Below are 455,000 nucleotides of genomic sequence, written 5' to 3'. Positions count from 1 at the left end.
CCAAGGGTGGCACTGCCCACAGTGCCCTGGCCTCTCTCACATCAAGAACATGCCCCCACAGACTTGCCTACAGGCTAATCTGATGGAGGGATTTTCTCAGTTGAAGTGCCCTCCCCCTTCCCAGGTGACTGTTCTCCGTGTTGAGTGGACAAAAACTGAGCAGCTCAGACACGCCCATTTCAAAAAATAAATACATGAAAAGAGGAAAAGGAAGAAAAGAATGATGACTAAGCATAAGTGGCTGAGGTATAGGAGCAAAGACAGTCACTTATTATACCAAAGAAGTCAAGAAAATGTTCCACAGAAGGAGTGAAGTTGGAAAGTATGATCAGTAGCATTCAGTGCTTCTGAGGGGTTAGATAAAATAGAGCCTTAACACTTATGGCTTCCCAATGCCTAGAGGGTAGGGTCAGACTGTCATAACCTGGCATTCTTTGCCATTTTGACAATTTCCCCCATGATACCTTTAAAACAAACTTTTGAGGTAAAGCATCTGTTGTGGTTTCAATGAAGATGTCCCCTCCAGGCTTATGTATTTAAACAGCTGGTTCCCTGTTGATGGTGCTGTTCGTGGAGGTTATGGAGTCTTTAGGAGGTGCCGCCTTGCTTTAACAGAGGACAAGAAGGAATCCACATGGAGCCTGAGATCCATTTGCTTGTTTCCTGATGCTTTCTTGCTCTGTTTTGATGGGACTGGGCGTGAGAAGTAACTCTGACCTGAGAAAGGTATGCAAACCTTTCTGCTTTACATCCTTCTAGAAAGTAAGTTTGGGTCTTATCACCATAGGTCACTAAGGTCCTGCTTTACATCCTTCTAGAAAGAAAGTTTGGGTCTTATCACCACAGGTCACTAAGGTCTTTGCCAAAGTTAGGCAGGATGGGGTTAAAGTGTTGGTTGTAGAAGCCTGACAATCTAAGGTCAGTTCCCGGAACTGGTGACGGAAAAATCAGAATCCTGAAAGCTGTCTTACACACATGCTATGAAACGTGCCCACACTCAGCCACCTCCACACACATCACATATACGTACATATAAACATCAATAAAATCAAAAGAACTTTGCTAAGGCCGAAGGATTTGGGCAGTGAAAGATGGAGTGGATGTATTACCTGAAACCCCTGCAGGGACGGGGCCTGCAGTTCCTTCCACTGATGCCCCTCTTTTCTGAGTTCCCATTGGAAGGCCCACTGACAACACAGAGGAATTGGTCCCTAAACTTGCGGAAGGAGGCGGATCTGTGTGGTACGGGGTGTGTGTGTGTGTGTGTGTGTGTGTGTGTGTGTGTGTGTGTGTGTGTGTAGACTGTGGTGGCCGTAAGAGAGCATCCACGAAACTAGGGATGATGGCGCATGTTTGTATTCCCAGCACCTGAGAGGTAGAGGCAGGAGGATCATGAGTTTGAGATCATCCTCTGCTATGTGGCAAGTTTCAGGTCAACCGGGCTAGGTAGGACCATGTCTCAAAGGACAAAACAAAACAAGACAAAGGGGCTGGAGAGATGTCACAATCACTTGCTGTTCTTGCAGAGGATCCAGGTTCATTCCTGCAGCTCACAGCCATATTTAATTCTAGTTCCAGGGTATCCCGCACGCTATTCTAGTCTCCACGGGTATCATACAGGCACGTGGCACACATGCATACATGCAGGAAAAGCACACATACATATAAAAAAAATTTTCTAAACTGGAAAGTCTTGACAGGGATGGGAGTCTGGGAAGACGGCTCAGTGGGTAACAGCATTCCCCGTACAAATGTAAGGATTTGAGTTCAACTCCTCAGCACCAGCGTAAAAAGCCAGGCATAGTGACACACACTTGTAGACCCAATGCTAGGGTACATGGGGATGGACAGGATAGGAGAATTGCTGCTCTTTGGGGGCTATCAGCCTAGCTCTAGGTTTATTGAGAGGCTCTATCTCACAGGAACAAGGCAGAACTTGATAGAATCCTTTGGTCTCTGTGAATACACACAGGTATGCATAACAGTATGCCTGCACATAGACGACACACATACTTTTTTTTTTCTTTCTTTCTTTCTTCCTTCCTTCCTTCCTTTCTTTTTTTTTTTTTTTTTTTTTTTTTTGTTGTTGTTGTTGTTGCTGGATGTGCTGACATCTGTATGTAGTTCCAGCACTTGGAAGGTAAAAGTAGAAGGATTAGGAGCCCCAGGCTATCCTCAGCTACATATCAAGCTAGCCTGGACCACATGAGACCCTGTTACAAAGAACAAAGCATGCACATTTCAGATTTCCACCTGTAAAGGAAATAATTGATCAAGGGCCCAACTGCTGCCTCCTGTGACTGGATTCACTCTTCTCCTTTCAGCAGGGACTTAGTGTGGCTGGGAACCTGAAGAAGATCCGTTCCTGGGAGACCAGCCATCTGGCATGACTTTGCTGCAAGGCTCTCTCATGGTCTTGTTCAACGTTCTTAGCTTGCCCTGTGGTCTGAGACACTTCCCCTCTGCCTGCCTTCCATGCTTTTGTCTCTCCTTCCCTCAGGGTCATGTTTAATTTGTTTTTACAGTCAGAAGGTTCTTGTCAACTCTCTGACTCTCTTCTCATTTACTGTCACGGGCATTTCTCTAACATATCTCCTCCTCACTTAACCTTGACATCAGCTTCTTGTCAGACCATGATCAAACACCTGCTCTAGGCGCTGCCCCCCATTCCTCCATGTGGACTCTTGCAGCACTTGGCCCTCCCCTCCACACTTCCTGAATGTTGCCTGGAAAACCAAGTTTATCTTTTTAGCGACGTATCTTCTCGATTAGTCTTACTGTCTCCTGGAAAGAGTCACGATTTTGTCACTTCCGCCAACTCCAAACTTCACCTAGTGTCCTGTAGAAGCTCGGTTTACCCATCACAGGAGAGAAGCTTTGCAACAGCGAGCTGTTCTGACGATTGATGGGCTCCACTCACCTGAACTTGCTAGTGTACTGTGTTTTCATTCTTCAAACGCACAACTTCCTCTCACGGTCCTCTGGTCCTCAGTGCCCCGCCCCACTTCCCGTATTTTGCCATAGACTTTAGTCCAGGTGATGGTGTGACATAGATTGCCACTGGCAGACAGAAGCTCATGATCACCTTTCTGATTCATATGGTTGTTGGAAAGTAGTTGGTCAGCCAGGTAGGGCTGGAATAGTTGTGTGTGTGTGTGTGTGTGTGTGTGTGTGTGTGTGTGTGTGTGTGCATATGTGTGCATGTGGAAGCCAGAGGTCAACCTTAAGATGTTAGTCTTCAGAAGCATCTGCCTTGTTTGTTTTATGGTTTTGTTTTGCTTTGAGAAAGAATCCCTCACCAGGTAGGCTGGCTAGTCAGTGAGCCTCAGGGACCCTGTAATCCAGCTCTCCAGTGCTGTCATGCCTGTCTTTTCCCTCGTTGTGGGGACAGAATGCAAATATTTATGCTTATGCAGCAAGCGCCTTACTGACTGACCTGTTTCCCAGCTCTGTCATTGAAATCTTAACATTCTTGTTTGTTTAAAATGTACTTATTAGCATGGTGGTGGTGGCACACGCCTTTAATTCCAGCACTCCACTTGGGAGGCAGAGTCTGGTGGATCTCTGAGTTCGAGGCCAGCATGGTCTATAGAGTGAGTTCCAGGACAGCCAGGGCTACACAGAAAAACCCTATCTTGAAAACCCCTAAATAAATAAATAAATAAATAAATAAATAAATAAATAAATAAATAAGGTATTGTGTGTGTAGATGGTGTGGGCACCAGCCACGGTGTATGGGAGTGGGTTCTCTATTTCACACATGGGTCCTGGGGATCAAATACAGCTCACCAGAATTGGCAGCAAAAAGAAATCACCTTTACCCACTGACCCACCTTGCTGGCCCTGGAGCTGGAGTCTTTTGTGAGAATGATATTTGTCCTTCTGTCACCTTCCCATCTCCAATTACATACAAAAGACATCGGGGTGGTGGGACCACGAGATGGAAGAGCCTGTGATCCTTGACTCACCTTGTAAGGCAAGCTGCCCTCCTGTGTCCAGTGGTATCTATCTGCACCTGAATGTTCTATGAACAAGCAGTAAGTCCGTTACGACGTCAGGCCACTGGAGCTGCAGGGTTTGCTCTAGCTGCTGGTATCATTCTAAACAATACAGAGGTCATCATCCCTCTCTTGGCTTCTCTCTATTCCAACCCCTTCACACACACACACACACACACACACACACACACACACACACACACACACACACAAATCCAGGACTCCTCATGCCAGACAGGCAAGATCTTTTTCATGTCAATCTGATGTTTCCACCAAGATCACAAATGGGAGGTAATACAAAGATACATGACAATTCAAAAGCCTTTCACAGTGGTGGTGTGACTTGGAGAACCCAGGGGTGGCAGCAGCAAGGTCTGTCGTCAGCAGTCACTGTGGTGACCTACTGTTCTTTTTGTTTGTTTGTTTTGTTTTTCAGTTTTTCAAGACAGAGTTTCTCTGTGTAGCCCTGGCTGTCCTGAACTTGCTATGTAGACCATGCTGGCCTTGAACTCAGAGATCTGCCTGCCTCTGCCTCCCGAGTGCTGGGATCAAAGGCATGCACCACCACCACAACCCTGAGACTGTCTGGTTCTTGAGGCACATTTACCTGCTTCTACATTATGGAATCAGATTCCCTGGAACTGGGGTTACAGGCAGTTGTGAGCAGCCATGTAGGTGCTGGGAATTGAACCTGGGTCCTCTCGAAGAGCAGCCAGTGAGTGCTCTTAGCCGCTGAGCCATCTCTGCAGGTCCCTCTGCCTCTGTATTGAGAGTTCTGATAATCTCTTTGTTTAGGTACCTAGAGCTCTCCTCTATACTGTCTTTCCTAGGTGTCAAACACTTCTCCAAAGCTACAGACAACGAGACTATCATTTATTAATCACGTCGTGGATACCCAGCTACATATAGGGCTATCCTAGCTAAACTACAGCCATCTTCAGGAGTTCTGCTGGGCCTACTGACCCTTGAGGTTTCCTTGAAGGAGGCGTGTCTTGCAGGCCACAAGAATATATCATAGAGATTCAGCTGTGTAGTAAAGCTGAACTTTGACCAGCCAAGGGTCTGTCAAAAGGCAAAGCCATTTATTATGAATAGTTGGTGTTACCCAGCCTTTAATATTCCAGCTGTCTTCTGCTATGAAATCCGTGCGTGCCCAGACCAACTGGTAAACAGTTCAGCTCCCCAGACTTGCTGAACCTACTAAGTTACTAACTGCCCTGCTGAGTTTAGGAGACAAGCTGGTGGGATTCCTGTGCTAATGAAGCTCAGACCATCCCCTCGCCTAGAGGAGGCCTAGTGGTTCTCCAGAGCATTTTGACTGAGAACAAAAGAGGTTTTTACATATCAAGGTGAGGGATAAAACAACAGTCCTGAGGAGGCAGGGAACCCTGTGCCCAGGGAAAGAAAAGGCAGGTATTTTCTGTAGACAAGGTCAGAACAGCATGGTGAGAGAGAAGAGAGGACTATGGCTATGAGATACACACACACACACACACACACACACACACACACCATTTCAGATTTCATTCTCAGACTATTCTGCTGTTTTGTTAAGGCTCCAAGGATTCATAATTTTGCTCTGACTAAATTTACCACTGTTATGTTGCTAATATAACTAAAGATTTTGTCTTTTAAAAAGGTTCTTATAAGCTTCAGGAGATCAAAATTCACCAACACTCACAAGCCAAGAAGGACCACTCACAAGCCAAGACGGACCAGGAGAAACTTAACCTCACTTACAAATTTTCTTTTTCTTCCATAGGGAGGGGGGAGCCTCACCTCCCCTGGCCTAGAATCACCTTTTCTCATCTGCTAACCATGCATTTAATATTCTATAGGTACACCTACAGTAAAAAGTTTCCTCTTTAAAACTCAACAGTATGTCTTACCATTAACACTTATGTTTACTCCCAGCAGAAATTCTAACCATCTAAAGAGTTACAGGTTGTCATCTTCTGGACCACGGACATTCTGTCTAGCTGCAGGTCTGCATCTCATCCTCCAGCCCACACGGATGTGCTGTCCAGCTCAACCCTGCACCCCGCCTTCCAGCCCACGAGACAGAAAATGCTGCTACACATGTCCCACAGAGCCTAAAACAGCCTGTGATTCCTGGGTTTCCACTGCATTCCAGCCCTCAAGACTCCCAGCTTCACCCCCATATCTGCAGAAAATAGCCGCAAGAGACTTCTACAGCCCCTTTGCTACCCCTTTTTCTGAACTGAACCCTCCAGCCTGGGGACTGAACTGCCCTTAAACAATGTTCTATTACTAATTGTATAAATCCTGCCCACGATCCTGAAATGTATGTACTACCAGATATCAATTCCCCGGGGTCCAAGGGGGCTTTGCTAGATCCAGCGTGGGATATTAGGGGGAAAAAATCTACGTACACTATGTTCTTAATGTCTGTTAACTTTATTCCTCTAAGACAAAATTACATCAGTTCAGCTATAGTTCCACCAGGCATTCAAGGCAGGAATAACTCTAGACATAACAAGCTCTATATATCCGTCGACTTTATTTCTCTGGGAAGAAATCCTGTCTCCATAACTGCAGTTCCGTCCAGTTCCCTAGCTCATAGTCCAGCTAACGACTAAACTCCTATGCTTTCAGTTCATCTTCGTCCTCTTCATCCTCTTTCTCCATCTCTGCTGTTCTCTACTCCTGGCCCTCAGAAAACTCTACTCGAGATCTGCTTACCCTCTATGGAACCTCTGTCATCCTCTCTTCTCTCTCACCATGCTGTTCTGACCTTGTCTACAGAAAATACCTGCCTTTTCTTTCCCTGGGCACAGGGTTCCCTGCCTCCTCAGGACTGTTGTTTTATCCCTCACCTTGATATGTAAAAACCTCTTTTGTTCTCAGTCAAAATGCTCTGGAGAACCACTAGGCCTCCTCTAGGCGAGGGGATGGTCTGAGCTTCATTAGCACAGGAAACAAAGCTATGGGTCTCCCACCAGCTTGTCTCCTAAGCTCAGCAGGGCAGTTAGTAACTTAGTAGGTTCAGCAAGTCTGGGGAGCTGAACTGTTTACCAGTTGGTCTGGGCACGCACGGATTTCATAGCAGAAGACAGCTGGAATATTAAAGGCTGGGCAACACCAACTATTCATAATAAATGGCTTTGCCTTTTGACAGACCCTTGGCTGGTCAAAGTTCAGCTTTACTACACAGCTGAATCTCTATGATATATTCTTGCAGCCCACCAGAGGGGTGGAGAAGGGCCATGGGAGTATCTACCCACCCTTCTCAACCAGCTGTATGCTATTCTGTCTGAATTTCATGTGGCTTCTTGGAGGGGAGGGCTAGAGATGTAGATGGAGAAGGAGCAGGGGAGGGAGTGCCATCTAAGGTGGGAAGGCCATCATTCCTGCCGCATGAAGGCTTTCCAGGGCGCCCTTTCTCAGAGGGGAATATCCACAGTCCTGTAAGTAACCACTCACGCAAGTTCGGGAAGTCAGTCAGTAAACTTACTGTTTCCCCAGAGTGAACTTTGGAATCGTACTTCAGTTTGTCATTGGGACTTTAGGAGAAGAGGTAGACATTGTGTCTCCCCCAGAAAGGAATCTTAGCAATACAAGCAACTTACATAGGGTTTCCTCTGTGTGTGTGTGTGTGTGTGTGTGTGTGTGTGTACCAGGGAACCTAGGTTCCCTGTTGGTGGAAGTTTCTGTCCTTCAAGCCACTCCCAAGTAATCACACAGAGGCTTAATATTAATTATGAATGTTAGCCGGGCGGTGGTGGCTCATGCCTTTAATCCCAGCACTCGGGAGGCAGAGCCAGGTGGATCTCTGAGAGTTCAAGGCCAGCCTGGGCTACAGAGTGAGTTCCAGGAAAGGTACAAAGCTACACAGAGAAACCCTGTCTCAAAAACAAAAAAACAAACAAAAAAAATTATGAATGTTCAGCCGATACCTCAGACTTGTTACTAGCTAACTTTTACATTTTAAATTAACCTATATTTTTAATCCATGCTTTGCCACGTTGCTTGGCACCTTTTCTTGGTACAGCTGGTGACTCCCGACTCCATCCTTCTGCTCAGCATTCTCAGAATGGCTCTCCTGCCCAGCTATAGGCCAGTCGGCTCTTTACTAACCAACGAGAGGAGTACATTTTCACAGTGTACAGAAGGATTATTCCACAGCAGTTCCCCTTAAACTTGATGTACATATAGCTGAGGTTATGTACACAGAACCTTGAACTTCTGCTCCTCCTTCCTCTACCCCCAGAGTGCGGGGATTACAGGCATCTACCACCATGTCTGTTTATACAGTGCTCAGGATTAAACTCAGTACTTTGTGCATTTTACTTAATCTTTCCGGAGGGTCAGAGTTATTATTATTGTCATTTTACAAACAAGAGAACTCAGCGAGGAGAAGATTTGCCTGTCACACTGCTGGTGTCATGGAATTGAGTTTTTATGGGACCCAACCACTGTACTGCAAACCCTCAACTAACTCGAAGTTGTGGTGGTTTTCTTTCTAGTCCCCCAGGCTGAGACTGGCTCTGGGAGTGAGGAATGCGTTTATATTTACTTAATCCTTTCCAAGTATAAAAGGGTTGTAAAGGAGGAGCTCTGGCAGCTGCCTCCTCGGTGCCTTTTCTTCCCTCCCCCATCCCTGTCTCTAAAACAGCGCACCATGTGTCATGGCGGAAGGCAGGTGGTGGCATCCTTTCATTTGGCTCTTCTGCTCACTTTCCTTGGATTGTACTGCAAACTGTGATGTTTCTTCCCAACCTTCCTTTTGCTCATTGGCTCAGAGCCACACTTGCCTTGTCATCTCAAGGCTGAGATTCTAGAGTTGGGGGGATGATGAACCTTATCCTCGTGACAAGCAATTCTCTTGATTACATCCGATACTCCCGGATGAGTACATCTCAAATGTCAGAGGCTGCCTCTAGTGATGTGGCGGAGGGTCAGTTGATGATACCTTCTCACAGAAGCTGGATTAGCAGAAGGGGCTGCCCAGTCAGAGCTTCCGGGTATCAGGAACCACTGGATACTGGAGACAGAAATAAAGGCAAGAGAACCCTTACTCTAAATAAGCAATGGGCAGTCGAATATGAATAGCCGATTTTTTGAGCTTCTAGATGCTAACCTTAATTGCTTTAGGACAATAGAACTCATGCCAAAGTCTCAAAATCACCCATTATATATAACAGGAGTGGTTGTGAAATTAGCATAATTCACAGAGCCTTAGGGGATGGGGTAGAGATAATCAAAGGAAAAGGTGAGGATAGTTCACAATGAAAAAAATTTTTTAGCCAGTGATGGTAGTGTACACCTTTAGTCATGGCACTTTGGAGGCAGAGGCAGATGGATCTCTGTGGAAAGAAAGATGTCTCAATCTACTACCATGGCTCCTGTCTTAGGATGTTTTACATGGCTGGAAAGGGCTGGGGAAGAGAAAGAGTATTTCTTGTAGTCAGGCCTGATGGCACACGTCTCAAATGCTAGCATTCAAGAGGCTGAGGTAGGAAGACAGGCACAACTTCAGGGCAGCCCGGGATTTAGAGTGAGACTCTTCTTTTTTTTTTAAACAGTCTTATATCATGCTACATTTTAGCTTAAATGTAAAACAAAATCTGTATCCAAAAATGGAGAGAATTACTAAGCTAAAACATTTTGGTTGAGATGAGGAAGACCATCCTCAGGAGTGTTAGGATTGGTATACTAACAGGCAAGGCAAGCTGGAATTGTTTGTGAGTCAAGGGCTCCTGGAATCCATACCCCTGTTTATGTATCTGCCATTCCAGCTAGGTATACCTAGTATATCACAATTGTGAAAATACAAACACCGAACACCATTCCCAGGTAGAAATTCAAGCAGCATTGGACCAAAGAGGAAAAGGTCAGGTCATTACTGAAACCAAAGCAGTCATTTTACTGGAAGCCATTGAGTGGGTAGAGACACAGAGACAGGCGAAAAACTACAGGAAGCCAAAAGAAAGGTGCAGTCATTTTGTGGGATGAAGGTATGTCTGGTGTTGGAAGGAAGGGAACTAAAGCCACGAGGAAAAGCAAGTTGAAAGGCGTGTTCTCTGTGAAGGCTAAGGGTACCTAGCGGGTTTGAATGACATCTGTGGGAGATGCCTCAAGCCAAGGACTGAACCGGCAAACAGAACAGGCAGGCACCCGGTAACCCGAGGGGCTAGTGTGCACAGGGCAGAATTGTGCTACGTGGCCACGGAGCTGGGTGCGAAGTGGAAGGAGGTAGGGCTGAGCAGGAGACTGGGGAAAGGAGAAGCTAAGTGGTAGGAAGACAGGAAGTGGTTGGGGAAGGAAAGAGCAGGCTAGATGCTTAGTGGGAGGGGTCAGGGCTGCAAGCTCAGTAGCACCAGGAGGACAAGAACCTCCTACCCAGACAAGTTGGAGGCACTTCCTGCAAGCCAGGCAACCAGACAATGCCTAAAATTCTCTTACATGGATGCGCTCTGAAAATGAACTTCTCAAATCTACCAAAGAGGAACAAAAAGCAGAAGGAAGTTCCGAGGGAGAGGAGAAGCGTCAACCAGGAAGTCATGGGCATGCTTTGTGACTGTGTTTGGAACCGGGTGCATGGAAGTGGACCTACGAGAACCCCAGGAAGAGCAGGAACCTGCTAGAGTGGGTTGAGTCTCAGGTTCTCCAGTGCCTGTGAATGTGGCCTCATTAGCAAAGAAGATGTAAGTAATTAGGGTAAAGACCCTCATTTTTTTGTTGTTTTTGAGATGGGTTCTCATACTGAAGTCTAGGCAAGTATGGAACTCTATATAGCCCAAGCTGGTCTTGAATTCCTTGCAATCACCCTATCTCAGCCTCGAGAGTGCTGGGACACAGGTGTGTCCCACCATATTCTGCAGATAAAAGATCTTTAAGGGAGGGTGACATGGCTCATTGGGTAAAGGAGCTTGCTGTCAAGCCAGATGACCTGAGTTCCCACATGGTAGGAGGAGAGAACACATACACACACACATAGAGGTTTTTGTTTTTTGTTTTTGTTTTTGTTTTTTATAAGGATATTTAGATGAGGTCATCCTGGGTTCAGGATGGGGCCTAAATTCAATAATAAAAAGGGGAGAGAAATCATGGATACTGAAACACAGGAAGAAGTCTGTTAAGATGGAGGTGGAGACTGGTGTTGTGTTACCAAAAACAAGGGACATCCGAGTTGTCAGAAGCTAGAAGCAGCAAGCAGGAGTCCTCCTAGGACCTTTGGCAGGAGCTCCCCTCGAAGACACCTTGATTTCCAACTTCCACCCTCTAGCACTGCCTTGGGGCGCATTTCTGTTACCTCACACTGGTTTTCTGCTGGTCTGTTTTGGCAGCCCTAAGAAACTCAAACACCTGGTGTGATTTAAGTGACTACCACCAACTGTGAGCAAAGGTGAGGCAGTGGGAGGGGGCAATCCCAAAGGGGGTGACCCAGGGTGGGGCCTGACCATGCTGGTCTAGATGGAAAGCCAAGGGATTTAGAGGAGCCGGAATGCTAGAGTTAGAAGAGTTTAACCCACCCCACCCCCCTTTCTTAGTGTGTGTGGGTGCCAGTGGAGGCCAGAAGAGGCTGTTGGGTGCCCTGGATCAGAGTCTCAGGTCGTTTATGAGTTAACTGCCTGAGATGGGTCCTCTGGAAGATCAGCAAGTGCTCTTAACTGCTGAGCCATCTCTCCAGTCTGGAGTTTAAACACTTATATTGAGAGGGTTAAAGAGTGACTGTGAGTGGATTGACCAGAGTCAGCCCGAGGGGTGAAGAAAGGGAGCAGGAGAGGGTGGTGGAGGGAACCCCCAGGGGCCAGGGCATGGGCATGGTGTCCTGAGTGGTTAGGGTCGGGGTGCAGACTTGGAGCAGAGTTGAAAGCCCTTCACATTAAGCCTGGGAAATTCGGAGGCCAGGGAGGCAGAGGCTCAGAGTGTCTGACAACTGGTGGGAGATCCAGAAGGAAAAGCCAGCCTGATGAGGGGGATCTCAGAGAGGATGGTGTGCCGTGGAGGTCAGAGGAATGCTGAAAGGGTGTTATCAACACGTGATAAAAACTCTGGATAGCAGATTGACAAGAACGGAAGAATGTTCTAGAATTGACTTTGGGAAAGGGGGAAGACCAGTTCTCATTTTCCCTGGGATCCCAAAAAGCCAGAAAAGATGAGGTTTTTCTCAGGATAGCTCGGAAAATGTATGTGGTCTGTATAAAGCCAGGCTCTGGTTTTTAGTAATAATTTAGGGGAATTTAAGCCAGAGCTTTTTTGTTTGTTTGTTTGGTTTTTGTTTGTTTGTTTTTCAAGGCAAGGTTTTTCTGTGTAGCCCTGACTGTCCTGGAACTTACTTTGTAGACCAGGGCTGGCCTTGAACTCAGAGCTCTACCTGCCTCTGCCTCCCCAGTGTTGGGATTAAAGGCGTGCACCACCACGAGTAAACCAGAGCTTTTGAGGCCCAATCTCGGCAGTCAAGAAAACACAGCTCAGCAAGAATGCGAAATACTTCTCTTTCTTTTCACTTAAAAAACAAACAACAAAACCCCAACACCAAGGAGAGAAGTGCATTATTAATACACGACAAAAATCTTAAAAATGGTCTCTCTGCACGAGGACAGCTGCTCTCTATAATTAACCCTCTCACACACACCCTTGCTCCTAAGCGCCCGAGGCTCTTCTGGTGAGAAACACCTGGACCGCTTTGAGCACCACTGACAGGAGTCCAGCTGCTGCCCTGGAATTTACTGGGAATTTCTGTGAAGCCACACCTTCCTCCCGCTGCTCCCAGCTGAACCCCCCGGCAGGAACGCTCCGGCTCCCAAACTCCCCCACAACCTTGCTAGACTCCCCTTAAAACTGCAAAGGACTGGAGCGGGTGGGTGTCATTCATTTTCCGCTCTTAGCGTGCAGTTCTCCTATCTTACCGCCTCTGTGTTTTCTCGGCCTTGGTTGTCCTACTTGATTGCCTCGTGTGTGTGCCTAATTCTCCTCTTGACTCCGGTCTCTCCGAAGGAAAAAAAAACTGGATATGCATCTTCCACTTAACCACTTCTTGCCATTGTACTCGGCCTTGCTCAAAGGAGCCGCCAACCCAAGCAGGAAAGGCCAGAAAATGTTGATTGATCATCCTTTATTATTCCAGAAGTTAGGGCAGAAACAAAATATGAAGGTTCTGATGCAGGGTAGACTGGGGTTCCCTTTTGGGGTTCTCAGCCTCTTTCATAAACTAATTTAGGAATGGGCTCAAATGGCAGCTCCAGGACAGTTTTACTAGTATAAAAGACCCTACCCACAGACAGACCAGCTGTAAGTCTCAGCAGCTGTCTAAAGACGGAGAAGGAAGAAAGGAAAAAGCCAGCGGCAGGGAGGTCAGGAACTCGGTGGAGAAGCAGCCATATGGCGGAGAGGTGCTTCAGAGAAAGCAGGGAGCTCCCAATTGCCGGGGAAGCCCAAAGAGCAAGGGGAAACACAGTTAGAGAAAAGACAGAAGGAAGAAAGGAGGAAGCTATGCTTTCCTGAACAAGACTTGCAAAGCTACATGGCTTCAGTCTGGTAAGCTACTGTGGTAGCGGTGGGACTAATTGTCCTGCCTATCTTTTTTTTTTTTTTTTTTTTTTTTTTTTTTTTTTTTTTTTTTTTTAACGGCACCCACCTCCCTTAGGGTGGTTGACTCCACCAACTGGAATGTCAGGACTCCACCCTGGCCAGAGACTACTCTCTGGCCCTGAAGGAGTTCTCTCTTAATGGGCCTTCACCCCTTGTGGTAGGGAGTCAGCAAATACCACTGGGTTACTCTCCTACCCTGAGGAGTTCTCAGGAAAATTCTGAATAGATAAGACGGAGCCACATAATTCTATGACACAAAACGACTCCTACTATGTCTTTACCAGGAAATTAGAGCAGGAGCAAGGTCTACAGCTGGACATCCTCTGGGTTTTTATCTGTCTCAAAAAAAAACAAAACAAAACAAAAAAAAAAAAAAAACTAACCACAGAGCTGGGTGACCCCTGTCTTTTGATGGAGAAATCACTCAATCCCATGAAGGAGACTAAGGACAGAAAAGCCTAGAGCATGCTGGTGTTCAGAAGAAAAACCTTTGCTAGTTCAACCCTCTTCCCTGCCCCACTCCCTGCAAGATGGGACTTGCAGCAAGATGGGTATCAGAATAGTACAGATTTGTAGGACAGAGAGGAAGAGGAGGAGCTTATGGGGCTGAGACTAGACAATCTGTCTCCCCCAAACTCGTGTTTAGTCCCCAAAGTCACATGTTAGAAGTATCAAGAGGGTAGAAACACGATCTGACCATAGTGGTAGGGACAGAGTCTTTTGAAAGTCATTAAGTTATGATTGGATCCTGGTGGCTTTCTAGAGAGGAGACCATACTCATACCGATCCAGGGCATAGTGAGTAGACAGGAGTTAGACAGGACTGAGGGACACTGGACCTTGGTAGCTGTGTTTCCTCTCAGTCAGAATGTCCCTTTGTGGTTTAACCACTGAAGCTGCACTTGTGTTCTGGCTGTATCAGAAATCAAGGCTCCAGGGCAATTCTGCACAGATGTTGCATTGGTGGAGACATGGAGCCACTAGTTCATCACTTGATTTGGGGTTTGATTTCCAGCACTGCCACAGGGTAAGGGTGTGTGGGGGGACATATGACACCAATCTCCCCTGTCCTCGCTCCCCCCACCCCCACACCAAACCAGACTACCAAAACCACATGGAGAAGGGCAGGGAGAAGAGTAAGACCCCTTGTGTTTGACTTTCAACTAAGCACTGATTATTTGAAGTTAAGAAAAACATTCCTGGGCAGTGGTGGTACACACCTTTGATCCCAGCCCTTGGGAGGCATGTGGATCTCTGTGAGTTCGAGGCAGGCCTGGTCTACAGAGCGAGTTCTAGGACAGCCAGGGCTGTTACACAGAGAAACCCTGTCTCAAAAATAAACAAAGAAAGCCGGGCGGTGGTGGTGGTGGCGGCGGCGGTGGCGGCGGCGACGCACGCCTTTAATTCCCAGCACTCGGGAGGCAGAGCCAGGTGGATCTCTGTGAGTTCGAGGCCAGCCTGGACTACCAAGTGAGTTCCAGGAAAGGCGCAAAACTACACAGAGAAACCCTGTCTCGAAAAAACAAAAAACAAAACAAAAACAACAACAACAAAACCCAAAACAAAAAAATTCAAAAAAAGGAAAGAAAGAAAGAAAGAAAGAAAGAAAGAAAGAAAGAAAGAAAGAAAGAAAAGAAAAGAAAACATTCCTTGCTTCCCTGCTTCCCTGCCTACCCAGGCCAGTCAGAAGGAGGAACTAAGCAGACTGCCTGGAGGAGCCCAGGCTGGAGCAGAGCTGGGAGCAGGTACAGGAATTGAAAACCCTGACTCCTGCTGTTGTTGCCTGTTTGTTAGATCAACTCAACTTCACAAATTCACTCTGAAAGCTTCCTAGCTGTTAGGGATTGTTCCAGGTTTAGGGCAGAGTGTGAGCCGGCCAGCTGTAGTCCTGGTTCCTAAGAGCAGAGAGAGTTAAAGAATCATAATGTAGTGTGGCATGTGCTTCAGGAGTCAAACCTCCAAGAAACTCTAAACCGCCACTGCCCTCACCTCCGGATGGGAAAGTGAAATAAGGGGAGGGGGACACGGCTACTCCTAAAATACGGAGATTTGTATTGTAGATACGAGGGAGAAAGCAGGCAGAGGGAAGAGTCCGGGCTGAACATGGCCAGCAGACAAAACCAGACCACGAGAGGAGAGAGGGGGAGGTAGAGCAAGAGAGGAGCCAAAGACCAAGAGGGAGCCTGGGCCAAGAGGCCAAAAGACTGGTGTAGCCAAAATGGTTGAGTTCTATAGGATCCAGCTGGGGGAAGGGAAGCGGAAGCCCAGACCCTAGGAGAGGAAGGGTTAGGGTAAGGGGTGGGATGGAAGTGCTGGGAGGAGCCACAGGTACTGAGTGATGCTGGGAGAGCTGGCCATCGTCCACTTTGATATGTTAACAGGCACCTTAGTTAGCCATCTGTCCTGGCTTTCTGAGACCTAACAACCTCCAAAGTCCCAACTGTGGGCATGCTCAATCTTCATAATCGCATTCAATTATTGGTTTCCAGTCTCATTTGCCACCATTTCTCCAAAAGTTGGAGACTTAGCCAAGTTTAAGTGCATATGTGTAAATATGAATATAAACAAGCCAGGAGATCTCTATCTCTATATCTAGGCAGGGTGTCTTAGTGTTTCTATTGCTGTGAAGAGACACCATGACCACAGCAACTCATAATTGGGGTGGCTCACTTACAGTTTCAGAGGTTCAGTCTATTATCATCATCTTGGGGAGCATGGTGGCTTGCAGGCAGACAATAGCGTAGAGTCCTACATCTTGAAGGCAACAGGAAGTTGACTGAGACACTAGTCAGTATCCTGAGCATGGGAAACCTTAAAGCCCACCCTCACAGTGACACACTTCCTCCAACAAAGCCACACCCACTCTAACAAAGCCACACCTCCTAACCTAATAGTGCCACTCCCTATGAGATTATGGGGGCCAATTGCATTCAAACTACCACACAGGGTCTCACTATGTACCCTGTGGGGCGTTTACCCACCAACCCCACAGCTCCCCAGAGTTTTCTTGAGTGTGAGCAGCAGGAAATATTAGATAGGATTTATATTGCGGAGATAAACAGATAGAAAATAAAGGATAGCCTCGAGAGGGCCTGGAACCTATTCCAATGGGCCCCAACTGTCTCTGCCCCAGGGTATTTATAGAGACACCAAGGGGTGGAGCAAAAGACCTCCCCCCAGCACAGCCAAGTGCAGACCATCTCAGACACCTGCACTCAGGCCCATGGTCCAATCATCCTTTCTATGTGGACCTGCTGGGTAAAGCCACGAGGAACCTGAAAATGGGCTCCCACAGTACCCCTGGCTGGTCTAGAACTTGCTATGTAGACAGGTTGGCTTCAAACACACATATATCCTCCTGCCTCTGCCTCCTGGGTGCTGGGATTAAAGGTGTGCGCTACCATGCCAGGCCTCTCTTCTTATGTTATTGCTTGTTACCTCCTCATGTATACTTAAACACGAAGCAAATCCTCCCAAAGCTTTAGCCCCTTGTCTACCTCTCTAGGTTGTTAAGGCCCTTAAAACAGAGTTCTCAGTGCAGGGCTAAGAGCTCTCTCCCCTGGTGTCAGACAGATGTAGGTGATCTTTGCTCAGTCAGGAGACTTCAGGCCTTGGACATTTCAGCTTCTGTGTATGTTAAGGAAAACAATCCTTGATCTGAGAAACACAACTTGTGCTCATAGTTCAATTCTTGGCACACAGAGGGCTCAAAAATGATTATTCAGCCATGTGGGGTGGTGCATACCTTTAATCCCAGTACTTGAAAGGCTGAGTAAGGTGGCTCTCTGTGAGTTTCAGGCCAACCTGGACAACATCATGGGTTCCACGTCAGCTAAGGAGGGCTACATTAAGTCAGACCATGCCTCAAAAAGTAAATGAAAAAAAAAAAAATGACATTAACATTTAAGTCTCAGGCCAGAATTTCAACTTTATGAAAGTCCTGGCTCTGAGGTGGATCTAGGAAGGGTTAATAATCAACTTTGGCAGTTTTTTTTGTGTGTGTGTGGCTAAGAATGAGAAATATGCACCTTGTACTTTGCCTTAAAGACCTGCCAGTTACCTGGGTAAACAAATGGAAAAGCATTAATAGTTCAGGTTCAAAAGCGCTGGAGCAGTGAGTCTTGGATTTTAGCATCTGAACTGAAGGTCATTTTCTAAGGAAGGGCAGCAGCCCTGCCCCCATTTTCTGATTCAGTAGGTCTGGGGCAGAGTCTGAGCATTTGCAGTTTACTTTTCCTACTAGCTCCCAAGCCACAGTTGCTGTGTTGACAAGGTTCTCTCCTTGACCAAGCTTTGGTCAGGCTCTACTGAGCTCCCCTTGAATAGAACTGACCTCTGTCCCAGGTCCTCTCTTACAGAGTGTAGCTTTACCAAGAATCCTAAGTCAGCCAAGTCAGAATCCTCCACCCTTGATAGTGATCACCCTCAATATTTGAAGGTTCCTCCTCCACTATCACCCAAGTGACATCTGAGCACCCTGGCTTGCCTTTAGCAAAGCACACCTTAAGTTTGTCCGATTGTCCCTTACCCTTGCTGTTTCCTCTTAATTTTCCATCCATTGAACCCCCAACTCAATAAATCTTTTTTTTTTTTTTTTTTTTTTTTTTTTTTTTTTTTTTTGTCGTATTGAGAGTCGAGGCCAACCTCCCTCCCCTATTGACCAGTGGTCCTCACACCTAAAGCAATGGTTCCGGAAAAGGTTTACATCTCCATCCTGTGTCAAGTGTCACGAACTTAAAAGATACCAAAAAACTTGTGTGTGTGTGTGTGTGTGTGTAAGAGAGAGAGAGAGAGAGAGAGAGAGAGAGAGAGAGAGAGAGAGAGAGACAGAGACAGAGAGAGAGACAGAGTTTGGGTGTGCACATGTGGAGGTCACAGGACAACCTGGGGTGTAGAGGGTCACTTTCTTTGTGTGAGAATTGGGTTTCGTTTGCTGCTGCATACGCCAGGCTGGCTGGTCTGTGAGCTTTCTGTGATTCTCTTATCTCTATCTCTGTCTCTTATCTCACTTAAGCAACCTCTTTACAGACACTCATTTCTCTGGCTGTACTGAGTTTGAGGACCCCATCTCTGGTCCTCATACTCGTGTTGGCAAGGACTTTAACCACTGAGCTGAGCAGCTCCCCAGCTCCCCTCCCTTTTAAGAGATTCTCAGAAGACTCTGGAGCCCAATATCTAGTTCACAAAACATTTCAGTCTTGGCTCCATATCAAACCTACTTCTGTGCTTGTGAAATCGGGATATAAATTATTGCATGAGTAAGTTGTAAAAGTAAAATCTGGAACAGCATTTGGTAAAAGTTGGTTAAAGCTTATTACCTATTCATTCTGGGGGCGGGAGTGGGTCGACAAAGCCTGGGGTCTAGATGGCTAATGCAGAGCAAGGGATTAAGCCCTTGTTCTGTGCAGCCACACGGGCACAGATCTGAGAGGCAGGTATTTCCCGGTACAGCCCTGCCAGACCTCCTTGGGCCCGGAAGACAACGCCAGAGGCTGCCAGGAGCTTTAGGCTCAGCGACAACGCGCAGGCGCAGACCCGCTTTGGCCACGCTTTCCGCGCATGCGCCCTCAGGTGCGCTGGACCGTGTGGCACGCTGGCAGAGTAAAAATGGCGGCGGCGACGATTCGGGCGGTGGCGGTTGGAGCGAGGCTCAGGGGTCTCCATTGCGGCCTCTGCACCCCGATCCGCAGCCTCTGCAGCCAGCCGCTTTCAGTAAACGAGCGCATCGACAACAAGCGCCGTACCGCGTTGCTGGGCGGAGGCCAGCGCCGCATAGACGCGCAGCACAAGAAAGTGAGTCCAGGGCGCCCGCGCGTCCCGCCCCTCCGCCCGCGACCTATCACGGTGCGCCGGGCTGGCGGCGCCCGTGGCCTCCCAGCCAATAGGTGCGGCGCCTGGGAGGGGCGCGGCGAGAACTTTCACCTAGGGCTCCCTCGGGAGTCAGTGGAGGAGGATGAGCATCTGTGTGCTTAGCAACGTCCCCAAGTGGTGGTGGGCATGGATTGGCTGCCTGGCTGGATCTGGCTGGTCTCCAGCAGCGCTCCACCTGAGCAGCTATGAACTTTTGGGAAAGTTAGTCTCTAGAAATCATCTTAAACAGAATAATGCCTTGTTAGAATAAAATTGCTTCATTAATCGGCTATAGGCTCTCAATTTTAGACCCGATTATTCTCGTGCTGTCTGAAAGAGTTGTGGCTGTTTTTTGTTTTTTTCTTCAACGATGGAAGGCAATAAAACCGAGGCGCGTAGTATTAGAAATAGCTTGGTTACATTCACATTAACCTAGAGTGGTGGTGGTGGTCATGATCTCCGTGCGTGCAAGGACCTGGTGACACCTGTGCCCGAGGAAGTCAGGTCGGCCTCTTAAGAGTTTCGACTTGTGTTGATCGACTGGGTAGGAAGCAGATGGACTTTTATAAACTCACAAACTGCTCTGCAGTTTGGCTGGTGTGGGCAGCCTGACTGACACACTGCCTGGATTTTCAGGCGGGAATCACAGCTTCAGAGATAAGCTGGGGAGGCCGTTTAGGAGCAGAAAAATCAAGCTGAGAGAGGTGACCCTAGACTTGAAGCCAGACTTGCTCAGTGTGTCCTTGACTCATGCGTGAGAGCTGGGTGAGTTAGGCACAGGAAGGTGCCCAAGGAAATTGCTCCATGTGAAGAGCACACAAGTCCTACTCAAGTGTGGCAAAAGATGGTTTTTGGGGGCGGGGGGCGAGGGAGTTGGTTTTGGTTTTTCGAGACTGGGTTTCTCTGTGTAACAAGAGCTCTGGCTGTCCTGGAACTTGCTTTGTAAACCAGGCTGGCCTCCATAGATCCACCTGCCTCTGCCTCCTGAGTCAGCTGGGTCGTAAATCTTGGTCAAATGTTGATTCAGATGTCCTGAGTTACCATTTGAAAAAGGCCTAAGGCTTTGACACTTAGGAATGTAAATGTAGTTGAAAGGTTCATGGTGAGCAATACTTTCCCTCACTCCCTTGGGGACCTGGTGAAGGACCAGTAAGTTTCCTGGGAAAGCCTGTCACCTCTCTCAGGGCCTGTTGCTCAATCCCTCGCAAGAGCATTGGCCCAATCCTCCCTGGGCAGATCCTGATTCTCTTAGAGAGAGGTCTGGAGAGCTGTTTTTGGCTGTCGAGCTAATTTAGTTGGGAGGCCAATTTGTGCTCTTAATTAAGCAAGTTTTTCATTAGTTCCATAAGACAGATTTCCTAGAAGTGGACCAGAAAGTATGACTATTTTAAAATCGATCACTATACGTATCCACAGTTTTAAGTTGCTTTCCCCCAAAGTAAATTTGTTTTCCACAACCTCATTGGCTTTCACTACTTTCCTAAAATAACTAATTTTAAGGGTTTTGTTTGTTTGTTTACTGTGTATATGTGTTGTTTTCTTGGCACAATGGGCTAAGGACTTTATCGAGAGTTGAGGTTTTGGGCGCCTAAGGAGACTCTTGGTAGATTGAGGGCCTCAACCTCATCTGTAAGAAGTATTAAATTCTGAGATAGGATCTCATACAGCCCCCGTTGGCCTTGAATTTTCTATGCAGCCAACAATGACCTTGAACTTCTGATCCTCCTGCTACCTCCCCAGCTCTGGGGTTATAGGCATTCACTATTGTATGTGTGATACTGGGAATCGAACCTAGGACTTTTGCACATGCTAGGCAAGCTCTCTACTAACTGAACTGTCTCTCCATCCATTTTCTTTTCTTTCTGTCTTTAAAACAAATGCCCTTCAACCCCAGAAACTCTCCCTTCAAACAAACTCCCCAGCACTCTTTGCCCCCTCCCCCTTTACTCAGCCGCTCCCTGCTATGGGGTCTTGGCTCTGCTGCTATGGTGGCTTTAAGCTGGGATTCCCATTTAGGCTACAAGAAGAGAAAGCCCTTGTGAAGGCAGAGGAGAACCCAGTGGTGCCTTGGGGTGGAGGCTGAGCTGGAGGGAGGGGTTGTGTCTGGTTGAAGTGTGCCTGTAACTCTCTGGCTCTCATAAGTCTGCTTTAGTTTCCTCCTCCTCCTCCTCCTCCTCCTCCTCCTCCTCCTCCTCCTCCTCCTCCTCCTCCTCTTCCTCCTCCTTCAGATTCCACTGCAATCCAGGGGCAGGCTTTCTTTACCCCCACTTGTCCCCACCTGTCCCCCTCCTTTTGATTTACCTTCCACAGGCAGGCAGCTCCCGAGCACCCTGTCTGCCTTGCTTTCCTGGCTGAAACAAAGTCTATTACTCTCACCCGTCCACTTCGGGCAGGACAGACAGAACGGAGCCTTTTACATTGGGGTAAAGAGGCGTTAGGACCCCGGCCTTCCTGCTAACACGCCTGCCTTAACTTGGTCTGTGATGACATCACTGACTGCTCTTTTGTTGTAGGGAAAGCTAACTGCCAGGGAGCGGATCAGTCTCCTGCTGGACCCTGGCAGCTTCTTGGAGAGTGACATGTTTGTGGAACACAGATGTGCCGACTTTGGAATGGCTGCTGATAAGAATAAGGTATCTTTATTTGTTCCAGTGGTGGTGTGAACACTTCCTGTGGCTTGCTGGCCCTTCCACCAGAGCAAAGAGTCCATATAGCTTTTTTTCTCCAGGAATGTGCCACTCTGTCCAGCTCTGCTATGTTTCCTTATGTGTTCCTCTCAGAGGAAGTGGCAGTGGTGGCCCTGGGAACCTCATAGTTATATTACATTTCTTTTAAAAACGTTTATTTATTCATTTTGGTGTGCTGGGGATTAAACCCCGCTTTGGTTTTTAGTTTGAACTTTCTTCAATTCAAACCTTAGAAAGTTTGGTGTTTTGTTTGTTTTCCATTAAGGCATGATGCCAACTTCACTATAAAGAAGCATTCAGGCCGGGTGGCGATGGCGTTCACCTTTTAATCCCAGCACTTAAGAGGCAGAGGCAGGTAGATCTCTGTGAGGCCAGCCTGATCTACAGAGCATGTTCCTGGACAGCCAGGGCTACACAGAGAAACCCTGTCTCAAAAAATAAACAAAACAACAACAATAACAAAGAAGTACTTGGGTTTTTTTACCTTTATTTTTTCATTTCCCTGGTAGTTTCCTGGAGATAGTGTGGTCACTGGACGGGGCCGAATCAATGGAAGATTGGTTTATGTCTTCAGTCAGGTATGTCCTAACTCCAGTACATGAGGCTTTCCTGCAAGGTAGAACCAGGAACAAAATATGTGATAGAAAACCATTTGGGGGAATAAAATCTTGCTTATAGTTTGGGGCTGTGTGGAGGATCCAGGTGCAACCTGAATGGAAAAAAAATCTTAAAAGCACAAGTTGGGGCTGGAGAGATGGTTCAGTGGTTAAGAGCACTGGCTGCTCTTCCAGAAGATCTGAGTTCAATTCCCAGCACCCACATGGTGGCTCACAACCATCTGTAATGAGATCTGGTGCCCTCTTCTGGCCTGCAGGCATACATGGAGGCAGAACACTGTATACATAATAAATCTTAAAAAAAAAAAAAAAAAAAAAAAAAAAAAAAAAGCAGGAGTCCCTGAGCTCTGGGATTTTTTTGAAAGTATCCAAATTTGTGAAGTTCCATCAAGAGAGATGTAGTTGGTGTACACTGAGACCCAAGGTGGACCTTGTGGGCAGAATAAACCTATGTCATATCCAAATTGCTTTTTAAAAGATTGCTATTTTGCCGGGCGGTGGTGGCGCACGCCTTTAATCCCAGCACTCGGGAGGCAGAGCCAGGCGGATCTCTGTGAGTTCGAGGCCAGCCTGGGCTACCAAGTGAGTTCCAGGAAAGGCGCAAAGCTACACAGAGAAACCCTGTCTCGAAAAACCAAAAAAAAAAAAAAAAGATTGCTATTTTATGTATGTGGTTGTTTTGCCTGCAAATATGTCTCTGCACCATGTGTATCCCTGGTGTCTAAGGAGGCCAGAAGAGGGCATCAGAATTCCCTGGAACTGGAGTTACAGATGGTTATAAGCACCAGGTTGGTGCTGGGAATCAAACCTGGGTCCTCTGGAAGAGCAGCCAGTTTTCTTAACTGCTGTGCTATCTCTCCAGCCCTGAATGTCCAAATCTTAATCTCTAGAAGCTATGTATTACCTTATATGGTAGAGAAGAATCAAGGTTCTGATCAAGTGACCTTAGGATAGTATGGCCTGGGTTACTCAGGTGGCCTAATGTGATCACAAGGGTCCTTAGAAAGTGGAAGAGAAAAGCTGGGTGGTGGTGGCACACAGCTTTAATCCCAGCACTCGGGAGGCAGAGGCTGAAGGATTTCTGTGAGTTCAAGACCAGCCTGGTCTACAAAATGAGTTCTAGGACAGCCAGAGCTGTTATACAGAGAAACCCTGTCTCAAAAACGGACAAACAAAAACAAAACAAAACCAAAACCAGAAGAAAGGTCAGAATAATGCCGCGTGAGGAGGACCCCACCTGCTGTGTCAGGCTTTGAAAACAGAGATGATTCTATGAGAAGAGGAATGGGAGCCATCGCTAGAAGCTTAGGGAAGGCAAACAGGCTGCCCTTGAAGCCTGAGAGGTCCCAGACCTGTTGACCTTGGTTGTAGTCCAGTGAGGCCCCTGAGAGGGAACTTCTACACCACAGAATGTGAGATAATAAAAGTGTGTTGTCTTAAGCCCATGAATTTGAGTTAATGTGTTACAGCAGCAATAGAAACAGGATATTTTGTGTGCTATTTCATAATAGATTTTTCTACTATTGGGTCTGCCAAATGTTGAAGATCACTTTTTTTTTTCAATTTTTATGAGCTGGCAGGACAAAAATTAATAAAAAAGGTAGCACAGAAATGATAGAACAAAGAATGCTACTGTGTTTTCTGGCCATGATGTCTGACTACTTAAAGCCAGTGCAGAAATTCAAATTCATCGTATTTTTGAGGGCCTTCTCTGCTCATGGAGTAAGTGGGGGTGAGGAAGAGATGGAGATGATGAAGATGGGGCTCTCATTCTGAAGATGCCAATTTATAGGTAGCGTGGGGCAGAACAGGTGGCCGCAGACCAGGTAAGAAAGGCTCCAGGCAAGTGCTCTGGCCTCACAGAGAGGAGCCTTTCCAGTTTGTGGAAGTGAGCAGAGAAGAGGCTGATGCTGGACTTTGGGTGCAATGAGCCAGGGTTTTCATTCTGCTCTCCAGGATCCTAACACAGGTAGTTTTTCTGGGCTGTTTCTGTTTTTCCAGAAAAGTATCCTTCCCTTGGTCGTTGGCTGACAGCAAGCTCCATGGAGAGGGGAGGAGCTGGCAGGGGCTCGTTCAGTACTCAGGCCTCTAGTCTCTGGGTTCATCCTCACCTTTGCCTGCTTTCAGCCCAGTGACCTGAGTCTGGATATTCCAGTTTCTTTAGGGGAATAGCCTTTCTCTTCTCAAGGTGCAAGCGGCGCTGTTTGAGTTCTTGTATGCAAGCTTACTCCTGTTTTATGCCCCTACCTTTTCCTTGGTTCCTCCTTGGTTGTTCCCTCTGCAGGTGTGTGTTTCCAGTTCCTCCCTCCCCTCATGTGGTACCTTGGGCTTCCAGTTCCCCTCAGCTAGCCTGCTGCTGTTGTCTTCATTCTTACAGGGTGCCCCTAGTGTGAGGCTATCAGACACAGGGATGGGGTGGCCGGGGACTCGGACTGCAGTGTTTGTTCTGGTGGAATCTGAGAACAGGGTTAATCCTGCTTAAGTTATTGCCTCAGAGCTTGGAGTCAGTTTTGCCCCTGATCTTATATAAACTCTAAGATATGAACTATTATCCTAGGGAATAATCTATGAATTAGAGCTTTTTCTGTTTTTCTCAATGTCTGAAATGCCTTTAACAATGGTGAGTTTCCCATTTCTTCCTACTGGGTCTTCAGCTCTGCCTAGTCATTATATTTTACTTGCTGGTTTAATTGTTTTTCTTTTCAGGATTTTACGGTTTTTGGAGGCAGTTTGTCAGGAGCACATGCTCAAAAGATCTGCAAAGTAAGTGTTTAATATTGAAAATAAAACCAGTGCTTCCGTCAGTTTATGTGGCACACACTGAGTGTTCTAGGGGTGCAATGAATTGGGCTGGGTGTGAGGAATTGCACATTTGTACAAGGTGCGGTACTGACTAGACAGGAGTCTTAGTTCATTTCTTAAATACTTCTGTACTATCTCCTTGACCCTGGTAAAGTCTCTACCCACACTTGTTCTGTTCTCTTCTTCTCCTTCCCCTGCCCATCTTTCCTTAGCTCCTGGTCCCCCACCTTCCTCAACCAAGTGCTGGGATTGTATGTGTGAACCCATCCTATTGGTAACCCTCACATTTCTCCATGCAGAAAATAGCATCTACGATTACAAGGCTTGAGGGCTGGAGAGATGGCTCAGTGGGTATGAGTACCTGGTGTGAAAACAAAAGGACCTGAGTTCAAATCCCCAGCACTCGCATAAAAGCCGAGCATGACCACATATGCCTGTAATCCCAGCTTTGGGGGAATGGGCAGATTCTTGGCAGCTTGCTGACTGGTGGGCCTAATCAGAACAGCAAGCTTTGGGTTCATGGAGAGATCCTGTCTCAAAAAATAAGATGGAGGGTGATAGGGAAGGACACTTGACATTCTCCTCTGGTCTCTGCCTGTGAGGATTGAAAGCATTCAAAAGAATATTGTAATATATGTACTTACTATTATTATTATTTTTTGAGACAGGGTTTCTCTATGTAGCCCTGGCTGTCCTGGAACTCGTTCTGTAGACCAGGCTGGCCTCGAACTCAGAGATCCACCTGCCACTCAGAGATCCACCTGCCTCTGCATCCCAAATTCTAGGATTAAAGGTGTGTGCCACTATGCCTGGCTCATTAATATATGTTCTTATTAATGCATTAAATAATAAGATGTATTAGTGAATCTTATAACTGGTGTAATTCAAAGGAGGCTCGAGTAAACATATTCCTGGATCTCAGCAACTTTAATGTGACAGGAGCTTCTGGTTTCTGTTAATGGCAGAGGCACATCTGTGTGTTCATAAGTGAAGGAAAGTTGGACATTGGCTAGAGCTAATACAGGTGAAAATGTAAACATTTTCCAACTCAAGTTCAGAGACCACTGTCTGAGGGTTTTTATTGCTGTGAAGAGACACCATGACCACAACAACTTTTATAAAGGAGTGGCAGCTTACCGTTTCAGAGGTTCAGTCCATTATCATCATGGTGGGGAGCATGGTGGAATGCAAGCAGACATGGTGGTGGAGAAATAGCTGAGAGTCCTACATCTTACAGGCAACAGGAAGTTGACTGACTTAGTGGGCAGTATTCCAAGCATAGGAAACCTCAAAGCCCACCCCCACAGTGACACACTTCCTCCAACAAGGCCATACCCACTCCAACAAAGACACACCTCCTAATAGTGTCACTTCCATGAGATTATGGGGGCCAGTTACATTTAAACTACCACAACCACATATCTGTTCACAGCCACCTTGAGATTCTGTGAATCCCAAGAATAGAATTTCATATCTAGGCAGAGAGTCCAGGTGTTAAAATGTAAAGAGTAGGACAAAGATTGTATGATAATATCTTTTAAAAAAATATTTATTTTATTTTATTTATTTATTTATTTTTGGTTTTTCGAGACAGGGTTTCTCTGTGTAGTTTTGTGCCTTTCCTGGAACTCACTTTGTAGACCAGGCTGGCCTCGAACTCACAGAGATCCGCCTGCCTCTGCCTTCCGAGTGCTGGGATTAAAGACGTGCGCAACCACCACCCGGCTTATTTTATTTTATGTGCATAAGTGTTTGCCTATATGTTTGACTGTGTACTGTATGTGCCTGGTTCCTGCAGAGGCCAGAAGGTGTTTCATCCTTTAGAACTGGAGTTACAGATGGTTGTGAGCCACCATGTGGATGCTAGGAACTGAATCAGGGTCTTTTGCAAGAGTGAATGCTCTTAACTACTGAGCTATCTTTTAAGCCCCTGCATGAAGGTATTTTTAAAACACTCTAAAGGACTGACTTTAGAGGTCTGTGATAGATTGCTTGCCTAATGTGAGCAGGCTTTGGAGTCAATTCCTAATTCTCCTGATGAAGAAACATGGACACAAACAGAACCCCAAATGCCAATCAAATGAGAAAAGCTCACCTGACACAACCCTGCTAGATTGAGATGATCTGAGGAGTAATGCCAGTGTAGTTGGTGTTTGGAGAATTCTAGATGATGGAAGTAAACGTGCTTTGTCAACTATCTAGGGCTGTAGGGATGTTGCGTATGAAGCTGTCAGACCCAGGAGGAAAATCTGCCACAGCGTACTGGCCTCAGGTTAATGATGGGCCAATGTGCACTTGCATAAACAAACTTCCTTCCATTCTGTCTGCCACTGTTGTTTCGGAGGAATCACTGGGAATAAAAGTGAAGAGAGTCATAGCCCAGGTATGGCATTCTGAGCCTCTAACAATGCAAAACCTGTGGCTTTTGTTAGGTGCCTGGTCCTTCATCTTCCACAAGGTATCCACAGGGCAAACGTTTTCCAGAAGACACACACAGACACACACATACACACAGAATGAGTGTGAGGTGTGTTGGCCTGTGTGTGTATAGGTACAACACAACTTTTAGGAGCTGGTTCTTGGGGATCTAACTTGGGTCTCACCAGGTTTGTGTGCTAAGTGATTTTGTGACTGGCCTGCCTGACTGAGGTAAATGTTCTAAAGCAGCAGTTCTCAACCTGTGGGTCACAACTCCTGTGGGGGTCGCATATCAGATATCCTGCATATCAGATATTTACATTATGATTCATAACGGTAGCAAAATGAAGTAGCAACGAAATGATTTTATGTTGGGAGTCAGCACAACCTGAAGAACCGTATTAAAGGGTCACAGCATTAAGAAGGTTGAGAACCACTACTCTAAAGAGACACTTATGCTCCCCTCTTCAGCTATGGGACTCCAAGAAATGAAAACTTTTCCAGAGATCTCCTGCCCTGGAGGCATCCAGAAGAGCAACTTGTCCCCTGGAGAAAGAGTCACAACCTGTCAGATGACCTTGTAGGAGGGACCAGGAGCTAAATTGGGTCAGGGACCACATCTTATGGGGCTGTTGAGTTATGTATACCTTTGAGTATTTAAACCCTCCTCATGCCAGGACCCCTGAAGGTGGCTTTGGTGGGGCATGGCTTCTGGACCCCTTTGTCCCTTTTCCTGTGTGGCCACATTCATAAATCCCCTTTTCTGCTTTTCACTATTCATTTGGTTCCTTTAACGGGCTCACTGAGGATGGGTGCTGGGCCTGGCTTGTTGGGGCACAGGCTGTGGCCTCTTAGTGTGGTGACACCATCACCGACCAAGCCATCTCCTTGGCAAAGCAAAGTGTTCTGTCATTGCTGTTTTGGTAGCCAGAGCAGATGTCTCAGGAGATTGTCTGTGCCGTTTTAGATCATGGACCAGGCCATGACAGTGGGCGCTCCAGTGATCGGGCTGAATGACTCCGGAGGTGCCCGGATCCAGGAGGGGGTGGAGTCCTTGGCCGGCTATGCGGACATCTTCCTGGTGAGAAACCTGTGAATAGGGTGACTTCTGTAAGTGTGTTCTGGTTCCTGTCCCCCCATCGTCCTCTGGCCCATCCGGCCTCTGCAGTGCCCCGTGTCACTGGCACCGCGGGTGGGATGAGGGGTGGAGGGCAGGCCAGATGGACTGCAGAGTCTGCTCTTCTTGTTTGATAGAGGGCCAATTTTCGATAAATAATTAGTTCAAGGTCGTTCATGAGGAGAAAGCACTTGGAAATGTTTTCTTTTTTTCTTCCTTTCTTTCTCTCTGTCTCTCTTTCTTTTTTTTTTTTTTTTGAAGCAAGAAAGACACAGTAAGGAATGTTAAAGTAAACCTATTTGCTAGAATCACAATTTTTTAAAAAGTGTTCTTTTTATTTTTTAACATTATGGATTATTATCCAAAGTTTAAACAATAATACAAAGAAGAAGAAATCTCTTCAAATCAGAGACCCTTGGGAGAACATCGTTCAGATACCTGCATTATTTGACTATGAACTGTATTATGAGAGAGATGGGAAGGGCAGTCTGATAGAGACAAGAGATGGGCACAGTTTCCAGTCAGCCCAGGGCTCTCCTCCCCGCTTTAGAATGACAGATGTCCTGTCCTTGGTCACTGTCCTTCATGATCCAGCAGAACATCTGGGAAATACTCTGAAGCTGTAAGTGTGCATATGTTTCTTGAGAGTCTACCCGACTTTTGTATGTCTTAAGCATGCTTTTTAATCTTTCCTCTCGAGTCCTGAGGTTAACCCACTGTGGGGAACAATAATTCTGTGGTCGTTTGGCCAGTACAGGTGAGGCCTGGAAGGTCTTCCGAGGCCACGTTTTAGAGTTTGCCTGGGTTTTAGGATAGCAGCTGGGACATGTTTATGCTTTGGGGCTTGGTTGCCACTGTTTCAAGAGCCCGACCTTAGTAAATTTGAGATCTGTGGTGCTGAGTGAGTTGCTCATGACCCCTGCTTGTCACAGGACCTTGCCATTTACTCCTGCTGTGTTGTTAATGTCTGGTAACTTTTAACTGTGATGTAATTTCAGACTTCATGAGGAACTTGAAACAGTTTTCTGTCCTGTGTCCTGTAACCAGATGTGCTGTCCCCATTCACTGTCTCATTCTCTCCAGAATTGCATATTTACATATTACATTATTTTGAAACATTTGAGGGCAAATTAGTGATATTTTCTTCCTTTAGCTCCGAGTCCTTCATTGTGTATTTCTGGGGAACATTAACCAGAATATAATCGGAAAAGGAGATCTCACCTTGACCTATTGTTATCTGTAGTCTTACTAGGCCTCAGTAAAGCCCCTAGTAGCTTCCTTTTCTTCTCTTTCCCCTTTCTCCTCCTTGCCTTCTCTCCTTTCCTCTCCCCCTCCCCTCCCCTCCCCTGCCCTCTCCTATCTTTTCCTCCCCTCCCTTCTCTTCTCTCCCCTCTCCTACCCTTTCCCTCTCCCCTTTCTTCTCCTCTTTCCTTAACTTTTGCTCCTGACTAGGAACGAATCCAATTGTTATACCTCTTTAATCTTCTTTCTTTAAAGGTGCTGGGATGGAAGTTGGGTCATCAGGCTGGGCAACGAATGCCTTTATCCCCTGAGACATCTTTTTAGACATCACCCCCTTCCCCACCCCAGTGCCCTCCTTTTTAAAAGGCAAATCTTTCTATATGGTTCACACTTGACTGGCTGTAGACCCTCCTGTGTCTGCTGAAGTTCCAGGCATATGCTGCCATGCCCAGCTGTAGCCGCCCCCCACTTTGCATTTAGTTGAGTTGGGCCATTTCAGTTCACCTTAATTTTCACCATATTTTATTTTTCTAAAAAATTTGACCTTCGTTATTTGTTTGTTTATGTATTTATTTGAGAAAGGCCTCTTTCTGTGCGGTCCTCACTGTCCTGGAACTCGCTCTGTAGACCATGCTGGCCTCGAACTCAGAGATCCACCTGCCTCTGCCTCCCAAATGCTGGGATTAAAGGCATGTGCTACCACCAACACCCGGCCTTAACTTTTAATTTTTATTTTAGACATATGGGTGTGTTTGCCTGCATGTATGTGTGTGTACCATGTGTGTGCCTGGTGCCTGTGGAGGCCAGAAGAGGACATTGGATCTCCTGGGTCTAGAGTTACAGATGGTTGTAAATTGTCATGTGGGTGCTGGGAATCGAACTTGGGTCCTATGGAGGAGCAACCAATTCTCTTAAGCACTGAACCATCTCTTCAGCCTCTTTTACCGTATTTTAAAGTGTCTTTTTCTTAGTGGTTATCTTGGGGCAGGGGGATTACAATCAACATCTTGACTGGTTGGGATGAAAGGAAGTTAGCTTCACCACTATAAGGACATGTTGCTTCTGTATGTCTCTATGATGGCAGATCACGTCTTTATACATGTTGTCTATGTTGGGAGATTGAAAAGACAAATGCACAGAACAATTACAGATTGCAGGAATGCTAGGTCACAAGCTGAAGCATGGCATTGCCGTCTCGTCTCTACCTAGGGAGTTATATTTACCAGTGTTTGTTTTCTCACAGTCTCATGTAGCTGTCTAGTGTCATTTTAGTTCAGACTGAAGAACTACGTCGTGTGTTTCTTGTATGATGTCTCAGCTGCCAGTGAGCTCCCTCAGCCTTTGTTATCTGGAAATGTCTTACTCTTCCTTGAAGTTTGGCTTTGCTGGGTATATAATTCTTGGCTGACAGGTTTTTCTTCAGATACTTGACTGTGTCCCGCTGCCTTCTGGGCTTGACCGTTTACTTTACTGGGGTACCTTGTCAAGGGGAGCTGTGCTGCCCTGCCGCTTTCTGCTTCCTTCCTGCTCTGGATCTTTATAGTTTGACTATAATGGGTTTCCGTGGGATGTCTTTGAGTTCATCCTTCTTTGGAGTTTGTTGAGCTTGGATGTGAACATTTGTGTCCTCCATCCAATCTGGGAAGTTTTGGTTCATATTTTTTCAGATATTTGACTGAATCTTTTCTGTTTCTCCTGGGTTCCCGTGATATGTATGCTGATTCTTGAAGACTTCCCACAGTTCCCTCAGGCTTTGTTCATGTTTTCCTTTTCTCAACTTGGGTGACTTTTTAGTGGTTTTATATTCAGGTTCCCTGATCCATTGCTTTCTGTGATTAAATCTGCCACAGAACCAACTAATGAGTGTTTCATTTAATTTATTCTTTAGAATTTCTACTTATTTGTTTTAAAATTTCTGTTCATGCTATCCTTATTTTGTCCAGTGTTTTTCTGATTTCCTTGCATTCTTTAGTCCATCGAACATATTTAGGACAGCTGCTGTAGCACGTATGACTAATTCCATGTGTGGGTTTCCTCATCTTTGTTTTCTGTCAGATTCTTTAGTTTTTCCTAAGAATGGCTGCACCTGTTTACTTGTAATTTGTTGTTGAATAGTAGAAATTCAGGGTATTCTGTCTGGTAACTTTCTTTTGTTTTTCTCCTTTGAGGCAGGGTCTCATGTAGTTCAAGCTGGTATTGAACTTACTATGTAGCTGAGGATGGCTTTGAACCTTCTACCTCTCAAGTGCTGGATGATAGGCATGCACGGTCTTAGTTAGGATTTCTATTGCTGTGAAGAGACACCATGACCACGGCAACTCTTATAAAGGTAAACTATTTAATTAGGGTGGCTCACTTACAGTTCAGAGGTTTATTAGTCCATTATCATCATGATGAGACATGGTACTAGAGCTGAGAGTCCTTACATTCTTGACTCAGAGGCAACAGAAAGTGGTCTATCTTACTGGTCATGGCTTAAGCATACATGAGACCTCAAAGCCCGCCTCCACAGTGACTCACTTCCTCCAACAAGACCACACCCACTCCAACAAGGCTATACATCCTAATAGTGCCACTCCCTTTGGGGGCCATTTTCTTTCTAACCATCACAATCACCATGCCTAGTTTTCTGGTATCTTACAAATTGGGTTCTTTCAGTCTTCAGGGAGTACTGATCTTTACTAGTTGAGTGTGGGATGTGTCTGTGACTTTCCTAAGCTATTTTTGTAAAATGCACGTTGCTCTGTGGTTATGGTGGTACTTTTCTCAGTGCTGTGACAGATTACCTGACAAAGGCACCTTGGAAGGGAGGGTTTGTTGGCTCACAGTTTAGGGTGTGGTCTGTTGTGAGGAGGACATGCTGGCTGGTCACTTGCTGTCTGCAGTCAAGAAGCAGAGAGAAGTGAAAGCTGATGCTCACTGCCTTCTGCTGTGTTGTTTAATTCAGCCCAGGATGCCAGCCCATATGAGGGTGCCTGTTTTTAAAGTGGGTTCCCACTTCAACCTGGCCAGGAACTCCCTCTCATGCATGTCCAGAGTTTGCCTCCTACAAGATTCTGGTGGCGCACGCCTTTAATCCCAACACTGGGGAGGCAGAGGCAGGCGGATCTCTGTGAGTTCAGGGCCAACCTGGTCTACAAAGCGAGTTCCAGGATTACCAGGGCTGTTAAAGAGAAAAACCATGTCTTGAAAAAACAAAATAGAAAAGATGTTCTTCAGTCTCATAATGGGCAAGGGTGGGGAAGAAACTGCCATTTTTCATTTGTCCTAGGGAAACTGAGTCCATCAGAAGTTAGAGAGGCTGCCTCTGTGCTGGCCCTGCAGCCTTCAGAAGCAGCAGTCCATAGTGCAATACAAGTCCTGGCTGGAGATGTAGCACAGTGGTAGAGTGCTTGCTCAGGATGGGTCCCCACACCTCAGAACAGAAACACAGCCCTGACTTGAGGATGAGGTCTTTGTCACCTGTCCTCTAGTGCCAGCTAGCCACAGTAGGTATATGGGTTGTCGTATCATGGTTATTTGTTATGGCTGGGGGAAGGTAGCAACTCATCACATGAAATTTACCTGCTTCTTCCTTCTTGATCCTTCAAGCGTTCAACTAGACTCCAGAGTTCCAAAATAGGCGCTTCCAACAGTGCTGTGGCTGAAGTTGTTTTATTCAGTTTCCTAGAGCTTTCTCTTGTGTTGTCTATGATATCACTTGCTGTGTCCTGTTGGTCTGTGTCCTGTTGGTTTGTGACCTATTGGTCTGTGTCATGTTGGTCTGTGACCTGTTGGTCTGTGTCCTGTTGGTCTGTGACCTGTTGGTCTGTGACCTGTTGGTCTGTGTCCTGTTGGTCTGTGACCTCTTGGTCTGTGACCTCTTGGTCTGTGTCCTGTTGGTCTGTGTCCTGTTTGGTCTGTGACCTATTAGTCTGTGTCCTCTTGGTTAGTCTGTGTCATTTCTGGGTAGTTGGATTGCTTGAGCCATGAGTTTGAGACTAATCTGGGGCACATAGTGAGATCTGTTTAAAAAACAAACCATTTTATGCCAAGAGAACCATATCCAAGCCTGTAGCTCCTATTTTGAATATATTTTAGTGTACTTTTAAAATTTCTTCATGTTCATTTCTTTTCTTCTTGGGTTGGAGGGTGGGGAGCAAGGCCTTGTTAAATTGCCTAGGTTGGCTTCAAACTCCTAATCTTCCTATCTCAGCTTCCAGAATTCTGGGATTATAGGCATGCTCTATCATACCTGCCAAAAAAAAAACTTCATTAAAAGATAAGTAAGAGCTGGGCAGTGGTGGCGCACGCTGTAGACGAATTGTTAAACAGTCTTATTAAATAAAAAACACAGAGCCAGAAATTGGGGTTAAAGCCTGAGAGAGATCAGAGGAATAGGAAAAGCCACAAGCTAACCTCACTTCACCGACACCTCAGTCTCAAAAGAAACCTACTTCCTGTATACATTGCCTATATGCCTTTCTATTCTGCTATTTCATTTGCTGTCTGTCCAGCTACACTTCCTCTTCCTGCCCAGCTCTGTCATTTCCTGTCTGTCTGTACAGACCTACAGACCTCTATGGTTAGTGCTGGAATTAAAGGCCTGTGCCACCATGCCTGGTTCTGTTCCCAGTGTGACCTTGAACTCACAGAGATCCAGATAGATCCCTGCCTCCCAAGTGATAGGATTAAAGGCATGTGCTACCATTGCCTGACTTCTATGTTTACTTATAGTGGCTGGCTTTTTCCTTTGATCCTCAGATAAATTTTATTGGGGGGACATAGTATATTGGGGGACACAATACATCACCAGAGCACACTTTTAATCCCAACACTCATTAGCAGGTGGATCTTTATGCAGCCTGCTCTATATAGCAAGTTCCAGGACAGCCAGGACTACACTGAGAAACCCTGTCTCAAAAAACAAAAACAAAAAAAAATATAAGTAAGTGTAGCTGAAGTTTTCTTGTATCCACCCAGCTCCTGCAGCCACTCAGATCCAAGTAAACACACAGAGACTTATATTACTTATAAACTGTATGGCCGTGGCAGGCTTCTTGCTATCTAGTTCTTATATCTTAAATTAACCCATTTCTGTAAATCTACATCTTGCCACATAGCTTGTGGCTTACCCGTATCTTTACATCTTACTTCTCATGGCGGTGGCAGCTGGCAGCATCTCCTGACTCAGCCTTTTTCTTCCCAGAATTCTCCTTGTCCGCTTATCCTGCCTGTACTTCCTGCCTGGCTACTGACCAATCAGCATTTTATTTATTAACCAATCAGAGCAATACATTCACAGCATACAGAGCGATATCTACAGCAAGTAAGCATACAAAATAATAATTGTTTCTCCTCCTTCCTCCTACCCCAGGCTTGACATGGCCTTATGTAGCCTAGGCTAGCTTAGAACTCCTGAACCTTTTGCCTTCATCTCCCAAGTGCTGGGTACCACACCTAGCTTAAAATATTTTCCTACATGTATATCATTGTATTTTGCTTACATTAATCTCCACATTGTAACTGGATTTTTTTTTTGAGTGTTCAATGATTGCTTCTAGGTTGTAACAAGTATCTCAACACAATCTCTTAAAAAATCATTGCATTTATTTATGTGCACACGTGTGTGCATGCACATGCATACATGTGAAGGTGAGAGGACAGCCTATGGGAGTGACTTCTGTATGTCTATCATGGGGTCCTAGGATGGAGTTCAAATAGACAACTTCATGGCTAGTACCTTTACTCACTGAGCCATCTCACCAGCCCTCATCAGAATCTGTTTCAAATTAATAGTGGGAAGACAGTGACTTTGCTTCAATATACCTCTCTTTGCTCCTGTGTGTGTGTGTGTGTGTGAGTGTGTGAAGTTATGAGCTTTATGACAGTTATAATTATTACTTTATTTGTTCTTTATTTTTTTTAAACAATTATTTTTAATGCTGTGTGTGTCTAAGTCTGCCATATGTATACAGGTGCCTGTGGAGGCCAGAAGATGGTGTAGTGTAGCAAGCTTTCTTGTCAGACTATCTTTGGATCACCAGCCTACAAATAACAACACAGACTTCTTATTAATTATGAAAGCTTGGCCATTAGCTTAGGCTTGTCCCTGTATCTCTTATAACTTAACCTACTTTTATTAATCTATTATGGTCTGCCAAGAGGCTTGGTTACCTCTACTCTGTAGTGTATGTCCGACCTCTTCAGTGTCTCCATGGTATCTTCTGCATGCCTAGATTCCTTCTCTTCCTTTTTCTCCCCAGAAATCCTGCCTATCCTCTCCTGCCCAGCTATTGGCTTTTCAGCTTTTTATTACACCAATCACAGCAACATATCTCCACATAGTGTACAAATATCCCACAACAATGGAGGATCCCCAGGAGCTGGAGTTATAGGCTGTTGAAAGTCTCCTTATGTAGGTACCATGATCTGAATTCAGCAAATGCTCCTAACTGCTGAGCCATTGCTCCAGTCCCAAATGAAGAAAAGAATTTTATTCAATATTTTATTTATTTGTGTGTGTCTGTACAGTTGTGCGTCTCCATGGCAACGACCTGTGGAGGTCAGAATACAGCCCCAGCTGTTAGTCCTTTCTTTCCACCTTGTTTTAAGACAGGGTGTCTTATTGTTCCTTCCTGTGTATTTCAAGGTAGCTGGCCCATGAGCTTGTGGGAACCCCCCTGCCTCTGCCTCCCATCTTGCTGTAGAAGTGCTGGGACCATGGACGTTGAAGCAGTTCCATCTTGCTTTGGGTCCTGGAAATCTGAGCTCTGGTTCTCATGTTTACAGTTACCCACTGGGCAATCTCCCCAGCCTCCAGCATGTGGTTTTTAATCACAGGCTAACTGTTTTTGGTTTTTTATGATCTCAATTGCTTCTTGAGAATTTGGGTGCTGTCTCCTGTTACTTCCTTTTCCCTCAAGTGTCATCCTGCGCCGGTATGGTGCTGGGGGAAGCCTTAATTAAAAACACTAGACTCTTAGGTGTCTTAATTTTGTTTAGTGTTTAGTTTTTTCTCCTCCCTTCTTTCTCTTGGATAGATAGGAAACAGGGTCTTTCAATGTAACTCAGATGAGCCTTGGACTCACTATGTAGCTCAGGCTGTTCATGACCTAGAACTTGTAGCATAATCCTCCTGCCTCAGCTTCCCAAGTGCTGGGGTTAAAAGCATGAGCCACCATTCCTGGTTTGCTCAGCAGTTTTTTTATGCATAAACATTTTGTTCACAGATAGTTTCATTTTTTGGATACTTGTTTTTGATAACTTCTAGTTTTGTAGTCATTTTTTAAGGGATTTTCCAAACTCGGTTCTGCTGTAGCTAGAAGTCCATCTACTTACCTGTTATTTTTGCTGAGTAGAGATGACTTCTGTGTTGTAGCCCATGGTTTAGGACTTGAGGCTTTTATCTCTTCAAAACACCTTTGTCCTCGTCACCACCAAGCCTTGTCTGAAGATCACTTAAGTGACACCTGCCTTTGTAGCCTTGTTTCTACGGACCCGACATGACCTATGGGTGCTCAGCATAGAGGCCAGGGCTACTTGCAGGGCGAGTGCTGGCCGCTTCTCCCTGGCGGCTCTGTGCACATTGGGTGCTGGACCTGAGGGAAAGTGGGGCCTATAGCACACATCCTGGTGGACACTTTGAATCACTCTTTGTTTCAGAAAGTGACACATTAACCATCCATTATGGGGACAAATTGCACACATAATTTTGGAAGCACTTTCCTGATTAGATCTTTTGCCTCCTGCATGGAGATATCTGTGGAAGCAAAGCAAAACTCAGTTTTATTGTTGGCTTTCTCTTCCTGCAGATAACTTGATGAGTACTTCTGTAACCAAGTGCTTTGCATTTCTGTGTTGGCAGAGGAATGTCACCGCATCCGGAGTCATCCCTCAGATTTCTCTGATCATGGGCCCATGTGCTGGTGGGGCCGTCTACTCCCCTGCCCTAACAGACTTCACATTCATGGTTAAGGTAAGAAAGCCGTGCCTGTTTCTGGTGCCCCGAGAGTCCTGCAGCTCCCATGCAATAAACCTAATGCCTGACCCAGATCTAGGTCCTTATCTGAGTTCTCATTGGTGTTTGGTGGAGTGGAGATAAGCTCTGAGTGGAGGGAAGGTTTGGCACAGGATCTGTAGTGTTTGAGGAAGGTGCTTGTGGACTCTGTGGTCTTACTTGTGATCTGAATTGCAAATGGGTTCACATAATCAGAAAATCCCTGTCCTTTGCCCAGACTGATGGCTGTTTACTGACTAGGGATCCCTTGGGAGGGTCTGCTGTGGTCTGCTTTATTGGCAAGTGGCTCCCTATGGCCCCATGTTTCTTTCTTCACTTCTTTGCCTTTTTGTAATGGTAATGGAAAAATTTGATCTCCAACTTCAGTTTGAGAGGTGTATGTCAACGTGTCTCCTGGTTTTAATATAAGGGGATTTTAAATGATTTTTATTATTTATTTATTTGGGTTTTTTGAGATAAGGTTTCACTGTGTAGCCCTGACTGTCCTGGAACATTGCTGGGATCAAAGGTGTGTGTCATTACACCCGGCATGATTTTTACTTTATTTTACTTTTTGAGGTTAATTTTTGAGACAGGGTCTTACTGTGCCGCCTTGGCTGGTCTGGAACTCACCATGTAGAACAAGCTGGCCTGGAACTCACAGAGATCAGCCTGCCTCTGCCTCCTGAGTGCTGGGACAGAAGGTATGTATCACCATGCCCAGATTAAAAAAAAATTTTTTTTTCTTTTTTGAGACAGGGTTTCTCTGTGTAGCCCTGGCTATCCTGGAACTCAATTTGTAGACCAGACTGGCCTCGAACTCAGAGATCCACCTGCCTCTGCTGGGATTAAAGGTGTGTGCCACTACCATCTGGCTGTGATAAATTGTTTTTAGATGAAATCCTATTGAAATTATATGTGGGTAACTATCCTAAATCTGATTGTTAAGATAGAACTGTTAAGATTGGTAAGATTATTAAGATAGGTTGATTTTTTTTTTAATGTTCAAAAGATGAGCAATAAATACCATGGCAGAGAAAGGCTGAGGGGAAAAGTAATGGTAGTTACTTAGTGTGAGGGGACAATTCCAGGGGGAATGTGACCGGGCACATTGTTCTCAAGGGCAGTGTGGCAGTTGGAATCCAAAGTTCCCAACGCGCTCCTCTTGCCCTGCGCTTCCATTCCTAGTGACAATTGAAAGCATCCTTTTTTTTTTTTCTTTTATTGAAAATAGATTTTTAAAAATACAGTCTATTCTGCTTTTGATTTCCCGTCCCTCTCCTCCTCCCAGCTCCTCCCTTCATCCCTCCACATCTGGAACCATTCCCTTTCAGTCTCTCGTTAGAAAACAGGCATCTAAGAGATAATAATAAAATAAAACTAAACAAATTGAAATAGGGCAAAACAAACAAGAAAAGGCACAAGAAACAGATACAGACACAGAGACACACTGGTTCACATACCCAGGAATCCCATAAAAACACAGTACTGGAAGCCATAATAGACATGTAAAGGACCTGCAGGGTGTAGATAGATAGACAAATAAACAAACAAACAAACAAATAAATAAATAATTAAAAAAGAGAGAATCCGAGGGACAAAGCCCTCACAAGACATTATGAGACAAGGAACCTGTCTTCCTCCCCCGCCCCCCATTCAGTCTCCCTTGGAGACTTCAGATGATTTTTTTTTCTAGTTCCATCATTTGTCTGTGAATTTCATTTTTCCATTTTTTATAATGGCTGAGTAATATTCCATTATAAAAAATGTACCACATTTTTTAGTCCATTCGCCTTTTGACAGACATCCAGGTTGTTTCCAATTTCTGGCTTTTATGAATAGAACAGCAGTGAACATGGCTGAGCAAGTATCTCTGTGGTAAGATGATTGTCTTTTGGGATTATGTCTAAGATTGATACCTGGGTCTTTTTTGTTTTGTGTGTTTGTTTTGTTTTGTTTTGAGACAGGGTATTTCTGTGTAATAGCTCTGGCTGCCCTGGAACTCACTCTGTAGATCAGGCTGGCCTTGAATTCAGAGATCCGCCTACTTCTGCCTCCCAAGTGCTGGTATTAAAGGTGTGCACCACCACCACCCAGCTGACTAGATCTGGAGGTAGGTTGATTCCCATCTTCCTCAGGAACTGCCACACTGATTTCCATAGTGGCTGTACAGTTTTGCAATCCCACCAGCAATGAAGGGATTGTTCCCCTTATTCCACACCTTTGACAGCATGAGCTGGCATTTGTTATTGATCTTAGCCATTCTGACAGGTGTAAGATGAAATCTCAAAGTAGTTTTGTTTTGCATTTCCTTGATGATTAGCTATTTTGAACATTTCAAGTGTTTCTCCACCATTAGAGTTTCCTCTTTTGAGAATTCTGTTTAAATCTGTACTCCATTTTTTAATTGGGTTGTTTTCTTGATACCAGTTTCTTGAGTTCTTTATATATTTTGGGTGTTAGTCCTCTACTAGATGTGCAGTTGGTAAGTATCTTTTCCCATTCTGTAGGCTGCTACTTTGTACAAACTATGGTGTCCTTTGCTGTGTAGAAGCATTTCAGTATCATGATCTTAGTACCTGTGCTAACAGTTCTGTTCAGAAAGTCTTTTCCTGTGCCAGTGAATGATTGAAAGCATCCTAATGGGGCTTGGATGTAGGTCGTTGGTCATACATAAAGCCCTAGGTTGAACACCTAACCCTGCATAAATGGGGCTCAGCAGCACATGTATGCAATCCCACAGGAGGTAGAGGCAGGAGGATTGAAGTCCAAGGGCATCCTTGGCTACCTAGTGAGTTTGAGGTTAGCCTGGGATCCATGAGACTCTGCTTGAACAACAGCAACAATAAAAAAATACACAACGAAAGGCATAGAAATGCCCAAGAGTAGAGTGAGTTTAGAGGTTTAAGCGTTGACTATGGCAGTGATGGAGCGATTAGCATGGCTCCTGGGCAAGGGTGGTACACAATTTGTGAAGAATTCTACATTTAAAAACCAGTAACAAAGGACTGAGATGGTTTAGTGGGTAAGAGTATGTGCTGCACAAGAATAAGGGCCTGAGTTTGGATCTCTAACACCCCTATAAATGCTAGGTGGGCCTGTAACTTCAGTGCTGGGTCAAGGGAGGCAGGATTGATAGCTAGGGGATGGATGGAGGCAGCCTCACTGGGAAAACAGTGAGCTGCAGGTTTATGGAAGAAACCCTGTCCCAGTGATTAAGATAGAGAATGATAGAGCTGGGTACCTGATGTCCTTACTGGCTTCCTCATGTACACATGCATGTATACATGCATACACCACACACACATGCAATGCATGCATGCACAAATGCACACACACTACTAAGATCACCAAATCTCATGGTTCCTGGAGCAAGTAGAATTCCCTGCACTTCTCCCACTGATCTATGGATACCCATCTGGTGCCTCCTGAGTTTTCCCCTCTGCTTTGCCTTTGTGATGGGAGTTCTGAACGAATCCCTCTGGCTGAGACTGTGCTCATCCTCTCCTTACGTGTTGCACACACTCGTCACAGCCAGTGGCTGTCCCTTCTCCTCCCTTTACTCCCCAGCCTCTTCCTTGGTACCAGGTCTTCCCACCCGAACTTCTCTCCAGAGTCCTTGTTGTTCCCCTCTGGCTGGTGCTCGGATTCTGTCCTCTTCCCAACCTCCTCTTTCCATAGCAGTTTACCTGTCCCCCGTCCACCAAGCCTGATTTTCTCGTGTTTTCACTAACTTGTGTCACTGTAAATGCTGCCCCACCCCTTGAGACAGGGTTTCTCTGTGTAGCCCTGGCTGTCCTGGAACTTGCTCTGTAGACTAGGCTGGCTTTGAACTCACAGAGATCTACCTGCCTCTGCCTGCTGAGTGCTGGAATTAAAGGCATCTACCACCTCGAGGCTTAGGGGATAAGAAGTCTTAAGAAAAAATAAACATTCTATGAATGAAGTATAATGAGGAGAGTCCACAAGTGCTGATCTATATTACAAGAACCATTTAATTCATAAGTAAGCAGAGCAAAGACCATCAGACAGGAAAAGAATTGAGTTACATATCTAGATATACTGGACACTTATTTTATGATAAAGAGACAGTTCTAGGGACTGGCTCAGTTGGTAAAGTGCCTGCTGTGCAAACACAAGGACCTGAGTTTGGATAGTCATCATTCATAAAAAGCTGGGCACAGTGCTGATCACTTGTAACCTAGCACTGGGGTGGTAGAGCAAGATTCCATGGAGTTTGCTGGCCAACCAGACTAGCCAGATCTGCAAACTCCAGTCCAGTTTCAGTGAGAGACCCTGTCTAAAAATACAAGGTGGAGAAGCAATCGAGGAAGAAATCCAATGTCAACTTCTGGCTTACAAACCTGTGGACTCACGTACGTACGTGTGTGTGTGTGTGTGTGTGTGTGTGTGTGTGTGTGTGTGTGTGTAGGGTGGGTGCACACACATACACACACCACACATGTGTGCACACACGTATACTACAAGCACATATATAAACATGTATACACAGATGATGTTCTATTCAGGGTCACTTCTAGTATCAACACAGTACCTGCATGTTAGCTCCAGTCAGAATCCCTCCGCAGTTGGTCTCGGTACTCTCTCTGACCCATGGGACGCCATGCTCCTGATTTTCCTCTGCTGTCCCTTGCCTTATTCCTTTAGTGACTATCGGGTCTTCTGACTTCAGATGCTGTCCTCAAATGTGTTCCCCAGGATTCACTCACTTTCATAACAGCTTTCCCTTTTGGACCTTAGTGGATGTCTCACACTTAGCAGGCTTTGATATCTCCTCCCCCATCTGTCCACCCTCCAGGGCTCAGGTCAAACACTGGAACAATAGGGAGGCCTGATGTTTTTCCTTCACATCCTAGCATCCTAGTGACTTCACCTGGAGATATGACCCAGAGTATAATCAGATTATATTAGTACTACTTTGCTTTGACCAAGGGTATCATTTCCCACCTGGATTATTGTAGAATCCTGGCTGCCTTGAACAAAAGGAATGTCTGCTGGTCAGCCAGTCAGACCACCCTCTTCCCCACAACAGCTGTTGGAACATCCCATAGATGCCTTGAGAAAAGTACACAGTGATGAGTGCTGACCGCTGGTTCCTCGAGGTGCAACGTCAGCTAGGACTGTCTGAAATAGTTTGTATGAGACTTCTTGCTGCCATCAACCTTGTTGAACTCTAGATGACCCTGGCCTAACAGGGACTGATGTGATGTGTGCAGATGTCCCTTCTCTGGTTCAGTGGAAACAGGTTGTTACCTGGGCGACAGACACCATCCCAAGCTGTCTCCTCTGATGCTGCAGCCTGAGGCCCAGTAAACAGCTTCTCTTAAGTTGTTTCTCCTCACCCTTTAGTGCTATGGGGAGAGCTGAAAACCCAGTGGTTAAGAGCACTTACTTCTCTTCCACAGGACCTCAGTTTGGTTTCTGGCGTTCATGTCAGGTGGCTCACAACTGCTATTGACTCCAGCACCAGGGAATCCAACACCCCCTTCAGGCTTCTGTGGGTACCTGCACACATGTGGCCTACACACACACACACACACACACACACACATACACACACACACATACACCACACACCCCTTATGGCAGTTGAATAATTTTTGTAGTTGGTGGTGAAGTAAGGAAGACAGAGCTGTAGGTGCTGAGTGTCAAAGGCTATCGAGTCAGTAGCCAGGCTCTGCTTACTGGAAGAGTTCCAGAGCCTTTAAGGTCAAGAGTCTTAGACCGGAGGCCCTGAGCTATGACACTGACCAGTGTCAGAGGCTGAGGAATCCCAATTCCTATGTCTGCTCAAAGGCTGCAATGATGCTAAGGAACCCCAACTCCCTCAGCCCACAGGGCTGTTGAGCTAAGAGGCCTGTTACCAGAGGCCTGCATCAGAGCTGTAAAGGTAGGGTACCACCTGTTGCTGATTCCCCCACTTCCTTGTTCTGCAGCTTGCTTCTGTCACATGCTGAGGGACACTGCAGCTGCAAACGAACAGCCCTTGGGGAGCTTCTCCTTGCCTGCCATGAATTCTGTCTGGGCAGAGCAAAAGAACCCAGCCAGCTGATTGGTGACGTAATCACCCTTGTCAGAGATCATTTGACTGTAGAGGTGGGGGTTTAGTTCTGGGCTGTCTGTTTTTCCTCGTTGGCATATACTGTTTTGATTACCGTTAAGACAGAATAAGTTTTGAAATCAAGAAGTGTGGGTTGGATATTGTGACACACATTTTAATTCCAGCACTTGGGAGGCAGGTGGATCTCTGAGTTCAAGGCCAGCCTGTCTACAGAGCGAGTTCTAAGACAACCAGAGATACACATGAAAAACCCTGTTTTGGAAACTTAAAAAAGTGTGGGACCTTAAACTTTGTTCTTGGTCAGGATTGTTTTGGCTATCTGAAGATCTGTGAAGGTTCCATGTTAGTTTTAGGATGGGTTTTCTGTTTCCACTTAGCCTCACTGGGGCTTAGTTTGGGGACACATTGACTCTGCATGTTGCTTTTGACAGCATTTACAACTGACTAGAGTGTAGCTTCTAGTGTTGGCTCACACCTGTAATCTCAGAACTCAGGATGCTGAGACAGGAGGATTACTGTAACTTCAAGACCAGCCTGGTCTATATGGTAAGTATTGGACTAGCCAAGGCAATGTAATGTAACATGAGCCTATCTCAAAAACAACAAAACAAAAAAAGTGTTAATTTTATTGATCATTTTAAAGACCAGTTCTTGGTTTGGGTGTGTGTGTGTGTGTGTGTGTGTGTGTGTGTGTGTGTGTGTGTGTATGTGTGCGCGCGCGCGCGTTGTGTTCCTTTTGTTCTTCTATTTTCTTTCTTCAGATAGGTTTCGGTATCCCCCCCAACCCCCCCTCCGTCCCCCCACAGTTTTTCGGATGTAAAATTGTCTTGAGGCCTTTCTCAGTGTGGTTCTTCTTGACTACACCTGCACTGTGCTCTATGAATCTTGGTATAGTTTTGTTTTCCAATGTTTCAACATCATTTCTAACTTCTCCTGTGATTCCTTCTTTAGCACATTGATTTTTTTTTGCTTAATTTTTAAATGTTGTAAATTTTCTGTTTTTGCTGCTGTTCTTTGCAGTTTCATTCCGTTATGATTGATTTCAATCTTATGAAATTGATGTAGCTATATACTGTGGCAAACAGTTTACTTAGTACAATGTTGGTCTATTTAACAGTATCTCAGGCTCTTAGCCCAATAATGTCCCACATAGTTTTTTCTTTAGTACAGGATCCATTTTTGGGGTCACAAACTATCTTTGGATGACACATCCCCTTGATCTCCCTTAGCCAACAGTTAGACTTTCTTGGTCATGATGTTGATCATTGTTATTTTTTCTTATGTGCTGGGGATTGAACTCAGGACCTTGAACACACTAGGCAGAGGGAGGCAGTGCCTCTGAGCTATAGCCCAAATCCTGAGTACTGGCATTTTTGAAGGTTATAAGTTACTTTGTTTTCCAGTGTGAATTTATCTAATGTTTCCTTGGGATTAAATTCATGGTCTGGAGTCCTGGTCTGTCTGAGGCCTACATGGTGATGGGTCCTCCATCTGGACACTGGTCATGTGTAGCTTAAATTCTAATTGGTCTTACAAATAAAAACCTGGAGCCAGATATCAAGGTAAATGCTGAAATATCGGAGAGACAAAGGAGCTAGCCACTAGAGAGATTTCTTACTTCTACCAAATCCTCAGGCCGAAGGGGTTGAGCTCCTGTCTCCTCCTGCCTCATAATCCTCTCTCCTCCCAGCTATATCACTTCCTGTCTCCACCTCCCTAGTGCTGGGATTAAAGGTGTGTGCCTCCCAAGTGTAGCTTGAGAATTTTCTCTCCGGGTCCCACCAAGCCCCGGCAGTCCAACAGCTCACTTATAAAATAAACACGCAGACACCTACATTATTTACAAACTGTATGGTCGTGGCAGGCTTCTTGCTAACTGTTGTTATATCTTAAATTAACCCATTTCTATAAATCTATACCGTGCCACATGGCTCGTGGCTTACCGGCATCTTCACATGCTGCTTGTCATGGCGGCGGCTGGCAGTGTCTCCCTCACTCAGCCTTCCACTTCCCAGAATTCTCCTCTCTCCTTGTCCCGCCTATACTTCCTGTCTGGCCACTGGCCAATCAGTGTTTTATTTATACAGAATGATGTCCAAAGCACCCAAGTACTGGGATCAAAGGCATGAGCCTCCGCTGCCTAGCTCTGTTTCTTTTTTAGACTGGATCAATCTCGTGTAACCCAAGGTGGCCTTGAACTCCTGATCTTCCTGCTTCCTCCTCCCAAGCCCTGGGATTAAAGATGTATGCCACCACTACCTGGCCTCTATGGTTAACTAGTGGCTAGCTCTGCCCTCTGATCTTCAGGTAAATTTTATTTGTTAGAGCACAAACAAAATATCACCACAGACATGTCCATTGTTCTGTATCCTCTTTAGGAATTTGGCTCCTGGTGTGTTCCACAGTGACTGCTTATTTGCCCATTGGGACACTAGCTTGATAACTGATTGAGGTTTGTTGTAGTTGGAAGTTTTCTGTGTCCCGCCTGGCCTGCGGTCGGGACAAATCTCTCTCACCTGAGGTCCTGCACCCGCTTATAAAATAATCATTCAGAGCCTTAATATTATTTATAACTGCTTGGCCATTAGCTCAGGCTTATTACTGACTAGCTCTTACACTTAATTTAACCCATAATTCTTATTTATGTTTAGCCATGTGGCTTGGTACCTTTTCTCAGTTCTGCCTTGACATCTTGCTTCCTCTGTGTTTGACTGGTGACTCCTGACTCAGCCTTCCTCTTCCCAGAATTCTCCTCGTCTGCTTGCCCCACCTATACTTCCTGCCTGGCTACTGGCCAATCAGTGTTTTATTAAAACAGTGTACAGGGCATTATCCCACAGCAGTTTGTCTGGTACTTCATTGTGTCACTTATTTACACCCTTTAGAGAGATGCTTGGGGACTGTGCAGATCTACTCTGCATGACACATTTTCTCCTTGATTTAGCACCCACTCATGTTTCTTATGGAAACCAATTCATCCCCTGTGGCTGGATATGAAGGCCTGGGTTCTACCCCCATCTCTGCATAAACTGGGCTTGGTGTGCATGTCTGTAATCCATTACTTGGGAGGTGGAGGCAGTAGGACCAGAAGTTCAATATTGGACTGCAAGGCAAGATGGTAAAAGCACTTGCAAGCCTGAGTTCGATCCTTGAAACCCCTGGTGGAAGGAGAGAACCAACTCCTCATAGTTGTCCTCTGAGCCCCATACACAAGTGTCATGGCACCTTGTGACTGCTCCCTCTCTCTCTGCTTTTCTCTCACTCAAATAGTAAATAATAATCCCCAGCCCCTTCCCTGGCCTCTGGAAACCACTGGTCTCTTTACTGCCTATATTTTTTTTATTAGAATTATTTTATGTGTGTGGGTGTTTTGCCTGCATGTATGTGTATGTACCACCTTTGTGCCTGGTGCCCATGGAAGCCAGAAGAAGGAGTCAGATCCCTGGGACTGGAATTATAGATGGTTGTGGGCTGCCATGTGGATACTGGGAATCTAATCTAGGTCCTCTGGAAGAGCAGCCAGTGTTTGTAACCACTGAGCCATCTCCATCCCTTGCCCATATGTTTTTTTTTTTCTTTTCTGGAATATGATGTAGTTGGGATTATCTCATCGCTAGTCTGTATGAAGTTTTTTCAGACTGGCTTCCTTAACTTCTTCTTACACACTTAAGGTTTCTTACTTTCCTGGTCTGGTAGTTGTGTCTTAGCACCAAAATACTATTTCATCATCTATGTGTTTCAGGGATTATTTTATCTATTCACCTGCTGAAGAGCATTCTGGTTTCTTCAAGTTTCAACATTACTATTTCCAACATCTGGTTTTTGTGTGGTTAGAAGTCATCAGATGGCTTGGGTAAATGCCAAAGATTGCATTGTAGAACCAGGTGTTAAATGTGGATTTAGTTTTATAAGAAGCTGCCAGCTTGTTTTTCCGAGTGGTCACAGCACCGTCATTCCCACCTACCACCAGTGAAAGAATCCAGTTGTCCCACATTATTGCCAGTGTCCTTTAATTCGGCCATTGTTTTATTATTCTATTGCTGTGAAGAGGTGCCATGGCCACGGCAAATCTTAAAAAGGAAAACATTTAATCAGGGGCTTGCTTACAGTTTCAGAGACTTAGTCCATTATCATCATGACAGCATGGGCATGGTGGCATGCAGGCAGACAGGCAGAGTACTACCGGAGAAATAGTTGAGAGCTACATTCTGATCAATAGGCAACAGGCAGAAAGCTCCTAGGCCTGGCATTAGTTTCTGAAACCTCAAAGCCCACATCCTTCAACAAGGCCACACCTTCTAATCCTTCTCAAACAGTTCACCAACTGGGGACTAAACATGCAGATATATGAGCCTGTGGGGGTCAATCTCACTCTAACCACCACGGCTGTTCTAATGAGTGTGTACAATTCCCTGAGGGCATGTGTAGCATCTTTTCATATGTTATTTTCTTCCTTCCTTCCTTCCTTCCTTCCTTCCTTCCTTCCTTCCTTCCTTCCTTTCTTTCTTTCTTGAGACAGGGTTTCTCTGTGTAGTTTTGGTGACTGTCCTGGATCTCACTCTGTAGACCAGGCTGGCCTCGAACTCACAGAGATCCACCTGGCTCTGCCTCCCAAGTGCTGGGATTAAAGATGTGCGCCGCCACCGCACGGCCGTATAGTTATTTTCTATTTGTATATTTTCTTTGGTGAGTTATCTGTTCAGGTCTTTGGTTTTTGTTTTCTTTTTTTTTCTTTCAATGAATTTTGTTCCTATTTTTGAATTTTCAAAGTACTTGGTATAGTTTGGTTTTTGGTGTGTGTGTTGAGATAAGGTATCATTTTGTAGCCCGGACTGGTCTGGAACTTACCATGTAGCCCAGGGTGGTCTCTAGCATGAGTCTTCTCCTGCCTCAGCTGCTAAGTGCTGGGATTACAGGTATAGATAGCTATATTTGTGGAGTTTTTTGTTTGTTTTGGTTTGGGTTTTTGTTTGTTTTGTTTTGTTTTGTTTTTTGAGACTGTGTAACAGCCCTGGCTGTCCTAGAACTCGCTCTATAGACCAGGCTGGCCTTGAACTCAGAGATCCTACTGTCTGTCCTCTGCTCCCCAAGTGCTGGGATGTGCCATCACTTCCAGGCTTATACTTGATTTTTTGTTTGTTGGTTGGTTGGTCATGTTTGGGATTGACCTGAGGGTCTAGTCCAGGCAAGTACTCACATAGTCCCTAGCCTTAGGCTGGACAAACACTCCCACTCAGCCTTTGTTCCCTTCGTGAGCTTGTTTCTGGACACAGTGCTCTGTGCCATTGGTGCTTATCTTTTGGGCAAATACATTACTGTCTTGATTACTATATATTTAGATTTTTGAAGATTTATTTTTATTTTATTATGTAAGAGTGTTTTGCCTCTTACATAGTGTAAGAGTGTGTATGCTACATGAGTGCAGTACCCCTTGATGCTAAAAGAAGGTGTCATACCCTCTGGTACTGGACATAAAATACATACATCTAATTTTAAAAAATATTATTAAAAGAAAACACATATTTCACAAGATAGTTACATATGAATCTAAAAATTTTAGAAAATTATTCTGAAGTTTATTTCATTGCTAACAGATCTGGGGAACAAAGCTTAATGTGGATTCCCATAGGGGAGCACGTAGATGAGGATCTACTCCCTGAGCAGGGGTCATAGTCTCCTGATGGTGGTCCAGCCTCAGGCTTCCACGATGCAAATATACAACTTCCTTAAATGAAAGTCTCCAGTAACTTAAAACACGGGTCTTAAGTCTGATAAATGAACATAAAAGACATGGAGCACATTAACCATGGAAGGCACGTTTGTAAAATTTGCGTGTTAAGGAAGAATATATAACTGTAATACATAACTGCTTGATCTGATTGTTATCAAAGTCAGGGTCACAACCGGTTACCCAAGCCAGGTCCTGCCATCCACCCTCAGTAAGCTAATTAAAAGAGCCGAATTAGTGGAAAGCAGAAGAAGATTGCTTCACTGTGGCTGCATTGGGAAGAAGGACAAAGAGAGCGAGGAAACTCCCCAAGTCGGTCTTCAAGGTCCTGAAGTGAGATTATCCAGAGCGCAAGGGGATGTGCCGTCTAAGCAGTCCTGGTCACCGTGTGGTCCCGCCCACCACAGACAGGTCCTTGTGTGGCCTGGCAGCTTGTTAGAGCTCTGTGAAGTCTCTTTCAGAGAGACACCCCCCTCTAGCCACCTCTCCCAGCCCCAGCTGGTGCCCTCCTTTCTGCAGGTGTGATTCCTAGGGAGATTCCCGTTTCTTTGGGGTCCATGTCTATAGACTGGTGATTGAGAACTCAAGTACCTACTTAGATTATCTTCATTTCTGCCAGGCCTGTAGGTGGTTTTGTTATCTTAGAATTTCAGTTGCAGCCAGAGAAATGGAGGCACAAGGCTTTTGACAGGGTTTTCCAAATGTTTTGAAATTTATAAAATAAACTTCTTAGGGCACGTGTGCTTTTGGCGTTTGCCATAGAGGCCAGGCTGGCCAGCCATTGAAGTGTAAATTTCAGCCCAGAAGGAGGTCCTGTGGCCCAGATGTTCCTCTGTGGGAATTATTTTAGGAGTAGTGGTGGTTTAAAACTTGAGAGGAATTGTCCACGATGGCTGGTTTCTGACAGGAACTTGTGGTCTAACAGCCTTCCCCACAGGCAGACGTAGCTGCCAGGCCTCTGTTCTCATTACGTCATGTATTGTAGTGATGACTTCAGATCTAGTTTTGATTTGTTGCCCAAGGACCAATGCAGTGTGGTCTTTGAAGCAGCTGGTCCTCTCGGGCAGCAGTGATGCTGGGCCACTGTTTGCTCTGCTCTCCCAGCCGGTTCTGATTGGTCATTTGGTGGTTTGGCGGGACTGCAAAGCTGCAGGAGCTAAAGTGTGCTCCAGGAGCCTGGCAGCTGTCTCAGCTTGGATTTTCCTTCCCCTTCTCTGCTTTAAGATGAAGTGGGCCTCCTGGCCTGCTGCTGCTTCTAACCGGACTGCAAAGCATGCTCAAGGGCTGCTGTTCTTGCCGTACCTGGAAGCAAAGTCTCATCCCTTTTCTCACCCCACATTCTTGGAAGTATTCATGCAGCTCCCCAGGTGTCTTTCTTCCCCTCAGATCTTTGTTTGCAGCCTGTATAGTAACTCTCCCTCCTACAGCTGCCTTCTGTTGTCTTTCCCGGTGGAGGCTGGCTTCTCCATGCTTTCTTAGAGCGATGTCTTCCTGTTACTGCGTTCTGCCACTTTCTTAGCCCATGTACCTCCAAACACTTATCTTAGAACACTGCTGTATAGCTACCATGATGGAGGTGGGGTGGGATGGGAACACTGAGTCCAAGCATTCACTAGGGCAACTTGGGGATCATGAGTGACTGCTGAGGAGGCAGCGCTAGTGTGGGAGTCCCACCACGTGTACATGTGGCATCCAAATTGGGGAAGTTTTCACAGCTGCTGCATTGGGTGGTTAAGGGCTCCCCACCCTGTGCAGCTATCATGGAGGTTGCACATTGCGTTAGTCACCACCGCGGCAGCCCAGTTTAAGACTTAGCAACTAGCTGCCCAGTAGCTTGTCCCTGACCTTTGGGGTGCAGGGGGAGCCCTCCAGGGAATCAGGGTTTGTTGTCTCCATGTGCTTACCCTAGCAACAGTCAGCACCCTCGTCCTGGATGACTAGTTTCTGCCTGGCCCGTTGTTAGGTCTCAAGGTCTCAGGCTGCCCATACATCTAGAAATGATCCCAGCCTGGCCTATAGGAGGATTTCCAGTGGTTGGGGGGGAGTCATTTCCCCTACCTCTGACAGAAGGGACCTAGGGCTCCATTGACATATACCGGTGGGTGCATGTCAACACCCATGCTGCCTTCCCGCCTCCTGCAGTCCCCACTCACAAGTACTTGTTACACATTTCAAAGCCCTACCCTGGCCCTTCAACCTCAGATCTCTACTCTCTTTATGCTCCGCCTCCTGCTGTTCTTACTATTCTCTCTCTGTCTCTGTCTCCCTGAATCTCAGTGTGCACTATTCTGCCTTCTCTTGCCGACGGCCTTGGCCATGTCCAGGCTGCTGCTTTCTTTCCTCTCTGCTCTGGACTCTGGTAGATGCCGCTGTATAGTTTCTCTTTCCCTGAAATGCCCTTCACCATAGCTGTACCATGGAGCTCTCATGGCAGCAGTTTCTTTTCTTTCTTTTTCACAAAGATATATTTTTGTTAAAAGCAGTAAAGTCTGAGCAGGAAGACAGTACAAAGAGTGCAGACGATGTAAACATCACTGCATTCAGCTCAGCCCGACTGAATGCTGGAAACCAAGTCTAAATGTCGGCAGTTTCTTCACTCATCTCTTACATGTATCTGACGCCGAACCCTCTCAGGCACCCGTCACCTGCATTTCTCAGCCACCATCCCTGGCTGCAGCAGCTCTGGCTGGACTCTGTGACCTGGCTTGGTTCAAGGCTGAAGGAATCTGCACAGTGGAGCCTCACACCAGGGAAAGCTCTCCAGCCTCAGGATGGCCCTATGGTGTGGTGGTGTAACTCGCTTGGCAGAAACGACGATGGTCTAAAGAGACCCTGTGTCTCTCAGTCTATCAGACTGTTGAAACAGTGGACCCCAAAGAAATGGGAATCTTCTCAGGACTTCCATTCTGGGAGAAGGAAAAGGCTCCAGCCAGACTAGACCCTGCCTCCCTGAAACTTCAGCCACGTGGAGAGGTTGAGAGACTGATTGCACTTTGTCTTGGGTGATGTGTAACTTATTAAAGAGCCACTCCTTGCCCCTGGTCTGTGTAGGACTGAGCTAACATCCTGACAAACAGACATAAACCCTTTGGAATGTGTCGAGTGCTGTCAGCTAGCATCCAAGGCCTACAGCAGAGTTCTCCTGTCTCACTTTGACCCTCCTACCTAATGCACCCACCAAGGGATTTGAAACTGTCTTGATTTATGACTTTTTAAATTTTGTTACAATAAAAGTTTCATGAAATTACTATCTCATTGGAACATGGTGTTTGGGGAGACCTTGATCTCTGTTCCCAGTTTGCAACCCCCAAATTCTGTATCAGTGGGTGACACTGGGCTGCACTGGCCATTCTACTTTCCTGAGCTACAAGCTCGAGCCATTTGATTCCTTGGTTGTTTGCTGGTGTGCCTCAGGTCAGTGAGAAAGAGGGAGGTCTCTGGGGACTTGTGCAGGGTCCCAGAGCATGACTTTCAGGGGTCTTGCTATCAAGTCTACTTCCTTCCCCCAGGAAGTCTGGGACACATGCTTAGGTCAGTTAAGACGGTCTCAGTGTGTGCTTGGTACAACTGACAACCTGTTCTGAACTTGTCCTGCTGCTTAAGGGTAACCCTGAAGGCCAGGACAGGTGCACTGGGCTTTGCCGAGGGGTTGCCAAAGTATTCTCTTTTTTTTTTTTTTTTTTTTTTTGAATGTCCCAGCACTGCAGATACAGTGAAAAACGAACTGTCAGAGTTCCCACTTACATGGAGTTAATATTTAAGTGAAAGAGACAGAGGAAAACTCATCCATGGGCACACAAAGTGAGTTAAAGAAGCAAGTTCCCCCAACAGCATAGCTAACAGGAGCAGTCCCGGGGAGGAAGGATGTGTTTTGGCTCAGGGCTCCAGTGAATCCTGGTGAGAGGGGACAGGACCAGAGCAGAGAGAAGGCAGGGAAGGAGGCAGTAGGTGGAGAAAGGAGAGTATGAAGAATTCCCTGGATGCTCTTTGCTGGTTCTCTGCAGCTGGAGCTGGTGAGGTTCTGTGTTCACCTCCCATCATGCTTTGCCTTGATGTTGGGTACACAAGGTCTATTCTGTCCTCCCGGGGAACCACCCTTCATCACTACAGTTTCTTCCTGATCCCTGACGGTTTCCTGTAATTTGAAGTATATTTTGACTAAAATCAGCATATACATTCTTTAATTCTCTTGGTAATTGTTAGTAAGATAAATCTTTCTTCATACCTCAAAGTGGGAATTTTGCAAACAACATACATATGTAGTTGAATCTTGTTTTTTTCTTTTAGGGCTCACACAGATTAGCAAAAGTAGTAAAGTACCATTATTCAAAGTAAAGCGATGCTACAGGTCAGAAATATACCGTTAAGATTGATAGCGGAGCCGGGCGGCAATGGCGCACACCTTTGATCCCAGTACTCGGGAGGCAGAGCCAGGCTGATCTCTGTGAGTTCGAGGCCAGCCTGGTCTACAGAGTGAGATCCAGGACAGGCACCAAAACTACACAGAGAAACCCTGTCTCGAAAACCAAAAAAAAAAAAAAAAAAAAAAAAAAAAGAAAAAAGATTGATAGTGGATTGTGTGAGTGAAGGTGCTGGAGGCCCCAATAATTATTTGGGCTTTCATGGGGTTCAAGAGAAGGAGTAATTTGTTTGCTAAGGGGTGTAGTTTGGGTGGTTCTTTATATTAAAAACTTTTAAAAAGATTTATTTTTATTTGTGTGGATATTTTGCTTTCATGTATGTGTATCTGTGCACCACATGCATGTAGTACTTGGGGAGGCCAGAAGAGGGCATCAGATACCCTAGAACTGTGCTCTTAACCACTCAGCCATATCTCCATCCACTGGTTTTCTGTTTTAATTAACAGATAAAGTTACATTTTCTCCTAGGCATGTATATTCCCATAATGCATTTGATTTTAATCATATGCATGCCCAATTATGCATAGGCATAAGATGGTAAATGGGAGATTCTCCCCCAAAGTTTGCTTTGCAGACACATTTGCCTTATTGTGCATGTGTCCACCGTTCTACACCTTTAGCCATGAAACGCGACTGCAGGGTTAGTCACCATCTACTGCAAAAGAAGGGTTGAGATGCACTGAGCTAACGGGAATAATGATAAGTCATTAGGAATTGGTTTCGTAGTGTGTCCATCAGCAGAATAATAGTGGTAGGTTTTCCCTCAGTGCCTATGTCCTGTCTGGTCATTGGTTCTTGGCCTTGATAATGGTGCCAGGTATGAGTTCCACTTTACAGAGCAAGAGAAGGTGGTCATGAAGTCCTACCCTCAGCGGAGAAACTGTTGGCAATTGACGGCTGCTGGGGAAGGAGAGTCAGTTCTCTTTAAGGATGTAGCTTCTGGTGGATTGACCATGCTCTGGAGCAGTGGTTCTCAACCTTCCTAATCCTGGGACCCTTTAATACAGCTCCTCATGCTGTCCTGACCTCTGACCACAAAATTATTTTCATTGCTACATGTAACTGTAATTTTGCTACTCTATGAGTCATAATGTAAATATCTGATATGCAGATGGTCTTAGGTGACTCCTGTGAAAGGGTCATTTGACCCACAAAGGGTCGAGACCCCCAGGTTGGGAACCTGTGCTCTAGTGGATGGGCACACATCCAAGAGTATATGGACAGCACAAACTGTGCTCCCCCAACCCCCTTATAAAACAGACAAAGTTGGCCGGGCGGTGGTGGTGCACACCTTTAATCTCAGCACTTGGGAGGCAGGGCAGGTGGATCTCTGTGAGTTCAAGGCCAGCCTCGTATACAAAGTGAGTTCCAGGAAAGACGCAAAGCTACACAGAGAAACCCTGTCTCAAAAAAACCAAAAAAAAAAAAAAAAAAAAAGACAGTGTTGGGTGGATGATAGGGAAGGGGTGTGGATCTAGGAATATTTGGGAAAGGTAGTGAATGTAATCAAAGTACAATGTATGAAATTCTCAAAGAACTAATAAAAAAGGAAATAGGAAAAAAGATGACTGTAGGGTATGGAATTCTCACTTTTTTTTTTTTTTAAATCTTGTCACCACTTCAGATATTTTACTTTGTCTTTTGTGTGTTTGGTTTCTGAGGAGAAAGTGCTCAGGGTTCTTACCATTAGTCTTCTCTAGTGGAATGCTTTCTCCCTCGGCTTCTTCTGGGGCTTCTCATTCCTCTCTGTAGCTGGGGAACCATGTGCTGTGTGCTCGTATTGCGGATGGCTCAGCTCTTTGAGCTGTAGTATCTGTGGCTCAGGAGGATTCTTTTTGTTGTTGTTGTTGTTTTTTTGTGACAGGGTTTCTTTCTCTGTGTAGCTTTTGGGACCTGTGCCACCCCCGCCCGGCCTCAGGCAGATTCTGAATTCTTGTTTCTGCCTTCTTCTGGAATTCACAGAAGCGCTTGCTGCTCTTTGGCTCTTCCTAGGTTCCCCGATTTTCTTCTGGACCCTCCTTCCCCATTGCTGTCTTGTAGCTTTTTGGTGTGGGTGGTTTTTATTGAAGTGACAATCTGCCAGTAAGTGCACCAAAAGTATTTGTTTGAATTGTCTTTTTGATTTTTGGTGTTTAGGGGTTTGTGGAATTTTCATTCCTCTACTTGTTTGGTTTGTTCCTGGGTTCTGGACACTTAACAAGTTGGAAGCTTAGCTGGGTAGGGTCTTTCCTTGAGAGCACCCCTCCCTAAATTTCCTAGTGCTCTTTTTAACTTCAAAGTATACATTTTGGATTTCTTTTCATTGTAGACCTGTATAAGAGTGATTACTAATAACCATGGGGCAGAGTCAGAATTAGGCTGTCAGAAGTGTCCCCTGCCAAGGATTAGTCCAGTACTTTTAAATTTAGCCTCAAGCAGATTCTTTTTTTTTTTTTTTTTTGGTTTTTCGAGACAGGGTTTCTCTGTGTAGCTTTGAGCCTTTCCTGGAACTCGCTTTGGAGACCAGGCTGGCCTCGAACTCAGAGATCCATCTGGCTCTGCCTCCCGAGTGCTGGGATTAAAGGCGTGCGCCACCACCGCCCGGCTCAAGCAGATTCTTATGACGGGCAGAAAGTAGTCATATTTTTTGCCAAAATAGCACAAGAATTGTCTTTTAGCCCAGTTGCTAGTATTGAAACCTTTTGATCAAGGCTTCCATAGTACACATTGCTCTCAAAACGTCTTTCAAGTTCCTGCTACACTGCCTATAGAATTCAACCACTTTCCTTGTCCAAAGCCCTAGAGTCTTCCACATTCTCCCCCCCAAAAAATGGTCAGGTCTGTCACAGCAATCCCCGACTCCTGGTAGCAGCTTCTGTTTTAGTTAGTTTTCAGTTGCTGTCATAAAACACCATGGCCAAAGAAAGTATAAAAGGAAGCATCTAATTTGGGGCTTCCAGTTTGAGAGGATTAGAGTCCATGCTGGCAGAGTACAGGCATGGCAGCGAACAGCTGAGAGTTTACATTTTATCTGCAAGTAGGAGGCAGATGAGAGACACTGGGAACAACCCCACCCCCACCCCCAGTGACACACCTCTGTTGTGGGATATTTGTACCCTGTGTGAAGGTGTTTTGCTGTGATTGGTGTAATGAGAAGCTGTACAGCCAATAGCTAGACTGGGGGGTATAGGCGGGACTTCTGGGCAGAGAGAAAACATAGGAGGAGGAATGTAGGCACGTGAAAGTGATACGAGGAGACATAGAGGAAGCAGGATGGTCAATACGTGACAGAATGTAGATTAATAGAAGTGGGTTAATTTAAATTATAAGAGCTAGTTAAAAACAAGCCTAAGCTAACGCCGAGCTTTCATAATTAATAATAAGTCTCTGTGTCATTATGTGGGAGCTGACTGGTGGGACAGAGAAAGATTTGGTCCAACAAGTCCACCCCTCCTAATCCTTCCCACACATTTCCACAAACTGGGGACCAAGTATTCAAACCTATAAGCCTCTGGGGCCATTCTCATTCACACCACCGTACATGTGGTGTATATAACATTAGGTATTGCTGTATAAGTCGCAACATGTGGGTCCATGGAATGAAGACACAGAGGCATCTTAAGAATGAATCTAGCCTTTCATGGCTGCAGGGGGGTCCAGCCTCGAAGGACTGAAGCCCCTTTTCCCTTCACGTAGGGCATATTTATTTACTCTTTTTTATAGTTTAGATAGTTAATTTCCATACCTTCAAAGCAACCCAAAAGGAGCTCCCAGAGACCAAATGCCAGGTGCAAATTACTTGAATTATCAGGTACCCCGGTTTTCCAGGTTTCCTGGACCAAGTTTTGCATAGGCCTTTGATCCTTTGGGGACTCTCTGATCCTTGACTCACCAACAAGATTCACATAGGGCGATAAGAGAAACAAAAGGTGTGGTTAAACAAAGGAAGGATTAGGGCTAGGTGCTGCTCTCTGGAGCCAGCCAGGAGCTCAGCAGGAATGCAGCCACAATTAGGTACGCATACATCAGTGATTCTTTGAGGCTTTGTCAAACATCCTGGGTATTGTCTCTCCTCCCTCACCCCTCCCTAGAAAGAGCCCCTTCCCTATTTTTCCCATTTTCCCTGTGTGTCCCCTGTGTCCTCTTCCCTGTTTACCCATTCCCCATGGTCCCTTTTTGCTTCCCTGGTTTCTGTAATTTCTGCAGGTTGTAGACTCAAATATGAAGATTTGGAACTGGGAACTGAAGATGAGAGAGAATATGCAGCATTTGTGTTTCTGGGTCTGGATTGCCTCACTTAATAGAATTTTTTCTGTTTTCATCTATTTACCTGCAAATTTCAACTTTTTTTAGACAAGGTCTCTCTATGTAGTCCAGGCTGGCCTTGAACCCATAGACGTCTGCTTGCTTCTGCCCAAATGTTGAGAAGGTCTTGGTCTTTTAGTGACTCTGTGGCTCTGGACTGTGACACATATCTTGGTTTCCTCTCCTCATCTAGATGACTAGAATGCTAGAATTGGGGTGTCCCTCATCCCACATGGAAGGATCGAACTGGCTGGAGTTTGGTGTTTCCCTCTGCCTTTTAAAAGAAATGCCCTGGTCTCTCTCCCCCTCCCCATGCCTGAAGCAAAAGGAAATTTTTCTCTAAAAGTCATTGATTTCCTGGGGAAAAGTTTTATTTATTTGAAAGATTTATTTTTTAAATCGTCAGTGTATGTGTGTCTGGGGGGCAGGAACACATGAGTGTTGGTATCTGCAGAGGCCAGAAGAAGGCATCTGATCCCCTGGAGCTGGAGTTGCAGGAAGTTCTGAACTGCTCGACCTAGGTGCTGGGAGCTGAACTTGAGTCCTGTGTAAGAGCGGTGCTCACTCTTAACCACAGAGCCAGCTCTCTGTCCTCCTGGGTGGTGGTGTCATGTTCAAGGAAGTTCTTCTCTCCTGTCTGGACACTCCTCACACGCACTCATCTCTCAGGTGCCTTGCATATTCATAATCATGAATTTATTTACATTTTGGGCTGGTTGTTTCAGTTCTTTTTAACATTTTTATCAATAATATTCTATGAATATTTACTTAAAAATCTCTGTGTGGCCAGGCGGTGGTGGCGCACGCCTTTAATCCCAGCACTCGGGAGGCAGAGCCAGGCGGATCTCTGTGAGTTCGAGGCGAGCCTGGGCTACCAAGTGAGTTCCAGGAGAGGCACAAAGCTACACAGAGAAACCCTGTCTCGAAAAACCAAAAAAAAAAAAAAAAAAAAAATCTCTGTGTGTGTGCAGTGGGAAAGATGTTACTGGTGTTGTTCTAAACAAGGGCACAAAATAAAAGTCACACAGGCAGATACAGGCACACAGACTCACAGATACACATTCACAGGCACAGATACACACACACACACACACACACACACACACACACACACACACACGTGGGCGCGCGCGCGCGCGCGCGCTAAGGTACAGATATATAGACACACACACTCACAGATACACACATACAGACACAGATACACACAGGCACACACACACAGGCACACACACACACTCTCTCTCTCTCTCTCTCTCTCTCTCTCTCTCTCTCTCTCTCTCACACACACACACACACACAGATACATACACACAGGCACACACACACTAGAAATTAGAAAATTTGCTTTAGAAAAACAGTTGAAAGAATACAGACAGAAGATTTCAAAAGGAGATTTATTACACAGTTATTTAGTAGGAGACTAGAAAATTTGAGTAGTCACTTAAATTATACTAAACTATGGCAATTAATTATGGAAAAAATCTACAGTTCTCACAGAATGCTTTCCAAGCAATAATATTTTGGTTTTTTTTTTTTTTTTTTTTTTTTTTGGTTTTCGAGACAGGGTTTCTCTGTGTAGCTTTGTGCCTTTCCTGGATCTCGCTCTGTAGACCAGGCTGGCCTCGAACTCACGGAGATCCGCCTGGCTCTGCCTCCCTCTCGAGTGCTGGGATTAAAGGCGTGTGCCACCACCGCCCGGCTGGTTTGTTTTTTTTTTTAAAGTAAATTTGGCCGGGCAGTGGTGGCGCACACCTTTAATCCCAGCACTCGGCAGGAGGCAGAGCCAAGCGGATCTCTGTGAGTTTGAGGCCAGCCTGGACTACCAAGTGAGTTCCAGGAAAGGCGCAAAGCTACACAGAGAAACCTTGTCTCGAAAAACAAACAAACAAAAAAAAAAAAAAAAAAAAAAAAAGCAAATTTGGAAATAATATGCACAGGGCACTATTATAAAGAATTGTGTCGGGGCTGGAGAGATGGCTCAGAGGTTAAGAGCACTGACTGCTCTTCCAGAGGTCCTGAGTTCAATTCCCAGCAACCACATGGTGGCTCACAACCATCTGTAATGAGATCTGGCGCCCTCTTCTGGCCTGCAGACATATATGCAGGCAGAACATTGTATACATAATAAATAAATAAATCTTTAAAAAAAAAAAAAAAAAAAGAATTGTGTCAAAAGAGAAATGTTTTTATTAGGAAATAAGAGAAAATATATGTCTGCACATGTTGACCATCTCTGGAAAGACAGATGAGAGACTGGAGGGAGAATGGAGGTTTGGAAATCAGGGCTGGACATAGATCTATTTTCCATTACACCTCCCCCACCTTCTGTCTCATGTTTTACATAAAGTAGAAGCTGCAAATTAAAGCCAGGTGTGGCGGACACCTGTAACCCCAGGTCAGCATCTCAGGCTCAGTTAGTTGTCTGTCTGTCTGTCTCCCCCACCCCTCCCTTTCCCTGCCTTCTCATTAACACCAAGTACTGACTAATGGGTTCCTAAAAAACAGCCTTACTTAAAATAGTCACTGTTTACCAACTTGGTGCCTCAGTTTCTCCATGGAAGTGGGAGATGACAGATTTTTAAAGTTTTAAAGACAGAATCCTGGGAAGGGCTACGTTAAGCACATGATACATGAGCTCTGAGTCAGGGCCACTTGTGACCCTAGGTTTAAGTTAACCACACTGCAGGTTAGCTGCACTGCAGGTTAGCCACACTGCCGGTTAGCCGCACTGCGGGTTAGCCACACTGCGGGTTAACTTACTGAGACTGAAGCAGACAGCAGCGAGTTCTTCTGAGGACAGTGTTCTATTGCAGTGCAGAGACACCATGATCACCGCAGCTCTTATAAAGGAAAGCATTAATTAGGGCTGGCTCACAGTTTCAGAGGTTGGTCCATTGTCATCATGGTGGGAAGCATGGTGGCACACAGGCAGACATGGTACTGGAGAAGCAGCTGAGGGTTCTACATCTGGATCTGTAGGCAGCGGGAAGAGAGAAATTCTGGGCTTGGCATGAGCTTTTTAAGACCTCAAAGCCCACTCTTGGTGACACACTTCCTCCACCAAGGCCACGCCTCCTAATCCTTTCAAATGGTGCCTCTCCCTGCTTTTCAAATCTGTCAGCCTCTGGGGGCCATTCTCATTTAAACCACTGCAGTGTGGCTCTGGACGGCAAGTCTTCAGCCTGTGGACATCTTGAATCCCAGCCTCCTGCCACCTGGCCTCTGTCACTTCCCCTGTGTTTGTGGTCTCAGTTGAGTGAACTCCTCAGTAGCTCTGGTGACTTGAGTCTGACGCTGTGGAAATCTGATTTCAGGACACTTCCTACCTGTTTATCACTGGTCCTGATGTTGTGAAGTCTGTTACCAATGAAGACGTCACTCAGGAGCAGCTGGGTGGTGCCAAGACCCACACCACTATGTCAGGTGAGGGGTGTGACGTGACCTTGCTGCCATGCAGGGTAGTAAAAAGTTGTTTGATATCACTTCATCAACAGCACTTACCACAGAAGTGACAGGCAGACCGGAGTCTCTACTCAGGTAGTAGCTTATTACTAACGCCCCCACCCACACCCCTGTGCTGCACACGTGCCAGGCTGGGACTATATAGTCTTGTGCCATTGCACCCAGTTTACCATGTAGTTTTAAAGGCTTGTCTGTGTGGTGTCCCATCTCAGTACTTCATTCCTTTTAATGGAGTAATTGTCCAATGTATAAATGTATAACTACTAATTATATTATTTATTTTAGAGATAGGATCTCACTAAGTTGCCCAGGCGGGCCTTGAGTTCTTAATCCTCCTTCCTCACCCTTTTGAGAGCTGGGATTACAGGTGTGGGCTACCATTTACCGCCACCCCCACCCTTCTACCCCCAGGATGGAGATTACACCTAGGACATCCAGCGTGCTGGACTGCTGCTGTAACACTGAGCCACAGGTCCAGCCCTACCATGTCTTGTTTATCTAGTGATGGACATTTGGGTTTTCTAACATATATATGTGTTTATAACGTAATGTCCTGTTATAAACATTTGTATGACATTTTTATTTCTTGCTGGCACATGCCCACGTATGAGTGGAATAGCTGTTGATCTTTTGAGAATCTGCAGACTGCCTTCCAGAATGTTGTGCCAGTTTATAAATACTTTTTGACTAATAGAATTCAGTCTTGTTGAGAATACTTTCTCATTCAGCAGATATTCATCGAGTGCCTGTGTGTGAAGCGTTGTGCTCAGTGCTAGGAACATGTCTGTGGGGACGACACAACCCCTGTCCACGTGGCAGTTACTAGAAAGGCAGATGAGCAATACAAAACACAAATAAGAACATCATGGAAGCTGGGCAGTGGTGGCACACGCCTTTAATCCCAGCACTCAGGAGGCAGAGCCAGGCGGATCTCTGTGAGTTCGAGGCCAGTCTGATTTACAGAGCGAGATCCAGGACAGGCACCAAAACTACACAGAGAAACCCTGTCTCGAAAAACCAAAAAAAAGAACATCATGGAGTGCATTCAAGGTGCTAGGTTCTGTGGATGAAGAACAGGCCACCAGACACTGGATTGTTGAGGTTCCACTCATGGGCAAGGGTAGGGTTCACAGTGATGGTGCTAGATGAATACACTGGAAGAGATTCCCCATGGGTGTTGAGGAGGCACCCCAGGCATGGGCAATGGCTTAAGCAAAGGCTAAGGGGTAGAGGAGTGACGGACTGCATGATGAGCAGCCAGGAGCATGACTTGATACCCTGATTTGACATAAAAGCCCCCCCCGACTTCTTTGAGTCATAGATATTATGGAGCAGTGGTAGACGCAGATGGTCGGGTGAGGCGGGCCTGGAGGGTGCTTGGCTCTGCCAGGGCCTTGTTTGGCTAGTTTTTATTTCCAAACACTTCTAGAATGATGACTTGACCCCTCACCAGAGCCAGGGTGTTCCACCTTTCCTTCTACTGTTTCCAAGCCCATTGTGTGCTTGCTAGGAGGCAGTGAACAGCTGTGGGGGAGCTGGTGAAGTGTCCCGCTGCTTACAAAGCAGGGAAGTGTAGAGGACCCACAGTGCGGGGAACGTGGGGGTGTGGGCCGGCAGAGGAGCAGCACATGGCATGTCCACCCTGGACAAGACCAAGGACAGAGCTGCCAACTGGGTTGGCGTCTGCCATGCTGGAGAAGCCTGCAAGCACTTCATATGTCATCTGTAGGTCATATGTCATCTGTAGGTGACCATCGGCTCCTGGGCCTCCCATCCCCTCTGTGTTCTCAGGTGTGGCCCATAGAGCTTTCGACAATGATGTGGATGCCCTGTGTAACCTGCGAGAGTTCTTCAACTACCTACCTCTCAGCAACCAGGACCCCGCTCCAGTCCGCGAGTGCCATGACCCCAGGTGGGTGGCAGCGGGCTTGTCCTTCTCTGGCCTTCTGGCCTCTATCCCGATGGGACCTCAGGTCAGCTTGGAGCAGTTTGGGGAATATGCCCACAAGGTCCCAGCTGTGGTGATGTTGGGGGCATCTGGGGGACAGGAGCAATGGTTGGTGATTTCCTCACTTCTCTGGTTTTGGCTTTGGGGGTGGAAGAGACTACAGAAATTTGTTAAGCCTTTTGAGTTGTCCAAAAATGGAGATGGAAGATTTTGTTTAGGTCTTGATAAGGAACAACCCAAGTGATGTCAGCAGCATGACCTTAGGAGATGTGCTGTGTGAACTGCTTCTGGCCATAGGGTGGAGCTTTGCTGAGCACTAGTAAAGACCTCAGATCCAAGATCCAAGCCAGGTTGTCCTTGCATATGCCTTTAGTCCCAGCACTCAGGAGGCAGAGGCAGGCAGATCTGAGTTTGAGGCTAGCTGGTTTACAGAGAGTTTCAGGACAGCCATGACTACCAGAGAAATCCTTTCTCAGGAAATAAAAAGACCCCAGATCTCCTTGACATGCCAGAGAAAGAGCCATAGGCCAGGGTGTGACTGTTTGGGCCCGCAGCTTTGCTGCTTAAAGGGGCTGTAGCTGGTTAACCTGGGTGTGTGTGTGTGTGTGTGTGTGTGTGTGTGTGTGTGTGTGTGTGAGAGAGAGAGAGAGAGAGAGAGAGAGAGAGAGAGAGAGAGAGAACCCACTGTGGCTCCTTGCTTTTCTGTCTTAGAAGCTGCAGGAAGGTAGAGTGGGGTTCCTGGCCTTTGTCCTGTGACCTACAGTGCCCTTTCAAGTCCATGCTGTGTCTCCAGCGTAGGAAACATTCCGGAAGGGCAAATGAAAGAACTCCAATCTGTAGGAGTAATCTTTCTTTTCTTTTTTCAGTCACATGAGTTGGTATTGCACTCAGGTTCTGTTCGGTGACGATGACAAAGGTGGCTTCTGTGAAGGTCCAGTGAGGACACGTCACCCAGTCCATGTGTGTCCATGTGTTGTGTTGCTTCATTTCCTTCTCGGCTCCCTCACGACAGTGGTTTCTACACTGACTCCATTTGTGTCTTTTCTAGTGACCGTCCGGTTCCTGAGCTGGACACAGTCGTCCCTTTGGAATCAAGCAAAGCCTACGACATGCTGAACATCATACACTCAGTAAGTGCCCTGTCCTGTCTTGTCTGTCCTCGCTCAGCCTGAGCCATGGTCACTGTGCTTTGGCTTAGCAGGGTGTTTTTGATTTGGTCTTAATGTCCGCACAGGTGGAGAATGCAGTGGCCTGTGGCTAGGGACCACCAGGCAGGATGTTCTGGTACGAGCTAGTGGCTATAACATCTTGAAGGCTCAGGTAGATTTGAGGGTTGGGCCAGCAGAGCTCAGGGGATTTAGAAGGCACTGAGGTGCACAGAATTCATGCCTTATCCTGGCTTGGAGCGAGGCAGGGTTGATCCTTGTTGGGTATTACTGTCAGGTGCTTCTGGTCAGTCTACCTTGTCTTCCTGGAGAGCAGGGAGTAAGTGTGAGGCTCAGGATGCATGGTGCCTCTTCCTTTGTGAAACCATGTCCTGGTTTGATCAGCGAAGGCAGCTGTTGGGCTCTGGGTGCATGTGCAGGTTGCAGATTCCTGGTGCATGTGCAGGTTGCAGATTTCTGGTGCATTTGCAGGTTGCTGATTTCTGGTGCATTTGCAGGTTGCAGATTTCTGGTGCATTTATTTGCAGGTTGCAGATTTCTGGGCCCAGTTCCCAGCAACTCTTGCTTGGTGGGATATTGATGATTCTGTGGGCTCAGCCTGTCCTGGAGCCTGTGACCTGTTTCTTTTCTCTTATTCTGGGAGCCTGCAGGAATCAGTAGGCATGGCCAGGCTGCCCCTCCTCATGACTGTGTTCTGTATCGTTGGACAATAAATCTTACTATAAACTATAGGGGAGCATTCACAAAAGATTTTGAATGAGGGCAGAAAGAAAACATTAAGTTTGATAAAAGAAAAATTACAAATAATTGGCTGGCACAGCAGGTGTAAAAGTGCCTGCCATCAAGCTGAGTTGAGGATGATCCCTGGGACCTCCTGGTAAAAAGAGAGCTGACTTCCACAAGTTGTTATCTGATCTTCATATGCACGCTGTGGCACATATGTGTGCGCACACACACACACATTTTATAAAATAGTTTGGAGATGGCTGATCTTGGTTGTCAGCTGGACTGCATCTGGATCAATTAAAACCCAAGCTCCTGGGAACTCCTGTGAGCAATTTTCTTAATCATGTTGTTGAAGCAGAAAGACTGACCCTAAATCTCACCCACACCTCCGGTGCAGCCCAGATGAAGGACATGGAAGAAGGGGATTTACCTTTGCCTGCCGCCCTCACTCTTACTGGCAAGTTCTTCTGTCCTGTTTCTGTGGACAGTATTAAATCCAACTTCTTCAGGATCTCAACACAGGCTGAAGACCAGCAGCTCTCCAGGAATCCAGTTGGGACAGCTGAGACATCTAGACTTGTGAACTGAACAGCTGCCAGATTATTAATTAGCCTTTCTGTCACGCGACAGCCATTGTTGGAATACCCAGACCACATCCTGTGAGCCAACTGAATACCTTCCCTTTTACTCTCTAGCTGTCTATTTATGTGCGCTGTCAGTTCTGTTCCTTTACAGAACTTTGATGAATACTGTTGGCCCAGTGGTTAAGATACTCACTGCTCTTACAGAAGACCCAGGTTTTGGTCACAGCATCCACATGACAGCTCACAACCATCTGTAACTCCAACTCCAAGGGATCTGATGATGCCCTCTTCTGGCCTCTGCAGGCACTGCACACACATGGTATATATACAGATGCACACCAAACACTCATACACATAAAAATAAATAGAAAATATTTTAAAATTATAAGCAATACTTCTCTAGACTATAGATGCTTAACTACTAAAATAAAAGTACCCCAATACCTGGAGAGAAATCTGTTAAACAGTTCCTGGATAAAAGAGAAAAATATGAACCAAATGGCAGAATTCTTTTTGTTGTTTTGAGACAGGGTAACCTGTCTGTGTAATTGCTCTGGCTGTCTTGGATCTTGCTCTGTAGGTCAGACTAGTTTCAAACTCACAGAGATCTGCCTGTCTCTGCCTCCCAAGTGCTGGGTTTAAAGGCATGTGTCACCACCACACCGCTGAATGATAGAATTCTAGCATTGAATGAAAACACTGTGTATCAAAACTTCTGGACTCTGCTTCAAACAGCGACAGAAGAGTGTATGTCTTGAAACAATGAAAAAGACAAATGACCAGGCAAATTTAGTTCCCATCTTAAAAATATAGGGACCCTTCCCCAGAAAACATCCCAGATATCACAACTACAGACAAATGAAGAAACTGGTGATGTAGGAGATGAGTCAGGGGCAGACTTAAACAAATGGAGATATGCCCTTGTTCCTTGACATGGGTTAGTATAAAATGCTAGTTCTTCCTAAGTTTATATTTGAAGATGGTCTGAATAAACACTTTACAGAACTAGACAAGTTTATACGTAAGTACACAAATCCTGGGAATGTGCTGCAAAAGCCGCAAACAGGACTAGCCATGTCTGTATTCAAGCTTTCACAGATAAAACCGTGAGAGCCTGGCCTGTAAATAGACCACCGACGTGGAACTGAAGAGCTAGAAATAAACCCAGGAGAGTTTTAGTGGATGATAAAAATAGATCCAAGCCCAGGAGCAAGGTTGCTTTTCTTAGTCAAAGATGCTGTGACAGCTGGAGAGCCACTTGGGAGGATACGGACTGTCTGTTATGTGACTAGAGAGGGTCAGCTGGATGTGGTGCTGGAGGCTGTGATCTCAGCACTTCGGAGGATGAGGCAGGAGAAGCCTAAGTTCCAGGCCAGCCTGGGCCATGGAGTGAGATCTTGTCTATACAAAAACAACATAAAAAACAAATGGGTCAGAATTCCATCTGAACAGTAAATCCATGGGAACATTACCCAAAAGACAGGTGAATCTTTCTATGATCTTAGAAGGTAGAGAAATGCTTTTCAATTGTTGCTTAAATCTACTTCAGTTAAAAAAAAATTCCACTGTTCATGGAAACAAATGTAAAAGCCAAAGGATGGTAAGATGGTAGAAAACATTTTCCATATCTGAAAGTATTGATATTCATGGCACAAATTCCTACAAATCAAGGGAAGAAAGACCAAAAATGATAGAGAAGTCACCTAAAAACAAACAGAAACATCGAAAAGACGAACATGGCCCTTAAACATGTGAGAAAATGTTCAAGTCCAGTCCTCATGATGGCTAAGTGGGTAAATGGCTCTCTGGCCATTCGAGTGTGAGGGCCTGAACTCAAACCCCAGAACCATCATAGTCTGGACACGTAGCAGGGTTGGTGCTGGGATGGGACAGGACATAGGGGGGTTCGAGACAAGACATATCTCCAGTGACCATAAGCTCCACCTCCCACCTTTACACGCCCACCCCACTCCATTACTAAGGCTGTCATACTATGAAGGGATAAATCTGCTCTTGGACTCAGAGTACAAAGATCTATATATATATCTCTACAGACATCTTCACAAACACCCACAGTGGTGAGTTTTGCTAATCTCATAGGTGTTTATTAGTTCAATTGTAGGGTCCAAGAAAATGCTAAAGGAAGACCCCACACTCAAATAGTATGTAAGAGCAAGGAGTGTTTATTAATATTCTAGAATGTATGCGGGGTTGTTCACCTGTACAAAATGTTAACGACCCTGAGAGGAGCATGCAAGCTCTTTTTAAGCATAGCTAAAGAAATATCAGGGATGGTTAGGTCATCTCAAACATAACTGGTTAAGCAGGCAGCAGTTACATTAGTATACTTTTAATTGGTTGAGGTTCTATCTTTGGACATACGTGGGTAAGTTTCAGGGGGGTTGCAGGAACTGCCCTTGAGACATTGTGGGGCTGACTCAGGCCTTGTTTGTGCTCTCTCCCTCATCCCTGAATGTAATTTGTTGATAAATGGCCCTTTGTTGGGAGAGACACCTGTTTGCCCCATCAGAGAACTGAAACCTAAATTCAGTTGTAGAAGTGGGAAAGTTTAACCCCTTCATTTACCCCTTGAGATTGGCTCTATCTCGAATCCTTAAGATGGGTCTAGGGGCTGATATTGGGATCTAATAACCATCAGCTTAATGGTACCCAGACAGGAATTATCATTTAGTTAAGGCATCAATTATGTAAGAGCCAGCAGCAATCAGCAGAAGCAGAAGGGCCAAAGGCCCTGTGATAGCTGACAGAGTTCCTATCTAGAAGGAACGTGGAAATGAGAATGGGGACCAGTCATTTATTTTATCTCAGGTTCCCATGACAGGGAGTTTTCTTCTGATCTAACATTTCATCCTGGTGGGGAACAAGAAGCAACGTACTCTCTTCTGTAATTACTTCCTGCTGACGTTGTTGTCAGGGCTCAGGAAGTCTGGAATGTTAGTCAAAGGCATGGAGGGAATTCAGGCAATGGGGCATCCATCAGAAATGTCTAATTCATTGACCCAGCTGAAGAGACAGGGAACATTCGCATTGGCTGTACTGGTCCACACCAGCTTTTAAAAGTCCAGCACTTGTAGTCATTTGGAGCAGGTTGTAGTCAGCAGCTGATGCTTGGATGTGTTTGTCAGCCAAGTGGAAATCTGCTGAGATAGATATAGACTAGGGACAGAAGTTAAAATTTAGGAACTTAAAGGAAAATATGTTACATTTGGAACTTTCAGGCCCATAGTCCTAGGAATTGGGAAAGAGAGGAGTCCCAAGCCCAGGATAGAGAGAAATACCATCCTCAGGAATAAACAGGTGGGGAAACTTAGGCTGTACTTATCTGGAGTCCTTTTGATCTGTGAGAGGTGGATTCAAGTTTTATGTCTCTCTCAATTTTTTTGAAGCTTATATGAATTTTAGTTTACAAAAAGACATAAAAATTTTAGATACATTAGCATTACCAATCTGTACTGAAATCCACATTGTAGAAAAAACAGGTAATAGTTGTCTGTAAAACAGCTGGAGTAGATTGACACCCTCAGGTCAGGTTTTTCCTATCTCCACTCAGCCAGATATTTTTACTTTAGACAAACTTCTCTTTTCCTCCCCTTTTCTTTACTGTTTCAGTCGCCTGCCTCTTTTTCCTCAGACAATATAAAAACTTTTATTAAAGTCCTTCTTGTAGTTTCTTTCAGTCTAATATATTTTATGTTTTTTGTTTTAAATTCAGTATTTGCAGGTATGAGAAACCAAAGCAAATACAGTTCACGTCCCCTCTGACCTTTTATTTATTTATTTTTTATTATTTTTTCATTTTAAATTTTTTAATTTTTATTTTGCAATACAATTCAGTTCTACATATCAGCCACGGATTCCCTTGTTCTCCCCCCTCCCGCCCCCCTCACCTTCCCCCCAGCCCACCCCCCATTCCCACCTCCTCCAGGACAAAGCCTCCCCTGTGGACTGAGATCAACCTGGTAGACTCAGTCCAGGTAGGTCCAGTCCCCTCCTCCCAGGCCGAGCCAAGCGATCCTGCATAGGCCCCAGGTTTCAAACAGCCGACTCATGCAATGAGCACAGGACCCAGTGCCACTGCCTGGATGCCTCCCAAACAGATCAGGCCAATCAACTGTCTCACCCATTCAGAGGGCCTGATCCAGTTGGTGACCCCTCAGCCATTGGTTCATAGTTCATGTGTTTCCATTTGTTTGGCTATTTGTCCCTGTGCTTTATCCAACCTTGGTCTCAACAATTCTCGCTCATATAAACCCTCCTCATTCTCGCTAATTGGACTCCAAGAGATCCACCCGGGGCCTAGCCATGGATCTCTGCATCCAGATCCCTCAGTAGTTGGATGAGGTTTCTAGCCAGACAATTAGGGTGTTTGGCCATCCCATCACCAGAGTAGGTCAGTTCGGGCTGTATCTCGACCATTGCCAGCAGTCTGTTGTGGGGGTATCTTTGTGGATTTCTGTGGGCCTCTCTAGCACTTTGCTTCTTCCTATTCTCATGTGGTCTTCATTTACCATGGTCTCCTATTCCTTGTTCTCCCTCTCTTTTGTTGATCCAGCTGGGATCTCCCGCTCCCCCAAGCTCTCTTTCCCTCGACCCTCACCCTTCACTACCCCCACTCATGTCCAGGCTGTTCATGTAGATCTCATTCCATTTCTCTGTCATTGGGCGATCCCTGTGTCTTTCTTGGGGTCCTGTTTTCCAGGTAGCCTCCCTGGTGATGTGAGTAGCAGTCCAGTCATCCTTGTTCCACATCTAGTATCCTCCTATGAGTGAGTACATATCATGTTTGTCTTTCTGAGTCTGGGTTACCTCACTCAGGATGATTTTTTTCTAGATCCATCCATTTGTCTGCAAACCTCATGATGTCATTGTTTTTCTCTGCTGAGTAGTATTCCATTGTGTATATGTACCACATTTTGTTTATCCACTCTTCAGTTGAAGGGCATCTAGGTTGTTTCCATGTTCTGGCTATTACAAACAATGCTGATATGAACATAGCTGAACAAGTGCTCTTGGGGTGTGGTTGAGCATTCCTTGGGTATATGCCCAAGAGTGGTATAGCTGGATCTTGGGGGAGATGGATTCCCAATTTTCTAAGAAAGCTCCATATTGATTTCCAAAGTGGTTGTACAAGCTTGCATTCCCACCAGCAGTAGAGGAGAGTTCTCCTAGCTCCACATCCTCTCCAGCATAAGGTGTCCTCAGTGTTTTTGATCTTAGCCATTCTGACAGGCATAAGGTGGTATCTCAGAGTTGTTTTGATTTGCATTTCCCTGATGATTAGGGATGTTGAGCAATTCCTTAAATGTCTTTCAGCCATTTGAGTTTCCTCTGTTGAGAATTCTCTGTTTAGTTCTATAGCCCATTTCTTAATTGGATTGTTGGGCATTTTGATGTCTAATTTCTTGAGTTCCTTATATATTCTGGATATCAGTCCTCTGTCAGATGTGGGGTTGGTGAAGATCTTTTCCCATTCTGTAGGCTGTCGCTTTGCCTTGTTGACCGTGTCCTTTGCTCTACAAAAGCTTCTCAGTTTCAAGAGGTCCCATTGATTGATTGTTTCTCTCAGTGTCTGTGCTACTGGTGTTCTATTTAGGAAGTGATCTCCTATGCCAATGCGTTCAAGACTACTTCCTACTTTCTCTTCTAGCAGGTTCAGAGTAGCTGGATTTATGTTGAGGTCCTTGATCCACTTGGACTTAAGTTTTGTGCACGGTGATTTTTATGTTTTTTCTTTTAAATTCAGTATTTGCAGGTATGAGAAACCAAAGCAAATACAGTTCACATCCCCTCTGACCTTTTATAACTTCCCTCAAAACTTGTATTTTAAGATATTCTTTGACATTTAGATTTTAACCCTTTTTTCCCCATCTAATCATTTACCAGAGACATAAGCAGTTATTATCGCAAACAATCAATTTTAATTTTTTTTTTTTTTGGTTTTTTTCAAGACAGGGTTTCTCTGTGTAGCTTTGCACCTTTCCTGGAACTCGCTTGGTAGCCCAGGCTGGCCTGGAACTCACAGAGATCCGCCTGCCTCTGCCTCCCAACTGCTGGGATTAAAGGCATGCGCCACCACTGCCCGGCTCAATTTTAAATTTTAAATCATGTTCCTTTGGTGGAAAATTACATCTGAAGCCTGTTTATCTTTTTTTTTTTTTTTTTTTTGAAACCTAGTAGCTTTAGAAAAAGCAGGGCACTGGTGGCACACACCTTTAATCTCAGCACTTGGGAGGCAGAGGCAGGCGGATCTCTGTGAGTTCGAGGCCAGCCTGGGCTACAGAGTGAGTTCCAGGACAGGCTCCAAAGCTACATAGAGAAACACTGTCTTGAAAAAACAAAAACAAACAAAAAAGTCTTGATTTTTACATATAAAATGAGCTAACCAACTGGCTATAGCCTTGTGGAAGAATCTGGTTGCCTGTTGTTGCTAGGCTGACAAAGTTATAGTTAGCCTAGCCATCAATACCATCAGAGATCTGAGAAGGATAAACTATAACATGAAGTACAATCTAAATGGCCTGTATATCAGTTAAAAGCACAGAGACTAGTCTGTTATCTAGACAGCCATCCCAGACTCCTGTGGTCTCCATAGAATTGGGGCAGAGTTACCAGAACAGCATCAGTCTTTGGCTGCTGAGCCTATAAGGTGAGTTTCCTGTAGAGGAGGAACATGGGGAAGACTGACTTTATTTTGTCTAGGCCAACTGGGGCAGTCAACTCTCCAGTGTCCTCCTTGTCCACAGTCCACAGGTCCTGGTGGCAGGTGTTGCATTGGGGCATTTTATCCAGTGGCCAATGTTACCAGCAATCCAAGTGGAGTCATCATGATGTTCCATATCTTCTTTGGAGACCTCAGAGTTACTGCCTGGAGCTGGGAGTCTCTGTCTGTATTAGTAAGCTTTTTAATGAAGTAATTTAAATGCCATATTTGTCAGATCTTTGATAGTTTTGAGGATCTTTATCTCTTAAATATATCTGAGTTAAACAAACTTAGGCTTAATCTTGAAAATATATCTAAGTCTGCTAACAACAACCAGGCCATTATGTTACCCTATAGATACATTAGTCAAATAGACCTCTCAGGTCCTGCTTTTATCTTGTAAGCATTTTTCCCTATCCATAAACATAAGTATATTCTTAGACATTATAGGAGCAGTTAGTCTGCACTTTTCATTTACGGACCAGATATGTGATGTTGACAATTTTTAAGAAACAGGTTTGGACTTTTCTATGAAACTCTAAATAGCTAAGTGCTTTAGTCCTGCCATTTCATAGAAGGCCAATCATATAGAACCCTGCAGAGCTGTGATATGACGACTAATTATTATTATTATTTTTTATAATTTTATTTAACTTTATTTTATGTGCATTGGTGTGAAGGTGTCAGATCTTCTGGAACTTAAGTAACAAACAGTTCTGAGCTTCCATGTGGGTGCTGGGACTAGCCAGTGCTCTTAACCGCTGAGATATCTCTCCAGCCCTGATGACTAATTATTAACCTACATATTTTAATTATACATTGTATTTTTAAATAAGTTGTATAGGTACAATAACTTAAACAAGGGTAGAAATATATATATATATAAAATAACAAAATTAACCTTAAATTTGTATCAATATATAAAAATTAATACCAATGTGAAATATTTTAGACCAGTAGTAGTTTTTTCTTATAATGATGAATAATAATTCATAACCACCCCCACTAAATGATGATGAATATTTATAACCCACCAAATCCGAATGTCCAAAAACCATTTCTATCATCTTTTGGGGATGTGGGTGTCATGTTCTCTAGACTTTTTTCCTGTTGTCTGTGGGTGAAGGCACCTTTTAGGGGTCCCTGAGAAAATTTGAGATAATGACCAAGTCCTGAGAAAACTAGTTGTAACATTTGTCATCCAGTCTTAGGAGAACTCAAGCAGGTCACACCATTACAGGACAGAGTGACATCATTACCACTTGATGTGAGCTACTTAGAAGTTACCATGGTATTCCAAATATGAAGAAATTACAAACAAACGAACAAGAAGTCACTCTCCACGTGATGACTTGTTTTTTGTCTTCAGAGATATTATGATGGACATTGAATACTGATGTATGAAAAAGTTAAAGGGGACCAGAGACTGGATCCCTGAAAGTGCAAGCTGCTCAAGTCTGTGTGAGGTGATGTAGTAAAAATTAGTGCTGCACTCACTGACATTATCTGCTTTACAGGTCACTGCACTTGTGTTAGGAAGTTTCCTTGTTCTTAGACAGTAAGCAACTCAGATAAAAAAGCATGTCTGTAACTTAGTCTTAAATGATTCAGAGAACTTGATGTACATATATCAAGAAAAAGAGACTGTCATGGGAGAGATAATGGTAGGAAAATGTTGATGAGGCATCTGGGTAAGGATTCATGAATATGTTTTGTACTGTTCTTTTTAAAAAAGATTTTGGTGTGTGTGTGTGTGTGTGTGTGTGTGTGTGTGTGTGTGTGTGTGTGTGTAGTATTTGTAGAGGCCAAAAGAGGGTGTTAGAGCCTCTGGAGCTGGAGTTACAGGTGTGAGCTGCCCAACATGGGTGCTGGGACCCAAACTCAGGTCTTCTGCAAGAGCAGCAAATGCTCCTAACCTCTGAGCCGTCTCCCCAACTCGTTTGTACTATTCTTTGTTTGTTTGTTTGTTTTTTGAGACAGGGTTTCTCTGTATAGCTTTGTGCCTTTCCTGGAACTCACTTGGTAGCCCAGGCTGGCCTTGAACTCACAGAGATCCGCCTGGCTCTGCTTCCTGAGTGCTGGGATTAAAGGCGCGTGCCACCCCCGCCCGGCTGTACTATTCTTGATGGCTTTTGTTTGTTTGTTTGTTTGTTTGTTTGGTTTTTGAGACAAGGTTTCTGTGTGTAGCCTTGGCTGTCCTGGAACACGCTCTGTAGACCAGGCTGGCCTCAAACTCAGAGATCTGCCTGACTTCTGAGTGCTGGGAGTAAAGGTGCATACCACCACTTCTTGGCTCTTCTTGATGTTTTTATGTAAGCTTGAAATTGTTTCATACAAATTGCCACAATTAATGCCAGATTCATAGTTTAGAATTTTTACAATAAGCTGTGCTGTGTGTGAGGGTCCCACTCCACCCCATGCAACAAGGGAGAGATAGCTGTGCTGAGCTGGGCTGTCTGTTGTCCTTTGTAAAGCTGTCTGCGGTTATGTATCATAGCGTTTTTGTCTCAATCATTTTGATCTCAGGAGGAAATTTATCCCTACAGGTGATTGATGAGAGAGAGTTTTTTGAGATCATGCCCAATTACGCAAAGAACATTATTGTTGGCTTTGCAAGAATGAATGGGAGGACCGTTGGAATCGTCGGCAACCAGCCCAAGGTGGCCTCAGGTAGGACATGGGCCCCAAAAACCTCTGACTGGGTGTAGATAACAGTACTGCTTGCAGTCTTGGTGTCCATCTGCCTTCTGCCCTTCCATGACCAGGGGAGAGATTCAAAGGCATGTGGTGAAGGCATCTCTCTCTCTTAGCATTAAATATTTCAAAAGTTTCTTTCACAGCTCTGCTCTCAGGTTCTCATCTTAGAAGGTCTGGGATTTTAAGCGTTGACTTTCTGTTCTCCCTTGCTGAGGGGACTGGTGTTTTCCTTGTGTCTTCAGTGGCTCTGTCAGTGGCTGCAGACACAGTACTCATCACCTGAGACATGAACAGCATCTCTCACATTGGGTGACATGGCCACATCTGAGTCCTGGATGGCTGAGGCGACCTCCTCATAGCTGTGCCATGTAGGTGGGGACTGTGGGCACTGCCTCTCTTCACTGTTGTCCCTTAATTTGGAAAACAGAAGTTAGTGTTACTGTCAGCTGGGTAGTATATGCCTGTATATGCCTGTAGTCATGACACTAGGTAGGGTGAAGCAGGAGAACCCCAAGTTCTAGGTCAGCCTGGCTTGCATAGCAAGACCCTGCCTTAACGAAACAGCAGCAGCAACAGAAATCACACCACATGGCCGTTTTCCTCATTAGCATCTATTACATTCACTGTGGGCTGCATCACTGATGCTTCTGAAACCTTTTAAGACCTTAGGCCCATACTTGTGCCTCATTAGCAGCAATTCCCAGCTACTCCTAACTACTGAATCTCTCTCTCTCTCTCTCTCTCTCTCTCTCTCTCTCTCTCTCTCTCTCTCTCTCTCCATCCATCTATCTCCCCCCACTTTTCTCTCCCTGTCAGATAGAATATTCTGACTGTATATTCCTGGCTGGCCTCAAACTCATAGAACTCCAGCTGCCTTTGCTTGCCCAGTGCTCAGTCCTGGGGTTAAAGGTGTGTGCCACTGTGTTTGGCTTGTCCCCGTGTCTTCTCTAAGCGGTGTATGATTTTCGCCCTTGTGTTTAGGTTTGGTTGAATGTGAGTTAGCTTTGTGAGTTCGCTTTGTTCTTCTGCATGTGGAAATCCAAGTTATCTCTGTTTCTAGATTTGGGGTCTTTTCATCATGAAAGGATATGCTGACTGTGGTGTATTTTGATTTGGGTTCTGTTTTTTAAATAGACTTTATGTAAGTAAACTGAAAAAAATCGTGTGTGTGTGTGTGTGTGTGTGTGTGTGTGTGTGTGTGTGTGTGTGTATTTGGTGGGGGGGGGTCCAAGTTTATTGGTACTTTGTATGTACACTATTCTGAACTCCAGCCATCATTATTCAAGATGATGTACTTTCTGTGTGCCTTTATATAATTGTTGTTGTTTGAGACACGATCTTTCTATGTAGCCCTGGCTGTCCTGGAACTCACTACATAGACCAGGCTGTCCTCCAACTCACAGAGATCTGCCTACCTCTGCCTCCCAAGTACTGGGATTAAAGATGTGTGTCACCACACCCAGAATTATATAATTTTCTTACTGGATTAGCTAGTAGAATACTGAAAACCAGTTGTGTGGGTCTCTCTAAGCAGCCTTGGCTGACCCTTGAACTCAGAATGTAGACTAGGCTGGCTTCCCACCTGCTGTGTCTGCTGCCCCTGTCTGTGTGGGGACTGATTTCCTGGGGGCGTCACTTCTGTCGCCGTAGATGTGATCATGGCTGTAAGATTTTGGTAGATGTTTTATAAAATCTGTAAAATTTCTAATGGGCTGGGGGCTCTTCCCCCTTTTATTCATCTTAAATGGCCATTGGATTCTGTCAGATGCTTTCCCTGCATTTCTTTATATGGTCAGTGACTTTTTCTTTAGCCTGTTAAATTGACAGATTAATACATTAACTGCTTTTCAGTGGTGGAACCAAATTTGCTTACCTGATTTAAATCTCATTTGGTTGTGATATACAGTTCTTTTCATTCACTGTTGTTTTTCACAGTGTTTTGTTGACTTTCCTGTGTGTTGGTGAGAGATGCTGAGCTGTAGTCCTTTTCTGTTCTTTGGTCTGGTGTTAGGATAATGCTGCTATTATGGAACCAAGCTTCCGGCACCTTCCGTATGATCTGTCTGGATGGCCCCCAGCTACTGCCTTTGGGCTGTTTGAAAACGCTTTCTCTTGCTGTGGTTTTGAGCAGTGCTCCCCACGCTTCAGACTGGCTGAGCTCTGGACCAGGCAAAGCAGGAGAGTGTCTTATGGTCGTCCAGCAGCCGTGCCAGCGGAGAGTGGATTTACACAGTAACTTGTGCACGAAGTCAGCTCTGTATCCTCCAGAACCAGGGAGGGCAGGTTTGTGCTTCAAGCTGGAGACTCACACATTGAAAACATGTGTAACTGTAGTGTAAACGGTGACATGCACAGCTCTCAGGGCAGAGATTGCCGCTTAGTGGTGGAGGCCTGCCCAGCCTACACAGGCTCTGGGTTTGAGTTCCGGTGCCTACCTTCACCCCCACCCAGGGAAGCCCAGCTCTCAGGTTCTCCTTGAGACGGTCCTGACAGTGTGACGACAGTGCCACACTCTCCTGTCATCACCCAGAGCAGGCATTGCCCATTGTTGCATAGTGCTTTCTGAGGGAGCCTTGCTTCTGGGTGTTAGGTCACTGATGGCTCCCAGGGTTCTCTGTGTACTCTGGAGATGAATCCTTTGTAGTACTGGGAACCTTGTGTTTTTCTTGATTTGTGACTGTTAATTTTTCTTCTTCTTCTTCTTCTTCTTCTTCTTCTTCTTCTTCTTCTTCTTCTTCTTCTTCTTCTTCTTCTTCTTCTTTTTCCCTCAGCAGGGAGTTGAGAGGTGGGAAGGGGCGACAGGGTTTTGCTCTGTAGCCCTAGCTGACCAGGAACCTGACAGTTATTCCAGATGGGCTTTAAACATGTCATGATCCTTCTGCCTCAGCCTTCCAGTTGCGAGACTGAGGCGTGCAGGATCACACCTGGCCTTACTCCTTTAAGAACATTTAACACATGTGTGTGTTTTGCCTGCATGTATGTGCACCACATATGTGCCTGGTGCCAGTGAAGCCAGGAGAGGGCATCAGATCCCCTGGATGCTGGCTGTGAGCTGCCATGTAAATGCTGGGAACCCAATCTGGGTCCTCTGGAAGAGCAGCCAGTGCTTTTAACTGCTGAACCATCCTTCCTTCCTTCCTTCCTTCCTTCCTTCCTTCCTTCCTTCCTTCCTTCCTTCCTTCCTTCTTTCTTTCTTTCTTTCTTTTTTTTTTTGTTTTTTGTTTTTTTTTTTTTTGGTTTTTTGAGACAGGGTTTCTCTGTGTAGCTTTGGAGCCTGTCCTGGAACTCGCTCTGTAGAGATCTGCCTACCTCTGCTCCTGAGTGCTGGGATTAAAGGTGTGCACCAGCACTGCCCAGCTTCCTCCTTACTTTCTTTTTTTTTTTTTTTTTTTTTTTTTTAAAGAATTATTTATTTATTATGTATACAGCGTTCTGCCTGCAGGCCAGAAGAGGGTGCCAGATCTCATTATAGATGGTTGTGAGCCACCATGTGGTTGCTGGGAATTGAACTCAGGACCTCTGGAAGAGCAGTCAGTGCCCTTAACCTCTGAGCCATCTCTCCAGCCCCCTCCTCCTTACTTTCTTAATGGTTTCCTTTTATGCACAGAAATTTTGAGAATCTGATTAAGTCTCAACTGGTGATGTTTTCATTTGTGGTTGGAGCGTCTTGGGCCCTGTCCTCTGGAAGTTGTAAGGTTAGCCCTGAACTCTGCAGCTCTGGGCTTCATGGTTGGGCCCATGACCTATTTTGAATGGATTTGTGTGTATATAAAGAAAGTCATTAACTCTCATTCTTTTCTATATTAGATACTTTTTAAAAAAGTATCTTTGTGTGTGTGTGTGTGTGTGTGTGTGTGCGCGCGCGTGTGCGCACATATGTGTGTATGTGTATATAGGTGCATGTGTGGAGGTCAGAAAACAACCTTCATGTGGGTCCTTGAATTCTACCCTGTTTGAGACAAGATCTCATCACCTCTGCATACACCAGGCTGGTCCTGATCTCCAGGAGGACTGTCCTACCTCTGTTGGGTTCCCATTTGGCCCTAGGAACACTGATGTTACAGGTGCATGCTGCGGGGCCCTGCTTTTCATGTGGGTTCAGGGACCCACCAGTCACCACACTAGACAGCAAGTGCTTCAGCCACGGGGTGCTCTCTAGCCTTGCGCATCAGCATTTCTCACGGGACCCCTTTCTCCACTCACTGGCTGCAGCCTTGGTGCTTGTTCATTTCTTCACACACAGCTGTCTTGATGCCTGTCGTGCTAGCCCTGATTACTGTAGCTTCATAGTTTTTGTTGTTGTTGTTGTTGTTTTGTTTTTGGTTTTACGGTTTTTTGAGACAGGATTTCTCTGTGTAATATCCCTGACTGTCCTGGAACTGGTTTTGTAGATCAGGCTGGCCTCGAACTAACAGAGATCCGCCTGCCACTGCCTCCTGAGTGCTGGGATTAAAGGTGTGCGCCACCACCGCCAGCTACTTTATAGTTTTTAATCTGGGGTCTTTTTGATGTCTTGGGGACATTTGGCTATGTTGAATATGGTTTTAGTTGTCACAAATGGGGTAGTAGGCTTCTCTCATGGATAGAAGCCAGAGATAACTGCTCAACATCTCTATGCACAGGACAGCCCCACAGCAAAGCTTCTCCAGATTGCTGCCCCCTGCTTCCAAACTGGGAAGCCCCGAGTCCTCAGCAGGTTTGTACACACATGCATGTGTGCTGCTAGCAATGGGACCTAGGGTCCCACTGCTCAGGCCAAGTGCTCTGCCTCAGAAAGACATTTGTAGCCCAGTCTGAGTTTTTAAGTTAGCTTCTACAAGTCTTTGACTCCATATCTTTTTCTTTTAAAAAAAATCATTTTATTTTCATTGTACTTATTATTAATGTGGGTGCACATATGTGTAGATCTGTTACAGTTTTGGCTGAGTGGTGGCCGCACTTACTCTTAATTCCAGCACTCAGGAGGCAGAGGCAGGTGGATCTCTGAGTTTGAGGCCAGCCTGGTCTACAGAGCAAGTTCCAGGACAGCCAGGACTGTTTCACAGAGAAATCTTGTCTCAAAAACTCAAAAAAAAAAAAAAAAAAAAAAAAAGTATGTTACAGTTTTGATTAATAAACTCAACATTATTTACATGGTATAAAATAATTTAAGTAAAATGGAATTAAAAATTGAGCTCCTCAGTCACACCAGGCATATCAGTCACACATGGTAGGTAGCCACCCATGTCCAGAGGCCCTGCCTAGAAGACTGCAGTCAGATCATTGTGTCCCCACAGCAAGTCTTCAGGCGCTGAGCAGTGGGGAGAGTGTGTCTCACCAGCTTCATTCTGTTGTCCCATGAGTGTAAAAGGCTGTTGATAAATTGCTTGATCAAATTGTAGGCGTTTAATCAATCCTCATTTAGGGTTTTTTTAATGTTTATTCTGTGTGTACGAGTGTTTTGCCTGCACGTGTGTCTGTGCACCGTGTGTGTGCACTGTCCATGGAGGCTCCGAATCTCTCTTCTATGTGCATTTCTTCTGTCTACTCTGCTCCATTCCTTCACATACATTATTACATCATTTGTTCACTCTTTACTCACTCATTCTCTCATTCATTCACTCTCTCACTTTACTTTTAAATCTCACACTTCTCCATTGTCTTGTTCTTTTACACTTTTCTCTCTGCCCATTTAGCTACACTCCTCACTCAACACACATGCGCACACACTCACTCCTGCCTTCTCCACAGCTCTTTTCACAGCAGTATCTCCATAACTTTGCACTTTTCTCTCTGCCCATTCTGCTGCATCTCTCAGCACATACCACACACTCTCACTCATACGTTTACTCTACTCTCATGGCCAAACTCTGCAGTTATATGTTACATTTTCAGGGTCCGACCCATTCTTATAATATGATAAATCACAGTTTCTCTCAGGCTAGGAAGGTCATGCTGACCAGACGGTGTAACGCTTGGCTAAGCACACAGCTCTGAGTTGGTGAGGGTTCCCAGACAGAAAGTAAACAGTTGGGCAAACCTTGAACCTAGGAGTACATACAATTAATTACTGTAGAGGGTTATGTCTACCGAAGTTGCTTCAGTTCTGACCTTGATTCAGCAATACTGGTATCTTGTCTTTGTGTATTTTCTGCAGGGGCAGCTTAGTCTGTTTTGAATTTGTTCTGAAGTCTAAAATTAGCTGTCTTTGTGACTGAGAATACTGTTACTTTCCTGTGTCAGTAAAGAAAAATATTCTGGTATTATTTTTATTCATCAGAATTATACAGCTTAAACAGAAATCATCTTCCTGACCATCCACACCTATAAGTATGCCCAAAGATGGAATATTTTCTTGAGATAAACACTCAAGCAGTGGGAAACACCCATAGCAGTTCTTAGGGAAGAAATGTAGTGGCACATGAGAGAAATTACAGACAGGAAACAACCGGTTTCCACAGCCAGTGACCCCACGGCCTTGCCAGGTGGGGCTCCCCATCAGGTGGGTCTGGTGGGCCACTGTTGTCACTGCTGTACATTCCCAAGGTCCTCAGCAAGTCCCCCTTTTTTGTTTAATAAAAAAAGAAGCATGTAAGTCTCTCTTAGGGCAGCAAGTAACGTGGATAAATTTAAAGTCTGAAGATGATTGCAAGCCCCTTGAGTATGTGGGGGACTTACTAGTACCCGCTAGTGGCCCGCTCAAGCTGACATTACAGAGCCATGTCCTTTAGGCCTCCTACAATGCTGTAGGAGGTGCTGACTTCCCTCCTTTGCAGGTGAAGAACCTCAAGCTGGAAAGGGAACTTCCCAAGGGCGATAGCTTGATGGAGCATAGAGCCAGAGTCCAGCTCTGCTTTCTTTAGAACCCCTCTGAGTGACAGTTACCTAACTGAGGGTCTCCTTGGGACAAACCAGGCTGGACTTGAGCTGACTGCCCTTCAGTCTCTGGGAAAGAGCTTGGCTAGCTGTCCCAGACTGTTCTGCCACTACTGCCAGCCCAGCCCTGTTTGCCTGGCATGAGTGCCCCTGAGGGCAGTCAGATGAACCTGCACAGCCTTGGAAGCCAGGACTGAGTGCTTGATGGGGGAGTAGTCCCACTGTGGACGGAGCTGGCGTTGTCTAGAAGCTTCCCATGGATAATCTGTTTCCTTGTAGGGTGCTTGGACATTAATTCATCTGTGAAGGGGGCTCGCTTTGTCAGATTCTGTGACGCATTCAACATTCCACTCATCACTTTTGTTGATGTCCCTGGCTTCCTGCCTGGTGAGTCTTGGCGCAGGTGGGTGGGAGAGGCAGTTGTGTTCAATATATGTGGAGGTCTCTCATGGTCCCCAGAGCTCTGACTTCCCTGTTTTCTGTTGTCCAGAAGATAGGGCCTTCTGAGGATTGACTCTCTCTGAGGTTGTCACAGCCATGAGACCTTGCAAGGGCTTTAATGTTACCTGATAACTCTTTCTCATGACCTAGGTACGGCACAGGAATATGGTGGCATCATCCGACATGGCGCCAAGCTGCTCTATGCATTTGCTGAGGCAACTGTGCCCAAAATCACAGTCATCACCAGGAAGGTAAGGACCTCCTCTCAGAGCCTGTCCCCTGGGAGCATGTCCCCTCATGCTTCCAGCAACTGGCTGAGGTGGTCTGCCATGAAGTGTCCTGGTCTGGAAGGAGGCATGCCTCTTGCTCACTACTGTGAAATGTCTAGGGGGCTTTTTCTGGTCCGTATTGTGTTACAGGGGTGTCCACGGTCTCCCAGCATCAGGGAAATCCATCAGTAGCAGGTGGTGTAGACTATGAAAGTCTCTGGACCTTGGCCTTGTGGGGCCAATAGGGCATGGCCCATCTCCCTTGGCTTTCTAGAGTGTTTGGGGATATGATTTGCTTGTCCCTGGTGTTGACACTCAGCATTTGGTTTGTTTTAGGCCTATGGAGGTGCCTATGATGTCATGAGCTCCAAACACCTTCTTGGCGACACCAACTATGCCTGGCCCACAGCTGAGATTGCAGTCATGGGCGCAAAGGTAAAGACATCTAGCAGCACTTTCCTGAGCCCAGGAACTCTCCTAAGAGGCCAGATCAGGGCTGAAGGGAGCAGGGCCTAACCCAGGAAAGCCCCCTTCCTAGCCAGCCTGCCCCGTGTCTTCCCAACAGCAGGGACATGGATCGGTGTCTTCATGGCAGAGGAAAAGATAGCTTTGGAAGGGACCCAGAGAGAGAGAGGAGAGTCAGCTGAATTTACCTTTGGGACAGAGTTTCTCACCACCTCATCTCATCTCTTGGGGAGCCTAAAGCCACCCCTTCCCATCCACTAGAAGCTAAAGTTCTATCTTTGGTGGTTTTCCCCGGCTTAGAAAACGCTATCAGGGTCAAGCCAGTTGACTCTCCAGGGTTCTAGAGTGTTCCCACTTGAAGGCCAAGCCCTCCACATGTGCTCCCTGGGTCAGTATCTTAGTTTGAGTTTTATTGCTGTGAAGAGAGGCCATGACCATGGCAACTCGTTATAAAAGAGAACATTTAATTGGACTGGTTTACAGAGGTCTAGTCCATTATCGTCATGGTGGTGTGCAGGCAGACATGGTGCTGGAGAAGGAGCTGAGAGTTCTGCCTATTGATCCTCAGGCAGCAGAAGGAGATTGTGAGCCACACTTGGTATAGCTCAGTGTGTGTAGCTTAAGCATGAGACCTCAAATCCCACCCCATCCCCCAGTGTCACACTTCCTTCAACAAGGCCACACCTCCTAATAGTGCCACTCCCTATGACCAGTCCTTCATACACATGAGTCTGTGGATGCCATACCTGTTCAAACTACCACAGGAAACACAGTGCTTAGTGGAAAACAGGCTAAACATCCTGGCTTCAGAGAACCATAAGGAGTGCAGAGGGAGAGTGGAGTAGAATCGGAACCACAGCCCAGCATTCTGTACTCAGCCCCAGAGCATGAGAGGTAGCCCTGTGCATGGCCTATCTCTTTGCTCTGATTGGCTGTGAGGTTCACAGCCGCAGAGTGACAAGGAACTGATGGCTGTCTGTGTTGAGACCCCACTCTGGGGAAACTTTAATTCATCTCACAGGGTGCTGTGGAGATCATCTTCAAAGGACGCCAAGATGTGGAAGCCGCCCAGGCAGAGTATGTGGAGAAGTTCGCCAATCCTTTCCCTGCAGCCGTGAGAGGTGGGGCCCAGTGGGGGCAGGTGTTGTCCATCTGCCCAGTCGCTTGCTTGTTCCTTCTAGAAAGTCCTACAGAGTCATCTTTATCTTTGCCGTTGTATCTGCTGCCTGGGGAGTGATGGAGCTGCCCCCGGGCAGGATCTGGCGCTGCACAGTGGGCCTGAGCAGGCTGCTGGTGGCAGGGTTCTGTTCCTAGGTGATGGGCCAGTCATCCAGTCCACTCCAGACCTGTGGCTGAAAGCCTCTCCTCCCCTCGCTGTGTTCTGGCCTTAGCTGGGTGGTTCTTTGGGTTTCGCTGGGACTGTTTTCACTGAAGTCGGCTGCTAGCTTGACAGTCCAAGATGGCCTCTCCTTCAAGGTAACGCTAGCTGCTTGCTGGTCCTTCCTCACTTCTCCAGACCAGCCCGGGCTTTTCTTCTTGGTGTCCCAAGAGTAGCTAAAAAGGAAGGGAGCTTAGGCCCTGTGGCCTAGGTTTGAGAAGCTCCATTGTCATTTTGTCACATTGTATTGATAAAAGCAAGTCACAGGGGCGGGAAGAAAACTGACTGTCTCTCCATGGAGGAAACCAAGTTTTACTGTCCGAGGACCATGGACAGGGATGGAGAAGTTGTTGTATGTGTTTTTTCTTTTTAAAAAATTTGTTTTATTATTTATTTGTCTATGTGTATGTATGATGTGTGTGTGCATGTGATGGGCGTGTGCATGCGCACCTACAGAGGCCAGAAGAGGGCATCAGATCCCTTTGAGCTGGAGGTACAGGCAGTTCCGAACTACCTGAAGTAGGTTTAGTGATCCCAACTCAGGTCCTCTGGAAGGAAGAGCAGTAGTGCTCTTAACTGCTGAGCCATCTCTCCAGCCCCATATATACTTTCTTAATTTTGTTTCCTGTTGAGTCCGTCCTGGCAGGGTGGAGGCCCTGGATCGAGGAAGGAAGGGAAAGGCCACATTTTCCTTATCTTGCCTAGTGCTCCTATGCCAAAGGTTGGGAGCTTGGCAGAGCAGGGAGGCCTCAAGGGTCTGAAGAACGTTTGTAGGCCTGGCATCTCTCTGCCAAGTCAAGCGCTGCCCACACTGTTGGCCTGTGGGGCTGAGAGCGTGGCTGGGGTAGATGACTTCAGCCACCCACACAATGATCCCGCTTTCTTTGATCCACCAGGGTTCGTGGATGACATCATTCAGCCGTCCACTACTCGAGCTCGGATATGCTATGACCTGGAAGTCTTGGCCAGCAAGAAGGTCCATCGTCCTTGGAGGAAACATGCAAACATCCCATTGTGAACTGCTCAGAGGAAATAGACCAACAGTTGAACAACCGACATTTAGTAGCCCATCCCTGCCTTTTATAATCATGAAAAATGGGATCTACCGGCCTTGGAAATTGATTAAATTTTAGAAAGAGTTATTGTGCCTAGTGTAAAATTATTTGCTGTATTGAAATCTTAGTTGGTATTTTTTTGAGTAAATACTCCATTTTTATGGTAAAAATCTCAATCAATACAAGAAAACCAGAAGGAAAAAAAAAGGTTTATAGTATTGGAGCTGGCCCTGTTGACACTAAATGTGGCTCATGTGGCCCTCAGGTGGTCGTCATGTTGGAGCTTGATCTCCCGTGTGGTGATGGTGAGAAGTGAGACATAGTCGGGGTGTTGAGGTCAGCTTGGCCATGCTTTGTGCTCTTGAAGGTTCTGAGTTCTTAGTCTTTCCCTAGCTGCGTGTTGGCTGTGTGACCTCTACACGCACACAGGCACACACTCACATGTGTATGCCGCATCATGTGATGCAGCCAGGGTGATTCTCACCAGAACTTCACCAACAGTTCACCACCTTACCATTGGATCTCCGAACTGTGAGCTAACTAAACCACTTGATAAAGTTAGCCTGCCTTCAGTATTGCGTTATAGTAATAAAAACACACTAATACAACATACCTTTGTATCTCCCCTCAAGGAATTAATTTTTATCCCTAGGTAAGATAATATGGTTTTAGGACAGTTTATTTAATATGCCTCAGTTTCTTTACTGTTGAGTAGGAATGTTAGAGTAAGCTCTGATCCTCTATGAATTGTTGATGGTTACATGAGGTTTCTACCATTCCAGGCTGTCTAGCAGAATAGATTCTCAGTAAGATATAGTATCCAATATTGCCTTGTGTGATTTCCAGATCATGAAGGTGTTCCTATGTTTCCAGACACTTTCGTTATGAAAATGGTTGCGCCTATAAAGTGTTACTAGGACTATATCATGTGCTTGGCACCGAGTCTCCAGTTGTTAATATTGTGCACGCGCACAAGTGTGCGGTATGTGTGTGTCTTAAGTGACTGTTCTGGCTCTTGTGTGTGGTCAGAGGACAAACTTGGCAGGAATTGGTTTTCTCCTTCCACGATGCAGTCTGAGGATCAAACTCAGATCATAAGCTTGGTGGCAGGTCCCTTTACCCAAGATGTCCCTCGATTTGGATTTGTCTGGCTGTCTCCTAATGTTTAGTTGGAGGTAAGAGTCATAATTGTCCCTTTGCTGTTACATCAGAACATGACATAGGTTTCCCATTGTGAATGTTACTGGCGTGTGGGGCGTTCAGCCCTGCCTGTCTGCAAGCTTTCTGTTCGTTGCTGGAGCGTGCTTGTCGGATGTGGAGACTTCAGTGCTATCTTCACTCTGTGGTGTTAGTTGGAGGCAGCACTTTGCCTGCTCTTCCCTGGTGTCAGTTTAGACCTGTCTTCACTGTGATTTCACTGGTACATTTTGAAGCTCACAAGGGAAGCTCCTTCAAGCTGGCCTCTTGGGCTTTGATCTTTTAGTAATTATTGGAGAACTTCCTTATGTTCTGACACCAGGGAATAGGCTAGGTTCTTCCTGCATCTCATTGTCCAGCCCCAGAGCCTGTGCTTTCTCTAAGGAGCAAAAGTTAGGATGTTCCAATGTGAACATCCAGCAAAACATGGGGTTGGATGTCCACATCGCCACTAGGATGTCATAGCCAGCACCAGAAAGTATTCACACAAATAAATGTGTGTCTGAGGCCTCTCCATTGCTTGTGGTGACAACACCTAAGCCAAACAATTTAAAAGGAAATACTGACTTTAGCTCATGGCTTTGGAGGTATCAGGTGCTTGTTCTGAGGTAAAGCAGAACTTTGTGATAACAGGATCAGGTTGTAGAGCTCGCTGCCAGCTCTCAGCCCCCACTTCCTCCTCTATCCCTTCTCTGTGATAGTATACTGTGAATCCACAAAGGGATTAGCCCATTGATGAGGACAGAACTCTTGGGATTACTCTCCACCGCCCATCAACTGGTAACCAAGCCCCCAGTAATGTGCAAGTGGGGTACCATTTCAATGTTATATGTAGGGGTGGGTACATGGAAATAACTATGTTTTAAAATGATAAATTATAGAATTTCTAATTCCTAATCCTATGAATCATTGCCATTCTCACTCCATCTTTGTGTCTTGGCACAAGAGATGATAAACCTGGCTCCCGTTATCTGAAGCATGGCCCACTCGCTTGCTCAGTGATGTAAGTGCACACCGTCTTGTGACTTCGCAACGGTAAGTCTGAAGTGAAGTGTCCAACTTTTGTGTTGTTCTTTGTCTTTTACTGAAGACGTGGTCCAGTCACCTGGGTCTGTAGTGGGATGGGCAGGGTTTCAGTGGTTCAGACACCTTTGTTTACGTGCTCTTTAAGGCTTTCTCCCATTCCTTGGTGACCTTAATGTGCTGATTGTGCAGTGTACCTGTGGTTACCCTGGTTACCCCTGAGCTGGAGACTTTAGCTGTGGGCTGCCACTCCAAGCTGAGCCATGAGCTAGTGTTCTTCACAGTGGAGGACTTGCGTGTGTTACAGGCCCAAGGCTCCTCAGGTGTGTGAGCATCTTTTAGCTGATGCATCATTATTTCAATGTCAGCTTAACATATGATTGTGTGTTCCCCACTTTCCTCATACCTACTAGCAGAGTGACCTAGATGACTGTCCCCTAAAGGCCTGTGTCTTAGAGTCTTGGTGCTGTTGGAGGTGGTGGTGCCTCACAGGCGAAGTGACGTCATAAGTGATGTCGGGGTCCCAGGCCTTTCCACTCGCTTGTGGACAGGTCCCCACTTCTGCCATGTCATACTGTGCCACAGGACCACGGGCTGAAACCAGAAGCTCAGATAATTTCTTAAAATCATTTTAGCCTGTTTTTGGTGTTTGCGTGTTGTTTGGGAACCCTGGCACATGTGTGTCAGTCAGAGGGCAGCTGGTGGAATCCTGGGGATTGAATTTGGGTCCTCAGGTCCTCAGGCTTGGAAGCAAGTGCCTTTCCCTGCAGAGACACCTTACCACCCCCAGGATAAACTTTGAAAAAGTTGATTACTGGGAGGCTGGGGAAGTGACTCAGTGGTTAAGAGGAAGTACCACTCTTGTGCAGGACCCACGCCTGGCAGCCCACAGTCAGATAAGACGACTTTGTGTATGGTAGGGTTGAAATCCTGTCAGAAATTACTAAGAGTGAGGTGGGAAGCCAGAGACCCAGCATGTCAGATGCCAGGGACACGGACTGCTGACGTCAGCTAGGGCTCTGCCAGGCAGAAAGCACAGACAGCCCCAGGAGTGGCTGTGTGGCTGGACTGCAGCCAGGAGGCTCCTAGGTGAGGGATACGCGTACCCCTTTGCAGCGTACATCACCGTGTGCCTTGGCTGTTAGACAGGGACGTGCAGGATCTCCTCTGTCAGCTGGTTGGTTGTTGTTTGGGGGGTTCTTTGGTTTGTTTGGTTTGGTGTGGTGTGGTTGGATTTTTTGAGACAGGGTTTCTCTGTGTAGCTCTGGCTGTCCTGGAACTCGATCTGTAGACCAGGCTGGCCTCAAACTCACAGATCTTCACCTGCCTCTGCCTCCCAAGTGCTGGGATTAAAGGTGTGTGCCACCACTGCCTGGCACTACTATAGCTTTAAAATGTGTAATTTGCTTTTGATTTGAACCAGAGCTCACAAATGAATTTGCCTTGTGTGTCAGAGAAAATGTTGCATTTTTGAGCCACATTGGACCGTTAAAACTTTGGATGAGGCCGGGTGGTGGTGGCGCACGCCTTTAATCCCAGCACTTGGGAGGCAGAGCCAGGCGGATCTCTGTGAGTTCGAGGCCAGCCTGGGCTACCAAGTGAGTTCCAGGAGAGGCGCAAAACTACACAGAGAAACCCTGTCTCGAAAAACAAAAAAAAAAAAAAAAAAAAACAAAAAAAAAACTTTGGATGATCCAAAAATGCATTTTGCATTATGAAATGAACATGAGCCTTTGGGGGTCAGAGTGGAATGTTACGGTTTGGATATGTGACCTCCAAAGCTTCGCAGACCTGGTCCCCAGTCTGAGGTGCTATTGGTTAGAACTTGTGAGAGGTGGAACCTAGCAGGAAGAACTTAGGCCACGAGGAGTGTGCCCCTGAAGGACTATTGGGATCCAGTACCTCACTGTGCTTCTGCCTACACTGAGTCATCTGCCTCCCTCCGTCACACACTTCTGCCATGGTGTGATTTGCTGCCACAGGCTCAGAGCAGGAAGGCCGTGTTCCCACGGAACAGAGCCTCTGAAACTACCAGCCCTTCTTCCTCCCCAGTTGGCCTTCGAAGTTGGTTCTCTGAGGTATTTTATCACAGTAATGGAAAGCTAGCACAGTGGTTCTGTCCCCAACATGAACCACAGAGCTTTGGGACCTAGAATCCTGGCTAGGGGCAATGAAGGAAGGAATAAAGGACAGACAACACAGACTCATGACCAGTGAAGCTCGGGTCAAGTGGGGTTCTCCCACACGGCCAGTGCAACCTGAGCTCTCAGTGTGCTTGTTAGATCCCGCTCCGGGGAGGAGTCAGCTGGTCTCTAATCTTTGTAGGTGAGCAGCCCCGGGTTTAAACAGCTGGCAGAAGGGAACCACAGTTGCTGGTCTTTACACACTGACCAAGCATTCACAAACACGTACTTGGGACTCTTGAAAAAAAAAAAAAAGCTTCACTGTTTCTCTGGAGCCCTGCCTGTTTCCTATGGGCCAGTCAGAACTGGAGTCCTGGACAGACCATGCCTGTGTCAAAATGCACATTCACTCAGGACTTTACTCACTCAGAGCTTCCTCTACTTTTTACAAGGATTTGTTTTCTTTTGATGTAAGATTATTGGCAGGAGACCCTGAGAGTATACAGCAGGTGACAACTAGTACTTAACAGGTCAACCCACCAAATGAATAACTCTCGGTGTGGGGGCCCCACTAGGCAAAGCCCATGGGGGCACTGGCTGTGGACACTGGTTGTTTTCGTCTGTAGCCTTCTCATGTGCCACCACAATACCTTCCTATAAAGAACAGCTGTGGGGTTCCTGCCACAGCCCATTGGTAGTGTGTTTTACATGTTTGGGCACACTTACAGCTGTGGGTGGTCAGGAAGATGATTTCTGTTTAATCCGTATAATTCTGATTAATAGAAAATATACTAGAACATTTTTTTCTTAATTGACACAGGACAATAACAGTATTCTCAGTTTCAATGACAGCTAATTTTAGACTTTAGAACTAATTCAAAATAGACTAAGCTGCCCTTGCAGAAAATACACAAAGACAAGATCCTAGGTGTTTATTGCTAAATCAAGGTCAGGCTGTTTACATTGAGACATAACCTCTTACAGTAATTGATTGATTGTATGTACTCCTAGGCTCAAGGTTCAACCAACTGTTTACTTTCTGTCTGGGAACCCTCACCAACTTAGAGCTATGTGCATGGCCAAGCATTTCTAACTGGCCGGTCAGTGCAACCTTCCTAGCCTGAGAAAAACTGTGTGACTTATCACGTGTTGTGAGAGTGGGTTGGACCCTGAAAATGTAACATATAATTGTCCAGAATTTGACTGTGAGAGAGTAGTGAGTGAGTGAGTGAGTGTGTGAGTGTGTGTAGGTGTGTGTGCTGAGTGAAGGATGTAGCTGAATGGACAGAAAGAAAATGTAACATATAATTGTCTAAAGTTGGGCGGAGAAGTATGAGATTAGGGTGAGAGAGTGAATGAGTAAAGAGTGAATGAATGATGCAGTAGTGTGTGAAGGAATGCAACAGAGTAGAAAAATATAACACTAGGTAAAGAGATGTGAGGGGGGCTGTGTAGAGCTATGCAGAAGAGTTGTGAAAAGGAGCTACTGCTCTGTAGAACTGTGTAAAGAGCTAGCTGTCAGTGAGAGTTTCAGTGTGGGTGTGCAGAGGGAGCTGAGCAAAGAACATGAGTAGCTAGGCACGAGAGAGAGCAAGAGAGATTTTCAGAGAGGAGTTTTTCAAGATGAAGTAAAAGAGAAAGTTACCATAAGAAAGCATGTATGTTTATTTACCTGTCAGATAGACACAAACTTATTTCTAAATACCCTCAGATAAATAAGTTCCCTTAAGCCCTCACTGCTCCGAGGCCTTCTATTCACAACCTTGGAGCAGTTTTGTGGAGTGTCCTCCCCCAGACTGCGATAATTATTTTTTATACTCTTTAGGTCATTTTTCTCTTTGGTTATCATCCTAGTTGGGCTGTTCTTCTGTAACAGCTTATTGGTATTCATGACATTAAAAACATACTTTGTGTATATGTATGTATGTGTGTATATATATATATATATATATATATATATATATATATATATGTATGTGTGTTCATGTGAACACAGATGTACATGTGTGACAGTTTGCATTCGGTGGTCAGAAGACAATCTTGGGTGTCAGTCCTCATCTTCTTCACATCTGTTTATGTGGTGCATGTGCCTATGCATATATATATATATATAGATCAGAGGATGACCTGAAGGAGTTTTTTTCTCTTCAACTATGTGGTCCTAGGGATTGCACTCGGATTGTCTGAATTTGCACCAAGTACTTTTATCCATTGGGCCATCTTTCCAATCCCAATATCATTATTTTTTATAGAGGAATGCAGAAATTCTGCTGTGTATATGTATGTATTTTGTTTCTCTATTTGTGTGGATGATGGGTGTCTAACCTTTTATCCCTTAGCTATTGTGAATTGTGTAGTAGTGAGTATGCAGATTGTCTGTGTGGTGTGTGGAGAGTCTGTCATGCATAAACCCAGGAGTGATATGGCTGGCTTATTGTATAGTTGTGTGTTTAGTTTTGTGAGGAGCCTCCATACTGTAAAAAGCAATCAAATATGAATCTTTTCTAGCAAATACTATGAATCTTGTGTTTAGGAATTCAAATCATTTTATTTCTCCCACCTGGTAAGACTTCTATGCAAATGTTTTAACCTCCCCCACCCAGTAAAACCTTTGTTTACACAAAGGTCCACTACTGTATTCTAGGAATTTGATGGCTGGAGCAGTGACCTCTTCCTCTTTTATTTCCTGTGTACGAATTCTTTCCAGACTAGCCAGTTGAATTAAGACTATGAATTTGGACTCCAGCCAATGGGGAAAAGACAGTCACTATCTGAGTTAGAATAGAAACCAAATGTACTTCCTATCTCAGAGTGTCTGCTCTTCTAAGCACACACTCTTGGTCAAGAGTAAAATTTGCCTTGCCCAGATACTTTAGTCGGAATGGTGGTGTCTTCCCTTGTAACCTGAACTTATTCTAACAATTTGGGGGCTTGTTCGGGATCCTAGCTCATCAGAGGGAAGGCTTCAGATTCCCACCCTGGGGAGACATGCCTCATCAGCACTTATTTTGGTTGCTCTTGAGTTCTGGGCCTCTGTCACTTACCAGGTCAGCAAAAGAACCCAGGGATTAGAAGTCTCTGGACAAAGCAGGAAGAACTGGCCCAAGGAAATTACCATGGCAATAGGATTTCTCTGTGTGTAGACTAAAGGTAAGAAATGCTATGGGCGGGGCTGGAGAGATGGCTCAGAGGTTAAGAGCACTGAATGCTCTTCCAGAGGTCCCGAGTTCAATTCCCAGCATCCACATGGTGGCTCTCAACCATCTGCAATGAGATCTGGCACCCTCTTCTGTATACATAATAAATAAATAAATCTTAAAAAAAAAAAAAAAGAAAAAGAAATGCTATGGGCAACAGCAAAGTATTTCTTTGTGGTCAGGTCATCGTGGGTGTGGAGACTTGTCTTTGACATGAAATTCAGTGCAAGAAATTTCCATAAAGGGGCATTGAGCACAAAATAAACCAAGATGGGAAAATAATGTGGGTACAAAGAACTCTAAAGAAAAAAATGGAAAAAAATGGAAAGAAACCAAAGAAAGGAAGCACTTCCCTCATACAGAGGAAAACCAATTCCCCTGACTGGCTCACAGGTCCCTTACTCTGTTCAATCTAACTATCCTTGTTGTACCAAAGGAGACATTGAACAAAGAAAGGCCTACAAGCTTAGGTTAAGCCTCTATCTTCTCCGTGTGGTCACAAGATTCTCTCTTCTTTCCCTGTCCACCCAGGCCCCTTAGATCCTAGAAAACATTGGATCAGGTCTAGTAGAAGAGATGAAGACGGTCTCTTGGTGTGGTTAAGTCTGACTGGCTTAGAATTTGCCATTTGGCAGCTGCTTTTCTATCTGGGTAATAGTGCCACACAGGCCTGGTGGTAGTGGCATGCACCTTTAATTCCAGCACTTGAGATACAGAGGAAAGGCAGATCTCTGAGTTTGAGACTAGCCTGGTCTAAAGAGCAAGTTCTAGGACAGCTAGACTATACAGAGAAACCCTGCCTGAAACCCTCTGCCCCAAATGCCACACAGGGCTACTAAGGTTTTAGGTTAGGATTAACTATTTTAACAAATAGGTTTCCAAAGGTCTTAAGTTCCAGCCAATAATGAAAGTCACACATTGTCTGATGTTAGTCCATACAATGATCAAGATAAAATGGCGCCAAGCAATATTTTGTTCCTGGGGGTTAATGGTGTTAGTAAATTGCACATTTTGCAACTCTGTGGATTTGGTGTCCTGGGTTTTGGCGCCAAAATGTTAGTAAATTGATGGCTGAACTGCAAGGAGACAGTTCAACCCTGGAGGGTGAGGTATCCTGGACACCTTGAGCTGCTCAGAACAACAGCTCTGCCCTGAAGGTGTCCCAGACACCTGGAGCTATTTAGCACAGCTCTGATAGCTGGAACTGCAAAGAAGCAGCCCAACCCTGGAAGGGAAATTTTTCTGACTTCTCAGGAGAGTCAGGCCTGGAACTGCTTCATCAGGGAAGGGTATCCTGACTCTTCAGGAAAGTTAGGATATACCTGGTATGATGGGGGATGGTCTCCCCACAGGACACAGCAATCCTACTCCTCTTCTGGAGAGCCACAATTCCGGCTCAGTGTTACCAGCTCTCTCTTGCTCAGTCCACTATGGGACGTCTTAGCAAGGTTCTTCTGTTCAGCTTCCCCTTTGCTCAATGCACTATGGGATGTCCCAGCAAGGTTCTTCTGTGTACCAGTGAATGAAGGTCTTCACCCAAAACTCTTTTGAGAAAGAGATTTATTTGGGAAGGGGGAGTCCAGGAGAGTGGCTGCCTTTACCAGGGTGGAGAGAACAACCCACAACTGACTGGGCATGGCGATTTATATAGGATGTCTGGGGGCAGAGTCAACTGTGATTGGTTAGTTTTTTCTGCCCAGAGATTGGCCAGTTTTGTGGGCAAGGGGCAGAGATGGCCCCGATTTCAGGGCCAAACTGTGTTTCTTTCACTGGCCTTTCTTGGCTTTTTGACACTATCCCTAAGGCCAGGGCACATTTCTTTCACTGACTCTGATTTTAGGGGCCAACAGTATTTCTTTGGTACTGGTTTCAGAGTCAGGGCATATTTCTTGGGTTCTGGGTTTGGGAATAAAGTGTTCATTTCTCTGGCTCAGGTCCCAAACACAGGCTGTGTTTCTTTCCCTGGTCCTGGGCCTTAGGGCCAGGATTCTGCTGTCCTGCTCTGTGATTGGTTGGTTTCACAAGTCAGTTGGACAGGGGCAGAGCTGGCTCTGATCTGAGCCAAACTGTGTTTCTCTCACTGGCCTTATCTGAGCCATCCTTCCCTAATCCTGGGCTCCAGGGTCAGAGTGGGTTTCTTTAGCCAGCCCCTTTTCCCTACAAATGGGAGGTTAAAACAAGATCCAGATGACAGCGTTCGGCATTTAAACTTCCAGTTTGTGTGGTAAGATATGTGGACTCAGTTCTCTTGTGATGAGACCATGCAATTCTTTCCTGTTCCTTTGCTAATTTGGGTTACATGCAAATTATAAGTACCATTTCTTCCTTTATCCATGCTAACCTAACTTTGGTTATATATGTCCACATTTAGCCTGTTGTATGTGGATCTCTCAGGGACTTGTGCCCTGATGGAGAATTACCATGGAAGCTGAGCAAATGAGAAAGTAACCACGTGGTCTGTCCCCATCTTAGCTAGTGACATGGTAATGACAGTGAATGTTCTATCACTTTGCTGCCATCCTAGTTTTATTCCACATGAGATAAAACAAAGAGGTGGGACTCATGAACTTCTGGTGCCACTGAGCCTCCAGCGAGTTGCCCATGTTATACTAAGGAGGTAACACCAGACCTCTATGGTATGTTTTTTTTGTTTGTTTGCTTGTTTTGTTAGGGTTTGTTTTGCTTTGCTTTAGTTTTAGCACATTGCTTTACATGATGTATTTATTGGCTTCTAGAGGTAACTTAAAGAGATTTCTTAGCAGTGTGCCTCCAACACTAGCTAGTTATCAAAAGCAGCTGACACTCTGAAATGGTTAGACTTGGAAGGCTCCTGTGAATTTGTGTCAGTCCAGTGTCAAGTCTCGGGAAAGCATAGATCCCAAAGAGAACACAGGGAATAGATTTTAAAGTGTTAGACATGCTGCTGTCAGTGGGCAGTGTAAGCAAGCGAGGGCAGGGCACGATGAAACCACTGAACTAGACCGCTCCCTGGGTAGAAAGAAAGGCTTATTGGAGATGAACTGCCAGGGCTACCTGTTGGGGGGACAGAGAGAAGTGCAGCATGGCGGGAAAGCAAGCAGCTCTTATGTGGCGTCCGTAGGTTGGGAAGATTTGAGCTAGAGGCCCTGCCTGAGGTAGCTGACATTTGGTGGGGATTAAGAGAGGTTCCTGGTAAACAGAAACCTGTCTTTAGGCCTCCGTTTACCCAGTAATAATCCTATTTTCCTGGCCAATTTTCTCTTGTTTAGGACAATGTCACTAGCACTGTCATTTTGGGGTGCCGCCTTGGACCTAACAGGCAGCTATGGCGGCTGGAGGCAAAGAGGAGTCAGTCTGCTTAGGCGAAGAGGCTAGAGATGCAGCCCATGCTGGGTCTTAGTGTCTGCTTTTTATACTATGGTTTTTCTAACCCAGGCAGACCGACTGATAGTCGTTATCCCCCCCATATACATACCATAAAACCTTTGTTCATACAAAGGTCCACTGCTGTATTATTGGAATTTGATAACCCTTCTCTGAGGAGCAGTGACCCCTTTTCCCCCTTTTTCCTCCCTCCTTCCCTTCTTGTGTGCCAGTTCCTTTCAGACTGGTCAATTTTGTTATTTTGTAAGGTTCACAATCTTTCTTTCTCTTCTCTTCTCTTCTCTTCTCTTCTCTTCTCTTCTCTTCTCTTCTCTTCTCTTCTTCTCTTTCTCTCTCTCTCTCTTTTTATTTTTTGAGACAGGCTTTCTCTGCATAGCCCTGGCTATACTGGAACTTGCTCTGTAGTCCAGGCTGGCCTTGAACTCACAGAGATCCGCCTGCCTCCGCCTCCCAAGTGCTAGGATTAAAGGTGTGTACCACCACCACCCGCCTAAACTTCACAATCTTGATGAAGAATTTTTAGTTTTTTTTGAATTTTTAAAACAAAGGTAATTAAGACGAGTTAATAAATGTGTTTAATATACCTAGAACTATGTTTGTAATTATGCCAAATATAAATGCTAATTTATCTGTAGAGACAAGGTTGGAGAAGAGTCCAGTTTCTCTCCCTTTTTTTTTATTTTTATTTTTTTATTTTTCAATTTCAATTTTTCAGGGTTTCTCTGTGTAGTTTTGGATGTCCTGGAACTCGCTCTATAGACTAGAATGTGCCACCACTGCCTGGTATTAATGTACGTTTCCAAAAACTTTCTTAATGATCATCTGGATTTCATTAGTATTTGTTGTAATGTTTTCTTTTTCATCTAGTTTTGTTAATTTGGGTCTTCTTTATTTTGATTAGTATGCCCAAGGGCTAGTGAATTTGATATCTATAAAACAAACTCATTTGAAAACCTTGCACCACTTCAGTCTCCACTGCTAATTTCTGCCACAATCTTTAATCCTCACTCACTTGGATTTTAATTCCTCCCCTGAGACCATGAGGTACTGCCCTGGTGTTGACATTCAGATTGGCCCCTTGGGGACCTATCCAGCATCCTGACATCATCTTATGTAAAGTTCCTTTAAGAAAAAACCCCTCCCTCTTCTTCCTTCCTCTCTCTCTTGCTATGAGGTAGTGCTCACTTCCTCTCTTCCTTTCTTCCCTTTTCTCTTTCCTTTCTTTCCTATCCTTCCTTCCCCCTTCCCCCCAATAAATCTTTCCACATGGATGCCGTGTCTGCATGGTGTGAATAACTTTCCATCACACCACACTGCCTCCTGCCTGCCACATCTGCATGGCATGTCTCCCTCACCTGCCATCCTCCCCCCCCCCCCCCCCCCCCCGTTTGATGAATCATTGAGCAGTTTGTGTGCCATTTAAATCCATCCTCGCTTAATCTCTGGGACACCAGAGATCAAAAGCGATTGGATCTCACATTTCTTTTCTACCTCACTCATGGAAAATGTACCTACCACCACGTTCAGACTTGGTCCCACAGTTGGTCTTCTGCTTCTTAGAAATGCTTTCCCCACCTCATTCTTCTGAACGAATCCCAGATATTAACTTTAGATGGCCTGCACTATTGTAGCTAAATTGTGGTGATGCCATGTTTTCTCCCTCTTAAAATAAAAGAAGGTACTTTACTTTCGATATTACAGGAAGACATTTTAAACATTTCCTGAGGAACAATTTTTAAAATATTTAAATTTAGAAGGCTATGGCCAACTTGTCAGCTCATTTTATAGAAAAAAATCAAGCCTTACTTTTTCTAAAGCTACTAGGTCTCTTGATAAAAAAGTGTTCTAAGATATAAAAGTCTATACAAATTTTGAGGGTCTAAAAATGTTTTAAGATATATAAAGGTTTGAGGACATAAAAATATATGCAAGTGAGCCAGGCAGTGGTAGCGCACACCTTTAATCCAGCACTGGGGAGGCAGAGCCAGGCAGATCTCTGTGAGTTCGAGGCCAGCCTGGGCTACAGAGTGAGTTCCAAGAAAGGCACAAAGCTACACAGAGAAAACCTATCTTGAAAAAACATATATATGTGTGTGTGTGTGTGTGTGTGTGCAAGCTTTGAGGGTCTCATAAAATAATTCAAGATATAATATCAGCTACAAAGTTATAAATAGATGATTTAAATGCTTCAGATTACTATAATATTATATTAAGATTTCAAAAGTTCAATTTTTTTTTTTTTGTTTTTTTTGTTTTTTGTTTTTTTGTTTTTCGAGACAGGGTTTCTCTGTGTAGCTTTGTGCCTTTCCTGGGACTCACTTGGTAGCCCAGGCTGGCCTCGAACTCACAGAGATCCGCCTGGCTCTGCCTCCCGAGTGCTGGGATTAAAGGCGTGCGCCACCAACGCCCGGCTCAAAAGTTCAATTTTTAACATTAATTCTGGTGCTGTTTGGGTCACAAGCTCAGGATTTTAGATTTTCTTTGGTTGTCTTCTAAATATAAACAAACTTCTCATCAGGCCAAAGACATTTCTGTCAAATATGTACCTGGCTCTCTAAACAAAAAAATGTACATACTTTTAACCCAAATCTGTAACTTTGCTAGGACTCAAAAGTATGAGTCTAAGATACCCATTACCTGCTTTTCTATGATTTTAATTTCAGTACTGATTGGTACTACTAATATATCTAAAACTTTTTTGTCCTTTTATAAAATAAGAATTCATATAAGCTTCAGAGGATCAAAAGAAGTCATGAAAACTTGGATCCACTTCATAGATGTCAAAAGAACTCTGGATAAGTACAGCAATACAGCTTGAGTTCCCACCTGTCTATTCCTGAGGATGGTATTTTTCTCTCTGGAACTCCTCCCCTTCCCAATTATTAAATCCATGGGCTTAAAAGTTCCAAATAAGTTCATAAATTTTAACTTCTATTCCTAGTTTGAACTTGTCTCAACAGGTTTCCACTTGGCTGGCAGACAGATCCAGGCAACCTGCTCCAAATGACCACAAGCTCTGGACTCGCTAAAGGTTGATGTGGACCAGCCCAGTCAATGTAATTATTCCCTGTCTCTACAACTGGGTCAGATAACCACATGCTTCTAATAAATGCCCCATTGCCTAAATTCCCTCCTAACCTTTGATTAGCCTTTCATCCTTTTGGGCACTGACCATCTACACCTCATTTCAGCTTGAAGCAGCTATAGAAGAGAGTACATCTTCCCTGCCCCCGAAACAGGCTAAAAAGGCTAAGTCAAAGAGAAACTCCCTGGCCTAGGGGACAAAATGTCTACCTATAATGTCCATTGATATACTCTGAAACTGGGCCCAGAGCTGTCAATTGATAGATTTAATAACTGAAATGGTTCTGCAATAAGATAAGACACTTGACCTTCTTTATGCAGAACCAAAGAGATAGTATATGTCCTTAAAATTATTATTTCTAGATAAATAATTCAGGATTATAATCTGTCTATACTCAAAGGTCAGAACTACAGGACCTTAAAAATGACAGTAGATGCAGATGTCACTGCCCTAGAAAAATCTGTTACACATTTAGAGAAATCACTCTCCTCTCTAGCTAAAATAGTTCTCCAGGATAGAACAGATAAAATTTGTTCAATTGGTTCCCCTGGTTATCATTCCTTCAACAAGGGGGCCTATGCAAGGCCTTAGAGGAGAGCAATGTTGTTTTTGTGTTAACCACTCAGGGATCGTTAGAAACTCCATGTCCCTGCTGAAAAAGCGGATCCATGACAGAGAAAGGCAGTGGCAACAAGGAAACCACCTTGGTATCTGCCTTAGCTATCCCCTTAATGATTTTGCTTCTTTTGAACCTTTTTACAGGGATAGCCTAGGACCACCTGCCTATCAGATGTTTGCACTGATATTCACAATAATGACAAAACTACAGTTATGAAATAGCAACAAGCTTCAAATATTTTGGATTAGTATGGACTTTTTATATGGTGGTAGAAATGTAAAGCTATATTTGATTCAACTCTGGTTTATAATATATTCTATATGGTAATAGAAATTAAAAGTAATAAAGATCTATTCAGATTAACAGAAGCTAACTTAGAGATTTACACCTATGTCTTTGCCAAATGTTCAACACCAAGCTTCTAGAGAATTTAAATGAATGATGGCATAGGTTTGATATATAAGATATTTGATAAACAAGATATATATTCCATAATGGAGTTTCTAGTCCCCCGAGAGGGTCATTTTCACAGAGTTGGGCCACACCCCAACTCACAAGCCCTTTTTTTCTTGTTCACACTTGGCCCTAGGATTTTTCTCCCGTTACTCTTCTTTGCCTTCTCAGGAGACAGTAAGTCCTAGTCTGATGAAAGCTGCTAGCATATTGGAGAATGCTAGGGAACATAAGCTGATAGTCAGCCATTCAGACCTAAAGGACAGACAGTCCTCAAATGCTCAGAGATCTGCAGAATATGGCATTTAAAATGTTTAATTAAAAAGCTTTTTGTGATAGACATGCTGACTCCCGGCAGCACTTCCATTTCCTCCAAAGAAGATGGATGTGCACAGAAGAACCTCCACCTGGAACTTGCACCAGAGTGGCAGCACCAGCCACTGAGCATCAACTGCCTTTCACCTCAACTACTGCCTTTTGCCTCGGCTGCTGCCAGGGCCTTCTTCAGACCATGGACAACAGGACTCTAGGAATCCATTGCCTCAATTTTGCCCAGACAAGGTAGACTGGTCCTTCCCACAAGTCCCTACCCCACAACTGTCAGATCTTCAGAGGCCTGGCAGCTGAAGACTGATGTTGCCCTGAGACTTTGGCCCTCAATAACCCTGGAGGACCCTGGGGTGGCTGTCTTGGTAGCCAGCAAATAATTCTCTGTCCCTTTCAATTGCTAACTCGGGTAAAATTTATCCTTCTTAGATCTCTGATGTTGTTTGACAACCAGGCTGTCAGTTCAAGGGCAGCAACTAAGGCTTCAACTGCCTTCTCAGTTCTCATTATGTGTAAAATCCTAGAGCTACTACTAGGTCTAGACACAATTTACCTTGTTACCAGATCAGATAAATTCACAGAACAGATTTCAATGTAACCAATTTCAGATATAACTTCGGAGGTTCAAAGTTTTAACACTGATAAATGTAGCTTTGATAAACTGATAGAGCACTGACTATAGTTTTTAGAAGTCCTTAAATTTCTGTGGATTTTTACCAGTCCCAGCTTTTAGAGAAAGGTTAGCATTGGAGGGGGTAGGGAAGCCTCCCTCTTTCTTCTTCACTCATTCAACCACTTCCATTCAGTAAATTTCCTCTGGTTATAGATTTAAAGATATGCTTCACTGGGCTGAAACCAGGCCCTAGAAAATGTTCATACCTTTAACCCAAAGCCATAGCTTTTGCTATGACACCAAGATTAAATCTGTTCCAGTTGTTTTACAAACACTTGCAGATCCACCCCTCCTGCCAGACTTGTGCCAAGGCCAGACCCTCAAAGACCCTCCAGATACACCACCAGCCACTGCACCAACCAAAGACACTAAGTGGACGAATACTGGCACATTAACTTCACCCACATGCCCACTCATAAAAACTCTGTTATCTCCCAATTTGTTGACACTTTTACAAGTTGGATAGAGGCATTTCCCGTCTCCAGAGACTAGCAGATGTGATGGCTCCTGTACTCCTGATTTGGCATGCCATTCCTCCAGGTTCCTGGAAAATCACTTCATTACAGAACATTACTTTATTGCCACCATTCCATACTCAAGGGCATACCTGCTCTTTTGTCTGGCTCATCCACCCTTGCCTCTTCTGTACAACCAGGGCACTTCTCTGTCCCATTCTTTCTGGCAGTTATCACTCTTCCCATGGCTAGTCCTACTCATGGTAACATTCCATTTTTCCTCCTAACCACCTGCCTTCTCAGCTCCCTCAAGTGGTCTCCAGGATGACAGCTAACTGAATGCTTCTTCACTCATACCTCCCATTGTGTGTGTTTCCCAACTTCCCCCTCTCCACTTTGCCCCCAAATCAGCAGGAAGCAGTCTCGAGAATTTGGTGCCCTCTACCCCTCCCCACTTGCTATTCATAATTTACCTTTTTATAAAAATCAAAAATGGAGGAATGTTGGCATTCAGACCTGCCTCTTGGGGACCTGCCCAGCGTCCTGACATCATCTTACGTAAAGTCCACTTTAAGAAAAAACCCTCTCTCTTCTTCCTTCCTCTCTCTTGCTATGAGGTAGTGTGCACTTCCTCTCTTCCTTTGTTCCCTGTTCTCATTCTCTTCTTCCCCATCCTCCCTTTTCCCTTCTCCCTTCGCCCCAATAAAACTTTCCATGTGGATGCTGTGTCTGTATGGTATAACTTTCCACCATGCCACGCTGCTGCCTGCTACATCTGCATAGCATGTCTCCCCAACCTGCAGTGCCCCTTGGCTCCACCTGCCAAGGCCTCTCACATGCCATTTTTGCAACACCTGGGCTATCCTCAGCTCTGAAGTTTTATTTTCAGGCAGTCTCATTAAGTTGGCCAGGATTACCTTGCATTTATGATCCTCCTACACCAGGCTCCTAACTTGTTGGAATGAATTACCAGGCCTGGTTTGAATTCTGATTTTTTAAAAATGTAAATAGTCAGAGGTCTAAACTTTGTTCTTAGAAATGCTATTGTTGGGGCCAGCAAGATGGGTTAGTGGGTAAGGTGCTTTATGCTAAGTCTGACAACTTGATTTAGATCACTTGGTGAAAGGAGACTCCCACATTATTATCTGGCTTCCACAGGCATGCTACATAGTACACACACCTGAAACAAAAACAACACAATGGATTTTTTTCCTCCCAAAGAAATACCTTTATCCAAATGTTTCTGTTAGACTGTATTTCCATTTTCTTATAGTTTTAAAATTCCCTCAATGATTTTTTTCAAAGATACACTGATCATGCAAGTACACAGTTTAATCTCTATGTATTTGTGTAGTCACTGTTGCTGATTTCTATTTTTATTCCACCATGATCTAATAAATTATTTTACTTTTTTGTACTTGGTAATTTCTGGATGGGATATTATGTAGATATGTTAAGTACATTAAGATCCAATTTAACTCTGGTTTCTTTCTTTCCTACATCTATTCATTAATCTAATATCACTCACTTTTATAGCCATCTGTTTGTTCAGCAGTATCTGTGAAAATGGGTGCATAACATTCAGTGAGTGTATATTGCAATTGTTAGATCTTGATAGATATTAGAATATTTTTATTACCTTTATTTTTTCTAGTTTGGCTTAAAGTCTTCTTTATCAGATAAAAGTATAACTACTCCAGCTCGTTTTCAATTTCCATTTGTTTGACATTGACTTTCATCCTTTCGCTTTCAGTCTGTCTGTTTTTTTTTTTTTTTTTTTTTTGGTAGACAACCTACTTGTACATCTTACATTTAAATCATCTCTTTTTCAATGTCTTAGGGTTTTTATTGGTGTGATAAAACACCATGACCAAAAGCAGCTTGTGAAGGAAAAGGTTTGTTTTACCTTATAGTTTGTAAGTCTATCACTGAAGGAAGCCATGACAGGAGCTGTGCTTACTGGCTTATCCCCATGGCTTGTTCAGCCTGCATTCATTCTTATAGTACTCAGGACTGTAAGATACCAGGGACAGTACTTTTCACAATAAACTGGGTCCTCCCACATCAATCACTAATGACAAAAATACCCTACAGATTTGCCTACAGACAAATCTCATTGAAGCATTTTCTCAATTGAGTTTCTTCCCAAGTGACTTTAAACTAACCAAGACAAGGGGCTAAGAAAATTTCCACTTAAAGCTATTAAGAGATTTGTTGTTTTCCTCAATGGTTGGAATCTTTGTTGCTTTCTCTCTTCATACTAGGGTTTTGCTGGTGTTTGAATGTTCATGAGGGTTATTTTAAGGGGTGTTTGTGTGCACACACATGAAGCCAGAAGTGTGTTAGATTTCCTAGACTTAGAGTTGTAGTTGGTAGTGGGCCACCAAACATGGGCACTAGGAAATTATAGAGAGTTGCTGGTAACAAGAGGCCGTGGGAGTATACAGCAGGTGACAATTAGTGTTCAGCAGGTCAATCCACCAGACTCTCTGATGGGGAGCCCCATCTGGAAAGACCATGGAGTTACTGTTAATGACCAACATGCTCCTGTCTGTAATTTCTCTCATGTGCCATTTCATTTCTTCCTTAAGAACAGCTATGGGTGTTTTCCCACTGCTTGTATGTTTATCTCATGTATATATTCCATCTATTGGACACACATATCTGTGGATGGTCAGAAAGATGACTTCTCTGTGGTTATATATTGTGTACCTCAATAAAATTTATCTGGGGAACAGAGGACAAAGCCAGCTATTAAATTAGACATAGAGGTCAGGCAGTGGTGGCACATGCCTTTAATCCTATCACTTGGAAGGCAGAGATCCATCAGGATCTCTGTGAGTTCAAGGCCACACTGGGAACAGAGCCAGACATGGTGGCACATGCCTTTAATCCCAGCACTAAAAAGTGAGATGGCAGGGCACAGAAAGGTATATAAGGTGTGAGTAAACATTAAGTCTCTCGAGGCTGAGGATTTCGTAGACATTAAGAACGTGGCTAGCTTGTTTTGTTTCTCTGATCTTTCAGCTTTCACCCCCATATCTGGCTCTGGGTTTTCTATTAATAAGACTGTTTAGCAATTCATGTTACACTTCTCATTTAGCTGTATAAAATTGATATATAGAAAATATACTAGGATATGCTTCATAACCATGAGGACTGTAGACTCTTAAAAAGCCTGCCTTGCTCCTTTTGCTTAGACTAACTGCACACAATTAGCTCATTTTCACTTCAGAGCAAGTTCAAACTAGACTAAAGGCCTTCATATATAGATCATAAGTTTAAAACTTTACAATTATGCCCAAGGCCAGAGTTGCAGGTATCCAAACAAGGTTATCCACATAAGACACCCTAAGAAAAACATGCCAGTTCTTCACTTGCCAAGTCCACTGGTAAAGAGCCACGTCTAGAGTTGTGGCACTGGGCACTGGGCCCCTCCCTCTGGTCCTGTGACCTTGGAACCTTGTATTGCCATGGTAAATGGCTCTGTCCTTATCGATTACCCTAGGAATGTGCTTTTGACTAAAGAGGTAACTCATGTAATTTTTATTATTGCTTCAAGTCTCCTAAAAAAGTTTAGGCTAGAGAAGAAGCAGGAATATTAGAAAAGAGAATTAGTGTGTGAGTTGATTTGTTAGCCCTCAGATTCTTACGTTTCCCTCACTTGCTGTAGCATCTTTTCTGGTCCCTGAAGGGGCCTGAGGGGCTGGAACCTGAAGGATCCTGTAAGGAAACCAAGGCTGGAGCTCTGCAAAGAGCAGTAACCATTCTTCACTGCTGAAGCATGTCAACTCCCTAGACATTATTTTTCAGTTCTCCTTTTTTCATCAGTCTTATGAAATTCATTCCTTGCCGTGTTTTTTCCCTCCTGTGTAGGATTTATATATCTTATGCATTGTTGGCTTAGTGGTCATGAATTGCTTTAGTTTGTGCTTGTCTTGAAATGTCTATTTCTTCACCAATCTTAAGAGATTATGACTGGATATAGAAATCTTGATTGACAGCTACTTTCAAGTTTTGGAATATATCAGTCCATGCTTTCTTGGTTTTTAGGATTTCTGTTGAGATCTAATGTTATGTTGATGGGTTTGCCTTTGCAAGTAAATTTGCATTTTTTCTTGCTGGTTTGGATATTGTTTCTTTTGTAGACATGATTTTAATTCTATGTTGTGGAAATATTCTTCTGCAATCATGTTTACTTGGGGTTCTAAATGCTGCTTGTGCTTCAAGACACTTTAGATCCAGGAATTTTTTTGCTATAGTTTCATTGAATATTATTTATGCTTTTCACCTCTGTCTTGTGTTCCATGGATCTTCAGTTTTAGACCCAGCTTTAGTAATGAGTCTGACACAGTCCATACAATGATACATATACTGTTCCCTTAATGATGGACTCTTACCTGGGTGGCAAATTACTCAGGTCACAGCTCAGATTTATAATAAGCCTGTGTGTCCCAGATGAAAATTACAGTAGGGGAAACTGTCTAAACACAGATTCTCTTCTTGCTTGTCCTGTTGATTCGTCTATCTTCCATGTCCTTACCTTTTCTACATTGTCAATTTTGGCTATTTAATGACCTCCGAACAAAGGACATGGCCAAGCCATAAATAGTGTAGGTTGTCACCTTGCTTCAGAGTGAGTGAGGTCTGGCACCAATGGTAAAAGAAACTTTCACTTCTGTGGGAAAGCAGAATCTGCAAATTGCCAAAGAGCTACTGCTAGGAGCAACCAGACAGGATCTTAGGAGGAAAGAGGACTTAGCCTCATCATTCTTTATAGGGAAATCTGAGCAATTAAAAACTTGTGAACAGTTCTTAATTTTTTTTTTTCTTAAAAACAAAACATCTTAGCCAGGCATGGTGGTAAATGTTTACTCCCAGCACTTGGGAGGCAGAGGCATGCAGGTCTGTGTGTTTGAGACCAGCCTGGTCTGAGGTAAGACGCTGTCTCAAAACAAAACCTACCAAAAACACTGAAACACCAGTCTTGCTATCAAGTGACAAATTATCTGAAAGAACAAACTCTCAAGGGCAGCAGGGAAGGAAAACAGTCTTCTTAAACCTCGCCCAAGAGCAACAACAGGATGACTACCACAAGCCTGATTTTGAATAGTTTATTAAAGGAAAGGTGAAGCATCAGTTTCAAATTGTACAAAAGGAAAAAAAACCTTCATATTGCAAATGTACAATTTACAGAATTACTAGCAAAATCAAGGAGACACTGAAAATACAAAAATTTGATTGACTTCAAACTGAACTTGGAAACCCATTGGAGTAGAGATTAAGCCTTCTTTGTTGTTGCATGGTAGTCTGTAACTCTAAGTCAGCATGTGTTGTTCACAGGAGACTGTCAAGCAAAGAATTAGTCTGTGCTTATTCCAGGGCCCCTCAAAGATAGGTCCCTGGCAAGAACCCTAGTCAGACAGGGCTGAGGTGGACAGTCCATTCATTCCTGCCCCTTGAGTTCCAGTGAGCCCACATTTCTAGGAGAGAGCAAGGTCCCAGATCTCTCAACTGGAGCCTAGGACTTGCTGAGTTAGTAGGGAAAACAATTTTGGTAACCAAGTTTTTTTTTTTTTTTCCTCTGAACTGTACAAATGTTGAGAAAAATCTTGTCTACTAAAAGGATGAATAAAATCATGTTTTGCTTTCCCCCACAAAAGATAATCATAGAGTTCGTATACTTTTAAAAAATGCTCTTTATTTTTGGTAAAAAGGGAAAGCCTCTAGATTGTTGTAGCTATTTTAAAAACCATCCCAGAAACAGCTGTAGATGGACTGGTTTGGAAATTTGGAGGCCTACATTAAAATCAGGAAAAAGTTAAGTGGGCTTTTAAAAACAATAGCAAGTCATAAAAGTAAGCAGATTGTAATTCTAAACCACTGAAGAATGTCCTGAAGAGTCAGAATTACTTTCTCCCAAAGACTTTTTCTTAATATGCACACTTAACACTGAAATGTAGCTGTATTTCAAGGTAAGCTTAGGAACGTCACCCTCTAAGCACAGACTTCTATGCAGCACATACTTCTATGATTGGTAAACAAATTCACAAAGTTAGCAGGTTTGGGGTATATTAAGTGCATGGGAAGGAGACAGTTACATGTCTTAAAATTACTTTTGAATGGCAAAAAAACTTCATGAAAATGGAAGTCTGTGTAACTTGACTTTGGCAGGGCATGAAACAAGTGGTTAGAAACAGCAAGACTGATGACTTGAGAACCATTTTTGTTTTACTGAGAATACTTTATTTGCTGGTAGAAGTTGCTAAAAATGCACAGAACAAAGACCAATAGAAAATGCACTGTATTTGAATCTCCCTATTCTATATAAAATGAACGGTGTACAGCATCTGTTGGAAAAATGGCTGCATGGACATTTATTTTATGCCCACTTATAAATAAAAATAAACTTTTTTATTCAAGAGTATATAAAATCTGGGAATTCACATCCATCCACAGAGGGTGTGTGGTTTTTTGGCAGAGACGCACGATGTTAGAACTCTATTTTAGCTTGTCCATGCTCTGTTCCTTCAATGTTTCTGTTTTGTAAGGTCAACCAAATCCAGTGAGCTCCAAAAACACTCTTCGGCGATTAGAACGAGCTGCTTACTCATATTTAATAAAAATGGTTAGCTTTTAAAACATAAAAAGGCAAAATGTTAAAACGGTTTTTAAATTGTACAACAGGAAAATAAAGTTAAAAATATTTTTTTACTCAATGCTGAATTTTCATAAAACAGGTGTATAACAGTGTTTATTTTGACAGCTGTTTTAAAAATTTAAAATATCTTCCTCCTTTCAGAAAAACACACACACATCTGTACTGAGATAAGTCCAACATTAGAGTACAAATGATTTTTTTGGTCAGTCTTTCTGAGGTGACATTACCAACATTTTCGTGGGTAACTGACATGCTGCTCTGTCACTGCAAAGGGGACCAACCTTTAATCATTTGATTACAAAACAAATCAGATCACATCAAAAGTGTTTCTTCCCCCATACAAGCTATCACAGTATATAGGCCTCTAGCTCTAAATAATAGAGTTCCAGATTTGTAAATTTTCTTCAGACTTCAGAACATAGGCATTCCAAATCCCTAGAAAAAAATGAGAAATACAATTATATTATGTATCCCCAGGGCCAAGTATGTATAAATAAAACACACTAATGATTTGATATTTACTGAATCATCTTCTATGATAGCTGCAGAATCAAAGAAGTCTGGCCTCAGCTCAGCTCTTTCTCGCCGATTTCTTGATGGGGGCTGAAAAGAGAATCATTTATTTTTCCGGTGAAATAAACTGTAATAAAAGCTTTTTTTTTTTTTTTTTTTTAACAGTACATAAACATAGGAACAATTAAGAGTCAAAGTTAAACGGAGAATGAGAATCTGGCTTGTATAGAAAGTATAGATTTTAAAAATGCAGCAGTATTTCAATTATTAAAAGAGAAAAACTTTCAACTAATATTTTTTTGTTTGTAGCCCTGGGTAGCCTGAAATTTGCTGTGTAGACTAAGCTGGCTTCATATTAACAGAGATCTTCCTGCCTCTTCCTATCAAGTGCTGAGATTAAAGGTATGTGCCACTACTCCTGGCTTATTACTTTTTAAACTTTGTATCTGTGTGTGCATTTGTGCCCAGGAAGCTATAAGAGGTTGTCAGATCTCTTAGTACTATAATCACTGGCAGGTGTTAGTCCTCCAATTTGGGTTATGGGAACTGAACACAGGTCCTCTGGAAGGTGAGAAAGAGTGCCTCTCACTTAGCCATATCACCAGCCCCAAGACTTAAAATTTTAATGAATAAACTGTGTATGTAAAAAAATGTAATTTGGACTTATAATATAGAAAATACCTTCCTTTTGAAGACACAGAGTAATTAAAAAAAATGATGAATATCAGTGAATTCTCCAAAGTAGGTAGATGGAATAAATGCTTTTGGGGAGGGAGTAGGGCAGGAAAGTTCTATCAAAGGTTATACCAAAACTTTTTATGATGGAAAATTCAAAACATGCAAGGCAGACTAGTATGTGCTGCATTATGCCATTTTGATTTACATGTTGAAGTGCTCACTTCTAGAACTTGAGAATGGGAGTCTATTTAGATACAAGGTCTTTTTAAAGGGTTTAATGTAGTAAAAAAACTGCAGCAAGACAAGTGAGGGCTTCTAGTCAAATGACTTGGTGTCCTTTCAGGAAAGACCATGAAAGCCTTCTACCTTGGGGTAGAAGTCTTGGGGATCAAGCTTAGCAGGAAGCAGCTTTATGTGCTGAGCCATCTTGCCAGCCCATAGAGACACTGGAAGAAGCCAGCCACCTAAAGCCAAAGAGTACTCAAAATCAACTCTGCTTCACTTGACTTCTGGCAATTTAAGTCACTCAAGACTGGTATTTGTTATGGCAGATGTAGCCAACACTGGGAAAACAGGATAATGAACATTAACATTAATCTACCAGTCACCTAGTGTTAACAATTGTCAAGTATCTAGCTAGTCTTATTTTACTGAATCTATTAGCTCTTTTTCCTTCATGTCATTTCAGCTATAACTACACTTTAATATTACCTATAGCCAATGACAATTTTGTTTTTTTACTTGTTTTTACTTTTTTCATGTAGTTCAAGATTAAACCTGGGGCCCTTGGGCATGCTATACACATACAACACTGACCACTGTCCCAGTGCTTATTTTGATAAAGGCTCTCAGTATGTAGTTCAGGATGGTCTTGGACTTATAATCCTCTTGTCTCAAACTCTCATCCCTTACTGGGTATCACAGGTGTGTACCAACATGCTGGGCCATGTAATGAAACTGTTAAAAACCATACATGAAAAACTTTCTTTGTATTGCTTTTAGCTAGTCTATATTAATCTTACCTCAAAGATGTTCTCTGTAAACTGTATATAGAAGTTCCATATTCTATATTTGATTGTCACATGTTGGAACACAGAATATATTGTAAGGTTCCAATTTAAAGTACAAAATGCCAAATATACATGCTGTGCCAAAACATCTTTTTGGAAGAAGAAGAAAAACCTAGCTTTTTTCTTTTTTGGCTAGGACCCAAAATGATTGCTTAAAAGCAGCCCTGAGAACCACAAAAGCTCATCTTGATGCCCAGTAATGGTGCTCACTCCTCACCTAGGCCCGCTCCCACAGCAAGAATATCATTTTAAACTCCAGTACTCTTATATACTGTAAAAGAAAAAAACAAAAACAAACAAACAAACAAAATCCCAGTAAATTCCTTACCAAATCAATAACCATGGTGTCTTCAAATTCTTCATTCATGTCTTCTAACTGGCTCCGTGATGACATCATCACATCTTCAAAGATGGGCTCAGCGTCTTCCTCCATTAGACCCCGACTGGTGAAAAAAGAGGTGGTCAGCAAGCTGTTGAGACTGCCCAGCATGCAGTCCTGGCTCTTTCTTAGATCGCACACTTTCTGATTATGAACTATAGACTATACTATGATACTAACTCAAAGAAAATTCGGGTTATTCCCAACAAAAGAATCATTTCTTTGGTTCAAATTTTCACTTCAATAAAACAGAAAGTAGAATTAACTTTAATAAGAAAATATTTAAATATAAATAATGAAGTATCTAAGCTGTGTATCAATTCCCTCCAAGTTCTGTTCAATCACATCTCAATTTTACCAGTAAGGACCCCAAGAGACAGGTGTTTTAGAGCTTAGCTGTGTGTGTAAATCTGGAGAGTGGCAGCACTAGGATTTGAGTGCAGAAAGCTTCAAGTGCCCATGCCCTCTACTGTCACCCTGTGCTGTAGGACACGTATCCAGAACTACTAACAAGCAGAGACACCCAAATGACCAGCACCGTGCAGCGGCTATGTCCTCGTGATGCTCAAGGTGACACTTACACAGCGTGCCTTACTCCAGCTCTCACTTTCATGTAGTTCATTCCTGTTCTGTCCTTCCGATTCAAGTCTTCTAACTTCGGCTGGCCTAACCAAGAGATCTGCATCTGGGGACTGAGAGAATACTATTATTTATTTTGTGTAACAGATAGTGTATACAGGGAATTAGCTTCATACTAATTAAGTATGGTTGGCTGGCTAAATCTTCATGTAAGGGACTTAGATTTATTCCATTGTTTTGCAAATATCTAAGTATCCACAAGAAACAGGCTGGGGTGCTATTAATCCTTATACTATGTATTAGCTTCATGCCCCCAATCTCTACTAAATAAGGGCATTCCCAGACTTGTGTTTCAAGCTACTGTATCATTTACCTGTCTACATAGCTAGGCAGCAAGCCCCTAAGGAACACCCATAGCATTAAAAAAAGGATATAACACATCTTTTCCTAGTACTTAGAAGTCCTCATGACACATAGTTTCTTAATGCTATGGAGTGAAATCTTCACCTGTAAGTCTATACTTAAAAGAACATGAGAAATGGTATTTACCCACCTCCCCCCATTTTATAGGTGGTAAATTTTAGTGGCTCTATAGATAAAAACTTGTCACATGAAATTCTAAGTAGCTGTTTTTTTATCCTTTGGGGGTCACCACTGTGATAAGGCCTAGGAACATAGGGCAGGGAACAGAAGACAACCCATGGCCAATGCGACTGAGAGCAAAGCAGGTTGATTAAGAAAGGAGAGCTCACCCTGAAGGAAGGGCCCTTGATGCCTAACAGTGCAAATAGTCCCATCTACTCAATACCTGAGAGAGATTATCCTTTGAGGTTGGAAAGAAAGATTCTTTAGTATAAAGTTGACCTTTGAAAACCCAGGGTCTAAAATACTTCTAAAATTGTCTATTTTTAACATATTAATTTGTTCAGATAGGAATTTTCTCATATCCATCAGTGCAATTCAAATCTGTATTCATATATACAGAAATACAAGTAAAGAACAAAGAAAATTTTTAAGTTGGGAGCAGAAACAACACTAGAGAAGTTTTGTTTTTCTTTTGAGACAAAGTCTCATATAGCCCAAACTGGTTTCAAACTCACTGTGTACGAAAGTTAGCTCTGAGCTCCTGCCCCTACCTACCACATACCAGAATTACAGGTGTGTGCCACCATGACTAGCTTTAAATTTAAATCATCAAATAGATGATGAAGGTGGTACAATCTATTTGAGGCTTCATTACAGACAGCCTAAGAAAGCTCTCACAGGTTCCTGTCAAGGAGATAACAGGCATTAAAGAAACAGATGTACCCAATAGATACAAAATGAGTGCACTTAGTGAGCCACTGTTCATTCAAAGGTCTATGAGCTTTTTGTTTGAGGAAAAATATAATTATTAAAGAACTAAGGGCAAAAAGATACTTTTAGTAGCAACATATGGGACGGGGTAAGGAGAGGTATTGTTTCTAGCATATACATGCAAAATGTTATTTAGTATTAACATTAACTGACATTTATTTAAGTTTTTTCCAAAGCTCTCCCAGGTTTAAAAATTCATTTACTTGCCGGGCGGTGGTGGCGCACGCCTTTAATCCCAGCACTTGGGAGGCAGAGCCAGGCGGATCTCTGTGAGTTCGAGGCCAGCCTGGTCTCCAAAGCGAGTTCCAGGAGAGGCGCAAAGCTACACAGAGAAACCCTGTCTCGAAAAACAAAACAAAACAAAACAAAACAAAACAAAATTCATTTACTCTAACACATTCCTGCAGTTTTGGTAGGTGGGGAGATTATCATTGAATCTTGAAAGATAAAAAAAATCGAGGCTATTTAAACAACATGAAGCTTGTCCCACTAGATCAAGAAAAGTCTGAACTTTGTTGTAGATTATTTCAAGGTGTGTTACTTTTGGTTATACTCTGGAATGTTTGTTTAATGATGCAAAGATGTGTTTGATTAAATAAAATTCACCTACGGTCAGGAGGCTGAGTCAGCAACAGGCTGACAGGAAGTGGTAGGGAGGAGCCAGGTGAGAAAGGGTTTATAAGGAGGGCGAGGAGAAGCATTTTTGCTTCTTGGAGGACTCAAGCAAGGAGAGGAGGTGAGCTACTTGCTGTTCAGCCTCTCTGAGGAGCAGAATCCCACCTTAACCTTTGAATCTGGAGTTCTTTAGAGGGAGAGAGGTTTAGTTAAGTTCCCTTTGTAGCTTTGCGCTTTGTGGGAGGTGGAACCGGAGGACAGATTTCCTTCCGGCTACAGCCCTCGTGGCCTGACCGCTGCTAGGAGCGGTGGAGCTGCAGTTGCTGATTCAGACAGCTGTGGCGGAAAAGGCAGCAACCACTTAAAAAAAAGGACAACAGAACTTTGAGGAAAAGATGTCCAAAATAGTGTTGGCAGACTTTGATACACTATTCACTCTCCATTTGTGGCTTCATTTTTGCAAGATCTCACCAGCAATGTGCTCAATTTTTCTTAGCTTTACTTTAACAGTTAGAGGTTTTATGCCAAGATAATGAACTTTTGGTACTTACTTGTGTAAAAAGTCTGGTTCAGAACCATGTTCAGACTCAGGTTCCTGGATCTGTTCTCCCATGGGGCGGCTGTTCTCTCTAAGCACAGTGGAGGTGAGCTGTGGGGTTGGCAGGGGTCCAGGAGTCTGAATCATAGTGTCAGTCCTGTTTAGCCATGTGTTATCCAGACTTTCATCTGCAAAATTTCATTTAAAGTCTCAAAATATCAGAAATGGGGCAAACTCTGGTGGCAGTTATAACATTTGAAAAGCATGACTCTAGTTAGACCACCTAGGTTATTTATTTCATTTTACTGTTTTGTTTTTTAGTCTCATGTAGCCCAGGCTGGTTTCAAATTCACCATGAAACAAAGCCCTGGAACTCTTCATTGTCCTGTACCTACTTCCAAGTACTGGGAATACAGGCATGTACTAACATGCCCTGCTTATGTTTAGTTTTTGTGGTGTCTTCTTTTTGAAACAGGTCTCATGTAGCTTAGGCTGGCCTTGAACTCCTGATCTTCTTCCTGCCTTAAGCCTCTCAAATGCTGGAATTACAGACATGAGCTACCATGCCCAATGCCTGGCTAGAGCAAAGAGTTTAAATCCCAGTTTCACAACTCTCTTGTTTGACTTCGTATTATGTTAATGACTTCTTACAAAGTTCGGTATTCTCCCATCTAAAATGAGGATATTAGTACTTAGAAACTACAGGGATTAAATGAGATTATTAGCTCATTATAGGCACCAAATATCATACTGTCTTGTCATCTTATCTCTGAGGATTTATTTGCCCTGGAGGGGAAAAAGAATGTTAATCAGAGGCCTCAGCAACCTTCCTTTGCTTTTCTACCGACTGCCTGAGCCCACAAGGTGTCCCAGGTGGCAGCACTTAGGACTGGCTGGCTTTTACAGAGACATCAGCAAATGCTGTTAATACAAGCAGACAATGAGCACGAGAGAAACTGCTTTACCTGCCAGGTTGTATGTGTGGAGACAGAGAAGCTCATAGTTTTCATGCCTTTAAGTCCCTCTGGGGAACCTGACTGTCCTATCCAGCATTTAATTACAATTTCATTTAACTCCGAGGAAATATAATCAATTCTGCTTACTTAGAGCTAAATGATATACTATTCTACACTAGCGAGTGATGTGTCATGTTGTTTTCCCTCCTGAGGCTGCTTTGTAAAGACTGGAGCAGACAAACATTATTTGCATATCTAAGCCATCCTGATAAAATAATGCATAATGAATTAGTCCAGTTTTTGTGAAGGTGCCCAGTGGAGACCTAATTACCTCAAGAGCTTACTCTCTTTGGATACATGTTGTAACCTTTTAAAGATTCTTCAGTGAAAACAGCTCTTACAGTGAATAGCCTTTCATCTTCAACTCAAACAGATGAAACTGCCATTGAAGGGCTCCAGCTCACAACCTATCTTGAATCTTCAAATCCACATAGCTAAGTTCTCTTTTACCATTTAACAATTACCAAAGTGGCTACCCAGTCCACACATATGTCCTATAATCTTAAAAACAATAGTTTTGACTATTTATAAATGAGTTATATGTAGTAATTTAAATTCTTAAAATTCTCTAAGGCTTAGTTCCTCCTTTATAAAATATGGGTACTAAGTTGATTAATACAACATTTACAAATGATAAAATGCATGAAAAAACATGAAAGAATTTAGTACATGTTGCCTAATAAGATTATAATTGAGCCATGTAGTGGTGGTGCCCGCCTTTAATCTCAGCACTTAGGAGGCAGAGGCAGGTGGATCTCTGTGAGTTCAAGGGCAGCCTGGTCTACAAAGGGAATTCCAAAACCCTGTCTCAAAAAACCAAGATTATAGTTGAGAAGTATGAATGGGGAAAAACATGTTGTAGACATGGAGCACCTTGATAGAGGTTGTCATAAAAGATATATATATATATATATATATATATATATATATTTTTTTTTTTTTTTTTTTTTCCGAGACAGGGTTTCTCTGTGTAGCTTTGCGCCTTTCCTGGAACTCGCTTTGTAGACCAGGCTGGCCTCAAACTCACAGAGATCTGCCTGCCTCTGCCTCCCGAGTGCTGGGATTAAAGGCGTGTGTCACCACCGCCCGGCAAAAGATATTTTCAAAGGAAAACAACTAGAATCATTCTTTGGGGGAAAGTCCAGGATCTTCAAATATAAAGACAAGATTTAATATGTATATATGTTTAAAAGTATAAAAGCTGAAATGTGAAAGGACATTTCAAAGCATGTAGAGACTTGGTTAAACTTTAACATTAAAATGTTAGTCTTCTGGCTGGTACTAAAGAAGTATTATTGTGAGCTCTTGGGAACATCCTGAAAATAGCTAACATTTACTGGATGCTATTTATAGGCTAAGTACTGTGCTCAGTAACGTGTGTACTATGTTTTTTGAGAGTACCTCATTTACTATTCATAGTAACTGAGAGACTAAGTACTCTAGATAATCTGGTATCTTTCATTCAATTCATTATTAAAACTCAGGGTTAAGTAACATGTTCAAAATGAGAAAGCTGGGTTTGAAATATAAAACTTATTTTAAAGTTTGTTCTTTATTAATAGTCAACACTTCTCCAGTAAGGAAAGGCACATTAGGTTTACATTAAAATTAAGTGTGCCAAGGAGTTTGGCAAACCTCTAGTGAGTCACTCTTCTTTTAGGCAGCAGGGTGTGGTGCTGGTAACTGAACAGAAGTTATAAGAACTCATAAGAAGCATAGGAAAGGCAGAGGCTATCTGGAAATGAGCATGTTTACTCTGAAGTACCCCTCAGTAAGCCTCAGAGAAATATTTTAACAGTACAGTTTTTAGTCTTTTTTTTAAATATGGGAATACCTATTGATCAGATTTTCATGATAATTCAAGTCCCTATTCCCTAAGCAGGTATATTATAAATCAGGTTTGGCCACCATTGTCTTGTGACATAAAAGTAAATTACTCAAGCAATGACAGAACTGTAAAGGGAATCTAGTATGTTTAATTTGTTGCAGAGGTCTACTTAAATTACCAACAGTCCTCTACGAGTAAGGTGAATTTGTGTGTGTGTTTGGAGGGGGAGAAACTAATTCATGTAGCTCAGGCTGGCCTCAAGCTTATTACAGAGCTGAAAAATGGTCCTCAACTCTATCTCCTCTGAAATGCTGGGGCTGCAATCATACATTACCACATCCAGCTTAAGATGAATTTTATTTTTTGTTTCTTAAACTTTAGTTTGCATATTTTAAGATGTATTTTAATATAATACTTGCTCTTTTTTAAAAATGTAATGTGTTAGAGCCTCAGAGATCAACTTTATAGGTCTGTATAACTGCTTTGTCCTTTTCTGTGTCTTCTATGTTCTCTGTTTCATCACGTTTCTTTTCTGCCTTGCTCTGTATATCCAACCTTTGTCCTTGGATTTTTCAGCTGGTAGCAAATATTTAATGACATCATGTGTCTTACAGCATCTTGTTTCAAGAAATCACCTGCTGCTTATTCTCTGTAAGACAGGCAACGTAACTTGCCTCAGAGTGTAAAAGAGGACTTACCTTCGACTCGTTTTCTGTGCAGTGGGGGTCTTCCTTTCTTACTCCTCACTGAGGAAGTTTTACTGCTGCTACTTCCACTGTTCACAGACATTCTATCATCTTCACCCCCAGTGACTAATGAATTTCTATAGGAAATGAGTGGAAGCCATACATCCTCCCTCCTTTCCATCATCTGCTCAGTGAGGAATTTCTCTAGATATGAATGACTGCAAACACACAAAGAACAGCAGTGACTGTCATGTCAGCACTTATGTATCACTTTCAGTTTTGTTTCACATTCCTGCAGTCCTTTGAAAAGGGAATATATGCTTAGTAAAGGTGTGTACATGCCCTTTTCCTATATTTTTTCCTTTGCTTTTAAATATTAATTTTATACACACACACACACTCAAGCTAAGTCTGCTCAAGAGACTCTTGAGTTTCTTTAAAAGAATTCAAATGAGGGCAGGATTTCAGAAAAGCTAGAGTGAGGAATCTGGCATATCCTTTCCCCAGCATTAACAACCTTTCAACTGGGAAAAACTTCAAGACATAATTTAACATCTGCAAATTGTCCTAAGGTGATATGACAAACAGAAAAATATTTATCTAAGAAAGTCTATTAAATCTTGGTAAGAAGGAGAGTTGGTCAGTCTTTGAACCACACCTTGCTTTCTTTCTTTTGCTTTTACCTACTGATATGGCCTTTGCATTGTGGAAACTACTCTAGGAAGGTGGGCTGTTTAATTTGGACCAGGCAAAGATGGACCCAAACCATCTTTGGGTCTGGAGGTAGGCCTGTGAGCATAGAGATGGCAGCAGGTGGAGAAAAGCATGGGAGAGGAAGGAAGCGCCTCATCAGTCAAACATGGCTGAGGAAGAGAGGGGGTTCAAGGGACTACACACCACCACCTTTACTCTCCCTACCTCTGGTCATGCAGCAGCTGCAATGCACCAATACAGGGTACAACAGATTCTCACACCAGATATACAACCAAAGAAAGGCGGCCAGATGCCCAAGTCAAGTCATAAAAACAAAAACAGCATAAACAGCCATGACTGCATGGTTCCTATCAAACACACTAGTCTTATATAAATGTTCTCAAAATAGAGAGAACACCCAGGACATGGAATTTAAGAGAAAATCATAAACCTTATCAAATAATTCAAGGAACTTAAAGGACACACGAAGATTTTGTTAAACTCCAAGAAGATAACAGATTGAGGTCCAAGAAAATACATATATATACACAGCTGAATGAAATGATGAAGATAATCAGGATTTGAAAACTGAATTCAATAAAGAGATAAAAACTGATGAAAACACAAGCTAAAATGAGGATGGGATTGAAAGATTCGATATTCCAATTAGAAAATGAAGGGAGAGCAGAAGATAGACTAGAAGGATCCAAATTGATAAAGCAGAGACTCTAGACCAAATAAAGAATATGAAGAAATTAAAAAAATATAGGAAAGGAACATGTGGGATACCATCAGAAGACCAAAATCTTTGAATTATAGGGATAGATGAGGGAGAAGAATCCCAGGATAATGGCATAGATAAGATCTTTAGCAAGATCTGTAGAATATTCCTTTACACTGTCACTGTGATTGGTTTAATAGAAGCTGACTGGTCTACTGCTAGGCAGGATAAGGTTAGGAGGGTAAACCAGACTGAGAAGCTGGAAAGAAGGAGGGCGGAGTCAGAGGAGTCACAAAACCAAAAGAAAGCAGTACATACAGGAGGGGTAAAAGCCACGAGCCTTGGGGCAGCACATAGATTAATAGAAATGAGTTAATTTAAGTTGTAAGCTAGTTAGTAATAAGCCTGAGCTACTAGCTAAGCATTTATAAGTCTCTGAGTGGTTATTTGGGAAGTGGCTGTTGGGACACAGAAACCTGCCAATAAAGATCATAGAAGAAAACTTCCCCAAACTAAAGATATATCTAAACAACACACAAAGAAGGACATAGGACCCCAACTAGACAAGACTATAAAAACAACTCTCTAAGACATATCATAGTTTAAACACTAAATAAACAGAACAAAGAAAGAAATGCTTAATGCTGTAAGAGAAAACAATGCCACCCCCGTAAAAAAAAACCCACGAGAAACATATAAAAGAAACTCCACCAGAATAATAGAGGTTCTCAATGGAAATTCTAAAAGTCACAAGAGGATGGAGAAACACAGTCCAAGGTTTAAAAGACTGCCAACCTAGACGACTATATGCATGCAGCAAAACTATCTGTCATAGTTGGGGAAAGAAAAACACTCCCTGATTAATATCCAACAAAGAAACATTAAGTGGTATAGTGGAAGCAATACTTTGAACTGAAGAGAGGAATAAGCAATGAAGAGACTAGAGAGAAAATAAATGAAGCTGTCATTAATGAAATACAAAAGACACAAACAGCAAATACTAAGAACACAAACAGCAAAAAACAAAAAACAAACCCAATTATAGTGGCACTTACATGTTGAGGGTAACCAACACCTGTCTCAGGAATGTAAGGCCCTTTCAGCAGGAGGAAAATCATGCTGGTACTAGAACCCCAACCAACTACCCAGGGTTAGTGAAGTCATGGATTTAAAAGATAATCAATCTACTACTGCCACTTTGCTAGACTAGCATAATTCCTTAACTACCTTCTAAATCTCATCCTTATACTCACAGATAAGTATAGCTATCACCTCTCACCAAAGAAGCTTCTCTTTACAGCAAACAGAGACCATTACAGAAAACCACAACTCGACACAACATAAAGATAATGGATTATGGGGAACCCAGCCCCAGTGGAGAGATCTGTAGCACAGCATTTGCTTCTATGGCTCATGGAACCTATCAGACAAAGGAGTAGAAAGATTATAAGAACCAGAATAGCAAGAAGTCTGCTGTGAGTCTATCTCTCTTAGAAATGGCTGCATATATAAGATCTGAACAGTGACAAACCAATGGACATGCTAAGGAGAAGGGAAAAAAATTTCATGATGTCCTACTCATAGACAAAGAACTAGATGCAACTAAAGAGTGCCTAGAGAGGGAGAATTATCCTTTCTCAGGGATGAGCCCTTTAATTGGTTATCTAATACAAAGTAGTCAGTCTTGAAATCATATACATACAAACAAGGGACTCAGCACACACACATGTAATATTAATAAAGAAAAAAGCTACCATTTTGAAGGGGAGGCAGGGAGAGGTTAGAAGGAAGGACATGAGAAGGGATAGAGGGAAGAAAGGGAAGTGATGTAATTATATTTTATTTAAAAATGTAAAAAATGAAGAAAATTATGTCCTAATACTGTAAACAGGGTTGGAGCAATGGCTCAGTGGTTAAGGGTACTGGCTGCTCTTCCAGAGGATCCAGATTTGATTCCCAGCACACACGGTGGATCACAACCACTTGTAACTACAGTTCCTAGGGATCTGATGCCCTCTTATGGCCTCTACAGGCACCAAGCACATATATGATATGCACAGACATACATGCTGGCAAAACATGCATATAATCTCTGTGTGTGTGTGTGTATTGTTTGTTTTTTGAGACAGGGAGACAGGGTTTCTCTGTGTAGCTTTGGTACCTGTCCTGGATCTTGCTCTGTAGAGCACGCTGGCCTTGAACTCACAGAGATCTTCCTGGCTCTGCCTCCCGAGTGCTGGGATTAAAGGCGTGCACCACCACCGCCCAGCTACAAAATACTTTAAAAAATTTTAAAAAACCCAAAACAATGAAAACTCATAACTACATTACTATGGGGTGGGAGAAGGAATTACAGGGAAAGATGAAAGAGGGACATCAAGGGAAGCAGAAAGATGAAGGATGAGCAGCAGTGGCGGTGAGACAAGGAATTCAGATGATAGAAAGTAAATGGAACCTACCATAAAAGAAGTCTGAGAAAGCTACAGAAAGTAGAAACAAGGCTCAGGGTTCAAATGGTAAATGAAGTGTGTGCCTAAGCATGCATGAAGCTCTGGACTTGACCCCCCAACACTGAATAAATGGCATGATAGCACAGGCCGTAGTACTGACACTCAAGAGGTAAAGACATGAGGATCAGAAGGGTCAAGGCAATCCTAAGGAATTTGAGGCTAGTTTGGAATAAAGGAGATCCAATAAAGGAGGTGGAACTTTTCTGCCTAAGAAGCCAATAAGTGCCTCCTGGGAAGTGTGCCCTAGGACTCTTAGGTACTAGACAGCTGATGGAGTTGGGGACAGGCAGTTTCTGTTGTCAGAAACTAAAAGTTAATACACTGAACTCAGAATCAGAAATAGAGTACAGGAGTCTAAAGCTGGGAGAGTAACTGGGCAAAAAATTGGGAGCCCTTGAAGAGCATGGTGGAACACAGAACACCCTGTTGGGAGCAACAAACTCAAAGCAGCACAGACTGTGGAGGAAACAGCACAAGTGGAGGAAGGGAGTCTGAAACTGAGGGGATTCCGAGACACCCCCACCCTGGCCATAGCATCAAGAAGCCACACAGATTACAGGGCTATGTGAGAACTCACTGCAGCAGATTGACAGAACTAAGGTAAACAAATTAAGTGGGACCTCACCATTCAGAAAGAAACACTGAAACTACAATACCTTCTATTTCATTTATTGCTTGTTTTGCCTAAACAAATTCAGGTATGAAAAAATCAAAGAAGAGAGCAGAAACCATCACCAAGGACAAGCCTGCTCTAGAAGACTATATCTCAGGGATGGAGGACAAGGTCATGGCAGTAATACATGCAGACACATGAGGAAAATACCTAATGAACATGACCAAATTTATCCAAGAAATGTGAAACACATTCAAGAAACCAACCACAGGAACTCATGAGGTAGAAGGAGGGGCTGAGATATAAAAACTTATGTAATCTACTTATTGGAACTTGGACAAAAATTACCAACACCCTAAGAAAGAAACAGACATCCAAATGCAAAAAACATTTAGAATTCTGAATAGATATGACAGACTAGAATCATGACATACCATAAAAATATATAAAAAGCAAAGCAACAATATTAAAATTGGAAGTGAAAAAAAGTGATTCACAAACACAGAAACACCAGAATACCACCAGATCTTTCATCAGTAACCATAAAAGCCAGGAACACGCAAAATGATACATTTCAAGCCCTAAAAGCAGTAACTATAAACCAAGATCGCCAAACCTAGCAAAATTATCTCTTAAAATTTATGGATAGAGCAGGTGGGATGATTCAGTGGGTTAAAAATGCACAATAATCTGAGTTCAATCCCTAGGACTTATTTTTTGAAAGAAGAGAACCAACTATTTATTTCAGGTTGCTCTCTAACCTCCATATTCACTTTGGCATTTGTGCATGTGTATGTGTAGACACATATAAAATAAACTATGGAGAAATAATATTTCTTGAGAAACCCAAGCTAAGGTAATTCATAACTTATCAGAGCCAGAACTCCCGAACAGTTTTAGAGGAACATTATACACAGAGAAAGAAGAACATTTTATCTAAGAGAACACAGGAAAGAATACATTTCATAAAGAGGATCAGAAGAAAATAGGAAAGCAGACACAGCAAACCTCATGCATGCAAAGGACCAACAACAAAAACAAAAAGCTGAGAGAATATGCTATATCTTAGCAGACCAAAGGGCTATTCTGACAAAGACAGCATAGTATTGGCCTAAAAATAGGCATGTAGACCAATAGGGCACAGTAGAGGACCCAGAAACACCATACAAGTAAGGCTCTTTAATTTTTGGCAGAGGACACACACACTGAAAAAGACAGCCTGTTCAACTGGTATTTGCAAAACTGAGTATCTGCCTCCTCAAGAATGAAACCAGTTCTGTATCTCTAGCCCTGAACAAAACCCAATTTTATCTGGATCCAAGACCTCAATTTCTGAATGACAAAGTGTAACGACAAAGCAGACACCGAGTCAAAGAAAATAACAATTCTTAACTTTTACCCACCTAGTCTTGAGTGCCCAAATACATATAACAAATGCCAAACTGAACTCAAGGGAAAGACACACTCCACATATAACCCAATCATGGAGAATTAAATTGTACTCTAGACCAAATGAACCTAATAGATATTTATAGTTTTTTTTTTTCACTTCACAGTGTAGTATATAAGTTGGTACAGGTGTACACACCTTTAATACCAGTACTCAGGAGGTAGAGGTATGCAAGGTGGATTTTTATGAGTTTGAGGCCAGCTGTGAAAAACCAAACAAACACTACCCTTAATAGAATATATTCTTTCTTAACAGTAAGTAGAATACTCTTCAGTATAAATCTCATAATAGGGTACAGCACAAGCAGCAGTAAACTAAAAGTAAGCTTCTGTAATCATATTATCCCTGACCACAATAACAGAAAATAATTAAAAAAACACAGAAACAAAACAAATACACAGAAATTTAAATAACCTAGTCTTGAACAAATATAGCAAAAACACAAAGGAAACTCAAGAGTCTTAAAATTTTTTTTTTTAAATTTATGGGTGTTTTGACTGCCTATATATCTATGCACCACATACATGCAGTGCTGGGGGATGTCAGAGAGGGTGCTAGATCCCTGGTACTGGAATTATAGAAGGCTGTCAGCACCCTGTGGGTGTCAGGAATCAAATCTAGGTCTTATGAAAAAGCAGCCTCAGCTACATCTCCAGCTCAAAAGAGTTGTTGAAGTAATGAAATGGAAACCCAACTCAATTAAAACTAAGGGATCAAACAGGCACAGCACTTAGTTTATAGCAATCAACATTTATACACAAAAGCAGCTAGAGCTCAAGCTATTATGGCATCTCAGCAAGCTGGAAAGAAAACCCAACTAAACTTAAATTAGGGCAGGAAAAAATAAAGATTAGAGTAGACGACAGATGTGGCAGTACACATCTGTAATCCTAACACTCAGGAGGCTGAGGCAGGATGATTATCACAAGACTAGCCTGGGCTAGTGAGTTCAGAACTGTCTGGGTAACAATATATAAGACTCTGTCTCAAAAAAACAAACCCTAAAATCAATAAAGCAAGTGAACAAAAAACCAAAATAGAAATAGACTGAAAATTTTATAAAAGATCAATGAAATTGTGAGCTGGTTGTTTGGAAAGATAAAACTGACAAATTTTTAATAATGAAGAAGGGAGGGAGGGAAAAAGGGAGGGAGAGAGGGGTAGAGAGAATACATACTCAAATCAGAGACCATGAGGAAATATTACTATAGAAATAAAGAACAAATGACTATACAATGACAGATTTGAAAGCCTAGGGGAAAAAAAATGGACAAATTCACGTTAGCTTACTCAAATTTGTTATTACAACTAATTCATCTTCCTATTGATTTAAAAATTTTGGCATTTATTATAGTAGCATTCCCATTAGAAGTTTAGTACTTTGTTCTACCTACAACATCTCATCATCAGTATTCTGAAAAAGATAGACTTCTTTACTGTTTTTAAATAAAACCACATGAAAAGCCATTTACTTCCGGCCTGACAGTGGAGCAAAGGTTTCGATACATAGCCAAGGTGGTCTGGGGCCTGTCCTGCCTCATGCTCTTCAATGATGGGACTGTTCAAGTGGTGCTTCAGCACACAGACAAGGTTAATCTTGACATAAGACCATAGACAATGAAACTAAGATTAAATTAATGTAAAAGTACAGATGGGTTCTCTAAAGTAACCAGTCAATGTTCACACATCTTGAACTATAGAATAAGAAAATAATTTTCATCTACTTTAATTTCACATTACAGCTTCCAGGTCAAATTGGGTTTTTATTACTACAGGAGTCTAAATTATCAATAGCAATGATAAAAAAAATTAAAGTTTCAACGGTGCCATTTAAAAATCACTTCTGTTGGTATGTTCAACTTACACAGTCTTCTTGTCCTGTCGAAGAAGTTTAGAAGAAAATTCACTTAGTACTTCAAGAAAAGCCAGATTAGGAGGTGGATATTCTTGTCCTTTCTGATTCTGGTATTTAAAGGCAAACTCTATTCCATCCCTGAATTTAAGGAAAATAACATTTTAGTTTTTTTTTTCAGATAATGTAGTCTCAAAGGGCAAATATTATAAAAACATTTGGAAACATAGTGAAATCATTACTGAAGTTTGAACAAAGTATGGTAAATTCATATGGCAAAATAATGCTAATTTAATGAGACATTTGTATACACTTTATTGTTTACAGTACAAGTCTCTAAGTTGTAAGAAAAAAAGCTACAAAGAAACAATGCTATATCCCAATCTATTTTTTTAAGGGTAATACAAAACCTTGTAAAGAAACTGGATTGGCAGGAAATCTGTTTCTGGGAGTGACTCATGATACCAACCAGCTCTGTGAAACTAAGGTTTCCTGTTAATCATTTGTGTGTGTGGTATAGTGTGTGTCTGTAGTGTTTTGGGTGAGAATATTCTCCAAAGGCTCAGTTATTTGGACACTCGGTCCCCAGTTGGTTTAGAAGGTACAATGCTCATCAGGGGGCTTTTAAAAAAGTATTGCATCTTTTGAAATACACATGTCCTAACATGGTTTTATAGACCAAAGAATAGGTTATTAAACTTTGCTCTTTATACTATAGAAGATGGTGTAAAACTCCCACAGGTGGTTTAAGAAATCTTTTTTAAAGTAAAATATTGCTACCCAGTTACATTAATAGTTTAAGATCTTAGAGTTTGAAAATTCTGTATTCGTCACTTTAAAAATGGGTCAAATAACAGCTGTGTATTTATACTCCAGTAAACCTTCTGAGTAACGGGGTGTTTCTCTCACTTGTGAAGGGTGGCGACTGCCTCTCGGGTCTTGATCTGGTCCAATCCAAATGTAAGGGCAAACCGACGTGCCAGTTCTTTAATGCCACTGACGTGGGCAGAAGTCCTATCCAGATTAGGACCTTGTTCTTGAACAAGTTCATTGAATAACTGGTGAAAATAAATTAAAAAAAAGAAAAAAGAAAAAACTTACGGCAAAGAAATATTTGAAATTTTATTTACTTTTAGAATAGGTAATATAATTTAAAAATATACAAAGTACAAAGGGCATAAGGTGCCACAGAACTCAGTAGCACTACAGCTCAATCAATATATGCTGTTTAGTCAAATAATAACATTTAAAAATATTTTAAAATAGTAGAGAAAGAAGATACATTTTCAGAAGTACAGTATAAACCTACAAACACATGATATAAAAGGTTCAGAACATTTTTTTCATTTATATTGTAGGTCAGGATATCAGTTAAATATTCATGTATAGTTGGATATGAGAGGATATGATATTTTCAACTTAGCAACAAAATACACTCAAAAGTTGGTGGTTTTACAAATTACCTACGTGGCATACATTCTATCAAAGTAAAAACAAAACTTCAGAGCAGTAATATTAAAGCACTTATCGTCCCATTACCAAATCTAGACACTAAATTGGGCTTGTATAATCTACCTCCTGGATTATGGGGTACTAAGGGTCCAGACTTGTGTAAAGCCATCCCTCCTGACATACTTGATAGAGGAATAATATAAGGCTTTATCTACCCTGCATCTTAAAAAAACAAGCCTGATGCTGGGCCGTGGTGGCGCACGCCTTTAATCCCAGCACTCAGGAGGCAGAGCCAGGCGGATCTCTGTGAGTTTGAGGCTAGCCTGGTCTACAAAGTGAGATCCAGGACAGGCACTACATGGAGAAACTCTGGTCTCAAAAAAAAAACAAAAAACCCCAAACCAAAAAAAAAAACCCAAAAAACAAAAAACAAAACAAAACAAACAAAAAAACCCAAACCCAACAACAAGCCTGAGTTCTTTATACTATTTCCTCTGCCAGCCACCAAGTCATTTGTCTGGTTTCTCAATGGTGTAGGTCCTGAAATGTGTTTCCATTTGTTTTCTTCACTTTGAGTCTGGGAACCATCAGTAAACTCTTCGTTTCCTCCTTCACACTCATCACACCACCTACCTGAGAGAACTCCTGTCTAAGCTGTGCTGTCCATCTCTACAGTCTTCTTCAGTAGCACATCCTGACCTTCCTAGGCCGTAACTAGTGGGAATGGTTCTTCCACAGGTTTTCAAATAAATGTAGCTATTTATAAATGCTTAAACTTCATAATTTTTTTATAGACAGTGATATATAATAGCCTTAAATTCTAAAAATCTTAGCATTTCCTAGGTCAGTTTATTCATATTATCTATACGTACAGTTCTGATTTTAAATAAGTAGTACCATACTTATTTTATCTTGAAATTTGCTTTGTTTCCTTAAGTTGCAAAAAATTTTCAGTGTGTACAGTAGTATGTGCACCCAGTTTCAACTACTTGGGAGTGTGAGGCAGGAGGATCCCTTAGCCCAATCTAGACAACACAGTGAGATACTGTCTTAAAAACTAAATAAAAAGAGAAACAAAATTAACTACTTCAAAGTATCAGCTTATTTAACTGTTCCTCTACTGATGAACATTTAGACTATTTCTAGCAATTCCTATCTTGGGAATCTTCCTTATGCAAATATGTACAGTATATTTACGGTGAGACAGGATCTCACTGTATAGCCTGGGCTGGCCTGAGACTTATACATATATGCCTTCCTCTGCTTCCCAAGAGCTGGGATTCAAGGCACATGCCGCCATGCTCAGCAAATTAATACTTTTTATAATTACTTTTAATTTTAAAAGTTATTATTATTATTATGAGACAGGGTCTTTTGTAGCCCTGAGTAGCCTAGGACTTGCTATGTACACCCGGCTGACCTGAAACTCAGGTCAGCAAATTATTTCTTAAATTTTCCAATATGACATTTCCTTTGGCCCAAGAGTCAGTCACCTTAACATTCCATCTATTTAAGATACAAAGCATACTATGTATTAAAAATTAAATAAGACATGTAGCACATAATAAGCACAGAGAAGTCTTATCTACCCTCCCCTCCAAATTTCTTACCTGCTGCAAACTGAGAATTAGGGTCTTAGCACACTGAATTTTATCAATCTGCCTGGTCTTACTCAGGGTTTCCTTAATGATATCACCATAGTCATTGTAATACTGTGAGATAAAAAGGAAACATACTTTAGAATTAAGAAATTCCATGATAAGGCTGTAGTGGTGAAGCTGGGTGGTGGTACACAACTTTAATCCCAGCACTCAGGAGGCAGGGACAGGCAAGATCTCTGTTAGTTCGAAGCTAAACCTGGTCTACAGAGTGAGTTCCAGGACAGCCAGGGCCATAGAGAGAAGCCCTGTCTCAAAATAAAAATTAAAAAAAAAGAAGAAGAAGAAGAAGAAGAAGAAGAAGAAGAAGAAGAAGAAGAAGAAGAAGAAGAAGAAGCAGCAGCAGCACTGGAGAAAGAAAAAGTAACTACTATAATAGTTTTTATTTCTTTACCTGGAAAATGAGAATTAAATGGTATTGTTTACATTAAAGATTTGATATTTAAAATTATGAAATAACTAATAAAAAAGCTACAAATTCCAGGACAGGGAGTGATACATATAAGGGAGAACATTTTCTCATTCTTCTTTTATATGTTTGATGATTTTTTTTTTTTTTGTTTTTGTTCATCTTGAGATACAAACTTGCTTGGTATATTAACTAGGCTGGCCTTGAGCTCATCACAATATCCTCCTGACTGTCTCCCATGTTTCAGCTCTTTAATATTCATAATAGGATGGAAGACACATTATCTAATGCCATTACTGGGGATGGTGGTTCACACCTGTAACACCATCATTCATGAGGCTGAGGCAGGAGGATTACTCAGGCATTTAAAGTCTGCATATGTGGTTGAGTTTCTACTCAGGCCAGTTTGGGGTACAGAGTGAGACTGAGTCAAAAAACCGAAGAGCTAAAGAGAGCTCACTTGGGTAATGGTACCTGCCACCAAGCCCTGGGACCCACATGGTGGAAGGAGAGAACAGACTCCTTCAAATTCTTCTCTGACTTCTACAAAGATGCTGAGCCACACACGAACTAACACACGCATATATACATGGTCAAACACGGAGTAAATAAAAATGTTATAAAAAAGTAAAAATAAAATGTTACAAATTGAGGGCTAGTGATACAGCTCAGCAGTAGACCACTTGTCTACTGCATGTGAGGCCTCAGTACACATATGCACCCAGCTATGCACACATTCACCCACACATGCACGCACACACAGGGAATAACCACAAACACAACAGTTTACGTTTAGCATCTGAGCCAATATGAGTGGAGTGGATTAGAGCAGGAGTTATCATGTTATTTTGGACAAGCTGGTTTCACAGACCAGATAAATCCTAAGAAATCTGTAGATTATGAAAACTGTGTTTTAAGAATGAAGAACATGGGCTGGAGAGATGGCTCAGAGGTTAAGAGCACTGACTGCTCTTCCAACGGTCCTGAGTTCAATTCCCAGCAACCACATGGTGGCTCACAACCATCTGTAATGACATCTGGTACCCTCTTCTGGCCTGCAGTCATACATGCTGTATACGTAATAAATAAATTAAAAAAAAAAAAGAATGAAGAACATTAGGAAAGTACTGGAGGATAGAGTGATATAGTTAATTTTCCAGAAGAAACAAAGATTAGACGGAAAATTATATAATCCTTCACCTTCAATGTATGCAGGAGCAGGCATGGTAGCACATACCTTCCCCCCTCACTTTTTTTTTTTTTTTTTTTTTTGAGATAGGGTTTCTGCGTTTAACAATCCTGATTGTCCTGGAACTTGATTTGTAGACCATGCTGACCTTGAACTCACCAAGAGCCATCTGTCTCTGTTTCCCAAATGCTGGAATTAAAGATGTGCGTCACCACTACATGGCTGGTAGCACATATGTTAATGTTAGCAACCAGAAGGCAGAGGCAGAGAGATCTCTGAGTTCCAGTCTAGACAGGGCTATGTAGCGAGACCTTACTCTAAAAAAACAAAAACAGACATACAAAAGTACATGAGCCCCACACTAGACACTCTCTTTTTTAAATTAGCATAGGAAGTACAAAGTTTCATTATGTGAATTATGGCATTTTGATGTATACTTTCCCTCCTCAATTCTCTCATGATGCTCCCTTTTAGTTTCATGACCTATACCTGCAATCAGACACACATTTATACAAAAATTAGAAGCAAGGATCAACATATGAGAGAACAGGTGGCATTGTTTATTTGAGCCAGGGACACCTCACTCAATATAATTGTGAGATCAACCCATTTTCTTGAAATTTTCATTTTTTATCATGCCTAAACAGAACCATTGTGTATATGTGCCATTTTTCATTATCCATTCATCAATTGATAGCCACTTGGGCTGGTTCCATTTCCTCGCAATTGTGAACAGAGCAACAAGAAACATGGATAAGCAAGTATTTCTGTGGTAGTATAGAGAGTGCTTGGATATATGCCCACAGTTGGTATAGTTGGGTCAAATGGTAGCTCTATTTTTAACTTTTTGGAAAACCTCCATACTTATTTCCATAATGGAGGCACCATTCATACTTGATCAGCAGTGAATATGATATGTATGGGTTCCCTTTTCTCCACATCCTTGCAAGAATTCAGTGTTATTTGTTTTCTTGATGAACATATTCTGATCAAGGTGAGCTGGAATCTCACAGTTGTTTTGGTTGACATTTACCAGATGGCTAAGGATGCTGAATACTTTTAAAAATATTTATTTTTAATTGGTGTTTCTTCTTTTGAGAACTATCTATTTACTTCACAGACCCATTTGTTGATTGACAGTTTTGATTTTGGGTATTTACTGTTCTGTAGGTATAATTCCTTATCTGATAAGTAGGCTTTTTTTTTTTTTTTTTTTTTAAATTCTGTAGGCTCTTTTCACTCTGGCGACTGTTTGCTATGCACAATCTTGTTAACAGTCCTTACCCACTTGCTAATTTGAGCAATTTCCTCTCCTACTTGATTCCTATTCAGAAAGTTCTTACCAGTGCCTATATCTTGAAATGTTTTCTTCTTCTTCTTTTTTTTTAAAGATTTATTTATTTACCATGTATATAGTATGCCTGTACACCAGAAGAAGGCACCAGATCTCATTACAGATGGTTGTGAGCCATCATGTGGGTGCTGGGAATTGAACTCAGGACCTCAGGAAGAGCAGCCAGTGCTCTTAACCCCTGAGTCAACTCTCCAGCCCTTGAAATGTTTTCATATAGCAGATTCATTATTTGGGTTTTAAGTTAAGGCTTTTGATTCACTATGAGTTATCTTTTTTGTGGAGGGTGAGAGACATAGATCTAAATTTATTTATTTACTAATAGAGCACACCTAAATCCAAAACTGTTTTGAAGTCTCAAGTCATTTTAAAATCTCTTTTTCTCTGGTGGTGCTGTGATGGAACTTGTCTCTCATACACAACAGGCACATATGGTGCCACTAAGTCACATAAAAGTCAGTCATACCTGGAGTGTACAAGAAGATTCAAACTTGGATTGGGATAACAGTTGCTCAAGCTATATATCCAAACTGGAATCAGGTGATATAAAAACATAGACAAAGATACAACTAAAAGACACAAGTAATATTTTGAACAGGGGCAAAAGAAAACACTCCCTGTGTCTTGAAAACAAGGCACATACAATGGGAAGTGCTATCTCCTTTCTATGCCTGTCTGGCCATATCATTAAGAGTTCTGAGCACTGATTTTACAGGATCAGGAAAAGAGCTTATAGAAAAGAGAGAAGCCAAAAAGTGTTAGGAACTCATACTGTATGGAATAATTAATACTAAAGACTGATAAAGAACTTAAGTACATTTAACCAAAGAGAACCTTCATCACAAAATTATACCCACAATACACCAGTAAGAGCTATTAACTTAAGCTTCAGTTATCCATTCATTTTAATTACCTATTTCTCTACTACATAGGAAGGAGAAAAATATGAAACGATACCTTCATGTAGTGTTTAAAGATGTCTGCAGCTGCATGCATGTCAACAATATCATAAATGATAAGTTTGCTGAAGGCAGCAAGTAGATTCCTTCTTTTATGTAAGGCTTCAATTTTATTAGCTTCATCTTCTTCATCACCCTCTAGCCACAGAAAATAAAGTGATTATGAATTTAGTCTGTTTATGCAGAGAATCTGTACAACTGAAAACTAGCTGAATATTAATTCTGATTTATTTATTTTTCTAGCCAGCTGTGCTGGGGACCAAATTCTGGGCTTTGCACATGTTAGGCAAATGCTCTACCAATGAGCTACAACCCTAGCCAATTTAGTTTCTAATGGGGTGAAAATAGTAAGCTTAATACTTCAGAATAAATAGTAGGAACTAAGATCCCTATATTCTAGCTGTGCTAAGATTAAAGAAACTATAGATAAAGACATTGCTTTTCCTATATTTTTATCATAATATACTGTTGTGTTTATCATAAAATGCTGCCTGCTGCGGGATGTCTTTCTGTATGCTGTGAATATGTGTTGCTCTGATTGGTTGATAAATAAAGCTGTCTGGCCTATGGCAAGGCAGCTTAGAGGCAGGTGGGAAATCCAGGTAGATATACAGGGAGAAGAAAGGAGAGGAGAGAGACGCGAGCCTGCCGCCAAGAGAAGCAAGATATGAAAGTACTGGTAAGCTACAGCCATGGGGCAACTTATAAATTAATAGAAATGGGTTAAGTTCTAAGAGCTAGCTAGCGAGAAGCCTGAGCCATTAGGCCATACAGTTTGTAAATAATATAAGCCTCTGTGTGTTTACTTGGGTCCAAGTGGCTGTGGGACCATCGACTGGGCGGGACCAGAGGAACCTTTCAACTATAGCTGCCTTTTTCTATTTCTTTTTCTTAAAAAAGATTATTTATTTATTATATATGCAGTGTTTTGTCTGCACGCATGCCTGCATGTCAGAAGAGGGCCTCAGATCTCATTACAAATGGTTGTGAGCCACCATGTGGTTGCTGGGAATTGATCTCAGGACCTCTGGAAGAGCAATCAGTGCTCTTAACTTCTAAGCCATCTCTCCAGTCCTCTTTTTTTTTTTTTTCTTTTTTAATATTTTTATTATTATTTACTTACATGTATATGTGTGTATGTCTGTATATGTGCAGTACCTAAGGTTAGGGCAATCCCCTGGAGCTGGAGTTACAAGCAGTTTTAAGCTACCTGATGTGCATGCTGGGAATTGAACTCAGGTCCTCTGCAAGAACAATACACGTTCTTAACCACTGAGCCATCTTTCCAGCCCCAATTTTCTTCATTCTTATATGCTAATATATTCCCCCAGAGAAGAACTTTCTGAGGTATGGATGAAAAGTGTTTTTTAGAAATGGAAATGTAATAGCTAATTTTTGGTGCTTCTCCTACATTTGATTACATAATTGGTTAGAAATTATATATACAAACATATATAATGCTTATTTATTATATGTATATGTTTGTGTCTGTATGATTAAATGCCACATATGTACAGGTGCCCCCTCTGGTTAAGAGCACCTGCTGCTCTCCCAATGAGCCATCTCCAGTCCCCAGTGAAATGTATTTTTAAAAGTTTGTAAAAACTATCAAAAACATGCACAACAAATACTGTATTTTCCTCAAATTTTGAGCCTTAGGTCCCACTGGTTTATCTATTTGTAGTCCTAGAAAAAGTTGCCCTTAAAGATCTAGATGATAGAGTGTATTGACATTCTCATATCCTGGCCCATTTGTATTTGGGATTAGTATTTTTCCTTCACACAGATACAGTTAATATATATTACTCTTCTTTTTATAAACAGTGTTTTGCGATGTTTGAAATCAGTGGGGATATGTTGTCTCCTAAGATAAATACATACTCAAAACATATTCTGTTCCTGAGTCTTAGTATTTCTCAAATATTTTGTTAAAAAATATATATATAGGTGGTGCTACATATTGAATCCAAAGGCCTTGTGTACATTAAACTAGTTTTTTTACCAATAAGCTATGCCCCTAGCCCAATATAGAACATTCTACAAGTATTAAGAGGTGTGGGGCTAATATATGTTTCTTTTATTATTATTTTAGGAGAGCCTAAATAATCTACTTAAAAATCTATTTTAAATGAACATTTAATTACAATTAACCACTAATAATTCATTGTAATTTTTGTTAGCAGTTTGCAGGCTCAGAATGATTTTAACTATATAGTTTGACTATCATTTTTCAGTATTTGACACCATAGAGTTTTATTTTGTGGCTAATAAGGAAATATTGTGTGTAACAACAGGGAGATGAACTGAAGGTAATTCCACCCCCCCCCCCCCCCCCGAGACAGGGTTTTTCTGTGTAGTTTTGGTGCCTGTGCTGGATCTCACTCTGTAGACCAGGGCCTCGAACTCCGAGAGATCCGCCTGGCTCTGACTCCTGAGTGCTGGGATTAAAGGCGTGCACCACCACTGCCCAGCTAGGTAATTTTAAAGAAAGGAGACATCATTTGGTATATTCTTATTGATTTCAAAAATAGATGAATGTATTAAAAATTTTTAAGGGCAGTTGGGGGACAAGGTTTTACAATAGCCCAGGTTGGCCTCAAACACACAGAGGTCAAATTGCCTCTGCCTCCAGAGAGCTGGGATTAAAGGCAGAGTGCTTATGTAGTGCTTTCTGGCCTGTTACTTGCTATGTAGTTAAGGATTTCTTCAAGCTTGTAGTGATCCTCTTGCCTTTTCCTCCCAAGTACAATGATAATAGGATGTGTGTGATAAAGCTTGGCTTAGATTTGTTTTTTCTCTACAGCACTGGGTTTTGAACCGATAGCCTAGTGTATGCTAGGTAAACACTGACCCACTGGGTTGCATCAGCAGTTCTCCTTTCATTTTTACATAAAATTGTGTCACAGGGTCTCACTAAGTTGCCCAGGTTGGACTTGAATGATATAGTTCAGTCAGTCCTGAATTTGCAATTAGCAGGGATTATAGGCATGCTCTACTACCAAGCTCAGCTTATTATTATTTCAGTTTTCTGGTTTCTCTGTGTAGCCCTGGCTGTCCTGGAACTCACTCTGTAGACCAGACTGTTTTGGAATTCAGAGAGATCCTCCTGCTTCTGCCTCCTGAGTGCTGAGATTTAAAGGTGTATGCCACCACTGCCCAGCTCCCAGCTTAATTATTTTAAAAGCAGAAAAATCTCTTAAGTTTTAGAATTGGATTTACCCCATGCACCTCTGCTATCTTTTGAGGCTGACAAGGTGACAAAAGCCATAAGTACCCATGCTTTGGTTTTCCTCATCTTGATCAATGAAAACGTGATCCATCACAAAACTGAGGAGTTCAGACTGGAGTCCAGTATCTGGATTAAACACCAAAGGCTGAAGGCCCTCTCTGCCACCTGTCATTAACTGGTGGCTAAAAATCATTAAGAGATCACAAAGCAGCATGAAAGCCTGCAATGCAAAGGGAGTTAGTTCATTAGCAAAGTAGTACATGAATTTAGGAATATCTATTAGTATATGAATATAGGAATATCTACAAACCAAATCGGAAACACACTAAATTACAACATTTCAATACCAATACCACAATAAAAAAAATCATACGAATTTTTAAGTTCCAACTTTTCACATTTATCAACCTATGAAATTAATTTTATCATTAAACTGTGGTTACATTGAAGACATTAGTTTCCAATTCTATTTTTTTTTTAAAGTTGAATGTATTTACTAAAGAACAGCAGACTGAGAGATTTTGGGTTGAATTTAAAAAAAGTTAAGTTCAACTCTGGTAATGTAGTATTATTAACAGATGACATTAGAATTCTATTATACAATGCTTAACCAGGTAATTAGCATACTCTGATAAATTACAATTCAACAAATTATTATGTAGTACTAAAAATCTATGCTACTACTTAGATTTAAAAAAACTAATATAAAATATTCTTGAAATACAATTTAAATTAGAGTCAACCATTAATATCAAAGTATCTGAAAGCCCCACAATAAATTTCCATAAAGACAAAATATTATATAGGAAAATTTTTACTTTTTAATTGATGAAGTAAAATAATGTACCACGAGTTTTCTTTCTGTCTTTTTATTTTTTATTTTTTGCGAGGTTTCTCTGTGTAGCCTTGACTGTCCTGGAACTCTCTCTGTATACCAGGCTGGCCTAGAATTCAGAGATCCACCTGCCTCTGCCTCTGCCTCCCAAGTGCTGAGATTAAAGGTGTGTCCCACTACTGCCCAGCTGTGTCATGAGTTTTATAATAATTGATTTTGTGAAATTATTCTGAGTGCAAAAATCTCCAAATAATTTACTAAAGCCAAATTTCTAAAAGCTTACTTAAAAGGAAAGATGACAACTTTGGCATTTATTTTGGGGCAGTTACATCCCTGGCTATCTAATTCCAGTAAGAACAATGGCAATTTATGCTCTGACTGCACAGCTGTGACATGTATTAAAAGTATTAAGATACTTAAATACTATTTATAAAGGCAGAAACTTTCAAGAGAATCCAGAATTATTTTATTTTATTTTTTTAGAGACAGGGCTTCTCTGTGTAGCTTGGGAGCCTGTCCTGGAACTCGCTCTGTAGACTAGGCTGGCCTTGAACTCACAGATATCGGCCTGCCTCTGCCTCTCCCAAGGGGAGAATATTTTTTAACCCAGGCTATTTTGGATATAAAACACACCAGAGCAGAAACATCAAATTTTGGTTGAACAGGCCATAGCGAGGTATTTTAGGCAGCAATGGTGGGTTCTGGAGAGTTAGAGAATAAGACTTAGGGAAGATCATGTACACCCTGGGAAGAAGAGATTTGTGGCAGTTTATGTTAAGAAAAGACTGTGGAGGATGAAGATCTTTTAATTTGACTTATTTTGTAGCCCAATTCAAAAATAACAAAAGAAAAAAGATATACATTTTGTTTTACATAAAAGAATTCCTTAGTACAAAGTATATTAAATAGTTTGTAAGTTTTTATAATGGAAAACCCTTCAATTTCTTGGGTCACATTCTGACCATCTTTACGCAGTATCCCTCCTTAAGAAGGATCTGTTGGCTATAAGGGATCGTGTCATCTGAATGCTGACTTCTAGACTCCAAGTACACAGACTCAGGAGTTTACTGCCCCAAGGAGCTGATTATCTCATCAAAGCCTGTAAAAGGCTTTTTTGCATAGCTACACTATGTCAACATGTGTACTTCTTGGCTTCACAGTGGTCAAGAGGTAGCTACGTAGAGGATTATGGTATGGTCATACTTTAGACACATGGGCTGATATATTCATATGTATACATATGAAGAAGCTAGACACATATGTATACATATGAAGCTCTTTCTGGTATCAGGAGCTGAAGGTGAGCAGTCAACCTAAGTTATGATGTCAGCTCACCAGACCCTCAATATTTTAGCATAGAATTTGTAGGAATCAAGAACTCTAAATTTGAACTTAAGTCTTCCAGTTGACAGGAATATACTTGTCAAAGTACAAGAATAGAAGATGCAGCCTGGTTTATAACTTAAAATATCCATACATCTATAGTCTAGGTTGTATATGTTATGGATAGACATATGTACTAAAATTTGAAAAATTGTATCTTCTAGTGTTCATCAATACATTTGGGTTGTTAATCATAGTCAATACAGAACAATATTAACTAATAATTCCTTACCTGTTCCTTAACTGGAGTATTAACATTAGATAGGCACTGTTGGCAAACAGCCAAAAAAGATTTCACTGTTTTCCTCAAAACCAACAAATCCTCCTGTAAAACACATTTAAATATGCAAACATGAATAACAATACACCAGAAAACTGATCCAATGGAAAAATAAACAGAAAACAGTCAAGCTGTTTATTGTAAAGAAATGCAATCATCATTGGGAACCAATTAGTAAAGTTATTTCCTAGTTATTGAACATAATGGAAAGGGCAGAGACTCAGAAATACTAAACATTCAGTCATATTTAATAATGAAATGATCAGTGTGACGATTCAGAAAGATTTCCCTTTATAAATACAGTTTTATATAGGCTGATATTACAATTGCTAGCTCCATAACATATAATGTAAGATGATGGAATGTAAGGCTGAAGAGATGGTTCAGTGGTTAAGAGCATGTACTGTTCTTCCCAAGGACCTGAGTTCAGCTCTCAGCACCCATACCGGGCAGATCACAACTACCTGTCCCAGCTCCAAGGGATCCAATGCTTTCCTGGGCACATGCACGCACACGTACACATCTACACAGACATACACACAAACGTGTAATTAAAATAAAAACTAAATAAAAAATAAAACTTTAAAAAACACGATGGAGAGGACACTGAAAAGAAGAAAAAACATGTTAGCAAGAAACATGTCTCCTATCTTTTTTTTTTTTTTTTTTTTGTTTTTCGAGACAGGGTTTCTCTGTGTAGCTTTGCGCCTTTCCTGCGGCTCACTTGGTAGCCCAGGCTGGCCTCGAACTTACAGAGATCCGCCTGGCTCTGCCTCCCGAGTGCTGGGATTAAAGGCGTGCGCCACCACTGCCCGGCTCCTATCTTTATAGTGTACTGCAAAGTGTTGTTGAGGGAAAGGAGTATGTGGCTTAATTTTAAGCTTGGAGATAAATAGGATTTCACATTAGACAGTCTGATAATCCACATATGGTAACATTTAAAAAGCATGAAGATAAGTTTTATTTTCTTCTTGTTCTTAAAACTATTTTTTGTTTTTTTTTAATTGTGTGTGTGTATGTGTGTACATGTCAAGGCAGAGGGAGATTTGCAGGGGTCAGATTTTTATTTCCATCCTATGTGTTCTAAGATTGAACTCAGGTCAATATGCAGCAAGTGCTCTAACCTGCTGAGACTTCTTATAGGCCCCTATTTTTCTTTCTCTTGAGACAGGGTCTTACTGTGTAGCCCTGGATGTTCTGGAACTCACAGAGATTTCTCTCTGCCTCCTGAGTGGGATTAAAGACACTTGTCACCAAGTCTGGCTTAAAAAAAAAAAAAAAAAAAAAAAAAGAAAAGAAAAGAAAAGACCCCCCTCCCCCAACACCTTTGGTACTAGAGACTGAACTGAGCCTTGAAAAGAAATACAAAACCTGGTTCCTCCAAAGCCAGAACCCAGGGTAAAATGGTCTCTGCAAAGAAGGGGAGAAGGCACTCAAAGGGAAAAGCTGATACTGGCAAGCATGGAACAGCCCTGCAGACAATGCTGCCAAAACACACCAGGCACAGACAGCTGAAGATGCCAAGGGAAATGTGTTCACTTCCACCCCCCACCCCGGGTTTCTCTGTGTCACAGCCCTGCCTGTCCTGGAACTCACTTTGTAGACCAGGCTGGCCCCCAACTCATAAAGATCCACTTGCCTTTGCCTCCTGAATGCTGGAATTAAAGATGTGCACCACCACTGCCTGTCTTAAAATGTGTTAATTTTTAATTACTCTGTAGTTCTGGTTACTGTTTGAAATACGTTTTTAAAAATCAAGGTTTATAAAATTGTAGGGTTTTTTGAAGTTGTTATCACACAGAACACTTTATTGTTTTTTTCTGGGGGAGGGGAGGTATGTGTCACTAACATCTCTCCCAACCTTTCGCTGCTAATTTAGGAAGAGTCCTTTGTTCCTAGGAGGGACTTTCTGATGTTGATGGGTGTGACCATCTAGGCACAAAATGCCTTGTGCACACCACAAAACTCAACACTTTTATATCCTCCTCTCCCTCTACAACAAGTATAGACTTAACTCCCTAAAAACAGAGACCTGTTGGGACCTGGACCCCTAAAACTGTTTTTGCCAGTGTGTTGGGAATCCAGGCTTTCCAGAGACATCACTGAGATGGTTTTCCTCAAAAGAGCAGTGGTTCATTTTCTAGAAGACTATGGATCTTCAGATTGGTCATTCTGCTATTTTCATTCATTTCCTGCAAGTCAGAGTCAGCTTGTAAAAGATTAAACAACATCCTTAAGGTGAAACATCAACCCTCATTCCTTTCCCTGTTCAAAGTATGAACAGTTCATTGGATTTCTCATCTTGCTAGTCCATACAAGAAGGGAATTTAGAAGATCTTGTAAACTGTTGATGATTGTTTGCCCATGTCCTGGCTGAAATAACATGATTGTTCATGAAACTGGATGCAGTTTAGCATGGAAAAAATGAATAGGTTCTATTGTTGAACATGTTAGTAGCACCTAACTCAGGAGTTAAGACAGTGTGGACCCTGAGTTCAAGAATTTCAAACCAGCCTGGCCAACACACAGTGAGAGTTCTGTCTCAAAACAACCCACCCAGCAAATAGAAGCCACCCTCCCCTTCACAAAAGATTCTAAACTGAGTGCAGTAGTATACACATACAATCTCAGCACTTGAAAAGCTAAGGTGGGAGAACCAGGAATTTGAGGCCATTGTGGCTACACTGTTCCTCAAACCACAGAACAAACTAAACACAGACAAAACCCCTGGGAGAAGGGGGAAGTTAGGAATAAACTCTGAAACCAGGACCATCTGCCATTGGCGCTCATTTTCCCCTGACAAATGAGCCAGACACGTGCATGTAATTCAGCATTATATTGGTTTTTAAAAGAGTAAGGAAGAATAATTAACTGAATAAAGGACCACATGGAAATAACTTTAAAAGTTACTTTAAAGTTATTTAGTAATTTAATAAACTAAATTTGTTTAAAACTATTCTGCTTGGTACTCTGTTTTGGGATCTTCACAGGCCAAATGACATTTCAAAATATTTTTGCTAACATGAGCACATATTTTGAAGGAGAAAAGTGCCTGTATTGTGCAAAGTGGCAAGAGAAGGAGGACACTGTCTTGAGGACTTTTAATGTTCCTGCAGATAAATACATATCTATACCTCAAAGTTCCTTGAACTTTCAATATCAAACATTTGCAAAGCACTGGGTGGGGGAAAACAGATGAGGTAATAGACAACTATAACAGAATATGTAATGTGAGGACGGGAGAAAGTATGGGATTTATGCTAAACAATTCAGGGTCAGAAGTCTTGGAAGGGTTCTCAAAGATGACATGTTCTGCAGCTGGAACCAAGACTAAATTGATAGAACTACATGTAAACAAGCTCCTGGTAGAATGGGACAGGGTTACAACCACATGACACACCAGTGTTAAAGATTCTGCAAGGCAGAATGACTAATTAGAATTTCCTGATTGTAGAGAGTTAAAATACTGTAGACCTACAGCCAAATTATGTTCACCTACTTTCAGTGTCCATCATAGCCATTCATTGTCCATCTGTGTCTGACCTAACGTCCTTTTGTCAGAAAAAAAATTACAAAATGTATTCTTAGCCTACCAAGCTTCCACCAATCCAAAGTTAAGAATGTCATTTGAATGCCGGGCGGTGGTGGCGCACGCCTTTAATCCCAGCACTCGGGAGGCAGAGCCAGGCGGATCTCTGTGAGTTCGAGGTCAGCCTGGACTACCAAGTGAGTCCCAGGAAAGGCGCAAAGCTACACAGAGAAACCCTGTCTCGAAAAACCAAAAAGAATGTCATTTGATAGCATCTGAGACTTAGAGCAGTTTTCCCCACTCTGATGAAATTCACTTCTCTGCAGTCCTCACCACATGTATTTGGTAAATTCCTTGATTTATGACTTTGTTTTGTAAATAATAAAGTATCATGTAAACACTTCCATGGTGGAATATACTATTTGAGGCAGCTGAAATCATGTTGCTGGGTCATGGTCACTCAGATTTGGTTCAAGAATGAACTATTATCCCCTTTGAGGTGAAAGCTGCATTTTGCATTGACACAGGCCACACATGGTGATGTATGTCTGTAATGCCAACACCTGGAAGATTGGGGAATATTTTAAGTTGGAAGCCAGTATAGGCGCTATCACAAGACACTGTCTTAAAAACAAAAACCCTTCAAAATCCATATGCTTCCCAAAAAAAAAAAAGGTGTTCTAGGTAGGGCAAATTTTTCAATAATTAATTGAAAAAGAAAATGGATATATCACTGAAAAAAGTTACTATACTTGGGACAAGTACAGGCAAGAAAGCAAATAAAAGAAGGAAACAGGACCCATTTTCACTTAATGTAAGGAAGGAGCCATTTAAAATGTCATGATAATTATTTGGATATTATACTGAAGGATTTTTATTTTGTCACAGGTGCACTAAATTTTTGTGTGACGGAGTAGAAGATAACATGAAATACACCAGTTAAAGAGTCAATACAATCTTTTGTTGAAAGCTTACTGTGTAGCAAATATTATGTTCTATGTTTAGAAATCTCATAATCATTAGGAGAAATAATTGAAAATAGTCCAGACTTATTAATTTACTTTCCCCTTCTTCTTCTCTTTCATTTATTTATTTATTTGTTTATTTATTTACAGAGTCTTACCTTGTAGCCCTTGCTGGCCTTGAACTCAAAGAGATCTGTCTGCTTCTGCTTGCAGAGTGCTGTGATTAAGAGTGTGTACCATACCAGGCCCCACTAATAATACATCTCTGTTTTCTAGAAAGGAAAACTAACATTCTGCATACCCACAGAATCCATAGAAAGCTGTGTTGATACTATTTAACAAGCATTTGGTCTTTGTCTATTTCTTAACATACAACTCTTAAAATCTTTGCACTTTCTAAAGTGAAGTGACTTTTTCTGTGCTAATAAGATGACTAATGGCTGATACTCCCTAAGTATCTTCAGGCTATTCATTGGAAAGACAAGGAATAATTAGTGTTAGGCCTTTAAAATCCTTTCTCCCTTATAGTTCTGAACAATATTCTAAATACTTACCCTTACACCCACAGATAAATGAAGCTCTCACCCCTTATTAAAGCTTCTTTTTGCAACAGATGGAGACAAAGATGTCTACAGCTGGCCAACATGCATAGAATAAGTGACTGTGGGGTGACTAACCACAACTGATACATTTGCAGTGAAATCCCTACACCTAAGGCTCAAGGAATCACGGAAGAAGGAGAGGAAACAGTGTAAGAGCCAGAGACGCAGAATGCCAGTTGTTAGATACTGTTTGTTACCCATGACAGAGAAAATGCATGCATGAACTTTCAACAATACTGTTGCCTGAACAAGACTAGTATGATACCAGTTTACTCACTAAAGCAGACAGGAGAAATTCTACATGGTCCCTTTCCTAGATGAAGAGCTACAGGTGGTTAATGGCTATAGAGAGAGGGACAATCAGTTCCTTCCATTGATGAACTCCTCCTGCACGGCTTGTCCAATCCTGAGTGATCAGCTCTAGATACATGTACATACAAGAAAAGCTACACAGACTGAGTATGTTATATACTCAATATGTGACATGTGCATATATACAAACACACACATATATACATATACATATGTATATGCACATATCAATAATTAAAGAAGAGACCATGAATTTGGGGGAGTATGGGGGGAGTTGGAGGAAGGAAAGGGAAAGATGGGAGTGATGTAAATGCAGTGTCATGTATGAAGTTCTCGAAAATTACATAAAAACAAGTTGAATAAAGAAATCTATTAGAATGAAGTCTAGTACATATGATCGAAACACAACCAAACAACCAACCAAACCTTTTCTTCCACTTCCATGCAGTGGGAAGCTAACCGTTGAGTTGGCCATCAAGTACCAATGATTAAATGAAGCATGTTTATGTAATGAAGTTTCCACAGAAACGCAAAATGACAGGTTTCAGGGAGCTTCTAGACAGATGAACACTGCATCTTGGAGATCAGAGTTTCTGGGGGGGAATATACTTAGAGAGAACATGGAAACTCTATCCTATGTCTAATGTGCCTTGAGCCCTACCCAGCTCTTTATCTGTATCCACATAACATTATTATTATTATTATTATTATTATTATTATTATTTTATTTATTTATTTTTTTAACAACACAGGGTCTCACTATGTAACACCCATATTGGTCTTGAACTCTCATTCTTGTCTAAGCCTCCCAAGTTTTGGGATTACATGTGTGTATTATCATGCCTCTTTTGTATTATCTTTTATAATAAAAAGATAAACTGCTTCTTTAAATTCTAGAACCCCTCTAGCAAATTTATCAAAATCAAGGAGCAACTATAGGAAATCAGATGTGGTGGCTTGAATGAGACACCCACAGACACATATATTTGAATGCTGGGTCCCTAGTTGGGACTGTTTTGGAAGGATTAGGAGGTGTGTCACTGGGGTGGGCTTTGAGGCTTTAAAAGACTCATGTCATTCCAAGTGACTCTCTTTCTTTGCCTCATGTTTGTCTTTCAAGAAGTGAGTTCTCAAGCCGGGCGGTGGTGGCGCACGCCTTTAATCCCAGCACTCGGGAGGCAGAGCCAGGCGGATCTCTGTGAGTTTGAGGCCAGCCTGGGCTACCAAGTGAATTCCAGGAAAGGCGCAAAGCTACACAGAGAAACCCTGTCTCGAAAAACCAAAAAAAAAAAAAAAAAAAAAAAGTGAGTTCTCAGTTACTGTTCCAGCAACATGTCTGCCTTTCTGCTGCAATGCTCCCTACAATGACAGTCATGGATTCACCCTCTGAAACTGTAAGCCCCAAACAAACTCTTTCTTTTTTAATATGACAGTCACAATATCTTATTACAGCAACAGAAAAATAACCAAGACACCAGATTTACAGCAGGTTAATGAGAAGTACAGATTGAAAAACCTGGAGCTTGGAGCTGACATCAGAAGTGAGCCCTGAATCTATGGGAACCAATACCACTTCCTGATAGTAACAGAACTGAATTAGAGGACACTCAGCTGATGCGTACTAAAAAACAAATTCATTTCTGGAGGGGTGAAATCTTCTCACTTTTGGGTCACAGAAATATATTTTGTTGTGGAAGTATAGGAGAAACAGACTTTTCTTTTCCCTTAATATTCTTACATTTGGTAGTAGTAATAGCCCTGACTCATGAACACGAGTTTTAGAAAGAAAAATTATGAAAAAGTATATAGAAGATGAGGAACATTTGGTTGGAAGATTACATATTTACTCATGGTATGAAGAAACTTCATTTGTGTTGTAATTGGTCATGAAATGTAACAACTATCAATGGAACTTAGAGATGTGACAGACCCAGCTTCCAAGGAGATGGTTCATTAGGCACACACAGAAATAGAAAATAAGAAGCAAACTAAACATAATCCCATGGTTATCTTTACAAGCTAAAATAAAAGTAAAAAGGAGAACTTTTTGTATAAAGGCCCTGACACTGGATAGACTAAGCTTAGATGCCAGTATCTCTGAGCTCATGCCAAATGATATCAAATCCTTGCCCTCTGTTCACAAAGGGGAAAATTGTTCCAGGACAATATAGATAGCATCTCCAAAACCCTTGGTCACCAAAAAAGTAGTCAATGCTAGTTAGGGGAAACCCTAATCAAGAAACAGAGAGTGGGATAGAGTATGGAGGAACTACTTTATTTTGAAAATCAGAATAACCAGCTTCCCGAGGAGCTTTTATTAAAATACACCTTGATAATACTAATTAGGAGCAGTATCTTTGGTTTTAAATGCTGTTGAGTAGAAGACTATGAGTTGATTAATGCAGCTCACAAAGCAGCAATCACAGATAACTGTATCCCACCTAGACCCATAGGATATTATTCCCAAAGCAACAGCTAGTTTGGTGAAACAGATAAAAGCCACTGTTAAATAACCACACAACTCTACCAATAAATGCCAAGTGGAATATTCCAGACGAAGCAGTAAATAATTTTTGTATGCAGGCTATTGTGAAATTGGCTCTATGATGGCCATGATAGTTACCCAGTGAACATGCCTATGATGGTTTGAATGAGAATGCCCCACATAAGCTCATGTGTTTGAATGCTTGATCCCTAGTTGGTGGAACTGTTTGGGAATGAGTAATACGTGTGACTGTGTTGGAGGAAGTGCGTCAGTGGGGTAGGCTTTGATGTTTCAGAAGCCCACACCATTCCCAGTTTGCCCTCTGCTTTGTGTTTGTGGATCAAGATGTAAGCTCTCAGCTACAGCTTTGGTGCCATGCTCCATGTGTGATGGTCAGAGACTCTAATCTTTTGAAGCCATAAGCAAATTAAACTTTCTTTTATAAGTTGCCTTGGTCATGGCATTTTTATCACAGCAATAGAAAAGTAACTTAAAATAATGACTGTGCATTCTGTGATTAAAGGCAGTCTTTTCTCTTTTATTCTCCAGTAATATACATTTTTTTTTGTATAACACTAACGCCTCAAAATTGACAATTAGTTCAAGAAGCCATAACAGACTTGCCATCTCATTTTGCTACCCAAGTCTAATCAAAGTAATAGGAGAATGAACAAAGTCAAAAGGATAGAGAGTCAAAGGGGAAGGTGGGTATTTTAAACTTAGGGTGGTGAGATGGCTCATCCAGCAATATTGCCCACTGTGCAAACCTAACGACCTGAGTTCAATCCCTGGGTCCCACAGAAGGTGGAAGGAGAGAGCCATTTGTCGTCTGACATACTTATATAAGTCATGTATACACAATAAGTGCTAAAAACTTGAAACTTAGAAATAGTTAAAGGCTGAGGGTAAAGATCACAAACCTGCTGGTTTCTGCTATTACCATCTATGACCCAGGAACTCCAAGTTGCTAACTGTAGTTATAAACAATATCTTGATCGCTCTTGTACTATAAAAAGATAGTAGGAACTAAAGGAGTCAGGTAGACAGGAGAAAGTATTGATGTTAGGACCAAAATGAAAGGCTTGAAATTTCCAAATGATCTCAACTCAGATGGAGGAAAGAATTTACCACATTGTTCTCAAACCTGTACTAGCCACTGGGTTTATGCTGCAGATAATATGTCTTTTAGTATAGAATCAGTTTTGGCAGAGGAAAGCCCTTTGACAAGGACTGACATTTAATACCAACAAATTAACATGTATTATTAACTGAAATACTTCACTGCTAACTGAAACAAATCAATTTAGTTTTCTCAAAAACCTAGCCAGCAATGAGTATCATTCTTATTCTGTGTATTAAGAAACTGAAGCTTAAGATGAGGTAACTTATTTTGCTACTACTAGCTAGAATGAGCCAATATTTTAACTTAGTATTTAACTCAAAAGACCATCTTCCACATCATACATATATGTATGTACACACACACACACACACACACACACAGGAACTGAACTTTTAAATACATTTGGTGAGCAACAAGTAATTATTTAATTAACACCTAGTAACTGTTAATTACCAGAAAAAAAAATCAAACAAACCAACCTACTGCAGGAAGGAAAATGGGTTACTCTAGATGATAAAATACGAATTTTATTTTCATTTAAAAAAAATGGCCTGATAGTAAAATAGACTCCTTTGTCATTAATTTTGTTGGACAAATCTCCTTGTACTAGAAAGCACATTGTTATGTTTTGTCTAAATATGTTTTTTTGTGCATGTGTACGTATGTGTTTGTGTATGTGCATGTGCATTTGCATGCATAGGCCAGAAGTCAACATGAGATGTTTTTCTAAATCTTTCTTCATACTATTCTTTGAGACAGAGCCTCTCACTGAACCTGGAGCTCACTGACTTGGCTGGGCTGGCTGGGCTGGCTGGGCTGCCTGGCCAGCGAGCCCTGGGGATCAGCCTATCTCTGCCTTCCTAGCACTAGGATTACAGACATGTCATTCATACCCAGATTGTAAGACTGGTACAGGGGATCTGAACTCATGTCTTCACGACTACACAACAAATATATTACTAAACTATCTCCCCAACCCCTAAGTATTTAAAAAATCGTCTTTGGTCTCTGACAAGCTCACTTAAAACCCATTTTTTCACACTATAGAAATTATTTAGGATAGATTTTTTTCACTCCCCACTTATCACTTAGCTCAGGAAAGAATATTTCAATGAGTCTGAGTGTTAAACAGGACCCATCGGTGGACAGGCTAGTGAAGCAGAGGAACCCTTCAACTACCCTTCATAGGAGATTCTCTACCAGGAAACAAAATCCTTAACTTGGAAGTCCAGGATTAGGGTTGCAAACACAGCACACACTCTTAATAAACTGCTAAAACCATAAACCATAAGGTTTTACTTTTCTATACTGAAAACATTTATTTCTGGTTCTCAGATGATTTGAAGATGCTGGAATTGTATATACATTTCAAGGTCAGAATCTGTTCTGACTAGTTACATCTAGGTTATTTTCCTGTTTGGTATTTTGAGAAAGTCACTGCCACTTAGCTAGGTTGGCCTTGAACTCAGCCTTCTGAGGTGTAAGTGCTGGGATTAAAGGAAAATGTCAAGATGACTAGCTCATGGATATTAAACGAGACCTGAATCTTTCTTTCTTTCTTTTTTTTTCCCCTAGACCAGTCAAACAATTCCTTGTGACTGGACATAGCAAGAATAAATAATGAGGACAGAATTCTCAAAAAACAAAAGGCAGAAGGACAGATTCTAAAAGCAAAATAAACTGTTTATATACTAGTGAAACTTGCTCTATAGGTATAGTTATTATCTCTCAATCCTTGCCCCATTCCTTTCTTCTCAAAGCAGTAACTGCAGATGGCGAGATCCTAGCTACACTTTGTTATTATAGGAATTCTGGGCAAAGATCCAAGTAAGCTATTTCTTGTTCATAGCTACAATGAAGGAGCAGGGGAAGAACAAAATGAAAGCAGTGAAGATGCTGTCGTTTTTTAAACATTCAGCTTACTCCTAGGAATGTGATTTGTGGAAAAAAGTACAAGGTTGAAAGGACTTGGTCACCTCTAGCAGCCCTTTCCCTACTCCTCTTTTCTTTAGTCTGTTTGGATGTTAAGGTGGAATTTGCAGAGGAGACACTATAGTCAAAAATGTAAAGAAGGAATACATTTTTAATAAAGTACTTCATTAACAATGTAAATTATAGTAATCTAGGGGATGATGGCTTTGACTTAAAGGATTAGGATTAGGGCCAGAGTCCAATGGAGGCAAAGATGTATATTTGAAGCAGTCTAGAATAGAAACATGCAGGGTGACGTAGGGTAGAATACTTGGAAGATTATAGAAAACAGGACATGCTGGGCATCATAGTACATTTACAAGGCAGAAGCAGCCAGATCTTTGAGTGTTTGAGGCCAGCCTGGTGTACACAGTGAGTTCTAGGCTGTCCTGGGCCACATAGTGAGAACTCACCCAAAACAAACAAACAAACAAACAAACAAACATTTAAAAAGGTATTCCCCCCAAAAAAGAAAGAAAAAAGAAAACAGAACAATACTTAGGAGGAGGAAAACCAAAGACAAATTCTTTGTTTACAGGCTAAAAAAGGCAACTAATTTAGTCCCAAGTCTAATATACCAGGCTCTTTAAACGCTTTTGTATAATCCAGTCCTGAAAGAGCTAAAGTAAGAATGATATTTCTTGTTAGAGAAGAGAGTTAGAGCTGCTTGTAAAAACCAGCACTAGGGGGCACTGGAACAAAGAACACTGAACCTGCCTTGCAAGCTTGTCAAAGAGCATCAACTCACAGGTTGACACTCAGCACACCTACATTTTACAAAAAGGTCTAAAACTGTTTTGATACAGTTTTCTCAAATACTTCACTACAAAAAGGTTTATCACCAAGTTAAATTATAACTTGAATTTAAACTTCAAATATAATTATCATTTAGAATCTCCTGAATGAGAGTACTTATGACAGGTCAGAAGAAAATTAGATTCAAGAAAAATCTCTCTACAAAGAAGCAAACCGGTATTATATATACTTAAGGGTCTTAAGTATACTATAACTGTTGACTCAGAAAATTCCATTCTAAGTGTATAATAAAACATAAAACAATGGAGAACACATGAACAAGGTCTTATATCAGAATGGCCCTTGTAGTATTAATTTCACAGCAAAAGAAAGTTCAAAACTTAAGTATTCAAAATATTCAAGAGGGCAACAAATTCTTACGTAGCTACAAAACAGGCTATTATACATTTATTAAAAATATTCTCAGGGGTATGGAGCGATGGCTAGGGGTTAAGAGCACTTACTGCTCTTGGAGAGCACCTGGGTTTGGTTCTCAGCACTTGCATGGTGACTCACAACCATCTATAAATCAAGTTCTGGTGACCAGGTGCTCTTTCACAAACACACTGCATATAGATACATGTAGGCAAAAATTCATTCATAGACATAAAATAAAAATAAACCTTAAATATATTCTTGGGAGACATTCAACCACAGTCTCTGGGAAAAAAGGGGGTAAAGGCTGAATACAGCCATGAGAAAAGCAATGGGTACTTTAAACAGCTGGTAAGAAGGGCCACACCCAGGAGAGCAGCAGCCAAGGCAGGACCAGGGAAAACCTCTTCACCTTAGCAGTGGGTATTCAGCACTTACAACCAACAGAACAGAGGCAAAATGCCATTTAAAAAGATTTCTGCTGTCCTAGAGAGTATCAGTACTAGGGCCTGTATGTTAGAACCTGACAAAAAGAGCACTGGGATACTGTGGAAAAGAAACTTTGAAACAGATCTAAACAGTGTTCAGGAAGCTGAACATTCAATGGGAACTAAAGTTACATCAGAACTTTCACACAGATTTCAGGCAAGAACTGCATGCACAGGAACCAGGCCAACATTTGTACTGGGGCCTAGAACGAAATCCTGCAGTTGTGACCAGATCAGAGACTCCACCTGGGAAACACCCAAAGGCAAGGCAGAGGAGAGAAAGGGACCACCCACAGAAGAGGACCGCCCAGCAGAAGGAAGAAACTTGATAGTCCAAACAAGAGCCAACAATCAGGCAGTTTTTACATCCCAAATCTTCACCCAATTTTCTCCTCTATATTTATCCCATCTGTATTTAATATCCAAGGTCATTTTAGAAGTACTCTATTTCCTACTATAGAGATACCTGAACATCAATGTTCACTGATCTATTCACAATACCTAGGAAATGGGATGAGTTAGAGGTCTATCAATTGTGTGATATGAAGATGTGATACATATGCACAATGTAATTTTATTCAGCTGTAAAGAAAAACGAAAGTTATGAAATTTGTAGGAAAATGAATGTAACTGATAAATATTAATACTGAGTAAAATAACTCAGGCTCAAAAAGAAGAACACTGCATGCTCTCTCTCCTATGTGGACCCCAGTTTTGAATTCTTAGAACTGTATGTTTAACCTGGAGTGTCAGGAGAGGCAGGCAGCTAGAAAGGTTTTGTGGGGGGAGGGTGGTGGTGGTGGAGAAGGCTTTAGAGGAGGTGGGACAGCAAAACATATGCAGTATGAAGTAGGGTGGGATGAGGGGAATCATATTCTTTGGTACAGACACTTGTAACTTACAGTTACTCAGTTAAATAAGTTTCTACCCACACGCATGCATGCAACTCTAATTAAATGCAACGAGCTACAAAAAAGAAAGACCTAAAGAGACAACATCATCAGTGGCAGCAACAAGTCTCCTCAAATCCCTAAGAAGTGGGAGAACTTTCTGCAAAGAAGGGTTTTCATAAGAGGAGGAGGGAAGAAGAAAGGACAATGGGGAAGGGTTTTGATCAAAGAGTATTACATATATATGAAACTGTGAAAGAATAAACAAACATTTTTAAACATATTTTAAAGATGATTTAATTTCTTTGATTTTTATTCTGAAAGAAGTTTGAAAAACAGTATAAATCAAGTTACTTTGAGACAGTGCCTAATTTTTTGGCTCAGAATAGCTTTCAAATTATGATCCTCCTGCCTCTGCTTCACTAAAGATAATCATTACCATACTTGGAAATATTTTCTTTTTTTTTCAGATAGTGTCTCACATAGCCCAGGCTAACCTCAATCTTGCTATATGGGTGAAGACGACCTTAAGCTCCCAGTCTTCAACTTCTCCCTCCTGACAGCTGGGATTCCAGTCATGCATCATTACCTTGTTTATGTGGTTCTGGTGATTGAACTCAGGCTTTCATGCAAGGTAGACAAGCATTCTACCAACCTAACTATAAACACAGTCCTCTGCGATATTGTTTGTTGTTTCTTTTAAGATTTACTTATTTTTATCTTATGTGTATGGTGTCTTGCATTCATTATGTCTGGGTACAACATGCGTGCGTGTCTGCAGAGACCAGAAGAGAATGTTAGATCCCCGGGGACTGGAATTACAGCTGTTGTTAGCTTCTACATTAGCTGCCATGTGGGTGTTAGAAATTGAACATGGGTTCACTGGAATGCCAGTGCTCTTAACCACTGAACCATCTCCTCAGGCCCCAAGAATATTGTTTTCTTTTCTCTTTCTTGTTCTCCTCCTGAGCTTTCTTTCTTAGATCTATCTATGCCTGCCTCTCAGGTGATGAGATCAAAGGTGTGTGCCATCACACCCTGCAGCAGTATTTCATAATAAAAAAAATGTACTCACTGAAAAGAATTATGGATCTACATGAGGCTAGAAATATATTTTTAAAAATAATAAAAGAAAAATATTAAAAAATTCACAGTGGTTATCTATAGCTGGTAATATCTGGCAGGTTTTTATACTGAGAATACATCAAATAAATATCTTAAAGCCAAAATGAATAAATATAATTTATTAGTTAAAAATTTAAATGAACTCTTCAGAGATTTTAAACTAAGTTTCTGTAAATAATCAATGATCAGGTAAACAAATAGTGGTCAGGTGGCCCATTTCCTTACTACTAGTCAAATAATCCAGTCTATCTTAGCATTCTTTAAAAAAAATTACTTCATGTAATGGATTGTGAGATTATTTCTAAATGACACTAAAATATTTAGTTAACATTTAAAAATAAAAAAACCTGATTCATTTCTTTCAATCTTATGTATATGATTGTTTTGACTGCATGCATGTGTGTATACTTCATGTGTGCCTGATACATAACTGAGCCACAAGAGGGCACTGGGTACTGGAGTTAAACATGGCTGTGAGCTGCCATGTGGTGCTGAGAAAAGAAGCCAAATCCACTGCAAGAGCAGCAAGTGCTCATAACTGCTAAACTATCTCTCCAGCACTACAATTAACATTTACAAACTTATCGATATATACATTTTAGGAAATAAAGAGGAAAAAAGGGAGTTTTTAATTGCATCACTATTAAGTATTTTGCCTATTTCAACTGGTACTACAAATGAGATATAAAATCATACTAACTTCTTATTTAAACATCGTTAGGCATAGAGAATGATGAACAAATCCTAGTGGTGTGCTATATCTGGGCTAGAAGCAATCAACTAACAAACATTATCAATTTGTGATCTTTGAAGAGTTGACCAATGTGCTCATGAAAATTTTTGTGAAAATAAAACCCACAAAATTGTTAAAGTAAAAGCTTAATATAAGAATGTAAAGAGTGGTAACAAAATATTAGGTTGAGATTAGAAGAGATTATGCTCAAAGTCTGTGATTTTAGGCAAGGCTCAATCTCTGACAGTGGTTGCATCCATGTAGACTGGGATTTTGATAGGACCTGCTGTATAGGATAATCTTGAAGATTTCATTAGAGCATTTTTATTCTCATGTGATTTATCAGTAAGGTAACAATAACAACAATCTTCCTTGTGTTCTTCATCTAAATTGAACAGATTTAATTAAATGATTTTCAAGTTCTTTAGAGTCCTAACAGTATATTTATCAACAACAGTATAACGTCAGTATAGTAAATACAACACAGGACAATTTAAACATTTTTCAAGGATTTTTACCAGTTCAACAATTGCATTATGTAGGATAAACAGAAATAGGAGATTATTATGGAGAATCACAATGTGTTTGTTCTAACCATTGAAAAATTATTATTAAACAAACAAATTATACGTAGGTGTGTGTGTTTCTGTATGTGGATAGGTACATATAGAGGGCGGGTGCCCTTGGAGGAATCGGATCCCCTGGAGTTGGAATTACATATGATTGTGAGCTGCCTGACATGTGTGAGAATCAAACTCAAGTCATCTGAAGAACAGCAAGTGCTCTTAACCACTGAGGCAACCTCCAAATTATTTTTGTGTGTGTGATAAAACTATGTAAAATATCAACAACAACCATCATTAAAATAGCATTACAAAAAAGTATAACACATATCTTTCTTCTTACCTGCTCCCATAGAAATTCTATTTTCTAGGGGTAACTACTATTAAGATTTTTATGATGAGAATATGTATACATCTTAATAGTTTTAGTTGGTTCTTTAAATATTTGCTTTTTATTTGTATGTTCAAGTAGCCTTGAAATAATTTTTTATAAATTAAATAAATAATAATTTTATAAATTAAAATAATAAATTTTATGAAATAATTCAAAATCTTATATTTATGTCAGATAGATTTAATATTTTTCTTTTTGTCCTAAAATTGTATTTGCTAAAAATTCTTTAAGCCATGTGCTTTTAGAAATTCAGATTTGACTGTTAGGTGTTTGGGGAACTTACTACAGAACTCTTAAAAACCTCAACATAATTTTTACCACTGAAATACAATTGTCTGTGAAAACTAGCTCATAGTTCTAAGTCTGATCAGAGACATTCTTCCCTTTAATGAATGACAGATTTTAAGATAGGTGTTTTTGTTGTTGTTGTTTGGGGTTTGTTTTTAAAATCTCAGCATGAATGGAGCTGGTGTGCCTTTATTTTTGTCTACCATTGAATCAGAGCTCTCTCCTCATGATCTTGAGTTTATCAGAAAGATGTTAGACTTAATAAGACTCTAGATTAGAAGTTACCATCAATGTGAGGGGACTTCAGTATTGTTTTATTTTCTTATAAAAAAGTCAATCCACTATTAAAATAGAGTATTGTACTTTATTTTCTATCCCATGTTTTCCATTTAGCTTCAGGGATCCAGGATTATTAAATTATTTTTAGCTTATGTCAGCTACTCTGGCCCAGAATCAAAACCTGCATATTGTCAGACTCACTGTTCCCTCTTTCTCACATTATTTTGTCCATTAGTGCTTTGGTTTCTAGTACCATTCTGTCTGCCTTAAAATAGAAAAGAAATAGCACTGTTGTTTCTTAGAAATATTTTCATTTTGTGCATTATTTAAATATATGTGTACACATGTGTAAATGTATGTTATATACCTACTAGTAGAAGACTAACATACACTCAAAGCAAAAACTGATTAACAATAAGCAATCATTTTATAAATATGACTTATGTAACGTATAAGATATTAAATGAGTTCAGCATGGTTATTATTGTCATAACCCTTTTGCTTACAGAAGTCCTTACTTACTTTGGAAGGAGAACCGTCAGTAATTTTCACCAGCTGCCACAGAATCGAGTAATGGGAACACTGCAGTGCCTGTACGACTATCTGTGTCAAATGAAAATAAAAATTTTAATAAAAAAAGACAATTTGTTTGCACAGTACTAAATATAAATAATACTTATAAGCTTTATTTCATAATGAAGTTTCAAATCTAAATTTTTATAGAGTCAGGATAGATTGGTTAAAAATCACAAATCAACAACTCAGAAAATAAAGAAAAAACAAATTTTGAAAATAAAAGTCAGATAGATAATGCTGTTTTAAACAAAAATGTACTGCCATGAATATTTTGCTGTTAAAGAAACTGATGAAACTATTTTATCCAAATTTAAAACAGGAAATATTCTACTTATTTTAAAGCAAGATATAATACTTATATCAAACTTGCATAAACAAAGCTTTGTGCTTAATGAACCAAAGTAAAGCAAAAATACTCATGTAGCCACTATTTATGTCACCTTTCTTCTTCTAAAATTAACAGTGATCCCAACTTCCATGATAATAACAATATTTCCATAGTATCTAGTCTGCATCCTCAAAATTTACTATGACTAGCTATAAACAAACAAAATAATATAATTATGAACAAACAAAATAATATAATTATGTATTACTTTGATTTGCTTTCATTTATCATTTATGTTTAAAATTTATATTTGCTGTACCTATAAATTATTAAATTTCAGTACTGTAAAATATTTAGAATATACTCCTAATTATTTGGTTATTACAGTTTAACACGCTGAATTTTAAATCATTATGGATAATTGGTATTAATCATTTCATATACATCTTTTGGTACACTGTGTACACGCTTTTCTAGGGTGGAGATTTCCAGTGATTTTAGTGTTCAGGACCTGCTAACAGTTTTAAAAGTTAGTAAGGAAGCCCAGGCATGGTGGTCCATGTCTGTAATTAGCATGTGGGGGTTCCAGAGTAGCCTAGACTATATAGCTAGTTCTAAACCAGATTGAACTACATAGTGAGGCTCTGTTACCAATCAACCAACAACAAATAAAGCAACCAATCCATGCCCACTCTTACTTAAGCTACCCCCACTTTTCCTTTTTATGTCAGCATCTGAATTCCTCCTGTCTCATGAAATACCTTGTTCAAGTCTTTGGTCTCCACTCTCTACTGAGATGATAAAATTCAAGGAAATAAAGCCGATCAAGAATCATAATATTTATAAAATTCCATTAGGGCAGACCCACACCACCGTCTGGGCATTAAACACAGGGCCTTACACATGTGAGTTACACTGCCAGCATGGAACAAGTTTTTCATAACGTTTTAGTTTAAGTACATAGTATACCTTTATTGCAATTAAGTGTATATAATATTATTCCATTATTTTACCCACTAAATTTATCTAATGTTTGTACTGACACACAATAATCTTTAATACCATAGAAACAAATTACATGTAGATAATAAGTTCAAAGAAAAATCAACAAATAGAAGGCTGCAGAAACTAACTGAGTAAATGTAGTTCTGCTAATTTTATAGTATTAAGTTTCAGATTACATAGGCAAAAGGGTATCATCATATGCCTACATGAAACTCAAAACACCTTGTAAGAATTAAGAGGAACAAGTGGTGCTGCTTTTGATGAATCACTAATGAGACAATGCCATGGTTTTACTCAAAGAAAAGACTGATTTATGTTACAAATCATAAGGATTCCTAAAACACCATCAGGATGTACGCATTAGTGCTATAAAGCCATTCTGTGTGTGTGTGTGTGTGTGTACACACACACACACACACACACACACACACACACACACACACACATGCTCGCTGATAGAATAGCTGGTAGTCCTGAGATACTTTTGGGTAAATTCCAATTTATTATCAAGTACACTAGTGAGAAGGTTTTGGTGGAAGGAAAAGACAAGATTTACAAACTCTCCTGGAAGTAAGATGCCATGTTGTTTAGTGCGAACGAGCTGGCTGAGCACACAAAGCCCTGGGTTTGATTCAACAAGCAAAATGAAAAACTTTTTAATTGGAAACAAAATGAACTGTTAAATAAAGCAGATATTCAAATCAATAGTAATTAGTAGAAAATGGAGATATAGAAATAAGTAATGTTCAAGAATTGCTTAATTTTGTTTATATCACTTAATCTGAATTCACACAAACTCCTTCCCTATTACACTAGCAGTTTCTTAAAAATAGTTTTGATGGAGTTGGGAATTTAGCTCAGTGGTGAGCGCTTGCCCAGAAAGCACAAGGCCCTGGGTTCGGTCCTCAGCCCCAGAAAAAAAAAATTTTTTTGATTGTTTCACAGAAGCTTCTTGGTGGTGGATATGTGGAAAGCCAGATTTCAAACAGCTTTTTCATTTTAATGTTCCATGTATTGGTATTCTTCAAAAGTTTACTTTTAATAAGATTCTACTATATTGTTTTACAATAAAAAAAACTAGCTGTAATTGACTGAGAGACATTTTGCTTTGTCACTGTCGTAATTATATAACAATATAGCTAACCCACGTAATTAGCCATTTTGGTATTTTATCCTCCATACAAAAGTACTATTCTAACTTGTCTAGAGATCATTTACTCAGTGATATCATGCCTGTGGAGCATAGATAAAGTAGAAGCAGCAATAAAAAAAGCTAAACACACTAAAGATTTTTTTCTATGTGTCCCTCAACTTTCCCTTTTCTTCATTAACAGTGTCTTGATGGAAGAAGAACCTTCAAATAACAAGTATTAAAGATTTTCTTTCAGTTATCTTCTCTGTTCTTATATTTGCACGAAGCAGTGCTCTTCCTAAGAAGAAAACACTAATTTGTAGCAAACATTTGATAAATTAAGCAGGAATGCCTTCAGTATCTTTTCTTAATCATATACTCAACAGGTACCAAAGCCCAGGAGCTTGATCTCTGAATGACTGCGAGGGCAATGACACTCTACTCCTTAAATGTATTTTACAGTGCTGGAATGACCAATATTCCCACTATTAAAACTGTTTAAAAAACATCTTGAGATTTTGAGATTAATCTGTTACAGAATCTACCAATAAATTAAGCAATATAAAATTGTTATTAGAGCATTTTCTTAATTTTATAATGGTAATTATGGCTTTTTAATTTCTCACTAGCAAACTAAGTAAGTGAGAATCATTCAGGTTCCGACACATCATGATAAATTTTTTTGTTTTGTTTAGTTTTAAAGAAAGGTTCTCATGTAACTCAGGATGACCTAAATTTTGCTATGTAGCCAAGGATGATAGATAGATAACCTTGAAGTTTTGATCCTCTTGCCTATACCCCAACAATGCTGGGGTTACAGGCTAGTTTCCCAAGTCTGTCTTGATATCACATCTCTTAAAAATAAACTATATTAGTGATGAAAATGAGGACAAGAGACATTCTGGACTATTTAAATTTAGAAAAATTGAATTTGCATAGAAAATGAAGTCTGAATTAAGAGTACAGAATAAAGCGGGTGGTGGTGGCACATACCTTTAATCCTAGCACTCAAGAGGCAGAGGCAGGTGCATCTCTGAGTTTGAGGCCAGCCTGGTCTACAGAGTGAGTTCCAGAACAGCCAGTGCTACACAGAGAAACCCTGTCTCAAACAAAACAAGAATACAAAACAACAACAATGAAAATAATTATGTACCACACATCATCCGCATTATAATATCTGTATGTGTAGAGCATGTTTAAAATTCTGAAAAAAAATCTACAGAACAGTCAATAAATATTTTTCATTTTTATGTCAAGAGACCTTAAGAAGAGAATTAAATTTTATAGTTGGCATGTACATGACAAAAAAAAAATCAAATAAACACCAGTTTCGTAATATTTTAAGTTTGGGTTAAAATGAGTGACAACATCTTTAAAAAGAGCCCTTAAATATGAATTAATATCAATAATTAATAATCAATAATCAATAAAAACATGTTTAAGATCATTAGCATTAGGAAAATATATCCTATGTTAAAGGCATGAGGAAATACTATTGTATATCAAGAAGGAGAGCTAAAGTAAAGATTACCAACATGATCAAGTGTGGGTAAGATGCAGAACATCAGATCTCTCATGCATTAAGGGCAGTAATGTAGCCAGCCATTGAAAACAGCTAGGCAGAAAATAAAGTGAAACACAATACTAGACCTAGAAATTATATTCACTGGCATTTAGAAATGAAAACTATGTTCACAAAAATTTGCACACAAATCCTCATAATTGCCTTAACTGTGACAGTTAAAACTTGGAAATAACTCAAACATCTTTCAAGTGGTTAGTGGATAAAACAAATTGTGAAGAATCCAAACAGTGGAATATTAATCAGCAGTAAAAATGAAGCAACTACTGGTTCACACAACCATTTCCATTTGGATTAACCTCAGAGCCCTTACTTTCATTGGTGACATCATGCTTACTGAAACACATATGTCCTAAAAGGATTCCATATTGTACGGCTACGTTTTTGAATTTCAAAATGACAAAATTATAGTAATGGAAAACAGAAGTTGTATTGGTGCCCTGGAGTTGTATGTGGCTGAGAAGGTAAAGGGACAGTAGGATGCAATTTTGTGTAATGGTGACACTTATATATTATGACTGTAGTGGCAACTAAAAAGAATCTATATACATATTAAAATTGGTAAGTCAACATAAAAAAGTTAGTATCACTATCTAATAAATGAAAAAAACAACAAATATGACAAAGAATAAAAGCTGTAGTAACATCTTTTTCTTAAAAAAAATGTTCTGGAAAGCACAAACATACAAATAATGTTATAAAAACCTAATAATTTGGTGAAGTGGAACAATACTTAAAAGTTCTATAGGCCTTTAGTAGTGAGAGAAGTGTGCCACTAGCACAATGAGCACATGATCCTATCAATTTAAAAAGACAATCAGAAGGACGGAATACTACAGTACAAAATTCCAGTCAATAAAAGGTTTAACTTCTGTCATTACAGTTAAAAATTCCCAAAGAATGAATTACAAATCAGGTTAGTACACATTTAAACCTTGGCATGCTGAGATATTACTTTCAGGCTTATTAGTTTCACGTATCTGAAAAAAGGATGGGGTGAAGAAAAATATCAATAATAAGCTCACTGCAAATATATTCATTTTGTAATTGCTGTATAAACTACTGTTGAAAGGAGGTTGGGTATAGAGTGGATAGAATGTGCAGCTAGGAGTTGACAATACATGATTTCAGGCCCATGTTTAATGAGTTCAAATGCACTACCAGCCTTCTCTCTCTAAATACACTATTACTATAACCCACATCTAAAACATCTTCCTTCCTATCTAAGTGATTTGTTCTAAAGACTCAATGACCAAGTTCTACTAATGAACTTAAAAAAAAAAAAAGAGAATCATAGGCAGATTATTACTTCATTACTATGTGTAATTTTTAGGTTTATGTATTAGTTTTAAAAGTTTATCTGGGCGGTGGTGGTGCACACTTTTAATCCCAGCACTCAGGAGGCAGAGCCAGGTGGATCTCTGTGAGTTCGAGGCCAGCCTAGGCTAGAGAGTGAGTTCCAGGAAAGATGCCAAAGCTACACAGAGAAGCCCTGTCTTGAAAAACAAAAAAACAAAAACAAAAACAAAAACAAAAAAGTTTAAAGAAAAACAACAAAAAGCAAAGCAAAGCATGAGAAAAGGTAATATTTTGCAATCATATAAACAATCTGATATATAAATTTATAAAGGACATAGAATAGTAATCATTTGTACAATATCCAACTGCTATACTATAGTAGCAACTAACATACCAAAATAAAAGGTTAGCAAATAGTATCTGAATTCTTGGGATTTTTAAAATAGTTGTTTATGAAGGACCTCAGCTTTCTGATAGGCAAAACAGCTCAAACACAAATATATTCTATATCAAATAAAAAGATGAATAAGCACCAAAACTATGATATGATAATTGGTCTAACCAAGTATACACAAGCAGCGTTAGGTGTTAAGGTGCAAAAAGAGATGCTCACAACTTAGCTAGCAACAGAAGGTAACACTAGGAAAAAACCATTCTAGAGAAGCAAGCATCTACCTTAAGCCTATTTTTATTATTGTTATATTTTATTTTTATTTTTTAGTGCTGAGTGACTAAACCCACATTCCAGTATATACTAAGAACATGCTGTACCACTGATTGTACCCTCAGGTATCAACAAATCTGGAAACAAAAATATATAAACTAATCTTGGAATAATATAAAAACAGGCAAAGGGGTGGAAATTACAAAGTATGCTTTATTGACAAACTGTGAACAGGCTGTCACAGCATAAGTATAGGCATAAACAGATTGAATAAGCAGAAAGCAGATCACAGACTACCTTACAAGCAGATGTATATATGTCCTGTCTATTCTTAGGTCTCAGTTAGGCCCCACAGTAATTAATAATAACCCCTTTTACTTTCAAAAGAATTGGGCAATAAAATGGTCATCTTACTATGATAAGGAAAATCTGAAAGCTCTCTACAAATGCTAGGGAAAATCTGAAGCTCTCTACAAATGCTAGGAAACACACAAGAGACATTTGATAGAAGAGTGACATCATTATATGTTTAAAAAAATCACATACTAATAGTAAAGATAGTCTTAATTATTGATTAGCATTTACAAGACTTTTTTTTATGTATATGAGTATTTGCTTGCATGTATACATCAAAACCATGTTGGGTGGGTGTCAGTGGAGGTTAAAAGTTGAGAGTTCAGTCTTCTAGAACTGATACTACAGATGGTCATAAGGGACCACAAGGTTATTGGAAACTGAACCCAGATCCTCTCTGCAAGAGCAGTAAGTGCTCCAAACTTCTGGAGTCATCTTTCCAGCCATGTTCATTAGACTTTTAGTAATTCAGGCTTTATTTATTTGTTGGCAGTCCTAGGTAAATCCAGGACCTCGTGGAGACTGGGCAAGCACTACTCATGTTCCCAGTACTTGGCTTTTTTGTTTGTTTTGGAGATAGGGTTTCATTAACTGAGGTTTTGATTGTCCTGCTCCTACCTACTTCCTAAGTGCTGGAATTACAGGCATATATCACCATGCCAGACTTTGTCAGCTTTTTAAATGAATATATAGCACTTTAAAATAGTAGCACTGTAAAAGACAACCAAATTGAACCTATGAACATATTCCTAGTTTAAGGTAAGGACCATTAAAATGTTGTTAATAACTCTACATTTATCTTAAAGGTTTTTGTTTATTCTTTATCGACTGGTCAACCATTCTACTATATAATTCATGTATGTTATGCACTTGCTCTGAAAAAAAATCATTTTTTAAAAATCACATACACATAAGATGATACATGCAATTTATTTAAGATTTTTTTATAACTGGTGTTAGACTGTATATTGTTTTCTGAGAGGTGTACTTCACTGTAGTCATGTCCTACAAGATTCTTAAATACCGCTATTTGCATTCCACCAAATAATAAGAGAAAATAAAACTAATTTAATAATTTAATTTTATAAATTTTATTTTATGTGTATTTTTACTTTGCCTGCACATATGTCTATACACTGGTGCCCACTAATGCCAGAAGAGGGTGTCTGATCCCTTGGAAATAGAGTTATAGATGGCAGTGATCTGCTATGTGGTTATTGGGGACTGAACCTGGGTAGAGCAACTGGGAAGGGCAGCCAGTGCTCCTAGTCACAGGGCCAACTCTCTAGCCTCCACTGACACTGATTTTAAACTTTAACTTTTGGCAATCATTACATAACTTGGAGCTTTGGGCTAATGGTCTGACCTGTAAGGCTAAGGACTAAATCAAACTTTCATCTGACTTTTGGTTCTGAGTTTTTCACCATTCCAGGTTTCCTCTGTTCTTTAATTTTTCTCCCTTTTGGGTTTTTTTTGTTTGTTTGTTTTGTTTTGTTTTTCGAGACAAGGCTTCTCTGTGAAACAGTCCTGGCTGTCTTGGAACTCACTCTCTAGACCAGGCTGGCCTCGAACTCACAGAGATCTGTCTGCCTCTGCCTCCTGAGTGCTGGGATTAGAGGCCTGGATCCCCCTTTTGTTTTCCGTTGTTTTTTTTTTTTTTTTTTTTTTTGTTTTTGTTTTTGTTTTTGTTTTTCGAGACAGGGTTTTTCTGTGTAGCTTTGCGCCTCTCCTGGAACTCACTTTGTAGTCCAGGCTGGCCTCGAACTCACAGAGATCCGCCTGGCTCTGCCTCCCAAGTGCTGGGATTAAAGGCGTGCGCCACCACCGCCCGGCCCCCTTTTGTTTTCTTAAAAGGAGGGATCTTGTTATATAGTCAGGCAGTTATCTGTCATATCTTTTTCATTACTAGAGATTGAAATTATGTGTGTGCTAAGCAAGTTTTTTCTCTACAACTGAGCTATATCCCTACCCCCTAGTTCTCTTTATACTTTTCATCTTGAGACAGGGTCTCACTAAGTTACTCAGGTTTGCCTTGAATTTATTACTGTGTAGCCAAGGCAGTTTCTCAATTTGTAATATTCCTACCTCAGTCACTTTAGGATCTGAGATTATAGGCATGTGAAAGTAGATCAGCCTTCTGAGAAATTAACTCAAATTCCCAAAGATTTTCCTCATATTTTCTTTTAGAAGTTTCCTGTAGCTGGTTTTATTTTGAGATTTATAATTTGAGTATTTATGTCATTTTATTTTGACACAGTCTTAGGTCTCCAAGTAGCTGAAGTACAGGCATACATCATTATGCTTGACTTGCTAATTGTTGTACATAATCTGAAGAAGTATGATTAAAGTTGTTTTGTTTTGCATCTCCTTATCTAACTGTGTTTCAGCACAATCAGACAAAAGCTTATCCTTTAGATCTGGAAAGAATTGCTTTTTTTTTGTCCTTGTCATAAAATCAATGGACCAAGCAGGGCATGTTAACACATGCCTATAATCCCAGCAAATGGGAGGCTATAGCAGAAAGATTTCCATGAGTATAAGGGTAGGCTGGGTTACACCCTGTTTCAAAAAACAAACAAAACCAAAAGTTAAACAATCAAACAAACAATTTGAAAAAAACAAAAAAACCAAACATCTAAAAGCTTTTGGTATGGCAGACCTGAGGAGAACGCAACTGAAACAAGTTCTAAACTCAGGAAGTGCGCACACAGTCTTCTAGAAAGCATGATTTTTAACAACATACACAATAATCCATAATCTATCCAAAAACAATAACCTGACTTAAGTTAAACTCACCCCCTATATTATGTTCAGTCTGAATAATGTGGTGATTTCCAGTTCATGATGACGGATAAAGTACCAGCATCTAATCTCTCCCCACAGTTCCTATTGAAACAGCCCAAAAGATATTTGGGAAAAAAAGATCAATACAAAAACGAATTTGACATAGAGCAAACATCAGAGGGCAGGGGGTGAGGGAAAAGAAGGCATGGAAAAGAGTGGAAGCACAGCCTGGGCTACCATATGCTAGTAGCATATCAATAGAAAAGTGTAAAGAGAATGGAAATAATTTAAAAGCTTGGTTTTACTAGGTGTGCCATACTATAGGGCCCTAAGCACATTATTTAAAGTTTCAGTTTTATTTGTAATAAATAAAAATAACTATATAAGTATAATATATATAAACTATATATTTCTCATATGGTTTAAACAAATGAATACATGTAAAAACTTAGTACTCAGTTTATTGTAAAAATAATTTTTTTTTACCCCTGGTTGGCCTGGAACTTGCTCTGTAGATCAGGCTAGCCTTAAATGCACAAAGATCTGCCTGCCTTTGTCTCCCAAGTGATAAATTTAAATTTGAATGATGCGTGGAGAAGCTCAACATTAATCACATATAATTCCTTTTCCTTTTCAGAGAGGGTCACACTATGTAGCCCAAACCATCCTAAAATTCTCTATGTAGAGCAGGGTTGGCCCAGAACTTACATGCCTGGCCTAGATTACCTTTCTTTAAAAAACAAGTTCAATTACACTATTTTGCTTGATAGTAAATAATACTGTAAATGATCTTTATTGAATTTCAATCTTCTACAGCTTGCTTGGCGCTATGAAAAGGATACATTAATAGAGAGCTTTAATATACTTTATTTTTCTCAGACGCTAGTCAAGGTATTTATTATATTTACATATTTACTTGGTGTATGTGTATGGGTGTGCATATGCCATGGCATAGGTGTGGTGGTCAGAGGGCAACTTGCTGAGCCAGCTCTCTCCTTCCTCTATGGGGGCCTGGAGATCAAACTCAGGATGTCAGGCTTGCTGCTTGAGCCGTCCCTGGCTTTTAAATTCAACAGCATACCAGGAAGAAATAGGCACAGAGCCACAAAGTAAGATAGGGACAACCTTAAATATCTTTCGCTTTTTGTTTTATAAAAAATTGTATGAGGAAGATAAAATAATTTACAACATCTGATTTCTTCACAGTAAATAATAACTGTGTTATAGAACTAATATATTTTAAAATACTTTTTATATGTTAAATATTCATTAGCACGGGGGTTTCAGTATATCCTGTAATACATGCTTACTAGAAGTGCTCAAAAAGTATTAAAAGCACATAGGAGCCTGTTTGAAAGGAGCACAGGAGCTCCCACCTGACAAATCTGCAAATATACAAGCAACAAAATAAGTACCAACAACGAATTATAAAACATACTAGTATATGAAGATTAAATGAAAAAATAATTTAAAATGAAAAAAGATGAGTAAATGGACAATTTTTCCTTATATACAGTATCAATTAATAAGCACAAAGTGAGAACTAAAAAGTAATTAGAAATTGTTTTGTGATCATGATAGCAGGGATTCAGACAAGTTTACATAAATGGCATAAAACTTTGTCAAATTCTGCCAAGAAGCAACAGCTTTATTTATATACTTTTAAAGAACTTTTTGACAGCCTATGAATTAAAAAGGACAACGTTAACTACATAGGGGAAATTGGATAGATTCTACCTTAATCAGGTGATTTAATATCATTAATAGTGAGCAAATTGACATTATGTTTCTTTTCATTCCTCTTCCTTTTCTGTTCACATATACTAAATGTAAAAAATACTTTGGTCATATTTAGCCTCTATGTACCTCTTGACATGATACAATGAGGACAGAATATCATCCAATACTCATTCCTGGAAGAATGTGTAATCCAAATTGAAATATACCACAATCAGACAAAATTAATTGAGAATATTTCATAAACTAGGGGGTACTCTTCAGAATATCAGTGTTATGAAACACAAAGGCTTCCGATTAAAAGTGACAAACAAGATAGACTATCTAAATACTGTATGTTATTCTAGATTGAGAGTAATGATATAAATGATGTTTAAAAGTCCCGCTCTCCCAAGACAAGGATTTTCTGTGTAATAGTCCTGGCTGTCCTGGAACTTGCTTTATAGACCAGGCTGGCCTCGAACTCATAGAAATTCACCTGCCTCTGCCTCCTGAGTGCTGGGATTAAAGGTGTATGCCACCACCAGCAGGTCTTTTTAAAAATTTTTATGTATATGAGTGCTCTATCTTCATGTACAACTTTATGCCAGAAGACATCAGATCCCACTATAGATGTTTGTGAGCCACCATGTGGTTGCCGGGAATTGAACTCAGGGTCTCTGGAAGAGCAGCCAGTGTTCTTAACCACTGAGCCATCTCTCCAGTCCTGGTAAATTTAAAACATTATTGGCATCAGAAAAGACAAATTACTACCAGAGAATCCCCTAGCTCAGCCCACAAATTCTGCTATCCCTAAAGAGTAAAACTAAAGAGAGATTTAGTTAAATTGTTCATTATAAAAAACAAATAGTCAAGGATATGGTAAATATAGTTCTCCCAAATATCTAAAGAATTAGGTTATCTAGAGTATTAGCTTTTAGACACATTCACAATACTGACCATAATTGAGGGGTAACATCAGCAAAAGTTTTGGTAATTCTTTGAGGTCTGTGCTCAGAAAAAGGAATCTCAAAGAAAATCTCTGGATTCTAACTAAAAGCAAAAAGCTGGAATCTGAAAAGGGGAGCTAAATAATCATATAAAAATTAGTTGAATACAGTTTTTGTTCATTTCTATATATATCTTAGGAGATGTTTGTGAAAATGTAAATATGAACAAGAACACAATCTAGTAGTCATGCTTTCAAACTTCATATACCTGGTTAAAGACTAAGGATATGAGTCCAAGAGAAGTTAAGATACATACAATATAAATATGTTCTTATTAAAAAATTAACATGAGGAAAAAACATCTATGCAATGATAGGAGCAGAAAACAGCCATTATGAGGCTGTCACAAGTTAGTGGCTAAGACACAAATGAATGTATTGTGGATTGAAAATAAATGTCAACAGGTTCATAATCCCATTAAGCAGAAATGTGTTACTTTTATTCTTTCCTTGAAGAAAATAAGGAAAACAACAAAAGAATACCTTTATCACCTTTCAAATTTGTAAGACACAGCTTGAGAATATGAATGAGTTATATTTAGGAGATTGAAAAGTGAGATGAAGACAGAATGGAAAACTGAAGTGCCATTAATAAATGAAGTAAACAATATGGTTAAATATTAAGCCTCTTGCCACAATAAAGCAAACACATTAACTTTATTCTGTAGTGGAAGAAAAATCTGAGCTGAGCTTCAATACGTGGAAGAACAAAACAGCTTCCCAACTTCATTTTCCTGTAGATCCATAAAGGAAATGTTCAAATGTGACACATTTGCCCCAGATTTTTATCCTCTTTTCACAAATGAAAGAAAAGCACCTAATTAGGTACACTGTGTTTATTAAGAGTGGGATCAAGAAAGTCATTGTTTTGGGGGTGGAGGGAAGACAGGTTTCTCTGTGTAGCCCTGGCAGTCCTGGAACTTACAGAGATCCACCTGCGTCTGCCTTTCTGAGTACTGGGACTAAAGGTGTGCAGCACTACTGCCCTGCAGTACGTAATTTTTTATTTCAATTTTTTTTTTTTTTTTTTTTGCAGTTCTAGGAGTCAAATCCAAGAATGTGAACACAAAAAGTTCTAACTACTATAGGCATCCAAACAATGGTTTTACTATACAATTAAGCCACGTTGAAGCCATCAGTATTTACAACAATGCTTAGAACAGTCATCATCAGAAATGTATTATAGAAATTAATAGTTTTTCTAGGAATGTTTACCTTAACATTAATTTTTAAAGATAATTATAACAAAAATAGTCTATCATTTCTTACTTTAAAACATCTGAATATAAGACATACCAAATAGTTAAAATCACAAGGACAATAGTTCTCAAAGGAGCTAGCTGCATTATAGACTTACCAGCTATTTTCTGCAACAAGCTTTGGAAAATCATTTGATTTCAGAGTACCTTAGCTTCCTAAAGAATAGAAAGAATATTAATAATTTCCTACCTGTTCTGGCATAGCTCCATGTTCAATTCCAGTCTTCAATAGTCTATAGCAATTACCAAATAGATCCCATTTCGTGAGATCATGAGCACTAAAATAAATAAAAAAAGATTTTAATTTTACTCTAGAATAAAAGATAGTTTCAATTTGAGCTCAGTTTCACTAAGCAGAACAACACAGAACTATTTCCTTTTCTTGTAGACTTGAAAACAACCCATAGAGGAAACATTCGAATGTGAAAAGAAACCAAGAATGAAAACAACAGTTGAGGGGAGAGGTAGAGTCTGTCAAATGAATCATGAGTTTCACATTTAATGTCAAGTTTCTCCTTAGATGGTTAACCTAAACCCATGATGTATACATCTGCAACTTTATATTTAAAAGTACGTTTTACAATTAAAAAAAATAATTATATGTGTATTTTTGAAAGAGAAATCTGCTGTCATCAGATGGACAGAATTACAAAACCAGAGGATAGGAAATATGAGAAAACTCAAAATCCATTGTGTAGCCATTTATATAGCCTCAAGACTTGTGAAAGTGATTTCCGTCAGGGTTCACTATGTGGTGCAGAATGGCCTGCAGCTCCTGCATATCCACCTGCCTCTGATCCCACCATGCCTGGCATTGAAGGAAGAAACTTGAACTATACTACAAAGTCAGTTTTTTTGACTATGGCTGTCAATTTTTATCGTAAATAACAAGATAAGTTTTAAAATAAGAGTTTGGTTCTATACAAGATTCCAAAAAGTTTCTTTGTACGTAAAAATGGATTAGATTTCTTTTCTTTATTTTTCCCTTCTTTCCTTCCCCTCATTCATAGAGACAAGATCTCACTACATCGCTCTGTTGCACAAGGTGGTCTCCATCTCTTGAGCTGAGGTCATCCTTGTCCCTCAGAAGCAAGTGGGAGTAGCGCCAGGCACTCCCACACTCAACCAAGACCTAGATTTTAGAAAACTGCCTTTGAAACGTGAATAATTTATTAAGAGCTACAAACAAACTTTCTTTTGACAACACAATTCTGTTTCTCTTCCTTTGTGGAAAAGATAAACCTCATTACACAGATATGTGGATTATGGTTTGAAAGCACATTTCATCTGAGCCTTTTACTCCTTATTCAAATCCAATTGTTCTGTCTACACAGTAAAAACAGTAATAATCTAGAAGTCCACAGGAATTACTTGCATGACTTCCTCAAAATCTTATTTCATTAAATTATATATAGTTTGGCAATTAAGGAATGTAGTGTATATACTTAACATAAAGATTGGGGAAATAGCTAAACAAAATGAATCATAATTTTTTGTTTTTACTGAAAAAAATGTTCCTTACAACAAACTGAAAACTTGCAACTTTGAGCCAACATATACAACCTTCCCATCAATCTTACTTTTTACTTAACAAGAATGTTAAATACCATCAATTGAAAATTACTTATAAAACTCTGGCTTATAACATAAGCTCATCTGTTTTGTTAAATAATATGGATTGATTAAAATGTTTATAGTACACCTTGGACTTAAATGATTAGTTTTCAAAAATTAACAAATATTCTTATACCAACAATAATTAAAACTAAAAAAATCCATAGAAAATCTGGATGAGCGAAACTTGTTACACTTTAATATTTAAAAATGTATCACTGTTGTAAGAAGTCAAATATTACATTTAGTCTATTCATTGGCCAATATGTTACTTGCTAAATTTATATTAATAATAAACATGACATACTTGTGGAAAGAAGTTAAACGCTTTAAGGTGGAAAGAACATTGTAGATATCATCATCATCAGCTTCTTCACCCTATAAATAAAAAATAAAAGTGAACTCATTTTCATAGTAACTTAAATTTAATTAAATCCTACTAATTCTTAACAGCCTGAAAGACGTTATATAAAGCAGTATATTCACTACAGATGAAAAACATACGAATTTTTAGAATAGACTACAGTAAATTCCTTGAAATTGAAATTGTTTGTGACAGTGTTTTAAAGTTCTAGCTAGTGCACTGTCTTTCAGTTCTGAGGACTGAACACCAGGGGTTCCTCAGGAATGCACACATCAGTTACTACTTGAGCGAGCCTTATCCTGAAAACTGTTTAAAGATTATTTAATATTCTACTAATGGCCAGTTACTTCAGAAAATTATGGTGAAAAATCATATGTCATGTTTAAAAAATATTACCAAAATTCTTTAAAAAATCAGTTATAAAGATTCTCAGGAGGATCAAAGCATAAACTACAGGAATTTCAGATTGCCTTATAGATAAGAAAGCAAGGGCAAAAGGAAGCCCAAAAATAATGAGAAAAACTACGTTTGCCAAGAGTGTTACTTCCTTGAGCAATCATATTTAACTTAATTTGTATGTTTTATTCACTAGCACAATATAATAAATAAGAAATTTAAAAATGTAAATTGGATCCCAGAAATAGAAAACAAAGCAAAGAAAAAGCAAAGTTTAGACTGTTCTTAAAAGAAGAAAAAAAAACCATAGCACAAAAAGTAAACTATAAAAGGTTGATTTTTACAGGATGTACAGTTTCCATAGTACTGCTAAATTCGAAAAAGGGTAGAAAAATTTAGATTTTTTTTTGAAAAAGGACTTGACTCCCACATTCAGGTATTCTGAGTAATTATCAGCCTAAATTAGGATATGCACCATCAACTTTATAACGAACCTCTTGCAACAGATCTTCCACAGAATGATTGAATCGATCTACAAATTCATCAATCAGCTGGCTCCGAGCAATATCAACTCTGTTCTGAATCGTATACTCTTCACTGCATAAAATGCTGTAGGTTTTACTGCAGGCTTCTAGAACATCTGATTCTACATGTTTTTCTACAACAAACTTAATCTGTTTTAATAAAGCGTCCAGGTGCTGAGGAGGAAAAAAAGGAAAGCTGTGATATTTAGATTAATAATGAAAATGAAAAACATCATTTATCAAATAATTTATGATTAGATGAAATATAAAATCCAGTTATTAAAACTACTTTAGTAGCAGAATTTCAGGGTCTTACCTTTTCCATCCTACCCGTGCTGTAGATTTCTAGATCAAAATACTGTGGAATCTGTAGCAAGTTTGCTACCTTCTCTGCATCTGCAGAATACTAGAGGAAGCAGCAAAGAAAAAAGAGTAACTACACTAATAGTGCAAGAAAGCAAACTCAGGGCACATTACCACAAAACTGGAAATGGCGGATACCTTTGATAGTAACATAGGAAGTGTGATGATAAAATGCTCCGTTAATTTGTTTCTATCATCAATTTGAGTTTTCCTTTCTTTGGCTGTTAGCACCTAGAAATAAATGGAAATGATAAAAAAGTGTCATTTAGCAGTTTAAAAATTGAAAATGTTAATATAAAATGATGAAGAACTGGCAGATGACATAACCAAGAAATTTAAGAGGAATATAAAAAATTAAGTGTTAGGATAAGCTTAAGTCAGAGCAATAATGGATGTATGGTTATATTCAAATAAATATGTATTTCTCATCTCTGTCTAGTACACATGCCTACAAGACATAATAACCTAATAACCATAATCAAACTTAGTGCCAAGATTCTGATCCTTACCAGTCACTGTAAGGAACCATGGCTCACAAGAGAAATAAATGGTTGGTTATTGTGTAAGAACAGAATGGAACCCAGAGTTCAATAAATTCTTTTATGGTCCCCATTCCCTGGTATTTATACCCTTGGTAGACCTTTTTCCCACAATGAGTAAGGCTAACTTGTGTGATTAACAGGAAGATACTAAATCTAACTATATCTCCAGGATGATTTCATGACTTTTTGAAGACTAGGGCATTAAAAATACAGCAGTGTTCACCTTACTGTTCTGAGAAAGATAATCAGCCATATATGATGAGAATACTCAAACATCCCTACGGAGAGGGCATGCAGACAGAGAAGCTCTAAGATCATCTACTAAGCATCAGTCCACACCTGCCAGCCACATGTGAAATATGATTCATGTGGATGTGACTTACAGCCTCTCAGTCAAGACTGATGATAAAGATGTGGTCAACCCTAAGAGGTGCTAAGTCAAATAGCAACTAAACCATTAATGAATTTCAGACCCACACAAACTCTGAAATAATGAAGGCTTATAGTATTAAGTCTATAAATTTTGGAATTATTTTCACAACTGGGCCAGTTTATTCTGAAAGAAAGGAAAGAAGTATAAAAAAAGGCAACATCTATGAAAGGACTAGAAATTAGCCCTAAAAGTAAATTATTTGTCAAAGTTGGAGCAACACATTTTTTAAAGACTTTTATAACAGAAAATTTCAAAATCACTAAAAAGCTGAGTACTAACCAGCATTCTGTCATTCTAGCTACAATACTAAATTTTTCTCTGTAGAATTTTAAAACAAATGATATATAATTTCATTCTTGATAATTAAGTATAAGCTTGTTAACAGATAAGAACTTAAAAATAATAAGTTACTATTTCCAACAATATTAAGCAGTAATACTTTAGTATCATTTCACATGCAGTCCATACTTTCCTCAAAAATTGTTCTTTTACAGCTTGCTAATGTAAGAATCCAAATAATTATATTTGTCTGCTATGTTCACACACCTTTCCTTTAATCCCAAATAATCCACTCACTTCTACATTCTAAATTTGGCTAATTGAAACCCTAGAATCTCCCTTAACATGTTTCTCCATTCCTATGCTTTTTTTTTTAAAGTTTCCATTTGTGTGTATGTGTGTACATGTACATCTATCTTCTCTCTCTCTCTCTCTCTCTCTCTCTCTCTCTCTCTCTCTCTCTCTCTCTCTCTCTCTCACACACACACACACACACACACACACACACCAAGAAATAGACAGACAGACACACACACACACACACACACAGAGAAATAGACACACAGACAGACACACACACACACACACACACACACACACACACACACACACACACACACACACACACACACACCCCTACCCCTGAGGCCAGAAGAGGTCCCCTGGAGGAAGAGTTACAGATTGTTTTTTGAGCTGACTGACATGGGTGCTGCTATGTTTCTTGAAAACTGGTAGTTATCTTGTTTACATTAAAACTCTCCCTTGCCCACACCTAGGCTCAAGAATATTTCAGATGTAGCAGTCTTATTTTCAGTGTTGTTAAGTTTAATCAGTTCAAGTTATTTAATTCATTATGAAATTCCCCATCAATGTTTCAGGCAGTTATAGGCTATTAGTACTTGTTGCCTAGATTCCTTGTTTTATTTGCGTGACAGAATAGTAGTATTCTAATTTTACTATTGTTCCTTTACTGCCAGTGATATGACTGTTGAAAAAGTTTACAAGAGCTCTTTTGTTACCTATAAACTAATACATTTTAATTTTACTAGGCTTAAAAGGTGTGGTATTTTTGTGTTTATTAGGCTTGAGTTTTGCTAAACTTCTGTTTAGAATTGTGAATCAATTTTGATGCTTTTTAAATCAAAGTTGGGAAGTTTCTGGCAATTATTCTCCCAAATATTTTTCTTAGGGGTTGGGCACGGTGGAGCATGCCTTTACTCCCAGCACTCCCAGCACTTGGCAGGCAGAGGCAGGCAGGTCTCTGTGAGTTCAAGTCCAGTCAGGGCTACAAAGTGAGACTCAGGCCACAAACAACCACCCAAAAATTTAAATATTTTTCCTCTTTGGAACTTTTATTACACGAATTGTTTCATTTGATGTTTTACACATTTCTATGGATCTGTTTATTCACTTTTTTCAACATTTTCTCTCAGTTATTTAAGATGAATCTCCTAATTTCATGTTCAATGTTTTCTCTATAACCAAGTGGTTTGTATCTTAAATGTCTCCCTCAAAAGCTCGTGTAGTAATGACTTAACAAGTCTCCCATGTGCTGTGACTATTTGGAGATGATAAAAACTTTAGAAAGTGGGGTCTAGTTGGAGGAAGCAAATCACTAGGTCAATGGAGAATATACCTCCAGTGAATATATAGAAGAATATATATGGAACTTTTCTCCTTTACTGCTGTTTGTTTCTTGGATTAATCTCCAATTATCAAAATTGTGGTTTCCCTGTATATTTCTACCAAGTGTGCCACTTGAGTTAACAAAGCTATGACTTGCCATTTGTCTACACTGAATCCATTCTGACAGGAAAGCTGCCTGTTTTTGTAGTCAGTACCACTCCGATAAAACTATACATCTTATTCATAAAGATTGAGAGGAGGGGGAGGTATTGGCTGTATGGCATAAACCTGGGGTGGGATACTACGAAAAAACTCTTGCTGCATTTACCTGTAACTTTATCCTTTTTTAAAAGTTAAGGCAGGGTCTCATAAACATGGTCCTGGCTGGTCTCAAAGCCCTATTTTAGTACCCAAGAGTAAGGGATAGGATTACAAGCACGCTTCTCCATGCCCACCAACTTTATCAGGTGGATATTTGTGACACAATTTTTAGTTTTACACTTGTTATTGCAAAAGGATTTGCTTATGTCTTTCATATCAAGAAAGTTCTTCATTAAATACTTGCTAAATACTTCCTATTAAACACTTATTAAATACTTGCTAAATATATTATTAGCCACTTATTACTGATAAGGAAACTACAGATACACAAATATTCACCTATCCAAAGATTAGATAGCTGCTACATAGAAGAGGTTACAAATATTGCAGTCTGCCTCTTGAGCCCTTAAATACTTAAAAAAAAAAAAATATCGGCCAGGCCTGTTAGTGCATGCCTTTAACCTAGCAGAGGCAGAAGCAGGAAGATCTCTGAGAGTTGAGGCCAACCAAGTCTATACAGTGAGACCCATGATACACAGAGCTACATAATAGAGATCCTGTGTCAAAAAATGAAATAAATAAGTATTAATATTATTTTATGTGTAAAGGTGTTTTCCCTGCAAGTATGTCAGTACAGCACGTGCATGCCTGGTGCCCACGAACGCCAGAAGGTATCAGATGCCTGGAAACTAGAGTTACACAAAGTTGTGAGCACTGGGTGTGAGAAATCAAACTTGGGTTCTCTGGAAGAGGAGCCGGTGCTCTTAACCATCAAATCATCTTTCCAGCCCCCCTCCCGCCATCCCGAGCTTGTAATTACACTGTTAAAATACTACAGTAGAAGCAGGCACAAATACTAGAGAGAGAACAGGAAGGAAAGATATTTTTAGAACTTGGGTCAAGCAGGTAAGACACAAAGATGAAGCACCATGCCATGCATGTATTATTTGTAAAAAAATCCTATGTTTAGGGATACAAACACCAGTAAAGTGTCAAAACAGTCTAGACAGGTAATTGCATTTATAAGTTTGCTGTAGACTTTTTACTGACTGAAAACTTACTCTCTTGCCGGTACCCCTTCCCACGGGAGGATGTGCCTCAGCTGCTTGGCGAATTGTACAAACCATTAGCTCTATAAGAGCACTCTCTTGACGGTCTGACATTGCTGAAATGAACAAAATATGAGTGTGAGTGGCTTCATAATCATATCCTAAATTAACACAATGATTTATTAAAAACTGCAAACATTATTACTTATTATGGAGAGTTAAGGTGGACTCTAGTTTTGACATTTCCCTCCCTCTATTTTAGTAATAAGTGGTTCCATCATTAGCCAAACAAACAAAGCACATGAAGTAAGCACTCTCGTCTTTTCTAACACCTAGTTTCTTTTAATTCCTTACTTTTAAGTAAGGCAATGATAAAATTTTACTGTATTCTCTTCTACATAATTTCAAATCTTAAAAATTTTCTTTGGCAGGGTGGTGGTGATGCACGCCTTTAATCCCAGCACTCAGGAGGCAGAGCCAGACAGATCTCTGTGAGTTCGAGGCCAGTCTGGTCTACAGAGCGAGATCCACTACAGGCACCAAAACAACACAGAGAAACCATGTCTTGAAAAAAACAAAAAACAAAATTTTCTTTGATTTTCCATAAATAAAAGATTGTCATATATTTAAGAGGTTAACAATATATTTTAATATATTTCCAGTCAATATACACATATAGTTTTGTTTTTGTTTTTGTTTTTTGAGACAGGGTTTCCTGGAACTTGCTCTGTAGATCAGGCTGGCCTTGAACTCAGAGATCCACCTGCCTCTGCCTCCTGAGTGCTGGGATTAAAGGCATGTGCCACCACACTCAGCTCACATATAGACATTTTAACTTATCAAATAATTTATAAAGTACAATTTAGTCCATGTGCTTATAATCTAATCAAATATTTCCAAGTGTTTGATAGACATGAAAATGCTGCAGTAAAGTATCACTAATACATATGTGTTTATGTATGATAAATTTCTAAAAATTTGCCCAAAAATGGGAACAATATGTCAAAGGGCAAAATCTTAAGCTCAAGTCTCTGAACTGATAGGAAAAAAAATAAACAAAGGAAGAAAGAGAAGAGGAGGACAGAATAGTTTTTGTTTCATAGACCTTTTCCAGGCTTACAGAAAAATACAAGAAAAAAGATTTACTTTTGAAAAAATTAAACATTAAGCGTATTTTGTGTCTGAAGTCAGCAAACAAAAGACTTATTATATAACACATGGACTTTGCAAACACCTTGTGCATCATATTAACTGTGTTAATATGGAAAGGTGTAAACAAGAAATTCTTACTATTGTAGGAATTAAGTTGTTCTATTTAAAAAGACACATGGCATGTTTACACAGATGATGTTACATTTATCAACGAAAATAAAACAAAATGAAAATAGACTTGTCAAAATACTATACCTTCCTCTCCTTGAACAGGTTCTTCTAATAGCAACTCTGTCATACATTCCCAATCTTTCAACAGTTCTTGAGAGCTCTCCCACAGACTGTCCACCAAGTAGGCTGCATGTTCATGTAACTAAAATTAACAAATTGAATGTGACCAAAGTATTTAATAAGAGAACTACTAATAATATTGTGAGTTAAATCATTTTCATCAATTAAAATGGCTTGGTCTCAACAGTTCTAAGCCATTCAAAACAAAAATAAAAACCTGATATATATATATATGTGTGTGTATAGTCGGAAGGTTTCTTGGGTTCCACCTGGCCGGTATATGGCATACCTGTGGAGGTCATAGGACTTGGTGCGCCAGACCTCACCATCCACCTTGCTAGAGACAGTCTCTTTTCACTATCACACAAGCCAGGCTAACTGGCTACTGAATAAGTACATAAGGATTCTCCTCTTCTCATGTTTAAATGGAAGGTACTATATTATCTTCCCAGGCCTCTGTTTTTCTTTTTAAAAAGGAAATAATTTTTTTTTCCAGAATTCCATTTGAAATACTGGCAGATCTTGTCATCTTAGTTAAGGTAACAAATTTAAAAGTCTCTCTTATTTCCTCTTTCCTCTTCTCATTTGAGTTTAACTCAATGCACCTCTCATCTCACTATTTTCTATTGTCATGATTCTCTTGCTAAAACATACGTAAGCCCCTTACCTACACTTCAAACACAAACTCTCTTCCACGGCTCATCATTAAACCTTAAAGAATATTGTACTCTTTAAAAGCTCTTCAGGTAGACATGTAAAGATGCTGACACTGGTCCAGATGCTAATAATAATAATAATAATAACAATACTTTCCCACCCTTGTATGAAAGATCTTCAACTTTTTTTTTAAGAAAATTTTTTCATTCATTTTATACACCAATCAAAGATCCCCCTATTCCCTTCTCCTACCCCCCCCCCCAAAACACCCCCCACTCCCTCCCACAAGAAGGCAAGGCCTCCCATGGGGAGGCATATCCAGTAGAGGCAAGTCCAAGCCCTTTCTCCTGCCTCAAGGTTGCATGAGGTGTCCCATCATAGGTAGTGGGCTCCAAAAAGTCCCCTCATGCACCAGGGATGGATTCTGATTCTACTGCCAGGGGGCCCCCAAAGCAGATCAAGCCACACAATTGTCTCGCCATGCAGAGGGCCTAGTCCAGTCCCATGCAGGCTCCACAGCCATCGATCCAACTTTCATGAGTTCCCACTAGTTTGGTTTGGTCGTCTCTGCAGGTTTCCCCATCATGATCCTGATGCACTTGTTCATAGCATCCCTCCTCTCTCTCTTTGACTGGACTCCTGGAACTCTGTTTGGCTGTGGATCTCTGCACCTTCCTCCATCAGTCACTGGAGAAAAGCTCTGTGATGACAGTTAGGGTATTCACCAATCTATCTGATCACTGGGGCAAGCCAGTTCAGTTCAGGCACCCTCTCCAGGATGTCTAGTAGTCCAAGCTGGGGTCATCCTTGGGGATTTTTGGCAACTTCCCTAGCACCAGGTTTCTCTCTATCCCCATGATATCTCCCTCCATAATGTTATCTCTCTCATTGCTTTCCCACTCCATCCCTGTTCCAGCTCAACCATCCCATTCCCTTATGTTCTCATTCCCCATCCTCTACCCTCCATTGCTTACCCCTTACCCCCAGTTTACTCATGGAGAAAAAGATCTTCAACTTTTGAGGCTAGTGATATCTAGCTAGTTAACACTTGGGATTATATTTTATAAATTATAGATCACAACTCATTTTAAGTTCTTAAACTAATTTGATTCACTGACAGAAAAATTTAAAAAATGAAGCCAAATAGAAAAGCACACATAAAGGGTAAATATTATTTTAATGCGGGGAATTGAACCCAGGGCATTGTGCATATTAGGCAAGATTTCTACTAAGCTACCTTTCCAATCCTTAACTGTTCTTTGTTATTTATGCTTGTACTTGTTTCCTCATCAGTAGTGGTATCCCTTAAAGTGTGGATCATCTTTCCAGATTTACTGGTTATCTACCAATATCTAGGCACAGCTGACATTTAAACTATGTGTTTTTTCTCCTCATTAACTAATTAATGTTGTAAATCTGGATGATCTGTGTGTATTGTTCTGTCTTCTTTTAATTTAATTTTCTACTTTATTTCTACTGCATTTAAAATCTTACACATTGACTCCAGAAATACCTTAGAAAAACCACATTCACACATGTATGCATGTGAGGGCGGGTGGACACACCCCAACACCTCCACCTCTCAATGAATTGTCAAAACCAGAGGAGGTAATACTAATTAGCATTTTCGCTGAGGGGGCTTGTAATGGGACATCTTTAAACTTTTTAGTCACCCATATTAAAGAAACTATTCCTTAGTCATCACTAATCTAATCCCTAAAGTGACAAGAACAAATCATATACAACTTGGTGTTAAAGATAAAAAAAACCCAGGAAAACAAAAGTACTGAAATATCACCATTAAACCTATGGTAAGGAAAAAACTTGTTGAGTAGGTACAGTTTTGGTTAGGGAAGATTTTGAAACAGTTCTGGATATTTTAAAACTGTTGGCAAAGACAACAGCACAGCAATGTGATAGGTACTTAATGCCACTGAATTGTATACTTCAAAATGTATAATGGTACTCAGATTACCACTATAAAAACCCAAGCTGACTAAATATATTCTTATGCTTGAGTAAGTACATGTATATTGCTGTAGAGAAGGGCTATATCCAGTAGATTATAACTTTTAAAAACAGAAGCCATGTCTTTCTGTTTCCTTTAATGCTACTGGTCTTTAATTCCGATGTAACTTTCATGATTCCATCCTTGCCTTTTTTCTAAGTACTTGTTATGTAGGCCATTGTTTTTAAACATTCTGTGATATTCTAAGATATGTTTTTAAGTAGCATTCAGCTGTTTTAATTTTCTTTACTGCAACTTCAAAGGACAATTTTTTTAATAGGTCATGCTAGTCCGTTTATATTCTCCGGCATAACCAATGGAAGAAATATTCATTTTCTCCCCCACCCTCCAGTAACACTTCCCTTAAGTATTTGTTGCCTTTTTTCTGCTTTTGAAATGAGCTTTCAATTACAAAATATCAAACTACACTCAAAGGAGAGAGTAGAAAAAACAAACCAATGGCATAGTATGGAGAAGCTGTATGTGAAGACAGAGCAACAGAGGCCAAAGGGACTGAAATAGTGGTTACAAATGTTCACAGGAAGCTAAGCTATCCAACAGGGCAAACACTAAAGTCAGCACAGGGTAGAGACTGGTCACTAGGTGTGTGTCTGGGTGTTGCAGAATTTGAGTTCAGGTTCTATATGAAAATAGAATTTTTTGCAGTTAAGAGCTCTTGGTTTGCACTGATTGCAAGGTGGCTGGACCAGTTTATGTCTTTTAAAATGCTATAATTGAGCTCATAGATGAACTGAGACTTTAGCAGCTCCACACTTCAGGGATAGTGTATAACTGGGGCTGAATATATAGTTTAGCCAAAATCCAAATGCCCTTTCACATTCCTTTTAGTAACAGAATAAAAACTGTTTTGTAACTTGCTGGAAACAGTGTAGGCATCCAAGTAACATTCCTTAATTTGAAACTGGAGTTCATTTTCTTGAGAATGTCCTTGTATGTTGTAAAGAAGACCTGAAGCTCCATTTTGCTATCTTCTATATTATAGAATCTATAAAAAGCACATTGAGTGGGATGAGGCAGTTGAAACAGAAGACATCAACACTGTTTTAAGCAGGCACCTGCAAGTTATTCAGAGGTTCTATCTTCATGACAGAGCTCAAGGTCCCAAGAAGCAGGAACATAAATGCTCTGGTTTGGCAACGGTAGAGTATCATGGCCCAAAAAAATGCTTGGGATGATATCAAAGCTGTTCTTATTAAATTGTACTGCAAAGTCTGTCACATGATGAGGACCTTTACTGGTGAAATTTGTTTCCATATAGATGTGTCCGTGGTGAGTAAAAGTCACCTAAATTGCCAAGGCTTTAGCGTTTTTTTACAGGTAACCAGACTGACTTAAGAGCCACATACCCACCAGGTATCATTCCTACCCTGTGGAAAGTTTAAACTTGCCATTTGATTCACTGTGGATAACAGCAGTAGGTGAAGGAGCAAAGTTTGCAGGCACTAGTTGATGGAATGAAGAATTACCTACCAGACTATCCAGTCCTCCTCCCTAAAATGATCTAGAGCTCCTGTCTGCATACAGGACACCTCTGATACATTAACTGAGGGACCCGGGTCAAGATTTAAAAGACCTCCCAGATCACCTTGAGAGGGGATGACCTAAGGCTGTTCCAGGTGGTTGCAGTGGCAGTACCAACAGGGCTGCCACCTGCACCAGTGCTCTCATGATGAATGAGCTATGTTTGCAATGCATGCCATGACTCCCTTCTGCAAAAGCATTTGGAGGTTTATGGCACACAGAGGCCAAGGAATCAATGTGGCAGATTAGCTCATCGAGAAGGACTGGCCTAAAGAGGTCTGTCTCCGTGTGAGATCAATGTTTTCTCAGAGACTACTTCTTTGGCTGTCACAGGTGAGCTGAAAGGTGACAATATAACCCTTATTTTCAAGGTCAGGATTATCAAAATACTGTGTGTACAAGCTTAGGACCTATTGGAACAGCTCCTCCATTTCTGATAGTTTCTTGAGAAACAGCTTCACTAAGGTCATAAATAGAGTGGGCTGTACCTGGGTACTTTCAGGACCTCCACCCCTCAACCCGCAAGGAAGCTCTCTAGAAACTCATCTGCATTACTGATTCTTTCAGTATAATCTCCTATAATTCATGGCTGCTTAAGAACTGGGGTCATCCATGGAGTCCAAGTTCTCAGAATGGCAATGATAATCTCATGCTTGCTGTACTTGCAGAATATATTCCTGATGACAACTACCAATTGGATAACTTAATTTACTTTGGTCTGAATTAGATCAAGCAATTTGCTTACACGGGTGTTCTGCTGATGTCATATTGTCCAATGGCCTGAACAGCTTTGGAAAAGATCAACATCTACCTCAGGTGTATTATATTCCTTCAGCTCTGCCAGAACCTGAGCAATGTTTGCTTGAGATGTAAGAGCAATCATGATGTTTAACTTCTCTATTTTAACATAGATAGGATCCTTGTACTTCACAAAAAAGACTTTGGTTTTTTTTTTTTTTTTCCCTTTCCTTCCCCTTCAACATTTTAGGCCTTCTCTGGAAAATTAGGTTGTTATTCCTCAGGGCAGTATTATGGATTTCTAGATAGCATGGTGACAAGTGGAAGGGATACTTCTTCAGTAGCATATTATAGTATTTGGGAGTCTTTGGGTGACAATTTCAGAAACTTCTTTAGAATGTCTACTGCTCAAAAGCACCACTGCTGAGTCGGCATGATTGTCCAGGACTTACTTCCTCACAGATACTATTGGAATTTTCCCAGGGGCCTGCCCTGAGAAGATTTCTCCCAGAGTCCTGGGGAAGATGCAATGTCTTGTGTGGGGTTATCTGAGGTAAAAGAATCTATGTACTTTAGTTTCTTATGTCTGTTTACTTTATTTCTCTATAACAAACTTCTATCTACACAGCTTCAGTTCTGTCCTGACACTCAGTTCCTCTCTGTCCCTTCTTTTTCTGTCCTCTCAGTTTTAGTAAGCTCCTACGCCTTCAATCTCATCTTCATCTTCAGTTGCTCCGTCCATACTCATTTTTTCTCTTTCTACTCTCTTGACCTGAATCAATCCTTATTCTCTACAAAAGATCTGCCTTGTTCCTTTCTCTCTAACCATGTGAGACTGCCCTACCATCTACAGAAACTCTGCCTTATTCTCCTTTCCTCTGGTCACCCAACTCTCTGACCAGGAAATCTGCCTCCCCTTCCATGCACCTGGATATGCAAAAATCCTTTGTTCTGAGTCAAATGCTCTGGAATGCCATTTGGCCAGTCTGGGGAAGGAAAGTCTGAGCTTTATTTGCACAAGAAACAAAACTATGCATATACAGTCTACCTGTCTTCTAGGCTCTGTAGGGATGTTACCTAGTAGATCAGTAGTAGGTCTGAGAAGTTTATACTGTTTGCCATATAGCCTAGTGTATGAGCGCACAAGAATTTCATAGCAGAAGACAGATATATCTTTTTTTTTTTTTTTTTTTTTAAGTTTTTCGAGACAAGGTTTCTCTGTGTAGCTTTGCACCTTTCCTGGATCTCGCTCTGTAGACCAGGCTGGCCTTGAACTCACAAAGATTCGCCTGCCTCTGCCTCCGGCCTGCCTCTCTGCCTCCCGAGTGCTGGGATTAAAGGCGTGTGCCACCACCGCCTGGCCAGATATATCTTAAAAGAGGAATAACATCAAATATTCCCTGATAAATGACTTTCCTCTAGAAAAATTCCTTGATCTTTCCAGGTATAGCTGTATTATATACAGCTGAATCTCTGTAATATATTCTTGTGGCTTGCAGCAAGATACTGATTTTCCAGGTCACCTTTAGGGCTGTAATTTGATAGTCTATCAAGTATGAAAATCTGGATCCATTCAGTGCACTCATTCAAAAAAGTGAGAAGCTAACAGATATTTTGTTGTTTCAGAGTGACTAAGTTGCTGATTGGCTAAGACTCAACTGATCTCAGACAATGATGCTACAGTATTAGTCATCATTACTGGATTTGAATTTGCTAAGAGATTCCATAGAAAATACAGAAGTCCCTGATTTTCCATTTCCATTTCCATTGTTCATTGATAGCATAAAGTTTTGCTACATAGATTGCTGTCATTTTCTGAACATAGGGATCTTTGTTCTTTAAGCACTTTTGGAAGGATTCAGAGAGATATTCTGTAATATTGTTTATCTTGGTGCCAAGACTAAGATCATAGGACTTAGATCTTGAGAAATCTGTTGACAGCCATGATGGTCATGTCTGGATGGCTTTTGGCATAGTTCATTAAATAGAGGTACCCAAACCCTTTGCTCCAGGTTGTCAGTCTACATACACTATATCTAGAGAAAGCTAACATCTTCTTGACTGTCAGTGCCAATCACTTTCTCCTTTGAGTTTTTTTTCTTTCTTTTTTCTTTTTTTCTTTTTTTTTTTTTTTTTTTTTTGGTGGGGGTTACAGGAGGAGCTTGAGACAGGATCTCACTATGTATCTCTGGCTGTTCTGGAACTCACTAGGTAGACCAAGCTGACCTTGAACCCCAGAGACTTGCCTGCCTCTGCCTCCTGAGTGCTGAGATTAAAGGCATATGCCTCTACGCCTAGCTGAGTTTGGCTTTTAATTCAAAGATTTTCCCCTTTTTAATTAGCTGTGGAGTACTTGAAATTAGTCATGATTCTGGATCTAACAAGCACTAGAGGCAAGAACAGGGAGGCAATGGCAGCCAGAGAGCCTGGACAGGGTGATATGTATAATGGGTTCCTTCTCACCACAATTCTTTCTCTAGGTCTGAATATTGTACTTTTCATTCAGTTTATTTTTTATGTGTTTTTCTATTACTAGGCTTGCTGCATGCACATTTTACTTCTTTAATTAGAATATTATGCTTCTACAGTTTTGTATTAAATATTAGTCAGACTTTATAAGCTTAGCCTCAAAACTTTACTTAGTTACCAAAGATTCCTACATTCCTGTTCTTCTTTTATTATATTTAAATTTCATTTTGCTAAAAAACATTCTCAATGATTTGCAATATAGAGTTCGTAGTTAGAAAACATATCCTTTGATAACTCCACTGTTGCACTCTCTACAGAGTTCCTGTTAGACAATACAGCAAAACTGTAAATTTGTACTTGCTGACTATTCATTTTCTCTCATACTTGAACTTTTGCTTCTTAAATGTTTGAATTCTAGTTTAAGCTCTCTTCCTCTTTCATAAAATTCTCTTCTCATACTTTGGGATATGAATTATGTTTTTTCATTAATATACTGTTTTTATGTTTCTTTTTCAAGCTTCAGATACTCTTGTCAGTTCATGCCAGTAAGCTTAATTTTAAGACCCTGACTTCCTCAGATGACAGAGAAAATGAAAAGAGGAGAATCTGTAATCACACAGAATTTCTGTTAGTGATATACATTTGTAAGCAAATAATTCTCTGTCCCCCGGGTGGACATAAAGTACCTGAGCATTAACTTTATTTCTAAGACACACTGTATATATCCTAAATGCCCTGGACCAGCAGTTCTAAAGTGGTAAACATGGCAGCTATTTAATTACTATGTATGTTATATATTCAACAGTCTCTGCTGCCCTGATCCTTAGTGTATATTTTTTGAGCAAAGTCTTAGTTAATAAAGGAATGTTCTATTTTTGCTCATGAGGATGTAAATCACTTAGTGTTAAAGTGCTGTGTTGCTCTTTTCTCATTTATATTTTATTGCTTTTACAGTCTTTATCCATCTGGAAACTGGTAATGACCCTTTAACTTAACTAATTTAGCTGGAATTGAAGACATATTTCAATTCTTTTAACTAGTATAATTCTATTAACATCAGTATTCTTTAAAAAAAATTTTAAAAATATTTGAGGGCTCGAGAGATGGCTCAGTGGTTAAGAGCACTGGCTACTATTCTAGAGGACCCAGGTTCAATTCCCAGCACCCACATGGCAGCTCACAACTGTCTGTAACTCCAGTTCCAGGAGATCTGACACCCTCACACTAATGCACATAAAATAAAATTAAATAAATTATTTTAAAAATATTTGAGTGTTTTGCCTATATGTATTTATATGTACCACATGTATGCCTAGTGCCCTGGGAGGCTAGAAGATGTATGATACTCTGGAACTGGAGTTACAGATGGTTGTGAGCCACCATATGGATGCTGGAAATTGAACCTGGGTACTCTAGAAGAGCAGCACATGATCTCTATAAGCCATCTCTCCAGCCGCAGAATCAGCATTCTTATAGATGATTTTCTTTTCCATGCTTTATCATTTAGCTCTGGTATACTGTCACCATTCTTATCACAAATTTTGTTTATATTAATCAATATTCTTATTGTAGTAGAGTAAATTTGATAATTTACTCATCTTTCTGACTGTAAAGAGATGATGATACAGTACAGTGCTGTAGTAGTCTTTATTGTTAATTTGACTGGATTTGATACAGCATAATATCAGGTTATGGTACAAGTTACTGCTCAATAGTCTTTGCCAGATCTATGGAGAGAGAAGACAGAAAAAAGTAGTTTTGGGGAGGAGAGAAAAATCAAGTTTAAAGCTCAAGACAAGGCTTGTGTGGAGAAAACTACTTTAACAAAGTGATTAGCATACTGAGACAACAGGAAAGGTATTCTGAAAGCCATATCTAACCCACTAAAAGGTTAGCTTGTAAAAATGCAAATTCATTTGAAGGAAAATGCTGGTCAAAGGGTTACATGCCTGAAAACAACTGCCTAATGAAGTGTTTACATATGCTTAGCTGCTAAGGCTACCACTGCTAAGCTGCTACCACTGCAGCAATGGTAGAAGGGGACCAGATGATATCTCCAGCTGTCAGGAGACCTTGGCAACATCATCCACATGGTGCTAGTATAGCAAATACAAAAAAAAATGTAATACTTACAAGGGCATGGAGGTTTCTAGTAAGGATTCATAAAGGCTCTGACCCTAGGTAATGTGTGGAAGGGTAAGAGTCCCTGCAAGGAGGCCATCTTTTGAAGCTGTGGTGAAGTTCAAGTTGCAATAGAGACTTTAAAATGTCAGAGATGCCAGGAGCATGCAAACTGTGTCAACAAAAGCTTGAGGCACAAGTAGTACTAGCCCAGTGGAGAGGGCAAATGTGTTACACAAAGCAAAAATATAGAGGAGTAGGCTACTTAAGTCTGTGAGAACTTGGGTGATGTAACACAGTTGCCAGACACTGAGCACAAGGTTTGGTTACTGCATTGTTCTGTTTTGGTCTGATCTTTACTTGTTATACCAATATTCCTACCTCTTAGAACAGAAATGCTTATTTTTTGCCTTTGAATGTTGCAAATATATAATTTGCTTTATTTTATAAAGGCTCATAAGTTAATTTTGTCTTGACTCTCAGAAAAGATCTTGGACTTGTAAAGAGCATTCAGACTATTGACTATTATGGGGACTTTTGAAGTTGGACCGAATGTATTTTTGCATTATGAGACAGATATAAAAATTTGAGAGCTTGAGGTGGAATATTATGGCTTAAAAGTGATGTATTCGGGTGTCACATTAACAAGGGGTGGCATGATAGATAATCTTGTAGAATATTAATTTAAGATGTGTTACATTTGTTTATGCTGTGGAATATTTGTTTAATAATGCAAAGATGTGTTACATTCTTTTATGTTGCATTTGTTTAACTCTATGAAGCTGTGTTACTTTGCCTGCCCCAAATACCTGATTGGACTAGTAAAGAGCTGAATGGCCACTAGCTAGACAGGAGACGGATAGGTGGGGCTGCCAGGTAGGGAATAAATAGGAGAAAAAAAGGAGGAGGGAGAAAGGCAAGAAAAGGAGAAGAGAGAAGAGGATGTTGGGGGATATCCACCTAGCCACCCAGCCAGTCAGACACAAAATAAGAAAGGAAGAAAAGATACACAGAAATAGAGAAAGGAAAAAGCCCAGAGGCAAAGGTAGATGAGATAATTTAAGTTAAGAAAAGCTGACTAGAAATAAGCCAAATTAAGGCTCGGCATCCATTAGTAAGCATAAGCCTCTGTGTATTTATTTGGGAGCTGGGTGGTGGGCCCCCAAAGAGCAAAGAGTAAAATAAACAAAAACAAAAAACAAGATAATCTTCACAGTCAAACTGAGTGGATTTGAAATTACCTGGGAGACAGGTAAGACTGTGTCATTGAGGAACTTTATTTAGAGAAGTTTAACTGAGGAAGAAAGAACCATCCTATGGACTGGGAGTTAGACTGAATACAAAGGTAAAAATTAAAAAGCAAGCCGAGTACTACCATAGTATCTTTCTGCTTCCTGACATCAGATGCCATGTTAGCAGCTGCCCCATTCTCCTGCTGTCATGGACTCTGCCACAATGGACTAGATCTCAAATCATGAGCCAAAACAGCCTTCTTCCTTCTTTAAGCTACTTAAGTCAGGTATTTAATACAATATCTGACAATGAGAAAATAAGTGCATTCTATTAAAACCAATAATTAGTCATTACAAATTTTAGTGAGTATATCAGAAAATCATGGGTTAAAAATTTAATGAGTATATTAAAAGAGCAAGATTATGTATCAGCTCATTTTCTGATTAAGTTTCAAATTCATCAATATCAGTAAGCTACAGCTACATTGTCAGTCAGGGATCGGCTTGATATAATGTTTAGCATATTTTGTCTTTAGACATGTGACAACTACAGAACTTGATTTCAAATTAATTTGAACTACCATAAAACAATGTTTGGGTGAAAAAGTTCTAAGAAAGGTAAGGATAGCAAGGATCTTCTATTATGAGTCAAAGATGAAGCTCTACGAAGGACTTGGAGGCATTTTAAATAATTGTTATAAAGCAGCAGCAGCAAGTAAGCTCTCAGAATTAAAAAAAGGTAGGTAACTTTAAAATTATAAGAAAAATAATTTTCTAAAACATGGTTATTGGTGTTACCTTTTATATAATCATGTAATAGAAAAACTGTTTTTATACTCTTCAAGAATTATACAAACAAAAAAAATCAAATAACTTTAATGAACAGTTACTATACAGCAAGATGGATATTTGAAAATTTATTATAAATAGATGTTATAACTAAATTGACATTATATGTTAAATCCTATTTATATACTGGTGCATTTTATATTGAAAGATAAAATTAGATTTTATTTTATAGAATTTCTTCTAAACTTGTACATTTGGTGAAACAACCTCAAATTCCTGGAGATTTTTATAATAGTTCAGGTATGTTCTGATTCATCTTTAAGTAGCTTCAAATTTGCTTCCAATGTTTTATTTAAAGATTTGTCTGCTTCTTAACCTCTGGTCGACGTTAAAGGATTGTGTATATAATATAACTAAGAATTACAACTCCTTACAATTTCTAAACATTCCAATACTGTGTCTTTGATCTTGCTAAAAGAGATCATTAGTCATTAGTTAATTTTATGAAACCTGAATATGAGTTGAAGAGGTCATCAATGGATAAAGTTATGGTGATATTTTATTTGTATTAAAGTGTTATTTGTATGTTAATAAATAAAGTTACGCGGGGTGGGGGTCAGAGCTATTAGCAAGCCATAGGAAAGCCGGGCGGTGGTGGTTTACACTTGTAATCCCAGCACTTGGTAGGCAGAGCTAGGTAAGTCTGTGTGTATTCAGGGATACAGCCAGCATTGGATATACACGCCTCTAATCTCAATACCAACCATAGAAGACCTGGAGGTCTGTACAGACAGGCAGTGACGAGGCAGTCATGTGGTTGGGTTTACAACCAATGAGAAGGCAGAACAAAAGGTGCTGTGGGATAGTCTGTATGTCAAGTGTGTTGCTGATTGGTTGGTAAATAAAACACTGATTGGCCAGTAGTCAGGCAGGAGGAAGATTAGGCGGGACAAGGAAGAGAATAAAGCTGGGAAGTGGAAGGCTGAGTCAGAGAGACACTGCCAGCCGCCACGATGACAAACAGCATGTGAAGATGCCGGTAAGCCACAAGCCATGTGGCAAGGTATAGATTAATGGGAATGGATTAATTTAAGCTATAAGAACAGTTAGCAAGAAGCCTGCCATGGCCATACAGTTTGTAAGCAATATAAGTCTCTGTGTTTACTTGGTTGGGTCTGAGCGGCTGTGGGACTGGCAGGTGATAGAGATTTGTCCTGACTGTGGGCCAGGCAGGAAAAACGCTAGCTACAAGAAAGTCTATATAAAGACTTTAATACAGGAAGTAGCTCTCTTTTGGAGAGGTAGGACCACCACAGAAGGAAGGGTAAGGTTTTTGCTCTTAGCTCTGACCTCTTGGCTTTCTTCTCTGCATTGGTTCTGTGTTTCTTATTTAATAAGACGGTTACATCTACATAAAGTGCTTTTCCTACAAGTCTGGGGACCTGAATTACAATTCCCAGAAGCCACAAAAAAGCTTGTGTTAGTGCACATGTAACCCTGACACTCACAGGATATGAAAGACTGAGAGAACAGAACCCTGTAAACTTACAGGCTATCTAGCATGACATAAATAGCAAGATCAACAAAGGAGCCTATTTCAAACAAGGTGGAAGATGAAGACCAAAACCTGAGATTGTCCTCTGATGTCCACACACATGCCCACATTAAAAAAACAAAGAGACAACAGGCTTTATTTTTTTGGGAGGAAGGAAGAGGGAGAGTGAGAAACCAAGAATTCAAAGAACATTATTCTAGGTCAAGAAATGCCCAATACACTGGAGAGACTTCTTGGGTCTATCAATAATATGGGTGCCTGTTACTCTGACTATTCCATAAGACTACAAGAGGGAACCACATTTGCATAAATCTACTTGAAAATAATTATGTCAGTAGGAAATACAATTTAGTTTATATAACAAACTCCATTGTTAAACCATCTATAGAAAACTCTGGACTCATGACATTTAAATAATACTTCTGCTACCAACTGGCCAAGTATGTAAAATACAGGATATTTTGTCACCTAAAATTAACTACTAACAAAAGGTTGCTGGAGTTTATAAATGTCACATTTTGATACCAACAGAAAACCAACAATTAGTTTAAGTAGATCTCTCATTCTTCACCATAAATATTACCTGTATAGTAAATCTTTCAACATTTTATAATTACATTACTAATAGTTTATTTCACATTTAAATAAAACAAAGGATTGTACTCAGTTCTATTAATCACAGTTAAGTGATTTACAACTCATCTGATTTCAAGAGATTCTATCCGAAATTTTACAAATTGACATGTTTTACAGAAAGTAAGTTTAAAAACAGAATTCAAAATAGGAAAGTATTGGGAGTTTTACTGTACTAAAGAACATAGCTTCAACATACAGTTAGCTCTGAGTGTGCACAGTCGTGTAACAGAAAAAGAGTTTTTTTTTTTTGTTTAAATAATAGCTATTTCTTGTGAAACACATGACATCAGAATGGTCAAATCCTTAAATATGATTTGCACTTGGCTTTGGTAGCTGTGAAGAATGGCATGTGTGAAAACTGGAATATATATTTTTATATTGTTGTACCCCTTGCAAGCATAAAGATTTAGTAATTTATGAAATCAGCAGACATAAGCATGACAAATTATTTTAAATGAAAGATGAAAATGCCTAAAATAAAATACTTTTATGCCTTAATAAATCAAGTTCTTGAGAACTTTCAGAAAACCAAAGTTTTTCCTTTAGTTAACAGTAAAACTAGCTAAGACCATTAGAGTCCTTAACTTTTCAACACTTTAATACTTAAATGGCTAATCTCTACTAATATCTGAAGCCATTGGTGGCATTACTTTTTATATAGTTTATAATTATTGAATAATACTCTTTTTTCTATTTCTTTGTAACAGTGATTCCCAATCTTCCTAATGCTGAGACCCTTTAATACAGTTCCTTATGTTGTGGTGACTTTCAACCTTAAAATTATTTCATTGCTACTTCATAACTGTAGTTTTGCTACTGTTATGAATCATAATGTAAATATCTGATAGGCCAGCTTCAAAGGGGTCATGATGCACAGCGAGAACTACTACTCTAAAGTCTAATGGTATAGTGAAAAGAGCTATCACAAGGTGACATTGCTTTATTTTAAAATTAAAACTTTACATTTTATTCTGTAACATATCTAAACTTACTTGTTAATAAAACAATGTTTTAAATCCTTACTCAAGAAAATGTGGACTAGAAGCATATGCATTAGCCCTGAATTTGTTCAAAAGCATAATGTAAGGTCCCAATCTAGAGGTTCAGAACTGGCATTTTATTAATAATAAACCATAGTGTCATGTATGTAAGACACTGTTACTAACATATTTGAATGCAACTTTCCTGCTGATTTTGTTTATTATTATTATTATTATTATTATTATTATTATTATTATTATTATTTTGGTTATTTGAGACAGGGTTTCTTTGTATAGCTCTGGCTGTCCTGGAACTTGCTTTGTAGACCAGGCTGGCCTCGAACTCACAAAGATCCACCTGTCTCTGCCTCCTGAGTACTGGGATTAAAGGCATGTACCACCACCACCTGGCTCTTTTTTCTTTTTTAAAGATTTATTTATTTATTATGTATACAGTGTTCTGCCTACATGTATGCCTGCAGGCCAGAAGAGGGCCCAGATCTCATTATAGATGGTTGTGAGCCACCATGTGGTTGCTGGGAATTGAACTCAGGACCTTTGGAAGAGCAGCCAGTGCTCTTAACCACTGCTGGCTCTTTATTCTTATTTGAAGAAACTGACATTTTGTTGTGGAATAATTTTTTGTACACTGTGAATATGTGTCACTTTGGTTTAATAAAAAGCCAAATGGCCAATAGCTAGGCAGGATTTTAGAGACAGAGAGAATGCTGGGAAGAAAGGTGGAGTTACCAGGAGATGCCAGGAATGCAGAGTAAGCAGCATGGGCTTTACAAAGTAAAAGTAACAGAGCCACATAAAAGAACATAGATTAAAAGATATGGGTTAATTTAAATTATAAGAGCTAGTTAGATATGGGTTAATTTAAATTATAAGAGCTAGTTAGAAATAGCTAGTTGGGCTGGAGAGATGGCTCAGAGGTTAAGAGCACTGACTGCTCTTCCAGAGGTCCTGAGTTCAATTCCCAGCAACCACATGGTGGCTCACAACCATCTGTAACGAGATCTGGTGCCCTCTTCTGGCCTGCGGTCATACATGCTGTATACATAATAAATAAATAAATCTTTAAAAAAAAAAAAAAAAAAAAAAAAAAGAAATAGCTAGTTGGCTGAGTTTTCATAATTAATAAGTCTCCATGTGATTATTTGGGAGCTGGCAGTAGGACAGAAAAGTCCACCTACAACAACTTTTTGCTTTGTTCTAATGTCCCTCATTCTATTTATTTGCTTTGTATTTTTTTCTTTTTTTAAATTTTTTTTTGTTTTTTTTTTGAGACAGGGTTTCTCTGTGTAGCTTTGTGCCTTTCCTGGAACTCACTTGGTAGCCCAGGTGAGCCTCGAACTCACAGAGATCTGCCCGGCTCTGCCTCCCGAGTGCTGGCATTAAAGGTGTGCGCCGCTACCACCACCACCTGGCTTCACTTTAGTTTTTACATAGGTTGTCTATTTTTCTCTTTTTTTTTTTTTCATTTTTACAGAGCAGTTACAGTACTATCAAATTTGAATATTCATAGAATCTTTTAGGTTTCTCTTCTTCTCTGACATTTTCTATTTTCCAAATAAAATTGAGTCTTAATTTTTTTGTGGTATTAAACTAGGGCCTGACACATATGAGGCAAAGGTCTTATCACTGAGCTGAACGCATCCCCAGCTCCCTTTGTACTGTCTTCAAAATTCTGAGATAGGGTCAAAATTGCACAAGCTGGCCTTGAATTCACACCGTAGACTATTCAGGCCTTGAATTTGTGATCTGCCTGAACACATCCTCTAATTTACTTTGGATTAGAAGTTTTTGCCACCATGTCTGCCTTGACTTTTAGTTTTCTTAACTTCTTTTGCATTTTTATTTTCATTCATTTCTAAACTAAATAGTTTATTCATTCAGGGTCTCCTTATAATTAGCTTATTCTTTAATCAACATCATGCCAGCAGTAGGAAATACTGATTAAAATATCAAAGTACAGTAGAGTGAGCAAATAAAACCATGTCTTCAAAAACAGATATGTTTTGAGTCCTAAGTATAAAAATCACATAAATAAAGCCTGGTAACAGACTATAGTATATGGAAAATAATTAATGATTCTTAAACTAGCTAGAATTAATAGTTTTAACAGTTTGACAATGTTCACAACTTTTATTCTTGATGCAGAGAATTTAACCTAGGGTCTTGTGTGCTCGGCAAAACTCCACAACAAAACTGAACCACCAAGCTCTTAAAACTGTTTAATAAAATAATTTAGATGCTAGAGAGAAATTAGACATAAAAAAGGAAAAAGTTAAAAATGTAGAACTGGCATTCTGAAACAGTATAAAACTTTAAAATTACTAGACTATATTTAGTGTTGATACACCCCTATATGTATGTATATTCTCACAAAAAGCAAAGTATGCAGCAATTCATAATGGTGACTTTACAAGAAAAGCGTTTGTTTTCAGGACTGTAGTGGATTGAACCCTAACTGCTTACCTCAGATCAAGTGACAGAAGGAAACAAGAGTCAACTAAAACCCTTCTTACCTCACTTTCAAGAAAGAAGAGAACAAGCATCCGGATGAGATTCCCATTTGGACTGTTCCTTCCTCTCCTCTTTGCTAATGCTTCCTCTGCTTGTGGGTCATGTCTGCTAAACAGCCTGCAGGGGAAACAATATAAACTCACATGAACACAAATTTCAGTAATTTTTCAAAACACAAAAAATTCACTGTTGAAAAAAATATGAAAAAGATTTTTAATCTAATTCAATACAACTTATCTCTTTTTATTTTTTCAGACAGGAAGAAGAAAGGCAGAGGGAAAAAGAGATACCAGTCTGCTGCCCAAGGAACATGCCAGCCGACCAGTAAGCCACGGAATACTTGCCAAATATAGATGAATAGAAACGGATTAATTTAAGTTATAACAGCTAGCTAGAAAGAAGCCTGCCATATGCCATGCAACTGGTAATTAATGTAAACCTCTGAGTAATTATTTTATAAGTGGCTGTGAGATCCTGGGTTGGGAAGGACCGGAGAAACCTTCCAACTACACTTCAGTCAAGTGTTATCATGCCTGGCTATTAAATGATACCTTTACAGAGATAAAAAATGGTCAAATTAAAAATATCTTACACAGTTCAACATGAGGAAATGTTTTTAGTGATGAATAATAAATACTTAAATATTTATTAAAAATGTAAGCACTACTTTCCTATGATTGATATTAGAGTATGTAATTTTAAATATAGATTAAAAACAGTTTCTTAAATATTTATTTCAGCTGTAAATACATTAAAGAAAATGCTGAGCAATAATAAAAAAATCTACATTTTAATATTTATGCCTCTTGTATTCTCCAATGGTTATAACCATTATTTAGAAGCAATATTCTTAAGCCCAACTGTTTAAAATTTTATTAGTACTATATCTATAAAAATTTACTTTCAAGAACAAAACTTCTAAATATGGCTAAGAAGGAAATTCAAGTTTTAAATTTGCTATATAGATTTATTCTAGTAAAACAAAGCTCTCTTATTTTTAGGGACTGCTCTAAGACCAAGGGATGCAGCAATGAACATGAAATTGGTTCTCGGGAGAAACTTTTATTCTACTGCAGCAGTTCTCAACCTGTGGTTTGCGGCCCTTTTGGGGATTAAATGATCCTTTCACAAGGGTCTTGTATCAGATATCCCGAATCTCAGATATTTAGATCACAATTCATTACAGTACAAGATTACACTTATGAAGTAGCAACTAAAATAATTTTATGGTTGGGGGTCACCACAACATGAGGAAGTGTATTAAAGGGTCACAGCATTAAGAAGGTTGAGAACCACTGCTCTAGTAGATGGAAATAGACTAAATGTACTGTCTCAGATAATTTACAGAAAAATAAAGAAATATGGACAAGCAAGTAACATATGCAAGCTTATATATAAGTTTTTCAAATGAAAAGCTAAGTAACTGAGAGGTGTTCTCTTTGGGGTGGCTTTCAAATTTGTGATGAAGGTAATAGCCCTTGGTAACTAAAATGTACTAAGCTGAATAACTGCATTTATTTCACATGAGGTTCTGAAAAAATAGATGAAATTTGTAATGTTAAAAATGTAGAATTTTGAGACCTCCTACAGGGCTAGTCTCCTGACTTCCCCATCCATGCTTTCTTTACAACCAGTCAGATCTAGCCCAGGTCCCATATCCACTGCCCCAGCCTAGTTTGGCCTCTCTTGCTTGTACTACAAATCATCTCTAGGCTTCTTCCAGGATCCTCCCTACCTGTTCTCCAACCCATAGGCCCTGCCATGCCACATCCAAAATTTTTACACAGCCAGATCTAGTTCCACACTCCAAGCATAGACTAGGAAGCACATCCTAATACACCAGTCAAATCCCCTCTGTCCACCTGACTTCATCCCACCCAAGCCATTCTAATGTCTAGGCTCAACCTGCTTCACATAGTCTCTTCTGCTGTGACCTGTTCTGTCCATATCCTGTTCTGCCCATATCAGATTAAGAACTAAATAATAATTCAGATGTACAGACCTTATTCCAAAAACACTAACAATATGAAAATAAAACCAGTATGTTCTCTCCAAAACCTACCATTCCTGTAGAAATATTTGCCAATGAGAATTTCTGAGGTGAACTCCAGGACCCACAATTTAAAATAATCATCATAAACTTCATAAAAAATAATTCAAGGAGTTAAAAAAAAGACAAAGAAAAAGCACAATGAAATCTAGGAGAAAGAACTTGAGAATAAACAACTGATCGATGACCAAGAAAGCACAAACAGGCTAAGGGAAATGACTAAAACAATCCAAGACTTCAGAATGGATCTCAATAAGGAGACAGACAAACCGAAGCGGAATTAGAAAACGCCTGTAACTCAACTAGAAAATACAAAGGAAGTCTTACACGTAGAATGAATTAAGCAGAAGATAGAATATCAGGATTTGAAAATAAAAGTAGGATATAGATCATTTTGTCAAGGACTATGAAAAAATTAAAATCACAGAAAAGGAATATATAGAAAATATGAGACACCATGAAAATACCAAATCTTTGATTACAAGAATAGATGAGGGAGAAGAATCTCAACAAGATCATAGAAGAAAACGGCTCTAAACTAAGAAAAGACACATCCAGAGATGTAAGAACCATAGAGAATACCAAATAGATAATCCCAAAAGAGAAAAATCCCTACAGCTTATCACAGTAAAACACGACAGATACGTAACAAAGAGATTGAAAGCTACAAGAGAAACAAACGAGCAAACAAACAAAAACAATGCAAGTTACATATAAAGAAAAATCCATCAGAATAACAGCTGGTTTCTCAATGGAAATTTAGAAAGCCAGGAGAGCCTGGAACAAGGCATTCCAAGAACTAAAGGCTAAGAAAGCTAGCCTAAACTAATAGACCTAGCAAAATTGTCTGCTATAATTGAAGGATAAAGACTTTTCAAGATATAAACAGCCTAAATCAATTTATATTTGACAAAACAAATCTAAAGAAAATACAAGAAACAACACTAAGGGCTGAAGAGAGGAATGAGTATAGCAGGAAGATTGTGGAGAGAAATACAAAGTCATAATTATTTAAAAACAAAGTACTACTAAGAATACAAACACCACTACCAAAAATCAACAACACAATGACTAAAATTTACTCACACATTTCAATATCTTTAAATATAAATGGTTTAAACTCTCCCATCAAAAGACCGAAGCTGACTGAAAGAATCAAGAAACAAAAATCCACCTGTCTATAAGAAACACATCTTAGCTTTAAAGAAAGGAATCTCCTTAGAGTAAAAGAATGGAAAAAAGTACTCTAATCAAATGGGACCAGAAAGCAAGCAGGTGTCAGGATCCTAGTATCTGACAAAATAAGACTTCAAACTAAATCTAATCAGAAGAGATAAAAAGGGATACTTTATTCATTCTAATCAAGGGAACAGTTAGCAAAAACATTACTATCTTAAACATATATGCACCAAACTCTGAAGTACTCAATTTCATAAAACAAGTACTACTGGATTTAAAGGCACAAATTAAAATCAATCAGTTAATATTAGATTATTTCAACACCCCACTTTCTACAACAGACAGGTAGGTCATCTGGACAAAAAACAAACAAACAGAGAAACATTAGAATTAATTGATTCATACACCAAATGAACTTAGAGAACATCTACAGAATATTCCACCCAAACACCAAAGATTATACATTCTACTCAACAGCACACATAAACTGCTCTAAATACACCAGCTCTAAAATATACCATACCATGGAATACAAAACAAATGATTTAAAAAAAATCAAAAAGATTGAAATCATTTCTTGTGTCCTAGCTGACTACAATGCAATAAAACTTAAAATTGACATTAAACAGAACTCAAGTAAACAAACAAATTCATGGAGATTAACTAACTCATTACTAAATAATGAATGAGTCAAATAAGAAATCAAGAAAGAAATTTAAAAAAAACTAAATGAAAACGAAAACAATACAACAAAACCCCTGGGACACATTGAAAGCAGTCTTACAAGGGAAATGTATGACTTACATAAAAAAAAAAATCAAAATAACAAAAAAAACCAAATAAATGATTTATGATGCCAACTAAAAATTCTGGAAAAATATAAGAGCAAACCATATACACATCCAGTCACCAGAAAGAAATAAAAACAAAAATGAGCAGAAATCAATGAAATGGAAACAGAGAAAAAAAAAACCCACAAAGAATCAACGGATCTAACAACTGGTTGTTTAAAAGATAAGTAAGATTAACTGACCCTTAGCCCAACTAAACAAAGAGAGGACCCAAATGAACAGACTTAGAAATAAACAGGAAAACATTAGACCAGGCATCAAAGATATTCAATTATCATATGGTTCTATTTTAAAAACCTAGACTCTATTAAGTTGGAAAATGTAAAAGAAATCAATGAATTTCTAGATTCAGCCAAACCACCAAAATTAAACCAAGAAGTCAACAACCTAAACAGACTCGTACAAATGAGGAGACTGAAATAGTAATAAAAGGTCTTGCAGCTAACTAAAGTCCAAGGCCAGATGGATTCACTGCAGAATTCTACCAGACTTTCAAAAATTTAGCCAATCCTTCTTAAACTAGGAAGGGAGGGAGAGAGAGAAGGAGGGAGGGAGGGAGGCTGGCTCCCAAACTCCTTCTATGAAGCCAGTACTACTCTAAAACCAAAACCAGGTAAAGACACAACAACAACAAAGAAAACTACAGGCCAGAATCCTTGATGAATATAGACTCAAAAATGCTCAATAAAATCACTGCAAACAAAATACAGACAAACATAAAAAAGATTATCTACCATTACCAAGCTGGCTTTATCCTTGAAATGCAGTGAAGGTCCAACATAAGCAAATCAATAAGTAAAACAAAACACATAAATAGACTTAAAGACAAAAATCACATGATCATCTCAATATATGTAGAAAAAGTCTGACAAAAACAATCATGCTTCATGGTCAAGCCCTAGAAAATGTAGTGCTAGTGAGAACATACTTCAACATAACGTACCCCCTAAACACACCCAATATCATCCTAAATGGAGAAAAGGTTGAAGCAATCCCACTGAGGTCAGGAACTGGATGGAGATTACCACTATTCTCACTCTTTTTCAATTGTGCTCAAAGTACTTATTGCTGGAGCAATAAGGCAAGAGATACAAACAGGGAAAGAGGCCACACTTCCTATTTGCAGAGGATACGCTACTATACATTAGAGAGCCCAAAAATTCTACCAGAGAACTTCTAGAAACAATAAATTCAGCAATGTGGCATGATACAGTCAACTTGCATTGATCAAGAGTTTTCTACACACCAACAAGAAACACTTGGGGAAGGAGATCATGCATATACTCCCATTCACAACAGCCTCAAAGAAAATAAAATATCCAGAAGAAACCTAACCAATAAAGCAAAAGACTTCTACAATGAAAACTTTAAACCTCTGAAGAAAGAGATAAAAATACCACAAAATGGAAAGCTATCCCATGCTCATGGATAATTAGAATTAATATTGTGAAAATGACCACTTTATCAAAAGCTATTTATAGATTCAAGCAATCTCAATCAAAATCTCCATCTCATTCTTTTTTTTTTTTTTTTTTGGTTTTTCGAGACAGAGTTTCTCTGTGTAGCTTTGTGCCTTTCCTGGAACTCGCTTTGGAGACCAGGCTGGCCTTGAACTCACAGAGATCCGCCTGGCTCTGCCTCCCGAGTGCTGGGATTAAAGGCGTGCGCCACCACCGCCCGGCCTCCATCTCATTCTTAAAGAAATAGAAGAAAAAAACTGTTCTAGAATTCATATGGAACCAAAGAAGACCCCAGATAGCCAAAATATTTCTGAGCAAAGAGATGACCAGTCCAAATCTTAAGATATATTATGGAGCCATAGTAATAAAATTATTGTATTGTTACAAAAACAGAACAAAATTGAAGACCCAAACATGGAGTATATACAACTACAGCTATTTAATATTTAACAAAGATGACAAAAACATAAGCTGGGGAAAAGAGAACACCTTCAACAAATGGTGCTATGGAAACTGGATGGCCACATGCAGCAAATGACATCGAACAAACTATCACTGTGCATAAAAACTAATTCCAAATGGATCAAAGACCTAAGTGTGAAACCTTAAACTCTGAAATGGCTAGAAGAAAACATACACAGTACCCTACAGAAAAGGACTTTCAGAACAGGGCTTCATTTGCCCTAGAATTAGGTCAAGAGCTGACTAGTAGTAGGACTCCGTAAAACTAAAAACCCTCTGCACAGATAAAGAAAAATCAACTGGGTGAAGGGGAAACTCACAGCATTGGAGTGAATCTTTGGCCAGCTATACATCTAGCAGAAGATTAATATCTAGAACATATAAAGAACTCAACAAACAGAAAAAAAAATCCAGTTGAAAAACTGGCCTGGGATCTAAGCAGAGAGAATTCCAAAAATAAGAAAAAAAATGGCTAAGAACTATCTCAAAAAAAAAAAAAAAAAATGTTCACCATCCCTAGCAATTACAGAAATGTAAATCAAAACAATTCTGAAATTCCATCTCACCCTAGTCAGAATGATAAAGATCAACAGAACAACTGACAATAAATGATGTAGGGGATGTGGAGAAAGGCAAATACTTATTCACTGTTAGAGGGACTACAAACTATGGATATCAGTGTGGAGAATCCTCAAAATGCTAAAAATAAATCTATTCTATGACCCAGCTACACCACAACTTGGCCTATGTACAAAGGACTCTACCCTATACTCCACAGATATTTACTCAGCTATGTTCACTGTTTCTCTACTCACAAAAGCTAAGAAATCAAAACCACCTATATGTCTTCCAACTGACAAATGGATAACAAAAATATGGTACATATACACTATGAAATACTATTAAACTATAAAGAAAAATGAAATCATTAAATCTGAAGGTAAATGTATAGAACTTGAAAAGATTATATTGAGTGAGGTAACTCAGACCCCAAAAGATAAATATCATGGATTCTCTCCCATCGGAGTCTCCTAGCTACAAATCTTCAAATGTGATACTCTATCCTGCAGTAACTACAGAAACCAGGAAAGTAAAAAGATGCCAGTGCTGGGGTAGGAGTATGAGGGAGTAACAGAGGGGAATAAAAGGGTGTAAGTGATCTGTCAGGGAAATGGGAAAAAAGGGAGAGCTCTAGTAAGGGAGAGGGGGAGAATATAAATACAGAAAAAGGAGGAAGAAGGGTAAAATAACAGTAAGGATGTCTGAAAAAGTCAGAAGGAATTATACTATTAACTCTTAACAAATAACAACAAAACCCTGGAATATCTTAGGTATGTGCCTCAATACATGTACATAGTTTAGATGAAATTCCTTACAACACTCCCTCCAAAAGCCAAAAGCTACCTAACAAAAATCCCAACATTAGGTTTGAGAAGTCCTCTTTTTGTTTTTATTTTTAGTCAAGGTTGTTCAAGAGATTGCTAAAACACACAGACTATTAGTATTGCCCCTGGTAGCCACCAAGAGATGGAAGGTAAGTTCCTATTGTTGAAGATACTATGCACTTTAGACACAGCACAGAGACCCCTGAACTGGAACTGATCTTAATGCCTCTTCTCTGAAGACTAGCTTTGAAGGTACCAGAAGGTACCATGTCAATTTCCAGTGGAGGGAGGCAGCCAACAATCTTACCCAGATATGATGCTCGTAAATCACAACTGGCATGGCAAGTTATATAATCCTAAGAGTGCAGTAATAGCATTTAAACCTTGGAGGTAACCAACAGATTTCTAGTTGGACTTAAGACCCGCCTCAACGAGAGGGAAACCACGCCTGGTATTAGAAACTAAACTAACTATCTAGGACTAGTAAAGTCATGATTCGAGGAGGAGCCCATATAAATACCACTTACTTTACTAAACTAGCATAATCTCTAACTATATACATTCTAAATATATGTCACAGATAAATGTAGTCCTACCCCTCCATTAAGGAAATCTCTCTTTGTAACAGATGGAGACAATTACAACAAGCCACAACCTATCAAAATACAGAATTGTGGAGTCCAATCCCAATGAGTACAGCTACCACCTAAGGGCTCAGGGAAATATTGTGAAAGAGAAGGTGTAAAGATTGTGAGAGTCAGAGGATCAGGGACTGTGTCTCCTATTAATCTCAGAATCTATATTCATAATGTCTTACCAACATGATGGCCTAAACATGACATGAACAAACACAACAACAATAGACAAGCCAAAACAGACAGAGGAAAGGCCACAAGGCCTCAACCCTATACAAAGTACTACAGGCAACTAAGGGATGATGAGAGTGGTAGAAATAGTCATTCCCAGAGATGAGCATGTCAACTAGTTATTCAAGATCTAATGGTCAGCCCCAAAACATACTTGAAAAACACTATTCAGATTGAGCTGGTTATATAACACACACACACACACACACACACACACACACACACACACACATGTATATGTGTATATACATATGTGTGTGTTTCTAAATATACACATAAAAAAAGAAGCCATTAATTTGAAAAAAAGCAAGAAGAGGTACATGGATGGGTCTGGAGGGAGGAAAGGGAAGATTATAATATTATATTATATTCTCAAAAATTAAGAAATGTAGAATTTTTGGTGCAATTAAATATTCATTTTAGACACATCTTACAATTTTTGATGATTCTTGTTGATTACATAGTATTTATATACTATAAGATATAAGACTGTGCATGTATGCACTATGCACCTTTTTTTTTTTTTTTAAATTGCTTTTTGCTATGTGGCCTATGGCAGCCTTCAACTCCTGGATTCAAGCAATCCTCTTCTTTTTCTTTTTTTGGTTTTTCGAGACAAGGTTTCTCTGTGTAGCTTTGGAGCCTGTCCTGGAACTCACTCTGTAGCCCAGGCAGGCCTCGAACTCAGAGATCCGCCTGCCTCTGCCTCCAGAGTGCTGGGGTTAAAGGCGTGCGCCACCACCGCCTTGCACAATCCTCTTCTTATCTCAACCTCCTGAAGCGTTGGGACTATGTGCACACCAAAACTTAATAATGAAAATTCTATGGCTGTACTACAGCTTGCTTATTAGTATTTTAATATTTATTATATAAATTGTAGAAAAATGCTAAAATTAGTTATTAAAGATGAAGTTACTAAAATGTGAATTTTTTTATTTTATTTTTTGTTTTTTGAGACAGGATTTCTCTGTTTAACCACACTGGCTGTCCTGGAACTCGCTCTGTCTACCACATTAGCCTTTAACTCACAGAGATCTGCCTGCCTCTGCCTCCTGAGTGCTGAGATTAAAGGCATACGCCACCACCACCCAGCTTTGAATTTTTCTGAGAGGAGCTTGTAAGCATTAATAGAAAAAGCTTTCATAATTTGCGTAAGAATTAGGCTGATTTTCACAAAGAAATAAGACAGAGTAGAGGCTACCTATTCTGAACTGTCATGTAAAATATTCTAATTAAAATTTCTAGCAAATTTTTTTTTTTTTTGGTTTCTTTTTTTCGAGACAGGGTTTCTCTGTGTAGCTTTGCGCCTTTCCTGGGACTCACTTGGTAGTCCAGGCTGGCCTTGAACTCACAGAGATCCGCCTGGCTCTGCCTCCCGTGTGCTGAGATTAAAGGCGTGCGCCACCACCGCCCGGCTTCTAGTAAATATTTTAAACTCAGTCATATAATAAAATAAATGTCTGTAGCTTATGATCTCTATCATATATATATATAATATAGGTGATATATGTATTAAACCAAGTTCTTGATGTTCTTAGTGAAGCTATAGAAGCAATAAATTCCTTCTAAAATCATAAAACAGTTTGAAAAGTTAAGTGGACAACAGAGGCCAAATACACTGTAATATTCTGAGGAAGGAAGGGCAGATACCGATATACTCTTGACGTTTGTGGCATACAATATCCCAAGAAGAATATGGAAATTCCCTTATTCTATTAGCCAAAGGTGTCAGAGTAACTGGCAAAGCCATTGCTATTTTAAAATCTGTGCCTAAGAAGGCTGGGGTGTAGCTTAGTAGTAGAATGCTTGCCTGGCATGTGTGAGTGGTCATGAGGTCAACGAAAACCTTTAATTCTTCCTCTTCACTTTCATTATCAACATGTACTAGCAGCTAGCTACTATTTAAGAAAGATTTTAAACAGAAAACTTTTCTCATTATGAGTAGTAATAGACTAGAACACTGTTGCAACACCAAATTAGATACTGTAGGATGCCAAGCCTGCTTATTATCATAGCTTATCATCCATGTAGAACTGATGCACAGTGCATGTCTTATTATGCTTCTGTAGAATCATAAATTAGTACATGTAATGGACCTTTAGGTTCCCCTTTGCCCACAACCGAATAAATTAATTCACTAATAAATTACACAATATATATAATAGTTCACAATCAGAAAGTGAATTTCACTCTAGTTAAGTGCTATAGTCAGCCAAAAATTAGAAGTAACTTAATAATATCAACTTTAATATATACATAGCTCTCAGAATCACTACGTAATACATCACAATAATGATTCCCAAGGAAACAATGAAAAGAAGCCATGAAAAGGTGGAAGACACTTGCAAGGGGGTACAACTTCATGATTATATAATACACGTAGCAAAGGCATGAGCTGAGATTTTGAAAAGAAACAAGACTTCATAAACTTTAAAAGTCTATTCCTATACTCGGCTAAGAACCGTATTTCAGATTTCACTGAAAAGGAACATGACACAAGGCTCACCACTCTCCCAGATGTGAGCCATGATACAGGAAACAGGCTACAAAGCTATGAGAGCGTTCAAGCACAGTGAAGAGGATATTTTAAGTCCTATGTTCAGTCTCTTCCACTACTGAAGATTATTAGTAAGTGCTTTTAACAACTGAACTCTCTTTTTTCAGTACACAAGTGGAGCCTTGTTTGCAAGATAACTGACTCACTTTTTGTGAAGGAACTCTCCAGCTGCCACAGCAACAGGGCGATGTGCTGAATACACCAAATGGTAAACATTTTCACAGTCTTCATTGGAAAGAGCTTCTTCACTTCCACTGAAAATGTAAAGTAGTAACATCAGAACCACAGGAACTTTTGATTTACGTGACCCCTCATTTAATTTCTGTAAAGCGATTATAAAAGCTGAAAACACAGATTTTAGCTTTCTATTACTGTAAAAGTATTATTTCCCACTAATTATAAATGTATTCACTATATAAAATTCAGATAAAAGAAAAATTTCAAACTTTTTCCATGTGAAGTATCCATAGATAACGATAGTCAGTATCTCAGAGTACGTATCAGACCAACTAAGCATGCTCTTTAAATATACACAAAGCTTTTATTTCTTTTTTAAACATGCTTAAGGAATATATTTGTCCTTGTTTCATACAACTAATCATGCTAGGTAACTTTACTTCCTAGAACTGTATCAACAAAATTGTATTTTATCACCTCTTTACAATGTTAGTCTTCCCACTAAATACAGCCATTCTTTTAAATATTACATTTGTTGGTTTATTTATTTGTGTGTATAGCCGTCCTTTGGTCAAAGGGCAACTTGTGAGAGACGGTTTTTTTCTTCTACCATGTGGGGCCTTGGGATTCAATTCAGGTCATCAGGCTTGGTGGCAAACCTCTTTATGAACTGAGCCATCTTGCCAGTCCCAGCCATTCCTTTAATAACACAATTTTCCTGTCATTTACTCATTTTTTATTTACTCATAATTCTGTGTTTCTTAAATGGTCAAAATGTGTTTGAAGCAGTTTATCCCAAAAATGAATCATTCATTTTCTGATGATTAATATATTTTTAAATGATAAATATGATTATAGCTTAAGTTAATTTGAATACATAATTACTGGGCTGCACAGGACCCTGGTAACATACAGAGTTATAGGTTTATTTCATAGATTCTCAAATGTAGATAGATGACCTAGGACCCAAGATCTTCAGAAATCTAGTAAATAAAAATCAGAATGCTCTTGGCAGCAAAGGACTGTGGTTAAATCAATTCCAAGGAGAAAACTGTAGTTTTGGCTGAAAACCATAAATGTCAAATTGGCAGACAAACTAAAAGTGTTTAAATATATTCTCCCTGCCATCCCACCAATGCTTGTTCCCTTATGGTGAGGCAGATAGTATAGTATAAGCAGGGAACAGTCTTATTATCTACAGACACTAGAAGGGAACACTAGGTCCAGGAGAACTAACTTAATACAGCTATCCATTTCTTATCCTCAGGGCCAAAGACTAACTCAGGCAAATAGGCTTCAAGACTGCTAAGGAAGAGTTGCTAGGTTAGGATGTCTGTATAAATGCCCAACTTGTATCCCCTGAATTTTAAGGAGAGGCAACAGGCTCAGGCTCTTGAAACAAATTACGTATTATCAGCCAAATGGGAAAATAGCCTCAGGAAAAGTAAACACATAGGGAGGAAAAAAACCAATTTAAAGTTACATCTCAGAAATACAAACTCATAAAATATTCTACAAATGTAGAATTATGCTTGTAATCCCACCACTCCAGAGGTTGAGAAAGGAAGAGAGAGAGTTTGAGGCCATACTGAGCCAGGTTGTTTAAGACTTTGTTGGAAAAACAGGAAAAAAGTAGCAGAACTGACAGATGGCACAAAAATATTTAAAGGAGTTGATAATGGGAGATAAAATGTGATTTTACCTGTCATTTAGGAAGGTTTACCACTAATCCTACATGTCAAGAGAAGTAAAGCCAGGTCATTTCATGCACATTCTATAAGAGACTGGTAAGCTAAACTTTGATTCTTAGCTCATTATCAAGTAAAAAACTAAGCTAAATAAAATTAGGACACTGTGAAATTGCATCAATACACATGACTTTTTTAAAAAAAATATGAAACAGTGTTAAGAGAATAATAAAACCTTTACAGATTTTATTTATTTATTTATTTTTTTATGGGTATGGGTGCTTTGTCTGAATATGTCTGTGTACCATATGTGAGCCTGGTGAATGTGGAGGCTCAAAAAGAGTGTCAGATCTCCTGGAACTAGAGTTACAGTGTAGGCTGTCATGTGGGTGCTGGGAACTGAAACTGGGTCTTCTAGAATAGCAGGCAGTGCTCTTAACTGCTGAGTCCTCTCTCTAGCCAGTAATACATATCAAGTCACAGAAAACTATGAAAACTTTATAAAATATATCCTTAGGTTATGTTTATGAACTGGTACACAGCAAGGCCATAAAGAGTTCGAAAAGAAAAAGACTGACTGAAGGAGTCCACAGAAGCAGAGAAACACATAAGGGCTGGAGGGCACTGAGGAATTCATTCTTCCTCCACCCGTAAGCTCTTGGTTTCCTATAGGCCATATATGGGATATTAAAATTGAGCCTGCTTGGATAGTTTTAAAAGACATTGCCCAATAAAATTGTCTATAGGGTAAAGTAGATTAAACATAGAAAATTTGAAAGTCAGGCTCTGGGTGACAATGTAGAAGAGACAAAGGATTCATTGCCCTCTATGAGATATTTGTAATGACAAATTTCTAGAGCAGTCAGAGATCTCTGAAGAATGTATAAAAAAATAGACATAACCAATGCTTTAGGCAAGACACAGTTAGAGGGCCACAATTATATCTGTAAAACATCAGATATTTTCTGTTTTCTAGTCCAGTTAAAATTCAGGGAAATAATTCTATAGAGATTTTTGAAATTAGACAACCTATTTTCTAAGTTTATGGCAAAAAGAAGACTTTCCCTCCGGCCAAACAAGGTCTTGGAAGGTTTGAAAACACTCTTGAAAGAAGTAATTCAGCTTAGTATATTAAAATATGTTTTTTTTTGCGAGACAGGGTTTCTCTGTGTAGTTTTGCGCCTTTCCTGGAACTCGCTTTGGAGACCAGGCTGGCCTCGAACTCACAGAGATCCGCCTGCCTCTGCCTCCCAAGTGCTGGGACTAAAGGCGTGCGCCACCACCGCCCGGCTAAAATATGTTTTTAAAAGGAATGAAATTTTCAGAAATGATTAGGAAGAATGGTATATTAGGGTAAAAAAAAATCACATTAGTATATATGTATTGAAGCATACCATATGTGCAGCATAGCATATAGCGTAGCATAGTATATGAAGCATATCAAGCAACAATATATGACAAAAATCATTTTATTCCTTTAATATGGAAATTTTTTAGATTATCCTTTTGCAGTGAATAGAGGTGAAACCCAGGGCTATGCACATGCTAGTAAAGCACTCTACCAGGGAGTTATGCTACCAGTTCTACACATATTTTTGTTTCTAACTATTAATTAAAAATTACTTTGGTTAAAATTGTGTCAATTTATTCATGAACATACATATAAAGCAATCTACTGTAATGTCGTAGTTAAGTAAAACAATGTATGATATGTTCAAATACAATTTATTCAAGTAAAAGCGGTTTAAATTAGCGATATATTAATTCAGGCTAATTAATAAATTTAAAAAATCCTACAGCACTCAGAATAAAGAAAAATTTTCACCATAAATCAAAATATACTTAGACTGAGCATGTAGCTTAGACACCTAGTACTTGTATAGGGAATACCAGGCCCTGGGCTATGTTCCCAGTACAAGTAAAAATAAAACAAACACATCCAATAACCAATTTATAAAAATATAACACAGAAATAAAATTTTAAATTACTTCAATAACAAAACAAAAAATATCTGCTATGAAGGATAGTATTAATAAAGCAGAAGGTCTTGGCTATGCAATCAGACAAGGTAAGGAAATATGAATTATAATGTTAGGAAGCTGAAATCATTTGTCCATACTATTCTAATCTACATGGTAAAAGCAACAGGATCAAGAAAATATTACATGTTTAGGAGTTCTAATATGCTGTACATAAGATCAACATAAAATTAAAGGTTTCTTTACCTTGCAATAATTAAGTACAAAATACTAAATGCTAATAATGACAATAAAACTACATAGTATTTAATAGTTAGCTTATGTAAAAAATATACACCATTGTGGTCATATATAAATGCATAAACCTTACATATAAAACACACTTAAATATCTGAAGACAGAAATGAAAAAAAAAAAATGAAATGAAAATTTTACTCTTTTATAACATTACAAAATACGATTGTTTAATGTAGCCCTGGCTGTCCTACAACACTGTTAGGATTAAAGGCAGGCATCATCCAGTCTTTTTCTGTTTTGTTTTGTTTTTCAAGACAGGGTTTCTTTGTATCTGACTGTCATAGAACTAGCTTTGTAGAGCAGACTGGACAGGAACTCAGAGATAGTCTACTCGCCTTTGCCTCCCGAATGCTGAGATTAAAGGTGTGAGCCACCATTGTCAGGCCCATTGTACAGTTCATTTTTGTTTGTTTGTTTCGAGACAGGGTTTCTCTGTGCAGTTTTGGTGCCAGTCCTGGATCTCGCTTTGTAGACCAGGCTGGCCTTGAACTCAGAGATCTGCCTGGCTCTGCCTCCCAAGTGCTGGGATTAAAGGCATGTGCAACCACCACCCAGCCATTGTACAGTTCTTACATTCAAAACCACATCAAAGGCATTTGACATGTATGTTTTAAAAATTCCCATAATAGAAAAAATTATGAGAATTAGCCAAGTAAGATTTAAAAGCTAGAGGAGAGAATCATCTAGTAAGACAGGAGGTCTCATGTATAACACATGATATTAGAAAGCTACAATGATAAAAAGCATGGTATTAAGACATAGAAAAAGGAAACCAAGCAAATTCTGACATTTGAGCAGCAGATACCCAAATCAGGACAGATGTATTATCAAAGCAGTGAGAAGGGAATTATTTTCCCCCCCAAGACAGGGTTTCTCTGTGTAGATTTGCGCCTTTTCTAGAATTCACTTTGTAGACCAGGCTGGCCTCAAACTCACAGAGATCTGCCTGCCTCTGCCTCCCGAGTGCTGGGATTAAAGGTGTGTGCCACCACTGCCCTGCAAGAAGGGAATTTTTTAAAAAACAACTTTACTAGAACCCACATTATCTAACAGAATTTTTCTAGCTCAGTAAACACTTATAAAGCTATAAAATCATTTATCTCTTTAAAACTTTAAAAATTGATGAAATAGTCTTGTTTAATTTCTTTCACTTCTATGTTCATAAAATTTCTATTTGAAAACCTTTTCATTTTGAAGCTTTGAGCTTTTGTTTTAAATAGCAAAGTATGACATTTCATAGCTAACTTTCCTAAACTACACAAAGCAACTTTTACCTGGAGGAAACAAACATCAGTTCAAGAACTATTCATATCTATAATCCTAGAACTCAGCAAGTCAAGGAAGAAGAATTTTTCCAACTTGAGGCTAGTCTACATTACATAGCAAGTTCCAAACCTAGGCTGCAGTGTGAGACCATGTTTCAAAATAAAAACACCACCTAAAATACATTTGGTTATAAACAGAACCTTAAAAAATAAAAGTGGATCCCTCATATGAAGTACTTATTTGATGTAGTAATCCAGAAAAAAGTATTAACTACCAAAAGATTAAACTGTTAACAGATACTATACTTACTGAAGTATCAGAGTAACCAATCGAATTGCTTCCACAGCAACATCATATTCTTTGTCAAGAGTCATTGATACAATGCGATCCTGAAAGAAGTTATAAACAAATCAACCTTGAATATAAATGAGCCAAGAAAAGCTTAAGGTATTCTAAGGCATATATGCAAAACCATGAAAGATAAAGCAGGAAGTCTCCACTATTTTCTTTCCTTTTTTTAAACAGCATCTTACTATGTAGCCTTGGCTGGCCTCAAACTATCATAGAGATTCATTTGCCTTGCCTCTTCCTAAGTGCTGGGGTTAAAGCATGTGCTATCATGCCTGGCTTGGGAATTTTTACTCTTGAAACCATATTATACAAGTGTGGTATGGGTTTTTTGTTTGTTTCTTTGAGATAGAAGCTTACTATGTAGTACTGATTAGCCTGAAACTCACTATATAGACCAGGCTGACCTAGAACTTACAGAGATCCACCTCTTTGTCCCCAGTGATGTGATTAAAGGTGTAGCTGAAAATGTTTTTCATTAACTGGCATTTCCTAAACTAAAACATACATGTCAAGTATGTTGTAACCTTCAGTTACAAAATTAACATATTTCAAAAACTCTTTATACAGAGAAATTCTCATTTTAAGCAAGAAAGTTCCTTCAAAGCTATAAATAAGAACTCCTGTTGGGTCCATATGCCATGAAGCAGATTTATTCATCTATTTCATATGAGTTTATTTAAAAAAAAAACAGGTAAATGGTGGCAATATGGTAGTTAGAAGTCATGTGTGTGAGACTGTACAGAAGAAAGTCAAGATAAAAAGTCACTGATACAGAAATATAAGAATGAGCTATCAAAAACAGAAGTAAGAGTAGGTATGGACCCAGCTACACAAAGCTCTGAGCACTGACTGGAAAGGGACTACACAGCAAGGAGGGGGAGGGAGGGAGGGAGGGAGAAAGAAGGAGAGGGGAGGGAGGGGGAGAGGGAAAGGGAGAGAAGAGGGAGGGAGAGGGAGAGGGAGAGGGAGAGGGAGAGGGAGAGGGAGAGGGAGAGGGAGAGGGAGAGGGAGAGGGAGAGGGAGAGGGAGAGAACTCGGAAGTTTAAATTTGGTGTGACCAAAAAGGAGAGTGGAGAACATCAAGTTCTCGACACAGCAACACGAAAAGTTAAAGGGGTCTAAAATGTAGACATCTGTAAGGCTCAACCATCTCTAAAGAGCAAGAGATATGGACTACAGGAAGAACACAGCAGAACCCTGGATATGCTGTAGCATCCTGGTAGTACCTGGAGTCCCTAACCAGTCCCTAACCAGCACAGACTGGCAAGAGCAGCACAAGTAGGTGAGCTAGTCTCAAACTGAGACAGACTCAGTACCTCCACAGCCCTCCTAGTGAGGACAAGGCACCCCTCACTGTGGAAAGTCTGAGGGAAGAACTAGCTAGCCCTTCATACTCCTTCAGAGCCTCAGGCACAGAAAGCCATATACACACCAAATTATCTCCAAAGGACCAATGACAGGGACAGTCTAGGAAGATTAGATTGGGGAAATCTGGAAGGAAGTGACCTTTCGCCACAGAAATTCTCTCTGGATAGGCATACTTAACTTGTTTGAATTATTGATACTAACAGCCTATTCATAATTCTCTACCTACAGAGCCTGATATAATACCAATAATAAAATAAAAAGCACATTAATCCAGGGCATATTTTCTATTTCTTTTTCTTGATCATTGTTATTTTAATCATTAAAATTACATTTATTTATTTTATGTGTTTGACTGCATATACACAGAGGTCAATGTGTAATTTTGGGGAGTTCTCTTCTTCGACCATGTTCTAGGGAAATCTCAGGTCATCAGGCTTGGCAGCAAGCATCTTTACTTGCTGAGCCATCTCTCCAGCCCATGTGTGTGTGTGTGTGTGTGTATAAATTATTTTAAATCTTTCTTTTTTGGTTAAAAAGTATTCAGATGTGTAACTTGAATCTTGGTGATAAAGCTTTTGGTTTCCTCCTTCCTTTCTCTAATCCTAATATAGAATATTTTCTATACTGCTTTGCCTATCTTTAATCCATGTGCCTTCCTTCTTCTCACTGTTAGTTTTTGCCCTTTCTTTTTCTCCCCCACTTCACTTCTTAAAATTGATCCCCTTAGCAAAAAACAAACAAAAAATCCCCCCAAAACAAAAAACACCCTTATTAATTTCCTCCAATCCTAGTACTGCATGGAGCGGAGCCCCTTGTTATGGGAGATCCTGCAGCATTCTGCAGCTGCAGCTGGTTTGATTCCAGAGTGTTAGCACCTAGCTTTGAGCTGCCTTTTGTGTCTGGTACCTTCTGTTTAAAGTATGTAAATCTTATCTGAGAGTTTCCTAATGGTTCAAAGCCTATGCAAAACCTGGTTACAAGAAGACTCAGCAAACTGAGATGTCTTGTGACTTTGGAATTCACATTGGCATTGTCTCTTTGGGGAGTTTAGATAAAGGTTTGGGTATACGGAAATTGACTTTCTAAAGGTGTGAATTGTATAACAATAAAAAAGCCCTTTGCAGAGCTACAGTGAGTCAGTTCATCAGAGGCTGACTCCCCTGTAGCCTCAGAAGGCTAAATTCATCCTAGAGTACCTGTTTCTTCTTTCCAAGGACCCCAGTGAACCTAACACTGGATACAACCATCCCTGAACCTCATGGGACACAAGTCTTGAAGTGAGTAAGTATCTCTTGCAGCTAACTCAGGGAATGCTGTCAAACCACTGTATTTTTTTTTTTTTTAATAGTAATTGACTCTCCTGCCTCCTCTGCCCTGAACATAAATCCAAGCAAAGACATTCTGACAGGAAAATTCATATAAAATAACACATACAAAATCATTAGGAAAAGGAGGAAATTAAAACCAACAGATATACATCTACATATCTACAATATTCGGTACAACAGGTAGAGGGATAAGATTCTTTATGGTACACAGAGCCGTTTAGAAAATTGTAAGCCAAAAGGAAAGATTTAATAAATACACAAAAATTTTAAATAATTTTAAAATATAATCAGATCATAGCACAAAAAAATAGACATTAACAGCAGGAGAAACTTCAAAAAACGGCACATATACTTGAAGACTGGATGAAAGATGTTTGAATGAACAGTAGATCACTGAAGAAACAAGAGAGGAAATTAGAAAATCACTAGAACTAAGTAAAAATCATAGCATGACCTATCAGATCCTTCTCTGGGAGATAGCCTAAATAGTCCTAAGAATAAAGTTTATAGCTCACATTTAAAAAGTCAGAGATCTAGAATAAATAACCCCCCCAAATACACCTCAATACATCTCCAAGGCTTTAGAAATACAAGAAGCCAAACACAAACTAGTACACAGAAATAATTAGGGAAAAAATTAATGAAATAGTAGTCTAAAATGATAAGTAGAATTAATCAGAGCTGTTGTTTTTTAAAAAGATTAATAAGACTGACTAAAAACTCTTGCCAAAGGAACCAAAAGAAAGAGAAGACCTAGTCAATAAAATTAGAGGTTAAAAGGGAGATGTTTGAACAGATTCCAATGTAATCTAGAAGATCTTCAGTATTCACTTTGAAAACTTATTTCAAAAAGCTGGAAAGCTAGAAAAAAACAAGGATAAAAATTTAAATTCATATGACCTACCCAAATTACAGTTACACATTATAAGCAGCAAGGCTGAAGCAGCAACAGAAAGATTCCCCAAAAACAAAAGCCTAAGAGTGATGTATTCAGTGTTGAATTCTATGAAACTTTTAAAGATCTACTGCTAACCATTCTCAGTATGCTCCATGAAACAAAAATGGATGGAATATTTACTATATTCATTCTATCAAGCTAGGATTATCTTGACACTAAAACTAGATAAACATACAGCAAAAACAACAAAAATGAAAATACGTTGAAATCAAATTAAAAAACACATTAAGATCCTACACCATAAACAATTGGTTTCAACCCAGTGATACAAGGCTGGTTTTAACATATGCATATCAATGACCAATACACCACATGACAGAATTAAGACATAAAAGAAATCACAAGATCATCTCCATAGAAGTAGAAAAAGCATCTGCCAAAGTTGAATATTTTTTCATGACAAAAGTCCTCAAGAAATTAGAAAGAGCATACCTCAAAATAAGAAAAGCTGCCGGGCGGTGGTGGCGCACGCCTTTAATCCCAGCACTCGGGAGGCAGAGCCAGGTGGATCTCTGTGAGTTCGAGGCCAGCCTGGGCTACCAAGTGAGTTCCAGGAAAGGCGCAAAGCTACAAGAGAAACCCTGTCTCAAAAAACCGAAAAAAAAAAAAAAAAAAAAAAAAAGAAAAGCTATATACGACAAAGCTATTGTCAATAATATATTAGATGGGGGAAAGAGCATTTTCCCAAAATCACGGAAAAGAAAGGGTGCTTCCTCTCTTCACTCAGTCTGAGCTTAAGGCTTAGTTGGAAAAGCAAGACAAGAGAAGATATAAAAGAAAAAAATGCTGTAAAGAAAAAAGTCAAATATGCCTATTTGATAATATGATATTATGCTTAACACACTATAGATGTCACCAGAAAACAGATTGATAAATTCAGTAAAATTGCAGGATACAAAATCAACATAAAATCCAATACTTATTGATATACCAATAAGTAATTTGCTGAAAAGAAGTCGGGGGTGGATCTCATTCACAATAAACTCAAAAGGGATCAGAGGATGAGAAGGTTCAGTCAATAAAAGCATTGTTTAATAAGCTTAGCAACCTGAGTTTAATCCTTGGGACCCATGTAAAGGTGAAGGGAAGAAAACCAAGTCAAAAGAGTTGTCTTTATAGTTCCACACTGTGTCATGGCATATAAGCCCACTCCACCATGAAAAAAAGCACGTAGTAATCAAACCAAACAATGAAGTCAAAGAGCTCAACAAAGAAAAAATGTAAGACACTGAAGAAATAAACTGAAGATACTAGATGATAAAAAGACCTAACATCAGTGGTTCTCAACCTTCCTAACACTGCAACCCTTTCATACAGTTCCTCGTGTTGTGGTGACCCCCAACCATAAATTATTTTCATTGTTACTTCATAACTGTGATTTTTGCCATCGTTATGGATAGTAATAAATATCTGCTGTTTTCCGATGGTCTTATGTGATCCCTGTAAAAGGGTCATTTGACCCCTAAAGGGTTGCAACCCACAGGCTAAGAACCACTGCCTTAGATGCCTCTGGTTGGCAGAATTAATATTATACAAAATGTAATCCTAAGCAGGAAGGACCATATTGGAGACATCACAATACCTGACTTCAAATTATACTACATAGTAATAGTGAAAAAACAGCAAGGTATTGGGACAAAAAACAGCTGTTCAGACCAAAGGCCTCAGAAACAAACACACACAGGCATATTTTACAAAGTTGTCAAATAAAACAAAACAAAGACACACAGTGTATTCAACAAATGATGTTGGCAAAAGAGGATATCCACTTGCATAAGTATGAAATTAGATCTTCATCTCTTTAATTAAAATGGATTAGAGATTTTAAAATCTGAAACACTGAAATTACTGAGGGGGGAACACTTCAAGATATAGACATAGGCAAGAATTTTCTGAGTAGCACAGCAAACAGCCTAAAGAATTGACAAATATGATTACCTGAAGTTAAAAAGCTCCCTCATAGTAAGGGAAAACAGCTTACAGAATGGTAGAAAATCTTTGGCAGTTTACTTTAGATAGGGGTAAGTAACTAGAATAAGCCGGGCGGTGGTGGTGCACACCTTTAATCCCAGCACTTGGGAGGCAGATGCAGACGAATCTCAGTGAGTTTGAGGCCACCCTGGTGTACAAAGTGAGATCCAGGACAGCGAGGACTGTTACACAGAGAAACCTTGTCTCAACACGCCCCCACCCCAAAAAAAGAACTATAAAAATTGAAAGTGAAACTTCACAATTATCCATCAATAAATAAGCCAATGAACTAAACAGACTGGTCTTGAAAGAAGAAATACAAATGACAAATAAATATATTTTTTCAAGTATTCACTATTAGCAATCAGGGAAACAGTCTAGCCTCATCACAGTCAAAATGGCTATCACCAAGAAAGGAAATGATAAATGTTAAGAATGTGGGGATAGGGGACCTTATCCACACTTCATAGAAATGTACTCTGTTACACACATTATGGAAATCAGTATGGAGGTCTCAAAAATTGAAAAAAAAGAACATTATGATTGTGCTAGTCCTTTCTCAGACACTTATCAAAAAGACTGTATCTTATTACTGAGATACGTATACATCCATGTTTCTTGTTACTCTATTCAAAACTACAAGGAAATAGAATCAGTCTAGATGTCTATTAACTGATAGATTATGAAAGTTTAGTACATATACACAATAACATTTTAATCAGTTATAAAGGAAAGAGAAATCAGAAAATTTGCAAGAAAATGGATAGACCTGAAAATTATTAAGGAAGATAACAGATTCAGAAAGTGAAATAACACACATTCTTGCTGATATGTAGACTATATATTTTAATATTTATATATGTATATCAAAGTGTTAATGTGGCATAAGTCATGCACTGGAAAAAGGACCATGAGAGTGGAAATAGAGCTTTTGAGGAAGGGGTGGTTAGGCATAGAACACGCATGATATTAAAGCTAAAAGAAGTCCACTGATGATAGGAGGGTGGGGGGGGGCAGGCAGAAGAATGGGAGAGAAGGTTGGGGGAGAAGGATCAATAAAGAAGTCACAATGAAACTCAATACTTGGCATGTTAAGAAAACAGTAATAAAAAATAGAAACCAAACACATCATGGTAATGCCATATGCTAATGTAGGTATAACTAGCATTTGCAAAGAGAAAAACAGTCTAAGTTCATCATCTGACACTTACCTTGAATCGATTTGTAAATAGCTCCAATTTGGGGAATAATTCTCTATTGGTATACAGGCTTTGTAGAGCTTTCAAACACTTCAGTCTGACTTCCCCTTGCTTCAGGAATACAAAGAAAAACAGAAGAGACAGTCATTTCCAGTCCACAAAAGTTAAAAAAAAAAAAATGAAGTCTCTATGAAGAACAAAATAAATCGCAGGCTAACTATTCAACTTATTTCCTACTTTAATATAGGAAGAGAATGAACAATTCCTTAGTCTGGGTCAACACAAGATTTAATTAAAAATGCAATAAAAATTTTTAGTTACTTACAAATGAGTTAAACCTTTTTCAAATATTTGAAAACTATGTCTGATGATGAAATTCTGTCCATATGCCTTAGTGGCACATTGTATTTATAATCTATGGTTATAGTTAGAAAATGGCATGCTCATTTGTTCTGCTTGTAATTATACAATGATCCCATACAAACTTTCTATTAAAGGATCATGATTTCTTCATCCAACCAATATTTACTGGATGCTTTTCAACATCACAGAGAGGAAAAGAGAGTAGTTAGGAAAACAGGTAAGTAGCCTACTTAAAACAGAAACAAACTCTATAGAAAGAAGAGTCTTAGAAATGCTCTCTATTCATTAGCAGAATATTGCACTCTACTACTGAGCTAAATCTCTATCCTAGCAGGGTATCCTTAACAAAGTCATTACATCTGAGCAGAGGATGTTGTAGATCAGAGTACATTCAATATCATTTAGAAATCTGTGTAACACTATTAAAGAATTCAAATAAGATAGAGGTTTCCATGCTCTAAAAGAAGAAATGTGTTTCGACAATATCAATCCATTCTGGAATCAAACAAAACTAGATTTTATTTTTCAACTCACCAGCTTATTAGCTGCACATGAAATGGCACACACATCCACTATTCGGGCATTTATAAAATTGTTCTTAAGGATGAAATATATGAGTATGCTGATGAAAGTCGGAACAAAATATTATGTGGAATGTGGTATGATTTGTTACATTTATAGATTTTTGTAATGTCACTATCTTCCATAGCCATTAATGGGACAAATGAATGAAATGTCACTGAATTAATCTGCAAAGATTATATATCACTTTACTGCTAGTGTTTTTTCAAGTAATTTCTAGATATCACTAAATAAAGTGATGTTTCTTCTCTAAGGGCTCAGGAGGAACCTAAAGCATCCACAGCATATGTTACTGATGCACCACCTAATCTCTTTTACCTGGCTAGCTCTGTAGCCTCTGTCTTTGTTGGCTGATATTTGGTCTCATTTGTACCCTTTTCTGGGGAACTGACCATAGACAAGAACCAGCCACAAGAGTTTCCAGGGCTGAAGAAATGGCTCAGAGGTAAAGAGCACCTGCTGATCTTCCAGAAGACCTGAGTTCAGTTCCCAACATCCATGTCAGGCAGCTCTCAATTGCCTGTAACTTCAGCTATGGGGGGTCCAACGACCTCCTCTGGCCTCTGCAGGCATGTACATACATGGCAAACATTCATATAAACACAGACATGCACATAAATAAAATAAATCTTATTTCCTTTAAGCAATATGTCTAAGGTATAATCTATTTCCTAATCTTCCTTGTGAAATCATATGCTAAAAGAATGTCCTTGAATAGGAGGAAATAAACAACAACAAAAACAGAATAGAACAACTCTGAAAGCACATTTTTGTTTATTTCCTTTATTTATTATACTTTCCTTACTTTCTTACTGGGCATAGCTGAATACAAACCTCAGTAAAATCACACACTGCAAAATGATGTTTTGGTCAAGGAAGGATTACATATATAATATGTATAAGACGATTATGGATCCAAAAAGTTCTTATTGACTAGGGGCATTTTAAACCATTAAAACATAAGTACAATGTATTATTTATGTGTTTGTGGTCATGAAGGTGTTAACAAACTGCTTTGCACATAGAATTCAGTAAAATATAAAATATTCAATGATAATAACTATATTACTTCCTTATGTATCTACTAATATATTTATTACTATTTTAGAACATATACCTAAGAAATTTATAGTAAAACACACTATGCTGTGGTAAGCTAACAGCAGCCTCAAACATTTCATGTTTACTGAGGTTTCAGTCTACTTCAAGAGGCCCCGTAAAGTGATTGATCTATATTATCTAGGTTGTGTATAAATATACTATATATATTCATACACTGATGAAATGGACAAATGATGCATGTCTCAATACAACTCCATTAAGTGACCCATAACTCAAAATCAGGATTGGCTTGTGGGCAACATGGCCTAATGGAGAAGATACCAAATAAGTCTTTTAAGATCACACTTTGAACTAGATTACTTGAAGATGGTGATAGTTGACAGTTACCAATACAGAATAGCCATGTATTTGCTAATATTCTTACCTGTGGGTGAAAAGCAATACACACTAGCTGTACAACATCCAAATATTTCAGGGAATAGGGTCAATAACAACTGTAAGAACTATAGGATTGAATGGTGGCTGCTAAGTGTACTTGGCTAATTTTTATGTCAATTTGACAGAGGCTGAAGTCATCTAAGAGGAGGGAACATCAATAGAGAAAATGCATCCATAAGACTGGGCTATAGGCAAGCCTATAGGGCATTTTCTTAATAAGTGACTGACATGGAAGGGCCATGCACATTATAGGTGGTGCCATCCCTGGGCTGGTGTGTTGTGGGGTATTTGATCACACAGTGTGAAGATTTGTCTCTGTCCTTCCTTGCCTAAGACACCTTCTGATTGGCTTAATAAAGAACTGGATGGCCAATAGCTAGCAGGAGAGGACAGGCAGGACTTCTATGTAGAGATAGGGATTCTGGGAGGTAGGGGATTCGCCAGTTAGATACAGAGGAAGTCATATAGATGTAAGGTACCGAGGAGAGGTAAAATGTAGATTAATGTAAACAGGTTAATTTAAGAGCTAGTTGGGAACAAGCCTGAACTAAAGCCAAACATTCATAAATAAAAAAAGTCTCCGTGTGTCATTATTTGGGAGCTGGCAGTCCAAAGAAAGACTTTGTGGTTGGGTTCTATAAGAAAGCAGGGTGATCAAGCTGTAAGGAGCAAGCATTAAACAGCACTCCTCCACAGCCTCTCATCAGCTCCTGCCTCTAGGTTCCTGCCCTGACCATCTTTGATGAATGGTAATAAGGAAGAATACGCAAAATAACCATTTTCTCCCCACCTTGATTTGGTCATGGTATTTTATCACAGCAATAGTAACCCTAAGTAACTAAGATACTAAGTGACACTGAAATACGAAAAAGAGAAAATGATGGGCTCGTCATTACATGGGCAGTTCAAGCCAAAAGGTGCTTTTTTGACAAAATTTAAAGAGATGCTTATCTCTTGTAGATAAAGAACTGATTATAATAAAGGCCAAACCCAATTGCAGAATGAGAGAATTCCAGACTACACACAGAGCAAATCTCTTATGCCGAAAAATGAGTTATGAAAGTAAACAGTTCTAAAGGATAGCTGAGTTGACTTAGCTGAGAACTTTGAATTCCTAACATTCTCTAGAATTTGTGGGCCTGAAAATGCGGCTCATATTCCCTTAGTAGGAGAAGCAGGATGCCTCCCACCTTGCCTTTAGCTATCCTCAATCAAGGCATGTAATGTTAGAAGGCCTTTTCATGATCTGCACAAATCTCTTTTTTCCACCAGGCTAAGGTAAAATATCAGCATGGACAAAATGGGAACTTCGGCTTCTAGAATAGTGATAAAGACTAGAGCAGTATAGATAAGGTGGTATCATCTAACCATTAGAGGCAGTCAGGAAATACTATTGGATACTAATGCTTTAACTCCAGAGTTTCATGTATGGGAAACCTGCTCCCCAGTGTAGTACTACTGAAGGTAGTATGGAGCTAGGCCACCACTACTAGCTTTATGCTAGTAGATTATCTCCTGAGAGAATAGATGGCTATGTAAGAAAGCCTAAACCCTCCTGAGTCTCTTTTTTTCCCCCTCAATATGTTAGCTCTTGTTTATCCACTTCTACAAGTGTTACCATTTGTTATGTTGGGTGTGGTCAGAGTACCCTCATTAGGAACTGACCAGAGGAAGTTTCTTGATCTTGGATGTTCAGATTTTAGGTCTTCTGTCACAACAACACAAAATGGACAGAGACAGTGTACAATAACTGTAAAGGGTGGCAATGTTAAAAGGGAAGGCAGTGGAGAAACTATGAAACTTGCTCATAGGATACAGTACTCTAAGCAGCAAGAGAGGTGGAGAGCCGAAAAAGTACTATACACAATAAAAAGAGACCAACGATGGATGAGCAAAGAAGCAAGCACAGTTCTCAAATGTAAAGTCATAACTTAAGGTAACACGATCAACTTCTTTCCAAATGTAGCCTTAAAACAAAGACCCAAACCAAACCAACCAACCAACCAAACCAACCAACCAACCAACCAACCAACCAACCAACCAAAAACCCTAAATTCCTTTATCAAGCATCATAGACTTAAAAAGTTTAAGTACAGCAAGGACATGAATAGAGTTTTATTTTCACCTTGTGAATGGATATCTCTCAGTGACAACTCTTAATTATCTAACTCCCCTCCCAAATCTTGGTATTTCACCTATTAAGTGTCTAGCTGATGCCACAGGAACTTCCTATGGATTAAATTAGGAAATATCCATTAATAACTTAGAAAACTGTAAAATAACTAGTTAGAATGAAAATTCCAATTTTGGTATGTGGTGAGATTTTGTTTGTGCTCTAACAAATAAAGCTTGCCTGGAGATCATACTGTGGAGCTAGTCACTAGTTAACCATAGAGGCCAGGCAGTGGTGGCATACACCTTTAATCCCAGCACTTGCGAGGAGGAAGCAGGAAGATCTGGAGTTCAGAGCCATCCTGGGTTACACAAGACTGATCCAGTCAAAAATAGAAACAGAGCCAGGCGGTGGAGGCTAACGCCTTTAATCCCAGCATTAGGGAGGTAGAGACAGTAATATAAGGCGGGAGGAGACAGGAGCTCAAACCCTTTTCAGTCTGAGGATTCCATAGAGATAAGAAGTCTTTCTAGTGGCTGGCTCCTTTTCTTCACTGATCTTTCAGCATTTACCCTGATATCTGACTCTGGGATTTTAGTAAGACCAATTAAAATTCACGCTACATTGGCACTTAATTTTTTAGGCACCACTATTCTCTAAAGCAAATTTTATTATGGTACCATAAGCACTTGAATAGGCCACTACAAACAAGTCCTCACTTAAATCTGAGTTATATTTAATACAGTATCTAATTTATATTAGTTGATCCATAAATATTTTTAATGATTATGGAAATAAGAAACTCAGAAAGGTAATATGGTAAATACAGCTACAGTATTGTATATATTTGTTATAGATTCTTTATTAACACTTCTGAAAAATTCTCTTTGGAAAAGAAAGTTTTTCAGAATGCAGCAAGATGGCTCAGCAGTAAAAACAAGCCTGGTGATCTGAGTTCAATCCCCAGATCCCACAGTGAAAGGAGAGCATCAATTCTGGAAAGTTCTTCTGACTTGCACATACAGTGTGTGTGCATAATATTTTTGTTGGTTTTCCCATGTATTGCTTCTTCCTTTTTCTTTTTTAAATTTTATTTAAATAACATTGTTTTTTCATTTATTTTACATACTGACTGCAGTTTCTTCTCCCTCCTTCTCCTTCCAGACCCCGCCTTCCCATCCACCCCACTCTCCTTCCATTTCTCCTAGTCTCCATTCAGAAAGGGGCAGGGCTCATGGGTTTGTCTTGCTTCTTAGAGTGCATACTGCTCTTAAAGTGACCTTAGTTGGTTGGAGTCCTAGCACCCACATGGCGGCTTACAAACATCAATAACTCCAGTCCCAGGGGAACTGACACTATTATGACCTCCTAAGGAACCAGGTATGCGCAAGATGCCAATAGATACATGCAGGCAAAGTGCCCATATACATAAAAGAAAATAAAAATATTTAACTAAAAAATTGATGACTGTTTTACAGTAAGCAACATCAAATTAATACTTCCCAGAATTGGTTGTTATTTATAAAGATGAGATAAAACTGTTAAGTGTTATGTAAATGTAGAAAAAATACTCCCTTGGGGGATCAGAGGAAGAACTGAGATGCAAGTGAGAGAGAATAAAAGCATTGAGATTTAAATTCATTCTTAAAAATTTCTATAAAGACTGATGACTGACTTGTTTACTTTGAGAGTATATTAATACATTCACGTGAGGGTACTGTGCAATTCTACATTATCTCAAACTAACGAAATTTTCATAAATCAATCTAAAGTGGGCTTAAATAGAAAGGTCTAAATTCATATGAAGATTACACATGAAAAACAAACAAACAAACAAACAAACAGGTAATCCAGTCTGAGATTACATTTTTGAGAGAAGATCTGGATTCAGGAATAAAACCCCATAACATCCTTTGAATGTGGTATTGACATGGGAGTGAGGGGAAAAACATGTTTTAGTCAGTAACTAAAAATCTGTATGTTAAGCAACCAAGCTGTGATAATGTCTGTACACATTCAAGACTTCTAAGAGCAAAAATGGACCACAAAACTCTTAATGATAATTGTTATGATGTTGGGAATTTTCAACATCGATAATACTAAATTTTTTAATGTTTATTATTAATTTGTGCTTATACATGCACATGTGTGATGTCTGTGTGTGAGCCACAGTACAACTTTATGGAATTGGCTCTCATCTTCTTCCTTTCAGGCACGGAATTCAGGTTGCAAGGATGGTGCAGCAAGCACCTTTACTTGCTGAGCCATATCACCAGCACTCCTTACTTACTCTGTATTTTTACAGTAAACACTGACAGGCGTAAGACATAGAAAAGAAGCCTTCAACTATTATTACCAAATTCCTCTTTAGACCTACAAATGTAATAATATTTTAAAAATATTCCAATAGTTTTATCTTTTTTTAATAATTTATTTTTATTTTATGTGCATTGGCCTGCCATGTACGTCTATGTGAGGGTGTCAGATATTGGAGTTATAGAAAGTTGTTAGCTGCCATGTGGGTGCTGGGACTTGAACCCGAGTCCTCTGGAAGAGCAGTCGGTGCTCTTAACCATTGAGCCACCTCTCCAGCCCTCAATAGTTGTATCTTAAACAATTCAAAGAAAATACAGCAATTTAAAACAAACTTATTTTGAGGATTTCTCATGTAGGAATCAATGACACAGGATTTCTTTTAAAGCCCAATCTTTTTCTAAAAAGCTAGAGATCCATCAATCTAAAATGGGCTTAACTCAAGGGCTCTAACATATTCGCTTTAACTCTGACTTAAAAAGTCACACTGGAATATAACCCAACAGAATTATAAACAAGAAAGCTTACTTAATTTTTATTACAATTAATCACCTTTGATCCTTGATTAGGAGACTATTGCCTTCTTGGTAGTAATGCATATATTCTCTTGTAATTACAGACATACCAGGTTCTCAATATTAATTCAAGATAGCACTGCATCCAAGGAAGACACATAAAGTGCTGTCTTCAATTTTAGAATTGTGATTGATAGTTACTTGTATTATCTTAAATTTCATATTATTACATCTCTTAAAAAAATAAGCTACTGCAATTTTGATTGCTGTCATACCAGTTTGGAGACAAATACTTCTTCCATCAAAGCTAAAAGATATCAACTTACCCTATCATGAAGAGTCCATCCTACATATTTCAGGTAACTGTCATTTAGGAAGGCATCACTATACATTTTCATCCATACTCCAATTTCTTCAATACAGATGGCTCGAATTTCAGCAATTGCATCACTGGATGGGGGCAGAGGAAGACAAACCTCTGAATTATACCGAGACCTGGAATGTATCCCAACTAATTTTCAACAAACGTAAATTATATTCTTTCCTTTGTTAAGACAGGGTCTCATGTTAAGAAGCCTGGACTTAAAATTGCTATGTAGCCGAGGATGGCCTTGAACCTCTGATCCTCACGCCTTCACCTCCCAAGTGCAGGGATTACAAACAAGTTCTATGATCACATGTGGTTTTACTCACTGCTTATAAGTGAACCTAGGGCTTTGTGAATGCCAGGAAAGCTGTGTATTAACTGGGTTACATTCAAAGTCCAATATAAATATTTCCTTAGAATTTTAAAAATTGCACTTACTTAATTTACATTTATAGGAGCCACACATATGCCATGGCATGAGTGTGGAGCCCAGAGGTCAACTTAAAAGAGTCAGTTTTCTCACTCTGACATATAGGTCCTAGGGCCTGAATTCAGGTTGGTAGGTTTGGCCTCAAGCACCTTTATCCAGTAAGGCACCTCACCAGCCCAATATAAATATTATGAATACTGTTTTATACCCGCATTGCAAAAGGTCTCCAACATAAATATCTTGTTCAATTGTTTTTATAAAAACAGAAATTATTAACTACAAGTATCATAAAAACCCACCACATTCAGCACTAATGCAAGCAATGGCAGCTAGAGATTTCTGACAGTATCACAACTACTGTCAAATTGTCTGAGAAAAAAACAATGTGTCAATATAGAGTTCAAAAATTATTTCTCTTAACAATTATAAGCTTGCACGATCTTTTTTTTTTTTTTTTGAGACAGGGTTTCTTTGTGTAGCCTTGGCTGTCCTTCAAATCTGAGAGATCCACCTGCCTCTGCCTCTCTAGTGCTGAAACTAAAGGCGTGTACCACTAGCTTGCATGATCTTTAAAGAATTAAATAAAAATTAATTTTTATGACAGCCAAAAACTAGTTTACATATTTAACAAGCTAAAATCATGTAGAAGCCAATTATTTGGAACTGCATAATAAGGGCTGGAGAGATGGCGCCATCTGCTTTTCCAGAGAGCATCCTGGTTTGACTTCCAACATTTACAGGGAGTTTCACAACTATCTGAAACTGTACAAGTTCCAGGAGATTGGGATGCCTCCTTCTGGCCTTTGTGGGCACTGCACCCACCCCAACACTGAACAAAAATTGAAATTGTAAAATAATTTACAAAACCAAAAGCCTTTGAGACATTTATTGAGAATTAAGGAAATATGTAGTTTAGCTTGTACTTCTATAAAACTAATTTTACCACTTCATTCAAATCACAGGTCTTTGTTCATTAGTTAATTATGTTTTAGGCCGAACAATGGAGAAACATCCACTTTATTTACAATATGAAATAGTGGCAGAAAACCCATAAATTTCATAATTCTACAAACATGCATTCAGTGTGTTTGTTCTGGGTTGATTTTCCTACTCTAAAGGAATTTCTCAAAAAAAGTTATTAATTTCCTTTTTTCTCACCAGGTTATTAGCCCTAACTTTAAAAAAAAAATATGAGTGGGGTGAGGTGGTGCACACATTTAATCTCAGTACTCAACAGGCAGAGGTAGGTGGATCTCTAAGTTTGAGGCTGACCTGGTCTACAAAGTGAATGCTAGGGAAACCAGGTCTACATAGAGACACTGTCTCAAATAAAAAAAAGTATTTTATATATACATATATATATATATATTGTATACACACATATATGAGAAAATAATGTGAATACTAAATTTTTTGGAGTTCAATCAAATTTTAATTTTTCTCACTATATGTTTAAGTAATTTTAATTCTTTAACAAGACACACTTCTCAAGCCTGGTGGTTGAAATGTGCAACTTTAATTCCAGCACTTGGAAGGCAAAGACAGCTGCATCTCTGTGAGTTTGAGGGCAGTCTGGTCTACAGAGTAAGTTCCCAGACAACCAGAACTGTTACACAGAGAAACCCTGTCTCAAAAACAAAACAAAACAAACAGAAAAGAAAAACAAAATAAAAACAAGACACACTTCTCATTAAAATCAGCAGTAAAATTCAGCTGTAACTTAGTATTAAGGGACATTTCCTTATTTATTTTTTCCAATATTCCTGCAACCACTGAGTTCTAGGTGTGTGTCACCATACTCAAGTAAATTATTTATCTGTCTCTTTTTAGGCAAGGTCTCATAGTATTCTTATTCTATGGTTCTCAAACTCATGACAATCTTTCTGTCTCAGTCTCGCAAGTATAGCCAAGCAGGTTTCTTTTCAGTGAGTTCTGGGATCAAATTCAGGTCCTCAGGCTTGTGTACCAAACTCTCATATATACTAAGTCACCCCTCAACCCTTTTGTGGTGTTTTCAAAGTATGTCCAAATTTTTTAATGGTCTCTCTGGTGGATGTTTATCTTTTCTTGAGTATGGGTACCCTAAGTAACACACCAGTGATGAAAATGGTTAAAATGAAGTTTTGATTCCAGAAACCAAGTAAAAAAAGATATATGTGGTTAAGTGGGGAAACCACTTGTCATACTGATAGCATTCAAGGTACCCTATAAGGAGATCCATGGAATGAGCAATTGAGGCCTTCACCACCACTTAAGCTATCTTAGAAAAAGATCTTCCAACTTTAGCCAGAGGAATGTGTTTGAAAAATGTCTTGTAATTTTTAAGTTAAATTTTGACAGATAAATTGAAAAGTTAAATTGTAATTATTAATGAGGTAATGTGCTGTTTCAGTAGGTATATGTACTGGATAACATTTAAATCAGACCATGCATAGATCTCAAATATTTACCATGTCTTTATGGCAAAAAATTTCAAAATCCTTCCTCATCTTTCCCTCTTCTTCTGCCTGCTGTATTCTTCTCCTCTTCCCTGCTCCTGTTTCTCTTTTGTTTTTTAGAGGTAGAGGGGCTTCTTTAGATGTTCAAGAAAGATTCTTACTAGGTACCCCAGGATAGTTCAATCTCACAATACTATTGCTTCATGCCCAAGAATATTGGGATTAGAGACATACAGCACCAAACTGACTCAAAATAATGCCTTCTGGCTGTGTGAAATGTATAGTTACAGTATTTTTTTAAAAATTTTTATGGTTTTTCGAGACAGGGTTTCTCTGTGTAGCTTTGCGCCTCTCCTGGAACTCACTTGGTAGCCCACACTGGCCTCGAACTCACAGAGATCCGCCTGGCTCTGCCTCCCGAGTGCTGGGATTAAAGGCGTGCACCACCACCGCCCGGCTCTAGTTATAGTATTGTTATGTATAGCTAATTTAGTAACCAGAACCATCTAGCTAATTCCTAATCTATAAAATCTATGACATAATAATAGCTGCTTTACAATGGCTGAGTATAGGGATGATTTGATTTTTTAATTAAGTATTTTAGTCATCAAATAATACCCACCTGTCTTGTTTTTGGGTCCAGATATCAGTTCATTTTAGTTGACAGAGTTCAAATGCATCAGTACCTACATTTTTGTGGTGGCCTCCATGCCTATAATATCATCAGTGTTACTCTGATTATATATATCAATTATTCGTTCACATTCAAGTGAAATATCATTTCTTCTATGATTACTAAGAAGCGTCTTAGAGTTTTCTACTGATGTGATAAGACACTGACCAAAAGCAAATTGGGGAAGAAAAGGCTTATTTCATCTTACAGTTCGTAGTAGTCCAAGGAAGTCAGGGCAGGAACTGATGCAGAGGTCATGAAAAAAATGTTGCTTACTGGCCTGCTTGGCTGTTTTCTTATATAACTCAGGACTACCTGCCAAGGGGTGGCAGAGCCCCTTTGGGGACGGGGCCTGCCCACATCAATTATCAAACAAGAAAATGCTCTAGACTTGTGTACAGGCCAATCTTACAGGGGCATTTCTCAATGAAGATTTCTCTTCCTAAATGACACTAAATTTGTGTCAAGTTGACATTAAACTAGCTAGCACAGAAAGGAGCCTATTAGTAGACATCACTTTTCTGCCCTCTAGAAACTAATACTATACTTTAGTAGGTAGGGTATAACAGTTGTTTCTAAATCTTCAGTTGATTACAACTCTTGATATAAAGGTATTTTTCAGAGTCCTTAGTTTTCTTACTAAAATTACTTTGTATGCACAATCTCTCGCTCCAACAGCCCCATCCCATTCAGACAGGTAAAGTACAGCTAAGGGATCTGACAGTGCCAGAGCAGAAAAGTTAAGACAAGAAGAAAAATATCAATAAAAAATGTAAGATAATACTAATTTTTATAGCATTTTGGCACTGGGACCTTGAAATGAACAGCTAAAAATCAATTTAGAATAAACTCTACTTAAAAAAATTAAACAAAGGAAAACTCCTATAAAAGGATAATTCTAGTATAATTATATTACTCTTTTGTTTTTACCTCTATTTTACAGTGTAAAATAACCATGTTAGTTTCTATAGAAAAAACTCACCTAATTAACTAACTGTATTAACAATTTGAGTGTTTAACACTCATTAACAAAAAGCTTTTAATATCTGCACTTTGGATTGCTTTCTTGACAAATGGGAATTTATTTTCTACTTACAATAAAATGAAAATGAAGTCTAGTTGATTTTAACAGATGTTTCTTGCAGTATTCTAGTCAGTTTTCCCCATAATTAGATGAAATTTAAATGATTGCAAAACAAAGTTGGGGGAAAACTCTTAACTAAAGTGGAGGTATCAGTAGAATTAGTGCTCACATAGAAGAAATCTCAAGAGGTCTAAAATGAATAATTCTGTATGTCAAAAGGTCTACAGTGCACGAAATGCAGTATAAAATTAATTCCTATCTCAAACAATTCTTTGTGAAATTTTGCTCTAACATATTTTTTCTAAAATAGAGCAACTATAGAAGCTGTGTGTATGTGGGGAGGTGGGGGTGGGTGATAAAATGGAATTAGGTGAAATAAACATCTAACCAGGTTGCTGAAAAACTATCGCCTTACTGTCTTTCATTACATCATGAATAATAATTTTAGACTACAGAAGGTGACTAACAGTAAGACTTCTGAAATACAATTTTAAGTAGAAAGGGGGCTTAATGCTGTTAAAGGACATCACAGTACAAAATGCTGAGAGGGGTGAAAGGAGGCTTCTGAGAGAAAGCACTGCATACACCTGAAGAACTGAAAACCTGTTCAATAACTAAGTTCAACTCCCATTATTTCAGCAAACCAACTATTTTAAATGTATGGAAAAGTCCTATCAAGGACTATGGACATATCTATGTAGCAGAATGTTTTCCTATCTCTGGGATAAATAAATTTCCAGAAAAAAAAGCAATAGGTTCATAAAAGTGAAATTATGTTAAATCTTGTTTTGGTTGCATTATGCATTAGTTAAAAAAAGTGACAACATTCGGAAAATCTAATATTCTTTCTGAAGAGTCCATTAAGAAGCATAGACATGGTGCTGTACTCCTTTAATTATAGCAATTAGGAGAATGAGGCAGGAAAATCAATGTCATTTTGGGTTGAGTTTCAAGGCAGATGAGGCTTCTAAGAAGGTTCTGCCTCAAAAATAAAATAAAAAACTAACAACAAAAAGAAAATAGGCAAACATGACAGGGTCAAAAGGGACAATATCTTTTTTTTTACTTGGGGTGGGGAGAAAGACTAACAAAATGCCTAAGAAATGGAATAAAAATCACAGAATATTAAAAAAAAGAAACTACTTCTATTAAAATAACCAATAATCTTTAGAAAAGTGAAGAAACTTTGATAGTAGCTCATATTTATACTTCTAGGTAGTAGCAAGCACTATAAGCTGGAACTAACAGGTCTGTACATGTGAAAACAACTCTTGATAGAGAAAGGATAGACCAGAAAGAACAAATCTTGGAACAAATACAGAGTTAGGAATACTTCGGGTTTTGGTGATCCAGCAAATTATACACAGTATTATTTGAACACTGGGAGAAATTAGCCACAGACTAAATTCTAAATTTGTTCTTGGCAAACCTTAAAAATTTAACATAACTGATTTCCATAAAGTGAATAATATAAGAACAAATATAAAAGTATCCAGCATACAATAAGGAAAAAAACCACAATAACTGGCATGATAAAAATTAAATAAAAGTAAAAATGAGGTATGAAATGAAGAAAATTACTAAAAAGAGGGAAAACCCCCACAACTCAATCCAAACAAAGAAATCCTACAGAATACAAAACGAACCACATCAAAACTATTATTATGACACAGTTCCTATGTTCAAGAAGTTATACACAAGTACAGTATCCTAAAGACCATTGAAGAGCAAAAAGCAAGATGAAGAAAATGGTACTAACTTGTATCATAATAGAAAAACAAACCTAATGGTAAAGAGAAAGAAAAATACAAAAATCTAAAAGGCAGCCAAAATAAAAAGTAAATTCACACAAACACTGCAAGAAAATAATGACAGCAAATTTCTAAGATAACAAGACAAACCAGAGACAGTGAATCTATTCTTTGACAGGACTCAAAAATTCAAAAAACATTCATTTAGAGTTCCACATCAAAAGACAAAATTGGTAGTGACAGACCCAAGTAAAAAAATTCTGCCTCCCATGTCAGCCATGAAAAACAAACTTGACTAATTTGGGACTTTAAAAGTGGAAGTTAATGTCATTTTGATATAAAACAATTTCTTCAAACATCTGAGCATAGAGCAGTTGCAGTCATGTGACTTCCAGGGCTGAAGATGCCCAAGAATACCATCAGCTGTGATATAGAAGATGCAGATACTAAATAAATGTTCACATGCACAGAAAAGGTCTGTAAATAAGAACAAAACCTATAATAAAACATAAAACAGAGAAAGACCATAGGTTTGGCTGGCCTGCAAGAAAACAGAATACTCAACTGAAATTATCAGTACATGGGCCCAAATGCTAAATTTAAACACAAAGGTTTTTTTTTCTGTTTGTTTACCATATGAAGGGCTGGGGATTGAAGCCAGAGACTCATATATGCAAACCAGGTACTCTATCACTGAGAATAATTTCAGTTTTATTAAATATAGACATTTTATTGTTAAATTATCAAATGAGAACACGATCATAGTATTTAACCAACAGTGAATCGGAGCAAAGTGAGTGAAAAAGAATTGTGACAAAACAAGGAAACAATGCCAAGTTTCACCAATTTTATTAATTATGGTACTGAAGTTCGAGCCAAAGCTTCCAAACAGAACAAGAAATAAACATCAAACTGGAAAATAAGCTGTCAATTGTAGCATGAATCTTAGAGAGTCTTATTAATAAAATCAAACTCGGGGCCAGTTATTGGGGTGAAATGCTGGATGGTCAGAGAGACAGAACAAGCCACAGCTAACCTCACCTGGCCAACTTCTCAGATGGTCTTGTTTCCTCAGACTGGAAGCTTCTGTGTCCTCATATCCGAATGGCTCTCAGCTGAACTGTGCTGCTAGAAGCCTGAAAGCTTAACCAGCCAAATGCCTAACCAGGCCAAATGCTTCTAGTTTCTCGTCCTCACGCCTTATATACCTTTCTGCTTTCTACCATCACTCCCTGGGATTAAAGGCTCGCTTTCTGGGATTAAAGGCGTGTGTCACCATGCCTGGCTCTTTCCAATGTGGCCTTGAACTCACAGAGATCCCAGATGGATTTCTCCCTCTGGAATGCTAGGATTAAAGGCGAGTACTACCACTGCCTATACTTTATGTTTAATATTGTGGCTGTTCTGTCTCTGACCCCAGATAAGTTTATTAGCATGCACAATATTTGGGGGAATACAATACCACAGTCAATTCTCATTGTTTTCAGATGACATGAGAGTATACATAGTTAAAACCTCCAAGATTCTGCCAGAAAACTATGAGAATAAATGAACTTGGCAAAGTTACAGGATATAAAAGCAACATGTAAAAGTTAAGTGGCATTGCAATACAGTAACAGCAAATGATCTGAAATTGAGCTCAAGATAGCAACTTCACTAACAATACCATAAAAACCAATAACACACCTAGGGATAAAATTCACAAAAGGGGTAAATGTGTTCTACAGTAATATCTATAAAAACACTGATAAAGACATTCAAAAGAAATCCTTGCCCCTCTCAATATCCAACATTACTCCATATTTTTCCCTAGCTTGTTGTGTGTATGTAGGCATATGAGTATCATGGTATACATGAGGTCAGATGATAACGTGTAATTGGTTCTTCCCTGTCATTCTTTTGTGGGTTCCAGGGATTGAACTAAGGTTGTCAAGCTTGTACAGCAAGTGCTTTACCTAAAGAGCCATCTCATCAGCCCTGTTTCAGGTTTTAATCTATTTAGAGTTGATGGATTTTCCTGTAGGTGAGAAATAAAAATCCCCTTTCATACACTTTTCTAGATGTGGTTATATAATATTCCCAATATTATTTAACCTAAGTTAAAATATTTTTCCACAGACAAGAAAACAATCAACAGTGTAATGAGACAGCCTACAAAATAGAAGACAATAGTTGTAAAGCACAAATTTGTTAAGGGGTTAGGATCCAGAAAATTTTAGAAATCCTAAAATCTTAACATCAAAATAAACAAATGGTTAAAAATGGGAAACATTTCTTAATAGACATTTCTTAAGGCATTCATATAGCTAACAGGAGTATGAAAACAAAAAGCCTAATATCACTAGTTATTAGGGAACTCAGATCAAAACATTTAGAGATTAATTAACTCAAGTAAGAATAGCTATTAAAATGTTTAAGACTGCAGAAAAGGGATCATTTGTTGATTATTGGGAATTAAATTAGTAGTCATTACAGAAAGCCTAATGGAATAACATCAAGTCAGAACTACAGGCATAAAGGTCATTCAAATAAAGAGGCAGAAATAGGGGAAAATATTTTTTACAGGACTTGCAATATAGCTCATAAGTAAGTAAGTAAAAAGTCAGTTTTAGCTAGTCATGACATAGCCTGCATTTGAAGATGGTGCATTTGAGAGGTGGAGACAAGATATGAGGCCAACCTTAACAACAGTGAGTTTGAGGCCATACTGGGCCACATTCTATCTTATATCTACACCTAGATCCTGTCTTAGAAGTATGTGTGGCAAGGATGACCTCAGCTTAGACTACTAGCAATAGTGGAGACAGTCCCTGAACTGGCCTACCCTGATAATCAGATTGGTGAATACCCTCTCCATCATCATAGAGCCTTCATCCAGTAATGGATGGAAAGAAATACAGAGATCCACAGCCAAGCACCAAGCCAAGCTCTGAGAGTCCAGTCGAAGAGAGGGAAGAGGGATTATATGAGCAAGGTGGGTCAAGATCATTATGGGGAAATCTACAGAGACAACTAAACCAAGCTCATAGGAACTCACAAACTTTATGTAGACCAAGAGTTGTGGAACCTACACGGGACTAAACTAAACTGCATAGGGGATACAGATGTGTAGCTTGGTCTGTTTGAGGGGCCAGGCCCCTGGCAGTGGGATCAGGATCTATTCCTGGTGCACGATCTGCGTTTCTGAAGCCCATTACCTATGGTGGGATACCTTGCTCAGCCTTGATTCAGGGGGGAGGGGCTTGGTCTTGCCTCAACTGAATGTACCAGGCTTTGCTGTCCCCCCCATGGGAGGACTTACCCTTTTGGAGGAAGGGATGGAGGGAGAGTTGGGGGAGGAAGCTGGGGGGATGGGGAACAGGAGGAGGGATGGGAGGGGGATCTGTAGTTGATATGTAGAATGAGTGGAAAAATTTCTTAAATTAAAAAACAAAACAAAAAAAGAAATGCTCTAGGGCCACCAAATTGACCATTGATAAAGGCTTTCCACGCCTGATGACCTGAGTTTGATCCCCAGGATCCATATAGTGGAAGAAAAGAACTAACTTCTGCAAGTTCTCCTTAACTCCCATACATTTGTTATGCTGTGTGTGTGTGTGTGTGTGTGTGTGTGTGTGTGTGTGTAATAAAACATTTTTAAAAGAAAAAAAATGTGTTTATACATCCATATTAAAAAAAAGTATGAAGGCCTTACACATCTAAAATTTGATTAAAAAAATCCAAAAGAAACCTTAGTTAGATAAGCCCATATAGATACATAATTGGGAAACTGCTGAAATATCCAATAAAAACTGTGAGTGCTATAAAGTAGAATGACTCATTCAATGGAAGATTAAGACAAATATACAACTTTTTAACCATAAACAAGTAATTCTAGTAGGTAGTACTGACATTTAAAAGTATTGGAGGAAAAGTTTGAAAATGTGAACTAAGAATTCTGTATGAAACAAAACCATTATTCAAAGATGAAGTTGAAATATTGGTTTCCTAGATAAATAAAACTGACAAAATTTCATGGTAGCCAATTTGCTTTATAAGGAACACAGCAGGATATTTTTCAAGTTAAAAGTAGGTATTACTATACAATATATTGGAAAAATGAAAAGTATCAAAACTGTTAATAAGGTGTTAATATGAAAGATGGCGTAAATAGTTTTCCCTGTCTTATCTTTGCTGAAAAGGGTACGACTATATTTATTGATAATGTTAACACTGTACCACGGAGTAATAAGAATATAGATATAATGTACACGGAAACAATAGCAAAAGGGACACAAAAAAGGGCAGAAATGCCTGAATAAAACTACTTTTATAAATTTAAGACAGGTTAATGAGATATTGTTTCTAGTAATTTAAAATTCACGTTGAAATCCAAACCAAAAGCAAAAGAAAATAAAATAACACGTTTAGACTGCATAAAAAAAGAACATATGCTGCTTATGAGAGAGATACTTCATACTGAAAGACATAAAAAAAAGCTTGAAAAGTGAGTAAAATAAACTAAACAGAGCAGGGGAAAGGTAAATAGAGAGGGTACATTGTCAAGAAAAAGAATTACGCTGGGCGGTGGTGGCACACCCTTTTAATCCCAGCACTCAGGAGGCAGAGACAGGTAGTTCTCTGTGAGTTCAAGGCTACCCTGGTTTACACAATGAGTTCCTGGACAACCACAGGAAACACACAGAGAAACCCTGTCTTGAAACTCCCTCCCTCAAAAAAAAAAAAAAAAAAAAAAAAAGAATTACTAGAAATAGACATTTCAAGACAAAGAAATGAACAAGCAGGAAGATAACAGTATAATATATTTTTGTATGTACATGGAATACTTTAGAGAGTAATGGCAGAAAATCAGAATACCTACAATGTTCACAAATTAAACTGGTTTAACACAATTCAAGTCAAAGAAATCGTAAGTGAAAATTAGAAAATAATTCTTTACTGACAAAAGACAAAATGTTAACAAACCAGAAGTCATAGTGTGTCACTAAAGCATTTTCTGGGAGATTATAAATTGAAACAGAGAAAGGGAAGAGAATATAATCTGTAACTAGTAAGTTTGTAAAATAAAAAAATACTGAAAATGATCAACTAGAACCAAAGGAGATACAAGAAAACAACAAAACAAAACCCAAGGCAGAAATCAATAAAATGAAAAATAAAGTTAATTAAACTCTACCTTCATTCATCAACAAAACTGATACAGCTTTAGTTATACTGACCAAAGCAAACAACAGAGGACACATACTATTGAATTCAGTATGAATAGGGGGATGTCACTGACAATCTTACAGACACTAAAAGGAAGAAAAACATACCAGGAGTAAAACTAGACCTCAAATTTATACTTCAAAAGGTGAAAGACTGGCTTAAGAACACAAGTTACTAAGTCTGACTTGACGGAAAACTCCTTATACCAAGAAAACCCTGCATCAGAGGTTTGTTTGGTGTTCTTTTCCCACACATATAAACAATATCATCTTTCATAAATTCATACAGAAAACAGGAGAAGGGGACATTTCACAGTGGATTCTAAAAGTCTAATATTCCAAATAATTCTCAGCTACCATTTGAATTTTTGTGCTAAAAGCTTCTATCTCTGATTTGAGCTACTGAAACATGGTAGAAACTCAGTGATGGCAAAGACAGAGGTGTTTAAAGACTGAGGGTTTGTCTTGAAGAGGACTGTGGAACACTGCTTCTCCCTCTTTCTCTGGTACACTGATTTCTTCCTTTCTTTCTTTTGTCCCAGCCACACGAAATAAGCAGCATTGTTCCAACATGTGGTCTTCAACATGGTATACTCCTTCATTAATGGCCCATTAGAAAAGAAACCAATTGGCCATAAAAACTAAAACTTCTAAAATATGAGCTAAAATAAACTGTCTTCTTTGCAAGTTTATCATCACAGATACTTTATTACAGTAATGAATTAACTGGTCACACCCAAGAAAGTACATGTAAAATAGCTTAACAAAATAGAAGCAACTCAAACCCCTAGAATATAAAAACTGATGCTAAAACATTATCATTAAAATTTTCTCAAAATACAAATATGGTATAATATATAAAAACCAATTAAAATATGTTAATAAAGAAAAAACCTCCATGATACCAAAACAGAAGATGAATCATATATGCATTATTAAAACACTGAACAAATTAAGCTACAAAATAATTTTTCATCCTATCAAATATCATACACATAAAACTTATAGTTAATAACATACTAGCCAGTCTTTTCATTTGTAGATTTATTTTTAATTGACATGATTACCTACTGATCTGACATAATTTTCAATACATATAATCCTTTATTATAATCAAATCAGGTTAACTGACATACCATCATTTTAAATACTTATTTCTTAGTTGTAAGAACATTTAAGACCAGGCACAGTGGCATACACCTGTAATTTTGGCTTATTTGGAAGGCCGATGTAGGAAGATTACTAATTTAAGGCCAACTTGGGCTACATAAGAAACACCTGTCTTGCTTGGCAGTGGTGGCACACGCCTTTAATCTCAGCACTTGGGAGGCAGAGGCAGGTGGATCTCAGTGAATTTGAAGCCAGCCTGGTCTATGAATCGAGTTCCAGGACAGCCAGGAATTACACAGAGAAACCCTGTCAAAACTAAACTGGAAAAAAAAAAAAAAGAAAGAAAAAGAAAAACACAAATAAACAAACAAGAAACATACAAAAATCCTCTTTGGGCAATGGGTGGGTATTTTCAAACATACTGTTGTTAATTACACTCATTCCACTATGCAATATAATACCAAGACCTAGTCTTTCTTTGTAACTGTATCACAAAACACCAACTTGTCTCCACATTTAATTCTCTGCTACTCTAACCACCTGGCAATAACCAGTACTTTCTCTACTTGTATGACATTGATATTTATTTCAACTCTAAATATGAGCAAAATAAGACAGGTAGCACAAATTAGACTCAGTGAATTACTTTTTAAAAAGGGAAGTAGGAGGGTAGGGAATGGATCTAAGAGGAAGCAGGAGGAGGTGAATTTGAGCAAAATACATTATATTTAAGGAAAATATTCTCAATGGCTGAGGTGGCCCATGCCTTTATTCCTAGCATTCAGGATGCAGAAGCATGAGGGTCTCTGTGAGTTCTAAGCCAGTCTGGTCTATACAGTGAGCCTGCCAGGGCTACAAAGGGAGACCCCTGTCTCAAAAACCAAAAGCAAAGCAAAGCAAAACATTCTATGGTTGAAACAAAGTAGAAAGGCAGCTAAGTACAAAGAATCATTACTCTCTTCTTTCTAACTGCCCATGCAATTTGACCAGATGTTTTAAGCTCATGCTGCCTTGACTTTCACACCACAATGGAATGTATCCTTAACTATGAGCAAAATCAAATCTTCTTCATTTAACATTACTCTTGACAGCAAACTTTATTATAGCCACAGAAAAAATAACAGATAATGCTAAGGGTTGACTCCACATCCTGGGTACTGAGAATGTTGCTAATCCATACAAGTTGTCTTTTTTGACATACCAGTGTCATTTAAGTTGAATATATAATCAGTAATGGGATGAATAAGTAGTATGGTAAATTTATATTGAATTGTTTGAGGAATCTGCACAGTTTTCTGTAATAGCCACACTAATTTACATTCGCATCAATAGTTTGAGTTGCTTTTTCTCCAAACCCTTGCCAGTATTTATAATCTTTGTCTCTTTTATAACTGCAAGTCTACCTGCTTGATTGTGCTTTTCATATGTACAGAAAATAATGTTTAAATAAGGAACAAAGCAAAAGTTTCCCCTTAATACTTCATCCACATTATCTTAAGATTATAGCCAATACAATGGGAAATTTTAGGTGGGATAAAGATGGTTGTTCTTTTAATTGAGAAGTTACTTCACAAGAGTTTCTGAGGCAGATGTTAGAGTACAGAAGGGACAGTGCTGAGAATCAGAGAATACTGCTGTGGGATAATGATCTTGTACACTGTAAAGATTCAACTCTCCTGTTGGCTTAATAAAACGCTGATTGGCCAGTAGCCAGGCAGAAGTGTAGGCGGGGTGACCATACTAGGAGAAGGCTGGGAAGAGGAAAGGCAGAGTTAAGAGTTGACATCCAGTCATACAGGAAGTAAGGTGAGAGTGTTGGACTGAGAAAAGGTACCAAGCCACGTAGTTAAACATAAATAGAAATATAGGTTAACTTAAAGTGTAAAAGCTAATTAGTAATAATCATGAACTACTGACAGAGCATTATAAGTAATATTAAGCCTCTGAGTCAATTATTTGGGAAGCAGCTGCTGGGAATTCGGAACTGGCAGGTGGGAGAGAAACGTTCGACTACAGAATACTCATCAATGACAATATAAAGAAGGGAACTAAGCAACCAGCATCCATTACTCTATTAAGCCTTTTGAAATAGGTTCTTAAATCATAATTGTGTCACTAGGCACAGAGAGGTTAAGTTGCTACTCACTCTAGCATTTGCTAATGGAAGTAGTTTGGAGAGCTTATGGGTTACTATGTACTGCACTGCCCCAGAGAGTGCCAGGCTTATATTATGCCCTTTGTGTTAGAACCCTGTTACATAGCACAAGCTTGGGGTTTTTTGTTTGTTTGTTTTGGATAGGATGCTCCCCCCACTGCCCAAATCACAGGACATAAAAGCAAAACTGACAAATAGGATTATATCAAATAAACCTATCAAAAGAAACAATTCAAACATCTGACAAATACATAAAAAAGTTTCCTATCAAGCAACTAGAAGTCTTCTACAAGATACAATCTCAGCCTGGGGAAACTGGCCAATATAATTCTATCCGTACAAAAATGCTGGCAATGATGTAGAAAAAGAAAAACTCACATGTGGATGTAAATTAACACAGCCCTAACAGTGAATATAGTATGGGTGTTTCCTCACACTAAAAATAGATCTACCATATGATCCAGTTAATCTCAAAAGACTGACAATAGATCTACATAAAATCCAGCAGCACTACTGTGTGTGTCTATGTATTTTTTTTTTTTTAAGGAAAGCAAAGAGGGACATACACATCCCTGTGTATTGTGGCATGACACACAATAGCTAAAACATGCAATTGTCATAGGTGAAATCTCCAATAAAACCAACAGAAAATCTAGCACACAAACATAGTGTAATTCAATTGCATGAAATAAATGGAACCGGACTGTATTATGTTAAGTGAAAGTAACGAAACAAAAAGACCTGCACTTGTGGAAGGTTAAAAAAATGTTGAGCTGAATGTAGAAATAAATAAAAGATGTGGAATAGGACTGTCTGAGTATGGAAGGGAGGGAAGTGGTGGCTGCAAAAAGAAAGTAGATTTTACCAGTTCATGTAGTAATTTCAATAATATGTAAAATTAATACATGTTAACAAAAAATGAAAGGGTAAGAAAAAAAGATAAATCTTATAAGTCATTGTGAACCTTCCAGAAGCATAAACAAAAAAGACACATACTACCTACTGAAATAATTACTGTAAACGTTTCACATCATGGAACCATACAGATAAATATACCCAGTTAGCTGAATGGCACCTATTACAACTGCTAAAAAAATGATCTTGACTGAGACATATTACACTCAAACTGTAAACAGAACAAGAAAAAGAAAAATTCTAGAAGCTGAAGTGATAGCTCAATTGTTTAGAGCACATGCTGCTCTTTTAGAGGACCTGAGTTCAATTTTCAGCAATCATACCAGTTGGCTCACAATGCCTGTAACTCTGGTTCAGGGAATACAAAACCCTCTCTTGGCCTATGTGGGTACTATAGTCATACACTCAGATACATTCATACACATAATTAAAAATGAATCTTAAATAAGAAATATGTCTGAAAGCATCAAGAGAAAAATCATCAAGTGGCATGTAAGAGACTCACTTAGTCCCAGTAGACTAAGGACCTTTCAGAAAGATCACATGTAATGAAAGAATGAAATGATAAATTCAAAATTCCCAACAATCAGTAAGCAAGCAAGCAGCTGCTAAATCAACACTAATACACTTAGTGTATCATTTGTAAATGTAAAATATCATTTAGAAATAAAGATAGACAAAAGCTTTCTTTCAACAGTAAGCAAATATTACAAAAATATATTTCTACCAGACTTGCTAGAAAACTAAATACTGATGTGAGCCCTAATATTGGAAATAAAAATATAATTACTATCATGAAAACATATGATCCTAAAAAACTTTCAATAGAGCAGATACATGAAAGAGAAAAGAAAATATTATCAATATTATCAGAAGACAAGACAGGAAAAAAGGAACCAAAAACATACAAAACAAAGAAAAGGATTAACACAACAGGACAGAAAAATGTCTTACCAAAACCTTAAATGTAAATGGATTAAACTCTCTAAGTGGAAGACAAGACTGACTGAATGTATTAAACAAACCAAAATTCCTCAATATATAATGACTATAAAAAACAAACCCTGTAACAATAAAATCACAAAAACTGAAGGTAAAGACATCAAGCAACAGACCATGACAACAGAAACTACAAGAAAACAGTAGGAGCCATACTCTGATCATAGGACACAGAGGATGAGTTAGAAATTGTAAGAATAATAATAAAGAGACTAATTCAGTAAGGCAAAATAATTTGTAAAGCTCTGTATAACCAACGCTACTATATGTAATTACACAAAACAAATATTATTATAACTAAAGGCAAAATAGGCATTAATATAGTAATAGCTGAGGATCCTAACACATCATGTTTATCACGGGACACAATACATATCTCCCTCCAAACAAGAAAGGATACAAGCCAGACAGACCAAACAAACAATGGCAGAACATTATCAAGCAATTACCCAACATATAGTCTTATTCCTTCACCACATTCAATAAAACATATGGTAAAGTTAAAACAAGCCTGAGAAAACCAAAAACAAGAAACACCCAGTGAACTCATAGCATGTATCACAACTTGTCAACAATGGAATATCAAATGACAAGACAAATTTTAGAAAGTATAAAAACATGGAATGTACATTATTGTTCCGAACAATCAACAAGTGAAGGAGGAAGTAGAAAGAGAATGAAGAAAGTTAAATATCAAAAAACTATATTAAAAAACCTACAGTAATATAGGAAAAGCAACGGAAGAAGAAATCTTAACAGCAATAAACAATTACGTAAGAAAAATTTCAAATAACTTACAGAGTAAACAAAAATTAAAAAAAAAAAAAAAAAAAGCTAGGTATGGTGGCCATGCCTGTAGTTTCAACACTTGAGGGGAGAGGGGAGTAGTGCTAAGACAGGAGGATTGTGACAAGTCAGTGACTACCCTAGGTTGTAGTGAGTGGTTGAATGTGCCATGCCCTGAAGCACTGCCCCTAGTGAAGTAGCAAGTAGCTGCTAGGTTTATCTGCCCCTTGGGTGTGGCCTGGATGAGAACCATTAAGACCTGAGATGTGGGGCTGGAGAGATGGCTCAGAGGTTAAGAACACTGGCTGTTCTTCCAGAGGTCCTGAGTTCAATTCCCAGCAACCACATGGTGGCTCACAACCATCTACAATGAGATCTGGTGCCCTCTTCTGGCCTGTAGGCTGAACACTCACTGTATACATGATAAATAAATAAAATCTTTAAAAAAAAAAAAGACCTGAGATGCACATTATGTGCGCTCTCTTCTCTTCACTATGTCGTGGTCTTGGAAGCTGGTGTGGATCAGGGCAGAGCTCTCTGGAGAACATCGCTGAATCGTGCCTCACCTTTCTGGGATTCTGCTACAATTCCTATTTCCTGTATTGTGAGTTAACCCCCCTCCCAATAAATTCCTATAACCATTAAGCTATTTCCATGGATTGGTAGCATTACTGGGCTGAAGAGTGAGACCAGGATTTAAACAAACAAAAAATCAGAAATTAGAGAGAGAAAAGAAAGCAAAGCAAAGCAAAATAATGATGTGCCAAAATCAATGTTAATAGAAACAAACAAAAAAATCTGAACAGAAATAAACAGTTAAAAAACATACCCGCCCCCAAATCAATAAAGGAAGTTGGTTTTTTAGCTATTGTGGAAACAACAGCAATGAACATAGATATCTGTTCAAAAAAGCATCAGTTCCTTTGGGTAAATACCAAAGGAGTGGTATGGTTGGGTCATAAGGTATTTCTGTTTCTAATTTAAAAAAATTTGAATCGGCAGAGATGTCCATCAATTGACAAATAAATAATGATAACATGGTACATGGACACAATGGAATTTTATTCAACTGTTAAGGACAATGAAATTGTAAAATACTTGGTAAATGAATAGAATCTGAAAAACAAAAATTATACCCATTGTGGTAGGTAACCCAGGCCCATTTTCTTCATTATATGTAGATTGGAGCTTTGACCTTTTTGTGTTTTGTGTGTTTAACTTTGTAGTGCCACTGAAAGTCAAGAGAGTAAAAGGTAACACTGGGAAAAGAGGGGAGGAGCTTTAAGAGAGCAGGGAAAGAAGGACACAGGTAAAGAGAAAGTAGAGAGGGGCACACTGGGAGAAGAAAGCCTTAAACAGGGAGGATGGAAGAGATAAGATAGGGGAGGATTAACCAAAATCAAGGGGACATTAAAAAAAAAGGCAGATGAAGTGTATCTTCTGGTAACCAATTAAAAAAACATAAATGAGAGTTTGAAGGAAGACACCCTACATGGGTTGAAGTCCTAGCCTAGAGCAAAGATAGTCACTAAACAAAAAATCCAGTGTCAGTTGTGAACTATCTCTGTAGGGGTTGCTGGAAATGGAGGACTCAGGGGCCAAAACAATAAATATACTTACTGTGCTGGACATAAGCAGACAATTAAGACACTATTTGAAGGACATTACATACACTGATTGGAACATATGGATAAATCAAGCTGGAATTGAGCTGGAAGCTTCCTGCTTGCTGGATAGCGTATGTGCAAAAGAGGAATCAGAGTCAAGAGACAGGTGATGGAGGGAGAAATCAATGGCCTTAACCAGCTATGAATCCTACAAATTACAAAACCACTAAAGGCATTACTGATATAGGGGTAACCAACCAGTCTCTAAATTTGAGGCCTGCTCCTCATAAGAGGATCTATTCCTGATACTGTAAACCCGGTCAAAAATCCATGCTTGGCAATGTCACAGGTCCTAGGGGGAAGCTTACTATTATAGCTTTGCAAGATGGACAAAGTATTAAGCTGCCTTCTGAATATTTATATCAACACATAAATAATATTTTCTCAGCCTTCGTCATAGAAGCCTTCCTTGCAGTGAACAGCAGAAAACGTATAGACCAAGGGCTGGCAGGTTGTCACCAGTAGGTAACAGATGAGGGTTACTCCTAAACAAGACATTTAAAGCACTACACTAAAATGTTTCTAATGTGATGACACTCAGTAGTTCATTACTAGGCCATATTAATTTTATGTTCACATTAATTCCTTTTACATTAATGAGAATATGAGTACGTACACAGGGTATCTTCAAAGATAATAAATGTTCTGAGTTAGGAAGGATGCTTCAGTAGCAGTGATAACAAAATTTTGTCCAAATATTAAATTAGATTTGTAGACAAAGCTATTTTCCACAAAAGAAAACAAAATAAAAGTAAATAGTGTTTTATGGCTACATAGACTATGCTATAAATAAGCAACAACTGTTTAGGTTAAAAAAAATTCTAAATGATTAAAATACCTTACCGGTATCTATGAACAAATATACCCTTAAAAATAGAGTTCATCATATTTTCAATTTCATCTTGGTTTTCTTGTAGCTGAAATGATAAAAAAAAAACAATAAAAAAGAAAATTGAAATACTGGTCATTTTATTTGGAATGAATAGTTCCAATTATTTTAAATTACTGATTATCTTCATTCTGAGTAGTTATCAGCCTTTTTTTTTTTTTTTTTTTTAAATCTCCCCCCTTATCCCTAGAACAAGGATTCTCTGTGTAGCCCTGGCTGTCCTGGAACTCACTCTGTAGACCAGGCTGGCTTCAAACTCATCCGCCTGCCTCTGTCTCCCTAGTGCTAGGATTAAAGGCGTACAACTCTACTGCCCAGCTAGTTATCAACCTTTTGCTGACTGTACCACTTATGCCTGAAATTATCATTAGAGCTTCTATAGTTTTGCCACATGGGCTTGGGAACCTCTCCTCTTTCCACACATACATTCTAGAAAAGAACAAGAAGTGGTGGACTGTGGTCAACTTTGTATTTCTACGGAATGATCTATATTTGGAATCATCTTACATGTCTACATACTTTTCTAAACCAGACTTTTGGCTTAGTTCTGCTGTCCTTGCTTAAGAGGTCACCCTGATTTACATGGCTTTTCCTCCTTCACAAAGCATCATATTACTATTCTTACCTAAGTAACCTATAACTCAACTATGCCAACTTCCCAAAATATGAATAGAAAATATAAATCAGGCAACAATGCTGTAATCCAGCAACAAAACACAATACTATCACAGAGGTATACATTTTAGGAAACATTACTGATCAAGTTAAGGTTTAAATTTATTTACTGATAAAAGCAACATAATTGGTATATAATGACATCCAATATGATATTTATTACCCCATTTTCCCCTGGAATTTCATGTCAAATGATTCAGTGACATAATTGTTTTTATTATGCATATATATAAAACGTGCATGTTTTGTTTACATGTAACAGTAAAGTAAACATGTACTGTCAGGAAGACTCTAGCTGTATTTTGTTACAGGATTTATAGGAAAAAGCTAAGCAGTACAAATGTTCCTCAACACAGGAGGTGGGGGTATGTTCTGATAAGGCAACTATAAACCAAAACTAATGCAAGTGTATTAGTTTGTGTATTTCTTATATGGAACACGCAACATGATAAGTTAACTTAGCTCACTTTAAATGTGCTGGATATACTACCTTTAGCCTACAATTACAATCATCTAAAACAAAGCGTGTTTTACAAAACTGAATGTTTCACATCAATACAAGGATGGATTGTTTTGCAGATATGATGGAATGGAAGAACAGAAAACATAAATCCAAAAACTGCTGAGAACATAGTATACTGTACATGTTATTAAGACTATGTGGCTAAATGTAAGCTGCTACGTACGGTCCAACAATACAGGAGGTACAATAACTTTACACTCCAATTCTGGGAAAGGGCCAATATTCAAACTACAGCTTTTATGAAATGGTCAAAAAACTTTCAGACCACCACACAAGATTATCTATATAAATATATATCTATATAAATATATAATAAACCATTCAAGTTATTATACTTAAGAAAAGTTTGAAAACAGACTTATGATGCATTTATAATATTAAAAACTAATTCATTGGGACTATACATTCCAACCGGCACTACTTAATGAAGCAGTTTCTATTTTTACTTCCACAGTATTTCAAATATGGTATGTGTTCAGAATAAAAGTACGTTGTAAGTGGAAGTCTTACCTTAACTTCAGTAATTTCAGATTAGTACTAAGTACTAATCTCTAAACAAGGTGATAGCAACTAAAATTCCTTTTAAAAAATATGTTTGTGTGTGTGTGCACTCACAATGAATCACATATGTATAGGAGCTCTTGGAGGTCAGAAGAGAGGTTGGATTTACCTGAAGCTGGAGTTATAGATGATTGGGAGCCACCATGTAGGTGCTGGACCTGAACCTGGTTCTTTGCACGAGCAGAAAGTATCCTTAAACTGCAAGCCATCTCTCTAGCCCCAACATAAACTTTTTTAAAGATGGGGACATACTATAGTAGAGTGGTTCCTGAATTCCATATAATGTATATCATTATGAAAACAACAAATTTAGAGACAGATACATACATTGGAAGACCATTATGTATAGACTGGAGTTAATGCTGCTGTAAACCAAAAAGTCAGAGGCTAGAAGCCTAGAGCCAATCATTCCCTCAATGTCTTCAGAGAACATGACAGCAACATCATACTGATACTGGATTGATAGCATCCTATAATATTTAACCTAGGTTGCCAACTTGATTGAATTGAGAGCCACTTTTGATTTTAGTAAAGAAGATATACAGATGTGCTGTAAGAGTACTTCCAGGGAGGGTTCTGACTTAATCAATGGTTTCACCCATTGACAAATTCAAAAGCTGAACAGACTGTTAGAAGGTGGAACATAACGGATAAAGTCGGTCATCCAGAGTAAGGAGTTTGAAAGGCTGTGCCTTCATACAATTTCTCTCTGCTTCCTGGGCAGTACCATGAGCAAATCATGGATTTTGCCAACCTTGGACTGAAACCTTCAAATCCAGAGGCAAATCTTTCTTCCTTTAAGGTATTTCTCTGAAATACATAGCAGTAATAAAAATTCCAAACAGAAAACTGGTACTAGAAGGCAGAGGTCATTTTTATTACTGTTTGACCATGAATATGGAAAAATTTAAGGATGTAGATTAGTAAAGTTTAAGCATGCTGTGAACAGAGAGTGATGCAAGATTCTGGTAGGATATTTGAAGATGAAAATGCCAAAATATAATTGCAGGGGTGGGAGAAGGGGAAGCTGTGCACCTGTATTCCTGAGTTTCAGATTAGAATAAGAAGTATCCATGGAAATGAACCAAGAGGTCATTTATTCACAGTACAGTTTGGCAAAGAATCTGTCAACACTTTATACTTTGAGACTTTTTGTAAAAGGAGGTGTATAAGGATTATACACTAACTAACTAATCTGGAGAAGAAAACTAAAGACAGCCATTCAGACTGGTGCGTGGTTATTGCTGAATTCTTTCAGCTAGGTTTACAATGAGAAACAGGAGCAAAAGCCAGAGCAGAAAGACTTGAAAAGCTTGGCTGCATGTTCCTGCTTTCATGATACTGTGCTTGGCACAAATCCAATACAGAGGATCTGACTTTCCAAAACTATGAGTTCTAAACAAATCAAATGTTTCTCTGAAGTGCTTTTAATAAGATGAAAAGTCTGAAAAACACATGTCTCAAACTACTAGATAATAAATTTCTTTGAAGCAACTGAGTTTGTTGTAATAGTTCTGTCAAGCAATTTTAGTACACTACAGTCCAACATATTCCTAGAGTTTTCAACTGCTGGTCACAATCCCATGCAGGACTGCATAATTGAATTTGCACGAAATTGTTGGCAACAGTAAAAGGCTTCTAAAAATTCAAAGATCAAAAACAAATTAGAAATCAAACATGTAATGAATCCAAGGTGTTTCTGGCAGTTCTTACCCAAGCTTTAGCATGGGACTTTCTTCTGAAAATAAAATATCCCACTTTTCAACACACATACCATCATGTCACATAATGCCAAAGAATCCTGCCTCAAACACCTTAGCAGTGTTTTTACTATACATATAATGACTGATGTTTCTTACAGACACATAATGGCATGATTATGAAAAACGAATACTTTCAATAGTTCCCTAGTGTTGTTCCTCAGCATGTATCAGATTAGTGAGATATCTTTAAAATATTATAAATTAGAATACTTAATTTTAAAAATAGATTTTTGAGCTTTAGACTTGGGTCTCTTAAAAAACTTTCAAGAGGCCATGCATAGTGGTGCACACCTTTAACCCCAGCACTTGGGAGGCAGAGGCAGGCAGGTCTCTGTGAGTTCAAAGATAGCCTGAACTACATGGTGAGTTCCAGAACAGCCACAGTTAGATAGTGAAGACCTCGTCTTGGAAAAACAAACCAACCAACAAACATTTTTTTCATGAATTCTGGCTTGAGATGCAGACAGAATCTCCCATATTTTCTGAAATAGTTCCAAACACGTCCGCTGTTCTGTACTATGTCTTATGTATAGCTACATTCTAGTACTGATAATCACAAAATCAAAATAGTGATAAGCTCTAAAAGACTCTGAAGATGCTCATGCTTTGCAGTTTCAAGTATTCAGCCTAGATTCAGTTCTTTTAGTGTTTGTACACGTTTATGCATGTGTGTGTGAGAAATATGTGGGTAAAAGATATCATTTGTGTATATGCACGTGGAGGCCTTGTTATGCTGTATTAATCATGTCACTACCAATTTTTTTTTTTCCAGACAAGGTCTCTTATTGAACCTGATTCACACATTTAGCTAGACTAGATGAGCAACAAGCCACAGGGATCATCCTGTCTCTAGCTCCTTGGTGCTAGGATTACAGTACAGTGCTGCTAAGTCCAGCTTTTTCACGTGGGTGCTGGAAACCTGAACCCAGGTCCTCATGGTTGTGCAACAAGCACCATTCTAACTCAGCATTTCCACATTCCTAGATTTAGTTTATGTAAAAATAAATAAGCACACAAATTTCCTTAGTACAAATCTGGTTTTGTCAATGTATAATAAAAAGCAAACAAAATAATTCATTTAAAACAAATTTCCTTATGGTTTACTAATCAATACTGGGTGTTTAATCTGTACATCTATTATATATAATATATATATATAATATATATAATTCTAGGGTGAAAATGGGTCATGAGTGAAAACAGTTTAAGAAGTTTTAGTGCAGGCAATAATTTCATTTTTTTAATTTTTGCTTTTTATTGTTTGTTAAATCTTATTATGCTTATACACATGCAATTGCTTTAGGAAAATGTAACTTTTTTATTAAAAGACTGAAAAACCACAAATTTTATTTCCAATAGGTTAAAAAACAAACAAACAAATGGTTTTCTACCAAAAAACAAAAAAAGACAATTTAGCCTAAAGAGATGGCTTAGTCTTTAAGAGCACTGGGTGAGCCAGGCAGTGGTGGCGCACGCCTTTAATACCAGCACTCGGGAGGCAGAGGCAGGTGGATCTTTGTGAGTTCGAGGCCAGCCTGGTCTACAGAGTGAGATCCAGGAAAGGCGCAAAGCTACACAGAAAAACCCTGTCTCGAAAAACCAAAAAAAAAAAAGCACTGGGTGTTCTTCCAGAGACCTCAAGTTTGATTCACTGAGCCCACATATTGGTTCCCACTGATTTGTTAATCCAGTATCTGGGAATCCACCACCCTCTTCTGGCCTCTATGAGCACTCTGTGCATGTGGTGCATAGACAGCAACACTCATACCCATAAAATAAAAATAAATATACTTGAAAATACGATGAAGTATCTAATTTAAAAACCATTTTATCACCTCTACAAAAATTAGATTGTCAAACCTAAAGTAAGAGCTAGAAGCATTCAGAAATAGAGTGATTGCTTATTAAATAAACTCCTTGGATTAGATTCCCTTGCACTGAAAAGGAAGACGGGAGAGACACCAATCTTACTTAGAGGGATGCTTTATATATCAAGTAAAACACAGACTGAGGCTTTTTCCTATAAATACACACTTGCTTTCTTCCAAATGGCATTTATTATTTAGTGTACTTTCTGAGCTTGCAACATAACTGACTTTCCTAACATTCCGATAATCTTTTACTAAAATAAGTTTGCATATGGTTCACTTAATTACTGATGAATATTCTAGTTTTGTTTACAGAACTTTAAGATTAAATAATTCAACTAAAACTAAATGTTAAAAATGTAAGATAGATACTTATTTTCCACCCTCCCATCCATATACCACAGGTCTCATGTACTCCAGGCTAGCCTCAAACTCGCTATATAGCCAAGGTTGGTCTTGAATTGACTCTCCTGCCTGACCTTCCCAAGTACTAGGATTACAGATTTAAGCCACCATAGCCAATTTTAAAACGTTCTTTTCACAAAAACCAGTAGAAACTATTATATTTACTAAACATTTACAAACCATGAAAGATCAAGTTACCATCAAACTTACCTCCTTGCGTTTCTGAAGTAATAACTCCAGCCTTTCATTGGCTCTCTTCCCAATCATCTTATTTCTCTCAGCTTCATATTGCCTCTGTGTATTATCCTGATGAATACTGAGGTTTAAGGCAACATTCACCAGAGCAGTCATCAGCTTCATGGCTACAAAATAAAGGACAATTACAATATTCATCTATGAAATAATTTTTTAGGCAGAAGATCAAAAGTTAAAGCAACAGAAGAAAGAAAAAGCAGTTTTACAATCCAGGAATAATTTAAAGTAAAAAAATGATAACTGACAAAAATAAACTCATCTTCTTAGTTGCAAAATAACTTCCTCTATTTTAGCAAAGAATAACATGATTTGTTAAAACTGTCCACTTCAGAGTCTTATCCAAGGAGCTGGAGAGATGGCTCGGTGGTTTAGAGTACTGGTTGCACTTCTAGAGATCTGAGTTTGATTCCCAGCATCCACATGGTAGCTCACAGCTCTCTGTAACTCCAGGTCCATGGGATCTGATGGCCTCCTCTGGCCTCTGTGGACACTAGGCACACACATAGTACACTGACATATATACTGGCAAACATTTATACACATAAAATAATAAAGAGTTTTAAAGTCCTATCTGGGCTACCAGGACAGAAGACGGAAGTAACACCAATGCCTTGCCTACATCCACAAATTAACTGTGTGTAACCCGTCTTCCCATTACTACATATGTGTTACAACTGCTTCCTTTGTATCTTTATTTAGGTGAATCAGAAGTCCCTAACATATATAATTACCATATGGATTTTACCCACAAAAAAAGGTTTATCCCTCCACTGCTCACCTAAGAGTGGTACAACATCCAAACCCAGAAAAAGCACACTTACTTTCAAGCATACCATAATACTAAAAATAAGAATGATTTTAAAGAATTTCACAATTTCCCTTAATATATATACATACATATATATGTATGCATGCATACATACATATAATAAATATATATACATACATATAATAAACATATATGTATGTATATATATTTATTCCAGGTGGTGGTGGGTGGTGGTGCATGCCTTTAATCTCAGCACTTGGGAAGCAGAGGGAGGCAGATCTCTGTGAGTTCGAGGACAGCCTGGTCTACAGAGCGAGTTCCAGGACAGCAAGGCTGGTTACACAGAGAAACACTGTCTCAAAAAACAAAACAAAACAAACAAACAAAAAATTATATACATACACACACACATATAAAACATATACACAATGGTATATTTGCCTACCTATGCACACTCAGTACAGAAAAAGTTCTTTCTACATTTAAGCCAGCTACAAGTTAACAGTGACTGTTGTAACCCTTAAACAAAAATATAAAATAAAAACACTGAAAACAAATTTAAGCTAATGACTACTTATAAATTCATTTACTGTTTCTAAGATAAAATATTTTGACTGTTACTGTGCTTCAAACTACAAGCTAGTTATTTTATAGTTGTATGGAAATCAGTGGAATATTGCCTATACTGTGATAGTAAAGTATTTTCAAAATAATGTGTATGAGAAAGGAAAGCTAAAGGGTAAGACATATCTAGGGCATTCAAGCTCTCCAAATATATGAAGGTATCAGTTTATCAGCTTGTTTGAGCACAAAACAAACATCTACATTTATAAAACAAAATGACTTGAAAATGAAGGAGTTGAGAGTCATTAAAACTAATTTTGGCTGGAATTCACAAGTAGAAGATAAGACACAGCTTTCCCCAAAGTTAATGACATATTCTTTCAGCTGTAACTCCTCATGATCTCAGACCCCAAAGTCTATCATTACCCAATGACCTTCTTCCTGCCCAGATAAACAATAATAAAAATATTAAAAGAAACAAAAACTACAAAAAGACTAACACATTCTCTCCAGGCATTACCGATGTAGTATAATAGTGTTTATTCTTTAAAGTATTTCTCAACCCATACAATTAATTATTCAACCCAAACAAGAATTGTTCACTGACTTCCAACTTTACATGATAAGTGTAACATAGGTCTTACGCTGTTTATTGAGCACACTGAAATTATTTATCCTGACCATAATTATTTTAGTTTTGATATTGTTACTAATGGAATTCAGCTTTAAAAAATGTGACACAGGCTTTCAAGTAACCCCTATGTCAAACAGAAGATTCTTTCACCTTTAAAATTTTAAGTGTTATTACAGAATAATGAACATGTCCCTCCACAGTGGTATTCAGAATGCCATATACAAACAAGTTCTGACAATAAGTTTTATGGTTAAGCTTATTTTAAGAAAAAGTTCATAACTTTTTGTCCTTTTGACTAAAATTAAGCATATTATTAAAAAGTAGAATGTGCTTTGAAATTAATACCAACCTCATAGTCATTTCAATTCATGTCTGTTGAATGCCATAATAAAATGACATTAATAATATATTTCATTTTCTTGAAATTCATTTTACAGCATTTTGTAAAATCACTAGGAAATGACAGATTGTTAACTTAAAACCTGTTTTTACTAGACAGTTCCAGAGATGCTTGTGTGGTGCTCCCTATTTATCTATGGATACAACAGACAGTGAATAATGTTCTATGCCCTATATACAAACAAACAAAAACAGAATAAAGCCAAACAGTTGTACCAATGATTTTTACATTCTAGTAAAGACAAGACAGAAGATATATGCTATGGTTGAGATGTTGAACATCAGCGGCAAAGGCATAAGTGCTGCTGCTCTCTGGAGATGTTCAGATCTTCAGCAAGTAGCCTAGTAGTCATTGGCAGTGTGCCTTAAAGCAATCATGAGGCCTAGTCTCTTTTGAACCCTGGCTTCGTGGGCTACGCTTTTAGCTAGTGTCACATGCTTCTCTCATATGTGCTACTAGTGGCTCAACCCTACAAAACCAATCTATCATGAACTGGAGCCCATAAAACTGCAGTTCCAAATAAGCCTTTACCTTTACAGTCTGATTATCTTGGGTATTTTGCTATAGTAATGGAAAGCTGACTGACACATAGAATTAATGCTAAGATCAAGAGAACTCTGCTGATTCTGTATACCTGTTTATATGAGAAGCCTTAGGAACTGGTTTGTAAAATTATCATAGAACAGGATAGAGAGAGCCTAGAATGTTATAAATAGGCAGAACAGGCAATTCTGGCACAAGCTCAGAGCAGACAGAATGCTGTTAAAATTGTGAACACTATGTTGATAAGGTTTCAGATGAAGATGCAGAATCTATTGGGAACTGAATTATAGGCCATTATGGTTTGAGCATAGAAGAATTTTGCTGCATTTTGTTTCTGACCCAAGACTGCAGGATAGGTGAAGCTTAATAGGGGATGAGAAAATGTCAAGGCACCTTAGCATTCTGGCAGAAGTACAAGTATTACTGGGTGATTTTAGGAAAATGTAGAGTGAAAATAAGACTTCAAAAATAAGCACAGAAGAAAATATTGGAAAAACCTGCAATCTGGCCAGAAAAGTACTGCAAGAAAAGGCATTGCCAAAGATGGTGAGGTTACCACTGGCAACAAGAGGCCAAGTGCCAAGACCAGGACAATAAGAGTGCCTCAGAGTATCCCAGTAATCAGGAAGGGCATTAGAGCTCAAGAAATAAAAATAAAGCCGTTTTAAAAACACTCCAGGGAAGAATCATTTGGAAAAGAAATAGCTCTGAGTATTTCTAGGACAGGTGTAGAGAACTGTTTCTCAGGGAGTCAACTCCCTTTGCTCAGTTCACAAGGTTTTGGGTAGCTGATAAATCCATGGTTCAGGTAAGCCCAGAAAACGGCAACAGACCCTGTCCTGGTAAAAATGGATTTATAGGCATGTGAAACACCACAATTATGAGATCATAAAGACTCCCACTGAAATTTCAAAGGAAAGCCTGGCAAGTTAAGTAGCAAAGTTGCAAGGCCCAAGTCTTTGCAAGCAGTCCTGACAGAGAGAAGCATGAAGATGTTTGTTTACAATGAAGCAGAAGCTTCACTGGAGAATCCAGAAGCTAAAGCAAACTTGCCAAGAGAAGCTGCAGGCAATGTTCAAAATCAGCCCAGAAAAGCAGCAGGTAAGCTACAACTTCCAACCTTGTCGTCAGAACACGAATTCTGCTAGAGTATACTCTGGAACCTGGACATGGAGCTCTAGAATGTAATGTACGCCTTATTTGCTTTCAGTTTTTCTTTGGTCTGATCTCTCCTTTCTATTCCCCTATTTCTCCCTTTGTAAGTGGGAATGTTGACTCTAAGCACTATAAATTGGAAGTACATAATCTTTTTTTTTACTTTGTTATTCAAGGTATTTCTCCTAGGTCTGACCTGACTATTGGATATCAAAGGGCAAAGAATGTTGTGGAGACCTAAAGAATACTAAGCCCCACAAGCATTAAAAACAACATGATTAGGTGGCTACAGGCCTTATAAGGACACAGCTGATGTCTGACAAAACTATGTTTGGAAATGGGGCAATTTGGATTTTTATGAGAAGGATGTTGATAATACTTTTAATTATATGAGTATTATATTAAAATAAAACCTTATGGTAAACTTGCAGCCTACAAATGGGAAAGCCATGTTATGTTGTAGGAGAAATGATTTTCATCTTCAATGAATCCGCAAAATAAATATAGTCCTAAATCACAAATATATTACTACATAAACATAGCAGGATGATGAACAGAGAACATTTACAACAAATCAAGGGTTAGAAAAAGCATGGTAACTATAGCTAAAATAAGTTATTTTCCTCTGAGGAATCCAGAAACATTCAATAACTACATTTCAGTTCAAGGGAATGTAGTGAGAACCAAACTATGTTTTGATAATGTTCAACTGAGATAGCTACTTAAAGTACAAACCAAGGTACTAATATCTTAAGGTTAAAAATAAATAAAAACTATTCTGAAATACGAATCTCCTTTACTAAAATGTATCTAACATGGTAGTATGGTTAAATAAAGATAACTGAGAGAGGTATATAATACATAACTGTTAAAAGTCTGTTTCAACTTAATAAAAAGCCTTCCAAAAAGAGTGTTTATTTCCAACAGAAAAAGAATACATGTAACTGTGAGACTTCTAGAACCGAAGAACTGTGAAGTGCTTTCTAGAACTGAAAACCTTATAGAAATGTAATAGTACTATTCATTGAATGTAAGACATAAGACATAAAAGAGACAACAGAGACACAATTTAATTCATAAAAAAAGTTTTGGCTATTTGGAAGACAGACTAAAAGTGCTACTGATAAAAATCACTCAGGAAACCTGAGATGCTATGGAACTCATATGCTTACCCTGGAAATAACTAACCTGATTGTCTTTCTTCTCAGCTAAAACATAAGCAAGGTCAGAGATCATTTTATTCCAACACTGATAATCATATTTGGCCATAACTGGCTTGTAACTGGCCATGCACATAGTCTTTGAAGCAGAAGATTAAATGCTCCTGCCCATCTTACCTAGCCCCCAAGGTGTGTCTTGTAAAGTGAATAAAAATGATTACTTTTTATTCTATGCTTCTCATATATACCATTAAAATGGATAATTACTGCTCAACTAGAATTAAGTTCTGAGAAAGCCATTTGTTCAAAGGAGGTGGCCATTATCTGAAATTTTATACAACTGAGCTTTCGAGAAGTGAGTATTTAGTATAGAAATATGGTAATTACAGATATATTATTGAGGAATCACTGAGAGTCTACCCTTTAGAACTTGGAATTAAAAACAATGTTCAATACATTCTAATTTTCAATACCTAATATCTTTCCATTATTCAAATGTAACTAATAAAAAGCAATTCTGGCCAAGGAAGCAAGCAGGCTAACTGCAGATCTTCATCTAGTTCCTCTCCTCCAAATCCAATCCCCAAGTCTTATTCATAGCTCTGCAGCAAACCACCTAATACAGCTTCCCTTACCCCCACTCCCATTTCCAGTGGATCACACAGACCTTACCACCCTTCAAAATTCCTTGCCCTCTCTTTGCTTTATCCCAGGTCCCCTACTTCCAGCAGGTATCCCCTGGGAACCCATGGGCTACTTCAGCCAGGGAAACAAAAGGCTAACTGTAGATCTTCAGCCCTCTCTCTCCTTCTCCAAATTCTATGCAATCTCATCCCCAACTTTATAGCAGACTACCTGTTGTAGTCTTTCCTCATCCTGGCTCCATTCCAAGGAAAATAAGCAGATCTTGGTGGAACACCCTGCTTGCTTCCCTCATGTGGGGCTCCTCATAGCCCACCTCTGTTAGCCCATCCCCATACCTATCAGAATCCCAGGAATTTCCTGAGGCAGCACACAGCTACCATACTCTCCGAAGAACCAGAGAGGGAAACAGAAACCAAGAAAACAGTAAACACCCACCTAACTAAGACAAGACTGTATGTATATCAGTACCTATAATTATAATCTTCCCAAACCCAGATGCCTTAATACCAAAGAAAAACACAGTAACAGTCAGGACAATATGTCTACACTAGAGCCCAGCAACCCGACCACAGAAGGCCCTGAGTACTCCAATATAACTGAAGCATAAGACAAAGACCTTAAAATAGCCTTTATGAACATAATACAGGTCCTTAAGGAGAAAAAAAAATCCCTTAAAGAAATCTTTGAAAACATAAACAGTGCAAGGAAATGAATAAAACAGTTCAAGACCTAAAAGTGGAAACAAAATCAACAAAAAAGTCAAACTGAGATAAATTAGGAAACAAAAAATTTGGAACTTGAACAGAAATGTTGAAGACAAACTCCATCAACAGAATACAAGAGATGGAAGAGAGAATCACAGGCACTGAAGACATGGTAGAGGAAATGAACCTTTTCTTGAACAAATAAAATGTTAAATCTTAAAAAAAAAAATCAAGGCATAAAACATTCAGGAAATTTAGGACATTATGAAAAGACCAAATCCAAGAATCAGATGAATAGAGGAAAGAGAAGAAACCCAGGTCAAAGGCACAGAAAATATTTTCAACAAAATTATGAAGAAAATTTCTCTAACCTAAAGAAGGAGATGCCTATCAAGGTATAAGAACTATACAGAACACCAAATTATATAGAAGAGGAAAAAAGTCTCCTTGGCACATAATGATCAAAACAGTAAATGTACAGAACAAAGAAAGAATACTAAAAGCTACAAGGGAAAAATACAACATATAAAGACAAACCTATTAGAAAAATACCTGACTTCTCAATGGAGACTCTAAAAGCCAGAAGGGGATAGGCAGATATTGACAGAATCTACCAGACCACAGATGCCAACCAGTGCAGAATACTACACCCAGCAAAACTTTCAATCACAATACATGGAGAAAATAAGACACTCTGTGATAAAACCAAATTAAAGCAATCCTACACTGAAAAATTTAAATATATATGAACCAAACACAGGGGTTCCGAAGTTCACCAAGGAAACACTACTACAGCTTAAATCACATATTGATCCTAACCCATTCTCACCAATAGACAGGTCATCCACACAAAAACTGAACAGAGAAATGTTGGAGCTAACTAATGTTATAAACCAAATGGACATAACATATTTACAGAACACTTCACCCGAACACAAAAGAATGTACCACCTTCTCTGCACCTCATGGAATTTTCTCGAAAATTGACCACATACAAGGACACAAAGCAAGTCTCAACAGATATAAGAAAACTGAAATAACACCTTGCATCCTCTCTGTCTACCATGGATTGAAACTGGGTATCAACAATAGAAACAATAGAAAGTTTGCAAAGTCATGGAAACAGAACTACTCACAATGGAACAAAAAATGGATGAGAAAGAAATTGAAGACTTTTTAGAATTGAATAAAATGAATACACACCATACCAAAACTAATAGGACACAATAAAGGTGGCCCTAAGAGACAGATTATAGTTAAGTACCTACATATAAAATTGGAGAGATCTCATATTAGTAACTAAACAGTATACCTGAAACTCACCCAAAAGGAATAGATGGTAAATAATCAAACTCAGGGCACAAATCAATATGCTAGACACAAACGAAACAATGAATCAGTGAAACAAAGAGTTTGGTTCCTTGAGAAAATCACTAAGATTGACAAACCCTCAACCAAATTAACTAAGAGGTGGAGAGAGAATATCCAAATTAACAAAATTAGAGATGAAAGGGGGGATATACCAATGGAGAATGAGGAATTCATAGACTCTTATGGATGTACTTCAAAAACATATATTCTAACCATTTGGAAAATTTAAAAGAAATGGATAATTTTCTTAATAAATACCACTTACAAAAGTTAAATGGAAATCTGATAAGAAATTTAAACAGATCTATAACACCTAGTGAAAGAGAAGCAGTCATGAGAAGTCTTTCAAACAAAAAAGCCCAGAGCCAGATGGTTTTAGAGCGTAATTCTATGAAATCTTCAAAAAAGAGTGAAAGCTAATATCCTCAAATTATTCTACAAAATTGAAATATAAGGAACACTGCTCAATTTGTATTTTTGAGGCTACAGGTGCCCTGATACCTAAACCATATAAGAATCCAACAATGAAAGAGAATTATAAACCATTTCCCCTTATGATTCCATAGATGCAAAAATTATCAATAAAATATTTGCAAACCAAACCCAAGAACACATCAAAAAGATCATCTACCATGATCAAATAGGCTTCATCCCAGAGATGCAAGGATGGGTCAATACATGAAAATCAATAAATATAATCTACCATATAAACAAAGAGAAAGAAAATACACACAATCATCTAGTTAGATTCAGAAAAGACCTGTGACAAAATCCAACACACTTTCATGATAAAAATCCCTGGACAGATTAAGGGTACAAGGGACATAGGGCAACATAATAAAGGCAATATATAGCAAGCCCATAGCCAACATCAACTTATATCGAGAGAAACTCAATGCCACCAAAATCAGGAATAAGACAATATTGTCTGCTCTCTCCATACTTACTCAATATAGTACTTGAAATATTAGCTAGAGTAATAAAACAACTAAAGGAATTCAAGGGGATACAAATTGAAAAGGAAGAAGTCAAAGTATCTTTATTTGCAGATGATATGATAGTGTACACAAATGACCCTAAAAATTCTAGTAGGGAACTCCTACAGCTGACGAACACTTTCATCAAAGTAGCTAGATAGAATATTAACTTACAAAATCCAGTAGCCTTCTTATATACAAACGACAAATGGACTGAGAAAGAGCCTCAAATAATATAAAATATCTTGGAGTAACTCTAAGCAAGTGAAATACTTCGAAGAAAGAAATTGAAGAAGGTATCAGAAGATGGAAAGGTTTCCCATGCTCATGGATCTGTAGGATTAATATAGTAAAATTAGCACCCTACCAAAGTAATCTACAGGTTAAATACAATCCCCATCAAAATTCCAAGACAATTCTTCACAGAATTTGAAATTTTAAAAATTTCTATGAAAACACACACAAACAAAAACCAGAATAGCTAAAGCAATCCTGAAAAATTAAAAAAACAAAAACAAAAACAAAACTGCTGAAGGTATCACCATTCCTAATTTCAAGCTATACTACGGAGCTATCGTAATAAAAACGGTATAGTATTAGCACAAAACCAGACATTTTGGTCAATGGAATCAAATTAAAGACCCAGACATAAATGTACACACTTATGGACACCTGATTTTTGATAAAGCCAGAAATACACAATGGGGAACTAGCATCTTTTAACAAATGTTGTTGGTTAAACAGAATGGCTGTTTGTAGAACAATCCCAAGTAGACCCACATACTTATCACCTTGTAAAACTCAATTCCAAGTAGATCAAAGACCTCAACCTAAAACCAGATATACTGAACGTGATAGAAGAGAAAGTGGGTAACAGCCTTGAACCGACTGAAACAGGAAAAGACTTTCTGAACAAAACACTGTTCGTATAGGCACGAAGATCAACAAATAATAAATGGGACCTTGTGAAACTGAAAACTTCTTGTAAGGCAAAGGGCACTGTCATTTGTACAAAATAGGCTACAAAATGGGAAAATATTTTTTACCAACTTTCTTTTTATTTTTTATTTGTTAGAGGTCTAATATCAAAAATATATAAAGAACTCAAAAACTATATACCAAGAAAAGAACCCAATTAAAAAATGAGGTATAGATCTAAATAGAGAATTCTCAATAAAGGAAATGCAAATGGCTGAGAAACACTTGAAGAAAGGTTCAACAGCCCTAGTCATCAAGGAAATGAAAATCAAAACTATTTTGAGATTTCACCTCACACTTATCAGAATGGCTAATATCAATAAAACAAGTTCTGGCTCATGTCGGTGAGGACGTGGAGTAAGAGAAATACCCATCCATTGTGGGACTACAAACTTGTACAGCTACTATTGAAATCAGTGTGCAATTCCTCAAAAAGATGGGAATTGATCTATAGGCACATAACCAAAGGATGCTCAACAATGTTCATTATTGCTCTATTCATAACAGACAGAAACTGGAAACAACCTAGATGTTTCTCAACAGATGAATGGATAAGGAAGATGTGATATATTTATACAATGGAGTATTAGAAGTTAAAAATATAAAATATGAAATTCACAGGTAAATGGAAAAAAATCATCCTGAGTGAAGTAACCTAGACTCAAAGTAACAACTACAGTGTGTATTTGCTTATATGCGGATATTGGCTGTTAAGTTAATGATAACCAAGCTACAAACCAAGGTGAGGTAAAATGGATGGGGGGAGGGGAACATGTCAGATAGGTTCCCCTAGGAAAGGGAAATAGAATAGACAATTATGCATTGATGGGGAGGATCAAGTGGAGAGAGGGAGGGAAGAGGGGGACAAGGGAGAGAATACATGGAGAGACAGTTAAAATGAAGGGCCATTTGAGGGGTAGTATGGAATCCTAGTGCTGTAAACAATTTCTAAAATATAGACATATACGAAGGCGATCTAAATGAAATCACCAAATAACGAGGAAGACAGAGCCCAAACTGGACATCTCTTGTCACCAAATAAAACTTCCAGTACAAGGACTGGGTTACAACTAATTGAAATGTTGGCCAAAGGGTTCCCTTAGGAACCCACAAACAACTGAGGCTGTTGCCAAGACTATAGGTTGCTCTCAACAAATTGATGGGGAGGCCCTGTTGTTGAAGACAACACCTACACAACTCAACGAATGAGGAGTCATCAAGCCAGTGCCTACCTACAGCCTTCATCCCTATGTGACAATGTCTTTGGTACAGGATGACACTCTGAATGCACATAAGAAACATAAACTCCAAGCCAACCACAAACCCTTTGATTTACCATGGTGTCCTGCCTGCAACATATGCTAGCGCAATGGTGGCACAAGGCTTGTGGGAGTAACCAACCACTATCTGTTGTGGGATTTTTGTACACTATGTGAAGGTATATTGCTGTGATTGGTGTAATAAAAGGCTGAACAGCCAATAGCTAGGTAGGAGATATAGGTGGGACTTCTGGACAGGGAGAGAAAGGAGAAGGAGAAAAATTAAGGTACGGAGATGCCAATGAGACATGGGAGAGTCAGACATACAGAATGAAAGAAAAGCAAAAGGCCACAAGGTAAAAGGTAGATTAATAAAAGCAGGTTAATTTATGTTGTAAGAGCTAGTGGGACAATTCTAAGCTAATGGCCAAGCTTTCATAGTTAATAGTAAGTCTCTGTGTCATTTGTGAGCTGGCAGCTCCCCAAAAATCCAACTACAAATATCTGCTTTCATTTAAAGCCCATTCCACAAGCTGGAACCCATACTCCACACTTCTTGGGAAATCAAGAACATGAGACTAGGTAGATCAGGGAGCTAGGGTAAAACCAATACTGTTCTAAAAAGATTACATAATAATAAATGACTCCTAATGACATTCTGCTACACTGATAGATCAGTGCCTTGCTCAGCCATCATTAGAGAAGTTTCCTTTTGCAGCAGACAGGAACAAATAAAGAGATCCACAGCCAGACATTACACAGAGTGAGAGACCATACAGTATAGTTTTATGTCAACTTGATACAAGCTAAAGTTACCTCAGAAGAGAGAGCCTCAATTAAGATCAGGCTCTAAGTGATTGATGGGGAAGGGCCCCAGGCCTTTAATCCCAGCAATCAGGAAGCTGAGGCAGGCAGATCACTATGAATAGGAAGCCAGCCTGGTCTACATACGAAGCTTCAGGTAAGCCATAGTTACATAGTGAGACCTTGTCTAAAAACAAGCAAACAAACAAACAAAAACAACCCTAACAACTATTATTACTTATGTTTTACCAAAGCACATGGCACAATGGTCTCTTAAAATTTCTTTGGTTTGGGTATAATGGGAGGATATGTTCAAAGCACATTTGTATATTGGCATGAAAACAGCCTTCGTAATTCAGTATATTAAAAACAAAAGGCTGAAAAACACAGACAAAAGAAAATCAACAGACATTTATAAATATTGGACAGCTATTTTCAATTTTTATTCTTTTTTTTTTTTGTTTTTGGTTTTTCGAGACAGGGTTTCTCTGTGTAGCTTTGCGCCTTTCCTGGATCTCACTTTGTAGACCAGGCTGGCCTTGAACTCACAAAGATCCGCCTGCCTCTGCCTCCTGAGTGCTGGGATTAAAGGCGTGCGCTCAATTTTTATTCTTAAGGCTGTCAAATACCAAGTACCAAAATTAACTATGTAGATAAATTCCAAGCAAAAACTAAATTAACCTTAGATCAAAAAAAAGTTTGGTTACAATAAAACAAAATTTGGCAAACTCAATGAAAAGCAAAGAAGACAGTGGTTACTTACCAGCAAGCGTACTTGTATGCCTAAAAGCTCTGACCTGGGAATCTGATAAACCAGTCAAAAGGGAGATTACGGTGTCCATCATATATTCATCATAAATTATGCTATACTGACACTGCCGAATCAGGACTCCAATAAATTCACAAAAATTGGAACGGAATTTTTTCCATTGAGGGCCAGGCATGGTAAGGGGGTAGTCACCACTGTCCTAGAAGGTGTAAAAAGAACTTATTAAGTATCACAAGATAACAGATCAGACTTTTATTCCTACATACAAAAGAATATTTTATTTCTAAATACATGTAGACTGAAATATGTCTTTCATGGGTACATTAATAGTGTTAATGTTTTTGCTTTAAACATGCACAAATCTTAACGTGCTCAAAACTATCACGTTAAAATCAGTGTTTACTTCATTATTCTAAGATTCTTAATAAAAATAACAGTTCCAATTTAAGTGTTTACATTTTTAAAGATAATTTGAAACAGGAACTGAAAAACAATAGTTTAAAAAGAATATTTACTCTTGAATATACAGGAAGTAATTAAGATACATCTGTCAACATCACTTTTCACATTTTTTTTTATTCATTTACTGAGAGAGAGTGGCAGATAGACAGACATACCCAACACATGCATGCCACAATGCAAATATGGAAGTCAAAAGACAGTCTGCTAGTGTTGGCTATCTCCTTCCATCATGTGGCTTCTAGATACTAAACTCACACCAGCAGGCTTGGTAGCCCTTTTTACCCACTGAAACATCTCATCAAGTCAGCATGGCATTTCTCAGTATTTCTAAATCAAAATTAAGAATGAATATTTTTTAAAAGCGTAGCACTTCACAAAGAAGCCTAAAATTGACCTTTCACATGCCAAGCTCTTTTCTTCAAATTTTAAAATAAACTTGATAATAATTCTATTTCATAAAGCAGATTTATTAACTTCTTTAAAAGAAAAATACAGGATGGACTCTTGGTAAATTGTGTGATTTTGTTTAAATCACAAAATCAATAGTTGAGCCTAACACTAAAGGTCTTCTTTCTCCAGCTTAAAACATTGAAGAAAATACATAAAAGGAGGGACAGATATGGTGTTATAAGCCTGCAATCCTAATACTGGATTTTAGCCAAGAGGATTTGGGAGTTTGAGGGCAGTCTGAAATACAAACAAAGCAAAATGACAATAACAACAACAACAACAACAACAACAACAAAACCCTTTCTCAAAAACTAGAGGGAGAAGGGGAGGGGAGAGAAGAGTTGAAACTAAACTGAAAAGGCAGAGATGTAGTGACAACCAAGGTAGGTAAGAAGAAATCAACTAAAAGGGAAAGCCAAGTCAAAGGCCAACTGTGTTCTAGCTTGTCAGTGTGGGAAAGTAAAGTTTGTGCTCAATCAAAATTGTTTCCAACAACAAAATCTAGGAACAAGTCAGGGGAACAAGAGGACTTATACTTATGATGAAACAGGTCAGTAAGTGGTAATCTTCAACTGGAAAGCAAGGAGCCCAGCTTCCTTGTTTTGATCTTTTTCTTGCATAAATCAAAAGCCTTAATCTGATGGGCACTGGGATAGGGAGCAGCAAATGCATCAAAACCAGGGCAGAAGCCAAGATCCATTATAACTGAGAGAAGAGGGTAAAGAGCCTCTAGACCAGAAGAGAAGAAGAAGAAGAAGAAGAAGAAGAAGAAGAAGAAGAAGAAGAAGAAGAAGAAGAAGAAGAAGAAGAAGAAGAAGAAGAAGAAGAAAGAAGAAGAAAAAAAAATACTGCCTTGGGCTCTGCATCTGCATCATTTGATATCAACAAAAGAGCTGTTAGCTTGAAGATAGACAGGAAACTCCCCTTTTGTCCAGAAGACAAAAGCAAGAGACTGCCTGCTCCAAAAACAGCAGGAACAAGAAGCTGAAAGGGTACTTAAATGGCTCTAGACACACAGGGTACCATTAAGACCCAGGCAGGACCATGAATAAATGTTACTATTGGTACCAGGCAGCAAGCAACACTGTAGTGCAACTTATAGGAGAAAAGCTGAGGAAGTGATTTCTTCTGTGGCAGTGCAGAAATCTCTTGAGGTGTATCCTTAATAGGAAAAAATCCACCAATAAACTGCCCCTCACCAAAGAAGCTTCTCAATACAGCAAAAGGAAGCCATTACAGGAACTGTAACACATCAAAAGATCATGGGGACTCCAACATCAATGGATACAACTGCAACACAGCTTCTACACCAATAACTCAGAGAATACCACAGAAGAGAGGCAAGAAAGATCACAGTGGCTGCTATTCTTGGTCGTCAACTTGACTACATCTGGAACTAACTAAAACCTAAGCAGAGGGGTATACCCGTGAGGGAGTTTTTAATTAAATCATTCGAAGTGGGAAGACCCACTTTTAACCCAGCTCTTTTGAGGTGCTAAGATCCACCTTTAAACTGGACTATACCTTCTGCTAGCATCCTGTATAAAAAACATAAAAGAGCGTGTTTGCTCTTGCTCTCACTGGCAAGTCCATTCCTTCACTGGCATTAGAGTCTACTACTTCAGAATTCTGGTGTGTCCTGAAGACCAGCTGAGACATGGACTGAACAACTACTGGATTTTTGGACCTTCCCTGGGTAGACAACCATTATTGGACTAGCTGGACCACAGCCTGTAAGCCATTCTAATAAATTTAAAATAAAATAAATGAATAAAAAATAAAAACCTCATGATATTCAAAGCACAAAAACAAAAAGGTCTACCATTAGGGAAATCTGAACTCTACGGCACATTAAAAGTAATGATAGTAACAAAAGAACACAAACCTCACTTTCCAAATAGACTGAAAAACCTATACCTTTAGAACCTTTTAGTTTTTGTACCACTTGCAAATATTACTGTCATTTTAAAAATGTTTGTTTATTTATTAACTTACTTATTTGCAAAAAAAGAGTCTGTATCTATTTCAAAAACTTCTTAACTCTTTAATCTGGAACACTTACTCCTAAATGGCATGTCTTCATCAAAGCTCTCCCCTCAGGGCTCAAGGAAGAAGAAGCAGAAAGATTGTAAGAGTGAGAGGGGATGGAAACAGCATCTTCCAGATACAACAGAACTGAAAGACATATGACCTCACAAAGACTGTGGCAGAACACACAGGGCCTATGTAGGTTCCAGCTAGATAGGGTACCATTGCTAAGAGAGAGAAGTAGAAATGGGTTCCCATCCATAACCAGTCCAAATGACAACTGTTTGTAAAGGAAAAGTTAGTTTTCTCAATTGAAGTCTCACTGGGTATATAATTCATACTCAAGAGTAGGTCCCATGCCCAGATGGCCAACACAAAATCAACTCAAAGGTATTTTTGTAGACTTTCTGTCTCATACTGCTTTCTTTGGGCTTTACATTTTGTTGTTGTTTGGGTTTGGTCTTACTAGTTTTCTACTTGTATATTATGATTTCTAATTTTGTAATGTTATGGGTTTAGTTTGTGGTTTTGTCAGTCTGTGCATGTTTCATGTGTTTTTTTAATTGTGGTTTGTTTGTTTGTTTGCTTGTTTTCTTTTCCTGTCTTTCTTTTTTTTTTTTTTCTCCCCGAGTCAGGGTTTCTTGAGACAGGGTGCAACCTTGGCTGTCCTGGAAATCACTTTGTAGACCAGGCTGGCCTTGAACTCACAGAGATCTGCCTGCCTCTGCCTCCTGAGTGCTGGGATTAAAGGTGTACCGCTGTTGCCACCACCATCCAGCCCTGTTTGCCTGTTTTCTAAAGAGAGGAAGAAAGAGTGTGGAGTTGGGTGGGTGGGAAGGCAGAGAGTATCTGGGAGGAATTGGAGAAGAAACCATGACCAGAATATACTGTATGAAAAAATTTTACTTTCAATAAAAATATATATTAATAAAGAGAAGTAACCTGTTTAATAATAAATAAATTCTTAGCTCTCAAATGAATTACAAATTGAGGTTTTTAATATCTTTGAATATACATCACTTTTCATGTTATGATTTTAGAAAGTATAAGGTTATTCAAGGCCAATGACGTACTGGAAGATGAGCTTCTTTACTGAAGAAGTATCTTTAAAAACAACAACAATAAACAGAATGTGAAGATAACAAAATAGAAGCCATAAGAAAGTGGCCCAAAGATCCATCCTCAACTATATTTAAGATGTTTGAGGAAGTATTATAGTGTCTTGAATAAGACATGAATTTGTGAAAGAAAATCATATTAAGTAACAGATAAAGTACAGATTTTATAGACTATCTGGTAAACATATGCAGGCAAAGTAATACATAACTAATAAAATGAGAAGTAGTAAAAGAACAAATCGGGGTTGGGGATTTAGCTCAGTGGTAGAGCGTTTGTGTAGCAAGCGCAAGGCCCTGGGTTCGGTCCTCAGCTCCAGAAAAAAAACAACAAAAAACAAACAAACAAACAAAAATAAAATAATCATCATTACGTAAGTTCAGAAAAATATAGAAGGAAAAAGTAGTATATGATATAATATAGTACAATATCTATGTGGTATGTACTTTGCACATAAATGATTCAGTATCCATATACTAATGCAGGTTGATAGCTTTTAGAACAGGGAATCAAGACCTTCAGAAAAGTAAAGAGCTTGTTTTAAATCCTAGAACTTCGAGGCTTGCCCTCTGGGATTGTGAAGCCTAAGCATCAGCTTCATGAAAACTGTTTCCCAGGACTCAAGGGACACTAGAGTTGCTTACTGAGTATACTTCCCACAGAGTGGTTCTCCAGTAATAAGTGTCAAGTGAGAAAACTGACAAGTTGATTTTTTAAGTTTTAGGAATGAACCTTAATGATGAAAATAAGAAAAGAAAAGGGATGGGGGGGGGGAGGAAGGGCGCTGTCAACTTTTATGGGTCAGTAACAAAATGTGGGGGATTTAAGGCCCTATGAAATGGTGTAATGGGTAAACATACTTGTCTTGCAAGCCTGATGACCTGAGTGAAGGACAGAACTCAACCCAAAGATGTCTCTGACTTCCCCAAGAACTTCGCTAGGGCACATGTACACTTCTATTTAACCATGCCCTGCACCCCAAAACATGAAGCTATACAACTATCGCCTCAACCCCTTATGCCTCGAGTTTTAAATCTGGCTATTTTTACAGGCTATCAAAATGTGATTTGATACTTCATAATGTTGTACAACAGAAGTAAAGCACAACTCCTGGACAGCCACTCAATCGCAAATGTAAAGAAATGGGGGCCAGGTGTCATGTATGCATACCTGTAATCCCAGAACCCAGGATTCTGAGACAGAATTGCAATACTGAGGTCAGCTATCTAAGGAATTCTAAAGCTAGCCTGGGCTATGAAATAAATAAATAAATACAAACAAAAAAAACAAGGATTATTCACCACAACAAAAAACAAAATAATAACAACAAAACCTACAATGTCCAGACACCTAGGTGTATTAGATAAATTCTCAACATTATGATACTTTCAACTTCTGTGATTATGGACATAACTCATAAACAAGTTGAGGCACTCCTGTATGTAAAAAGGTTTGATACAGTAACCAGTTCAGGCATCCACTGACGATTCTGGAATATTTCCATAACACTAAACAAAGAAGAAGGATGGCTATACCATTACTACTTCAAACAGTTATCTACAAACACTTTTTCAGGTTATAAACTACCCACATGATCACCTCTCTGTCCTACACGTAAGAATAATCACTGACTCGCAAACATGTTTTTAGCACTCTACAGACTCTTAAGCACACAAAAATGAGCGAAACAACATTTTCTCTTTCAAAGATCTTCTGATTTACTCAAAGAGACAAGGATATGGACATATAAATGAGTTAGTAAATAACAGGAGTATTATAAGGGAAAGTAATACTTAAAAGGAATTATCAATTCTCTGAAGACAGAACTAGGGAAGAAAATTAGGGAATATACTCCAGATAACAATAAAGTTAGCAAAAACCTATAAACAAAGGCATTAAAAATAGGATGGTGACACTATTTTAGGTGGCATAAGCTGAAACAGAATGTATGAAAATAACCAGCAAGAAAGAAGGCAAACCAACCAACCAACCCAGTAAGTCACAAAGAAGTTCAAGGTAGTCCAACTTCATTCTGGAGACTATATTCAGGAACTGACCTAGTTCAAGCAAATAAATATTCTGAACAGATAGATGTGTGCTTTAAAAAGACCCTTTTATGGGGGGAACAGTCCTAGGGACTAAAACATAGGTCTTATGTATGCTAGACAATCTATTCACCAATGAGTTATATCTCAACAATAAAAAGACATATGATTGCAATATATTGTAAAGACACAAGATAAAAAGGATCAAGGCAAGAGACTTCTCACTCTACTATAAACAAAAGAAAATAGAAGGAAAACATAGTGACTCTAAGATACACAAAACAGGAGGACATAAAAAGCACCCAAATGTTGAAGTAATAAAATTACTATCATAAGCTACCATCAAGCAACAAAAACCAAAACAATTTTGATTTCAGTATGATTGACTAGATGAGTTTATCTATGACAGGAAACAAAAAAGTGATTGTTTGCCCTGTTTGCCCTAACAAGGCAATGTGTGGTTTTTGTTTTGTTCTTTGAGACAGGGTCTTACTATATAGCTCTGTCTGGCTAGGAACTCTCTATATAGACCAGGATGGCCATGAATTTATGAAGATCAGCCTGTCACCACTTCCCAAGAGCTAAGACTAAAGACTTTATCTCCATGCCTAGCAAGAGCCAAATTTTAGGTTTACGAATGCCTCATTCATCTGCAACATATAAGGAAATGGTCACAATCCAACTCAAAACAATTTATACAGAAAATCCAATTTTTAGACTTTAGATCACAATGATAACTACAATCCAAACCATATTTAAATTCAAATTGTATCTATAAGTGGGAGAACAGCTTAGTTGGTAAAGCACGTGCCTATCAAGCATGAAGACTTGAGTTCATCTCCCAAACTCAAATTAAAGCTGGTGATGGTGGCATACTCTTGTAATCCCAGATCTTGGGAAGTGAAATAGGCAAATCCCTGAGGATTATAGGGTAGCCAATATAACTTATTAGGAAATTCTCAAGCCAGTGAGAGACGCTATTTCCAAACAAATGGATAATGTTTGAGTAATTAAACCCAACATTATCCTCTGGCCTGTACACAAGTGAATTGCATCCATGTGCAGATACTTATACACTCCTAAAACAAATCACTAAATCCAAAGTTTAAGCTTTAAATTATCAACATGTGCTAAAACCACTATGTGGCAAGTTAGAAATGTTAGTAAAATCACTAGTTGGTAATTACAACAAAAAATGTGTTTACACAAAAATATTAAGTGGTTACTACATTAAAAAAGAATCAATCTCCGCAACACTGATGATATATACAAGCTGATTTTTACTACCTATTACGTGTAACACATGAAACACACAGTGTAAAATGTTATGCATGATATATCTTACTAAGATACACAGTAAGGACAAGGTGAGTAAAGATTGCCTAAAGCAAGGATGGAAAGGAAAGTGGAACAGGGAAGGACTGAATGGAGCTAACACATGAAGAAGACAACTGTGATGACAGAGGCAGTGGCTGGAGTAAAAGTAGTTAAGGAAATATCCAAGTCTGATTCTTTAATACACAGAAACACACCAGGACTACAGAAAGTGACAAAGAGAAGAATCTGATACACAAACTTGTATGGGGCCACGCTACCTGAGAGCACTCGAACCTTAAAAACTCAAAGACTTGAGGCTGTCACTTTGCAATGATGAAGCTCTGTTCTGTTCTTTGAGGACTAGGATCTGGAGGTTTTATACATGGCCTAAGGATTACAATGAATTTGTTATCTATTATTCTCGGAGGAAACCAACTGAGAACCACGAGAGTTTTCATATGCTGTCTTAACAGGATGGTCTCCAACTTCTGGGATTAATTCATTTTCCTGACTCAGTCCTCCAAGTAGTTCAAACAACAGGCAGGTATCACGTGCTTGGTTGCAATATACATTGGATTTTAAGCATATCCCAAAGGTCCAACTATTAAAGTCTTCACTCTCAAAGAAAGGAAATAAAAAAGTAGAGAAACTTGCAAGTATCTGAGAAGTATTTATAATTTTTCACTACTAGGGCTTAGAATGGTATAGACATATTTATTGTGTGTATGAGAGAGAGAGAAAGAGAGAGAGAGAGAGAGAGAGAGAGAGAGAGAGAGAGAGAGAGAGAGAGAGAGAGGGAGGGAGGAAGAGAGAGAGGAAGAGAGAGTGAGAGAGGAGGTAGGATGGAGGGAGAAAAGGAGAGAGGGAGAGTGACAGAGAGACAGAGAGAGAGACTGTATAAAAATGACACATACTTAAAAGCAAACAAAGTGGCCTGGGGACACGGCTCAGCAGTTAAGAGCACTGGCTGCTCTTCCAGAGGACCTGAATTCAATTTCTAGCAACCACATAGTGGCTCACAACCATCTGAAATGGGATCTGATGCCTCTGGTGTACATAAAGACAGAACACTCATGTACATAAAAAACATAAATAAGTTAAAAAAAAAGAAAGAAAAAAGTAAGCAAAATACATCATAAAGTGCTTGAATGTCTGCATATTGACATCTTTTAGGATACCATGTTCCAGAAATCCCTTAGAGGAGCTCCAAATTCTAGATCGGCATTCTCTAAATTCTTACATTGTTGTTATCACTGTTTAACATGTAAAATCACATAAAGTTTTGTAATAATCATGATAGAAACAGTTTTCATTTTCATTTTTCCTCAGAGGAGGACCTTGGTGGTTTTACTCTATGTCCATCCATCTGATTCTCTTGACGTACTGCATCCCATTGAACCTGGAAGTCAAGAAGTCCTAATAATCCTCCTGTCTCTGCCTCTCTCACTCAGCTTTTAAGTGGGTACTTGGGATTCAAACCCAGGACCCCATGCATGCACAGCAAGGACTCTTACCCATTGAGCCATCATCTCAGACTTCATTTCAGAGTTTTTAACATAACTTATTTTACTTCAAAAATCACTTTCATGTAAAAAATTAGTACAGTAGTATGGACACTTATTACACTAAGTAGATGTTACTACAGTAAATGAGGACTCTGGACTCAAGTCTTCTGATTAAGTGGAGTAGGAACAGAAGGAACAGAAACCAATGTTTTTATTTAACAGATACTTTAAAAAAAAAAACCTTAATTTAAAAATATAAGTTTGGCAAATTGTCAGGCAATTACTTAACAATACTTCCTATGAGAACTTGAGCAAGTCCTTTGAAGGTTTTGAGAAAGATGGGATAGAAAGAGGGTATCTCTGTATGTAAATTTGTTACTTCATGTTTTCAATAAGGCATAAAATGTCTTAACAATTTAATATACAACAAAAAAAATTGAAACTTTAATTTGAAATGGGAGGTAATTTGAGTTTCCAGAAATAATATGCAGCATTTTATTGATGTTTTCTCAGTTTTTACACTCAATCATCTTTAAACTAGTTAAAAACAAAATCTCTGATGACATGAAGAGATACAGAAATAAAAAGTTCAATAATTAAATTTAAACAAAATAGCTCAGGGAAGCACATATAATTAGAAAAGAGAAGAAATACTGTATAGCACAGGCCTATAGCCTGGGGCTCCCGAAGGACCTAAGGAAGAAGGTGCCTAAGTTTAAGACCTGCCTGGGCTACAGGGCCAGTTCAAGGCCAACCCTGGCAATTTACTGAGACCAGGAGAGGAGGGAGGGGAAACTGTGGTTGGTATATAAAATAAATAAAAGCATTTAATTAAAAAAAAAAAAAAAAGAAAAGAAAGGTCTTTATTAGACTTCCAAGGAAAACAAAACAAAAAATATCAGCCAAAATAAACATTTCCTCTTCATAAGTTAATTAACATAGATACTAGTCTTAGGAATCTGAACAATATAGTATTTCATATAAAAGACATATAGATATTCATACCAACAAAGAAAAAATAAATTATAAACAATGTCATAAAATCAGTTTTTATTATCAAATAAGTTGAAGGATTAAAAAAAACTGGGAATTTAAGAGGGGTTTTAGACACAAAATTAAAGGAGAGAAATTAGGGCTGGAGAGATGGCTCAATGGTTAAAACCACTGGTTGCTCTTCCAGAGGACCTGGGTTCAATTCCCAGCACCTACATGACAGTGCACAACTAAGTGTAGCTCCAGTTCCAGGAGGTCCAACACCCTCACACAGACACACATGCAAGCAAAACACAATTGCACATAAAATAAAAATAAACCATTAAAAATTAAGAAAAAGAAAGAAGAGAAATTGAAGACATAGAAACGCATGAAGAACAACTCAATTCCTATGGAATATGACTAAATCAGACTAAAAGATGTTGGCAGAGTATTTCTGTAATTGAGAACATGAAAAACACTTCTGGTGTGAAATGCAAGAGAAAATATGGCTATCTGATGGAAAGGACATCAATTAAATTATACATATTTGAATGTCATATCACATATTTGTATTACTTTATTCAAATGGAAATTGATAGTAATAAAAAGACAAAACTAATCACAAAAAATAATCTAGAGAAGACAATCCTGTTAATGCTGAAAAAAAAAAAATCTTCCAGGAAATAGAAGTGTTCTGTAAATCAAAAGGATACATTAGAAGAATAAGTGATGGATTTAAGAGAGTACACAGAGTCACTTTATCATAAATACAATATAAAAATTAAAGTGTGAAAGTGTTTCTGAATCTTATAATATATCAAAACTAGAAATTGTGATTAGTTTGTGAATAATAAGAATAGAAACATATACACTAAATGAAAATTAGAGCACTCAAGTAGCATGTTCCAAGTAGAAGCACACACACAAGTATGTGGAAAGTCTGGAAAGTGAGAAGATTCTATACCATATAAGTTTTGAGAAATGCTTAATTAAATACAGTTAAGCAAAATTTTCTGCACTAGAATTTCTAACAACCTTAAATAATATGTCTTAATAACCTCTAAGATAGGTTTATATACAACACTGCTCAAACTTATCCAACCTCTAATAAACCATTTTCCCTCTAAAGCATTTAACAAAGTTAGCATTTCATGTTGGTAATAAATAAATGAAGTTGGGAATTGGAGATTGCCAGACTTAATGCAAGATGTTAACTTTAATTCATGGCTTTATAAATGCTATTGTCTTCCTTTAAACACTAAGCAAAAAAAACTTTTTTTGAACAATCAACATATTTACTAAAGATTTAAAAGTATATGGAATCAATTTGTACAGATACTGGAATGTTATACCTCATCAAATTCTTCAGTCATTTTTCTGATGATTTCTGCATTCTGCATATTTCGAAACATCTCTATTCTGACAGTACCTGTGGAAAAATAGATTTTATAGTTAATCTTTATCTCACACTAAATATTAAGCCTAATCTGATCACTGTTTGAAAAGTTACATAAACTTATTTGGGTTTCCTGTTCATCTCAAAATTTTCCTTTAGTTAAAAAAAATTATGGGTATGAGTGCTTAGTCTATATGTGATGCCTGTGGAGGCCAGAAGAGGGTGTCTGATTCCCTAAAACAGGAATTACAGATTGTTGTATACCACCATGTGGATGTTGGAAGCCAAACCCAGGTCCTTTGGAAAAGTAGCCAATGCTCTTAACTGCTGAGCCATTTTCCAGCACCTCAAATTCTTTTTATACCATTTACTTTAAAAGAAATATAACACATTTTAATTAAATTTTTCTAAAACCAAGCCATTAAGTTCTATATAATGATTAAAGATGAAAGCAAGTTTTTTTTTTACTATTCTAATTCTTTTGTGTTACTTGATAGCTTAATTTTATCCCATATATGGTTATAAAATTTATTAATGTACTGACATGCATTTTTTGTCAATTTTGAAAAATGTTTATGTAAAAAAAGTCAACATAATTTAGGGCTGGGGCAATATAGATCAGTGACAGAACACTTGCTTAGCACAGCACACATGTGTCCATAGTACAGTCCCCATTATGGCAGCCAACCCCCCCCCCTCCAAAAACATCAATGTAATTTTGAGACAGGGAATGATGGTAGAATGTTTGTCTGGTATGCATGAAGCACCCTAGATTTGAGCTCTAGCATTGCATAAACAAGGAACAGTGGCACATAGCAAGTTCCAGGACAAACTAGACTGCATAAGACGCCATCTCTAAAATCAAACACAATACAAAAAAATATAACTTAAAGAAATTAAAAGCTTATAAGGAACACTGAAGCAGAGAATATTGACCTTTTTTTTTTTAAAAAAAAGATTCGCCTTTATTTGTGTAAATGTAACATACTCAAAATTTTCGTTCGTTTTAGGGGTGGCTAGGTAGGTGGCTCAGTGGAAAGGGCACTTGCTGCCAAGCCTGACCCCAGTTTCATCCCCTGGACCCACACGGTGAAGAGAGAGAATCAACTTTTACAAGTTGTCCTCTGACCTCCACATATAACATGGGGCATGCTCATACTCACATAAATAAATAAGCAAATAAATAATTGTAATAATTCTTTTAGTCACAAGATTAAGGCTTAAAAAAGGATGAAAGTCCTTAAAAACCAACCTTCAGGTTGACGCCCCTCCTCAGCAACCCCCAGCAATTCAAGCTCTTAGGAAATCATCCAATAACTATTAAAGCAGTAGCACTCACAAAAAACGTACTAGGGAGAAAAGTACTCCACATGTGACCTGAAAACCAACCAGATCATAAAATCGACATAGTTCCACTTTTTTCTTCCAGTTGTAGGGAACACCAAAGATACTGAGACTACAGAGACTCCCATAAGATGAAGTAAGGACTCCAGTCAACAACAAAAGAGTAAGGCTTGGAAAAAAAGAAATTCCTCCCCTAGACAAGACTTACAATGACGGCGACCCTGAGCAACAAACTGAACATAACACTGTAAGACAAGGAGAATCAGAACTACTCCATCTGAGCTGCTATTAAATTCTTGAACCACAGAAACAGTAGTAATGATTGACAATTCTGTTTTTAACCAATAAACTACACAACAACTTATCAAAAAGCAATAAACATGTAGTATAGATTGCTCAGAAATTTAATGTACAATAACCAGAAAATGCATATTTAAAAGAATCTGAAATATTCTTTTTGTGTGTGTACACATGTGGAGGTATGTAAATATGTGCACATGAATATGTGCAGGTACAGTTGGGTGGAGGCCTGATACTGACATCTGTTGTCTCCGTCAATTACTCTCTACCTTTAACTGAGGCAGAACCTCACTGAATCTAGAACTCGGGACTTTGAGTAGTCTGGCTAGCCAGCTTGCTTCAGGGACTCCCTGTCTTCACTTCTTGCTGCTGGGATGACATGGGATTTCCTGCACACCCAGGATTTTATGTAGATTCTGGAGAGCTGAAACCCAGTTCTCATATATGTACAGCACGTATTTTCTCCCATGTTCATGAAGGAAAAAGATGACATCAGCACCCTAACTTCAGGTAATTTTTATAAATGATTCAAGAATTTTACTATTACCTGTTTACTCAACAAAAACACAGTGATGAGAAAACTCAGACATAAATGGCCACAGGTGATAAATTACAGATGAATAAATTTAAAAAGAATAAAGATCCAACACGTGAACTAGCAAATTACGTATTAATAAAAGGAAACAACTGATACACATAGTAATATTTATGGTTTCTCAATATAAAAGGTTGAAAAAACAGCGTCAAAACAGGAAAGGATGGACCAGCAAGATGTCTCAGTAGGTAAAGGTGCCTACTGCCAGGACTGATGAAATTAGTTTGATATCTGAATCAGTGTGATGCAAACTGACTCCCACAGGTTGTCCACTGACTTCCATACATTTGTTGTGGCAAGTGCAGGTTCATACATATATCCACAGATGCACACCCACATAAAATAAGTAAATGAAAATGTAACATTGTTTTAAAAGATACAGTATCATTCCATTCATACAAAGCTCCAAAACAGGGCCTGACGGAAAACACCTTTAATCCTAGCACTGAGGAGGCAGAACAATATCTCTATGAATTTAAGACCAGACTTGTCTGCTTAGGGATATCTAGGCCACCCATACTGACATAGTGAAATCCCATCTTACAAAAAAACGAAACAAAACAAAAAACCAAAAAACCTCTAAAACAAGCAAACTATACTGATTAAGTTTAAAGTCACCTAGCATGACCAAGTGTACATGAAGAGTAGGAGAGCTAAGAGAAATTGGTATAAAATAAAAACTTCTCACAGATAGGAAAATATTATATATTGTAACTGAAGAGGCATTAGGTAGTTATGTGCATTTATGTAAAGTCATTCAGTTGAACACTAAAATGTGTCAATTTTAATTTTATCTTTGTTCCACTGATTCTCCTAATTTTAAGAATATGGTCAAATCACTTATGGTAGATCCAGGAACTGGAAAAAAAATCATATTCGCTTAGAATACCCGCCCCCTGTGGTTCTTCCATCCAGTTCTGTAACTTAGAACTTTAGAAACATGAAAAACCTAAAACATTATATATCTAACCTTGCCTGTCACTGGTTGTTTATAGCCTCGGGCAAGAAAAAAAATACAGATAATGTGAGCAACACTATTTCAATAATGACTTATACTTAGTGCTTTAAGATCCTGAGCACTGTAAATGATGCTCTACTCTATTTCCATAACTGATACCCCAAGTTCAAGCACAGTACTTTTACCTATATTTTCAATGAAATAGAGAAGCTCAGGAAAAAAAAAACATCATTTCAAGTGCTAACATTAAGAGAGAGAGGAATGCCGGGCGTGGTGGCACATGCCTTTAATCCCAGCACTCTGGGAGGCAGAGGCAGAGGCAGGTGGATCTCTGTGAGTTGGAGGCCAGCCTGGGCTACAGAGTGAGTTCCAGGAAAGGCACAAAGCTACACGGAGAAACCCTGTCTCGAAAAACCAAAACCAAAATAAAAAACAATTACTCTTTTTATGAGGCTACAGTTACCCTGATACCCAAACCCCACAAAGATGCAACAAGAAGAGAACTACAGATCAATCTCTCTCATGCACATTGATGGAAAAATACTCAACAAAATATTGACAAACCGAATACAAGAACACATCAAGGGAGAGAAGAAAACAGTAACTAGCAAAGAAACCGCTATGAAGAGTACCTCATGTTTCATACCTGTGCAGGGACTATAAAATGGAAATAACCTATTAATAACTCAATGCCATGATGCTAAGGTATTATCTTTTTTAACAAAGAAAACCCTCATGCATACTCCCACATGGATAATATTCTAAAGATTAGTCTTACTTTTTAACTGCTCATTCTTCTCCACAACATGACTAAATAAATGCCTTTGATAACATTATCTCCAGATTGCCACAACAGTCTTTTCTTGCCTTAATACTTTAAAAATTTTAAAACTATACTAGTTGTTATAGCAGCTCTATATTATATTTAGAGACAAGTTTCTCATTTCTTTCATTTGGTCATTTATCTGAGTAGACTTAGGTATTTTCAAAGTTCTATCCATTACACTACTGAATTCTGCACTTTCTAACATGGAAATATATATTTTATACCCCTAGTAATTCACTCATAAAGAATACTGCAGACACCATGACATACTAAAATTTTCATTCCATTAGTTGTTTCAAAAATACCTAACATCCTGAGCTTTTTCTTATTGAAAGTTTCTTTTAAAGAAAAAAAAATTGCATAACTGAACACTGGCACCAAAACTAAAAAAGCGATCTTAAGACATTTGCTTTGGGGCTTTTTAATTTTTCACATTCATATCTTTCTTCGTATTATGTAAATGTGTGTGTCTATACGGGCCAGTGGGTGGGAATCAGAGGACAACTTGCAAAAGTCAGTTCTTTCTTTCCACCATATAGGTCCCAAGGACCAACTATGGGTTGCCAGACTTGAAACCAAGCACCTTTACCTGCTGAGCTACCTCCTGGGCCTTATATTATGGTTTATAAAGATGTGTATGTCTGCTTTGGCATAGTCATACATGCCCATGATCTCAGGCCAACCAACTTATAGTGTTCTACATTCATAGAAACATAAATATTGAAAACAAAGAAAGGGAACTATTGAGATTAATACCACTCTTTTAAACATTAAAAACTTGAGAGAATCTTAAACTAATTATCTTATCACCACCATACACAAATGATTTAAACACACACACACACACACACACACACACACACACACACACACACACACACCTTTTTGAAAAGAAATCCATAAAAGATAATTTGATAATATCTTTCCAGTAAGGTAATATTTCTAAATAAAGAAAAGAATGTAAAATTTCTATTTTTAACAATAAATAATTCTCAAATTAGAAATAACAGCAGAAATCTAACAAATTCACAATAATTTAGGATAGTCTTGGTGGCGCATACCTGTAATCCCAGCACTCGGGCTTACACAGGAGGTTTCTGAGTTTGAGGTCATCTCAAGCTATAGAGCAAAACCTTATCTCCAAATAAAAATGATTAAAAATGATCGTGAGAGCAAGGCTTAGTGTAACCTCTGTGGTATGTTATTTTTCAAATATCTAACAAAACTACAAATTCATAAATTCTTTGATACTGAGACTATACTTATAGCAAAGCATTCATAAAATTTTTAAATGTATAAAATAATTGACAAGTATTCTGTGAATCACTGTAATAGCAAAAATAAAGAAAAACTCATGCCATTATAAAGATCAGACTAGATAATCGTTAACAATGCTGACAGTAGTAGCAGCAGTCAGTATCCGAGTGCTTACTATCTGCTAACAAGCTTTCATGTTAATACATTTAATTTACCCAACAGTCTCATGAGAATGTACTATTCTTTCTCTCAATGTACAGATGAGAAAACTAACACCTCTAATAGCAATTTGCAAACAGATTTTGCAAGCAATTGATCTACTTTGGCAGACTGGCTATGACTAACCACTACTTGTTCTTAATTATTAAGGGCTCCATTAAACTGTCAAAATACATTAATGTCATCTAGTATTGATAGAGAATAATGTGCAGAATACATTTGTATATTCCAAAAGATACTGAAATATATACTATATATGAAAATATTACTAAAAAGTTATGTAGTAAACTGAAAAATCTGGTTACCTTCAGGAATAAGAAAACATGTGATTAACATTTGAGGAGGTAAGAAATATATAACACGTTTTTGAAACAACTCTAAGAATATATTACTCAAAACAAAATATATATAAATACATAAAAGAAAAATTTAAATACTAATCAGTAGAATAAATCCTTTTTAAAAAGATTTACTTTTATTATTATTATTTTTTAATGTGAGTATCTACATGTACACTAGGTGCATGCTTGGTGCCTGCAGGGGCCACAAGAAGATGACAAATCCCCTAGACTGGAGTTACAGATGGTTGTGAGCCATCAAGTGGGCATGGGAGAACTGAACCAGGTCCTCTGCAGTTAACCACTGACCTATCTATCTCTACAGTGTTGTTCCTGGCTCCACTTTTATTTAACTTTTAAAAGATTAACAAAATTTGCCAGTCGGTGGTGGCACACGACTTTAATCACAGCACTCAGGAGGTAGAGGCAAGAGATCTCTGTGAGTTTGAGGCCAACCTAACCTGGGTTACAGAGTGAGTTCCAGGAAAGGTGCAAAGCTACACAGAGAAACCCTGTCTCGAAAAAAACCCAAAAACCAAAAAACAACAATAACAACAAAAAAGAATGAAGGGTTATGACTACAACAAAAGCTCATTATTGAGTTCAGAACCACTTAGAACAGGTTTGTGAAAGAAATGTGGAAGGGTTCAGGCTAGAGGCCTAAAATGCTGTAAGAAATACAAATTGGGAGTTTTTAGTGGCAACTGAGAAGACCAACATACTGAGTGGAATGTGGAGAACAATGACTGCTCATGAGGAAACAGGACTCTACTTGTGAATTAGACTGTATTATGTTATATAAATAACACACACACACACACACACACACACACACACACACACACACACACACACACACCCTGTATATGTTTTGTAATTTAAAGATGACAGAATAATAATTTGGTGTAGAAAAGTTCAAGGGAACTCAGAATTCAGGTGGCTGCATAGGTATTGTTAGTTTAATAGTTGCTGATGAAAATGGGGGGGGGGGGAGAGACAATTGAAATGTCTTAGAAAACTTCGGTCAGTGAAAAAAAGTAAAAACCTGTAAATTGGGATTAACAATGCCCATTCAGAAGAGATCTGACAAACAATCTGCACCTAAACAACAGGACTATCTTGAAGGCATTTCAAGAATAAGCCAGTTCTCACATAAGGCAAACTCAGGGATAATGTAAACTTCATCTCAAAGGGTCTCCCTTAAGAGCTTTGCAAGGGAACACTGCTCATATAGAACCATCTAGAAGTTGTTTCCTCAAGATTACTTTACCATGTTCAGTTGCCCACACATTCAAGAGACTGTTGCAACCACAGTCTAAGCCTGGTTATGACTCAAGCTGTAGAATAACAATGATCCATAGAACACAGTGCTGGTTCTTCAAGAATGCAGGAAGAAAGACTACAGAATCATAGACACATCCATCCACATTTCAAAGAAAATCCAGGAAGGTTGGACAATTTGTGACAAGTCTGTAATTCCTGCATGTAGCACCTAAGAAGGGTTGTACGAAGCTAGGAGAATGAAGTTAAGATGCAATCAAGATGCCAGGATTTGGAATATTGGTCGTGGAAAACTGCAGGTAATGTTGAATCAGAAAAAGGTGGGGAGAGGCAGGAGAAGGGAGTAGAGATAGAGAAGAAGAGAGGCTAGGGAAGAGAGGGGAGGGCAGGGGAGGGAGAATGGGAGGAAACTGTGAACTACCAAAATGCAAGACTGCAGGGGTGGAGCTTCCCCAGTACAATGATCTTTGTATTGTGCCATTATGTGCCTGGAAGTCAGATATGGATCTACAAGATTTAGCATTTGCCCAGCTGGGTTTCAGGCTTACTTTAGTCCCATCTACTTTCTAGGCTCCTATACCTATCTTTTTTAATGGAATTGTTTGCTCTATGCCACTAAATGTTGTAAGAACAGAAATTTCTTTTTGATAGTAAGGGTACTAAGAGGAAAGACTCAGGACTTGGATATTTGAGCAACACTGGAAATGGCAACACCACAGTGACTCTTTAGAAATGAGACTAACCACATTATGAAATCACCGCATGGGGGGAAAGGGTAGAAGGATATGGTTTGGATAGGATATGTCCCTCATATGTTGAAACCTTGATCTGCAGCTTAGGGAGCTACTTTTTTAGACATATTAAAAATTCTAGCAGGAAGTAGATCACTGAGGGTGTTAACTCTGGAGTTATATCTTGCTCTGGGCCCTTTCTGTTAACATTCCTGTCTAATTTCTGGCCTCCATGAACTAAGCAGCCTCTGTTACAATTGTCAGCTGACATATTCTGCTTTTCTTAGATTTCAAAGAAGTAGTCACCCAACCATGAACTAAAACAATGAACTAAACCATGAACAAAAATAAATCTTCCCTGACTATCATTTCACAGCAAGGAAAGTAACACTAACAAAATGTATAAAAAGGCATCAATGGAGTCTTTATTAATGTGTGCACATTGAAGGGTAGAAGGATGAAAACCAAACACAAGTTTACCAGAATACAAAATTTTATGGTTTCTTATTATCATATGAAAAAAGATGAATTTAAAAAAGCTCAAAACTAAAAGTGAAACATATCCTTTGATAATTATCACTATGTACAATAATAAAGTTTAGTGGTGACAATAATAATCATAACATAGAGGAAAAAGAAGTTACATTTCTTTGGAAGACACTTTGGTTACAAGATCTTTGAAATAATACATGGTAGTGTTTTTTAGCTCCACTAGCTATTAGCCATGGGACACTGCAAAAAATGGGCGTAATCTCTAGAAACTCAAATAACTTTTTTTTTTAAGTTAACTGCCTTTTTTGTTTTTTTTTCCTGTAAATGACATGACTTTATTCTTATTACGGCTGAAAAAAAAATCCTGCTGCATGATATGTAGACTTTCAAGTCTTTTGTGTAATGTCTAAAAGTGGCAGAGTTGGGTTATATAGTAGTCTCTCAGTCTCTCTCTCTCTCTCTCTCTCTGTCTCTGTCTCTCTCTGTCTCTGTCTCTCTCTGTCTCTGTCTCTGTCTCTCTCTCTCTCTCTCTCTTTCTCTGTCTGCATTCCCAAGACATTATATAAGGGATCCCATTTGTGTCCACTTCCTTGTCAATATCTGCTATGTTTTCTTGATGACTGACATTATGACTGGAATGAGATGGAATCTCAATGCATACTTCATTTGCATTTCCCTAATGGAAAACCATACTAAAATTTCTTTTTATGTTTATGAGGGCCATTTGTAGCCCATCTTTTGAGAGCTATGTGTTCATTTCACTAGTCTATTAAGTGACTAGGTTGTTTGAGATATCTAACTCTGAAGGTGAGGATAGGGCCACAGCAAAGAACTTTAATTCCTAGATACTGGAGAGTGTATAGCACATTGAAGTTTAAAATATTTGCAGAAAAAAACAAAACATAGAAGTCTTTGACATTGTGTCTGCAGTTCGTATACAGTTCATTCAATCCTGAGCTGCCAACTTCAGCCACTCTATTTTTACCATTGCTTAACTTGAAGTCCATAAAGTGATAGGACATTTACATGGGTTGCTGGTTTTGGTAAAACTCTTAGTACCTCCCTAGAACATAATGGAACTCAGATCTTCTTATGTGTATTTCCAGGTTAAAATAGTGTTTGGAAAATGAGGCCTGCCTTTTTGTCTCAGAACCAGAAAGTCATTCCAGCGAATGTCTAACCACTCCTACCTACAGTCTTCACATCCAGAGTAGAGGGATTAGGCTCAACAGAACTAGACACCCTTATCCAAAATACCTTATATTTACCAGATTAAAGAGAATGGAATGAAGAAGTAAGCAGAAGAAACATGGAAACCAGTAAACTGTCTCACAGGTATATACGTAAACCTTATTATAGTCTGGAGAACTGGAATTGTCTTCTTTGATGCCTCTTGCCCATTTTAAGCTTTACTTCCCCTAGGTCCGATGTTAGCCACAGTAGGAACCTTAACCTTTGTATCTGTCCAACTAAAAATAAAAGTGCATAAAGGTGACAGTTACATAAAGAAATAAAAGATAGGAGACTAAACACAGGCAAATTCTTGCTATACTTGATAGTATAACAGTATTTCAAGTAACATTTTAATTTCTAGTTTTTATGATATAACATTGCATACTCAGAACTACTGACACCTAGGTATGATGAAATATACTAACACTGTCTAGTACACTAGCAAAAAGCATTCCAAACAGTAAAATCCTTTCAAGTATTCTATGTACGAATCAGCCTTTTGTTTAAAAGATTAGAGTTACAGATTCTTAACAAATATTACCTGACATTGAGATGTTGAAGGAATACTACAATCATATGACAGAACCAACTTTTGTTAGAATCTCTCTTTCCTTTTCCCTCCTTCCCTCTCCCCACCCCTCGTTTCTTTTTTACTTTATCTAGACCCATATAGACGTATCAAAATAAAAGAGAAAGATTGCTGACAAGTATCAATGAACTGGTAGAGGAAACCTTAGGAAAAGGGAAGTAGTTCTAAACTACTAAAACTAACAGGGATTCACTAAAGAAATACCCACATAATAGGAAATTCAGGGTTTACTACTTATACGGTAATGCAGTGACTAAAAAGGGAAGCTGGGAGAAATGCAGAAAAAAGGGCACTTACTCTGGTTGCTTTCCAACAAACATTTCAAACAAAATTCGTTAAGTATCTTGGGGTACACGTGAACTACCTGGGTTATGTGTGAATGGGGGAAAATAAAAAATTATTATGATAATATTTATAAAATAGCTAATAATTTATAATGTCATAAAGGTTGTCATTGTACGTTCACTGATGGGTCTGTCTCTAGATGGCAGTCTATACTTTGTAACACTGCTAGTTAAAAATATGAACACATTCCTTCCTTGGTAAGTATGAAGATGGTTATACATTATATTGGTAAATTAGCATTTGTTTAGGTTCACTGAGAAACTGTCTCTGTTATTTGGGTTCTCCCAGCCATCCCAATAGTTCAGACCCAAACATGTTTGTCTCAAAGTGTCCTCCAAAGTTCCTTCTCTGGGAATGGGCTGGGTCTCCTAATTGTGACAGGAAGCAGAGAAGAGCAAAACAGCACAAGAGTAAAATATTACTATTATTACCTCATGCCATAAGAAGTACTGCAGTGACTAAGAAAAGCTGAAGTTCTGCCATGGGCAGTTGAGTTATAAAGAGAACTGAATCAAGAACTTCAGGGGACTGTATGAACTTTCTCAAGTAGTTCCTCTTGGATGTTATCTCTATCTGTTAGAATTTGTTTTACTTGGAAGCATCACTCAAAAGGATATTCTGCTGTACCCAGGACTCTACTAAGACTCTCTACCTGCTAAAATGATGGCTAAACTCTGGTCCACATAAAACAGTGATAGATAAAATAGGTGTACAAAAATGAAAAAAAAAAATCACATATTGGCATGTAATGTATAATTATCAGTTATCTAGTCTTTCAAGACTGTACAAGGGACACTAAATCTACATAGAAAAGACAACTCATTAAATGTTAATTTAGCAAATTTTAAAATTTGGTTGACTAGTGATAGGTAATCCAGGCCTGAAAGCAAACATTGTCCTACAGATAGTCAAAGATATTCAAATATTTTCCCCAAATTTTAAAACAACCCCATCTTCAGTGCTCAAGATCTTTACATAAGAGACAAAAGAAATGATAAATTTATATTCTAAAATGTCAGTAAACTCCCTGTTCTCTGCTTCTAAAATGGTTCAAAACAAGTTTAATACTCCAACACACAAACCCGTATTAAAATTCTAGGATTATATGATAGCATGAAAAGTAAATATACTAGAATGTGGGTCCAAATACAAGCATTGGAAAAGAGACAAAAATATCCCCTAGGTGTTTTCTAGGAACAGAGTGTTGTAGAACATACCCTCATCATATGCTCAGTCTGATAGCCAAAAAGAAAAACCAACCTAGAATTCCACGCAAAGACCCCTAGGCCCAATCCAACCATAGGCCAAAAGGACATTCTTAACTTTGCCAGGTACCACATGGTATCCTGTGACAATGACTCCAGGCAGAAACCCCCTGAACCAGTTGATCACACCATATACCAAGACCTTCCACACCCCAGGCATCCTTCAAATACCCCAGATAGCATCTCACACACCTTCACCAGAAGGTAGCATGACATCCTGCTTCCTGTATCCATGAAGCACTGCCAATTTGCAATGTGACCCCTAACCCTGTCACTCAAGGACCACCTATAGAACCTAGACATAGAACCTAGATAGTCCTCTAAAGAATTCTGGACATTAGCAGAGTAATATTCTAAACCTACAGAAGGATTGCTCCTAAAATGAAAAGTCAAAATTTTCCCTAGCTGAGCTAGGAACACTTCAGAAACCCCATTCAAATATTAAGAGTTGCCCCCCAAACTGTATCCAGAGCACCATGTACCTAATCCACAATCTGACAAAATATGGTAATAACTAACACTCTTTTAACAAAGGTGAGACCAGATAGCCAGGCCAATAAACACCACCAATAACCTAACTCCAGATGCCTAGATCCCATCGCAAAAAACATATGCAATACAACACACACACACACACACACACACACACACACACACACACACACACACACACGTTTGTCTCCTCCAGAAATCTGAACCACCCAGTGTTGATACTCCCTGAGAAAAGCAACTTAGTTAACACATAAGATAATTTCACAACGCAGATCAATAACCATTATAAGAATTTTTAGTTTGTTTTGTCCTATTCTTGATTTGTTTGGTATTATCTTTATTATTATTATTATTATTATTATTATTATTATTATTATTATTTTAGATGTTTGTTTATATTCTAATAAGAAAGTGTAGATTTGGGTGGGTGGGAAAGTGGGGGGGGGAGCTGGGGAAATGGAAACTGTGAGCAGAATATACTGTATAAAAAAAACTACTTTGAACTTAAAAAAAAAGACAATGATTTTGAAACACCAATTATAAAAATATTCAAGAAACTCAAAGAGAATATAAATAAATGCCAAGATGAAGACCACAAAAGCAAAAACAGCTGAATAAAATAATGAAAAATAATGAAGGTGTGAAAATAGAATTGAATAAAGAGAATTTCTAAAAAAAAAGGCAAGCTTCAATAAAATGCAAAAACAAAAACTCAGAAAGTCAAACCAAACATTCAAAGGAGAGCCTCACCTACAGACTAGATCAAGTGGAAGAGAGAATATCAGGTCTTAAAGACAAGTTAGAAGAACAGGATCACACAATTCAAAAGAAAACATTAAATCTAAGAAAACCCATGAAAGGACTCTGGGACACTATAAAAAAATAAACCAATAAATCATAAGTGTAGAAGAGAAGAAACACAGTCAAAGACGTAAGAATATTTTCAACCAAACCACAAAAGAGAACTTCCCAAATCTAAGGAAGGAGATGCCTATCAGGATGAAAGAGCCATACACAGAACACCAGACAGGACTGGAAAACAAGCTCCCCACTGAAAATAATATGTATTACTATCTTTTTAATTACCCCTAATAATTCTCATTTCAATAAAACATTAAATGTACTGAAACAAAGAAATAAAATTAACCATCACACTCATTTTGTCAAAAATGAAGATAGACAAAAATGAATGGTAAAATTTATGATAAAAAAATTCATAAATAGTAATTCTCAGTTTTTCTTGAAGATTTTGAAAGAGATACAGAAGTGTGTTCCCATTTAGACAGGTAACACTGACCAGGAAAAGAAGAGTAAGTACCCTTAAAACACATACCAACCATCTACTCTGCTAAAAATGATCCAGACACAATTCCAGGGGCAGATGAAGTTACACTGCTGAACTGACAGGTTCAATAAACAGCATTTATTTTACAACTGTGTACCTCGACATCCTGAACACTGGATAAAAAAGTTGATTAAATCCAGAAGTGCGATGTCCCTGTCTTGTTTATATGATTCAATCCAGTCATCCACCACGGACTGTAGAAAAAAAAATACAAAAATAATTTACAAACATTAACAATACACTAAACAGATTTTTTAAAAGTTTGTGTGTATGTGAAATTAATTGAGACAATCACTTACCTGAAGCTATTGTTCTGTTGTCAAACAAAAGCAGACTTCTCTATTTATAAGGCTAATAGAGGTTCATCACTAGAGCTTAAAGATTTATTTACAATAAAGCAAAATACAAAGCTGACATTAAAAATCCCATCGAGGTTACTAACTATTAAACAAACATTTTAAAACTTATGTGATAAATATCAAAATTCACTTATACATAGATACGAGATTTCTAAGTTCAGCAAACTTAATCCATTAGTAGTGTACACAAAGAATGCATACCAAGTGTAACAAGCATTTTTTTCAGTAATGTAAGGATGGTTCAGTATTTGTAAATTAAATAACTGAATCAAAATTATAAGAAGAAAAATTGCTGTACTACCAGATCTCAAAGTGTCTAATACAATCACTGACATCAATAGTCCCCAAAATTTTTACAATAAAATGGGGCTTATATATGAGTTCTACTTTAAAAAAGACAAAAACTAAATGATTTTGCTGTTGAAATCCTTAAGCTACTTCAAAAAACCAGGAAAGGCAACCATTCAATGTAGCTATTATATCTGTATGAAATGCCAACATTAGTGAAACACTGGTAAAAAGCAGTGGCAGGTAATAAGAATACCAAAATCTAATTTTCTTCAATGGTGTACCTACTTACAAGTTGCTCATGATCTCCCCACTCATGTTTAATTCTATTATGTAATACTAATTGATCTCTGCTTCACCAAAAAGGGAGGGGATCCCAGGGGAGGGAAAGGAAGAAGAAGAGGGGAGGGAAAGAAAAAGTAGGATGGTGATTAGCTGGGAAGATGACAGATCAGGAGCAGTGAGGATAATGGTAGACAAGGATTATCTGATTATATACACACAGAAAACTGTCAGAACCAAAGCCAGGCAGTGGTGGCACACATCTTTAATCCCAGCACTCAGGAGGCAGAGGTAGGCAGATCTTTTTGAGTTCGTGAGTTTGAGGCCATCCTGGTCTACAGAATGAGTTCTAGGATAGCCAGGGCTACACATAGAAACTCTGTCTCAAAAAATGGGGGAAAAAAGTATCAAAATGATATTCATCATTATATATATGTAAAATAAAAACAATTATAATAAGAGGACCAAAGTATACAAAAGTGATCCAGCAGATTAGTAACAATAACAAGATAGCTAGCTAAAAATTCATGTACAAAGTAACTTCATAAAATTAGCATTAGTTGGAAAACTAGACTACAACCAAATATACATCTAAAACTTCTAGAGAAAAGTAAATTTTATAAGTCACACAGCATACAGAAAATAAGTTTAGAAAGAAGTATCATGTCCTGAATTTCATTTAAAGATTTAGTTTTAGATCAATAAAGTCTGTTTATCTAATACTAAAAAAAAAAACAACTAACATCTTAATTGCCATTCTAATTAAAATTGCTTGGGATTTTATTGAGCAGAAGTGGTTATACAGCTTCAAAGAAAATGTATAAAATAAAAAAAATTTAATTGTTCACCAAAATTAATTTATATTAAATGACATGCATAAAATTAAATTACATATTGAGGAAATTCTACAAATGCAGATGTATAATCAGAACCAGATAAGAACATAAAACATTTCCAGAATTGAAACATCTTCTCAACCTCCCTTCTTATAGGTAACCCTCTCCAGCCCCAAAGTGAACTATTATAGTGATGTTTATAACCAAAAATTGGTTTGAGATGAGTAATTTTTAAAGTTCATATAAGGTATGCAACCTCCCTTCAAGAAAAACTGTATCAGAAACATGTATTCATCCACATGTTGTTGTTCTTGGCGGTGGTGGCGATGGTATGTGTGCGTGTGTGTGAGTGTGTGTGAGTGTGTGTACATGCGTGTGTGTGTGTGTTTTCTATTTCTTTTTAAGACAGTTTCTGATGTCGCTATGTAGCACTGGCTAGCATGGAATTTGCTGTGCAGAACAGGATGGCCTTGAAGACCTTTGCTTGCTTAGTGCGGTGATTAAAATCATGTTTTAACAATTTCTGTTTGCATTGTTTATTGTTTGTTTTTCAATGTCAGTGATTTCTTTCATTGCAAAAACAAATCAAATTGTTTCCTAAACTTGATATATTAATGTATTTCCAAATTGGGAGTATTACAAACCAAATTATTATGAACATGACTACATACACCCTTTGGTGTTGGTTAATTTTTTTCTATTTTAAACATACCTAGCAGACTTGTCAAAACACAGAATAAACACAAGATCTTATAGTTTCTTTTGTATTGCTGTGATAAAAAAAAATACCCTAAACTAAGAGAAAAAGGTCATTTGCTCACAGTATTGTTTCAGTACATCATTTCAGGGAAGACAAAGCAGGAGGAACTTGGCCCATCTACTCACATTACATTAACTGTTAAATACAGAGAGCAATGATTTAATACACATACACTACTGCTCAACTTGTCCTCGTCTCTTGACTCAGTTTAGGGCCCAGTCCATGAAATGGTGCAACCAGCATTCAGGATGACTCTTCAGAACTTAATACAATTATGAAAATCCCTTACAGCCATGTCCACAGACCAACCTAATTCAAGCAATTCCACATTCAGATTTCTTTCCAAGATAATCCTAGAATGTCTCAAGTGGACAATTAAAACCAACCATCACACAAGTATTACCAGATTATGCAAACCCAAACCAAAACATGTAAAGTAAATATAGTTAGTTTTATTCTACCAATAATGAAAAAGATCCAGTATTGTCTGGTTTCTAAAGGTCTCATATCAATACAAATACTAAATATTTTCAATCCTTTTAACTTAAACTACATGGTTGGTTATGGTTTTCCTTTCAGGACTCCCTATTGAGAAGAACCTTCTTTCAAATGAAGAGAAGATTTTCTGACTTAAAACTGCCCTCTACCTTGTTGACCCTTGATGCAGGGAGGAGGGCTGGGTCCTGCCTCAACTGAATGTACCAGCTTTGCTGCCTCCCCATGGAAGAATTTATCCTTTTGGAGGAGGGGATGAGTGATGGGTCGGGATGGGGAGGGGTGGTTAGGTGGGGGTGGGAGAAGGGATGAGAGGGGGATCTGTGGTTGGTATGTAAAACGAATAAAAAATTTTTAAATTAAAAAAAATAATAAAAAAATTGTCCTCCTGCAGCATCACATTCATGCCTAAGCAGTTTTGTATGGTGATATTTTATTTGTACTAAAATGTTATTTGTATGTTAATAAATAAAGTTGCCCGGGGGTCAGAGCTATTAGCAAGCCATAGGAAAGCTGGGCGGTGGTGGTGCACACCTTTAATCCCAGCACTTGGTAGGCAGAGCTAGGTAGATCTCTGTGTGTTCAGGGATACAGCCAGCATTGGAGACACATGCCTTTAATCTCAATACCAACCATAGAAGACCTGGAGGTCTGTACAGACAGGCAGTGACTAGGAGGTCATGTGGTTGGGTTTACAACCAATGAGAAGGCAGAACAGAAACTATATATTTAAAAAAAAAAAAAGATAGACACAGGAAGTAGGTCTCTTTTGGAGAGGCAGGACCACCGCGAGAGAAAGGGTAAGGTTTTTAGCTCTTAGCTCTGATCTATTGGCTTTCTTCTTTGCATTGGTTCTGTGTTTCTTATTTAATAAGACAGTTGGTTACATCTACAGTTTTGTTTTAAAAGTTAACAAAAAATTAGATTATGGTGATAAAAGAGGTTAAAATCCTCAGCTCTACTTAATGTGGCAGGCACTATGAGCTAAAAGTGAGAACTAGAAGTGGACAGAGCTGTCTAAGTGTGGCTTTTAAGATACAAAGTCCAAGTCAAAAACAAAAACAAAAATTAAAAAAAAAAACGCTTTATGGCACCAGGCGGTGGTGATGCACACCTATGATCCCAGAAGAACCTGGTGAATCTCTGAGTTCAAGGCCAGCCTGGTCTACAGACCAAGTTCCAGGACAGCCAGGACTACACAGAAAAACTCTGTCTCAAAAACCAAAACAAACAAACTTAAAAAGCATTATGGTATAGGTAATAAAATGGAGTATAAAGGACATTTCTATAATGGCCTATCATTGTGAAGGAACACTGTACATGGTTACATTACTTTTTAATTCCCAAAGTTATCGCATCAATTTATGCTATTATGATTTACATACAAATCCCCAAAGCATTATGGAAGAATGAGGGAGACTGTAGCACTGAAACTTGTAGCACAAGTATGAAAACTTACTAAAAACCCACTGAATACAGAATACATCAGAAATAAAAGATGAACAACCCAAAAAAGTTCCATACAGAGAAAACTTAAGCTATCACAAAGGAGGTAATTCAATCTTAGAAAGGAAAAACTAATTTTATAAATAAAATATGCTGAAATAATAGGCTAACTTATCCAAAAATGCATGAAATTATGCCATTGAAAAGCTCAAAGGAAAGTGTGAAGTGACAGGATTCTAAGTAACTAAAGCCCAGACAGCAAACATCCTGTGTGGATTTTGAAGCATATCAAGTTGATATAAAGAGGAAAGCAAGGGCAGGGAGAAAAGAGTCGGGGGTGGGGGGAGGCATGTATCTATACAAGATACCTCACAATCAAATTGCTGAAAGGGTGTAAGAAAGAGGAAAAGTCTTATACAGCCAGAAGGTACATATGGGGGAGCAAATGAAAGAAATCAAGGCACATCTCACATTAAATACAATGTAAGCTCATGAATAATTAATAAAATATTTTAAAAGAAAAATCTACCAGGATTATTTTAATCTAAACCATATAAAACATATCTTTCAAATAAAAGAAAGATGAAATTTTGCAGAATTTCTGGGCATGGTGATGTACACCTGTAATCTCCGAGGTCAAAAGGATGAGGCAAGAGGATGTGAATTTGAAACACCCTGGTTCTCAACTGAGACATCTTGTCAGGACGGGCAGACTAGGCTAAATATCTAAATGAAAAAATAAGAGGGGTGTGTGTGTGTGTGTGTGTGTGTGTGTGTGTGTGTGTGTGTGTAAATGATTGGACTAAAGACTTCATGAAAGAATATGTCTAGATTGTTTTATCTGTGCAAATTTTGGTGGGAAGAATAATGAGGTCAAGAACTATATTATGTATGTTACAGTAACCCCACAAAATGTTATCCTCTAGAAATGACAGAGAAGCTATACCCATGATGTCACATCAACATGTCTTCCTAAACAAGATCTGAAAAAAATATAACACCAATGACCATGCTAATATGAAAGGGAGAAATCTCATGGGGTCTCAAGCCTAGACAAATAAGAGGCAGCTAAGAAATACTGAGTAGGAGGAATAATTTTCCTCAGGGAAAAGCCCCAAACTAATGTTGTCTAAAACCAAGTGGTCAGCTATGAAATCATATACACAGACATAACATTACATGGCTTGAACAGATTGGTTGCAGTTATATATTTAGGAATATATATACATGTGTATATAACAACAATCAAAGAAACAAAGGCCATGAATTTGGGGGAAGGAGGGCTTGGGAAAGGTTGGAGGAATGAAAGGGAAGGCGAAAGCATCATAATTACATTTCAATTAAATTATTTTAAAATCCTCCTCTTAAAAAAAAAAAACAACCTCCCTATGAGGTTTGACAAAGGAGGAAAAGCTTTCTTTGAATCAACTTTATTCATCTTATTCACAGGCTATACATTATACATATGTTGTTTCATTCAAAAGTTTTTCTTTTATTTTCATATTTCAAAAAATTATAGGCTATTTTAAAGAATTTCCAAGGGCAGCTGCATGAGTCATCATTATTCAGATGGAATAAATTACATATTTCAAAGAGAGGTACACTGCTGAGAGAATTGATTAAATATCATTCAAATAAACAATAAAAAGTTAGAGATGGCTATATGTGCAACACATCTGAAAAATGTGCAGTTGACATGGGAGATATGTCTTTTAAAGATTATTCTATGATTAGCCAAACATAAATTTAAGACATACAGCATAAAAACTACCATTTTTACAGTATAGGCTATTTCATTACACCAACTTACTTTCCACACTTATATATTCTAGGATGATGCAATATTTTGAGGCAACAGCAAAATAGTTGAATGAATACATATAAAGCTCCTTCAATTGGTGAGGGGAATACATAAACGAATGGAGTTTTATACCATTTATCACTTCTAATTGAATTAACCTTGATATAATATTACAGTAAGCCAACTGGGATTCTCTCTATGGGGTGAAAGAAAATGAGGAGTGGAAAAATAGCAGTCTAGAAATAGCACTGTAACAGTAGCTAAGCCAGTTTTTTCTTCAAATAATCTACCAAAGCCCACTTCCATATACCAGCATTCAGTCTACCACCAACATTCAGTCTTCCACTACTTTTTCACTATAAACATGAGACATGAAGGATGTCATTAACACAATGAACTCTATATACAAAAGGAACAGTTATTATTAGCTTTGTTATACAAGCCACTTATTTTCTGGAAGACAACTAGATTAGATAAATTCTTGCCAACTTTCTGCTCCCTTATACTGTATTATTGCACCAATACTCAAAACAAAACAAACAAACAAAACCCTTGCCTTTTATGACAGTCATGATGGCAACTATCTGTAATTCTACCACTGGGGAGGCTAAGGCAAGAGATTTATGATTTCAAGGACAACCTGGGCTACAAAAGGCCAGCTTAAGCTACACAGTGACTCCCATTTCAAAATTTTTCAGCTTGTCTAAGAGTCTGCAAATTTCAGTACAACCTTCCCATTTCTTCTCTTTGAGCCCAATAGTTGATATGATCATTGATACTTTGTGATTATCAAGAACATTGACTACAATTTACAAAATGAACTAACTACGTAATACACACAAAAAAAGGCATTTGAATGAGTAAAAACAGGATATAATAAAAACATAAAAACAAAAGATATGCTGTGCAAAATTGACCATGAGAAATTAGATATGGCTATATTAATATCTGTTAGGACAGAAATAAAGGACAAAGAACTTTATCAAACAAAGATTTCTAAAGAAGAGCATATTCATTAGAAAACTGTAACAGGGGTTGGGGATTTAGCTCAGTGGTAGAGCGCTTGCCTAGCAAGCGCAAGGCCCTGGGTTCGGTCCTCAGCTCGGAAGAAAACAAAAGACAGAAAAAGCAAGGCTCAATTTAAAAACAAACAAACAAACAAAAAACTGTAACAATTCTAAACTTGTATATACTAAATAACTAGAGCCTCAAAATACATGAAACAAAGTTGAACTGCTGGAAGAAATAAGGAGAGTCACAATCATGGCTGAGATTTTTTTTACCCATCTCTTGGTAACTGATAAAAGCATATAAAAAAAAACACAAAAAGTATTGAGTATAAAGAAGATAAAAATAACATTACCAGTAAATACAACCTGGTTGATATGCACGAAACATAAAACTGGCACGAAACATAAAACTGACTATTACAGAATAGACATAGAATTCACAAAAGAACACTGTAACCCAGATATCTATATGGATTGTCTCTATTTCTAGGGTAGAAAAAAAGTATCCAGGACAATTCTGATTACCCACTTCCAAGTTTATTTAAATAGGATTATAGACACACAATTATTCTGGAACCTAAACTACAATTCCACTGATTTTTCTTCTACCATCAGTAGAAAATAAAAATCATAAAAAAAAATCATTTCATAGAAAAGTTTTCTAAATCACATTTGGAAATGGTACATATTATTTCAGCTAACACTTAACAAGTATGTGTTAAGTAGGTATATCTGGATTAAGATAAGTGAAGAAATGTTTCTCTGCCAGTAGCATCCCTGAATTTTCTTTATATGAAGTAAAATAAAAAATAAAAACTTGATACATAGATATTTCTTTCTGCCAAAATCAACCCTTCTGGTTACTGATATTGCATACACTCTTCCTGTCAATGAAAATAGGTAAGTACTGTGGGTATTAGACTTTACTTTATTTAAATGACTATAAAGAAGTGTTTCGGGGCTGGAGAGATGGCTCAGAGGTTAAGAGCACTGACTGCTCTTTCAGAGGTCCCGAGTTCAATTCCCAGCAACCACATGGTGGCTCACAACCATCTGTAATGAGATCTGGCGCCCTCTTCTGTATACTTAATAAATAAATAATTTTTTTTTTAAAAGAAGTGTTTCACTTAATTATAATTTATTAGTGTGGTAGAATAAAATGTTGCTAGGACTATTAGCACTAATGATAAAATGTTTTTTTTCACAGTAAGTAAAATGTATGTAATTCTATTTTTAAAACAAATTTACATGCAGAGACATGCAAGAAGACATAAAAAGTTCAAAGAATAACACTCATGTTTTATGTTCAAAAAAAATCCGAAGTACTATTAATCTAAGACTTAAAAACATAAAGGTCATAAAGAGGTATCCAAAACACTTACTACAGGTAAAAGAATGTCATTTTTCTATAATTATCTTATTGTAATAGAGGACAGAATAAAAATAAGTATTATGCCTTTTTCCTAAGGAATTTGAGGAGATTAGGAAGAAAAATGTAAAACTTGAGAGAGAAAACAAAGCCGAAGCTATAAGGAGAATATATGTGAGAAACAGTCTGACAGTAGGAGTTAAATGTTGAATCTTACCCTAAGGTTCCTATTAGCATAACCATCAATTAAGTCCACCCGTCTGTGCAGTCTACACTGAGACCTTAACTCTGTCAATATACATTTTTCTGTAAACTATTTCATAGGGTTAAGTAGGCAAGAATAGACAGAATTAATATTCTATAGTGATGCTAAAGAGTAGATTCATTTGCTTTGCAACAAGACAAGCAGATGATCAAGATAACATTGTAGCTTGCAAACTCAAGTCCTACTTTAACCTTAAGTCATATTTAAAGCTCTGTTTTAGCCCTGATGCACACTGAAACCCATGAACACATCTCTCAACATTAATATTAGAAGATCTTGAGCTACCTAAGCTTCTGGGAATCAGTTGGTTTTTTTAATCATTAACCTAAGCCAGTCTATGTAGCACCTCAAGAGAAACTAGCTGTGTGACATTTCCTTGTTCTTATTTTCTATGCTCTGCAGCCCCTGCTTTAGCAGGAGCAGGGGCAATACCACATCTTGCTTTTACCTATATTAGTTTTTCCTCTAAGTTAACCTTTATCATAATCTCTTACTATATTTACTAAAGATAATTTCTGCCCTTAGCTTACTGATACAAAAACTGTTGATGAGTGGGTATGCACCCTGAGGATTTAAAATAGAGCTGACTAGTTGTTTCTCATATATAAAACTTTAGATTTCTGATTACTTTAAGATTTTTTATAAGATTACCCTTTGAGATGACCAAAGTAATTATTCCTTATTTTGTAACCACAAAATACAGCCTGCCATTAAAAGAACTGGCTAAGAAAAACACCTTGCTTACTTATACTCTGATAATGTATAACAAGTTGCTAGGGTATGAATGTATGTAGGTTCTTGGGACAACTTGTTTTTCACTTGTAATAAATAAAATGTTTAATCATGTAAGGAATATGGAAAACATGTTGTTTTTTACTTGTATTCATTGTAATCATTCACTTAAAAATATATTAAAATCACACACACACACACACACACACACACACACACACACACACACACAGAGATCCTATTCTAAGCCAGTGTGGCAACTCATGCCTCTAATACTACTATCTGAGAAACTGAGGCAGTAGAAATGCTGTCAATTTTATGAAACCATGGGATGCAGTGAGTTCCCAAAAGGAAAGGGTAAAAGAAGGGAATAGATCCTCATCTGGAATGCTGGGGGAAAAAATAAAACACCTTTATTCTAAGAAGCCAGTAAAATAGTTTATAGGTAATATTTTTCACCATAGTTTTTAGTAGTATCACAAATGTTTTTGGTAAATTCTGATAGTATAATACACTAATATTATATGTATACTGTATGATATTTAGTAAAATAATTATTAGACAGAAATTTATTTTATGCAGTTGTTTTATTTTTAGGTTTAAGCTAAAAGGCTCTTGGTATTCAAAGCCTGGAGTTGTATTTATTAGTCTTGACTGGGTTTTTGTTGTCTGTTTTTTAAATGACACTCTTGGGAGGAAATAAGACTTATAGGGAGGAGGGAGACAAGAACATGTAGTGATATATTGTTTGTGTTCTGACAAATAATGCTTGCTTGGACATCAGAGGGCAATGCTAGCAACTAGTTAACCAAGAGGCCAGGCAGTGGTGGCACACACCTTTAATCCTAGCATGCAGGAGGCAGAGGCAAAGATTGGCCACGCTGGGCTATATACCAGATCAATCTAGTCTAAAAGAGAAACAGCCAGGCAGTGGTGGCACACATCTTTAATTCCAACACTTGGGATCACACACCTTTAATTTAATTCCAGCACTAGGAAGGTTGAGAAAGGAAGTGATATGGCTGGGCAGAGAAAGGAATATAAGGATGGAGGAGACAGGAACTCATGCTCTTTCAGGCTGAGGAGTTGGTGAGGTAAGACATGGTGGCTGTGACTTGCTCTGCTTCACTGATCTTTCAGCTTTTACCCTGATATCTGGCTCCAGGTTTTTATTATAAGACCATTTAGAATTTGTGCAACAAGAACATGCATGTGGGGTGTGTGTGAGAGAGTAATCAGGATTATAGACACGTATTTTGTTATTAGAGAACAAACAAACAAAGTGAATTCAGACTTATGAAACAATAAAAGCTGCCTAGCCTAACCTAGCTCCTATTATTCTTCAGGCCTCAAATAACTGTTCCTCATATTTACTTATGGCATTTTTAACCTTCTTGTAAAATGTTTGTATTCTACACCTTAATAGTAGTTCTTTACTAAAACAATAGTTTAGTTAGGATTCTAGCCCATTCCAATTCAAAAGGAACAGGTGCCCCTGTCTGTCCTTGATGCAACCAACATGCTGTGGATATCCCTGTGTATGCTGTGAATGTGTTGCTCTGATTAGTTAATAAATAAAGTGCTGATTGGCCAGTAGCCAGACAGGAAGTATAGGCGGGACAAAAAGAGAGAATTCTGGGAACAGAAAGGCTGAGTCAGGAGTTGCCAGCCAGACACAAAGGAAGCAAGATGTGAAGGCAGAACTGGGAAAAGGTACCAAGCTACGTGGCTAAGCATAAATAAGAATTATGGGTTAGTTTAAATGTAAGAGCTAGTCAGTGGTAGGCCTGAGCTAATGGCCGAGCAATTTTAATTAATATAAGCTTCTGAGTGATTATTTTATAAGTGGGCTGCGGGACTGCGGGGCCTTGGCAGGACCCGGAGAGAAACTTTCCAGCTACACCAACAGAGATTTTTTTCCTTCCATAGGCATGGTAAACAGCCCAGTTTCAGTTGGAATATGAAAAATAGATATTTATCTTTCTTTAACCCCTTCAAATTAAAGAATGGAAATGAGAGCAACTAGTGAGATAGGAATAGACAAACTGTACAATGCCTAAAAATTGATAAAATCTCAAGTATTGCAGAAGGACATTATGTGACTGCTACAAACAAACAAACAAACAAACAAACATAAACCCACAAGACTAAGCTGGGAGTGGTAGCACATTCCTTTATTCTCAGCACTTGTGAACCAGAAATAGGCAGATCTCTGAGTTTGAGGCCAGTCTGGTCTACAGAGTGAGTTCCAGGACAATCAGAACTATTACACAAAAGAAACTCTGTCTCAAAAAACAAAACAATCACAGAAAACCACAAGACTACCCATAACCAGCTAATCTTAAGGTTTCTATTACTGCAGTGAAATATCACAACTAAAAGCAAGTTGGGGAACAAAGAGGCTTATAATTCCACGCTGTAGTCCATCACTGAAGAAAACCGTGACAGGAACTCACACAGGGCAGGAACCTGGAGACAGGAGCTGATAATGAGGTCATGGAGAGGTGCTACTTACTTACTGGCTTGCTCCTCATGGCTTGCTCAGACTGCTTTCTTATAGAACGCAGGCCCACCAGCCCTGGGGCAGCACCACCAACAATGGGCTGGATCCAACCCCATCAATCACTAATTAAGAAAATGTCCCTCCCACAGGCTTGCTTACAGCCCAATCTTATGGAGGCATTTTCTCAGATGATTCTAGTTTATGTCAAGTTGACATAAAACTAGCCAGGACACAGGCTGAAACCAACTTGGCCAATTGGAAAGATCTCTTTGTTTCATTATAAAAGTAGTTCCATATCATGAACTTTTCAAAATTCCTACTCCCAAAATGTATCTGATGGCTTGACACATCTAGAAAAGCCAACTTAAGGACATAAAAGAGAAGTAAAATCCTATTGTGAAAAAAAAAAAAAAACCCACTCCTGGAATTCACTGCACCTTAACTTGTGAATAAGCCTCTCATCCATTAAATTCAGCAATTAAAATGAGCTATCCAAGGTAAATTTCCCACTTTATTTTTCTCATTTTTTAAAAATTAATAAACCTCAACTCCTTAAAAATAAAGCCAGAATAGGTTTTAACAATATTTGAGCAGAGAGTGGAAATACATTTCTGTTAGGCAAATTCATTACTACTGGTGCTCTCATTAGAGATTTTAAATGAATGCATTAGTCTGTGTAGCTGGAGATGACTATAAATTTAATAGCTATGATGTTGGAGCTTCCTTGATACTAATGCAGAATAAAATTAAGAGTTAAGAAGTTTTTGAGTTAAGAATTTTTTATTTGGTATGTCATTTGAGAAATGCATACCTACACTACAACTACTCTGGTATGCTCCAAAAGAAGGCCTAGAAGCCTTGGAAGATATACTAGATATACTAGTAGAGTGAGTAGACATCTACATCTTTATAAAATTAAGTGGCTATTCTTCTTTGTAAGCCAAGCATATGTATAAAAGATGTGGTCATTAAGAACAGTTTCCAGTTTTCAATATAGATAATGGCATCTCAGACCAAATAGCAACACTCCACCCTCAAAGACAAAGTAGACATATACGTGTGAATTATAGCTTGGACTTTGAGATAACTGGAGTATCTTAACCTGCAGAGAACCTCAGCAGCAGGTAATAACCAGTATCACTCAGAACAAAATACATGGCCAGTCTACTAATGTACTGTTTGATTTATTCAAAGCTAAAACTCTAGCATGATTGTTAGAAACTTGATTTAAGAAGACAGAGTGAAGAGCTATACTTTCTCACAGTTTTTAGATCCAGGCAAATTCACCAATACAACTTTGAATGAAAAGGAGAACAAATCCCTTGAAGAAAGACTTCTTCTAAACTACTTCAAGTTTATGCAGTTTATCTCCCTCTAAAGTGTTACATCCATTAGGGGTGTTATATGTTGTTAAAAAGAATTATCTACACTTTCCTATAGTAACAGACACTGTCTCTGGGGATTCTTATTGCCTGTGTTATCCAAAGAGAGGCTTGCAGAGGTCAGGTAATAAATGGACCTTTCTGCTACTCATTAAAATATGTTCATATTCTAGTTTAAAAATGCTAAAACATGTATCATCTATAAATACTTTCTAACATTACTGCATACCAGATAAGACTGTATGTTTTGCCATGTCTCAAGTAAACCAAGACACTCTTAAGATGTACAACTATTCAAAGGAGTTCTTGAAGTCAATCACAATGGACTATTGTTTTCTTCTTGTTGGATAGTTAAGTTGTAATTTCCTAAATCTATGTTGTAGAACTGCAGGAGGAAAACTAGATACTTCTATTAATTCATAAGGCTACAAATTAAATCTTAAGTTATACTAACAAGCCTTTTAAATATCCAAAGGTCAACTTTCCACTCTATTTCTTTCCTTAAAATCAATTTCTAATTGTTTACACTATTTCTATGTTCATGTTCTCAAGAATTTAACATTGACTTCAGGTTAAGTAACCATGTACTAAGTTCAAAGATTTTCACTACAAGTCTCTTTGTAGCCCTCAACCAAAGTTTAGGGATAAAGTCTAGAGACAGTAAAAAATTATTTCAACATATATTCAGTTTGTTTTAGCAACGTAGAAATAAACTTTTTACATGAAAAGTTTTGCTTTATTATGATTAAAGCTAATGTATGAAGAACATATCCTAAGCATGTTCACTCTAAGTTAAATAATTTTTAATAAAGAATATCATCTATACATGGATATGGACTTGTGTGTCATTTGTTTTATTTGTTCATGTATTTATTTATTTTGATTTTTGAGGCAGAATCTCACTCATGATTTCTGTAGCCGAGTCTTTCCTTGAATGCAAAATTCTCATGCCTATACAATTTTTCTGCTGCTGGGACTAAAAGCATGTGCTATTACACTTCATTTAGTATGGTATTTTCTACTGCAACTCTTCCTGATAATATATAAAAGAGCACTTTAGACAGAAGCAAAACACACTTAGGTTCTTCCTTTAAAATAAAACTAGAACACAACATTTCTATATTTAAACATCTACAAACAATATGAATGTTTACAAGTATATAATAAAGGTTAAGACAAGCAGTGGTGGTGTACGCCTTTAATCCCAGCACTCAGCAAGCAGAGCCAGGGGAATCTCTGTGAGTTCAAGGCCAGCCTGGTCTACAGAGTGAGTTCCAGGACAGGCTCCAAAGCTACACAGGGAAACCCTGTCTCGAAAAACCAAAATAAATAAATAAATAAATAAATAAATAAAAATAAAGGTTAATTTTTCCTAAAAATATTCAGTGGTATAAAAAGTAGTATGTATATAAACAATCATTCATAACCACATAAACATATATGTATGGCTATTAGTTACAAACAATAACAATTACTTCTTTGCTTACTTGTTCTACCCAAGAATATCAGCATACAATGTGATACAAAACGACTTTAGAGAAAATAATGGGAGAATATTGTCAAACTCACAAGTTATTTTAAGACTTGAAATTGGCAAGGACACAAAATATAATAGCAGCAATGTGTTCAGTAAAAGTTGAAATCAGAAAAAATAGTAGGTAACTTTTTGATGTAATTGAACAAAGGGGTGAGAAAAGATACTATTTACTTATTTTATCAATCAAAGGAAGGGTCTTGCACATGCTAAGTTTTCTACCACCAAGCACATGCCTAGTTCTGAGAAAATTGCTAATTTGAGGTCCTAACCATGACTCCAGGTCTATGAAACTTAAATATAGTGAACAATTTTAACCCTCAACTAGTAAGAAGCTTTTATAATTTACTGTTTTAAAGAAGTTAAACAGAAACAAAAATATTACAGCATACCTACTCTGATTACTTTAAAAATAACTATGCGCAAAGCTATACAGAGAAACCCTGTCTCGAAAAAACAAACAAACAAACAAACAAATAAATAAATAAAATAACTATAGTATGGAAAATGCATATTCATTCTCTCTCTCTCTCTCTCTCTCTCTCTCTCTCTCTCTCTCTCTCTCTCTGTCTTTTTTGCTTTTTGAGACAGGGTTTCTCTGTGTAATTTTGGTGGCTGTCCTGGATCTTGCTCTGTAGAACCAGGCTGGCCTCGAACTCACAGAGATTCCCCTGGCTCTACCTCCCAAGTACTAAGATTAAAGGTGTGCACCACCGCCACCCAGATTGCATATTCCCTTTTATAGCATGCATGAGTGCAAGGAAGCGAATACATAGCCAGAGACTACATTTCTATGTTCACTTTAAAACAGAAGTTCCTATCAATGGAATGGAAAAAGAAGGAACTGTTTTTTTCTTTCACTAACTGCTCCCAAACAACGTGAAGCCTCAAAAATTGGGAAGTTTAGAAATTGGAAGAAACTTGGAAACCTGAATTATTTTACGAAGGAGAAAAAAATGCAAAACTTACCACTAACTCTGATATAAAATGGTTACATAAAATGAGAAATTGTCCAATACAATGAACTACTGATCTTAAGATGTATGAATTTTGTTTTAGTAGCACATGGATATCAGCATGAGTAATTTTTTTCTTACTTCTAAAATTGGGAAATCCATGAATATTAGAGTCAGGCAAGTTTAGTTCATCTTGTATCCCTTGCGACTAATAGTGTAAAAAAGTAAAATTAGTTCTCAAGCAAATTTTGTTAAATGACTAAATTAAAAGTATAACTGTTGACAACTGGGGATACAAAATGAAAAATATTAATGGATTACAGGAAATTATCTAAAGTGCTTAGTAACTCATAAAAACTAAAGTTTAAAAAAATCAATTAAATTCATAGCTAACATGTTCCAAATTTTCACAAATGTTTACTGACATGGATTTTAAAAGTCAAAATGCCTACGGGTATGGTGACACACCCCTTTAATCCCAGCACTTGGGAGATAGAAGCAGGCAGATCTCTCTGAGTCTGAGGCCAGGCTGCTCTACACTGCAAATTCCAGGACAGCCAGGGCTATCGAGACACCATCTCAAAAATAATCAGAAAATCAAAATGTCTAAATCAAAGTCTCTCATACAAATATTCCCACAGCCACACTAAGAAAAAATTCTTTTAGTGAACAACTAAGTCAAACAACTAGGGATCACCAAGACTCTTACCTTTCAAAGTCATCCCATTGCTTTCACTTTGTAAAACAGTGATATTTTCTTTCCTTAGTCACATGCCCTAGTAAAATTTGTAGCTACGAAAGACTAGGTTGTGACCATAGAATGTTTTGACTGTTGTAATACCGATGGGTTTCTAAAATACATTAGTATTTTCATTTTGTACCACTAAACATCAACCAATGGATTTTTAGTCCAGCCATTCAACAAAAATTTGTTCAGAGTTAATTGTACTTTTTTTTAGACTTTGCATTGGGCACAGGGACATCCATAAAACTGATATCCATTACTTTCCCATGAGATTCATCAAAAATAGTTATTGGTGTTTGACTCCAATCTCAATATATCCACAAACCATTATCTAAATTGCTCCCAGAAAGAAACTGACCCAAATGTAAATATGATCAAGCCACTTGTGCTAACTGTTCATTGTCGCTATACAGAACAATACAGGTTTCTTATTTAATTTTATGCATGGTGAAGGAATTGTGGGGGCTGGACAACACAACATGGACTACTCATGTGAAGTCAGAAAAGAACTTGCAGGATTTAATTTTGTCCCTTCATCAGGTAGATTTTGGAGGTCGATTTCAGTTCAATAGGCTTGCCAGTTAGGAGTCTGTATAAGTTGAGCCATCTCACTGGCCTAAATTTTTTAATGTTAATTTTCTATTCAGGAACTCTGATACTCAGTTCCAACACCATAGAAGAGTTTCTTTTGAAATTTTAATACAAGTATGTGTATCTTCTGTAAGAATGGATACATCTGCATCTTTTTAACTACTGCAGCTCTTCTATTTTGTTTGGGTTTTCATTATTGTTGGTTCAAGACACTGGCTATGTGTTCTTTTGAGTAAGTAATAAACAGTAGTGAAATGCTTGGTCCAGAGAATGCATCTATATTTCACTATGAAAAGACACATTGAGAACTGTGGTTTTGAGGAAAGTAACATTTACTGGGAACAGAAGTTTTTCTTTTCCCCCCATTTATAAAGTTTTTACCATGGGTATAAAATAAATTTTATAAACACTCTATACCAATTTAGATGGTATGTATCTTTCCTGTAACATAATTATTTGGTGCATTATAGTACAAGATTGTCTAATATCAAACCATCCTTGCATTCTCAAGATAAATTTGCATTTCCTTGCCATTATTCTCTTTCCTCTTGCCTTCTCTGGGCTACGCAGTAAGGACTGTCTAAGGAGAGGCTATTATTAAATATTTTAATAGTGTCCAAATTTCCCACAGGAAAATTAATTTCCTGAATAATGCATTTCAACAACTTATTTTCAGCTTTTAACACTGTCTTTTTAAATCTATTCTTGTTTGATTTATTCCCTATTTTAATTTACACATATCTTCTTTTATTCTTCTAGCTTTTTAAATTTACTAATTTATTATTCATCCACCTTTAGCTAATATTTTTCTGATCACTTCTGTTCATGTTCAAAAATCTTAAATACACTATAACTGTAGACCTTCCTTTAAACTTAGTAATTTCACAGACGTCATTAAAACAGCATATTTTATCTAAAGTGCTGTTCATATGGCTTATACTTGTCCTGATTCTTTCTTCATCTTTTTATTTCCTACAAAGGAAATTTTTAAGATATACTATCCTGTAAAAACTAAGACCCTTTTGAGTATTTCGGTTAATTTTTTAACTTATAACTGTAGGAATACTATGTTTAATAGGCAAACCAAAGGACAGCTTGAGATACAGGATATCTGAATTACTTTTCTCATTGTGGCGACAAAATCCTAAAGGAAATATAAGAGAGAAAAGATTTATTTTATCTTTCAGTTTCAGAGGATCACATGCTAAGGAAGACATAGTGAAGTCCATGGCAGAAGAAGCCAGCAGCAGAGACATGCTCACAAAATGGTTAATCAAAAAGCAGAAGAACAAACTAGAAGCAGAATGTGGAAACTTTGAAGTCCTACCTAATAGGTACTAACTTTGGCAAGCCAGTCCTTACATGCTAAAAGTCGCACAGCCTCCAAAAATATCACCATGAGCTAAAAGAAGCAGCTCTGAAACACAAGACTCTAAAGACAGTTCACATTCAGGTCACTATATGCCTACCCTTGTCTAGCAGCATTTGAGCTTCCACTGTCGGAAAGGATACTAAGGACCTTACTTTTAAAACAAACCTGCACACTCTCATTTTTAGGAAGTAATTTAAGTTCTTTTTAACCCACAAATGTCAAGTTCCTGACTACCATTAAGTGCTTCTCTATCATAACTCAAATTTTATTCATCTGTGGTATTCTTCTATACAAAATACATAGTATTCTTCTACAGAAAAAAAATACACATTTAGTCTGTTTCCAAACTCACTGATATTGTCTATTTCCTCCCCACAACATGTTTGTTTGAGATAGAGTATAGCTCAGTCTTTGATTACAGGGATACAAACCATGCATGCTTTTTATACTCTCTATAGGACAGTTTATCATGACTTTACATTTGAAGTAGGTAGGTAACAAATAGCAAACTTGCCATGTCACTGTTAAAGGAAGGTCTTTGTCAATCATTTAAACATGCATGACCTTGGCTTAGGAACCACACACAAAAATTTGTGATGAAACAATTCTACATTTATATTTTAGAGGTATAATAAAAATGATCAAAAGCAGCACTTTTAGGAGCATAATATTATATACAAATAAAATTAAACTTGCTCAATAATCATGGCCAGGTTTTGTGAGACAAAGACAAATAAATCTGAAAAATCAAAAGGAAAATCCACAGTAAAAATGCCACCAATAGGTTGCAGTATGAAAAATAAATTCACTAAAGTAAATGACATTAATTTTATCATACCCAGTAAGAAAAATATGAGTACTAAATTATAAAAACAGTGAATAAAAGTTGAAAATAAAACAATAAAATATTTTAAATATTATATTAAAATCAAATTCTGAAAAATGTGGTATCCTGAAAAGCAATCCATATTCAGAAAATGAATAAGAATAATATGCAAAATCTTACCCTGGTCAATATTTTGTTTAAAATATAGATAGGATTTTGCACTATTTTGTGACTGGGAAGATAGGTCATTTGATAAACTGGCTGCTATACATGTGAAAGAATCAAGGTTCAATCCCCAGAACCTATATTAAAACAGGGCTAGAGAGATGGCTCAGCAGTAAAGAGTGTTGTGCATGGTTGCCAGCATCGATCTCAGGTGGATTACAACCTCGTCTCCAAGGGAGCTGATGCTTTCTTCTGGATTCTCAGACATCTGTACTCACATGTGCACTCTACCACCAACACTCATACATACACACAAAACTAAAAACAAACAAACAAACAAATCTTAAAGAAAGTGTACACTACCACACCTAGCCAATTTGATAATAAAAGTAATATTGATAATAAATGCTTTGTCAATATTAAGTTTAACATTCAGCATTAAATATTTAATATTTAAATTTTAAAATTTATATTAGATATGTATTAAAGTATTTATATAAATGAAGTTTAATATGAAAAATACAAAATTCTGAAACTATTGAATTTATATGAAATTCACTTCAATTCTTTCTAGTCAAAATTGAGAATAATTTATTTTAAAAATCAGTACTTCTGTAGCATGTTAATATTTCTCTCTGAAAGTATGATGAATACACAGTCAAACTTAATGCCTAAAAGGCACTCGGTTTTTAAAGTACATTAATATAATGCACAATCATCTACTGCTTTGGATAACTGGGAATTCAGTTTTCGTTGTACAATAAAGAATCTTACCAGTATAATCCGTATTGTTGCTTGCCCACACAAATTAAAAGACCAATGACACATCAATATACCAAAAAAGACAATATAAAGTTAATTCCTCTAAGGGCCTCAAAATGAAATACAAATAAAAAATAAAAGGTAAAATAATGACACACTATGTTGGTCCTGAATATAACTCTATTTCATAAAATATCTAAATGCTTTTCACATTTAAATTGAAAACACAATTTTAAAAGTAGCAAATGAAAAATTAAACGAAGATTTACCTTATTGCTAATCACTGGTTGTCAAGGAAATGCAAATTAAAATAATACTGATTTAAATTATCAAATAATTTTTAAATATAAAACACCAAAACAAAGAAACTGAGCATGGTTTTACACATTTTGTTTTGTTTTGTTTGTTTTTTCAAGACAGGATTTCTTTGGGTACTCTTGGTTGTCCTGGAACTAGCTCTGTAGACCAGGCTGGCTCTGAAAGCAGAGATCCGGCTTCTCTGCCTCCTGAGTGCTGGGATTAAAGGTGTGCATCACCCCTTCCGGCCACACTTCTTTTTTATTACTTGGTTATTTATGTGTTCTTCTGGCAGAATGGCACTATGTAGCACAGGCTGTCCTCAATATTGTGAGCCTCCTGCCTGGCCACCAGAATGTTGAATTTCAAATTTGTATTCTACACCCAGCATATTCAACTAAACACACTTTCAGGTTTCTTGTGCATTTTATTATTTCTTATACTTCCTATGAAAATTTGCTTCTTAAGCAAAAACTTTCACCCGTGTTATTTTCAAATGACAAATGTACAGAGAAAAATATGAATAATTAATATACTTTAATAGTAAAAAATAATATAACAACATGCTAAAGGAATGGTAAAATAACTCTGGTTTATCTTTTTAATGAAGTTATCAATAAAATCATAGATTACCAAACAATTGATTGTTGAATAAATGAAATAGAAAAAACAGTAAACAGATTACTAAAAGATCACTCTGGACTAAGGAGATGACTCAATACATAAAGTGCTTCTTGTATGAGCATGAGGACTTGAGGCTCAGAGACACAGACAAGAGACACACTTACCCCACCCACACACACCCCCTCACATACACTCTTCCTTCAAATACCCTGAAATCCATATTACACATATCAAATCAGGCTCAAAAAACTATAGCAAGGCAACAGAAATTGTCTTGGGCATCTCCTACTAGTCATTTTGTTTGGTAAAATTGAAAGAATACCTTGAAAATAAACAAAATGTTCTCTGTAAGCTAACCTGAAAAAAACCTACAAAGAATGGCCTTTTGGTGCAGACAAATATCAGTTATGCAGAGGTTAGAGGAATAACAAAGTGGTGGAACACATGCTCAGAATATTTAAGACCCTGGGTACAAAAACCATCACCAAAACCAGACACTGACACACACAATGTGCCTGAAGTGTCAATGTACACATTAGCAGATTCTACATAGATTACTGATTGTCATGTTTTATACAAGAAATAAAAACATTTAAAAATTACCTGCATTGCACTTTTCCCCAGTTTCACCACTTCAAATAATGTGACAGGGTCCCCATCACCATTCTGTTGAGGGTGTCCGTTAGCTCTTCCACGACCTGCCCCTCTAACTCCAGCTTCAATTCTGCTCTTTTCTCCTGGAGATTTTCGAGGTTTCTTATTTGTAGACTGAATTAAAAGATAAAGAAAAATTACACTAAATGAAGACTTACTTCTGTTTTATATAAACAAAGGTGTTTTGAAATACTATAGGTCATAGATCAATCCTTACACAAAAACAAAACATTTAAAATTTTTTTGTAATCAAAAAATTACAGTAGAAACATCAAAATTTAAGTTTATAGAGATATGAAAATAAAGTTTAAAATCTCACTAGGTATTTTATGTAACAATGTTTAATTATTTAACCACATCTACTCCTGACTTCACCATCTTTATATCTTTAATATACTCTCCTGCATCTTGAGAATCCTAGTTCACTAAAACATTCTGAGAAATCTGCATTTCGAATTTCTTTCTCTACTGAATTACTCAAAAATTTTTAGTCTTTTCAACAAATATTCAGTGGGCATTCTTGGAGCTGTTCAAGATACCAGGGATACAGTAAAACCAAAATAGTTCTGCCCTGATGTAGCCTAAATTTCACCTACCTCCTGCTCCCAGTTATTTCTTTTTTTTGTTTTTATAAGACACAATCTCAATAGCCAAACCTAACCTCAAACTCACTATGTCACTGAAAAACCCCAAACTCCTGATCTTCCTCTTATCTCCCAAGTGCTGGTATTACAAGCATGCACCATTGTGCTGTTTATGCAGTGCAGGGATAGAAGCCATGGCTTTGTGCATGCTAGGCAGACATTCAGCCAACTGAGAGACACCCCCAGCCCACCAGGTTTTTCAACATTAATACTACCTACCACTGTATCTTAAAGCCAGGGGTAATAAGAGAAATATGTTTCTCACTTTATCTAATTGCTTCATCAAACTAACCAGCATCAATTTTGCTAAATATAAAATTAAAAGAAATAGACATTATCTATTTCACCACTACTTTCTACTCCCAGTTATTTCTCTTTTGTTTTCCAAGACACAATCTCATATAGCCCAGGCTAACCTCAAACTCACTAGGTAGCTAAAGAGTTTCCCAAAATTTTTTTTAAAAAAAATCACACAATTTTTTCCTTTCCTCTCAGGTATATTGTCCCTTCCTATATTTATTGTCAATTGGTTTTAACCAGAGTCTTGGTTAAGCATCCTTTCTTTGCAATCATTATACTTTTTTGAATAATTCATTAGAGCCCCGTTCCAACAACCAATTTTCTGCCTCTTGTCTCCAGATCTATCCTTATTTATCTTACTTTATAACGCTGGAGCTGGCCTTTGTAAACATTATTCTATTGCCATCTGCTGCAATATTAGCCTTTATAAACAAAGGCACTGTAGGAACATTACACAGCACAGCAGGGTGTGTGTGTGTAGTGGTGGAGTTCTCTACATGATTGAGCTCTGTCAACTCCGCACAGTTTAGAGTCCTCCTAGCACTATCATAGTCATCAACTTCCTTTTTTGTTTGTTTGTTTGTTTGTTTGTTTGTTTGTTTTTGGTTTTTCAAGACAGGGTTTCTCTGTGTAGTTTTGGTGCCTGTCCTGGATCTCACTCTGTAGACCAGGCTGGCCTCGAACTCACAGAGATCCTCCTGGTTCTGCCTCCTGAGTGCTGGGATTAAAGGCATGCTCCACCACCACCGGCCAACTTCCATTCTTAAGAAGCAATAACAAGCTAGACAGTGGTGGTGCACACCTTTAATCCAGGCACTCAGGAGGCAGAGGCAGGTGGATCTCTGAGTTCAAGGGTAACCTGGTCCACAGAGAACATGCTGTCTATTAATTTTGTTATTTATGTAGACATCTGGAGCATTTCATTTTTACTTTCAATGTATTTCATAAGCCATCTATAGCAATACCAAGAAAATATCTTGGTTGTTTTTTCTTTATAGCTATTACATTCCATTGCATAAAGTTTAGTCATTAACTTGCTAATGGACAGTTCTTTTTAATTCTTTCTTTTATGCCAGAGGAGGTTAGAGGGTGGCAAAGAAGACTAAGCCTCTCTTCAAGGATGTTAAAGATTGCTAGGTGAGGAGGCCCTTACACCCTGCATCACTTGTCCCCTTCTGAGTATATTACAGGCAGTTCATAGTTGCTGAGAGAGGGGGGCTTTTATGTAGTTTAGTTGCTTATAAGTTGCCTGTAAATAATTCCCCTCCAAGCTCCTCAAATATCTCCAATTAAATACATTTGTGCTCAAAGCTAGATGAGTGTAATTTTATCTTTGATGACCTATCTGGAGTGAATAGATGTTTGATTGTCTCCAAAGAAGAAGGTTCACATACCAATATTTAAGAACCAGATGTTAATTGTGGGGCACTATTACCAAATATTTATAAACTGAATCAAATCAATACAAATCAAGGATAATCAAACACAGGCTGAATTAGGACATGCTGCAGAGAAAAAGAAAGAAAGCACAGAACAAGTAGAATGCTTAGTATGTGGTTGGCCCCTAACTGGAAATTAAAGAAAAAATAATTAGGAAATTTTGAGTATAGCCTGTTAATTGAATTATGGTATCAGTTTTAAATACCCAGGTTTTGAGCACTATATAATACCTAATGTAATGCCCTTGCTCTTAGAAAATATGCACTCAAGTGTGTAGAGCTCACTTGACACCCATACAATATAGAGTAGTGGAAAGTCCTGAAAAAATGGATGTACCTATAACTGTAACAGCAGTAAACAAATGGAGAATCTATAGTAATCTTAAATTGGACAATAATCTATTAAACAGAATTATGGAAGAAAATAACAAATTAGACTTCATGAAATTTATATTTTTTTTTATTCTTTAACACAGGAAAAGAACTGCTAAGCATATAAAATACTGTTCTTTCTTCTGTTGAATCAAAATGTTGTTTTTAATCATAAATCAGCTGACTATACAGGGATGACTCTGCCTCTAAACTCTATTTTATCCCACAGTTCTGTCATTGTACAAACACCAATGAGCTTTGGTTTTTAGAGTTTTATGATAAGAATTGATAACTAGCAGTAAAAGTCCAGCTTTGTGCTTTTTTGTATTCATTGAGAGACTCTACATTTTTCTGTATGCAGTTTTTCAGAAACACTGCTGAATTATTTATGAAAATAAATTGTTTTAGAAAAACATTGAAAAAAACTGACAATTTAAATATGAAACTTAAGAAATGTGTTTAAAAAAATCACCAAATAAATACAAAAATAAAAACAAAATCACAGAATATTATATACTCACTAGAAAGGTTAAACTAGAAATGATTAAAATACTAAAATAGCCGGGCAGTGGTGGTACACGCCTTTAATCCCAGCACTTGGGAGGCAGAGCCAGGTGGATCGCTTTGAGTTCGAGGCCAGCCTGGTCTACAGAGTGAGATCCAGGACAGGCACCAAAACTACACAGAGAAACCCTGTCTCGAAAAACAAAAAAACAAAACAAAACAACAACAACAACAAAAACTAAAATATTGGATGTGTGACAAATGAAATCACTCTATATTGATGGTGAGACTATAAATTGATGTAATTATTGAAGGAAAATATTTAGTGAATCCAAATTTATACATACATCCTACGAACTATTAATTCCAGTTCTATATGTATGTGTGTATATTCGAAAGAAATGCACATTAGTAAACAAGATAGATATATTCAAATATATTAACATATTTATAGATAATAGTCATACTGGAAAACAATGAAAAGACAAAATAAATATAAGTATATACATGACATCAAACACTAAACAGCAATTTAAAAGAACAAATTACTAATCACATAATGGGGCTTTCTGTACAGAAGAGTAGGCAAAAAAAATACACAAGAGAACATAAATACATTTATATACAGTTGAAAAATACAGCTAACCTTGAAATTTTCAAAACTGCAATTAGATCAAGAGGTCACAATAAAATTTTTCTATCACAATGAAAATGGTCCCCTAAGTGTCCCTTATCATTATCAGTGGGAGCTTCTGTATTTAAAGGTAGTCAAGTCCTTTCTCTGATAGAGTACTTCAATATAGTCTATATATACATTCCCCTATATACTTTAACTCAAATCTTAATTACTTATAATATGTAATATGTTAATACTATGTAAGTAACTATGTCCATCCCCATGCCAATCGCCCCATCGTGGTGCTAGAGACGGAACCCAGGGTCTTATATATGCTAGGCAAGAACTCTACACTGGGTGTATACCTAACATTTTTCCAAATGTTTTCAATCTTTAGGTGATAAAAATCTTTAAAACCAGAATCTTCAGACAGTCAGATCCATAATGTGATCTTGGTTATGGTTACATGAATACACAAGTAGAAGTACTAGAATTGAATATAGTCTTAATATTTTATAATTTATATACATACACAAACTTAGAAAAAACTGTAAATTCAAGTCCTCTGACAAAAATCAAATACTGCTGTTCTGCTAAAGGAACTTAGCATAAAATGACTCCTAATGTCATTCTGTTATATACTCATAGGTCAGGATCTTCCTTATCCATCAGAGAAGCTTCTTCCTGCAGTACATGAGAGCAACTAGACAATGTGCAGGAGTGAAAGATCTTAGACACTCAGTCCTAAATGGTTACCTCCATCAAATCCCTGCCCTCGATGCTCAGGGAAGTCTTCCTGAGAGGAGTCAGAAAAAGTATAAGAGCTAGTAAGGATGGAGGACATCAAGGAAAACAAAGCCTTCTAAACACAACAGGACTGACCCACATATGAACTCCCAGCCCTGCATGTAGGCCTAAGCTATAGACACAAGTTCCATTAGCATGCTGCATGGCAGTTTGGGGTTTTGCTCATGCAGACAAAAATGGTTAAAAATATACAATAAGGACAGATTCAGACCAAACAAAACCCTCTTAATGGTTCACATTGTGTTTAAAATATTCATATGTTTGGGAGAGAAAAGAGAAGGTATAGACAGTTACAAAAAAGAAAAACATAGTTTTAAAATAATAAAGTTCATAAAAAGGGAGTAATGTAAAAAAAAAGCCACACAAACATGGAAAATACACAGAGAATCTGGATAATGCATGTTATTGTGTTGTCTTTGAATTGTTTGACTGCTAAGGAAGGAGCAACAGTTACTTTGGAGAAGAGGTTATGTTTTTGTTTCCACAAGAAATGAGAGGCTATGGATTCATTCTGGGTTAAAAAAAATAAAGTTTGATAGATGAAGACCCCCTGAAAAATCTCCAAAGGGAACAGATTACCCAGATTATTCAATGTTTCAGAGTGTCTCTATTGCAATTTCCTGATTTCTGCATCTAGAATAGCTTCAAGGCTGCTGGCTGAAATGATCCAGCCTCACAGAATACTCCAGTAAGGATTTGACCATAATTTTGAATTTTCTCAGGGTCCCTCAAAGATTATCAGCACCCCCAATCAGCAGGAAATAGTTTAGAGAACTACATTCACATTCAAAAAATAAATTATGAATGTTTGCCATCATTTAGGAAGCTTGTTTGAAAGTTGTTATGGATAATGGTCAGGAAACAAGCTAAACAAAGGAGATTAGATTCAGGTATCTGGTTCTGAAAAGAAAAACTGGGGGGTTTAGAAATGATAGGATAAAAGAATAGATTATTCAATCTACTTTAATCCAAAAAAATTATTAATCTTAAGTATTTTACATTGGTATAGATTTTGGTTTATTGATACAAATTTAAAGCTAATTGTGTTATGCTGTATGTGTATTTCTACTATTGTTTAGAGTAGAAATATATTATGTTTATATATTTCATTTTAAAATGAGCTGCATAATGAAGAAACACAGATTAATAGTCATGTTAGTTATGTTTTCAAGGTAATACTGAGATATATTCCAGATAGATATGTAATCTTCGAACACTTCAAAGACCTACAAGATATGGCATTTAAAATGTTTTCAGAACTTAGGCTTTTCATGAGAGTGAGATATGTCTGCTTCTGGCAGCACCAATCTACTTCAGAGAAGATGATGAGCACTGAAGAAACTCCATATGGAGTTTGTTTTCTTTTTTCCAAAACTGGCCTATTGGGAAAGAAACTGCCCTTGCTTTGACTGCTGACAGTAAATACTCTGTCCAATCTGGACAAGCAGGACACAAAGAAAAGCAACTGCTGAACTTTGCCAGGATAGGGTAGGATAGTCCTTCAAAATTTCCTTCTTCTGAAAAAGGTCTGTCATACACTCTAGGCCTTTAGGCCAGAGATGGATGTCCTAATGTTGCAGAGAAACTTTGGGTGACTGCCCAGCAGTCTGATGTCCCTGTCATTAGGTGGCATTCATCCTTCTGAAGTCTTTGATGGAGTTGAAGACTAGACAGTCATAGTTATAATTATTCTTAGCTGTGATAAAAGGGTAAATTAGATATAAAACTTTAGACTCACCAAGATACATTAGATAATTAAATGTTTTCTCTGATTTTGTCAAATACAAGTAGAGTATATATTGTAACAATAATTCTTAATAACTTTTTATTATATACAATTTTACTATGTTAAAGTTAAAACTTTCCTTTTTAATTAGACCAAAATGGGGAAATGATGTGGAACAATCCTTTTCCATACTATGAATACGTATTACACTATGAATATGTATTACTCTCACCGGTTAATAAAAAGCTGACAGGCCAGTAGCTGGGCAGGAAGTTACACAGGAAAGCCAAACTGAGAATGATGGGAAGAAGGAGTGCAGAGTCAGAGAGATGTCAGCCAATCACCAGGCAAGCAGGACGTGTAAAAATGAGGTAACAAACCATGTTAAAAATGTGGAAAAGCATAAATAGAATTGTGGGTTAATTTAAGTGTAAGAGCTAGTTAGTAATAAGCCTGAGCTACCAGTCAAGCATTTATAATTAATATAAGTATGTGAGTAATTATTTAGAAGTGGCTGCAGGACGGGGAGGGACAGAGAAAAGCCTCCACCTACACACTTCATTGAAATTTGCCAGTTTTCAATATTCTAGCATTTATTTGTTTGTCCGCCCTCCATCCCCCACATCTTTGACCATTTGAGAGTAAAATACTAACATTAGAGTCCCTAAGTAAAGGGATTCTTCTATATACCATGTACAACTATCAAATCTCAATAATTAACATTGAATTCTTCTATCTAATCCAGAGACTCCAAAAAAGCTTCTACAGTTATCCTAATTTTTGTCAAGAGCACAGAGGTCTTTTTGCTCATAGATATGCACTAGGGGAACCTAGAATATTAAGTACACAGACTTGTTTCTTCAATGGAAAGAATGCAAAACCCATTTCCACCGAGAAGACTGGAGTAGACAATCTTTCTAGCCTGGTGACCTTTATGCAATCCAGCACGAGACTCTCCTCCAGACCCATTCTCCGACAACCTATAGAATCAATCTTTACTAAAAGTATCAAGTGTACTTTACAAAGAGTTTCAATGTAGTCATGCCAGATCTATATTTAGCTTACTTTGTTCCTCAAACAGATTTAGGAATGCATTGTTGTGTTTGCGAAATTCAGTTAATCATCACAAGAACAGTTTTCATCAAACAGTGTTGTGTTTAAATAAGCCTACAACAAACCTATCAAGGTCAGACACTTAAAGTTTGACCCAACACTGGCTACTGAGTTGTGTTGTGCCAAATTCATGTCTCTCTGCAGCCTGTGAAGGTCACAGAGACATACCCACCCACCCACTCCAAGCACAGTTATATGGTAAATGATCCAAACTGAGGACAAGTATATTAAGTTGACATTTAGTAATATCTCAATTTGTTTTAACTCACCAAAACACATAAATGAGCCCAACTGCCCGTGGGGCACTGGATTAGAGTTGACCATTGTTTGAAGTGCTGTTTTAAAAGTGTTTTTTTAAAATTCTATGGTTAAGCCAGGCAGTGGTAGCACATGCTTTTAATTCCAGAACTTGGCAGGCAGAAGCAGGTGGATCTCTGTGAGTTTGAGGCCAGCCTGGGCTACAGAGTGAGTTCCATAAAAGGCTCCAAAACTACACAGAGAAACCCTGTCTCAAAAAAAAAAAAAAAAATTCTATGGCTAATAGGAAGCTCTTAATATAGGCATTCCTTCTGATATTAATTCTGCTATACATAAGCATAATATAGGGATGGGGCTCTTGGATCCACCTGATCTGGAGCTACTGGACTCTTCTTTGGTGATCAGGCTGCTTGAACCAACAGCCAGACAGACTCCCTTTTTTTTTTTTTTAAAGAAAGCACCTGGACAACTGCAACTGCAACACAGCTTTAGCTCCTAAAGCAGTGGTTCTCAACCTTCCTAAGGCCACAACCCTTTAATACAGTTCCTCATGCTGTAGTGACCCCCAACCATAACATTTTTTTTCCCCCCAAGACAGGGTTTCTCTGTATAGCTTTGCGCCTTTCCTGGAACTCACTCTGTAGCCCAGGCTGGCCTTGAACTCACAGAGATCCTCCTGCCTCCGGCTCCCAAGTGCTGGGATTAAAGGCGTGCGCCACCACCGCCCGGTGGTCATTATTTTTGTTACTACTTCATAACTATAATGTAAATATGTTTTCTGATGGTCTTAGGTGACCCCATGTATAAGAGTCATTCAACCTCCAGAGGGTTCATGACCCACAAGTTGAGAAACGGTGTACTAAAGGTATGGTCTCTGATGTTAACCATTTCAGTTTACACTCACTACAAGTCACAGAAAACTCTAGATGACACTGCAGTCTTTGATTCTAGCCAGAGGGGCAGTATTTTGTCTAGTGGTGTAGCACAGAGACCATTGTGACAGGAACAAAAGGGAGCAGTGCACTGACTGGTGTAAACGCAATCCTACAGTTACATGGAGGCCTACTGTACTTATTGTAATTCCCCGTTTCTGACTACATATGCAGGCTATGTGGCACATCTGATGAGCTGGTTGGGAGACACTTCTTTGGCCGACTCTCCCTAGGTTACAACATTAGGTTCCCCAAAACTTCAGCTTGTCTTGCTAACTCTCTCTGCTAGCTAGTAATAGATAAGGAGCACTAGTGACAACAGAATAGACTACTCTGACAAATGCAAAAGACTGAGCCATAACAGCCAAGGCAAAACCAAAAGCAGAACTTCAAAAAGCACATGACAGTGGCACATCCAGCAAAGACTATTGCATCCTCATGGCTTATTGGTGGGAGAGAAGGAGCCACAGAAACTTTAAGGCCCTGATAGTGGCAAATGTGCAGTCTGATGAATGGTAACAGAGCTGCAGCAGCTCAATAGTGACAAAACCAACTGCAGCTGCTGCCACACTAACAGCAGCAGCAATAGCCCTTAAGAATAACTCATTTAAGCTGGGTTCTCAAAGATTTCTCATTACATTTTTTAATTTAAAAAGCATTTTTGGCCAGGCAGCATTGGCGCACGCCTTTAATCCCAGCACTCGGGAGGCAGAGCCAGGCGGATCTCTGTGAGTTTGAGGCCAGTCGGGTCTACAGAGCGAGATCCAGGACAGGCTCCAAAACTACACGGCGAAGCCCTGTCTCAAAAAAAACAAAACAAAACAAAAGCATTTTTGTAAGATAGTACATAAATAACTTCTCAAACTCGTGTTTGTGTCTAATCTCCTGAGCTCCATAATGAGCTCTTTACTATAGCTGACAGTTAACCATCTCCAATGTTTAAAAAAAAATTTTGAATTTATTTAGTATGTGTCTGTGTAGAGTACATATGGAGGTCAGAGGGCAACTTGCAGGACTTGGTTCTCTCTTTCCACCATATGGATCCCAGATTTTTTTGTTGTTGTTGTTTTTTCGAGACAGGGTTTCTCTGTGTAGCTTTGCGCCTTTCCTGGAACTCACTTGGTAGCCCAGGCTGGCCTCGAACTCACAGAGATCCACCTGGCTCTGCCTCCTGAGTGCTGGGATTAAAGGCGTGCGCCACCACCGCCCGGCTGGATCCCAGATTTTGAACTCAAGAGCTCAGCTTGGCAATAACAAGTACCTTTACCCACTGAACCACCTTATGAACCCATCCACAACAACTTTTAACATATTGTTTTGAAAGGTTTAAATTTTTTTACTTTATGAGAATTCTTTCTTTAAAAACATACACATAGACAAGTAAGCAAATTAAAAATGTCTACATGTTGTCCTTACTTAAAGGAGTCTGTGAATAAATTAAGAAAGGTAAGATACAATAAAATAAAAAAAGCATTTTTACTGCTATTTTAAATTTTACATTCACCCCTAAAAAATTAAGATTCTAGAAACATTTCTGTGACCATTTCAGTTACCAAAATTACTTGAAGAACTCAATATACAGATTATAAGTTATTAGAAAGCAGATTTTCTCACGAAATACATTATTATTTATTCACCATACAATTATTAATATTATGTACCAAAGAAATGAAAAAAGTTGATTAGCTACCTATCACCACAAATGGCTTTTAAACCAAGAACTCCCTTAAGATTTACTTTTTTAATAGCCTATTAAGATTTTGCCAATCTCAACAGTTTCAAGTGTGCACACAGATAGAAGAAGAGGGAGACAGAAACTAAGAGAGAAACAGATACAGACAGATACATGTGGAATATTATTTTAACTAGGCAAAGATGTGTTATATTTGTTTATGCTGCAGAATATTACTTTAATTACCTGAAGGTTTCTTATATTTGTTTGTGCGGCCTCTGTTAACGATGCAAAGATGTGTTGTATTTGTTTATGCTGCATTTGTTTAAATAGGTAAAGATGTGTTGCACTGGTTTCACCTTGCCTGCCTAAGGCACCTGACTGGTTTATGAAAAAGCTGACTGGCCAATAGCTAGGCAGGAAAGGGATAGGTGGGGCTGGTGGGCAGAGAGAATAAGCAGGAGCAGATATTTAGGCTTAAGAGAAGAACAAAGAGAACAAGGGAGAAAGAGAGGAACATGTCTGGAGCCAGAAGCCAGGCAGCTGCCTGCCAGCGAAGTAAGTAGGAAAGTAAGATAGATGATTGATAGATAGATAGATGAATGGATGGATGATAGATAGATAGATAGATAGATAGATAGATGGATAGACAGACAGACAAAGGTAAAAAGCCCCGAGGCAAACATAGATAAAGGGAAACAGATTAAGTTATAAAAGCTAGCAAAAAACAAGCATAAGATCAGGCCAATCATTCATAACTAATAATAACTCTCCATGTCATGATTTGGGAGCTGGTTGGTGGCCCAAAAAGAGAAAGTCTGGTATAGGTATACACCAAAACCCAAGCATCACACCTGTCTGCTTCCTGTGATGGAATACAAGGCAAACAGCCACCTCATGAAATTGATTGAGGTCATGCCTCCTCACTCCCTTCCAACTATGAACCATAATGAACCAACAATTCCTGCCCCAGGAAACTTTTGTCAAGCATTTGGTCAAAGTAACAAGAAATGTAATTAACACATGGGTAAAAAATAAACTCTTGTACTTCATATTCCATAAATAACATAAGAAATATTCACAATTCACAGGGCTAGTAATACAGAGAGATACATAATATCTTTATCCTTACTCCCTATTCACTGATTTTATATAAACTCTGAGTGTGAAAATAGTTGCTATCCAATTACAACTAATGTATGTTGACATATTTTGGGGTAGCTTAACACAAAATCATTACACACACACACACACACACACACACACACACACACACACACACATATATATATATATAAAAGATACAGAAAAAATACACAGTTGCAAATTTTAATGAGTATGTAAACTATTCCTACATAATGGCAAATGTTTGTAATCCTAAGCATTTGAAGGCATCAGGATCATGAGTTTAAGGAAACTCAGGCTGCAAAGGAAAACTGTATGTTATCTGCATGTAGTTATATATAGCTACATATATGACAAAAGAAATTAATATATTTACTTTCTATTGAAATTTGTTTTCAAATAAGTTCTAGAAGGCCTTCTAATGAGGGGAAGATTAACAATAGTAATCAGGAAAATGTTCACAGAAGAATAAGATGCATGGTGGTACTTCATTGATTTATAAATTAGTCTATTAGTATTATGAAGAATGGCATAACTATAATTTCGAAAGAGGTTTCAAGAAAGACAAAAATTAAACAAACAAAAGTCATACAGAGACTAATGTGGTGGCACTCATCTGCAAGTCCAGCAGTGAGGAGGCTGAAGTGGAGGGCTGCTGATAATTTGAGGCCAGCATGAAATGAATAGCATAATCCTATCTTGAAACAAAAGCAAAATCCTACCTTGAAAGTGATAACTATAACTGGTTAAAATCAGAAAAAAAACACAATAAAATATTAGAATGCAAGGCCATTGCTTGATTTTGGACAGAGAAAAGTAAGATCATTCTGATAGCATTATCAAAAATAGAACAAAAGGGTAAAAGATAGGTAGAAAAGTAACACTGAATATTCCAATAAAATGAGACATAAGAAATTATGGAATAGAACATTACAAAATAAATATACAATTTCAATATAAAATAATTTTAAATAAGAGTATCACATGACTTATAAGATATAATTTTTATTAATAAAATCATATTAGTCTGTTATTATTTATCACTTTGCCTTCATCACCACATGGATATAAATGTTTATGAATAATATTTTTAAATTTACATTTCCTAATAGCCTATGCCAATAATAAAATTCAATAATGCTGAAAATATATGAACAAGACATATAAGTGAGGTCAGAATTATATTATTTTCTAGATTTTCATAATCACACCATGTGGTAGTTTGAATGTAACTGGCTCCCATAAGCTCATAGAGAATGGCACTATTAGGAGGTGTGGCTTGTTGAAGTAGGTGTAGCCTTGTTGGAGGAAGTGTCACTGTGGGCGTGGGCTTTGAGGTCTCTTTTGCTCAAACTTCTCTCATTGTAACTTTCAGACAATTTCTGTTGCTTGTAAAATGTAGGACTCTAAGCTACTTCTCCAGCACCATGTCTGCCTGCATGCCGTCAGAATCCCCACCATGATGATAATGGACTGAACCTCTGAAACTGTAAGCCGTCACCTCAAATGTTTTCCTTTATAACAGTTGTTGTGGTTACAGTGTCTTTTCACAGCAAAAGAAACCCTAACTAAGACACACCATGACCTTCATTTCAAAGATGTACATAGTAAATAAAATATTAGAAGTAAACTGGTGGCCAGGTGTGGTGGCACATGCCTTTAATCTCAGCATTTAGGAAGCAGAGGCAGGTGGATCTCTGTGAGTTCAAGGCTAGCTTTGTCTACATAGTGAGTTCTGTGGTGATCTATTGTGTACCCTAATAAAAATTGCCTGAAGATCAGAGAACAGAACAAGCCACTAGATTAAACAGGCACATACCTTTAATCCTAGCACTCAGGAGGCAGAGATCCGTCTGGATCTCTGTGAGTTCAAAGTCACCGTGGACTATAAAAGATTAACTCAGACTAGGAGAGAAAACAGAGTCAGGCAGTGGTGGCACACACCTTTAATCCCAGTACTGGCTGGGCGGAGAAAAGTATATAAAGCGTGAGGAGACAGGAACTAAAGATTTTTCGGTGGAAGCGTCCTTTCTGCTAGAGGCTTTTTCAGCTGGAGGACTCAGAGGAGTTAGAGGATTCATGGAATTGGTGAGGTGAGAAGTAGCTGTGGCTTGTTCCTTTGTCTCTCTGATATTTCAGCAAAATTTATTAGGGCACACAATATATCACCACAGAGTTCCTGGTTAGCCAGGGTTCTCTAAGAGAGACCCTATCTCAAAAAACCAAACCCCAAAACAAACAAAACAAAAATAAATCGGCATCATGCCTGCAACTTAATCTAAAACAGTTCAAAAATAACAAAAGTATACCATGGGTCTCATATATATTGTAAAAATGATTGATATGCACTAAATATGTATTTTCATAGGTGTGCATATATTAAAAATGCAAAAATGCAGAAGACAGTATCATGAAGCAAATGTAGTAAAATTGATAACATCTGGTCAATCTACATGATGGTATCATGGAAATTTGTTGTAAAATTCTTAGAATCTTCAGTGTCTGAAATTATTTCAAAATAGGTATTTTTAAAATATTAAGGAGGGAAGGCTTAGCAAAATATTAATTCAATAAGCATTTATTGAGCAGCTGCTAAAGATAAAATTCTAGTCCACAAGAGTAATATTTGACTGCCTGAACCTGTACTGAACACACAAGACACACAAAGACAAAGATATCTTTTCCTTCCATTATTCACTAACGAAACAGTATGATATCTATCTATGTATCAGTTACACTATACTAGGGTTTTTGATCTGTGAGTTTGACTAAATATTCAGGAGGATATATGCAAAACTGTACCACTTTATAAGAAAAAGAGTTAAGCATTTAGGGATCTATTATGCCTGGAGCATATTAGAACAGGTATCCCCCTGGAGATACTAAGGGATGACTATACCATGTTAGATAGCAATAACATAAAGGAAATAAAAAAATGTACACCAACACATACACATGAGGAGGATCTATAATGGTAAATGTCATCCTTAGGGAAGGTATCAATGAAAAAGAATGACATGAACAGTAATTGAAATAAAAAAGAGTGGAAGCTATATAGATATTGGATACAAAACATAACAAAACTCAGGGAACATTCTGAAACAGCACCCAGAAATAAGAAACAAGCCTCATAAATGTGATAAAAGCATAATAATGGCACTTTGCAGTTTAAAAGCAATGATAAAAATTTGCAAAATCATTTTTTATAGATTTGCTAAGGGACTGCATACTACCTGAAGAAGCAAACTAAGGGTGGTGTTTCTTACTCCCTGGGCAACTAACTACAGAGAAAACTTTACTCTGCACAAAGTGGTAAGCAGGAGATAAGCTCTGGAATTTCATTTTTGAAAAATCTATGGTCTACAAAAAAATTAAATGAAGAACTGCATGGACATCTGGATATGAATCTGTACTCCGAGGGAAAAGCTGAGGTAAATTTCCCTGAGACAAACATCTGAGTAATGTCAGCCTAAGTCCTAAGACTACATACAGATCACCAAGAGAATGATGGCTATTGTAAGATATGATGATATATCAGTCAAATCACAATGTTATAATCATTACACCATATCATGTGTCTGTTTAGAGATTACAGGAATTTTATTGCATTTCAGATACTACAAAAGAATGTGGCAGCTGTGATTTGAGAAAGCCTGTTGGTATCGTTTTCCAATACCATATACTTACTTAACACATACTAAACTTAATCTTTTTTGTTTTTGTTTTTTGAGACAGGGTTTCTTTGTGTAGCTTTGTGCCCTTTCCTGGAACTCATTCTGTAGCCCAGGCTGGCCTCAAACTCACAGAGATCCACCTACCTCTGCCTCCCAAGGGCTGGGATTGGGATTAAAGGCGTGCTCCACCACCACCACCACCACCACCACCACCACCACCACCACCACCACCACCACCACCACCACCACCACCACCACCACCCGGCTTAAACTTAATCTTAAACATGTACTAAAAATACAATTATTTCAAACTATTTTAATTTTCATCATTATGCTGATTGTAGTGACATTTGCTATTGATACTGTTATTATTTTAGGGTACTATGAACTACAAGCATACAAGTTGACAAAGTTTATACTTTGTGTGCTCTGACAGCTCCAATGACTGTACATCATCCTTTGTATTCTCTTTAAACTTCCATATTTCCTGAGCTGCAGTAATACTGAAATTGAGTCCCCTAACAACCCTACACTAACCTCTCAGTGTTTAAGAGGCCCAAGTCCCTTATTTAAAATCAAAGTTTGTTTTTCTTTATAGATGGCATGGAGTTGTATCTTTTTCTTCCTTTCCTTTTTCCCCCCTTCCCTTCTGTTTTTAAAGGCAAGGTTTCACTGTGTAGGTACGGTTGGTCTGGAACTCACTATATAAACCAGGTTAGACTTGAACTCTGAGATCTGCCTCCTAGGTGCTTAAAGGTGTTCACCATCTCACCCAAATTAAAAGTTCTAAATGATTGTGTATGATAAAAGATATGTCCAAAGCTGAGAAAGGCAAAAAGACCTCTTGCACCAAAAAATTTAATCAAGTTTGGATGCAAAGACTATTTTCTTGAGGAAGTTAAAAGTGCTGCTGAAGTAAACATACAAATAAAAAAAGTAAAATGGCATTGATGGTGGTATGGAGAAAGTTTCAGTGGCTGAGACAAACTAAAGCAGCTGCAATGGTCCATTATTGCAAAGCCTGATCCATAAGGCCCCATCTCTCTGCAAATGCCAGGAGTAAGGAGCAGTAAAACAGTTTGAATCTAACAGACTAGTTAAGGAGCTTTAGGGAAAGTTGTCAATTACAGGCTGGGGAGATCTTTCAGTTCGTAAAATGCTTGCCTGGTGAACACGAAGACATGAGTTCGAGCCTAAGAACTTCTGTTACAAAAATACATAAATAAATATTAAAAGGTAAGGGTGATAGTGTGAGCTTGTCTCAGGACTAGGGGGATGAGGATGGGAAGACCACTGGGGTTTGCTGGCCATCCATCCAGCTTAATCAATAGGTTCTAGGGCAAGTCACAGACATTGTCTAAAAAAACCAAAGTCACCTGAGGAACCACATCTGACCTCAAGCCTTCACTTTAAGTGTGAACACATACGTACCTGCACACACATGTGAATCCACCCACACACACACACACACACACATACACGATGTTATCCCACAACAGAAAAGCAAAAAACCAAAGTGGTGCTAATGAGAAACTTCAAAAGTTATCTGAAGATAGTTATACTAAACAATAGATTTTTTTATTTTTCCATTTTTATGTGTGTGTATATGCATTCGTGTTTCTATGGGGGGCGGCATAGGCATGTGCAGGCCCATTAGTCTGCGTATGCATTGAGGCCTGAGATTTTGGGAATCATGCAAGTGAGAAGACACACAACTATCCTCCAAGCCTCAGGGCAACCCAATTCCAGTCAGAATACCCCAGCCTCCCTGAACAACATTCCTGTGAAACAGCAACCCCATTCCCTGTGGCTAACAATTTCAATTCCCCAAAGTTAATTTCCTGAAGTCAACACGACTCATACCATTCCTGCACATTCTCTTTAACCAGTAACACTACTTACCTGAAATGAGATTTGGGTTCCTTCCCAGCATAACAGCCCTAACCTGTAAAAGAAGTTCATTCCTTCACCTTCTCAGATGACAGCCTTACTCAGGTTTATTCTGAAATAAACCTGTTCCTACCAAGCAGCCATTTCTTTCTTTTCACCTTAAAATCCTGAATTCCTCTTCTACCTTATTCACTGAAGTAGGATCTCTCTCAACCAAACATAGAACTTGCAGGTATGGCTACCTCTGTTTTCTGGAACTGAAATTACAAACACGCTTCCAAGCCTACCCGGTATTAACATATTTTGAGAAAACAACTCCCAGTCCTAATGCTTTTGTGTCAACTGCTTTAACCAGTGAACCAACCCTCAGTCAATAAATAATGAATTTGTATTTTAGATTAAACAGATTCATACAGGAACAAGATGCTATCTAGAACTTTCATAGCTAGAGAGGATGTCTGGATTCAAAGGTTAAAGGAAAGATTGACTGTCTTGTTAAGGACTGATACAAATGATGACTTTAAGCTGAAGTCAATGCGCAATTACCATTCTGAAAATCTTGAGGCCCCTCAAAATTATACTAAATTGAGTCTGCCTGTGTTCTATAAATAGAGCAATGCCAGAATGACAGCATATCTGTTTACAATCTGTTTTACTGAGTATTTTGTGTCCCCGGTTCAGATCTACTGTTCAGGGGGCAGTGAAAGATTCCTTCCAAATTAGTACTGCTTGTTGACAATTAACTGTTCATCTTAGAGCTATGAAGGAGATATATAATGAGATTAATTTCAGGCCTGTTAAAGTAACATTCATTTGGCAACCTATGAGTCAGGAAATATTTTAGCTTTTGAACCTTTCAATTTAAGAAATACTGAGGCAAAACTACCACAGACAGTAATCCTGCTGACAGATCTACACAAAGTACACTGAAAACCTTCACATTGTAAAGAAAATTGTCATTTATGTTTGGAAATCAGAGTATCAGGATAAGCTGAATTATTAAATTACATGAAACCAGTTGTCAATAACGACTTTGGGGCCTTAAAGACTATAATGGGAAAAAATAAATAAATAAAAAAATAAAAAAGACTATAATGGGGAAAATATAACATGTGAGGCAGAATAATTAGAATTAGAAATAGGGCACATATGGTATAAACAACTAGCAAAGTCTAAAAGCTTGAATTACTACAATCCCACAATAAAACATTAATGGATGATGGCTTGCTTCTTAAAGATAAGCAAAGAAAGATGCTTCTAGAGATGGAATCAACTCTGAATGAAGTTGCTACAGACTGGGAAAGCAAAATGCTCAGCAGGTAAAGGCACCTGCAGAACATGCTTGGTAACCTGAGTATAATTCCGAGAACCCATATAAAGGTGGAAGGACAGAACTGACTCCACAAGGTTTTCCTCTAATTTCTATATATTTGTCATGGCCACACCCATCACACACCTATACTGACACCCACTCACCCACCCACCCACACAGACCACAAACATATAAGATTTGAACAAAGAACTATAGTATTGGGGAAAATAACGAAAAACTGAACTTTAAAAAATACAGAGAAGTCATTCGTAACATAGTTAATTGATGTGACAAACATCTTTGTCAATTTAAGAAATTACAGAAGGCACTCACTCAGCAGCTGCTACCCTAATTATTCAGTAGCCAGCAACACAGAACCAAAGACCTCCTAAATCAAAAACAATCACCAAAGACTCAAGTGATCATTGAGGTATGGACATGTTTAATTACATTATTACACAATGTAAACATAATGTTTCTAATGTATCTGGAAATAAAAAATTTGTGTAACTCACTTGAGTGTATGACTCATTTTATTGCAAGTGGTATAAAAGAACCCACTAAAACTATGAATGTGGCTATAATTATTAACAAAGAAATAATAATAAAAAATTAAGTAGGACAATTGCAAAAGTAAAATATCCTAATGAAATCGAAAAATAGCATATTATAAAAACTATTATGATAAGCTTCCTAAAATGACACCTAAGAATTTGCTAACAATGTTACTCCTTGTGACATTGTGTTCCCCAATATATTGTGGATCCTAATAAACTTATGTGGGGTCACAGAACAGAACAGCCACTAGATATAGAGGCCAGAAAATTGTGGCACACACACCTTTAATCTTAGCATTCCAAAGGCAGAGATTCATCTGGATCTCTGTGAGTTCAAGGCCACACTGGAAAAAGCCAGGCATGGTGACTCATGCCTTTAATCCCAGGAAGATGGTAGAAAGGAGAAAGGTATATAAGGTGTGAAGACCAGAAACTAGAAGCTTTTGGCTGGTTAAGCTTTTAGGCTTTTGAGCAGCAGTTCAGCTGAGATCCATTTGGATGAGAACTCAGAGGCTTCTAGTCTGAGGAAACAGGATCAGCTGTAGGAATTGGCGAGGTGAGGAAGCTGTGGCTTGTTCTGCTTCCCTGATCTTCCAGCGTTCATCTCAAATACCTGGCTCTAGGTTTGATTTTATTAATAAGACCTTTTAAGATTCCTGCTACAACTCCTAACAAAAAGTACTTGTACTAACTACATGCTTTCAAAAAGTTGGATAGCCGGGCAGTGGTGGCGCACGCCTTTAATCCCAGCACTTGGGAGGCAGAGCCAGGCGGATCTCTGTGAGTTCGAGGCTAGCCTGGTCTACAAAGTGAGTTCCAGGAAAGGCGCAAAGCTACACAGAGAAACCCTGTCTCGAAAAACCAAAAAAAAAAAAAAAAAAAAAAAAAAGTTGGATAAATTTCTGGAAACATAAGACATACCAAAATCAAATAATAGAGAAATAAAAACTTCAAGAGGCTAGCATGGCGGCACAAGCCTGTAACTGCAGTACTTAGAAGATGAAAGCAGCAAGATCAGAAGCTCAAAATCATCAGCAACTACACAGTAAGGTCAAGACCAGCCTGAACTACATGAGAACTTGTTCCCAAAAAGAAAGGAAAGCAAAATAATATAAAACTTATTAAATGTATCATACCAGGTGGGGGTGATGCCTTTAATCTCAGCACTTGGGAGGCAGAGGCAGATGAATCTCTGAGTAAAAGACCAGTTTGGTCTACAGAGCAAGTTTTAGGGCAACCAGGTATACACAGAGAAACCCAGGATCAAAAAACAAAACAAAAATAATAAATAACTTATTTTAAAAAAAAAGATTAGGGTTGGGGATTTAGCTCAAGGTCCTGGGTTCGGTCCTCAGCTCCGGGAAATTAAAAGACAAACCCAAACCCAAATAATTAGACTATGTCAAAAATAAGAAAAATCGTCTCAACAAAGAAAAAGTCCAGGGCCATATGGCTTTACTGGTGAATATTTAAAGAGAAAAAAATGCTAATTCTGCTCAAATTACTCCGAAGAACTGAAATGGACACAATCCTAAAATTCATTGTATGACATTAACATTACTCTTATACCACAATAAAACAGTTTTAAAAGGAAGAAGAGGAAGAGAAAGCTGAAAAAGATGATGATGACTATAGGCCAATATTTCTGACAAATTAAAAAGAAGCAAAAATTCCAAATATATACTAAAAAAATTGAATCCAATGACATAGAAAAAAATATTACTTTACAGGACCAAGCAAGAAATATGGTAATCAGTAAACTTGACATATGATATCAAGAAAACACAGGACAAAAACCACAGAACCATTTCAATGGTTAGATAAAAAAATCATTTGATAAAATTAAAGATTTCCTGATAAAAATTCTCAACAAATTACTTATAGAAAAAAATGTCCCTAATTATAAATAAAGGCCACATTAAGACAAACAGCTAATACCATACTGAATGGGAAAAAGTTTAAAGCATTTTCTCTAAATCTAGCATAAGACAAGAATTGTTCAATACAATACTACAAGTCCTAATCAGAGCAACCAAGAAAGAAATAAAAATGATCAAAATTTTAAAAAAGGAAATGAATTTAATCATTAGCAAGTAATATAATCATATATATAAAGCAAAGAAAACTAAGAACTATACCAAAAACCTGATAGGATTAGCAAAACTCAGGAAAGAGACAGGACACTGTGAATACAAATCAACATATAAAATTATAACTAAATCAGAAATTAGTATACAAAATCCAGCAACATTCACATATACCAAGAAAGACTGGTGTGAAAAAAAAAAAAAAAAACTCAAGTAGCAAGGAATGTTATTACATGCTTGTTATTCCAGCACTTGGGAGGCAGAGGGAGAAGATTTAAGAGCTCCAGACCTGCCTAGGTTTCATGAAACTGTCTCAAAAACATAAGGATCTGGAAAGATAGCTTCATTGGTAAGATACCTGCCATGCACACATGAGAGTTTAGATGCCCAGCCCTCTAGTAAAAGGTTAGGTATAACGCACAAGTGCCTGTAGCCTCAGTGAAGCTCACTGGCCAACCAACTTAGCTTCAGGGTTCACTGCAGGACCCTGTCTCAAAAAATAAAGATGAAAAACAAAGGAAAGATACCCAACTTCAACCTCTGGACTTCACATTCATTCATTTTCCACCCCACCCCTGCAACTCTACAAATGTATCTGCATTTGTAGACTAAGTACACACACCAACACAAAAGCACAACATATCATGCACATACAAAATTTTTAAAGTAAAAATAATCAGGTAAAAATTCAAGAAAGTAATCATAATGACTAATACAAGTGCATATGCCACGCTGGAGGAGGTGAGACTTGAGAAATGGAGCTGATAAATGAGGCAGACTAAAGTCTCATGCAATAGCTAAATTTATTCAGAGCATCAGATAGTTTATACTCAGAGGGTTAAGAAGAGTCACATGAATGCAGTGTACAATTGCAAGGACAAGCAACATGTAGTAAAACAAGAACATTATTTTTCTTCCAAAGAGGCATATGAATAACAACAACTGAAGTAAACTCACTTTTTTTTTAATAATTTATTTTTATTTTGTGTTGATTGGTGTTTCACTTGCATGTATGTCTGTGTGAGAGTGTCAGAAAGCCAGGAACTGGAGTTACAGACAGTTGTGAGCTGCCATGTGGATGCTGGGAAGTGGACCCAGGTCCTCTGGAAGAACAGTCACTGCTCTCAACCACTGAGCCATCTCTACAGCCCCAGTAAACTCACTCTTATCTGCTACACCTGGGAGAAGTGTAAAAATACATTCCAATGTCTTTTTTTTTTTTTTTAATTTCTCACAATCACTCAGAATTTTCCTCACAGGACTCCATTCTTGGGCCATATTCCAACACACATAGTATGGACTCAGCAGCCTATAGAAATTTCTTCCAAATTGACCATACACTAGGACACAAAGAATGACTCCACATATACAAAAATTGAAATCATGTCATGAATTCTATCTTACTACAATGGAATAAAGCTGGATATCAAGAGCAACAGAAACTACAGAAAGTACATAAAGTCCTAGAACTAAACAAGATGCTACTGAATGACAACAGGGTCAAGGATGAAGTCAAGAAAAAGTTTAAAGGTTCTAGAATAGAAAAAAATGAAAACACAAAATACTAAAAACTTTGGGACAGAATGAAGGCAATCCTAAGAACAAAGTTCATAGCACTAAATACTTTAAAAAAAAAATTTGAGAGATCTCAAATAAATGGGAGATGATCAAAATAAGGTCTGAAATAAATAAAATAGAAACAAAAATACAAAGAATCAATTAACAAAGACTTTGTTCACTGAAAAGATTAAGCAGAATAACAAATCTTTAACCAAAAGAGAGGATCCAAATTAGTAAAATTAGATTAAAAGGGAGACATTACAACAGACATTGAGAAAATTCATAGAATCCTAAGCACATATTTTTAAAATCTATATTCCAGAAAACTAGAAAATCCAAAAGAAATGGTAAATCTCTGGATGCATAGCTTAGCAAAGCTAAATCAAGATGAAATAAACACTTTAAATAGACCCATAACATCCAAGGAAATAGAAACTACAATTAAAAACTTTCCAACTTAAAAAAACCAGAGGACTCTTGGATTCAGATAAGAATTCTACAAGACCTTCAAAGAACATAAATACTCTTCAATTTATTCCACAAAATAAAAAATGAAGGAACATTCCCAAATTCTTTTTACAGAGCCAGTATCACCCCTGGTGGTACTAAAACCAGACAAAGACTCAATAACAAAGATAATAGGTCAATATTTCTAATAAATAAACAGATTCAAAAATTCTCTCACAATGCACAAATTCAACTCCAGGTGTCAACATAAGACCTCATACTCTGAATCTAAAAGACTTGAACTGACTGGCACAGAAAAGAGCTTTATGAACAGGATTCCAACTGCACAGGTGAATTATTAATAAATGGGACCTCATGAAACTAAAACACTTCTCTACAGCAAAGGACACTGTCATCCAAGCGAAGAGGCAGCCTACAAAATGAGTAAAAATCCTTACTAACGGCCAGGTGGTGGCAGCACATGCCTTTAATTCCAGAACTTGGAAGGCAGAGACAGGCAGATCTCTGTGAGTTTGAGGCCAGCCTGGTCTACAAAGCGAGCTTCAGGACAGCCAAGGTTACACAGAGGAACTCTGTCTCAAAAGAAAAAAAAAAATCCTTACCAGCTATACATCTGACAGAGAGTTAGTATCTACAACATACAAAGAACTAAAAACTTTAAATATCAAAAAAACAAAAACTCAATTTAAAAAGTGTTTACGTGGAGGGCTGGACAGATGCTCAGTGGTTAAGAACAAGTACTGTTACAGTGATATTTTATTTGTGCTGAGATGTGATTTTATTTGTATGTTAATAAATAAAGTTGCCTGGGGGTCAGAGCTAACAGTAAGCCATTTAGCAGAAGTCTGGCAGTGGTAGCACATGCTCTTAATCCGATCACATGGCAGGCAGAGTCTGTGTGTTCAAGGACATAGCCAGCTTGGTGACACGCCTTTAATCCAAGTACCAACCAAAGAGACCTGGAGGTCTGTATAGACAGGCAGTGACGAGGAAGTCATGTGGTTGGGTTTAGAACCAATGGGAAGGCAGAACAGAAAGTCAATAAAAAATACAGACACACAGGAAGTAGGTCTCTTTCTCAAGGGAAGGACGACAGCGAGGGGTAAGAAGGTGGTCTTAACTCTTGGCTACTGCTCAATCTCTGGGCTTTTAAGTCTGCATTTGGCTCTGTGTTTCTTATTTAATAAGACCATTCAAAGTTACATCTACATACTGTTCTTATAGAGGACAGTTCAATTCCCAGCATCCACAATGTTTAGTCTATAACTCCAGCTCCAGGGAATTCAACACCTCTGGCCTCTGTGGGCACCCACATTCATGTGCATACACACACATACGTAATTTTTAGAAATTGGGAAATTGAACTAAACATGAGTTCTCAAAGATGAAATACAATTAACTGAGAAAAATTTAAAAATATATGTGTTCAGAATCTCTAGCTATCAGGTTAAAATGCAAATTAAACTTATCTTGAGATTTTTATCTTACCCCAATGAGAATGGCTAAGAACCAAAATACAATTGCTGACAAAAAAGTGAAGAAAGAGGAACACTTATTCATTGATGGTCATAATGAGAACTGGCAGTCTATAGAAATTGGTATGAAGGTTCCTCAAAGAGCCAGAAATAGATCTACAACATGATTCATCTATACCACTGTTAGGCATATAACCAAAGGACTCTATATCCTACTATAAGGATAACTGCTTATCCATGTTTACTGATGCTCTATTCACAACAGCTAGAAACAGAAACAGCCATCAGCTGATATGTGAATAATGAAAAAAAGATACATTTAAACAGTGAAATATTATTCAGCTGTTAAGAAAAATGAAATTATAGATGGAACTGAAAATTACCATTCTGAGTAAGGTGATCCTGACCCAGAAAGATAAATGTGTATTTTCTCTCATTTTTGGATGTTAGCATTGAATCTTCAGATAATTTATGTTACAACTGGAATACCCATAGAAGTCAGGAAATTAGTAGAGGCCAAGTGGGGTTAGGGGTGTGCTCAAGGAAGGGAGATGGAACAAGGTAGAATAAAAAGCATTAAAGAGGGATAATGGTACAGGAAGGGTTTAAAGGAGAGGGGGATAGAAGGGCAGAGTAGATGACAGAAGACAGGAGGGATAACTAACACTAAAAACACATTGAAATTTTAATATGGAAACCTCTTACTGTAGAAGGTTCCTAAAATATATACATATATAGTTTAAATGGAGTTACCTATAATAAGGCAATAACACCCCTACTATAGGCATCATAGGATAACAAAAAGATCAGTGCTAGGAATGGGTTATCCTTTGGAGCTGTTGGCAAGTACATCCCCACAGACCCCCAAACATTACAGGCTACTGTCAATGTTCCTGATTATTGACAAGAACTTGACAATAAGATACTGCTGAAGAATACACTTCAATCCTAGGACATGGAGAAATCAAGCCGTTATTGATCTAGAAGTTTCATCCCTACTGGCTAGCTTTCACAGTGCTGGAAAGTGCTACCATATACACTACTGGAGGAGAAAAGAAATCACCAGTCTTACCAAAGTGTGAACCCTGTTCACTACAAAAATGACCCAGCCTGGCAAGACATGCCCACTGATGCAATAATAACATGCACATAGCTCCACCAACTGAAATCGATAGCTGGCATCATTGTTAGGGCTAAGAACTTGAAGCTAGACAGGTCCTATTCTCCAAGGAAGAACCTACTAATAATACCCTGCTAAATGGACATAGTATTAAACCAACTCCTAATTATTTAATATTATATTCACATATTAGTGCAAGCCCTCATCAGAAGTTTTTGTTTGTGTGTGTGTGTGTGTGTGTGTGTGTGTGTGTGTGTGTGTGTGTGTGTGTGTTTCCCCCCTTTGGTAGCAGATGGCAATTAACACAAAGAACCACAACTGATCAAGGTGCAGAGAACAGGTATTGCAGAATGTCAAGCCCCTTCACCCAAGGCTCAAAGACATTGGTAGACTACAGAGCAGAAGATTGTAAAAACTATACATGGTAGATGACTGCAAGGAAACAGTATTTTTTAGACATAGCAGGAAGTTGCATGTATGAATTTACAGCAGTTGAGACAGCATGAACAAAACCTGCAGAGAATTAAGCACACCACACACAAAAATCTATAATGGAAGTGGGCATGAAGTCCAACCCTGAGTTAAGGAGCTACTGGTAGCTGACAGCTGCTGTGAGAGGTCAAGATAGTTTTCTTCAAGGGTACATCCCCTGGTAAATACACCACACTTCAATGAAGGCTACACATTCAAGAATATATATGCATCATAAACTATACTTAATGAGTTTATATTTATTTTTTAAAGATACAAAGTTGGGTGAATAGGGAATTGAGGATGGTTATGGGAGGAGTTGGAGGAGAGGTGAATATGATCAAAATATACTATATGAGATTTTCAAAAAAAACTAATAAAAATAAGAGGAGAAAATGAATACTATTTCATTCACATAATATCTAAAAACAAACTTAACAAAAAATTAAAAGATCTCTACAATAAATATTATAAAACACTAGTAAATGAAAGTAAATAGATCACAAAACAGTGGAAATATATCCCATGTTCAAGAAATGAAGTAATACTGTAAAAATGTTTCCAGTAACCAACACAACCTAGATTCAAATCAATCCTTATCAAAATACCAATGATAATCCTAAAAATTGAATGTTACCAGAAAAGACTCCAAATAGCAAGTGTAAACCTGAGAAAAAAGAACAAAGTAGAAATATCAAAATCTAACTTCAAACACACTGTAAAGCTGTATAATCAGAGGGCACATTACTGGCCAAAAAATAGTGACATAGGACAATAGAACAAATCAAGAATCCAGAAATAATCAGTTTTTTAAACCGTTAGATAGATGTATGTGTAGAAAGATGAAACCAGTTACAAAAATCTGGATTAACAGACTTAAATGTACAACCAAAAACTATTAACCTAGTAGGAAAAAAAAATAGGAAAGACCTTGCAATAATAAGGATAAAGACTTCTTTGGAAAGTTCTCAAAACCACATGTAACAAAACTACAAGAGACAAATGGGATCATATCAAGCTAAAATGCTTCTATACAGCAAAAGGAAATAGAGAGCAAAAAAGACCTCTCATAAAATGGGGAAAAAAATATTGCTAACTAGTTGTGGGATTGATATAATTATATAAGGAATTCAAAATGATCCAAACTAAAAATAAACATATGATAGAAATAAAGGAGGATATCAATAAATGTAGCTGGAGTTTTCCTGCCTGGCCCACAGGCAGGACAAATCTCTCTCTCCCGCCAGTCCTGCAGCTACCCACATAAAAAGCACAGAATCCTGCCATTTATGACAATAAGAATGAACCTGGAGTACTACTCTACCAAGTTAAGGAAAACCAAACACACACACACAATCAGCTAATACATATCTGCAGAAGCATAGAGTGGAGGGGCATGATACAGAGAAGTTAATTAACAAGCAATAAATTACAATTAGAAAGATTGTGTTCTATAACGCAGTAGGATGGCTATGGTTAACAATTAATTTATAATTAAAATAGAACTTTGAACATGTGTTATGTCTAATATGAATACATATACTAATGATTTTGATTTAATCATTCCATATTGTGTGTATGCGTCAAACACACTTTCGGGCTCAGTGGAAAATCTTCTTGCCAGGAAGGTGTGAGGACCAGAATCTGTTCCCGAGAACCCATGTAATAGAGTAAGTAGGTGGCTGTCTCTAATTCCAACCTCAGAAAGCTGAGATAACAGGCTGACTAGCGTGTGTGTGTGTGTGTGTGTGTGTGTGTGTGTGTGTGTGTTTGGTTTTCCTTAACTTGGTAGAGAATTACACACACACACACACAAGCTCAGGGTTCAAGTGAAAGACTAGGCCTCAATGAATATGGTGGAAGATTCTCGATGTGAATTTCGGGCACACATGTACCACACAGATACACATGTACAAACAAGCACCAACATACAAATAAACATGTTCATTCACACAATGTACACAAATCACACCCACATACAAAAAGAAAGTGTCATATTTTATCCCCATAAACATGTAAGGTTATTATATACCAATTAATGTTTTCAAAAAAATAAAATGGGCGGGCAAGAAGTCTCAGCAGGTAAAACAAACAAACAAACAAACAAACAAACAAAACTTTCTTTTAAGCCTGACCTCTGAATTTCATTCCTGGAACTCAAACAGTAGAAGGAGAGAACTGACTACTGTAATTTGACCTCTGACCTCCACAGACATGCTTATATGCATACATAAAAGAGCACACCCATGTGCATGCACACACACCTACACACAAATTTTAAAAAATTAAACAACAAAAAAAACCACCAAAAATAATGGAAAATGTAATGAATAAAGTAGTTTTTAAAAAGTGTATCAACCAAAATTTGAGACCACTCAAAACAAAGATGGTTAATAGAAAATGTCTTATCATTCTTGAAAATAAGTTATCTTTGATATAATTCAAATAGTATCATTCAAACAACCACAGAATAAATCTGAATTATTTACCTATGAGATTGGTAGTAGCAGTTCCATAAAAACTCCAGTCATATATGGCACAACAAAAGAATTAATCATCTAGATATACAAAACTTTTAAATTACAAAAAGCATACTGTAGAGGCTTAGCTGTATACACATCAAAATTAAAATAATACTGCACAATAATCATCTTGAAGGAAAACGATATAAGCAGTCTTTAATCTGAAACTTTTTCATTGGAGAACAAATTTCCATGAATCCCAGAGAAGCAAGGCAACCTGTCTATATTCTCGAAATATTCACAGGGTAGCATGCATGAGGAACTGAAACAATCTCACACTAATTACGAGGTTCTTTCACTCTTCTCAAAATGTTTGTATAAGGAAAGTTATAGGAACAAACACTTCTTCAAATGAACAAGAATTAGAAAGATTACAGTGCATGTCTTTCTCTACAATTTTTGCCCTTTAAATAAAGGTCATACAGTTACAAAGCATACAGCAAGTGGAAGCAAGGCCACAGTCAAATGAAAGACACCATGTTTTTTCATAAGGTCGGCCCTAAAATAATAAATCTGGTAAAAGAGATATAAAAACTACATTCAAAAAGTCATGTTCACTAACTCACTAAGAAAGACCTACCTATCTGCCTACATATACAAGTGATTAAACACTGTGGTGCTGCTTTGAATAAGAGTGGCCTTCATGGGCTCAATATATTGGAATGCTTAGTCATCACAGAATGGCAATAGAGAAGGATTAAGAGGTATAGCCTTGTTTGGAGTAGGTCTGGCCTTACTGGAAGAAGTTTGTCACTGGAGGAAGGGTTTGAGTTTTCAAAGGTTCAGGCAAGGCCCAGTGGTCTCTCTTCTTGGGCTGCCTGGAAATCAGGATGTAGAACTCTCAGCTATGTCTCTAGCACCATGTCTGCCTATGTGCCACCAACACTTCCCACCATAATGATAATGGACCAAACTTCTAAACTGTAAGCCAGCCCCAATTAAATGCTTTCTTTCATATGAGTTGCCTTGGTCATGGTCTCTCTTTACAGCAACAGAACACTGACTAAGACAAACATCATAACCATAAATTATAATGGGTGGATTCTATTTGCATTATGAGTATACCCAATACACTGTATTTCTAAAATTTATACCAGCTATGAAATGATTATAAACTGTAAAATTACTTGAGGATAATATTATCTTAAGAGTGATGATACTAAGTGAGGGAGATTCCTTATGTGTTTGCTTTTATAATTATGATATTTTATGTTTTTGTTTTCACTTATTACAAGCTGTAAGTTGATTCCTAAGACTAGTCATAGGAATCCTCTCACTTTCCTCTCTTGGACCTAGCAAATAAAGAAAAATTTAAAAAGTGTATTACCCATCTTGCCCAAAAGAAGCTCCTAAGATCCTCCTTTTAACACAGAACGTTCTTGCTCCATACACTGGAGAGAGGAATGACATACAAAGTAAGGACAAGAAGAATGCTAATGCGTACAAGTCTTGCTGAATTTCCCCATTTGATCTAAAGACACTATGTATGAGGGCGTTTCCACAATATGCCAAAAGAAGAGGGTTCAAAGGGATTCCATATAGCTGAATAGGATGAAGTTCCTGGAGGATGACACAAATTAATTGGCACTGAATGTCTTTAACCCTTCTCCCATACTTTGCCCCATCTATTTCTCTCTTTAGCGGCAATACTGATAACAGACTGTTAAAATAGTTTCCCTAAATTCTGTGAGGTATTCAACTAAATTTATCAAATCCAAGGGGTAGGTTGGGAGAATCTCATACACGCAGTTGGTCAAAGGCATGGGGAAAACAAACAGGGAGGACTTGAGAAGGACATTGGAGAGGGGTTGGGGAGTGGGAGATAAAAATATGGAGACTGAGAACTAAACACTGACATGGACACCACAAAAGTAAAGCACCTTACACAACACCTAGATGGTAATTAATGCTACCCAGTGATGGCTTATTTTTGGTGGGGAGAAAGCCTCATCAGACCTTTTGATAATAAAAAAAGCTTTCTATGCTGATTGTGAAATGATAAGATAGGACAGTTGGTTTGAATACAAAGACACACCAACTGAAATGGTTACAGAAGGAATAATGTCTAGATTGGCCTTAAAAAATATCATAGGTGGAGAAATGAAACAAGACTAGTCATACTAGATAATTTTTGAAGCTCAGTAACGAAAATATAGAAAAGCTTATTCTACTATGTCTTCTATAAAGAAAGCTAGGATTTTTCATGAGATCTTTCATAAGAAAAAAAACATTAGTACAATAGCAAATAAGATCATAGATGAATGAGAATCTTGATATATTGTTACTATCTTTCAAAGTTTATTATGCTTAAATAGTAACTGAAACTCATAGATTTTATAAAGATGCCCCTCAAAGTAAGGTCACCTTGAACTCTTCTAAACTTTCAACTCATGAATCATTAAGACTGTTTATTAAAACGTGCCTCAAGCTTTAAAATATTATTATTAAAATTCACATTTAGGAGCTATAAAAAAAAAGTTAAGTGAGAAAAGCAGTATGTCTTAACTGAACTTTATTCAACATTTCCTTTGTACTTTCAAGTATAGACAACAAAGGTGCAACAAATTTCCCTTCTCTGACACTGCTAAGCCAAAGCAAAGTTCCCATGAATCTCTGTTGTGTCAATGGAATAAAAACCATAAAATATTAACAGCATTAATACTAAAACTGACAAACAACTCCTACCAAGCTTATTTATGGGAAAGCAATGAAGCACAAAGACAAATATAATACATACTGGAGGCCGGCCAGGACGACCCCTTTTTCGTTTTCCTTTGACCTCTGTTTCTTCAAGTTCGCTGCCAGCATCAGAATGGGCAGTAGTTTCATTAGTTGAATCCCTAGAAAATGCCAGATTATTGTAGTGAACAAATTAATAAAATAAATACAATGCAGTTCAGTTCAACTATTTCCCTTACCTAGGATCACTGACAGTAGCAGTTAATATTTCTATTTTCATAAACTTCAGTAAACCAAAATACACACACTCCTTATCTACTGTCACACAGCACCGAATAAAATTTATCCCTAAAATAAAAAGGAATAAATTAATGTGGAAATGACAGCTGCTCTATAAAATATAAAATATGAGTGCAAGACTAATTCTTCAGGACTAAAAAATGGCTTGAGAGGAATTTATAAAATCATGGAGGGCAGTACACTAGTAAATGCTTATCATTTGGCTCTTTAAAAGAATAGCATCATCCCTCACCATCAACATGGGAGAGCTGGTTCCACCCCCTGCCTGAGGAGGATGGTCCCAGTGACCTTGACTAACCAACTCAGCTACCATCTAGGCACACATTTAGGGCTTTGAGTTGGTCCACCCCCAAATCTACCCCATCTATGAGCACATGAAGGGACTGGTCCTATGAAACCATAGCCACGGGATATCCATGAACTCTGGCAACAGCAGAGGAGTTTTGATGAGGGTCTAGTATTGATGGTGTACCTGAAGTCAGAGGCCTGGAACCTAACCAACAACACATTACACAATGAACATTTGCAAATAAAGCTGTTTGGACATGAGTACACTGCATGATATACAGCAGCCCAGTGCCACTAAGACAGATGAAAAGGTGATGGAGAGGTGGCAAAGACAGGGGAGTGAAGTGGATTTTTGTTTGTTTTGCTTTTTAGTTGTTGCTTTGTTTTAATTAATATTTTTGTTTGTGCTTCTAATTTTGCTTTGGGAGGGCACTACAAGGGTGAAGTACAGATAGGGTGGGCCTGGGAGGTGAATGAGATTGGGGGGCATGATATGAAATTCCCAAAGAATCTATAAAAATTATGTTTAAAAAAGGAAAAAAAAAAGCATCTGAAGCTGAGTGGTGGTGGTGGTGGCGGTGGCGCATGCCTTTAATCCCAGCACTCAGGAGGCAGAGACAGGTGGATCTCTGTGAGTCTGAGAACTTCCTGGTCTACAGAGCAAGTTTCAGGACAGCCAGAGCAACTTAGAGAAGCCCTTGCAGGGAGGGAGAGGGCAGTCCCTGAAAGATCCATAGGACAAAAATGATGAATAATAATTAAAAATACAATCGTCTTTATTGTTAATTCCATGCAGCCAACTTAAGGTCACAAAATAGCTATTTTTGTCAAACTCTATTAGTGTTCTTTTAAATGAATAAGATTAGAGCAATAAAAGAGACACCTGTTAGAACTTTGCTTGGTAGTCAATGCTCTGAGTGACTTCTTTGCTCAATCAGATAATAGTTTTCAATACTGGAAGAGTATTTCCAACTTTGAAAGCTATTGAAACTGACTACCTGAAGAACCTTAAGTTTAATCCACATTAGTAACAATTTATCATTCTCTTAAATGTACAATTAACAAATGAAATCATTACATGTAGCATTTGCTAGTTTTCGAGGTATAGTCTCCCTATAAACAATTTCACACATCAACATGCAATCACTAGAAAGTGATAAACAATACACCATTAAAACTATTTCCAAATATAGGAAAAAAGAAAATCCATTTATACCACATACATAAGGTAAAAATAACAACCTCAAGGTAACAACAATAAACGTTTAAATTACAAAATAGTGCATTTTGAACATTCTATCTTAAATGTTATTTATTTCATTTACTTTTGTTTAATAGTGCATTTTGAACTTTCTATCTTAATGTTATTTATTTCATTTACTTTTGTTTTTGTTTTTCGAGACAGGGTTTCTCTGTGTAGCTTTGGAGCCTGTCCTGGAACTCGCTCTGTAGCCCAGGCTGGCCTTGAACTCACAGAGATCCGCCTGCCTCTGCCTCCAGAGTCCTGGGATTAAAGGCATGCGCCACCACTGCCCAGCTCATTTACTTTTTTTACTGCATATATATATATATATATATATATATATACATATATATATATATATATACATATACACGTGTGTGTGTGTGTGTGTGTGTGTTATACACACATGTATGTTCACACCACAGTACTCTTGTCTGTGAATACCTGTATTTAACCTCTAAGCCATCATCCCAGACACTGATTTACTTCATTTTAGGTGTAAATAATTTAACTTTCTATAATGGCTGTATTGTACTAAATTGGCTTACAGAATTCATATATATTCTAGGCTCTGATTCTGACTAAACAACACAGCACTAAATTCTACCTCAACAACACTTTTAAAAGTCTAAAGAAAACTGAAAATAAATTAACAAGAAGGATGCACATCCAATAGTAAGTCCAACTCACAAACTTCTCAATTTGCTTCATTAATACTCTTCTGAGTCTTGGTTCCCTCTTTGTATTGATTCCTTCCTTAAAGTTCAATTCTTAATGTGTGTTATTCTGCCATTTTTATTGCATTACATTCCTTTGGAGATCTTACACATAATGTGCAGCTTCTATATAAATAATTTTAATGCCTTAACAGAACACTTGACCACATTCCAAATCTTTTATTCAAGATTATTAACTTGCATGAGTGAAATGCTTCTTTACAATGCTCTAAGTGCTTTAAAATACTTCTTTAAAAGTCACCTCAAATTCACTAAATATCACGACTCAAATGAAGCCCAATGAGACTTTCTTCTAGATCTTTGTTTACAGGAAAGGTATTAGTCAACTTATTTTCAGTTAGTACACATTAAAATTAATATAAAATTTAGTGTCTTCAGGATTATTCTATTATTCAGATTCATAAAATTTTATTACTCCATTGTACCTCCTACAAACATGAATTTTTTCAGTATAACAGTCTCTTACCAGAAAGCAACATGAATGTGGGGGAGGGGAAAGGATCTGGCGGGAGTTGGGGAGAAAAATAAAAATAGTGGTCTCACATTTGTTCCATTACTACCATGATCATTAAAGGGGGGGGGAACACCTCACTTTATCTCCCTATCTCTACCCTCTCCCCTGTGCAAGCTATTCTACACATTCCCATGTGTACACAAGTCTATACACCACTGCTAGTGACATTCTCACATCACACTGCTCACCACTACTTCCAAATCTCCAAAGGCAATCTGGTATTTGAAATATGCCAGATATATTTCGAATATAAATACTGTTGTGAAGAATAATCAGGGGTTAGTAGGCTTTTTCTTAAAAGACACGTAGTAACTTTTAAGACTTGTATATATTCAAGTGTACTACTAGACTCTGGCACATCTAACACATCTTGCTAGTGTTGGTCTTTCTACTCCTGTAATTACTACACTGTATTCACAGTTATTTTTTAATTATATGTATCTTATGTTCTCTTCACCCTGAAACCTCTGTTGTTTCCCACAGCTAGAGGAGAAGAGGGATACAATTCTTAACATAACTTGGAGGTCTCTTGTGATTGTTATTTCTCTCTACTCACAAGCCTACTTCCATGTACCTCAATTCTCAAACATAAAAACAAAATTTAGAGGAGAATGGCTTTATATCAGATGTCTCAACATACCATGCTTCCTCCTACCTAAGGGTCTCTAAAAATTCCATTTCCTCAGTCTAGTACTCCCTTCTTCCCCCAGGCACTCCTCCTACTTCAAAACTCAGTTCAACTATCTTTTTCTTAGAAATTTGTTAAACAAAGAAGTTAGGGCTAGGACTGGTGCTCAGTAGTAGAATGCTTGTCTAGCATGTGTGAGGATCTAAGTTCACTTCCCAGTACTGCCTAACCCCTAAATTGTTAAATTTTTCATAATATAGCCAACATTTCCTTCATAGCCTCAATAACTATGTATTTGTGGTTAGTTCATTAATACTATAAATGTAATGACAACAAGGCATGAGTCTGTTCTACATACTGTATCTATCCAGAGCTAGGCCATTACAGAATATAAATATATAGTAACAGATAATCTTTGACATTGCTTAATAATTAACAACACTAAGAATAGACAAATTCATCAGCAATTATAGTATCTAAGTAAGTGAAGAATACAGTATAGTTAATCTGTATGGTAGCCTATTCTCTCTTTCCTATTCTCTCACTATTCAATCACTATTACTACACAAATAAAAATTTAAGCTTGAATTTAAAAAAAAAAATAAAAGGCTTCTTCTGGTGGAGGAAGTAAATGCAGCAAAGCACCAAGGAAGCAGTATGGATATTGTTGGCTTCTTTTCACCAAACTTACAATAATAATTGAGAGCCAAACACTATAGAGCAGGAAGGTTTTCAAAAATGGGGCATTTCCATGAAAAAAAGAGCATGGCTAAAGTACTACCAAAGAGAGTGTGGCTGAGGTTGCTAGTGCCACCACTGTAAGAAAGCAAGGGGCCTGCAATGGAACAGCAAAAAGTGCTGTCCTGCATCTCAGGAATCAGTAAGACCTCAACCATCACAACTGCACAGGCGGGACAAGAGAACCTAGGGAGATATTTCTTTGAGAAAACTCCATTTGCTATGCTCAGCTTACAGAGAGCCACCTCTCTGAGTACAGTTGCATTGGTGGTAGATCCTGCCATCATTCACTAAGTCTGGATTTGCTAGTATGCAAAAATGAGGTCTAGGGTCATTAAGGCTTCCAAGGAGATTTCAAAAGAATACCAGAAAGTCGAACTGAGCAAATCAGGTTCATAATCCTTGTAAGCATCAGTGGCAAGGTGGTGAGGGAAGTTGTGAGGCTGAGGCAGAAGCCATAATGGAGACAGCTTAAGTCAGAGACGCCAGGATCACAGAAGCAGCTCCAGGTCCAGCAAAATCAGCACAAAAGAATGGCCATAAAGACAGCACTGTCCAAGCTCTTTGGTGTCTATAATACACCACCATGTGCTCTGAATTACAAACAGAGCGATAGGATTTAATGTTTTGCTGCTGGGTTTTAGTCTTGATTTGGTTTAATTTATCCTTTTTGTTTTCCTGTTTGTCCCTTTGAGAATAGGAATTTTCCTTATGGTACTGTATCTTGGAAGTAGGGAAATATGTTTTTTAGCTTACAACTGATTTTGTCTTATACGTCATAAGTGGTTTTGAATCTGGACAAGGGCAATTCTGGAACATGAACACCTCTCCAGACTATTGAAAAGGGATTACAATCATTTTGCATTATAAGATGGGCCTGAGCATGTGGAGGCAGAAGAATAATTCTGTGATTTGAGTGTCTTCCAACATCTTATATCTTAAAGATGTGGTCAACATCCTATGGCACTAATGAGAGACAGTGGGACCTTTAAGAAGTGAAGCCTAATAGAGGCATATCGATGAAGGGGATTCTGGGACTGCATTCCCTTTCCCTTTCTGTTTCCCAGCCATGATGAAGTAAGCAGAATGCTTCACCCTGTACCCCCTTACTATGATAAACTGCCTTACCACAGGCATAAAGGTCACATAGGCAATAAGGTCAACTGATCCCAAGTAAAACCTTTGAAATTGGACACAGGGGAAAAAATCCTTCTAAACTGATTGATTCAGGCATTTTTGTCACTGATACAAAGTTACCACAATAGGATACATAACTGGACATATGAGTAGATTAAGCAAAAATAATAAAGTAAATAAAACCACAAAGATCACAGACAAGTATATACTCTCAAAAGGTTTATTAATCTCAACGAAGAATACTCTCTCCATCTGGCTTATTCAACCAAAGCTAATTCACCCAGCTCTCAGATTACTATGAACATAAACATATTACAGATTTACAATTTTATGGAATTTTTCAGTAACAAAGTATAATCTCTAATACTAAATATTAATTCTACAATCTCTTTAACTACAAATATATTCAAATAAGCCTGTTTCAAATTTTATCAAGTATTAATGTGAGGGCCTGTTTAATATCCAGTAAATATGCTACAAGCAAGGCATACAACAGTATGATAGAAAAGCTTATTATTTTAGGAAGTGGCAAGGAACATTATGTGAAATACAATGCTAGGGAAAAAATGAAAAATTAAGAGCACAGGGGAACATCTATCTTAATTTTAAAGATTCATAGGTGTTCTGCATAAATAGATAGTGAGCAGGATGGGTGAGAACAAGAGTTCTTAAGAACAAAGCAAAGAAATAAAAGACTATGCAGGGACCTCAGAATCCAGTATGTCTAAAATAAGGAAAAAAAGAGGAAAGGAGCAAGTACATAGAAAATAATTAAATTTTATCTTCTATAGTTCACAAATTTTATAAAGTATTATTGATCTGTCAAATAAGAAAATGCACATGGAAAGCATTGTGTCTTAAAGCTTCCAGGAGAGCAACCAGAAGACTATCTCGTGGAAAAGACATTTGTAACTAAACTATAATCAAAGAAATAACTGTTTAAACTGATAATTCTTTTATTGTAGCTAAATTACCATTATCCAATAGATCAAAGTATAAGGATCCTCAATTTACATCTTGATGCAAATAATAAAAGAAACAATATCTGTGTATGCCTGTGACATTTTCTAGAAATTTCATAATGATCTCAAACTCCAAGTCTGTCCAACGAATACAACAAATCTAATGATGTATCACACTCACACAACAACTGATATTCCCTGAGATTCTTTAGAAACCAGAATGCCTCAGCAATCACAATCTTATTATAAAAGGAATTTTAATGAAAGGAATGAATTAAAATAAGTGTATAGAAAAAGTACAATATAGAACAAAGGCAAATAAATATAGATAAATAGATACATACATACATACATACATACATACATACATACATACATAGTGAGACCAAGTATCTTGGGCTTTGCAGACAGTAGAGTTACTATCATAGCATATTCCACAAATAAACTGGAAATCAGTATCTAGGAAATAAGTACAGCTCTGATCCAACTTAATTGCTAAAATAGCATGCCACATGAGGGTTATAATGGCTGACTCCAGATATAATAACATTAATATCTGCTTTGTTCAATGTCAATAAACATGCTGGCATTCCAATGTCAAGGATGGTCAGAGTAATCACATATCTGAATATTTAGATTTCAAATATATTGTCTCAATAACAGAACACATTTGATATATCTCATCAGAACCCTGTGATGTTATACTCATAGTTCTTTAAAAGGAAAAGAAAATTATAATACTTACTGCAACACTGGTAACTCTGAAGTTATCATTGCTGGAGAGGTTATTCCACAATACAGAAATTTCTATATAATTCTAACTTGTTATGCAATCTCAAAGGCACACCTGTTAATTAAAAAAAAAGAATTATTTTTAAATAAAATGAATATATCATGATACATCAATCAACAGCAACTATGACCACACTATTTAATAGATGACCAAAGTAATTAAAATCTTGCATTCACAGAGAAGCTTAGACAAGGATGTTTATTATACCCTTGTGGTGGTATTGTGTTCCCCAAAATATTGTGTACCCTAATAAACTTATCTGGGGTCAGAGAACAGAACAGCCACTAGATATAGAGGCCAGAAAAAGGTGGCGCACACGCCTTTAATCCTATCATTCAGGAGGCAGAGATCCATCTGGATCTCTGTGAGTTTAAAGCCACACTGGAAACAGCCAGGCATGGTGACTCACGCCTTTAGTCCCAAGAAGTGAGCCTTTAATCCCAGGAAGTGAGGGCAGAAAGCAGAAAGGTATATAAGGCGTAAAAACCAGGAACTAGGCTGCTTAAGCTTTTAGGCTTTGGAGCAGCACAGTTTAGCTGAGAGGCATCCAGTCTGAAGAAACAGGATCAGCTGAGGAACTGTTGAGGTGAGGAAGCTGTGGCTTGTTCTGCTTCTCTGATCTTCCAGTATTCACCCAATACCTGGCTTTAGGTTTGATTTTATGAGTAAGACCTTCTAACAATTCGTACTACATACCTTTATTCCTAAGTACTCAAACTTGGAAGCAACCGAGAAGTTTTTTAGAAGGTGAGTCGAAAAACAAGCTCAGTACCCTAATATTATTTGATGTAGGAAGTAATTGATCCACCAAGTTATGAAATGAAATGAACAAAAAGAAGCCACCCAAAAAGGCTGCATTATTACAGAACTCTGGTTGTGTAACATTGTAGAGAAGGTAAAACTATAGTGACTGATGACTGTCAGAAACTAGGGGGTGCAGATGGAATGACCAGGCAGAGCACACAGTGATTTTAGTGTAGTGAAACATTTCTAAATAGTGGGTAAATACCATGTACATTTGTCGAAATCCATGTGACATTTAATATCAACATAATGAAGAACAGGCTGTGAATGTTAATTGCAAGTATCAATACAACAGAATCGACAGTTTTAAGAAGTGTGCCACTCTGAGGTGACACGTATAGGGAAAGGGAAGCATGTGTAGGCATAAGGTACCTAACAGTAGTTTCCTGTACTTTCCCACAAATTCACTGTAAACCTAACACTGCTCTGAAAAAAAAAAAAAAAAAAAGTCTGACTAAAAAAAGAATAAACACACAAGACTAAGAACAAGACAGAGAGCCAGGCGGTGGTGATGTACACCTTTAATCCCAGCACTCGGGAGGCACAGGCAGGTGGATCTCTGTGAGTTCAAGGCCAGCCTGGGCTACAGAGCAAGATCCAGGACAGAAATCCTAAAAAAAAAAAAAGAAAGGAAGGAAGAAAGGAAGAAAGGAAGGGAGGGAGGGAGGGAAAGACAGAAAGAAAGAAAGAAAGAAAGAAAGAAAGAAAGGAAGGAAGGAAGGAAGGAAGGAAGGAAGGAAGGAAGGAAGGAAGAAAGAAAGAAAGAAAGAAAGAAAGAAAGAAAGAAAGAAAGAAAGAAAGAAAGAAAGAAGACAGAGTAAGTCACAAGAGACCATAATACAAAAGCAAACAGAATAATAAGCCTATAACTGAAGTCCCCAGACAAGGCCAAGGAAATGTTAACAGATAACACAGAAGACAACTTTTAAAAACAATGCTTTCTTTTTCGTTTTGTTTTGTTTTGTTTTGTTTTTTTGAGACAGTGTTTCTCTCTGTAGTGCTGGCTGGCATAGAAATTGGAGAGATCTGCCTGCCTCTGCCTCCTGAGTGCTGGGATTAAAGGTATGTGCCACCAGTGGACTGACAGTTTTAGAAAAATGTTAAAAGCAGAAAACTTCCAAGCAAAATATTCCAAAGTATAAATTTGCTTTAAAGGCTAACTAAAGGGGCTGGAGAGATGGCTCAGAGGTTAAGAACACTGGCTGTTCTTCCAGAGGTCCTGAGTTCAATTCTCAGCACCCATATTGTGGCTCACAACCATCTGCAATAAGATCTGGCTCCCTCTTCCGGCCTGCAGGGATACATGCCAACAGAACACTGTATACATAATAAATAAGTAAATCTAAAAAAAAAAAAAAAAAGCTAACTAAAGAGAAATCTTAAGAGGAAGCTAAATGTACAAGACAACATGACATACCAAATGGGGAAGATAGAAATTATAGCAGATTTCTTGATGGAAGCTATATAAGCCTGAAGACAATAGAACATTTTTTAAAATTCTGACAGAAAGTAGCTTAACCTGACTTATACACTAAATAACAAAAATAGAAGAGCAACAACATAGAAAGTGGTAGAATGAGGAACATCAAAAATATCAACTCCCCTATAAAGTAATTCTTTAGTTACCAAAACTGATCAACCCTGTCAAAAAAAACAAAAACAAAACAAAAAAAAAAAAAACCAGCTTTTACAGAAATCCTGAATCTCATAAACACAAGAAAAAGTACCTAACAAAGAAAAAAGCCCTTCTAAATTTAGTTTTTAAGACTCATGTACTTTGTTTACCTGTCTAGTATCCCTGACTCCTCAACTAGGTCGTCAATGGGAACAGCAGAACCATTTCTTGGTGTGGTTGCAGGTGTAAAGAGAAAAAACAAAAGAATCTTGTTCTCAAAAATGGTAGGTATGTATTTTGAAGAGCTTCCTATACCTGGTATCTGTTGAAAGGATTTAAATATATTGGAAATAGCTGCATGGGACAAGAGATGACCCAGCTTCTTAAACTATGGCTTATAACCCATCTGGTAGTCACACAACTGAATGTAGGGTTGTAAAAAATTTGGCAACAGTTGAAAAGTTTCTGAATATTCAATGACCAAAAATTAATTCAAAATCAAGCAAATAATAAATCTGAGGGATTTCTGTCAGTGGTGCCCATGTTTGTACTGTATAACTTCAATGAAGCCTTGATCCTGAACACATACAATATACACACTTTGTAATGGACTGCCATATGATGCAATGCCAACACTATCTCAAACAACTCTGCTCAAACTCTAGACTGTAATTGTTATGAACTGCATTATTTTTTACCACACATAACAGTATTTTGTACTCGTACAAAAACATAATAGTTTAAAGAAAATAGACATTTAATCTTTTCCTACCATCATTTCTCAGCATAAATATCAAATCAGTGTATTTTCAGCTTGAATTATGTCTGAATTTAAAAATTTGCTCCATGAGTTGCTGATTTGAATTTAATATTAAAAGTCGTTAATTGAACTTTGGCTTTGGATTAAGGTAAAATTTCCAACTACTTTTTAAATGGCCCTGAACATCCTGCTATTCTGTACTACATATTCCTGTGAAGTTGATTTCTCATCACTGATAATTATAAAAGTGGAATGTTCATTAACTCTAAAAACATAAAAGATGCTCTAATCCCAGAATCAGAATTTCAGCTAAGCTTTGATTCATCATATAAAAATAAAGATCCATCTCATCACATGAACTTAATTTTCTATTTAAAAATGGTAAAAGTTTATATATACAAAAAATTTTAACACATTTCTTTATAATTTATTATCAACAAATGTTTGATTTATATGACTATCTTACATACCAATAAATTCTCTTAGACAAAAATTAGACAGCTGGTGATAGTGGCACATGCCATAATTCCAGTACTTAGGAGGCAGAGGCATGGTCTACAAAGCGTGTTCCAGGACATCCTGGGCTATTACCCAGAAAAACCCTGTCTTGAAAAACAAAAGAAAGAAAGAAAAGGAAAGAGAGACAGACAGACAAGGAGCCACAGTCTCTGAAACAAGCAACAGATATGGCCAAAGCTGTGTGCCAATATCTGACTATATCTGATTGCATCTCTGGATAATTGCTAAAGCTTACGCTAGTAAAATGTGAAGATAAAAGCAGACCCTCAAATAGGACACAGAAAGAATACCTAGGCTAATTTTTTATTTTGGTTTCGGTTCTTTAGTGAAACCAATTACATTACTTATTTGGTTATCAAGATTAACATTTGATCACATAAAAGAAAGACAATTTTTGTTTAAAAAAAACAGCTTAAGAAAAATAAACAGGTATAGCCCTCAATAGACGACATCATCAACAAAATCATACAACGGACAGGGTTAATTCACAGAATTACAATATATTTAAGATGTCTAGTTTTCAATGAAAACCATCACAAGATACACACACACACACACACACATATATATTGTATATACTCTATATATGAATGGGTGGCCCATTTTCATTAAAAAAATCATCCTTAAAGAATCTCAGACATTCTACATAAGAGACAAACATTCCAAACATTTTCAGAAGACACAGAAAAACAAATAAAAAAATATTTGAAGACTTAGTGACAGAAAAATTGCAAATGTCAGTAAAAACAGAAATTTAAACATCCAAAATGGTCAACGAACACAATGTAGGACAAACAGAGAAATAACCAAACTGACAAAAGTCAGGGAGAATCTTCAAAGAATTGAAAAAAAAAGGACTCTTCATATATAACAAATCTTGAATAAGAACAGCAGCCCTATTTGTCATCATAAATCATTAAGTCAGGATCACTGATATGGGTCAATGGGTAAAAACAAATAAAAAGTTACTATATTTTAGATTTGTAACTCTGTTTTTTTTTTTTTTTTTTGGATGACCAGTGACTGATAGAACCATCAAAGTATAATGTTTTCTTGCAATGTCTTTAGCTTGATAATCAGATATAGTCAGTTTAAAACAGTATTAGTTTTTGTTTCCCAAATTTAAAAATCTATTTTAGTTAACACTGTAAAGATATAGGAAGCTAAACAAAACCCACCAATCTTTATATATTTATGAAGCAATGCTTAATGAATACAAAGAGGTTAGAGAGCTAGTTTCAGTAAGTTTAATGTGGATAATTTTTTTACTTTTGTTAAAAAGGAATGATGTTTTTATTGATTAAAGGTGGGAAGTGACAGGTAAGGTAATTTTGTTTTAAGATCTTTGCAAAGATTTATGCAAGGCATCTTGCTTTTTCACAGAATGTCTTAGTTGTCTTGTTAACAGAATAATTGCTGTGATTTTTTTAAATAAATTAAACTCTCTATGGGCAGATAATTTTTTCCATTGCATTCACTGTTATAATCATCATAAATGAAACTTCTTAAACATCTTCTGAATAAAAAACTAAATGTGCTACTCAAAAGAGAAATGTGAATCAAAATTACCACAGCTCATTTTAGTGAGAATAGCTACCCAAAAAAAAAGAAAAAGAAAAAGAAAGAAAAAGAAAGAAAGAAAGAAAGAAAGAAAGAAAGAAAGAAAGAAAGAAAGAAAGAAAGAAAGAAAGAAGTGCTGGTAAAGATGTGGAGAGGGGAAAGAATGTGGTGGAGCTGTAAATTAGTATAGTAATGGAAAACTACAGTGCACACACATACAAGAATTAAAAACCAAATTGCTACACAATCTAGCCATCCTACTGAGTACATATCCAAAGGAAATGAAATTAGTATGCCAAAAAAATATCTAAACTCAATTAACCTAATTGTCCATAAATAGAGGTGTCAATATAGAAAATGTTGTATGCCTACACCATGCACAGTAGGGTAACTATAGTTAACAGTAATGTACTGAACATTTCAAAATGGTTTGAAGGATTTTGAATGTTATCACCATAATAAAACTATAATTGCTTAAGGTGATGGATATGTTAATTACCCTGATTTGCTAATATGTGCATCAAAACATCATGCCCTATAAACACATTTTTGCAGTAGCGTGTTAGTACACTTTGAAATAAAAGACAGCTGAGAGATGCTTTCCCAGTAATTGTGGGAGTAGCTAAATCAATGGCACTCAAAGATCAAGTAAAGTTTGCAGAGTGGTTAAAGCAAGGGCTGAGACAAGAGTTCTATCAAAATGGAGGAGGAAAATTTTAGAAAATGCTCCACATGTGACTTTATACACATATACCACTCCACAATCCAAGAATGGAATCAGACTACATAATACTGAAAGCAAAAAAGACATGTCTAAAGAATATTTCCCAAAGCTTTAGATAACTAATCTCTGAAAATGCATCTCCACAACAGCTTCTCAATTTCTTACCCAAACTGTTGCCTGCACAGCACATCTGATCTTAGAGTATTTATGAACATTCATACTCTAGCTGCATTTTTCTTTCATGCTCCACACTCTCTTAAAGTTTTCTTAGAGACTTCATCACCCAATACATGGCACCAAAACCTTAACATTTTCCTACCTTCTCAGCTATCGCTGACCCTCTCCCATTATCCTGCTCTTAAGAATTTTAACACTCACTGTACGTTTCTCTAACAAATCCCCTTCTATCTTCTTTCCCTGTGTGTGCACATACTGCTTCCTCCCTACAGTAGTTTTATGAGAAATGTCCCCATAGGTTCACATATCTGAACACTCAGTCCCCGGTTGGTGGTACTGTCTGGGGAGGTTATGGAACCTTTTGGAGTTGGAGCCTAGCAGTAAGAAATATGTCACCAGAGGCTGGCTTTGAGGGTATAGCCTCTCCCTACTTTCTAGTTCACTCTCTCTGTTTTGTTTTGTTGGGTTTTTTTTTTTTTGGGGGGGGAGGTGGATTTTGTTGTTGCTGAAGAAATGTTAACTCAGTTTCCTGCTCCTGTTGCCATGCCTGTCAGTTGCTGTCATGGCTTCTCTCTGCAATGATGAATTATTACCCCTCTGAAACGATAAGCCAAGATAAACTCTTTCTTATGCAAGCTGCTTTTGGTTTTGGTGTTTCATCACGGGGGTGGGGGGTGGGGTGGGAAGGGTGTAACTATTAAAATCTACATGCACACCATTATAATAGGAGCAAATGAAAAGCTCTAGTCTTACTCAAATATAAGTTGCATTAAATCCCAAACTTAGATTTCACACAATCTTGTACATACATTCTATAACACTTTCCCATGCTTTTGCTTATAATGTATTTTTATTTCATAAATAATAAATACCACAAATTACATTCAATTCCTTCTCTTTTAATAATTATATATTTTTAATTGTGGACTTCTTTTTAAAGTAATTTTAGGTTCATAAAAATTTGTACATAGTTTTAGGGATTTCTTTACAGTTCTCTAAAAAGTTGTATGAATCTTTAGGGAGAACTTCTATTCCTAAAAATTACAATGTTAGTACCTAACACCTAGAAAGGGGGCTTTATAATCAGCAAAGAGAAAACTAAATGACATAGGCTGAGATATAATACAAGGTAAAGCACTTTCTTACATAAACAAGGCCCTGAGTTTGATCCAAAGAACACTCACACAACTATTAATATATGTTACCATGCAATTTAGGTTATAATACCAGTAAGAGAGAAAATTGGTTAATTGGTTATTAAGTTTGTTTTTAATGATCCTGTAAATGCAACCACTTTCTCATCATTAAAGCTAGTTATGTGACTATTATAAAAGTTATCTTTGGGACTGGAAAGATGGCTCATCAGTTAAGAACACTAGTAACTCTTCCAAAGAATCTAGGTTCAATTCCCTGCACCAACATGGTGACTCATAGCTGTCTATAACTCCAGTCAGAGGGGGATCAGATACCCTCTTTTGACTTCTGTGGGCATCAGGCATGCATGTGGTGCACAGACATACACGCAGGCAAAACACTCATGCACATAAAATTTAAAACTTAATCATTTAAGCTGGGCATGGTGGCACACATCTTTAATCCCAGAACTTGGGAGGCAGAAACAGGTGGATCTCTGAGTTTGAAGTCAACCTGGTCTACATAAAGAGTTCCAGGACAGCCAGGACTACATAATGAGACCCTGTCTTGGAAAGAGGGGAGAAGAGGGGAGGAGAGGGGAGAAAAACATGTGATTGTGGCCTTCATTACTGCCTGTTGGCAAAGATGAATTGGGTCTGATAAACAGCAACTTTGAGTCCTAGGACAGCTCTGTAAGAAATGTAGAAAAGGCAAAAAGCACTAATGAGACAGATCTAAATCTTGATAAAACACAGAAATCAGAAGTCAAATTCAAAATAATAAAAAAAAAGGAAGAACAGGATAAATGAGAAGTAGAGACAAGAGAAAAATCTGACATGATATACAAGATGAAGACCAAAGCAGGCTGAAAACAAAACTCCAATGTCTGCAGGAAGGTAATACTCGGATCTATGATAGAAAGAAAAGAAATTCATTCAAATCTCTTATTATTAATCCAACTTAGAACTTAAAGTAGTATTATAGATAGGCATTCATTATTTTTAAACGTAAAATTTGGGATTTAAGTTTAAATAAATGTATTTAAGTATAAAACCTACAAAAATTATCTATGCCAAGAGCTATGATCTTTAAAACATAAAACTGAACAGAAATAAATGATTGATCAGATTGTTCTAAATTAAAAAGTAATGAAAAATTAGCTTTTTAAATGTCTAACAAATAAAAATGAAACCCCAAGATATTAATATCCCTTATACTAAAAGCCCTTACACTGCATACATGAAAAAATGCTTGCAAATAAAACCTGACAGATTTGTCCGTCAAAATTGCAAGAATGTTACCCTATGCTTTAATAAAAATATTTTGCTATGGGTTTTAAAACTCAGGTTTTGCCGGGCGGTGGTGGCGCACGCCTTTAATCCCAGCACTCGGGAGGCAGAGCCAGGCGGATCTCTGTGAGTTCGAGGCCAGCCTGGGCTACCAAGTGAGTTCCAGGAAAGGTGCAAAGCTACATAAAGAAACCCTGTCTCGGAAAATAAATAAATAAATAAATAAATAAATAAATAAATAAACAAACAAACAAACAAACAAACAAACAAAACAAAACTCAGGGTTTTTTTCCCCCTAAATTCCAAAAGCACCACTAAAGCTCTCCAAAGCTACATAAAGAAACCCTGTCTCGGAAAATAAATAAATAAATAAATAAATAAATAAATAAATAAATAAATAAATAAACGAACAAAACAAAACTCAGGGTTTTTTTCCCCCTAAATTCCAAAAGCACCACTAAAGCTCTCCAGAGATTGGGTGAGGGGGGAACAGGAACAGGAAATAATAACATTATTTTACTAACAGATCTGCCTACTCATATAAATCAAAACTGTCTGGTAATTAACAGCCTGATTAAGAAAATTCTACCATCAAGTTTAATGATTATACATGGACAATATGAAGATATTCCACTACGTTATTGAACTAAAACATAGATTCTGAGCAAGAGAGAGGAAAAAAAACTTATGAGGAAACTTGTTTTTAAACGTCATCAGGGTTAAATGATATGGCTTAGTGGTTAAAGCATTAGTTTGGATTCCTAGACCCTTTTGTAAATGCCTGGTCTATGTGGTAGCCTGCCTGGAATTCCAGTCTTGAAAGGCAAAAACAGAAGATCCCCGGAGCCAGCTGTCTAGGGAAGCCGGCCCTACTGGGAGAGTTCTGGGTTTGGTTGAGAGACTTTGCCTCAAAGAATAAAGTGAAGAAGCCATTGAAGTTGATTCCAGTTGACATCAACCTGGCAAGTCCACATCCAAACGCACCAAGACTATCAACAAGAAAAAAAAAAAATGCACATGTATATACATGACACCCCACTCATGAAAATGGAGGGTAGCCCTCATCAAAATAATTAATTACATATAGCCCTATGATTTTCACATAGAAAGTATTTCAGAACTGCATAAACAATCACTACCATATTAAAAGAAAAAACACAGAGCTGGGCAGATGCCTCAGTTTAGAAGTGCTTGCTGCTCTTCTACAGGACCTGAATTTGGTTCCCAGGACCCATGGTGGACAGCTCACAACCATCTGTAACACCAGCTGCAAAGTATATAACACCTTCTGGCCTCCAAAGGTACCCTTACATGTGTGATATAAACATAAACACACACACACACACACACACACACACACACAAAACATGCAGTGAAATTTAACTTTCCACAAATAAAAATTACTAAAATTCCTATTATAATAAGTAGCTCAAGCTTTTAACACCCTTTTTTCATAATCAGAACCTTCATCTTCAATTCAGTTATTACAAGATAAATTTTCAGAACTGGTTCTATAATACAAATTCTTCCTTTGATACAACATAATACAGCTCTTAGTGCATCATGCTCCAGGAGGTATTTTAAAATAGTTTTTTGTGCTTGTCTCACAAGAGAAAGGGAAGGAAAAAAGTAAAGCATTCATTAAAAACTAAGATCACTTTTTCTTGGCACCTTTTATCCCACCCTTCTCCTATGGCACTTTAAATACAAAAAATACCACAGCAATGATAGACAACAGTAGCAACCAAAAACATTTTAATTGTGGTGACTGCTCTTAAGGAACTTATAATTCACCAGGACAGAAAACACATATGTCTATGATAAGTTAACTGATTCCTAATGACAGAATATATATCTGTTAAGTTTGATGAAGTGGTGAAAGAACAAATCCTTTGAGATCATGATCTGGAAGAGAATGGCTTCCTAATAAATCCAGTGGCTAAATTAACTTGAAAATACAAGCTCTAGCCAGATGTGAAACACTCAGGAAACCTGACCTATAAGTAAAAGGCAGTCCAAGGCTAGTCCTACATACATCAGGAAAAGAATAACAAATGAAAAATAAACTTCTAAGAGTACTCTAGTAGCCATGCAGTTGCCCTTTGTAGCATACTACCTAAGTTCTTCTAAAAAAAATAAAGTGAGCCACACTTGTCATATCTCCCTCTAGGAAGGGAGGATCTAGCTTTGCAAGTGTAGTCTTCATCTCAAAAAACTTCTCTTTGCAACAGACCAGACCACTACAAAAAAAAAAAAAAAAACTCGCAACCAATCAATACTGAGAGTTGTGGAGCCCGGTCCCAATGGCTATATCTACAAAATATTCCCACACACTCAGGCAACACTGCAGAAGAGGGAGAGGAAAGAGTCTAAGAGCCAAACGTTCAGGTAATTTGCTGTGAGATTATTTCTCCTAGTAACATCAGAAACTATATCCATGAAGTCTCAAGGAGGACACTAATAAGCATTCCCAAATGGGCAGGGAAAAATCCATGAGGCTTCAACAAAGAACTACAGGCAACTGAGTAAAGCTGGGAGTAGGAGAGGTGAGCGTCCCCAGGGAAGACCACACCAATTCATTGTCTAGTACCAAACAGCCCTGAAAACATACATACAAGTAACAGTATATGGGCTCAACAGATTATATTTAGGAATATATATGAATATTAAAAAAATACATATATGCAGGCAATAACAACTGACAAAAAGAGGTCATGAATTTGAAGGAGACTCGGGAGCGGTATATGGGAAGTTTTGGAAGAAGGAAAGGGAAGGGAGAAATACTGTAATTAAAATACAATCTAAAAATTAAACAAAAAATAAGCACTTTACCAACTAAGCTATCTTCCCAGACCTGCCAGGCATGTGACTCAGGCCTGTAATAACATACTCCAGGAGAGTGAGTTAGTAAGGTTGTTAAAGTTCAAGACCACCGTTACACTACACAGTGAGCTCCAAGCCAGCCTGGACTACAGAGTGAGACCATATCCCCCAGGAAGGAGTAAAAAGTACAATATTACTAATCATAAAATATTAAAAGCCAGAAGTCACAACAATGGAAATAAGCTATTTCATAACTTATGCTTTACTTTGTTTTTCCAAACTCATTCCTTAATTTCCCAAGGCTTGCCATAATAAAGTACCAAACAAGACTGCTTTGAATGGTAGAAATATATTACCTTGTAATTCAGGAGACTACAGGTATAAAATCAAGGTGTTAGCAAGAACCCTCTGAAGCCTCTAGAAGATCTCCCTGAAACAGAAATACACTACCTTCCTGTTAGGGCCAATATAAGCCTCCACCTTTACATAGCTATCTTCTTTGTGTCAGGGTGGTACATGGTACCATTGTTTTTGCTTCATAAAGGGTCAGCAAACATACAGGCTTGGGGCTAATTAGCTACCACCTGTTGTGGAATATTAGTTTAAGATGTGTTACATTTGTTTATGCTATTGAATATTTGTTTAATGATGCAAAGATGCATTGCATTCTTTTATGTTGCATTTGTTTAACTCTGTAAAGCTGTGTTACTATGTCTGCCTAAAACACCTGTTTGGTCTAATAAAGAGCTGAACAGCCAATAGCTAGGCAGGAGAGAGAATTAGGTAGGGTTTCCAGGAAGAGAAAATAAATAGGAGGAGAAATCTAGACTCTAGAGAAGAGGAGGAGCAAGAAAAAAAAAAAAGAGAGAGAGAGGAGGACACCAGGGACCAGCCACTGAGAAACACAACCAGCCATGGAGTAAGAAGGGAAGAAAGATATATAGAATAAAGAAAAGTAAAAAGCCCAGAGGCAAACAGTAGTTAAAGAGAAACTGGATAATTTAAGTAGGAAAAGGTGACTAGAAATAAGCCAAGCTAAGGCCGGGCATTCATAAGAATAAATCTCCATGTATTTATTTGGGAGCTGAGTGGCGGGCCCCCAAAGAAGGGGGGGGACGACCAACTACAACAACCTTATATTAATTAACTAGATTATAGATTATATCTGCAAATATTGTATTTCTAAATAAGATCACACTTAGAAGGGTGGGAGTTAAGACTTGTTTCTGCAATAATATCCCTGTAGTACTTACTCAAAATCATAAGAAATGTAGAGGGATGTATGTTACCTATGTGCATTTCCAAATTAGTGCTAAAAACAAGACAGTAAATACTATAGTTAATAGCCTTGGTTTTGCGAGCTTTTTCTCATTCGTAGGAATAAACAATAAGTAAAGTGTTAGTTGAAACAATTTCAGGTTGTAAAAAAATGTTAATGTTGGGTAATAAACTACTTTAAAAGGATAGTCTCACTTTTTAAGGAGTGACATTTGAGCTAAGTCTTGGAGGACATGTAAGTATAATGGCTAAAAAAGAGATGGAATACTCTTTACAATGAAAGGAAAGTATTAGTTTACTTGAGCAAGAAAGCCATATGGCAAAAGTGCAGCGTGGACACTTTTAAGGCCTGCTAATTTTGAAATTATGAGACAAACTTCAGGGCTTACTATGGTTTTACTTATTTTTATTTTACTTAGCATGCCTGCTGTTTCACACACACCTGTGAATATGCCATGTGCAAGTGTGGAGGTAGAGGACAATTTAGGGAGTCAGTTCTCTCATTCCACCCTGAATTCCAGGGACGGAACTCAAGTTATCAAGCTTCCACTTTTACCTGCTGAGTCATCTCCTTGGCCTGAATCCTTTGTTTAGAAACGATTTTATTAAACTATTTCAACTTTACTAGGCAATTTAAATTTGTATAGACCAGTAACAAACTGAATTTACTGGTTACACCTAAAGTTCTATAAGACACAGTGAACCAAAATTAACCCAGTATAGGCAAAGTCAAGACAAGCTACTGCAACAGTATGAAGCTGTAGTGATACTATAGTTGTGTATATACTATTAAATAATATGTTCCGGGCTGGAGAGATGGCTCAGAGGTTAAGAGCACTGACTGCTCTTCCAGAGGTCCTGAGTTCAATTCCCAGCAACCACATGGTGGCTCACAACCATCTGTAATGAGATCTAGCACCCTCTTCTGTATACATAATAAATAAATCTTTAAAAAAAAAAAATAAAAAAATAAAAAATAAAAAAAATAAATAAATAATATGTTCCACAATTAAAAGAAAATTGGGAGAGAGATCTTTAACAAAGCTAACATCATTGTGATATTCTCCCAATAAAAGGCTTTTCAGAATGTCAAGGTATTTTGAAACTCAATGTAGAAGAAAAGTTATATAAAGCATATGTATAAATTTCCCAAAACAACCAGTTTCATCTTGGCTCACCAGAGCATCATGTCTGCCAGCTGCCTAAGGCAATCACCTTGATTAAATATATACTACAAGAGGCCTCTGATCAGGTTTGTACTATTTGTTTCTCTAGTGGGTCCCAGTACTAAGCTCACTCCACTACCATTGAGAACATAAAAATTCATGGAATTAGTGAATGTGCAAAATTACTGTACTAGTAAATACAAAATTCATGAATATGAACTCTAACGCAGAGCTTATGCAATACATATGTATAAAATTATAGTTTAACACAACTATTAGGTTTAATGGGGACATATATTAATGGTGAGTTCATTGGGTTCATTTCTTACGTTTCAATTCTTACAAATATACAGTGCTTTTAACATGTGAATGTGAATACACACACACACACACACACACACACACACACACACACATGAATACACAGACACTCATTCAGGTCATTGCCTATGCCTTCCTCACAGCATTTTTTTTTCCCATTAAGTCAGCAAATGAATGATCACTTTAACTTCTTTATTAAGCCTTGGTCATCCTACATTGCCTGTCATGTAAAAGTAAAAGCCTATACCAATCCCACATTTTTATTTAACAACTAGTGTGCAATATTATAAAAATAATTGGAGCCCTGAAAACTGATATCACTACAAATGTCAGTCTGACTTTACAAGCTTTCGGTATGACTTCAGAAAATAAAGTATCCTCTTGTTTTGTTCTTGTTCCACGTCCCTGTAACTTAATTATCTCAATCTCCTCTACCTCCTTCCCTAAGCAGGCAGAACCACTGTTGACACCTTAAAAGATATGGAGACTATTAATGCCCTACCACTGCTAAGCATAGCACTATCAGTTTTCCTTGGCAGGAAAACAAGCTTGTATTCTGCTCTGACCTTTTTCATTCCCACTGATTGAAGAAATACACATATACATTATTTAAACCAAATTCTCCACCAACATTCCTATTGGAAAGTATCTAGAAAATATTTCAAAACATTAAGGAATTATTGAAGGAGTTTTTCCTGTTTCCTAAAATTATCATTAACAGACGCACTAATCAGCTTTATATCACTATTACAAAATAACTGAGATAAAGCCAGATACGGTAGCACTTATCTATAATCCTATCATTAAAAAGACTGAAACAGGAAGGGGTACAAGTTCTTGGCTAGTATAGGCTACTATGTAGAGATCTTGACTAAGAAAAAATGAATTTTAAAAATAAGACAAACTACTAAAGAAGAAAAGATTTGTTGTGCTTTACAATTTCAGAGGTTTTAGTTCATGGCAAACTGTTTATGGGCCTATGATAAGATAGCAAATACAGCATGACAACAAACAGAGAGAACATGAGCAAGAGGCTGAGAACAAGAACAACCTTCAAAGGCAGGTGTGCTGGCTAGTTTTATGTCAACTTGATACAAACTGAGTCCTCTGAGAGGAGGAAACCCCAATTGAGAAAATGCCTCCATAAGATCTGGCTATAGGGAAGCCTATAGAGCACTTTCTTAATTAGTGATGGATGTGGGAGGGCCCAGCCCATTGTTTGTGGGGCCACCCCTGGGCTTGTGGAAATGGGTTCTTAAGAAAACAGGCTGGGGAAGCCAGCCAGTAAACAGCACTCCTCCACAGCCTCTGCATCAGCTCCTGCCTCCTCCAGGTTCCTAGTCTGCTTGAATTCCTCTCCTGTCTTCAATGACAACATGATGTGGAAGCATAGGCCAAATAAAGTCTTTCCTCCCCCAAGTTACTTGGTCATTGTATGTACCCACAGCAATAGTAACCCTAATAAGCAGTTTTCTCTAGTCATTCAATCCCACCAACTAGCCCTTTCTACTAAATAGCACATTCAGCTAGTTCAATCATAACCCAATCACATCACAACCATTTCACCAGCAACAAACCAAAGAAATAACACAAGAATTTTTAGAGAGACATTTCATTTCCCAACTATAACATACACCAATACTTTTATCCAAAAGATGCCATGGATTTGCTTCAAATGCATACAGTATAAAAAGTATGTAAGCAAAACAGTGATTAGCCATGAGTTTGCAACTGTTAAAGCTTGATTAAAAAAAAAAAAAAGTACATCAAAATCATGTTTGTGGGGCCAGGCGGTGGTGGTGCACGCCTTTAATCTCAGCACTTAGGGAGGCAGAGGCAGGTGGATCTCTGTGAGTTCAAGGCCAGCCTGGTCTCCAAAGCGAGTTCCAAGAAAGGCGCAAAGCTACACAGAGAAACCCTGTGTGTGTGTGTGGGGGGGGGGGGGGGGGGGGGGGTTCGGACATGTTTGTGGGCTGGGGAAATGACTCAGACACTGAAGTGCCTGCCACACAAACACAAGGACTTCAGTTAGACATCCACCATTCATTCATTCATTCGTTCCTTCCTTCCTTCCTTCTTTCTTTCGTTAATTAAGGGAGCACGGTAATGAGTACAAGTGTCTACAGAGTCCAGAGTCTAGTCCCCTGGAACTACAGTTACACCCCACGTGGTTCAGGGAACTAAACTTGGATCCTTTGAAAAAAGGGTATATACTCTTTAACAACTGAGTCATCTCTTTGGTCTCCAACCTCTAACCCCTATATTAAAAGCAGGTACAGTGGCCACAGCAGGTACAGGGGGCATACAAACAGGCAGATCCTCAGAGCTCATTGGCCATGCAGCCTATCAGGTTGCAACCTCTAACCCCTATATTAAAAGCAGGTACAGTGGCCACAGCAGGTACAGGGGGCATACAAACAGGCAGATCCTCAGAGCTCATTGGCCATGCAGCCTATCAGGATCAAGGGATTCCATATGCAGTGAGAGATCCTATCTCAAAAAAGTAAGGTGATCAAAGGGACACTTGACACTGACCTCTGATCTTCACAAACATACACATGCATATATCCATACAACAATTATGCCTAAAATTTTCCTTCATAAAAAGCTTATAATTGGGACTGGACAGATGACTCAGCAGTTAAGAGCACATACTGCTCTGCTTAGGACCTGAGTTTAATTCCCAGCTCAGACGATCTGATGCCTCTATACTCCAAACAAACACGCATGCACACACGATTTTTGTATTTTATTTATCTGCTGTTTTCTTTCGAAATTGGGTCTCACTGTGCAGCTCTGGCTGGCCTTGAACTCATACAGATCTGCCTCTCTCTCCCTCCCAAGTGATGGGATTAGAGGCACACACACCACACACAGCCTAAAATTAAATACTTTTTTAAAAAAGGTTGACACTACTTGGTCTGACAAGATAGATGGCTTAGTAGGTAAAGGCACTTGCCACCGAGCCTGGCAACCTGAGTTTGATTCTTGGAAGCCATTCAGTAAAAGAAGAGAACTGACTTCTACTGTCCTCAGACTTCCATGCACACAGTAGCACGAGCATATGTCACTACAATAAAAAGTAAAACTTAATTTAAAACAGAATTGACTATTTCTATACAGTGAAATTATTTTAGCCTTTATTTCTTGCTTTTAATTATATGCATTTACCATAATAAATAAATGTTGTGTACATAGTATGAACAAATTCTTTAAGTCTGTACATACCTGAACAGAATCTGTCAGACTAACACATTACTGACAAGTTACATATGCATTAGTCAAACACTCAGAACCTACAGAAATCCATTTTAAAGGCCTTTAATGTTGTTTAGGCAATTTGGAGCACTTACTTCATTTTGTATAATAAAGCTCTATATTACACATACTGGCTAAAAGTATAAGGAAGTCTAGAGTGATTAAGACTAGATATAATGAAGACAATTAAAAGGCTATTTTAATAGCACTACTGGAAATGTGAAAGGATTCCAGCAAGATGCTATTAACTAAGTCTAAGAAATATATACTAGTAGCCCTTAACAACAGAACTTGATAAAGTAGACTAGAGTAACTACGAAAAGGATTAATTTTGGGGAACACATTCTGGTGGCACTGTAATCTCAGCACTCTGAAGACTGGAGCAGGAGGATCACAAATTCAAGGCCACTCACAGCTACAGATCAAGAATTGAGACCAGAGCCCCACCTTTTGGTCCCTTCCTTGGGACTCATTGGCAAATTAAGCCCTTCTTGTTACCAGGGCCCCTGTAGCCACCATACCTGGCACAGTCCCAGGCCTAACCCAGGAAGCTCATCTGTACAGGTATCCAGCTTGATGAGTCCCTCACCTGTCAGTACAATCTACAACTCTCAGGCTTTGCCTCAGCTGCACAACCTGTATGCCAGCCTAGCCTGAAGCACTCTAGACTATCACATCAACACACATCCAATGAAAGAAGTCCACATGCCCAGATCTCATTATAAAGACATAAACAATATAAAAGGCCACGACAGTATACCTCCCCCTAAATCCATCAATCTCATAAAAATGTTCTCCAATAAGAATTATCTAGATGAACTCCAGCACACAGAACTTAAAAGAACATAAACTTATCAAAGAATTCCAGGAGTTAAAAGAAGATACAAAAGAACAGCTAAACTAATTGAATAAATAAATAAATAAAATGACTGTAATCAATATATACCTTTCCATAATAAAAGTGTATATATATATATATATGTGTGTGTGTGTGTGTGTGTGTGTGTGTGTGTATGACCTCAAATCCCCAATCAAAAGACATAGGTTAGAAGAATGGATTAAGAAACAAAATCCATCTTTTTGCTGTCTACAAAAAACTTAGATTTAAAGATAGACACCACCTCAAAGCAAAAAGATGGAAAAAAGTATTTCAAGCCAATGAGACCAGATGTTGATATCCTAATAGACTTTAAAACAAAGCTATTAATAAGAGATTTTTAGCCAGGATAAAGGCACATCCACAATAAAATACTATATAGCTGCCAGGCAGTGGTGGCGCATTCCTTTAATCCCAGCACTCGGGAGGCAGAGGCAGCTGGATCTCTATGAGTTCGAGGCCAGCCTGGACTAGAGTGAGTTCCAGGAAAGGCACAAAGCTACACAGAGAAACCCGGGGGGGGGGGGGGGGATTTTTAAAGGGGAGGGGGGACTTCATAGTAATCAAAGAAACAATTAACAAAATATTACAATCTAAAACATATATGCACCAAATTTGTGCATATATGGTGTACTCTGATGTACTACATAAAAAGCATACTACTAGAATTAAGATGAACAACTCAGAGTAATTTCAACACCCTACCTCCTCTGATAGACAGTTATCTGGACAAAAACAAAAAAAGAATGACATTATACATCAAATAGACCCAATAGATATCTAAAGAATATTTCACCCTAACCGATTAAGGACATTCTAATTAAAACTACTTTAAAATTTCATTTTACCCTAGTCAAAATAGCTTAAAAAAAAAAAAAAAAAAAAAAAACTGACAACAAATGCCAGCAAGGATACAGGAAAAGGATAATCTTCATTTACTGTTGGTGGGATTGCAAAGTGGCGCAGTCACTCTAGAAATGAGTGTGAAGAATTCTCAGAAAGCTAAAAACAAATCTACTATATGTCCCATCTATACCATACTGTGCAGATGCTGAAAGGGCTGCAGAGATTCTTGCTCAGCCATGTTCATTGTTCTTCTATTCATACTAAGAAATGAAAACAACCAAAACATTCTTCAACAGATGAATGGATAATAAAAATGTGATACACACACACACACACACACACACACACACACACACACACACACCCTGAAATACTATTCAGCTGTAAAGAAAATTGAAATCATGCCAGGCAGTGGTGGTGTATGCCTTTAATCTCAGCACTCGGGAGGCAGAGGCAAGCAGGATCTCTTTGAGTTTAAGTTCCAGGTAGCCACAGCTACACAAAGAAATCCTATCTCAAAAAACAAAGAACAATAATAATAATAATTGAAATCATGAAATTTACAGGTAAGTGGATGGAATTAGAAAATATACTGAATGAGGAACCCCAAAATCAGAAAAACACTGCACATTCTCAGTTGTGGTTCCTAGCACTAATCTTCAGACAGAAGTAAATGACCTGTAGTAATTGAGGAAAGTAAAAGGAAACCATGCTAGGGCAGAGTAAGGGCTCTGGAGAGGGAATAGCAAAACTTAGGTACTTTGAAGGAGGAAATAGGGTGGTGGGTTCTCAACTAGGGAGGTGGGAGGAAAGACAACACAGAGGCAGAAGGAAGAAGAATTAACACTAAGGATGTCTGAAAAAGTCACAGGGAATCATTATTTTATGCTAACCTAAAGTTAGATATACTATCCATGTGTGTATATGTATATATACATGCATGTATACATATACATATTTATCAAATGAAATTACACCTTCCGACAGCCATAAGCACCTAACAAAATCCCCAGTCCCAAGCATTAAAAAAAAAAAAATCTTCCAAGTTGTTGGTTGGAGGAATCCAAGCAAGCCCCCCCTCCCCCAATACACTATTGCTGTTGCCCTTGGCTATCTCTCGAATTTTAAAATAAGTGTCTGCTGCTGAAGACATCAGACACTTTGGACACAGGACTTGGGAGGATCTGAGTTGGGTCTAAACCCAAAGTCTCCTCCCTGAAGACTAGCTCTCATAGTACAGGAAGGTGCTGTACAAGCTGCCAAGGGAGAAAAGCAAACAACAGTACTACCCAGCTGTGATGCCTAGAAACCACAACAATAACCATCGAAACACAATATCCACAAAGGTGAAATTATGGCACTTTTATTTTGGTGATAACTAACAGTTATCTAATTAGATGTAAGGTCCATTCAACAGGAAGGAATTTATGTCTGATACTCTAGACCCTTTAATAAGGTTCTTCATGTTGTGGTGACTCCCTTTTCTGGGCAGTGGTGGCTCACGCCTTTAATCCCAGCATTCGGGAGGCAGAGCCAGGTGAACCTCTGTGAGTTTGAAGCCAGTATGGTCTACAGAGCGAGATCCAGGACAGGCTCCAAAACTACGCAGAGAAACCCTGTCTCCAAAAAAAAAAAAAAATTTCATTGCTACTTCATAACTGTAATTTTGCTACTGTTATGAACAGTAATATAAATATCTGATATGCAGGATATCTGATATGCGACCCCAAAGAGGTCACGACCCATACACTGAAAACAGCTGCTTAGACCTAGCAAACTATCCATGGCTACTGCGGCTGTGGAACCTAGAGAAAAACCTACTACTACTACTTTCCCAAACCAGTATAATCTCTAACTCCATTATTAATACTTATCTCTACACTCACAGATGGGTGTGGCCTTCAACCCTCATCAAAGATGCTTCTTTTTGCAGTAGAAGAAACTATTACAGGAAGCCAGAACTAGTCAAAACATTGAGAACTACTGACCATGGGGTGCCCAGGCCCTATTAATATACCTACAACACAGCCCCACATCTAAGGTATAGAGAACATTGCAGAAGTGGGGGTGAAAAGGTTGTAAGAGCTAGAGTACCAGGACATCTGCTATGAGATAGTTTCTCTCTAGGTATGAGAGGGAAGCTGCACTCAGAAAAAGTCAGCATTACTGTCTAAATAAGACCTGAACAATGACAACACCAGTGGACACGCCAACACAGATGAGGGAAATGTCACACCTTTTCATCTCTAGATGAAGAGCTACAGGCAAGTAATGATTGCTGGGGGTGGAGTGGGGGTGGGGGATCAGTCTTCCCAGGGATTAACCTCATAACAGGTTATCCAATAACAAGTGGTCAGCCCTAAAAGCATATAAATATGAGCAACACTAAATGGACTCAACGGGTATTTATCCTCTTACATGTATGTGTACATACAACAAGAATAATTAAAGAAAACAATAGTGGTAATAAATGAAAGTAGGAGTGCTTCAAGGTAGAGAAGGGGAACAGTGGGAGAGAATAGCTAGATATGGTAATGAGATTTAAGATGAACAAAGTATATTATACACATAATATGAAATGTCATAATGAAACCCATTATGTTCTACCATTAACAAATGCTAACTGAAATGGGGGCAGGGTGAATTCGAGACCAGCTTGGATTACACAGCAAGACTATTCTCAAAACAAAACAAAAATTAAACTCTTCTAGAAATAGTATGTGTCAAGACCTTTAAAATATCAATCATTTTTTGTAATTCCTCAAGAATCACCCCTGAATCAAAACTAAACCCATAAAGAGACATAAATATTTACAATTAAAATTATTTCACTGTCCTCGCTATTTTATTGTCAACTTGACACAAGTTTTAGAGTTATTTGGGAAGCAGGACTCTCAAGTGAAAAAAATGCCTCCATTAAGAACTACCTGTAGGCAAGTCTGTAGTGAATTTTCTTAGTTATTGATGTGAGAGAGCTCATTCCATTATGGGTAGTGCAACCCTTGGGCAGGTAGAGGTCCTGGGTATAAAAGAAAGCAGACTAGAGTTCATTTCCCAGCAACTACATCAGGCCGGTCAAAACTACCTGTAACACCAACTCCAGAGTTGGATCAAATGACCTTTTCTAGCCCTGGGTACCTGCGCTGCACTCACTTGCACAGACCCACACACAAACACATAATTAAACAACAAAAATAATTCTTTTAAGAAGACTGTTACTTTGCAAACTAAAAATAAAATTTTAAATTAAAAGTAAAAACAATGTTCAAGAAAAATTAAACTTGAAATACTTATAAAATAGAAGGAAAAGCCACAGGCCATGTTAAGAATCCATGCGACCACCGAGGGCCATGTCAATGTCCATGACCCATGTTACCACCAAAGGCCATAGGGATGTCCACAGTCTGTGTTGCCACCTCAAGCCATGTTGACGTCTGTGGTCCATGCTGCTGCTGAGGGTCATGTCTATGGTCTGTAGCTATATGAATGTCCATGGTAGGTGTTTCCACCGAAGTCCAAGTGTATGTCCATGGTCTCAGCTGCCTACATAAGCCATATTGATATCTGTGGGCCATGCTGTCACTGGAGCCCATGTTGATGTGTATAATCTGTGCTGCCATCTGAAGCCATGCTTGGTCCTCCTGGGGCCAGGGGAAATGTGGATATCTGTGGTCCATGTTACCACAGAAGGCCATGTGGAAGCCATGTTCATGTGCTTTGGGTTATGCTACTGCCATAAGCCATGTTGATGTGTGTGACCTGGACTGCTGTCTGAGGCCATGTTGATGCCTGTGGTCCATGCTGCCACAAGCACCATGCTGATGTCTGTGGCCCATGTTACCACTGAAGGCCATGGGGATGTCTATGGTCTGTGCTGCCACCTGAAGTCATGTTGATGTCCGTAGCCCATCCTGTTGCCAGAAACCATGTGAAGTCCATGTTCCATACTGCCAGTGACCATAAAAGGCAAGGAAACTTCTTTTGCAGTGATATTGATGTCTACAGACTCACAGTTGAGAATAAGAGACATAGATAAAGTCTAGACAAGAAGCCATTGAAGAGAACTCTTAAAAATTGTGAGAGGAATGCTGAAGTGTAGCTCTTCACAGTTGATGGCTTCTGGCAGGGGTGAGGGTGGGGAAGGACTCAGTTCTCTTTAAAAACTGGGAGTTTGACCATGCGCCAATGAATATATGGGCAGCACAAATTGAACTTAGTACTTTTTTCTTTTCTTCTTCTTTTGTTTTGGAAGAAAACACAAGGGGGGGGGGGGAAGGACTGGGAAGTAAATGAGATCGGGATACATTATGTGAATCTTTCCAAATAATCAATAAAAATATGATGTTAAAAAGAGGAAAAATTAGAGTTGGGGATTCATTGGTAGAGCACTTGCCTAGCAAGTGCAAGGCCCTGGGTTTGGTCCTCAGCTGGGGGCATGGTGGGACACAAATAACAAAAAACAGGGAAAATTACAAATTATAGAAATATATAAAGAATGGCCTATATATTTTATGTATACTCATGTGCACACAGAGAAAAACCTAAAAAAAAAAAGTAGTTAATAGCTCCCTAAGACTGTGGATTGATATGCTAATTTCTTGAACTTTATTTTTCCTAATGCCAAAGAGAACTATTAATTTTATCAGGCAATAACAAAATCTAGTACTTCCATAATTGCCTCAGAGAGACAGGATGTAGAGTCACTTGATCACTTAAAAATTACCATTTAAAAACAAAAATGATGAAATATTTCTAAATATTTCTCTAATAAATCAAAGATAATTATCACTATTTCTGCTAACAAAGTGAAAAATCAAATGTAACAAAATATACCACCACAGTAAAACTTAACACATCAGTTTCAACACTGCACCATATAGTCTTCTCTTTATTTTTTATGCTGGGGTAGAAGCCAAGGCCTTGTACTTGTTAGACATGTGTTCACTCTACCACTAAGTGCACTGCATTCCCAAGCTCAGGGTCTTGTTATATAGCGAAGACTTGCCTCAAACTCACAATCCTCCTGACTTTGCCTCTCAAAGCTGGGACTGCATAGCAATATAGTCCGTTTTTTAAAGCTCTAGAAGTAGAATCAGATATAATAAGCCTCATATTTTACTTCCATTGCCAATACCTGCTGTACTAGTCAACCAAAATCAACTTCACAAAGTGAAAAAAAATTCTGAAGTTATGTTATTATTTGGCAAACTTCACCTGAATCACAATTATAATTTTAATTACATGCTATTATCTAACTGTCAAAATAAATAAAGTAGCTCTATTACTAACACCATAGTTATAAAAGTGATAGTAAGTGGACACTGATGAAAACTGTCATGTAATAAGGCTAGTTATTTATTATGTCAATTCTTTTTAAACTGTGTATTTCATTTGGGGTGTGTGTGTGTGTGTGTGTGTGTGTGTGTGTGTGTGTGTGTGTGTGTATACTCGCATGCCATGGTGCACTTATGAAGGTTATATGACAACTTGTGGGAATAAAGTCTATTCTACTACAGTGGGCCCAAGGATTGAATCCAGGTCATCACGCTTAGTGGCAAGCACCTTTGCTCACTAAGCCATCTTGACAGGATTTCTAGAAATTCTTCTGCTTGATTGTGTTTACTCTATCAACCTCAAAATCCAAAATACACCTCACCATCTCCTCCTATACCATTCAAACAGCCCTATAAGAGAAGCAGGTATTCATGGGACTATCTTAAGAATTCAACTGAAAGGTGATTCTAATCTAATTCACATAACTACAGTAAATGTAGACACTATTCCTGGCTTTATATCCCATTCTGGCCCCACACAATTAACATTCATGCCTCAATCCAATTACCTCCTCTGAGGTACATGTTTCGGAGTGTAGAGCACAGAACACAACTGACAGCTGTTTTTCTTTAAACAACAGTAAAATAAGGGAAAATCTTAACAAGATTCCAATGCTCTTAAGAGTTATGAGAATTATTTTTCAGAACTTGCCATTACTCATAAAACTACTCATAACAAAACTGTGTAACAGTTATATAAGTGTTAAATTTTTGAGTGCTATTCTGTTAAACTTCAAGAGGTTTAAGAGGATTCCTTCAAAACCCTCTTTCATTTGCTCAATTCTCTTCTCAAGCATATTAGGCTCCATTAACAGCCAATCATGTAAGCTGAGCTGCAAGTGACCCGAGAGTTGCCATAGCAACAGCTGCTTTCTGAAATACGTGTTATGCATTTTAAAAGCTCTCACAGAGAGGATACCACATCTATCAATTAACAACTAAATCTCAACACAGCACATTATCCAAATGAAAGAAAAACCACCTTAACAAGGCAATGAGACCTTTTAACAAAAGAGATGTTTGACACGCTTGACCTAAAATTCTATTGTGATTTATGTTTCAAAATGAAGCCTATAATTAATAAGATGTGACAGTTGAATACTATGCTTTTTAAAGCACAAAACTGATAGAGTAAGGAATAATAACCAGGACTATTTTTAGCAATGGAACATCAAGGATAATGAATGAACATATGCTGCAATATACTGGTAAACTGTCATGAAGCCAAATTAATGAAAAAGTTGTCCTAAACATGGTTTACAAAAATGTTTCTCAATATTTAAGTCAATGTGTATACCAAAAGACACTTCACTATTTTCAAAAACAAAAAAAAACTAAACAAGCAAACAAAAAAACCCACATCCTTTTAGTAATTCATTGCTAACTGAGCTCTCCTCCCATAAATTCTTGGTTAAAAGATTCACAGCTAACTAGCTTTTATCAACAATCACCAGAGTATTCAACTCTGTAACAAGAAGAAACTTTGCTCTTTATTTTTGCAATGCTGGGGATAAGAAACATCCAAAATACAACTTGTTCTCTCCAAAATAACATCAAAAGTAGTATTCTGTGAATGTACATAATTAAAAAAATAATAGTCTCAAAATCAATTTCTCTGTAGTTAAAGTAAACAGAATGCATAAAAGGTATTGTTCACCGTGTCAGGGTAGGTACCACAGGCAGGATAATTAGATAAAATATACTGAAATCACTATTACACACTGGGATAAAGAACATTTTGTTAATATATTCCAGAGACTTAAATGTGACAGAAGATTCTATTACACATACTTATTGTAACTTTAAATTTTCAAAAACTTCAAAGGAATAATTTTAACAACTAGTGACTACTGTTACTACTAAATCAGAAATTTAGGAAAATAAGGTATAATAAAGATGACAAAGAAACTTTTAAAAACTGTTAAGAAAGAAAGCTAGCAATAAGCTACTCTAGAAAAGCCTAGGCAAGGCTCCCAGCATCTTAGAACAACCTTAAAAGGCCCATTTTATTAAGTTTATTAATGAACTATATATTAATTTCCTAGAAAATTCCTGTCTCAAAGGTTATTCTCTTAATGGCGGAAAACTTTTGTTTTTGTTTTCTCAGTATAAAAGCTTGGCCTTGCATTCCAATTCTCTATACCCTGAACTCACACAAATTTGGAAGATGAGTAAACACTAAACTCAAAACCTAACAACAATGTTAATACTACTATTATCTTTTATACCTACCAATTAATACACATTAATTTATGAGTACACATAAATTAATTTTCAATTAATAATTAATAATCAATGACATAAGTATACAATCATCTCCATTTTATGGATGGCAAAACTGAGGAACAGAAAAGAAGTTTACCTCTTAATATTCCATAGTTGTTCTAAGTCAGTCTGACTCTATATAGTCTTTCGCTACTATCTATGACACTCATGTGAATAAATATGGCTCCCAATCTATAAGCTGACCCTAATAAACTAACATCGCTCTTTATCACACTTTTATTCCTTCCTTTGGTTGAATTGGTTAGTGTGCCAATTTCCTGGAATGGTTCTGAAAGAACAAGACACTATTAAAAAAAAAAAAAAAGAAAGAAAAAAGTTGAACACAAACCCAAAAAAGGAGAAACTACTTCCCCTATAAAGACTACATAAAACTGTACAAAAGAATAAAATGGCACCAGGCAGTGGTGGCACACACTTTTAATCCCAGCACTCGGGAGGCAGAGGCAGGCGGATCTCTGTGAGTTCGAGGCCAGCCTGGTCTCCAAAGCAAGTTCCAGGAAAGGCGCAAAGCTACACAGAGGAAACCCTATCTCAAAAACCAAAAAAAAAAAAAAAGAATAAAATGGCTGATATTTCTCTTTCAAGTGTAGATATGTAGAGAGAAATATACATACATATATATGGATGAATGAGTGTTTTTATGAATAATGTTGCTGACAATTATGCTACTTGGTGCTTACTATCTGTCAGACATGGTCTTACAAATGTGCCTTACATACCTTAACATTTAAGTCCCAACAATCCTAAGAAGTGGATACTAGATACTATTGCTCATACTTTAGAATACATAAATGGTTAGAGAAATCAGGAGAAAGCTGCAAATCACAAGGGATTACTCCTAAGTCTTGGAATTTGTGGAGTTTCTCCAGCTGGATTCCTAAACTGCTTTGAACTAGTAATTTCTTTTTCAATTCCTTTTTGAACAATAATGTCTCTATCTGTCCCAATGCTGTATTTGAAAGGAAAGTTAGTCTGTTCCCTTGATTCCACAGGTTCATAATTAAAAGAACTTCACCCAAATTTCATTTCAATATTTCAATAAGAGATAAGGACTTCTGACCTTATGAGACTTTGGGTTGTCGTGAGAACTTTAGGGACCCTAGGACAAGGTAGACCCATTCTGTTTATGAAATACATATGGATCACAGAACCTCTCAGTATGCCTGTGGTAAGCAGCATTTGGTACTTTTATCTTCTGCCCCCTGCTGCTACTTTGCTATGTACTGAATTCCATGGCAAAAGACGAATAGACATCAAAATAGTAAAATTATCTTTTGTTATAATCAATCACACTGGCCCTGAAGGGAGAAAGAAATAAACAAATCAAAGAGATGTGGCAGAAAAATCCAGGAGAAATGTGAAGCTTGGGAGGAAACTTACCCTATGTTGCTCTGAGATGAAAGGAACCATAAAGCAGAGAGTGGCCTCTAGAAGTTGAACAAGATTTCCTTTCCCCGAACCAACATCCAACAAAAAAATAGGACCTGTGTAATATAGGCACATAGGAATCTTTTCTGCCAACAATCTGAATGATTAAGGGATCTGATCTCCCTAGAGTCTCCTAAAAGAACTAACTCCTACGCCTTCCAAGATGATTAAAAAAATCCATCTTAGCCAATTAAACTTCTGAGCAATGCACAAAATGAGATATAAATTGACAGTTTTGTTTTTTAGAGGCAAGGTTTCTTTGTGTAGCCCTAGCTGTCCTAGAACTCATTCTGTAGACCAGGCTAGCCTAAAATTCAAGAGATCTGCCTACCTGTGCCTCCCTAAGGTTGGGATTAAAGGTCAGTGTGCCACCATAAATGGACAGTTTTAAGTAACTACATTTATGGTTCTTTGTAACAAGTTTCTAAAAACCAATATGAAAACAATCAATTTTCAGTCACAAAAATCAGAGATTTTAACTCATTTGTCTAAGATTACATGACTAGTAACTTGAGTTTTGTCATTGTTTTGGGAGTCTTATTTTCTTTTTGTGTGTTTGTCTTAAAATCTTGTCATGTAATTCAAAAACATACAAAGTAACAGCAGGGGAACAAAAACTTAAGGTGCCAATTGATGCTTACCACAGGCCTCCTAAGAATTTCTGTGATCCATATAAATTTCATATACAAAATGGGTCCTGGAACTCACTATGGAAAGGAGAGTGGTCTTGAACTCCTAAACCTCCTGCCTCCACCACTCAAGCAATGGGATTACAGGCATTTACCACCACGCCCAGCTCATTGTTAGTAACTGCTGATGTTGGCATTCAAACCTAAGTATAGCTTGTGCTCTTTAGGCCCTGATAAAGATAACATGAGTAGTAGCAGAAGGTAAAGAAAGCCGAACACCTAGAAAAAAACATAAACTACTTCAGTGATAGAGCTAAAATAAACGGCACTGCATTCCTTCTACGTAGTTTTAACAAATTAGTTGGTTCTGGGCTTAATTATATTTATAAAATTATAGCAAATAAAATTATTGATTTCTGAAAGCATTATTAAAAGCATTTCCAAATTATAATTATATAATATATAACTAAGTATAAACATAAGCCTTCACAGAGTCAAAAAAATAATGCAACTCATGTGAACAAGTGACAAGATGAGGAACAGTTGAAAGAATGTTAGGTGTATTAATTCCTCATATTTTAACACTTAGAGTTACAGACACCACTTAAAAGATGATAGGCTGAAAAATTAGGATACAAATGTGTTATGGAATATTACTTTAGCAATGTAAAGATGTGTTACATTTGTTTATACTGCATTTTTAATGATATAAAGATGTGTTATATTTGTTTATGTTGTATTTAATTATGTAAAGATGTGTTGCTGTTTTGCCTTGCCTGCCTAAGACACCTGATTAGTCTAATAAAAAGCTGAATATCCAATAGCTAGGCAGAGGAGGGATAGGCAGGCCTGGTGGGCAGACAGAATAAGTAGGAGGAGGAATCTAGGCTTGAGAAAGGAGAGAAGGAAGAAAGAATGAGGGAGAAAGAAAGGGAGACACCTGGAGCCAGACAGACAGACAGATAGATAGACACGGAGTAGGACATGCAGAATGAAAGAAAGGAAAAAGACCCAAGGCAAAACATAGATGAAGAGAAATAAGTTAAAATAAGTTATAATTGCTAGCAAGAAACCAGCCTAATGCTAAGGCCAAGCATTCATAACTAATAATAAGTCTCTGTGTTGTCATTTGGGAGCTGGTTGGCGGCCCAAAAGAAAGCCTGCTACACAAGTGAGGTGATGACAGAAGTATACTAATAAGCACAGATGGCTTATTATTTATTTAATAATAAAGATGGCCTTTCTAGGGTCTTAGAGAAGGGTGGTTACTGTCTTTCTTGTTTTGTGCATTTTTTAAAGTATGGGACTATATTATAACTAAAATTGTTTATTTCTTTAAAAAGATGTGTGTCAATTCAGGTTCTCTGGGAAACAGAACCAAGGCAGAAGTTAAATATGTAAGAAATTTATTATGAGAAATGTTTATGAAGAATGAGAAGAAAAACAGTGAGAGAATAAACAAACCTTAAGGCTGTGACACAGTCCACTCAACTATGAAAGTACAGAAATAAGAAAGAAAAATTAAGTAGCAACAGCCTCAAATGAGTATAGTTCTGGGCTGCCAGTCTTAAAGGTAGCTCAAAGTTCTGGACTGCCCAAAGAGAAGTCCCATATTAGGCAGAAATGCCAATGCCATTCTTAATAACTAGAAGAGAAGCTACTCAGGGATTATATGGCCTGGACTGAATGATGCAGCAAATCCAAAGGATTATCATATCTAGAGTCTCACCTAACACTGTCCTAAAGGTGTAACTTTTTCAAGGGAGATCTAAACAGAACACTTCCATGGCTGTCACAGACATAACATTCTGTAGCCATTAAGGAAAATTAATGAGGATGGGAAGATGGCTCAGTTGGCCTTAGTTCAGATCTCCAGTACCCATGTAAAAAAGTGCCTTAGTTCAGATCTCCAGTACCCATGTAAAAAGCCAGGTAAGGTAGCACATGCCTATAATCCCTAGCACTACAGAAGCATAGCACAACTAGCTGAACTGCTGAGTTACAGGTTCAGTAAAAGACCCTGTCGGAAAAATAAGGTGGAAAGAAATTGAGGAAGATGCCCAATATCAACTTCTATTCTCCACGCACACAGACACACATGCACATACATCAACACACAAATATTCAACCATACACCCGCGAAGTTAAAGAGGAGAAAATTAACAACTATAAGAGTTTGTTTGTTTAAAACTCAACTTCACTGTGTTGTTTAGGCTGGCCTAAAATTCAAATTCCTCCAAATGAGTAGCTGAGCCGGGCGGTGGTGGTGCATGCCTTTAATCTTAGCACTCGGGAGGCAGAGGCAGGCGGATCTCTGTGAGTTCGAGGCCAGCCTGGACTATAGAGTGAGTTCCAGGAAAGGCGCAAAGCTACAGAGAAACCCTGTCTCGAAAAACAAAAAACAAAACAAAACAAAACAAAACAAAAACAAACAAACAAAACCAAATGAGTAGCTGAGACCTGAGATAATATACACATGGCAATGTGCATAGCTCATGCTTCTAATGTAGAGCCCTAAAGTTCTTCATCATTAGTTCCCAGGCAGATTGTTTAGGCTAGTCAAAAATAAATAAAAATACTGAGGCTTCTTCATCCTTCTTTCAACTAGAGAAGCTCTAGTTTTCTTTTTCTATAAAATCTGCTTGAACATAGGGCTTCCAGGCTTTTTTAAAAAGTTAGAAAATTATTAGTATCATTAAAAGAAATGTTCCATTAAAACTGTAACAAAAATGTTTGTCTTGCTTGTAATATTACAATATACACAAACACACACAGAGAAAGAGAATGAATAACATTAAAATGTTAATTATAGTTACCTGCTAGTTCAAGAGTGTGGTGATAATATTGTTTACCTTAATAAAGCTTGCTTTGAAGATCAGAGGACAAAGCCAGCCATTAGATTAGATATAGAGACCAGACAGTGGTGGTACACACCTATAATCCCAGCACTGGGAAGCACACAAGCCTTTAATCCCAGGAAGTGATGTCTGGGCAGAGAAAGGTATATAAGGCCTGAGGAAACAAACTCACACTCCTGAGGCTTAGGATTTCGTAGAGGTAAGAACATGGCTGGCTTGTTTTGTTTCTCTGATCTTAACAGCTTTAACCTCAATATCTGGCTCGAGGTTTTTTTATTGTAAGAACATTTAGCAATTTGTGTTACACAAGAGATATTTTTTGCTCCTATTTTCTATACTTTCTACAACTTACAAAAATTATGAATATAGTAATACAAATTATAAAACTTTGGTAACAGTAAACAGTTTTTTTTTTAATCTGAAGTTTCATAGTAGGGTAGAACTGATAAACTGATTTCCCTCACATTCTGATACAGAAAGTATCTTAAAGCTACTTGTGTAGTTTAGTAGCAGAACACTTGCCAAAAACACATAAGGCACTGGTTTTGCTGCCTAACATGGCAAAAATCAAAAAAGAAAATAATTTTAAATCTTAGGAACTACTGGCAAAACCATATTTATAGTTCTAACTGTAAACAAATTCTACCTGTTAAGGTATAATATATGTATTAAGTGACAGGGTTTTCATATCCCCAGTAGTAGGTTTCTCCATCTATGCAATAAGCCAGATTAAGCCAAATTAAAAAGACCAGGTTTAATGAGTCACGAACTCTTGGGTGACTCTCAAGCTCCCCAGAGGTGAGACACGGGAGGGAGGAGGAAAAAATCATATGGCCGTTCTAAAGGGGGTGGTTTAAATACCCTATAGGGGTGCAGGGGTGATGATGTGCCCCAAGGTGGGTTTGTGCTACGGTAAGCTTTTGAGCAGGGTCTGGGGAGGGGGAGGAGTGGAGCAAGCTGTAGGCTCAGGGCAACGACAAGACACGTCCTCACTAACTGGGTGGAACTACACTTTGGGCAGTTTCTCTGAGAGGGTGGGGTTTGGGGAGGCAGGAATGGGGCTTTCTTAGGTGGGGCTAGCTGTTTCAGCCGAACATTAAGTATTCCACATAACATCTTTAATACATCTAGTCAAATTACGGCTTTTATTGGTAGCACACAAATAACTAAATTCCATCATATACTTTTCCAGAAATTTTCAACATATAGATACCAGAAAATTTTAGCCCAAAATTATTTATCAATCATTTCTATTTTATAAAATCATCAAATAGTAGCACTAAGAACTATGATAAAAGGCACATAATTATACAACTCTTAGTTTTCACAATCTTATGAAAAAAGAAAGCTTCTAGTAGTTCCATTTATAAATTAAAAATCAAATATATGAACCCAAGGTCACCAAATAAAAATAGGTGGCAAGGTCAGGAGAAATTAATTTGTAATTGATATTTAAACGGGACTATTGTTGTGTATAATGTCCCTCACAGGCTAATGCACTTGTGCACTAGTCCCAAGTTAGTGGCAACATTTTGAGAAGTTGTGGGATCTTTAAGTAGTGGGGTCTCACACTTATGGAAGTAGGTGATGGGGGAGAAGGAAGGTCCTGAGGTGTTAAGCCAGTACCACTTGCAGCCACATCTATCTGCTTCCTAGTTCACAGAGATGTAAGCCATGACCTAGGTATGACTTCCCTGTCATTATGAACTATATATCCTAAAACACTAAGTTAGTATAAATCCTTCCTCCCTCATGCTGCTTCTTGCCAAGTATTTGCTCATAGCAATGAGAAAAGCAACTAAAACAACAAAAAAGGTTCCAACAACAACATTTATCAACCAGACTAATTTATCAGTATAATCACATACAAAAAAGATCTTTAACAACAGAACCTCTCAATTGTTTAATCAACTTTTATTTCACAATAGTTATACATATCAATCTGTGCTAGGATAAATGTTAATTGATACCATAAAGATTTGTATAACTGGAGTATCCAGTTATGGGGAGAATTATGCCAAGGGAGCTAGAGTGATGATTCAGTGGTTAAGAGAGTACTGGATGCTCTTTCCAGAAGACCTGGGTTTGATTCCCAGCACCCATGTGGCAGTTCACTGTAACTCCAGTTTGAGGATATCTGACACCCTCTTCCAGCCTACAAACACCAGGTCCATACACAGAACAGATACACATGCAGGCAAAATACCCCTATACATAAAATTAACCTACGAATTTTTTAAATCTATGCTAAGAACAAATCTGAGACAACAGAGTATAAAAGCACTGCATAATGCCTGCTAGACACAGGCATTTTAAGAGATTATAATGAATCTGTAGACTACTTTAGACAGAATAATAATAAGTCTTCCAATCCCTAACACACATCTTTCCATTTATGTCTTCTTTTTTTTTTTATGGTTCTCTATGTACAGGACTTTCATTTCCATGGATAAAAAGTATTTTGTAACTACTTGAAATAACATTGCTCCTTTGATTTCTCAGAAGTTTCTTGTTAACATAGAGAAATTCTACTCATTTTACATGCTGATAATAATTTATTAATTATAAATTAATAAATAATTTCTTTAACTTTATTTTATGTACATTGGTGTAAAAGTGTTAGATCCCTGGAACTGGAGTTACAGACAGTTGTGAGCTGCCATGTGGGTGCTGGGAATTGAACCCAGGTCCTCTGGAAGAGCAACCAGTGCTCCTAAGCACTGAGCCATCTCTCCAGCCCCGATTAATGTCTTAAGTTTCTTTTCCAGTTGCTATGATATAATATACTAATAACAACAACTCAAGAAGGAAGGTATTCTTCACCTCATAGTTCAAGATACAGTTAGTTCATCATGGTAGGGAAGTCAAGGAAGCAGAAGCTCCAAGTATCTGTACACATTCAATGACAATCAGAAATGGAGAGCAATGAAATGCATGCATGATCAGATTGTTTTCTTCTTTTTATACAGCCTAGGATACCCGGCCCAGAGAATGATGACACCCACAATGCACTGGTCTTCCCATCTCAATACAAGACAAATCCCCCAAAGGCATTAAAAAAGGCCCATCTCCCAGATGATTCTACATCTCATCAAACTGACAAATTATATTAACAATCTGTACCAGGCACAGTGGCGTACGCCTTTAATCCCAGCACTAGGGAGACAGAGGCAGGTGGATCACTGAGTTCCAGGCTAGCCTGATCTACATAGTGAGCTCCAGGATAGATAGAGCTACAAATGCAGGGAAAACCTGTCTCCAAAAACCAAAAAATAATCTGTGCTGGCCATTTTTTTTTTTTTTTTTTGGTCAAGTTGACAGAAACTAGAGTCACTCTAAAAAAAAAAAAGGAATTGCAATTAAGAAAATGTCTCCGACTACATTGGCCTGTGGGCAAGCCTGTGATGCATTTTCCTCAATTAGTGATTGATGTGTTCATTTGTTATGTTGAATCATACTTGCATCCCAAGGACAAACTACTTGATTGTGATATACCAATTTAAAGTGGAATTCATTTTGCTAGTAATATGTTGAAAATTTTTCAATCTCCTTACAGAAAACATAAAGTTGCGCAAGGTAATGGATGAGCTGGTTGGCTTTATTTGATCATTCAACATTGTATTACTTTGTACTCCGTGTATATGTATGACTAAAATTTATTAGCATGATTCAAAAACAAAGAGACTCAAGTTTTTTCAAGACGATTTCTCTGTATAACTCTAGCTGTCTTGGAACTAGCTCTGTAGACCAGGCCAGCCTCAAACTCACAGAGATCGGCCTGCTTCTGCCTCCTGAGAGCTGGGATTAAAGGCGAGTACTACCACCGCTGGCAATACACCTAAGATTTGTGTTTTCCCAAAAGGGTTTCTCTTTGTAGCCTTAGCTGTCCTGGAACTTGCTTTGTAGAACAAGCTGTCCTCAAACTTAAAGAGCCCGCCTCTGCCTCCCCAGTGCTGGGATTAAAGGCGTGAGCCACAAGTTTCAATCAGAGAAAACCAAGAGCCTCCCTTGTACATGCTATGCAAACTGTTTACAAATGAGAAGCTTCCTCAGGCCCTGTAAAAAGATAAAGTATAGGGCCAAGAGGTATAACTAAGTGGTAGCACTTGCTCAGCATACACTACGCCCTAGGTTCAGTCCCCAGCACTGCAAAATCAACCAACCAATCAACAAACAAATTGAGTAGCATACAGCTCATGTTCCTCTTCTAGATGATTTATCTGTGACAGGCACAATCTTAAGACTTTAGTTCTTAGAGTCTACTATATTCACAAATGAAAAAGAATAGGAAGAAAAGGCTTAAAAGCTACTTTCTGGATTCAATATGTTTCTAAATAAATCCTTTAGCTGTTTGTTGGTAAGCAAGGTCTCATGCTGGTCTAAAAAACTTGCAGGAATCCTACTGACTTGACCTCCCAAGAGCAGGAGATGTAAGTGTACACTCCTGTCTCCATCTAAATTTTCTCTCTGCTTCTTCTATACCTGTCTTTTCCCTTCTCTTCCTCTTCTCTTTTAATTTTCTGCAGTGCTGGAGATCGAACCCAAGGCATTCTTCTCCTGAGCTAAACCAGTAAGCATTAATGAAAATGTTATGATAAACTACGAAAGAATGGCTCTGAAAGGAGATGGACTCTCGAGGTAGGAATTTAATTAAAAATAATGTATTAAAATGAAGAGATCATCACTCACTAATGCTTGTGTAGAAAACTAAAAAGATAAAATCATAAATGATACTCTTATCAGTGACTTCTGATACAGTAAAAAATAAGACATGAGCTGATTTACATAACTCAAACACCACTATAGTTCTGATTCTATATTCATTCAAATAAACATCTACAAGCACTTTTCCATTAATCACTGTACCAGTAAATCTGGTTTCCTAGTCCATATACATGCACCTAACTATAATAATAGAAATGTCCTGAAAACCCAGACTAGCCCACAAAGAAGAAATTTATGAACTGAAAATCCTACTAAATACATCAGTTAAGATGGAAAAAGAATATTCAACAGAGTATTCATATGTGCATGAAAACAAGTACATGTGTGTTTCAGTGCAATGGAATATGTCAGATTGAAAGGTAGGGACCAAAAGCTAAATAAGGATATATATTGAAAATTAAATCTTTAGACCTACTGGAATCAATTTTGGTTATGTATTTCCAGATACATTATATATTTAACAATCGTATTTATTTACTGCATGTTTTTTTAACCAATGCAACAGAGAGAAACTGACTATCCCCTTACCACTTTTCAACATACATACACTCCTAATAAAATATTACCACAAAACATACAAATACTTCACAAGCAATGCACTATCATCAAGATGTAAAAATCAGCTAGAAAACTCAGAGCAAGATCAACATTTAGCACATTTAACTCGACTGACGCCAATACACATTAGGCAAAGGAAAACATACACAATGGCATGTGCTATTCAAAAGAAAAAAGGCATAAGTATTACTATTGCAGTTAATCTTCTGGTTTTTAAGTATAACAATATCATAAAGCCATAAGCCAACAATGAAAAAGCTAAATAAACTAGTAATTCATATAGAACAAAGAAAATAACATTAGGCAAAATATACTAACAAAGACTAACATTTCATTAAACTGAGACAAAAGCAGAAAAGTTAACTCTGCAAGACTAGGCCTCATTTAATTCCTTACAGTTCAAGTAGTTTATACAGTGTTATATTCTGAATATTATTCAAATACATAGTAAAAACTACTCCTTTGTATTAGACTGGGAAAGGGAATGAGAAAGATGATTTCTAATAGTAAAACAAGATAGAAACAACCTTAAAAACACAAGGTACATTGGTTTTCTTTGAAGGTTCATGAAAAATCAATGCTGATTTTAGATCACTGAAAAGTAACTGAATTAAAATAAAAGAAAATGTCAATTGGCAAAGTAGAAAGGGGTAGTTTACATTAAGATGATGTTTTGATATTAGCTGAAAGGCACAGAATGACTAGATTTACTGACAATTTCTAATTGCAATTAGGGCATTAAATCTCTTCACCCTGTGATAAGATTGAGTATAAAATGGGCCTGGTATAAGCTGACACTTTCTTATTTTAGAGATAAGGGAAACAAAAAATAATCAATAGTAAGATTCAAACAGATTTGAAAGTTTAAAATTATTAATTTCATTATTATAAATAATAGAAAAATTAGAAAACTTCAAAAAACTGGACCCAATAGTCATAGCATATATGAATGCACTATATCATTACCTCAATTACTCCAACCTGTCATTATAGCCAATACCTGTAGACAAATTTCTAAATGGTCTTATTAAATAAAAAACCTGGAGCCGGGCGGTAGTGGCGCACGCCTTTAATCCCAGCACTCGGGAGGCAGAGGCAGGTGGATCTCTGTGAGTTCGAGGCCAGCCTGGTCTCCAAAGCGAGTTCCAGGAAAGGCGCAAAGCTACACAGAGAAACCCTGTCTTGAAAAACCAAAAAAAAAAAAAAAAAAAAACCAGAAACAAAAACATGGAGTCAATATAGGGGTGAAAACCTTAGAGATCAGGGAAATAGGAAGAGCCACAGCCAACCTTACCTCACCAGCTCTGCAGCTTCCAAATGCGAGCTACTCCCTGTCTACCCACACCTTTATATGCTTTGCTTTTCTGCCCTCTCACTGGCTCTTAGCCCAGCTACCTCACTTCCTTGTCACTGTCTGTACAGACTCCCAGGTCTCTATGGTTGGTACTGGGATTAAAGGCATGTGTCACCACGCTTGGCTCTGTTCCCTAGTATGGTCTTGAACACAGAGACCCTGCCTGATAAGTGATTGGATTAAGGGTATGTGCTGCCTGACTTTGTTTACTTAAAACGGCTGGCCTGTTCCCCCTTGATCTCCAGGCAAGCTTTATTTGTCAAAGCACAAATAAAATATCACTACATTTCAACATAAATAAAGTATCACCACAAATACCTAAAGGGGAAAAAAAGATACTAAACAAAGAAATTACAGTTATACTACACCATAGATCACAGACATATATAGAATACTTTACCTAAACACATAATTTAATACATATTTTGTTCAGTATCTGTGGTGGTTAGCAAGAAAATGGACCTCAAAGGGAGTGGCACTACTAGGAGGTGTGACCTTGTTGAAGTAGGTGTGGTCTTGTTTGAAGAACCAAATCACTGTGAGAAGGCGGGCTTTGAGGTTTCATACATGCTCAAGCCACACCCAGTGAGTCAGTTCACTTCCTGTTGTCTGCAAGATGTAGAACTCCAAGTCTTTTTCAGTACTATGTCTGCCTGCACACTGCCATGTCCCACCATGATAATGGACTAAACCTCCGAAAGTATAAGACACCCAATTAAATGTTTTCCTTTATAAGAGTTGCTGTGGTCATGGTGTCTCTTCACAGAAACAGAAACCCTAAATTAGACAAAAGTTGGTACCAGGGACTGAAGTATTGCTGTGATAGGCCTAACCATGTTTTTGTTTGAAGGAATATGGACTTTTGGACTGTGGATTAGGAAAGTAGTAGAACTGGGCAGTGGTGGCATACCCCTTTAATCCCAGCTCTTGGGAGGCAGAGGCAGGAGGATCTCTGTGAGTTCAAGGCCAGCCTGGTCTACAGAGTGAGTTCCAGGACAGCCAAGGTTACACAGAGAAACCCTGTCTCGGAAAAAGAGAGAGAGAGAGAGAGAGAGAGAGAGAGAGAGAGAGAGAGAGAGAGAGATTGAGAGAGAGAGAAAGAAAAGACAGAAGAGAAAAGAAAAGAAAAGCAGTTGAACACTTTAAGTGCTGTTTAATGGGCCATACTACTAGGAGCATGAAAGACAGTGGTGCTGAGAATGATTTCATCTGGAGGGGTGTGGAGGGGAATGGTTCAAGAGGTTTCAGAGAAGAATAATATTAATATGTGGCCTAGAGATTTTTCTTGTGATATTCTGATGAAGAACATGGCTCCTTTTTGCCTTTGTCCAAAAGGTCTGCCTGAGGCTAAAGTGCAGTTTTAGATTAATTCCATTGGCAAAGTAAACATGAAAACAGCCTAAAATAGACTCTGTCATGTGGTTATTAGTGGTAACTCTAATGAAGATTTATAATGAAAAGGAGCAAGCTGAGGAAAAAAAAAACACAAGATGTAGAATACTTTGAGGAGAAAAGGAACACTAGGAAGTAGAATGGCGTTCAGTCCTATGTTCAAGGAGATAAAACAGATTAAGAAATGGAATAAAGGGAGTGGTGACCTCAGGGCAAGATCCCACCCAGCTAAGCTTCCAACTTGTAAAAAGAAATTAAAGAAAACCTTTAAAGCCAGGTATGGTAGTGCACACCTTTAACCCCAGCACTGGAAAGGCAGAGGCTGGCAGATCTCTGAGTTTGAGGCCAGCCTGGTCTAAAGAGACAATTCTAGAATAGCCAAGCTCAGGCAGTAAAATTAACTATGGAAAATAGAAAGCTGATGAAGATGTAATTGAATGAGGGGCCATGTTCAAGCTCCAGCAAACAGTGGAACTTGGCAGCTATGGTCATATGTTTCTGGGTTTAGAGCTAAGGGTAGAAGAAACGGATTGTGGAATTTGTCTTCATAAGTAGGAAAAGCCACTGAGGTCAGGCATGCATCAGGGGGTCCCTGAATGGAGGCCCAGAGAGGCGATTGCCTGAAGCTGTAAAGTTGAAGCCTGGATTGCCTTGGAGACCCCAAACAGTTGGAGATGCCAGAGCCCTGGGATACCTGCCGAGGAAAGCTGCTAACAGGGAGTGGATCCAGCCCAAGAGAAAGAAGTGTGCTGCAGTCAACAAAGTTGAAAGAGTTGGAGATTTGAAGACCGTTTTGACATCAGATATGGAGATGCAGAGTTTAGATTGCCTACCTGGTTTTTGGTCATGCTTTGGTCCAATATTTCCTCGATATGCTCCCCTCCCTAGATCTTGGAGTGGTAATGTGTATCTTGTCCTATCATATGCTGAAAGTATGTGATCTGCTTTTTTATTTTGATTTTACAGGTGATTACAGTTAAGAGATTGCATGCATCTCAGAAGAGACTTTGAACTTTAGACTTTTAAATAAGTCTGGGACTATTATAGCCTATAGGGACTTTTGAAGTTGGACTGAATGCATTTTTGCATTATGATGTGGATACAAGTTTTTGGGGGTCAGGGAGTGGAAAATGATGGTTTGAAATATGGACCTCAAAGGAAGTAGCACTACTAGGAGGTATGACCTTGTTGAAGTAGGTCTGGTCTTGTTTGAAGAACTGTGTCACTGTGAAGGAGGGCTTTGAGGTCTCATACATGCTCAAGCCATACCCAGTGGGTCAGTTCACTTCCTGTTGCCTGCCAGATGTAGAACTCTCAGCTCCTTCTCCAGCACCATGTCCACCTGCACACTGCCATGTCTCACCATGATGATAATGGACTAAACCTCTGAAACTGTAAGCCACCCAATTAAACGTTTTCCTATATATGTAAGAGTTGCTGTGGTCAAAGTGTCTCTTCACAGCAACGGAAACCCTAACTAAGACAGTAGCCTATGGCACTTTCTCCAAATATAGATCACATTTTAGGCTAGAGCAAGTATGAACAAATACAAAAGAAAAAATTAAAAGAATTCTGTGCATCTTATCATATTATAAAGGAATAAAGCTAGAAACAAATAGCAAGAGAAATTATACAAACAAATGGAGATTTAAAATATGCTCTTGAATTATCATTCACAAAATCAGAGAATAGGAAAGTTTTTAGACTCCTAGAATTAAATGAAAATGCAAATGCAACTTGCCAGAACTTTTAAGATACAACCAAAGAGATTCTAAAAGAGAAATATATGTCTATGAGAGGTTACATTGGGGGGGGGGAGGGGAGAAACTCAAAATAATGACACACTTCAATATTTTAGAAAACTCCCCCCCAAAAAAAGCCAAATCCAAAGTTAGGAAGAAAAACATAATAAAGCTAACAGCAGAAATTAATGAAATAAGAGACTAAAACAAAAATAAAGTTACCACTGAAACCAAAAATTAGTTCTTTGAAAAGATAACAAGACCATCAACTCTTAAAGAAATTAACCAAAAGAGAGAGAACCAAACCAATCAGATGCCAATAGAACAAAGAACAATACTACAGGCAACAATAAAATCTAGAAAAGAGTATTTTGAAAATTCATATTTCAATAAACTGAAAACTTAAAAGAAATATATAAATTCCTAGACACTACAAAATTAAATAATGAAGATATAAATTACTATACATACCGATAAAAAGCAGTAACATTAAAACAGTAATAATCTCAACAAAGTGAAGCCTAGAACTGGAGCCACTGCTGAATTCCACTATATCTTTTAAGAAGTAACATCAATTTTCCTCAAAATACTCTATAGAGAGGGAATGAATGGTATTCTATTAGGGTTTCTATTACTGTGATAAAACACGGTGACCAAAAGGAACTTGGGAAGGGAAGGGTTTATTTCATCTTTCTTAGTCTATCATCCAGGGAGGTCAGGCCTGAAACTCAAGGCAGGAACCTGGAGGCAGAAATTGAAACAAAGCCAGGGAGGAGTGCCGTCGCTTACTGGCTTGTTCCTCCTGGCTTATTCTAGTTTGCTTGCTTGGTTGCTTTCTTTTTCTTTTCTTTTCTTTTCTTTTTTTTTTTTTTTTTTTGTTGTTGTTGTTAAATGTGCATTGGTGTTTTGTCTGCAGCTATGTCTGTGCAAGGGTGCCAGATCCCCTAAACTGGAGTTACAGATAGTTTTGAGCTGTCATGTGGGTGCAGAGAACTAAACCCAGGTTTTCTAGAAAAGCAGCCAGTGCTCTTAACCACTGAGCCATCTCTCCAGTCCTCAGTTTGCTTTTTTATACATCCAAGGACTACCTGTTCAGGAATGGCACCATCCATAGCATACTGGACTCTTCCACCTCACTTATCAAGGAAATGCCCCCACAGACTTGCCTATTACCACTCTAATGAAGGCATTTTCCCAAATGAAGTACCCTCTTCTCAGATGACACTAGCTTGTGTCAGGCTGACAAAAAATGAACCAGCACAGGCACCAAATGCATTCTATGAAGCCAGAATACCCTGAAACCAAAAACTGGATAAAGGCACATCCACAATAAAATACTATACAGCTGCCGGGAAGTGGTGGTGCACACCTTTAATCCCAGCACTCGGGAGGCAGAGCCAGGCAGATCTCGGTGAGTTTGAGGCCAGCCTGGTCTACAGAGCGAGATCCAGGACAGGCACCAAAACTACATGGAGAAATCCTGACTCGAAAAAAACAAACAAATACTATACAGAAATTTTCCTAATGGACATAAATACAAAAGTTAGTATCAGCTTTACCTATGACTGCCAAAACTTGCCAACAATCAAAATGTACTTCAGTAGCTAACTGGAAAATACTGTGATACAAGCAAACAAGACAGAATATTATTCACTGCTAAAAAAAGGAAGTAATCTATAAACCATAAAGACATCAAGAAATCTTAAATACATGTTGCTAAGTTAAAGAAGCCAATATGAAAAGACTATATATTGTATGATTCCAACTGATAACATTCTAACAAGATTACAAGACTAAAAACTACCAGTGATTGCTAAGAATGACTATACATAGCACAGGTTTACAAAATATCAAAACTATTATGTATGGTTCTATAATGGTGGACATATGTTGTTTATTAGTCAAAACACAGAAAATATACCATCAAGAGTGAACCCTAAGGTAAAGTACAAACAAGGTGATAAAGATGTCACTGCTGATTTATCCACTGTAATAATGAGCTACTGTTGATTCTCGAGAAGTTGTACAAGGAGGTGGAACGAGGAAACACAGTATTTTCTGTTCAATGTTATATAAATCTAAAACTCCTCCAGAAAATATAATCAAGTATTAATAACACAACTAAATGGAAGAACCTCAAATTAAATTTAATCAAAGACTCCAGGATCAAAATTACTAGATAATTCAATTTATAAGCATTTTGATAAAGTTGGAAGTATGCAGAACAAAAAAAAAACAATGGTTACTAGGACCTGGGGAAAAGGATAACTATGTAGAGTTAGGCAAAATGCTAAAACTCTTACCCACTTTTTATTCCGCTGATGTTTAGATATCTTTTTTTAAAAATTCTATTCTTTGTAAACTATACCTCAATAAACTCAGTAATAGAAAACAGTAGGAAAGAGGGAAATGTCAGCTATCTTTAACATCGCTGAAGGTTTTATTTTGGTAAGCTATCATTTACGATGTCTAGGAATTTTCACTATACATGAACTTTGAGAGTTTCAGATTACAAGGAACACAGCAATATCTTTTCTACTTTGTAAATTAAAACTTCTACACTTTTTACTTTGAAATTTATATTTTGTATATTGCTTATGAAATTCCTTACTTAAAATATGCATTCTCCAAATTAAGCAAGTGGTTCCCATCCCTAGCCAGAACAGGGTTCTCAAAGTATGATCCCTGGATTAGAAACATCTGACTTACCTGAGAACTTGTCAGAAACAAAAACCGAAGGATCACTTCTAACTACATAAATACCAAACTCTTAAGTTTATGACTCTCCAGATGACATTAACACAGTTTAAAAACCATGACCTACAATTCTACACCAATGAAACATTAGCTGGGGGTAGGAGCCTGCTACCAATACTTTTTTTTAATCGTAAAACAATTCTAATATGCAGCCAAAGTTAATTTTAATTCATTAAGTCTTGGGTGGGCATCCGATATCAAAAAAGCTTGTGTGTGTGTGTGTGTGTGTGTACACATGCGCATACAGGTACATACTCCGTGTGCACATGAGAAGATCTCTATCACTCTCCATTTATTCCTCTTAGTCTGTGTCCTTCCATCAGCAGCTTTTATTTTTCTTGGCTAGGCTGGAAACCAGCAAGTCCCAGCTATCTTCCTGTCTCAGCTCCCCTTGGAGCTGAGGCTACAAGAAGGCCTGGGATGCCCGGCTTCTTAAGTGGGTGCTGGAATTGGGACTGTATAATAAGCTTGCTTAGCCTCTGAGCCATTTCTCCATTCTGAGACTCCAAATTTTTAACACTTCAATTCAAATGTTAGTAGCCTAAGGATATCCCATTTGCATAAATAAATAAATAAATAAATAAATAAATAAATAAATAAATAGGCTTTGAATTACAAATATCAATGACCATGTTCATGATGTGATGAACTTATTTTTATTAATGGCAAACATCATCTACTTGAAACTCCTGGAATTCCAAAAATGCCAGATATTTTAAAATGTAGAGCTATCCAAGGAAAAATACTGAATAAAGAGACCAAAATTTCCTCCATCAGATTATATTTCCGGAAAATATACATGGCCTTAAGAGGTGTTAAAAGTATATATACACTTAACACAAGTCATATATTCTCAGTTATATTTTTAGTCTTTTTTTGTCTGTTTGTTTGTTTTGAGGGAGGAGACTGGGTCTCCTCTGAATCACATACAAGCATCAATTTTACTATCCTTAGCCCACCACATTTACCAACCACAGGTTTACTTTTCTTTTTAATGAAATACACAATAAAATTATATAAAAAGTTAATGATTAGCAAACGTTCATGTACTGATAACACAGATCTTATTCATTTTATTGTTTTTGTTGTAGGTTTCTTCTTCTTCTTCTTCTTCTTCTTCTTCTTCTTCTTCTTCTTCTTCTTCTTTTCTTTTGAGACAAAGTTTCTCTGAGTAGTCCTGGCTGTCCTGCAATTCCTTCTGTTGCAGACCATGCTAGCCTCAAATTCACAGAGATTCATGTGCCTCTGCTTCCCAAGTGCTGGGATTAAAGACGTGTGTCATCACTGTCCGACTCATCATAGTTCTTGCTTAAAGATTTTTTTCAAATCAAAGTGACATAGTTTGAGTTTACTGTCAACATCGTCTATGAATAACCCATTCTACCATTAACACTCTTTCATAAACTTCAAAACATATTATCTGAAGTTATGAAATTTGGCATTAGTTAATATCTAACTTACAATCATATCTTTTCCTTTTTCCTCATTTCCCCTAACAAAAATTGAATATTAATTTTTGAATTTTTCACATATATATGTTGACTATACCATTCTAGCTAGCTTTCAACTGTTGGGATAAACACAATGGCTAAAAGCAACCTGGGGAAGAATGGTTTTATTTGGCTTACAGATTACTGTGTCCATCGAGGGAAGTTAGGCAGGAACTGAAGCAGAGACCATGGTGGAATACTGCTTACTCACTTGCTTCTCCTGGCTTATTCAGCTACTCTCTTATGCAGTCTAGGCCCACCAGCCCAGAGATGGTACCACCACAGTGGGCAGGGCCCTCCTACATCAATCAGCAATCAAGAAAATGCTCCAGACACGTTCAGAGGCCAATCTGATGGACGCAATTTCTCAATTGATAATTTTCCTCTTTTTAAAAGAACTTTTTAAAGTTTTTCACTTTTTAAATTATCATGGGGGGGGCGCATTGTATGAGCTCATATGCCCCATATGCAGGATCCTCAGAAGAGGGCACTGAATCCCCTGGAACTGGAGTTACAGACAGTTGTGAGTGGCCATATGGGTACTGGGAATTGAACCAGATCTTCTGAAAGAGTAGGCAGTGTTCTTAGCCCCTGAGCCATCTCACAAGCCCTAACCTTCTCTTCCCAGGTATGTCTAGGTTTGTGTGAAGTTGACAAAAACTTTGACACAAAACACTTTCAAACACATTCTCCAATCACAGGTATCATTTATAATTTACAGAGAGGACACATGAGATGACTCCAAACTGAAAGTACCAAACCAATACTTAAACCTGTAACTCTCCTGTCTTCTAATACTATTGTGTTTCAGTCAATTCCTAAAGACTATTGATTGACATAACCATCTAAAAATCCCTATTGATTTCTATAAGGATAACTCAAAAGTAATTTTTCTTGAAGATAACCTCTTACTCTCTGAAGGTACAACTTTCTTCTTAGAATCCTGTTTCATATCATCTATTACTTAACAAATTCTTAAAGAAACCACCTTTTTGTGTCCCTGTTATTTTAAACTATATTTTAAAAAAAAAGCACAGAAAGTCATTATTTGAATCTTGTAGTTTCCTATGAAATTGAGGTTCTCTTTTAAAAACATCATTGTGCAAGGTTGAGAAGAACAAGTGTTGGCAAAGATGATGTTCCCATGAAGACTCTAAGTAAATATCTTTATTGCCTAGCTATCTCAATTCAACCACACTTGTCTTATGGTGAAGAATCAAGAAAACTGTTTCCTATTTGTCTATATCAGTGGTTCTCAACCTTCCTAATGCTGTAACCCTTTAATACAGTTCCTCAGGTTGTGGTAACCCCAATCCTAAAGTTATTTTTTGTTGCTACTTCATAACTGTAATTTTGCTACTACTATGAATTGTAATGTAAATATCTGTGTTTTCCGATGGTCTTAGGAGACCCCTGTGAAAGGGTCATTCAACCCCAAAGGGGTTGTAACCCACAAGTTGAAGACTGCTGGTCTACAAAAACATTTCAACAGAACTGAACTTTCTGGTTTGGAAAACACATTTATGTCTGTGTACTAGTTGGTTCTAGAATTCAATCTGTATTTGCTAATTAATCAACTGGGGGGACATCAAAGAAAGGAAGGTTGTTTCTAATGACAATGTCTCATACTATAGCTCAGGCTGACCTGGAACTAACTCACTAGATATTCCAGGTTGACCTTGTGTTCCCTATATTCTCCTGTCTCAACCTGCTAAATTCCAGGATTACAAGCATGAGCTGTGTTTGACTCTAATCATCTTTTGATGTAATTAAGAATATCTTCCTTCAGTAAGGAGGTAGTGGCACATGCCTTTAATCCTAGCACTCAGGAGGCAGAGGCAGGAGGATCTCTACAAGTTTGAAGCCAGCCTGGTCTACAGAGTGAGTTCCAGGACAGCCAGGACTACACAGAGAAACCATACCTAGAAAAACAAAAACAAACAACAAAAAGCATAGAAAATTATTACTTGAATAAATTGTAGTTTCCTATAATGTGTGCATATATAATATATATTTTAAATTGAAAATTATATATAATATATATTTAAAATTGAATAAAATTCACAAAATCCACAGAATATTCTAAATTAAACAAACGATTTATTAGAATAACTACACACAGAGGCTACTGAATCTAGGCCCTTTCACAGACCTCTGAAGATAACAGTGGAAGAATTATTTTTTAAGAGGTTTTATTTATTTATTTATTTATTTATTTATTTATTTATTTATTTATTTATTTATTTATTATGTGTGTGCAGTGTTGTGCCTGCATGCTAAAAGAGGGCACCAGATCTCATTATAGATGGTTGTGAGCCACCATGTGGTTGCTGGGAATTGAACTCAGGACCTCAGAAAGAGCAGCAGACAGTGCTCGTAACCTCTGAGCCATCTCTCCAGCCCTGGAAGAATTATTTTTTAAAATCATGAGATTAAATGAATTCTCAGTGTTGTAATAGGAAGTCTGTATAAGATTTAAGTAATTTACTGCTTACTTTCATAATAGGGATCAAATGACAATGCAATTCACAAACTTTATTTTCTGCTACATCTATTACTCAAGGAGTATAAAGTTTTGTCTTTAGTTAATCCTCATTTACAATAATCTAACATGTCCTGAATATCTTTAATTTCAATAATTAAGATCATTATGATCATTTCTTTGATTTTTATCAAGATACACAATTTTTATTCTGAAAAGTCTGTATTACAGTTCATCTTTTACTTTCATTAAAAGGAAAGTCAGGGGCTGGAATGAGGGCTGTCAGTAAAGTGTTTGCTTCACAAGCTTGAGGGCTTAATCTTGATTCCCAGCACTGAGTAGGTAAGACAGGTAAATTCCAAGAGCTCTCTGGCCAGCTAATCTAACTCAATAGGAAAGTTATTCAGTTCGATAAAAAGAAATTGTCTCAAAATATATGTTGGTGCTCTACAGAGAGAGACAATCAATACCAACCTATGGCCTACACACCTACCCTTACATGCTTATGCACACAAGCATGTACAGATATATACATACTCACACACTAACACAGCCACAATTTTCCTAAAGAAAATATAAAACAGCCATTTCCCAAAGTCTTAAGTAAAAGATCAAAGGTATCTTTCAGGTATTGTATCTAAATATGCACTCAACTCAGACAAAAATATAAAATATGATATAAGAAACCTAAGTATGAGAGAATGGTTTATAAGCTTATCTAGAACTCATAACTGTAAGTGGTAAGAACTATGTTTGTTTTGGTTTGAGGATCTCTCATGTAACCCAGGCTGGCTTTATTATACAACAGAAGCTGGCCTTGAGTTCCTGATCCTCCTGCCTTCACTATCCAAGAGTGATGACTACAAAGAGGAACCACCATGCCCATTTAAGAATGAAAATTTATGACCAAAAAGTTCTTATTGATCATAAAGTACTAATTTTCTACAAGTTAATAAATTTTCATATTAAACAAGACTAGCTGAATAAGTTCAGAAAGTCATACCACATTCACAAAATTAACTTGTCCTCAAAGGAGGTAACACCTTTTAAAATATTTTAGGTGTCATGTTGTGGTTGCTTTATGTATGTATATATGTACATATGTACGTATGTAAGTGTGTGTGTGTGTGTGTGTGTGTGTGTGTGTGTGTATATATATATATATATATATATATATATATATATATATATATCCATGTGTGTACTATCTTTTACTTCTGGGATTAAACCAAGGTGCCTGCACATGGCTAAGCACATGTTCTACCACTGAGTAATATCCTTAGCTAGTAATGGTATTCTTAAATTTGATTAAACTAATAAAAATAACTGCTAACTGCTTATGGTTTACTAAACTTTCATATTTTAATTTTTTTATGGTTTTCTGACACAGGGTTTCTTTGTGTAGCTTTGGAGCCTGTCCTGGAACTCACTCTGTAGACCAGGCTGGCCTCAAACTCACAGAGATCTGCCTGCCTCTGCCTCTGAGTGCTGGGATTAAAGGCGTGTGCCACCATGGCTGGCTCATATCTTAATTTTTTAATAGTCAGTTTCATCTTTCAAAAGCTTTTGTATAGTCAAGAATTACACAGTATTTAATTCTACTACCAATTAGGGAAAAGTAAAACCAACCAGGAATATACTATCTCTCACCCACCAGATTGATAAGTTAAAGATTCATAATATTCAGAGTGAGCAACACTCAACCTGAAGGTAGGAATAGAAAGCAAACTAAGTAGAATCTGTCAAGAAATTTTCTAAAAATATAATAAGCAGAAATACATTTGCACAACAAAGATCTAAAAGTAAAAATCCTGCCAAGCCTAGTATGTTACACCTATAATCCCAGTTTGGAGACTGAGGCAGGAGGATTGTGGGTTCAAATTCTGTGGCTAAACAGAGTTCCAGACTAGTCTGGATTACATATTAAGCCTCTTCCTCAATCAAATACAAATTTTAAAACCCATAAACAAAAATGTGATTTTTGTAAGAGAACTGAAGTTTTATGATGAGGTAAATGTCTATGTGTATTATGGTTTTAATCTTAAATGTTTTCCCCCAGAGTTCAAGTGTTGAAGGCTTGGTCCCTAGCTGATGACACTGCCAGTGGACTGTGAAAGCTTATATGGGGCCTACTTAGAAGTGCTGAGCTTGCTCCTTCCTGTCTCTCTTCTCTTCTCAGCTGTCTTAACTTAAGTAATCACCTCCTCATTCAAATGCTCTCCCAACCATGATGTTTCTGCCTCACCACAGCCCAAAAGCAAAGGAGCTGAAAGATCAGTTTGAAACCATAAGACAAAATAACCCTTTCCTCCTTTTAAGTTGTTCATCTTAGATACTTTGTCAAGGGGCTAGAAAGTTTAACACATCATACATGGATATCATACACATAGATCATCTTATGAAAATACTACGCAAATGTTAAAAAGAACGAAGTCTGGGACTAGAAAGATGGCTCAAAGGTAAGAACACTTGTTGCTCTTCCAGAGGACCCAGATTTAGTTCCAAACACCCACACAGTGACTCAAAACTACCTATACTACCGTTCCAGGGAAACAATCTGACACCTTCTCACTTCCCTTGGGCACTGAATGTACATGGTGTACATAAACATATGCAGGCAAACACATACATAAAACAAGTAAATTGTGGTGATATATATTGTGTAACCTAGTAAAATATGCCTGAAGATCAGAGAACAGAACAAGCCACTGGATTAAACAGATGCCAGGCAGTGGTGGCACACACCTTTAATCCTAGCACTCTGGAGGCAGAGCTCTATCTGAATCTCTGTGAGTTCAAAGCCACCCTGGACTACATGAGATTGACTCAGTCTACTAGAGAAAAAGAGCCAGGCAGTGGTGACACACACCTTTAATCCCAATACTTGGGAGTCACATGCCTTTAATGCCAGCACTAGGAAAGTTGAGACAGGAAATGATATGGCTGGGTGGAGAAAGGTACATAAGGCTTGAGGAGACAGGAACTAAAGGCTTTTTGGCTGAGATCCTTTCAGGTGAGGACTCAGAGGATTTCAGTCAGAGAATTTGTGAAGATAAGGTAAGATGTGGCAGTGGCTTGTTCCTTTCTCTCTCTGATCTTTCAGCATTTACCCCAATATTCTGGCTCCAGGTTTTTATTCAAAAACCTATTAGAATTCACATTACAGTAAATCTTTAAACACACACACACACACACACACACACACACACACACACACACACACACCAGTCAATCCATACCAGTGACAAGATTCTCACAATAAAAGTTTGCAAGGTACAGAATCATATGTACAATATGAGCTTGTATTAGTTTTCTTCTGCTGCCATAACACACAGCTGCAAATTTACTAACTTAAAACAACAGAAATCTGGGTTGGGCATATAGCTCAGTTGGTAGTGTTTGCCTAGCATGCATGAAGCCCTGATTTCAATCCTCATAACATATAAACCAGAAGTAGTTGTGCATGTTGGAATTCGAGGTCATTCTTGGCTACATGCAAGCTCAAAGCCAGGTTAGGGCCTCTATGAAGGAAAAAAATTGTTCTCACAACATTGGAGGTCAAAGATCTAAAATCAAAGTGTCAGCACAACCTTACTTCCCCCATAGCCTTAAAAGCAGAATCACTCCTTACCTGTTGGGATGTTCCTTGGCTCGCGGCTTATATAACTTTAATCTCTGCTTGTCCATCTGCTCTACATGTCCTCTATTCTCTTCTAAAGTGACTTGTCATTCATTGTATTGAGACTTTACTCTAATCCAAATGCCCTCACTTGAAATCCTTAACTAAAAAACTGTAAAAACTTATCCAAAGTCCATTCACAGCTTCCAGGAATAAAGACTGGGATATATCTTTTGGTGGTGGTGGTGGTGGGGGGTCATTATTTAACAAATAATACTTTTGTTTTTAATCGTATGTATATATAGAAAACCATTAACAGTGAGTACAGCTTTTATAAAGCAGAATTCTCATTCTTGTGCTCTGTTTAAAATTGCAAACTTCTGCCACCCAACAATTCCCAATGATTTTACCTTGCTCTACTTTCTTTTATAAGAGTACTTTACACCTATCATTTAATTTGCTTACTTATATGAAATTACTTTTAGGTTGTATCCTCCTTTCCAAATCAAAATGAAACATCAAAATGAAACTTATAAGACAGATTTTGCCTGATTTGTTCACTGATCAACTAGACTACTCAGTTAGCACTCATGTTTGAGTAATTTTTTATTTATAAATTTACTTTTAAAAGTCCATCACACTTCATTCTAGTACTATAACTCACTCACTATACAAATTTCACATGTCTATAAATTTCACATATTTATAAATACAACCCCCAAACACAAGGTAACTGGATCATCCTCCTCTGAGGTAAATGATTTTGTATCTTATCTCCTACCAAATGCACCAATTTACTTGAAGGGGACTCTGGAGTGGGGTTGAGAGCCAAATCCAGTGCCTTGCTCATGCTAGCTATTCACTCTATGACAGAAGCTATGTTCCACCCCACCCTCCCCCAGCTTCAGTTATTAAATAAGTTCACTTTAAATTCATTATTTTAAAGCCCTCTTAATTACCTAACTCTTGACAAATTACTCTTCTTTGATAGAGTATTTTGGGTTGATTTTTTTTTCTTTTTTCTTTTTTGGTCTCTTTTGGGACATGGGGTAGGAAGGAAGGCACATAAAAAAAAATCAGCTGGGAAATTTTTCCCAAATTACAGTATCTTCCTTTGTACCCTAAGCCTACAAATATGCATAGTTTACCAGAGAGAGATATAATGGATATTTAGGCTCTGAAACCTCTTTGCTGGATACTGATATAATATAAATCACAAAGTTGATAATCACTAAAATAATATCCACAAATTGACCACTACATCCTATGATAAATCATCCTTAAGTTTCTACATGCCAGGTTTTCAGAGGAACCATTACGAAATTAATTACAAATAGTCATGATGCATCTTAAAATACAAAAAAAGACCCCTCTAAAAAGGCCTATCAAATTGGCACATACCCATCCTTCAAAAATCTGTCTTGCCTGCAAATGTCTATAAATTCACGTTAGACATTCAAAATTGCCCTACTGTTGAAAAGAAACCATTTAGTCTTCCTTTTGCCTGCTGTGCTGCGTTCTTCTAGACTCCTGTCATGACTGTCCTTCTAGCTTCTCATTTTGCTAGACTTCTCAAGTTAGCTCTCCTCTGTCCAGAAAGCTTTGCAGAGAGAAGGTATTTAGAAAAACTGATTTCAGGATACTCATGCTATCCTCCAGTCCTATTGTTGAGCCAGAAAGCACTAAAGGAAAAGGACCCCTAGCTGGTTTCTAATCTTAGTCTATGAATAATTAGAAGCACTTAACCTTTCAGGCTCACTCAATTTCTTAGCTGTAGTAAATGAGCATATAGAATTAACATATCAGAAGTCCATTCTGGCTACACAAATTAGGATATAAATATATTATCACAAATATTTTAGGCACACATAACATTCTCTACCTTGTGTTCATGAATCTTTAAAAAACCTAACATATTCTCTCAATTTAAGAATATGTAATTCATCCAGAAAATAGTACAACTATGTTCTCTTTCTGTAAAACTGATTTTTTTTTTTTTTTACACATACACACAAGCTTCATGATTATTCTACTTTGCTTTCTGCTGACCAAAAGCAACTTAGGGAGGAAAGGGTTTATTTCATCTTACAGTCCATCATCCTGAGTAGTCAAGGCAGAAATTCAAGGGGGAAGTCTGGAAGCAGGAGCTGAAGCAGAGACCATCGAAGGGCGACTCTGCTTACTGGCTTGTTCAGCTACTTTTCTTGAACAACTCAAGCCCACCTGCCTAGGGATGGCACCACCCACAGTGCCACCAAAGACATACCCACAGGCCAGTCTGATGAGGGCAATTCCTTAATTAAGCTTCTCTCTTCCCAGGTCACTCCATACAGTGATTCTTAACTAAAATTTAACCTCTAATACCAGTGCTCAGAGAGTTACGCCAGAAGGATCCCAAGTTTAAAGTCAGCCTGCACTATACTGCCAAGACCCTCTTTTTAAAAAAACGAAACAAAAAAATACTAGCAGGTGCACTACACATTCTAACCTCTGTTTTTGTTTGTTTGACTTTTGTTTTTAAACAAGGTCTCAATTACGTAGCTCTGGCTGTCCTGAACTCACTATGTAGACCAAACTGACCTTGAACTCACAGAAATATACCTGCCACTGCCTCCCCAATGCTGGGATTAAAGGCGTGTGCCAACACACCTGGCTCTATTCTCACTTTTAAAAAGAACTTCATGTTTGCTTAGCATGCTCAAGGCCCTAAGTTCAATTCTGAGCATGGGAAGGAGGGAGAGAGAATGGGGGGAGAGGCTTTACTTCAATGAAAATCATTACACACAATCTTATCATAGGAAATACTGCCTACAGAATAAGAAAATATTATTCTGCTCTTCCAGAAAGATTCTAAAAGTCTATACCCTATAACCACAAGTACTAAAATAAAAAGAACCAGAAAGAACTGGTCCTGCTTCTTAGCTCTGCTACTTAATATATTATTAAGTAGTATATTCTTATATATAAGAATATAAGTAGTATATTCGCTAAACATATCCCCAAGCACTAATTTGCTCACTTGTTAATGCCAATCATACCCAAGTCTTCTAAAGATTAAAAAAGATAATTTAACGTATCTTTCAGTGTTCCTGAAACAATAATAATCACTAGACAAAAGGTAGCTATTACAACTTTGGGGAAAATCACTTTACAAATCCCTTCTTTGTAGCACTGAAATTTCAAATAAAGTCTGTTAAATTAGAAAATCATAAGGAGCTATAATGTTAAGGTTAAGTTTGATTTTGGCTCTGATACCAACCTAAGTCTATTCTTTTGCATATTTAATTAAAATAAAAAGTCGGTTCTTATCAAAATTATGTCCAATAAATATTGCTCAGTATTAACTGATAAATTAAACAGATAAATGAAAATTCACTTAAAAAATTATTACTTTTTAATTCACTTTTACTTCTAGATGAGTAGATATTAGGGGAAGAAATATGGGGTGCTACTGAACAAAATAGCAAAAGCTCCAAGAAAAATCTCTCTACTGAAACAATTACTGAGCTGGCAAAACTACTAGTACCAACTACACGGGCCCCCTTTTACTGAGGTTCTGCTGTTTTCAATTTCAGTACAGTATGATGCAGAAATATTAAATGGGAAACTCCAAAAATAAAAGTTTTGTAAGTTTTACACCATTTTGACTGGTGTGTTGTAATCTGGTACTGCCCCAACCCCATTTCACCTAAGATGTGAATGGCCCCCTTTGTCTAGCAAATCCACTGTAAAATAGTCTCTAAGCAGCACCTTCGTGATCAAAATGACTGCAGAGCTTTTGTTCAAGTAACAAATTTTATCTAGAAATAGACCTAAAGCACAAGATCATGGAAATTCAGATAGACCAAAGAACAGGCACGATGACACTGACACACACACACACACACACACACACACACACACACACACACACACTTGTAAGGTAACATGGGAGAATCACAAGGTCAAGGGCTGCCTGGGATACAGAGTAAAAACCCTCTCCCAAAAGAAGCTCACAATAAAACCAGACATGTGAAAGAGAAGCCAGACACATTTGAACATTTCATGTAAGTTAAAAAAAAAAAAAAAAAAAAAAAAAAAAGAGTATACTAAGATACTCTGAAAGAGAAAAGGGAACCAGTCACATTACATTGCTTTAATTGCTGTTTTTATTCAGTGGTCAGGATTTGTGGTGGTCTAGCTTCTTTTGGGAGAGGGTTTTTACTCTGTATCCCAGGCAGCCCTTGACCTTGTGATTCTCCCATGTCACCTTACAAGTGTGTGTGTGTGTGTGTGTGTGTGTGTGTGTGTGTGTGTGTGTGTGTCAGTGTCATCGTGCCTGTTCTTTGGCCCCAAAGGCTCATCATATAACTGCATGCTTAGTCCCCAGTTGCTGAGCTGTCAGGGAAGGATTAGAAGGTGTGGCTTTGTGAAAGGAGCTGTGTCACTAGAGGTGGGCTTCGAGGTTTCAAAGAGACCAGGCCCATTCTCTCTCATTATTCTCCCCCCCCACCCCACCACCCCCACCCCCACCCCCCACCCCCACCCCCCGCCTGATGTCTGAGGATCAGGATGTAAAGCTTTCGACTACTTCTCCAATGCCATTCCTGCCTGTGTCCCACCATGTTCCCCACCATAATGATAATGGACTAAGTCTCTGAAACTGTAAACAAAGCCCCAATTAAATGCTTTCCTTTATAAGAGTTTCCATGGTGTCTTTTCACAGCAAAGAACAGTAAGACAGTTATCAAACCAGTGCCTTACACATGCCGAGTACCTATCACTAATCTATACTCAGTTCAAGTTAATCAATTCAATATTAATTATTATGGTTAATCTTTTATTGCACCTAATTTTTAAAATAAACTTTATTACAAATATACGTATCACTACTATTCTTGCATCTACTTAAGGATGTTCGAGTACATCTTACATGGATAAGTGTTCTACTACTGTGTTCCAGAACTCCTAATGCCTAATCAGACAGATGCAATGTCCACAAAAGGCCTACATGAAGAAAAGTATTGCTTACATTTGGTGAGTAGCTATCATCCTTCATTCACCAACTAAGCAGCAGACATCCAAGGGAACAGAGACCATGTCCTTGGTGCAGCTTACAAATGTGTACAATAAGTACCTTATCCAAAAATCTGCACTGTATGTTTTGTTTTGATATGTCCACTGAAATCAGTCTGTGTACAACTGTGCAGACACCGGCTGCTATTTCAACCCTACTGTGCTGAAGTTAAATGGCTTCCTGGGCAGCTTCTACAAACATGTAAGACACAAACCCATTTTACCCCTTCACTGTAAGAATCAAACACTCACACACAAATAATAAAATGACTAGAGTGCTTCCTTATTACTAATCACTTTAAATGTAAATTACTAAATTCATAAAAGGTAGATCAATAGAACTGACTTTAAGACAATAAGCACAGATAGTTTCAAAATGAAAAGATGGGAAAAGACCACTGCAAGCTAATAAAAAGAGCTGGCTAGCATGACAGTATTAAAAACAAATATATTTTAACTAAAAATCATTGTAAAGCCAAAGTACAGTGAATGTTGATGAAAGTTAACTCATCAATATATAACAATTACAAAATTATAAACCAAATAACTGAGAGAACTGAAAAGAGAAATAGGGAGTTTCACAATGGATACTTCAAAATCTCAGTTTCAATAATGAAAAGAATTTTGGAACGAAATATCAACAAAGAAACAGAAGACCTAGAACAACTCTATAAACAAACTAGACTTTACACACACACACCCAGAATACACTACTCAATACCAGCAGAACACATTATTCTCTAGTACAATGGAAGTAAATTCACCAGGGTATACCACTATTTGGGAGCAAAGACAATTCTCAATGAACTTAAGCAGATTAGAATTTATAATGCATTTTCTTCAACCATAACAAAATCAAATTAAGTAAACAACAGAAGGAAAACTGAAAAACTCACAATATAACCTAAACCTAAATAAGCAAGGGGTCACAGAATAAATGATGTGGACAACCACATATCCAAAATTTGGATCATCTAGATAAAAAGGAAAAATACCTAGAAACACAGAAATTGCCATAGCTATCTTAAGATAAAAACTCAACCGGACCTATGACAAGAATGAATTAGTAATAAAAAGCTTCCCCCCAAAAAAATTTAAGACCAAAGAACTTTACTAGTAAATTCCATCAAACATTTAACACACATTCTATTGAGTGCTACTCAAACTCTTTCAGAAATTAGAGGACTCAGGCAGACACGGTGGCTGACACTTGTAATCCCAGCACTTAGGAGGGAGTAGTAGTAGAAGGATCATTATAAGACCAAGGCCAGTCTTGTCTATACATTGAGTGTGGTGGTTTGAATGAGAATAGCCCCCACAGGTTCATATATTTGAATGATGTGCAGCAGTTAGTACAACTGTTTAGGAAGGATTAGGGGGTATGGCCTTGTTGGAGGAAGTGTGTCACTGGGGGTAGGCTTTATCAAAAGCCCTCACCACTCCCTGCAACTTTCTCTTTCTCTGCATCATGATTATGTCTCTCGATTCAAGCTCTCAGGAGTTGCTGCAATGCCATGCCTGCCTGCCATGTCACACTCCCTGCCATGATGGTCATGAACTCACCCTCTGAAACTGTAAGCAAGCACCCAATTAAATGCTTTCTTTTATAAATTACCTTGGGTATGGTGTCTCTTCCCAACAATAGAAAAGTAAGACAGTGAATGAGGTCAGCTGAGACTACATGTTGAGACTCAAAAACAAAAAACAAAAATACATATTCCTTAACTTTAACTGTAAATAATTTTTGCTGTTAAGGAAGAAAAAAATTAGAAGAGGAAATAATAACACACTTGGTGAGAGCAGCATGATCCTAATACCAATGGTAGATTAAACACACACACACACAAAGAAAAAAGAAAACTAGAAAACTACAGACCACTACTCCTTTAATATGGAAGAAAAACATTCAACAAAATATAAACAAACCAAGTATACAAGCACATTAAAAAGATTACATGCTAGACATGGGCACACACTCCTAGGATCCCAGCACTCAGTAGGCAGAGGAAGAAAGATTATTTCAAATTGGAGGCCAAGATAGTCTACATATATAAAGAAAATTCTATGCAAGTCAGCAAGGGTTACAATAGCAAGACTCTGTCTCAAAACAAATTATACACTAAGACCAAGTGAAATTATCCTAGAAATACAAAAGTGGTTCACTATAAGAATATTAATATAATATTTACCACATTAGCAGGATGAAGGAAATGCCACATGATTAACTCAACAGACAAATATGAAAAAAGCATTTGGGCAAGTTAACATGGTTTTCAAAAGGCAAGCACAGAAAGCCAACAGTTAACAACAGGTAATAATAAGACAGGTGTAGTGTTGCATACCTTTAATCCCAGCACTGGGGAAGGAAAGGCAGGCAGATCTCTATGAGTTTGAAGTCATCCTGGTCTACATAGCAAATTCGAGGCCACCCAGGGCTATACAATGAAATAAATTGTCTCAAAAATAAAACAAAAAACTATAGACAACAGTAATGGACTAAAAGTTCTTTTCTAAGATCAAGAACAAAACACAGCTGCTAATTTTCAATAATGCTATTCAGTAGCTATTCAGCAGCACAGTGGAAATCCTAAACATAACATTTAAGTCACAGAACTGTGAACATCAATATATATAACTATCTCTACTTCTTCAAGATATGAATCCAAAGAATTCACAAAAATAAAACCAAAAAAATGACACTATTAACAAATTAGGCAAAGCTACAGGATACAAGGTCAACAAACAAATTAGGCAAAGCTTTCAGGATACAAAATCAACAAAACCTAATTGAATTTCAATATACAACAAATAATCCAAAAACTAAATAAAACAATTTCCACTTAAAACACCATCCAAAAATTAAAGTACTAGAGAGAGAGAAAATACAAGCAAGTCTCAGTCATGAAGGTTCACAGAGCCTTACAAAAATGGCTAAACTTGGAAACCTAAAACCTGGCATAGAGGCATGACTGTAAAGCACTCAAATAACAAGACAGAATAATAATTGCAAGTTCAAGGCCAATCTGAACATACATACATAGCAACACCCAGATGAGGAAAAGTCAGGAAAGAGTCGGGAGGAGGGGGTAAGGAGGAGAGAAAAGGGAAGAGAGAAAGGAGAAGAGGGAGAGGAGAAGGAAACCAAATGTCTAACAATTGGTATATAAATTAACAAATGAAATATTCTTCACAATAAAAAATACTGAACCCTATCTGTGGTGGTTTGAAAGAAAATGGCCCCCAAAGGGAGTAGCACTATTAGGTGTGGGCTTTGAGGTCTTTTTCTCAAGCTTCACTCAGTGTGAGGGTCAGTCGACTTCCTACTGCCTTCTGGTCAAGTTATAGCCAGCAGCACATCTGCCTGCATGCATGCTTCCTGCCATAATAATGGACTGAACCTCTGAAACTGTAAACAAGCCACCACCAATTAAATGTTTTCTTTATAAGAGCTGCCGTAATCAGAGTGTCTTTTCGAATCAATAAAAACCCTAACCAAAACAGAAGCTGGTACCAGGGACTAGGGAATTGCTGTGATAGGCCTGATCATGCTTTTGTTTGGAGGAATTTGGACTGCTTAAGGGGCATTACTATTAGGAGCATGAAAGACAATGGTGCTGATAATGATTTGAAATGTTGGGAGCTGGCTCAAGAGGTTTCAGAGAAGAATTTTAGTATGTTGCCTAGAAATCATCCTTGTGATATTTTGGTAAAGGAAGTGGCTGCCTTTTGCTCTTGTCCAAAGAGTCTGCCAGAGGCTAAATTAAAGAGTTTTGGATTAATTCCATTGGCAAAAGAAATCTCAAAACAGAAATCTCAAAACAGTTATCAGTAATATCCACAGAGTGTAGACTCTCTGGATGTTAGTGGTAACTATAATGAAGATTTGTAACGAAAAGGAGCAAGCTGAGCAAGGAAAAATATTTGAGGAGAAAAGGGGCACCAAAAAGTAGAATGGAGCTAAATCCTGTGTTCAAGGAGATAAACAGATTAAGAAATGGAATAGGGGGCTGGAGAGATGGCTCAGAGGTTAAGAGCACTGACTATTCTTCCAGAGGTCCTGAGTTCAATTCCCAGCAACCACATGGTGGCTCACAACCATCTGTAATAAGATCTGGTGCCCTCTTCTGGCTTGCAGGAATACATGCAAACAGAACACTGTAAACATAATAAATAAATAAATCTTTAAAAAAAAAAAAAAAAAGGAAGAAATGGAATAAAGGGGATGGTGACCTAAGGCAAGATCCCACCCAGCTAAATTTCCAACTTGTAAAAAGGAACTGAAGAAAAACTTAAAACTGGGTGTGGTGGAGCACACCTTTAATCCCAGTACTGGGGAAAGAGAAGCAGGCAGATCTCTATGAGTTTGAGGCCAGTCTGGTCTACAGAGCAAGTTTCAGGACAGCCAAGTTTAGGCAGTGAAAGACAGGAAGATAAAGATGTAACTGAACGAAGGGGCCATGGTCCACCCCCAGCCAACAGCAGAACTTGGCAGCTTCAGCCATGTGGTTCTAGCTTTAGAGTTAAGGATAGAAGAAAGTAGTTATGAAATAAAGCTATTAAGGCCAGATATGTGTCAGGGGTGTCCCTGAATGAAGGCCTAGTAGAGAACCCATTGTGTGAAGTTATAAAGTTGAAGCCTGGGTTGCCTTGGAGAACCCAAGATGTGAGGGATGCCAGTCATGGAATACCTGCAGAGGAGAGCTGTTAACAGGGAGTGGAACCAAGCCAAGAGAAAGAAGTATGTTGCAGTCAACAAAAAACGGAATGGAATTGGAGATGTGGAGAGTGTTTTGACATCAGACATGGAGATGCAGAGTTTGGAGTTTGCCTAGCTGGTTTTCCTAGTTTGGAGTTTGCCTAGTCTTGCTTTGGTCCAGCATTTCCTCATTATGCTTTCTTCCTTGCATTTTGGAATAGCAATATATATCCTGTGCCATTATACACTGAAGTATGTTATCTGCTTTTTGATTTTGATTTTTACAGATGATTACAGTTAAGAGATTGTCAGGAGTCTCAGAAGAGACTTTGGACTTTGAAACAAGTTTGGGCTGTTATAGACTATGAGGACTTTTGAAGTTGGACTACATTTCTGCATTATGATGGGGCTATAAGCCTTTAGAGGTCAGGGAGTGCAATGTGGTCATTTGGAAGAAAATGGCCCCCAAAGGGAGTGTCACTATTAGGAAGTGTGGCCTTGTTGGAGAAAGTATGGCACTGTGGTAGTGGGTTTTGAGTTCTTTTTTCTCAAGCTTCACTCAGTGTGACGGTCAGTGGACTTCCTGTTGCCTCCAAGATGTAGTACCACTCTAAGCTCCAGCACCACATCTGTCTGCATGCCACCATGCTTCCTGCCATGATTATAATGGACTGAACCTCTGAAACTATAAGCGAGCCACCCTAATTAAATATTTTCTTTATAAGAGTTGCCATGGTCGCCGGGCGGTGGTGGCGCACGCCTATAATCCCAGCACTCGGGAGGCAGAGCCAGGCGGATCTCTGTGAGTTCGAGGCCAGCCTGGGCTACCAAGTGAGTTCCAGGAAAGGCACAAAGCTACACAGAGAAACCCTGTCTCGAAAAACCAAAAAAAAAAAAAAACGAAACCAAAAAAAAAAGAGTTACCATGGTCATGGTGCCTTTTCAGCGCAATAAAAACCCTAATCAAGACACCTATCTCAAAAAGAAAAAAAAAAAAAAATACTGTAACATAGATCATCTTCAAACATGTTAAATGAAAGAGGCTGAATATTATATGATCTCAATTATTATGGAAAAGGCCAAGCAAGTATCTAGGAATAGACTAGTATTTGCTTGAAAGTAGCAGCAAAAATTAGAAGTGACTACAAATGAGCCCAGATTTTTCTTTTTGGGATAATGAAAATGTTCTATTCTAAAATTATAACTAAGAATCACTGAATTGTAAACTTAAAGCCAAACAATTATACACTATATGAGGTATACCTCGATTTCTATAAAAGAAAGACAAGAGGTAGGAAAGAACAGGACTACTGTCTATTTCCAAAGCAAAGATATACTAGAAGTATTGGGAACAATTTACCTCTCTCAACTCTACAAGAATAAATTGAATTCATGTGAAGCAGTACATATGCCACACAATTAAGGCTCTTTTAAAATTGAACTTAACACTGAAAAGTAAAATTGTGAGGAATCAAACATAAAAGGATAAATGATCTCTAGAATTAATTAAGTAAACATACAAAATCCCCCCCCCCCCAAAAAAAAGGTGGCATGAGAAGCAGGACCCAGATCTTGTTTGTGACTATTTGAAGCTAAAACCAAATTAAATGAATGATGAGGAATGTTTAAATAAATTTAGCACGTTAACTCCCACACTGCCCCTGGAGAATGCCCTGACCCAAATCTGCTACTGTGAAGATAGATTTGCCAATGTACTAAGGGTATAATAATTCTGACAACTGAAATGATCCAACTTACTTTGAGTTCTTTCCAGGCTTACCAATCAATCTTCAGATTATAATCTACTTTTGATATAGCTAGGTCTCCCTAACAAAAAAATGCATTTACTGGTCACCACAAAGAGTCCATTTTTAAGTTAATTTCTTAACGTCAATCAGTGAGTTGACACCCTGGTATACAACCCTGACTTTAGTCATCTAAAACTTACATGTCTAGGTGTAAATCATAATTTAATTTCTATGCTTCTCAATTCTGCGAGACAGAATTCTGGCATATAGTTCATCAGTGTTCATCATATTAAGAACTGACAGTCTTCCCTAGAGACACTCTTCTGCCTTACTGCATTCCTCTAAAAGCTTCCTGTTTTACTAACTGAATAAATGCTGAGAAATCTGCATGCACACACAGATGTGCTCCTAAAAGAAAAGAGTCTATATTAATGCTTCACAGTTTACAGAACAGCTTTATTAGCTAGTTCATCTACTAACCAACATCCTTGAATGAAGAGGACAGTCTCAATACAAGTGACACAGTGAGGTCAAAGTGACATTTACAAAAGGACATGCTGCTAATAAAAATATTCATCTGATTACAATCCAGGTCACTGGAACCAAATCCATTCATTCTTTCCTTAGGCAAAGCAAGTATCTATGATAGGTCAAATGACTAGGGCCAAGTAAGTTTAGGTTTCCTCCACCAGGTAAGTCAATGATATTTTCTTCAATCCTAAGAGCAGTCTCAAAAAACCCCTCTAATAAATAATAAACCATATAGAAAAGTAATCAATATAGACAGAAATGCTCAAAAGTTTGGAAATAGGGGAAACAACACTTATAAAAAATACTAGCAGAAGCACTGAGAAAACCAAATTTTGATTTAACTGCCTAACATGCATGAGCTTCAAGATTCAACCCAGCATTTTTTAAAGGCTAATAACCCTTTTATTTATTTTTTTAGTTTATGTGTATGTGTGAGTATATGACACATGTATATGGATGTGTCAGAGAAGCCAGAGCTCTAGAGATGGTATTACAGGTTGTGAGTTGCCTGATATGAGTGCGGAGACCTCCAGTTATGAGGAAGAGCAGCAGGTAGTTTGATTCTTCACCCATAAAAAGTAAAAACTTACAGGGCTCTACTGTGTAAAAGTAAAAGCCTATTAAATATCTGTGTTCAAAGATAAACATTTAAAAAGATCAACATATGTAAATGTCGAAACAGGACTTCTATAGGAAAGAATGATTTCTTATTTTAGAAAATGGAATGTTCCTACCTGACAATTCAAATTCCTTTTTTTTAAAAAAGATATTTTATATGTGCAATGAGTGTTTTGCCTGTATGTAAGTGCACCACATGCTTGCCTGGTCAGAAGAGTACATCAGATCTTCTGGAAATGGTAGTTACAAATGGTTGTAAACCATGTGTATACTAGGAACCAAACCCAGGTCCTCTTCAAGGAGCAACAAGTGCTCCTAACCACTAAGCTATCTCTCCAGCCTCTCAAATTTCCTTTCTTAAGTGAACTAGAAAAGTATCAAAAGGAGATTGTCGAATGTTTTCAAAGTATTATAAATGTAAATGTTACTCAGTATTTATATATAAACTTAAGTGTCCAAATTTCTTAATATCTTTACCAAAAAATATTTTTAAAACTTTTTTTTTAGCAGAGTATATGAAAAAGAGAGACAAGAGAGGGGAGGATGTGTATGTCTAGGAACACATGGACATTCATGTGTCAGTGTGTACAGTGAAGTCAGAGGACAATTTTTAGCAGTTCTCTCCTTCCACTATGGGATCTGGGAATCAAACTCAGGCCATCAGGCTTATGCTCTTAATTGCTAAGATATCGCATTGTCCATCCTACCCCCCAGTCAAACTTAATAAAAATAGCCATCATGCACATTTCTTTTACATTTATTTATTTGAGTGGGACACATATGTGCACATGTGATGTGAGAGGACAATATCCAGGAGCCAGTGCTCTCCTTCTACCACCTGGGTCACAGGGATCTAACTCAGGTCCTGGGGCTTGGCAGCAAGTGCCTTTACCCACTGAGCCATCTTGCAGTCTCTACACATCAATATTATCACCTTTTTTTCTGTCTGGTTTTATGAAATACCAAATGAGTTATGTGCATGTTGGTCCTATGCATATTAAATGTAACTATCTTTAAAATGGCTTTTAAAATATTATTCTAGAATTTGGCACTGAAAAGTTAACTATGTATAGAAAACTAAAAATTGAAATTAACAGGTCAAATATTGATTATTGCTAGTAGTAATTCCAATTCCATGACTTTTTGAAAAGTCGTATTAAAGTGACTATAGGATTATGAGGAAAGTCAAAAGTAGAAGAGCTGTATATTTAGTTAGAGATACATACAAAAGAGCATCCTATTTAAGATGCTAAGCAGTGCAAAGACAGAGAAAAATGACAAAATATAAAAAAATAGATGAAAGATCTAAAAGCACTGAGTGGCTGATGTGACCAATTGTAGACTGCAAAGGTTTATTTATTTTTTCTTCTTACCTATTAATAACAACTCACATTCAATAAAGTAAGATCAGAACAGGACTGAGAGATGGCTCAGTGGCCACGTAAGCCTGAGAACGTGAGTTCAGATTCCCAGAAACCATGTAAAAATGTTATATGGTAGCACATGTCTACAAACCTTACATGCCTACAGTTAAATTGGAAGCAGAGAGATAAGAAACCCCTCCCCTCTTCCATACTCAAGGGCCACCAACCTGGAGTACATGGTGCAACAGCAAACAGGAGTCTCTACCTCAAGCAAAATAGAAGGTAAGAACCTAGGGTTGTCCTAACCTCCACACAAGCACCATAGATAATGCACACCCTCATACACAAACACACACAAATAAATAACTGTCTAGAAGTCAGAACTCTCCATTCTAATTCTTCCTCGCAGTATGTCATTATAGAATAGCACTACCATTCACTTAACTATTAGTCAGAAACGCTTGTGATGACTTAATCTCAAGGGTCAATCCACTCAGAATTAAAAGGCACTTCATTTATAAAGCCGACCTTTAGACCTCTGTCAAGGTGTTTCCAGAGATAACCCTAAAAGGGAAGGACCAGCCTAGAATATGAGTAGTACTATCCCTTAAGTGTGTGTGTGTGGGGGGGGGGGGGGAGGGTAATTGAAATAAAGCGGGGGAGGCAAAAGCCAAGATATACAAGCATTCATTTCCTGCCTGCCCACCTTGCTTCCTGGCTACCATTAAGGTAAAAGACTGTTACCTCATATCCACTCCACCAGAACAGACTATAACCTCTGAAATCATAAGCTTAACTAAATCTTTCTTCCCTTGAATTGTTTTTGTTGTATTCTGTTAATACCTCTCTACTAACACACCAGTCTATCTCCAAAACTCTTACGAAATCAGAACAGTTTTTCACTGTTACTTCTATCATAATCACAACTGTCCATGGCACTTTGTTACCAGAATTCTTTAACAACCTAGCCTTCCCCTTTCCAATTCCATCTCCCTTGCATACTCCACTATTCACAAAGGAGTAAAACAAGGATTCTCAACCTTGGCACTACTGACATTTTGGACAATCAACTCTTTGTTACAGGAAGCTATTCCAGCTATTAAAAAAAAACTTGTAGTAGCACTGGGCAGCAGTGGTGCACATCTTTTAATCCCAGCACTCAGGAGGCAAAGCCAGGCGGATCTCTCGAAGTTCAAGGCCAGCCTGGTCTACAGAGCAAGATCCAGGACAGGCAACAAAACTACACAGAGAAACCCTGTCTCAGAAAAAAAACAAAACAAAACAAAACAAACAAAAAAAACCCAAACTTTAGTAGCATCTCTGGTCTATACCCTGTGATGTCAGTAACACACACCATCACACCAAGTTTTAAGAACCAAAATTATCTGCAGACATTGCTAATTGTGCCCTGGAAAGCAAAATCACCTCACCGCAACCCCCAGTTCAAATTAAGTGAGCTAGAATTATTTGTCTTGTTTTCGTTTGTATGAGTTTGCTATTATTGTCTGTGTTAGTACTAGGGATCAAACCTAGGGTCCCAAGAACGCTAAGCAAATATGTACTTTCAGACCCTAGAAATATTTTAATATTCCTCTGTGTGAAATTCACCCACAGCTTTTTTTTTATTTTACTTAGCATAAAATGTATACTCAAAGTTCTAACTATTCCAAATACACCTTACAGAATCCAGATTCAGTCAACCACTCCAATTTCATGGGAAGCCACTACATTGTTTCTGCATATTCTCCCTACAGTACCTACAGGCTTCTCCTAATCCCTGGCATACCACAAATTGTTTTTGCTACGGATTTTGGTCTTGGGTTTTCCTGTGCCTCTACTCTTCTTGTTTAGATTCTGTGAATGTTTCCACTTAACTTCTCATTCTCGCGGATAACTTTCCTTATTATCATTACAATACCTCACTTATTCCCCAGGAGGAATCACAATATATGATTTGTCAGCCTGATTTTCCAGTATATAGCTGAAATTAAATGAACAGATCTATATATAACGTGGAGAATCTTAAGTGATAGCTGAATTGACATCAGTGACAATCTCAGCATCACCACCATCTCATTCCCACCTAGATTTATCATTTCTCTCTTGAAAAACAGAGGGAAGGAAAGAAAAAAAGGAGGAGCTAATAAAGCCTCCATCTGTAAAGGAATTTTCTGAAAGGTGATATACAAACTAAATAACATCTACTCAATCTAAGTCACTTGACACTATAGTCTATAAATAATGGCTATGTGTTTAAAGGCCCAAGCACTATAAATGCCTAGATATTTGGAAAGGATGTTCTTGCTCTTTTTAAAATCTATTACCAGCTTGGCCTGAATGTGGCTAAAATGGAACTCTAGGGTTAGGGAAATGGCTCAATGGCCACAGCACTTGCCATGCAAGCACAAGTTACTAGAAGTTCACACCCCTAGAATCCATGTAACTATCCCGCAGGTGTGGTAGCCATTTGTAATTCCAACATTCAGGAAGCAGGAATAGTGGATTCCAAGGCCAAGTTAACTAACTAGACTAGCTGGAATTGGCAAATTCCAGGTTCAGCAAGAGACCCTGCCTCAATAAAGTAGAGAAAAACTAGGACACACTTATCTGCTAGGCATGGTGGCACACACCTTTAATCCCAACACTCAGGAGGCAGAGACAGGTGGGTGGATCTCTCTGAGTTTGAGGCCAGCCTGGACTATTGAGCGAGTTCCAGGACAGCCAGGGCTACACAGAGAAACCCAATCTCAAAAACAAAACAACACTTGTCAACATTGGGCCTCCAAACATACATGCATGCACACACACTCACACCTGTGCACACACATGCAAACACACATATACACATATATACCATCACCCAGACATATACACATAAGTGTGCTATTAACTATATTATTTTGGATTTTTTACACTGTGGTTAGTAGGTATCATATTTGACAGCACACTCACAAAATCAGGGCCTTGGTTCAAATGCCTAATGAGATGATACTTATCTTATTCTTCACTCATTTTATAAAGTGCTTAGAAAAAAGTGCTCTAAATACAAAGTGCTTAATTCTAATAACCTTGATAAGTAACAGAAAATTTAGGTTTCCGTTTTAGTGAACAGCTAAATAAAGCCAGTAGAGAAAGCAAATTTTATAACCATATCTAATATGAAAAACAATTAAAAGAATAATTTTTTTGTTTCCTATCTAGTCTAGGAGCAAGTTGTATAATTCTTTGTGACTGATACCATAATCACAAGAGAAATTAAATATAACTTTCAATATATTACAAAAACAAACTTGTACTACTGAATAAGCTTGTGTGACATCATGAGCATTAAGATTGAGACATGGATCTAACAGTTAGCCTAACAATCTATTTTTTTTCCCAAGACAAGGTTTCAGGTTGATCTCAAACTCCCGGCCTCAAGTGCTCTTTCTGCTCAGCCTTCCAAACTAGGGCTATAAGAATTTGACACCACTCAACTAGCCTACTTGTAAAATACTGATTAAGAAAAATGATGCCTATAATGTAATGTGAAAGTCTTTCTGACTCTTACTGGTGACAAAATAACAGGTATTGTTAATAAAACTGATGTTAATTCAAATTAAAGAATATGCTCAATTTCAGTTCAAAGCTAGTAAAAATAAAAATGTGAGTTTTTTTCCCCAGACCAGTCTACAAGCATCAGTTTGTTTTTGGTGTTGGTGGTGTTATTAGTTGCTTAAGAAGTCGGGCTTCAAAGTGACAAAAAAAAAAAAAAAAAAAAAAGCTGAATCCAAACTTTCTGTTCCCCCTACTAAGGAAAAGTACTTGGCCTATCTACCTCACCTGTGAGACAGAAATAAAGCCTCCATAGAATTGCTGTCATCTACTTTAACACACCTTATCTAGTATCTGAAACTTCCTCAATAAATTACCTATAACCAAGTCTCAATCAAGTATCTCATTGTGCACCCGAAACCCAGAAATCTGAGTTCAATTAATCTGGCTGGGGTACATCTCCAACATGCGGCAAGTGAGGAGTTGCAGAGGACTTAACTCATGGCCTTGTGCGTTCTTAGCATGAGTGCTACCACCCCCTTTCCCAGGTGATTCTAATGTGCAAGCACTGGCTTAGGGACAAAGTTTAAAATCTTTAGTCTGGCACACCAGGCCCTCTCGTCACTGCTTACAGGTTTCTATTTTAGTTCCCTTGGCATTTGGGGTGTCCTTTTTGATTTGTCAGTAATTTTCCCCTCAGGTCTAGGAAGTGAACGCTGTCTTGCACTTTACCATGTCAGGCAGCTCACAATCACCTATTAACTCCAGCTCCAGAGGCTGTGACACCTCTGGCCTTTCTTGGGCACCTGCACTCACCTGTGCACACACAACCAAGTCTTTTTAAATGAAACAATTGTATTTCTCCTATACATTTTTCAGTTATATGAGACCACGAGTTATTCTAAAACAGTTGGGAAATGTAGAGAACAATATCACAATTAGGTCTTTGAAAACTAAAGACATTCAAAAAGTTCCATTATGTAATTCAGAATTTATGATTATTTCAAAGGGATTCAAAAAGTGTGTTATCTTGTCAAAAAAAAAAGCAATTAGAAATAAACTGAGGCCCAAAGTAATGATTCAAAGACAGGGCTAGCCAGGGGAAGAAATGTAGTTATTAATCTTATCTCAAGATAGAAGGAAACTCAATGGTGAGCATTCATGCAAAGGTCCTGTCTTCAATGCCCAAATAAAAAGACAATTAAGTTTTTGCTTTTTGTTTTTAAACCAGATCTCAACTGCACTATTCTGCACCAAACTACCTATATATTTATGAAATATAGTATTTTTATTTTTTATAAAAATATCTTAAATATTAGTAACCTAAAATGAAAACCAGCTAACCACAACTGTTTTCTGCATCCATTTTTACAGGAGGAAAAAACAGCCAGCTATCATATTTGATCTATAAACTTAATCTTAGAGGAAATCTATAGAATGTGTTTTACTCTAGATAGAGTCACTCCTATTCCCTTTATTTGCAGAATTATGCATACAGAGCTAATATTCATAAATAATCTTGAAGAAGTCAAATGTATCAATTGTAAGAATCATTACAATGTAGCTAGAATCATTACAATGTACAATGCACACCTGTGATCCCAGCACCAGGCAGACTGAGGCAGGAGTACTACCACAAATTCAAGGCCAGCTTGGTCTACGAATGAAGTTCTGGGTCAGCCAAAGTTATGAGTAGATAGTCTCAACAGGGAACATGTCAATGTCTTGCCTTGATGCTGTACCTCTCTAAAGAAAAAGGACTCCAATTTCTAAAATGTGTTTAATGATCAGCAGAAAATACTAATTATTGTCTTTATCTTTCCATTAGTTCATCCTCTGATCATCCTCATTAGTTTTACCGATGCCTATCTCCACATGGTGAGCTAACATGATTTGATTTTTCAAATTTTTACTTTTTATCTAGACTATCATTTTATTCAGTTTTTAAGTTCTTTGGATCCACATCCAATACAATACAGTCTAGTGGTTAAAAGCCTTTAACCTCCAAAGCATAGAGGTTTGGTTTTGTTTTGTTCCAGACAAGAGTTTCTCTACTCAGCCCTGACTATCCTGGAACTCACTTTATAGATCCTGCTGGCCTCAAACTCCTGCCTCTGCCTCCTGAGTGCTGGGACTAAAGGTGTGTGCCACCATGTTCACAAAAACGTGTATGGTTTCTATTTTCCTTAATAATCTAAGTTAATGGAATTGTCCAAGTTTATATAACAACAAAGGGATGAAGTTTAAATTTGACACAGTGACTCTAGTACCAGGAACTCTTCAACAGTGGCTTCAAGGCCACATCACATTACAATGCTTCCTTCATCTGTGACCATGAGGTTTTTTTGTTTTTTAGTCAGTGTTGTCCTCTCTACCCCACCTCTATTTGTCAAGAAAGGTTATCGCTATGGATGTAGCCACTTAAATAAACAGTTTATGAGAGGCATTTGCTTCTTTAATTTGGATTATTAGAATAAAACAGGATTGAGTTTCCTTTCTTATAATGTGCATCTCCTCTACTGTCAGGTGCAAACTGGGGGTTCAGAAATCTGAAGCAAATGTTGATTTATCTGGCTACTGCTATAAAGCATTCTTCATCTTCTATCAGCAGCCATCTTGTAACCTTATAAGAAGAGTAAAATCTCAAATGCTTTACTCCTTTTTGACAAACATGAGTATATAATCAACATTTTTTTTTGAGACTGTAGTCTAGGCTGACCTTGAACTTTTGACCCTCCTACCTCTACCTCCCAAATCCTGAGATTACAGGTGTGTATTACCATACCCTGTTTATGTGCTGCTGAGGCTCAATCTCAGGACTTCTTACATGCTAAACAGGTATGCAACGAACAACCTCAGCCCTCAACATTACTATCATTAAAAATTTCCACTTTCATAGTCAGGATAGGCAAAAAATAAAATAAAACTGGAGAAACAGACAATTACATAATCATAGTCAACTATTGTAACATTTTTCTCAGAATCTGATGAAATAAGATCTCCTGCCTCCCAGAAAAAAAGAATCAGCAAAGAAAAGGAAAATTTTGAAAAATGTTATCAAAGCTAGATATGGTTGTGCACACTTGTAATCACAGCACTTGGAAGACAGACACAGGGGGATCAGACCAGCCTTCACTAATACCACCAAAGAAATGAGCCAGGAGGCGGTGGCACACACCTTTAATCCCAGTACTCAGGGAGGAAGAAGCAGGAGGATCTCTGTTGAGTTTGAGGCCAGCCTGGTCTGTATACAGAGTAAGTTCCAAGACAACCAGGGCTATACAGTGAAACCCTGTCTGGAAAAACAAAAAAACAAAAAGAAAGAAAAGAAAAAAAAAAAACAGTATTTTCAAATCACCATTTGATCATTTCTAAAATAAAGCATCCAATACTCATAAAATGCATGTTTTTGTTTTTGTTTTTTTTCCAACTGTGAGAGACACATTAACCAAGAGAAGATCTTAAGAAAGTCAAAAATAGGCCGGGCAGTGGTGTCACACGCCTTTAATCCCAACACTCGGGAGGCAGAGCCAGGCAGATTTCTGTGAGTTCGAGGCCAGCCTGGTCTACAGAGCCAGATCCAGGACAGGCACCAAAACTTCACAGAGAAACCCTGTCTCGGGGAAAAAAAAAAAAAAAAGTCAAAAACTTAAAATTCACATATAATTAAAATCTCTGATCTCAAAGTGAAGCTAAGTTAAAAATCAGGGACAATAAGATATCTAAAGTAATCTCAAATATTAAAAATTAAATATTCTTTTAAGTAAGCCACAGGTAAAAGAAATCAATGCAAATCAGGAAACTATTTTGAACTGAATAACGGTACAATACTAAAATTTATAGACTATAGATAGCAGTGCTTAGAGGAGTATCAATAGCTTTAAATTTTTTTATTAGAAAACAGGCTGAATATGATGGCTGTTGTCTATAATCCTAACACTCAAGACACTAAAACACGAGGATTACCATGAGTTCAAGCCCAGCCTAAGATATACAGTGAGAGTCTACCTCAAAAAAGAAAATGAGCCGGGCGGTGGTGGCGCACGCCTTTAATCCCAGCACTCGGGAGGCAGAGCCAGGTGGATCTCTGTGAGTTCGAGGCCAGCCTGGGCTACCAAGTGAGTTCCAGGAAAGGCGCAAAGCTACACAGAGAAACCCTGTCTCGAAAAACCAAAAAAAAAAAAAAAAAAAAAAAAAGAAAAAAAAAGAAAATGAAAAGTATAAACAAATAAAAGGGAAATCTCTAAAATCTATGGCCTAAGACTTCACATAAAAGCCGGGCAGTGGTGGCATACCCCTTTAATCCCAGCACCCAAGAGGCAGAGGCAGGGGGATCTCTCTGAGTTCGAGGCCAGCCTGGTCTACAAGAGCAAGCTCCAGGACAGCCAGGGCAACACACAGAAACCCTGTCTTAAAGAGAGAGAGAGAGAGAGAGAGAGAGAGAGAGAGAGAGAGACAGAGACAGAGACAGAGACAGAGACAGAGACAGAGAGACACAGAGAGACACAGAGAGAGAAGGAGGAGGAGGAGGAGGAGGAGGAGGAGGAGGAGGAGGAGGAGGAGGAGGAGGAGGAGGAGGAAGGGGGTAAAGAACAGAAATCAACTGCCCTAGCTGTGATCAGACAATAACCAAAAGCTAGAGGAGGAAAGGTGATTTTAGCTTACAAATTACAATCCATTACTGAGGAAAGCCAAAGCAGAAGGAAACCAGATAGTAGCTTGAAGCAGAAACCCAACAAAATAGCTATGCTTACTGGCTTGCTCCCCATAGCTTCTTCAACTTGCTTAGACAACCCTGGACCACCTCATCAGGGATAGCCCCACCCAAGTGGGTTGGGCACTCCCACATCAACCACTAATCCATAAAAGACCCCACAAACATGCCAACAGTCCATCTGTTAGAGGTAATTCCTCAACTGAGGTTCCTTCTTACTAGGTGATAAGTCTGTATCAAGTTGACAAAACCTAAGCAACACACCAATGCAACAGAAGACAATAAAAAATCGTAAAGTTGCTTTGGAAAGATGAACTGAACCACTAGATTGGTCAAGATTAAATGAACTCGCTAATGATGTAAAAAACACACTGATGTTATAAAAAACTAGAGAGAAAATACTACAGATCCCACTGAAGGTAGAAGGAAAACACATGAAACAAACTTATGCTGGCAAAGTAAATGAACAAATTTTAAACTGCAGTTTAACACAAAGCTAACACAAAAATAAAATAGAAAATTTTGAACAACTCTAAAGCTGAATTTGAATTTGCCACAAATCTTTACACAAGTAAGCGTGCTTCTATAATCCACTATTCAGAAGACTGAAACAGGATGATTCCAAGTTTGATATCAGTCTGAGCTATACAGTGAATTAAAGGCCAGCTACAGAATAAGAGCCTGTCTTAAACAAAGAAATTATGTTGCACAAAGAAAATTTCAGATCCAGTGAGTGTTATTAAAAATAAATAAATAATTAGTACCGCAGGCAAAACACCCATGAACATAAAATAAAAATAAATTAAAAACAAAAACAAAAACCCTCACACAATGACTATTATCAATTTAAACTCCAGCCAAAAGTTGTAATGCCAGGAATGGTGACACATGCCTCCAACACTAGCACACAGGAGGCTGAGGCAAGGCAATCATTAGTTTAAGCCAGTTTCAATGACAGAGTTTATAGGCAGCCTGAGCTACATAGTAAGACTCAAAAAAAAAAGTTTTTTAAGAGAATTACTTATTTTAACTTTATGTAAGCATTCTGCTTGTGTGTATTTCAGTCTATCACATGTGCACAATGCCCAGCAAAGGATGGAAGAGGGTGGCATATCCCCTAGAATTGCCACGTGAGTGCTAGGAATTAATTGCTGAGCCAACTCTCCAGCCCCCAAGAAGAGTTTTTTAATGTAATTTCTCCAACTATCTCACCAGCGTATGGCATCATCAAAATTTTTAATGTTTTTCAGTTTGATGGAAGTAAATTGGTTTCTTACAGTTGTACTTTGCACTTTCCTGATTACAATTCAACAAAGGCTACTGAGAGTCTTACCATTTTGTTAGGTTGTAACCAGCATTCTCAATAAAAAGTAGAAATAAAGTGCTCTTCACAAAGGTTAAATATTACTTCATGAAGGATCTGCTATTTCAATTGTATGTATTATATGTATGTTTGTACTAAGTTAAAATGTAAAATGTTTTTTAACTGCTAGCATCTAGCAAGATAAAAGGTATTACTATACGTATTTAATTATAGTAAAACTCCATAGAAACAGTCGGGCAACTCACTGGCTCATCATTTCCACCCACAGCACAAAACAACGTCCTCTATAAAGCAGACAGGGCTTCCCCAGCATTGAACGAGAAAAAAAAGAGGCCCAACTTAGCAGCAGCTGTACATAGTGGCACACCTCTGTAATGCCAGCACTCAGAAAGATTCAGATTGAAATTCCTAGCCCAACCTAGAATAAATAACCAAGTTCCAGGCCAACTTGGGGAAAATCAGCATGATTCCATCTCAAAACAGGAAAAAAAAAAATGTAAATAGGGAAAAGGCCAGTGAGATTGCTCAGCAGGTGAAGATGCTTGCTGCCAGGCCTGATGACCTAAATTCAATGCCCAGGTCCCACATGGTGGAAGGAGCTAAAACTCCAAAGTTGTCCTCTTACTTCCACATGCAGAATGTGGCACACATACGCAATAAATAAAAGTTAAAATTTTATAATAAAAAATCAAACATAAAAGGGAGACAGGGATTTGAGATTTCCTTCAAATACTACTGACTGATAAAGAGAAACATTGAAAAGAGTTCAAAGGCAACCAAGATGGCTCAGCAGATAAAGGAATTTGCGACCAACCCTGATAATCTGAGTTTAATCCCGAAAAACCTGATGGTAGAAGGGAATGGATCCTCACAAGTTCTCTGATCTCTGAATACAGACCACAGCAAGCACACAAGCTCATGCGCACAGGAAGGAAGAAAGGGAGGGAGGAAGTTAGGAAAAAATAGAATCCACGGAAAACCTGAGCGAAGCACTTAAAGGTGATGCTGTACTGTAACCACAAAATGACATAAAACTCAACCTTCCTTCTCTAGAGACAAAACTCTACCTGCTACGATAAGAGTCATCTTATTCTATGGCTTATACAACAGCATTCTTTATCTCTGATTCACAATGAAACCCTGTGCCCCAAAAGGGGTGGGGTGGGCAGGAGGTGCAAGACTCAGCAGATAAAAGAACTTTCTCACAATATTCAAAATCTGAGTTTGATCCCCAGATCCCACATGGTAGAGAGACAACCAAATCTCATAGGTATCCCCTGACCTTCAATATGAGCAACAGCCACACACATATACACACACACACACACACACACACACACACAAACACAAACACACCAAATTAAGAAAATACGGTAGTAGGGCATGGCTATAATCTCAGCACTTGAGTGATAGAGGTAGGAGAATCAGGAGTTGAAGCCCAGCCTGGGCTACAATAGCACTGTGTCTTATTCAAAAATAAATAAAAGTAGGGACAGAGAATGTAGCTATTCTTACTTATACCAGACCATGGGTTCATACCTAGTAGTGCAAAGATAAAATGATAGAGGAGGGGAAAGGGAGGGAGGGGAAGTTACTGCTCTACCTGTGTCCTTTCCTTATGTCCAGATTCTAAAAGAGGAAATGGAAAGATGCTTCTCGCCCCATTAGCAGTAAATAAATGACCATCACACCACCTTTTCCTTGAGAGTGGGAGAGATCTTGTAAATATACCAGGATAGCTCTCCTGTGATTACACTACAAGGGGAAAAAGGCATTTTTGTGTATGTAATTAATGTCTCTATAGTCAACTGAATTCACATAAAAGATTATCTGGGTGGACCTGACCTCATCAGGTTAACTTTTGAAAGAGGTCATAAAATCTACAGAAATTAGAGACAAAAGTTGGAAAGACTGATTCCTGTAGTAGCCATTTTGTGAACTGCTGCTATTAAGAATAGGAGCATATATATATATATATAAAGATTACAGGCTTTGGCCAAAAGCTAACAAGGATGCATTAAATCTCCTATAGTACTGAGATTATTAAGATATACCTGTCTAGAATCAGCAAGGAAAAGAGAGGTTAACTATTTTTTTTTAAGTTTTGGCTAAAAAGGGCTTTTTCAGTTTGTAGAACAGCCATATTACCCCAACTTTAGAAATGAGGATGGTTAAGATTGAAATAGTTAAAAACTAAAACCCAAGCAGGGCGGTGGTGGCGCACGCCTTTAATCCCAGCACTCGGGAGGCAGAGCCAGGCGGATCTCTGTGAGTTCGAGGCCAGCCTGGGCTACCAAGTGAGTTCCAGGAAAAAGGCGCAAAGCTACACAGAGAAACCCTGTCTCGAAAAACCAAAAAAAAAAAAAAAAAAAAAAAAAAAAACTAAAACCCAGATCACAAACCTAGGGGATGTCTCAAGAAACTTCTGTTCAAGGATCTCTCCCCTGCAACATAGCTTTCTTAAGTTTTTAAAAGAGCCCTTTAACATCAGATGTGGCTGTAATCCCAGCATTTGAAAGTCTGGGGCCGAAGAATTGCCATAAATTCAGGGCAATCCTGAGCTACATACCAAGATCCTTTCTGGAAAAAAAGAAAAAAAGAGACATTCAGTAGTTACCTGGCCTGGCACCCACCTGTAATCTCTTAACTCCATAGGCTGAAGAAAAGAATTGCCCTAAATTAAAGGCCACTTTGGACTGCATAGTGAATTCATGGCCAGCCTGGGCTACACATCGAAATCCTATGGGGGAGGGGAAGATGGCCACACCACAGTAATTGTATTAATCTCTTCAAAAAAGACAACACTAGATCTCTACTTGTTTTGTTTCAGTATCTCCTAAGATGTCCATGCCTGTCTCCAGAGTAAGAAGAATTACAGGCAAAGACCACCATACAAAACTCCAAGTACAATTTTAAAATGCAAAGAACAAACTAGCAAAACACCTGTGGGTTTTTATGAGTTTATTTGGGGAAAAAAAAAAGAAAGAAAGAAAGAAAGAAAGAAAGAAAAAATGTGTTACATTTCCCATAATGAAAAACAATGAAATAACATTCCTGATTCTTTCAGTATTTCTTGATCAAATTTTTTGGCCTTGACTTATATATATTATGAGACCATCACTCACCATACAATAAACGAATCGTTTTTATTCTCACTGTTCTGTACATTTTCATAAGAGCTTCACCATCAGAATTTGCCATTTTTATAAAAAAAATACACAGGAAAATCTAAAGGTAAAGTTACAAATTCCATTAAGTTACAAATCATACAACTTTATGCGGATTTAGGTACTTTCACAAACACTACTTTTGCTGAGATGTGAATTACAGTCGTTTCTAAGCACAACCAGGAAATAATAAACACATCCCTCATCTCAACATCAACTTCAACAGCAGAAAATTCACTACCACAAACTGCACTGTTTGGGGTCTATAACGGGGTCCAAAACCATCCCAGGACTTCACTCTCCCAGGGCACGACTGCCTGCAATGTGGAAAGAATCACTAACAATTCGAACGTAGGCAGAAGCGGGTGACGTGACAATCCGAGAACCAGAAAAGGTTGTGGTCCCCACTGCACACAAGCAGCACCCAGTCCAGACCCTTCCAAGTGGGGCTCAGGTCGAACTCCAAACACTCGGGTGTCCCGGCTCTTCACCCCGCCCCCCACCTTCCGAGAGGAGGAAAAACAACTTTTATTGGCCTCATCTCCCGGGGGATTGGGAAACTAGCGGGGCAGAGCTCGGGCCTGGACACGTTTCACCAGGAGGCCCCCCGGCGGGAGCTGAGACGGCGGATAGCGGGAAAACCGGGCTGCGACGCCCCGTCTGCCCAGGTCGTCAGCCCACGGCCCCACCCCAGCAACCAGAGGCCTGGGCCAGCAGTCAAGCTGAGCGACCCCCCAGGACCCTCGGCGGAGGCGAGCTCGTTGTCATGTGACGACGCCGCCGCCGCCGCCGCTCCAACACCGCAGAAACGCAGGGCGGCGGAAGGCGTTCGCGCCAGCCCGCCTCGGCTGGCCCCGGCGCGGGCGAGTCCCGAGAGCCCGGGCGGGGAGGAGGGGGGGAGCGGAGGGCGGGCTTGGCGGCGGGCCCGAGCGCGCCACAAAGGCTTCCGCGCTACCGCCGTGGAGCCCAGACGGGCGGGGGCACCGTTTCCGCGGCCCACGGGAGGGGTGGAGAAGAGCGGAGCGCCCGCCGCGCCCACAGCAGGTCCCGGGCGCTCGGCCGCCCGCAGCCGCCGCGCGGCGCACAGGCCCGCGCGGCCTCCCTCCCCCGCGCGGGGCCCGCGCCGGCCCGCCCGCCCGCCCGCCCGCCCGCTCGCCGCTCGCGCTCTCAGGCTCTCGCCCGGCCTCCATCTTGGATCGGCGCTTCCAGCCCCCGCGCCGCTGCCGCCGCCGCATTCCCCCTCTTTCCCGCCCCCCGCCGCCGCCGCCGCTCGCGCTCACCTCAGCTGCCCATCCGGGCGCTGTCGGCCGTCGACCTAGTTTCCCCCCAAAAGTCTCCGGTGTGTTATTCCCGATGTGGGGGGGTTGTTACGGGGTGGTCGCCGGGGGTTCGGGAGCGGGGGCCGCGCCTTCAACGGAGCTGCAATCCTAACCCGCCATCTGGTGGCATTTTCCACACGCCAATGGCGCCGCTGCAGACTCGGGTCCCGACCGCCCTCTGCTGGCCGCGGGGCTCACTGCCTCGCTGACAGGACGGGCCGGCCCGGAAAGGGGAGGGAGTTGAGGCGCGAGCAGGGGGCCCTCGGACGGGGGCGCGCGCTAACGCGGGCCTCCGGGGGGCGCGCACGCGCACCAGCGGGGCGGGAAACGTGGCCTCTGCGTGGCGGCCCCGCCCCCGCCCCGAGCTCTCGCCGGCCTCCGCCAATGGCGAGCCTCGGACACCTCGGGACGAGGGCGCTGTGGACAGCTCGTGGGCCGCCCGAGGCGAGCGGAAGGACGGACTCCGTGGCGCCTGCGCGACCCGCTCCCTGGGTTGCCGCCCGCCATTTTTAGAGCCGCTCGGAGCCCCGGGAAGGAGTCCGCCCCCAGCTCCTCCGCCGAGGCCCCTCCCGGGCGGGGGCTGCGCGGCGCTCCCGCCCCAAGGCTGCCAGCCGCCCACACCCGCCGTTATCCCGGCGTGCTGCGCCAGCCAGCCCCGCTCCCTCCCCGCTTAGCTACAGCCTCCGACCTCGAATTGTGTTCGCGCTTTATTATTGATGAGGTGCTTTCCCAGAACGAGGGTGAAAAGGTTTCGAGGACTGGGACCTCCCCTGCCGCGGAGCTAAACGAGACAGTGCCCGCTCCGGGCCGATTGGCGTCGTCCTGCCTCTGTAAAGCAGATTCTCTCCGAGGTGCAGGCTTTGCATAAGGCGGCAGCATTGGCCAGTTAGTGAGAGCTGAGGAGCTCCACTACAAAAAGGGACTCTGCTAGGAATTAGTCTCCTCCCACAGCCTAGGACTATTTTCCGTGGTTCTCAAATGGACGTGCGAATGAATCCTAGCCGAGAGGGGAATAGTCACATGAGATCTTGACCCCTTCCCTGCTCTGCCTATCCTTGACCAAGGCTCCTGACCTCCCACCTGCTTGCAACTTTGCACGACAAACATGAATTCTTGCTCTTCTAGGTCATCAGCCTCATTTATTACTCAGCTCTTCATTGGAGGAGGAAGCTTCATTTTTAACATCACCTTAGAAACGTTGAACTTATATGTAGTCTTGAGGGCTAGCTAGCTAGTACGTCAGCTGTCTGGTATGTATCCCAAAGGTGGCCAGGTGCGTTGCACTTCCCTGGAGGAACTTCGGTATGAATTCTTGACGGTCCTTGTGCAGATATATTAATTATAGGAAAACATCTCGTTTACTAGTCTCTGACTTACTGTATTCTCTGCAGAGCCTATTTCTAGCTTGTTAATAAAGGCCCAATAGTCTATCTTAATATATTTGTAGTTATGATCTCAAAAATCTCACCAAATTTAGCCATTCCCTTCTCCCCTTTCTCCCAAGCCAGTCCTTCCTGAACGCCATGCCTCTTTTCTGGAATATCTTCAGTATTTTCTTATCTTTTGGCTTCTTTCTGTTTTTTTTTTTTTAATTTCCATTATCTTTAAAAAAAAAAAATCTGGGCTGTTACCTCCCTGGAGTTGCTGTACTATCAGTGTTCCCTTCCCTGCCACATGTCTGAAAAGAGGCAGTCACTGGCTGAGTGCGGCCATGAGGGCTGTAATCCCAGCCTTGGAAGGCTGAGGCAGAAGGATTTGGAGTGAGAGCCTGTCCAAAGGGGTGGGGGGTGGGGACAGTCATATCCTTCCCCAGTCCCCTTCCTTGAAACTTTTCCCTTTTAAGTTGCTTCCTTAGCTCCATACCTACATTGTTCACTAGTCTTCTGATTCAGTTGCTAGCTCTGTTTTTTTGTTTTGATTTTTGTTTCTTCTGTCCCACAGTTCAACCCCCATTTCTCTGCTCTTTTTGACTATATTGTTGCTCTTTTAAAGTCCCCAAGTTATTGGTTCCCAGTGTTCCTTAACGAAGATTCCTTATTTTCAGCTACTTTCCAATAGTTCCATCGGGCTCAAAACTTAAAATAATTCCTTTCTCAATAACACTAATTTCAGCAGGTATGGGAATGTGCTGTGAGCTGTGAGCCTAGACTGTTCAGAACGGCAGCTGTGTAACTGGGCAAATCTCTGCGCCTGTTTCCTCTCAGCTGTAAGGTGTAAATAACAATAGACTCTCATAGGGTGGCTGTATTAAACTGCACATATAGCAATGCTATCTATCTGTATTATTGCATTGTTGCTTTTATCTCAAAATATTTTCAGGTCCCTACCCTCAAATGCTAGAGACTGAACCCAGGACCTCACAAAGTATCAACTCTATGATTGAATTGCACCCGACACAGATTTTATTTTTGTTGTTTAGGAGCACTTTGGATTTCCTTTTGTTGTTAGGGATCAACCCAGGGACTTGTGCTAGACCAGCATTTTTTGTTTGTTCGTTTTTTTGTTGTTTTATATCCAAGGACATGGATAGCCAACTTTTGAGTTCACAGAAATCTAAACTTTATGCTGTTACACTTCATAATTGAACTTGCGTGTATACGTACTTAGTTCCCAAAAGAATCTCTGAGCCTGATCATACTGTCATTCAATCTGCTTTCTGTTCTCCAATGGCTACTGTTGTCTTGGCCCTTTCCTCCTACCTCCTCCCACTGTCTTACAACAGAACAATTGTGATAGGCTTTTCTTTCTTCTGTCTCTCCTTGTCTTCTCCCGTTTCTTCCCCAACCTCTCCTTTTTGAGATAGGGTTTCCCTCTGTAGCCCAGCCTGGCCTCAAACTTAACAAATCTTCTGCCCTAGCCTCACAAGAGCTGACAGGTATATAATGCCATACTTGGTTGGTAATCTCCTCCTGGACAGTCCTTTCACCTCTCTTTTCCTTTTTTTTTTTTTTTTTTTTTTTTTTTTGGTTTTTTGAGACAGGGTTTCTCTGTAGTTTTGGTGCCTGTCCTGGATCTCGCTCTGTAGACCAGGCTGGCCTCCCAACTTCGAGAGATCCGCCTGGCTCTGCCTCCCGAGTACTGGGATTAAAGGCGTGCGCCACCGCCACCTGGCCTCACCTCTCTTTTTCTACTCAAAGAAAAACTCTTTGTTTTTCTATGGCTCATAAGCATATAAAATACTTAATGGTGTTCAAAGGTGACAGCTAACCTCAGTTGTCAACCTGACTGCTCTAGAATCAACAGCCAGGCACACCTATGAGGGATTTCTTAATCATTTGAGGTAGGAGAACCCATCCTAAATTGTGGCCACACCTTCTAGTGGTAGCTTTTGCTTTTTGGCTGCTTGCCCTCACACTTGATGGCAAGTTCATCCTATTGCTGAGACTTTCCTTTGCCGTTTTTAGAATGTATTTATTTGGGATTCCAACTAGACTGAAGACCAGTGGCTCTCTAGATAGAAATCCTCTGGAATTCCAACACCAGATTGGGACTGGTGAGATCCAGTCTCTTGGACTGAACTACTACTAGATTCTTGCCCCTTCACTCAGGAGACAGGCATTGTTGGGCTACCCAGCCACAGCCTATAGGCCACTCTAATAAACTCTGTGAGTGTGTGTGTGTGTGTGTGTGTGTGTGTGTGTGTGTGTGTGTGCCTGGTCCCCAAGGAGGCCAGAGGAGAACATCAGATTCCCTGGAGTTATGGATGGTTGTGAGCCATGAGATAGATGCTGAAAATAGAACCTGGGCCTTCTGAAAGAGCAGCCAGTGCTCTAAACCTCAGAGCCATCTCTCCAGCTACTCTCTTATCCCCTAGAAGCAAGTATATGGGAATCATGAGCGTTCTCATTTTCTCCACTCCCTTTGTCCACTCAAGACATTTGTTATTGTTTATATTATGAAAATAAAGTTTTCCTTTTTTTCTACTCTTGCAATTCACCACTGCTGCCAACTGGTGGCAGTAATATGTCATACTGTCCAACCTGCCAGTCCATGATTGGATTAAATCATAGTTTTAACTGTCACTTATTTTTGAAAGTCAAGCCACAATTTTTCCCAAAGGCGATCAATTCTGACCCAACATTGATAACAAGAGAAATTCAAAATACCTTACCTTTTAGAATCAGTAAGCCGGTTACAAGCAAAAACTATCACCTAAAGGTAGAGAACCAGAACTACTCAAGACATGGAAAGGAGAAGAGCATGGGAACATTCATTATAATTCTAGCACTGGGAAGGTAGAGGAAGGTGAACATCTTGAGGTAGAAGCCAGCCTGGTCTGTACAACAAGTTCCAGTTCAATCAGGGCTACAGTGAGACACTGTCTCAAAAAAAAAAAAAAGTTGGTGTTGCATGCCTTTAATCCCAGCACTCAGAAGGCAGAGGCAGGTGGATCTCTGCAAGTTCAAGGCCAGCCTGGTCTACAGAGCAAACTCCAGGACAGCGAAGGCTACACAAAGAAACCCTGTTTCAAAACGCGCGCGCACGCACAAATACACACATACACACACACACACACACACACACACACACACACACACACACTCCTACTATGAAGGACAAGAATTATGTTCATACTCATTGGTACAATGTTAATAGTAATATTAATTTTAGCTTTTTTGTTTTCCTTACAACTATAAATAAAACAATGTAGACCCCCCCCCCCCGATTTCAACTTTACATACTATATTTCTTGATTATTACCATTATTATTCTTTTCCACCTTCTAGTCATCCTCTTAAATAGATCAAGAAGTCTTTTGTGTTTAACTGAAGGTGGGCTCAAAGTTAAAAGCCAATTTTCAGGCAAAGAGGACTTATTGCTATTATACATTCTTTAGAACTTATCTTCTTTATATATACATATTCTCATTACAGATGGTTGAGAGCCACCATGTGGTTGCTGGGAATTGAACTCAGGACCTCTGGAAGAACAGTCAGTGCTCTTAACCACTGAGCCATCTCTCCAGCCTGGCTAGAACTTATTTCTTAAACTGTGGATCATGACCACATAATGGATGTTGAACTGAATAGGGGATGTGTATACAAAATTTGACAACAATAAAAGGCTTCCTATCTTGCAAAGATCAAATACTTAATGAATGTGAATTGTTTCTGGCAGCACTTGCCTGTGTTGTGTTGTGTGACTTCACTACAGTCTAGGTTTCGAACACATACACACTTTGCACCATGCATGTTATAATACCAACAACCAACAACAAATGCTGTGTGTCTCACCTCAGCTCAGATGTTAGGAATTGCAGAATTTTTACTGTAGATACAAAGTGTTCTTCTCATATAGAAACAAAATTTAACTACAGAATATAAGCACTTTTAATATTTTCCTACCTTCATTCTTTAGCACGTATCAATATATCTTTGTATTGGTTTTGTATTAGAATGTTTTTTATTTGCTTTTTCAGGGGCTGGGAATATAGCTCAGTGGTAGATCACATGCTGAACATACACAGATGCTAGGCTTCGTCCCCAGAACCACAAAAGAGTAAATAAGCATTCAGGGTCAGAAAGATGGCTCAGTAGGTAAAGATGCTTTGCCATGCGAGCCATGAAATGTGAATCTATTTAGTGTTACCAATAAAAACCAGGAGTCAGATATCAGGATAATAACCTGAAAGAGAAGCAGAGCAGCCACTAATGACTTCTTACCTCTATGAATCCTCTGACCAAAAAAGGGGCTGAGATCCTGTTTCCACCCACCTTATATTCCTGTCTCCACCTCCTGAGTGCTGGGATCAAAAGTGTAAGCCTCCCCAATGCTGGGATCAAAGGCCTGAGCCTCCCAGGTGCTAGGATTAAAGGTGTGTGCCACCACTGCCTGGCCTCTATGGTTAACTAGTGGCTAGTTCCACCCTCTGATCTCCAGACAAGCTTTATTTGTCAGAACACAAAATATCACACAACAAATCCTAATGACTTGAGTTCAATCTTCAGAACTCACAAAAAAGTGGAAGGAAATAACTGACTCCACCAAGCTGTTCTTGAACCTGTAGACACACACTGTTGCGCTCACATTCACACATATATATATACACAATAATAGTAGTAATTTGCCAATTGAGTTACTGACTTAAGAGTTTCACTTAAAAAATCATCAGGGGGTTAGAGAGATGGCTCAGTAGTCAAGAGCACTGGCTATTCTTTCAGAGGACCTGAGTTCAATTTTCAGCACCCACATGGCAGCTTACAATCATCTGTAACTCTAGTTCGAGGAGATCTGACACCCTCTTCTGCCTCCATAGGCACCAGGCACACGTGGTGAACAAACATAAATATAGGCAAAACACTCATACACATAAACTACTTTTAAATAATTTAAAAATCATTAAGTAAATTTTGGCTAAAAGTTAGGACCTAATTTCTAATAGTTTCTGAAGTGGTCCTAAACATCTACTATTAGCCGGGTAGTGGTGGCGCACGCCTTTAATTCCAGCACTCGGGAGGCAGAGGCAGGCAGATCTTTGTGAGTTTGAGGCCAGCCTGGGCTACAGAATGAGATCCAGGAAAGGCACAAAGCTACATAGAGAAACCCTGTCTCGAAAAACTAAACAAACAAACAACAACAACAAAAAAAAACTAAACGTCTACCATTTTATAATACACATTTATGCAAATCAGCATTCACAGAATTGATAGTTATAAAATCAGAATATCAGCTCTGAAAAATATCGAAGATGCTCAATGTCCAATGATAACAACTATTCAGTCAAGATGTCATTCTTTTTGTAAAATGAATAAGCATGGCCATTTCATTAGTATGCAAAATTAATTTTTAATAAATGGAAAATCTATATATATCAAAGAATTATTAAAATTAATTTCTTGTGAGTTACTATCAATAAATCCTTGACTTGTATACCTATTTATAAACCTGTATATACAAGGTCCTGTAAAATGTTCTCAGACAAAGAGGGATAAGGAGTGTAATAGGTCTAAGAAACTCTCCGGTGGAGGACCGCTATCAAAGCCACCAGAAAGCCACTCTAGGAAAAGGTGCAGGGCATTAGGATGCAGTTATTACTTATTACCAATTCCCTCAATGTTTCATATTTAGATCACAAACATATTGTTTTGCTGTTCCCAGAGTTTAAGCTTGCTTCCTTGCATATATTGTACTTAAACTTTTCCATTTGCCCCATTTTCTAGAGATGCTCTTTAGTGCCTTAACACCTCCTAACACACCTGACTCCTTTTGCCTCAGTTTAACCCGACTGCACTTTACTACACAACTGAGGACCTCACTTTACTGTTCTCCAAGGCAGGAGCAGCTGTTTTCTAGAATTTGTTTTCTTCGTAGGTTTATTTTCTTGTTTTGCTGGAGAACATTCTCAGTTACTCAAACTCTCCAGGCATCTCTGTATTCTAACACTCAAGCTATACTACCAAACTGCATGGAAATAAGGGCTTGCCCTTGAGAATTGTATTTTTTGAGACAGGTCTTATTATATAGGAAGGCTAGCTTGGAATTTACTCTGCCTGGGCTACATAGTGCGTTCCAGGTGGCCCACCAATAGTGTGAGACTCTGTTGAGCAAGGTGGTTCACTCCTTTAATCCCAGTAGGTAAGTAGAGGCCAGAAGATCAGGAGTTTAAGGAGAGCTATACAACTACACAGTTCAAAGACAGTCTGGTCTACAAGAGACTTGTCTCAGATGAGACAAAAAGACAAAGAGGTTTGGTGGTGGCAAATGGACTTGGTAACAAAAATTGAGTATTTTACCAAATGACAGAACAGAAACTTCTTGCCTCCCGTAGATTTGAGGCATGCCTCATAAACTGGACGCATGGAGCAAAGAGTTTGTTGAAGCCTACAGACCAGATGAAACAGAGAAAACGAGACAGGAACAGAAAAGGGCCAGAAGTGGCTCAGTCTTTGTTCCTTCTCCTCCTCTTTCCCCAAAGGGTGTGGGGAGTGGAGACTGAGGAATTTTTCTCCTTCTTTGTAAGAGTAGAAATTGTCTCGTTTCCTTGAACACTAAAGTAGTGAAAGATTTAACTGCTCACTGGTGGAAATGGTGAAATGCTGCTCCGCTCCCCTTCTGAAAAGAGTTTGTAACAGCTGCTGGGCATCTGCTGACTCAAAGCCACTTTGTCTAAGGTTGGTGTCCTGTCCAGGGGGGCTTACATACTATTGCTGATCAATAAGAAGGTGTAGACGCCAGCTCATGGGAGGTTGAGGCAGGAGAATCTTCATGAGCTTGAGTCCATCTTGGTCTACCTAGTGAGACCCACTCATAAAATAAATAGGCAACAGAGCTAAGAGCTTGGCCATCTTAACCCAGTTTAGGTCAATTCTGATGTCAGCTGTAACCTCTCAAACTCTCGGTGTGACCTGCATGTCCTCATTACCCAGCCCGGTTCCTTTAGATCAAGTCTTCATTGCTCACAGCAGCAAGCAACATGTGGATGTTGGAAAAAAAACCTGGAAACAAAATATTCTCAATGTGAAAGGACAAAAATAATTAATTCAAAATCAAGCAATAATGATCCAGAAGTGTTTCTGGCAGCACCTGCGCCATGGTGACAAACAGGAGTATTTGGCACTCTGCATGCCATCATACCACGGAAGGCCAGCCAACAGTGCCTCAAACATCTCCACTCAGACCTGAGGTGGTCATATGCCATAAATTTCAGAGTTTCACCGTACACAGTTTGCTGCTTTTATAGAAACATAATGATTTAATTTTGAAAAACAAAGGCTTTTTATAACGTCTTACCATTATTCCTCAGCATGTAAGTCTCAAATTAATATCTTTTAATTGTTTTGAGTTAGAATGTTTGGCTTTAAAAATTGTTGTTTGAATTTCTGATTTCAGTTTCATTTTTTAAAAATTGTTGAATGAAATCCAGCCTGAGATAAGGCCAGCATTTCTAACGGTTTCTGAAATGGCCCTAAACATACTTCCACAGCCTCTGAGATACAATGAAGAGACAGACTTACAAGTTCAGTGTTATAGAAAACCCATTTAGTGAAATAAATTCCCAGATTTAGGGAAGGATCTAGATATAGGAGCATTTAAGACCGAACATGAGCCAGAAAGAACCTCTTTGTCATACTACGGTTAAATGCCAAGAGTTCAGAACAAAGAAACAAATTTGAAAGCTGCAAGCAAGTCAAGGCAAGTAAAACTTTAAATTATATATTTCAACCTTTTAACTGCTAACATTTACTTCATCTAAATGTCCTTTAATGTTAAGAAGAAAAATTAATTCCAAACATAAATGAAAGTAAATTATGACCACTAACCCAGTACTGTGGACAATACTACACACAGAAAAGGAAGAAAGCTATACAAAATTATGAGATCTCAGAAAAGACTAATCTCAATTAGAAGACAAATAAGCAAATGAGAATTATGAATAAATAAAATGCTGTTAAGTCAAGAAAAAAAGAAATACTCTTTTAAAATAATAAAATAAAGTACAATAAAGGGAGTAGAGTAATATAAAAGAAATAAGCTGCATAAAGATGGGAAATACACAGATAGTCTGCATCCTGTTTGTTGTTGTGTTGTCTTTGAATTTTTTTGGCTGCTAAGAGACATTGGATTATGGAAACTGCTGGATTAAACCAACCTATATATATTTAAAACATCTTGACTTGAAAATTTAAGTCAACAGATATGTTACTTTTGGGGGGAGGTTATGCTTTTGCTTCCACAGGCTGCCCTTTTCATGGGGTCAATCCCTACCACAGCACCAAAGACCTCAAGATCCTGGACAACAAGAGCAGTGGGTGGATGATGGTCACTTTAACAAGCTCATGTGTGAGGTGATTTGAAGACTGAATGTGGGCAAGCTAGTCGCTGTTCTTGTTGGTGGGGCTGTGCCTGTCCCTGCTGCCATTCCCTCATCTTCCCTCTACTCCCTGTCCAAAGTTCCTGGTTCTGGTTCAGCTACAGTAGAGAAGATGAAAAAGAAGAAATCAGAGGAATGCCCTACATTCCACACAACAAGATCTACAGACTCTTAAGTTAACTGGCAGCACTGATCTACTTCAGACAAGATGATGGACATGGAAAAAATTCCATATGGAGTTTGCTTTCTTTGTGGCATAAGCTAGCCATTAGGGCAAGAAACTGATCTTGCCTCAATTCCTGGCATTATTGTCCAAATTGGACCAGCAGGACACAAGAAAGGTGACTGCCAAACTTTGCCAAAATAAGGCGGGATAGTCCTTCAGCATTCCCTGCTTCACAGGAAAGACTGTCAGATATGCTAGGCTTGTAGGCCAGAGTTAGATGCCCCAATGTTATAGAGGAACTTAGGGTGACTGTCTAGGCAGGAAGACGTCCCTGTTGTTAGGTAACATTTCACCCTTCTGGGGGTCTTTGATGGAACTGAAGACTAGATAGTTATAGTTTTCCTTATTTATGATAAAGGGTAAATTAAGTACAAAACTTTAGACTCACAAAGATAAGATAGATAATAGAGTATTTTTCTCTAATTTTGTCAAATATATATGGACTGGATATTGTAACTGTAATTCTTACTTAACTGTTCTGTTGTATATGTAGTTTTCTATGTTAAAAAACCTTTTTAATTAGACAAAAATGGGGAAATGCTCTGGAATAATCCTTCTGTACACTGTGAATATATATTACTCTCATTTGTTAATAAAAAGCTGACAGAATGGTTGCTAGGCAGGAGTATAGGTGGGACAGCCAGACACAGAGGACTCTAAGAGGAGGAAGGGCAAAATCAGAAGAGTCACCAGCCAGACGCAGAAGGAGCAGAAGATGAACGTGCCATGCTAATAAAGGTAATGCTACATGGCAGAGCATAGTTAAAGAATATAGATTAATTTAAAATATGAGAGCTAGTTGGTAATAAGCCTGAGCTATTGGCCGAGCATTTATAATTTTTTTCCCCCAGAGCTGGGGACCAAAACCAGGGCCTTATGCTTGCTAGGTAAGCACTCTACCACTGAGCTAAATCCCCAACCCTGAGCATTTGTAATTTATATTAAGCCTCTGAGTGATTATTTGGTAGCAGAAAGTTGGGACAGGAAATCTCTGCTTACAGTTGTGGAATAGTCTTTTGGTCACTGTCAAGATGGGTCACTTTGATTGGCTTAATAGAAAGCTGAACAGCCAATAGCTAGGTAGGATTTTGGGCAGGGAGGATGCTGGGAAGAAAAAAGGCCAAGTTGCCCAGTGGACACAAAGGTGATACAGAGCAAGCAGGATGGATAAAATGGAGATGAAGTAAGTAGCACATGGAAGAATGTAGATTTTAAAATATAGTTTAATTTAAGTTATAAGAGCTAGTGGGACAAGCCTAAGCTATAGGCTGAGCTTTCATAGCTAATGAAGTCTCTGTGTTGTTTTCTGTGAGCTGACCACCCAAAGAAAAATCCATCTACATTTTTCTTTTTCTTTTTCTGAGACAGGGTTTCTCTTTATAGTCCTGGATGCCCTGGCCCTCCCTCTGTAGACTAGGCTAATCTCAAAATTACAGAGATCCACCTGCCTCTGTCTCCTGAGTGCTGGGATTAAAGGCATGTTCCACTACAGGACTTCTACAGAATATTCTATGCAGCATCTGCATAATACAAACTCTTGGCTGGGCATGATGGTGCATGCCTTTAAGACAAGCACTCTGGAGGCAGAGGCAGGTGGATCTCTATGAATTTGAGGGTAGCCTTATCTATAGAGTGAATTCCAGAACAGCTAAGTCTGTGTAGAAAGACCCTGTCTCAAAAACAAAATAAAACAACAAAATTCTACCTAGTTTATAGAACTTCCTCCACAAGAGATCATAATTTTAAAGGCATAAAGCAAATCTTTAACAAATTTAAAAAAAAATCAGTTTCTTAAATCTTATCAAATCATCAGTTTCTTGAATCTTATTAAATCATAGTGAAATAAAACTAGAATTCACCATCTAGATAAACCATGGAAAATATAAAAAACATGTGGAGATTGAGTGATTTTGAACAGTCAGTGGTCATTTGTGGAATGGCCTATGTGTAAAAACTCCTAGAATCAAATGAAAATACAACATAACAAGACCAGTGTTACATGGCAAAGACAGTTCTAAGAAGGATGATTATGAGTGACCACATTTAAAAAAACCCAAGAGCTAAATCTAGTGTAAAAGTAATGTAACATTGCATCTCAAAGTCTTATAAGACAATAACAAGCCAACCCCTTCCCCCAAAAAAATAGTGAAAGAAAAAATGTACTAAAGATCAGAACTGAAATTAATGAAATAGATGACAAAGGAACAATACAAAGAATCAAAGAAATAAAACACTGAGTATTGAAAAAATAAACAAGATGAAAATCCCTATCCAAATTAACCAATAAATGAATAAATAAATAAATAAATAAATAAGTAAATAAAAAGACTTAAATAAAATTAGAAATGAAAACAAGATTATTATATAGCACTACAAAACAGATGGTCAACAGGAAATGGCTTGAATATTTATATTCCAGTGAATTTGAAAATAGAGAAGGATAAACTCTAGACACATCTGTCCTCCCAAAATTGAATCAAGAGGATGTAAACTGCCTAAACAGATAAATTACAAGCAAGAACTGGAGGTAGCAACAATACAGAGCAAAACAAGCTCACTGCTAAGTTCTATCCAATCACTAATGATTAAAAAAAGTCCAGAGCCAAATAGATTCACTGCTGAATTCTACCTGACATTTGAGGAAGTTCTAAAAATAATGATAATTATGAAGAACTAGCACCAATGATCTTAAAATAATCCATAAAACACAAAAGGAAGGTCTTTCAAGATGGCATAGTGGGAAAAGCACTTACCACCAAGGTTGATGACCTGGTTTCAATCCCTAGGACCCACATGATGAAAAGAAAGAACCAACTCTTCCAAGCTGGCTTCTGTCTCCCACACATGCTCCATGACATGAACATGAATGCACACATACAAATAAATACATGATGTGATAAAAAAATTAAACAGATATGAAGAGAATGCTTCCAAAATCATTATAGAAAACTATTATTAGCCTGTTATCAAAACAAGATAAGGACACATGGGGCTGGGGGAGAAAACTATAGACCAAATTCTCTGACTAACACAAATGGAAAAATTCTTCAATAAAATATTTTTAAACTAAATTCAACAACACATTTAAAAAATCATACACAAGCCAGGCATGGAGGCACATGCCTTTAATTCCAACACTCGGGAGGTAGGGACAGGCAGATCTCTGAGTCTGAGGCCAGCCTGGTCTACAGAGTGAGTTCCAGGACAGCTAGGACTACATAGAGGAAATGGTCTGGAAAAAACAAACAAAAAGATCATACACCATGATCAATGTTTATTTTAGAGATGAAAGGATGACTCAACACAAATGAATCAATAAATGCAGTACATTTTATGAATAGAATCAAAAATAAGAGTCACACAATTATTTCAACAGGAACAGAAAAGAAGAATAATCATCACAAAGTTCAGCATCTCTTCATGATAAAGCCCAAAAGAATTAGAGACAGAAAGTTGATACCTTAACATAAAAGTCTATACATAATAGACCTATAAATAACATTAAAGTGAACAGAGGAAAACTGGAAGCATTTTCTATAAAATTGTCACCATTCTTATTCTATACAGTGTTTAGAGTCTTAGCCATAGAAATAAGGCAAGAGAAAGAAAATGGATACAAAGAATAAGGAAAGAAATAAAATTTAAAAGTTTTTTTAAATTAAAAAAAATTTTAGGGCTGGAGAGATGGCTCAGAGGTTAAGAGCACCGACTGCTCTTCCAGAGGACGTGAGTTCAATTCCCAGCACCCACATGGTGGCTCACAACCATCTGTAATGAGATCTGGCACTCTCTTCTGTATACATAATAAATAAATCTTTAAAAAAATTTTTTTTTAGATAGGATTTCTCTATGTAGCCCTGGCTCTCCTGGAATACTCTATGTAGACCAGGCTAGCCGCAAACTTACAGGGATCTGTCCAACCATATCATTTCCTGTCTCAACCTTCCTAGTTCTGGGATTAATGACATGTGTGCTTCCCAAATACTGGGAGCAAAGGCATGAGATCCCAAGTGCTGGGATTAAAGGTGAGTGCCACCACTGCCTGGCTTCTATGTTTAATCTAGTGGCTGTCTCTGTCTTCTGATCTTCAGGCAAATTTTATTTATAAAGAATACAAACAATCACCACAAAATTCATTATCTAATAATCATTTTCAGCATAGTAGCAGGCCACAAAATAAACATACAAAAATCAGTCCTTTTTCTATACACTAATAATAAACATGTTGAGAAATAAGGAAACAATATTCACAGTAGCCTGGTTGGGGGTGGGGGTTCAACTTTAAATAAATCTAAGCAAGGACGTAAAAGCCTTCTACAATGAAAACTGTAATTGTTTTCAGTAAGTTGAAGAAGGCACTAGAAGTTGGAAAGACCTTCCATGCTCCTGGATTGACAGAATTAACATTGCAAAATGGCCAGTGTTGCTGAAAATGATCTACAGATTCAATGCGATCTCTGCCAATATTCCAATGACAAATTGTCACAGGTTCATATAGAAAACCCTACATAAGCTAAAGCAATCCTGATCAAAAAGAACAATGCTGCAGATATCACAGAACCTAATTTCAAATTAAACTACCAAGCAACAGTAACGAAACAAGCTTGGTGCTGGCAGAGAAACAGATATGTGGATCCAGGAACAGAATAGGAACCTGGGAATAATCTCCTGAATTTATATTATCTGATTTTCAGCCAAGGAACAAAAACCAGACTTTAGAAAAAAGCAGACTCTTTAGGAAAGGTGTCAGAAAAATAAAGTATCCACACCTAGAAGAATGAAGCTAAAACTCTACGTTTCATCTTTACAAAGTCATCCCAACAGGTCTGAAGAGATGGCTCAGCAGTCAAGAGTGCATATTGCACTTGCAAAGGATATGAGTTCAGTTCCAAGCACCCACATTGGACAGTTCACAGCCACTTGCTCCAACTCCAAAGTACCCAACACTTCTGGCCTCTGAGGGTACCTGTACACATACACACACACACACACACACACACACACACACACACACACACACACACTTAACCATTTACAAGTGGTTAAGCTGGATTGGTAGATCTACTTGTAGTTTTTGAACAAATGCCACATTGGTTTCCATAGTGGCTCTAGTAGTGTTCATTACACAAGCAGTGACTAAGTGTCCCTCTTCCCCCCAACAATGACAGCATTTGTTGTCATTTGTAACAATCTGACTGAGATAAAATCTCAAAGAAGTTTTAATTTGCATTTCCCTGACAGCTAGGAATGTTGAATATTTTTTCAAAGTCTTTTTCAGCCACTTGTGTTTCATCTTTTGAGAACGCTGTTTAGTTACAGTCCCCATTTTCACATTGGGTTGTTGGTTTTCTGCCCTTTGAGATGGGGTTCTGCTATATGGTCCAGACTGACCTTTAACCTGAGGTCTTCCACATCACCACATTCAGTTTCATTTTATTTTGATGTCATTACGTCTGTTAGTTCTTGCTATCATTCCCTGGCCTATTGGAGTCCTAGACGTCCATCAGTTGATGACTATATAAGGAAATGTGGAATATTTATACAACGGAATCTTATTTAGCTAGTAAGAAGAATGAAATTATGAAATTCACAAGTAAATGAATGGAGCTGGAAAAAACCATTCTGAGAGAAGTAACCTAAATCCAGTAAGACAATCACCCAATGTTTTCCCTTATCTGTGGATATTAATTTTTAATCTTCAGATGTGTGTTTCATTTGAAATATCTATAGAAGTCAGAAAATTACTAAGAGGCCATGAGAAGGAACTTTCAAAGGAGGGGAAATACAATGCACTAGTATAAAGGGTTTACAGGAAATAATGGAACAAGGAGAATTAACCTAGGGCCAGAGGGTATAGGGTAGACAGAGGACAGAGGATTGGGAGGAATGAAAACACAAAAGACCTTTTGAAAAAGACATATGGAGCCCGGCAGTGGTAGCACACACCTTTAATCCCAGCACTTGGGAGGCAGAGCCAGGCAGATATCTGTGAGTTCGAGGCCAACCTGGTCTACAGAGCGAGTTCCAGGACAGGCTCTAAAGCTACACAGAGAAACCCTGTCTTGAAAAAAAAAAAAAAAAAGACATATGGAAACCTACTACTGAAGAAGCATTCTAAAACACACACACACACACACACACACACACACACACACATATATATATATATATATATATATATATATATATATATATATATATATATACATAAAAGGGGTTAAAATGAAGTTAACCTGTAACAGGGCAGCAATGCCCCTACTAGACACCAGAGGCTAACACATAAAAAGTCAGGTACCAGGAAAGGGTTACTTCTTTTGGAGCTATTGAACAGTGAAACCCTGTAGACCCACAAATATTACAGACTACTGCACTTGCTCTTGATTACCCTCTGGAACAAGACTATAAGATCCTATTGCTGAAGATACCACATGCTTGAGTTATAGAACACGGCAAAATCAAGCTGAGGTAGACCTATAATCTTCATTGCTGGGGATGTCTTTCTGTATGCTTTGAATGTGTTGCTCTGATTGACTGATTGATAAATAAAACGCTGATTGGCCAGTAGCCAGGCAAGAAGTATAGTATAGGTGGGACAAGCAGAGAAGAGAATTCTGGAAACAGGAAGGATAAGTGAGGAGATGCCAGCCCGCCGTCCAGGGAGCAGCATGTAACAGGCACAAGAACATGTGGCAACATATAGATTACAGAAATGGGCTGAGTTTAAGTGTAAGAGCTAGTCAGTGGTAGCCCTAAGCTAATGGCCAAGCAGTTTTAAATAATATTAGCCTGTGTGTGTTTATTTGGGTCTAAGTGGCTGCAGGACTGGCAGGTGAGAGAGATTTGTCTTGATCACAGGCCAGGCAGGACAGGAGAAAACTTCAACTACAAATGGCACCCAACATGGCAAGAATTCATTAAAAAAACGTTGGTGGCCTCACAGGCCAGGGGTTTCATCCAGAACGGTTTTAAGACAACTGGCTCAGAGAATACAGCCTCACAGACTACTCCATTATCCTAAAATTTCCTTTGTGTCCCCATAAGAATACAGTGCCCTCATCCAGCAGGAAGTAGCATGAGAAGTTATGCCCAAATTCCCAAATATACCAAGCTGGCTTTGGAGATGGAATTGGCTCACTCCTTCTCTAAACCCAAACATATTGCTAAAAAAGAAAAAAAAAGGTTGAGAGATTGTTCTGTCCCATATCAGAAGAGCCCTCTGGTGTGGGACAGAGAAAAACCAATACTTTTATTTAAAGCAGGTTGATTATAAATGCAATCTCTTTCTAAAGAAAAAAAGGGATAGTATAGATATAATAGGATGAAAGGATAGATTAATGAACCTACTTTTAAAGAACAACAACTTGTTTAGAAATGCTTTACATTGCTAGGGATTTTAGTTTATTGATATAAGTTTAAACTTAATTTTGTTACACTGTATATATATTTCTACTCTTGTGTGGGAAACTATGGCTTGGTGGTAAGCTAAAGGGTAGTCAGTGACTCTTCACTAATTCTCTGATCTCTTTGGCTATTACCCCCTGTATTCGTCTACACTTATCCCTACTGACTGGCTTTCATTGTGCAGGAAGATGCTATGCAAGCTACCAAAAAAGTAATCACCAATTATACCCTGCTATGAACTCTGTGAACTACAATAATGACTGGCAAGACACACCCACTTGTGGAATAGTGGCACAAACATCGTGGGAGTAAGTAACCACTTTCTGATTGGATTTAAAACCCCTCCACAAGATGAAACCTATACCTGGCACCATTATCAAGTTAAGAAGCAATGGCTAGACAGATCATAGACCATGGAGTAAACCTGCTATTAAGCTGCTAAATGGACATACTATTACGCTAGCTCCTAATGACTTATCATTACACCTATAGATCAATGCATCTCTCAACTCTCATCTGAGAAGCTTCTATTTGCAGTAGAATATGCTTAATACAAGTGACCCAAAACTGGACAGGGTACAGAGAATAAGAGACTACAGACTGCTCAGCCCTAAACAAAGCATGTATACCTCACCTCTCTTCTCAAGGCTCAGGGATCATGGCAGAAGAGGGGACAGAACGAGTGTAAGAGCTGCACAATGACCAGAATGGGAAGATGTCGCAAAAGACGCAACACTGTCACTTGTATCTTGGTGGTAACTAACAACTGTCTAATTGGACTTAAGGCCTGCTTCAACAGTAGGGAAATCATTCCTGGTACTGGAAACCTAGCCTGCTTCCCAGGGCTAGTGAGGTCATGGATCTTAGAGAACCTACTGTAGCCAGCTTACTAGACCAGTCTAATCCCCAGCTGCATTCTAAATACTCGTCCTTCTCACAGGTAAGAGTGGCTCCAGCTTCTCACCAAAACAGCTTTCTTTGCAGCAGACTGAGACCATGACAGAAAGTTACAAGTGATCAAAATGTAAAGAGCAGCTCATTTTGTGGTACTCTGCTCCAACCCATAGGTCTACAACGAAACCCCTGTACCAATGTCTCAGGGAACATCAAGGAAGAAGCGGCAGAAAGATTTTAAGAGCCAGAGGACCAGGATACAACCTTCTGATGTGAGACTGTATCTCTTAGAAATAGCAGGAAAGCAACACCCTTTATACCTCAACAATATGACTGCCTAAACAAGACCTGGACAATAACCAATAGAAATGCTAACACAGAAAAGGGGAAATCTCTCAGGGTTCATCCCTAAACAAAGAACTACAGGCAACTCAAGACTGCTGAGAAATGAAGAATTAGGATAAGCCCCATGTTTGGTTATCCAAAACTAAATGGTCAGCCCTGAAATCACACACATACAAACAACACTAAATGGGCTCAGTAGGTTTGTGTTTATATATTTATGTGTTTATATATTCGTATACATATGTAACTTTTTTTTTTTTTTTTGGTTTTTCAAGACAGGGTTTCTCTGTGTAGCTTTGGAGCCTGTCCTAGAACTCACTCTGTAGACTAGGCTGACCTCAAACTCACAGAGATCCGCCTGCCTCTGCCTCCTGAGTACTGGGATTAAAGGCGTGTGCCACCACCGCCTGGCTTTCATAGGCTCTTTTTTTTTACAGCATGAGTTCTAGGACAGGTTTCAAAGCCACACAGAAAAACCCATTTCAATCTGTGCCCACCCACCCCAAGAAGACTATGAAGTTGAGAGGCAGCAGAAGAAAGGAACATGAGGCAAGTGGGGCTGGAGGGAGGGAAGGGATTCAGGACATGATTATATTTTAATATTTAAAAACTGCAAAATATTGTTAAAATTAAGTCAAGCATAGTGGTACACATCTTTAATCTCAGCACTCAGGAGCCAGAAGCAGGTAGATCTTTGTGAGTTTGAGGCCATAGCAAGTTCCAGACTAGCTGAATCTACACAGTGAGATTCTGACTCAAAAAAAAAAAAAAAAAGAAAAAAAGAAAGAAAAGAAAGATAATAAATAAAAATAAAAATTTAAAAAAGAGTATAAAAGATAGAGGTAGTGGATGGCTACAGGGAAATACCTTCTGGTCACAGAAGGGCAGCTGCACATGTAAATAAATTCATAGTAGTTGGAATACTATGTACAAAACTTAAGCAAGCTCAAGTCAGAACAAATTCTAACGTGGTGAAGGGAGTTGGCACAAAGTTCCACCCCTAGTTCATGGAGCTACTGGCAATTGTGACCTCCTGGGAGAAGGAAAGCAGCTTTCCCTAAGAGTGTAGCCCCCAGTAAGTCACCGCTCCGGCAGAAGACCACACATCCAAGAGTATGTCAGCAGCACAAATCTGGGCTTGAAGGATAAAAAAAAAAAAAAAAAAATGGCTGGGGGCGGGTCTAGAAAGAGTTAAAGGAGGAGGGGCCTATGATCCAAATATGTTGTAGGAAACAACCAAGAACTATTAAAAATTTTAAAAAGAAAACAACAGAAAAGCCAGAGATAAAAACAAAGACAACAGAATGAACAGACTGAGCATATGGAATAGGAGAAAATCTCTGCCACTTACTCATGTGCCAGAGATTAATATCCCAACTATTTCAAGATCTCCGAATCAGTATATGGAATTTCATTAAGCGTTCAGGGTGCCGTTAAGTGCCAGTCACACCTCCATGTGCATTTTACTGTCTTATTTTTATGTTTATATAGAGATACGTAGTATTTTGAAAATAGAACTTTTATTTTATGACATAAAGAAGATGCTCAAAAGATCGTATTAAAAACAAACAAAAAACAGTGATCTAAATACCAGCTGTTTCCTGAAGACAGCCAAATCATCTCTTTTTTTTTAATCCACTGCTGAATTTTAACAGTATTATTCAGGCTACAGTACTATACATGAAACACATTTCCTTAGCAATTTTACAAAAATTGTTGAACAATTTAAGAATTTCACCCTTAATCTTAGATCCATTTACTTTGTAAGGAAGAATTTGAAGTATTAGCATATTACTAATTTGAATCCATCCATATACATTCACAACCCCCTCGGAAACTTCTGTTCAAATGACTTTGAGGAAACCAAACCCAAACAAAATCCTTTATAATATGAAAATTTTCATTTTCTTCTTTGCTAAAAATCAAATTGAAATACTTAAGTCTGCCAAACCATGCTAATTGTACATTTCTCAGGCTGTCAATGAATGGAGCATCATTTTATTTCAATTAGGATTTAAACATTCTGAGATGGGGGAGCAAGATAGCTCAGCATGTAAAGGTTCTTGCCACCAACCCTGATGACCTGAGTTCAACCCCCACGGCCCACAAGGCAGAAGGAGAGAACAAACTCTTGGAAGTTGTTCTTTGTCCTCCACACATGTGCTCCTTTCCTCTCTTCCACAAATGTTAATACCAAGAACATTCCCTATTAAATATTCTGAGTTAAACTTAATCTCAGAGTCTGTCTTCTAGGGACTAAATAATAGAAACTATGCACCTATTAAAAGGTACAGTACTTCTAGATTACTGTTGACTTTGAGAGAAACCCATGATGCCATACTGGGAAATGATTAAAACACATGTAAAGACTTATTATTTTTCCCTTGAAAAATGTATTCTAAGACAAGAATTTAAAATAAAAATAAATTAATAGAATTTGATATATAATTACATTACTTCTATTATCAAAGGCAAAAGTAAAGATACAACATGAATGATGCACATGCATATGTTATCCAGAATATTCTTTGCTGACAAAGAATATTTATCAACATGCAAAAAAAATCACAGTTAGCAAATGTTAGAAATTATTTTGTAAGATTATATATGCAGCTTGATATCAATTTTGACGTTAACTTAGGGATTGTTTATATGCATCCATATATGTATCCATATACTCACACAAAGAAAAAGATAAGCATAAAACATATCAAAATGTTAACAATAAATAAATGTAAATTAAAAAAAAAAAGAGCTGGGCAGTGGTGGCACCTGCCTTTAATCCCAGATTACTCGGGAGGCAGAGGCAGGCCTCTGTGAGTTCAAGGCCAGCCTGGTCTACAGAGCGAGATCCAGGACAGGCACCAAAACAACACAGAGAAATCTTGTCTGGAAAAAACAAAAACAAAAACAAAAACAAAAAAAGAGGCCGGGCAGTGGTGGTGGCACTGCTTTTAATCCCAGCACTCGAGAGGCAGAGGCAGGTGGATCTCTGAGAGTTCGAGGCCAGCCTGGTCTACAGAGTGAGATTCAGGACAGCCATGGCAACACAGAGAAACTCTGTCTCAAAAAATAAAAAGAACAGAAAAGAAAAAGGGTGGTGGTACACCCTTAGAATCCCAGCACTGGGAGGTGGAGTCAGGCAGATTCCCTAGGACTCACTCCTCAGCTCAGCCTAATTAGCAAGATCTCAGGCCAGTAAGAAACCTGGCCTCAAAAACAGAGTGGAGTGCTCCTGAAGAAAAAAGAGGTTGCCCTCTGGCTTCCATACACACACACACACACACACACACACACACACAAGAGGCACAAGAAAAGGGTTATTTGGCAGTAGAATGACCTCCATGCGACAAAGTAATCAAATATTACTTTGGAATTTCTAACCAGTACAACTTGTTGGGGGGGGGGGGTGGCACAAGAAGAGCAGACTATTTTTCCTCTGTGAGTGAGGGTGTGTGTTTGTGAGGGTGAAGGATAGTCTGCCTAGAACCGTTGATAACTACTTAAGTAAGTAATAGTCATGTGTGTTTGACAATTATAAATTTTGATTTTTCTCTGAGAAGACTGCATCCTTCCCTTTTTTTCCCTTGAATCAAATTGTAGGGAAGAAGAATTACTTGAGGAAGCATCAAAACAAAATCAGAACTTACACCTTCTGTAAGACCAGAAGGAGAGAGTGTACTGGAGCCCCGCAGGCAAAGACAGCCAAAGTCATGGGGCAGTGACGGTGTGGCTGAGGATCATCTCCAACAGGACAGGAGGGCTTGTGCTGGGGTGGGAACAGGGTAGGTAGGCTTCTCTGCTTTGTCTCTTGATAGGAACTGCTTGGGTGAGAGAGCTGCCAAGTCACAGATGGGTATGGATGGGTTCAATGTCTGTAGGATCCGCCCTGTAGAGCATGGACCTAAGTGAAAACTAAGGACTAATCAGTGCTGCTTTCAGAGGTGGATGAACGCCCATCCTCAGGCCAGGCTGTAAGGATGCTCAGGGGCCAAACCAACATGAAGAGGAGACAAGGAATACTTTATCACAATTCTCTCTCATTGCTAATTCACATCCCACAACTCTGCCTTCATATACTTTAATTGCTGTGCTGTATTAAACGTATTTGCAGAAAATGTAACTAACTCAATTTATACAGTAAATTTAAAGACAGAAACTAGAAAAGTTTTCAAAAAGCAATTATTAGAGAGCCAGAAGGAAGACAGAGGGAAAGGAGTATTTGGTATTACTTCACTGTCAACTGGTAATGGGAAGAAATCAATGTGAAACACATGGCCCAGTCCTCAGAGGAAGGGCACTACTCTAACACCAACAGCTAATATAATCACGAAACAGTTCCAAGTACAATTTGCAATATTACTTTAACACAGCTCACATTGTCTTTTTAAT

General features: G+C 38.6%; 2 protein-coding genes and 1 pseudogene across 5 annotated transcripts; 1 reads left to right on the top strand and 2 right to left on the bottom strand.

The window, feature by feature from the left end:
• The first annotated feature begins 19,137 nt into the window (after nt 1–19,137).
• On the top strand, nt 19,138–86,635 carry Pccb (propionyl-CoA carboxylase subunit beta). Of its 2 annotated transcripts, none has more exons than XM_059268457.1 (15): nt 19,138–19,348; nt 21,919–22,038; nt 22,602–22,670; nt 25,416–25,472; nt 28,897–29,010; nt 38,135–38,245; nt 62,096–62,204; nt 64,035–64,155; nt 65,240–65,321; nt 75,935–76,058; nt 83,220–83,327; nt 83,532–83,632; nt 83,987–84,085; nt 85,137–85,236; nt 86,390–86,635. In XM_059268457.1, the coding sequence occupies exons 1-15, from the start codon at nt 19,163–19,165 to the stop codon at nt 86,509–86,511; spliced, it is 1,623 nt and encodes a 540-aa protein (XP_059124440.1). In that variant the 5' UTR covers nt 19,138–19,162; the 3' UTR covers nt 86,512–86,635. The 2 variants fall into 2 exon arrangements, with proteins under 2 accessions (XP_059124440.1, XP_059124441.1); XM_059268458.1 differs by lacking the exon at nt 19,138–19,348 and adding an exon at nt 19,496–19,627.
• Nucleotides 86,636–109,755: 23,120 nt separating this feature from the next.
• Nucleotides 109,756–432,176, bottom strand: Stag1 (STAG1 cohesin complex component). 3 transcript variants are annotated; one of them, XM_059268454.1, is made up of 34 exons: nt 431,893–432,176; nt 352,010–352,111; nt 344,776–344,878; nt 313,344–313,508; nt 291,438–291,534; nt 277,687–277,763; nt 266,431–266,635; nt 253,660–253,811; nt 247,609–247,682; nt 227,510–227,633; nt 219,810–219,908; nt 212,932–213,011; nt 207,361–207,468; nt 196,407–196,521; nt 179,110–179,227; nt 177,715–177,818; nt 173,591–173,683; nt 173,406–173,495; nt 173,060–173,263; nt 172,113–172,183; nt 170,382–170,469; nt 157,006–157,086; nt 139,519–139,611; nt 137,114–137,288; nt 133,838–133,977; nt 129,884–129,985; nt 127,731–127,879; nt 126,834–126,962; nt 118,995–119,200; nt 115,466–115,640; nt 112,946–113,056; nt 112,314–112,428; nt 110,247–110,327; nt 109,756–110,159 (listed from the first exon to the last, which is right to left on the bottom strand). In XM_059268454.1, exons 2-34 carry the CDS (start codon nt 352,036–352,038, stop codon nt 110,136–110,138), a joined length of 3,777 nt encoding a protein of 1,258 aa, XP_059124437.1. In that variant the 5' UTR covers nt 352,039–352,111; nt 431,893–432,176; the 3' UTR covers nt 109,756–110,135. The 3 variants fall into 3 exon arrangements, with proteins under 3 accessions (XP_059124437.1, XP_059124438.1, XP_059124439.1); XM_059268455.1 differs by lacking the exons at nt 277,687–277,763; nt 291,438–291,534; nt 313,344–313,508; ... (1 more) ...; nt 352,010–352,111; nt 431,893–432,176 and adding an exon at nt 269,411–269,533; XM_059268456.1 differs by lacking the exons at nt 247,609–247,682; nt 253,660–253,811; nt 266,431–266,635; ... (4 more) ...; nt 352,010–352,111; nt 431,893–432,176 and adding an exon at nt 231,041–231,110.
• Nucleotides 185,365–186,117, bottom strand: LOC131915317 (AP-2 complex subunit beta-like; annotated as a pseudogene).
• Nucleotides 432,177–455,000: the final 22,824 nt, after the last annotated feature.

The sequence above is a fragment of the Peromyscus eremicus genome, chromosome 7 (genome assembly GCF_949786415.1).
Source record: "Peromyscus eremicus chromosome 7, PerEre_H2_v1, whole genome shotgun sequence".
In the NCBI taxonomy this organism is placed as follows: Eukaryota; Metazoa; Chordata; class Mammalia; order Rodentia; family Cricetidae; genus Peromyscus; species Peromyscus eremicus.
The sequence above is the reverse complement of the archived record's forward strand: the minus strand, read 5'-3'. Positions and strand labels throughout refer to the sequence as shown.

What these genes read in the sequence shown, in the direction of transcription:
- Pccb (XM_059268457.1), top strand. Translation starts at nt 19,163, where the DNA reads ATGGCGGCGGCGACGATTCGGGCGGTGGCGGTTGGAGCGAGGCTCAGG. An exon ending in ATGCTCAAAAGATCTGCAAA is followed by an intron (nt 25,473 to 28,896) that starts GTAAGTGTTTAA and finishes GTGCCGTTTTAG; the next exon opens with ATCATGGACCAGGCCATGAC. An exon ending in TCACAGTCATCACCAGGAAG is followed by an intron (nt 83,633 to 83,986) that starts GTAAGGACCTCC and finishes GGTTTGTTTTAG; the next exon opens with GCCTATGGAGGTGCCTATGA.
- Stag1 (XM_059268454.1), bottom strand. Translation starts at nt 352,038, where the DNA reads ATGATAACTTCAGAGTTACCAGTGTTGCA. An exon ending in TATTTACAAATCGATTCAAG is followed by an intron (nt 213,012 to 219,809) that starts GTAAGTGTCAGA and finishes AACTTCTTTCAG; the next exon opens with GATCGCATTGTATCAATGAC. An exon ending in GAACCAGACTTTTTACACAA is followed by an intron (nt 113,057 to 115,465) that starts GTAAGTACCAAA and finishes GTATTCTCTCAG; the next exon opens with TCCCCAGATGCAGATCTCTT.